A 517,200-nucleotide genomic window follows, 5' to 3' on the forward strand; every position below is an offset into this window, starting at 1 on the left:
AACAATTTAATTTACCTTTACTGTTATCACTTAGATTTGTAGAAAGCATCCCAGCAAAAATAAAACGAAATACTTCCAAAAGAATACCATTTATCACCACTTTAAAAGTAGCACTAAGTGAATTTTTTAATCTTCTGAGGAAGTGAAGTTTAAAGACTTCCGCAGATTGGAAAATAATTATATTTTTTTAAAGCTTTTTTGTTCTTACATTCTTGGGAGATAAAAAATTTAACTTTTGGGCTTCTGTTGTATGAAAAGCCGCAGAAATTGAATAATACACAATTTTTGTACTATTTTTGTAGATTCAAATCGATTCTATTTTAAAAATGAATCCCATCAAATAGCTGATTGCAATGTATTGATATTAATATTGGCATCAAATTGGTTTTCAGAGGAGGTGCTTTTAGGATTTCTTGTGTTAATTTTGGTCCAAATTTGTGTCTACTATAGACAAAGAATGTGTATACTTTTTGGGTCTACGACGAAATGAAAAAATAAATTTGTATGTCATGAATTCCATGAGAAATAAAATAAGAATTGACCGATGGTCTTCAGATTTCTTTAATTTTTTGTAAACACATACTCTATTAGACACATAAGACATATCAACGTTAAATTCTTAAAAATTTCAAGAAACGCGATTTTTATGGCGATTTTAATTTGTTCGAAAAGAACAAAAAATCAAGAAGGTATAAAACTTTGAACCTTTATATCTTTGAGAGTTCATATCGGATTTTGTTGATTTAGAACCCAATCTATTACTATGGATGAGCTCTTTCATTTAAATATAATTTTTTTATTAAAAAGTTTAAGATAGTTTATTTTTTAAAGAAATGCACTTTTTGAATGCATTTTTAAAATCGTTCTCCCTGTTTAAAATTTTTTAAAAGTGCATAAGTCGATTATTTGAAGCTTTTTATGCAAAATATAAAAATATTTTGTTGTGACGTTCATTACATCTATTTTTGCCGATTTTTTTAAATGTTTTACATTGAAAATTTTTTAAATTTTGTTAAAATATAAGTCTTAAATATTTTAATTATATAAAAAACTTATTTATTTAGCTTGAACAATTTTTTCCAACTGACAAATATTTTTTCTACAATTGAAAAATATATAAAAAACTAATATGATAAAGAATTTATATTGAACATAAAGTATAAATTGTATAAAGTATATTTACATACAAAATTAAAATATCAAATTTAAAATGATTTTGATTATTCAAACATTTTGTCAAAATATCAGCAACATTCGACTCGCTAGGAACATATTTTAATTCAATTTCATTCGCTTTGTACTTCTCTTTTATGTAATGGTATCGTATATCAATATGTTTACTTCTCTTCATATTCATATGGCTTTTTGTTAAATATTGGTCAAAATCATTTTCAAAAAATTTCACATCTCTCGAAATAACAATCTTATTTGTATTCAGATCAATCAATCTATAACCTTTTGTGTTTGTTTGATATCCAATAAATGTACAGACTTTACCTTTTGGATCCAATTTTGACCGCCCCGGTTTCTTTTCTAGAACTACAGCTTTACATCCAAAAGTTTTGAAGTAAGATACACAAGGTTTTCTTCCAGTCCACCGCTCATATGGGGTTATATTTTCCAAAACTTTAGTAGGTGACCTGTTCTTTATGTAAACGCTAGTGTTAATGGCTTCTGCCCACAGGTAACTTTGTTTCTTCAAGCATACATCTGGTCATTTCCATTAAGGTTCTATTAGCTCTTTCAGAAATTCCATTTTGTTGAGGTGTGTAGCTAACCGTTGTTTCATGAACTATACCTCGTTCTTTCAAAAAAATGTTTATATTTGAATTTATGTACTCACGTCCATTATCACTTCTTAATCTCTTTAATTTATTACCAGTTTGTTTTTCTGCCATATATAAATATTCTTTTAATGCATCAAAAGCATCGGATTTGTTTTTCAAAAAATAAACTGTAATATATCGAGAAAAATCATCAATGAATGTAATGAAATATAAGGCACCACCATAAGATTTAATCCTCATAGGTCCACACAAGTCGGTATGAACTAGCTCTAGCAAATTATTAGTTGATGTTGTGCCTAACGCTTTAAAAGGCTTTGATGACATTTTACACAATGAACATGTAAGACAGTTAAATTCATTTACGTTACCTTTTAAACCACGAACCATCTCTTTACTTGCCAACTTTTTTAAATCACAAAAATTAAGATGACCAAAACGTCTGTGCCAAAGGGTATTATCAAAATTTTCCGCTTTATTAATTGAATGCTTCTCTAATGTTGACTTTGTTTTATAAATTCCATTAAATACTCTTGCTTTAAACTGAAATTCGTTTTTCTTGAAGACTTCAACATACTGATTTTGAAATTTAACAGTATATCCTTTTTCAGCCATCTTACTAACAGACAAAAAATTTGATTTCATATTAGGAATATACAAAACATTTTTTAAATCATAGCATTTATTGTTAAATTTAACTTTAACTTCACCAATTCCCTTGACATTAAATCTATCACCAGACGCTAATATTACTTCACTATTATATTCTTTCATATCTGAGAATAATTCTTTTTCTCGACATACATGTGATGATGCTCCACTATCTAAGAGCCATTCATTTAAATTATCATCACTAATACAAGAATTTATTATAAACATTGCACTTTCTTGATTACCAACAGTCTTATTCTTAACATGGCACTAAGAACGTAAGTGTCCTTTCTTACCACATCCAAAACATTTCAAATTTTTATATTTTTGTTGATTATTCGGATTTACACACTTATTGTTGAAATTTTTATTTCGTTTCTTGATTGCAAAAACTTGATCCTTATTCTCATGGCAATTCTCACTTCTTCGCTGTTCTTCTTCTAATATTTTATTTTTTAATTGTTCCATACTTGGTAATGAATCACGACTTTCAATTGCAATAACAAAATTTTCTAATTCAGGAGGCAAACTACACAATAAAAATATTGAAAGTAATTCACTAGGATTATTTATATCAGCATCCTTCAAATCATCTGCTATTGAACAAAATTTGTTTATTTGTACACTATATTTTTCTTCAGATGAAAACTTGAATCGCACAAATTTCTTGAATAAATGAACTTTTCTTGCAGGATCTTTAGCTCTGTAAATGTTTTCCAATTTACACCAAGCTTCTTTTGCACTTCTACAGTCTTTAAGATGAATCATTTCAGTTGTTCTCACCGCCAAAGTTATTGATGCCAACGCCTTATTATCTTTAACTTTCCACGCTGATTTTTCTTGAATGGTTGCTGTTTCACTTAGAGCAGTCTCAATCACATCCCAATAATCTTGCCTTATCTATAAACTTCGCATCTGTATTGACCAAGATGCATAATTCTCAGCATGCAATTTATCAATTTGAAAACTTGAGTTAGACATTCTTGTATTTCTTAATTATCTTCGATTATATTTATTATCAACAGGATACACAGCTTATATTCTTTATAACAATCCTGGGCCCATAACCAATGTTAAAATATAAGTCTTAAATATTTTAATTATATAAAAAACTTATTTATTTAGCTTGAACAATTTTTTCCAACTGACAAATATTTTTTCTACAATTGAAAAATATATAAAAAACTAATATGATAAAGAATTTATATTGAACATAAAGTATAAATTGTTTAAAGTATTTCTAACAAATTTTATTGATATTTTATGCATTTAACAGAATTTAAAACTGCTTAAAATACATTACTGATCAGAATTGGGATGCAAATATTTAAATTCGATTACCACTAATGTACACATTCATAAAAATGCATTTCTAAATAATATTTCTTAAGATAAATGTCAACTTGCTCATAACACATTTTAAAGATTAAAATCGCACAAGAATGCGACTTTGGGTTGTTTCTGGGAAAAGCTCTCCTGATTAAATTTGTTTGTGGACTAACAAATGAAAATATAGAGCTTATGAGAAATAATTGTCAAGTAAACCGTCTTAACTATGGATTACTTGGGGCAAGGAAACAGACCGTGGATAACTATCAGGCTACAAAGACGCAAGAGAAGAATGTCAACAATGAAGAAGATGAAAATAAAAACGTAAGAATAGAAATAAGATTAAACATGTAGATTATTGTATTATTATTTGCATAAATAAGTTATATGTTTGTAATTATACAAAATCGTTATTTGTTTTTAAAATTAAAGGTGTTCGTATCGAAATGAAAATAGATATTGGAGCTTGTGTTTCCATTTGACATATTTCAAATTACAATAGTTATTTCAAAAATTAAATTTAGAAAAACAATGTGTAAAAGAAAAACAATGTGTAAAGTGGTAACTTGCAAAAATGTTGATGTTGTTGGTTCTGTTGTTGTTTGAGGAAAGAATTCATAATTTGAAATTGAAGACATGTCAGACGTCACGCATTTATTTTAAAGTTGATAGAATTGCCTTTCAGATGGCATACAACATTTTATAAATAAAGTGGTTTTGGAGCATTTATAGATAAATATTCAAATTTGTTAGGGTAAAATATGGAGATAAAGAATTAGAGTTTTATTTTATAAAACGATTTTAATACAACTGACAAAACGAATAATAAAATTTTCTTTTTGAAAAATATAAAATTCAAAGACAACTAGAATAATAATTTATAAAGTTATTTTAACAAAAGTATTTAATTGAATATTTCAACACCCGCGCCCAATTAAATAAATCCAATCTTCTCTCTAAAATTTGTAAATGGCAGCTTAGATAAGGACTTGGTAAAGAAATCAGCAATTTGTTCTTTAGTTGACTTGTACACGATTTTAATAATATTGTCTTGAACTAAATCTCGAACAAAATTATATTTTATGTCGATATGCTTCATTCGTTGATGTTCTTTAGGTTCTTCAGCAATTTTTATACAAGACATATTATCTTCAAATATACAAACAGGAGCTTCAGTGTTCACATTGAAATCTTTAAGAAGTTTCTTTATTGAAATAATTTCACACGATGTAACACAAAGAGCTATGTACTCAGCTTCAGTGGATGATAAGGAAACGGTAGGTTGCTTTTTGGTAAGCCAAGAAACAGAACATAAATAAAGTGGTTTTGGAGCATTTATAGATAAATATTCAAATTTGTTAGGGTAAAATATGGAGATAAAGAATTAGAGTTTTATTTTATAAAACGATTTTAATACAACTGACAAAACGAATAATAAAATTTTCTTTTTGAAAAATATAAAATTCAAAGACAACTAGAATAATAATTTATAAAGTTATTTTAACAAAAGTATTTAATTGAATATTTCAACACCCGCGCCCAATTAAATAAATCCAATCTTCTCTCTAAAATTTGTAAATGGCAGCTTAGATAAGGACTTGGTAAAGAAATCAGCAATTTGTTCTTTAGTTGACTTGTACACGATTTTAATAATATTGTCTTGAACTAAATCTCGAACAAAATTATATTTTATGTCGATATGCTTCATTCGTTGATGTTCTTTAGGTTCTTCAGCAATTTTTATACAAGACATATTATCTTCAAATATACAAACAGGAGCTTCAGTGTTCACATTGAAATCTTTAAGAAGTTTCTTTATTGAAATAATTTCACACGATGTAACACAAAGAGCTATGTACTCAGCTTCAGTGGATGATAAGGAAACGGTAGGTTGCTTTTTGGTAAGCCAAGAAACAGAACACCCAAAAACTTTAATTAGGTAACCACTTATAGATTTTCTGTCTTCCACATCGCTTCCCCAATCTGCATCTGAATAACCATATAAAATTTCATCATCTATTTTACCATCATATAAAAGTTCCAAGTTTATTGTTTTCTTCAAATATTTAAGCACTCTTTTTAAATGATTCCAGTGACAATCTGTAGCACAATTTTGAAATCGGCTTAAATAATTTACACTAACACTTAGATCAGGCCTCGATGTAAGCATTATATACATTAAACATCCGATTAATTCTTTGTATGGTTCTTTGGTAAGTTCATTAGATTCTTTAGGCAAGCATAATTTGGTTTCCATTGGAGTGTCAACACCATTACAGTTTTCCATTCCAAAACGTTTAAGTAAATTGACTATAAAAGATTTTTGATTAATTTTCATTTCTAAATTTTCAAAATTTCGAATAACTTTGACACCCAAATATACATCGATATTTCCCAAATCTTTCATTTCAAATTCTTTCTTTAATAACGTTTTAACTATTTCAATTTCTTTCATGCTGTTTCCAACGAGCAAGAGGTCATCTACATACAGTAGTAAATATACAATATGATTATTGAGCTTACGCATGTACAGACAATAATCATTTTTGGACCGTTCAAATTTTAATTTTGTAATATAATTATTAAATCTCTCGTTCCACATGCGTGGGGCTTGCTTTAATCCGTATAAAGAGCGATTTAATTTACATACCATATTTTGGTCACACTTAAGACCTTTAGGTGGTTTCATGTATATTTCCTCACGAAGATATCCATTAAGAAACGCAGTCTTAACATCCATTTGTTGAATATGGTATTTAAACTTATTTGCAACAGCAAGTAATATACGAAAAGTTCCAATACGTGCAACAGGAGAATAGGTTTCTTGAAAATCAAAACCTTGACGTTGAGTAAACCCCTTTGCTACAACACGAGCTTTGTATTCACCAAGATTTCCATTACCATCTAATTTTCGCTTAAATACCCACTTACTGTCAATAATACTTTTTCTTTCAGGACGTCGAACTAAATTCCAGGTCTTATTTTTCTCTAATGAATCTAATTCGTTTTTGACAGCTTCGTACCAATCACTAGAGTTATGACAGTTTTCTATATCTTCGTATGTTGAAGGAGTATCAGACACAAATTGTTCAGCATTTAAAGCTAAGGCCATATAATTATTAACTTTAGGTTTTCTTATTCTAGTACTTCTACGCAATGGTGGTTCCTGTTGATCAACCTCTGAGTTTTCAATTATTATTTCATCTTCGGCCTCTGAGTTTTCTACAGTAATTTCATCAACATCTTCACTGCTCTCAATAAGAGTCTCAGTATCTGTTTCTTGTTGACCTACAGCTTCTTCGAATTGATCATCACCTTCACTGTCTTCAGAATAATCTAATTGAGGACTGCTGGCAGATTCTTCAACTTCATTTGGAAACGATTCCATTTCTACAGATTTTGTAATATTTTAATTTATTAAGACAGAATTGGCAAATACCTTTTCATTGAAAACAACATCTCTTGACAATACTATCTCACGTTTAGTTGGATTCCATAATCTGTAACCGTTTCCACTATATCCAACCATTATAAACTTATCAGATTTCATATCCAATTTCTTACGTTTTATTTTTGGAATATGGGAATATGCTACGCAGCCATACCAAATTTCAGCTGGAGTTTTATTACAGAAAATAGCAACGGTATGACTTCTATTTGTCACATAATTAGCACAATAAACAGCTTCTGTCCATAGACTCTTCTCTATACCACAATTATGAAGTAGCGATCTTGACTTCTCTATCAACGTACGGTTCATTCTCTCAGATGTTCCATTTTGTTCGGGAGTATAAGGATTTGTATATTGAATAGAAATTCCTGAAGATTTGCAAAATTCTTTAAATGCAACTGATGAGTACTCTCCGCCATTATCGCATCTCAAAGCAGCAATTTTACAATTATGTAAATTTTCAACCATAGATTTGAAAATTTTAAAGTAATTGAATATTTCAACATTTATAACGTCTTAAAAAGCGCCAAAAAATGGCGTTTTTTCAAATTTCAGGACACGATATCTCAAATCCCAGATGTGATGAAGAAAATCTGTGTGAAAACAGCGCGAAGAGCATGTAAATCAACTTAAAAAAATTATGGGAGTGTTATAAAATATAACCCAAATATTTTAACTTAGAAGGAAGAGAAGAAAAGATGTTGTAGTCCAGATATAGAATAAGGAAGCTCGGAAAAAATATTGTATATATGTATGTATGAAAATATTCAATATATTTATAAGACTTTCATACTAAGGGCCATTATTACAACTTGCCTTTAATGTTCGTAATAAAAGGTAACTTTAATTAGAGTAGGGAATAAAGTGAACTTTAAATATTTTCATTATTACAACATACGTAATTGTAATTGTTTATTATACAAAAACCGTAGCATATTTTTTGCCGTTAATAATATTTTTCATATGAAAAATGACATTGAATTTATTTTTCATTCATATTAAAAAAATCCTAAAGCTTACGTTAAAAAACAAAGGTAAGGTGATCTTCTTGTGACGCCTCGCCGGTATTTACTACTTAAATATTTAATTTTTGTTTCCAGTAGGGTAGAAGGGGGACCATACGCCACTTTTTTTTGAGGCGGCCTCAAATTAAAACCACAATACATATTCTTAATTTTTGTCTTGGTTCAGATACTTAGATATGTTGGCTTTAGTTTTATCCCTTTCAATCTTTCCTAAGTCATCCTCATGCACATATTTTTTTAACTTTTCCGCACTGACCAAAAACGGCGATACCGCCCCATCCATGGGGTAAATGCGCCAAGGGGATGGGGCAGATTTGTCATTAGTAAAATAAAAGAAAAAATTACAAAATTAAACAAACCAGATATTTATTGTTTATTTCACAAAACTTAACAAAAAAAATTAAAACAAATTATTACTGATTTTTTCTATATTTTAACCAAATTTTGTTCTACATCACAAACATTACATATATTTGGCGATGTGCCCCACGGGCAGTTCTGTGGTTTAGTTTCAATTTTTTTCGGGCTTCAAATTATATTATCGAAAATATTATTATGTCTTATTATTCACTATTATTGACGTTCTATCACTGACCAATATATTTTTTCTATCACAAAAACTAAAAAAGTTAGCACAAAAAATTCACACAGTGAAATATTTTCACAGCCCTTTGAAAAACAATTAATCACGTCTGCCTCCCATCATATGCAAAGTTAATCTTTCAAACTTTCAGGGATGATAGATAATCCATAAACGCAAACAAAATTTGATAATGCGATAAAATCGATTACTCGGTTTTCAAGTAATTCGCTTTGGCAGATGTGCCCCTATGGCGAATGATCCCCTTTCTACCCTACACGTTTTTATTTTGTAGAACTCGTGATAATGCTTGTCAACAGGACATTGAAACGGACTTGGAACTATCCACGCTCAGTTCAGAAAGCTTGTTGTAACCTCTAACGTCCTCACCAATTCCACCAAAAAAGTGTAAGCCAACTCTCGATAGTCTCTGCCAGAAATTTGGTGATACCATAGAGAGTATCGAAAAGAGCTTAACAGCATCGCTTGAACAAGAGACGCCAGACGAAGCCTTTATGAAAGCAGTGGTATGTTTAATGAAGGATCTGCCAGTAAACATAAAGGACGAATTCCAAGCGGGTGTCATGCAGGACCTTTATCGGTTACGTAAAGATTGCAGATATGCAAAATATTAAATAGTTTTGTTTACTTTTTTTATAATTATAATTTTTTAACTATAATTAGTACAAGCATTTTTTCTTTCTTTAATTAATTAATACATTTACTAATTCATTAATTTATTCAAGTAGTCAAAGAAGATATTTTATTGTTTTTAATATACTATGTATATATCAAATACCTTGTTATTAAAAAATCACAGAATTTGAATTCTTTTTAAATAACGGTTTATTTTAGGGGGGATAAATAAATTTATTTAAAGATGGTTAAAAAAATATTATATACAGAACAAAAAATATGTTAAAAATTAATTTATTCATATAAACAAATTTAAAAAAATGTTAATCTTTTCTGTAAAAATTAAAATTTTTCTATAAAATTTTAAATTTTTACAAAACTCTTAAGTTTTTATAAAAAAGAAATTAAAATTTTTATAGAAAAAATGTTAAATTTTTATAGAAAAAATGTTAAATTTTTATAGAAAAAATGTTAAATTTTTATAGAAAATGTAAAATTTTGGTAAAAAAATTTTAAAATTTTCTAAAAAAAATTTTAAATTTTATCGAAAAATTTTAAATTTTATAGAAATATTTTAAATTTTATAGAAAAATTTGAAATTTTATAGAAAAAATATAATTTTAGAAAATAACTGGCGTCCTGTGGTCTATTTAAGAAAGTACATAAAATATTCCGTATTTCTGTTGAACTTTTTCCACCATATTGATGAAGATTTGATGAAGGTTTGATTGATGGAATATTATAACCAACATCATTTCGCCACGACCCGGCCTGAACTACACCATTTGAATCCTCCCAATCAACGTAGTTTCTTGGTATATATGATGGTTCTTTATCGTGGAACATTATAAAATTGTGAAAAACAACACATGCCAAGACTATTTTTTCAGCATTATTCGGATATAAATGTAGTGTTGTCAGGAGTACTCGCCAGCGTGACACTAAAATTCCGAAAGCGTTTTCAATTGTACGGCGAGCTCTTGATAATCTTTTATTAAAAATATCTTTATCATTTGGTAAGAGCTCGCCAGGGAAAGGACGCATTAAATTTCTTCCCAACGGGAATACGGCGTCACCAACAAAATAGTGCGGAATTTTAATTTCCGTATTCGGCAAATTTTTTGGCGGAGGTATTTGATGCTTATTGTTTACCAGCCTCTTTCCAAATCGACTCAATTGAAAAATTCCTGCAAATTATATTTTAAATAACATAAATTAAAGCAAAAGCCGTCACTTTGGCTCCCATAAGCTCCTATATCAATATATGTAAAGCGATGTCTGGCATCACATGCTGCTAACAAAACAATTGAAAAAAATTTCTTGTAGCAGAAAAACTGACTTCCGCTGTTAGGGGGCATTGTATGGCGATGTGCTTTCCATCGATAGATCCTATACAGTTAGGCATGTCCCACATATTCCAAAAGTCTTCTGCAATTTGTTGGAAGTATTCTTTGTTTGGTTCAGCCACATAGATGCTGCCTAATTTGCTCCTCAGTTGTCTCTAGAATAATGCTTCTAACCGTTTCTTTCCCCAATTTGAAGGACCATGCCAGTGATTGGAATGAATTTCCTTGAGTTAAATATCTTTTTAGAAAAATTAAAAACAGTTATGGGTTATGGAATAAGAAAATTGGGTTTAAATTAAGTACTTACAGCAAAGTCACGGCCAATCGACATTCTGGCTGCACAGGCTCCCTTAGGGAGTTTTTTTGAAGATAGGGGGAAATAAGGTCCAGCAATAGTTTATATACTTCTGGAGCCATTCGCGTATAAATGAAAAATTGTTTATGGTCAATTTCCTTCATTCGTAAAAATGATTGGACAAAAAACCCGTTTATCCTTCTGTCCCTGTTAATTTCCCTGACGGAACAGGAGCGTACTCTTTTCTTCTTTAATTCACTCACTTTCTTTAAAATGCAAAGTCCTTCGACAGATATCTTTAATAATTTTAACTTTTTTAAATATTTTAATTTTTTGTCCATTTTTATTTTCAATTGTTAAAACTTTTGAAACTATTTGTTCGTTATAAAAAAATTTTGTGTTATCAGTGCTGTATTTTTTTGGTATTTTTTCACGAAAACAAAATTGGGATACTAAATTTTCTTAAAATTATTACAAAAATTGTTATATTATTTTGTAAATTATGTTTATTTAATATGTTTTTTTCTATTTGAGAAAATATGAAATTGTAAAAGTAAAAAAAAGAATTGTAAAATTGCATTAAATAAATAAATAAATAAATAAATAAATAAGGTTTAATAGTTTCATTGTAACTTAAGTATATTATAGCCACATAAAAGTCTCTTCTGGTTTTTTTAAGCATTTGACAGGCTTTTCGTTAGGTTTTGGCATTACCTTAAGCTAGTGTATTCATATTATAGTTAGGCCTTTACTCAATCGAAGATTTTACAAACTACAATTATTTTCTAGACGTTGATGTACAAAATGTTTGATATTTCCTTTTACATGACTAATTAATGCCTTTATAATAGCAAATTGAAAGGACTTAGCACTTTTTCTTTGTATGTATATTTTTATTGTTTTGAGGACTTAGCACGCTTGCATACCACAGCAAAAATACATGTTTAAAAGTTATTTCTTGATTGCAACATGTGTATTTCAAGATGTTTTATAAAAATGTTTTATAAAAACCAAATTTTAAACTTGATCGTATTAAAATGAAATGTTCGTGTGAGAACTAAACTGTTTTAGAAATACAGGCTGATAATCTTCTTTGAGTGTGCTTTTCATCGATGTGTAACTTGTAATTTTTCAAATAACAAGTTCGCCTGTGTTTCAAATTATAAATATTTCTTAGAAATCATAAACAATATTAAACAAGTAAGAAAGTATAAACGGGCGTGACCGACCATATGATACCCTACACTAGTTATGGATATTAAATATGTTTTTTTTCATAACAAAGCATTTATCTTCGATATTACCTTGTTCCGATACATTTAAGCACTTTATGGATGAAAAACTAATTTTTTGAAAGAGGCTTTATATGAGGGCTAGGGGTAAATATGGACCAAGCCCGATAAAATTTTGTGAATATATTTATATAATATCTATTTGTGCTGAATTTCATTGTATTTATAAGTTAATTTTGGACATTCAAGTAATTTTCTGAGCTAGGGTCAAATGAGGCCCGATCTTTATGAAATTTGGCAAGGTCATCAAGGCTTGCATAAAACTTAGTTGTGCCGCTTTTTATCGATATACAGGTATATTTAACATAATTATGAGCTCAGAAGCCCTTTTCGGGTGGTTCTTTTGTATGGGGGCTAGGTGAAATAATGGACCGATTTTAACCAAAAAAAGCGTGTGCCAAATTTCATACAATTATCTTGAAAATTGCGACCTGTGATGGGTATAGGACGAATATTTGTGTATGTTACAAACATCAGCACAAACCCAATATACCCTTCCCACTAAAGTGGTGTAGGGTATAAAAAGTATTTGCTAATTCAACCTCCCTTATATTTTAGAATATTAAATCAGGGTTTCAAAAAACTGCTAATTGCAGTCGCAAATTACTAAATATTTGACTAAATTTAGTACCATGCTTAAAAAATAGTAACTCGTTAAAATTTCCCCTTACAAGCTAACTGAAGTCAGTCAACTGTGTCAACACATTGCTGCAATAACTTGCAAGTGGTTTTGTTTTTCTTCAGTAGCCACACACACAAGCAGCGGCCATGTTAAGTTTTTCAACTCAGCCGAACTGAACACAACGACTGAACAGTAAAAACAGTTTTGCGTGTGCTGCTTACGTATTGCTTAGTTCTTGGTTTCGTTTTCTTACTAAGGGACGTAAAAAAAACTGATAGTTTGACTGGTTAGTACAAATCAAGCCGACTGAACAATAAAATTTGATGGGTAGTTTGTTCATTAAGACTTTGTTATTGTATGCAATTTGTTTTAGTATATTGTATGTTTTTGTGTTTAAAATTGACAAAAGTAAACAAAGTAATTGATAATTATTGCTAATAGAAATTGTTAATTAATTTAAAATTTATAAAATTATAAAATACTATACTTATAAATTTAGATATTTTCTTTAAATAAAAATTGATTTAAATTTAATTTAAATTTAAATTTTGATGATTTTTTAGTGAGAAACTTGATTTTGACCCCGGTTTTTAGAGGGTTAATGATTTTTAATTTCGGAAATTTTATCAGAAATAACTTTTCATGGACTCGGAAATAATAATCGCAATTTAATTGATCAAAATTAAGCAACAATTGGTAATAATATAATTTTTACTTAATTATTGGCAAAAATTGCCTTTTTCCCGAAATCCTTCAAATTCACATCGCAGGTACGGTAAAACTATGAGAGGTATTAAGCTCATTCTTTCTGTGTTTAATTCTTATATATATCCTTTATAATATCCAGTATAGAAAACTCTAATTTTTAATAATCCATTTAACAAGATTTTTTAAAGTTTGAAAATGGAGTTTTGGAGATGCTGTTAAAATAATGACCCTTTTTTGACCACCGACTAAACCGAGTAAGCGTTATCCAATTTGAACAAAAATTCGTACTAGCACATTTATGAACCTTATAAAGATAAACATAATATTTTTTTGTAAAATTTTTCAAAACTAACAAAAATTTTCTTATATTTACTTTTATATGTCTTCAGAATCACAAAATTCTCGGGGGAAATTTTAATAACTCAAAATTTTTTTAACCAATTTTGAGTTTTTCCATCTTTTTGGAAAGACAATTTTGTAGACATTACGATTTTGCTATAAAATGGTGCAATAATTAATACTTAAAGCCTCATTTTGTGAAAAAAACTCCAAAAAGTGCCATTTTTCCCATATAAACGCATTTACAAACTTTAAATTTATATGTATAGTAATTTATAATTTTATAAATTTTAAATTAATTAACAATTTCTATTAGCAATAATTATCAATTACTTTATTTACTTTTGTCAAATTTAAACACAAAAACATGCAATATATTAAAACAAATTACATACAATAACAAAGTCTTACTGAACAAACAACCCATCAAGTTTTATTGTTCAGTCGGCTTGATTTGTACTAACCAGTCAAACTATCAGTTTTTTTTACGTCCCTTAGTAAGAAAACGAAACCAAGAACTAAGCAATACGTAAGCAGCACACGCAAATCTGACATGGCCGCTGCTTGTGTGTGTGGCTGCTGAAGAAAAACAAAACCACTTGCAAGTTATTGCAGCAGTGCGTTGACACAGTTGACTGACTTCAGTTAGCTTGTGAGGGAAAAATAAATACTTGAACTTTCTTCAGTTCAGTCGACATTTACAAAAATAAAACTAAATATTAAACCCTGTATTAAATATTCCAGAATTGACACTTTTTACTGCAGTTTTTATTATGTTTTGATCAATATTTGATGATTCCTCAGAAATTCCATTTTTTCATAAATTTGTGCCATTAAAGGCAAAAAAATTAATTTCTAGATATAGTAGTTAGGGAACTAAACCCAGTCCGATAGAATTGTTTGAGGCTTGTACATAACAAAGCTCGAAGAATTCATCGTGATAAAATAATGTCAATTATGGAAGTTCAAGCCATATTTGACTATTATAAATCAAATTTATAGTAATATCACGCATATCATATTATCCTGAAATGGATTTTAGAGTTCCAAATATGCATGTTTTAATATCAACAACTTAATCACTAAACCATCATGATCATACTAAATAAAATTTTCTATATTTTCTATGTATGTATGAAAAAACTTACCACGCATTCACCTATATGATGAACAACACATGGAATATGTGCGGTTGCACCTATTTGCGTCGCAATAACAGTTGAATTTTCTGTTCCAAAATACATTGGCGTATTAAATACTGATTTATTTAGAGTTTCACTTGAATTATTGATGTAAAAGTTGTTTTCAATATTGGTGTTAACTAAATCAATGACTTTATGAGCTACATGACTATTAGACAAGCGATTCGCAAACTGGTCATTGGTATTCGATGTAAAGGCGGCATTCAATTCATTTTCACTTCTTTCTTTTGTGTGTTCGATGTATAATGGCGAAGCAATTGTCCTTACACCATTACCTTTAGAATGATAATGACTTTGAGGTTGGAGAGTCAACGATGTCGGTTTCAAAGATGAGCTAGCAATACTACCAAATGATTTAGAGGACGTAAATATATGTGACTTTGTGCTCTTAAAGAACTCTTCATTCCGATCCATGTTATCCGCCATTAAACCTTGGAAAACAAAGTGATTGTATGTTATTTTTATTATATTATATTAATAACTTAAAGTATAAAATAATAAATATTTCAAAATTTAAATAATGGGAAATCTAAAGCTACGTTCACACCTATCAAATATTTGAAGTTTTTTTTTTATCAAATACTTGTTGGCTGTAATGTGAACACAAAATATTTTGAAGAGCAAACAAAATATCAGCTGTTTTTCGTGAAACAGTTTTATTGGTCAGCCTACAAATATTTTCCCAATGTGAACACAATGTGAATACCTAACATGAAAAATTTGTGTTTAACGTTAAAGAACTATTTAATTAAACTTACAATCGTTTTTTACGATTCCATAGAAATTTATGCATAAAACAAAAAATTAAATACATTTTTATTTCATCATATGCTTAAAATGAGCATTTCTTTTTTGACGTTTTGTTTGAAGAAACAAAGCCAAACACAATTCAATACAAATAGTGAAAATTTGTTTGCCCGTTGTTTACATTACGACAAATAATTTCTTAAAACAATTGACGGATAAAACAGTAAAAAAACAAGATTATATTATGGACCGATCGTGAAAAAAAATTAAAGTAACATTTTGTATGCTAAAGTAATGTCTGTGTCAGATTTTGCATGGATATATTTGTTTGGTAAGTAGTAATGTGAATTTAAGTGATATCTGGGAGGGAACCTTATATGGGAGCTATGACCAAATATGGGCCGATCGTGAAATTTTTTTAAATAAAATTTTTGTAAACTAAATTAATATTTGTGCGAAATTTTGCAAGGATATCATTATTTAATAATGAGTTATGTGCGTTTAAGTGATTTTTTGAAGGAGATCTTCTAAGGGAGCTATTACCAAATATGGAGCGATCGTGAAACAATTTTAAGATTACATTTTTGTATACAAAAGTAATATTTGTGGCAAGTTTTATGTAGAAATTTTACAGTATCATTTCTATATACATATAAAAGCTATATTTGTGCCAAATTTGTATGGATACCATTATTTGGTAATGAGTTATATGCGTTTAAGTGCTTTTTGGGAGTGGACCTTGTATGGGAGCTATGATCAAATAGGGACCGATAGTGAAAAAATTTTACAGTATAATTTCTATATATTAAGGCAATGAGTTATTTGCGTTTAAGTGATTTTCGGCAGGGGACCTTGTATGGGAGATATGACCTAATATTGACCGATAGTGAAACAATTTTACAGTATCATTTCTGTGTATATAAGAAATATTTATGCCAAAATTTGTATAGATACCATTATTTAGTAATGAGTTATGTGCGTTTAAGTGATTTCCGGGAGAGGACCTTATATGGGAGCTATGACCAAATATGGACCGATCGTGTAAAAATTTTAAAGTATCATTTCTGTATATAAAAGCAATATTTGTGCAAAATTTTGTATGGATATCATTATTTGTTAATGTGTTTCGGGAGGGGACCTTGTATGGGAGCTACTGCGAATTATGGATTGATTCAGAAAATGTTTATTCTATATGAATTCAATTGACATAAAACTTTTACGGGAATATATACATTTGTATGGGAGGTATATGAAATTGTGGACCTATTCCGCCCATTTTTAACAGGAATAAAGAAAGCTTTCATATACAAACAATTGTGTGCTGATTTTTATGAAATTATATCGCGTAGTATTTGTGAAAATTGTATTAGAAAGTGTTAATAAGGCTTTGCTTTTTCGGAGTTTTTTTTTTAAATTTTGATTCATAACTCTTGCCGATGTAAACCGATTTTGCTCATTTTCAATACCAAACTGCCTAGGACAATAGTGAATTTTTTGGCCGAATTTCAGTAATTGACTTAGCATCGTTTTTACGTGAGCGTGTTTTACACAGACAGATGGACAGACGGAAATAGCTTAATCGACTCAGAATTTGATAAGGACCCGGAATTATATACTATGTTGGGTCTCAGATGAATATTTCTTGGTGTTACACACGGAAGGACAAAGTAATGTATACCCTCTATCACCACTGATGGTGGTGGAGGGTATAACAAAGAAGAGCTGTTTGATCTTACATTTGTATTGCAAGATCAAATAATTATTTTGCCAAAATGATGTCATGTATTGACTTTTAGTGTTCACATTGATGAAACAATAACAAAATACCCAGCAAAAATTAAACGAAGTACTTCAAAAATAATAACATTTATCACCACTTCAAAAGTAGCACTAAATGACTTTTTTTACCTTCTGAGGAAGTGATGTTTAAAGACTTCCGAAGAAGTGAAAATAATTCTATTTTTCAATGTTGAAGATATATTTTTTTGTTCTTACATTTTTATGAGATAAAAAATGTTATTTTTGGGCTTTTGTATTAAATATGCCTATTTACCTTATTAATGTTAATATTATTTGGGTCAAATTAGTTGTATTCTGTACTACAATATCACTTCACAAAAATAGCATACAAATTACGTCTTGAGAATGACTTCAGAAGTAGTGAAATTGGAATCAAATTAAAAGGACATCCCTCCTATGACAAGTCTGTGTTAAAATTACCACTTCTTCAGGTATTTTTCATTACTTCCAATCTATTATTTTTCGCTTCTTTGGAAGTTATTTTTTTGCTGGGATATTTATTTGCCAGCAAATCAATTTGTTTTATGAAAATCATCCGCATTGCTGTTTGTTAACATGCAATATTTTATGTTCAGATTCGACAAAGTTTTTTTCAATCGTGTTATATATTAATATTAACTGTTTTATTATATAAATTTAATTTTAAACCTAATAAAAATAGTTAAAATTAAAACAAATTCGTAAATTGTTTTTTTCTTGCATAAAAAACGAATTCAATAATTTGTTTTAGCTGTATTTTATATACCTCTTCTCACCAAACAATTTCAAAATCAAACAAAAGCTGATTTTAGACTTTTTTAAATGTCAAAAGTGACACCTCTGTATACTTTGTGGATATACTGCGGCTGCAAACATGTGTTTGTTTGAACCAAATAATTTTGCACTGTTTGATAAAACAATAACATCTAGGCTTGCCAGACGTACTGTTTTCAGCAGTACGCGTACTTTTTTGTGGTTAGTGTACTTTTAACTGTATAACCTCTAAAGAAGTACGCAGAAGTACTTATTTTTAGTATTTGTACTTTTTTTTAAGTTTTCCATAATTTTATACGTGTAATCATGAATATAAACAAATATTCTATAGAATCGCTATTTAAGGACTTCAAAGATAGTTTGAAAGTGGATTTACTAAGCTCAAAAAGGCAAATTCGACTATAAGAGGTTTCGATGCCTTTGTTATGCATAAAATAGTGCGTTTATTCAAAATGCTTTAAAGTTATTAAATTTTGATTAAGATATCACTGTAATGAAAGTTTTTAATGAATTTTCGCATAAAAAAGACTGCAAATGTGAAGGACATGTAAAAGTTGTAACGTTTTTGTAAGAGTTAGAGATCTAGATTTTTTACTTGATATTTTTTCTCCATAAAAAGATATCAAACAATGGTAGATGTTTAAAAATGTGAACAAACCAAACGAAAGAAAAATTTGGAGAATTTTACATTTTTTAAAGAAACTATATAATAAAAATAATAATAATAATAATAATATATAAATATATAATAATAATATAACACCCCGTAACAATTTTGAGAAAAAGCTTTCACACATAGAAAAGTTGATATGCATGTGAAACTAGAGTCAATTTAGAGCAATTCTGCATAGTTCGATTTTTATAATCAACTCTTATATCCTTATAAAAGGACTTCAAAGTTTAAAGGACTTACAATTTCAAACGAATATTTTAAATATTTATGTATACATATGTATCAAATGAAAGCTGGGAATCTGTAGATACTACCTATATTATTTAATAACTCATTTAGTCAAAAAATCGAAATAAATTAAATTAAAAAATGCTCTTATTTTGAAAACAAAAATGTTTAACTACTTTTTTGTAACAAATTTTCTTTAAGCTTCCATATCTCTTTTAATCCTGATGGATTTAAATAAATAACATTATTTTGAAGCAGAAGTTCTCAGCTTCATTTGATATTAATACCAAATTTCTTATATAAATTTGGAATTACATCTTTTGAAATCGTATGTCCTTTAAACTTTAAGGTCCTCTCACAGGAGCATAAGAACTATGAAAAACTGAGTACACAGGGTTAATACTATTGGTTCACAGTTTATACATATAGATTTTTTTCATGTGTGAAAATGACTGTTGCACCGTGTAATATTAAAAAATGATTTGTAATTGGATTAATTTTATTTGTCATAAATTAGTTTTATATAAGTTTTTTGTTAAAAATCATTACAACCAATGTCAATCTAGCGTTTTTAGAACAATATAATTGATTTTTTTTTCAATTATACTGCTTTTTTAACTACGAAGTACGTTTTTTTATTTTTTATTTCAAATTTTTTATTTCAAATCTGGCAAGCCTAATACCAAAGAATATAAAGAAATTGGGGCTTGTCAGTTGGTACCTAAAGGAGTTGTCATTCGGTATCTAACTCTAAGAATGTATTGGTAGAATTTTTGTATAAGTATTGTCCAACCACTTTCAGCACTGAATCAAAACCTACATAGCTGCATAAAAAGGAACTTAAAACTTTTTTGAAAAATATAAAACATTTAAATTTATACTTTCACAGATTTTTTAATTTTATTATTGCACATTTGATCTTTAAACATTTAATAAATACATTTTTCAATTTGTTTATTCCTATATTTGCAAAATATTATGTTTATATTAAATTTATTTCCCATTTTCAATACTCAAATTAAAACTTCGTTTTTTCTAGTTATAGCATTCACCTTCGTGAGAACGGTATATATAAGTTTGTCATTCCGTTTGTAATTTCCACAATATAATTTTCTGACCCTATAAAGTATATATATGCTGGATCCTTATAGATAGCGGAGTCGATTAAGCCATGTCCGTCTGTGTGTCTGTCTGTCTATCTGTTGAAATCAATTTTCTGAAGACCCCAGATACCTTCAATAATTCTGTCAGACATGCTTTCGAGAAGTTTCCTATTTAAAATCAGCAAAATCGGTCCATAAATAACTGAGAAATGGGCAAAAATCAGAGAATACCTCTGAAAATTTCCTCAACAAGTTATAAATAAAAGCATAAAAAACAACAACAAGGAGATGAAGCAGTAATATGTTGGTAATACAGCTCATATTTGTTTGAGGGTTGTAATCAGTGTTGCCACAACAAAATTTTTTTTCTAACCAAAATTCGAATAAAAAATAACCAAATTAAGAAAAAAGTAAACAAAATTATTTTTATTTGTTTCATGTTTACATTTGGACATTAAAATAACAAATTCATTTTCTGAAGTGGAACTATGTTAAGTTTCTTCGCTAAACTGGCTAAACAGTTATGAGCGTTAAAGTAATTTTCTGTACGGGATCTTATATGAGACGTATGGTCAATTATGGACCAATTCTCATAAAATCTGACAGAGATATTTGAGTTCCTTTAAAACTTGATTATGTTGAATTTTTTTGCAGTACATTATGAGTTTTAAAGTCGTTTTCTGAGGAGACCTTTTATGAGGGATAGAGTCAATTATATACCGATCCTCATAAACTTTGACAAATACATTTCCAAAAATTTTTTTTTATATTGAATTTCATCGCTATAGATGTTTTTTAAGCAATATAGTAATTTTCTGAATAGGGTATAATATGGGGGCTAGGTGAAATCGTTGACCGATATTTCGCATTTTCTATACCAATCAAACTGGGTCAATTAAAAATATTTTGGCAAAATATTTCAGTTTTCTATCTTGTTTCTTTTCGACTCTATTGTGTTTTCAACAATAAATATATGTCTCTTCGCGGATTCGTTAATAAGTATAATTAATATTTATTTAAAAAATAACTGAGTTTTTAACGCGTTTTAGCGCAATTCAAAGATACTCCACATATGACTTTTTGGAAAACAATTTTAAATTATAAAATTCTTCCCATTTTATGTACAGATTTGGAGATTTCGTTCGAAATTTGGGTTTAAATTGTAACACCATGTAGCGGATGTTAGCAATGCTAACTTAGCATTACATTCATAACTTCAGCAATATTAGTAAACGTAATCTATCCAAATTATCCGACAAATTGACCAAAATTTAGAATTTAAGACAGTAAAACATCATCTAGAAAATGTAAATAAAGAACTAAAAGTCGTGGTGAGAGAGTAGAAGTCAAATACCATGAGTATCAAATCTTTGCATATAACGCGATTATTGTTCGTCGTACGAGTTCAGATGTTATTACAACTTTTGTACACAATACAATTTCATTTTCCTTAGCTGTGTTACTTAAAAATATCAGTTTATTAATACTTTAAAGCATATACCGGCGTATAAAGAGGCAGATAGAAAAATCACCACTACATACACAATATTGGTATTTTTTCAGAGAAATTGCACTGAAAAAAATATTTGGTTATTTTTAATTTTGAAGATGAAATTGCATTACTGTAAAATGAGAATATTTATAAAGAAAATGTAATCAATGTACATAAGAATGATAATTTCTTCACATAGAAACAACATTTCAAATTAAAATGTACAATAAAATAATGAAACAAGATGAACCTATTTACTTTCATTGTCGAAAATTATTTAGGGTGTACGTTGTTTTTGTAAATTAGGCTCTTGTTTTTGCAAGTTGTTATTGTTTTTTCAAGTTGTGTTTGCAATTTCTTTAACAAAGCGACATCAGCCTGCTTTGTTGAATGCTGTCAATCAACTAAATAAAATATTTGTATTTTTGATGCTCTTGTTTAGAAGTTCGTCTGCGATCGTGTTGTGTACATGTAATTTGCCGAAAATCTTCGTTGTCAGAGCAATACTAGCGCCGACGTCTGCTTTAAAGATATTGTGATACTATTCTTGTATCAATTAGCAGAAAATACTTTATTAATTCTTATTAAATATTTTTTCTTAGAATTTCGGCAAATTAGCACAGCATCTTTAAATTTTAAATTTAATTTGGAGGACATAATCTACTAAGTACGTAGACTATTCCCACCAAATTTTATAAAAATCGAAATGCGAAATACAGCCTACTTCGTTTTTTTTCGTATAAGTATCGCGAGTTCTTTACATAAAAAGTTTCAATAGAAATATTAACGGAAGGACGGACGAGTTTGAATCGACCTAAAAAGTGATTTTAAGTTCATGGATGCACCAAAAGGAGAGAGAGGATTCATTATTCACGGTGTTAGATTGACTAGTGTAAATCAAATAATATTACGGTGTTGTTATGATTTAAATCAACTTATTTAATATGTGGAAAGCTCATAGGTACTTTTGCTAAATCCTAACCAATTAAGATATCGAAAAATACCTTTGTGTACATAAGTATAAGTATATATATACAAATTGCAGTAATAAAAAAATTTCGAATAGTAAAAAAAAATTCCACATATTACCAAAATTCAAAACAGGACGATATGTATATTTACATAGTTGATTTAAAACTAGAGATAAAAGAAGTTTTTTTAATTTTATTTTTAGAATAGAAAAGTTCAATTCTTTGCAAAAAATAACCAAAACGAAAAAATAATTCACATGTACACATGCAAAATAAAAATAACCAATTTTGGTTAATAATAACCAAAGTGGTTGTAATACAATTTGAGGGTGGTAGTACAGTACAACGATTAATATCTCTTTCTGCGCTAATACAGTTTATATTTGTTTGTGTGTATGTTATGTGTGACATGTGTACAGAGATACAAGTCGATTCAAAATGCGGCTTGTACTACAAATGATGTATTTATTTTTTATTGTTGTTTTTACTTACTTTGATGCAGGTATAAAATGTAAAATTATAATAAAATACAAAAATTAATTGAAATTTTATAAAATTAAATTCTAAAAATAAATAAAAACTGTTTTTTAAAACATACTTGGTGAAGGGTATATAAGATTCGGCACAGCCGAATATAGAAATCTGTACCCCGTTTCTGTAACTTTTAGTGAGAAGTTCTCACATCGAGAAGTGTGAAACAAAAAATTCCATCGTTTCTCGATTTGTGAGTAAAAAGTGTTTCTGTAACTTAAAGTGAGAAGAGGCTACACGAATTACGTTTTTATTGGAAATTTCCAATAAAACAGCTGTCAAAAATATAAAAATTAAAAGAAGAAAACGAACAAATTTATAAACGAAGAATAAATAAACAAAAAATATAGAAATTAAATGAAAATTGTTCGAAAAATTATCCCACTAAATTCGCCCTTGCCAAATTCTAAGTTTACGCCCACGTACTTTTTTAGCATTTGCTTCTGTATATCCGAAATTCCTCGTATTTTCTAAAACTTAGTGAACAATATTTATTTTAATCTTAATTAATTATAAATATAACATTACTTTTTCATTATTTCATAGAATTCGTGTTTAAATTATATTTTTTTTTTTAAATTAAAATTTTACTTTCCGCACCGTTTTAAAATGTGAGTTTTTTGACAGTTCATGTGAGAAACTTCTCATAAAATTTTATTACAGAAACACTTTTATTCACAAATTTCCAATAACTTACTTCAAAAAACATAAATGACAGATAGTTCTCACAAAATTTTCTTACAGAAACACTTGCATGTGAGAAATGATATTTTGTTTCAATTCACATTGTTTTTTCTTCAATTTCACTGTTTCATGCGAGAAACTTCTCGATGCGAGAGTTACAGAAACGAGGCACTGACTTGTTTTATTTAAATTCCTCAAAAATTAATTGTCAAAAAATTAAAAAATATATATTTCTCATTTACAAAAACTATTTCGGGCTATTTAACGGTGTAAAAATGCAAAAAAAAAATGTGTTGTGTGTGTGTAAGAAAAGGTGTAAGAAGGTAAATTATCTTCATATTTTCGCGAAAAAGTTTTGAAGTATTGAGAGAGAGTCGGACTTTCACTTCTCATTATTCTTTGCCTAATACCCAGTGTGACCATTTTGGCATTTTTGCAGCTAGATTTAGCGTTTTTTATTTTGATTTAGCTGTAAAATTTTAATTTAGCATTTGGCATTTTATTTAGCATTTTTATAAAATATTTTTAGCATTTTTAGCTTTTTTTGCAATTTTAGTATATAAACAAAAAAAGACAAATTTTTGCAAAAAAGATTTATATTGGAAATAGGTTTAACCGGTAAAATCAGAATTAAATGTCTACCCAAACACAAGCAACAAGAAATATGAGAAATGTAATAATTTACACTGTAATTCAAAATAATGCAAAAAGATTCATGATGATAAATAACTTAAATTATGATAAATAAATTAATTAACAAATTTTATTTTTTCCTATACGAAATAAAGAGGTTTTAATTTTTATCATCCTTCAGGAGTTCTTGTTAATTTATTGAAAATAAGTATTGAAAAAAATCAATAATATATAATTAAGACTTTCTCATCCTACTTTCTGTTCTTTTTATTTTTACCAAATTTTTAGTAATTTTGTTGTCACGTTTTTTTTTTTAAATTAAAAAAATACATAAATTTCGAAAATATTATTGACAATTTATTCCAGAATTACAAACTTACGGATTTGAATATATCTCTCAATTCATTTCATACATTCTCATATATATTTTTCCGAAAAAATCTTGGAAGTATGAGTTGTAAACCTGACATCTATTCACCGAGATTTAAAATTTTTTCAACGGAATTTTCAATATTTTTGTGACATGAAAACCATTTTTAAAGTGTTTTGAGGAAGACAAATAAAATTGTTTATATAAAAAAAGTAAAACTAGAAATATTATACTTTTCCTTCCGAAAACACATATAGGTTTTATACCATGAGCAACTAGTGTAATTAATAGAGTTTTAATGTAATTTTTGCATTCAGAAATATTTTAAGGTTATATTGCTAAATTTACAAAAATTTTGAAATAATTTTTAGCATTTCTGTTTATCTTAATACCACGGAACTTAATTTTTTACCCTACTCCACTATACTACGTTTGAGTATACTAATCGGTTAAGAATCATTTTCTGAATCGATTAAGCCATGTAAGTCTGACCGTCTGGTAGAGGTTGAAATTTTCAAAACAATAAGCACGTATGCTTTTTGATCCAATGACAAAACCTTTTAAAAATGGTTAAAGACCGTCCTTTATTTTACCTAGCCCCCATACATTAGAAAATTAGTTTAAATATATCGGAACCAAGGTTCAATTCAACATAAATGCTTTATTACGAAAAATAAATCAAATTTTATACTCATATGGTCAACCACGGCAGAATATACTTTTTTACTTGTTATAAATTACAATGAATTTCAGTTACAAATTAATATGAATTGTTCATAAAAACACTTAAAAAATTTTAGCATTTTTTTTGGCATTTTAAAATCAATTTAGCATTTTTCCTAGCATTATTTTGGATGGGATTTAGCCTCAACATTTTTTGCGACCTGGTCACACTGCTAATACCATCAAATATTTGTTCTAGGGTACACTAAACAGATACATATATGCATCACAACAACAATACAAAAACAACATGTTACTTGTATGAGTTCAATGTCAAAATAAATAAAAATATTTTTTGATGTTTCTCTTTAAAAAAATTCTTAATTTAATATAAAAAAACAAGATTTTTGATATCTGAAATAAACTAATTTGTGCCACTAAATTTGTATACATATTTAGCTTCCAAAGTTTGGCTAACGAAAGTAGACCAGGCAACGGGCGCAATACTAACGATTGTTGATATCTAAATTGGCCTGATTTGTGCTGTGGCTACCAAACTTTGGCTAACGACAACGACCTTGGCATCGTGCGCAATACGGGGGATATTTGATATCTGGAATGACCTGATTTGTACCATTAAAGTTCCGTTTTAAACGGATAAAGTTTGGATAAAGACAGCGGACCTAACAAAGGGCGCAATGCGGAAGATGGTTGAAATGTAGTGGGAATAGTGGTATTATGCGTTTTTGCTGATGTTTGTAACGCATTAAAATATTAGTACTATACCCAGAATCACTTTCTGAGTCGATTTAACGTTGTTATCAAAGTACAAGTCGCAATTTTCACGATAATTTGATGAAATTTGGAATACACGTTTGTTTTGACCCAAGGACGAAGCCTATTGAAATGGTTAAAATCGGTCCATTATTTCACCTAGCACCCATACAACTGAACCCCCCAAAAAGGGCTTTTGAGCTCATAATTATGTATAATATAAATTATTTCGATGAAAGTTCGCACAACTAAGTTTTATACAAGCCTTGATGACCTTGCCGAATTTCGAAATGATCAGACTTCATTTGACCCTAGGCCCCACACAAAGCCCCCTTCAGAAAGTGCAATTCATTTATTAGCACTGTTATTGCAATGATATTTAGCAAAGACAAATATTAGATATATTATATAAATATTATACAAATACAAATCTATCCAGTCCCCTTCAGAAAATGACTTTAACGCTCATAACTGCCTTATGAGCCGATCCTTATAAAATTTTACAATGATATTAAGGTTCCTATAAAATATGTTCATGTCGAATTTCATCGCTATTGATGCAGTTATGAGCGTCAAAGCCATTTTCTGAAGGGGACCTTATATGGGGGGTAGGATCAATTATGAACCGATCCTTATAAAATTTTGCAAAGCGATTTAGGTTCCTGTAAAATATGTTCATGTCGAATTTCGTCGCTATAGATGCTTCTTTAAGGCAGTTATGAGCGTTAAAGTCATTTTCTGAAGGGGATCTTATATAGGGGGTAGGGTCAATCATGGACCGATCTTTATGGACGTTATATGGGGGCTAGGCGAATTCGTGGACCGATATTTCCCATTTTCAATACCAAACAAACTCAATACAAAATGTCTGTGCAAAATTTCAGCCCGCGAGCTACTTCCATTTGGACTCTATCGTGTTTTAACAGACAGACGGACGGGCATAGCTAGATCGTCTTAGAATTTAATAAGGATCTAGAATGTATATACTTTTATGGGTCTTAGATGAATATTTCGATGTATTGCAAACGGAATGACAAAAACAATATACCCCCATCTTTTTTGATGGTGGTATAATAAATCACATTAAATATTCATAATATAGTCGGCCAAGCCCGACTATACTTTCTTACTTGTTTGTTTTTGCATTTGGTTTACGTAGATGTCAAAAACCATACGTACGGCGAATTCATTTGATGAAACATTTTTGTAAAATGTTTATATTTTATTAAAAAATAAAGATAAAGATATTAAAATTTGTGAGGAAAATGTATTCTGAATTGAATAATGTTTGTTTCAAACGAAAAGATCTATTCCGGCAGATTAATTTGCAAAATTTAAGTGAGTGCCTTAAGTTAAGTAAAACTTAATTTTTTGTGAAAAATAAACATAAAAAAGTACATATTCATGAAAATATTATATTACGAATGAATGAATATTTGTTGCGAATGGATAATTCTACTCCGGCGGAGTAATCTTCAATATTTGGCCATAATGTAGCAGCCGCCGGACGGGTAAATACTTCATATGGGTTTTGTTATATAAAGCGTTCCGGAACAGACTTTTTTTTAGTTAATCTCTTTATCTACATAGTGTATATATAAAACAATATTGTTTAATTTGTTAACATTTAATAGATTTCGTAGAAGTCAGCTGCGGCCAGCCGGGTAAATACTTCATAAGCGTTTCTTAATATTAAGTGTTCCCGAAGAGATTTTTTTTAGTTAGTCACGTTATCTACACAATTTTAATATAAAATATTAAACAATATTGTGTAATATGTTAACATTTAATAGAAAAAAATATTTTTCTTAAATAACATATTTGTATACATACCAATTATGCCATTATTTAAATAAAATGATATTTGTTTACGAGATGCTTGGTATTTTCAGATTTTTTACATAAATAATTCAAAATATTAACGAAGTTTTTCTCCGTTTAACGGACATTTTTAAAGATAAAAATGTAAACAATAACAAACTTTGACAGCTACGTAAACCAGGCGAATTAAGAAAAAAATTATCAGCTGATTGAATAACACCACCTTATATGAATTAGCCTTGAAATAAATATTGCGTTTCAAGGCGAATTCAGATAAGGTGGTGGCATTTCGGCAACAACAAAACCAGGCGAATTAAGAAAAAAATTATCAGCTGATTGAATAACACCACCTTATATGAATTAGCCTTGAAATAAATATTGCGTTTCAAGGCGAATTCAGATAAGGTGGTGGCATTTCGGCAACAACAAAATTTTCCATGTAATTTGTTTTTGCATTTGGTACGCACTGATGTCATAAACAATAATTGCGGCGAATTCATTTGATGAAAATATGTTGTGAAATTTTTATATTTTGTAAAAAATACACATAAAATATAAAATTTGTGAAGATAATATACCCTGAGTGTAATAATGATTGTACCAAATGTAAAATTCTGCTCCGGCAAATTAATTTTGTAATACTTAAGTTTGTGCCCAATATTATGAAAAATTAATATTTTTGTGAAAATAAACATAAAAATGTAAAAATTTGCTGAAAAATTATATACCGAATGAAAGAATCTTTGTTGTGAATGGAAAATTCTACTCCGGCGGAGTAATTTTTAAGATTTACCTCATATAGGTTTTGTTATAAAAAGCGTTCCGGAACAGAATTTTGTTAGTTAATCACATTATACACAGTGTAAATATAAAACAATTTATTACTTTTTTTAGATCTCAAAATTTGTCCATAACATATAAGACAGCTGCAGCCGGTCGGGTAAATACCTCATGCGGGGTTTTTATACAAAGTGTTCCGGAACAGAATTAGTTAATCGCGTTATCTACAAAATGTAAATATAAAATATAAAACAATATTGTTTAATTTGTTAACATTTAATAGAAAAAATATTGGGTTTGCGCTGATGTTTGTAACGTACAAAAATATTCGTCCTGTACCCACCTTAAAGTATACCAATCGGCTTAGAATCGTTTTCCGTCCGTCTGGCTGGCTGTCCATGTAAACTTTGTGCGCAAGGTACAGGTCGCAATTTTCAAGATAATTGGATGAAAATTGGCAAGGACGAAGCCTATTGAAAATGGTTAAAATCGGTCCATTATTTCACCTAGCCCCATTAAAACAGAACCCCCAAAAAGGGCTTCTGAGCTCATAATTATGTTAAATATACTTGTATATCGATAAAAAGCGGCAATAGCAAAGACCTTGCCAAATTTCATAAAGATCGGACCTCATTTGACCCTAGCTCCCATACAAAGTCCCCTTCAGAAAATTACTTGAATGTCCAAAATTAACTTATAAACTCAAATATCGCGATGAAATTCAGCACAATAAAATATTATGTAAATATAAATATATTCACAAAACTTTATTGGGCTTGGTCCATATTTGCCCCTAGCCCCATATAAAGCCTCTTTCAGAAAATTAGTTTTTCATCCATAAATTGTTTAAGTGTATCGGAACAATGAATTATTATGAAAAATAAATCACATTTAATATTCATAACTGGTGTAGGGTATCATAGGGTCGATCACGCCCGACTATACTTTCTTACTTGTTATTTATATAAGAAAAATATTTGTTTACAAAATGCTTGGTATTTTCAGATTTTTTACATAAATCCCATGGCGAAACTAATAAGGTGAAGTCATTTCAACAGCTGATTGTTTTTTGTCTATGGAAACTTATTCTGACGCTGTCAAACTCCATATAAAAAAATTATTTCTCAAAACCGACGCTGTCAAACTACATATATAAAAAATTTAATGACTTCGCCGCAAAATGAAATGACTTCACCTTATAATCTATTCGCCTTGATAAATCCTTAAACTACTAATACGTGAAACGAACGCAATCAAGGCGAATTCAGATAAGGTGGTGTTACTCAATCAGCTGATTATTTTTTTCTTCACTTGACTGGTACGCACTGATGTCAGGCTTTGTTATTGTTTGCATTTTTATATTTAAAAATTTCCGTTCAAATAGAGAAGAACTTCGTTAGTATTTTGAATAATTTATGTAAAAAATCTGAAAATACCAAGCATTTTATAAACCAATATTTTTCTTCTATAATTAATATAACAATAATATTTTTCTATTAAATGCTAACAAATTAAACAATATTGTTTTATATTTTAGATTTACACTTTGTAGATAACGCGATTAACTAAAAAATTCTGTTCCGGAACACATTGTATAAAAAACCCACCTCAAGAAATACCTCATTTAACCGCCCGGCGGCTGCTGTCTGTCTTCTACATTATGGTCAAATTTTGAGATCTAAAAGAAAAATTAATAAATTGTTTTATATTTACACTGTGTATATAATGTAATTAATAAACAAAATTCTGTTCCGGAACTCATTTTATAACAAAACCGATATGAGGTATTTATCCGTCCGGCGGCAGCTCACTACAAGGTGTAAATCTTAAAAATTACTCCGCCGGAGTAGAACTTTCCATTCACAACAATGATTCTTTTCCATTCACAACAAAGATTCTTATTAATTTTACATAATTTTGGGTAAACACTTAAGATTTGTAAAATTAATCTGCCGGAGTAGAATTTTTCATTTGGAACAAAAATTATTCCACTCAGGCAGGCCTGTCAGATTTGACGATTTATAGGCATTTTGCCGATATTTTACCTTCTAAATAGTAAAGTGCCGATTTCCCGACTTTGCTTTAAAATGCCGATTTTTTACCCCATCGAACAAACTAACGAATTTATTATAACTTTACAAAAGCAAAAATTACATGGAGCATTTAAAACAATTGGGAAAGGAAAATTTACATTACGGTAAAACACAATTTGCTCCATCACAATGTCAATTGGATCGATTATGAAAAGGAAACACAATTTATGTATGAAAAGTCTGATCTAAGGGTGCTAAAATTTAAAAATTTTTAAGAAATTTTTTGTGGTTCGAAAATAAATTTACACATTTTTGTGGAAAAGTTAAAAAATCTGGAGAATATTTCCCATTATAAAAATTTACTCAGCAAAAATCCGGTTTTTGTTCGACGATAACCAGAAAATAACTGATTACAAATGTGATCACTTTCCCACTATCCTGGATTTAAAATGAGCTTTCTAGTAATTTTCTGTGTTTATTATCACAATATACCCCCCATCCGTTTGTAACACATCGATATATTGGTCATAGGCCCACAAAAGTATATATATTCTGGGTCCTTATTAAATTCTAAGACGATCTAACCGTATCCGTCCGTCTGTCTGTTGAAAACACGATAGAGTCCGAACGGAAACATCTAGAGGAAATTTTCCACAAATATTTTCTATAGGTAAGGTTTGTTTGGTATTGAAAATGGGCAATATCAGTCCATGTTTTGGCATAGCCCCCATACAAGTGGCCCCCCGAAAAACGGTGTAAACAGTCATAGCTGGTATAAAAGAAGCAGTATGTCAATTAAATTCCACATAAACAAGTTTTATATGAACCTAAATCTCCCTACCAAATTTTATGAGAATCGGTCCATAATTGACCCTACCCCCATACAAGGTCCCTCTCAGAAAACGACTTTAACGCTCTTAACTTGCTTCAAAATGATATCAATGCAACGAAATTCGACATAAACAATTTTTAAGTTAACCAAAGTCTCCCTACCAAATTTTATGAGAATCGGTCTATAATTGACCCTACCCCCATATAAGGTCTCTCTCAGAAAACGTCTATAACGCTCATAACTTGCTTCAAAATAATAGCAATGCAACGAAATTCGACATAAACAAGTTTTACGGGAACTAAAATCTCTCTGCCAAATCAAAACACTAAAAAATTATTAAATATGATAAAATAAGTGCTACCATCACCGTAACTATATTACTATTTATATATGATAAATAAGTTTAGAAAAAATCCAATAAATTATTAAATTATAGTACCAAAAACATCGGTTGTTATAGTATAGGTCCACTTTCCGAAATTCACCTGAAATTTAAGACATATTATTTAATGGTGGGTATATAAGATTCGGCACAGCCGAATATATGTAGCACTCTTACTTGTTCGTTTTACAACTGGTATTTTTGATTTTTTGTGTTTTAATTTTTTGTACTGGGTATTCTATTTAACACATCATGGTGAAGGGTACATAAAATTAAATAAATAAAATTATTTCAAAATTTCACAATGTTATACTATTCACACAACTGATATTAAGTCTATACATATATTTACTGAAATATAAAAACACTTCTTCTTTTAAATTTCGAAAGCAAAAATAATTCTGCATTAAATTATCTTGTTAGTGTATTAAAAACCTTTTTATTCTATCTAACTATTATCATTTACGTTTCATTTTGGTATATTAGATCGAACTAAAATTTTACAAAAATGGGTTAATTATGGGTTAATAATGGGTTAATTATAAAGTAACTAGCTATACCCAGTGTGCTTTGTTACCCTAAAAGCAATGTAAATTAAAAAACACTATACAAAATGTTCATATTGATTTCAAAGTTTTCGTGCAAAATTTGAGGATTTTTGCTATAATAGTTTCCCAGACATACGATTTTTTCTATTTTATTAATATGGGGGTTCCATTCCCCTAATAAAAGTCCGCTTTTTTCTCCAAAATGTTCAGATGGATATAAAAGTTCTTCGTGCAAAATTTGAAGAAGCTAGCTTTATTATTTTCCCAGATAAACGAATTTTTGTATATATTATTCATATGGAAGGCGCAACGCCCCCATTGGTAGTCCGCCAATTTATTACCCAAAATGTTTACATGGATGTTAAAGTTCTTCCTGCAAAATTTTAAAATTCTAACTCAAATAGTTTCCCAGATAGGCGAATTTTTGTATTCAATTTATATGGGAGATGCCACGCCCCTACTGCTAGTCCGCCCCTTTTTTCCTTAAATAATCACATTTCCCAGGTAAATGAATTTAAGTATTTAATTCCTATGGGGGGTGCCCCGCCCCCTACTGCTGTCCCGCCAGTTTTTTGTCCTAAATATACGTGTCGATACTAATGTGGCTCCGAAAAAATTGAGGAAAATTTACATTACGGTAAAACACAATTTGCTCCATCACAATGTCAATTGGATCGATTATGAAAAGGAAACACAATTTATGTATGAAAAGTCTGATCTAAGGGTGCTAAAATTTAAAAATTTTTAAGAAATTTTTTGTGGTTCGAAAATAAATTTACACATTTTTGTGGAAAAGTTAAAAAATCTGGAGAATATTTCCCATTATAAAAATTTACTCAGCAAAAATCCGGTTTTTGTTCGACGATAACCAGAAAATAACTGATTACAAATGTGATCACTTTCCCACTATCCTGGATTTAAAATGGGCTTTGTAGTAATTTTCTGTGTTTATTATCACAATATACCCCCCATCCGTTTGTAACACATCGATATATTGGTCATAGGCCCACAAAAGTATATATATTCTGGGTCCTTATTAAATTCTAAGACGATCTAACCGTATCCGTCCGTCTGTCTGTTGAAAACACGATAGAGTCCGAACGGAAACATCTAGAGGAAATTTTCCACAAATATTTTCTATAGGTAAGGTTTGTTTGGTATTGAAAATGGGCAATATCAGTCCATGTTTTGGCATAGCCCCCATACAAGTGGCCCCCCGAAAAACGGTGTAAACAGTCATAGCTGGTATAAAAGAAGCAGTATGTCAATTAAATTCCACATAAACAAGTTTTATATGAACCAAAATCTCCCTACCAAATTTTATGAGAATCGGTCCATAATTGACCCTACCCCCATACAAGGTCCCTCTCAGAAAACGACTTTAACGCTCTTAACTTGCTTCAAAATGATATCAATGCAACGAAATTCGACATAAACAATTTTTAAGTTAACCAAAGTCTCCCTACCAAATTTTATGAGAATCGGTCTATAATTGACCCTACCCCCATATAAGGTCTCTCTCAGAAAACGACTATAACGCTCATAACTTGCTTCAAAATAATAGCAATGCAACGAAATTCGACATAAACAAGTTTTACGGGAACTAAAATCTCTCTGCCAAATCAAAACACTAAAAAATTATTAAATATGATAAAATAAGTGCTACCATCACCGTAACTATATTACTATTTATATATGATAAATAAGTTTAGAAAAAATCCAATAAATTATTAAATTATAGTACCAAAAACATCGGTTGTTATAGTATAGGTCCACTTTCCGAAATTCACCTGAAATTTAAGACATATTATTTAATGGTGGGTATATAAGATTCGGCACAGCCGAATATATGTAGCACTCTTACTTGTTCGTTTTACAACTGGTATTTTTGATTTTTTGTGTTTTAATTTTTTGTACTGGGTATTCTATTTAACACATCATGGTGAAGGGTACATAAAATTAAATAAATAAAATTATTTCAAAATTTCACAATGTTATACTATTCACACAACTGATATTAAGTCTATACATATATTTACTGAAATATAAAAACACTTCTTCTTTTAAATTTCGAAAGCAAAAATAATTCTGCATTAAATTATCTTGTTAGTGTATTAAAAACCTTTTTATTCTATCTAACTATTATCATTTACGTTTCATTTTGGTATATTAGATCGAACTAAAATTTTACAAAAATGGGTTAATTATGGGTTAATAATGGGTTAATTATAAAGTAACTAGCTATACCCAGTGTGCTTTGTTACCCTAAAAGCAATGTAAATTAAAAAACACTATACAAAATGTTCATATTGATTTCAAAGTTTTCGTGCAAAATTTGAGGATTTTTGCTATAATAGTTTCCCAGACATACGATTTTTTCTATTTTATTAATATGGGGGTTCCATTCCCCTAATAAAAGTCCGCTTTTTTCTCCAAAATGTTCAGATGGATATAAAAGTTCTTCGTGCAAAATTTGAAGAAGCTAGCTTTATTATTTTCCCAGATAAACGAATTTTTGTATATATTATTCATATGGAAGGCGCAACGCCCCCATTGGTAGTCCGCCAATTTATTACCCAAAATGTTTACATGGATGTTAAAGTTCTTCCTGCAAAATTTTAAAATTCTAACTCAAATAGTTTCCCAGATAGGCGAATTTTTGTATTCAATTTATATGGGAGATGCCACGCCCCTACTGCTAGTCCGCCCCTTTTTTCCTTAAATAATCACATTTCCCAGGTAAATGAATTTAAGTATTTAATTCCTATGGGGGGTGCCACGCCCCCTACTGCTGTCCCGCCAGTTTTTTGTCCTAAATATACGTGTCGATACTAATGTGGCTCCGAAAAAAATTGAGGACTCTAGTGTTATACTTTTACAGATATACTAATTTAAGATTTGTTTATATGGGAGGTGCCACGCCCACTGTAGCTAGGCTGCTCATTTTGTCAACATGTGTTCATATGGATGTCAAAGTTGTCCATACAAAATTTGACTCTAGCTGTTGAAGTTTCTGAGATATGTTACTTTTAATGCTGATTTTGTACGTGGGCGTGGCACCTCGCCCACTTGACATTTTGAAATAAAAGGTAGCCTATAGTTCCTTCCAGACATACAGGAAGACACTGTGAAAATTTCAAGAAAATATGTATGTATATATGTATGTATGTATGTATGTATGTATGTATGTATGTATGTATGTATGTATGTATGTATGTATGTATGTATGTATGTTGTATGTATGTATGTATGTATGTATGTATGTATGTATGTATGTATGTATGTATGTATGTATGTATGTATGTATGTATGTGTATGTATGTATGTATGTATGTATGTATGTATGTATGTATGTATGTATGTATGTATGTATGTATGTATGTATGTATGTATGTATGTATGTATGTATGTATGTATGTATGTATGTATGTATGTATGTATGTATGTATGTATGTATGTATGTATGTATGTATGTATGTATGTATGTAGTATGTATGTATGTATGTATGTATGTATGTATGTATGTATGTATGTATGTATGTATGTATGTATGTATGTATGTATGTATGTTGTATGTATGTATGTATGTATGTATGTATGTATGTATGTATGTATGTATGTATGTATGTATGTATGTATGTATGTATGTATGTATGTATGTATGTATGTATGTATGTATGTATGTATGTATGTATGTATGTATGTATGTATGTATGTATGTATGTATGTATGTATGTATGTATGTATGTATGTATGTATGTATGTATGTATGTATGTATGTATGTATGTATGTATGTATGTATGTATGTATGTATGTATGCAACACACCCCACCCCAGTATGACAAAAAGCTTTCTAAGTCATACTCATATGCTGCACGCATATTCCCACAGTTGTTTCAATTACTTTACCTCTTTGTGCATTTGATGAGTACACAAGCAAATTAATTGGAGTTATAGTTTCAGCGATTTCGTGGTCATTCGGTACATAAACTGAAGACCATTTAAAACGTTTGTTAATTTCCCTTTGAAATTAACCGGATTCTTATTATTGCAAATAAGTTTGAAGATAACAACTCTTTATTTACACAGTTGTATACACAAATACTTTTATAAAAAGATCAACTTATACAGTTCATCATCTTCTAGACATTTCCTGTATATTCTGGCAACACCTTCCAGATGCTTCTGGTATACATTGTCTGGTACATTTAGTGGAGACCCACACCTCTACAATGATCGACTTTACGTTATAATGTTGCCAACCAAATGTTGTTCGCCAAGAAATTTCGAGAAGTGGCCGTTAAAAAGCCTGTTCGTCCCGAATATGCACAGATTCACCTTTCCCATAGGCAGCTAATCGTTCTAGATGTACAATCTTAATTTTGGACCTCGGGCTCTTGTATTTCCGTATTCTATAGACCACGTTGTTTAATTTCCTAATAATCACATACGGCCCTTCCCAATTTGTTTCAGCTAGCGTGTCCCGAATTTCATAATTCCTCGGTGCGGAAAGCTGCTTTTCTTACTGAAATCATTCAGTTTTCTGTAATCGAGGCAGAATTTTGTGTTGCCATCTTCCTTCTTAGGTAAAACCACGGATGAGCTCCTAAGCTTTATTTTTGTCTTGGTGCTTTACAGTTTCGCTTAATGTGACCGGTTTTACCGCAGTTATAACATTTGTTTTTTTCTTTACTTTGTTCCTGGTTCAAAACCTCTAAAACTGACTTTTTTAATTCCTTAAACTCAGAGACTACATTTCCCTCGTTTTCAGAGACAACCCCGACATTTCAACCTTGCATATTTGCTTAGAAAGAAGTTTCAGCGCAAATGATACGAATTCAGCGAATAATGACTTTGGTGTAGCACAACCCGTATGTTTTATTTCAGGATCGCCATTTACAGATGGTCCAAAAGTGGATTATGGTGGTGTTCTCCTGGATAAGTAAGCTGCAGCAAGCGTTCGATTTCCAATGCAAAGTCTTGTAGTGTCTCATTAGCCTTCTGCTCTCTACCACGTAATTCCACTCGGTATACATACACTATGCCACATAAGTCTACAAACGATGTTTTTGTACGGTATATTCCTATGTATTAAAGAAAAATAAAAACATCACATTTTTGTAAATATTATGTTTTGATATGCAATCCTCTGGATGGTATCCGTAATTAGTTATACCTTTCAAATACTCTTGTATATGTTGAAAGTATTGTTGACCCCTGCATATTGAGGATAATGTGTTAGCACTGATCTAGCATTATATAGTTACTATCATCTTATCAACAGAAAATATGATTAGGGTATACGGCCGCTGTTAAGGCAAATTTGCCATATGGGTGTATTTCGATAATATGAGCTACCATATAGTAGGGATATAGGCGAAACTGAAGGGGTTGTCAAACAAAATTTGTTATTCTCTTCACACAGACGAATTCTGAGAGAATAAAACACACTTGAGAGAACTAAACGCACTCACAAAACTTAAAATTTTCTTCGCGAAATTCCGAGGATATTAGCACTTAATAGTTTTTCTTATCACTTAAACTTAATATTTATTATTTTTTGCCACACTTTTAATATATTTAAAACCCCGAAAATAATTTATATTTTACAAACGAAAAAAAAAATATTTTTTATTCTTTGACATTTCATTTTAATTAAAACTGAAAAATGAAAAATTTTAATTTGAATTGAAAATGAAATAAGTACTTCACATACAGAAAAAAATAACAAAAAGACGTGTTTATAATATGTTTTAAGATGAAATATCTTCTGAAAAAAATTAATTAACTATATATTTTCATTCACTAGTACATGAAATCCCAGTAATAACATACAAAAAATAACGTATCAAAAATACATTTATTATTTAGTAGCTTTTGAACAAATGTGTTTATTTTTGTGCTTCTACTAATACATTCTCACCAGTTAGGTTTTTGAAAGGGGACAGGGTCTTTGACAATCCCTTTCGCTTATATGCTACTACTACTACTTACAGCTACAGTGTTCTCTAAAACATATTTATATGCTTATAAATCTAATTATCTTTAACTTTTGAACACCATTTGTTGAGGGAAAACCGTTGCCTGTATTCCTACTCACCTGTGTACTTGGTAGAGGTATCAAGTAAAAACAAACTAAATTACGTAAATTTCTAACTTTTCTACTGATACAGGGGCTTGACCTAGAACATGTATCTTATGTCACAAGAACTTATATTTTCTCCTCTCAACAGGATTATCCACATCAGAAGCAACTGTGCTGAAGCAAGATCGTGGCAACATAAAGCTTCCATCTGTTTACCAGCCTTTCGATTCTCCGACACTATCACCAACGTCGGATCTGATGAAACTGGTTGTGGCACAAAGGAAAAATAAGAAAATTGTAATAGGTTGTGATGCCAACTCCCACCATGTAGCTTGGGGTAGTACAAACACCAAGCAGGGGACCAGCCCTCATGGATTTCCTTAATACTAATGACTTGATCACACTGAACTTAGAAGAAGAAGAAGTATTAGATATAATTATATGTTCAGAAGAGCTTATAAACGAAATTCAGGATTGGAGAGTTTAGGATGAGCACTGCTTTCCTGATAATCGGTACATAATATTCAAAAGCCGATAAAGTTTCGGAATAAGTCTAAAACTAATTGGACAATGTTCTGTACCTTACTAAAGAACCGTTTATGTCAGGACACTTTTCAATGTCGAAATAAAGAGGACATATACGCCAAAGTAGAAATGCTCACAAGTGTCCCGGTTGAGAGGACAGCTGCCCTCTGCGAGATCGGAGGAGAACCCTGGGTAACCATAGTAAACTTGGTAAATATAAGAAAATTGTTCGAAAAGCCAAACGAGACTCATGGAAACTTTTCCGTGAACAGGTAGACAGCGTAAATGACGTATCGAAGATAAAAAATTCTATCAAAAACTCATGTCCAACCGGAATCTATGGTCGATGACACGGGCAGGAGGCTGGAGGGTGGAGGGTAAGGAGGAGACAATGAAACTCCTAATGGACTCTAATTTCCCACCTGATATATCGAATAATATAGATTAACCGAAATTGTAACGAACTGATATGGTTAAAAAGGCAATCAAGAGCTTTGGATGGCATTTTCCCGGCATTTTTGCAGATGGAGGTGGGACTGGTTTTCGTACATCTGTCTCAGACATTCACTGCCTTAAATTTAAGAAGCATGCTTATGTAAAGAGGCGATCGGTGGAAACCGCATTAAACGAAGTTGTCCACTACATAGGTGAATCCTTAGATAGCAAACTGTATATACTGGCGATATGCATTGACATCGAAGGCGACTTCAATAACAGTTTTATGTTGACTGGGTGCTCCGTTACTGGATCAAAGACATGTTAAGGAACAGATGGATAAGCTGCGAGATGTACGATATAACTATCAGGAAAAGGGTATTTCGCGGTATAACACATGGTAGCGTTTTGTCACCTTTTTTGCCTCCTAAGGACACTAACTGAGATAGGTCTTATACCTGAACCTTGCTTCCTAGGCAAAAAGATACCGGTGACAGACAAAGTTAAGTACTTAGGAGTAATCCTCAACCGGAAATTAAAATGGAGACACCACATAGGGGATAGGATCAACAAGTAGGGATGCAAACGATACATCGATGTTTTGATAGACGATACATCGACGTTAAAACTGAAAAACATCGACATCGTTCTTTCAATAAGTGCCTGAGATTTGTATTTTTGGATTCGACAAAAAACATTAAAATATAACAGTCTTTCGCTTTTTACTAGTATGATTCCAATATGTTTTAAACTGAACATTTTAGAATTTACTAAAAATATAGTTGATTTGAAAAATACAAAACTGTACCTCGCTTCTGTATTTTTCTCTAATTGGGAAAAAATTAATATGTAGTGTTCCAATTTTTAACAGTACGATTTATAAAAAGTACCCAGCTGTAACAGATACTACCAGTGAAATGGAAATACAGATGTGCCTGTTATCTCCTTTTACACCAATAAACTGGACGCTATTGAGACTTGAAATTTCTGTTTCCTGTTGTTTTAACTATTACAATGCTATATCCCCCCTCGATGCCAAGACGTTTGTACTCATGACATAAATAGGCTAATAGGAACCTGATTATCACAGCTACTTTTCCTTAACTCTATTGCAAAATTATAATACTTAGGACATTATTACAACTTGCCTTTAATGTTTGTAGTAATAAAAGGTAACTTTAATTAAAGTGAGGAATAAAGTGAACTTTAAATATTTTTATTATTACAACACAATTTTTTAATATACAAAAACCGTAGCATACTTTTAGCCGTTAATAATATTTTTCATATGAAAAATGACATTGAATTTATTTTTTATTAATATTTTAAAAAAAAAATTTAAAAAATTTAAAAAAAAAATTAGAAAAGCTTACGTTAAAAGTTAAAGGTAATGTGATCTTCCTGTTAGCCTATCGGACACTTTTTGCTATAGTTGACTTGTAATAACGAAAAACACATTATCTGTACGATAACTTCTTAACTTTAGTTATTGGCAAGTTATAATAATGGGCCTTAGTGTAATTGAAACAAATAAAATTTTGATAAATAATAAATCAAATTTTGTATGGAAATTTTGTTTTATAAACCATTTATTAAATAAAATGTTGTTTATTAATAAGGGGGTAAAAATGTATGGCTTTTTGAAAATTAAATGATGTGTAATCAAAACATCGATGTATCGTTCACAATACCGATGTTTTTTAACACCGATGTTTATCATGGAAACATCGATACTTTAAAACATCGATGTTTTAAAGAGCGATGTTGCATCAAGGCACATCGGTGCTGGACGATATGGGTCTTAGTCCCACTATGACAAATTGGCTTTATATAAGTGTAATTAGACCAATTCTAGCTTATGCTTCAATAATCTGGTGGACTGCTTTGGACAAAAAGTGTAATATCAAACTACTACATGGAGTTCAGCGTACATGAACAATATATATGGCAGCGCTTACAGCCGAACGGCTCTTTACTTTAGCCGAAATGGCCAAAAGCGGTTATAGGACACGTCATCGATGTATTCTGGACACATTGGAATGTTATACACAATCATCGGACGTGCCTGAAAGCATACCAGACACTGAATATGTTGGAAACTTTGAAACGGTGATCCCAGATAGAATGTCTTGGTCAAGCGGAAAACTAGAGCAAATACCAGTAGGAATACGTTGTTACACGGATGGCTCTAAATTGGGGGATAAAGTGGGCCTGGGGTTCTATATTGAAAACCCAGAAACATGAATATACCACCGTTTACCTAATCATAACACAAGCTTCCAGGCAAAAGTCCGAGAAATAACGGAACGTCCTAACAAAAAAGAAGCGAACTACTTCCAAAAGAATAGCATTTATCGCCACTTCAAAAGTAGCAATTAGTGAATTTTTTTTAACTTCTGTGGAAGTGATGTTTAATGACTTCCGTAGAAGCGAAAATAATTATATTTTTCAATGCTGAAGATATTTTTTTGTTCTTACATTTTTGTGAGATTAGAAATTTTATTTTTGTGCTTCTGTTTTATTTAAGTCAAATTAGTTGTATTCCATAATAATACAATTTCAGTTCCGAATAACTTCCAAAAAAAAGAGCATAAAAATTACTTCTTAAGAATGACTTCAGAAGTTGTGAATGTGGAATCAAATAAAAAGGACATCTCTCCTATGACAAACCTGTGTTAAAATAATCACTTCTTCAGGTCTTTTTCAGTACTTCCATGGAGTAAATTCTACTTCTTTTTCGCTTCTTTGGAAGTTTTTTTATTGCTGGGGTGTGAATTGGATTAGAATAAATATGGCGGCCACAGCCCTTAAATATTTATTGACAGTCAGAAGGCAATTAGGGCGATATCAGGTGATAGAATTAAATCTAAGGCCGTATTGGATTGTAAAAAAGCTTTAACTGAATACTCTGCAAGAGGTAAGGTTTACATCATTTGGGTACCAGGCCACTCGGGATTAGTCGGCAACGAAAGGACGAATGTAATAGCGTTAAAGAGGGGAGCTCGTAAAACCATTCGACGCAACAAAATCTGAATTGCAAAAATGGGTGAAAACAAGACGAGAAATCTCCTCAAAATGAGCAAATCTGAAGTTAGTATGATAGTACGTATTCTGAGAGGACACAAAGAATTACGAGCACATCTATACAATATTGGCCGCGTGGATTTAGATGAATGTAGAGCATGTTGAGAGGACAGTGAAACTTTGGAGCACTTTCTTTCAGGCATTCGTCGAAGTTAGATACAAGTATCTTGGAAGTGATGTTATTCCGGAAATAACATTTCTGACTAACAGTGATTGGAAAATTCATAGAAATTGCGTACAGAAAACTGAGTTTCTGAACATTGAAAAATAATACACTCCCGCTCACTTAAATAGGTTCACTGTTTTGTTTACATTCAAATTAATTTTTTGCAAATAATAATGGACTAATTGGTTATATTAAAATTTTAATTAATACCATGATGTCTTATATATCACTATATAGACAAACATTAGTGCAATACTTAATAACCGATTTTTAATAATTTTTTTTCTAAAATAGTACGATTTTGAACAATATTTTTTTGTCTCATTTAAATAGGTTCGTCATCTTTAATTGACAAAAACAACAACAAATTGCATTTTTCATTAAACTTTTTTATTTTTATAAAAATTTTTACAAGGTTTTAGAAAAGATTTACTAAGGAACATATCCGCCGTTACTTGATATAACTCCGAAAATGCGAGGTGAAAAAGAGTTATAAAGATTCTTAAGTAATGGCAAGGAAATTTCGGTCCAAGCCTTTTTAGTTCCTTCAATTTAGGCTTCTTTTGTGTCATACTGTCTGCCCGACCTATACACATTACGAAAAAGAATATCCGAAACCTTTTCAATAATAAATAAATGAGAAGATTATGGAGGCCACTCCGAAATTTTTACATTCTGGCTTCGAATCCACCCTTTTACAGCCCTGGCGGTATGGATCGGGGCATTATATTTTTGAAATATCCACAGCAATTGTTCAAAGTTATCCGAAAATGTGAAAAAAGCTGTTTCCAGTATGGCATTACAATTCTTACTAGATGAAAGAAATTTAAGCTCACATGTTTCATAATACGAAATTGCCCCCCACTACATCCCACATCCTCAACAGCTATGCAAACGACTTAGGTAGAGCTCTTCCTTTCAAAAATCATAAAAATAATGATTATATCGATCTGGACCTTCTAAATTAAAAATTTTTTCATCCGAAAAAACAAGATGTTGATATAGCTTTTTATAACCATGTGTTCACGTGCAAATTGAAGAGGATTTCTCTTTACGAGTGGCAATTGGAGTGGGTTTAATTAATTTTTTAATATTTCTAAAGCCTTGGCATTCTTATATTTTGTTTTACTTTAGCTAGGCTTGCTGTAATAACCACTTTTTCTCTAATTTTTGCTACAGAATCACTTGACTTAGGGGCAAATTTTATGAAATATCTTCTGTTCGCTTTTGTTTTGACTCTATATGCAGTTCCATTTATATTTTCTTAATATTCAAACTGTTTTATTATAAAATTGCGAATAACATTCTGAATTTGACCAATTTTTTTTTTTTGCAAATTCCTGTGATTTTGGACAGCTTTCAAAAACGCTTGAATTTTGCCATTTTATTCTTTAGTGAATGGCTTACCGCAACCTATCAAGTGAGCCAAAAAAATATAGCTAAAAAACGTAGTATGCACAGTGGGGCAGAATGGAAATTTTTTGGAAATAAATCTGGCATTTCTAAACGGCTGATCCGATCGGGATAAAATTTGGCGTGAGCGTAGCCAAGGAGTATTCGAGTTTAAGTTTTGAAGATGAACCCTGCAGATGCCCCAGGGACGGCGCTGTGGCGGCTCAAAGTAGGGTACCTACGACATGTAAAATTTTTAAACTCGTGCCATTTTTTTGTTTTTCACCCAAATACAAAGATTTTTATATTTTGTGAAAGCGCTCGACGAGATCTTGAAAAAACATGCTTGGACATACTACTTATCTCTTATAATATCCGAGTTATAGGCATTTAAAAATTTAGTGATACAAAATTTACCATACCTTGGTCCGCCTTTTTTTGAATACCGGGCGTAATTTTGGACCAAATGGACTCAATTTTTCAATGATCAATATCGTTTACAGATCCAAAAATATACGTTTTTTAATTTAAAAATTCAAAAAATTTTAGATTTTTGGCGTTTTTTTGCCAAAAATGTGTCTTAACTCTTTTATTAATAAAATAAAATTTTTATTAAGAACATATAACAATTTTATAGTTTTCTAAAAGGTATCTTTACGCAGAACGCTTTGGCGTAAAAAACTTGTCCTATTTTTTGAAAATGTTGCCACTGCGTCCTTCCGAATATGACCTATTTTTTATCAAAACTTCAACTTTGGGCGACATGTTCTAAAATCCCAAAGCTGGGATCAGAAAACTGAAAGCAGTTTTGGAAACCTCAATATGTTTTCTATTTACTCCAAAAGTATTTTCCCAGCCCTGAAAGAAATGTGGACCCTATAGGCAAAAAAGTACAAAATCCCATTTTTGGGATTTTTATTCCTATTTTTGGGAATTGCGGGATGCCCTTTGACCTTTTCAATTTTTTTTTTTTTGCATATTCTTATTTGAAATGACAAATTTAACAAGCGTTGAAAATTTCATTGAGTTTTGTTCATAAATAAAGATTTTGTCATATATTACATATTTGTTTAATTTCTAAAACTATGATTTATATCAAAATTTTAATAGGATCGCAGATAGCTACAACAATTTAGTCCATATTTATCCCTTAATATCATTTTTTAGTTAGATATGGAAATTCTCGACCCTTTACAAAAAATTTCAAGCCAATATCTCAATTACATTCAAAAATATGTTCATTTAAACCTGTGTCCTTTAATTTCATCTTTTTCATATTTTAGTATTAAGTATGACAGCACATATTTAAATCTTATATTTACCTATTTTCTATTTGTTTGCTTATCCTTATAATTGAAAGGTCCTATTATGCTTAAATTTTCAAAAATTTATAACTATTTTTTACCTAAATTTGTTCGACAGATCATTTCGTTCTGTTTCGTTTATGATCATGTAGGTAAAAATATACAGGTAATGATAATTTCGATTCATTCACTAATAAGAAATATCAATGACTGAATTACAGGTTATAGTAATATAGTCCTAAATGTTAATAGGTAGACAATTCGTAATTTTTTACTTTGGAATACCTGTATCGGAAATGACAAGAATTGGTATATAAGTAAACTTCTCAGATTTTAAGTACCATATTTAATAAATCTACAATGAAGATTACATTAAAGTACGAAGAGTTGTGTTCCGTTTTATGGAGTATATCTTCAAAAGGGCCAGAAAGAATTGAAGACATTTCAAATTATATAAAAACTACATATAGTAGAAAAGTAGACAAAACAGGCATATCAAAAATTGAAAACTTTTTAAAACTTTTTGATGTAAAAAGTAAGTCTGTGGATGGAAATCAAAAGAAATTTCGATTAAAATTTTGTAGTTGGATGGAAACTACTACGGAAATCTCAACTTACAACACATCAACAGGAGCGCCTTGCAAGTCATACGAAGACTTATGTTCAAGGTAAAAAAAAAAAGAGGGTCACACAAAAACTTTTTTCAATCTCAAATGAGGAAATTGCTGATACATTTAACGAAATGCTGAAAAAGGAAAACCAACATATGGATGTCGTACATATTGCAACTATTCTTCCTAATGCATCACCAAAACGACTTAAGCGAATTGTGGAAAGTATACCAACTCCAACATCATAATCAAATTTTACTGAAGAGGAAGCAATAGCGCTTATGTTGGAACTGGGTCTCAGTCGAAATAAGTACCAAATATTAAGGAAAGCTCTGCATGAAAAAGGACACAATATATTACCATCATACAAGGCGATCCAGGAAAAAAAAAAAACAAACTATCCTACTAAATCAACAAAAAATAATGAAGAATTGAACGAACTGAGAGCTGCGGAAAAAAGCAGAATCCAAGAAGAATTTAAAGTTCAGATGCGATTAAACATCGACAAACCACTTTCAAGTTGCGGTAGTACAAATGACGGTAATACGTCGAGAAGGTTTTTTCGTGATTTTGAAATTACTTCAAAAATAACTGGAATCGACAAGGAGTTGCTTCGAAGAGTTAAAACTATTTTAATGGCACTGAATAGTAAACATAAAATTAATGAAAATCGATTTGGGGAATACACGTCTGAAATTTCTAAATTACTTGTATCTCTGTATCCATGGAGGGAACTAACACCAACAGTACACAAAGTATTGTGTCATGGTCAAATAATAATTGAATCGAATATTCTTCCACTTGGAGAGTTAACAGAAGAAGCCCAGGAAGCGAGGAATCGAGATTTTAAGCATGTTCAACTATTCAGCTCAAGAAAATGCTCCAGGCAATCACAGAATGAAGATATTTTTAATAGTTTACTTCTATCTTCTGATCCTGTTCTTTCAACTATGCGAAAAAGATGGATTTGTTATGAAACTCCATCATCTCAAAACAAGGAAGATTTAAAGGACTTATATTACCTTCTGGATATGTATACCGATATGACAGATTATTTTATAGAAAATAAGTAGTGTTAGGAATTAACTATATAAGTAGGTTGTAAGAATTAATTGTATTATGTTTAAGATAAACAGTTCAAATAAAAAAAGCTATTATACTAACTGATGATATTGTATTAAATTGTGTTTTATATTTCGGTGGGCGGGAAAGGTAATTTGTGTGGGGTGATTTAGGTGTTGTTGTGCGTGGCTCATAATAAAATTATAATTTTTTTTATTTTATATACAATATTATAATAAAATAATTAACTAAATAATTTTTAAAAATTGTCCAAATATTTTATTCAACACCAAATGTATGTTCTGTCATACTTAATACTAAAATATGAAAAAGATGAAATTAAAGGACACAGGTTTAAATGAACATATTTTTGAATGTAATTGAGATATTAGCTTGAAATTTTTTGTAAAGGGTCGAGAATTTCCATATCTAACTAAAAAATGATATTAAGGGATAAATATGGACTAAATTGTTGTAGCTATCTGCGATCCTATTAAAATTTTGATATAAATCATAGTTTTAGAAATTAAACAAATATGTAATATATGACAAAATCTTTATTTATGAACAAAACTCAATGAAATTTTCAACGCTTGTTAAATTTGTCATTTCAAATAAGAATATGCAAAAAAAAAAAATTGAAAAGGTCAAAGGGCATCCCGCAATTCCCAAAAATAGGAATGAAAATCCCAAAAATGGGATTTTTTACTTTTTTGCCCATAGGATCCACATTTCTTTCAGGGCTGGGAAAATACTTCTGGAGTAAATAGAAAACATATTGAGGTTTCCGAAACTGCTTTCAGTTTTCTGATCCCAGCTTTGGGATTTTAGAACATGTCGCCCAAAGTTGAAGTTTTGATAAAAAATAGGTCATATTCGGAAGGACGCAGTGGCAACATTTTCAAAAAATAGGACAAGTTTTTTACACCAAAGCGTTCTGCGTAAAGATACCTTTTAGAAAACTATAAAATTGTTATATGTTCTTAATAAAAATTTTATTTTATTAATAAAAGAGTTAAGACACATTTTTGGCAAAAAAACGCCAAAAATCTAAAATTTTTTGAATTTTTAAATTAAAAAACGTATATTTTTGGATCTGTAAACAATATTGATCTGAAATTTTTTGTATATTATTGGAAATTTTGTTGTCTAACTAACCAAGGACCAAGGTATGGTAAATTTTGTATCACTAAATTTTTAAATGCCTATAACTCGGATATTATAAGAGATAAGTAGTATGTCCAAGCATGTTTTTTCAAGATCTCGTCGAGCGCTTTCACAAAATATAAAAATCTTTGTATTTGGGTGAAAAACAAAAAAATGGCACGAGTTTAAAAATTTTACATGTCGTAGGTACCCTACTTTGAGCCGCCACAGCGCCGTCCCTGGGGCATCTGCAGGGTTCATCTTCAAAACTTAAACTCGAATACTCCTTGGCTACGCTCACGCCAAATTTTATCCCGATCGGATCAGCCGTTTAGAAATGCCAGATTTATTTCCAAAAAAATTCCATTCTGCCCCACTGTGGTATGTTAGAAAAAAAATTATTAAAAAATTATTGCGCTAATTTTTGTCTCACTAGTGCTATCTAAGACATCATGTTATTATTTAAAATTATAATATTACTAATTAGTCCATTATTTTTTGCAAAAAATTAATTTGAATGTAAACAAAACTGTGAACCTATTTAAGTGAGCGGGAGTGTATACTCAGTGAACAAGCGCAACAGGAGCGCACAACAGGCCCGACAGTGGACTAGGTGTATTTCTGAGTCGATTAAGCTATGTCCGTCCGTCTGGCTGACTCTCCATGTAAACCTAGATAATTGGATGAAATTATGCACACGCGCTTTTTTGGCCTATTGAAAATGATTAAATGGGCTCATAATTATGTTAAATATACCTGTATATCGATAAAAAGCGGCACAACTAAGTTTTATACAAGCCTTGCCAAATTTCATAAAGATCGGACCTTATTTGACCCTAGCTCCCATACAAAGTCCCCTTCAGAAAATGACTTGAATGTCCAGAATTAACTTATAAACACAAATATCACGATGAAATTCAACACAAATAAATATTATATAAATACAAATATATTCACAAAATTTTATCCGGCTTGGTCCATATTTGCCCCCATATAAAGCCTCTTTCAGAAAATAGGTTTTTCACCCATAAATTGCTTAAATGTATCGGAATGTATTGGAATGGTTTATTTATATGGTTGGTTACGTCCGACTATACTTTCTTACTTGTTTTAAATTAGCACTGAGAAACATAAAGTTGAGCCATTATAGTAACTATTTAGTTCATGTCTCAAAAATTGAACTCAAAATTGTTTATGAGATGTTGATGATATTATGTGTGTGAGTGTGTGTGGTGTTTATTCTCCAAAGATATTATTGAATATATACTTATTACATTTCTGTATTCTGTATTTTTAAGCCAGTAATGATCGTTCAAGTAATTTTTTGAAGGGCACCTTATATAGGGAGTAACTTATGAAACTTATGTGTGTCGAATTTCATCACTATACTCGTATTTTTAAGTCAGTAATGAGCGTTAAAGTCATATTCTGAAGGGGACCTTATATGGGGGGTACGGTCAATTATGGACCAATCAATATAAATAATTTTGGATCATATGGAACTTATTTATGTCGAATTTCATCGCTATACTCGTACTTTTGAAACAGATATGCCCATTAAAGCGGTCCACTTGTATGGGGGCTATCCGAAAACGTGGACCGATGTTGCCCATTTTCAATACCAAACAAACCTTACCTATAGAGAATATTTGTGGAAAATTTCAATCCTCTATCTCGTTCCTTTCGGACTCTATCGTGCTTTCAACAGGCAGACAGACAGATGGACGGACATACATGGATCGTCTTAGAATTTAATAAGGACCCAGAATATACATATATACTTTTGTGGGTCTATGGCCAATATTTCGATGTGTTACAAACGGAATGACAAATTCAATATACCCCTCATCTTTTTTGATGGTGGGTATAAAAAATAATGTTGTTAAAACTGCTTAGTATTAACACAACTTAATGAAACACCCTTTAATATAATAACGGTCATTTTTTATGTAATTACTCCCTTTGCTTTTGTATTGTCTTCTTTCATTTGCTAACTAGCATTGAAATATTATGTTCATGATCACTCTAGTTTCGCTTGTTGATCAAGTGTTACCTTTTTTTCTTCAACAAAAAAATAGATTAATAAAATCGAAAGCAAAGTAAATAATTAAAACTATGAACAATTGTTAACACATAAAAATACCTAAGATCAAAACATTGTAAAAACAATTATAACAAAAAACTAACAAATTTATAATATACAAAAATTGAACTAAACAAAACTAAAGTTAATTTAATAAATCAAATAAATTTAAAAACATAAAACAACAAAAACAAAGGTGGTTTATTTAAAACAGAAACTAAATGAACCAGCCGACCTAACTCCAACAACAAACAAATACTAGTAGAAATTTTTTCACACATTACTGGGTTGCTATCTTCCCGACAAAGAGTTTAAGAACAAAATATAAATAATGTTGTTATATCATTCTGAGAACGTATTATACTTAATATTTAATGGGAATACAATATTTTAGAAAGCGAAACAAGCCAAGATGTAATAAAATTCCAAACCCTGTAGTAATGTTGGAAAATTAAGACTGTTCTCTGTGCATGACATTGACATTTAGAATATTTTCTGATGCTAAGGTAATAATAAATATAAATTGATCAATGCTAAAAAACTCTCCTAAATATCCAGAGGTCAATACATTCAATATTTACAAGAGTATTTGAAGTTACAAGTCCACAGGATGCATCCGTGGTCAGTTATCCCTTTTAGGAGATTAGTGGGCAAATATATCGAAATAGTTATCCATAAAAAGTTCATATTTAATATCGAACAGACTAACACAAATTATATAATCAAAAAAAGATCATTTCAGAAAGTAATTTATGGTTTTATTAAACATTTAAAACTATTGTTGTAGACTTTTGTGAAATTTAAAACATGAAAAAATTAGATTTTTCTTTTAAAAATATTTTATTTATTGGAATTGAAAAACGAGTTCTTATCAAAATATAACATTTACAATAATGTAAATGATTTTGTTATTTTCCTTTAATACACAGAAAAATATCTAAAATTAAAATCATTTGTAAACTTTAGTATTTCGTTTTTATGTTCGCTACCGTACTTGCGTTTCTATTGTCAATTGTATCCAACTGGAACTTAAACACATTAAATGGTGTAGTGGCATCAAAACAGAAAATTATTCATCTTTGTTTTTATGCCGGAAACCGTTTTATCAATGTTTGTTTATTTGTAATAAATTCAGACATTTCAAGAATTTTTCAATCGTAGCTCTAGAAGTTGTCTGAAATTTTGGCATATAAGGTTGACTTCATAACTAATTTAAAAATGGCAGTGTAGGAATAAAATATAACATGATCGACTTATATATCAAGCAAAATCTCTCTACAAAATTGTATAATGATAGGTTCATAAATGACCCAACCCCCATATATAAGGTCCCATTCAGGAAATGATGTCAACACTCATATCTTGCATAAAAATGCTAGTATAACGATAAAATTTAACATAATCATGTTTCAAATTAACCAAAAACTATCAACCAAATTCTATGAGGAAATTCTTTGAGGAAGATTACTTAAATGCCATTATAGCACTGAAATATGACAAAATTTAGTTTTATATCAACCGAAATCTCTCTAATAAGCTCTATGAGCAGTGTGACCAGGTCTCAAAAAACTAAACAAAACTAAAGTTAATTTAATAAATCAAATAAATTTAAAAACATAAAACAACAAAAACAAAGGTGGTTTATTTAAAACAGAAACTAAATGAACCAGCCGACCTAACTCCAACAACAAACAAATACTAGTAGAAATTTTTTCACACATTACTGGGTTGCTATCTTCCCGACAAAGAGTTTAAGAACAAAATATAAATAATGTTGTTATATCATTCTGAGAACGTATTATACTTAATATTTAATGGGAATACAATATTTTAGAAAGCGAAACAAGCCAAGATGTAATAAAATTCCAAACCCTGTAGTAATGTTGGAAAATTAAGACTGTTCTCTGTGCATGACATTGACATTTAGAATATTTTCTGATGCTAAGGTAATAATAAATATAAATTGATCAATGCTAAAAAACTCTCCTAAATATCCAGAGGTCAATACATTCAATATTTACAAGAGTATTTGAAGTTACAAGTCCACAGGATGCATCCGTGGTCAGTTATCCCTTTTAGGAGATTAGTGGGCAAATATATCGAAATAGTTATCCATAAAAAGTTCATATTTAATATCGAACAGACTAACACAAATTATATAATCAAAAAAAGATCATTTCAGAAAGTAATTTATGGTTTTATTAAACATTTAAAACTATTGTTGTAGACTTTTGTGAAATTTAAAACATGAAAAAATTAGATTTTTCTTTTAAAAATATTTTATTTATTGGAATTGAAAAACGAGTTCTTATCAAAATATAACATTTACAATAATGTAAATGATTTTGTTATTTTCCTTTAATACACAGAAAAATATCTAAAATTAAAATCATTTGTAAACTTTAGTATTTCGTTTTTATGTTCGCTACCGTACTTGCGTTTCTATTGTCAATTGTATCCAACTGGAACTTAAACACATTAAATGGTGTAGTGGCATCAAAACAGAAAATTATTCATCTTTGTTTTTATGCCGGAAACCGTTTTATCAATGTTTGTTTATTTGTAATAAATTCAGACATTTCAAGAATTTTTCAATCGTAGCTCTAGAAGTTGTCTGAAATTTTGGCATATAAGGTTGACTTCATAACTAATTTAAAAATGGCAGTGTAGGAATAAAATATAACATGATCGACTTATATATCAAGCAAAATCTCTCTACAAAATTGTATAATGATAGGTTCATAAATGACCCAACCCCCATATATAAGGTCCCATTCAGGAAATGATGTCAACACTCATATCTTGCATAAAAATGCTAGTATAACGATAAAATTTAACATAATCATGTTTCAAATTAACCAAAAACTATCAACCAAATTCTATGAGGAAATTCTTTGAGGAAGATTACTTAAATGCCATTATAGCACTGAAATATGACAAAATTTAGTTTTATATCAACCGAAATCTCTCTAATAAGCTCTATGAGCAGTGTGACCAGGTCTCAAAAAATGTTGCGGCTAAATCCCATTCAAAATAATGCTAGAAAAAATACTAAATTGATTTTAAAATGCCAAAAAAAATGCTAAAATTTTTTAAGTGTTTTTATGAACAATTCATATTAATTTGTAACTGAAATTCATTGTAATTTATATCAAGTAAGAAAGCATATTCTGCCGTGGTTGACCATATGAGTATAAAATTTGATTTATTTTTCGTAATAAAGCATTTATGTTGAATTCAACCTTGGTTCCGATATATTTAAACTAATTTTCTGAGAAAGGCTTTATACATTTGTATATGTATGGGGGCTAGGTAAAATAAAGGACGGACTTTAACCATTTTTCAAAGGTTTTGTCATTGGATCAAAAAGCATACGTGCTTATTGTTTTGAAAATTTCAACCTCTACCAGACGGTCAGACTTACATGGCTTAATCGATTCAGAAAATGATTCTTAACCGATTAGTATACCCAAACGTAGTATAGTGGAGTAGGGTAAAAAATTAAGTTCCGTGGTATTAAGATAAACAGAAATGCTAAAAATTATTTCAAAATTTTTGTAAATTTAGCAATATGTAATGTCTCTAACTTTAAAATATTTCTGAATGCAAAAATTACATTAAAACTCTATTAATTACACTAGTTGCTCATGGTATAAAACCTATATGTGTTTTCGGAAGGAAAAGTATAATATTTCTAGTTTTACTTTTTTTATATAAACAATTTTATTTGTCTTCCTCAAAACACTTTAAAAATGGTTTCATGTCAAATATTGAAAATTCCGTTGAAATAATTTTAAATCTCGGTGAATAGATGTCAGGTTTATAACTCATACTTCCAAGATTTTTTCGGAAAAATATATATGAGAATGTATGAAATGAATTGAGAGATATATTCAAATCCGTAAGTTTGTAATTCTGGAATAAATTGTCAATAATATTTTCGAAATTTATGTATTTTTTTTAATTAAAAAAAAAACGTGAGAACAAAATTACTAACAATTTGGTAAAAATAAAAAGAACAGAAAGTAGGATGAGAAAGTCTTAATTATATATTATTGATTTTTTTTCAATAAAAAACCTCTTTATTTCGTATAGGAAAAAAATTTGTTAATTAACCGTCATACATAGCCTTTTCCAAAATTATATGTTTCATTCCATGAGCAAACAAAAAGTATTAGTTTGTAAAATAGCGTACTGAACGTATTTGTAAAAAATATATGAAATCTCTTGAATTATTTCTATCACCTCGAATTTAAAAAAGCATTGGGTTCCAGAAAAATATTTTAGAATACAACATTTTAAAGTATTCACTTGTATTGGCGTAATTTTATGTTATTTATCTTCATGAATCTTTTTGCATTATTTTGAATTACAGTGTAAATTATTACATTTCTCATATTTCTTGTTGCTTGTGTTTGGGTAGACATTTAATTCTGATTTTTTCCGGTTAAACCTATTTCTAATATAAATCTTTTTTGCAAAAATTTGTCTTTTTTTGTTTATATACTATAAATGCAAAAAAAAGCTAAAAATGCTAAAAATATTTTATAAAAATGCTAAATAAAATGCCAAATGCTAAATTAAAATTTTACAGCTAAATCAAAATAAAAAATGCTAAATCTAGCTGCAAAAATGCCAAAATGGTCACACTGTCTATGAGGAATGGGACATGATTGACCCTGCCCTCCATATAAGGTCTCCTTCTAAAAATTATTTTAAAGTTCTTTACGGACTTAATAATTTTTATATATATATAACAAGTAAGAGTGCTATATTCGGCTGTGCCGAATCTTATATACCCTTCACCACAGTGTATTTAAAAAAATTAAATTCTATAAAATTTTAATTTATTTCATTTTCCCGTTTATATCATTATTATGGCAATAGCAAAACGAACAACAACAACGCTAAACGAAATAAACACACACAAAAACAAAATACACAAGGCAGTAAAACCAACAGCCATCCAAACATACGAAACGAAATACACAAAAAAACAAAAACAAAATACACAACGCAATGAAACCAACAGACATCCAAACATACGAAACTGAATACACCAAGAAACAAAAACAATATACACAAGGCAATGAAACATACGAAACGAAAAACTCATAAAAAAGCAAAAACAAAATACTCAACGCAATCAAACCAACAGACATCCAAACGAACGAACAAAAACAATATACACAAGGCAATGAAACACACAGCCATCCAAACATATGAAACGAATACTTAATGAATAAGCAGTGTTTTTGTTGTTGCTTATATCAAAGCATGAAAAAAATAGTCTTTTTTATGAAATTTTCAGAGGTTGTCTCGGATTTTTGCTCATATCTCCGGTATTTATGGGCCGATTTTGCTGATTTTAAATAGCGATCTTCTCGAAAGCATGTCTAACAGAATTATTGAAGATTCGGATCTCGCCGATATCTGGGGTCCTCTAAAAACTGATTTCAACAAACACACAGACGGACATAGCTTAATCAACTCCGCTACCTATAAGGATCCAGAATATATATACTTTATGGGTAAATTATAGAAATTACAAACGGAATGACAAACTTATATATACCCTTCTCACGAAGGTGAAGGGTATAAAAATGAATGTGTGTTTGTTTGTATGTTTGAACGTTATATGTAGTCTACTAAAAGGCTGAACCGATATTTTCAAAATTTTCGCAGCGTATTCCTGTATGGCTACTAGGCTACTTTTTATTTTGAAATTTCAAGTGGTCGAGGAGCCACGCCCATATTAAAAAAATATAAAATCCGTGTATTTGAGATAATATAGCATAGAGTCCTCAAATTTTGTCGGAGCCACTTTATTGTCAATATGATTATTTAGGACAAAAAGTGGGAGGACTAGCATTAGGGGCGTGGCGCCTCCCATATAAATTAAATACACAAAATCGTTTATCTTGGAAACTATTACAGTTAGAATCTTAATATTTTGCAAGAATAACTTTAACATCCATGTAAACATTTTTGGTAATAAATTAGCGGATTACCCATGAGGGGAGCGGCACCTCCCATATTAATTAAATACAAAAATTCGATCAGCTGGGAAACTAATGGAACTAAATTCTTCAAATTTTGCAAATTTTGCAAAAATTTAAATATTCATCTGAACATTTTGGAGGAACAAGAGCGGACTTACATCTGGGGAGCTTGGTGCCCCCATATTAATAAAATAGAAAAATTCGTATATCTGAGAAACTATTAGAGCTAGTATCTTCAAATTTTACTTGCAGAACTTCGACATTCATCTGAACATTTAGAGTATAACGGGCGGACTATCAATTAGGGACTTGGCATCTCCCATATGAATTAGAACTAGATTCTTCAAATTTTACAGAAATTACTATAATATTTTTCTGAACATTTTGGAGGAAGAGAAGAATACAAAATTTCGTATATCTTGAAAACTGTTAGATTATTAAAATTTTTATAGATAGATAGAAATTGGCGAACTTGAAATAATTTGCTTGGCATCTCTCATATGTAACATATTGTAAATCTGGAAAACTATTGTAGTTAGAATCTTCAAAACCGTTAAGTTGGTTTTTTATTTATATTACTTTTAGGGTAGCAAAGCACACTGGGTATGGCTAGTTCCATAATAAAACAAGTTTTTCGAGAAAGAAACTATGTATATTATGAGGATCGCTCCGCCAATATTCAAATGTTGAGCATCATGATAGAATTAAAAATAAATTACTTCTTTTAATTATGGAGACCTTGGTCCATAATTGAACCAATCCAACATTGAAGGCCCTATTCCGAAAATCACCCTAACGTTCATTAGATTAATTGTCAAAGTCCATATATAGACCAACTTCCCAAATTGACTTTTTTCATAATATATAATTTGATGACGAGTATATAAGATAATATAAAACTTTTTCGTCTTAATTATTTTAATTATATTGAAATTACCGCTAAAATATCTTTTTAATTACACTACCATTACCGCTATGAAAATATTCCAAAATACCGACAACGCTAAAATGCCAATACCGAAATGTGTCAAAATACCGATACCGCTACCTTATTACCGTTTCGAAACTGTTGCCAACCTTGGTATTTTGTAAGAAAAACACTAATTATGTCTGTTTTTCGCCTTTTTTACCCCTTCTGGTCCTTCTTGTGTAAAATAATATAGCCTCTTGACGGTCCAGCCGTTTTGGCGTGATTGACGTACATACAAATAAATAAATAAACTTACAAAGATATTTATAATATATGTATGTATATTAATATACCGGGACCAAGGCCGGATTAAGGGGCTGCATGACCAAAATTGCCTCTACCTATAACATAACTGGAAACCACCGGCAGATACATTGAAGTTGGTGGCTCCATAAGTTCAACGATATTTTATTTTGAGAGGGCCTCGAGGCTATTGGAACAAATACGAATTTTGATGCTAAAGAAGGATATTTAACTTTATAAATTTAATTATTTAAGAAAAATAAAAATTTAATACACGAATTAATATCATAAGGTAATTAAAAAATTTGGTAGATTCAAAATTTTTCAATAAAATTATGAAAATTTAATATTTAATTTTTTTTATAAAATTTTACACTTACCGCTGTTAAAATTTGATAAACTGATTGCAATCACCATTGTAGTTCTCAAGATGTTATTTAGTATTTTATTTAAGTTATACGGTTCACGCAAACACATATTGAATTCATTTATTAACATTCAATGGTTACGTTATAGATGCATATGCACGATTTTGAATTTATGTTCGAGTACATTGTCAAGTTACATTTAATTTTTATATTTATTTGACCAGAAATATGTATATTATATAATGAAGTTTTAGAATCACTTGCTTGTATGTGTCCTTTTGTTATCTATCTATCTATATATCTATATATATAAAAATGAATGTGTGTTTGTATGTTTGTTTGGACTGAAATTTCCACAGTGTCTTCCTGTTTCTCTTTGGAATTTCAAGTAGGCGAAGTGCAACGCCCACATACAAAGTTAGTCTTAAAAGTTGCATATCTCAGAAACTGCAACAGCTAGCGCCCTAAAATTTTTTACGAACAACTTTGACATCCATAATAACATTCGTTTACAAAATGGGCGGAATGGCTATAGTGGGCGTGGCAACTTACATATTAAGAAAATATTAAATCACTATATCTGAGAAAATATAACAGTTAGTCCTCAAATTTTGTCGGAGCCACTTTAGTGTCAATATGGTTATTTAGGAAAAAAAGTGGGCGGACTAGCATTAGGGGGCATGGCACCTCCCATATAAATTAAATTCGTTTATCTTGGAAATTATTAGGGTTAGAATCTTATCTGGGAAATTAATAGAAATAGATTCTTAAAATTTTTCACGTAGAACATTAATATTCATCTAAACATTTTGGGGAAAAAAGGGCGGACTTTCATTAGATTATTCACATTTTTCATAGGTTACATTAAAATCTTAATTAACGTGTGGAAAAATTGGCGAAACTATTATAGTTAGAATCTTCAAAATCGTTATGTGGGTTTTTTATTTATATTGCTTTTAGGGTAGCAAAGCACACTGGGTATAGCTAGTAGAATATAATTATAAATATATATGTATGTAATAACTTTTGATTATATTTTTTAAAAACGCAAAATTTAGGAATTTAAAATTTAAGAAGAGTGTTATTTTTCGTCTATAACTCTTGTAAATTTAAAGCGAATTTCGGAAAACAGGTCTATATATTTTGTTTCTGTTACTTTGATTTACTTATTTATGCTAAATTGTATTGTCTTTCACTTTTTAATTTCACGGTGTCCTGGGAATTCTCGCATAGAACAAATTATAAAAATTTAAGAATATAAACCTTTATTTTTTGCAATCTATATCTATATACATACATACAACTTAGACATCCACAAGAATATTTGGTGACCAAATGGGCGGAATGGCTATCAGTATATCTGAGAAAATATAGCAGTTAGAGTCCACAAATATTGTTGGAGGCACTTTAGTGTCAATATGATTATTTAGGACAAAAAGTGGGCGGACTAGCAGCAAAAGGCGTGTCACCTCCCATAAGAATAAAATACAAAAATTCGTTTATCTTTGAAACTATTCGAGTTATAATCTTCAAATTTTGCACGAAGAACTTTAACTTCCATGTAATAAATTGGCGGACTACCAATGGGGGGAGCAACACCTCCCATATGAATTAAATACAAAAATTCATTTATCTGGGAAACTTATAGAAGTAGATTCTTCAAATTTTGCACGAAGAACTTTAATATTCATCTGAACATTTTGAGGAAAAGGCGGACTTTCATGGGTGGGCTTGGAACCCCCATATGAATTAATTAGAAAAATTCGTAGTTGTGAGAAACTATTAGAGCTAGGATCTTCAAATTTTACATGAAGAATGACATTCATGTGAACATTTAGAGAAAAATGGACGAACTTTCAATGGGGGGATTGGCACCTTCCATATGAATTAAAACGTCTAAATTATTTCAATTTCAAAATTCCCGGGACGAAAATGAAGGCTCCACTTTGATGCACTTCGCAGCTTCTCTAATTCACATAAGTGAATTAGTCAGTTCCATTGTTAGTATGGAGAAAATTTCGTGGACGGTGTCATCCTTCAACCCTATAAATATCCAGGCCAGAAGGCATATTCCCAGCACTACTCCAAAAATTGATCACCACCATCATGCCATGGCTATCTATAATATTTAGGAGCAGCCTTGAAACGGGATACATTCCTAAAGTATGGAGAGAGGTTACAGTGGTATTTATCACCAAAGCAGGAAAAGTGAACAATAGTACCGCCAAAGACTATAGACCGATCAGTCTGTCATCGTTTTTATTGAAAACATTGGAAAGATTGGTCAACATCTATATCATTGAGGTATTCAGAATGGATGGTACCATTCTGAATACCTCAAGCGAAGCCAAATATCTTGGCGTAATTTTAGACTCTAAGCTCACGTGGAAAAGTACGTGCCTTCTACATATGTAAGAAAACATTTGGGAAAAGATGGGGTCGTAAACCATACATTGTGTACTGGATGTACACCGTGGTCATAAGACCTATTTTGACCTATGGAGTTCTTGTTTGGTGGAGAGCGGTGGATATTAAAACTTACCTCTCTATTCTAAACAAGGTACAAAGATTAGCATGTTTTACAACCACCGGCTGTTTGAGCTCCACCACTCAGGCGAGTCTAGAGACGATGCTAAATATAACTCCCCGGTACGGGACGACGTGATCTCAATCTATACTGATGGCTGAAAGAAAAAAGGGTCACGGGATCGGGAATCTTCTCCGAAAAACTAAATCTTCTACTGTCTCTACGACTACCTGCGCGGTCCTTTAGGCCGAGATATATGCCATCTATACAGCCGCGAGAATAATCCGGGAACTAAATCTCAAAAATTCGACTATATATATTTACTTATACAGCCTTGCATGAACTAAGGCTTTTAAATCCAATGTTATTAAGTCGAAATGTGTATGGGTTCCAGGACATGCAAAAGGATATACACACTCCCCTGACCACCCGGAATTCAGGTGGTCAAATACCTGTAGAGTATCGAGACTGCTCTGGCCAACTCTGAAAATGAGCGGACTTTCATTAGGGGTCACAGTGCCACATTTAGCAAATTCTGGTACGACAAAAGTCTAAGTTTAGAAGTATGGACTTCATATTAAGTATAAAAGAACATTTTAATAACATACCGAAGTCCCCGGTTCGTATTCTAAAGAGCCAGATTTTTATTATTAAAAAATAAAGCGAACGTGGAAGTTCTTGCCTAAAATGACCGTGTTAAAATAATGACTTAAAATGCTAATGAAGAAGTAGTGAAAAGAGGTTTTACTAGCACTTTAACTCATTACTCTTCAATGTAAGTTTTTCCTAGGAAGGACACGCTTATTTTTTATTTAGAAAACTAGTTATACCCAGTGTGCTTTGCTACCCTAAAAGTAATATAAATAAAAAACCCACTTAACTATTATGAAGATTCTAACTATAATAATTTTCCGATTTTCAATATGTTACATATGAGAGATGCCAAGCAAATTATTTCAAGTTCGCCAATTTCTATCTATCTATGAAAAATTTTAATAATCTAACAGTTTTGAAAGTCTGCCCGTTATTCTCTAAATGTTCAGTTGGATGTCAAAGTTCTTCAAGTAAAATTTTAAGATTCTAGCTCTAATAGTTTCTCATATATACGAATTTTTCTATTTTATTCATATGGGGGCTTCAAACCCATATGAAAGTCCGCTCTTTCCTCCAAAATGTTCAGAAAAATATTATAGTAATTTGTGTAAAATTTTAAGAATCTAGTTCTATTAGTTTCCCAGATAAACGAAATTTTGTATTTTACATATGAGAGATGCCAAGTCCCCATTGAAAGTCCGTCCGTTATACTCTAAATGTTCAGATGAATGTCAAAGTTCTTCAAGTAAAATTAGAAGATTCTAGCTCTAATATACAGATATACGAATTTTTTATTTTATTTTATATACTCCAAGCCCACCAAATGCAAGTCCGCTCTTGATCCTCCAAAATGTTCAGATGGATGTTAAAGTTATTCGTGCAAAATTTTAAGATTCCAATTGTAATAGTTTCCATGATAAACGATTTTGTGTATTTAATTTATATGGGATGTGCCACGCCCACTAATGCTAGTTCGCCCACTTTTTGTCCTAAATAGTCATATTGGCACTAAAGTGTTTCCGACAAAATTTGAGGACTCTAACTGTTATATTATCTCAAATATACGGAATATATATTTTCTTAATATGGGCGTGGCTCCTCGCCCACTTGAAAATTTCAAAATAAAAGTAGCCTATTACCTATTCCAGACATACAGGATTACGAAAATTTCATGAAAATCGCTTCAGCCTTTTAGTAGTATATAACGTTCAAACATACAAACAAACACACATAAATTTTTATATATATAAATTTATGCATGTAAGTGAAAAAATTCGAGTTAATTTTACGAATTATTTTTAAATGTTTTAAAATTTATACCATAATTTAATTTAATTTTTATGATAACTTTGCTATTATTTTGTTTGTTTATTTAGTAAAACCGTTTAATGTACATAAATGTTTAAAACTTTAATGATAATAGTTGATTATTTTATTTTGAAATATTAAAAATATTTTAGTTATATTTGTTAAGATAAATGCTGAATTTAGTAAACCTTTGCTTTAAACTGTGATCAAAAGAGAATTTTCAAATCACGTATGTAAATCAAACCCCGCAGATAGAGTGGGCGTGGTAATGATATTACCGCTCACAATTTTTGTGGGGTTATAACTAAGTTTGTGTCAAGTATGTGCATTCGATTTAAGATAATATCTTAAAAGATATTTAACCTATAAAGTCTGAAAATGTCCCTTTTAGGCGATTGTAACTATAAAATTATCGAGATTGCAAAAACTAGCTTTTAAAATACATACTACAGATATTAGCGAATGCACCTTATATAGTCCAACGACCACATCGGACCAATTTCAAAAGATGCGTTCCATTAAAAATTAAATTTTTGTTTACTTTAAGGATATATTAGTAGTGTCATAAAAATATAAGAAAACAAGTAAAAATTCTATATTCGACTTTGCCGAATCTTATACACCCTTCACCATAGTATGTTATTAAGCAATAGCAAAACAAAAGAAACAACAACAAAGCTAAACGAAATAAAACACACAAAAAAACAAAAACAAAATACACAACTCAATGAAACCAACAGCCATCCAAACATACGAAACAAAATACACAGCGCAATGAAACCCACAGACATCCAAACATACATATTTTTCCCAACAATTGGTTATTTATGGACGGATTTTGCTGATTTTAAATAGGAAACTTCTCGAAAGCATGTCTGACAGAAGTATTGAAGATTGGATCCCGAAGATATCTGGGGTCTTCAGAAAATTGATTTCAACAGACAGACAGATGAACAAGGCTTAATCGACCCCGCTATCTATAAGGATTCAGACTATATACATATACTTTATAGGGTCGGAAAATTATATTGTGGAAATTACAAACGGTGATAAACTTATATATACCCTTCTCACAAAGGTGAAGGGCATATAGTAGGGATATAGGCGAAACTGAAGGGGTTGTCAAACTAAATTTGTTATTCTCTTCACACAGACGAGTTCTGAGAGAATAAAACACACTTGAGAGAACTAAATGTACTCACAAAACTTCAAATTTTCTTCGCGAAATTGCGAGGATATTAGCACTTAATAGTTTTTCTTATCACTTAAACTTAATATTTATTATTTTTTGCCACAATTTTAATGTATTTAAAAACCCGAAAATAATTTATATTCTACAAATGAAAAAAAAAATATTTTTTATTCTTTGACATTTCATTTTATTTAAAATTGAAAAAAGAAAAGTTGTAAATTTTCGTATTGAAAATGAAAAAAAGTATTTCAAATACTTTTTTTTCTTTTTCCATTAGTGCAGAAAAAATAACAAAAAGACGTGTTTATAATATGTTTTAAGGTGAAATATCTTCTGAAAAAAATTAATTAACTAATATTTTCATTCACTAGTATATGAACTCCCAGTAATAACATACAAAAAATAACGTAGCAAAAATACTTTTAATTATATAGTACCTTTCGAACAACTGTGTTTATTTTCGTGCTTCTACTAATACATTCTCACCAGTTAGGTTTTTAACAGGGGACTTAGGTCTTTGACAATCCCTTTCGCCTATATGCTACTATATGGTGAAGGGTATAAAAATATCACTTGAAAAAAATATTTTACATACAAATTTTATAATTTTTAATCTTTGTTTAATGCACTTTTATATGTAACTTTCTTTCTTGTAATTTAAGCTTTTTAACAGCTGATAGAAGTGGAAAATAAATGAAAGTTTTTGTTTGATTTTTTCAATAATCTTTGGAAGAAGTTGCCCAGGAAATAACTTGGACTGAATGTAAGACATTCGCCTATTTATAAGTGGTCTGTAGATACCTAACTTTTCATTTATGTATACGACCTCAACTAACATTAATTTTTTTGTAACAGTTCTGCGGTTTGTAAAAAAACTCTTATTTGTTAAAAAAAAAACGTACTTGGTGCCTCCTCCAAATAATCAAAGAACATTTATATTCCTTCTGCTGACCACCTTTTGTTTGGTTTTTCACTTTTTAATTTATTTGGAATAATTTTTGCCTCTATTGTTTTAGTTTCATTTATTTTGTTGTTTACAATTGACAGCCGTATTAATGAGAGAATTACAAACGCAATAACGCACCAAAAAAACAAGTAAGAAAGTATAGTCGGGCGTGGCCAACCATATGATACCCTACATCAGTTATGAATATTAAATGTGATTAATTTTTCATAATAAAGCATTTATCTTCAATATTACCTTGTTCCGATACATTTAAGCAATTTATGGATGAAAAACTAATTTTCTGAAAGAGGCTTTATATGGGGGCTATGGGCAAATATGGACCAAGCCCGATAAAATTTTGTGAATATATTTATATTTACATAATATTTTATTGTGCTGAATTTCATCGCGATATTTGTGTTTATAAGCTAATTTGGGACATTCAAGTAATTTTCTGAAGGGGACTTTGTATGGGAGCTAGGGTCAAATGTGGCCCGATCTTTATGAAATTTGGCAGGATCATCAAGACTTCTATAAAACTTAGTTGTGCCGTATTTTATCGATATATCTGTATATTTAACATAATTATGAGCTCAGAAACCCTTTTCGGGGGGTTCTGTTCTATGGGGGCTAGGTGAAATAATGGACCGATTTTCAACATTGCAACAATTCGTTGTCGCAATCTAAACTTTATGTACATCCGTTGTCTAAAAGTTAAGAAACGAGGTAAGCTCAAAATGTGTTGTAAATAGTGAGCTTATTACGTTTGTTAACATTTAGACAACGGATGTGCATAAAGTTTAGATTTCGACAACGAATTGTTGCAATGTTGACAAAGTTGCCTGGTCTACATTATATGTTATTGTTGTGTGTATGTATACTTGACAACAGATGTTATTGAAAAATTTGGTGTCAATTTGTACCAGGCGTGTATAATTTTGTTCCTCTGTGTAGAAACATTAAATTAAACAGGTATGGCCCGGAGTAAATGATAACCTAAAAAAGCGGATTGTTTGGTACTTAATGTTTTTTTTTGAACATCATGGTGAGTTGTATACAAGATTCGGCTTAGCCAAAAGTATTACTTGCAAATAACAGCAGTTCATTGGTCATGTCATTGAGTGAAAAGTTAGCAATACTAAGAAAGTTAACTTATCTTAAATCCATAACTGAAAAACACAATCATCGGTTAAAGTCCGCCTAAATTTGTTCCGAGTTTAATCTAACAGCAAGTTAAGCCTAGAAACGTAAATTTTATATAGTGACTACATATTACAAAATTAAAACTGTGCTAGTACAACATGGAAAGTAACTGACGTTCCTCCTATTTTAAAAATAATTTGATTCATTATTTTTTAATTGGCACATTCTTTATTTTTAATTGGCGCTTTGCGTGTGCCTCGAGCTTAAAAATTTTGTCAAAAACTGAGATATTTTCGTATATGGATGAGTAATGAATCAAAATTTTTATTGGAACTCGCGGGTAAAATTACTCTACATGCTTTTCGTTGGTCATTTTCACATTTCATACTTTCCGTGCATTTTTAAAAAAAATATGTATTTTAAAATACTTCTACTGCTCAAACAATGCCAAATTTGATGTCAAAAGAACAAGAAGGGTTGTGAAATATTTTATATTGTTTTCTTTTTATATTACACAAGTCAACAAAATCGAACTTTTTGTGTGCCTTTTAAATAAAAATAGCTAATTCCTATGTGTTTCCACCCGCTGAGTTCAAAAATCGTTATTAAAATTTTCGGACATATTGCGATTTTTGTACAGCCGTTAGTTTGTATGTCGTAAGTTTTTAGCATTATTTTGTTTTTGTGTCAAAAAATTTTTTCTACGAAATATTAATTACATATGATGATATAACAATACGATACCGATAGTGAATTGGATAAATGCTATGTCCTTTCTTTTAAAAAACATACCTAGTTGTTGATATTTGTAAGTGCTTATCATGATGTTTGTCAGGATCTTATTGCTTCCAAAGTTTCATATTTGTATATATGTTTTATGTATCATGATGTAAGAAGAACAAATATTGTTAAAAGTTGAAAAAACACATTAACCAAAAATCACGAATTTATTTCAAAATATTTTACCAAATTTTTAACGAATTCCAATTGTTATTTAAAAATGTTGTTATATTAGTTGTGTTTTGTTGCTAACGTTCAAAGGCAATTTCATATAAATTTAAAATTTATAAACGTTAGGAGTTAACGTGTAAAATTATACAAGTTAATTTTAACGTCGATAAAAGTGCTACCAATTCAAAAATAAAAATACAAATATTAATGTGTTTATGTCAAACAATAAAAAAATATTTTAAAATAAAATTTAAATCAAAAAAAATATCAAATAAAAAAACCTTTTTTAAGAAAATATAAATAATTTCAAGATTTAGCAGATTTCTTCTGTGGAGTGATGCCAAGTCAGGTAATGTTCGTTTTGTTGCTAACTTTAAGCGTTAACACTCATTGATAGCAACAAAACACAACTATTGTTGCTGTATTGTAAAAATACAATATATTGTTGCTATATTGTAAAAAGAAATCAAACTCGTTTACCTTAAATTAAAGTTATAAGGATTAAACAAAAAATTTACAACTTTCAACTTCGCTGTAGAACATCCAAGATATCGTCCAATAACTGTCAGCATAATTATTCTCTAATGACTCAGCGGGTGGAAATACATAGGAATCAGCTATTTTTATTTAAAGGGCATTTTCATTGTTGTCTAGTGTTATCAGAATAAAAAGATGACAAAAATATCTTTTAAAATTTGTATCATTTAATATTTATTTCAGTTTTCAATATTATTTTTTCAGATAAAATTTTAAATAGCATTTTTGACATCTTTTAATCCTGACATAATAAAATAATAATAACACAAGATATTTAACAATTCAAGCAGAAGTATTGATAACATTTTTTTAATCATCTGGTTCGTGTCTAATTTTCAGTGTCGGACGGTATAATTTATGTTTCATTTTAAATGAAAACGCAAGAAATAATAATGTAATTGTTTTTATTTTCGAATATCTTTTTCGAAAAAATATCTTTTTTAATTGATTCTTCTGAATTTAAATGACAAATTGAATTTCAATTATTCGTTTCCGAATTTTAAACGGAAATAGGCGGATATGTTTGGGCAAGGGTAAGTATGGGCCCATCCTTATAAATTTTGGTAGAGTTGATTTACGTCAACATTAAATTTATTTATACAGGATTTCATGGTGATGTTTGTGTTTATAATTTAATTTTGACCTTCAAGTCATTATCTCATAGGGACTTTGTAAGGGAGCTAGGGCCAAATGAGGCCCTATCATTACATTTAGACTTATATAAAACTAAGTTTTACTGATTTTTGTATATATACTAGAACATTTAACATAATCCCTATTCGTGGGTGTGGGGTCCAGGCGAAATAATGCCAATGCTAAATATAGTATGGATCTATCTATTATTAACACTATTATTATATAGTTCATGTATTCATTTTAAAAATCTAAAACTTTTTTTGAAAAACTAAATAAATTTTACAATTTTGAAAAAAAAAGGACCTATATTCCTACATACACAGCTAACTTCAAATTTTAGTAAGAAAAATCGACATCTTATATTTTCTCCAAACAGGGCCACCCTAATATACATAGATATGATTTTAATACCGACAAATTTTCAATAATTTCTATTCCTTTAAATTTTATAAAATCTATTGAAATATGTACATATTTTTCATATTTCCTAATAATACAAAAATTAGAAATTAGTATTTTACAAAAGTTCAAAAATATTGTAGATATAATTTTACAGTTTTGTTTGCATATATTTCCGACAAATTATTAAATCGTGCTGCAGTTTTCAATAGTCCCATTTCGCGTACACATAGATTAGTCATTAGTCTAGTTAACTAACAACTCCATTTAGTCAATAGACTGGTGCATAGACTAGTCCACATACTAGCAATATACTACTCTACGGATTAGATAATAGACTAGTCTATAGATTAGTGTATTGTCAAGTTTATAGAATAGTATATATACTAGTCCACACACTAGTTCATAGAGTGACTGTAAACTAGAGAACAGAATAATCTAGAGAAACTTCTCTAATCCAAAGACTAATTCATAGATTAGACTTTAAAACTTTAAAAGTGACTAGATTAATAAGAAGTACTTTAACTACTCAAATTATACTTAAACAACCTTTAAATTTATAAAAAAAAATATAAGCGATTGGTAGAAGTTATTACTGCTTGTCTGAATGTAATCTCTTTCAGGTTTCTTAACAATATGAGAGAATCTAAACAAGAATTGTATATAATATTAACTTTGTGTCAGAAGTACAATTTTAGATTGTGGTTACATATTTCAATACGAAAACAAATTTTAAATGGTAGAAATTGGCGTACCATTGTACTTTTGAATATCGAATTGTACCAAAAAAGTACAATTGTACCAAACTTATGATTTTTCAAAGTTAAAACTAATATATATTTGTACTCTATGGTCGGACCATAATGAAATTAATTGGTAAATGAAAACAACTGCATTTTATATTTTTTCACTTTTGTATCACAGTGTTATTTTTAAATAATGAAGAACATTTATTTGAAGATCTGAATATGCAACAATACTTTAGAAAAATTTTAAAAAATTGCTTTAATTTAACTATCCAGCAAAAACTTACATTGAAAAATGAGTTAAAAATCACAACTTATTCATTAGCATTTTAACTCATTATTATAACATGGTGATGACATTGGAGGCAAGTACTTGCTAAGCTCGCTTACAAATCACAAAATAAATAAGTACTTACAAATAGAGAGTTAAAAAGTTGTTTTGTTTTAAAACAAAAATCGCTTACACAGAACACAACCTTGGACTTCTTGTTTGTTAGTTCGCTGTCTTACAACACCACTGCTTAGTTATTTTATTGTGCGCCAAATAACACTTTTAACACATAAAAACAATTTTCTGTGTGTGTATGTAAAAAAGACAGTTGCGCAATCCAATAAAATGTGCAAAACTCAAAATAAAGTACTTACGTATCTGATTATTATAAGAGTACATAAAAGTAATACAGACGGTATGTAGTAGTCATTTAAAAGCAAGTGGTTATATAAGTACAAGTCATTACCAAGTTTTTGCTGGCTACTTCTAGAATGTGTTCATACAGAAACACCTTTAATACTGGAAATAATTGTATAATTCACAATCGATGTCGTATCGTTGCGTGATTGTATGTCACAAAAATTTTTCAATAACATTTTTTGATTAAAAAAAACAAAAATAAAACAAGTAAGCACATTCGGCTGTTCCGAAACTTATATATCCTTCACCATAGCGTTAAATTTAAAATTTTTTTTATTATACCCACCATCAAAAAAGATGGGGGGTATATTGATTTTGTCATTCCGTTTGTAACACATCGAAATATTGGTCATAGACCCATAAAAGTATATATATTCCGGGTCCTTATTAAATTCTAAGACGATCTAGCCATGTCCGTCCGTCTGTCCGTCTGTCCGTCCGTCTGTCTGTTGAAATCACGATAGGGACCACACGAGAGGAGCTAGACAGTTGAAATTTTGCATAAACATTCTCTATTATTAAGGTTTGTTTGGTATTGAAAATGGGCAATATCGGTCCACTTTTTCGGATAGCCCCCATACAAGTGGACCTCCAAAAAACAGCTTTAACGGGCATAACTGTTTTATAAGTAGGAGTATAGCGATGAAATTCGACATAAAGAAGTTTAATGTGAGCCAAAATCTTTCAACCAAATTTTTTGAGGATCGGCCTATAAATGACCCTACCCCCCATATAAGGTCCCCTTCTGAAAATTACTTTAACACTCATTACTGGTCCCAAAATGCAAGTATAGCGATGAAATTCGGTATAAGTATGTTCCTTACGAACCAAAATCTCTCTACCAATTTTTTTTAGGATCGGCCCATAAATGACCCTACCCCCTATATAAAGTCCCCTTTAGAAAATGACTTTAACACTCATTACTAGCCTAAAAATTCGTGTATAGCGATGAAATTCAGTATAAGTAAGTTTCTTACGAACCAAAACCTTTTAACCAATTTTTTTTAGGATCGGCCCATAAATGACCCTACCCCCCATATAAGGTCCCCTCCTGAAAATGACTTTAACACTCATTACTGGCCCTAAAATGCAAGTATAGTAATGAAATTTGACATAAATAAGTTTCATGTGAACCAAAATTTTTCTACCAAATTTTTTGAAGATCGGTCCATAATTAACCCTACCCCTCATATAAGGTCCCCTTTAGAAAATTACTTTAACACTCATTACTGCTCCAAAAATGCGGGTATAGCGATGAAATTCGGTATAAGTAAGTTTCTTACGAACCAAAATCGCTCTACGAATTTTTTTTAAGATAGGCCCATAAATGACCCTATCCCCATATAAGGTCCCCGCCTGAAAATGACTTTAACGCTCATTACTGGGTAAAAAAAATGAATATAGCAATAAAATTTACACAATTAAGTTCCTCGCGAGCCAAAATCTTTTTAATAACTTTTATGTGGATAGGTCCATAATTGGCCCTACTCCCCCTATTGCGTCCACTTCAGGTATTAGATTAAACGATCATTACTGGCTTAAAAATATGAGTTATGAAATTCGCTCCGAATTCCATGCGGAATGTGTTGCTAATACACAAAAGGTTCCCTTCAGGAAAGAGTTTTGGTTAATAACTACGAGTGTTCCTTATTTAAAATACGAGTATAGCGCTGAAATTTTGCATAAACAAGTCCTATACATAATCTATGTACAAAATTTTATGAGTATCGGTTCATAATTGACGCTCACGGTTTAAGAATTGAAATAAAATATTTGTTTTTTTTTTTTTTAATTAATATTTTGTTAGTTCAAAAGAGCTCGGGCAATAATTGACTTAAGCCATATTCCAAATATCACGCTGATGTTTATAGGGGAGCATTAATATTACGGCATACGGTTTGATGGTGGGTATATGAGATTCGGCACAGCCGAATATAACACTCTTACTTGTTTTTTCTTTAATTTTTCCAAAAAATTCTTACTTCGTTCATAAATGTTTTCCCGTCCCTGTGACAAGATAATAAATTCAAAATATCAAACACAAATACTATACATACGTTGTTGTTTCCAGTGGTTTACTGTTAGTTATAAACAAGGCAAGGATTTTCATGCACTAAAAAATTAATAATATGCGCTATAAAATGAGGATATATGCACTAAAAATGTGAAAAATATGCACCAAAAAATATTTCCTTATGAATTTTTTAATAAAATTGCAGTTGCTATCACTAATTTTTATTTTATCCTATTTAAGTATAGATATTTAGAACTTAAGTTTTTGACAAAAAAATATAAAAGTAGGCTTTTGATGACAGAGCTACCAATTTAACGGACCCACGATCTCGAGATTGACAATAATTATAAATCCGATCACATGACACCTCACACCAATTACGAGTATATTTAAAATATACTGAATTTTTACTTTAATTATATTTTAACAATTTTTTTATGAAAAATGGGTCAAAAATGGTTCGATCCCCATGAAATTTACTGAATGGATGTATTTAAGTAAATTATATTTATCCTGAAATTTATGGTGTGGTAATTTTTTTAATTGAATTATGGTCTTTAAAGGCATTGTCTGAAGGATATTTTGTATGGGGCTAGGGAGAGAGATGTGTGTGTTAAATTTCGTCAAGTTATCAGTTTATATGGACACACAGATGGACAGTCTCAGAAAGTGATTCTGAGCCAATACTTTAAGGTGGGTATCAACACAAACGCATAATACCCTCTCCATTATTGTAGTTTAGATTAAAAAAAAATAAAATAACCAAAACTCTGTAAAATTTAATATTATATGTAGTTTCAGAGATGTAACCTAGTATTTTTTTGTTAGAATTTTTTAAAATAAATATCAAAAAATTTAGAATATGTATGTAAATATCAAATTTATATTAAAAACATACATACATATATACTATATATGCCAATCGGGACTGGCATTTACAAATCCCGGGATTCGGGATTTTGAAAATTGCAATCCCGGGATATTTCGGGATCCCGGGATTTTTCGGGATTACATGAATTTAATTATTTTATATATGAAAAACTTCAAATCATCATGTTTGTAAAGAAAGTGTTTAAGTTTATTGAAATTTAGAAGACAGAAGATGTATTTAAATTAAAACAATCTAATTAATTATACTTTTTAAAAAAACTTTCAGAATTTTATAATTTCGGATACTTTTTAACTCCATAATTCCTAAATAAAAATAAATATCAAGTTCCGAATTGGACGTAAGTACATTTTAAAACCTCATACTGTTCCATGCGAACTAACAGAGCCCAATTCAGAAAATTTTCTTGGAAAAATATTTGGAATTTTACATAAATATGTAAGTATATGTTAGTTTTAGAACATAACTTGTATTTATTGAAAATTTTATGTACATTCAGAACAAGCTAATTTACCTTTACCGGTATTACTCAGATTTGTAGAAAGTTTGAAATCCAAAATCTTCTTGTATTAAAAAATAAAGTTTGTATTCGACTGTGCTAAAATTAATTATCCACCAACAATATATTGTAATGTATTGATACTAATTTTTTCGGAGTTCCTATTAGGTCTTCTTGCTCAATTTTCGTCTAAATTTGCAGCTCTAATAGAATGTGTCTTTTAACTCGTGTTTCCAACTTACCGACACAGAATGTGTATACTTTTTGGGTCTATTACCAACATTCCGATGTGTTAAAAACGAAATTAATAAATCAATTTATATGTGCATGGAATCATTCCACTTAAAAAAAAAATAAAACGCTAAAATATGTATAAAACTAGCTGAGCTGAATTTTGTTTTGCATAAATCAGAAATAAAATTAAATCGTAATTTGCAAATTTATGAAAATCATGGCTCAAAACAGAAAATAAAAATTTTTATTGAAGCAAATCCCGGGATTTATGATATCCCGGGTTTCGGGATATCATAATCTCGAAAAAATTCCGGGATTTATTTTGCAAATCCCGGGATTCGGGATTTACTAATCCCGAAAAATCCCGGGATTTTCGGGATTGGCATCCCTAATATATACCCTCACGAAGGTGAAGGGTATTAAAATTGTGACACACTACGATACAAACATTGAATTAGACAAATGGTATCGCTTTTATTTCTACAACCAGTTTTGAGGAACATTGTTTGTTTCATTAGAATTTCTTAGAAGTTATTCGACGGTAGTTATACACTAGTTCATTGGAAACAATACTATTTAACATAATTTCTTTATACATACTAGGGTGATCGACTCGGTTTTTCAACCGGTTTTAAAACCCGTTTTTTCTTCTTTACCAGTGTCTTTTTTTTCTAAATGTTGATTTTTCGAATATCGAATAACCCGCGTTTTTTACTTTTTAAAAACCGGTTTCGAATACTTTTATTTGTATTGTATTCAAAGATTACTTAAATGAAATTTTGAAGTAAATAATAATACAGCCCGTGTAAATTTTAAAAATATTGGAGTCCATTAACTAGAGTATAGTTTTCTAACACACCTTTGGTTCAACTTTTTTGATTTTCCTAATTAATAAACAAATTTAAAATTTATTGGAATAAATTCATATTTGATAAAATTTTATCAATCTTGAGATTATATTCCAATAAAAACAAGTAAGAAAGTATAGTCGGGCGTGGCCGACCATATGATACCCTACACCAGTTATGAATATTAAATGTGATTTATTTTTCATAATAAAGCATTTATCTTCAATATTCCCTTGTTCCGATACATTTAAGCAATTTATGGATGAAAAACTAATTTTCTGAAAGAGGCTTTATATGGGGGCTAGGTGCAAATATGGACCAAGCCCGATTTTGTGAATATATTTATATTTACATAATATTTTATTGTGCTGAATTTCATCGCGATATTTGTGTTTATAAGTTAATTTGGGACATTCAAGTAATTTTCTGAAGGGGACTTTATGAAATTTGGCAGGGTCATCAAGACTTCCAATCATCCAATTATCTTGAAAATTGCGACCTGTACCTTGCGCACAAGGTTTACATGGACAGCCAGCCAGACGGACGGACATAGCTTAATCGACTCAGAAAACGATTCTAAGCCGATTGGTATACTTTAAGGTGGGTATAGGACGAATATTTTTGTATGCTACAAACATCAGCACAAACCCAATATACCCTCCCCACTAAAGTGGTGTAGGGTATAATAATTAATTTGCGGCTAAAATATTATTGATGTGTGATGAAAATTGTCCAAACGTTGATTTTAGAATAAGCTAGGATTACAAAATGTCCCACTTTTTTAATTTTTTTTACATTAAAGAAATAATGTAAATCAGACGACCATATCTAAATTTATAATATTTTAAACTGTTAAAAATCAGTTCGTGCCATCAAATTTAAGCATAAACGTTATTTTTTCAAAATAAAATAGATTTTGTTATTTATAATAAAAAGCCGGTTAACCAGTTTTTTCTGAATTTGAAAAATATCAACTGGTTTTTTTCAAATGTCAACTATTCGAAAACCTGGTTTTGGAAAATGTCGAATAATCGATCACCCTAATACATATATATCGGCACCTGAAATGCAAAAAGGCTTAACAACCAAAACAAATGAAAATCGACTTTATGATTGAAAATGGTCCACTACATCGAAATATGTACATGTTATTGCAAATTTTTAGAACCCTATTGTCAAAAATACCGACTTTATAGGAATGAAATTCAAAAGAGCGTAACAACAAATTAGTCAGTTCCAAAAATAAGAAAGTCCTAATAAAAAGCAACATAATAGACAATGTCTGGCGGTACCGTATATACAGTATACGGATGGGATACAGTACTTGTAAGAAAATGTAGTTTTAGTAACAAAAATAGCATTAATTTTATTTAGTTTTTCATCTCTCCTAAAAAATGTAAATGTAAAATGCATTTCAGGTGACGATATGTACATTAGATTAATGACTTTTTTGGCCGGCAAAATACCATAGCACTGCCTTATAGCTAATACTGTCCTGATAATATAAGGCTATTTTTTAATTCGGTCAAAAAACTTCCCGCACCGTAAGCAATTTCTAAAATGCTCACAATGCTTCACGCTCTACAAGCTCTTGCTATAGTATTTTTGATATTTGAGTCGTAGAATCTAGTGGCATACTCCGTTTTGAAAAGTTGGTTAAAAATCGGGAGATATTGCGTTTTAAAGTATGAACTTTTATTTTTTAAAATTTGAAAAAAGTTTTCACATACGAACTAATTACGAAAAACTAAATATATATGCATGATAATTCAAATGGACTCTAGTTTCATGTATTTATTTACTTTTATATGCGTGTGAGTTTTGTTTTTTAAATTTAAATAATCAAAAATCACCTCAGAAACAGTTTAAACTTTAAAATGCAATATCTCCCGATTTGGAATTACGAACTTATGTACATTTGAACCTTTTCACGATAAAAAATATCGCAATGTTGGGAAAGGACTGCGGAAACTTTTAAAATCATCGAAAGAGGAACTGAAAGCGGGAAAATTGTATATGAATGTTACAACAACTAAAAAGGCAGACAATTTAGTCGGTCATGGCCGACCATATGATACCCTACACCAGTTAGTGTTATTAAGTAATATGTTATTATACAAAATAACGATCTCATTGTTTATCACTAATATTTATTGACTACAAGGTGATTTTGGTAAAGATACATACATATATATTTAACAGAATTATGAGCTCTAAATCCATATTAATGAGGTCCAATTCTATTTAAGATAGGTGATTTAAACCAATAGGGTTCGTCCTTAGGCCAAAAGTATTGCGTGTACCAAATTTTATCGAATTGTCTTTAAAATTGCGACCTGCACATTGATTACAAGGTTTACATGGACGGACTGACGGAGAAAAAATAATTACAATCATAACACAAACGTATAGTACCCTCCCCACTGTAGAGGTGTAGGATATAAAAAATTACCAAATTTTATATGATTTTTATATGAACTACGATTTTTTTTTAACTATTTTCATTAAGTTTTATCCTCCAAGTAGTTAAATTGCTGTTAGTTTAAATATCCATTGATGTGTAAGCTAAATATCCATATGTTTAATACGGGTTGATGTACTTTATATTTGGATGCTGTATTCCAAATCAGTTACAACTTTTATTCGTTCTTAATTTTTGTATAGGCGTATCATTTAATAAGGAACTTATTGGCACATTTTACGATTATAAAATCATTACACTAAGCACTTTATAATGAATTCTATGTATTCAATTAATTTCATTTGATATGAACGACATATATATATGTATGTATAAATGCTTTTAGCATTAACATTTTTTATTTATTTATTTATTTTTTTGCTTTTTAACACTTTTTGTATTCCAAACAAAATAGTAGATTCTCGCACACTTTAAATTATTCGAATTCCGATAGCAAACTTCTTTGGTCCGAGTACAATGTATATCTGCTTATATCTAGTTAAATGCAAAACAGTCAGGGTAAATCTAGGTTTTTTCAAATTTATATTGCTGTTAAAAATCGTATAGAAGAGAACAACTAAATGCGCAAAACCCTCAGAAGGGAAGAAAGAGTATTGATTTTTTGTAACATGCGAGATATTTCCTTATTCAATAACATTTCAAGAGTATAAACATGCGCAGAATTTATATGTATATTCGAAAAAATATTACATAGGTATATTCTTTAAATATCAAAACATAATTTGTATCGCTCATATACTACAAGACTGACATAATCGAGACACAGTGTTCGATTTTCAGAAATGAACTTTAAAAAAGGGAAAATCACATTCGGGTAAAAAAATATTCAGTTAAGATGCTTCTTCACCCATTGTAGCTAAAATCTAACTTCGTATGCTTATAACGGCAATATGAATAATGGATAAAATATAAAAGAGTTAATTGTTTTTCTTGAAATTAAGCAAAATTTTGAAAATGAATATCAAAATTTTTATGGTATATTTTTAAAATATTTCTCAGAAAAATCGTTACTTACCTGAAAGTAATGTTGGAAAAATGTAGAAACTACTTACTTTTGGGGTAAATAATTACTTATTTTTGTTTGACGTTGTCCAAATAAATACTTACCTAGAACAACTTAATATGTGCTTACCTATTTACTTGCAAAAACTTAATTGTATATTTTGTTTGTTACAAATAAACGAATAACTACCCAGGAAAATTACATTGAGAAGTAATGAGTCAAGAAACTTTTCACTACTTACTGACTTTAACTTATTATTTTAACACGGTGATGTCATTGGAGGCAAGTTCTCGCCACGCTAGTTTTGTTTTTTTAATAATAACATAACCCTTCACCATAGTGTTTTTAAAGAAGTTTAGTTTTATAAAACTTTAATTTATTTTAGTTTTCCTCTACCATTCCTTTAGCAATAAAAGCCAGTTTAAATTATACCACAAGTAATATGATCTGTCAAAATATTGTGTAGAAGATAAACCCTGCACAATACAACAATAATGCGACAATTTGCTATGATGGTGCACACGATATTTAGGATAAATTAAAAAATATATATTTCAAATCGCGTTTTTTCTAGCAAATTATGATTACAATGATTCATCATGATGTTCTTAAAATATATCTTATAATTACATGTATATTTTTTTGCCGATTTTTAGGTTTTATTATAGCCTAAAGTGTATTTTATGAGAAAGGTTAAGAAAAATAACCAACTTTTTCCTATATTTTGCAAAATCTCTCAAAAAATTTTGCAAACAGGCTTATAAATATTTTTAATTTTTTTTTTTAATTTAATTATTTTTTTAAGACTATTTGCAAATAATAAATACAAATAAATATATTTTAATTCTGGAAATTATTATTTGTTTATTTTTATACATATTTTTATGAAATATATTAAAATTCTAGGAAGGAATCAAAATGTCAAAATAGTTTAAAAACTGATCGCACGATTTCTACAATATTTTTACACAAATAAAATTGTTAACAAAATAAGTTATTGAGAAAAAATATTATTTTTTGCAAAAAATGCGAAAACACATGCAATGACAATTATTAAAAAATTCGAATAGTTGTAAATTTTGCGAAAACTTCTGTATTACTTCGTCGAATTCAATAAATTTTAGTATGGATATTTGCGTATGTTGAACCAATACATAATTACAATTACACACAAATATTTTAGGGTTTAAAGATTTTAACGCGTTTTTAGTAAAAATTATCTAAATTATGAAAAAACCAAAATGTTGATTCCTGATTATTTATATATTATTACTAGAAAGTTTCAGAATTTTATTACAAACCTTGTGCAAAATTTCGCTATTTTCCATTTTGGTATATATGGAAAGTATATGAATCCTTGGACCAATTTTTTGTAAACTTCGAATTTTTCTTAACTATTCCAATTTACAACAATTAGCCAAATTTCGAAACCCTACAATAAGTCCTTCTATTTTTGTTAAAGGTTAGTTATGTGATACTAATGGTTATATGTACATTTTTGGACGTTTAAGTCATTTTTTAAAGGGAGGTTTGTATGTGGGCTGGAGTTAAACGACGGCCGATCATGGTTATTTAAGTCTATATAAAACTTAATTTTGCCAATTTTTGCTGAGATAGTAGTATATTTGACGTAGTTATGAGTTAAAAGCCTACATCTTCGTTATATATGGAAAGATTTTGCTGATTTTAAATAGGAAACTTCTGGAAAGCATGCCTGACAGAATTATTGATGATTTGGATCCCGAACATATCTGGGGTCTTCAGAAAACTGATTTCAACAGACATACAGACGGACATGGCTTAATCGACTCCGGTAGGATTCAGAATATATGTACTTCATAGGGTCGGAAAATTATTGTGGAAATTACAAACGGAATGTTAAACTTATGTACATATGTATACCCTTCTCACGAAGGTAAACGGTATAAAAACAATATAAATCAGCCAAGCGCAGAAAGAGAGACGCTAAGAAAATCCAAGCGGTAAAAATACTTATTATGTACTCGCTTATCTAACTGGTATTTCGTGACAGTCAGTAGCGATGCTTTCACTTATTCTTCCACTTAGATTTAACATCAAAGTGTCCTAGGCTGCCTCATTGATGTGCTCTCGCTTAGAATGTAAGCGAAGTTAATGAGACGCCTATAAACGCTTGCAAATAAGAATGTAATGTATTTATGTAGTTTGCAATCCTATTTGCATTTGTAAGTTAAAGTACCATGTCTTCCAATTTTGTTATAAAAAAAATACATATTTTTTATAATATAAATATTATAATAAAAATATAATTAAACAATTTTAACGAAGATAAATGAAGTGAATCTTAATTTTCTTTTGAAATTTTAAACTGAAACAAAAAAATTATTCTTTTCATGTAGTATACAAAAGAAAAATTCAGTTTTTTTAACAAATAAAAACAAAAAACATCATGAAAAAACAGCTAATTCTCTGCTTAAATCGTAATCTACATATGTTATAATTAAAGTGCATGATATGTTGGACTACGCATTCATTGCACTCTAAGTACTTAGATTGCTCGCTTAGAACGTCATACTGATCTAATCAAATATTATCTATGTACAAAATTCGTATGAAAGGTTGCTCGGAATTCGGAACTCTTTGTCTGAGGAAATTCGGGGAAATGTGCAGAGTTGTCGGTCAGAATTCGGTACGAAATCTGATGTAAATTCCTGGGGAAATTCTGAAGGAATTTTCGACAAATCTGATTGAAGTCGGCCAAATGTCTGATACATACCATGTCTGACATTCTTTCGAAATTTCGTACGAAAGTCTGATGAAATAAAAGAAAGTCTGATAGATGTCGGATTAATGTCTGATAAAATGTCCGACAGTTCGTACAAAAGTCTGATCAAAGTTAAGAAAATGGCCTGACTATTCTGATCAACGTCTGATGAAAACTATTTTCATATATATAATTTACTAGCTATACCCAGTGTGCTTTGCTACCCCAAAAGCAAAAAAACCCACTTACACATGGGAGAGCGACCCAAATGATTGCAAGTTCGCCAATTTTTCCGAACGCTAATAAGGATGAAAAATGTATATAATATTGTATTGTATTTAATTCATATGGGAAAGGTCAATCCCCTCATTGAAAGTCCGTCCATTTTTCTCTAAATGTTCACATGAATGTCAAAGTTCTTCATGTAAAATTTGAAGATTCTAGCTTCTACAGTATCTCAGATATACAAATTTTTCTATATAATTCATATGGGGGTTCCAAGCCACCCCCTGATGAAAATGCGTTTTTTCCCCCAAAATGTTCAGATGAATATGACTAACTGTTACATTTTCCGAGATATACTGATTTAATATTTTCTTAATATGAAAGGTGCCACGCCCACTGTAGTCATTCCGCCCATTTCGTCCGTCTATAGACTTCAAACAAACAAACCCACAAATAAATAAACACACATTCATTTTTATATATATAGATTATGGTTTAATTTTATTAATTTTAATAATAATAATTTATAAGCTTCCATTATTCATGGCTTCTTAAGGGTGCATAAATAAATAATAGAAACTTATAGATTATTTTTATACCCTCCACCACCATCAGTGCACAGTGGGGCAGAATGGAAATTTTTTGGAAATAAATCTGGCATTTCTAAACGGCTGATCCGATCGGGATAAAATTTGGCGTGAGCGTAGCCAAGGAGTATTCGAGTTTAAGTTTTTTAGATGAACCCCGCAGATGCCCCAGGGACGGCGCTGTGGCGGCTCAAAGTAGGGTACCTACGACATGTAAAATTTTTAAACTCGTGCCATTTTTTTGTTTTTCACCCAAATACAAAGATTTTTATATTTTGTGAAAGCGCTCGACGAGATCTTGAAAAAACATGCTTGGACATACTACTTATCTCTTATAATATCCGAGTTATAGGCATTTAAAAATTTAGTGATACAAAATTTACCATACCTTGGTCCGCCTTTTTTTGAATACCGGGCGTAATTTTGGACCAAATGGACTCAATTTTTCTTGTTAGTTAGACAACAAAATTTCCAATAATATACAAAAAATTTCAGATCAATATCGTTTACAGATCCAAAAATATACGTTTTTTAATTTAAAAATTCAAAAAATTTTAGATTTTTGGCGTTTTTTTGCCAAAAATGTGTCTTAACTCTTTTATTAATAAAATAAAATTTTTATTAAGAACATATAACAATTTTATAGTTTTTTAAAAGGTATCTTTACGCAGAACGCTTTGGCGTAAAAAACTTGTCCTATTTTTTGAAAATGTTGCCACTGCGTCCTTCCGAATATGACCTATTTTTTATCAAAACTTCAACTTTGGGCGACATGTTCTAAAATCCCAAAGCTGGGATCAGAAAGCTGAAAGCAGTTTTGGAAACCTCAATATGTTTTCTATTTACTCCAAAAGTATTTTCCCAGCCCTGAAAGAAATGTGGACCCTATGGGCAAAAAAGTAAAAAATCCCATTTTTGGGATTTTCATTCCTATTTTTGGGAATTGCGGGATGCCCTTTGACCTTTTCAATTTTTTTTTTGCATATTCTTATTTGAAATGACAAATTTAACAAGCGTTGAAAATTTCATTGAGTTTTGTTCATAAATAAAGATTTTGTCATATATTACATATTTGTTTAATTTCTAAAACTATGATTTATATCAAAATTTTAATAGGATCGCAGATAGCTACAACAATTTAGTCCATATTTATCCCTTAATATCATTTTTTAGTTAGATATGGAAATTCTCGACCCTTTACAAAAAATTTCAAGCCAATATCTCAATTACATTCAAAAATATGTTCATTTAAACCTGTGTCCTTTAATTTCATCTTTTTCATATTTTAGTATTAAGTATGACAGCACATATTTAAATCTTATATTTACCTATTTTCTATTTGTTTGCTTATCCTTATAATTGAAAGGTCTTATTATGCTTAAATTTTCAAAAATTTATAACTATTTTTTACCTAAATTTTTTCGACAGATCATTTCGTTCTGTTTCGTTTATGATCATGTAGGTAAAAATATACAGGTAATGATAATTTCGATTCATTCACTAATAAGAAATATCAATGACTGAATTACAGGTTATAGTAATATAGTCCTAAATGTTAATAGGTAGACAATTCGTAATTTTTTACTTTGGAATACCTGTATCGGAAATGACAAGAATTGGTATATAAGTAAACTTCTCAGATTTTAAGTACCATATTTAATAAATCTACAATGAAGATTACATTAAAGTACGAAGAGTTGTGTTCCGTTTTATGGAGTATATCTTCAAAAGGGCCAGAAAGAATTGAAGACATTTCAAATTATATAAAAACTACATATAGTAGAAAAGTAGACAAAACAGGCATATCAAAAATGGAAAACTTTTTAAAACTTTTTGATGTAAAAAGTAAGTCTGTGGATGGAAATCAAAAGAAATTTCGATTAAAATTTTGTAGTTGGATGGAAACTACTACGGAAATCTCAACTTACAACACATCAACAGGAGCGCCTTGCAAGTCATACGAAGACTTATGTTCAAGGTAAAAAAAAAGAGGGTCACACAAAAACTTTTTTCAATCTCAAATGAGGAAATTGCTGATACATTTAACGAAATGCTGAAAAAAGAAAACCAACATATGGATGTCGTACATATTGCAACTATTCTTCCTAATGCATCACCAAAACGACTTAAGCGAATTGTGGCAAGTATACCAACTCCAACATCATAATCAAATTTTACTGAAGAGGAAGCAATAACGCTTATGTCGGAACTGGGTCTCAGTCGAAATAAGTACCAAATATTAAGGAAAGCTCTGCATGAAAAAGGACACAATATATTACCATCATACAAGGCGATCCAGGAAAAAAAAAAAAAAAAAACAAACTATCCTACTAAATCAACAAAAAATAATGAAGAATTGAAAGAACTGAGAGCTGCGGAAAAAAGCAGAATCCAAGAAGAATTTAAAGTTCAGATGGGATTAAACATCGACAAACCACTTTCAAGTTGCGGTAGTATAAATGACGGTAATACGTCGAGAAGGTTTTTTCGTGATTTTGAAATTACTTCAAAAATAACTGGAATCGACAAGGAGTTGCTTCGAAGAGTTAAAACTATTTTAATGGCACTGAATAGTAAACATAAAATTAATGAAAATCGATTTGGGGAATACACATCTGAAATTTCTAAATTACTTGTATCTCTGTATCCATGGAGGGAACTAACACCAACAGTACACAAAGTATTGTGTCATGGTCAAATAATAATTGAATCGAATATTCTTTCACTTGGAGAGTTAACAGAAGAAGCCCAGAAAGCGAGAAATCGAGATTTTAAGCATGTTCAACTATTCAGCTCAAGAAAATGCTCCAGGCAATCACAGAATGAAGATATTTTTAATAGTTTACTTCTATCTTCTGATCCTGTTCTTTCAACTATGCGAAAAAGATGGATTTGTTATGAAACTCTATCATCTCAAAACAAGGAAGATTTAAAGGACTTATATTACCTTCTGGATATGTATACCGATATGACAGATTATTTTATAGAAAATAAGTAGTGTTAGGAATTAACTATATAAGTAGGTTGTAAGAATTAATTGTACTATGTTTAAGATAAACAGTTCAAATAAAAAAGCTATTATACTAACTGATGATATTGTATTAAATTGTGTTTTATATTTCGGTGGGCGGGAAAGGTAATTTGTGTGGGGTGATTTAGGTGTTGTTGTGCGTGGCTCATAATAAAATTATAATTTTTTTTTTATTTTATATACAATATTATAATAAAATAATTAACTAAATGATTTTTAAAAATTGTCCAAATATTTTATTCAACACCAAATGTATGTTCTGTCATACTTAATACTAAAATATGAAAAAGATGAAATTAAAGGACACAGGTTTAAATGAACATATTTTTGAATGTAATTGAGATATTGGCTTGAAATTTTTTGTAAAGGGTCGAGAATTTCCATATCTAACTAAAAAATGATATTAAGGGATAAATATGGACTAAATTGTTGTAGCTATCTGCGATCCTATTAAAATTTTGATATAAATCATAGTTTTAGAAATTAAACAAATATGTAATATATGACAAAATCTTTATTTATGAACAAAACTCAATGAAATTTTCAACGCTTGTTAAATTTGTCATTTCCCGCAATTCCCAAAAATAGGAATGAAAATCCCAAAAATGGGATTTTTTACTTTTTTGCCCATAGGGTCCACATTTCTTTCAGGGCTGGGAAAATACTTTTGGAGTAAATAGAAAACATATTGAGGTTTCCAAAACTGCTTTCAGTTTTCTGATCCCAGCTTTGGGATTTTAGAACATGTCGCCCAAAGTTGAAGTTTTGATAAAAAATAGGTCATATTCGGAAGGACGCAGTGGCAACATTTTCAAAAAATAGGACAAGTTTTTTACGCCAAAGCGTTCTGCGTAAAGATACCTTTTAGAAAACTATAAAATTGTTATATGTTCTTAATAAAAATTTTATTTTATTAATAAAAGAGTTAAGACACATTTTTGGCAAAAAAACGCCAAAAATCTAAAATTTTTTGAATTTTTAAATTAAAAAACGTATATTTTTGGATCTGTAAACGATATTGATCTGAAATTTTTTGTATATTATTGGAAATTTTGTTGTCTAACTAACAAGAAAAAATTGAGTCCATTTGGTCCAAAATTACGCCCGGTATTCAAAAAAAGGCGGACCAAGGTATGGTAAATTTTGTATCACTAAATTTTTAAATGCCTATAACTCGGATATTATAAGAGATAAGTAGTATGTCCAAGCATGTTTTTTCAAGATCTCGTCGAGCGCTTTCACAAAATATAAAAAAATCTTTGTATTTGGGTGAAAAACAAAAAAATGGCACGAGTTTAAAAATTGTACATGTCGTAGGTACCCTACTTTGAGCCGCCACAGCGCCGTCCCTGGGGCATCTGCAGGGTTCATCTTAAAAACTTAAACTCGAATACTCCTTGGCTACGCTCACGCCAAATTTTATCCCGATCGGATCAGCCGTTTAGAAATGCCAGATTTATTTCCAAAAAATTTCCATTCTGCCCCACTGTGCAGTGGTGATAGAGGGTATATATAACTTTGTCATTCCGTGTGTAACACCAAGAAATATTCATCTGAGACCCGACAAAGTATATATATTCTGGGTCCTTATCAAATTCTGAGTCGATTTAGCTATGTCCGTCTGTCCGTCTGTCTGTGTAAAACACGCTCACGATAAAACGAAGCAATAGAGTTTAACCAAATTCACCCAAAATGTTCTTCGTTTTCCTAAGTTGTTTGGTATTGAAAATGGGAAAAATCGGTTCACACCGGGAAAAGTTATGAATCAAAATTTTAAACAACCTCGAAAAAAATAAGCATTTTTTACACATTCTGATGTAATTTTCTCGAAAACTATGCAAGATAATTTCATGAAAATCACCATACTTTCGTTTCTATACAAGAGCTTGATCCCTGCTGAAAATTTCCTGAATCGGTCCACAATTTCATATACCTCCCATACAAAAGTACATATTCCCGGAAAATGGGTTTTTTGTTAATAACTTCCGTCACAATGTCGATATCTTCACAAAATTTCACAAATTAAAATCTTATGTCAATAGAATTCGTACAGAGAAAAAATTTTCTGTAATTGGACATAGTTCCCATACAAGGTCCCCTCCCGAAAATCACTTAAACGCCCATAACTCATTACTACATTAAGATATCCATATAAAATTTGGTACAAGTATTACCCATATGCACGGAAATGTTACTAAGACATTTTTTTCCGATCGGTACATAATTGGTCATAGCTCCCATACAAGGTCCCCTCCCGAAAATCACTTAAACGTGCATAACTCATTACTAAATTAAGATATCCATATACTATTTGGTACAAATATTACTCATATGCACAGAAACATTACTGTGACATTTTTTTCCGATCGGTCCATAATTGGTCATAGCTCCCATACAAGGTCCCCTCCCGAAAATCACTTAAACGCGCATAACTCATTACTTAAATAAGATATCCATATCAAATTTAGTACAAGTATTGCTCATATGCATAGAAATATTACTGTGAAAGTTTTTTCCGATCGGTCCATAATTGGTCATAGCTCCCATACAGGGTCGCCTCCCGAAAATCACTTAAACGCGCATAACTCATTACTAAATTAATATATCCATATAAAATTTGGTACAAGTGTTACCCATATGCATAGAAATACTACTGTGAAAGTTTTTTTTGGATCGATCCATAATTGGTTATAGCTCCCATACAGGGCCCCCTCCCGAAAATCACTTAAACGCGGATAACTCATTACTAAATTAATATATCCATATAAAGTTTGGTACAAGTATTACCGATATGCACAGAAATATTAAATTTTCCAATCCGTCCATAATTGGTCATAGCTCCCATGCAAGGTCCTCTCCCGAAAATCACTTAAGCGCACATAACTCATTACAAAATTAAAATATCCATATAAAATTTGGCAAAAGTATTGCTCATATACAGAGAAATATTTTTTTCCGATCGGTTCATAATTGGTCATAGCTCCCATACAAGGTCCCCTTCCGAAAATCACTTGAACGCACATAACTCATTACTAAATTAAGATATCCATATAAAGTTTGGTACAAGTATTGCATATTTGCACAGAAATATTACTGAGCAATTTTTTTCCAATCGGTCCATAACTGGTCATAGCTCTCATGCAAGGTCCCCTCCCGAAAATCACTTAAACGGATATAACTCATTACTAATTTAAGATATCCGTATAAAGTTTGGCAAAAGTATTGCTCATATACAGAGAAATATTACTGTGAAATTGTTTTCCTATCGGTCCATAATTTGTCATAGCTGCTATACAATGTCCCTTTCAGAAAAACACTTAAAGGCACATAACCCATTTTACAATCGGTCCATATTTGGTCATAGCTCTCATACTAGGTCCCCTTCAGAAAAACACTTAAATGCACAATATTCATTACCAAATAATGATATAGATACAGAATTTTGAAATTTTGTCTTTATATACATAATTGGTCATAGCTCCCATAGAAGGTCCTTTTACGAAAATCTCTTAAACACACATTACTCATTACCAAATAAAGCTATTGATACAAAATTTGGCACAAATGCGATCGGTGCCATACAAGGTTCCCTTCAGAAAACCGTATTTAACTAGTTGCATTATCATTTTGTGTAGAAAAAAATTATATATATGTATTTTGAAAATCCTGAAATCTTTCACACACATGCATACATGCAAATTACTAAATATTGCTAAGCGCTATAAAAATATAAAAGAAAATGGCGTTTGCAATGTTCAATAAATCTTGGAATTTTAATAGATTTAAGTTGTTTAAATCTTGGGATTTTTCTATTTAAGACATGAGAAAACTTATTTCTTCAAATATTTGATCAATTAGAAAATTATTAACATAAAAGTAGCTGGTGGAGGGTATTTAAGATTCGGCTCAGCCGAATATAGCACTCTAACTTGTTAAAATTAATAAAATTAAACCATACTACTTACATATTATATACGAGTCCATTATATAAATTATAACGTCATTGCCTTACGTTCCTTGGGTTCTGATCAATGCGTTACTATTGTCTGTACAACATTAATATTTGATTGGGTTTCGATGTTAACATCCATAATAACTGCCCTCCCCTTTGGTAAATATACCACCATGATTATATTTTAATTATTTAAAATATAATTCCTAATAAGACTTACTTTGCTGCAGTTTTAATCCCTCTATCCTACTTCATTTCCACAACTCAAATAAAAAGATTTAGTGCAACATATTTTCCTTTAAATATTTAATATTACCAAACAATTCATTTATTTAATTTAAATAAAAATAGAATATAGTTAAAAATTAATTTACTAAACTTATTATAATCAAAGTTGTTTCCATATTTATCTTATAACAACTAAGAAATTAATAAGTTATTTAACAAAAAATTTAAATTATTACAAAATTAAAAGAAAATTACAAAGAAAAACTTACATATATTTACTCCAACGATGATATGTACATATCAGCATCTCACAGATTTGTTATATTATAGCAAATAACATTTAAATTTAAAAATTTCAAGAATTTAACATTAATAATTTACACACAAAAAAAAAAATAAAACTAATATTAAAATTTTGTTAAAGAACATTAAATATTCATTAATAATTAATTATAATTTAAATCAAATACTAATTATTATTAATTAAAATTGAGTCCATCCAGGATCTTTACATTTTTCTTCATTCGGCTCAGATTAACATTCGACTAAAGTTTAAATTAAAAAAAAATACAAAATAAAGCACATCTTCTTGTTTTTGTCTTGTTGATTCATGTTCAAATTTTTTCAATATTGATCACCAATTTTCAATAAAAATTTATTATTTTTCCTTTTTTTCTATATTTACTTTCTCATAAATTCATTTTCTTCTTATGAACCATAGTTATACCCTACACCACTTTAGTGGGGAGGGTATATTGGGTTTGTGCTGATGTTTGTAGCATACAAAAATATTCGTCCTATACCCACCTTATATATACCAATCGGCTTAGAATCGTTTTCTGAGCTCTTTAGCTATGTTCGTCCGTCCGTCTGGCTGGCTGTCCATGTAAACCTTGTGCGCAAGGTACAGGTCGCAATTTTCAAGATAATTGGATAAAATTTGGCACACACTATTTTTTTATTTTACCTAGCCCCCATACAACAGAACCCCCCGAAAAGGGCTTCTGAGCTCATAATTAATTATGTTAAATATACATGTATATCGATAAAAAGCGGCACAACTAAGTTCTATACAAGCCTTGATGACCTTGCCAAATTTCATAAAGATCGGGCCTCATTTGACCCTAGCTCCCATACAAAGCCCCCTTCCGAAAATTACTTGAATGTCCCAAATTAACTTATAAACACAAATATCGCGATGAAATTCAGCACAAATAAATATTATATAAATATATTCACAAAACTTTATCGGGCTAGGTCCATATTTGCCCCTAGCCCCATATAAAGCCTCTTTCAGAAAATTAGTTTATCATCCATAAATTGCTTAAATGTATCTGAACAATGAATTATTATGAAAAATAAATCACATTTAATATTCATAACTGGTGTAGCGTATCATATGGTCGGTCACGCCCGACTATACTTTCTTACTTGTTTTATTAATTAATTCTTATCACTGTTCATTTAATTATACATAATCAAATTTTAAAACTTTGAATTCAAATTGTTAAGTACTGATATTTTCTTATAATTTCAATTTTAAGGAAACGATTTTCAAAATGTTACATTTATCCATAAACTTGACTCAAATATTTAATTCTTATATTTCACAAAGTTTATCATAATATCACCTTCAAATTACAATATTTTTTTTCTCGAATTATCCTTTTCATTTTCAGAATATTTAGAATATCCTTCACAAAATTCTATTTTTCGTTTTCATTATTCCTTTTCAGGGTATATTTTTTTTCTTTCTTCTTCTTCAGATATTCTCCTTATTTTCTTCCACAAATATAAATTATCAATTTACAATAAGAATATCCTTTTATTTCACAATTTATTAGTTATCCTTTTCTAATTTCCACTAATTTCGATTTAATTCTTTTTGGCATTCTTATTTTCTCAAATATCTTTTTTTCAATTTTCATCACCAACGCACAACATTTTCATATTTCACAACTCTTTTTAACTTCTTGAAACGAACAATTCAGCAATCAAAACTATAATGCAAAATTTGTCACAAACCTATAACTATCTACCAAACAAAATTTCCAAAACCATAGCCTATGTAATGAAAAACAATTTCCTAAACTAAAAAAAACACATAATTTTCAAATTTCAAAAATAGCAATTTACCTACATACAATTTTTCTACATTATTTTCAACAAAAAGCTAACTAGATTAAAATTTTCAAATATTAAACCATTTCAAATTTCATTTTCAAATTTCAAAACAGTATACCAAACCAAATAAAAATAAATCAGAGCTAAAACGATTAAAAATAAAAAAAAAATATTCAAACTAAAATTTAAATTCCAAAATACCAAAGTCAAAGCCAACTGAGTGAAAAACTTTAAAAATATTTAAACTAAAATTTGAATTTAAAAATAAAAACAAAAATAATTAATACTCAATTGAAAATGTTAAAATATTTGAATTAATATTCAAATTAAAAATAATAAAAGTAATAAAGCAAAGCCTACTAAATTGAAAACACTAATAAATATTTGAATTTAAATTTAAAATTGAAAAGTAACGAAATTTCATGAATAAGTTAAAACGAAACCCCAACAAAATCTATTTAAAATTATAAAATTAAACCATAAAAAATTATGTAATTTTTTGCTAATTTTTGCGTATTAACAAAGTTTAAAGAAATTTAAGCAATAATCATCATATATGCAGATGTTGTTTACTTCATTTCCAAAAGTCAACTGAGAAAATAAAAATTAAATTCCCTTTTAAATGTGCAGATTTATCGGATATAATTCTTAAGCCATTTTATATTTTACTTCAGAAAATTTACAGCTAGTCTCCTTTATGTCTAAAAAATAATATAGAAATAAAACAAGTAATAGTGCTACACAGAAAAAAATAAAAATCGTATTTGACTACAAAATTCACAGATCTGAATCCAAAATTGAAAAGAATTATTTGTAACGATGGATATAGCTAAGCTATTTTATTGATGTATTTTGGATGTCTTTTATACTTTAGTATGTAAGGAATATTTTTGAAATTGTTTTAGTATTAACTGAATTTGTATATAATGAATTTGAAATGGGATCAATAAAAATGAAATGAAATGAATCCAAAATTATTCAATTTCCAGCCTATAAAGATTTTTGTCTCATTGACTACGACATTTGTAATTTTTTGTTTTGGTTTTTTACAGTCGATAAATAAAAATAATCAAATCGACTGAAATATTACTCAGTTAATTTTTTACTCCCCAACAAACTTTTTTATCAAAGCAATACAAGTTTTTGTTGAACTTTTTACTTATTTTTCAATAAAATAATTTGTTGGTTTGATTATAAAATTTGTTAAGTAATTAGAAAAAAAAATTGATAATTATTTTTATTAAGACAACAATTTTTTATTGGATTTTATGCCAATTTCAATTAAAAATATCATTGATTGGACTAATTTTTTTATCAAACTTGTTTTTTTCCACCCCAAATAATAAAATAAATTTTTTTAAAATTATATTTTTACTTTTATTTTATTTAAAAATATATATACGTTTTTAATGCTATTACAATAAAATATAATATTATACATTTTAGGAATATAAATAATTAATTTTTAATCTATTAAATTATGTTTAAAATAACATTTAAATTTGGGAAATAATTTTTAAGTTTTAAGCAACCGTGGTTGGATTGTACTATTTTGAAGTTTAAGAAGTTTTAATTTCATATTCAGCTTCTTTTTGGTGTCTGTAACTATGGCAAACGAATTATGGGAATCTGTTACGGTAAACTTTTTTCTGGTTTGGGCTCCGGCTTTATCAGTAACTAATTTCTGCTGAGGTGGAAACAAGTAATGTAGGAAATATAGAGTAGAAAATATCCTTGATTCTGAAAAAAAGAAATAAAATGTAATTATGTAAATGTTGAGTTAACTTACGGAAGATTTTATGTATTCAGGACATAATTTTAACATCTCGGATAAAGACTTTGATCCCTCAATTTGCTGAAATCTACATTTATAACATTTCCTCCAATATAAATCCATTTTATCGTTACCATAATAATAATCTTGGTAGTGTATCTGGGGGTTGTGGTTTCGATTCCCACCAGATACTCTGGTCTGCTACACTGCAACGGGCATATGGTCATCGTCACCCTGCCCGATAAATATGGTAAGAACATAATTTTTAATTGTGTAGTAATGGACAAATAAATAAATATTTCTGCGAAGTCAAATGAGTCATCACAAAAGGAACATACCATCTTTATGTGGCTTCCAAAGAAAAATTATAGATGTAAATAATTTAAAAAAATTACGATTATGTATATTTGTTTATAATCACTCTTCACTTTAAGTACAAATGCGTATTAAATTATTACAATTATAATTACTTTTATTTTTTTAGCAGATCACTCTTAACAAAATACGTCCATCCACTTTGATTTGCAAAATAAAACTAAACATAAACACAAAAACATAACTAAAAAAAACCGTTGAAACTTTTACTCGTGTCTTGTTTCGAATTTATCGGTTGCTATTTTTCCAAAGACAACTTTTGACTAATTATTTTATTAACTTAACAAAATTTTTAATCAATAAATTGTCTATTTATGACAAAAAAAATTGTAGGCAATTTTAAAGCTCCAGCTATGCTGAATCTAATATACCCACCATCTATGCCGTAAAAGTAATGCTCTCCTTAGGTAGGCTTGTTTTTCAGCAGTACGCGTACGTTTTTTAGTAATTGTACTTTTAACTCCATAACTCCTAAAGAAGTACGCAAATGTACTTCTTTTTAGTATTTGTACTTCTTTTTGTACTTTTTTTTGTATTTTACCATAATTTTATAGGTACAAATATGACCATAGACAATTATTCTACTTATAGAATCGCTATTTAAGGATTTAATAGATAATTCTCATTCATTTGATATGAGGTTTGGATGACTTTGTCATGCATTAAATAATACATTTATTAAAAATGCTTTAAAGTTATTAACATTTGATTTAGACATCAATGTAATGAAAGTTTTTAATGAATTTTCGAAATAAAAAAATTTGAAATCTGAAGGACATGTTTGAATGTTAAAATGGTCTGTAATGCTCCGTCATGTACCATTCGATGACTTTATCCATCCCCGCTGTGGAACGATTTAAAGAAAAACGATCCTGCCATTCCAATTTTTCGTAAATGAAGTATCTGAGGAAGTTGGAAGAAACTTATTGAATTGTAATAATTGATATGTTTTAAATAAAAAAGAGCTAAATGACAAATTTGAATATCAGAATAACATTTTATGGGTTTTTAGAACGTTTTTCTGTCAACAATATATCAGTTCGAGTTCTCGGTAATTTGTAACAATTTGTTACTATATTCCGTTCGCGTACTTTACAAAATTTGCAACGAGAGAGTATGAGAATGATAAATATGACAAGTCGTTGATAGAGAATTTTTTACTGAATATTTTTTCTCCAGTAAAAGATATCAAACATATGAATGTTCACAACAAATTATTGATATTTGAAAATGTAAACAAACCAAACAAAACAAAAATTTGGTGAATTCGACATTTTTTAAGAAAAAATATAAATTAATAACACACGAATATTAAAAAATGATTTGTAATTGGATTAATTATAAATTTATTTCTCATAAATTAGTTTTCAATTGAGTTTGTTGTGAAAAATCATAACAACCTACATATATCAATATAGCGTTTTTAGAACAATTCAATTTTTTTAAAAATAAACAATTGTACTTTTTTCTACTCAATTGTACTGCTTTTTTAACTACGATGTACGTTTTTTGTTCATTTCAAATCTGGCAAGCCTAGCTCTCCTATAAACATCAGGGTGATATTACTTATCAAATTTACTGAAGAGGACCTTATATAAGAGGTAGGGTGAATTATTGACCGTTTTTATAGAATTTTTATAATTTTTTTAGACCGATTTTGGTTTATATAAAATATCAGTTCCCGACACTTTCCGATAGGAAGATTTACGTTCCTTTTAATGTTTCATAGGTTTTGGCTCGTAAGAAACTTACTTATGTCAAAATTCATCTCTACACTCGCACTTTTAAGCCATTAATGAGCGTTAAAAAATTTATCTGGAGGGGCCCTTATATGGGAGTAGGATCAATTATGGACCGATCCAAATAAAATTTGCTAGAAAGGAATTTGCTCGTAAGAGACTTACTTATGTCAAATGTCATTGCTATATTCGTATTTTTAAGACAGTAATGAGTGTTAAAGTCATTTTTTGAAGGGGACCTTATATGGGGGGTAGGGTCAATTATGGACCGATCCACACAAAAAAAATTAGAGAGGTTTATGCTCATCGGCGATTTATTTATGCCAAATTTTGCTAGAAATTTGCTAAAGAATTTCATCGCTATATTCCTAAGCGAGTAATGAGCGCTTTAGTGATTTTCCGAAGGGGACCTTGTATGGGGGGTAGGGTTAATTATGGACCGATCCTCATAAAATTTGGTAGGAAGATTTCGGATCATATGAAACTTTTTTATATCGAATTTCATTGCTATACTTGTACTTTTAAAACAGATATGCCCGTTAAAGCTGGTTTTCGGGAGTCCACTTGTATGGGGGCTGAAATGGACCGAAATTGTCCATTTCCAATATCAAACAAACCTTATCTATAGAGAATATTTGTAGAAAATTTCAAGCCTCTAGTTCATTCCGTTCGGACTGTATCGTGCATTCAACAGACAGACAGGCGGAGAGACGGACGGGCATGGCTAGATCGTCTTAGAATTTAATAAGGATCCAGAATATACTTTTATGGGTCTATGACTAATATTTCGATGTGTTACAAACGGAATGACAAAATCAATATACCCCACATCTTTTTTGATGGTGGGTATAATAACAAAATGTCCTCCACCAATGTACAGATTAGTCTCATAACACTGAAATTCCCTTTTGACAATGTGCAAACAAGTCTGATGTTAATAGTTTAATACCTTCGCGACGGGTAGTCATCTTGACGCGATGCGAAGGCTTATGTGTGATGACCCATGCAGGCCGTGCTGGTAGGGCTACCCATGCCAGAGGGGCTCATGACGAGCACATACTAAGAACTACCCTTCCCACGACTGGTAGCGTCTGTTTCTCCCCGATGGGGCGGCTACTTGTCAAAAGATCTCTACTCATCCTTCGGATGTGTATCTTTTGACAGTACAGTCCGTTCGGGATCTTTAGATCCCAAAACTCCACGACGGTCCGTCTAAATCCACCAGCGTCTGTTCCCACATTGGGCGGCTTGGTGGTCTGCAAGCACATCATATGCAGAATCATATACTTGGCAGCAAGTATAAAATGCACACCGTTCTAATGTCCAATGTCCAACAAGAAACCGTGCCCCGCGTATCCGGTAAGGGGCCTAATAATCTCCGGAGACCCTACCCCCACGGCGAAGGCGACAGGCTGTGGAGAGTCGAGTGCTACTGCCACCCAGGTTAGTCCGGCGGAGACACCGGGTCGGGCTAGTCTGAATGCTACCGGCGCCAAACCCAAAGCAAAAGCGTCTGCGGATTTAGGGAAGCCTGGATCCTGCAGTCGCAAAACAATAACAGCATCTGGCTCCAAAGCTGGATGCAGCAAAATAAGCAGCGAGGCACCTCTGGACGTCACCCCAAGTACCTCAAAGGCAGCTCAGGTCCGTATTGGCAAAATGCCGATAAAACCCCCTGTTTCGGGGACTACTAAGGCCACCAAAACCAAGGTAGCAACCCCAGTGCCGATTATGCACGAGGGAACTGCGAACAAGATTTCGGGTTCTCAAACGGCATCTCCCAATGCCAGCACGGCGAATAGTAAGACCCCCAGGCACGTAACACCAGCAAGAAGGGCCTTCCTACAACGGCGCTCCGCCGCCAAAATTCTAGCGCGCTTAGCTGGCAAGCCAGTTGAGTCGCTAAGTAAAGAGGACAAGTCCTCTCTAGAATGGGCTAAGGGAAAATTGGCCGTTCTGGAGAAGAGTCCCCCCCTCACGTCTAAGGACGCGCCTAAACGGCAACGTTCTGAGGAGGAGACTAATCTTCAGGGCCAGCAGCCCGGGACAAAACGTCCGAAACCGTTGCCCCCCAAGCCGCATGACAGGACCTCCGGTGAAGTGGTTGAGAACCAATTCACGCGTGCTGTCATCGACAGGGGTGACATAGATGGCGCTATGTCTCCATCCAGATGGGACATAGTGCGAAAAAAGCTGATGGGGGTGTTCTGGGAAGTTCTTAAACAGAACCCTGGTCCCCCCCCACAGTGTGAGGACGGCGGTTGGTTTCACAACAGAGTGAAGCTAATGGCCTGTTCCAACGAGCGCTCAACTTTGCTCCTGAAGCAGGCTGTGTCGCTGATAAAGGATCCGTGGGAAGGTGCTAAGCTGGAAATGGTCTCTGTGGACGAGATCCCACGAAGGCCTAGATCCACCGCCATAATTCCTGCGGAACCACATAAAAAGGCAGCGATACTGGAGCTTCTACAGGTTGGCAATCCGGATCTTCCAACTCAAGATTGGAAGGTCGTCAGGGTTTCTCAACCTGTAGGAAGCTCCAGAAGGATTGTTGTGATCCTGAACCAGGAGTCTTTGGCGCCGCTTCGCGAGAAACAAGGGAAGGTCTACTACGGCTTCGAGTCGATCTTCCTTCGTGTCTACCGAGGCGATGACAAGGGACTATTGGAACAGGATGATCCCGATCCTGACCAATCCGCTGCGGATATGTCTTGCGACGAGACTGACCTTTCGCTGAGTCAATCAACTTCTAAGTTGGTTAAGGAGGGGGAAGAGTCAGTTGACGAGGACGATCTCCTTGCCTCTGACAAGGAGGACGCCAACGTCACAGTGTTGCGTAAAGACAAAAAAGGAGATGGTGAGAGTAACCCAAATTAATCTCCACCACTCCAAAGCAGCCTCGGCTGCACTGCTCCTCCGAATGGGTGTAAGTGGGGAGGAGCTCGCCCTAGTCCAGGAACCCTGGATTCACCAAGAAAGGGTGAGTGGACTAGGCATGAAAAGCTTTAAGCTATTGTACGCAAAAGGATCTGGTAAGATTCGATCCTGTATAGTAGCCAAAAGCAGTCTCAACATCTTCATTCTTTCTGATTTCAATGATGAAGACACCGTAGCAGCCATATGGGAGACCAGTGTAGGTGCTATATTGGTTATCTCGGCGTACATGGCTCACGACCACAGCGACCAGCCACCGAACAACCTGGTCTGCAGATCCATAGAGATGGCAAACTCGAAAAGCATGCCGATCATCATGGGGGCTGATGCCAATGCCCATCACACTGTCTGGGGAAGCTCGGACATAAACGCTAGAGGTGAGTCAATCTTTAACTTCATTCTAAGCAATAATCTTGATATTTTAAATACAGGATCCGAACCGACCTTTATTGTTTCAAACAGAAGGGAAGTTCTTGACATTACGCTGGTTAGTACTATGCATCATGATAGGATAAGGGGATGGAGAGTCTCAAGTGACTGCTCTTTCTCTGACCATCAGTACATCGATTTTGAAATCGTAGTTGACAAAGTGGCCCCAAAGCCCTTTATAAACAGGAGACGAACAGATTGGGAAATGCAAATGGGGCTAATCTCACGTTCACTCCAGGATGTACCGATCATCGAAAACCGATCGGACATAGAAAACGCGGTTGAAACCATAAATCAAGCTTTCAAACACGCGACTTCACTGTCTTGTAAACAGAATATGCACAAAGGCAGATGCAGGCCTCCATGGTGGTCTGCGGACATTGCGAAATCTCGAAAAGAGACGCGCAGACTGTTTAACGAGGCAAAGAAAACAGGAAACTGGATTTCTTACAAGACCTCGGTAAATCGTTTCAAGAACCTGGTAAGAAATGCAAAGCGCAAATCTTGGAAAACCTTCTGTAGCGGCGTGGAAGGTTCTTCTGAGACCAGTCGTCTGCGCAAAATCTTATCATCTACTCCTCCTGTCCCAAGTTTCATTCAGAAACCTTGTGGCAGTTGGACGACCAGCAGCCAAGAAACCTTAGAAGTTTTAATGGCCACTCACTTTCCAGGCTGTCAATCTCCGGAAAACGGGACTGACATGCAGTTTACAGATCACCCAGCTGATACAGGAATATCCATAAATGAAGATAAAATCAACTGGGCGATAAACAGCTTCGACCCCTACAAATCACCGGGTCCTGACGGTATAATACCTGCGGATTTGCAATACAATGCTGTCCATCTTATGCCTTGGCTAACGCGGATATATGATGCCTGTTTAAAATGGTCTTATATACCCGAACCCTGGACCAAGTGCACAGTGGTCTTCATTCCGAAAGGAGGAAAGACCTCTCACACGAAGCCAAAGGATTTTAGACCAATTAGTCTATCCTCCTTTCTTCTCAAAACTTTGGAAAGGATAATTGATCTGCATCTCAGAATACATATCAAACCTGACCATCTATCAGCATCTCAACATGCCTACATGAAGGGAAAATCTGTTGAGACTGCATTACATTCGCTAGTTTGTCACATTGAAAAGACAATAGCGCAAGGGGAATATACACTGGTTGCCTTCTTGGACATCGAGGGGGCTTTCAACAATGTTCACCCTGGGTCGATAACAACGGCCCTAACTGGTCTGGGTATAAACCAACCAATAACAGCTTTCATCAAGAGATTACTGACTCAACGAATCATTATCTCCGAAATGGGAGCAGCAAATGTCACAAAAGTGGCAAATCGCGGTACCCCACAAGGTGGAGTTCTATCTCCACTTCTGTGGAACCTAGCGTTGAACCCACTTCTTATGGATCTTAGATCTATGGGATTTAAGGTAATAGCATATGCAGACGATGTGTCTGTAGTAGTATCTGCCAAATATCTGGATACTTTATCGCAAAGGATGGAGATTGCACTCAAGACACTCAGTACGTGGAGCAACGTCAGTGGCCTTGGTATTAATCCATCGAAAACGGAACTTGTTCTCTTCACTAAGAAGTACAAGATACCCACCTTCACTCTCCCACGACTGAATGGGATAGAATTGACTCACACCGCACAAAAGGACTCACACCGCAAACGTTTTGAGGGAATCCTTCGTACATCAGCTCTGTTGATAACGGGGGCTCTCCGCATGATCCTTGCCTGTAGACAGGCAAGGATCATGTGGCCATCTTACGACCCACAAAGATCCCAAGCCCTTTTCTACATTCCGAGAGTTAATCTACGGAACTTAACGGCAGTGGTAACTGGCCACTGGCCTTTCGGACTCCATGCAAGAAGACTGAACTTACCCAGTAACGACTTCTGCAGGAGCTGCCAGGATGAAGAGGAAGAAGAGAGTATAACTCACTTCCTCTGTCATTGTCCTGCTCTAGCTGATCACAGAATGGGTCTGCTAGGTAGCTATTTTCTGCATGACTTAGCGGATCTATCGGAGGTTGATATCCGAAAGATAGATTCCTATATTCGTGCGACAAACTGGTTCGGTGGAAACCAGAGTGATTAGGTTGAAGTGTACTAATACGCCGACCGTTCTCTCTCGTTTCAGGTATCACAAAGGGATCAAAATTCTGGACCCAAGTGTGTCCCCAGTGATGACATCGCGAGGACGACCTGCCTACCTAACCTAACCTAATAGTTTAATACTTCAGAAAATGTGCAGAAAAGTCTAAAAAACAGTTTTCCGATTATTCTGTAAAATGTCTAAAGGAAATTTAAAAATTCGTTAAAAATTCTGATAAAGTATAAGAATTATTTCAAAAAATGTTTGACATAAGACATGTCTGAAAAAATTGTTTACTGGGTTTACTGAAAATCTATGCCATAATATCATTAAATCTATCGTGAAGTTTTTTTTCCCACATTCTACTGAGTAATGGGAGCAATTGTTTATTAAAACAGCTGTTGTTTAAAGTTCTCCAGATGAACAAACAAATAATAAAATTATACATTAAAAGAAAATATTTTTTAAAGTTTTTAATACACTAAAATTCATAAAAACACACTTTTAGAAAAAAAAAAACGGCTATTTGAGGAGAAAATCCCGGTTTCTTCGATATTTGAAATGTGAGCTTTTTAGAAAAACCGAAACCGACTTAACCATAAAAAACCGGTTGAAACTGGTTATTAAAAACCGAGCCGATCACCCTAGTGGGTGTATAAGATTCGTCATAATCGAATACAACACTTTTACTTGTTTTGATGTTAAGTTATATTAAATCCAATTTAATGAATAGCAATTTTCGAAAGCCCGCTTTTTCAAAATATTTTCTGCAAAATCCCACTATTTAATCACTCGGATCCCGCTTTTATTCAAAAACCATGTGGTCACGTTAGCTATACATGGAAATAAAAATTACACACCATATGTGTAATTATACATTAAGTGGCAACACTGCTTGTCTAAGAACAAAGCAACAAAAGTTTGACAATCACATCGACAGATTTAAGATTTAATTTTTTACAAACGAAAAAAATATTTTTTGACATTCAATTTTTGTTGTTGAAATTAAAACTGAAAAAACTATGTTGTAAATTTTCGTATGGTACAAGAAAAAAATATTTCAACTAAACTATTTATTATTTCAATATTGCAGATTAAAAAGCAAAGATACATTAATATATAATGTTTATAGATAAATTATGTTGCAAAATATTTAAAGAAATCTTTTAAAATATAGATTTAAATGTAATAATTTTTTCTTCAATATTTTTAAATGCGATTTTTTGCAACTATGTTGCATTCTTAGAGTTAGATACCGACTGACAGTAGACTTAGGTACTTTTTGACAGCGTTTCACTTCTTAGTCCTCTTTTACATTGACACTTTTTCCCCCTGGCCTTTTCTCAATTTTCTTTTAAATGCCCTTCGTAAAATCTTGAATGTTTACATTGAGACTTTTAAGGCATGCCTGCTTTTTGAAATTATGAGTTGCCATTTTTTATAATTCTTAATTTATTGTTTTAAATATTTTATAAATGAATAAATCTATTTCTTTAATATTTGTTATATTAAATATTGTTTTAATTATTTAAGTAAATATTTATATAAACAAATTTATGAAAAAAATACTAAAATACTTTAAAATACATATTTTGCTACTATTAGCTGTATGTTTTAGTTCTTCTATAGTTATTTATTTTTTATTAAAGATATAGTAACATTTTAATACTCATAACATTTGAAAAAATTAATTATTTTTAAATTAATTGAAATATGTAAAAAATTAAATTATTGGAAATGGCAACACTAATTCATGTGTGAGAGTAGTCGCACACGATCTTTACGCTGTGAGAGCAGAATAGAAATAAAGCAACTAGCAAAATCACGAACATGAAGGAAAAACAAAGTCGAAAAAAAACCCTCAAATTACGATTCGTGCCAAGATATATTAATTATAAGGTAGTGTTATCAGAACACCTGATCGTTTTTTGCTATTATGTTAATTTTTCGCCGTGGTGTATAATTAATGTCAAACTTTGTTTACATTTTGTAAATGTCAAACTTTTTTTTCATTTTGTTAATGTCAATCTGGATTCATTTTGCGTTTTTAATCTTTAAAATTTTAAACATCAAAATAAATTATAAATAGATTCAAATTTATAAACATTTTTTGTTTAATATAAATTCGCTTTGATTTATTTGTCAGCTGTTTTTGAAAATTTTCCCTTACAGCCAATTCGCCTTCAAGTGCAGGCACAATGTCAAACTACATATAAAAAAAATATAACCAATTCGCTTGGTATTCTGAATTCGCCGATGACACTACCTTATAAAATTAATATACCTTGATTCGTGCGTGTCTTGCTACTTTCCTTTCTTCTTTCCCCCCTTTGCCTACAAACTCGACACGCTTGCGTGCTCACCCCTGAGAAAAAGTCTCAATGTAAAAGTGGAATTAGTGTTCTGAAACTACAATTAAAATCAGTGTTGCCAACATTGGTCAAGCAAAACGTGCGCAAAAAAAATTAAAAAGCGGTAAAAAAGCACTAACGTTTTTTTAGTGAAATAAAGTTAATTTTTATTGCTCATTTACTACAAGAATGGCATACTCCAACATTTTTTTTAAATGAGAGCTACAAAATATGCTTCATACTAAAGTCTTTCATATAGATTTATTAATATTATAATATGTCTATTATTTTCGCCTAGTTAGATTTTTAGATATAAACGTAAAAACTAAAACTAATGTTTTGACGAATATTAGATACATAACAAGTTAGAGTCCTATATTCGGCTGAGCCGAATCTTAAATACCCTCCACCAGCTACTTTTATATTAATAATTTTTTAATTGATAAAATATTTGTAAAAATATGTTTTCTCATGTCTTACATAGAAAAAACCCAAGATTTAAACAGCTTAAATCTGTTACAATTTCAAAATTTATTGAACACAAAATTTTCTTTTATATTTTTATAGCGCCCTAAAATATGCTTTAACGATATTTAATAATGTGCATGTATGTATGTGCGTGAATGATTTAAGGATTTCAAAATACATACATATATATAATTTTGTTCTACACAAATTGATAATGCAACTAGTTAAATACGGTTAAAGTGCTTTTAGGGACAGGATATTTGTGCTAAATGTATGGATATCAATATTTTGTAATGAGCTATGACCATGGATGGACCGATCGGAAAAAAATTTTACAGTAATATTTCTGTGCATATGAGCAATACTTGTACCAAATTGTATATGGATATCTTAATTTAGTAATGAGTTATGCGCGTTTGAGTGATTTTCGGGAAGGGTCCTTGTATGGGAGCTATGACCAATTATGGACCGATCGGAAAACAATTTAACAGTAATATTTCTGTGCATATGAGTAATACTTGTACCAAATTTTATATGGATATCTTAATGTAGTAATGAGTTATGCGCGTTTAAGTGATTTTCGGGAAGGGTTCTTGTATGGGAGCTATGACCAATTATGGACCGATTGGAAAAAAATTTCATAGTAATATTTCTGTGCATATGAGCAATACTTGTTCCAAATTTTATATGGATATCTTAATTTAGTAATGAGTTATGCGCGTTTAAGAGATTTTCGGGAGGGGACCTTGTATGAGAGCTATGTCCAATTATGGACCCATTCAGAATTTTTTTTCACTCAATGAATTCTATTGACATAAGATTTTAATTTGTAAAATTTTGTGAAGATATCAGTATTCTGACGGAAGTTATTAACAAAAAACTAATTTTCCGGGAATATGTACTTTTGTATGGGAGGTATATAAAATTATGGACCGATTCTGGCAATTTTCAGCAGGAATCATGATCTTGTATAGAAATGAATGTATAATAACTTTCATGAAATTATCTTACATAGTTTTCGAGAAAATTACATCAGAATGTATAAAAAATGCTTATTTTTTCGGAGTTGTTTTAAATTTTGATTCATAACTTTTCCCGATGTGAACCGATTTTGCTCATTTTCAATACCAAACTGTACCGGATAATAATGAATAGTTTGGCTAAATTTCGTTAATTTCCATTGCTTCGTTTTAACGTGAGCGTGTTTTACACAGGCAGACAGACGGACGGACATAGCTAAATCGACACAGAATTTCATAAGGATCCAGAATATACATATATACTTTATTGAGTCTCAGATGAATATTTCTTGGTGTTACACACGGAATGACAAACTTACATATATATACCCTCTATCACCACTGATGGTAGTGGAGGGTATAAAAATTAAATTTCAATTTAGATGAGAAACATATTAAGCTACGTTCTCAGAATCTGGTTTATGTTTTCAAATCCCTCATGATAGCGTTAACAGGTAGAATAGTAGGGAGAGTTGTTAATTTTCTTCCTTATTATGTCAAATATAAGAAAACTGAAAAGAAAAAAACTTCCAAATATCTAAATGAACGGCACACACTTTTATGTGCTTCCTTTGATTTCCAATGGTTTTGCGTTCTATGTTATTCAAATTATTATTATTTTTTTTTCAATTTTTTTCCGCCTACCAATGCATCCACACCAAAATTGTACAAAACTTATGAAATATTTTTTTCAAAATCAAATTTCAAAATTTACTGTTCATTTCTGCATAAAAGAATCTGCCCTGATGTTTAAAAATACAAAGAAATACATATTAATTTTTTTAATGTTTCTGAAGAATATTTATCCTATCCAATTCAAATTCAATTAGAACCTACATAGTTTGTTCAAAAATAACGAGTTAATATAAATAAATGCAAAAACAAACTTTTGAATAACAGTGCCCCATTTACGTCAAAGAGTTATATTAGGTTTCTAAAATTTAAAACAGTTTTTTAAGTAAAATTTAGACCCTGAGTATGGATTATTAAACGGTTCCAACAAAAAGTTGTACACATAAAGTGATCAAAAATTATCAGTTTTCTTAACATTATTGAGAAAATGTTAATGATTATTTTACTTAATTAATTCCTGAAAAGCACAAAATAAGATTTAAAATATTACAAAAAACACTAAATGCACTGTCATAAAATTAGAAAAGCACCACTATAAACTATAAAAAAAGGCACCATGAGAAAAATTGTCCGCGTTAGGCACATCAAAAAGCACCGCAAATTTATAGCAAAAGCTATACTAATGTTTCGACCAAAAAGAAGCTTTTAAAATAACATACAAACCACCACTAAAAAAATAATGTAACACACACAAAAAGAAAAAAAAAAGCTTTTGTGTGTGTATTATTTTATGTATGGAGTTAAAAAATTTCTTACACACAAAATTTTCGTGTAGGAAACTGTTATACAACATACAACGAATTCCTATAAATATGTTGTTCATACATACATAGAATATATAATTAAAAAAATACCCTTTCGGAAAGAAATTTATTATATTATTAAATCCATCGCACAGTGAACCATTTTACGAAATGGCGATCAAAAATCTATAAATTTTGATTGGATCGGAATTTTTTAACCCATTTTTTTTTTGTCTCACCGACTTGGGCTTTAATTGTTTCCATAAATATTAAAAATCGATCTACTAGAAAAAAAGTTATGGGGTTAAAGTTAACATTATTTCAGTTTTTAGTTGAATATTAGTATAAAGTGAAGTGTTATAACATTTTATTTTATTGTTTCATATGTAATTTGTTATATTTCTAATTTTTAGTTTACAACTAATATTGAAAAATAATTTTTTAACTTTAATCTTGTCAGAAAATGACAAACATTGCCCCCCTAAAACTTTTTAGTTCTAATATTCAGAAGGGCCCAACGTTGGTTTTTTATAATAGACGATTTAATATTAAGAGTGTGTGCCAATCGGTAACAATTTACTTGAAAATGAAAATTTTTGATAGATATGAGGTGAATAAAATTTTACTAGCTCATAGGGCTATATAAATTTTTGACAAATGAAAAGAAAAATTTGAAAATACAAAAAATAAAATATTTTATAATTTTAGTTTATAAAATATTTGTGATTGTAGAAATTTATTTTAATAATAAAAAATCAATAAAAGTGTTTCTTTTATTAAAATAAATGCAGATTTTCTTGTAAAATTAGTGACAATTGTAAAAATTTAATGTAATCAAAAAAGATATCGTTTGGCACAGCAAAATTACAATCCACCATAGAACTTTGCTATCATTTGGCACACGCTCTAAATTTGAAATCGTTTCTAAACGTAAAAGTAATGGTTCGGTAAAGGAATTTTAACGATAAAGGTAATTTCGAGAGTTGTAATGAAAAAGTCATATAATAAAAAAGTAAAATATTTTATACTTTTTTATTATTTTCTTAATAGTTTATATCAATCTTTATTGCAAGTTTATAAAATAAATAATATAACATATATTTTTTAATTAAAAACTAAACTAAAATCAGTGTACTTAAAAACTACAATAAATCAAACAATTTTGATAAATAGTTCTTCTAAATAATCCTGATTTCCATTTTTTAGAAGTTGTTTAGCTCATTCGTCTAATTCAATAGAGGTACTTTTCTATATTGGAGATGTAGTGCACAACAAAATAGTAATAAAGTCTTCATTTGTGTGGAATCTATATTGTTTCTCGTACTGTCGACTTTGGCGGTTGTAATTTCCAGGCATACATAATTTTCTTTTTAATTTTAAGGAGGAGCTGCCTTACACCTTACTAGTTCATTTACATATCTACTAGGGTGATCGATAATTCGACATTTTCCAAAAACCGGTTTTCGAACAGTTCCAATAGTTGACATTTGAAAAAACCGGTTGTTATTTTTCAAATGTATTTTAGTCCCTGGGTCCAACATTTTTAAAACTTTTTCGGTATGTATTTTAAATCAAAATTTAATTTAAGTATCCGTTGAATGCAACGCAAAAATAAAAGTATTCGAAGCAGGTTTCTTAAAGTAAAAAACGGTGTTATTCTATATTTGAGAAATCAACATTTAAAAAAAAAACGGTTTTAAAACCGGCCGAAAAAACGAGTTGCTCAACCTAATATCTATTCCTAAATATTTATATGGATTTCAATGTTCATCATGCAAAATTTGAGGATTTGATTTTTGTCATAAATTCATAAAGGGAGATGCCACGCCCACTATTCCTTGTACGCCCAATTTTGTTCTAAACATATTAAAACAAAAGTTAATCGTACAAAATTAGGTAGTTTTTCATATATAAAAATTTTAGTATTTAATTCATATAGGAGGTGCCACGCCCACTATTGCTAGTTCACCAATTTTTTTCTAAATGTGTATGTGGATGTCAGAATTTCCCGTGTAAAATTTGAGGATTTTAGCTATTGAAGTTTATTATATATATTATCTTTAATGGTTATTTTTAATGTGGGCGTGGCACCTCGCTCATTAAAAATTTCGAAACAATAAGTGGTGTATGATTTCTTCCAAATGTGTATGTGGATGTCAGAATTTCCCGTGTAAAATTTGAGGATTTTAGCTATTGAAGTTTATTATATATACTACTTTTAATGGTTATTTTTAATGTGGACGTGGCACCTCTCCCATTAAAAATTTTAAAACAATAAGTGGTGTATGATTTCTTCCAAACTTATAGGAGATACTGTCCTTAGACAATAAACAAAAATACAGACAAACACACACATTACAAAAGTTTTATTCATAAATTTCTCACAAAATAACAGACTTTGGTGCTTTGGTGCACACCGGTGACACCGAGCGGATACATAATAGGGTATACACGTGGAGGGGGAGGCTTCGGACTACAGCACAGTGTATGACTTTTTTGTTCCCGGTATATTAACTATACAATTTTTGGGAAATTTGGACCTTTTTAAACAAAAATTTTAATGTTCCAATATACATAAATATAAAAGTCAAATAATTTTACAAAATTTATTTCACTTTAAAATCTTTTAAAACAAAAAAGTTATAATCACTTAAAAATTAAAAATGTACTAAGAAAATTAAAAATTAAGCAAAATGCTGTGATAGTTAATTTTTGATCACTATGTACACTTGTAATTTTTTGGCATCCGAGGTTTACGAGTGTTTACTCTCAAATAAAGGCCCCTTCACACGGTCACACATTACGTACGACAAGTCTGATGAAAAAGTAAAATGAAATTCCATCCGTATAACAAAAAAGAGAATAAAAGTCGTGTGATTTATATTTTTTGTGTTTACACTATTGGTATAAAACCCATTCGCAAATAACAACTTTTCTATAATTTAATGATAAATATAGGGTAATGGAAGGTAGAAAGTATATTTTTTAAATCTTTTTGAATGCACTGATAAAGTGTTTGACAATTTCCTTGCATTTTTATGCAGTGTGAAAAAGATAGAAATTAGTTTTTTTTGTTAAATTTAGAATCAAAGCAAAATTAAAGACTTAAAAAAATTGATTAAAATTAGGTAAAAAACAATATCTTTTGTTTAATGAAGGTAAAGTTGTTTTATTTCGAAAATTACATATTTTCTTATAAAAAACAAATAAGGGATTTTAATTAAGGCATTTTAATCGATGTGAAGTATTTTACGGTAATTTTCATTACAAACAATTCCATTTTTCAATTTATTAGTAAATAATCATAATATTCCCTTAAATAAAGAATTTTATATTAAAATGTTAGGGTCTCATTTTATAAAACGTTACGACAAACTTTCAAAAAAATGTCTATGGAAAAACTTCAAATTTTTAAATACTTCCCAGTATTCTTCATACAATTTTTGTTTGTTAACGAAAGTTTCGTTTTTTAAAATGAGGGGGTAAGTCTATTTAATAAATCTTATTTATGTTTTCGAAAATCATTTTTTAAATATTATTTTCATTTCTTTAATTTAGTGATATCTCCGTATTATTTTCACCTCTTTTTATAGAATTTTTTTTAGAAATTTGTTATATCCAGTACAAAATTTACTCATTCATTTGTAATATATGTAAGGTACTCAATGGAAACAATTTACCCGTCAAATCGCGAATTCGCTAAACTGGGTATTCGTTAAACCGGGAAACCAGTGTATTAGTTAAACCCTTAACCAGTGTATAAGTTTATTATAAGGATGTTAGCGATATCGCATTAAGTTTTCGATAGTAATGTGGTTAATCAATTCCCTTAAAAATGGAAAGATTTAACGAATTTCTGAACGATCTCATTTTTTCGATTAATTTTTACTATCGTCATAAGTTGGCACTTTTATCAAAAAACTAAATTTTTGAAACATATTTTCACCGATTTAGGAATTTCGGTATTTGTATAAGAAAATAAGAACGACGACGTTATTTTGAAAGATTTAGATCTAAATATGTATATACATATGTCCAAAATGTTATTACGATATTTTTTTTGTGACATGAATGAAAAGTTGCTTTAAAATAGAAGGTAATAATTTTTTAAATGTGTATAATTTTTTTACAATAAATAAAATTCTAATAAATACCTCATATTAGTTTCTTTTTTATATCAAACACAATTCAGAAAAATATTGAAAAAAAAAATAAATCAAAAGTATTAAATTTGAAGATTTAAAATCAAATCTACTAGATTTCGATGTAGTGTTAATGGGCTATAAATAAGTAAAGTAAAAAATTGATTAAAACTTTTTTTATTACGTTTTTTATTTTTAATACACACAAAAATGTAAGTACGCTATGCACCATAAGTCTAAAAACGATGTTTCTGTTCGGTATTTCCCGATGTATTTCAGAAAAATAAAAAATTATTTTACATTTTGGTAAATGAATAATGAATAGAATATGATTAATGATTAAAATATTTTTAAAAGAAATATATATTTTTTTTAATTTTTCGAATTTCACAAAAGTCTACAAACGATTTTTTTGTGGTCACCGATTTTAAAGTTATGTTACTTAAGCCCCCTTCACACGAGCACACAAGTAATATGATCTGTCAAAATTTTGTGTAGAAGAGAACGGATGGGATCGTCTAAACGCAATATGTAATGAAACCATCACACATTGAGAGAAAATACGGATGGAAAATTTGACAGTCGTATGGCTCTCTTCATTTTTTGAAATGATTCAAAAAACAAGCAAGTCGCATTAAATCAGGGATGTATTTTTATGTAAACACATACAAAAAAAGTGAAACAGCTGTTCCATCTTACTTTGTTATTGTTTTATACCAATAGTGTAAACACAAAAAATATAAATCACACGACTTTTATTCTCTTTTTTGTTATACGGATGGAATTTCATTTTACTTTTTCATCAGACTTGTCGTACGTAAAGTGTGACCGTGTGAAGGGGCCTTTATTTGAGAGTAAACACTCGTAAACCTCGGATGCCAAAAAATTACAAGTGTACATAGTGATCAAAAATTAACTATCACAGCATTTTGCTTAATTTTTAATTTTCTTAGTACATTTTTAATTTTTAAGTGATTATAACTTTTTTGTTTTAAAAGATTTTAAAGTCAAATAATTTTACAAAATTTATTTCACTTTAAAATCTTTTAAAACAAAAAAGTTATAATCACTTAAAAATTAAAAATGTACTAAGAAAATTAAAAATTAAGCAAAATGCTGTGATAGTTAATTTTTGATCACTATGTACACTTGTAATTTTTTGGCATCCGAGGTTTACGAGTGTTTACTCTCAAATAAAGGCCCCTTCACACGGTCACACTTTACGTACGACAAGTCTGATGAAAAAGTAAAATGAAATTCCATCCGTATAACAAAAAAAGAGAATAAAAGTCGTGTGATTTATATTTTTTGTGTTTACACTATTGGTATAAAACAATAACAAAGTAAGATGGAACAGCTGTTTCACTTTTTTTGTATGTGTTTACATAAAAATACATCCCTGATTTAATGCGACTTGCTTTTTTTTTTGAATCATTTCAAAAAATGAAGAGAGCCATACGACTGTCAAATTTTCCATCCGTATTTTCTCTCAATGTGTGATGGTTTCATTACATATTGCGTTTAGACGATCCCATCCGTTCTCTTCTACACAAAATTTTGACAGATCATATTACTTGTGTGCTCGTGTGAAGGGGGCTTAAGTAACATAACTTTAAAATCGGTGACCACAAAAAAATCGTTTGTAGACTTTTGTGAAATTCGAAAAATTAAAAAAAATATATATTTCTTTTAAAAATATTTTAATCATTAATCATATTCTATTCATTATTCATTTACCAAAATGTAAAATAATTTTTTATTTTTCTGAAATACATCGGGAAATACCGAACAGAAACATCGTTTTTAGACTTATGGTGCATAGTGTACTTACATTTTTGTGTGTATTAAAAATAAAAAACGTAATAAAAAAAGTTTTAATCAATTTTTTACTTTACTTATTTATAGCCCATTAACACTACATCGAAATCTAGTAGATTTGATTTTAAATCTTCAAATTTAATACTTTTGATTTATTTTTTTTTTTCAATATTTTTCTGAATTGTGTTTGATATAAAAAAGAAACTAATATGAGGTATTTATTAGAATTTTATTTATTGTAAAAAAATTATACACATTTAAAAAATTATTACCTTCTATTTTAAAGCAACTTTTCATTCATGTCACAAAAAAAATATCGTAATAACATTTTGGACATATGTATATACATATTTAGATCTAAATCTTTCAAAATAACGTCGTCGTTCTTATTTTCTTATACAAATACCGAAATTCCTAAATCGGTGAAAATATGTTTCAAAAATTTAGTTTTTTGATAAAAGTGCCAACTTATGACGATAGTAAAAATTAATCGAAAAAATGAGATCGTTCAGAAATTCGTTAAATCTTTCCATTTTTAAGGGAATTGATTAACCACATTACTATCGAAAACTTAATGCGATATCGCTAACATCCTTATAATAAACTTATACACTGGTTAAGGGTTTAACTAATACACTGGTTTCCCGGTTTAACGAATACCCAGTTTAGCGAATTCGCGATTTGACGGGTAAATTGTTTCCATTGAGTACCTTACATATATTACAAATGAATGAGTAAATTTTGTACTGGATATAACAAATTTCTAAAAAAAATTCTATAAAAAGAGGTGAAAATAATACGGAGATATCACTAAATTAAAGAAATGAAAATAATATTTAAAAAATGATTTTCGAAAACATAAATAAGATTTATTAAATAGACTTACCCCCTCATTTTAAAAAACGAAACTTTCGTTAACAAACAAAAATTGTATGAAGAATACTGGGAAGTATTTAAAAATTTGAAGTTTTTCCATAGACATTTTTTTGAAAGTTTGTCGTAACGTTTTATAAAATGAGACCCTAACATTTTAATATAAAATTCTTTATTTAAGGGAATATTATGATTATTTACTAATAAATTGAAAAATGGAATTGTTTGTAATGAAAATTACCGTAAAATACTTCACATCGATTAAAATGCCTTAATTAAAATCCCTTATTTGTTTTTTATAAGAAAATATGTAATTTTCGAAATAAAACAACTTTACCTTCATTAAACAAAAGATATTGTTTTTTACCTAATTTTAATCAATTTTTTTAAGTCTTTAATTTTGCTTTGATTCTAAATTTAACAAAAAAACTAATTTCTATCTTTTTCACACTGCATAAAAATGCAAGGAAATTGTCAAACACTTTATCAGTGCATTCAAAAAGATTTAAAAAATATACTTTCTACCTTCCATTACCCTATATTTATCATTAAATTATAGAAAAGTTGTTATTTGCGAATGGGCCTGACATTATATCTTTCGTTAAACCAGGAAAACACTGTACTCAGTTTAAAAAATAATTTTCGGAAATATAAACATGATTTTTAAAAAAAGATATACATTTTAACGTAAAAATTTTTATCTAAAGGAACATTGTGATTATTTTCAAAATACAGAAAGAAATGGAATTGTTTGTCAACAAAAAATATTCAGAATTTTACACATGGGTATAAAATCTTTTTATCTAACTAACTTTTATAAATTTTTTTCTTGAAATCTTTAACTTGGGTTTGTTTCTAATTTTAACGAAAAAATATTCTATATTTTGCACACTGCAGAAAAAATGCATAGAAATGGTCACAATATATGAACGCATTAAAACGGAATTTTAAAATATACTTCTTACCAGGCATGGAAAATGGAAATTTTGAACTGGAACTGAACTCAAACCAAAAAAGGATTTTTTTTAGACATAAAGGTATTTTTTTCCAAAAACATTTTTATTATTTAAAAATAAACAAATTAATTTCTTATTTATTTTAAGTTTTATGGGAACGTCAAGAAAGTGAATTGACAAATCCTAAAGATGTTTTCTATATTTACTCTAAATTGACTTCCGTTAAATGTAAAACTTTTGCTGGCCGTAAGGATTTTGTTTCTTTTTTTATTGCATAGCAAAATAAATATTGGACACAACCTATGCCTCTTGCATTACATCTTTAAAAAAAATAATCAATTAGAATAAAGTTTAACCTCACGGGCCGTTTATATTTCAATGATATGTATTGAACTAAATGAAATTGTTCAGATGATAATGTCCTGTTTTACAATAAAATGGTTAAATAAAAAACACTATTTTCTAAATTCCCCATTATACTCCAACTGAATACGCGTATACTTCCAATTTTAAATAAGACCAAGTACATATTTCTTAACATAGTCAAACCAACTTACAGGTCCCACATCTTAAATTTTAAGTTCTTCTTTGAACGGCTAAAATTTGAGACATAATATCACTAAAACTAAACGAAATCTAGTGATCTTGTTTATTCTTTGCCCTCAATATGTGAACCAGATTTATTAAAAATTTAACATTTTCGGAAGAATTTGTAAGCTACATGCGATAGGAATGGATAATGGTTTCTTTGGGACATTTTGAGGGCATCTAAAAAATATGTATGGGGTTTTAAATCATATATAATTTTTATAATGTAACAATTTTGAAAAAAGATTTCACACATTCTGCATACACATAAAATCGGTCCATTATTTCACCTAGACCCCATACAACTAAACCCCCCAAAAAGGGCTTTTGAGCTCATAATTATGTATAACTAGCTATACCCAGTGTGCTTTGCTACCCTAAAAGCAATATAAATAAAAAATCTTAATAATTTTGAAGATTCTAACTGTAATATTTTCCAGAGATACATATTTTCCGAACGTTAATTAAGAAATCTAATATTTTTCCGGATATACGAAATTTTGTATTTAATTCATATAGGCCAAGACCCCATTGAAAGTCCGCTCGTTATTCTCTAAATGTTCACATTAATGTCAAAGATCTTCATGTAGAATTTGAAGATTCTAGTAGATTCTAATAGTCTCTCAGATATACGAATTTTTCTATTTAATTCATATGGGAACTCACAGCCCCCAGATGAAAGTCCGCCCTTTTTTTCTCCAAAATGTTCATATGTATAATAAAGTTCTTCTTGCAATATTTGAAGAATCTTGTTCTATTAGTTTCCCAGATAAGCGAAATTTTGTATTTAATTCATATGTGAGGTGCCAAACCCCCCATTGAAAGTCCGCCCGTTATTCTCTGAATGTTCACATGAATGTCAAAGTTCTTAAATTAAAATTTGAAGATTCTAGCTCTAATAGTTTCTCAGATATAATAATTTTCCTATTTAATTTATATGGGGTTCCAAGCCTCCCATGATGAAAGTCCGCTCTTTATTCTCCAAAATGTTCAGATGAATATTTAATTTCTTAGTGCAAAATTTGAAGAATTTAGTTCTATTAGTTTCCCAGATAAACCAATTTTTTTATTTTATTAATATGGGAGGTGCTGCTCCCCTCATGGGTAGTCCGCCAATTTATTTCCCAAAATGTTTACATGGATATTAAAGTTACCCGTGCAAATTTTTAATATTCTAATTGTAGTAGTTTCCAAGATAAACGAATTTTTGTATTTAATTTATATGGGAGGTGCCACGCCCCCTAATGCTAATCCGCCTACTTTTTGTCTTAAATAATTATATTGATACTAAAGTTGCTCCGACAAAATTTGAAGACTCTAACTATTATATTATCTCAGATATACTAATTTAATATTTTCTTAATATGGGCGTGGCACGTCGCCCACATGAAATTTCAATTTCAAGCCTATAGTTCCTTCCAGACATACAGGAAGAAACTGTGAAAATTTCAGGAAAATCGGTCCAGCCGTTTAGCAGTCTATAAAGCACAAACAAACATACATACATACATACATACATACATACATACATACATACATACATACATACATACATACATACATACATACATACATACATACATACATACATACATACATACATACATACATACATACATACATACATACATACATACATACATACATACATACATACATACATACATACATACATACATACAAACACACTTTCATTTTTATATATATAGATATAAATGTATCTCTATGAAAGTTCGCACAACTAAGTTTTATACAAGCCTTGATGACCTTGCCGAATTTCGAAATGATCGGACTTCATTTGACCCTAGACCCCACACAAAGCCCCCTTCAGAAAGTGACTTGAATATCCTCAATTCATTTATTAGCACTGTTATTGCAATGAAATTTAGCACAGTCAAATATTATATATATATTATTTAAATACAAATGTATCCAGCCCATTTTATCGGGATCGGTCCACATTTGCTCCTATCCCCCATATAAAGCCTCTTTTAGAAAATAAGTTTTTCGTCAATAAATTGCTTAAATAAATCGGAATCAAGGTAATATTCAAGATAAATGCTTTATTATGAAAAATAAATCAAATTAAATATTCATAACTGGTGTAGGGTATCATATAGCCGGCCAAGTCCGACTGTACTTTCCTACTTGTATTAGTATCAAATTAAAGCTGGGAAATGTATCTATATTATATATTTGACTCACTTTTTAACTACTTTTTTGTGACAAATTTTCTTTAAGCTTCCATTTCTTTTTTAATCCTGATGAATTGAAATAAATAATATTATTTTGAAGCAGAGGTTCTCAGCTTCATTTGATATTAATAACAAATTTTTTATGCAAATTTGGAATTTCATCTTTTGAAATCTTATGTCCTTTAAATTTTATGGTCCTTTTACAGGCTGATTATGAAAAACTGAGTGCACAGAGTTAATACTAATGGTCCACAGTTACCTATACACAAAGATTTTTTCATTTTTGAAAATGACCGTTGCCCGGTGTTATAGAGAACTACACAAAAAACTACATGTTTCCATTTACAAAAAACATAAAAAACGTTCATGTGACACGAAAAACTTAAATTTAGTCGATCAGTATTATTTGGAAAATTAGTATAAAGTACTAAAAATGAGGCGGTTGTACTACGGTATTTTTGGGTATCTAAAAGTACTGAAAAAAGTACTAAAGTGCTGAATTTTCCATGCCTGCTGCGCCTGACATTATATTTTTCGTTAAACCGGGAAACCACTGCAATATATATTTAATATCAACAACGAAATGTGGGAATTTAATTCACTTTTGGGGCATTATGGCGTCATGAAATAATTCCCTACGAAATAACTCCCAAAAAAAAAAATGAAACAACTCCTCAAATTTGGGGACTTATTTCATTATGAAATAACTCCCCAATTTAAAATTAAAAAAAGCCTCAACGAAATGAAATAACTCCCTAAATCAAAATGAAATAACACCCCATTTTTGGGGATTTATTTCATTTGAAACAAATCCGTAGTTTTAAAATGAAATAAGTTCCCATTTAAAATTCGATATCTGTAGATAACTCCCCAAATAACTCCCCAAATAACTCCCCAAAAATATTTTTAGGTGCTTTGTTTAAAATGCACCTCTGTATGAGGACACATCATATTTAAATTTAACGCATTGTTTGAAATGCACCTCCGTATGAGAACATATTGATATTTGAATTTAACGTTTATTTCCACATACAACACTATGTTTAGTTTGTATACTATTTTAAGACAACTCTGTGTATTGATATTATTATTCTAAATACCATTACAACAACCATGCTTGAAAATGGTATAAAAGCAGCGACATTGCTGTGTAGAAGTGAAGTAGCATTCTGACTCTCATGAAGTAAAGAACATTGTCCAAACTTTATAGTACCGGACGTGTGCTTTCAATTGATTAAAGAATTGAACCTACTATAGTGTATATTAAAAGTGAATAAATATTGTAATTTTTTTAAACCCGAATTGTGTTTTTATGAACGTATACAATCTTCGGAATAAGATTGTCTTATTGGCGCCCAACTTAGTGACCTCGAAGACTTTAAAAGCCGAGGAAGAAAAGAAGAAGGTCAACGCGGTGGCCGATAGCAAGTCATCTGCAGCAGCAAAAAGTGAAGTCAAACTAGTTTTCGTAGAAAACGAAGCTAGCAACGTATCAGCGGAGGCTGGCGTCGAAACGGTTTTCGTAACAAACGAAGCCGTTAGTAACAACCATACGGTTTTCGTAGATAACGAAGCCGGCAGCACGACAACGTAGACAGCATGTCAACATTTTCAGCTGAGCAGTTCCAGCAGATTTTAGCGGATATGGGTGGTAACAGATGCGGTTCGTTTACCCAATGCACAGCGCGCTACAAAGGACAGAGAGATCCCGCTGCTGTGGAAGAATTTTTGGCTGCCATTAGTGTCTACAAGGACATAGAGAAGATTTCCGACCCGGATGCAGTACGTGGAATGTCCCTGCTGCTTGAAGACTACGCAGCCACTTGGTGGATTGGCGTGAAAGACACGGTATGCAGTTTTGAAGAGGCAAAAGCTCTTATTCGTTCAACATTTTCGCCACCAATACCGGACTGGCGCGTATTTTCAAATATTTTTGAAACAAAACAGCAGAAGAAGGAACCAACTGACAGTTTCATCTGCAAGAAGCGGCTCTTGTTCTCTCAATTAAAGGTTCCTGTGACTGAAGAAGTGCAGCTCAATGTGATATATGGCCTACTGAATATAACCATTAGTGGGCGTGTCCGCCGCGAAAATTTTAAAACGTTTAGCGAGCTTATTTCAGCAAGCAGAGAGGCAGAGATGTTTGAAACAGAAGCCCGACAGCTACCAACAACAAACAAAGATATTAAACACGAAAATGTTACTAACAGCCGCTGTTGTTTTTACCATATGAAAGGCCACAGTATTGAAAATTGTCTCACGAAGAAGAAGCGTGACGAGCAACAAATTCAAATAATTTTTAAACTAAACACATTACAATTAACCAAAATATATTTGAGTTATGTCTGCTCACCATGTTTTAAACAAGACTGATTTACTGATTACTGAAATGTGTAATGCAGTAAAATTATACTGCAGTGTGCCCGTGTATGTTTCCCTTCTTTATTGTCCGTAAGTCACATGGAGATTTTCTTAAGATTTTAAAATTTGCTTAATAAAATTGCTAAAAGTTTTAAACTGGATTTTTGAAACAGTCGTCTGAAGGGGTTCCCATTTATGACTATATCCAAAACTCACATTTAAGTACATAGAAATATATTTAACGTAATGACATGGTTTTATTAAAATAATTGTCAAAATTTCATAATTATTTTTAAATATTTCTCATTTAAGCGATTTGTGACACTAAATAATCAGAGAAATTTGTAATAACTCTTACAATTTTTGACCGATTTTTGTATTTTATATCTCATTTGAACGATAATTGAATATATATTCCAATTATTTACTGTTAAAATCCAAAAAGATAAATTTAGTGCAAAAATTTTTGTAAAAACTGTATTCAGAGCAGTTAACGTGGTCCTATCGCGCATTGTCCTTCCAGAATGCATTTCTATAACTTTAATTATAAGTCTAGAAGCAGAGGCGACCACTATTCACAATTTGTGTAAAAATACCAAATATAAAATTCGAAAGGACTAAAAGATGAAAATTTGGAAAATTAGGTGATACGACCAAATAACACTGGGATTAGTGTAAATTATTTAAAAAGTTTTTTCATCGTTGACCTGTGTTATTAATCAAAATGTTGCCAGAAATTAATCTAAGAACTAGAACGCTTAAACCCATTTCCTCCAAATGTAAAATTTTGTGTATATTTTACAAATCATTGTAAAAATCTTTGCAGTAAAAATTCCCTAACGGGACATTTTATTAAACTTTTTAGGAAAAAATTAAAGTAATAAATCAGTTTATATATATACTGTTTCGAATTTTTATTTTGAAGTACACCTCACCCTCTTTTTACACAATTTTATTTTCAGCGTTAAAAGAGGATAAGGCGTAGTAAAATGTTCTCCTAAATAAACATATATGTAAAGAAAAAAAGTCACAATTATTACTAAATATAATTGCTAATACACAAAAAAATATATTTTTTAATCTTTTGTTATTTACATTCTAAAATTGTTCGTTATTATCATGATACAATTAATAAGGTAGCCTCGTCCACACAGCTGATAATCAGCTGTTACAATCTTATCTGTCAAAATTCCAGTTTCTTTACATAAAAAAAAACTTAAAAATGGAAAAAAATTTAAAAAGTGAAGAAAATTATGGTTTTAAAAAAGTTTTCTAGGTCAATCATGATTAAATCTCTTTGTTGACCTTCTCTTCTCTCTTGCTCCGACATACGTTCCAAATCAGTTTGAACAATTTTTAGCACGACCAATTACTTTTCCCTAAAAAGCACGTTTTATTCGCAAAATTTGTCCTCCCAATATATATACATATGTAGTTCTGATTTTCAGGCATTCGACGTTTAATTAATTTAATATATTAATATTTAATAATTAAAAAACTTGCTAAAACCTCATATTTTTATTGTGTTTATTTGTTGCTTTTTCATTCGCCGCACACAGCTTTTTTGACAGATTGGAATTTTTCACAATAACAAATCGCCTGTTGTTTTTGTATTGTTATAGCGACGAGGCTACCTTATTAAGTGTACACTGGGTTATTATATTTAATGTAGGAGAAATTCTCTTTTCATTGATAGCAAAGACTTACATATCAAAATCTTGTAGTTTATTTATCGCCATGTTTTAAGTACTTCTGCCCTAATGTGAAATGTATAGAATAAAATAAAGCCCCAAAAAATGAACTAAGTCCCTAAAACTCTTTCTTGCTTTTATCAATATAAAAATTTGGGGACTTAGTTCATTGGGGACTTCGTTCGTAGCGCATTTGCCGAAATTTGGCTTCGTTTACTTACTACGTATTTCTTGCATTGCCGGCCTACGGACAGGCGCAAAGATTTCCTCCTCTGGTGCAAGGCGAATTCACATAAGGTGGTGTTATTTAATCAGCTGATTATTTTTTCTCACTTGACTGGAACGCACTGATGTCAGAGTTTGTTACTGTTTACATTTTCATATTTAAAAATTTCCGTTAAAACAGAGAAAAACTTCGTTAGTATTTTGAATAATTTATGGAAAAAATCTGAAAATACCACGCCTTTTGTAAACAAATATTTTTCCTATAAAATTAATGAATAATTGGTTCGCATGTACCAACTTTATACATACATATACATAACAATAATATTTTTTCAAGTAAATGTTAACAAATTAAACAATATTTTGTTATATTTTATATTTACACTTTGAAGATAAGGCGATTAACTTAAAACTTTCTGTGCCGGAACACTTCATATAAAAACCTACAAAAAAAATACCTGACTGGCGATAGCTGTCTTCTACGTTATGGTCAAATTTTGAGATCTATTGAATTTTAATAAATTGTTTTATATTAACTGTGTAGATAACGTTGTTAACTGACAAAGTTCTGCACCGGAACGCTTTTTATAACAAAACCCATATGAGGTATTTACCCGTCCGGCGACAGCTGACTACAACGTATAAATCATAAATATACTCCGCCGGAATTTTCCATTTACAACAAAGATTCTTGCATTCGGTATATAATTTTTCCATACATTTTAAAATGTTTATTTTTATTTTTTACAAAAATATTATATTTTACATAATTTTAGGCACAAATTTAAATTTTGCAAATTAATATTGCCGGAGTAGAATTTTTCATTTGGAATAAACATTATTCCATTTAGGGTAAATTATCTTCACAAATTTTAATATTTTTATGTGTATTTTTATAAAATATAAAAATTTCACAAAATATTTTCATTAAATGAATTCGCCGCAATTATTGTCTTTGACATCAGTGCGTACCAAGGCGAATTTAGATAAGGTGGTGGCAGTTCTGCAACAACAACATTTTACATGTATTTTGTTTTTGCATATGGTTTACGTAGATGTCAAAAACCATAAGTACGGCGTATTCATGTGATGAAAAATGTTTGTAAAAAGTTTATATTTTATTAAAAAATAAAGATAAAGATATTAAAATTTGTGAGGAAAATATATTCTGAATTGAATAATGTTTGTTTCAAACGAAAAATTCTATTCCGGCAGGTCAATTTGCAAAATTTAAGTGAGTGCCTGAAGTTAAGTAAAACTAAATTTTTTATGAAAAATAAACATAAAATGGATAATTCTACTCCTGCTGAGTAATTTTCAATATTTGGCCATAATGTAGCAGCCGCCGGACGGGTAAATACCTCATATGGGTTTTGTTTTATAAAGCGTTCCGGAACAGACTTTTTTTAGTTTATTGTTTAATTTGTTAACATTTATTAGATTTCAAAATTAAGCCATAACGTAGAAGTCAGCTGCCGCCAGCCGGGTAAATACTTCATATGCGTTTCTTAATATTAAGTGTTCCGGAAGAGATTTTTTTAGTTTATCACGTAATCTACACAATTTTAATATAAAATATAAAACAATATTGTGTAATATGTTAACATTTAATAGAAAAAAATATTTTTCTTAAATAACATATTAGTATACATACCAATTATGCCATTATTTAAATAAAATGATATTTGTTTACGAGATGCTTGGTATTTTCAGATTTTTTACATAAATAATTCAGAATATTAACGAAGTTTATCTTTTTAAATATAAAAATGTAAACAATAACAAACTTTGACAGCTACGTAAACCAGGCGAATTAAGAAAAAAACAAGTTAGAGTGCTAGAACCAAGATATATTAATTATAAGGTAGTGTTATCAGAACAGCTGATCGTTTTTTGCTATTATGTTCATTTTTCGCCGTGGTGTATAATTAGTGTCAAACTTTGTTTACATTTTGTAAATGTCAAACTTTGTTTTCATTTTGTTAATGTCAAACTGGTTTCATTTTGTATATGTGAATTTTGTGATTAAAGTGAAATTGTGTGATTAGGGCATATTTTTGTGTTTTTAATCTTTAAAAGTTAAAACATCAGAATAAATTATAAACAGATTCAAATTTATAAACATTTTTTGTTTAATATAAATTCGCTTTGATTTATTTGTCAGCTGTTTTTGAAATTTTTCCCTTACAGCAAATTCGCCTTCAAGTGCAGGCACAATGTCAAACTACATATAAAAAAATATAACCAATTCGCTTGGTATTCTGAATTCGCCGATGACACTACCTTATAAAATTAATATACCTTGGCTAGAACCAGCAAGTTACTTTTTATTGAAACCCATTTAACTATCTAATTTTTAGATAACTTGGCAAAATTTTTGTTTCCTTATTGAGGGTACTAACATTTATGCATATATACGAAATATATTTATGTCGAATTCTATCACGATAGCTTTATTTGACAATGAAATGTGTATTTTTAGGTGATTTTCGGAAGTGGGGTTATATGGGAGCTATGACCAATAATGGAATCATTGGTAGAATGATTTGTATGTACACAAAACATATTTAACTCGAATTTTATCACAATAGCTTTATTCATCAATGAAAAATGTTCGTTTAGGTGATTTTCGGAAGTGGACCTTGTATGGGGACTATGGCCAATTGTGGACCGACTGATATCTACGTTGATAGTATGATTTCTGTTCATATTATATTTGCATGTACAAATTTTTGTGTTGATACCGATATATTAAAGGAATACGATAAACTAATTTCCGGGAATATATACCTTTGTATGGGGGCAGTGGAAAATATTGGATCGATTCTAAATATTTTCAACATAATTGATCACTGCCATGAAAAATAATGTGTGAAAAAATTCATCGAAATATCTTTGGTAGTTTCTGAGAAAACTTCAAAAGAATTATGAAAAAAACGTAATTTTTTTCGAGGTAGTCTAAAATTTTTACTCATAACTTTTTACGTTGTGAACTGATTTTGCTGATTTTCAATACCAAACTGCTTAGGATAATAGTAAATATTTTGGGTGAATTTGGTTGATTTCCTTTTCTTAGTTTTAACGTGAGCGTGTTTTACACAGACAGACAGACGGACATACGGACATAGCTAAATCGACTCAGAATTTGATAAGGACCCAGAATATATATACTTTGTTGGGTATTAGATGAATATTTTTTGGTGTTACACACGGAACAACAAACAAACTTATATATACCCTCTATCACCACTGATGGTGGTGGAGGGTATAATAATCAGCTGATTGATTGACACCACCTTATATGAATTCGCATTGGTGCGTACCAAGGCGAATAGATTATAAGGTGAAGTCCATGGCGAAACAGCTGATTGTTTTTTGTCCATGGAAATTTAGCCTGAAGTTGTCAAACTCCATATAACAAAATTCTCTCTCAAACCCGACGCTGTCAAACTCCATATACAGTGGCGGCCATGAGGTTAGCACATTTGGTATCTGTTAAATATAAAATCATATATTTCCTATAGTTCTTAACTTTTTTAACAAATTTTTATGCGTAACACATGTCCTTCGAGGATCACGGCACATTACGTTTTGTTTTACTACTTTGTTGCATATAGATTTTTTTCTTTCCAAAGTACATCTACCCCCAAAAAAATCTGGACATAAGTTTAGCACAAAATAAAAAAATCATTAAAAAATTAAAAATAAAGCAAAGAAACCGGATAAATTTATCAAATTTCACTAAAAATTTTATATTTTGTAGAATAGTTGCACATTTTGATAATATAATTTCTTCTCCTGGACATAATCTTCACCAGAACCCACTAGAAATTTCATGACATAAATTTTAACTTTCAAGCCCATAATTAGGCAAAATTCTTAGGAATTTGTGTTTTATTTGTTGCACCATTTCGTTTAATATGTTACCTATTGGATTGGGATCTAGAAATTATTCTGGGCGCAGCAAACATGTCGCTCGCTTCCAAGAAGCTCTGTACTTTTAACATATTTTGGGTCATTGTAGACCAAAAAACGCCATTTAACTGAACTTTTGTCCACTAATTTTTTACTAAAATATTTAAGAGCCTATTTTGATAGTCATACTGATGCATTTGTGCATCCACCTTGCGTATAGAACCTCCACTACGCCCGGAAAACGCCTCCGAATTCGTCATATTTCACCCAATGTGTTTTATGGTTTTAAATGTACACTTTGGTTGTTGCTGCATGTTTGGAGTACAGCATAAATACATTTTTCCATCAAATTTGATCCTATTAATCTTCAGCTAGTATCCTCCAATCATGCAGATAAAGCTAAAGTGCAATTTTATTTTCAGCGTTAAAAGAGGATAAGGCGTAGTAAAATTTTCTCCTAAATAAACATATATGTAAAGAAAAAAAGTCACAATTATTACTAAATATAATTGCTAATACACAAAAACATATATTTTTTAATCTTTTGTTATTTACATTCTAAAATTGTTCGTTATTATCATGATACAATTAATAAGGTAGCCTCGTGCACACAGCTGATAATCAGCTGTTACAATCTTATCTGTCAAAATTCCAGTTTCTTTACATAAAAAAAAAAAAACTTAAAAATGGAAAAAAATTTAAAAAGTGAAGAAAATTATGGTTTTAAAAAAGTTTTCTAGGTCAATCATGATTAAATCTCTTTGTTGACCTTCTCTTCTCTCTTGCTCCGACATACGTTCCAAATCAGTTTGAACAATTTTTAGCACGACCAATTACTTTTCCCTAAAAAGCACGTTTTATTCGCAAAATTTGTCCTCCCAATATATATACATATGTAGTTCTGATTTTCAGGCATTCGACGTTTAATTAATTTAATATATTAATATTTAATAATTAAAAAACTTGCTAAAACCTCATATTTTTATTGTGTTTATTTGTTGCTTTTTCATTCGCCGCACACAGCTTTTTTGACAGATTGGAATTTTTCACAATAACAAATCGCCTGTTGTTTTTGTATTGTTGTAGCGACGAGGCTACCTTATTAAGTGTACACTGGGTTATTATATTTAATGTAGGAGAAATTCTCGTTTCATTGATAGCAAAGACTTACATATCAAAATCTTGTAGTTTATTTATCGCCATGTTTTAAGTACTTCTGCCCTAATGTGAAATGTATAGAATAAAATAAAGCCCCAAAAAATGAACTAAGTCCCTAAAACTCTTTCTTGCTTTTATCAATATAAAAATTTGGGGACTTAGTTCATTGGGGACTTCGTTCGTAGCGCATTTGCCGAAATTTGGCTTCGTTTACTTACTACGTATTTCTTGCATTGCCGGCCTACGGACAGGCGCAAAGATTTCCTCCTCTGGTGCAAGGCGAATTCACATAAGGTGGTGTTATTTAATCAGCTGATTATTTTTTCTTCACTTGACTGGAACGCACTGATGTCAGAGTTTGTTACTGTTTACATTTTCATATTTAAAAATTTCCGTTAAAACAGAGAAAAACTTCGTTAGTATTTTGAATAATTTATGGAAAAAATCTGAAAATACCACGCCTTTTGTAAACAAATATTTTTCCTATAAAATTAATGAATAATTGGTTCGCATGTACCAACTTTATACATACATATACATAACAATAATATTTTTTCAAGTAAATGTTAACAAATTAAACAATATTTTGTTATATTTTATATTTACACTTTGAAGATAAGGCGATTAACTTAAAACTTTCTGTGCCGGAACACTTCATATAAAAACCTACAAAAAAAATACCTGACTGGCGATAGCTGTCTTCTACGTTATGGTCAAATTTTGAGATCTATTGAATTTTAATAAATTGTTTTATATTAACTGTGTAGATAACGTTGTTAACTGACAAAGTTCTGCACCGGAACGCTTTTTATAACAAAACCCATATGAGGTATTTACCCGTCCGGCTACAGCTGACTACAACGTATAAATCATAAATATACTCCGCCGGAATTTTCCATTTACAACAAAGATTCTTGCATTCGGTATATAATTTTTCCATACATTTTAAAATGTTTATATTTATTTTTTACAAAAATATTATATTTTACATAATTTTAGGCACAAATTTAAATTTTGCAAATTAATATTGCCGGAGTAGAATTTTTCATTTGGAATAAACATTATTCCATTTAGGGTAAATTATCTTCACAAATTTTAATATTTTTATGTGTATTTTTATAAAATATAAAAATTTCACAAAATATTTTCATTAAATGAATTCGCCGCAATTATTTTCTTTGACATCAGTGCGTACCAAGGCGAATTCAGATAAGGTGGTGGCAGTTCTGCAACAACAACATTTTACATGTATTTTGTTTTTGCATTTGGTTTACGTAGATGTCAAAAACCATAAGTACGGCGAATTCATGTGATGAAAAATGTTTGTAAAAAGTTTATATTTTATTAAAAAATAAAGATAAAGATATTAAAATTTGTGAGGAAAATATATTCTGAATTGAATAATGTTTGTTTCAAACGAAAAATTCTATTCCGGCAGGTCAATTTGCAAAATTTAAGTGAGTGCCTGAAGTTAAGTAAAACTTGATTTTTTGTGAAAAATAAACATAAAATGGATAATTCTACTCCTGCTGAGTAATTTTCAATATTTGGCCATAATGTAGCAGCCGCCGGACGGGTAAATACCTCATATGGGTTTTGTTTTATAAAGCGTTCCGGAACAGACTTTTTTTAGTTTATTGTTTAATTTGTTAACATTTATTAGATTTCAAAATTAAGCCATAACGTAGAAGTCAGCTGCCGCCAGCCGGGTAAATACTTCATATGCGTTTCTTAATATTAAGTGTTCCGGAAGAGATTTTTTTAGTTTATCACGTAATCTACACAATTTTAATATAAAATATAAAACAATATTAGTTGTGTTTTGTTGCTAACGTTCAAAGGCAATTTCATATAAATTTAAAATTTATAAACGTTAGGAGTTAACGTGTAAAATTATACAAGTTAATTTTAACGTCGATAAAAGTGCTACCAATTAAAAATAAAAATACAAATATTAATGTGTTTATGTCAAACAATAAAAAAATATTTTAAAATAAAATTTAAATCAAAAAAAATATCAAATAAAAAAACCTTTTTTAAGAAAATGTAAATAATTTCAAGATTTAGCAGATTTCTTCTGTGGAGTGATGCCAAGTCAGGTAATGTTCGTTTTGTTGCTAACTTTAAGCGTTAACACTCATTGATAGCAACAAAACACAACTATTGTGTAATATGTTAACATTTAATAGAAAAAAATATTTTTCTTAAATAACATATTAGTATACATACCAATTATGCCATTATTTAAATAAAATGATATTTGTTTACGAGATGCTTGGTATTTTCAGATTTTTTACATAAATAATTCAGAGTATTAACGAAGTTTATCTTTTTAAATATAAAAATGTAAACAATAACAAACTTTGACAGCTACGTAAACCAGGCGAATTAAGAAAAAAAACAAGTTAGAGTGCTAGAACCAGCAAGTTACTTTTTATTGAAACCCATTTAACTATCTAATTTTTAGATAACTTGGCAAAATTTTTGTTTCCTTATTGAGGGTACTAACATTTATGCATATATACGAAATATATTTATGTCGAATTCTATCACGATAGCTTTATTTGACAATGAAATGTGTATTTTTAGGTGATTTTCGGAAGTGGGGTTATATGGGAGCTATGACCAATAATGGAATCATTGGTAGAATGATTTGTATGTACACAAAACATATTTAACTCGAATTTTATCACAATAGCTTTATTCATCAATGAAAAATGTTCGTTTAGGTGATTTTCGGAAGTGGACCTTGTATGGGGACTATGGCCAATTGTGGACCGACTGATATCTACGTTGATAGTATGATTTCTGTTCATATTATATTTGCATGTACAAATTTTTGTGTTGATACCGATATATTAAAGGGATACGATAAACTAATTTCCGGGAATATATACCTTTGTATGGGGGCAGTGGAAAATATTGGATCGATTTGTAGTGGTGTGGTTTGCCAGCTGTTTGTTTAAATAAACAAACAGACAACATAAAGAACAAAAAGGGACAGCGTGGCCAGATTGCTAGCGGCGCTGGTATGCCCGCGTATTGCGCGGCTAAAGCTCGCCGGATGGGGTGGTTCTTGCCGGCAATCTGGACCACAAACACACACTAACACAAAAATTCATACCAGCATTTGGGGGTATTATTTGAAAAAGGGCCAAAAGTAGTCCTGCATCTCCCTACGGTCATACCTATACACAAATTATGACCCTCCCTCTCGAGGATTCATCCTCGCCATGACGTCATCTTCCTCGACGTCCCATACCTTCCCTGCAAACATTTATTCACCCTACTTACCGCCGATTATTAATAAAGTTAGCCGATCATATTAATGATAACAGAATTTTAAAATTTCATGTAAACATTATAAAAATTTTTTGTTTATTTATAGCAAAAGATTTAACAATTTGGCAAAGTTTAGTTTTTAGCGAATTTAGTTCCTTTTTTATATTTAGCAAAATTTAATTTTAAGATTTTAGCAAACTTTAGTTAACAAAATTTAGTTTTTAGTTTTAATTTTATCAAATTTAGTTTTTAGCAACTTTAGATTCTAGCAAATTTAGTTTTTAGTTTTAGTTTTTAAGATTTTAACAAAATTTAGTTTTTAGGATTTTTAGATTTTAGGCTTTAATCAAATTTTTGATTTAATTTTTATCAAATTTTAGTTTTTAAGCTTTATGTTCCAAATTTTATTTAAGTTTTTACTTAATTTTGAGTTTGAGTATTTAATGATTTTCTAATTTCTTTTTTTTTTTCAAGATTTTCCCTTCTACTTTCAGGTTCCTCGATGGACAGCTGGCAGGACTACAGCAAATGGACTTTTGGTGCGAGCTGGTTGCAGGTGTGGTTTTCTGTCCGTCCGTTTTAGTCTGTTCGGGTATTTCAGGTAAGTATCAAAAAAAAATATATATTATAATGACCTTTTAAATAATTTGGGATTTTTTTTCTTCTTTTATTTTTTGTATATACTGGTTTCCGGCAACCTATGAGAACAAATCCACCGCGACACTATTCATAAGTAGGCCTGAGCTCAACCCTAACCTTACGCGCACGCCTGGTTAAATTTCAACCCGCGGACTGGCTTCGAGCAACTAACCGTAAGGTTTGCCTATAAACTAATATATAGCTGTTTTTTTTTTTGTTTACTGAAAATTTTTTATTATTTTTTCTTTTTTTTAATATATAGAAATTATCTAAAAGGACTGACTGGTTCTGTTCGTCCTGTCGTTCGGGTAAGAGGTAAACTTACAAGGTCGAAAACCTTAATACCTGGGCACCACAGGACTGATGGTGCGGATCTGCTAGAGTAGTCCCACGCTGGATGGAGCTGGCGATGGCGTGGCTCAGAGTTGGCTAATTTAGCTTTATTTTTCTGTTTTATTTAGTTTTATGATGGATGTAATGTAGTTTTAAGTTTTAATTTATTTTGTTTTAACTTTTATTTGTAGTTTAGTTTGAAACTTTTATGAATAAAAAAACAAGGAATTATTTAATTTAAATTAAAATTTTTGTTGTTGTTCTTGACGGCCACGGGCTCCACCTTCTTCTTGGGCAGGGAAAAATGAAAAGGACCGACATCTTACTTTTTAGGTAACGAGAAACCTCGGTTACCAATATGGTTCCCATCAATTTAACACCATTTCAGCCATTTATCTAAACCGTATAGTTTTTTTTACATTATAGTTTTGTTTTTGTTTACATTTTCCAGCTGTCAGTTAGTTTGTACAGCCGCGTTGCCAACTTCTCTTTCCTTCTTCTTCTTTTTAAATTTTGCCCTACTACAGGGTGCACACGACAAACCGTACCATTCTGTAATCCATTTATGGATACAGAATGGGGTGGAAAAATTTGCGCCCTGAATTTATGAATTTCCCTAATTTTATTTCTATAACTATAATTTATAATTTTATTTTGGGAATTTTGGGCATTTTTTATTCTTAACAAAAATTCGCAATATGGCAACCCTCATTCCATTCACAAACAAAAGTGCAACTCTGTGCCGCCGTTAAAACAGGTCGGGCGGCGACGTACTCTGAATTTACTACACAGCTGTTTGAATGAAATGGAAGGGGAGGAGAGAGAATGCAAAAATACGCATTTATTAAAATTTTTCAATGGCGGTGGTCAACAATGGTAAGTACTTTTTAATGAAATTTTTATTTTTGAATTTATTTATTTTTATTTAGAAATTTTACTGAAAAATTGTAACAAATTACTAATTTATAATATTTTATATTTTCTTTTCAGGAAAAGACGGAGGATGCTGCAGATTCTGGTGGAATATTGGTAAGTAAAAATTTATTTAATTCATTCAAGGTCAACAAAAATTCTTAATACATTTTTTTTTTGTTTCTTTCAGGAATGTGGCTACAGTTAGCTATTGGGTAGGTGCTGATGTAATTTCTGGAGTTGGACATGTGCAAGGTAAGTGACAATGAATTTTAAGTGTAAAATTTAAAATAAAGTGTTTTTTAAGTAAAAGTGCTATTAGGATTTTTTTTTGGAAACTACAGTGTGTGTGAAAAGTGTGTGTAAAAAAAAATTAAATAAAAGTGTTCTAAGTGAGTGTAATGTGTTATTGTGATTAAAAAAAAATAAAATTTGGAAAATACAGTGAGTACAAAAAGTGCGCGGACGGACAATTAAAATAAAAAATTAATAAAACGCGAAAAATATTAGTGCCGGTAAAAATTAAAAAACTAAAAATTATTTTTCCAGAATTTACAGTGCGGGACAAAAGTGAAGTGTAAAAAAAAAACAAATAAAGTGCAAGATTAAAAAAAAAAAATTTAAATTAAATGCACTTAAATTGAAATTAAATGAAAATAAAAATAGAATCTACAGTGTGCGACAAAAGTGAAATAAAAAAAATTAAAAGTGAAAATAAAATTAATCTATTGTGCGAATGAATTGTTGACGGTAAATAAAAATTAATAAAAATGGAAAATACAGTGCAAATCAAAAGTGTACGGTGCTCACAATAAATTAAAAATAAAAGTGAATGAAAATTTGAAGTGAAACTGAAAGTTACAGTGACTAAAAATTAAGCCGTTAAAAAAAAATTAATACAGTGGAAAACAAAAGTGATGTGACAAAAAAAAATAATTCTATGGTATTAAGTGAAAATTCTAACCGTGTGTGTAAAGAAACTGTGTGGTGTAGAATAAAACTAAATTTTGGAAAATACAGTGACGGATAAAAGTGTGAGTGATTGGAATAAATAAAATAAATAAAACTATTGAACTGGGCTATGGTTATGGTGTTGTGAACTAATTAAAAACTTAATTTTTTTTTACAGTGGTGAGCAAAATTTCAGTGAAAGTGGAAATTAAAAATTAAAAGAAAATTACTGAAATGAACTTAAAAATTTAATAACGGAGTGATCAATTAGAAATGACGTGAAAATGGTAAAGTGAAAAATAAAATGTAAAAAGAGAAAACTATGGCGAATAATTGTAAAACGAATGGTGTTCACTAAAAGTGTGCTGTGAACTAAAACGTTAATGAAAACTAAAAGTCTTAAAATAAAAGTGAAAAATTATAAAAAAAAAAAAAATCGAAAATGTTTAAAAATAAAGTATTAAATTCAGTTTTTTTTTGTAATTCATATGTTTTTTATAATTTTTTTTTTATTATTTTTTTTATAATTTTTTTCTTTTTAATATTTTTTTTGTGTTTTTTTTTTTCTTTTTTAATATAATTTTACTAATTATGTGAATTCTCTATACTTTCAGATTAAACTTCTAGAGGATCTTGAACTTCAAACTGGCCTTAGATTTCGTTTAGGATCCGTAAGTATAAAAATACAAGAAAATAAAATAATGTTACTTATTCTCCACTGTAACACAAGGACTAAGTCCACCAAAGCTCGTAGAGTAAACTATAGAGACTTTGGCGGGAAATACCCCTTGTAACTACATTAAACAAAAACTAAATTGAGTGCTTCCACTTTCTTTACAGAACACTAATCCAACACCTGAGGAAAGTGAAGTGGAAGATCGAGAACCTGTGAAAGGTCAGGTAAGTCTCTTATTAGGGAGAGTTCGGTGGAAAAGCAAGGACCAAAACCACCAAAGATTTCGGGCTGAAGCCTTAGATCTTTGGCGAGAAGTGCCCCTTGACATTTTCATTTAAAACTAAAATTCTACACTAATAGAAATAAGAGTGTTAGATTATAAAATTTTCTAAAAGAGAATCCTAATAAACATTTTCATAAGCCAATTCATAAATATTCTTTTAGAAAATTTTATTGCTAACTTTAAAAATAATAAAAACTAAAGTTTCGTTTCCCCACAGGTTATTAAGACTTCAAGTGTCCCTGAGAAGGACGAACTGCAGGAATGAAAACGCCATTTAGATGCCAAATTCAGTGGAATTCATGGGAATTGGCAAGTATTCGTAATGAAATATTTAAAACTTAAATTTATAACTATTTGAACCCCTACTAAAGTCTTTCGAACTTTTTTTCAGGTGGCAACAACTACAACAACAACAATAGAGAGCTAAATGAGAGCAGATAATGAAGCAGATAATCCGGGTGAGTGAAACGTTAAAATAGTAGAAAAACTAGAAAGTATGTTAAGTGGACTGGACAGCTAGTATAGGTAGTTTAAGTCGGACTGCATAGAAACCTTTTCTTTTCACAATAAGTGCAGGATTCGGTAGCAATAACAAAATAAAGTTTAGAAAATCTATGAAACAAGGTCCTAAACTACTTGTTATTACTACTGACTCCAAATGAATTGTGTTTAGTATAGTTACTGATTATATCCAGAACAAAACTGAAGATTCTGTACCATCAATCATTTATACCTCGGCCAGTGACAATCTGCTTACGGAATGAACAACTACATGTTGGTCTTCCAATATGTATTGTCCCAATTGTTTCCTTTGGTATCGGCTCGCTGTAAGATCGGACTCAGAATTGCGTCATTGCCCTAGGTGACTAATAACCCTTACGCCTTGAATGGCACGGTACCGGAAGGCTTTGATGGGGTTGCACCTACTAATAGGGTAATGACCGGTTACACATGTAATCAGCTAAGAAACGTTGGCCTTAAGTCGATCCAAACAAATAATTAATCATTCCAAAGTAGCTATGGATCTCACTGGACACGATATAAATGAAAGATAAGTACAGAACTCAGTACTGTTCAGGCTACAACAATAACCATATTAAACCGAAATTCACTGCAAATAAGTAAAAGACAGATAGATTAATATGAAGACTCGACAATACGTATTAGAAAATAGTTACCCATTTAGGCACATATTAGGTGACTAGTAGAAGCTGTCAACTGGTAGATATTCAGGAAGAAATGTTAGGACTAGAACCACCAAAGATATTGAAGCTATTGCTTCAAATCTTTGGCGTGAAAAACCCCTAACGATTTCCCCTGAAAATCTTCGACCTCATATAAACTGTTTCCGACTGGTCGTACAATTCGGCACTTTAGAAATTTTCGGGCGAATTTGGCGTTGAAATTGTTTTTAAAATCGCTCTGCTGGAAGTTACGTCGGTAGACTTCCTGACCGGGTATGAACTTGACTTGACGACACCGCGTATTATACGATTTTTCGTTGCGAGCGTAGGCTTTATGAAGATTTTCGCGAATTTTCTGTCGTATCAAATCCAATCTAGCAGCATTCGGAATGACATTAGTTTCGGGATCGTTTAAGATTCTAAGCTTTCGTGCCAACTGGTATACACTACCATGGCCAATCATATTCATCCCGAATAAGGCGAAATAAGGCGTAACTCCTATGGACGACTGCACGGAAGACCTTAAGGAAAACTCAATTTCGGACAAATGCTTGTCCCATTCTGTATGGTCTTCCTGCAGATACGACCTTACGGCTGCTAAGATAGATTGGTTAACCCGCTCGGATGCATTAGCTTGCGGTGAGTGGGTTGCCGTCCGAATATGTTTGACACCAAAACAGCTAACCATATCCGCAAATTCTTTACTTACGAACTGCTTTCCATTGTCCGAAACGATTGTTTCCGGGGTTCCAAATTTATGGAAAACCTCCGTGATTAAAAATTTCACCACATTCTTGGTGCTGGCTTTAGGCAAGGCCTTTAGAAACACGAATTTGGTCAAATGGTCTAAGACGATAAATATATAAACGTTTCCGTTTTTCGACCGCGGGTACGGACCGAGAAAATCAATGAAAATTCTTTGAAATGGGCGATCAGTCTGAACTTCGGCTCCCATCGGTGGTCTGAGCGTAGTATTCGCTGGCTTAGCTTCCTTGCAGGTTTGGCACATTCTTACGTAGTTTCTGACTTGGACATTTTGATTCGGCCAATAAAAATATTCTTTCACTCTATAAAGAGTCTTCCCAACGCCTCCATGAGACGCTTGTGGAGAATCATGACATGCTCTTATGATGTCCTCTGTCAGATCTAGCGGTACCCATAACTTCCACGCGAAATCTTCATTCGTAGCTATACCGTCGTAAGGCTTAGTACGTTTATAGACGAAACCATCGACGACTTTTAAATCGGGCAATTGTTCGGCATTTTTCTCGACTGTGTCTATGAGGTTACGATAATCTTCTGACCGGAAAGAAACTGAAGTTAGGTCAATGAGTTTAGGTACGTTTAACGAGATTTCGTCCATATCATAGCGCGAGAGGGTATCGGGTACTACATTTTGCTTCCCCTGCCTGTGTTCAATCGTAAAATCGTACGATTGTAGATGTAGACTCCATCTAGCTAAACGACCTGTCAAATCTTTATGACTCATGAGCCACTTCAGACTACTATGGTCCGTAATGACGGTAAAAGGCATCAACTCTATGTAGGGCCTAAACTTCTTAATCGCCAAGACTACAGCTAAACATTCTCGTTCAGTTACAGAATAGTTTTTCTGCGCTGACGTTAGTTTGTGTGAAAAGTAGGCTATTGGATGCTCTCCATCGGAATCATCCTTCTGGAAAAGCACTGCACCAATACCTACGTCAGACGCATCACACTGAACGAAGAAATGTTTGTTGAAGTCAGGATGATTAAGGAGTGGACTTGAAACTAGAGCTTCCTTGAGACGATCAAACGCGACCTTGGCTTCCTCCGAAAACTTGAATTGTTTACCCTTCTTCAGCGTTTCAAAGATTGGGGCTGCAATGGTAGCATAGTCTGGTATAAATTTCCTATACCAGCCTGTTGCTCCCATGAAGCTCCGCACCTGTCTTGCTGTCTTAGGATAAGCAAAACGAGTAATGGTCTCTACTTTGGACGGATCAGGTTTCAATTTGCCACCTCCAACTATGTATCCTAGATATCTTAACTCCTTAAAACAAAACTTAGACTTCGCCACATTGATGGTCAGACCTGCGTTTGCTAAACAGATAGATACACGTTTCAACAATTCCAGATGTGTCTCGAATTCTGGAGATACAATCAAAAGATCGTCCAGATAGACAAAAACCCTATCACGAAGTGCTGCGGGGATCACTTTATCCATTAAACGGCATAACCTTTGGGCCGCATTGCACAACCCAAAAGGCATGACCGTAAAATGATAGAGCGGTCGTCCTGGCACCGTGAATGCGGTTTTCTCTTTACTGGACGATTCTAGTGGTATCTGCCAGAACGCGTCTTTTAGGTCAACACTGGAGATGTATATCGTGTCTCCCAAACGACTGAGCAAACCTTCGATGTGCGGCAATGGATAGGCATCCTTGACTGTCAGTGCATTGAGCTTACGTGCGTCCAGGCACAGCCGGTTTTTCTCGCCCCTGCGGACCAGAGTAACTGGATGACTCCATGGACTTTCACTAAGCTCAATCACACCGAGGTCAAGCATCCTATCGAGCTCCGCGTACATCAACTTTTGCACTGCCGGGGAGACAGGATAGTGACGATCTTTAACTGGAATTGCATCTCGAGTATCTATCGTATGCATTTCCAAATTGGTTTTTCCTAAGCCCTTTTTACTGTAGCAGGGGAACATCGAAATGACGAAATCTAATCTTTGTCGCTGATCCGGGGTCAGCTTATGAGTCACGACATCTAGAGTACTATCTGCCTCTTCGCAGAGACTAACACCATTAGTCGTAAGACTCTCGAGACTGGCAAACATTTTAAAAACCTTCATAAAATCGACCCCCAAGAAGAGCTCTCGATTCAGAGTAGGCACTAAATAGAATGTGATATCATTTACCGCATCACGAAACCTAACTTCAGCCCTGACACGACCGACTATCGGATGATTGGTACCATCTGCTGTTTTTATAACACTACTAAATTCGTGAACCTCAAGACCGGCGTCATTAACGAACTTTAGACAATTCCTACCGAGACAAGTTACCGTTGCCCCGCTATCAAGTAAACCGATTATATTTTGGCCGCCTATACTTAATCGCGTATACAGTCGTGAGTCTTCACCCTCGTAAAGTGAAGCCGACGAAATTTCATGACGTAGCCTTTTCCTCACTTTATAACGTTCTCGAGCTTTTCTAATTTTATTCGTCACTCGACCGAATATTCTACCTCTAGCTTCATTATACTCTTGAATCCGAATATGCAGGGGTTTGAGTTCTCGAAGCCGAGGCTCAGGTTTCAACTCAAACTCCGACCTATTCGGATTCTTTAATATTCTCAATTGTGGTTGTTGTTGTTGTTGTTTTTCCCTAACCTGTACTGGGCCTATACCTCGGTCGACCTCGCCTCCCCAGTTCGAGACGGGTTCCGGGACCTGTTTCCCTGACATTTTGGACATTTAAGGGCCACCACGTTATCTTTACCACACCGGAAGCAAAACTGTCTATTAATGGGCTCGGGACAGTCGACAAAACTATGACCGACGACCTTGCAATTCCAGCAGGTATAGTGACTTGTGGACCGTATACCATCAACCTCCAAATCTATCAGCGACAAATCCTCCTCCTCACAAACCAGTTCATTCACCCTATGGGTAACATTAGTTCGCTGGTACAGTTGCCTTTGGTTAGCGATTAGATTCTCTGCCCGCCTCACCTCCCGACAAAACTCGGACAAAGTTTTAAGGCGAATCGAGAACATCATTTGAGCTAATGATGGTTTTAAATTCCCTCGCATGATTTCTACCAACTGCTCCTCCGCATATGGGTGCTGTTGCTGGTTTCGGAGCTTTATGACCGCATTGTAATAATCATCAAAAGCCTCTTGCGGTAACTGACGGCGATTGAGAATCTTCATTTGTATTTCGTGCTCTTGTTCGAAACGACGGTATTGTGCAAGCAGGGCTTTCTCCAACTCCTCCCAGGTATTAATGTGGACAATCTTCCGGTAATCCCAGTACCAGTCTAGAGCGGGGCCGTCTAGAAGGAGATGGAAACTCCTCAGGATTTCATCATCAGAGCATCCGTAATCCCTCCTCAACGCTCCAACTCTAAAAATGAATTCTTGGACATTCATAGTTTTGCTGGTCCCATCAAATCTAACACCCCATTTGGCTAATTTAAACTTATCCCAGGGCTCTTGAGGTCTTGGCATGGACATTGCCAAGTTGTAGTTTAGAGGCGGTGGCGGTTGCTGAGCGGGTGGCCCCGACCAAGTATCCTGTGGATACCCAGCCTGGGACGCACTTTGCCGTTGGAAATTGGCCTGTGGACCTGGTGGTGGCTGCGGCCATAGTTGCTGTTGCTGAATAAAAGCGTGAGCTGACGGTTGGACGTACGGCAACTGGTTTTGTGGTTGTGGCTGGTTATGCTGTTGCGCTGGCAGTAGGTTCTGGGGGTTTCCCTGCGACCAAAGTTGCTGCGGCTGACTGTAACACGCCGCCGGCTGCTGGATAAGCGGCAGAGGATTTTGCTGCTGAAGCAGCGACTGCTGCTGCTGGTACGGTGTCTGTACTGGCGGCTGCTGATATGAAGTCTGTACTGGAGGCGGCTGGATGCTAGCCTCTACTACTCTCGGCGCTGCTGGACCCACGGGCACATAATTTGGAGCTGGAATCAGCGGTGGTGGCTGCTGATAAGTTGCCGGGCCAAGCGGCGTCGCTGGTTGACCATACCCCGATGGCTGTGCCTCCAAAGAGGTTCTGAGAGGCTGTGTAGTCGGCATTCCTTGGCCGATTGGGGACATCTCTGTAGGCATGGGAGCCGCATTACTCATCGACAGCGACAAAAACAACTGCTTCATGTCATCTAATACTTTTTGTATTTTGTTGTCGACCTCCTTCATAAATTGAACTTGGCGCAAACCCACCGAAGCATCCACTATATTCTGGATGCCATTCACTTGGATGGAACTTTCCATCCCTTGGCCTGCCATATTACCTCGAACTTCCCTCCTAATGTTCTGCGCCGTTTCGCTTAGGAATGTCGGTGACACTACTGTCTGATTTGCACTCTCAGAACTGATGGACAGGTCGTGGGTGCTGTGTGTAGTTGTAGTCGTTGTTGTACTGGCTGTGGGATGGGTAAACGTAGCGATAGATGCGGTAGGGGTATCGGTACTACAAGTTACATTACTCGCTGTTGCCATAGCGTTGGTTTGTTGTCCTAAACGACTCGCGCGACGGGTTAAAACCATTTAAAACAATTAATACAAAATTCACACTTATTTAAAAAACAAGGTATGTAAATATATATAAATACGAAATTCGTAGCACAGAATCTTTGGCAGCGTAAGTTCCAAAAGAAGATATAAACTAAAAGATTTTCGATCTTTCCAACAAAAAAACCAAAAAGAAAACAAACTCAAAATTCAAAAATTAAATAACTTGTATGCGGGCGGCATTTTCGGGTAAATAAAAGTTTGCAGGTAAGTTTTTCACAATTTACATTGCTGAATTGTGTATAGATATGACCTAATTATTTTTCCTATTCTGGTTTCAGGAGATGCAGAGTACGACTAACAACAACAAAAAAACCAAAGGATGTACAAGAACTAATTGTCTTCCTACAGTACGGACTAACGAGGTGCAACTTGACCAGGGTTACGTTCTCCTAGTATTCAAGGACTACCTTCCTAGACCTCCTGCAGAACTAAAACGTAAGTATTTTTACATTAAGACAACTAGTTTAGGGTTATTGTAATCTAAAGAGATGTTGTAGCTATCCTTCCATCCAACTTGAGCATTTAGAGAATAAACTATGTCTATTATCTCTAAGCCTCAAGTTGTTAGGAAAGGATAGCAACGAATGAATCCAGAATTCCGCGTGACCCTATTGTCCACACCAGATGTCGCAACGCGATCGGGACTCTTTAGTCCTCGAGACCGGGACTTACATCTGTGAGAACAATAGTTGCCATGCGCAATTAGGGATTCATACCTATTGAAACTAAAAGGAAAAAAAATTAAAAATGTCAATACACTATCCCGTCCGCCTACGTAGCTACAGCTAGGGACTCTTATTAACCTAACCGGCCTACGCAGACTTCAGGGAAAAGATAGTTCCTATAAATTGGTCTATGGACCTACTTCGGGCCCCACGTTGGGCGCCATTTATGTAGTGGTGTGGTTTGCCAGCTGTTTGTTTAAATAAACAAACAGACAACATAAAGAACAAAAAGGGACAGCGTGGCCAGATTGCTAGCGGCGCTGGTATGCCCGCGTATTGCGCGGCTAAAGCTCGCCGGATGGGGTGGTTCTTGCCGGCAATCTGGACCACAAACACACACTAACACAAAAATTCATACCAGCATTTGGGGGTATTATTTGAAAAAGGGCCAAAAGTAGTCCTGCATCTCCCTACGGTCATACCTATACACAAATTATGACCCTCCCTCTCGAGGATTCATCCTCGCCATGACGTCATCTTCCTCGACGTCCCATACCTTCCCTGCAAACATTTATTCACCCTACTTACCGCCGATTATTAATAAAGTTAGCCGATCATATTAATGATAACAGAATTTTAAAATTTCATGTAAACATTATAAAAATTTTTTGTTTATTTATAGCAAAAGATTTAACAATTTGGCAAAGTTTAGTTTTTAGCGAATTTAGTTCCTTTTTTATATTTAGCAAAATTTAATTTTAAGATTTTAGCAAACTTTAGTTAACAAAATTTAGTTTTTAGTTTTAATTTTATCAAATTTAGTTTTTAGCAACTTTAGATTCTAGCAAATTTAGTTTTTAGTTTTAGTTTTTAAGATTTTAACAAAATTTAGTTTTTAGGATTTTTAGATTTTAGGCTTTAATCAAATTTTTGATTTAATTTTTATCAAATTTTAGTTTTTAAGCTTTATGTTCCAAATTTTATTTAAGTTTTTACTTAATTTTGAGTTTGAGTATTTAATGATTTTCTAATTTCTTTTTTTTTTTTCAAGATTTTCCCTTCTACTTTCAGGTTCCTCGATGGACAGCTGGCAGGACTACAGCAAATGGACTTTTGGTGCGAGCTGGTTGCAGGTGTGGTTTTCTGTCCGTCCGTTTTAGTCTGTTCGGGTATTTCAGGTAAGTATCAAAAAAAAATATATATTATAATGACCTTTTAAATAATTTGGGATTTTTTTTCTTCTTTTATTTTTTGTATATACTGGTTTCCGGCAACCTATGAGAACAAATCCACCGCGACACTATTCATAAGTAGGCCTGAGCTCAACCCTAACCTTACGCGCACGCCTGGTTAAATTTCAACCCGCGGACTGGCTTCGAGCAACTAACCGTAAGGTTTGCCTATAAACTAATATATAGCTGTTTTTTTTTTGTTTACTGAAATTTTTTTATTATTTTTTCTTTTTTTTAATATATAGAAATTATCTAAAAGGACTGACTGGTTCTGTTCGTCCTGTCGTTCGGGTAAGAGGTAAACTTACAAGGTCGAAAACCTTAATACCTGGGCACCACAGGACTGATGGTGCGGATCTGCTAGAGTAGTCCCACGCTGGATGGAGCTGGCGATGGCGTGGCTCAGAGTTGGCTAATTTAGCTTTATTTTTCTGTTTTATTTAGTTTTATGATGGATGTAATGTAGTTTTAAGTTTTAATTTATTTTGTTTTAACTTTTATTTGTAGTTTAGTTTGAAACTTTTATGAATAAAAAAACAAGGAATTATTTAATTTAAATTAAAATTTTTGTTGTTGTTCTTGACGGCCACGGGCTCCACCTTCTTCTTGGGCAGGGAAAAATGAAAAGGACCGACATCTTACTTTTTAGGTAACGAGAAACCTCGGTTACCAATATGGTTCCCATCAATTTAACACCATTTCAGCCATTTATCTAAACCGTATAGTTTTTTTTACATTATAGTTTTGTTTTTGTTTACATTTTCCAGCTGTCAGTTAGTTTGTACAGCCGCGTTGCCAACTTCTCTTTCCTTCTTCTTCTTTTTAAATTTTGCCCTACTACAGGGTGCACACGACAGATTCTAAAGATTTTCAACATAATTGATCACTGCCATGAAAAAATAATGTGTGAAAAAATTCATCGAAATATCTTTGGTAGTTTCTGAGAAAACTTCAAAAGAATTATGAAAAAAACGTAATTTTTTTCGAGGTAGTCTAAAATTTTTACTCATAACTTTTTACGTTGTGAACTGATTTTGCTGATTTTCAATACCAAACTGCTTAGGATAATAGTAAATATTTTGGATGAATTTAGTTGATTTCCTTTTCTTAGTTTTAACGTGAGCGTGTTTTACACAGACAGACGGACATACGGACATAGCTAAATCGACTCAGAATTTGATAAGGACCCAGAATATATATACTTTGTTGGCTATTAGATGAATATTTTTTGGTGTTACACACGGAACAACAAACTTATATATACCCTCTATCACCACTGATGGTGGTGGAGGGTATAATAATCAGCTGATTGATTGACACCACCTTATATGAATTCGCATTGGTGCGTACCAAGGCGAATAGATTATAAGGTGAAGTCCATGGCGAAACAGCTGATTGTTTTTTGTCCATGGAAATTTAGCCTGAAGTTGTCAAACTCCATATAACAAAATTCTCTCTCAAACCCGACGCTGTCAAACTCCATATACAGTGGCGGCCATGAGGTTAGCACATTTGGTATCTGTTAAATATAAAATCATATATTTCCTATAGTTCTTAACTTTTTTAACAAATTTTTATGCGTAACACATGTCCTTCGAGGATCACGGCACATTACGTTTTGTTTTACTACTTTGTTGCATATAGATTTTTTTCTTTCCAAAGTACATCTACCCCCAAAAAAATCTGGACATAAGTTTAGCACAAAATAAAAAAATCATTAAAAAATTAAAAATAAAGCAAAGAAACCGGATAAATTTATCAAATTTCACTAAAAATTTTATATTTTGTAGAATAGTTGCACATTTTGATAATATAATTTCTTCTCCTGGACATAATCTTCACCAGAACCCACTAGAAATTTCATGACATAAATTTTAACTTTCAAGCCCATAATTAGGCAAAATTCTTAGGAATTTGTGTTTTATTTGTTGCACCATTTCGTTTAATATGTTTCCTATTGGATTCGGATCTAGAAATTATTCTGGGCGCAGCAAACATGACAATCTCGCTCGCTTCCAAGAAGCTCTGTACTTTTAACATATTTTGGGTCATTGTCGACCAAAAAACGCCATTTAACTGAACTTTTGTCCACTAATTTTTTACTAAAATATTTAAGAGCCTATTTTGATAGTCATACTGATGCATTTGTGCATCCACCTTGCATATAGAACCTCCACTACGCCCGGAAAACGCCTCCGAATTCGTCATATTTCACCCAATGTGTTTTATGGTTTTAAATGTACACTTTGGTTGTTGCTGCATGTTTGGAGTACAGCATAAATACATTTTTCCATCAAATTTGATCCTATTAATCTTCAGCTAGTATCCTCCAATCATGCAGATAAAGCTAAAGTGCAAGGCGAATTCAGATAAGGTGGTGTTATTCAATCAGCTGATAATTTTTTTCTTAATTCGCCTGGTTTACGTAGCTGTCAAAGTTTGTTATTGTTTACATTTTTATATTTAAAAATTTCCGTTAAACGGAGAAAAACTTCGTTAATATTTGGAATTATTTATGTAAAAAATCTAAAAATACCAAGCATCTCGTAAACAAATATCATTTTATTTAAATAATGGCATAATTGGTATGTATACAAATATGTTATTTAGGAAAAATATTTGTTTCTATTAAATGTTAACATATTAAACAATATTGTTATATATTTTATATTAACATTGTGTAGATAACGTGATTATCTAAAAAAAATCTCTTCCGGAACACCTTATATAAAGAAACACATATAAAGAATTTAGCCGAACAGCGGCAGCTTACTTTTACATATGGCTTAATTTTGAAATCTATTAAATGTTAACAAATTAAACAATATTGTTATATATATACACTATGTACATAAAGTGATTAACTAAAAAAAGTCTGTTCCGGAACGCTTTATATAACAAAACCCATATGAGGTATTTACCCGTCCGGCGTCTGCTACGTTATGGCCAAATATTGAAAATTAATCCGCCGGAGTAGAATTATCCATTCGCAACAAAGATTCATTCATTCGTTATATATATTTTTTTGTTAATATGTACTTTTTTATGTTTATTTTTCACAAAAAATTAAGTTTTATTTAACTTTAGGCACTCACTTAAATTTTGCAAATTAATCTGCCGAAATAGAATTTTTCGTTTGAAACAAACATTATTCAATTCAGAATATATTTTCTTCACAAATTTTAATATCTTTATCTTTATTTTTAATAAAATATAAAAATTTTACAAAAATTTTTCATGAAATGAATTCGCCGTACTTATGGTTTTTGACATCTACGTAAACCAAATGCAAAAACAAAATACATGTAAAATGTTGTTGTTGCAGAACTGCCACCACCTTATCTGAATTCGCCTTGCTAAAGTGTTTCAGAAAAATCATATATTACAATGGGGGGGAAATTTGATGGTATTCATTGCATTTTCTTGGGCTGCTTGGAAGCGAGCGGGATTGTCATGTTTGCAGTGCCCAGTATAATTTCTCGATTCCAATTCAGTAGAGAACTTATAACATGATATGGACCAACAAATAAAAGCAGAAATCACCAAGAATTTTGCCAATTTATGGGCTGAAAGTTAATATTTATGTCATGAAATTTCTAGAGGGTTCTGGTAAAGATTATGTCCAGGAGGAGGAATGATATTATCAAAATCTGCAACTATTTCACAAAATATAAAATTTTAAGTGAAATAAGATAAATATAGCCGGTTGTTTTGTTTTATTTTTTAATGATATTTTAATTTTGTGCTAAATTTATGTCCAGATTTGTTAAGGGGTAGATGTATTTGGAAAGAAAAAAATCTATATGCAACAAAGTAGTGGAACAAAATTTATTGTGTCATGAACATCGAAGGACATGTGTTACACATAAAAAGAATTTGTTAAAAAAGTTAAGAACTATAGGAAATATTTTATGTTATAGGCAACATATCGTGACCCTATATTCAAAAAGTGCGAACTCAATTTTGGGCAAAGTGAGTTTTTGATGCAAAAGGATTCCTCAATGCATGATCCACGTCTGGTATAAATTTGAAACCAAAAAAGTAATTTTTGCACATTTAACAATAATTTTTGTTAATATGCTATCTCAAAGTTAAATTTTTATTGAAGAAAATAAGTGCTAACTTCCATACAAATTTTACAACATTTTTTAAAACTTCAAATTTATTTAAAATTTATTTTGTATATTAACAAGATGAACATCCCATCGGTAAATGAAACAAAGTACTTAGATAATATTCGATGACATCAGTATGACGTTCTAAGCGAGCAATCTAAGTACTTAGAGTGCAATGTATGCGTAATCCAACATATCATGCACTTTAATTATAACATAGATTACGATTTAAGCAGAGAGTTAGCTGCCTTTTTCATGTTGTTTTTTGTTTTTATATCTTTTAAAAAAACAGAACTAAAGTACCGTTTTATTTTTCTTTTGTATGTATAGGTACTACATGAAAAGAATAATATTTTTGTTTCAGTTTGATCTTTTGTAAGTGAAGTTGTGTTTTCTTAAAAAATTTGTTTTATTGTAAAAATTTAAAATAATTGTGGTGATCTAAATGGCACAAACGGATTTAAAAATTGGGGTAAATTTACTTCATACATTCTAGTTTTATACTGACAATTTCTTCTTGTTTGTTTACAGGATCTGTAAAGGAAGATGGCCGAAAGTTTCAAAAGAAAATTAAGATTCATTTCATTTATCTTCGTTAAAAGTGTTTAGTTATATTTTTATTGAATTAACTATAATACATGTTTATTATTTGATGATAATTTTTAAATAAACTTACATAATTTGAAATAAACGTAAACAAAAAATATATTTTTTCTATAACAAAATCGGAAGACATGGTACTTTAACTTACAAATGCAAATAGAATTGTAATCTACATACATTACATTCTTATTTGCAAGCGTTTATAGGCGTCTCATTAACTTCGCTTAGAACTCCACACATTATGTAAGTGAAATTTTAATTTGTCTTAATGAAACTGTGGCTTACATTCTAAGCGAGAGCACATCGATGAGGCAGCCTAGGACACTTTTATGTTAAATCTAAGTGGAAGAATAAGTTAAAGCATCACCACTGACTGCCACGAAATATCACTTAGATAAGCGAGTACATAATGTGTATTTTTACCGCTGGGATGCTGAACACAAAACAGGTGAAGATTAATAAATTGAATGTATAGTTTTTAAGATATGATCATTTATATATTTGTATATAAAGCCAGTTTTAGACTTTAAATAATGTTTTTCCGAAAAATTTAAAGTTATTTCAGAAATCGCTTATAACACTAAGATCTATAATTTTCTATGGTACCAATTTAGAATTTTGATTATAAAAAAGTCTTTAAATGTGCAAATTATGGAGTATTATTAAAAAAATATTGGTACTTTTTATATTCAAAAACTTTTCATAATTTAAAATATTTGTACTGAGAATAAGGAATAGTAAACAAGCAGATATGCCATGAGTTTTTCTATTTAAATGGTGTAAAGGCATCTTATTGGACTTACTGATTTGACTTATATCCCTTTAAAAAAAATTCTCTCTCAAACCCGACGCTGTCAAGCTACATAAATACAAAATTTCATGAATTCGCCGCAAATGACTTCACCTTATAGTCTATTCGCCTTGGACTTCACCTTATAATCTATTCGCCTTGGTGAAGTCATTTCATTTTGTGGCGCATTCATGAAATTTTTTATATATAGAGTTTGAGAGAGTCGGTTTTGAGAGAGAATTTTTGGTACGTTTTTTATTCATTTCAAATGTAGCAAGCCTATGTATATTGAACACCGGCGTCGATAAGAATACACTCTCCCCGTATCAAGATCGGCTGTTTAGGAAATATTTATTAAGCGAAGCCGTTCTTGGAGTAGAAAATTCTTGCGCCCGGCCATAGGCCTTCTTTTTAGTAAATCTTTAATAAGGAAAGCCGTTGTTGGACATATTATAGAGTTTAAAATCCTTGACATTTCTCAAAAAAAAAAAAAAAAAAATTATAATAGTAATAACCACAATATAGAGCTTTTTGAGGGGATAAAAGCTAGGTACAGTGAAATAGCTCCCAAATGAAATAACTACCAACGTGTAGAATGAAATAACACCCAAAACATTTTCCATACAAGTAGGGACTTACAGTAGCGAGCACAAAAAATGCAACGCGTGACGATATGATCTTCGATTTCGCCTGTTTCGAAATAACGGCAATGAATCCATCTCTTCTTTTTGCTGTTTATACTCTTAACTCAAAGCTTCCAAACAAGCGAAATTTTGTTTTAATTTCTATTACGCAAAGTGAAATTTATTATATTTGCTGAAAAAAGTGAACTTTTTTCGCGAGCACAAAAAATGCAACGCAATTAAATAACAGTAAATTTATGATTTTTATTGCGTTTTGAATGAAAGTTTTTTGAAGAAATAAAACAATACGAGCATTATAGTAGTAGCAGTTATTATCTAATCATAAAATGAACTATTATTAAAGCTCTAGAGGATAAGAATCCATGCTTGAAATTGGTTCGTTCTTTTTAGTGAAAAATTTGGCGTAAATCGATATGAATCACGATTTCACTTGAGAAAAAGCATGGAAAGGGAACAGATAGTGGTTGTCTATGGAAAACTTCCACTTTTAAAGTCGCTTATTTGGAAGCTCTGAATTAAGAGAATAAACAGCAAAAAGAAGAGATGGATTGATTACCGTTGAATCGAATCAGACAAAATAAAAGATCATATGACCCCGCGTTGCAATTTTTGTGCTCGCTACTGTATTTCATATGAAATTACTACCAATTTATTGGAACTTATTTCACTTTTTTATTTCTCCGTATGAAACAACTTGCAATAACATTTTTGGCTGGGAATTATTTCATTTGGAATTTTTTGGGACTTTTGGGAATTATTTAATTTTACATTTTAGGAGTTATTTAATTTTTAAAGCTAATTTCTTGATGAAATGGAAGTTATTTTCTTTATGGCGAGTTCTTTCATTTGGAAACTATTTCACTGTACCTAAAAGCTATATCATTTCGCAAATGTTTATTTATTATTATTATTTTTTTTAAATGTCACTAAAACCGACTTGTTCCATAATTTGTTATTTTTTATCTCCAGCTGTCGAATTTTAAAATGGGGACTTATTTAATTTTAAAATAATATGAAATTTACACCAAACAAAAACTAGTAGTTTTTGGCCTCAATTGGTTTTTGATTGAAAAACTAGTAAAATTTCCTTGGTTTTTCTATACAAATTAAAAACTACTTTCAACTAGTTTTTGATAAAAACCCAATCAAAGCACATTAAAAAAAAAACTAAAAACAAAACTTACAGCTCTAGTTGAGCTTTTAAAAAAGCTTTTATAAAAGAAAATGTCAAAAAGAAAAATATATATTTTGAAAATTTTTAAATGTACACAAATTTGGATGAATAAAAAATGTTAACTTTATAACAATTTAATTAAAAAAATGTTAATAAAGTGATTTAAAATATAGAAAAAGTGCATTTACAGCTTTAATTAATTTCATTGTGTGAATGTATGGGTAAGTAAATGTCAAAAAAAAATCAAAAACCGTTGGTATAAACGTATTAGTTTTTAAAAGTTAGTTTTTCAAAAACCATCGAGTTTTTGATTTGGTGTGAATGGCATATAAGGGAGTTTATTCATATGAAATAAATCACCAAAAATGTGGTGTTATTTAATTTTGATTTCATCTCGTTGGGCCTTTTTCCATTTTAAAATTGGGGAATTATTTCAAAAGGAAATATGTTCATGATGCCAGATTTTTCATGCATAGCCAGACGCAAAGCTCATTCAACCTACCTCATTCATTTACCTTCTCAAAATTTACCTTCATTGGGAAGTTTAGCAAACACAGCTATTTAATTTTTGCTGGGAATTATTTCTTTGAAAGCTATTTTAAACAAATAAATAACTAACCGGGAATTATTTCGCATTTTTGGGACTTGTTTCTTTGGGAGCTATTTCGATTTTTACATCTTAATAGCTATTTAATCTTTAAAGGTAATTTTTCAAGGAATTGGCATTTATTTCATTTGCTTTATGGGGAATTATTTCATTTGGAAGCTATTTCACTGTACAAAAACAATAGACTCAAATTTTAAATATGTATAGAGAAATGTTGACACAGAGAAATATGTCCAAATAAAATAACTTCCCATGAAAAAAATTAAATAACTGCCAATTCAGTCAGAAAATAAATCACTCTTCAGGGTACACTAAACAGGTATATGAACAAGTGATATGTCAAAAGAAAGTGCGTTTCTTATGGATTAAAATGAGGTATACAAAACAATCGTAGCTTGAAAACTGTCAAAGTTATTTGCAGAAATAGGGCAAAAACAATATACTAAGGAATTAACTCTGTACCAAAATTGTAATGACATCCCAATTTGATCAATTTTATGAACTTAAGATTTTTGACCAAGTGATATGTCAAAAGAAAGTGCGTTTCTTATGGATTTAAATGAGGTATACAAAACTGTCGTTGCTTGAAAACTGTCAGTTATTTGCAGAAATAGGGAAAATACAATATACTAAGAAATTTGCTCTGTACCAAAATTGTAATGACATCCCAATTTGATCAATTTTATGAACTTAAGATTTTTGAACAAGTGATATGTCAAAAGAAAGTGCGTTTCTTATGGATTTAAATGAGGTATACAAAACTGTCGTTGCTTGAAAACTGTCAAAGTTATTTGCAGAAATAGGGAAAATACAATATACTAAGAGATTTACTCTGTACCAAAATTGTAATGACTTCCCAATTTGATAAATTTTATGAACTTAAGATTTTTGAACAAGTGATATGTCAAAAGAAGGTGCGTTTCTTATGGATTAAAATGAGGCATACAAAACTGTCGTAGCTTGAAAACTGTCAAAGTTATTTGCAGAAATATGGAAAATACAATATACTAAGGAATTTACTCTGTACCAAAATTGTAATGACATCCCAATTTGATCAATTTTATGAACTTAAGATTTTTGACCAAGTGATATGTCAAAAGAAGGTGCGTTTCTTATGGATTAAAATGAGGTATACAAAACTGTCGTAGCTTTAAAACTGTCAAAGTTATTTGCAGAAATAGGGAAAATACAATATACTAAGAAATTTACTCTGTACCAAAATTGTAATGACATCCCAATTTGATCAATTTTATGAACTTAAGATTTTTGAACAAGTGATATGTCAAAAGAAGGTACGTTTCTTATGGATTAAAATGAGGTATACAAAACTGTCGTAGCTTGAAAACTGTCAAAGTTATTTGACAGAAATAGGGAAAATACAATATACTAAGGAATTAACTCTGTACCAAAATTGTAATGACATCCCAATTTGATCAATTTTATGAACTTAAGATTTTTGACCAAGTGATATGTCAAAAGAAAGTGCGTTTCTTATGGATTTAAATGAGGTATACAAAACTGTCGTTGCTTGAAAACTGTCAAAGTTATTTGCAGAAATAGGGAAAATACAATATACTAAGAAATTTGCTCTGTACCAAAATTGTAATGACATCCCAATTTGATCAATTTTATGAACTTAAGATTTTTGAACAAGTGATATGTCAAAAGAAGGTGCGTTTCTTGTGGATTAAAATGAGGTATACAAAACTGTCGTAGCTTGAAAACTGTCAAAGTTATTTGCAGAAATAGGGAAAATACAATATACTAAGGAATTAACTCTGTACCAAAATTGTAATGACATCCCAATTTGATCAATTTTACGAACTTTAGATTTTTGAACAAGTGATATGTCAAAAGAAAGTGCGTTTCTTATGGATTAAAATGAGGTATACAAAACTGTCGTAGCTTGAAAACTGTAAAAGTTATTTGCAGAAATAGGGAAAATACAATTGTTCAATTCACAATCGATGTTGTAGCGTTGTATGTCAGCAGCTGCTACAATAGTCATAACAATGTTGTTAGTATTTTCTATGTAGAAGCTCTATACAACTCCTACGACAATTTTTCATATGTTTTTCGAATGTTGTAAGAAAGTTTAGTGTTGCCAATTGTTTATTTCAACATATAAACAAAAAATTCAAAAGATTTTAGCATAAAAAAACGATAAAGTGGTAACACTGAAATCAAAAACAAACAGCTGTTTACCAAAACAAAAAAACTAAAATTTTTTTAAAAACAGTTTATTTATTTGTTTAAAATATGGAATAATGAAAATAAAAGAATTGAAAATTCAAAGAAATTAATTTTGTTTATTTCGCATGTTTAATTAATTTAATATTTTTGATTTTTTTATCTTCTGACATTCTTATGTATATTTGTTTTGATTGTTTTTTTTTTTTTTTATTGAGAACATAAACTTATGACTTGCTGCAAAGATCTGTTCACAATCACTGTTACTACACTTTAGTAGGTACAATATACAACTTGATTGTGAATTGAACAAATATACTAAGATATTTATTCTGTACCAAATTTTGTAATGATATCCCAATTTGATCAATTTTATGAACTTAAGATTTTTGAACAAGTGATATGTCAAAAGAAGGTGCGTTTCTTATGGATTAAAATGAGGTATACAAAACTGTCGTAGCTTGAAAGCTGTCAAAGTTATTTGCAGAAATAGGGAAAATACAATATACTAAGGAATTTACTCTGTACCAAAATTGTAATGACATCCCAATTTGATCAATTTTATGAACTTAAGATTTTTGACCAAGTGATATGTCAAAAGAAGGTGCGTTTCTTATGGATTAAAATGAGGTATACAAAACTGTCGTAGCTTGAAAACTGTCAAAGTTATTTGACAGAAATAGGGAAAATACAATATACTAAGGAATTAACTCTGTACCAAAATTGTAATGACATCCCAATTTGATCAATTTTATGAACTTAAGATTTTTGACCAAGTGATATGTCAAAAGAAAGTGCGTTTCTTATGGATTTAAATGAGGTATACAAAACTGTCGTTGCTTGAAAACTGTCAAAGTTATTTGCAGAAATAGGGAAAATACAATATACTAAGAAATTTGCTCTGTACCAAAATTGTAATGACATCCCAATTTGATCAATTTTATGAACTTAAGATTTTTGAACAAGTGATATGTCAAAAGAAGGTACGTTTCTTATGGATTAAAATGAGGTATACAAAACTGTCGTAGCTTGAAAACTGTCAAAGTTATTTGACAGAAATAGGGAAAATACAATATACTAAGGAATTAACTCTGTACCAAAATTGTAATGACATCCCAATTTGATCAATTTTATGAACTTAAGATTTTTGACCAAGTGATATGTCAAAAGAAAGTGCGTTTCTTATGGATTTAAATGAGGTATACAAAACTGTCGTTGCTTGAAAACTGTCAAAGTTATTTGCAGAAATAGGGAAAATACAATATACTAAGAAATTTGCTCTGTACCAAAATTGTAATGACATCCCAATTTGATCAATTTTATGAACTTAAGATTTTTGAACAAGTGATATGTCAAAAGAAGGTGCGTTTCTTGTGGATTAAAATGAGGTATACAAAACTGTCGTAGCTTGAAAACTGTCAAAGTTATTTGCAGAAATAGGGAAAATACAATATACTAAGATATTTATTCTGTACCAAATTTTGTAATGATATCCCAATTTGATCAATTTTATGAACTTAAGATTTTTGACCAAGTGATATGTCAAAAGAAAGTGCGGTTCTTATGGATTAAAATGAGGTATACAAAACTGTCGTAGCTTTAAAACTGTCAAAGTTATTTGCAGAAATACGGAAAATACAATATACTAAGAAATTTACTCTGTAACAAAATTGTAATGACATCCCAATTTGATCAATTTTATGAACTTAAGTTTTTTGAAGAAGTGATATTTCAATAGAAGGTACGTTTCTTATGGATTAAAATGAGGTATACAAAACTGTCGTAGCTTGAAAACTGTTAAAGTTATTTGCAATGAAAAGGAAAATACAATATACTAAGGAATTAACTCTGTACCAAAATTGTAATGACATCCCAATTTGATCAATTTTACGAACTTAAGATTTTTGAACAAGTGATATGTCAAAAGAAAGTGCGTTTCTTATGGATTTAAATGAGGTATACAAAACTGTCGTTGCTTGAAAACTGTCAAAGTTATTTGCAGAAATAGGGAAAATACAATATACTAAGAGATTTACTCTGTACCAAAATTGTAATGACTTCCCAATTTGATAAATTTTATGAACTTAAGATTTTTGAACAAGTGATATGTCAAAAGAAGGTGCGTTTCTTATGGATTAAAATGAGGTATACAAAACTGTCGTAGCTTGAAAACTGTCAAAGTTATTTGCAGAAATAGGGAAAATACAATATACTAAGGAATTTACTCTGTACCAAAATTGTAATGACATCCCAATTTGATCAATTTTATGAACTTAAGATTTTTGACCAAGTGATATGTCAAAAGAAGGTGCGTTTCTTATGGATTAAAATGAGGTATACAAAACTGTCGTAGCTTTAAAACTGTCAAAGTTATTTGCAGAAATAGGGAAAATACAATATACTAAGAAATTTACTCTGTACCAAAATTGTAATGACATCCCAATTTGATCAATTTTATGAACTTAAGATTTTTGAACAAGTGATATGTCAAAAGAAGGTACGTTTTTTATGGATTAAAATGAGGTATACAAAACTGTCGTAGCTTGAAAACTGTCAAAGTTATTTGACAGAAATATGGAAAATACAATATACTAAGGAATTAACTCTGTACCAAAATTGTAATGACATCCCAATTTGATCAATTTTATGAACTTAAGATTTTTGACCAAGTGATATGTCAAAAGAAAGTGCGTTTCTTATGGATTTAAATGAGGTATACAAAACTGTCGTTGCTTGAAAACTGTCAAAGTTATTTGCAGAAATAGGGAAAATACAATATACTAAGAAATTTGCTCTGTACCAAAATTGTAATGACATCCCAATTTGATCAATTTTATGAACTTAAGATTTTTGAACAAGTGATATGTCAAAAGAAGGTGCGTTTCTTGTGGATTAAAATGAGGTATACAAAACTGTCGTAACTTGAAAACTGTCAAAGTTATTTGCAGAAATAGGGAAAATACAATATACTAAGGAATTAACTCTGTACCAAAATTGTAATGACATCCCAATTTGATCAATTTTACGAACTTAGATTTTTGAACAAGTGATATGTCAAAAGAAAGTGCGTTTCTTATGGATTAAAATGAGGTATACAAAACTGTCGTAGCTTGAAAACTGTCAAAGTTATTTGCAGAAATAGGGAAAATACAATATACTAAGATGTTTATTCTGTACCAAATTTTGTAATGATATCCCAATTTGATCAATTTTATGAACTTAAGATTTTTGAACAAGTGATATGTCAAAAGAAGGTGCGTTTCTTATGGATTAAAATGAGGTATACAAAACTGTCGTAGCTTGAAAACTGTTAAAGTTATTTGCATGAAAAAGGAAAATACAATATACTAAGAAATTTACTTTGTACCAAAATTGTAATGACATCCCAATTTGATCAATTTTATGAACTTAAGATTTTTGAACAAGTGATATGTCAAAAGAAGGTACGTTTCTTATGGATTAAAATGAGGTATACAAAATTGTCGTAGCTTGAAAACTGTCAAAGTTATTTGCAGAAATATGGAAAATACAATATACTAAGGAATTTACTCTGTACCAAAATTGTAATGACATCCCAATTTGATCAATTTTACGAACTTAAGATTTTTGAACAAGTGATATGTCAAAAGAAAGTGCGTTTCTTATGGATTAAAATTGTAATGACATCCCAATTTGATCAATTTTACGAACTTAAGATTTTTGAACAAGTGATATGTCAAAAGAAAGTGCGTTTCTTATGGATTAAAATGAGGTATACAAAACTGTCGTAGCTTGAAAACTGTCAAAGTTATTTGCAGAAATAGGGAAAATACAATATACTAAGATATTTATTCTGTACCAAATTTTGTAATGATATCCCAATTTGATCAATTTTATGAACTGAAGATTTTTGAACAAGTGATATTTCAAAAGAAAGTGCGTTTCTTATGGATTAAAATGAGGTATACAAAACTGTCGTAGCTTGAAAACTGTCAAAGTTATTTGCAGAAATAGGGAAAATACAATATACTAAGAAATTTACTCTGTACCAAAATTGTAATGATATCCCAATTTGATCAATTTTATGAACTTAAGATTTTTGAACAAGTGATATGTCAAAAGAAGGTGCGTTTCTTATGGATTAAAATGAGGTATACAAAACTGTCGTAGCTTGAAAACTGTTAAAGTTATTTGCATGAAAAAGGAAAATACAATATACTAAGAAATTTACTCTGTACCAAAATTGTAATGACATCCCAATTTGATCAATTTTATGAACTTAATATTTTTGAACAAGTGAAATGTCAAAAGAAGGTGCGTTTCTTATGGATTAAAATGAGGTATACAAAACTGTCGTAGCTTGAAAACTGTCAAAGTTATTTGCAGAAATAGGGAAAATACATTACTAAGGAATTTATTCTGTACCAAAATTGTAATGATATCCCAATTTGATCAATTTTATGAACTTAAGATTTTTGAACAAGTGATATGTCAAAAGAAAGTGCGTTTCTTATGGATTAAAATGAGGTATACAAAACTGTCGTAGCTTGAAAACTGTCAAAGTTATTTGCAGAAATAGGGAAAATACATTATACTAAGAAATTTATTCTGTACCAAATTTTGTAATGATATCCAAATTTGATCAATTTTATGAACTTAAGATTTTTGAACTAGTGATATGTCAAAAGAAAGTGCGTTTCTTATGGATTTAAATGAGGTATACAAAACTGTCGTAGCTTGAAAACTGTCAAAGTTATTTGCAGAAATAGGGAAAATACAATATACTAAGGAATTTACTCTGTACCAAAATTGTAATGACATCCCAATTTGATCAATTTTATGAACTTAATATTTTTGAACAAGTGATATGTCAAAAGAAAGTGCGTTTCTTATGGATTAAAATGAGGTATACAAAACTGTCGTAGCTTGAAAACTGTCAAAGTTATTTGCAGAAATAGGGAAAATACATTATACTAAGGAATTTATTTTGTACCAAAATTGTAATGATATTCCAATTTGATCAATTTTATGAACTTAAGATTTTTGAACAAGTGATATGTCAAAAGAAAGTGCGTTTCTTATGGATTAAAATGAGGTAAACAAAACTGTCGTAGCTTGAAATTGTTAAAGTTATTTGCAATGAAAAGGAAAATACAATATACTAACAAATTTACTCTGTACCAAAATTGTAATGACATCCCAATTTGATCAATTTTATGAACTTAAGATTTTTGAACAAGTGATATGTCAAAAGAAGGTACGTTTCTTATGGATTAAAATGAGGTATACAAAACTGCCGTAGCTTGAAAACTGTCAAAGTTATTTGCAGAAATAGGGAAAATACAATATACTAAGGAATTTATTCTGTACCAAATTTTGTAATGATATCCCAAACTGTCGTAGCTTGAAAACTGTCAAAGTTATTTGCAGAAATAGGGAAAATACAATATACTAAGAAATTTACTCTGAACCAAAATTGTAATGACATCCCAATTTGATCAATTTTATGAACTTAAGATTTTTGAACAAGTGATATGTCAAAAGAAGGTACGTTTCTTATGGATTAAAATGAGGTATACAAAACTGTCGTAGCTTGAAAACTGTCAAAGTTATTTGCAGAAATAGGGAAAATACAATATACTAAGAAATTTACTCTGTACCAAAATTGTAATGACATCCCAATTTGATCAATTTTATGAACTTAAGATTTTTGAACAAGTGATATGTCAAAAAAAGGTGCGTTTCTTATGGATTAAAATGAGGTATACAAAACTGTCGTAGCTTGAAAACTGTCAAAGTTATTTGCAGAAATAGGGAAAATACAATATACTAAGAAATTTACTCTGTACCAAAATTGTAATGACATCCCAATTTGATCAATTTTATGAACTTAAGATTTTTGAACAAGTGATATGTCAAAAGAAAGTGCGTTTCTTATGGATTAAAATGAGGTATACAAAACTGTCGTAGCTTGAAAACTGTCAAAGTTATTTGCAGAAATAGGGAAAATACATTATACTAAGAAATTTATTCTGTACCAAATTTTGTAATGATATCCAAATTTGATCAATTTTATGAACTTAAGATTTTTGAACTAGTGATATGTCAAAAGAAAGTGCGTTTCTTATGGATTAAATGAGGTATACAAAACTGTCGTAGCTTGAAAACTGTCAAAGTTATTTGCAGAAATAGGGAAAATACAATATACTAAGGAATTTACTCTGTACCAAAATTGTAATGACATCCCAATTTGATCAATTTTATGAACTTAATATTTTTGAACAAGTGATATGTCAAAAGAAAGTGCGTTTCTTATGGATTAAAATGAGGTATACAAAACTGTCGTAGCTTGAAAACTGTCAAAGTTATTTGCAGAAATAGGGAAAATACATTATACTAAGGAATTTATTTTGTACCAAAATTGTAATGATATTCCAATTTGATCAATTTTATGAACTTAAGATTTTTGAACAAGTGATATGTCAAAAGAAAGTGCGTTTCTTATGGATTAAAATGAGGTAAACAAAACTGTCGTAGCTTGAAATTGTTAAAGTTATTTGCAATGAAAAGGAAAATACAATATACTAACAAATTTACTCTGTACCAAAATTGTAATGACATCCCAATTTGATCAATTTTATGAACTTAAGATTTTTGAACAAGTGATATGTCAAAAGAAGGTACGTTTCTTATGGATTAAAATGAGGTATACAAAACTGCCGTAGCTTGAAAACTGTCAAAGTTATTTGCAGAAATAGGGAAAATACAATATACTAAGGAATTTATTCTGTACCAAATTTTGTAATGATATCCCAAACTGTCGTAGCTTGAAAACTGTCAAAGTTATTTGCAGAAATAGGGAAAATACAATATACTAAGAAATTTACTCTGAACCAAAATTGTAATGACATCCCAATTTGATCAATTTTATGAACTTAAGATTTTTGAACAAGTGATATGTCAAAAGAAGGTACGTTTCTTATGGATTAAAATGAGGTATACAAAACTGTCGTAGCTTGAAAACTGTCAAAGTTATTTGCAGAAATAGGGAAAATACAATATACTAAGAAATTTACTCTGTACCAAAATTGTAATGACATCCCAATTTGATCAATTTTATGAACTTAAGATTTTTGAACAAGTGATATGTCAAAAAAAGGTGCGTTTCTTATGGATTAAAATGAGGTATACAAAACTGTCGTAGCTTGAAAACTGTCAAAGTTATTTGCAGAAATAGGGAAAATACAATATACTAAGAAATTTACTCTGTACCAAAATTGTAATGACATCCCAATTTGATCAATTTTATGAACTTAAGATTTTTGAACAAGTGATATGTCAAAAGAAAGTGCGTTTCTTATGGATTAAAATGAGGTATACAAAACTGTCGTAGCTTGAAAACTGTCAGAGTTATTTGCAGAAATAGGGAAAATACAATATACTAAGAAATTTACTCTGTACCAAAATTGTAATGACATCCCAATTTGATCAATTTTATGAACTTAAGATTTTAGAACAAGTGATATGTCAAAAGAAAGTGCGTTTCTTATGGATTAAAATGAGGTATACAAAACTGTCGTAGCTTGAAAACTGTCAAAGTTATTTGCAGAAATAGGGAAAATACAATATACTAAGGAATTAACTCTGTACCAAAATTGTAATGACATCCCAATTTGATCAATTTTATGAACTTAAGATTTTTGAACAAGTGATATGTCAAAAGAAGGTGCGTTTCTTATGGATTAAAATGAGGTATACAAAACTGTCGTAGCTTGAAAACTGTCAAAGTTATTTGCAGAAATAGGGAAAATACAATATACTAAGGAATTAACTCTGTACCAAAATTGTAATGACATCCCAATTTGATCAATTTTATGAACTTAAGATTTTTGAACAAGTGATATATCAAAAGAAAGTGCGTTTCTTATGGATTAAAATGAGGTATACAAAACTGTCGTAGCTTGAAAACTGTCAAAGTTATTTGCAGAAATATGGAAAATAATATATACTAAGGAATTAACTCTGTACCAAAATTGTAATGACATCCCAATTTGATCAATTTTACGAACTTAAGATTTTTGAACAAGTGATATGTCAAAAGAAAGTGCGTTTCTTATGGATTAAAATGAGGTATACAAAACTGTCGCAGCTTGAAAACTGTCAAAGTTATTTACAGAAATAGGGAAAATACAATATACTAAGAAATTTACTCTGTACCAAAATTGTAATGACATCCCAATTTGATCAATTTTATGAACTTAAGATTTTTGAACAAGTGATATGTCAAAAAAAGGTGCGTTTCTTATGGATTAAAATGAGGTATACAAAACTGTCGTAGTTTTAAAACTGTCAAAGTTATTTGCAGAAATAGGGAAAATACAATATACTAAGAAATTTACTAATTTGATCAATTTTATGAACTTAAGATTTTTGAACAAGTGATATGTCAAAAGAAGGTGCGTTTCTTATGGATTAAAATGAGGTATACAAAACTGTCGTAGCTTGAAAACTGTCAAAGTTATTTGCAGAAATAGGGAAAATACAATATACTAAGGAATTAACTCTGTACCAAAATTGTAATGACATCCCAATTTGATCAATTTTATGAACTTAAGATTTTTGAACAAGTGATATATCAAAAGAAAGTGCGTTTCTTATGGATTAAAATGAGGTATACAAAACTGTCGTAGCTTGAAAACTGTCAAAGTTATTTGCAGAAATATGGAAAATACAATATACTAAGGAATTACTCTGTACCAAAATTGTAATGACATCCCAATTTGATCAATTTTACTGAACTTAAGATTTTTGAACAAGTGATATGTCAAAAGAAAGTGCGTTTCTTATGGATTAAAATGAGGTATACAAAACTGTCGTAGCTTGAAAACTGTCAAAGTTATTTGCAGAAATAGGGAAAATACAATATACTAAGAAATTTATCTCTGTACCAAATTTGTAATGATATCCCAATTTGATCAATTTTATGAACTTAAGATTTTTGAACAAGTGATATGTCAAAAGAAAGTGCGTTTCTTATGGATTAAAATGAGGTATACAAAACTGTCGTAGCTTGAAAACTGTCAAAGTTATTTGCAGAAATAGGGAAAATACAATATACTAAGAAATTTATTCTGTACCAAATTTGTAATGATATCCCAATTTGATCAATTTTATGAACTTAAGATTTTTGAACAAGTGATATGTCAAAAGAAAGTGCGTTTCTTATGGATTAAAATGAGGTATACAAAACTGTCGTAGCTTGAAAACTGTCAAAGTTATTTGCAGAAATAGGGAAAATACAATATACTAAGAAATTTACTCTGTACCAAAATTGTAATGACATCCCAATTTGATCAATTTTATGAACTTAAGATTTTTGAACAAGTGATATGTCAAAAGAAAGTGCGTTTCTTATGGATTAAAATGAGGTATACAAAACTGTCGTAGCTTGAAAACTGTCAAAGTTATTTGCAGAAATAGGGAAAATACAATATACTAAGAAATTTACTCTGTACCAAAATTGTAATGACATCCCAATTTGATCAATTTTATGAACTTAAGATTTTTGAACAAGTGATATGTCAAAAGAAAGTGCGTTTCTTATGGATTAAAATGAGGTATACAAAACTGTCGTAGCTTGAAAACTGTCAAAGTTATTTGCAGAAATAGGGAAAATACAATATACTAAGAAATTTACTCTGTACCAAAATTGTAATGACATCCCAATTTGATCAATTTTATGAACTTAAGATTTTTGAACAAGTGATATGTCAAAAGAAGGTGCGTTTCTTATGGATTAAAATGAGGTATACAAAACTGTCGTAGCTTGAAAACTGTCAAAGTTATTTGCAGAAATAGGGAAAATACAATATACTAAGAAATTTATTCTGTACCAAATTTGTAATGATATCCCAATTTGATCAATTTTATGAACTTAAGATTTTTGAACAAGTGATATGTCAAAAGAAAGTGCGTTTCTTATGGATTAAAATGAGGTATACAAAACTGTCGTAGCTTGAAAACTGTCAAAGTTATTTGCAGAAATAGGGAAAATACAATATACTAAGGAATTACTCTGTACCAAAATTGTAATGACATCCCAATTTGATCAATTTTATGAACTTAAGATTTTTGAACAAGTGATATGTCAAAAGAAAGTGCGTTTCTTATGGATTAAAATGAGGTATACAAAACTGTCGTAGCTTGAAAACTGTCAAAGTTATTTGCAGAAATAGGGAAAATACAATATACTAAGAAATTTACTCTGTACCAAAATTGTAATGACATCCCAATTTGATCAATTTTATGAACTTAAGTATTTTGAACAAGTGATATGTCAAAAGAAAGTGCGTTTCTTATGGATTAAAATGAGGTATACAAAACTGTCGTAGCTTGAAAACTGTCAAAGTTATTTGCAGAAATAGGGAAAATACAATATACTAAGAAATTTACTCTGTACCAAAATTGTAATGACATCCCAATTTGATCAATTTTATGAACTTAAGATTTTTGAACAAGTGATATGTCAAAAGAAAGGTGCGTTTCTTATGGATTAAAATGAGGTATACAAAACTGTCGTAGCTTTGAAAACTGTCAAAGTTATTTGCAGAAATAGGGAAAATACAATATACTAAGAATTACTCTGTACCAAAATTGTAATGAATCCCAATTTGATCAATTTTATGAACTTAAGATTTTTGAACAAGTGATATGTCAAAAGAAGGTGCGTTTCTTATGGATTAAAATGAGGTATACAAAACTGTCGTAGCTTGAAAACTGTCAAAGTTATTTGCAGAAATAGGGAAAATACAATATACTAAGGAATTAACTCTGTACCAAAATTGTAATGACATCCCAATTTGATCAATTTTATGAACTTAAGATTTTTGAACAAGTGATATGTCAAAAGAAAGTGCGTTTCTTATGGATTAAAATGAGGTATACAAAACTGTCGTAGCTTGAAAACTGTCAAAGTTATTTGCAGAAATAGGGAAAATACAATATACTAAGGAATTTACTCTGTACCAAAATTGTAATGACATCCCAATTTGATCAATTTTATGAACTTAAGATTTTTGAACAAGTGATATGTCAAAAGAAAGTGCGTTTCTTATGGATTAAAATGAGGTATACAAAACTGTCGTAGCTTGAAAACTGTCAAAGTTATTTGCAGAAATAGGGAAAATACAATATACTAAGAAATTTACTCTGTACCAAATTTGTAATGATATCCCAATTTGATCAATTTTATGAACTTAAGATTTTTGAACAAGTGATATGTCAAAAGAAAGTGCGTTTCTTATGGATTAAAATGAGGTATACAAAACTGTCGTAGCTTGAAAACTGTCAAAGTTATTTGCAGAAATAGGGAAAATACAATATACTAAGAAATTTACTCTGTACCAAATTTGTAATGATATCCCAATTTGATCAATTTTATGAACTTAAGATTTTTGAACAAGTGATATGTCAAAAGAAAGTGCGTTTCTTATGGATTAAAATGAGGTATACAAAACTGTCGTAGCTTGAAAACTGTCAAAGTTATTTGCAGAAATAGGGAAAATACAATATACTAAGAAATTTACTCTGTACCAAATTTGTAATGATATCCCAATTTGATCAATTTTATGAACTTAAGATTTTTGAACAAGTGATATGTCAAAGAAAGTGCGTTTCTTATGGATTAAAATGAGGTATACAAAACTGTCGTAGCTTGAAAACTGTCAAAGTTATTTGCAGAAATAGGGAAAATACAATATACTAAGAAATTTACTCTGTACCAAAATTGTAATGACATCCCAATTTGATCAATTTTATGAACTTAAGATTTTTGAACAAGTGATATGTCAAAAGAAAGTGCGTTTCTTATGGATTAAAATGAGGTATACAAAACTGTCGTAGCTTGAAAACTGTCAAAGTTATTTGCAGAAATAGGGAAAATACAATATACTAAGAAATTTACTCTGTACCAAATTTGTAATGATATCCCAATTTGATCAATTTTATGAACTTAAGATTTTTGAACAAGTGATATGTCAAAAGAAAGTGCGTTTCTTATGGATTAAAATGAGGTATACAAAACTGTCGTAGCTTGAAAACTGTCAAAGTTATTTGCAGAAATAGGGAAAATACAATATACTAAGAAATTTACTCTGTACCAAAATTGTAATGACATCCCAATTTGATCAATTTTATGAACTTAAGATTTTTGAACAAGTGATATGTCAAAAGAAAGTGCGTTTCTTATGGATTAAAATGAGGTATACAAAACTGTCGTAGCTTGAAAACTGTCAAAGTTATTTGCAGAAATAGGGAAAATACAATATACTAAGAAATTTACTCTGTACCAAATTGTAATGATATCCCAATTTGATCAATTTTATGAACTTAAGATTTTTGAACAAGTGATATGTCAAAAGAAAGTGCGTTTCTTATGGATTAAAATGAGGTATACAAAACTGTCGTAGCTTGAAAACTGTCAAAGTTATTTGCAGAAATAGGGAAAATACAATATACTAAGAAATTTACTCTGTACCAAAATTGTAATGACATCCCAATTTGATCAATTTTATGAACTTAAGATTTTTGAACAAGTGATATGTCAAAAGAAAGTGCGTTTCTTATGGATTAAAATGAGGTATACAAAACTGTCGTAGCTTGAAAACTGTCAAAGTTATTTGCAGAAATAGGGAAAATACAATATACTAAGAAATTTACTCTGTACCAAATTTGTAATGATATCCCAATTTGATCAATTTTATGAACTTAAGATTTTTGAACAAGTGATATGTCAAAAGAAAGTGCGTTTCTTATGGATTAAAATGAGGTATACAAAACTGTCGTAGCTTGAAAACTGTCAAAGTTATTTGCAGAAATAGGGAAAATACAATATACTAAGGAATTTACTCTGTACCAAAATTGTAATGACATCCCAATTTGATCAATTTTATGAACTTAAGATTTTTGAACAAGTGATATGTCAAAAGAAAGTGCGTTTCTTATGGATTAAAATGAGGTATACAAAACTGTCGTAGCTTGAAAACTGTCAAAGTTATTTGCAGAAATAGGGAAAATACAATATACTAAGGAATTTACTCTGTACCAAAATTGTAATGACATCCCAATTTGATCAATTTTATGAACTTAAGATTTTTGAACAAGTGATATGTCAAAAGAAAGTGCGTTTCTTATGGATTAAAATGAGGTATACAAAACTGTCGTAGCTTGAAAACTGTCAAAGTTATTTGCAGAAATAGGGAAAATACAATATACTAAGAAATTTACTCTGTACCAAATTGTAATGACATCCCAATTTGATCAATTTTATGAACTTAAGATTTTTGAACAAGTGATATGTCAAAAGAAAGTGCGTTTCTTATGGATTAAAATGAGGTATACAAAACTGTCGTAGCTTGAAAACTGTCAAAGTTATTTGCAGAAATAGGGAAAATACAATATACTAAGGAATTTACTCTGTACCAAAATTGTAATGACATCCCAATTTGATCAATTTTATGAACTTAAGATTTTTGAACAAGTGATATGTCAAAAGAAAGTGCGTTTCTTATGGATTAAAATGAGGTATACAAAACTGTCGTAGCTTGAAAACTGTCAAAGTTATTTGCAGAAATAGGGAAAATACAATATACTAAGGAATTTACTCTGTACCAAAATTGTAATGACATCCCAATTTGATCAATTTTATGAACTTAAGATTTTTGAACAAGTGATATGTCAAAAGAAAGTGCGTTTCTTATGGATTAAAATGAGGTATACAAAACTGTCGTAGCTTGAAAACTGTCAAAGTTATTTGCAGAAATAGGGAAAATACAATATACTAAGAAATTTACTCTGTACCAAAATTGTAATGACATCCCAATTTGATCAATTTTATGAACTTAAGATTTTTGAACAAGTGATATGTCAAAAGAAAGTGCGTTTCTTATGGATTAAAATGAGGTATACAAAACTGTCGTAGCTTGAAAACTGTCAAAGTTATTTGCAGAAATAGGGAAAATACAATATACTAAGGAAATTTACTCTGTACCAAATTTGTAATGACATCCCAATTTGATCAATTTTATGAACTTAAGATTTTTGAACAAGTGATATGTCAAAAGAAAGTGCGTTTCTTATGGATTAAAATGAGGTATACAAAACTGTCGTAGCTTGAAAACTGTCAAAGTTATTTGCAGAAATAGGGAAAATACAATATACTAAGAAATTTACTCTGTACCAAAATTTGTAATGATATCCCAATTTGATCAATTTTATGAACTTAAGATTTTTGAACAAGTGATATGTCAAAAGAAAGTGCGTTTCTTATGGATTAAAATGAGTATACCAAACTGTCGTAGCTTGAAAACTGTCAAAGTTATTTGCAAAAGGAAATACATATATAGGAATTTATCTGTACCAAAGTAATGATATCCAATTTGATCAATTTTAAACTAGATTTGTGAAAGTGATACAAAAGAAGTCGTTCTGATAGAAATTAATATTATTTCGTACCAAATTTTGTAATGATTATCCCATTTTGATCAATTTTATGAAAACTAAGATTTTGACCAAGTGATAGTAAAAAGAAGTACCGTTTATATGGATTCAAATAAGGTATACAAAACATCGTAGCCTTTAAAACTGTCAAGTTATTGCAGAAATAGGGAAAAACAATATACTAAGTAATTTACCTGCACCAAATTTGGTAATGAATCCACAATTTGATCAATTTTATGAAACTTTAAGATTTTGAACAAGGATATGTCAAAAGAAAGTGCTGTTTCGTATGGATTAAAATGAGGTATACAAAACTGTCGTAGCTTGAAAACTGTCAAAGTTATTTGCAGAAATAGGGAAAATACAATATACTAAGGAAATTTACTTCTGTACCAAATTTGTAATGATATCCCAATTTGATCAATTTTATGAACTTAAGATTTTTGAACAAGTGATATGTCAAAAGAAAGTGCGTTTCTTATGGATTAAAATGAGGTATACAAAACTGTCGTAGCTTGAAAACTGTCAAAGTTATTTGCAGAAATAGGGAAAATACAATATACTAAGAAATTTATTCTGTACCAAATTTGTAATGATATCCCAATTTGATCAATTTTATGAACTTAAGATTTTTGAACAAGTGATATGTCAAAAGAAAGTGCGTTTCTTATGGATTAAAATGAGGTATACAAAACTGTCGTAGCTTGAAAACTGTCAAAGTTATTTGCAATGAAATAGGGAAAATACAATATACTAAGGAATTAACTCTGTACCAAAATTGTAATGACATCCCAATTTGATCAATTTTATGAACTTAAGATTTTTGAACAAGTGATATGTCAAAAGAAAGTGCGTTTCTTATGGATTAAAATGAGGTATACAAAACTGTCGTAGCTTGAAAACTGTCAAAGTTATTTGCAGAAATAGGGAAAATACAATATACTAAGAAATTTACTTCTGTACCAAATTTGTAATGATATCCCAATTTGATCAATTTTATGAACTTAAGATTTTTGAACAAGTGATATGTCAAAAGAAAGTGCGTTTCTTATGGATTAAAATGAGGTATACAAAACTGTCGTAGCTTGAAAACTGTCAAAGTTATTTGCAGAAATAGGGAAAATACAATATACTAAGAAATTTACTCTGTACCAAATTGTAATGACATCCCAATTTGATCAATTTTATGAACTTAAGATTTTTGAACAAGTGATATGTCAAAAGAAAGTGCGTTTCTTATGGATTAAAATGAGGTATACAAAACTGTCGTAGCTTGAAAACTGTCAAAGTTATTTGCAGAAATAGGGAAAATACAATATACTAAGAAATTTATTCTGTACCAAAATTTGTAATGATATCCCAATTTGATCAATTTTATGAACTTAAGATTTTTGAACAAGTGATATGTCAAAAGAAAGTGCGTTTCTTATGGATTAAAATGAGGTATACAAAACTGTCGTAGCTTGAAAACTGTCAAAGTTATTTGCAGAAATAGGGAAAATACAATATACTAAGAAATTTATTCTGTACCAAATTTGTAATGATATCCCAATTTGATCAATTTTATGAACTTAAGATTTTTGAACAAGTGATATGTCAAAAGAAAGTGCGTTTCTTATGGATTAAAATGAGGTATACAAAACTGTCGTAGCTTGAAAACTGTCAAAGTTATTTGCAGAAATAGGGAAAATACAATATACTAAGAAATTTATTCTGTACCAAATTTGTAATGATATCCCAATTTGATCAATTTTATGAACTTAAGATTTTTGAACAAGTGATATGTCAAAAGAAAGTGCGTTTCTTATGGATTAAAATGAGGTATACAAAACTGTCGTAGCTTGAAAACTGTCAAAGTTATTTGCAGAAATAGGGAAAATACAATATACTAAGGAATTTACTCTGTACCAAAATTGTAATGACATCCCAATTTGATCAATTTTATGAACTTAAGATTTTTGAACAAGTGATATGTCAAAAGAAAGTGCGTTTCTTATGGATTAAAATGAGGTATACAAAACTGTCGTAGCTTGAAAACTGTCAAAGTTATTTGCAGAAATAGGGAAAATACAATATACTAAGAAATTTACTCTGTACCAAAATTGTAATGATATCCCAATTTGATCAATTTTATGAACTTAAGATTTTTGAACAAGTGATATGTCAAAAGAAAGTGCGTTTCTTATGGATTAAAATGAGGTATACATAACTGTCGTAGCTTGAAAACTGTCAAAGTTATTTGCAGAAATAGGGAAAATACAATATACTCAGAAATTTATTCTGTACCAAATTTTGTAATGACATTCCCAATTTGATCAATTTTATGAACTTAAGATTTTTGAACAAGTGATATGTCAAAAGAAAGTGCGTTTCTTATGGATTAAAATGAGGTATACAAACTGTCGTAGCTTGAAAACTGTTAAAGTTATTTGCAGAAATAGGGAAAATACAATATACTAAGAAATTTATTCTGTACCAAATTTGTAATGATATCCCAATTTGATCAATTTTATGAACTTAAGATTTTTGAACAAGTGATATGTCAAGAGAAAGTGCGTTTCTTATGGATTAAAATGAGGTATACAAAACTGTCGTAGCTTGAAAACTGTCAAAGTTATTTGCAGAAATAGGGAAAATACAATATACTAAGAAATTTATTCTGTACCAAATTTTGTAATGATATCCCAATTTGATCAATTTTATGAACTTAAGATTTTTGAACAAGTGATATGTCAAAAGAAAGTGCGTTTCTTATGGATTAAAATGAGGTATACAAAACTGTCGTAGCTTGAAAACTGTTAAAGTTATTTGCAATGAAATAGGAAAATACAATATACTAAGGAATTAACTCTGTACCAAAATTGTAATGACATCCCAATTTGATCAATTTTATGAACATAAGATTTTTGAACAAGTGATATGTCAAAAGAAAGTGCGTTTCTTATGGATTAAAATGAGGTATACAAAACTGTCGTAGCTTGAAAACAGTCAAAGTTATTTGCAGAAATAGGGAAAATACAATATACTAAGAAATTTACTCTGTACCAAAATTGTAATGACATCCCAATTTGATCAATTTTATGAACTTAAGATTTTTGACCAAGTGATATGTCAAAAGAAAGTGCGGTTCTTATGGATTAAAATGAGGTATACAAAACTGTCGTAGCTTGAAAACTGTCAAAGTTATTTGCAGAAATAGGGAAAATACAATATACTAAGAAATTTACTCTGTACCAAAATTGTAATGACATCCCAATTTGATCAATTTTATGAACTTAAGATTTTTGAACAAGTGATTATGTCAAAAGAAAGTGCGTTTCTTATGGATTAAAATGAGGTATACAAAACTGTCGTAGCTTGAAAACTGTTAAAGTTATTTGCAGAAATAGGGAAAATACAATATACTAAGAAATTTATTCTGTACCAAATTTTGTAATGACATCCCAATTTGATCAATTTTATGAACTTAAGATTTTTGACCAAGTGATATGTCAAAAGAAAGTGCGTTTCTTATGGATTAAAATGAGGTAAACAAAACTGTCGTAGCTTGAAAACTGTCAAAGTTAGTAGCAGAAATAGGGAAAATACAATATACTAAGAAATTTATTCTGTACCAAATTTTGTAATGATATCCCAATTTGATCAATTTTATGAACTTAAGATTTTTGAACAAGTGATATGTCAAAAGAAAGTGCGTTTCTTATGGATTAAAATGAGGTATACAAAACTGTCGTAGCTTGAAAACTGTTAAAGTTATTTGCAACGAAAAGGAAAATACAATATACTAAGGAATTAACTCTGTACCAAAATTGTAATGACATCCCAATTTGATAAATTTTATGAACTTAAGATTTTTGAACAAGGGATATGTCAAAAGAAGGTGCGTTTCTTATGGATTAAAATGAGGTATACAAAACTGTCGTAGCTTGAAAACTGTCAAAGTTATTTGCAGAAATAGGGAAAATACAATATACTAAGAAATTTACTCTGTACCAAAATTGTAATGACATCCCAATTTGATCAATTTTATGAACTTAAAATTTTTGACCAAGTGATATGTCAAAAGAAAGTGCGGTTTTTATGGATTAAAATGAGGTATACAAAATTGTCGTAGCTTGAAAACTGTCAAAGTTACTTGCAGAAATAGGGAAAATACAATATACTAAGAAATTTACTCTATACCAAAATTGTAGTGATATCCCAATTTGATCAATTTTATGAACTTAAGATTTTTGAACAAGTGATATATCAAAAGAAGGTGCGTTTCTTATGGATTAAAATGAGGTATACAAAACTGTCGTAGCTTGAAAACTGTTAAAGTTATTTGCATGAAAAAGGAAAATACAATATACTAAGAAATTTACTCTGTACCAAAATTGTAATGACATCCCAATTTGATCAATTTTATGAACTTAATATTTTTGAACAAGTGATATGTCAAAAGAAGGTGCGTTTCTTATGGATTAAAATGAGGTATACAAAACTGTCGTAGCTTGAAAACTGTTAAAGTTATTTGCATGAAAAAGGAAAATACAATATACTAAGAAATTTACTCTGTACCAAAATTGTAATGACATCCCAATTTGATAAATTTTATGAACTTAAGATTTTTGAACAAGTGATATGTCAAAAGAAAGCGCGTTTCTTATGGATTAAAATGAGGTATACAAAATTGTCGTAGCTTGAAAACTGTCAAAGTTACTTGCAGAAATAGGGAAAATACAATATACTAAGAAATTTACTCTGTACCAAAATTGTAATGATATCCCAATTTGATCAATTTTATGAACTTAAGATTTTTGAACAAGTGATATATCAAAAGAAGGTGCGTTTCTTATGGATTAAAATGAGGTATACAAAACTGTCGTAGCTTGAAAACTGTTAAAGTTATTTGCATGAAAAAGGAAAATACAATATACTAAGAAATTTACTCTGTACCAAAATTGTAATGATATTCCAATTTGATCAATTTTATGAACTTAATATTTTTGAACAAGTGATATGTCAAAAGAAGGTGCGTTTCTTATGGATTAAAATGAGGTATACAAAACTGTCGTAGCTTTAAAACTGTCAAAGTTATTTGCAGAAATAGGGAAAATACAATATGTACAATGAATTTCAGTTACAAATTAATATGAATTGTTCATAAAAACACTTAAAAAACTTTAGCATTTTTTTAGAATTTTAAAATCAATTTAGCATATTTTCTGGAATTATTTTGGATGGGATTTAGCCGCAACATTTTTTGAGACCTGGTCACACTGCTTCAGTTACTTAACAGCATTCTATAATGTAGGCTGATGTCGCTATGTTTCAAAAATTGCAAAAAGAATTTGTAAAAAGAACAACACAATTTGTAAACAAGAGAATTACTTGCAAAAAACTCGTACACTCCAAAAAAATTTACTAATGCATAAGAACGAAAACAGTATGTTTTAATACTTTTTTTTTACACATTTTAAATAAAAAACTTTATCTTTGTGAAGAAATATATATTTTTCTTTTCTTTGAATATGTTTTGTAAGATTTACTATTTTACTTGTTGTGAAATTTGATCATAACAAGCGTAATTAGGCAATATTTGTTGCGTGTAGTAATAGTCTCCATGGTCACTGAGGTGGTTTGTGGCTCACAGATGGAACTGTTGAAACAAAAGGAAAATTAATATTCAAACAACCAATAATCTTAACTTACATGAGTATGTTAGCTGTGGATGATGTGGTTCCATTTCGCGACCGATCCTGTATGCTCCGGTTGTGTGTTGATGTTGTTGTGTTGTCTTTCCCGTGTTGTTTTGTTCGGTTTTGTTATGTCCTGTATGTTGTGATCTGAGTTTCATGTGGTCCCTTGTTGGTTGTTTCTTGTGCGTTGTGATTGTTTTATTTGTTTGGTTTATTGTTTGTTTCATGTAATGTTTTATTTTATGTGTATTTCGAGCAGTTTTTGTGTTTTGTTTAATATTGTGATGAGTGGTAAATTGCAATGTGTTGATCAGCTGTTGTAGATCATGTGGATTGTATGTGCGTAAAAGTTTTTGTAATAGATTAAAGAAAGAAAACTTATAGGTATTGCCAGATTAAAAAAGTATAATAATGACAGAGATGTATACGTCAGGAAAATTCATTCATAAATTATCGTTATAGTATGATGAACATTCCTGTTTTAGTTTCGAAATGTCAGGAAAATAAGTGTAGCTTTATTGTAGTGTCTGGAAAGGAAAATTTTTTGGAAATGTTATAGGGCATGATAATATGGCGAAACGTTCACAAGCGCCATTACTAGATCAAAGTTACAACACAATAGAAGCACAAATCTGAAAAGGTGTTAAAAATTTAATAAATAAATTTAAAGATTAAATATTGAAATAAATTGATAATAACAACAAGTAAATTGAGGACAAAATTTTACATTGTTATACACAAATACATAAGCTGAAGCTGGTATTAAAACAAAAAAAAAGTAGGTACAACAGGTTATAAATTAAATAAAGGCTTATGGAAAATAATAATAATTTATTTAGCTGGAGGCTAAAGGAAAATTTACCGCAAGGAAAATTGTTTTTGAAGAAGCTACGACAGGCCATCTTTTACCAACACCAAATAGAAGTCAAGGTGGAAATTTATTTTGGGTAAAAAGCCAAGGCAATTGTAACCTGTAAGTAGACAATAAATAAAACAAGAATCCTGGGCAAAAGCAGCCTCCAGTGAAAAATTAAGTGCGAAGATATTTGAAGCAAAAAAAAAAAAAAAGGTTATTAAAAGAAGAAAAGTAAATAATACAGACATTGAAAATTAAATCAAACGATTTCATATATGTATATATAGTCCGACATATTTAAAAATGGATGCTTTATATAAGCCGATAAATTAGCTCCATTTAAATCGCCATCTTAAATTAGTTTTATATATACATATTAAGTGTTGTGACTAGCGATCTTAATAAAAAAAAAAAGGAGATTTAGACGTTAATAATAATAAGCTTTAGTGTTAGTTTTTTTTTTGTACAATTAGTTTTAATTTTTTTTATTTTCACATAGTCATAGTTCTTTAAGTTTTGAATTGTTGTAATAAGGGGAATAATAGAGTAATAGTACCTACATTTGTGAGATTGTTTTTTTTTAATTGCGATAAAAACATTTTTTTTTGTGATTCCAATAGAGTATTTTTGCAACATATAAAGTTTAATAAAACAAGTGAGGCTGAAGTCAATTTAAACAAGAACATTTAGTGTTATATTAAAGACACTGTGGTAACCTAAGCGAGCTCCTTTAGGTTAGGTTTATTGATAAATAGTAATTAAAATTCTTATAGAAAGCCTGAGGTAAACTTTATAGGTTGTGGAAGGTCTGTTGTTTGTTAATTAGAGAAATAAAATTTATACTTATATATCCACAAATTTAGGTTAGAGTATATTCTTGCCCTTAAAATTAAAATAATTTGTTAGTCGTTATTATATTTAGACATTAGTTAAAAGACAATTTTTTTTTATATTTTTTTATTATTTCTGTTTGAAGACAAATTAACAAACAAATAATATTACCATTGGTTTTCATTAACCGTTCGATTTAAATTTACTCTAAAAAAAGTTTCTATTTGTAAAAGACCAAACAAAAGAATAGTTAAGGCTAGTTTAGTTTTCTTTTTAGATTACAATTTAAGAATAAATTTAATAAATTATTTGTAATGTGAAATTAGAAATGTTTGTCATGTGGTAATTTTTGTTTCTGGGGTTTAAGTTAACGATGTGAGGTAAGTGTGGTTGAAGTGCAATAATGGGGACTGCAATAAAAATATGAAAGTTTAGGAATGAATAGCAGTCCAGGTTGGGAGGGCAGTCGTGAGGTATGTAACAGCTCTACCTACTATCTCGAGGTGCAATTTTCGTTCGTGATAATTTTTTTTTGTTGTTATAGTTGAATTATTTTTAATTCGTTGTGCTTGTCCTTTGGGTTGTAATGGTGGGTTGGAACCTTTCCCTAGGTGAGCCGTTGAGCTAGTTGGCATCACCATTACAATGCTTTTTGGGACACGTAACAATATGGCGCCCAAATTTAATAACGAAGCGTTAGGATGTATAAACATACAACTCCCTAACTTGCTAAGTAAATATGTATGTATGTCATCTAAATGTACAAAATAATAAACCAATAGAATTCTACCATAAACTAAATGTCGTACAACGTTGGTTATAGACAATATAATCATGGTCTGTAGACCTAATGGTTCCAAATTATTAAAAATTTATATATTTGTGCAGCAGTTTCATAGATTGTAAAACTATAACCAACTGAATGTACGAGTCCATAATACAGGAACAGTAAAAATCCGGAACGTGCAAGATTTTAATAATAATAGAAAACTGTCATTTGGGGATTTAGCTGTTCATTTTCAAAATTTAGTTTCAGTAAAGTTTTACTTATATATAATTTGTTTTCTGTTAAATGTAATGTTAGAGAATATCGGTCTTGAGCCCGAAGTCAAGGCTTGTTATAATATTTATCTAGATTACAAATATACTATTTATATGCGTATTTGATCCATAGAAGATAAAAATATTGTGAATATAAGGTATACAGAACACAATCATTTTCTTTTTGTTTAATGTTTAAATTTGACTTATGCACATTCGAGAAGTCCTTAAAAGGCACGAGATTGATAACTAGTGAAGACGAATAATAAAATTATGCACAACCACATATAAACCATTTTTGTTAACTGAACCCATATACATATATATAGTCCTTGTTTTGAAAAGATTTTTTTTTGTTTTGTTGTGATTGTTTTTCATATTACAATTTTTTTTTACAGTATAAAAACCAAAAAAAAAAAAAAAAAAAGAGAAATTTTTACAATTTAAAACAAATCAAAAATTAACCTTGCTATAGTAATATTATCAGTATTTTTTTTATGTATACATCTAGTTTGTTTAAAAGTAGTATAATAAATTAATGTCAAATAAATGTTTTTTTTTGTGTTTAGATAGTTTCAAAATTGTGTATGATTAAATTATATGTTTTTAGTTTCCACACAATATAAAAATATAGTCGCTATAGTTTAATACAAACATAAAACTCTTGCGGATAATATAAGACAATTAATTCATATTTTCAAATTAGGTAATTAATTTTTATTTGGCTTTAACAGTTATGTCTACAGCTGACAAAAGCGATTTAAAAAGACATAGGGCTAGAAACATTTCATTTGATTTAAATAGGTCTTCACCACAAATTAAAGAAAAATACGCAAAAGACAATAGAGCGAGAAGAATGCCACCACCACCTACTAATTCTAACATTATTGACATGTCAAATACAATAAATACACGTAACGTCAACACGGGAGCAATACCAAAGAACCGCACCGATGATGGCGCTGCATCCATTCAAAGTGCACATTTATCAGATGAATTGCCTCATTCTGTTAAAGAGATGGTGATAGATAGTGTTGATAATATGAGGAAATCGTTAAAACACTCAATGCGTGATATGGTGAACGAATCTGTGAATAGAGAAATAGGAAAAATTCATAACAGTTTAAGTCTATTAAATAATGCGGTTAGGGCTTTATCGTTAAGCCAAAATAATATACAAACTCCCAATGCTCCGGTCGGAAATAACCAAAATCCGAACATGCGTCAATTTGATTTCCCACCTCCAACCATTGAGAGTAACAATATAAATGTCAATCGTACTAATGCGACACAGCCCGAGTATTCCAGGCCTCCTCCATCATCAGCCCCACAGTTAGCCCCAAATTTTAATCCTGTAAATTATTATGCAAATAGAGCACGTGTAGATAGGTTTGGTTTGAAATTTGATGGAGAAGAAACTCACCTTTCAGTAGAATCTTTTGTTTTCCGATTGGAATATTGTCAGCGTCAGTATCAAATTCCTTGGAAGGAGATATTGGATGATTTTCACCTTTTGGTAACTGGCCAGGCAATGGACTGGTATTGGCTGTATGTGGAAACCAATCCAGTGTCAAACTGGGAAACATTACGCCATTCCTTATTGAGCCGTTTCAGAACACACAGGACCAATCTAGACATCATGCATGAATTAGTGGAAAGAAAACAAAAAGTAGGTGAGAGTATTAATAGCTTCTTCTATCAACTAAATCTATTACGCTCAAAATTACAACAACCGATTTCTGAATTTGAGTTGATTAAATTAGCAAAAATGAATTTAAGAGACAATATAGGTCGTATAGTTTATCCAATACCTATTTCTTCACTTGAACAATTGAGAATTGAGTGTGTAGAGGCGGAAAGACAGTTTTCAAAACGAGACTTTAAAATCCCAACACCACCAACTCGTAAATATGTCCAAGAATTAGATATTTCTCAGGACGATTATCAAATAAGCCATGTTGAAGAAATAAGTAGTCTTGTAACTTGTTGGAATTGCAGACAAACTGGACACATATTCATTGATTGTCCCTCTACACAACGTCATCTTTTTTGTTATAAGTGTGGTAAGCCTGACGTCATAACCCCTAATTGCCCAAATTGTAAGAATCGGGAAAACCAAAGGCGGGGCGTGAAGTATACTGGGGAATCACGTCCTTTGACCGGGACCCCAAACCAACAACAGTAGAGCCTAATAGGGAAATATGCTTTGCCAAAATGCGTCACGTTCTTCCAATAGAAGTGCGCCAACAAAACTATAAAGAGACCAGACAAAGAATATTTAATGAAAATTCAACAGAAAATTTTAATGATATGAATAAATTTCGACCTAACTTAACAGAAAGATTAGATAAAATGGAGAAAAGATATTTGAAAATTTTGCAATTAAGGTCCGATTACACAAAACGAAAGCAAAAACGTAAATTAATATCTGAATCCATAATCCTAGCTGCTAAAAATGATCCGCGACCTTTTGTACAAATTTCAATTGAAAATGAAATCTATACTGCCTTATTAGATTCGGGGGCAACAGTAAGCATCCTTGGAAAAAATTGTAGGGAAGTTGTTGATCGAATTAAACCTGAAATAACTAATTATTGTGCAAGTGTCTACACAGCGTCAGGGCAACCTTTCAGGGTGCTAGGCCGAGTAGTTTTACAAGTGCAATATAAAGGTGAATGCAAAAATATAACTTTCTACTTATGTCCAAAGTTAGAGCAGGAAATATATCTCGGTATAGATTTCTGGAAAGAATTTAACATTGCTCCGGATATATTGAAAAGTGAGGAAATTAGTATAGAATTAGTAGAACAAGTACAGGGAAAGGTAGAAAATGAAAACATGGAATTACACCAATTGACTTCTGAGCAAAATAAGAAACTTCTGGAAGTCATAGGCAAATTTGCGACATTTGAGGATCAAGGTTTAGGTTGTACCAGTTTTGAAAAGCATGTGATAAAAATACTAGATGGTTCTGAGCCGGTAAAAGAAAAGCATTATCCAATCTCTCCGGCAGTACAAGAATTAGTCTATAAAGAAATAGATAACATGTTGGAGCTTAAAGTCATTGAAGAGAGTAAAAGCCCGTGGAGCAACAGAACAACATTAGTTCGAAAACCTGGTAAAAATCGCCTATGTCTAGATGCCAGAAAGTTAAATGCGGTAACGATAAAGGATGCGTATCCGTTGCAAAATATCGACGGAATACTTAGCCGAATAGATCAAACGAACTATATAAGTAGTGTCGACTTAAAATATGCGTTCTGGCAAATCGAACTCGAAGAGGAATCCAGACCATATACCGCCTTTACCATACCCGGTAGACCCTTATATCAGTTTCGCGTAATGCCATTTGGATTATGTAATGCGGCCCAACGTCTTTGCCGTCTAATGGATAAAGTCATCCCTGCCAAACTGAAGTCCAATGTTTTTATCTACCTTGATGACCTACTCATAATTTCCGACAATTTTTCGATGCATCTGAAGCTTTTAGAACAAGTAGCCGAATGCCTGAAAGCAGCCAATCTAACAATAGGTTTAAAAAAGTCCATGTTCTGTTTTAAAGAACTTCGATACCTTGGCTTTATTATAGGAGGCGGAGTATTGAAACCCGATCCCGAAAAGGTTGCTGCAATTCAGCGTATTTCACTTCCGAAATCACCAAGAGAAGTTCGTAGCTTTTTGGGAACGGCTGGTTGGTATCGAAGGTTCATTAAAGATTTCGCCTCGATATCTGCACCACTGACGGACACATTAAAAAAAGGAAAGAAGTTCGAGATGACGCCGCAAGCTATCGAAGCCTTCAAATACCTAAAATACTCGCTAACAACCGCACCTGTACTTAAACATCCAGATTTTGCGAAGAGCTTTTACATACAATGTGATGCCTCAGAATATGGAGTTGGCGGAGTATTATTTCAAAAAAATGAAGATGAATCCGAAAATCCAATAGCGTTTTATTCACAAAAACTAAATTCCTGTCAAAAAAATTATTCCGTAACGGAAAAAGAATGCCTGGCGGCCATTTTGGCTATAAAACGTTTCAGACCATATGTGGAAATGATGAAATTCACTGTAATCACCGATCACGCTAGTCTGAAATGGCTAATGTCAATGAAAGACCTAAGTGGTCGACTAGCCAGATGGTCACTACAGCTTCAGGCGTTTGATTTCACCATTGAGCACCGCAAAGGATCGGAAAATGTCGTAGCAGATACGCTATCAAGGATGTCAGTAGAAACTATAGAAAGTCTCGATGATGTTTTTTTTGATTTTGAGACAAATGAATTCGAAAGCGAAGACTATGTTGAGCTGGCAAATAACATAAACAAAAATCAACATCAACTCCCAGACCTAAAAGTGGAAAATGGCAAAATCTATAAAAGAACATTTGAGCAAAATGAAGAGATGTGTGAATCAAATTGGAGATTGTGGATACCTCAACAGCTAACTCAAATATTAATTGAAAAAGCTCACAATTCAACAACGTCGGCTCACGGCGGTATATACAAAACAATAAATTCTTTAAAACGTTTATATTATTGGCCCAAAATGAGCATACAAGTGAGAAACTATATTTCCAATTGCCAAATCTGTAAAGAAGCCAAACCGTCAAACCAAAATTTAAGACCAACGATAGGAGAGGAAGTTAAAACAGAGAGGCCTTTTCAAAAGCTGTATATAGATTTTTTAGGAAAATATCCAAGATCAAGAAATGGCAACGCTTATATATTTATTGTTGTAGACCATTTTTCGAAATTCTCATTTATCAAAGCAATGAAAGATGCAACTGCTAAAAATGTAATTGATTTCCTGATCCTTGAAGTATTTAACAAATTTGGAGTCCCAGAAGTTATTCACAGTGACAATGGTCAGCAATTTGTCTCCAATGCATTCAAAGAAATGATTGAATCTTATAAAATCTGTCATATAAAAACAGCATTCTATTCTCCACAGTCAAATGCATCTGAAAGGGTGAACCAATCTATTATAACTGCTATAAGATCCTATTTAGAAAAAGACCAGCGAGATTGGGATTTATATTTGCCCGAAATCGAATGCGCTTTACGTACATCAATACAATCCACCATTGGAACCACTCCATTCTTTGCATTATTTGGATATCATTGGTTTTCCAACGGAGCAGATTATAAATTAGTCAGGAAATTGAACTCAATGACTGATCACCAAATAATTAACCTCGATATAAATGATCGTAAGAAAATAATTCACGAAAAAATTAGAGAGAACATGCATGAAGCATACGAACGAAGCGCAAAAAGATACAATGAGAGAGCACGCGTTGCCAAATTTAGACCTGGCCAGGAAGTTTATAGACGAAATTTTATACACTCAGATTTTAAAAGCAATATAAATGCAAAATTCTGTAGAAAATTTCTAAAAAGTAGGATAGTTAGACCAATAGGGAATAATATGTTCGAGTTAGAGGATCTCAGCGGCAAACCAATAGGAATTTTCCATGCAAAGGACATAAAAATATAATTGTGATAGAATGAAACTGTGATATTAGAAGATTTTAGTGCAATATAGGTATAGAGTGCAATATAGTTTAAGTCTATGTTTGTTTCTGTCCTATAATGTGGTGATTTTTTTTAAATATTATAGTTTAAGTTCTGTCAGTGCAATACAATAGAACAAAACTGAGATAATCTAAAAATTTTAATGCAATATAGATATAGAGTGCAATATTAGTTTAAGTCTATGTTTGTCTCTGTTCTTTATTGTATGGATTATTGAAAGGATTATTATGTCACTTATTGTATGCACATTCGAATTATTAAAATATTTATACAAAAGTAAAACTGTCCATTGTATGTTTCCTAAACTTTACCGTAATGTAGATTCTTAACTTGGCAAATTGCTTTAATGAACTAACTTGACGACCCGTTGACATGACATAGCTAACTAATAGATTTACTCTTAGTGGAAAGTTGTATTTTTGCACTCACCTGAAAATGCCCGGCTGGTGGAATCAGGGGTGGGAGTTCCCCACGTGTTTTTCAATTGGCCCAAAAGGAAAGGACAAGCTCATTTGATTACACCGCACACCGTTTCTGTTGCAGTGGTCCTTTACAGTAGCGGAGTTTTGTTGCGTGTAGTAATAGTCTCCATGGTCACTGAGGTGGTTTGTGGCTCACAGATGGAACTGTTGAAACAAAAGGAAAATTAATATTCAAACAACCAATAATCTTAACTTACATGAGTATGTTAGCTGTGGATGATGTGGTTCCATTTCGCGACCGATCCTGTATGCTCCGGTTGTGTGTTGATGTTGTTGTGTTGTCTTTCCCGTGTTGTTTTGTTCGGTTTTGTTATGTCCTGTATGTTGTGATCTGAGTTTCATGTGGTCCCTTGTTGGTTGTTTCTTGTGCGTTGTGATTGTTTTATTTGTTTGGTTTATTGTTTGTTTCATGTAATGTTTTATTTTATGTGTATTTCGAGCAGTTTTTGTGTTTTGTTTAATATTGTGATGAGTGGTAAATTGCAATGTGTTGATCAGCTGTTGTAGATCATGTGGATTGTATGTGCGTAAAAGTTTTTGTAATAGATTAAAGAAAGAAAACTTATAGGTATTGCCAGATTAAAAAAGTATAATAATGACAGAGATGTATACGTCAGGAAAATTCATTCATAAATTATCGTTATAGTATGATGAACATTCCTGTTTTAGTTTCGAAATGTCAGGAAAATAAGTGTAGCTTTATTGTAGTGTCTGGAAAGGAAAATTTTTTGGAAATGTTATAGGGCATGATAATATGGCGAAACGTTCACAAGCGCCATTACTAGATCAAAGTTACAACACAATAGAAGCACAAATCTGAAAAGGTGTTAAAAATTTAATAAATAAATTTAAAGATTAAATATTGAAATAAATTGATAATAACAACAAGTAAATTGAGGACAAAATTTTACATTGTTATACACAAATACATAAGCTGAAGCTGGTATTAAAACAAAAAAAAAAGTAGGTACAACAGGTTATAAATTAAATAAAGGCTTATGGAAAATAATAATTTATTTAGCTGGAGGCTAAAGGAAAATTTACCGCAAGGAAAATTGTTTTTGAAGAAGCTACGACAGGCCATCTTTTACCAACACCAAATAGAAGTCAAGGTGGAAATTTATTTTGGGTAAAAAGCCAAGGCAATTGTAACCTGTAAGTAGACAATAAATAAAACAAGAATCCTGGGCAAAAGCAGCCTCCAGTGAAAAATTAAGTGCGAAGATATTTGAAGCAAAAAAAAAAAAAAAGGTTATTAAAAGAAGAAAAGTAAATAATACAGACATTGAAAATTAAATCAAACGATTTCATATATGTATATATAGTCCGACATATTTAAAAATGGATGCTTTATATAAGCCGATAAATTAGCTCCATTTAAATCGCCATCTTAAATTAGTTTTATATATACATATTAAGTGTTGTGACTAGCGATCTTAATAAAAAAAAAAAGGAGATTTAGACGTTAATAATAATAAGCTTTAGTGTTAGTTTTTTTTTTGTACAATTAGTTTTAATTTTTTTTATTTTCACATAGTCATAGTTCTTTAAGTTTTGAATTGTTGTAATAAGGGGAATAATAGAGTAATAGTACCTACATTTGTGAGATTGTTTTTTTTTAATTGCGATAAAAACATTTTTTTTTGTGATTCCAATAGAGTATTTTTGCAACATATAAAGTTTAATAAAACAAGTGAGGCTGAAGTCAATTTAAACAAGAACATTTAGTGTTATATTAAAGACACTGTGGTAACCTAAGCGAGCTCCTTTAGGTTAGGTTTATTGATAAATAGTAATTAAAATTCTTATAGAAAGCCTGAGGTAAACTTTATAGGTTGTGGAAGGTCTGTTGTTTGTTAATTAGAGAAATAAAATTTATACTTATATATCCACAAATTTAGGTTAGAGTATATTCTTGCCCTTAAAATTAAAATAATTTGTTAGTCGTTATTATATTTAGACATTAGTTAAAAGACAATTTTTTTTTATATTTTTTTATTATTTCTGTTTGAAGACAAATTAACAAACAAATAATATTACCATTGGTTTTCATTAACCGTTCGATTTAAATTTACTCTAAAAAAAAGTTTCTATTTGTAAAAGACCAAACAAAAGAATAGTTAAGGCTAGTTTAGTTTTCTTTTTAGATTACAATTTAAGAATAAATTTAATAAATTATTTGTAATGTGAAATTAGAAATGTTTGTCATGTGGTAATTTTTGTTTCTGGGGTTTAAGTTAACGATGTGAGGTAAGTGTGGTTGAAGTGCAATAATGGGGACTGCAATAAAAATATGAAAGTTTAGGAATGAATAGCAGTCCAGGTTGGGAGGGCAGTCGTGAGGTATGTAACAGCTCTACCTACTATCTCGAGGTGCAATTTTCGTTCGTGATAATTTTTTTTTTGTTGTTATAGTTGAATTATTTTTAATTCGTTGTGCTTGTCCTTTGGGTTGTAATGGTGGGTTGGAACCTTTCCCTAGGTGAGCCGTTGAGCTAGTTGGCATCACCATTACAATGCTTTTTGGGACACGTAACATATTTTTTCTGTTTATAACAGTTTCTTAGCGACTCTCTTTCTGCGCTTGGCTGTTTTAAAATTAGGGATTTGTTTCATATGAAATAAATTCCCAAAAATGGGGTGTTATTTCATTTTAATTTAGGAAGTTAGGTATATCATTTCGTTGGAGCTTTTTTCATTTTTAAATTGGGGATTTATTTCATAATGAAATAAGTCTCCAAATTTGAGTAGTTAATTCGTGGCAGTTATTTCATGACGCCGCCGGCGCTACGAACGAAGTCCCCAATGAAATAAATCCCCAAACCGATAATGAATTACGTCCCCAATTTTTTGGGAGTTAATTCATTATGAATAAGGTACCCATTTCTAGAAATGAAATAAATCCCCAACAGACTGAATTAAACACCCAAATTCGAATGAATTAAGAAAATATTTCTTACAACAATGTAAGAAATCTTTTCTGAGAAGTATTAGAGACCGCCAAAAACCTTTACGACCGGCTTTTTGTACACAAACCATAAATTTGCTCGAATAGCTATGAAAAAAAAACAAATTTTCTGAGCAATCATAAATAAATAAGTTATTTCATTTCTGCTGAGAATTTTGCATTGGATTTTATTTCACAGAAATAAATTTTTCGTCTTGGGAATTATTTCACATTTTTTGGGATTTGTTTCATTGGGAGCTTTGTCGCTTTTTTTGAGCCTTAAATTTTTAGAATACAAACTTCAATTTATTGGGAATAATTTCATTTTACACTTTGAGGGCCAATCTTTAGGTGAAAGATTAGCGATTAAATTAAAATTAATCATCGAAAGATGTTTTTCAGTACTCAATTAGTTAATTTTGTTTGCAAGTTTAAGCGCCCAATAGAGGTGGTTTAATCTTAAGCACGAAATGCAAAAGTGTAAATAGCTGATGCAAAAAAATTAATAAAATTTTTATAAATATAAACATTAAAATGTTCTATTTATTGATTAGTATAAATTATGGACACTTCAAAATACATTTTTTTGTTTTTAATTTAAGTTTTCATTAATTTTCATATTAAATTTACAATTGTCTTTTTCTTTTTATAAAATATGCATTGTTTTGATAACAAACAGTGAAGTTTTCTGTTGTTTTGTATGGCAACACTGCGAAGTTTAATCTTGTACTCAAAAACATCAAAGGGGATTAACTTAAGATTAAATTTATTTTTAGATTAACTAATCTGATTATTAATTGGCATTTGATTACCATCTTAAAAACCCGATCTAAGAGTTGTCAGTGTACACTAAACAGGTATATGTATATGCAATCGAACAGCTGATAATTTTTTATACCCACCATCAAAAAAGATAGGGGGGTATATTGTTTTTGTCATTCCGTTTGTAACACATCAAAATATTCATCTAAGACCCATAAAAGTATATATATTCTGGGTCCTTATTAAATTCTGTCCGTCCGTCTGTCTGTCTGTTGAAAACACGATAGAGTCGAAATGGAAGTAGCTAGCTAGTGAAATTTTGCATAGACATTTTATATTGATCCAGTTTGTTTGGTATTGAAAATGGGTAATACCGGTCCACGATTTCGCCTAGCCCCCATATAAGGTCCCCCTAAGAAATTGATATTAAAGCTCATAACTGACTAAAAGAAGCAGCTATGGCGATGAAATTGGACACAAACGTATTTTATAGGAACCTTAACATCCTTGTAAAATTTTATAAGGATCGGTCCATAATTGACCCTAGCCCCCATATAAGGTCCCCTTCAGAAAATGACTTTTAACGCTCATAACTGTCTAAAAGAAGCACCTATAACGATGAAATTCGACATGAACATATTCTATAGAAACCTAAATCACTTTGTAAAATTTTACAAGGATCAGTCCATAATTGACCCTACCCCCCATATAAGGTCCCCTTCAGAAAATTACTTTAACGCACATAACTGTCTTAAAGAAGCATCTATAGTGATGAAATTCGACATGAACATATTCTATAGAAACCCTAATATCATTGTAAAATTTTATAAGGATCGATCCATAATTGACCATACATCTTGATTTTTTGGGTCCATTGCCAACATTTACCAATAAGATTCATATACACGGCTTAATATAAGTATATAAACATGCATATCCCTTAAAATTCCATTTAAAATCATTGCATATTTTTTTGAAATAAGATTATGAATTTTTTTTAAAGAAAAACATTAAAAAATAGTTGTATTTATTTCGACATTGAGCTCATTCATGTACAAAAACAAAATACATATTGTTTTTGTATTGTTGTAGTGATGCATATACCTGTTTAGTGTACCCTGAAGAGTTATTTAATTTCTGAGTGAATTGGCAGTTAATTCATTTTCTTCATGGGAAGTTATTTTATTTGGGCCTATTTCACTGTGTCAACATTTCTCTATACATATATAAAATAGTTTATTTTTTTGTACAGTGAAATAGCATCCAAATGAAATAATTCGCCATAAAGCAAATAAAATAAATGACAATTCCTTGAAAAATTACCTTTAAAGATTAAATAGCTATTAAGATGTAAAAATCGAAATAGCTCCCAAAGAAACAAGTCCCAAAAATGCGAAATAATTCGCGGTTAGTTATTTATTTGTTTAAAATAGCTTTGAAAGAAATAATTCCCAGCAAAAATTAAATAGCTGTGTTTGCCAAACTTCCCAATGAAGCTAAATTTTGAGAAGGTAAATAAATGAGCTTTTCGGTAGGTTGAATGAGCTTTGCGTCTGGCTATGCATGAAAAAAGGCCCAACGAGATGAAATCAAAATTAAATAACACCCCATTTTTGGGGATTTATTTCATATGAATAAACTCCCTTATATGCCATTCACACCAAATCAAAAACTCGATGGTTTTTGAAAAACTAATACATTTATACCAACGGTTTTTGATTTTTTTTGACATTTACTTACCCATACATTCACACAATGAAATTAATTAAAGCTGTAAATGCACTTTTTCTATATTTTAAATCACTTTATTAATATTTTTTAATTAAGCTGTTATAAAGTTAACATTTTTTATTCATCCAAATTTGTGTACATTTAAAAATTTTCAAAATATATATTTTTTTTGACATTTTCTTTTATAAAAGCTTTTTTAAAAGCTCAACTAGAGCTGTAAGTTTTGTTTTTAGTTATTTTTATTGGGTTTTTATCAAAAACTAGTTGAAAGTAGTTTTTAATTTGTATAGAAAAACCAAGGAAATTTTAGTAGTTTTTCAATCAAAAACCAATTGTGGCCAAAAACTACTAGTTTTTGTTTGTGTAAATGGCATATTATTTTAAAATTAAATAAGTCCCCATTTTAAAATTCGACAGCTGGAGATAAAAAATAACAAATTATGGAACAAGTCGGTTTTAGTGACATTAAAAAAAAATAATAATAATAAATAAACATTTGCGAAATGATATAGCTTTTAGGTACAGTGAAAAAGTTTCCAAATGAAAGAACTCGCCATAAAGAAAATAACTCCCATTTCATCAAGAAATTAGCTTTAACAAGTAAGAAATTATAGTCGGGCGAGGCCGACCATATAATACCCTACACCTTTGACAAAAATATAATGTGATTTAGTTGCCATAATAAAGCATTTAAGTTGAATTGTACCTTGCCTTAGATATATGTACATACTTAAGCCGTTTATTGTTGAATAAAATTGTGGACATTTAAGTGAAATTTTGATGGGGGCTTTTCATAGGGGCTAGGGTCATATGAGAACCTATTATTATGGAATTCATGGGGGTCATCAAGTCTTGTATACAACTTGGTTATTGCAGCTTTTTGTCGAGATATGAGTATATTAAACATAATTATGAACTAAAAACCCTATTCGGCGGGTTCAGTTGTATGGGGGCTAGGTGAAATAATGGACCGATAGTAACCATTTTCAATAGGCTTCATCTACGGTACCATAAAAGATCATGTGCCAAATTTCATTGAATTATCTCTAAAATTGCGACCTGTAGTTTGATTAAAAGTTTTAAAAGTCCTATTCGGGGTTTCAGTTGTATGGGGACTAGGTGAAGTAATGGACCGATGGTAACCATTTTCAACAGGCTTCGTCCCTGGGACAATAGAAGATCATGTACCAAATTTCATTGAATTATCTCCAAAATTGCGACCTGTAGTTTAATTACAAGTTTTAAAAGCCCTATTCGAGGGGTTCAGTTGTATGGGGGCTAGGTGAAATAATGGACCGATGTTAACCATTTTCAATAGGCTTCGTCCCTGGGACAATAGAAGATCATGTACCAAATTTCATTGAATTATCTTCAAAATTGCGACCTGTAGTTTGATTACAAGGATTATAAGCCCTATTGGGGGGTTCAGTTGTATGGGGGCTAGGTGAAATAATGGACCGATCTTAACCATTTTCAATAGGCTTCGTCCCTGGGACAATAGAAGATCATGTACCAAATTTCATTGAATTATCTTCAAAATTGCGACCTGTAGTTTGATTACAAGGTTTACATGGACGGACGGACGGACGGACAGACGGACGGACAGACGGACGGACATAGCTAAATCGACTCAGAAAATGATTCTGAGCCGATTGGTATACTTTAAGGTGGGTATAGGACCAAAATTATTGTGCGTTACAAACATCAGCACAAACCCAATATACCCTCCCCACTAAAGTGGTGTAGGGTATAAAAATGAAATAACTCCTAAAGTGTAAAATGAAATAACTCCCAAAAGTCCCAAAAAATTCCAAATGAAATAATTCCCAGCCAAAATTGTTATTGCAAGTTGTTTCATTCGGGGAAATAAAAAAGTGAAATAAGTTCCAATAAATTGGTAGTAATTTCATATGAAATAATTCCTACTTGCATGGAAAATGTTTTGGGTGTTATTTCATTCTACACGTTGGGAGTTATTTCACATGGGAGCTATTTCACTGTACCTAGCTTTTATCACCTCAAAACCTCTATATTGTATTACTATTATTTTCTTTCAGAAATGTCAAGGATTTTAAACTCTATAATATATCCAACAACGGCTTTCCTTATTAAAGATTTACTAAAAAGAAGGCCAAGGCCGGGCGCAAGAATTTTCTAGTCTATAGTATGTCCAAGAATGGCTTCGCTTAATAACTATTTCCTAAACAGCCGATCTTGATACGGGGAGAGTGTATTCTTATCGACGCCGGTGTTCAATATACATAGGCTTGCTACATTTGAAATTAACAAAAAACGTACATCGTAGCAAGGCGAATCCAGATAAGGTGGTGGCAGTTCTGCAACAACAACATTTTACAATTATTTTGTTTTTGCATTTGGTATACGTAGATGTCAAAAACCATAAGTAGGGCGAATTTATTTGATGAACAATTTTTGTAAAATGTTTATATTTTCTTAAAAAATAAAGATAAAGATGTTAAAATTTGTGAGGAAAATATATTCTGAATTGAATAATGTTTGTTTCAAACGAAAAATTCTATTCCGGCAGATTAATTGCAAAATTTAAGTGAGTGCCTGAAGTTAAGTAAAACTTAATTTTTTGTGAGAAATAAACATAAAAAAGTACATATTCATGAAAATATTATATTACGAATGATTTAATATTTGTTGCGAATGTATAACTCTACTCCGGCGGACTAATTTTCAATATTTGGCCATAATGTAGCAGCCGCCGGACGGGTAAATACCTCATATGGGTTTTGTTATATAAAGCTTTCCGGATCAGACTTTTTTTAGTTAATCTCTATATCTACATAGTGTATATATAAAACAATATTGTTTAATTTGTTAACATTTAATAGATTTCAAAATTAAGCCATAACGTAGAAGTCAGCTGCGGCCAGCCGGGTAAATAATTCATATGGGTTTCTTAATATTAAGTGTTCCCGAAGAGATTTTTTTTAGTTACTCATGTCCTTCGACGATCACATAAATTTTGTTCCACTACTTTGTTGCATATAGATTTTTTCTTTCCAAATACATCTACCCTTAACAAATCTGGACATAAATTTAGCACAAAATTAAAAAATCGTTAAAAAATTAAAAATTATTTCACTTAAAATTTTATATTTTGTGGAATAGTTGCAGATTTTGATAATATCATTCCTCCTCCTGGACATAATCTTCACAAGAACCCTCTAGAAATTTCATGACATAAATATTAACTTTCAGCTCATAAATTGGCAAAATTCTTGGTGATTTCTGCTTTTATTTGTTGGTCCATATCATGTCCTCGAAGGACATGTGTTACGCCTAAAAAAGAATTTGTTAAAAAGTTAAGAACTATAGGATAAATTTTTATTTTATATTTAACAGATACCAAATGTGCTAACCTCTTGGCCGCCACTGTATATGGAGTTTGACAGCGTCGGGTTTGAGAGAGAATTTTTTATATGGATTTTGACAACTATTTGAAATTTAGAAAAATACAATTGAAATTGAGAAAATTCCAAATGAATTTGGGAAACTTTCAAATGAAATTGAGAAAATTACAAATGATTTTGAAAAATTTTTAATTTGCAAATAAATATATATGTACATATATATGTAGTGCAATACATGAATGTCCCGTGAAAACTTAAAATTTGAACATAATTGTCAATCATTTCGAAAAATTCTGCGAAACTTTTTATACTTTATACTGGGATCTGAACTTTTAACCTAATTAGCGGGAAATTCAGACCATATTTTAATATATTTTTTTAATTTGACGTATTCAGACTACCAACACATATCGCTTGAGTGGTATTCCTACATAGTATTCATGATAAACCAGCCATTGTTCCAATTTTAATTTAAGTTTTCTCAATTTAAATTCCAAATTCTCAATTTCAATTGAACTTTTCTAAATATTAAATGGAAATTCGCATTATAATTTGGAATATTGTCAATTTGAAAATCTTAATTTCAATTGGAATTTTCTGAATATAAAACGGAAATTCTTAATTTATTTGGAATTTTCTCAATATCAATTTGAAATTCTCAATTTCATATAGATTTTTCCCAATTTTAAATAAAAATTATCAATTTTATTCGGAATTTTCTCAATTTCAAATTGAAAATCGTAATTTCAGTTGAAATTTTCTCAAATCATAATTTCAATTAGAATTTTCTCAATATTAAATGGAAACTCTTAATTTCATGTGGAATTTTTCCAAATTCAGTTAAAAATGGTGTAGTCTAGTCTATAGTGTAGTCTATAGTCTAGTAATTAATTGAGAAATTATTTAATTAATTTATTACTCAATTTATTTAAACAACTATTTATTATATATAATGGATATAAAAATATATTAATAATAAACTATTTTCTATAATTTTAAATTTATAGATACTTTAATGAAAATAATATATAATTTGGTTATTTCCCGTCTTATAGCGATTTTTTTAAATCGCTATAAACCGTTCCAAACAACAAAGGTTTTTCTCTACATTGACTATACTAAATAGCTACAACATGACAGTGCAGGTCCACCATCTGTCTCTTTTCCACTTGCACAAGGTATTGAAATGTAATTTGTATTTTTTTGTGAAAAAATTTTGTTGAAAAATAATATTAAATTAAATTTTAGAATAAATTGATGTTATTATTCAATGATATATCTTTTTAGTTAATATAAACACATATATTTTTGGCTTTTGGTTTGGTTGCGCATTAACTGTTCTTCTTATTATGTTGCTCATTGCCTGCAAACAAAATTTTGTTTTTTCACTGTTTTATCCGTCAATTCCCAGCGGTAAAAATACACATTATGTACTCGCTTATCTAAGTGATATTTCGTGGCAGTCAGTGGTGATGCTTTAACTTATTCTTCCACTTAGATTTAACATAAAAGTGTCCTATGCTGCCTCATCGATGTGCTCTCGCTTATAATGTAAGCCACAATATCATTAAGACAAATTAATATTTCACTTACATTATGTGTGGAGTTCTAAGCGAAGTTAATGAGACGCCTATAAACGCTTGCAAATAAGAATGTAATGTATGTAGATTACAATACTATTTGCATTTGTAAGTTAAAGTACCATGTCTTCCGATTATGTTATAGAAAAAATATATATTTTTTATATTTATTTTAAAATTATACAAGTTTATTTAAAAATGATCATCAAATAATAAACATGTATTATAGTTAATTCAATAAAAATATAATTAAACAATAAAAGATAAGATAAATGAAATGAATCTTAATTTTCTTTTGAAACTTTCGGTAATCTTCCTTTAGAGATCCTGTAAATAATCAAGAGGAAATTGTCAGTATTAAAACTAGAATATATGAAGTACATTTACCCCAATTTTTAAGTCCGTTTCTGCCATTTAGATCACCACAATCATTTTAAATTTTTACAATAAAATAACTTTTTTAACAAAACACAACGTCACTTACAAAAGATCAACCTTTAACTGAAACAAAAATATTCTTCTTTTCATGTATGTAGTATACAAAAGAAAAATAAAACGGTACTTTAGTTAAGTTTTTTTTTTAAAGAAATAAAAACAAAAAACAACATGAAAAAGGCAGCTAACTCTCTGCTTAAATCGTAAACTATGTTATAATTAAAGTGCATGATATGTTGGATTACGCATACATTGCACTGTAAGTACTTAGATTGCTCGCTTAGAACGTCATACTGATGTCATCGAATATTATCTAAGTACTTTGTTTCATTTACCGCTGGGTTGTTTTAAGAAATTATTTATTGTAATGTGAACATCGGGCAAACAAATTTTCACTATTTGTACTGAATTGTGTTTGACATTGTTTCTTCAAACAAAACCTCAAAACAGAAATACTCATTTTAAGCACATTATGAAATAAATACGTATTTAATTTTTTGTTTTTAGGCAGAAATTTCTATGAAATTTTAAAAAACTATTGTAATTTCAATTAAATAGTTTTTTTTAACGTTAAACAAAAATTTTTCATGTTTGGTGTTCACACTGTGTTCACATTTATAGGTTGACAAATAAAAATGTTTCACGAAAAACAGCTGATATTTTGTTTGCTCTTTAAAAATATTTTGTGTTCACATTACAGCCAACAAATATTTCATAAAAAACGTCAAATATTTGATAGGTGTGAACGTAGCTTAACAGTATCATTCAAGAATGAATAAAGCAAACTTTTATTTTTGTTTGTTTTTGTACACGCATGGAAAATAACAAAACAAAATTAATTTTTTTTTAAAGAAACTATAAATTTAATGGAGAAAACTGCGTTTTTGGTGTTTCTTTTCGTGATCCTGTGTGGCTTTTAAAGGACTTCAAAATTATAAAAAAGTGCATTAAAAAAAAATATTTTCAAATACTTTTTTTATTTTATTCAGAAATAAAATAAATTGGTAAAAGTATTAAAATCACCTATAAAACTATTTTCTGAAATGAGTTAGAGTCGAAAAAATTTTGGGGCCATTAATAGATATCCAAAACTTACCGATTTTCAGAGCAAATTTTGGCCAATTTTGCACTACTTAACAATTCTAACACTTTAGAATGGGTAAAATGGAATTAACGAAGTATTGGGATGAAATGTTAATCTATATATCAATATATATAAAAATTAATGTGTGTTTATTTGTTTGTGGGTTTGTTTGTTTGTTTGAAGTCTATAGACGGCTAAAAGGCTGGACCGATTTTCGTCAAATTTTAACAGTACCTTCCTGTATATCTGGAACTATAGGCTACTTTTTATTATAAAATTTCAAGTAGGCGAGGTGCAACGCCTACTCATTAAATAACTATTAAAAGTCATATATCTTGGAAACTGGTACAATTAGAGTCCTCTAATTTTGCACGGACAACTTTGACATCCATACGAATATTTTTGGAAAAAATGGGCGGAATGACTATGGTTAGCGTGCCACCTTCCATATTTGCAATAATTTGAACGACATGAGATGTCATTCAAATTATTGCAAGTTCGTAAGTACATTATAGCCACCAAAAAGTTTCCTCGGATTTTCTTAAGCATTTGAGAGACTTTTCGTTCGATTTTGACATTACCTTAAGCAATCTTATGCACATTATAGTTGGGCCTTAAATCATTTCAAAAAATAGTTTCATAGGTGATTTTAATACATTAAATAAATTGTTATTTCCTTTTATATTCATGATATTTAAGATATTCTGAAAGTGAGGCCCTCGATTCAGCTGTCAGGGTCTACATACTCAAGAAAATGCTGATAAAACCAACTGAAATGCAAAAATCGAAGCAAAATGTCTATTTAATTTTCAGAAATACATTTCTAATTAAAATTCTTCAAAAGAAATAAAAAAAATAATTTGTTTCTATTCTTTTTTCCAACGCCTATTTAAGATAAATGTAAATAAAAATGTCCCAAGTCAAAAAAAAAACTATAATAAGAGAATAACAGAAGAAAGTACACATAAATAGCTTTCATTTGAGATATTGATCATCAAATTCTATCATATAGTTTGGCGGAAAATAGATTTTCCACTGAAAAATTTTCATGTTTCTATTTTTTGCCGGCACTCTATATCATTTGGTTCATATTCAGTTTTTCATAAAATTACTTAAATTGTATTTTTCTCTGCTTTTTCAATAAATTATTAAAAAGCTATTTATTAATGTATATTTATGTACATTAAAGATGTATCTACACGAAAAATATTTTATTTTCTTTATTCACAACTTTTTACAGTTTACTAAAAGTTTACTTGATTTCTGCTCTCTGCTGCTTAACGTACCCAAATACTTTATACTTAATAGTTAGTGTCTGCCCAAGACTGCTTTATATCCATATTCTTTCGTTATGTCTATTTTATTTAAGTAGGATGTGGGTAGCGGAACACACCTGGTAAAAATATAATTATAGTTTTAAAAATTCTAAAATGATCAAACCTGTAACAACACCCTTAGTGGCATATTTCAAAAATTCGGATAATATTTAAAATTTCACAGCAATTTATTTGTATTTATTTTGTTATATTTTTTTTTGTTTTAATACATTAAACTATTTTATAAAGTACATTTACAATACAAGTTAAAATCTTTTAATGAAATATTTCATAAATATTTAAGTACAACAATTTGTAATGACAGGTAATACATATTTATTAATTTCTTCTTAAGATCTAAGATATTTGTAAACAAATAAATACATATAAATTCATACATATCTTAATTTATTTATGTGTAAAACAAGCGTATTCGTTAAAATTGGCAATTCATTCACAGTAATTTAAGTTTAATACTTACAAGTGTATAATAAATAATTATGTATAGCTCAAGATTTACAAATATTTGTATGTATTTATGTTTGTTCATATGATCACATACCATGTGTAAATTTTATTCTGATGTTTTTTTTTATGTTTAAATTTAAATTTTTTTTAATTTAAATTATAATCCGCATTGTGAATTAACATAAATTAAAAAGTTCCTAATATTTATTTAACACTCAAAACCTTATTGTACATATCTAATATAATCGTCATTTTATCTCAACCTCCAAAGATTAGTGCTGGTTATTATAATCGAGAAATGATTTTTCATACACTTAATTCTATGAAAAGGTAAATCATGACTGAAAAAATAAACCCTTATAATTTTGAAGATAATTCAAGAACATTTGTGTTTGATCTATTGTTGCACTGTAGCATAAAACATGTATCGCTTATGCCGACAGAATATTGAAAAAGCAATTAAAAATAATATCATATTACAAAGTCGATTAAACAGTCAATACTTTAAATATTTTACTGATCGTGGCTTTGTTTGTATGTATTTCTTGCGTTCAATGTTCTGTCCAATTGTTACAATATCCACTTTATGAATAATGCTGTGTAAGCAATTAATTGCTATATAATCTAAGAACTTTTTCAATAAAGACATACTTCGCTTAACACAAGGGAGCTGTAACTTAGCTCTTGCGAAGAAATAAAAGAACTTAAAACATCTTTTAATTTGCAAAATTGTTGTGTCAATGTTTTGTATATACCATGCGAGCGCATATGAGGTGGCCCAAAAGTTAGGTGCGTTAGAGGATGGGGACGTAGATATTATGTCTAAGAATAACATGTTGGAATTAGTTAGGAATAAGATCAAGGAAAATTTGCATTCGTCTTATGAGAAAAGCGCGAAACGTTACAATCTCCGGTCTAGGGTCGTCAGGTTTCTACCAGGTGAAGAAATACTTCGTCGAAACTTTGTATTGAGTGATGCTTCTAAGAATTTAAATTCGAAATTGTGTAAAAAATTCGTCAAATGCAGGGTAGTGAAACGAGTAGGGAAGAGTCTTTACGAGGTGGAAAATTTAGCGGGTAGAAAGGTAGGTGTGTACCATGCAAAAGATTTGCAACACATATCTCCGTAAGTTTTTGTATAAGTACCATATCTACCTACCATCGACTTCCCGATCCAGCAACTCTGTGTCAGAACTCCGGTTCCTGATCGGGTTTGTTGTGTCAATGTTTTGTATATACCAAAGGTCGACTTTTTTTAAATACCATGATTGTTTTATTTAATGACAGTGTGGTAACCTTACTCGGTTGCGAAAATAGATTGGCAAGTCATATAGTTTGACAGATTAAGGAGGGAGAAAAAAAGGAAAGAAATCAAGAGGACACGTTTTTTTAGTTTTTTTTTTGGTGAAGAGACGTCGGCGAGAACAGAACAGGAAAAGATTACGAAAGACGAAAAATAAGTTGTAAAAAGAAGGTGAACACGTGATTAAGGAATAACTGTTTCTGTCGTAAAATATTTTTGGCGTGGAAAGTTAACCCCAGCATATTACTGCGAGATTATATTAAACATATTTATATATTAAACATCTTGCTGCGGCTACATATTGCTCTAGGCGGAGTATAATTAAACATTCGGTGGCGTTCCCGGCACCTGTTGATGCTGCTAACCACCTGTGAATGCTCCTAGCAACCGTGGATGCTCCAGACAACTTGTTGGTACCCACAGCACAAAGACAGCCTCTAGTGTCTTGGCAGGATTGGAAGCTAGCCTGACGAGAAAAGACATCCTCGCAAATATTTTTGTCGATGGCAAGGAAAACTTACCACACCAGCGTGTCGGATACGTCGATGACGTATGCAGATAAGTGAAAGATTCAAATTGATGAGATCAATTTAGTTTATTAGAAACTTATATATATGTTTTAATTCATTATTACACAATAAGTCTTTTTAAGTACTCTTATATTTTTGTATATTTTCCCCTCATTTTACATATTTTAACCGATTATTTGTAAAAGTGGTTAATGCCTGAAAATCGGCCCCCATTGCGGCTGAATTGGTTTTTAGCTCACCCGTCCCCATAAGTACACCACCTACCATATTTGGAAATAGTATTTGTCTACCTTCCTTCTTTATCGAGCTCGATCAATTAGGTCCCTTGTTGATATTTTAAAAGCCCCGAATACCTCATTGGTACCATAGCACGTGATTTAGACACCAATTAGCCTCGGTTATATTTTTGCCACGTTTCTGGCATAAACCACCAGCACACACACACCTTTTAGGAGGTCATTTTGTAAATTGTTATCTTAATTATTAATAGTTTAATCATTTAAGAGATTCGTTTTAAGTAAACCATGTACATACTTTTAAGACATGTGCATTATTTCCAATATGCCCATTATATCTAATTTAAGGTTGAGTTTCATAGTAATAAATATGTTCATTTTTGAATTTGAAGATAATCCCATATTAGTAATGTGCTAAACTTTTCATAGAAAGGTAACGTATTAGCCTAGCAGGAGTAAACCAAGGCATCAATGGGGCACTCACCGAACCTGTGGGCTGCCAATGGGGATTGCTGATAAGCAGACAATCCATTTGGGTGGGCAAATGGCAGTGTCGATAACACCTTGACACTAGACCATCGAATTCTGTCCATTTCCGTACTGTAATCGTACATCTTCAGTGGTACTCGTTTTTTTATCTTGTTGTTGTGTTGTCGCACATGGTACATGTCCATAATGAGCCTACGCACCGTAATGCTAAGCCGGATGAACAAGTAAAAGTACCACATGGTAATGTACCAATTATTTAACATCGTAAAAGCGACCTTTTAACTAGTAAACCCCAGCACACACAACAGATTGGCGCCCAACGTTCGAGCCAACAATTTATAAGTGTTTTGTAGACTTGATATTCGTTGTTTTTATGGCAACTATCAATTGCTACGAAATATTTTATTTGCTCGTTGTTTTAATTGTTTTGGAGCGAATTATCGTAAGACTTGTATTGTGGTTCATATGACCAAATGCAAACGCGACGGTAATTTTTAGTTTCAATCAGTTCCCATACTTTGGTATTGTGTAGACTTGAGTTTGTTTTTATGTACAACTTAATCGCTACGTAATATTCAGATGTATATAATTTATTTTATTTAAAGGCTTATAGAGTTTGGAATTTGGAAGAATTTTGATGTGTCATAACTTGGTTTACTTTTGGTGGCAAAACGGTTACCTTTTTGAATATTTTCTTTATTTGTGTATATAGAAGTTTAAATTTGGTTTTTGAGAATAAAAATAATTGATTTGATTTTCGAAAGCATATAAATTTTTCATATCATTTTGTTTGTTACATTTTGTAATAAAATTTTTGAATATTTTGTTAAAATGGCTGAAGGCCAAAGATCGGATTTACCCGGACATATTCAGGGTCATGAGAATTTAGAAGAGGGTAATTTACCTGCACAAGGCAGAGATGATAGTACAATAACACGACCATCTTTCAGTCCATTGACAGCACTAGGTAATGAGAACAGTAGATTGAATAATTCAGGAGTTTTCGAGGTAATGGAGGCGGCTGTTGGTGCGGCTCAGTCACAAATGTTACAGATCATGCGTAATGAGATGCAAATAGTAGTATCGGAAGCTGTTAGAGTAGCGCTATCAGGTTCTGGCAATCCCTCCTGTAACAGGAGTAACGTGGAATGGCCTCATGAAATGCCGCAGAATGAGAACACCAATTCAAATGATAATGCGAATAATAATGTTAACGAGGAGGTGAATCGTAATGTAGATAGAGATTTTAATCAAGCTAGGAACAATGGATTTAGTCGACATTTAGAAAATTCTCGCTTGAGAAATAAACCTAATTATCCAGAATTATTTAAGTGGGGAATTAAGTACGATGGTACAAGTAAGACTATGTTAGTCGAAGATTTTATATTTAGGGTTGAGAAATTGCAGAAAAGTTATGATTGTCCTTGGGAAGTCATTATGGATGGATTCCACCATTTATTAGAAGGCCAAGCAGCTAGATGGTATTGGGATCATATTAGAGATCGTCCAGGTATTAATTGGAAGAACATGAAATTGGATATAGTGCTTAAATTCCAGCAGTTTCAAACCAATATGGATGTGCTTAGACGTATGATGGATAGGTTTCAAATGCGTGATGAGAAATCCAGTAACTACATTGATGCAATTATTAGTTTAAGGAATCAGTTACGTGAACCTTTACCAGATTACCAGGTCGTAGATATAATTAAAAGGAACTTGAAACCCAGAATAGCTTCTCTGATATTTGCCACTCAAATTTACTCAATAGAACACTTAAGAGTTGAATGTCGAAAAGCCGAAGACCTAATCGACCATGAGTTTCAACAAAGATCTCGCCAAAATGTTTCGAACCGTGCGGTTAATGAACTTTCTTGGGATGATTTTAATTTTGAAGAGCCTGTTGAAGAGATTCGTCATAGACAGTTTTCAAAGCCATGCCCTAAGCCCATGATAAACAATGATTCCATGAAGTGTTGGAATTGTAACATAAGTGGTCATACTTTTAAAGAGTGTACTTCGGCCCAGAGGTCATTGTTTTGTTTTCGTTGTGGAACTCCTGGAGTAATTACACCTCAATGTATTAAATGTAAACAGGGAAACCGACACACGAGCGCGATGGGTGGGGAGTCGCGTTCGACCCAAACCATAGATTAGACGCACAATTTGATAGACGTGTTGGAACTTCTGAAAAGAGCACCAACACAAATACCATGCCCAATTATGACCCCACTACAAGACCCAATCAGGACAAACTTAGTAATTCCAATAAAACTTCTACAATGTGTACCAACACACCCTATTATGACACCACTATAAAAAATAATCAGGACAAAAGTAATATTTTACATAAACCATTTCATGTACGTTTGAAGAACTATTTGGCGGTAAGGAAGAGAATTTTTGATAGTGAGATGTCCCAGAAACCGATAGCATCTAATAGAATTTTGAAAACTCGAGAGAGGTATAAAAATCGACGTTTGCGGAGATTAACCATATCCAGTGCATGTTTTTCGGATAGTTTCAAGTCCGATCCCAGACCTTTTCGGAAACTTTTAGTGAATGGTGAAGAAGTAGTCGCATTATTTGACAGCGGTGCGACGATAACCTGCTTAGGAAAAAATTGTGAGGATTTAGTAACGAAGCTGAACTTGAAAGTATATCCAGTTTATAATTGCACAGTCGGGACGGCAAATGGGAATCGCGTATCATGTACAGGTAGAGTTAAGGTAGATATTTGTTATGACAATCAGAATCACACCATTGATGTTTATTTAGTCCCAAATTTGGATAACGAGATGTATTGCGGAGTAGATTTCTGGAAGATTTTTGGAGTAGCTCCAGAGCTTATTAGTAGTATAGATATTAATTTAGAGTTATCTGATCAAAGCACCCACAATTTAACATCAGACCAAACCCGTACCTTAGAGGAAGTGAAGGCCCATTTTTTAGATTTTGAGAAACACGGTCTCGGTAGGACGTGGATCGAGGAACATAGTATAGATACTGCCGATGCGACACCGCTTAAACAACGTCATTATCCTGTATCCCCGGCAAAGGAGGCATTAATATATGACGAGTTGGATCGGATGGTTCGCCTAGGAGTTGTGGAACCTAGCAATAGTCCTTGGAACTCACCGGTTACGTTAGTTCGCCGCGGTGAGAAGTCAAGACTTTGTTTGGATGCACGTCGGCTGAATGAGCGTACAGTGAAGGACGCCTATCCACTGCCATATATTGATGCACTCCTTGGGCGTCTCCAGGACACATACTTCATTTCTAGTATAGATTTGAAGGATGCGTTCTGGCAGATCCCACTTGCCGAGGATAGCAGGCCAAAGACTGCGTTTACGGTGCCGGGTCGGCCACATTATCACTTCACCGTCATGCCGTTTGGGCTGTGCAATGCAGCCCAACGGTTATGTCGGTTGATGGATAAAGTGATCCCGGCGGACCTTAGGCAGAAGGTTTTTGTGTACCTCGATGACCTGTTGGTCGTCTCACCGGACTTCGATTCCCATATGTCTCTGTTAAGAAAAGTTGGTGATCTATTGTCATGCGCAAATTTGACTATTAATTTAAAAAAGTCCAAGTTCTGTAGGAAAGAATTGCGGTACCTCGGATACATCGTCGGAGAAGGGAAATTGAAAGTAGACCCCGATAAAATTGAGGGAATAACCAAAATACCCATTCCAAAATGTGCCCGAGATGTACGCCGATTTCTTGGTCTTACTTCATGGTTTAGGCGATTCATTAAGGATTATGCCACTCTTACAGCTCCAATCACCCGAACTCTTCGGAAATCTCAAAAGTTTTGTTTCGATGAAGATGCTATTGATGCTTTTAATAAATTGAAGATTTCGTTAACTACTAGTCCCGTCCTCACACACCCTGTATTTGATAAAAGATTCTATGTGCAATGTGATGCATCTAATCTAGGTATTGGTGCCGTACTATACCAACTAGACGCTGAAGGTTTAGAACGTCCTATTGCCTTCCATTCGGCTCAGTTAACGAGTGCGCAACGTAACTATAGCGTTACTGAGCGCGAATGCCTGGCAGTAATTAGTGCAATTCAGAAATTCCGTCCTTTTATCGAGCTCATGCCTTTCACGGTTTTGACCGATCATAGTGCGTTAAAATGGTTGATGAATCAAAAAGATTTAACCGGCAGACTAGCTCGCTGGAGCCTCAAACTCCAAAGCTACCATTTTGACATACAGCATAGGAAAGGGAGTCAAAATGTGGTAGCGGACACATTATCGCGATTGCAGGTGGATGAGATAAATATGTTCGTAAATGAGCAACCAATAATAGACCTGAACTCTCCAGAATTTCAAAGTCCTGAATATAAAGAACTAATTAAGCACATTAAGGAAAACGCGGACCGTTTACCTGATTTAAAGGTACAAGATTCTCACATTTACAAAAGAACTCTGCCTTCTGATGGCGATATAGTCCATGAAAACTTTATATGGAAACTTTGGGTTCCATATAACCTCACCAACTCGTTAATAGCCAATGCACATGAACCCACCACCAAGTCGCATTGTGGCATTGGCAAAAAAATAGCTATGTTGAGACAGTATTTTTATTTTCCTAAAATGGCAACTCAAGTTAGGGACTACATTAACAACTGCGTTTTATGTAAAGAGATAAAGGCCCCTAATAAGGTTCTACGTCCGGAAATGGGATCGGAAACTGTAACTCTCCGACCCTGGCAGAAAATCTTCATTGATTTTATAGGACCTTTTCCTAGATCTAAGCTCGGGAACGTATATATATTTATCGCCTTGGATCATTTTTCCAAGTTTGTAATTACTAAGGCAATGAGAAAGGCAACCTCTTCGAATGTTGTGAAATTTTTGGAAAGTGAAATATTCCACAAATTCGGCGTCCCTCAGTTGGTCCATTCGGACAACGGTAAACAATTTGTTTCTTCTGAATTTTCTAACCTTTTGTCCAAGTATGGTTGTATGCACATTCGTAATGCGATTTACTCTCCCCAGGCGAATGCGTCAGAGAGAGTAAACCGTTCGATAATTTCGGCCATCCGTGCCTATGTTTCCGAGGATCAGCGTGACTGGGACCGCCATTTATCATCTATCGAGTGTTCATTGCGTTCAACGGTACACAGTTCCACCGGATATTCGCCCTACTTCTCGCTTTTTGGAGTAAATATGATCACCCATGCGAGCGCATATGAGGTGGCCCAAAAGTTAGGTGCGTTAGAGGATGGGGACGTAGATATTATGTCTAAGAATAACATGTTGGAATTAGTTAGGAATAAGATCAAGGAAAATTTGCATTCGTCTTATGAGAAAAGCGCGAAACGTTACAATCTCCGGTCTAGGGTCGTCAGGTTTCTACCAGGTGAAGAAATACTTCGTCGAAACTTTGTATTGAGTGATGCTTCTAAGAATTTAAATTCGAAATTGTGTAAAAAATTCGTCAAATGCAGGGTAGTGAAACGAGTAGGGAAGAGTCTTTACGAGGTGGAAAATTTAGCGGGTAGAAAGGTAGGTGTGTACCATGCAAAAGATTTGCAACACATATCTCCGTAAGTTTTTGTATAAGTACCATATCTACCTACCATCGACTTCCCGATCCAGCAACTCTGTGTCAGAACTCCGGTTCCTGATCGGGTTTGTTGTGTCAATGTTTTGTATATACCAAAGGTCGACTTTTTTTAAATACCATGATTGTTTTATTTAATGACAGTGTGGTAACCTTACTCGGTTGCGAAAATAGATTGGCAAGTCATATAGTTTGACAGATTAAGGAGGGAGAAAAAAAGGAAAGAAATCAAGAGGACACGTTTTTTTAGTTTTTTTTTGGTGAAGAGACGTCGGCGAGAACAGAACAGGAAAAGATTACGAAAGACGAAAAATAAGTTGTAAAAAGAAGGTGAACACGTGATTAAGGAATAACTGTTTCTGTCGTAAAATATTTTTGGCGTGGAAAGTTAACCCCAGCATATTACTGCGAGATTATATTAAACATATTTATATATTAAACATCTTGCTGCGGCTACATATTGCTCTAGGCGGAGTATAATTAAACATTCGGTGGCGTTCCCGGCACCTGTTGATGCTGCTAACCACCTGTGAATGCTCCTAGCAACCGTGGATGCTCCAGACAACTTGTTGGTACCCACAGCACAAAGACAGCCTCTAGTGTCTTGGCAGGATTGGAAGCTAGCCTGACGAGAAAAGACATCCTCGCAAATATTTTTGTCGATGGCAAGGAAAACTTACCACACCAGCGTGTCGGATACGTCGATGACGTATGCAGATAAGTGAAAGATTCAAATTGATGAGATCAATTTAGTTTATTAGAAACTTATATATATGTTTTAATTCATTATTACACAATAAGTCTTTTTAAGTACTCTTATATTTTTGTATATTTTCCCCTCATTTTACATATTTTAACCGATTATTTATAAAAGTGGTTAATGCCTGAAAATCGGCCCCCATTGCGGCTGAATTGGTTTTTAGCTCACCCGTCCCCATAAGTACACCACCTACCATATTTGGAAATAGTATTTGTCTACCTTCCTTCTTTATCGAGCTCGATCAATTAGGTCCCTTGTTGATATTTTAAAAGCCCCGAATACCTCATTGGTACCATAGCACGTGATTTAGACACCAATTAGCCTCGGTTATATTTTTGCCACGTTTCTGGCATAAACCACCAGCACACACACACCTTTTAGGAGGTCATTTTGTAAATTGTTATCTTAATTATTAATAGTTTAATCATTTAAGAGATTCGTTTTAAGTAAACCATGTACATACTTTTAAGACATGTGCATTATTTCCAATATGCCCATTATATCTAATTTAAGGTTGAGTTTCATAGTAATAAATATGTTCATTTTTGAATTTGAAGATAATCCCATATTAGTAATGTGCTAAACTTTTCATAGAAAGGTAACGTATTAGCCTAGCAGGAGTAAACCAAGGCATCAATGGGGCACTCACCGAACCTGTGGGCTGCCAATGGGGATTGCTGATAAGCAGACAATCCATTTGGGTGGGCAAATGGCAGTGTCGATAACACCTTGACACTAGACCATCGAATTCTGTCCATTTCCGTACTGTAATCGTACATCTTCAGTGGTACTCGTTTTTTTATCTTGTTGTTGTGTTGTCGCACATGGTACATGTCCATAAAGAGCCTACGCACCGTAAAGCTAAGCCGGATGAACAAGTAAAAGTACCACATGGTAATGTACCAATTATTTAACATCGTAAAAGCGACCTTTTAACTAGTAAACCCCAGCACACACAACAAAATACTATAGCACCAAAGACTAATGCTGTTAAAAATGTTTGAAATCGGTCCATTCCCAGCAAAAATAAAACGAAGTACTTCCGAAAGAATAACATTTATCACCACTTTAAAAGTAGCACTAATTGAAGAAGTGAAAATAATTCAATTTTTTTTTTAATGTTGAAGATATATTTTTTGTTCTTACATTTTTATAAGATAAGAAAATGTAATATTTGGGCTTTTGTAGTAAATGTGTCTATTACCCTCAAATTAGTTATATTCTATAATACTACAATTTCACTTCAGAATAACTGCCAAAAAAAGAACATTAAAGTTACTTCTTGAGAATAACTTCAGAAGTAGTGAATTTGGAATCAATAAAAAGAACATCCCTCCTATGACAAGCCTGTGTTAAAATCATCACTTCTTCAGGTCTTTTTCAGTACTACCATGGAGTAAATTCCAAATCTTTTTCGCACCTAGCCGCCATACAAACGGGCCCGCGAATATCGCATTTTAGCTCATAATTCTGTCAATTATATTACTATCCCTTCATACAAAGTTTAATTTCAGAAAAACACTTAAACGCCCATAACTCACTCACAAGCACTACACTGAAACTACTTTTTCGTAGTATTTACGAAATTTACGTGTATAATGCGAAATAATATTTATTACAAGAATGCGCATCTCTATGTGCGGATTGTTATGATTTACACGTATTATTTATGTGTTACGATCCGATATTAAAAATTTAACTTGTACATTCTATGTAATAAATATTCTTTGATAGTACGTTATATTATTTAATCGAACCATTTTCTCTGTTTACAAAAGAATGAACACCTTTTGTAACATCTTTTTTCATATATATTAGGTTGGGTTAGAAGGAAATACACCTAGGCCACTATCAGGCCTGTTGTGCGTTCCTTTTCATGAAAAAAAAAGTAGAATTCCTATATATTAAGAAACTTTGTTTTGTTTAACAAAAATAATTTCGTTAAGGCATGTGACATTTAACGAAAGTAAAGAATTTTTTTGTAACAAAATTATTTCGTAATGTACGAGAATATTTTTATATCCTTCAATTTTGTGAGAAGGGTATATATTTTGTAAATTGTAAATTTTGGCTCTTCTAACTCAAAAGTTTGCCGACCCGTGGTGTAGTGGAAAAATAATGCTCGAAAACAACTAATTCTGTTAACAGAAATGTTGTAGCATCGCACAGTGGTATAGGAAAAAAAAAGAGGGAAATAATTCGGTAACTTCTAAACGGTTAATCCGATTTTAATGAAATTTGGTATGCACAAAGAGGAGGTGTTGTCGAGTTTAGGTTTTGAATTTGGACCTTATAGGCCAACCAGGGGCCCGGCGGGGGGTCCTCAAATTAGGACACCTCGGCTATGTTAAATTTTTAAAAAGATCCTATTTATTGATTTGAGTTCCGATTTAAAAAAAAATTTCGTATATAGAATCTCCTCATCGAGCACTATAAAAAATGTCGGCGTAGCAGTAAATTATCTCTTATAGTTTAGGAGATATTCGCATTTGAAAATTACAATTTTAAAATTTTTACCGTCCTTACTTTAGTTTTTTTGATAATAGCGGGTCCAAATATTCCCGATTTTCGCCATTTTTTTTATTCGCTTAACAACAAGTTTATATATCAAGCAGTGAAAGAACTATGTAAAAATCATGACTGAGTCCAAAGTTATAGGCATTTTAATTTAAAAAATTAAAAAAAGGCGATTTTTTGTCATTTTTTTTGGGAAAAAGGTATTTTTTTCTTTTTAAGTTATCTAAAAAGTTTCTAAGAAGATGTATATAGAATTTATACTTTTTGGAAAGCTGACTTTACATAAAATACGATAAATGAAACAAAACCTAAAAATTTTTGATACCGAGGGGACCAGGTCCATCCAAAAAAACCCTATTTTTTATGGAAAATTAAATTTTGAGCAAAAATTCTCAAATCGCATAGTCGATATCAAATTATAGTGACCTGTTTTATATGACCCAATATGTTCTTAATCATTTTGTAACGTGTTTCGATAACCTCGCCCCTGGTATGGATATAATAGGCAAAAAACCAAAAAATCCCATTTTTGGAATTTTTTAAAATTTTTTTGGGAATTCCGGGATTTCTAATAAGAAAATTCGAAATTTTTATTTAATTTTGGATTTTGAGTAAAAAAATCTACCTAACTGTAAAATTTCATCAAAAAATATTCATAAATAAAATTTTTATTGCAATTTGAAAAATTTGTATCTTCGCAAAAACTGAATACAAAAAACATTTTTTAATTATTTTTTTAAAAAAGTATTCCGCGAATTTTTTAATTTTCATAAATTATATACAGTTTTGAAAAATAAACAAAATTACCTTTCCATTGATATATAACATTAGGGAATTAGGGAAAACTCAACATCTTTTAGAAAATTTGCCTAGCACTATATTTTCATCCATAAGGTTAACTCTTAAATTTGTTACATATATGGATGAAAATAATAGTGCTAGGTAAATTTTCTAAAAGATGTTGAGTTTTCCCTAATTAATTTGTCACTTAAAAAACATTAGGTAGGCATGTTATATATCAATGGAAAGGTAATTTTGTCTATTTTTCAAAACTGTATATAATTTTTGAAAATTAAAATTCGCGGAATACTTTTTTAAAAAAAAAATTAAAAAATGTTTTTTATTCAGTTTTTGCGAAGATACAAATTTTTCAAATTGCAATAAAAATTTTATTTATGAATATTTTTTGATGAAATTTTACAGTTAGGTAGATTTTTTTACTCAAAATTAAATAAAAATTTCGAATTTTCTTATTAGAAATCCCGGAATTCCCAAAAAAATTTAAAAAAATCCCAAAAATGGGATTTTTTGGTTTTTTTGCCTATTATATCCATACCAGGGGCGGGGTTATCGAAACCCGTTACAAAATGATTAAGAACATATTGGGTCATATAAAACAGGTCACTATAATTTGATATCGACTATGCGATTTGAGAATTTTTGCTCAAAATTTAATTTTCCATAAAAAATAGGGTTTTTTTGGATGGACCTGGTCCCCTCGGTATCAAAAATTTTTAGGTTTTGTTTCATTTATCGTATTTTATGTAAAGTCAGCTTTCCAAAAAGTATAAATTCTATATACATCTTCTTAGAAACTTGTTAGATAACTTAAAAAGAAAAAGATACTTTTTTCCCAAAAAAAATGACAAAAAATCGCCTTTTTTTAATTTTTTAAATTAAAATGCCTATAACTTTGGACTCAGTCATGATTTTTACATAGTTCTTTCACTGCTTGATATATAAACTTGTTGTTAAGCGAATAAAAAAAATGGCGAAAATCGGGAATATTTGGACCCGCTATTATCAAAAAAACTAAAGTAAGGATGGTAAAAATTTTAAAATTTTAATTTTCAAATGCGAATATCTCCTAAACTATAAGAGATAATTTACTGCTCGATGAGAAGATTCTATATACGAAATTTTTTTTAAATCGGAACTCAAATGAAGAAATAGGATCGTTTTAAAAATTTAACATAGCCGAGGTGTCCTAATTTGAGGACCCCCCGCCGGGCCCCTGGTTGGCCTATAAGGTCCAAATTCAAAACCTAAACTCGACAACACCTCCTCTTTGTGCATACCAAATTTCATTAAAATCGCAAGAATCACAATATAAGCGATATATGTATTTGTAAAAAATTGATTTTTGTAACCCTTGACCCCCACATATCTCGCTTAGCGCACATGGGATTAAAGGTAACTTTTAGCCTCTTATTTAAGACTCAAAGACGAAAGTCATTAAGCTATCTAAAATTCCCCACTTTGCAGATGGGAATCTTTTACATCCATATGAATATTTGGGGAAAATATGTCAGAACTGTCAGTAATAGAAATGGCACCTTTCGTACGAAATAAAAACCATAATAGTTAGAGTTTTAAAATAATGTACAAATACTTTTACTATACATATGGGCAATTTCATACCATCGTATGACACATTTGTACGCCTTCAGAGTGGTATAGATTTTGTAAAATAGGAGTACTTGAAAAATAATTTTGTCATTCGGTTTTATTTATTTGTAACCTTGTTTTAAAAAATATGTATTAAAATAAGGGAATATCATACGTGACAAAAACAGAAGTGTTTTTAAAGTACATTGTTTGGAATTGAATTTAATTACTAATAACTTTTGTACTATAAAATTTTTCGAATATTATTTTTACATCATTGACCACACTTCGTTAAAGTTTATAAATTTAAAAACATCGTTTGTCACTAGTTAAGTTTTCTTCATTATTTTTACTTTTTTGTTCATGGTTTCAAACTTTTGAGCAGTGTTTTTTATATAAAACAATGTCTTTAAAAAAAATTTTATATCTAGATCTGAAGGGTCTGTTACATACAATGGTTTGCTCTGATAACTTTTTTCAAAAATTCAATGTAAACTGAAAATGCGACATTTCTATCTAAACACATTCAGGTACATCGTGGATGCTCCACTAAATTCATTAAAATTGACATAACTTGAAAGTTTTATTTAGGATTTAATTTGCTCTGATAACTTTTTTCAAAAATTCAATGTAAACTGAAAATGCGACATTTCTATCTAAACACATTCAGGTACATCGTGGATGCTCCACTAAATTAATTAAAATTGACATAATTTGAAAGTTTTATTTAGGATTTAAATTTGTATATTAACTGCATATTTATCAAATATTACAAAATTTTGATTTTATTTTTAATTAATTTTTTACTGGAAATCCCTCATATTTTTTTCAGAGTATTTAATAAAATGTTAAATATTCATATTATGGTATTATTTATACATAGTTCTTAGTTAATTTTATAATTTGGTTTGACATTTTTTAAAGCCCGAAAATCCATAATTTTTAAATTTGATAAAAAGTATTTTTTTTTTAAATATTTTGAATTAGAAATTTTGGACTTATATGGGAGCTATGACCAATAATGAACCGATCCGGGGAAAAAGTGGTACAATGATTTATATGTACACAAAACATATTCAAGTCGAATTTTATCCTTATAGCTTTAGAATTTAATGAAATATATTCGTTTAAGTGATTTTCGGAAGTGGACCTTATATGGGAGCTATGACCAATTATGAGCCTATCCGGAAAAAAATTAGTAGAATAATTCATATTTATACGAAATATACTTATGTCGAATTTTATCACGATAGCTTTATTTGACAATGAGATATGTGCTTTTAAGTGATTTTCGGAAGTGGACCTTATATGGTAGCTATGACCAATAATGGACCGATCCGTAAAAAATTTGGTGAAATGATTTGAATGTACACAAAACGTATTTTTGTCGAATTTTATCCCAATAGCTTTAGAATTCAATGAAATATATGTGTTTAAGTGATTTTCGGAAGTGGACCTTATATGGGAGCTATGACCAATTATGGGCCTATCCGGAAAAAATTTAGTAGAATAATTCATATTTACACGAAATATATTTATGTCGAATTTTATCACGATAGCTTTATTTGACAATGAAATATGTATTTTTAAGTGATTTTCGGAAGTGGGGTTATATGGGAGCTATGACTAATAATGGACCGATCCGCAAAAAAATTGTAATGTATACAAAACGTATTTGTGTCGAATTTTATCCCGATAGCTTTATAATTCAATGAAATATATGCGTTTAAGTGATTTTGGGAAGGGGACTTTATATGGGAGCTATGACCAATTATGGACCTATCCGGAAAAAAATTCGTAGAGTGATTTATATTTAGACTAAACATATTTGTGTCGAATTTCATCAAGATAGCTTTATATGACAATGAAATATGAGCTTTTAAATGATTTTCGGAAGTGGGCCTTATATGGGAGCTATGACCAATAATGGACCGATCCGTAAAAAATTTAGTAGAATGATTTATATGTACACATAACATATTTAGCTCGAATTTTATCACAATAGCTTTATTCATCAATGAAATATGTGCGTTTAGGTGATTTACGTGATCTACGTTGACAGTATGATTTCTGTTCATATTATATTTGCATGTACAAAATTTTGTGTTGATACCGATATATTTCAGGGAGTTATTAACGATAAACTAATTTCCGGGAATATATACCTTTGTATGGGGGCTATGGGAATTATTGGATCGATTCTAAAGATTTTCAACATAATTGATCACTGCCGTGAAAAAATAATGTGTGACAAAATTCATCGAAATATTTTTAGTAGTTTCTGAGAAAATTTCAAAAGAATTATGAAAAAAACGTAATTTTTTTCGAGGTAGTCTGAAATTTTTACTTATAACTTTTTCGTTGTTAACCGATTTTGCTGATTTTCAATACCAAACTGCTAAGGATAATAATAAAAATTTTGGATGAATTTGGTTGATTTCCTTTGCTTAGTTTTAACGCGAGCGTGTTTTACACAGACAGACAGACGGACATATCTAAATCGACTCAGAATTTCATAAGGACCCAGAATATATATACTTTGTTGGGTCTTAGATGAATATTTCTTGGTGTTACACACGGAACGACAAACTTATATATACCCTCTATCACCACTGATGGTGGTGGAGGGTATAAAAATGTATGCAATCTTTTCGAAATGGTGACAAAAATTCCGTAATTTTAATATAAAAATATAAATATAATATAAAAAAATAATTAAAATTTTTGTTAGTGTATTTCCGGTCCACAAAACGATTTTTAGTGTATTATATTAATTACAAAAACATATGAAAAATTTTGAAATGAACTAAACCAAATGCCAAACTAATTTTTAAATATTTTTCTGTATAAGCTAAAAATTACGAAAATTTTGACACCTATTTCGATAAAAAGCGAAAATAATATGCCTCTCCAACCCAAAGTATATTAATAAAGTAGCGACATCTCTTGTTGTACAACAACATCTACAACAACCACGTGTATTTTGTTTTTGGAATAATTTAAGATTGTGTCAAAATAAAATTTCCTTGAACAACAATGTGAACAAAACATAAATAAAAAATATTACTTTTAAGTTAAAAATATTAACGATTTAATTATATTATTATATATTATACAATTTATTACACTTTTAAACTACTTTAAAACCACTTTTAATTCACTTTTTCAAAATTTTCACAAATTTTAACAAACAGCAAAACACAATTTAACAATTTTCAAAACAAACTTTGACAACTTGCTTCATTTATCTAGTTTAAAAAAATAGTCAGCTGTTCAAGTGATGCTACTTTATAAATTTACTTTGTCTCCAACCCACTATGGATCAAAAATAATCTACAAAAATGTTATTATTTTTTCCCGTAATCAGCTTAAAATTACGGAATTTTTGCAACCCATTTCGAAATAATCAAAGATATTTTATTTCTCAAAAATTATACTGAGGTCAGGATTTTCAATCGCTGGTTCAGTACATTAATATGCATCGATTGAGAGGTATTCCTACATGAAATCTTAAAAAGGCTGTTCCTCGGGACTCTAATGTACATAAAACATACATACATACATGCATACATACATACATACATACATACATACATACATAATACATACATACATACATACATACCATACATACATACATACATACATACATACATACATACATACATACATACATACATACATACATACATACATACATACATACATACATACATACATACATACATACATACATACATACATACATAACATACATACATACATACATACATACATACATACATACATACATACATACATACATACATACATACATACATACATACATACTACATACATACATACATACATACATACATACATACATACATACATACATACATACATACATACATATATACATACATACATAGTATGTTTTACTATTATGATTTCACTTTTGTAGTGGTGATAAATGTAATTATTTTGGAAGTATGTACTTCGATTTTTTTCAAGTAGAAAATGGGAGTGGTTTTCCCATTAAATGGAAATATGACTGGGTTAGCTAGTATTTTATAATCGTCACTTTCTGCTGTATTTTCCATGACTGTCGTTGGCTCCAATGGCACCCCACTGTATAGGATAGATTTTAAAATAGGCCATATTTTGTATTTCCCCGTATTTTCAGTTATGGCAGTCATGTACCAAATGGGCGAATAGAAATTTTTTGTAAAATATGTTAAAAACAATAAATCTGTAACAAAACACAAATTCAAGTCGATTGCTTAATGTATTAGGTTATCCCGTAGAGAATATGTGGATTTAAGATTACACATTCCTTTTTCCAGTTTATCGGCATCACCAGCCGAAAATCTATGAAGCGCTGGTGCTATTGTTGATGAAGATTTTAAGCTTTGAGAATTATCACTTAAAAGTGAGTGAATTGTATTTTGTTTTCCTGAAGCATCATCTTGTTTTGGTTCTGTAGTAGCATCGGAGATTTCTGCAATATACTCATTTAATATTTTATAATCGCCACTTTTTGAACGCTGTAACTTCCATGACTGCCGTTTAAAAATATTATCACTCTGATTAAGGAATTTGTCAATAGTATCTGTTTTTGACCTTGAAAATGATGGACTACTGCTGGGACTGCTTGTACTAGAAAGACTTGAATTGCTCTTGCTGATATGTATTGATTTGAAAGAACTATAATGCTTTTGGCATTTCAAATTGTTTTCTTCTGATGGGATGCAGGTTGTTGGGTTAGCAATAGGATCTTCAATCTGCAGTAATGCATCTGTTGATTGACCATGGGTCATATTATCCATTGCCCAACATAGGTTATTGGTGGCAGATAAAGGATCTGGGGAAATTACTTCCTGTATAGTATTTAATGGAGATAACTGCGAAACTTGTTGTTGTTGAATTACTTCCAACTCAGAATGAACATTTGTATTAATTCCAAGCCATCCAAGAACAAGTCGTGGATTAGAAACTACAAATTGCTCAAAGATACAAAAGTCAACTTTATTAAATTCAGTTTGACATCCTCGCGAATTTTTTTGTTTTTCTTTTGATGCTACTGGAGATGAAGACTTTGATGTAATCTGCGATGAGTTGGATACTTCTAAAACTGTGCCTTGCACTTCGGATGGAACGGAATGCATTTCACGACCCCAAATTTCAGGAGGATGGGAGGAACATCGTTGAAGGGTAGAATCTTCGCTATTAATTGATGAAAAATTGGCTCCAATTGCCGTATTTTCACTTATGTTTGGAATTGAACGAGCAGGCAAAAACTTAAGACTTGCCTGCGAAGCCATATTTGAAACTGTAATTTCTTGTAATGCTTGTAATGCATTTCGAACCTCGAGACTTAATTGGGTCATATCCTGGTGTAACGTTGTTACTTGTGAGTCTAATCGTTCAAGGGAATGTCTTTTATATTGGTTCTTGTCAGCAGTATCTAAAACATCACTATTAATATCTTCATCTAATGACGTCGTGTCCACACTCGACATCATATTTATGGAGCGCTGTCTTTCAACTCGTTCTCGTAGAGTCATGAGAGACCGACCTCTAGCATGGACTTTCTTTATACGCGGGCTGTTTAATCCCAAGAGTGGAGATCGACCGTGCAATGGCGATGGTGTTGTAATGCTATGATGTGGTGAGACTGTTGTGCCTGTAGCTGTTTCATTTTCAACATCTTCATTACCTTCTGTATCATGTTGATTTTCATCATCTTCGCTAATGCTCGGAAGAGGAAAAGCTGGTCCAATATCAGAATCATGGCATTCATAACCCTCTCGTAAATTAAATGTCAGGTCATGTTGAATATCATTAGCGAATTGTTGTTGATATTCAGGATATAAACGCAAAACTTCTACAAGACCACCCATATGCACACATTTTAAGGCACAATAGGTCAGAGCCTGTATGTAATAAAAGAATTAAATAAATTTGTATTAATATTATGCACAACAGTTTAAAGGCGTTATTAATCAACAATTTTTTATTTTATAAACAGTTTGTAAATAAAATGATGTATGGTGTTTTGTTAAATGAAATTCCATCCGTATTTTAAACAAGTAAGAGTTCTATTTTCGGCTGTGCCGAATCTTCACCTTTTATTAAAAAATCAAAAAATATCAGTTTGAATTTTTTATTTAATTTCATGTTTTTCGGTTCAATGACATCGCCGTGTTAAAATGATGACTTTAAATGCTAATGAAGAAGTAGTGAAAAAATATTTTATTAGCTTTTCAACTCATTACTTTTCAATGTAATGTACATTAATATATCATAAGAAAACAAACTTATACTTATATAACAATAAGAAACTATTAATAGTTAATTTTTATTGGTTTAAATGCCAATTTTTTACGAATTTCCTGATTGTCTGAAATTGTAAATCTCCATTTTAAATACATAATATCGATACCCTCAAAAAGAGCTAAATCAATAAAGTCTAGTTTTCAGGAGAGCAAAATTCGTAAAATATTGCACAAAAAGACAATGTTTCTTCCATAATACGTTTTTAACAACCTTCCTATTTCCTATCTATGAAAAAATCTTAATATTTTGCACATTTTAACGATTTTTTTAAGATATCACTTTTTGGTAGACAAAATACAAATATTTGTTCAAAGTTAGCATGTTTTGTTCAAATAAAAGAATATAAATTTCTTGTAATAATATTTATAACTTCATGAAATGTTTTTTTTTTTATAAAGGGATATAAGTCAAACCAGTTAGTCCAATAAGATGGAGTCACACTATTTAAATAGGAAATCTCATGGCATATCTGTTCGTTTACTACAGTAGTTTTCGCTTTTAGTCCACAACTACAGTTTTACAATTTTTGTGCAAATTAGGACTATATAACTTTATGGACTATATAACTGAATCCTGATATAATACACATTTTGGACTATATACAAAGTATGTACTTTCTTCAATAAAACCACTTTTTAAACAAAATAAAAGCTTATTGTAATAAAAAACAAAAAACTTTAATTATGAGATCCATTTTAAGGCCCGTGCTCAGAAAGAAAAATGTAAAACAACATTTAAAATTTTATATGAAAGAAAATAAAAAAAAAAACTGAGTAGTTTTCATACAAAATGTTAAAAAGTGTTTTCTGTTTCTTCCTTTCTGAATTCGGGCATAAGTCTTTGGATGACTAAATCAAATACAAGATAGATATCAATTTCTATATGAAATATAAATTGTGAATTGTTGAATATTTTTAAAAGTATTCAATTCACAATAAATTATTCTATTTTTTCAAAAAATAAGTTTGCCAGTTTGTTTAAAAAAGTATTAAAAAAACAGGATGGACTATATGAAATATTTTTTCTATACAATAGTTGTGTTTTGTTGCTAACGTTCAAAGGCAATTTCATATAAATTTAAAATTTATAAACGTTAGGAGTTAACGTGTAAAATTATACAAGTTAATTTTAAAGTTAACCAATTCAAAAATAAAAATACAAATATTAATGTGTTTATGTCAAACAATAAAAATATATTTTAAAATAAAATTTAAATCAAAGAAAATTATCAAATAAAAACCCTTTTCAAGAAATTGTAAATAATTTCAAGATTTAGCAGATTTCTTCTGTGGAGTGATGCCAAGTCAGGTTGGTAGACAAGATAGACAAGTTGGTAGACAAAATACAAATATTTGTTCAAAGTTAGCATGTTTTGTTCAAATAATAGAATACAAATTTCTTGTAATAATATTTATAATTTCATGAAATGTTTTTTTTTATAAAGGGATATAAGTCAAACCAGTAAGTCCAATAAGATGGAGTCACACTATTTAAATAGGAAATCTCATGGCATATCTGTTCGTTTACTACAGTAGTTTTCGCTTTTAGTCCACAACTACAGTTTTACAATTTTTGTGCAAATTAGGACTATATAACTTTATGGACTATATAACTAAATCCTGATATAATACACATTTTGGACTATATACAAAGTATGTACTTTCTTCAATAAAACCACTTTTTAAACAAAATAAAAGCTTATTGTAATAAAAAACAAAAAACTTTAATTATGAGATCCATTTTAAGGCCCGTGCTCAGAAAGAAAAATGTAAAACAACATTTAAAATTTTATATGAAAGAAAATAAAAAAAAACTGAGTAGTTTTCATACAAAATGTTAAAAAGTGTTTTCTGTTTCTTTCTTTCTGAATTCGGGCATAAGTCTTTGGATGACTAAATCAAATACAAGATAGATATCAATTTCTATATGAAATATAAATTGTGAATTGTTGAATATTTTTAAAAGAATTCAATTCACAATAAATTATTCTATTTTTTCAAAAAATAAGTTTGCCAGTTTGTTTAAAAAAGTATTAAAAAAACAGGATGGACTATATGAAATATTTTTTCTATACAATAGTTGTGTTTTGTTGCTAACGTTCAAAGGCAATTTCATATAAATTTAAAATTTATAAACGTTAGGAGTTAACGTGTAAAATTATACAAGTTAATTTTAAAGTTAACCAATTCAAAAATAAAAATACAAATATTAATGTGTTTATGTCAAACAATAAAAATATATTTTAAAATAAAATTTAAATCAAAGAAAATTATCAAATAAAAACCCTTTTCAAGAAATTGTAAATAATTTCAAGATTTAGCAGATTTCTTCTGTGGAGTGATGCCAAGTCAGGTAATGTTCGTTTTGTTGCTAACTTTAAGCGTTAACACTCATTAATAGCAACAAAACACAACTAATGTTAGTTATGCATGCAAGAGTCCGAACGGAACGAGATAGAGGATTGAAATTTTCCACAAATATTTTCTATAGGTAAGGTTTATTTGGTATTGAAAATGGGCAATATCGGTCTACGTTTTCGGATAGCCCCCATACAAGTGGACCCCCGAAAAACAGCTTTAATGGGCATATCTGTTTCAAAAGTACAAATATAGCGATGAAATTCGACATAAATAAGTTTCCAAAGATCTAAAATCTCCCTACCAAATTTTATGAGGATCGATCCATAATTGATCCTACCCCCCCCCCCCCCCATATAAGGCCCCTTCAGAAAATTGGTTTAACGCTCATTACTGGCTTAAAAATACTAGTATAACAATGAAATTTGACATAAGTAAGTCTCTTATGATCAAAAACTTCTTTACCAAATTTTATGTCGATCGGACCATAATTGACCCTACCCCCCATGTAAGGTCCCCTTCAGAAAATTACTTTAACGCTCATTACTGGCTTAAAAATACGAGTATAGTGATAAAATTTAACACACATAAGTTTCATGTGATCCAAAATCTCCCTACCAAATTTTATGAGGATCGGTCCATAATTGACCCCATATAAGGTGCCCTTCAAAAAATTTCTTAAACGATAATTACTGGCTTAAAAATACAGAATACAGAAAATCGATGATATTAGACACACATACATATTTTTTATACGAGTAAAAACCTCTCTACCAAATGTATTGAGGATCGGCCCATAAGAAAATTACGATCATTGCTGACTTAAAAATACGTGAACAGTTATGAAATTTTATATAAAAAACATTTATAGGAACATAAATCTTCCTAACCAATTTCATGCGGAAAGTGTCGGGAAGTGATATTCGATGTAAAGATGTTTTGTATGAACCAAAATTGGTCTTAAAATTTTTTATGAAAAACGGTCCTCTTCAGTTAATTTTTATGAGTAATATCCTTTTAAGGCATACGGTTTGATGGTGGGTATATGAGATTCGGCACAGCCGAATATAACTCTCTCACTTGTTTATAATCAAAATTTTAAATTAAAACCATATAATATTATAGATCTGAGTGTTATAAATGATTTGTGAAATAACTTTACATTTTCTGGAAAAACATTATTTAAGTCTAAAACTGGCTATGGAGAAATCGGCAACGAAAATAATAAACGAAGCGGCACCGATCATTAAAAAAAAACCTGTCATTTGGGGCCTGTTGGTGCTGTAGGAACGAAATTATTTTAATAACTTTTTTATTACGAATTAAAAGAATATCAAAATTAATAAAAACAAGTTAGCGTGCTATATTCGCTACTTTTTATTAAAACCTATTTAACTATCTAATTTTTAGACAAACTATCTAATTTTTAGACAAAATTTCTTGACAAAATTTTGGTTTCCGTAGTGAGGGTACATTTATGCATATATCGAATTAATTTTGATTAGGTCCAGAAAAATTTATATTAATGGGCCAGTTTGAAAACATTTGAATAGATTGACTTAAATATATAATTATTTAATAAGAATTAAGTGGTATTAAGTGATTTTCAGAAGTAAACCTTATGTGGGAGCTTAGACAACTTATGCACCGAACCGAAAAATTCCGTATAATGATTTATATATGGGGAATTTCGTGTCAAGAATTCCAACTTGTTTTCCGATGTGGGTGAAATTTGCACCAAGGGTAGAAGGCCAGATACAAATTTTCAGCTCTATCGGTCAAGAACTGCCGGAGTCAGAGGGGGTCAAATTTGAACATTTTCGTCATACAGAGTTTTATGCAAATGAGTGTAACTTTTCACCTATTGGTCCTAACAAAAAATGTTCAGATAGCTATTCCTTTATATTTCCAAAAAAAAAAAAAATAATTTTTAAAATTTTTTTTACAAAATAATTTTTTCTTTAACTTTTTTTTGTTGAGGGCCCTTTATATATATATGTATATATATACATATATATATATATATATATATATATATATAGATATATATATATATATATATATATATATATATATATATATATATATATATATATATATATATATATATATATATATATATATATATATATCTATATATATATATAAAATTTAAGAAAAAAATTTTTTGTAACAAAAATTTTACCACTTATAGGCCTTTTAATTCTATGATTTATGATATATGTCTTTTGGTCAACAAATGTATAGTTAAGGAGTTAAAGACCTTCGAAGTTAAATATATATATTTTCAATATCTTCTCTATTTAAGAACCCATCCGGACAGTATATATACCATTGGAAAGAGACTTTTCAACGATATATAATATTTTTATTTATTTTATTAACCCTTTGAGGACCAATTCCACAAAAAGTATTTTTTATATAGAGTTTTTTGATGAAAGTGCCGTTATTTCATAAATCCATCGATATAATGGTACCGATAAATATCGAGAAAATTGTAGAAAAGATTTCAAGCTTTCATTTCCTGACAGCATCGATATATATATTGTCAGGATCGGTTCATAATTAGAGAAGATATTGAATATATATATTTAACTTTGAAGGTCTATAACTCCAAAACTATACATTTGTTGACCAAAAGACATATATCACAAGTCATAGAATTGAAAGCTTTATATGTGGTATAAATTTTTTCAAGATCGGAGAGTTATACCTATAATATATTTAAGCCAAAACTACACATATTAAACTGTAATTATTTAATTGAGCGATCTACTAATGATATGTATGATTCGAAGAACTCACTAAGGGCTTACTAAGACTACATTAACCTATAAAGGAATTGAAACGATTTAGCTCGTAAACAAGTGTTAATGGAAAATTTTTGGTAGGATGGTAAAAAGAAAGAACAAATTGGGGACTTGTAAGTTGAAGGGAAGAAGATAAGGGGATTTGAAAAATTGAAGTCAACGACGGGAAGCAAAAAAGGAAAAAATATAGAAATAAAAAAATTTAAATTAGAAGAAGTAATATTTTTTCCTCATTGAGAGCTATCAAATTGCATTCCCTAGGAACTCACACCTGGAATCGAGCTTACAATTAATAATTAATTATTGCAATCTTCAGCTCCTTGATCATGCTATTGGGATTGCTATTCGATGTCCTTGTAACCTCACCCAAAATAAGATTCCGTGATTTTAAGATTTTAATTTTTTCTATTTACCATTATTACATAAAATATTGGTTCAACTATTGGAACATATAGAAATTAAAAATTAGTTTAAATACTTAACGAGTGCAAACTTTCATTTGGAGAAGCGTACATTTTGGTACCAATATTATTTTTAAAGTTAGTGTTCATATCGACCGTATTGAGCCTACAAAGCTCCAACCGAACGACAGGCCTGCCAATATATGTAAGTAGAAAACTTGTATTTTGATCATTTAACTAAATATTATTGTATCAAATACGCTAGCTCCTTAATTTATTAATTTTTAATTGAATTTTTGTCTATATCTAATTTTACGTTTCTAATATGTACCAAAAATATTATTTGAACCCAAAAGGAGAACTTTAAGATAAAATTTTTGTAACTTTGTAAAGAAAATATACCCTTGAATTTATAAAAAATAGATTATTAAATTAAATTAAATCTAGTCATGTAAGACTCAATCAAAAGTCTGGTTTTAGAATTTTTTTTGGTAATATTTTTTTTTTGCTTTTGGAAAATTATTTAATAAAAAGAATGTTTTAAGAAAATAAATTAGATGCCTTAATTTCGAACTCTCTATTTATAGGGGTTTCTGAAATAATTTTATAGGAGACAGAAACATAGGTTGGAGAGGGCGAAAGAGGCACAAATCTCGCCTCCTTCTATTTCCTACTATCAACATTTGTAGATTCTGGTTAAATAATAGCAGTAGTTAAAAGCACGTAGATTTTCTTGTAGCGTTGACGTCTCTGGGAAAATTAGGCAAGACTCACTCCCCCATCTAGCGGACCTAGCTGACGAAAATAACCGTTACAAACGTCCATTTTGAAAATAGGGGGAAATTAAGTATATTGAGAAACATTTTATTCTTGAGTAAAAAAATAATTTTTTTGATAGATATCCCACTCACATCTCACTATGGAACTATAAAGCCCTTCAAGAAAATTGTATAAGCTTTATTTTAAGCTAATAAAAAAGCCCATTTTGCAAAAAAAAAAAAAAAAAAAATAGGACCAATAGGTGAAATGTTACACTCATTTGAATAAAACCCTGTATGACCAAAATGTCCAACTTTGACCATCTTTAAATCCGGCAGTTCTTGACCGAAAATTTGTGTCTGGCCTAATATCCAGTAGTACTAACCGTGGTGCAAATTTCATCAAAATCGACTTTTTGATTTGGGTCACTTGACATGAAATTCCCCATATACAAAGTACTAACTTTGATTGTCAATGTGCATTTAAGTAATTTTGGGTAATTATGGGAGTTGTGACCAATTATAGACCGATCAGGAAAAAAATTTCGTATAATGATTCATATGCAAAAAAATCTAAAGTCGAATTTTACTCCTATAGATTTATAAATTAATGAAATATGTGCGTTTAAGTGATTTTCGGAAGTGGACTTTATATAGGATCTTTGACCAATTACGGGCCTATCCAGAAAAAATTCGTAGAGTGATTCATATACCCAATAAACCAAATGATATTATAAAGAAATCGAAACGATATCACTTAGGTAATAAAAATTATCATAAATAATATCGTTCTCGTATCGGAAACGGTAGTGTACCTTTCCTTATAATATCGTTTTTCCATGAAATTATAATATCGTTTTCGCTATCATAATTTCCAAAAACTACGATAGTAAAATCGCCATTTGAATTTTTCTAAATATTGTTTTTTTTTATAAAACCATCAATAAATTTTATAATTAATCTACAAGAACTTAAAAAAACTATTAATATTTTTTTGCAAAGAATATTTTTAAACTATTTATTTGTATATTGTTTATTTTTGTTATTCACCGTTTAATCACTAATAATAGGTATTTGTTGTTAAATGATGTATGTAGTTTTAATATTACATTTTTTTCGCTCGAAAATTTTATTTTTTAAACTTGAAGTTTTTTTTTTTCCAATATATTTATATTTTCTTTATTTTATTGGAAACGAACAATTTTAAAATGGTATTATATCGTTTTCAATAATAAAATATAATATCATAGTCGCTTTAAAAAAGTAATACCGTTTCTGTTCTCTGGTTTATTTGGTATACACAAAATATATTTGTGTCGAATTTTACCAAGATAGCTTTATTTGATAATAAAATATGTGCGTTTAAGTGATTTTTTTAAGTGGACCCTTATATGGTAGCTATTACCAAATACGGACCGATCCGGAAAAAAATTGGTAGAATGATTTATATGCACACAAAGCATAAAGCTATCGTACTTTATCCCGATAGCTTAGCGGAAGTGGACCTTATATGGGAGCTATGACCAATTATGGTCCTATCCGGAAACAAATTCGTAGAGTGATTCATACTTAGACAAAACATATTTGTGTCGAATTTTATCGACAAAATTTATTTGATAATGAAATATGTGCGCTTAAGTGATTTTCGGAAGTAGGCCTCATATGGGAGCAATGACCAATAATGAACCGATCCGAAAAAAAATTTTGGTAGAATGATTTGTATGTACACAAAACATATTCAATTCGAATCTTATCACAATAACTTTACTTATCAATGAAATATTTGGGTTTGGGTGATTTTCGGAAGTGGACCTTATATGGTCTACAATAATGGACCGACTGATATCTACCTTAGTAGTATGATTTCCGTTTACATTATATTTGCATGTACACAATTTTGTGTTAATATCGATATATTTGAGGGAGTTATTAACGATAAACAACTTTCCGGGAATATATACCTTTGTATGGGGGCTATGGGAAATATTGGATCAATTGTTAAGATTTTAAACATTACTTGATTCCTGATAGAAAAAAATAACGTGTGCAAAATTCATCGAAATATCTTTGGTAGTTTTTGAGAAAAATGCTTAAGAATTGGGAAAAAACGTAATTTTTTTCGAGGTAGTCTGAAATGTTTACTCATAACTTTTTACGTCGTGAAACGATTTCATGATTTCATTACCAAACTGCTTAGGATAATAACAAATATTTCTGGTGAATTTGGTTGATTCCCTTATCTTAGTTTTAACGTGAGCGTGTTTTACACAGACAGTAGGGTGATCGATTATTCGACATTTTCCAAAAACCGGTTTTCGAATAGTTCGAATAGTTGACATTTTAAAAAAACCGGTTGATATTTTTCAAATTCAGAAAAAACCGGTTAACCGGTTTTTCATTATAAATAAAAAAATATATTTTAATTTGAAAAACTTAATGTTAATGTTTAAATTTGATTAATAAAACATGGCCCGAAATGATTTTTAACAGTTTAAAAGATTATAACTTAAGATCTAGTCATCTGATTTACATTATTTCTTTAATATAAAAAAATTAGGAAAAAAGTGGGACACTTCTGTTAAACATAAGGTACTATGTAATCCTAGCTATTTTAAAAGCCCTGTTTAGGATATTTTATGGGCATTCCAACACTTCCATAAAATTTCAGCCGTAAATTAATTATTGTAATTGGAATATAATCTTAAAATTGATAAAATTTTATCAAATAGTTATTAATTTTACAAATAAATTTTTTTAATTAGGAAAATCAAAAAAGTTTAACCAAAGGAGCTGTAGAAAAATATACGCTAGTTCCTCGACTCGAATATTTTTAAAATTTAGACGGGCTGTATTATTATTTACTTAAAAATTTCATTTAAATAATCTTTGAATACAATGCAAATAAAGGTATTCGAAACCGGTTTTTAAAAAGTGAAAAAACCGGGTTATTCGATATTCGAAAAATCAACATTAAGAAAAAACCGAGACTGGTAAAGCAGAAAAAACCGGTTTTAAAACCGGTTGAAAAATCGATTCGATCACCCTAACAGACAGACAGATATAGCTAAATCGACACAGAATTGGATAATGACCCGGAATATATATACTTTGTTGGTTCTAAGATGAATATTTCTTGGTGTTACACACGGAATAACAAACTTATATATAAGGAATTAGCAAAGTTTTTTAATTTTAGAGTTAAAAGAAATCAAAAAAATTTTAAATGGCACATTCAAAATATTTTGTGTGAATATAAACAGGCCCTAACAAGTGATTAATCCGTTCGCGATATTCATTTTGATCGAGGGACTCAAAAGTTTTTCTAAACATTTTAAAAAAATCTTAAAAATAGTATTTAAATATGTTATATATGAAAAAATTGCACATAATTGTAAAAATAATTCAAATTCAGCGCATTAAATACATACCATAAGATTTATATTAAAAAATTTTTAAAATACCCAGTAAGAAATTTCATTTCAGTATTATTTAAATTGTTGGTTAATTTTTGAAAAATCGCGAATTAGTAAAATTTAAGAAAAAACTGTTAATATCTAAATTCTATGAACTTGATTTATAAAAGAATGTAATTAAAAAATTATAATTTAAAGGAATTAAATATTTATAGAGTGATGCTTTTTGAAGCTAGGTACATTTTATTTGGCCAACAAAACCTAGAATTATTTTACTTTTTCTATGCGCTCCAGTTTTACATTAAAGTATTAAGAAAACTTGCAAATGGTGATAATTTTGACGGATTTTGAGCATCATCCATGGTGTGCCTTGGCAAAATGTGTTTAGATAAAAGTGACGTTTTCATAGCTTACAAGGACATTTTAAATACATTAATGATCCCAATCCAATGTGTATATCATCATCTTCGTGTCTATTAATTAAATGTTTGTATAAGTCGCTGTTTGATTTATAAAACCACAAAAATAAAAAAAATAAATTTTGAAAAATTTTTAAAGAGTTAATAAAATTTTTGCATGTTCCTCCGATTTTATATTTCAAAATAACAAAAAAATTCAATTTACGCAATAATTCAAATTATTTCCTATATAAGTGCAAATGTGCCGCTCCAAAAACTGATATTTTAAAAAATAACGTTCAAGTTTTGTATCTTTTGTGGCTGTTGTACTCATCTACTATTAAGGACACATCAACGAGATATATACCATACTGTGTATAATTCTTTCAGCTAACCACTGTTATCTCAATTTCTGTATTTTATTAAGGGACGTCAGCGCCCAGTCAAAAAAAACTTAAAAAAAATTCAAAATAAAAAAAAACTGGTGACAAATTTCAACAAACAAGTTCTAATACGTAAAGAGATGTCACACGGATAAGCTCATAAAGACTTTATCTCCTAAGTATATTTAGTCAGTACAATAACGAATATTGTCCAAAAATTTAAAGCTATAGACAAAAAAATAAAAAGAAGGTGAAAACATTAGTTAGGGACACACGTTTTTTTTAATTTTGTAAACTTCCAAAACCGATTACGTTTGGAAATGTAGACCTAGAGTTTTACAATTTTGCAATTTTTAGGCTGGAAGTCTTGTGCATATAATCCTGTAAACATTTTATTTGACATTTTATTCTTACCAACGTTTTTAACAATTTAGATAAATTTTTATTGGAAATTCAATCTTTATTGGAAATGGAAAAAATAAAAGATTCCCAATAAACCAAAGAACGATATGATAGCGAAAACGGTATTACCTTTTAAGGGCGATTATGATATCATATTTCTTTATTTAAAACGATATTATTACAATATCGTTTTATATTATTTTGTTTCCAATAAAAAACAAGTTCGAGGTAGTCTGAAATGTTTACTCATAACTTTTTACGTCGTGAAACGATTTCATGATTTCATTACCAAACTGCTTAGGATAATAACAAATATTTCTGGTGAATTTGGTTGATTCCCTTATCTTAGTTTTAACGTGAGCGTGTTTTACACAGACAGGCAGACAGATATAGCTAAATCGACACAGAATTGGATAATGACCCGGAATATATATACTTTGTTGGTTCTAAGATGAATATTTCTTGGTATTACACACGGAATAACAAACTTATATATAAGGATATATCAAAGTTTTTTAATTTTAGAGTTAAAAGAAATCAAAAAAATTTTAAATGGCACATTCAAAATATTTTGTGTGAATATAAACAGGCCCTAACAAGTGATTAATTCGTTCGCGATATTCATTTTGATCGAGGGACTCAAAAGTTTTTCTAAACATTTTAAAAAAATCTTAAAAATAGTATTTAAATATGTTATATATGAAAAAATTGCACATAATTGTAAAAATAATTCAAATTCAGCGCATTAAATACATACCATAAGATTTATATTAAAAAATTTTTAAAATACCCAGTAAGAAATTTCATTTCAGTATTTTTTTAAATTGTTGGTTAATTTTGAAAAATCGCGAATTAGTAAAATTTAAGAAAAAACTGTTAATATCTGAATTCTATGAACTTGATTTATAAAAGAATGTAATTAAAAAATTATAATTTAAAGGAATTAAATATTTATAGAGTGATGCTTTTTGAAGCTAGGTACATTTTATTTGGCCAACAAAACCTAGAATTATTTTACTTTTTTAAAGTATTAAGAAAACTTGCAAATGGTGATAATTTTGACGGATTTTGAGCATCATCCATGATGTGCCTTGGCAAAATGTGTTTAGATAAAAGTGACGTTTTCATAGCTTACAAGGACATTTTAAATACATTAATGATCCCAATCCAATGTGTATATCATCATCTTCGTGTCTATTAATTAAATGTTTGTATAAGTCGCTGTTTGATTTATAAAACCACAAAAATAAAAAAATTTAATTTTGAAAAATTTTTAAAGAGTTAATAAAATTTTTGCATGCTCCTCCGATTTTATATTTCAAAATAAGAAAAAACTCAATTTACGCAATAATTCAAATTATTTCCTATATAAGTGCAAATGTGCCGCTCCAAAAATTGATATTTTAAAAAATAACGTTCAAGTTTTTATGGCTGTTGTACTCATCTACTATTAAGGACACATCAACGAGATATATACCATACTGTGTATAATTCTTTCAGCTAACCACTGTTATTTCAATTTCTGTATTTTATTAAGGGACGTCAGCGCCCAGTCAAAAAAAATTAAAAAAATTCAAAATTAAAAAAACTGGTGACAAATTTCAACAAACAAGTTCTAATACGTAAAGAGATGTCACACGGATAAGCTCATAAAGACTTTATCTCCTAAGTATATTTAGTCAGTACAATAACGAATATTGTCCAAAAATTTAAAGCTATAGACAAAAAAATAAAAAGAAGGTGAAAACATTAGTTAGGGACACACGTTTTTTTTAATTTTGTAAACTTCCAAAACCGATTACGTTTGGAAATGTAGACCTAGAGTTTTACAATTTTGCAATTTTTAGGCTGGAAGTCTTGTGCATATAATCCTGTAAACATTTTATTTGACATTTTATTCTTACCAACGTTTTTAACAATTTAGATAAATTTTTATTGGAAATTCAATCTTTATTGGAAATGGAAAAAATAAAAGATTCACAATAAACCAAAGAACGATATGATAGCGAAAACGGTATTACCTTTTAAGGGCGATTATGATATCATATTTCTTTATTTAAAACGATATTATTATAATATCGTTTTATATTATTTTGTTTCCAATAAAAAACAAGTAGGAAAGTATAGTCGGGCATGGCCGACCACCCTACACCACTGAGTATGTTAAAAATGTGGATTATATTTAATAACAAAGCATTTAAGTTGTTTACCTTAATTCCGAAATATTTTAACAATTTGTTGAAAGAAGTGATTTTCTAAAAGAGAGGTTATATGGGGGCAAGAGTAAATATGGGCCTATCTTTATAAATTTTGGTACATTGCTTTATGTTTACATTAGAGTTATGTATGCAGGATTTCATCGTGATACTAGTGTTTATTAGTGAATTATTGACCTTCAAGTCATTTTCTGAAGGGGACTTTGTATGGGGGCTAGGGTCAAATAAATTAATTAAGACGTATATAGAACTAAGTTTTGCCGATTTTTGTACAGATACTACAATATTTAACATAATTATGAACTCAAAAGCCCTTTCCAGGGGTAGGGTTGTATGGGGGCTAGGTGAAATAATGGAACGATTTCAACCATTTTCAATTCGTCGTTGGGCCAAATTTCATAAAAATATCTTGAAAATTGCGACCTGTACCTTGCGCACAAGGTTTACATGGACAGCCAGCCGGTCAGACGGACGGACGGACATGGCTTAATCGACTTAGAAAGTGATTCTGAATCGATCGGTATACTTTAAGGTGTAGGACCAATATTTTTGTGCGTTACAAACATCAGCACAAAAGTAAAATACCCTCCCCACTATGGTGGTGAAGGTTATAAATAGGAAAATACAAACGTTTCACACTGGTTGCCGTAAGACAAAAATAAGAAGAACGATGTTTAAAAATTAATCTTTTTTTGGAGCAGGCATTTATAAAAGACATTATCAGACAGACATTTAAGGTGGGTATAGGACCAATATTTTTGTGCGTTACAAACAACAGCACAAACGTATAATATCCTCCCCACTGTGGTGGTGTAGGGTATAAATAGGAAAATACAAACGTTTCACACTGGTTGCAGTACGACAAAAATAAGAGGAACGATATAACGAAAATAAAGTTTGACTTTAATTATTAATATTTAATTTTCTAACTAGTTAAATTTAAAGGATGGAAATAATAGCAGCTGGAATTGGCTTTGTCTTACATATTTTATAATATCAGATAATTGTAATATGTATTAAAAAAAGTATTTCAGTGCAAATTTTGAAAATACTTCACTAGTAATATTCAAAATTCTAAGTTAACCTGAATTTTTATACCCTACACCACTTTAGTGGGGAGGGTATATTGGGTTTGCGCTGATGTTTAGAATCGTTTCTGAGTCGATTAAGATATGTCCGTCCGTCTGGTTGGCTGGCTGTCCATGTAAACCTTGTGCGCAAGGTACAGATCGCAATTTTCAAGATAATTGGATGACATTTTTTTGGCCCAAGGACGAAGCCTATTGAAAATGGTTAAAATCGGTCCATTATTTCACCTAGCCCCCATACAACAGAACCCTCCGAAAAGGGCTTCTGAGCTCATAATTATATTAAAAATACCTGTATATAGATACAAAGCGGCACAACTAAGTTTTATACGAGCCTTGATGACCTTGCCAAATTTCATAGAGATCGGGACTCATTTGACCCTAGCTCCCATACAAAGTCCCCTTCAGAAAATTACTTGAATGTCCAAAATTACCTATAAACACAAATATCGCAATGAAATTCAGCACAATAAAATATTATGTAAATATAAATATATTCACAAATTTGCTAAAGGCAAATTTGGTCCATATTTGTCCCTAGCTCCCATATAAAGCCTGTTTCAGAAAATTAGTTTTTCATCCATAAATGTATCGGAACAATTACTTGAATGTCCAAAATTAACTTATAAACACAAATGAAATTCAGCACAATAAAATATTATGTACATTTGCCCCTAGCCCCCATATAAAGCCTCTTTCAGAAAATTAGTTTTTCATCCATAAATTGCTTAAATGTTTCGGAACAAGGTAATAGAAGATAAATGCTTTATTATGAAAAGTAAATCACATTTAATATTCATAACTGGTGTAGGGTATCATATGGTCGGTCACGCCCGACTATACTTTCTTACTTGCTTATTATATGTTTTAGTACAGTATTTTTGTTCTTGACTACTTTTTTGTTAATTTATTTATTTAAACCGTAAAAAACTAAATATGCTTGAATCTAGAGACAGCATAGATTAAAACTGCGTTTCCAGTTTTACTATATCAGGAGTAATTTCCTTTTAAATGGGTTTTAAAATTTAAAAAGATAAAACAAAATTGATATTGATAATTTATGATCCCAATATGGGTATCAAATAAAAATCAGAATATCAGCACTATTATAAAATTATTTATTTTGAATTTTCCAGGACAAAACAACATAAAATGTCCTTTAAAATATTTTGTTCTTCTATATATTTGTAGATTTAAAATTTGTTGAATTAATTTTTGAATTTGTACAAAGTGTTATATTTACTTATATCCGTTAAAAGAAGAGAATATTTTCTACGTCTTAATATTTTCAAAATCGGGGGCTCAAACATGGTTCAAATGTGAAAAATCAGTGGATGTTTATTATAAAATAGTTAAATGTGTTGTTGATCTTATCAATAAAGAAGATATTATATGTTACTTTTTTCAAAGCTTGTTAAATTTGATATTATATACAAGAGAACACAATACAACAATTCGCGGTTTTAAAAACCACAAATAATGGTTAGAATAATTAGAAAAATAGTTGTTAGGTTAGGTTGATAGGAGGATGTATACTACATCAAATCCGAAGTAATACACCTAGGCCACTATCGGGCCTGTTGTGCGCTCCAATTCAAGAAAGAAAAAAAAAAATTGTTCACTGAATGTATTATTTTTCCATGTTCAGAAACTCAGTTTCCTGGACGTAATTCCTAAGAATCTTCCAATCGGTGTTGGTTAAGAATGTTATTTCCGGAATAACATCACTTCCAAGATACTTGGATCTAACTTCGACGAATGCCTGACAATGGCAAAGAAAGTGCTCCAGAGTTTCACCGTCCTCTCCACATGCTCTACATTCGTCTGAACCCGCACGTCCAATTTTGTATAGATGTGCTCGTAATCCTGTGTGTCCACTCAGAATACGTACCATCATACTAACCTCAGATTTGCTCATTTTGAGAAGATTTCCCGTTTTGCTCTCATCAGGGTCACCCCATAGAATCTTTGTGGTTCTACCCACCGTTTCATTATTCCAAGAGGCCTTATGGGATTCTCTTATCCATATTTTTAATTCAGCTTTTGTTGCGTCGAATGGTTTTGCGTTTGTCAGGTTAACTACATCGCGCTCCCTTCCCTTTAAAGCTATTACATTCGCCCTTTCGTTGCCGACTACTCCCGAGTGGCCTGGTACCCATATGATGTGAACCTTACCTCTGGAAGAGTATTCAGTTAAAGCTTTCTTACAATCCAATACGGCCTTAGATTTAATTCTATCACCTGATATCGCACAAATTGCCTTCTGGCTGTCGGTAAATATATTAAGCCCTGTGGGCGCCATATTTATTCTAGTCCAATTTACACATTCCGTTATTGCTCGTACTTCTGCCTGGAAGCTTGTGTTATGATTAGGTAAACGGTGGTATATTTCTGTTTCTGGGTCTTCAATATAGAACCCCAGGCCCACTTTGTCCCCTAATTTAGAGCCATCCGTGTAGCAACGGATTCCTACTGGTATTTGCTCTAATGTTCCGCTTGACCAAGACATTCTATCTGGGATTAGCGTTTCAAAGTTTCCGACATATTCAGTGTCTGGTATGCGATCAGGCACGTCCGATGAATGTGTATAACCTTCCAATGTGTCCATTATACATTGATGACGTGTCCTATAACCGTTTTTGGCAAGTTCGCCTAAAGTAAAGAGCCGTTCGGCTGTAAGCGCCGCCTCATATCTTATATATGTTTCAATGGGTGGAATATCTAGCAACGTTTCCAGAGCCTTGGTTGAAGTAGTACACATGGTGCCACTTATACCCAAGCAGCATGTACGCTGAACTCCCTGTAGTAGTTTGATATTACACTTTTTGTCCAAAGCAGTCCACCAGATTATTGAAGCATAAGCTAGAATTGGTCTAATTACACTTTTATAAAGCCAATTTGTCATGGTAGGACTAAGACCCCATTTCATGCCTATGGTTCTCCTACATATCGCCCAGCACCGATGTGCCTTGTTGATCCTATCCTCTATGTGGTGTCTCCATTTTAATTTCCGGTCAAGTATTACACCTAAGTACTTAACTTTGTTTGTCACCGGTATCTTCTTGCCCAGAAGCAAGGTTCAGTATATGTAGAAATTTTTGTCTTTCTTGTGAAAAAACAGATTTCCGTCTTCTTATTACGACATCGTCTGCATAGCAGACAGGTCTAAGTCCTTTCTCGGTTAGGGTCCTTAGGAGGCTATTAATCGTGGTAACCCAGAGTAAAGGTGACAAAGTGCCACCCTGTGGTATACCGCGAAATACCTTTTTCCTGATAGTTATATCGTACATCTCGCAGCTTATCCATCTGTTCCTTAGCATTTAGTTGATCCAGTTACTGAGCACCCGGTCAACATAAAACTGGTCTAGGGATTGGATAAGGGTATCAGTGTGCACGTTATTGAAAGCGCCTTCGATGTCAATGCATACCGCCAGTGTATACAGTTTGCTATCGAAAGATTCACCTATGTAGTGGATAACTTCATTTAAAGCGGTTTCCACCGATCGTCCCTTTACATAAGCATGCTGCTTATATTTAAGGTCTTTATATGGTATGCTGCTTTTAACCATGCTATCGACTATCCGTTCCAAGGTTTTAAGTAGGAAGGACGTAAGACTTATCGGTCGATAGGACTTAGGTGTCGCATAGCTGCCATTTAACTGGGGTATATGCCAATTTTAAGCATGCAGTGAATATCTGTGACAGATGTACGGACATGAGTTTTTAATAGGAATTTTTTTTATCTTCGATACGTCATTTACGCTATCTACCTGTTCACAGAAAAGTTTTCAGGAGTCTCGTTTGGCTTTTCGAACGATTTTCTTATATTCACCAAGTTTATTACGATACTCATCCCAGTATACTGCGGTCTTTTTACGCCGTGCCCGGTTAAATAGTTTGCGAAGAGTCTTCCCAAGGATCCGGATCTCCCCAGTTACCCAGGGTTTTTCCTGGGCAGATCTCCGCTCTCGCAGAGGGCAGCTGTCCTCGAACGATTCAACCAGGGCACTTGTGAACGTTTCCACTTTGGCATCTATATCCTCTTTATTTCGACATTGAAAAGTGTCCTGACCTAAACGGTTCTTTAGTAAGGTCCCGAACATTGTCCAATTAGATTTAGACTTATTCCGAAACTTTATCGGCTTTGGTGGTGGCCTTAGTATTTTGAATCTTATGTACCGATGATCAGAAAAGGAGTGCTCGTCCGAAACTCTCCAATCCTGAATTTCGTTTATAAGCTCTTCTATTGACGAAGGTAGCTTTATTACCTAAGTTCAATGTTATCAAGTCTTTAGTATTAAGGAAATCCATGAGGGCTTGTCCCCTGCGATTGGTGTTTGTACTACCCCAAGCTACATGGTGCGAGTTGGCATCACAACCTATTACAATTTTCTTATTTTTTCTTTGTGCCTCTTCAACCAGTTTCATCAGATCCGACGTTGGTGGTAGTGTCGGAGAATCGAAAGGCAGGTAAATAGATGCAAGGAATATGTTGCCACGACCATGCTTCAGCACCGTTGCATCCGATGTGGATAATCCTGTTGAGAGGAGAAAACATAAATTCTTGTGACATAAGATACATGTTCTCGGACGAGACCCTGTATCAGCGTAGAAAAGTTGGAAATTTATGTGATTTAATCCAGAAACCTTGTTGCGAATCGTCCAAGGTTCCTGGATTAAAGTTATATGTATTTTACCTGTGTTGATTTTAGCCATCAGAGCGTTGGTAGCTGTCTCGGTCCGATGGAGGTTTATTTGGATAACCTCAATCATGGCCATCCATTAAACTGTCTTGCAGCGAGTTGGTGGTCACCTCCTCGCTCTTTGGATTTGACTCCTCCGGATAGCCTGAAGTGGCTATTAATGCAGTGGGTACTGTTGATGGCACTGCGGTGTACTTATCAGACATAGGAATAGCAGTATTTTTAATAGACACATTCCCAATTCTGGAGAGCACTGCTGTTCTGTCTTCTGGCGGGTGAGTGATTTCCTCCACGCTTTTAGGATTTGACTCCTCAACATTGCTAGTACTTGCTAATGATGCTTTGGGTACTGTCTTAGGTGTTTTAGTGTCCTTGTCGGGGCCGGTTTTGACAGCCCTTTCAATCGGCGCCTTCTCAATTTTGGAAAGGGCAACTACACTTTCTTCTGGCGAGTTAATGGTAAATTCCTCGATTTTAGGATTTGACTCCTCAACGTTATCAGTAGTGGATACTGATGTGGTCTTAGGTTTTTTAGTGTCCTTTTCGAAGCTCGTTGTAACAACCCTTCCAATCGGCACCTTAACAATTTTGAATATGACAGATTTAGAGGCGAAGTAAGCCCTACCTTTATTCTTGGCAAGACTAGCCATGGATTTCTGGTCGATACCTATTACAAATAAAGTTCCCTCAGGTTCTTCTTTCCTGTAAAAGACATCCCATTTTTCCACGGCCAGCTCAGCATTTTGACCTCCAAGAATTTCCAGTATACGTTCATTAGCCAGTTTACTGCCCCATCCTTTTATGTAGACAGTGGACTTTAGGAGCACCGGAAGCTCGCTCTTCTTTGCCAGTCCCAGCCTAGCGCCGTCCCAGGGAGGAGGGATACTTTCCACCAAGTTCTTTAGATTGACTAACTATGATTTCCTGAAGCATCTTTTTCAACTTCCTCCTCTGTGCTCCAGAAAGTCTTTTCTTAGTAATAGGTAGTTTAGCTATGCTATCACTCACCTCTTTCACCATTTGCTCTACTTCATCCTTTTTGGGATTTGCTATAATGGTATTATTATTATCATCTGAGGATTCAGAGTCGGAACCCTCACCTATATTTAAAGGCTGAGGTAGCTTAGAGCTCTCTCCGAGTACATCCTTCTCTTTCACCCCTATATTTTTGCCAGCGGCATGCTGGCAGTAACAAATTTATGTTTTATTTAAAACAACATTATTTGTATAAGTGTCCAATTTTCATCGGTCATATCGTAAAAATATTTTGTATTTCTTTTCCGATTTAGGCACTATTTTTCGCGGTTACCTTATTATTCCCAGTTCAATATATGAAAACATGCCTGTTGGCAAACAAACTTACACCTTGTACCTAAAGTGGGCGTTGGGTGGGCGTGTTCAAAATTTTGTGAAATAAACTTTTACATCGTGAGAAATATGTACATATGATTCAGAAATTTTTTTCATGATAGTGTTTATAAAGTGGGCGTGGTCAATATTTTGTGAAATTAATTCTTATACCGACAGGGATATACCCATGAAGTTTCAAGACGATATTTTAGCTTTTACTATTTTTGTCGCTCTTTTCTATGTAAATGCCACCAGTGTGCGTTTGAAAAAAAACTTCAAACATAAAAATAATTTAAATAAAAATTCAAACAACATAAGAAAACTAAAAAGAAAATTTAAATAAAATCAAATACTTTTTGGGAAATAATCGATATAAATACGATTAAATTCATATGTACCTATTTCGATATTTCAGTTTTGCGGTAAGTTGATATTTGTGCAATTTTGAAATTTCAGGTTTTTGCAAATATGTAAATACTATCGATCTCGATACAAGAACGACTTACGATAGTTTTTTATCACCTAAGTGATATCGCAAATGCTTCATCACCAAGTATTAGATTCTGCAAAACAGTTTCAGTATAGTTTAGTGGAGTACTATTAAACTGTTCATTATTGTTATTTAGGCCCATTTCGCTTTTCAAATAATGATATGGATATTAGCCTTGATTTGGAAACTTTGCAACGTATACAAAACAAACGACGTGCCCGATCTTTCGTTCCAACTACTGAACTACTTTACGAACTTGTTCCATGTCGGAAGCCAAAGTTAGTGGATTTTCTGCAACCCAAAATAAAGCCAAAGGACCAATTGGATCACTTTTTTGACTCACTTGCCAGTACAATGCGTTCATTTCCACCGATCACAATTGTAAAATTAAAATTTTAAATATCGCAGCTTGTAGGTGAGGAGGAAGTTTTCTTGGCTCAACAAGATCAATTAAATCAAGTCCAATACATCCAAATATACGATAAATACAATCAAATGGCTACAAATTTCTCAATCAAAACAAGCTTAAACGCCTCATCGAACGATCAAACTCAAATCCAAATATTCCCCGAAAGAGGAAACCAGAAACAACAATCATATTTCTATTTAACCATTCCAATTTTGGCCATATTTTTATAAATTTAATAAAAAGCCTTTTCTTACCTTAAAGTAATGCATATTTTGTGACGATATATTTTTAACATTTCCTAACTTTTGTTTAACAAACCGGTTAACGAGACTTAAAAATCGGATAACCTGGTTAACCGAAAATCAATGTTTTAAAAAAACTGGTTTGAGAAAAACCGAAATATGAAATAAAAAGCGATTTTTCGGTTAACCGGATAACAGGTTTATAAAATCTAGCTGATATCAATATTTCGTGAGCTGGATCAGAGGATAAAAATCAATATAGACCCAATCATTTTTGATGGTGGGTACTTATTAAAGGTCCTTTTTGAGTTTTTGCGATTTATTCCACATTTCTTACAAAGAAATATACACAATTTTGGTATCTTATGAAAGATATCCGAAAGGCGCTTTTAATATCATATCAAACATTTATGTGCGATAACAAAAGCATTAAAAATATTTACATTTTTTAAAAAATTTTCGGATTTTTAGTGATGCAACTCTGTTTTTTCCTAAATAATACTAAAAAATACGAAGCTACACAAGAAAAAAGATAAAAACAAAATAAACCAAAAAATTTAAATGTCGACAAAATTTTTTATAAATTGAAAAACATAAATGAAAAGGTCATTTTAAATAAAAGTTAATGTTATATTTAAATATCTATTTTTTATTATAAATAAAATTTAAATAAATATCCCATTTTTCCTTTTTATTTTTCATATCGCACACTTTTTTGAGAAATATTGGAAAAAATTAAATCTTCCTAAAAGTCAAGAAGATTAAGTGTAAACGGTCTAGATTTGTAAAAAGATTTGAAATGAAATCTACACAGAAAAAATAAATTTCCGATTCAGCACAAGAATTCACCAAACCAAATTGCTTAAAATCGGACGTATCACGAAAATTGTATATTTAGTAAACAGATTCGCACAGAATTAATTGAAAAATAAATAATATTTTCGCAATTTAAAAAATATGCTATTAGCTAAGAATTTATTAAAAATTCAGTACAATTTGAAACAAATTGTTTAGCAAAACAAACATTAATTTTGTTGAATTTAAAATTAATTGTCAAACTAATTTTTTGCTAGAATCGGCAAAAATCTTTATTGAAATGTTTAGATTTAAATCAAATATGTCATTAGAAGGAAGTAAAATATTTTCTGAATTTTTCATATATAATTTAACAAATTTGTTTACCAAATTTTTAGAGTTTTTACAACACTTGTAAAAACTCCAAATTTTATTTCTCATTTTAGAAACTATTATTTTGTACACTTAAAACTGAAATACTTATAAATTAAATGTTATAAACCAAATAAGAACTATATCAATTCATTTTAGTGCATTCCAAAAGATGTTTTATTGATGTATTCCATATGCAGACATTAAAACATAACTCAAACAACTTCGTTATAAAAATATTCGTGTGTGAACAGTGTTAAAGTGAAGTGCTCAATTAAAAGTGGAAAAGTGTTTTTGAAAGCTAAAGTGATTGGATGGATTAAAAGATTGCTTGAAAAAGGACAAGTTGACAATTAAATTCTGATTATTTGACAATTGTATTTTTACCTCATTGGTAAATTTCAGATTCGCATAGGAGGAAGCGAATTGTATAGTGTGTTCATTTAATGAACTAGAACATTGAGATTTTGTGAAGACTAAAGATAATTGATTTTATATGAAGTGACGAATGTGAAATCTGAAAATGGGTGACGACGACGACGATCGGAACCCATTGAAGAGGCCGAGAGTTGGAGTTACTATTGAAGAGCTCCAACAGGCAATTGTGAAAAAAGAAAATTGTGAAAAAGATGATTATATAATGGCGGAAAATGATAAACTGAGAAAATCTGTTGATGTTTTATATGCTTGTATGAAGGGAAGTGAAGTTAGTGAATATTCCTCTAGTGGTGACGAAATGGACATTACAGATGCGAAAAGAGTAGTTTCGGTTGATGTTGAAGAAGGCAGAACCAGGCTAATGACTCAGCTGTTTCGAATAATGTTAGATCTGGCCAGGCTAATGACATAGCTGGCCCTTCGAGTGCTCGAAAATCTAGCCTGGCTAATGCCACAGTTGGCACAACGTGTGGACAGAAGTTTAGCCAGGCTAATGCCATAGCTGGCTCTTCAAATCAACAAGGCCAGGCTGGTGCCACAGCTGCTCATCGACAACCAAGAAGGAAGAGAAGAAGATGCCTAATAACAACACAGTCAGGTAGCAGCCAAGGCACAACATCTGCTAGTAATGAAGCTAAGAAAGAAGACCGTAAAAGTAAGTCAGTTCTAGTTGTCACTACTTTTAATATTAATATTAAGAATTGTGAAAAATTAGAGGAGGTTTTAGGTCATAAGGACTATAATATGAATATATTAGGACGGAATGTTACTAATATAGGGGTCTGCACCCGAAACTTAAGATTTTGCTTGGGGTGAGTTATTTTAATTAATAAACTGAATTGTAAAAGAAAATAAGAATTAAAACAAAACTCAGTAATGGCTGAGTGCAATAAGTGCAAAATATCAATTAGAGGCGAAAGTGGCTTAAGAAGTTTGTGGAAAAAGTTATCATAGTTCTGCAAAATGTTCGGATATAGACCAATATTCATTAAGAATTTTAAATAAAAATAATTTTGTTAGATTCATATGTGATGACTGTATGCAATGTATACATAACATATATATAGTGATTAGAGATATTCAAGATGGTGTTCAAAAAAAAAAAAAAAAAAAAAAAAATAAACAACAATTAAAAGAATATAAATATATGAATTCGAAACATCATTAAAACATAATGAAAATGAAATAAAACAATTACTAGAAGTAATAGAAATAAGATACGAATATAGAATTAAAAAACTAGATTATGCATTTATAAATTGGGAAAAAAAAAAGAAATAAGAAATTTTAATTATAAAATAAATGAACTAGAAGATAAAAGTAAACAAATATGTAACCCTATATATAAGGCATTAGAAGAATTTAATAGTTATATGCAAAATCTTTCAAATCAAATAAATAATTGCAAAAACAACTTCAGATACAGTCATCTAGAATAGATACGATTTTTACTATGTTAGAAAACTTAGACATAATAATGGCTGAAACAAATGTAAAAAATATTAATATTATTCAAATAAATGTTAATTCCTTAATAAAATTAAGTAGGAGACTTGATCTATCTATTTTTGTATATAAACATAACCCTGACCTAGTCATTTTAAATGAGACAAAGCTTAATGTTAGACATAAGATATCATTTAAAGAATATAATATGATACGAAAAGATAGAGTTAATTCAAAAAGAGGAGGTGGTACTGCAATTTTAATTAAAAATTGTATAAAATATAGCGAATATACAAATATAATAACACAGTGATACAGCAAAAAAATGCAGGGGTTCTCATATACCAATTCCATTTCGTTATAGTCCATAGAGTAGTAATATATTTTTAATTTTTCCCGATCACTTCGTTTAGTTCCTTTTTAAGAGCAAAAGATGTGAAAAAGAGCTATTTTTTAAGTTTTAACTTTAAAAAAATATATGTTTGGTAGTTTGCAACCGATTTTCAAATTGTATATTTTGTTTTAAAGATACAAGTGTTGTCTTTCAACTGGTTATGGCCATTTAAGTAAAAAAACTCACATTTTTTTCACAATTTTTAATTTTCATACTGCTCTACGTTGGCCATGAAGCAGTAACTTTAGCTTTTATTACATTTGAAAAAAGGCACATTAAGTTGGGTGTCCAATGATGGTCAATTTATAATAATTTGTATGGAGAAAACCAAAAATTCGAGGAACATGCTATTAGAAAAATTGGCATAAATCATCCAGTTTTTCATAGATTTTTATGAAATAACAAGTTTTAGAAAGCTTCCTTTATGTGATTCTTCAGGAAAGTAATAAAAGATGAACTCACTGCCTCATGGCCAAAGTAGGGCATGATGAAAATGAAAATTTTTAAAATAATGTGAGTTTTTTTACTTAAACGACCGTAACTCAGACATTTGACCATAAATTTTGTATTTCTTTTTTTGGAATAAAAGGCAACACTTGTAACATAAAAAAAAATATCGGATTTGAAAATCGGATGAAAACTACTAAATTTATGATTTTTCAAATTAAAAACTTCAAAAATGGCTCTTTTTCGCATCTTTTGCTCTTAAAAAGTAAGTTAACGAAGTGATAGGGGAAAACTAAAAATATATTCGTACTCTATGGACTATAACGAAATAGAATTGGTATATGAGAACGCCTGCATTTTATTTTTCTTCACTTTTGTATCACAGTGTAATTTATAGTTTTGAATGTTTGGAAACATGTATCATAAAGATACCTTTACAGTCAAATAAAACATTATTTATTATATCTGCATATTACCCATCGGGTAACAATAGTAGTCACTTTAAAAATGAATTACTTCGATTATTCGAATCTCTGAATTTGCAAAACCCTAACAGTTTTTATATTTTGTCAGGGGATCTAAATGCCAAACATGGTGATTGGGGTAATAGTAATTCTAACTCAAAGGGTAATATGTTGAAAGAATGGCTTTCATGCAACGAAATTAACTTTAGGTGTTCATTATATGCTTCAACTTTACCATCTGCTCCGAAATATGAAAGATTTAATTCAACTGAAAAATTTGGTAATACCATAGTTAGAAAATTACAATCTGAAAAGAGTAAAATTATTACATCTATTAAAAAACATAACAGACTGGAAACAATCGTTAGTCCATTGGAACTTATTTAACTTAAAGATAAACTGAAACTTATAAAAAAGTTGCTAAATGACAATTTTACTATCGCAGTAAACACACATTTTCAGAATATACTTCAGAATATCAGCACGAAAAATTGCTCTAACATGTTCAGTGAAGTAAGAAAACAATTCAGACCGAAAAACCCTTTCAATTTAGAAATAATTAAGATTCCACAAGATGACGAACCATTACTTGGAAATATCGGTATTAATCCTAGTGAGTTGGAAAAAGATGATAATAACAATTTTGTAATAAGTGACCAGGATCAGGTGCTTAATGTGATTGGTGCTGTTCTAGAATCGGTTCATTCTTTTAAAGAGATTGACCCAGATAATAGTTTGCAAATTCAAGTTTCAAATTGTTTCTCTAGATTTTTGGAAAAAAACTAGGTATGAAAATAGTAACTCTTCATTTACAACTTTTAATGATTATAAAAGAGCAAATGATATGAATGTTTTTTTTTTGCGCAGAACTATTTTGTGACAAGGGAATCAATTCTGTATATTTTTGGTAAATTAAAAGGAAAATTGTCATCAGGTATAGATAATATACCAAATATCATATTAAAGAATATACCCGAATTGATAGTAATGGAATATTGCACCTTATTTAACAATATGTTGAATAATTCTTATTTTCCACATGCCTGGAAAACAGCTAACGTGGTAGTTATACCAAAAAAAGATAAGGATATTACTAATCCGAAAAACTTAAGGGCAATAAGTCTTCTTCCAAATATCAGTAAGGTTTTCGAAATTTGTATTAATATAAACTTAATGAGATTTTGTGATAATATAAATTTAATAAATAATAATCAATTTGGATTTAAGCACCATCATTCAACAATTCATGCAATACATCTTCTCGTTTCAAATGCCCAATGGAATTGGAATAAATCGCTTTATACAGGAGCCTGTCTTATAGATTTTGAAAAAGCTTTCGGCAGCATCTGGATCCCCGGTCTCATATTCAAGCTTATTGAAAATAAATTCCCTTTCAATTTAATTATACTTATCCTATACTTATATATATAAAACAGACTGTTTGTTTGTTACGCTTTCACGGCAAAGCTACTGAACCGATTTACATGAAATTTGGACTGCTAATAGGTCTAACCCCAAAAGGAACAATAGGCTATATAATATCTTGATCGGATGCCACGCCCCTTTTTACGCCCACTTTTTGTGAAACTATTATTACACCAATTTTGCACCAAAACTACTAAACCGATTAACCTGAAATTTTGCATACCGATAGGTATAAGCTTGGAAAGAACTATAGGCTATATATAAGAACTTGATCCGATGACACGCCCTTTATACGCCCACTTTTTATAAAACTACCCTTACCTATAATTATATGAAAGAGAAAGTCTGTTTGTTACGCTTTCACGGACAAACTACTGAACCGATTTATATGAAATTTAGAACACTAATAGTTCTATTCTAAAGTAGAACAATAGGATAAATAAAATAATGATTTGACGTCACCGTTCTCCTTATGCTCACTTTTTTCTAAATATGTAATTGTTGTACAAAATTTTAATTCGAGACTTACAGAAAACTACTGAACCGATAGGTCTGATCTCAGCATCGGATGCCACGCCCCTTTTTACAGCAACTTTTTGTAAAACAATCATTAAACCAAATTTACGTTCAGACATACAAAAAACTACTGATCCGATTTTCATGAAATCTGTTATAATGAATGTTGTGGAATGAACAGTACGACACATTACATTTTCAAAACCTATAATATATAATAATAAATATATATGAAACTCTTTTTTATTCTTTCACTACATAACTAATAAACTTATTTACATACAATTTGGCGTTTAATAGGTCTAACCTCAGAAGTTAACAAGTTAGAGTGCCACCAGCAAGCTACTTTTTATTAAAACCCACTTAACATCTAATTTTTAGATAACTTGACTTCATATAGGAGCTACGACCAATTACGGACCTCTCCAGAAAAATTTCGTAGAGTGATTCATATGTATGTACACAAAACATATTTGTGTCGAATTTTATCAAGATAGCTTTATTAAACAATGAAATATGTGAGTTTAAATGATTTTCGGAAAAGAGCCTTATATAGAAATAGACTTTATTGAATTAAAGTATTACAATAAAGAATGTAAAAGGCATTGACATACTGTCGTCTGCCTATGAAATACATAATAAATGCTAAAATGTGTTTTCAAATATACATTTATAAATTTAATACGTTTGATCTTACATATATATGTAGTAAATACTTAAATTCTGTAAGTAATGATCTTCTACAGTTTAGTGCCATTTCAATAAATTTTGCTAAATTTTTCCAATTGCAAGTATTATCAGTTCCATTCAATAGGTTTATTAAATATTGTTTTTCGAATTGTGTTTTTCCCGTAAACTTAACCCTAAATTCTCTAAGGACTGGACAGTTTCCCAAAAAATGTGTAATATCTTCATCCTCTCCAGTGTTACATAAACAACATATATTGCTACTATTGTTACCATATGCGTTTTTTCTTAGGGGAAGTACATCTGACCGGACTTTCAGTAGTACTGATATTTCGCTTATTTTTAGATTTTCCTCGATTATATAACCCAGTCCCATAACTGGTTGTAAATATTTATATATACGTATTTCACTTCTTACCGCATTTTCCTTCATATTAAGATGGGTTTTTAATTTAAGTTGGGAAACAATTGCATGTTATTCATGGGAGTCTTATATGGGAGCTATGACCAATAATGGACTGATCCGGGGAAAATTGCTAGAATGATTTATACGTAAACAAAACATATTCAAGTTGAATTTTATACCGATAGCTTTATTTATCAATGAAACATATGCGTTTAAATGATTTTCGGAACTGGACCTTATATGGGAGCTATGACCAATTATGGTCTTATCCGAAAAAAATCTCGTAGAGTGATTCATATATAGGCGAAACATATTTGGTAGAATGATTTGTAGGTACATAAAACATATTCAGCTCGAATTTTGTCACAAAAGCATTATTTGTCAATGAAATATGTGTGTTTAGGTGATTTTTGGAAGTGGACATGGGAGCTATGACCAATTGTGGACCGACTGAGATCTACGTTGGTAGTATGATTTTTATTCCTATTATATTTGTATGTACAAAATTTTGTGTTGATACCGATATATTTGAGGGAGTTATTAACGATAAACTTATATCCGGGAATACACACCTTTGTATGGGGCTATGGGAAATATTGGATCAATTCTTATGAGTTTGAACATATTTGAACCCAGGCACAAAAAAATAATGTGTGACAAAATTCATCGAAATATTTTTGGTAGTTTCTGAGAAAACTACTTAATAATTGGGAAAAAAAACTTTATTTTTTTCGAGGTAGTCTGAAATTTTTAATCATAACTTTTTACGTCGTGAACCGGTTTTACTGATTTTTAATACGAAACTGGACCGGATAATAAGGAATGTTTTGGGTGAATTTCGTGAATTTTTATTGCTTCGTTTTAACGTGAGCGTGTTTTACACAGACAGGCAGACGAACGGACGGACGGACATAGCTAAATCGACTCAGAATTTCATAAGGATCAATAATATATATACTTTGTTGTCTCAGATGAATATTTCTTGGTGTTACATACAGAATGACAAAGTTATATATACCATCTATCACCACTGATGGTGGTGGAGGGTATAAAAAACTCTATATGATATTGATTGGATGATACGCACATTTTTATGTTCACTTTTTGAATAACTGCTATAGCATCAAATTTCTAGGCTAAATATAAACCGATTTTCAAATTTGGCAACATACAGTGTTTGAGGAAGATAATGTTTAATACACCAAATCCGAATAAATACACCTATAGCACTAATTTCGGTAGTGTTGTGATCTTAATGAAATGCAATGACCTTTTTCCGTCCACTTTTTGATACATTTATAATGCTAAAGAACATGATACATAATTCTACTAATTCTAACTAATTCTATATAATTCTAACTAACTTTATTATTATTATTATTATTATTATTCATATTACATTTTCACTTAAATTCAAATTTTAAATCGGCTGTGGTTCCTTCCTTTAACACCTAAATCTATCTAGAAAATCATTCATATCTCCCCTTAAAATTTCTATTTATATAACTCGTTAAAAAATTACTTTAAATAACTCTCAATTTGAGAAAACAATAAATATCCGTAATCACTCATATTTTCTATACAAATCGAGTTTTATATCAAAAATAATAATGCATTTTTCAAAAGTACCTCAAATCTAAAAAACCATGAAGATATGTATTTGACTACTCATTAGAGTGTCCCGAAAGACAGCACTTTTGCAAATCTTATATAGGTAGACCTCTCAAACGATGCATAGAAAGCATTGTTCATATAAAATTTGGATAAATTGATCTTTCGATATCTTTTTATACTTTTAGAAAATTATGAACCAAAAATTCTGCACAACTTTTCTGTATGTAGCGCCGTATTTATTCTAAGATTTTCAAATTAAATAATAATTTTGAATAACTCTAGCACACATTTCCATTTACAAATTCCGAATTTTTTTTAATTAGAGGAAGACGTGGATATTTTAATAAGTATAATTATTTGGGTATCTGCTTTGTACATCTAACGATATTTGACCTTTATTTCTTCGGATTTAATAAGTGGTGTTTAAATTCAGTCAAAACTTTAGTGTGGATGTATAAAAGCTAATGAATAAAAATAATATGTTTAAACATACTTTTGTATAAATGGATGTATTTTTGAGAAACAATGAGAGACAAATAATTTCAGAGTTTCTTCAATTGCCTGTACTTTTTCAAATAGAAAGAAAATCGCTTGAAATTTTGTACGGTGTACGGGGATTATGCCCGAAGATTTTTGTCACTATACACTGAACAGTTCTTTAAATCAAGTGCACATGGGAAAAATAAAACAACTAATTTGAAAGTGTTCTTAGTTCCCTACCTGTGATTGAGAATGCTGATTTCAGTATTATTTCTAAAAAAAAAAACTTTCCTAAACGTTTCCACAAATTAGATAAAATTTCCTAATTAAAGCTCATTTTCAATTTGTAAATTTTTAAGGGACATTTTTGTCCAGAAACTGACTTTAAGTATTAAACAAAATGCAGAAAAATATAATAACTACTTTATCGTTATAAGCTAAATTTTGACATATATTAAAAAAAGTATAGTCATAACAGACAGAATATAATTATCTTTATTTTGGAAGAAACCCGGGCAACGCCGGGTACGCGCAGCTAGTACATAATATGTTAATTAATAAGACCTTTATGATTCATAACAACAATAAAATGAGTAAGGAAAAGTTTGTCCTTGTCAACGGATTGCAACAGGGCACGGTTAATGCCCAAACCCTGTTTAATATTTATATACATGAAATTATAGCCTTTGCTGATGACATTATTGTCTACCATGCTGATGATAATATTGAGAAAATCAATCGAAATCTACAATCTTGTTTCAACATGGTTGAAGATTATGCGAATGATTGGAAGATGAAAATGTATGTGGATAAATGCGAGACGATTCTTTTCCGACCCCCTGTGGGAAAATGTAACTATAACGTCAGAAAAAACTGGAAGACATTTGGCATTAGGTCTTGTGAAAATATAAGTATTCCAAATAAACAAATAGTTAAATATCTAGGAATTTATTTAGATAAATTTCTTTATTTTAACAATCATATAAAATTGCAATTAGTAGAAGCAAGAAATGCTTTCTTTGCGCATAAAAAACTTTTTTATTCCAAATATATAAATTCCAGCGTTAAAATCCTTTTATACTAATCGCTTATTCGACCCATTCTGACATATGGATGTCAGATATGGTTTAATATTATATCTTCATCTTATATGGAAATAATTAAGAATATTTGAAAGAAAATGCTTGAGGGCGTGTACATCTCTCTATAGATCTAATAATGATAAAATGGTATCGAATAAAAGATTATACAATGTAGCGGCTATTAGTAGAATAGATAATTTCATCATTCATTTAATTAGAAATCATATAGTTAACAGTACTCACTACTATGCGAACAATTTAATTATGGCTCCTTACTTCGTAAGTGAAGAATATATTTACAAAACATTGCAAAATGGTTACGTACCACCTGAGGCCTTTGTATATCTAGACAGCAAAGGTTTTATTCAAAACGGATCGGGAATCCCAATATTTTACCACATTTAGAGGCGAGCTAACAATAAATCAATTTCTTGCAACAAACTTAATGCAACAAATAGAAGATTTGACACTAGCGTATACTTAGAAGATAGAAAAATGTTTCCAAACTTGAATGTAAATAAATTTTGGTGGCTTACACAATAATTTTCGCTTCCCTCTTTTACTCATTTAACTTTATTTTTATTATATATAAATATTAGTGTAATGTTTTATTTTTGTTTTCATTACATAAATTATCTTTCAATGTAAAAATTATATTTAATGTTCAAAAAATAAATTACATACAGTGAATCAATTAAGTAATTTGCCTATGTTAAATTTTATAAATTTTAAGAAAAAACTTTATCTGAACAATTATTTTAAAGAATATCTTATATTTTAATTTTCTACCATAAAAAGTAAAATCGTGATATTAATTAACGAGATTTTTGATAAAATGTGGACGTATTGTTAATCTTTAAGGTCATTAAAGTATTTTGCTTTTTTAGGTTTTTTGTTCATTTCTTTAATATTGCTGCATTTTATATATTTTTACATATTTTATAAAATTTAATATTTTTATTACTCCTATATATTAGAATAACATTTTTTAGATATTTTAGTAGTGGAACGACTAAGTTTGGACATTTCTTAGCCGATTTATTATCCTATATACCTATAAGAATTTTTCAATATTTGACTTAACATGAAATCTATCGTTTCTTTGATTTAATTTCGAAAATAATAAATAATTTTGAATTGGATACATGATATATTAGGAAATCAATGGATTTGGACCTAGAAAAAATTTTAGTGGGGTATAAATCTATAGATTATAACAAAAATAATGTGGGTTTTTGGTCATTTTGTATTGATAAACAAAAACTACATTACGGAAACCCCATGCATGTTCCGAATTCTAAAATCCACTTCAGTATAATATGATAAGCGCAATATTATTATAAATATAAATTATAATATCATTAATATAAACATTAATATCACGATGAAAAGCTACATAAAAAACGTTTATATATGTAGACATAAATCTCTCCTCTTAATTTTATAATATACATATTAAAGGCCTGCACAAGACAACAATAATGCGACAATTTGTTAAAAAATTTCGTGTGCTTATGATGGCGCACTCGATATTTGTTTAACAAATTGTCGCGTTATTGTTGTCTTGTACAGGCCTTTAATCTCTATTTGACTCTAGCCCACTTTCAGAAAATTTGTTTTTCTTCAATATGTCGCAATTGAAATAAAATTCAACATAAATATTTTATTTGCTAAAATAAATCACATTTGAAAGAAATTCACAACTGGTGTAGGGTATGATATGCTAGGCCCAGTCCGGCTATACTTTCCTAACTTGTTTAAATATTTATGTATATCGTGGTTTACTAATTGCACATGATATACCTTCGCCCAGTTGTATTTTTTAATGAAAACTGTATAATAAACTACTTTGATAACATTATTGGGAGGTCAAAGGTATTTTTAAAAGATATATAGAATTTAGAATAACTATAGAGTTCGGAATAATTGTGTTAAATTAAAAAGGAAAATATACTTTCCCAGAAGGTAGTTTTAACATGAAAGGATAAAAAATGCAAGATATCCTTAATCGATTTTTATCCTTTCATATTCTTCAAAGTTTCCACTTTTTTAACTTTTTATCATAGAGATAAAGAAACTCGGTTCCACAATATCAAATTTCTAATTTTTCTACATAATGAGATATTTAAAAAATACTATAAAAATTAAACAAATGGAGCTATGAAGACCAAATTTCAGACTTTTGTACTCCATTCTAATGTCTTTATTATGAATATTTTTTGTTGAACAATTTTGTATATAATTTCAAGGATAATAAAGGATAAACTTTTATAAGAATATTTTTTACATCTTTTTATTCTTAAAAAATAAAACAAAATACGAGATAAAAATACTGCAATTGTCTTCTTTAGTTTGATATTCATATTGCTGTAATAGAGTGGCTAAAAATATTTTATAAAAATTTTTGAAAATTGTATGTACCTCAAATTTTAAAGTCCTTTAAAAAGGACAAACGATCAGAAAATGAAAAACTGAGTACGCAGTTATACCATATAAATTATGTGCTTTCGTATGTATATGGTTTGGTTCGTGTGTGAAAAATGGTGTTGGACGGTGCACAGTGGGGCAGAATGGAAATTTTTTGGGAATAAATCTGGCATTTCTAAACGGCTGATCCGATCGGGATAAAATTTGGCGTGAGCGTAGCCAAGGAGTATTCGAGTTTAAGTTTTGAAGATGAACCCTGCAGATGCCCCAGGGACGGCGCTGTGGCGGCTCAAAGTAGGGTACCTACGACATGTAAAATTTTTAAACTCGTGCCATTTTTTTGTTTTTCACCCAAATACAAAGATTTTTATATTTTGTGAGAGCGCTCGACGAGATCTTGAAAAAACATGCTTGGACATACTACTTATCTCTTATAATATCCGAGTTATAGGCATTTAAAAATTTAGTGATACAAAATTTTCCATACCTTGGTCCGCCTTTTTTTGAATACCGGGCGTAATTTTGGACCAAATGGACTCAATTTTTTCTTGTTAGTTAGACAACAAAATTTCCAATAATATACAAAAAATTTCAGATCAATATTGTTTACAGATCCAAAAATATACGTTTTTTAATTTAAAAATTCAAAAAATTTTAGATTTTTGGCGTTTTTTTTTGCCAAAAATGTGTCTTAACTCTTTTATTAATAAAATAAAATTTTTATTAAGAACATATAACAATTTTATAGTTTTCTAAAAGGTATCTTTACGCAGAACGCTTTGGCGTAAAAAACTTGTCCTATTTTTTGAAAATGTTGCCACTGCGTCCTTCCGAATATGACCTATTTTTTATCAAAACTTCAACTTTGGGCGACATGTTCTAAAATCCCAAAGCTGGGATCAGAAAACTGAAAGCAGTTTTGGAAACCTCAATATGTTTTCTATTTACTCCAAAAGTATTTTCCCAGCCCTGAAAGAAATGTGGACCCTATGGGCAAAAAAGTAAAAAATCCCATTTTTGGGATTTTCATTCCTATTTTTGGGAATTGCGGGATGCCCTTTGACCTTTTCAATTTTTTTTTTGCATATTCTTATTTGAAATGACAAATTTAACAAGCGTTGAAAATTTCATTGAGTTTTGTTCATAAATAAAGATTTTGTCATATATTACATATTTGTTTAATTTCTAAGACTATGATTTATATCAAAATTTTAATAGGATCGCAGATAGCTACAACAATTTAGTCCATATTTATCCCTTAATATCATTTTTTAGTTAGATATGGAAATTATCGACCCTTTACAAAAAATTTCAAGCCAATATCTCAATTACATTCAAAAATATGTTCATTTAAACCTGTGTCCTTTAATTTCATCTTTTTCATATTTTAGTATTAAGTATGACAGAACATACATTTGGTGTTGAATAAAATATTTGGACAATTTTTAAAAATTATTTAGTTAATTATTTTATTATAATATTGTATATAAAATAAAAAAAATTATAATTTTATTATGAGCCACGCACAACAACACCTAAATCACCCCACACAAATTACCTTTCCCGCCCACCGAAATATAAAACACAATATCATCAGTTAGTATAATAGCTTTTTTTATTTGAACTGTTTATCTTAAACATAATACAATTAATTCTTACAACCTACTTATATAGTTAATTCCTAACACTACTTATTTTCTATAAAATAAATGACAGATTATATCGGTATACATATCCAGAAGGTAATATAAGTCCTTTAAATCTTCCTTGTTTTGAGATGATAGAGTTTCATAACAAATCCATCTTTTTCGCATAGTTGAAAGAACAGGATCAGAAGATAGAAGTAAACTATTAAAAATATCTTCATTCTGTGATTGCCTGGAGCATTTTCTTGAGCTGAATAGTTGAACATGCTTAAAATCTCAATTCCTCGCTTCCTGGGCTTCTTCTGTTAACTCTCCAAGTGGAAGAATATTCGATTCAATTATTATTTGACCATGACACAATACTTTGTGTACTGTTGGTGTTAGTTCCCTCCATGGATACAGAGATACAAGTAATTTAGAAATTTCAGATGTGTATTCCCCAAATCGATTTTCATTAATTTTATGTTTACTATTCAGTGCCATTAAAATAGTTTTAACTCTTCGAAGCAACTCCTTGTCGATTCCAGTTATTTTTGAAGTAATTTCAAAATCACGAAAAAACTTTTTCGACGTATTACCGTCATTTGTACTACCGCAACTTGAAAGTGGTTTGTCGATGTTTAATCCCATCTGAACTTTAAATTCTTCATGGATTCTGCTTTTTTCCGCAGCTCTCAGTTCTTTCAATTCTTCATTATTTTTTGTTGATTTAGTAGGATAGTTTGTTTTTTTTTCCTGGATCGCCTTGTATGATGGTAATATATTGTGTCCTTTTTCATGCAGAGCTTTCCTTAATATTTGGTACTTATTTCGACTGAGACCCAGTTCCAACATAAGCGCTATTGCTTCCTCTTCAGTAAAATTTGATTATGATGTTGGAGTTGGTATACTTTCCACAATTCGCTTAAGTCGTTTTGGTGATGCATTAGGAAGAATAGTTGCAATATGTACGACATCCATATGTTGGTTTTCCTTTTTCAGCATTTCGTTAAATGTATCAGCAATTTCCTCATTTGAGATTGAAAAAAGTTTTTGTGTGACCCTCTTTTTTTTTACCTTGAACATAAGTCTTCGTATGACTTGCAAGGCGCTCCTGTTGATGTGTTGTAAGTTGAGATTTCCGTAGTAGTTTCCATCCAACTACAAAATTTTAATCGAAATTTCTTTTGATTTCCATCCACAGACTTACTTTTTACATCAAAAAGTTTTAAAACGTTTTCAATTTTTGATATGCCTGTTTTGTCTACTTTTCTACTATATGTAGTTTTTATATAATTTGAAATGTCTTCAATTCTTTCTGGCCCTTTTGAAGATATACTCCATAAAACGGAACACAACTCTTCGTACTTTAATGTAATCTTCATTGTAGATTTATTAAATATGGTACTTAAAATCTGAGAAGTTTACTTATATACCAATTCTTGTCATTTCCGATACAGGTATTCCAAAGTAAAAAATTACGAATTGTCTACCTATTAACATTTAGGACTATATTACTATAACCTGTAATTCAGTCATTGATATTTCTTATTAGTGAATGAATCGAAATTATCATTACCTGTATTATTTTTACCTACATGATCATAAACGAAACAGAACGAAATGATCTGTCGAAAAAATTTAGGTAAAAAATAGTTATAAATTTTTGAAAATTTAAGCATAATAGGACCTTTCAATTATAAGGATAAGCAAACAAATAGAAAATAGGTAAATATAAGATTTAAATATGTGCTGTCATACTTAATACTAAAATATGAAAAAGATGAAATTAAAGGACACAGGTTTAAATGAACATATTTTTGAATGTAATTGAGATATTGGCTTGAAATTTTTTGTAAAGGGTCGAGAACTTCCATATCTAACTAAAAAATGATATTAAGGGATAAATATGGACTAAATTGTTGTAGCTATCTGCGATCCTATTAAAATTTTGATATAAATCATAGTTTTAGAAATTAAACAAATATGTAATATATGACAAAATCTTTATTTATGAACAAAACTCAATGAAATTTTCAACGCTTGTTAAATTTGTCATTTCAAATAAGAATATGCAAAAAAAAAAAATTGAAAAGGTCAAAGGGCATCCCGCAATTCCCAAAAATAGGAATGAAAATCCCAAAAATGGGATTTTTTACTCTTTTGCCCATAGGGTCCACATTTCTTTCAGGGCTGGGAAAATACTTTTGGAGTAAATAGAAAACATATTGAGGTTTCCAAAACTGCTTTCAGTTTTCTGATCCCAGCTTTGGGATTTTAGAACATGTCGCCCAAAGTTGAAGTTTTGATAAAAAATAGGTCATATTCGGAAGGACGCAGTGGCAACATTTTCAAAAAATAGGACAAGTTTTTTACGCCAAAGCGTTCTGCGTAAAGATACCTTTTAGAAAACTATAAAATTGTTATATGTTCTTAATAAAAATTTTATTTTATTAATAAAAGAGTTAAGACACATTTTTGGCAAAAAAACGCCAAAAATCTAAAATTTTTTGAATTTTTAAATTAAAAAACGTATATTTTTGGATCTGTAAACGATATTGATCTGAAATTTTTTGTATATTATTGGAAATTTTGTTGTCTAACTAACAAGAAAAAATTGAGTCCATTTGGTCCAAAATTACGCCCGGTATTCAAAAAAAGGCGGACCAAGGTATGGTAAATTTTGTATCACTAAATTTTTAAATGCCTATAACTCCGATATTATAAGAGATAAGTAGTATGTCCAAGCATGTTTTTTCAAGATCTCGTCGAGCGCTTTCACAAAATATAAAAATCTTTGTGTTTGGGTGAAAAACAAAAAAATGGCACGAGTTTAAAAATTTTACATGTCGTAGGTACCCTACTTTGAGCCGCCACAGCGCCGTCCCTGGGGCATCTGCAGGGTTCATCTTCAAAACTTAAACTCGAATACTCCTTGGCTACGCTCACGCCAAATTTTATCCCGATCGGATCAGCCGTTTAGAAATGCCAGATTTATTTCCAAAAAATTTCCATTCTGCCCCACTGTGCGGTGTTACATGCTAGAATTTTGATTTTCTACCTCATATTTTGAATGCATTATTTTATGAATAAAATACAGTAGGCGTAGGATTTGGATAGTTATTCTTGATTTGGGTTCTAACTAGGCTTGCCAGACGTACTGTTTTCAGCAGTACGCGTACTTCTTTTTAGTAAATGTACTTTTAACTGCATAACCCCTAAAAAAGTACGCAAATGTACTTCTTTTTAGTATTTGTACTTCTTTTTGTACTTATTTTTTGAATTTAACCATAATTTTATAGATGTAATCATGACCATATACAAATATTCTATAGAATCGCCATTTAAGGACTTCAGAGATACATAGTTTAAAAGTGGATTTACTAAGCTCAGAAAGGCATATTCAACTATAAGAGGTTTCGATGCATTTGTCATGCATAAAATAGTGCGTTTATTCAAAATGCTTTAAAGTTGTTAAATTTTGATGAAGATATCACTGTAATGAAAGTTTTTAATGAATTTTCGGCATAAAAAAGACTGCAAATGTGAAGGACATGTTTGAATGTTAAAATGTAATGCATAATGCTCCGTCGTGTAGGTACCTATTCGATAGCTTTATCCAGTCCCGCTGTGGAACGATTTTTAAAAAACTATACTGCCATTCTTATTTTTCGTAGCAGGGTAGCTAATTTTTCGAAAATAATTTATCTGAGGATGTTTGAAGAATGACAAATTTGAATAACAGAGTAAAAGTTGTAACGTTTTTGTAACAGTTAGAGATAGAGAATTTTTATATTTTACTGGACATTTTGTCTCCATAAAAAGAAAATGTAAACAAACCAAACGAAACTAAAATTTAGGGCATTTTACACTTTTTAAAGAAAATATATAAATTAATAGGACACTAATATTAAAAAAATTATTTGTAATTGGATTCATTTTATTGTCATAAATTAGTTTTATATAAGTTTTTTTGTGAAAAATCATAGCAACCAATGTCAATATAGCGTTTTTAGAACAATTTAATTTATTTTTTTGAAAATAAACAATTGTACTTTTTTTATTCAATTGTACTGCTTTTTGAGCTACGATGTACGTTTTTCGTTGATTTCAAATCTGGCAAGCCTAGTTCTAACTATATATAAGTGTATGTATTAGCTGAAAAATATTGCTTTTGTGGATCTTAGGTGATGAGAACCGCCTCTATTTGTAAATAGATAGTTCCCTTTATATTGTTTCCAAGCAACCTAAGGTCTGTTTAGAGGTCTAAATTTAAACATAGTGTTCTTTGCTTGGTTTTTGCTTGGATACAAGTCGCTCTCCTTTGGCAGTTAAAGATTTTGAAAGACTCAGTGCTTTTTTTTAATAATTCGTCGTGTTATTTCATCAATTTACATATTTTATATTTTTTAATGACTGATTAAACATCTCATAATTGAATTTCATTGATTTCTGCTTGTTCTAAAAATCTAAACTAATTTTTTATATTGGAATTGCCTCATTATTTCCCTTTAAACATTTTTAACGCAAATAACTACACAGTTTCACACAATAAGGATATGATTTTTGAAAATTACAATTGAAAAATACAATACATAAATTCCAAAAAGCAATTAAAAAATAATTTGAAAAACCCAACGAAATTAACTGGAAATTTCAATATGCAAAATACTTTATTGACGTGCAAATTCTGATGAAAAATAATAAAATGCAACAACAAATGCACCAAAATGTTTATTTTAATATTTTTTTCTTGGTTTTCTCATTCTACACAATCTCTATTTTCAATTGGAAAACATAAATTTACTTTTTACCTGTTTTTTTGAATTTTATTTATGAACAAAAAACAAAATTTTCTTAAAAAAAGGTAGGCAAAAAACTTAGTTGATTCACTGTAGGTAATATTTAATATACTAGAGAGACCGATTATGGGACAGTGTATAATAATTTGTAATTACTGTTTGTTTATTGTAGTGCTATTTATAAAAATTTACATTAAATAAACGAAATGAAAAAAAAAGTAAACAAATATGTAATTCAGTGGAGGATAGTAACATAAAAATGTGTAATAGAATAAAGAAAGTAATTAAAGAGGTAAATGTCAAAACAAATCAAATGTCATATGCACAATCAGCAGTGTGACCATTTTGGCATTTTTGCAGCTAGATGTAGCATTTTTATTTTGATTTAGCTGTAAAATTTTAATTTAGCATTTGGCATTTTATTTAGCATTTTTATAAAATATTTTTAGCATTTTTAGCTTTTTTTTGCAATTTTAGTATATAAACAAAAAAGACAAATTTTTGCAAAAAAGATTTATATTGGAAATAGGTTTAACCGGAAAAAAATCAGAATTAAATGTTTACCCAAACACAAGCAACAAGAAATATGAGAAATGTAATAATTTACGCTGTAATTCAAAATAATGCAAAAAAATTCATGAAGATAAATAACTTAAAATTACGCCAATACAAGTGAATACTTTAAAATGTTGTATTCTAAAATATTTTTCTGGAACCCAATGCTTTTTTAAATTCGAGGTGATAGAAATAATTCAAGAGATTTCATATATTTTTACAAATACGTTCAGTACGCTATTTTACAAACTAATACTTTTTGTTTGCTCATGGAATGAAACATATAATTTTGGAAAAGGTTATGTATGACGGTTAATTAACAAATTTTATTTTTTCCTATACGAAATAGTTCTTGTTAATTTATTGGAAATAAGTATTGAAAAAAATCAATCTATCTATCTATATATATAAAAATGAATGTGTGTTTGTTTGTATGTTTGTATGTTTGAACGTTATAGACTACTAAACGGCTGAACCGATTTTATTCAAATTTTCACAGCGTATTCCTGTATGTCTGGAATAGGTAATAGGCTACTTTTTATTTTGAAATTCCAAGTGGGCGAGGAGCCACGCCCATATTAAGAAAATATTAAATCCGTATATTTTAGATAATATAACAGTTAGAGTCCTCAAATTTTGTCGGAGCAATTTTAGTGTCAATATAAATATTTAGGACAAAAAGCATATAAATTAAATACAAAAATACGTTTGTCTTGGAAACTATGACAGTTAGAATCTTCAAATTTTACACGAATAACTTTAACATCCATCTAAACATTTTGGGTAATAAATTTGCAGACTACCCATGAGGGGAGCGGCACTTCCCATATTAATTGGAGACAAAAATTCGTTTATATGGAAAACTTATGGAAATAAATTCTTCAAATTTCGCACGAATAACTTAAATATTCATTTGAACATTTTGAAGGAAAAAAGCGGGGGTCTTGAAGCCCCCATATAAATGAAATAGAAAAATTCATATATCTGAGAAACTATTAGAGCTAGAATCTTAAAATTTTACATGAAGAACTTTGAAATTTATGTGAATATTTAAAGCATAACGGGCGGACTTTCAATGGGGAACTTGGCATTAAATATAAAATTTCGTTTATCTGGGAAACTTTTATAGATAGATAGAAATTGGCGATAGATAGAAACTGGCGAACTTGACATCTTTCATATGTAACATATTATAAATCTGGAAAACTATTGTAGTTAGAATCTTCAAAATCGTTAAGTGGGGAATTTATTTATACATATTCCTTTTAGGGTAGCAAAGCACACTGGGTATAGCTAGTAATATATAATTAAGACTTTCTCATCCTACTTTCTGTTCTTTTTTTACCAAATTTTTAGTAATTTTGTTGTCACGTTTTTTTTTTAATTAAAAAAAAAATACATAAATTTCGAAAATATTATTGACAATTTATTCCAGAATTACAAACTTACGGATTTGAATATATCTCACAATTTTTCTCACAATTTTTCAAATTTTTCCGAAAAAATCTTGGAAGTATGAGTTATAAACCTGACATATATTCACCGAGATTTAAAATTAATTCAACGGAATTTTCAATATTTTTGTGACATGAAAACCATTTTTAAAGTGTTTTGAGGAAGACAAATAAAATTGTTTATATAAAAAAAGTAAAACTAGAAATATTATACTTTTCCTTCGAAAACACATATAGGTTTTATACCATGAGCAACTAGTGTAATTAATAGAGTTTTAATGTAATTTTTGCATTCAGAAATATTTTAAAGTTAGAGACATTACATATTGCTAAATTTACAAAAATTTTGAAATAATTTTTAGCATTTCTGTTTATCTTAATACCACGGAACTTAATTTTTTACCCTACTCCACTATACTACGTTTGAGTATACTAATCGGTTAAGAATCATTTTCTGAATCGATTAAGCCATGTATGTCTGACCGTCTGGTAGAGGTTGAAATTTTCAAAACAATAAGCACGTATGCTTTTTGATCCAATGACAAAACCTTTTAAAAATGGTTAAAGTCTGTCCTTTATTTTACCTAGCCCCCATACATATACGAATGTATAAAGCCTTTCTCAGAAAATTAGTTTAAATATATCGAAACAAAGGTTCAATTCAACATAAATGCTTTATTACGAAAAATAAATCAAATTTTATACTCATATGGTCAACCACGGCAGAATATACTTTCTTACTTGTTATAAATTACAATGAATTTCAGTTACAAATTAATATGAATTGTTCATAAAAACACTTAAAAAATTTTAGCATTTTTTTGGCATTTTAAAATCAATTTAGCATTTTTTCTAGCATTTTTTTGGATGGGATTTAGCCGCAACATTTTTTGAGACCTGGTCACACTGACAATCAGTTAAAAATACGGTGATGCCAGATGCAAAAAAACAAATGCCATTAATAATAAAGTCAAAAGTAAAACAAAATGTTGATAAAACTAAAGAAGAGTTAAATAAGAAAGTTGATCCTGCAAATTTAAAAATAACAAGTGTTGAAAATAGAAGAAATGGAACTTTGATAATTCAAACTGAAAATGATGAGGAGAGAAAATAAAAACAGCAATACAAAACGAAATGAGTGAAGGATATGAAATAAAGGTTCCAAACCCGGTTAAATTGAAAATTGATGTAGTGGATATGACATTTAAATATAATGAAAAGGAATTAATAGATAAAATAAGGAAGCAGAACCCTATGTCAAATGATAGTGAATTAACGTTTCTAAAATTATATATCATACCACAAAATTATGAAGAATCAAAAAATTAACATCGGATGGGAAAAATGTAGAATCTTCGACGGTACTGAAGTTTTACAATGTTTTAAGTGTAAGGGATTTAACCACAAATCAAACGAATGCAAGAATCAAGAAATTTGTATAAAATGTTAAGGCTGCCATAGAAACAATAAATGTAATAATGAAACAATTAAAAAATACATAAACTGTATACAAGTTAATATGAAACTAAATCTCGGACTTGATGAAAATCATCATACTATGTATAGACAATGTCCAGTGTATAAACATAAACTTAGTTTTAAGAAGAAACAAATTGGTTTAAATTTTTAACAATTCAAGCAAATTCGGTCTTTTATACAAATATACAGGGATTAATTAATAATTTCAATGAATATGTGGCAAATGATAAACCAGACTTTATGATATTAACTGAAACGCATATTACAAAAGATATACAAGCAAATGAAACATCTCTAAATGGTTATGAACAAATAATAACTTTCTCCAATTCTAAGAGAACTAGAGGAGTTAGTATATATGTTAAGGAACATTTTAAAATAACACAAATTCTGGAGAGAGTAGATGATTTTAAATACAGGATTAGCGCATGCATAGTTAAATATAAAGAAATAAATTTTGTAATAATTGCAGTGTATAGATTACCAAGCTGTAATGAAGCAGAATTCTGTGATATTTTTTATGAAGTTATTGAAGAAATTGGTGAAAACAATTGTAATATATTAATAGCAGGAGACTTTAACATAGATTGTTCAAAAGATGGTGTATATAAAAGCAGAATTGAGAATATATTGAACGATAATTACCTAAAACAAATATTTGAAGAATATACTCGAATAACGAAAATATCAAATACAATAATTGACTATATTATAACAAAAATGAATACAATTGATGTTAAAAATAATATGAAAAATAAAATTTCGGATCATGAATCTATAGATATAGTTATTAGTTGTAATCATGTGAAACATGAAGATAACCAATATAAAGAAATAACAAGTTTTAAATATAATAAACATACTTTTAATAACGAAGTTACTGAAATACAAAATATAGACGAAAACAATGATATTAACAATAATGTTAAATACTTCGATGAATGTATAGAAAGAGCTATAAAGAAATTTACACATAAAAAAACTGTAAAAGAAAATGATAGTGATACGAAATGGTTTAATAATGAACTCAAATCAGTAAAACATCAAAAAATTATAAAATATCATATAGCAAAAATAGAAAATTCAATTACAGCGTGGAATAACTACAGAATAATAAGAAACATAAAAATAAAATAAAAACGGAAAAGAATAAATATATCAATAATAAAATTATTAATACAAAAAATCAGAAGCAAATGTGGAACGAAATAAAAAACTTAGTTATAAAAAAAGGTCAATCTGTGATATTTAATAATATAGAATGTAAGGATAATTACCAAATAGCCAATAGATTCAATAACTATTTTATAGAAAGTGTAGAAATAATAAGAAACAGTATAGATAATCCTAATATATATATTATAAATTTCTTTGTAAGTTTGTTTATTTGTTTGTGTGTCAATCATGCCTAAACGGATGGACCGATTATCAAATTTGGAACATAGAAAGATATATGTCTGGAAGCGTCAATGGGCTATATTACTTTCCGAAAATTTGACTAGAAGGGGTTAAAAAAATTGGTGAAAACGACGAAAATCGGGCAAAATGGGTACTTTTGTGCATAAAAAGTTATTTTTGTCTATTTTAATGCGAAAATATTTTCGATTTAGCATTCTAAAGTGTAAGAAATATGTATTAGCAAAACGGGTATCAAAAATTGGGAAAAGGGCGAAAAACTGGTAAAATCGGTACTTTTGTGCTTGAAAACTGATTTTTGTATATTCTGACGCGAAATTATTTTCGATTTAGCTATCTAAAGTGTAAGAAATTTTTATTAGCAAATTCGAAACATGAATCAGAAAGGGGAAAAATTAGTACATACTTTTTCTCTAAGTCAATGAATATTATTTATTCTAAAGCAACTTCACACGAGCACACAAGTAATATGATCAGTCAAAATTTAGTTTTGAAGAATACGGATGGAAACGTCTAAACACAATATGTAATGAAACATTCACACATTTAGAGAAAATACGGATGGAAAATATGACATTCGTATGGCTCTCTTCATCGCATTAGATCAGGGATGTAGTTTTATGTAAACTCAAAAGTGAAACAACTGTTTCCATCTTACTTTATACCAATCGTGTAAACACAAAAAGTATAAATCATACGACTTTTATTCTCTTTTTTAAAATACGGATGGAATTTCATCTTACTTTTTCATTAGGCTTTCACACGTGATCGTGTGAAGGCCCCTTATGGAAATATATTTTGATTTTAGATTTATCAATTTTTAGTAAAGTAGCTTCTCAAATGCTTTGAAAAAATTATTAGAAATCCGAAATTTTAAGTATTAATATTTTTATAGCTTTATGAAATTAAAAATTTTAAAGGTTATTTTTACCATTCAAGGCAAATATAATTTTGAAAAGAAGAAAATGTGTGTTTTTGGTAAATTTTATGAAAGTTGTTCTGAACTATATATTTTGAATGTATATTTTAATTTCGCTATATTAATTTCAGGGGTAAAAAGCAAAGTCAATGTTGATTTGCATACTGATCTATGGACTTAATATTATAAATCCCGGGCAACGCCGGGTACAAAAGGCTAGTGTACAATATATAAACCGAGTACCTGTGATAAACTTTAGATTTAAATTCCGTGCAATAAATATACGAGATTTAAAAAATATATGCAAGAATGCAAAAAGCAAACCAGACTATAATAATGTAAATACGAAATTAATTTTGGATAACTGGAATATAATTTGATATAAATTATTATATCTAAATAATACATCTTTACAAACAGGAATTTTTCCGAATAATTGGAAAGAATCTATGGTAACACCAATTGAGAAGGTGTACAAAACAATAAAATGTGAGGAATTCAGACCAATAAATACACTGAAAACTTTCGAAAAGATAATGGAAATGGTTGTAAAGAGACAGCTAGAAGAATACTTTGAAAATAATAATCTTTTTTCGAAATATCAATCTGGATTTCGTAAAAAATACTCTTGTGAAACCGCGTTAAATTACGTAATTAACAGATGGGAAAAAATTTAAAAAAATAATAAAATTATAGCAATATTCTTAGAATTTAAACGAGCATTTGAGACTAGACCTCACAATTGGCCGGTCCATGGGAACCAGGTTCCCCCGAAACATGAGAACAATGTAGAGACATTGTCGACAGATCCTGTGACTGGACAGGCAGTTAGGAAGGTAGGTCTTCCTGTTAGATGTGTTAATTGTGATAGTGAGGGTCATGCCGCTAGTACAGCAAAATATTTTCTTACAAATTCACTATAAAAATCACCAGAACTCTTCGAGTAAAGTGCTTAGAATTTTACTACAACATAATTCGCTATAGGAGCACATCTGCCAATAGCGAATAACTTGAAAATAGAGTAATCGATTTTATCGCATTATCGAATTTTGTTTTCGTTTATGTATTATCTATCATCCCCGAAAGTTTGAAAGATTAACTTTATATATGATGGGAGGCAGACGAGATTAATTGCTTTTCAAAGGACTGTGAAAATATTTCACTGTGTGAAATTTTTGTGCTAACTTTTTTAGTTTTTCTGATAGAAAAAATGTATTGGCCATTGATAGAACGTCAATAATAGTGAACAATAAGACATAATATTTTTTTCGATAATATAATTTGAAGCCCTAAAAAAACTTGAAACTAAACCTCAGAACTGCCCGTGGGGCACATTTGCCAAATATATGTAATGCTAGTGATGTAGAACAAAATTTGGTTAAAATATAGAAAAAATCAATAATAATTTGTTTTAATTTTTTTGTTAAGTTATGTGTAATAAACAATAAATATCTGGTTTATTATACTTTGTTTAATGAATTAAAATATAAAACAGCGAAATACGTTTTTATTTTTAAAATTTTTTTGTTTATTTTACTAATGACAAATCTGCCCCATCCTCTTGGCGCATTTACCCCATAGATGGGGCGGCATCGCCGTTTTTGGTCAGTTCAGAAAAGTTAAAAAAATATTTACATAGGAAATATTGAAAGGGATAAAACTAAAGCCAACATATCTAAGTATCCGAACCAAGAAAAAAATTAAGAATACGTATTGTGGTTTTAATTTGAGGCCGCCTCAAAAAAAGTGGCGTATGGTCCCCCTTCTACCCTACTTATTTTTGTTTGAGATGCTCCAAAAGTAAGTCAATATTATTTGGTTGAAAGTAAGTTGTTTTTTTAGTAGAGTTATTTATAGAATATTTATGAAAAAATAACAAGTGAGAGTATTATATTCGGCTGTGCCGAATCTCATATACCCACCAACAAACAGTATGCTGTAAAAGGAATGCTCTCCTATAAACGTCAGGGTGATATTTGGAATATGGCTTAAGTCAATTATGGACCGAGCTCTTTTGAACCAACAAAATATTAATTTTTAAAAACTAAATATTTTTGTTTAATTTTTAAAGCGTGAGCGTATGAGTAATTTTCTGGAGAGGACCTTTATATGCGTCAATTCTGAACCGATACTCATAAAATTTTGTACATAGATTTCGTTTTGTATAGAACTTGCTTATGCCAAATTTCATTGCAATACTCGTATTTTAAATAAGGAAAACTCGTATTTTAATAACCAAAACTCTTTCCTGAAGGGAACCTTTTATAGGAGCTAGGGTCAGTTATAGATAAGTCCTCATTAAATTCGGAATGAATAAAACTTGTTTACATTAAATATCATCGCTATATTCGCATTTTTATGAAAGTAATTAGCGTTAATGTGATTTTCTAAAGGGGGGCTAATGTGGGCGGTAGGCAGCAATGATCGTTTAAGTAATTTTCTGAAGGGGACTTTATATGGTTGGTAGAGAGGTTTTGGCTCGCAAAAAACTTATGTGTGTCGAATTTCGTCACTATATTCATACTTTTAAGCCAGTAATGAGCGTTAAAGTGGGTGGGGTCATTTAAGGGCAATACTCGTATTTTAAATAAGGAAAACTCGTATTTTAATAACCAAAACTCTTTCCTGAAGGGAACCTTTTATAGGAGCTAGGGTCAGTTATAGATAAGTCCTCATTAAATTCGGAATGAATAAAACTTGTTTACATTATATATCATCGCTATATTCGCATTTTTATGAAAGTAATTAGCGTTAATGTGATTTTCTAAAGGGGGGCTAATGTGGGCGGTAGGCAGCAATGATCGTTTAAGTAATTTTCTGAAGGGGACTTTATATGGTTGGTAGAGAGGTTTTGGCTCGCAAAAAACTTATGTGTGTCGAATTTCGTCACTATATTCATACTTTTAAGCCAGTAATGAGCGTTAAAGTGGGTGGGGTCATTTAAGGGCCGATCCTAAAAAAATTAGAGAGGTTTCGGCTCGTATGAAACTTACTTACAACGAATTTTATCGCTATACTCGAATTTTTAGGCCAGTAATAAGTATTAAGGTCAAAAATTTGGTAGATAGATTTTGGCTCATATGAAAACTATTTATGTCGCTATACTCGTACTTCTAAAACAGTAATGCCCGTTAAAGCTGTTTTTTGGAGGTCCACTTGTATGGGGGTTATCCGAAAACGTGGACCGATATTGCCTATTTTCAATACCAAACAATTCTCTGCAATAGAGAATATTTATGCAAAATTTCAACTGTCTACTTCCTCCCGTGTGGACCCTATCGTGATTTCAACAGACAGACGGACGGACGGACATGGCTAGATCGTCTTAGAATTGGTCTATGACCAATGTATCGATGTGTTACAAACGGAATGACAAAAGCAATATATACCCAATCTTTATTGGTGGTGGGTATTAAAATAAAAAGCCGACACAGACTGGGGTTGAACTTAGTACCTTCCGTCTGCCAGTTCAATGCTCCACTCACTACACCACTGCTTAGCCGTTTTATTGTGCGTCAAATAGTTTTCACACACAAATACTATTTTATATTCTGTTTGTCTAAAGATAGCCATTTGTTATCGTGTGCACAAAAAAAAAAATAAGAAAAAGTAACTGTTTTATTTCTGTTTGTTTCTTTATTTTGATTTTTTTAGACTTTGCCTACAAATTAAGTCATTAGTAAAGTACTTAATGGTAATCATTGTAAGTAAAGATTTTGCTGGGGAATCCCCAGACGTATGCAACTCCTCGCAAATTGGCTGCAAATAGGGAGGCTAGTCGTGTGAATGACAATCGTGCTTCTGCTGCGATCTCTGCGACGGTTGATTTGTCTATGCCGTTGCGGCTAGAACTGCAGTTGTTAATGGTTCCCCTACCTTTCGTACAGGTTTTTGCAAAGGTTTTAATTCACCATCGGGTTTGACTGCTCCCTCCACTAATGGTCGGGTAACTTTGGCAATGGCTGGGGCCGTATTCGACATTGTTGATGAGGATTGTAGGAGACTCCTTGATGGTAGTTTGATGGACTGCTTAGGGAAAATGAGAAGTTTTGCTCGCAAGTATAGGACGCTTGGCACTGATGAGGAGAGATCTCGAGATTTGCTTGGCATGTTAATTTCATTACAGCATAATGGCTGAATTAATCCAATGAATTTTTATTATTGTTAATTCTGTTATGTCAACGCACAAAAGATATTATCTGAATCTATTTTTATAAGAGCTTTCTCCAGATGTTCTCCTTATTGCTGAGCATAAACTATTACCCAGAGATAAACTGGATTTGGTAGGATAAGAGACTTTTAGACAGGACCGAGTAGGCGGACATGAAGGGGGCTTATGTTGGATCCAGTTTTCATGTACCTGAGACCACAACAGACACTGTTTCTTTCAGATCTTGATCCTATATTGGATCCGTCTGCACGAGGGGGTCTTCTGATTGGAGGGGACTTGAATGTGGGCATGTTTATTGTGGGGAAAATTTTTGTAATCCCAGTGGACATTTTCTGCGTGACTTTTTATTATGTCCTGATATTGTTATACATCCAGCTGAGGGCCCGACTCGTGTTTGTAGAACATCGTCATCAACTTGAATATTTTTATGTCATCATTCGACATTTCCCTGGCCACATCTTCTGCTGGTCGACTTCGGGTAACAAAGGACTAATGAAACTTCCACCGAATATTCTGCATTTAATATCTGAGAATAAAAAACTGAGAAGAATATTGTATAGGAGTCCTGATCCGACAAGATATTTTATTTTGAGGGCTGATGTTTGGAATTTGGACAAGATTATTCAAGGCGCCATTGCCACTTATGAGAACAGCTACTTGGGCTGATTATTTGCGGAAGATTCGCTTTAATAATATGACATTTAGCCAGGTGGAAGGGGAGCCGGTATCTGCAAGAGAGCACCGATTGGGAATCTTGTTGATTCTAATGGTACATTTCTTTTGACGGATTCTGACAAGGCGGAATTGTTGGCCGACCACTTTTCTGATGTTCGCAAGAGTAGATGTGACATGCTCACATCCTCTTTTGGGAATATCGTGAGGCGGGAGGTCTCAAAACTTTCTAATCATGAGCCGTTCCTGACTCTTGGTCGCGAAATGTTGGCACAGTGATTGATGTTCGGAGGAATGCAGCTTTGTTGTATATTTATATTCCATCAGAATTTCGAATATTACAGACACATTGACTTTGTCTTGGATAAATTAGAAAGGTATTCTATTCTTATATTAATATACTTAGGCGACGGAATGCTCTCACAAATGAGGTCAAGCTCCTTATATATAGGCAGATTATTAGACCTCTCATAGACTACGTCTTTCCAGTTTGGTTTGGAGTATCTTCACACCAAGTGGAAAGGCTTAGGATGTGGGAGAGAAGAATCTTGTCTACCTGTCTAGGACTAGGACCCAGAATGTGTCCCGATGGGATCTTCAGAAGACTCACTTGCAGGTCGATATACAATACCATTGACTTTGAGAGGATTGACGTTTTCTTGGTTGGCTCTGCCATTAAAATCCTTCAGCGCGCATCCTCTTTGAACAATGGGCATTGTTGCGGAATGTTTTCGACGACCTCATGATCTCGAGGCCCTGCATGTAAATCGGTACCTTTCTCCCGTTGATATTTTAACGTTGAAGAGTGGAAATCTCCTCTACGGTGATGCAGGACTCTTATTTTACCATAGAAGGGTTAGTACCCTTAATATTGAGGATCTGGTGTATAACACCGAGCAATATTGTAATTTTTTATTTTTCCTTTTGTTTTGTTTATTATTATGTTTGCCTTTTTTGTTACTTTAGTTTTAAGTGTTATTTAGTATATATTTACGCCTTAGTTTTTAAGAGAATGAATTTCTTTTTTATCCTTTTGTCGGATAGATGTAAGTTGTAAACAGCTGAGCTGTTACATGTGCTTAGAACGTAAATAAGTCTCAGCTGGATAATCTTTATGTTGAGAGAAATGTAATTAAATTAGTTATAAGTGACAATGTAATTGAATTTTTGGGGCAAAAATAAAATCAAATCAAATCAACTTCGTTATAATACCAAATAAAAATATTTATGATAACATAAATTAAATTTAAACAAGCGATTGTTAGGAAAAAAAATTTTAATATTTTTTCTGTGTTTGTATGTGATAAAGCATATTTAGCTTGTTATGCGAGGCTAACTATTTTCATATATTTGAATTAAAAACTTTTCTTCGGTGTATCCTATTTAGCGATATTAAATCAAAATACTCGTGATAAATCCATATCACCCCATCTTTTTTGATGGAGAGTATAAAAATTGCCGCTTATTCACAGAAAAAAATATACAAGGAAGTTAAAGTCAGGGAAAAAGTCTAACAAACAAATATAATTAAATTCAGTTTCTTAATAAGTGTATTTTTATCATGGAAAAAGACGCTAACTTGTTATAAAAAGCCCAAATTTTTAACAAATTACAATAAAATAATTTGTTGCTAATGCATGCATGTGTAAAACTTTATAAACATTTAGGTAAAAACGTGATCAAATTTGTTATTATAAAAAACACAATTTATTATTTTTAATTATACCATACATCACTTTAGTTTGGAGGGTATATTGGGTTTGAGCTGATGTTTGTAACATACATAAATATTCGTCCTATACCCACCTTAAAGTACACCATTAGAATAGTTTTCTGAGTCGATTTAGCTATGTCCTTCTGGCTGTCCATGTAAACCTTGTGCGCAAGGTACAGGTCGCAATTTTTAAGATAATTGGATGAAATTTTTTTGACCCAAGAACGAAGCCTATAGAAAATGGTTAAAATCGGTCCATTATTTCACCTAGCCCCCATACAACATAACCCCCCAAAAAGGGCTTCTGATCTCATAATTATATTAAATATACCTGTATATCGTTAAAAAGCGGCACAACGAATTTTTATACAAGCCTTGATGACCTTGCCAAATTTAATAAAGATTGGGCCTCATTTGACCCACAAATAAATATTATATAATATATATTCACAAAACTTTATCGGGCTTGGTCCATATTTGCCCCCAGCCCCCATATAAAGAATTTATAAAATTCATTTAAAATACATTTTGTAGCTTGGACTCTTATTTATTGCTAGAAATTAGTAATACGCCGAAATTTATGAATCCAGAGTTGCCGTAGTGCAATTTTAACAATTTTTTTTAAACCCATTCTAAACTAGGATCAGAACATAGACAAAAATAAATATAACCAAATTGAGCTAAATTAGTTTCAGAAGTAATTAATTCTTCGATTGTTCCAAATTAAGACGAAAGATTTTTGAAAATATATCATAATCATTAAGAAAATCTTTGCAGAGTTATATTACCTTACGGGACATTTTATTAAACTTTTTAGAAAAATATGTAAAGTAACGAATCAGTTTATATGTTTATTGTTTCTGAATTTTAAAATTTTTACTTTGAAGTACACCTCATCCTCTTTTTACAAAATTTTATTTTCAGCGTTAAAAAAGCACTTCGAAATATTGGTCACATATCCACAAAAGTATATATATTGTGGGTCCTTATTAAATTCTTAGACGATATAGCCAGGTTTGTTTGGTATTGAAAATGGGCAACATCGGTCCACATTTTCGGATAGGCCCCATACAAGTGGACCCCAGAAATACAGCTTCAACGGGCATATCTGTTTTAAAAGTACGAGTATAGCGATGAAATTCGACATAAATAAGTTTCATATGAGCCCAAATCGCCCTAATTGACCCTACCCCCCATATAAGGTCCCCTTCAAAAATGAGTTTAACGCTCACTACTGGCTTAAAAATACGAGTAAAGCAATGAAATTCGACACATACAAGTTCTATGCGAGCCAAATTTATCTATCAAATTTTATATGATCGGTACATAATTGACCCTACCCTCCATATAAAGTCCCCTTCAAAAATTGACTTTAAAGCTCATTACTGGCTTAAAAATACGAGTATAGTAATGAAATTTGCTATAAGTAAGTTCCTGACGAGCCAAAATCTCTCTATCAAATTTTATGTGGACCGGTCTATAATTGACCCTAACTCTTAAATAAGGTCCCCTTCAAAAAATAACTTTAACGCTCATTACTGGCTTAAAAATACGAGTAAAGCCATGAAATTTGACATAAGAAACTCTCTTACGATCAAAATCATCTCTAGCAAATTTTGTGTGGATCGGTCCATAATTGACCCTATCCCCATATAAGGTCCCCTCTAGATAATTACTTTAACGCTCATTACTGGCATAAAATAACGAGTGTAGAGATGAAATTTGACATAAGTACGTTTCTTACGAGCCAAAACCTAAGAAACTTTTATAGGAACGTAAATTTTCCTACCGAATTTAATGCAGAAAGTGTCGGGAACTGATATTCGGTGTAAATATGTTTTATATGAACCAAAATCGGTCTAAAAAATTATGAAAAATTTTATAAAAACGGTCAATAATTCACCTTACCTCTCATATATGGTCCTCTTCAGTAAATTTGATGAGTAATATCACCATGATGGTGGGTATATTAGATTCGGCATAGCCGAATATAGCACTCTTACTTGTTTTTAATCTTTTGGTAATTACCTCCTAAAATTGTTCGATGGGTTATTATATTTTTACATATTTGTAATATTTCTTTTCATTGATACCAAACACTTATATCAAAACCTTGTAGTTTATTAATCGCCATGTTTTAAGTACCTTTGCCCCAATGTGCAATCGTTTATTTCGTTTAATTCGTTTTTTATAAATATTTTTATAAATATATATATATAATAAATATATATTTTTACTGCTTCAATAAATGCTTTTGTTTTGTTTTTATGCCTGCATATGGTATACAACAATAAAACAAGTTTTAGAATGTACTAAAATGAATTGATATACATAATTCTCATTTGGTTTATAACTTTTAATGTATGTATAAGTATTTCAGTTTTAACGGTAAAAATTCCTAAAATGATCAATAAAATTTGGGATTTATTATAAGTGTTGTAAGTATAAAAGTAATTTCCCTTTTTTATTTTTTTTTTAATTTTAGTTTTATAGAATCAGTAAAATATTTGTTGGAATACAATATATATTTTTTAACAAATTTTTTATATAGATTCAATAAGAAATTTTGTGTGTTATTATTGCCAAAAAAAAAAAACAAAAGTTAAATAATTTATCTGTTTCAGATAATATACATATGTGCTTCAGTGTTGCCAACATTGGTCAAGCAAAACGCGCGTAATAAATTTAAAAAGGGGTAAAAAAGCGTAATTTTCTAACTGAAAATGGGTAAATAGGCACTAACGTTTTTTAGAGAAATATTGTTTAAAAATTGCACATTATTTCGTTCATTTCCTACAAAACTCCAAAATTCGTTTTTTAGAACAGTGGGCTACAAAACATGCGTCATACTAAAGTCTTTCATCTGTGTGAGTTAGAGCTTTAGTAACGTAAAAACTAAAACTAATGTTTGACGAATATTAGATAAATAATATGAGAATTTTCAAATTCCTTAATTTGTTTAAAAGTTATTTTAAAAATAGTAAAACGTCATTAAACATTCAAACTGACAGGCACACTGCTAACTGGCCTACCGATCTACCCACACCCAAATTGTAAAATTGTCAGGAATGTTATTTCCGGAATAACATCACTTCCAAGATACTTGGATCTAACTACGACGAATGCCTGGCAGTGGCAAAGAAAGTGCTCCAGAGTTTCACTGTCCTCTCCACATGTTCTACATTCGTCTGAATCCGCACGTCCAATTTTGCATAGATGTGCTCGTAGTCCTGTGTGTCCACACAGAATACGTACCATCATACTAACTTCAGACCTGCTCTCATCAGGGTTACCCCATAGGATGTTCGTGGTTCTACCCACTGTTTCATTATTCCAAGAGGCCTTATGGGATTCTCTCACCCATATTTTTAGTTCAGCTTTTGTTGCGTCGAATGGTTTCGCGTTTGTCAGTTTAACTGCCTCGAGCTCCCTACCTTTTAAAGCTATTACATTCGCCTTTCGTTACCCTGGTTTAGGTATAAATATTACCCTTGCATCCTGCCATTTAATGGGGGTATATGAGAATTTGAAGCATGCAGTAAATATCTGAGACAGATATACGGAAACCAGTCCCGCCTCCATCTGTAAGAGTGCCGGGAAAATTCCATCCGGCCCTGCAGCTTTATAGGGAACTAAGCTCTTGATTGCCCCTTTAACCATATCAGATGTAATTACAATTTCCGTGTTAGCCTCCCCTTCCTCCAATATCGGTTCATCTATGTTATTCGATATATCGGGTGGGAAATGAGAGTCCATTAGGAGTTTCATTGTCTCCTCCATATCCTCCAGCCTCCTGTCCGTATTATCAACCATAGATTCCGGTTGGACATGAGTTTTGGATAGGAATTTTTTTATCTTCGATACCTGTTCACAGAAAAGTTTCCAGGAGTCTCGTTTGGCTTTACGAAAAATTTTTTATATTCACCAAGTTTACTATGATACTCATACCAGTATACTGCGGTTTTTTTACGCCGTGCCCGATTAAATAGTTTGCGAAGAGTCTTACCAAGGTTCCGGATCTCCCCGTTTACCCAAGGTTTCTCCTGGGCAGATCTTCGCTCTTGCAGAGGGCAGCTGTCCTCGAACGATTCAACCAAGGCACTTGTGAGTATTTCTATTTTGGCGTCTATGTCTTCTTTATTTCGATATTGAAAAGTGTCCAGACATAAAGGGTTCTTTAGTAAGGAACCGAACATTGTCCAATTATTTTTAGACTTATTCCGAAACTTTATCGGCTTTGGTGGGGGCCGTAGTATTTTGAATCTTATGTACCGATGGTCAGAAAAGGCGTGCTCGTCCGAAACTCTCCAATCCTGAATATCGTTTATAAGCTCTTCTGAACATATAGTTATATCTAATACTACTTCTCTGATTCTATTGACGAAGGTAGCTATATTACCTAAGTTCGATGAGATCAAGTCTTTAGTATTAAGGAAGTGCATAAGGGCTTGTTCCCTGCAATTGGTGTTTGTACTACCCCAATCTACATGGTGGGAGTTGGCATCACAACCTATTACAATTTTCTTATTTTTCCTTTGTGCCTCTTCTACCAGTATCATCAGCTCCGACGTTGGTGGTAGTGTCAGAGAATCGAAAGGCAGGTAAACAGATGCAAGGTATATGTTGCCACGACCTTGCTTCAGCACCGTTGCATCCGATGTGGATAATCCTGTTGAGAGGAGAAAACATAAGTTCTTGTGACATAAGATACATGTTCTCGGTCGAGACCCTGTATCAGCGTAGAAAAGTTGGAAATTTACGTGAATTAATCCAGAAACCTTGTTGCGAATCGTCCAAGGTTCCTGGATTAAAGCTATATGTATCTTACCTGTATTAATTTTAGCCATAAAATCGTTGGTAGCTGTCTCGCTCCGATGGAGGTTTATTTGGATAACCTTAATCATTGTCATCCATTTAAACTGTCTTCCAGCGAATTGCTACTGATGCTGTGGTCTTAGGTATTTTAGTGTCCTTTTCGAGGCTTGTTGTAACAGCCCTTCCAATCGGCACCTTCCCAATTTTGTATATAACAGCTTTAGAGGCGAAGTAAGCACTACCTTTATTCTTGGCAAGACTAGCCATAGATTTCTGGTCGATACCTATTACAAATAAAGTTCCCTCAGGTTCTTCTTTCCTGTAAAAGACATCCCATTTTTCCACGGCCAGCTCAGCATTTTGACCACCAAGAATTTCCAGTATACGTTCATTAGCCAGTTTACTGTCCCATCCTTTTATGTAGACAGTGGACTTTAAGAGCACCGAAAGCTCGCTCTTCTTTGCCAGTCCTAACTTAGCGCCGTCCCATGGAGGAGGGATACTTTCCACCAAGTTCTTTAGGATGCTAACACATTGGTGAGATGCCAACCTCATCAACATCACGCCCATGCTGAACTCGCAGCTCACGCTCTCTATTGGTTGTTTGCCCCTTGAAGCGATTGCATGGTCCACTATCTTATTGTTCACCAGATCTTCTACCTTACCCTGTTGGTCTATTGGAATTTTGCCTGTCGGATTTTCGGCATCGTAAACTGCATAGCAGAGATCGTCCCGGTGTCTTCTTCTGGCAATTTTGGCGTAAGATGGCGGCTCTTTTCGTTTTCCACTGTCTAGCCTCTCTTTCCTCGCTTTTCGGGGCTTCTTTTGAGATACCCGTACCTTCGAGTTTGATTTCGCCGACGTGATGGTCTTTGGAATATTGGCGTTGTCACCCTTACTCGCATGATTCTGACTTGAGGTTCCTTTGAGTGAAGTTTGGCTTGGCTTCGACAGTGTTAGAGAAGACGGGGAGATCTTTTTCTTCTTAGGTTTATTCTCAGTTGTCAACTCTTTGGGAGACCTGATCCTCTTTGCCTCAGATCTTGTGAGAGAGTCCGATTTTTTCTTTGGAGTGTCGTTGGATTGACTAACTATGATTTCCTGAAGCATCTTTTTCAACTTCCTCCTCTGTGCTCCAGATAGTCTTTTCTTAGTAATAGGTAATTTAGCTATGCTATCACTCACCTGTTTCACCATATGCTCTACTTCATCCTCTTTGGGATTTGCTATAATGGTGTTGTTATTATCATCTGAGGATTTAGAGTCGGAACCCTCACCTATATTTAAAGGCTGAGGTAGCTTAGAGCTCTCTCCGAGTACATCCTTCTCTTTCACCCCTATGTTTTTGCCAATGGCATGCTGTACACTTGACGCATTGTCCGCCACGGAGGCCAAGGTACCCACCTCCGTAGTAGTATTTTGCTCACGATTGCAGGATGACGACGACACGTGACTCGCGAGTGGATCAACACTTGCCGCCGGTACTGGGTTATTTAGGCCCTGCACCGTAACTTTCATCTTTTTATTTTTATTTTCCATGTTGTTTTTTCCAGTTTTTTGGTCCGCGGGGAATATAATATTCCCAGGTGGTGGACAATCTGCCCTCCCTTAGATTGAGTCAAACTAAAACTGTGGGAGGACAGATGGTCCATCACCACCCCATATCAACCACCCGGGGACGCGCTCAGTAGGAAAAACGGGAAACTCCCCCGAGAAAAAAAATTGTACAAAACTTATGAAATATATTTTTTTTTTGCAAAATATTTATATCTTAATACAAAATCACTTCAAACCAGTAAAAAATTACTGTTCACAATTACTGTATAACAGAATCGGGTCTGATGTTTAACATATTAAGTTTTTTGAGTTCTGGAACAATTTTTAATTTCACAACAAAAAGTGGTACAAATAGAAAGATCAAAGAATGATCCCTCAGTTTTCTTAACATTACACAGTGGGGCAGAATCGAAGTTTTTTGGAAATAAATCTGGCATTTCTAAACGGCTGATCCGATCGGGATAAAATTTGGCGTGAGCGTAGCCAAGGAGTATTCGAGTTTAAGTTTTGAGATGCCCCAGGGACGGCGCCGTGGCGGCTCAAAGTAGGGTACCTACGACATGTAAAATTTTTAAACTCGTGCCATCTTGAAAAAACATACTTGGACATACTACTTATCTCTTATATTATCCGAGTTATAGGCATTTAAAAATTTAGTGATACAAAATTTACCATACCTTGGTCCGCCTTTTTTTGAATACCGGGCGTAATTTTGGACCAAATGGACTCAATTTTTTCTTGTCTTAGACAACAAAATTTCCAATAATATACAAAAAATTTCAGATCAATATCATTTACAGATCCAAAAATATACGTTTTTTAATTTAAAAATTCAAAAAATTTTAGATTTTTGCCGTTTTTTTGCCAAAAATGTGTCTTAACTCTTTAATTAATAAAATAAAATTTTCTTTAAGAACATATAACAATTTTATAGTTTTCTAAAAGGTATCTTTACGCAGAACGCTTTGGCGTAAAAAACTTGTCCTATTTTTTTTAAAAGTGTTGCCACTGCGTCCTTCCGAATATGACCTATTTTTTATCAAAACTTCAACTTTGGGCGACATGTTCTAAAATCCCAAAGCTGGGATCAGAAAACTGAAAGCAGTTTTGGAAACCTCAATATGTTTTCTTTTTACTCCAATAGTATTTTCCCAGCCCTGAAAGAAATGTGGACCCTATGGGCAAAAAAGTAAAAAATCCCATTTTTGGGATTTTCATTCCTATTTTTGGGAATTTCGGGATGCCCTTTGACCTTTTCAATTTTTTTTTACATTTTCTTATTTGAAATGACAAATTTAACAAGCGTTGAAAATTTCATTGAGTTTTGTTCATAAATAAAGATTTTGTCATATATTACATATTTGCTTAATTTCTAAAACTATGATTTATATAAAAATTTTAATAGGGTCGCAGATAGCTACAACAATTTAGTCCATATTTATCCCTTAATATCATTTTTTAGTTAGATATGGAAATTCTCGACCCTTTACAAAAAATTTCAAGCCAATATCTCAATTACATTCAAAAATATGTTCATTTAAACCTGTATCCTTTAATTTCATATTTTTCATATTTTAGTGTTAAATATGACAGAACATATTTAAATCTTATATTTACCTATTTTCTATTTGTTTGCTTATACTTATAATTGAAAGGTCCTTACATTTTCAGAAATTTATAACTATTTTTTACCTAAATTTTTTCGACAGATCATTTCGTTCTGTTTCGTTTATGATCATGTAGGTAAAAATATAATTTCGATTCATTCACTAATAAGAAATATCAATGACTGAATTACAGGTTATAGTAATATAGTCCTAAATGTTAATAGGTAGACAATTCGTAATTTTTTACTTTGGAATACCTGTATCGGAAATGACAAGAATTGGTATATAAGTAAACTTCTCAGATTTTAAGTACCATATTTAATAAATCTACAATGAAGATTACATTAAAGTACGAAGAGTTGTGTTCCGTTTTATGGAGTGTATCTTCAAAAGGGCCAGAAAGAATTGAAGACATTTCAAATTATATAAAAACTACATATAGTAGAAAAGTAGACAAAACAGGCATATCAAAAATTGAAAACTTTTTGATGTAAAAGTAAGTCTGTGGATAGAAATCAAAAGAAATTTCGATTAAAATTTTGTAGTTGGATGGAAACTACTACGGAAATCTCAACTTACAACACATCAACAGGAGCGCCTTGCAAGTCATACGAAGACTTATGTTGAAGGTCAAAAAAAGAGGGTCACACAAAAACTTTTTTCAATCTCAAATGAGGAAATTGCTGATACATTTAACGAAATGCTGAAAAAGGAAAACCAACCTATGGATGCCGTACATATTGCAACTATTCTTCCTAATGCATCACCAAAACAACTTAAGCGAATTGTGGAAAGTATACCAACTCCAACATCACAATCAAATTTTACTGAAGAGGAAGCAATAGCGCTTATGTTGGAACTGGGTCTCAGTCGAAATAAGTACCAAATATTAAGGAAAGCTCTGCATGAAAAAGGACACAATATATTACCATCATACAAGGCGATCCAGGAAAAAAAACAAACTATCCTACCATCACCTATTGCTGTTAATGATGTGGAAGCTTGTATTGATATATCATCTTTGCTCGAAAACACAGCATCAAGAATTGTGTCAGACTTTTCAGAAGACCAACTAAGGAAAATTCATAACTGTAATGTTGTCTTAATGTGTAAGTGGGGATGTGACGGTTTATCAGAATACAAACAAGCTTGTGGAAGTCGGACATTATCAGACTACAAAAGTGTATTTATGTCATCATTAGTGCCATTACGAATTCGTTCATATTCCCTTAATCCATCATCGTCAAGCATCGGAAATTCATTTGAAGATATATGGATCAATACAACTCCGGGTTCAAAAAATTTTTGTAGACCCATTGGATTTGAATATATAAAGGAGTCAAAGAAAACAACAAAAGATTTAGTGGAAAATTTAAAAGATGAAATAAATGCACTGGAGCCCATTTGCATAAAAATAAAGGAATTCTCTATTAACGTGTCATATCAGCTAAGCTTAACAATGATTGATGGAAAGGTCAGCAATGCCATGACAGAAACTCCTTCCTTCTGGAGATGTTCAATATGTAATGAGAAAAAGTCGCAATTCTCAAATATAAACAAAAGCAGAAGTATTAATGAAGAAGTCCTGTCTTTCGGAATTTCACCACTTCATGCCAGAATACGATTTTTGGATTACTTTTTACACATAGCATACGACCTAAAATATAGAAGTGTGCCAGAGAATCTTACTAAATCAACAAAAAATAATAAAGAATTTAAAGAACTGAGAGCTGCGGAAAAAAGCAGAATCCAAGAAGAATTTAAAGATCAGATGGGATTAAACATCGACAAACCACTTCCAAATTGCGGTAGTACCAGTGACGGTAATACGGCGAGAAGGTTTTTTCGTGATTTTGAAATTACTTCAAAAATAACTGGAATCGACAAGGAGTTGCATCGAATAGTTAACACTATTTTAATGGCACTGAATAGTAAACATAAAATTAATGGAAATCGATTTGGGGAATATACATCTGAAATTTCTAAATTACTTGTATCTCTGTATCCATGGAGGGAACTAACACCAACAGTACACAAAGTATTTTGTCATGGTCAAATAATAATTGAATCGAATATTCTTCCACTTGGAGAGTTAACAGAAGAAGCCCAGGAAGCGAGGATTCGAGATTTTAAGCATGTTCAACTATTCAGCTCAAGATAATGCTCCAGGCAATCACAGAATGAAGATATTCTTAATAGTTTACTTCTATCTTCTGATCCTGTTCTTTCAACTATGCGAAAAATATGGATTTGTTATGAAACTCTATCATCTCAAAACAAGGAAGATTTAAAGGACTTATATTACCTTCTGGATATGTATACCGATATGACAGATTATTTTATAGAAAATAAGTAGTGTTAGGAATTAACTATATAAGTAGGTTGTAAGAATTAATTGTATTATGTTTAAGATAAACAGTTCAAATAAAAAAAGCTATTATACTAACTGATGATATTGTAATAAATTGTGTTTTATATTTCGGTGGGCGGGAAAGGTGGTTTGTGTGGGGTGATTTAGGTGTTGTTGTGCGTGGCTCATAATAAAATTATCATTTTTTTTTATTGTATATACAATGTTATAGTCTTTAATAAAATAATTAACTAAATAATTTTTAAAAATTGTCCAAATATTTTATTCAACACCAAATGTATGTTCTGTCATACTTAATACTAGAATATGAAAAAGATGAAATTAAAGGACACAGGTTTAAATGAACATATTTTTGAATGTCATTGAGATATTGGCTTGAAAATTTTTGTAAAGAATCGAGAATTTCCATATCTAACTAAAAAATGATATTAAGGGATAAATATGGACTAAATTGTTGTAGCTATCTGCGACCCTATTAAAATTTTGATATAAATCATAGTTTTAGAAATTAAAGAAATATGTAATATATGACAAAATCTCTATTTATGAACAAAACTCAATGAAATTTTCAACGTTTGTTAAATTTGTCATTTCAAATAAGAAAATGCAAAAAAAAAGGTCAAAGGGCTTCCCGCAATTCCCAAAAATAGGAATGAAAATCCCAAAAATGGGATTTTTTACTTTTTTGCCCATAGGGTCCACATTTCTTTCAGGGCTGGGAAAATACTTTTGGAGTAAATAGAAAACATATTGAGGTTTCCAAAACTGCTTTCAGTTTTCTGATCCCAGCTTTGGGATTTTAGAACATGTCGCCCAAAGTTGAAGTTTTGATAAAAAATAGGTCATATTCGGAAGGACGCAGTGGCAACATTTTCAAAAAATAAGACAAGTTTTTTACGCCAAAGCGTTCTGCGTAAAGATACCTTTTAGAAAACTATAAAATTGTTATATGTTCTTAAAGAAAATTTTATTTTATTAATAAAAGAGTTAAGACACATTTTTGGCAAAAAAACGGCAAAAATCTAAAATTTTTTGAATTTTTAAATTAAAAAACGTATATTTTTGGATCTGTAAATGATATTGATCTGAATTTTTTGTATATTATTGGAAATTTTGTTGTCTAACTAACAGTCCATTTGGTCCAAAATTACGCCCGGTATTCAAAAAAAGGCGGACCAAGGTATGGTAAATTTTGTATCACTAAATTTTTAAATGCCTATAACTCGGATAATATAAGAGATAAGTAGTAGTTTTTTCAAGATCTCGTCGAGCGCTTTCAGAAAATATAAAAATCTTTGTATTTGGATGAAAAATAAAAAAAATTGCACGAGTTTAAAAATTTTACATGTCGTAGGTACCCTACTTTGAGCCGCCACAGCGCCGTCCCTGGGGCATCTGCGGGGTTCATCTTCAAAACTTAAACTCGAATCGGATCAGCCGTTTAGAAATGCCAGTTTTATTTCCAAACAATTTCGATTCTGCCCCACTGTGCATTATAGAGAAAATGTTTAATATTAATTAAATAAATTACCACCTGAAATTCACAAAATAAGATTTTAAATATTTTAACAAGTAAGAGTGTTATATTCGGCTGTGCCGAATCTTATATACCCACCATCAAATCTTATGCCGTAAAAGGAATGCTCCTCTGTAAACATCAGGGAGATAAGGCTTAATTCAATTATGTACGTGATCTTCTAATTAACAAAATATTAATTTTTAAAAACAGAGAGGTATGAACTGTTTGTCGTAAAATTTGGTAGAAAGATTTCGTATAACACTTATTCGTTTCGAATTTCATTGCTGTTCTCGTATTTTTAATTCAGTCATAAGCGTAAAAGTTATTATCTAAAGGGGAACTTATATGGGGTTGGGACAATTATGTATCGATACCCATAAAATTTTGTACATAGATTTTGTTTTGTTGGTCAGTTATAGACCAATTGTCATAAAATTCGGAATAAAGAATTATAATGAAAACCTTTTTATTGCGAGTACAACGATGAAGTACTCATGGAGGCTTTATTTATGAGGGATAGGTTCAATTGTGGACTGATCCTCAAAAAATTGTATAAGGACATTTTAGCTTGTATGAAACTTATTTTTTGTCAAATTTCATCGCTGTACTCATATTTTTAAGGGGACCTTAATAGGGGGTAGGGTAGGTTACCGACCCATCCGAATTAAATTCGGTAGGAAGGTTACGTTTCTATAAAAGTTATTTATTTTGAATTTCTCCGCTATACTCGTATTTTCAAGTCTGTAATGAGCGTTAAAATTAATTTTTGAAGGTGACCTTGTGTGGGGGGTAGAGTCAATTATGGACCGATTGCCGTAAATTTTGCTAGAGAGATTTTGGCTTATATAAAACATATTTATGTCGAATATTTTTAAGTCGGTAATGAGTATTAATGTCATTTCCTGAAGGGGACTTTTGTAGGGAGTATGATCAATTATGGACCGATCCCCATAAACTTTGTTAGATAAATTTTGATGCATATAAAAGTTACTTATGTCGAATTTCAACGCTGCACTCATAGGGGACCTTATTTGGGGGTAGGGTTAGTTATGTACCGATTCCCATAAAATTTGGTAGAAACATTTTGGCTTATATAAAACTTATTTATGTCGAATTATAGCGATAGTTTAAAGCCGGTAATGAGTATTAATGTCATTTTCTGAAGGGGACAGGGTCAATTATGGACCTATCCTGATAAAATTTGGTAGAGATATTTTGGCTTATATAAAACTTATTTATGTCGAATTTCATCGCTATACTCTTATTTTTAAGTAATGGGCATTTAAATCATTTTCTGAAGGGGACCTTATATGGGGGGTAGGGTCGATTATAGACCAATTTGTATAAAATTTGGTAGAGAAATTTTGGCTTATATAAAACTTACTTATGTCGAATGTCATCGCTATACTCGTATGGGGGTAGGGTCAATTATGGACCGATCCCTATAAAATTTGGTACAGAGATTTTTACGCAAATAAAACTTATTTATGCCAAATCTTATCGCTATACTCGTATGTTTAAAACAGTTATGACTGTTAAAGCTGTTTTTCGGGGGGCCACTTGTATGAGGGCTATGCCGATATTGCCATTTGTAGGCCGATATTGCCCATTTGCAATACCAAACAAACCTTACCTATAAGGAATATTTGTGGAAAATTTTAACTCGCTAGCTCTTTCCGTTCGAACCCTATCGTGCTTTCAACAGACAGACGGACGGACATGGTTAGATCGCCTTAGAATTTAATAAGGACCCAAAATATATATACTTTTGTGGGTCTACGATTAATATTTCGATGTGTTACATACGGAGTGACAAAATCAATATACCCTCCTCATCTTATTTGATGGTGGGTATAAAAATACACTTGTTCAATTCACAATCAAGTTGTATATTGTACCTACTAAAGTGTAGTAACAGTGATTGTGAACAGATCTTTGCAGCAAGACATAAGTTTATGTTCTCAATGAAAAAAAAAAAAAAAAAACAATCAAAACAAATGTACATAACAATGTCAAAAGATAAAAAATCAAAAAATATTAAATTAATTAAACATGCGAAATAAACCAAATTAATTTCTTTGAATTTTCAATTCTTTTTTCTTTATTCCACATTTTAAACTAATAAGTGAACTGTTTTTAATAAAATTTTAGTTTTTTGTTTTGGTAAACAGCTGTTTGTTTTTGATTTCAGTGTTACCACTTTATAGTTTTTTATGCTAAAATCGTTTGAGTTTTTTGTTTATATGTTGAAATAAACAATTGGCAACACTAAACTTTCTTACAACATTCGAAAAACATATGAAAAATTGTCGTAGGAGTTGTATAGAGCTTTTGCATAGAAAATACCAACAACATTGTTATGACTATTGTAGCAGCTGCTGACGTACAACGCATACAACGCTACAACATCGATTGTGAATTGAACAACTAAATGCACTGTCATAAAATTAGAAAGCACCACTGTAGTGCTCTTTTGAAAAAAGGCACAATGAACAAAATTTTCCGCGTTTGGCACACCAAAAAGCATCGCAAATAGTCTAAAAGCACTAAATTAGCAACACTGATTTGCTTGAATTTCAGTACAAATACAAATAACTTGTGTTATTGTTTTAGTTAAATAATTGCTTGGAAATGTTGCGATTATTTATTAATGTTTTTGTAAATAGAATATTAATATTTTAATAAAAAATTCTGAAATTTTTTTATGGGAATATAAAGCCCTTCAAGGAAATTGTATAAGCTTTCTTTTAACTCACAAGTTTTGAAAAAATGGAATATGGGAATTGTCCTTATTCCAATTTCATTCTACTTTATTGAGTTAGATCGAAGTTAACGAGCTTTTTCTCTCTGTTAATAATATTCAACATAAAAAACGCATAATTTAACACACACTACTAATTGAATCATAATTTATAAAAGGGAAGGTTCTGGTACTTTTCGTCTTTCAAGTGGTACTTCTTTGAATCACTGAAATTATCAATATACAGATATATAGGACCTTGGTGGTATGAAAATTTATAAGAAAAACTTTTTGGTACTTTCTCGTTCATCAATTTGTATTTTTGAACTTTTTTGATATTAAACCTAGAACCATAAAATTAAACCCGCAGCGCTCGATTGAATGAAGATCAACTGGTATTTTTTGATATCTTGTAATAAAATTCGTACTGAATGTACTTTTTAATACATTATGGTGAAGGGTATATGAGATTCGGCACAGCCGACTATACTACATGGAACTCTTACTTGTTATACCGTTCACCTTCGTGAGAAGGGTATATATAAGTTTTTCGTTCCGTTTGTAATTTCTAAAATATAATTTTCCGATCCCATAAAGTAAATATTTAAAAAAAATTAAAAAAAAATTGTGGAAAGAGTGAATAAATAGCTATCTGAACTCCTTTGGACAAATTTTGCTAGGACCAATAGGTGAAAAGTTGCACTCATTTGAATAAAACCCTGTATGACCAAAATGTTCCACTTTGACCCCCTCTAAGTCCGGCAGTTCTTGACCGATAGAGGTGACTATAGAGCAGACCGATAGAGACTATCCAATAGTACTATCCTTAGTGCAAATTTCGTCAAAATCGATTTTTTGAATTGGGTCACTTGACATGAAATTCCCCATATACCATATACCTTGCTTTAAAACTGGTAAAACTATTTTATCAAAAAGTAAAAAAATCGAATACCCGTTTTTTTCTAGGATTGTCTCTAATTATTATGATTTTTTTAAGTGGGGAGGGTATATTGGATTTGTGCTGATGTTTGTAACATACAAAAATATTCGTCCTAGACCCACCTTAAAGTATACCATTAGGCTTAGAATCGTTTTCTGAGTCGATTAAGCTATGTCCGTCCGTCTGGCTGGCTGTCCATGTATTTGACCCAGGGACGAAGCCTATTGAAAATGGTTAAAATCGGTCCATTATTTCACCTAGCCCCCATAGAACAGAACCCCCCGAAAAGGGCTTCTGAGCTCATAATTATGTTAAATATACAGATATATCGATAAAATACGGCACAACTAAGTTTTATATCGCAATAAAATATTATGTAAATATAAATATATTCACAAAATTTTATCGGGCTTGGTCCATATTTGCCCCTAGCCCCCATATAAAGCCTCTTTCAGAAAATTAGTTTTTCATCCATAAATTACTTAAATGTATCGGAACAAGGGAATATTGAAGATAAAAGCTTTATTATAAAAATAAATCACATTTAATATTCATAACTGGTGTAGGGTATCATATGGTCGGCCACGCCCGACTATACTTTCTTACTTGTTTTTAATTGCTTTTTTTAAATGGGCCCTTTTTTACACAGCAAAAACTTATACATTTTCCTTTAAGAGCTTTATAGTCGCTTAATGGGATGGGACGCGAAATTGCCCATATATTTTTGTAAAGAATCGAAAAAATAATTTTAATTTTGTTTGTCATGGTAAATAAAAAAATTATCAATTTAATAATTTTATTCTTTATATGGAAGGATAACGTTTTAAAATATTTGAATAAATATAAAAAATATTATATTCCTAAAAGTTTAAACTCTTTTAAAATGGAAAAGGGATCAGAAAATTTTAATTTTCTATATAAGAACGCTACTTGGTTTTGTTTAAGTCCAAAAAGTAATGTCCAATATTTTCTCACGTTGATTTCCGTATTTGTCAAGAAATTAATTTGTTCATATTAGAGTAATACTATAATTTTTTCTATAGAAAACTATTTCGAGTATGTAGTAAATAATACATAAGGTTTTAGCATATATTTATTTAAGAAACAAATAATAGAAATTCTCAAGGATATGAATGAATGAAATTTTCCAAGAACGTTATTTAAAATACTTTTTGACAAATGTTAATATCCTTACAACTTTAAAGCCCTTAAAAGGAATACTCCCCTATAAACATCAGGGTGATATTACTCATCAAATTAACTGAAGAGGTCCTTATATGAAGGGTTAATTACACTGCACGTAGAATTTCAACCTTCAAAAAGACACAAAAAACGCCGATACAAGTGAACTTAATTTTCGGCCGTAGAATCTAGTGACATACTCCGTTTGGAAAAGTTGGGTCAAAATCGGGAGGTATTGCATTTTAAAGTTTAAACTGATCCTGAGGTGTTTTTTGATTATTTAAATTTAAAAAACAAAACTCTCACGCATAGAAAAGTAAGTAAATACATGAAACTAGAGTCCATTTGAATTATACACATAATTAGACATAATTAGTGCGTATGTCTATGCGTGAAAATTTTTTTTCAAAATTTAAAAAAATAAAAAATCACCACATAAAATTTCATACTTTTTCATACGATTTTGACCCAACTTTTCAAAACGGATTACGCCACTAGATTCTACGACCCAAAATTAAGTTTAGGTGTCTCGGCGTTTTTCTGTGTCTTTTTGACCGTTTTTCATAATTTTTTTTAGACCGATTTCTGTTCATATAAAGTATCTTTACATCGAATGTCACTTCCCGACACTTTCCGGGGGTAGGGTCAATTATGGGCGGATCCACATAAAGTTTGATAGAGAGATTTTGGCTCCATTGAAACTTATGTGTGTCGAATTTCATCACTATACTCGTATTTTTAAACCAGTAATGAGAGTTAAAGGCATTTTCAGAAGGGGACTTTTTATGGGACGATCAACATAAAATTTGGTAGATAGGGTTTGGATCATAAGAGACTTACTTATGTCAAATTTCATTGCTATACTAGTATTTTTAAGCCAGTAATGAGCGTTAAATTCATTTTTTGAAGGGGACCTTATATGGGTGGGTAGGGTGAACTATGGACCGACCCACTTAAAACTTGATAGAGAGTTTTGGCTCCATTGAAACTTATGTTGTCGGATTTCATTGCCATACTCTTATTTCTAAGTCAGTAATGAGCGTCAAAGTAATTTTCTGAAGGGGGCCTTATATGAGGGGTAGAGTCAATCATATGCCGATTCCCATCGAAGTCAGTAGAGAGGTTTTGGCTCACAAGAAATTTACTTATGTTGAATTTCATCATTATACTCGTACTTTAAGCGTTAAAGTTATTTTCTGAAGGGAACCTTATATGGGGGGTAGGGACAATTATGGACCGATCCCCATAAAATTTGGTAGAGTGGTTTTAGCTCGTTAGAAACCTATTTGTGTCGAATTTCATTGCTATACTCGTATTTCTAAGTCAGTAATGAGCGTTATAGTAATTTTCTGAAGGGCGACTTATATGGGGAGTAGGGTAATTTATGGGCCGATCCTTAAAAAAGATTTTGGCTCGCATAAAACTGATTTGTGTCGAATTTCATCGCAATATTTGTAATTGTATGCCAGTCATGAGAGTTATAGTCATTTTCTGAAGGGGGCCTTATATGGGGGGTAGGGTCAACTATGGACCGATCAGCATAAAATTAGGTAGGGATATTTTGGATAATATGAAACTTACGTGCGTTAAATTTTATCACTATACTCGTGTTTGTAAGCCAGTAATGAGCGTTAAAGTAATTTTCTGAAGGAGACTTTATATGGGGGGTAGGGTCAATTATGGACCGATCAACGTAAAATTTGGTAGAGAAATTTTGGATCATAAGAGACTTACTTATGTCAAATGTAATTCTTATACTCGTACTTTTAAAAGATATATGCCCGTTAAAGCATGGGTCCACTTGTATGGGGGCTATCCGAAAACGTAGACCGATATTGCCCATTTTCAATACCATACAAACGTTCCCTATAGAGTCCGTTCGGACTCTATCGAGCTTTCAACAGACAGACGGACGGACAGACATGGCTAGATCGTCTTAGAATTGAATAAGGACCCCGAATATATATACTTTTGTGGGTCTATGTCCAATATTTCGATGTGTTACAAACGGAATGACAAAATCAATATACACCCCATCTATTTTGATGGTGGGTATAAAAACTGAAAACGCAGCTTCACTTTAAATGACCTCTAGTATCATGTGTATATGGTCTCGTTCAAGTCCAGTAAAAAAATGTAAAATTGTATCACGGTGTTATAGTTAGTTTGATAGTTAACCTCTTCGAATGTTCTATCGAGCTTAAAAACCCCATTTTTATACACACGTAAAACAATTTCTAGGATAACGATAAGTATAAGGTGTGTTTCAGAATTATAAGAACACTTTTGATTATATTATTTTTCATAAAAATGTTTAATAAATTTTATAAATTATTTTGAAAACATGATCATCTAAAACACCTAAGACAGTACCCAAAGCATCATTAGCAAGTACTAGCAATGTTGAGGAGTCAAATCCTAAAAGCGAGGAGGAAATCACTCACCCGCCAGAAGACAGAACAGCAGTGCTCTCCAGAATTGGGAATGTGTCTATTAAAAATACGGCTATTCCTAAGCCTGATAAGGACACCACAATGCCATCAACAGTATCCACTGCATTAATAGCCACTTCAGGCTATCCGGAGGAGTCAAATCCAAAGAGCGAGGAGGTGACCACCAACTCGCTGGAAGACAGTTTAATGGATGAACATGATTGAGGTTATCCAAATAAACCTCAATCGGAGAGAGACAGCTACCAACGCTCTGATGGCTAAAATCAACACAGGTAAAATACATATAGCTTTAATCCAGGAACCTTGGACGATTCGCAACAAGGTTTCTGGATTAAATCACGTAAATTTCCAACTTTTCTACGCTGATACAGGATCTCGCCCGAGAACATGTATCTTATGTCACAAGAACTTATGTTTTCTCCTCTCAACAGGATTATCAACATCGGATGCAACGGATGCCTTTCGATTCTCCGACACTACCACCAACGTCGGATCTGATGAAACTGGTTGAAGAGGCACAAAGAAAAAATAAGAAAATTGTAATAGGTTGTGATGCCAACTCGCACCATGTAGCTTGGGGTAGTACAAACACCAATCGCAGGGGACAAGCCCTCATGGATTTCCTTAATACTAAAGACTTGATTACATTGAACTTAGGTAATAAAGCTACCTTCGTCAATAAAATCAGAGAAGAAGTATTAGATATAACTATATGTTCAGAAGAGCTTATAAACGAAATTCAGGATTGGAGAGTTTCGGACGAGCACTCCTTTTCTGATCATCGGTACATAAGATTCAAAATACTAAGGCCACCACCAAAGCCGATAAAGTTTCGAAATAAGTCTAAAACTAATTGGACAATGTTCGGGACCTTACTAAGGAACCGTTTATGTCAGGACACTTTTCAATGTCGAAATAAAGAGGATATAGATGCCAAAGTGGAAACGTTCACAAGTGCCCTGGTTGAATCGTTCGAGGACAGCTGCCCACTTTTCGCAAACTATTTAACCGGGCACGGCGTAAAAAGACTGCAGTATACTTGGATGAGTATCGTAATAAACTTGGTGAATATAAGAAAATCGTTCGAAAAGCCAAACGAGACTCCTGGAAACTTTTCTGTGAACAGGTAGATAGCGTAAATGACGTATCGAAGATAAAAAAATTCCTATCCAAAACTCATGTCCAACCGGAATCTATGATCGATGATCGGGCAGGAGGCTTGAGGATATGGAGGAGACAATGAAACTCCTAATGGATTCTCATTTCCCACCCGGTATATCGAATAACATAGATGAACCGATATTGGAGGAAGGGGAGGGTAACACGGAAATAGTTATTACAACTGACATGATTAAAGCGGCAATCAAGAGCTTTGCTCCCTATAAAGCTGCAGGGCCGGATGGAATTTTCCTGGCACTTTTGCAGATGGAGGCGGGACTGGTTTCCGTACATCTGTCACAGATATTCACTGCATGCTTAAAATTGGCATATACCCCAGTTAAATGGCAGGATGCAAGGGTAATATTTATACCCAAACCAGGGAAACCTAGCTATGCAACACCTAAGTCCTATCGACCGATAAGTCTTACCTCCTTCCTACTTGGACGTAAGTCGATAGCATATTTAAAAGCAGTATACCATACAAAGACCTTAAATATAAGCAGCATGCTTATGTAAAGGGACGATCGGTGGAAACCGCTTTAAATGAAGTTGTCCACTACATAGGTGAATCTTTCGATAGCAAACTGTATACACTGGCGGAATGCATTGACATCGAAGGCGCATTCAATAACGTGCACACTGATACCCTTATCCAATCCCTAAACCAGTTTTATGTTGACCGGGTGCTCCGTAACTGGATCAATTACATGCTAAGGAACAGATGGGTAAGCTGCGAGATGTACGATATAACTATCAGGAAAAAGGTATTTCGCGGTATACCACAGGGTGGCATTTTGTCACCTTTACTCTGGGTTACCACGATTAATAGCCTCCTAATGCCCCTAACCGAAAAAGGACTTAGACCTGTCTGCTATGCAGACGATGTCGTAATACTTTTAAAGGGAAAGGATCCAAATTACTTGTGTAGAAGAGCTGAGGAGGCTCTGAATACGGCCTTGAGCTGGGCTCAACCGAGAGGCCTCAATGTTAACCCGGCGAAGACGGAAATCTGTCTTTTCACAAGAAAGACAAAAATTTCTACATATACTGAACCTTGCTTCCTGGGCAAGAAGATACCGGTGACAGACAAAGTTAAGTACTTAGGTGTAATACTTGACCGGAAATTAAAATGGAGACACCACATAGAGGATAGGATCAACAAGGCACATCGGTGCTGGGCGATATGTAGGAGAACCATAGGCATGAAATGGGGTCTTAGTCCTACTATGACAAATTGGCTTTATAAAAGTGTAATTAGACCAATTCTAGCTTATGCTTCAATAATCTGGTGGACTGCTTTGGACAAAAAGTGTAATATCAAACTACTACAGGGAGTTCAGCGTACATGCTGCTTGGGAATAAGTGGTGCCATGTGTACTACTTCAACCAAGGCTCTGGAAACGTTGCTAGATATTCCACCCATTGAAACATATATAAGATATGAGGCGGCGCTTACAGCCGAACGGCTCTTTACTTTAGGCGAACTGGCCAAAAACGGTTATAGGACACGTCATCAATGTATAATGGACACATTGGAAGGTTATACACATTCATCGGACGTGCCTGATCGCAAACCAGATACTGAATATGTCGGAAACTTTGAAACGCTAATCCCAGATATAATGTCTTGGTCAAGCGAAACATTAGAGCAAATACCATTAGGAATCCGTTGCTACACGGATGGCTCTAAATTAGGGGACAAAGTGGGCTTGGGGTTCTATATTGAAGACCCAGAAACAGAAATATACCACCGTTTACCAAATCATAACACAAGCTTCCAGGCAGAAGTACGAGCAATAACGGAATGTGTAAATTGGATTATAATAAATATGGCGCCCACAGCGCTTAATATACTTACCGATAGCCAGAAGGCAATTAGGGCGATATTAGGCGATAGAACTAAATCTAAGACCGTATTGGATTGTAAGAAAGCTTTAACTGAATACTCTCCCAGAGGTAAGGTTCACATCATATGGGTACCAGGCCACTCGGGAGTAATCGGCAACGAAAGGGGGAATGTAATAGCTTTAAAGGGTAGGGAGCTAGAGGCAGTTAACCTGACAAACGCGAAACCATTCGACGCTACAAAAGCTGAACTAAAATTATGGGTGAGAGAATCCCATAAGGCCTCTTGGAATAATGAAACAGTGGGTAGTACCACGAAGATCCTATGGGGTGACCCTGATGAGAGCAAGACGAAAAATCTCCTCAAAATGAGCAAGTCTGAAGTTAGTATGATGGTACGTATTCTGAGTGGACACACAGGATTACGAGCACATCTATACAAAATTGGACGTGCGGATTCAGACGAATGTAGAGCATGTGGAGAGGACAGTGAAACTCTGTAGCAATTTCTTTGCCATTGTCAGGCATTCGTCGAAGTTAGATCCAAGTATCTTGGAAGTGATGTTATTCCGGAAATAACATTCTTAACCAACACCGATTGGAAGATTCTTAGGAATTACGTCCAGGAAACTGAGTTTCTGAACATGGAAAAATAATACATTCAGTGAACAAATTTTTTTTTTTCTTGAATTGGAGCGCACAACAGGCCCGATAGTGGCCTAGGTGTACTTCTTCGGATTTGATGTAGTATACATCCTCCTATCAACCTAACCTAACGTGCTTTTCATCGATGTGCAATTTGTTTCCAGTTCTTTCGTATATTTTATAAATTATTTTGAAAACATGATCATCTTTAAACGTGCTTTTCATCGATGTGCAATTTGTTTCCATTTCTTTCGTAATTTCTAATATTTTTCAAATAACAAGTTTGCCTGTGTTTCAAAATTATCAAAATTATCAAAATATTTCATTACTTTTTTTGCTAATTCGCCCTCCCTTATATTTTAGAAGACTTAATATTCCAGAATTCACACTTTTTACTAAAGTTTTTATTATATTTTGATCAATATTTGATGATTCCTGAGAAATTCTATTTTTTCGTATATTAAGGTTTTCGTACAGTTGATTTCCCAAGTAAACTAGATTGGGTTGTATCCCCCAAAGATTTTCCATGGACTTTACATCTAGTTAGCACTGCTGACTACTCTTAAGCAGGTGTATTTTTGGTGTTAAACCAGTTTTTGAAAAATCTAATGTTGGGTATAAAAGCATTTTCTTGTTGAAAATTTAGTTTTTTGTTGGACTTTGTGTCATGAAAAACACAAAATTAATTTCTAGAGTTCTGGTGTAGGACGTGTTGTTAATTTTATATGACAGAAATTGGAATTGGAAACAGACGTCGGAGCACTAAGCATCAGCAACCCATCACCAAAATTTCTCTTGGAAAAGTTTAGGGAATCCTTGCTCATATCTTTCCAATATCCTCAATTTTCTATCTGGATTCCACTTTTTTCCTTCGAAAATATAAACTAATGTAAAATGTATAGTCGGTCGAGGCCGACCATATAATACCCTACACCTGTTGCCTGTTTTGTCGAGATACGACTATATTAAACATAATTATGAACTTAAAATCCCTATTCATCGGGTTCAGTTGTATGGGGGCTAGGTGAAATAATGGACCGATTTTAACCATCATCTCTGCCAAATTTTATTGAATTACCTTCAAAATTGCGACTTGTAGTTTGATTACAAGGTTTACAAGCCCTATTCGGGGGTTCACTTGTATGGGGGCTAGGTGAGAAAATGGACCGATGTTAACCATTTTCAATAGGCTTTGTCTCCGATACCATAGAAGATCATGTGCAAAATTTCATTGAATTATCTTCAAAATTGCGAGCTGTAGTTTGATTACAAGCTTTACAAGCCCTATTCAGGGGTTCAGTTGTATGGGGGCTAGGTGAAATAATTTTACCTTTTGCTGGGCCAGAGTGAACAAAATCTACATGGCATATCAAAGACACAATTTTTTTCTTTATTTTAGGACCAATTATATCCAAGATTTATGGCCTACTAAGTTGAAACATTAAAATAACGGAAAACTTCCAGAAATGCAACAAAAATAATTTCAAGTTTGTTTTTTTTTGTATATTTATAAATAGTAAATGCAAAAATGTATTATTTTTAAAAATTGTTTGTAGATCCATTCAATACTTGAAGAGAAATTCGAAAAATATATTTGATCTTATAATTTTAAAACACACCTTATGACTTAAAGAACGTTAGAGTTAGATTTACATATACATATATGGGCAATTTCGTGTCAAGGGATCCAACTCAAAAGATCGATTTGGATGAAATTTGCACCAAGGTTATAGTACTAACCTGGATAGTAGGCCAGACACAAATGTTCAGAAAATTAATTGCCAAATCTGAAAAAAATTTATTCTTGAGTTAAGGAAATAATTTTTTTGATAGATATCCCACTCGCATTCCATTATGGGACTATGAAGCCCTTAAAGGAAATTGTATGAGCTTTCATCTGACCAAAAAAAAATTAAAAAAATAATAATTTTTTTGGAAGCAATGTATTAATAGCTATCTGAATTCCTTTGGACAATTTTTTCTAGGACCAGTAGGGGAAAAGTTACACACATTTGAATAAAACCCTGTATAATCAAAAGGCCCCTCTAAGTCCGACAGTTCTTGACCGATTGAGCTGAAAATTTGTGTTTGACCTATTATCCAATTGTACCTAGTATCCAATAGTATTAACTTTTAAAATCGGAAGACATCGATTTTGAAAGTTGGGTCACAAAATTGCCCATATATATTTCATAATAATTTGTTAACATATGAGTATTATTACCTTGATGTCGCTACTACACCTTACAACGACATCTTGTCCTGCCATATTTGTTGTTGCTGTCATTTGCCCATTTGAAGTGGCAACAAGGTGTACATTGATATCAGATCCAACTAGATCTCCTTTACCTGAAAAAAATTTATTGTTATATTTTTATATTCAAATTGAAAGCAACTTATGTAAGCATTTTAAAACTTATACTATTTTGCAAGGTTGGAATCGATATCGATTAAATGCCGTTTAAAGTTGAATATCGGTATTAATACCAATACCGAATTCAAAAAACCGTGTCTGTGTTCTGTATTTTTTGAGTAGAGAAAAAAACATTGAAGTACAATAGTCTTCCACTTTTTAGTTGTGCGATTCAAAAAATTTTTAAACTGAACACATTATAATTAACCAAAATATATTTGAATTACGTGTGTTCACCCTCTTTTAAACAAGACGATTATAAATTTTTAGAATTTTTTTGTAGAAAGTTACAGAACACAGGCATTGCATTTAAATAATAAGTTTATTTAAAAATGGTTTTTATATCAAGCATTCAAGTATTATCTATTATGTTAATTGTTTTAAGCTGCAGGAAGTGGTTTAAAAATTCAGTTAAAATTTTCATCAACAATGTTTTGTGTTTTTTCGAAACTTATATCTAAACTATTATAATTACGTATAGAATGGTATGACGTTGGTCGTAGTGTCGGAGAATCGAAGGGAAGGTAAACAGATGCAAGGTAAATGTTGCTACAACCTTGCTTCAGCACAGTATTATCCAATGTTGACAATCCTGTTGAGAAGCGAAAACATAAGTTCTTGTGATATAAGATACATGTTCCAACCTTTTTCTTATTTTTTCTTTGTGCCTCTTCAACCAGTTTCATCAGATCCGACGTTGGTGGTAGTGTCGGAGAATCGAAGGGCAGGTAAACAGATGCAAGGTATATGTTGCTACGAAATGTATTAAACTTGGAAGCCCCACTCGAAAGTAAAACCGACTTGTCCCATAATTTGTTATTTTTTATCTCTAGATGTCGAATTTTTAAATGGGAACTTATTCCATTTTAAAATTAGGGATTTGTTTCATATGAAATAAATCCACAAAAAAGGGGTATTCTTTGGCGTCATAAAATAACTCCCCACGAAATAACTTCCCAAAACAAAAATGAAATAAGTCCTCAAATTTGGGGACTTATTTCATTATTAAATAATTCCCCATTTTAAAAATGAAAAAAAGCCCCAACGAAATGAAATAACTTCATAAATTAAAATGAAATAACACCTCATTTTTTAGGGATTAATTTCATATGAAACAAATCCCTAATTTTAAAATGAAATAAGTTCCCATTTAAAAATAACAAATTATGGAACAAGTCGGTCTTAGTGACATTTCTAAAAAAAGTAGGTCGCTCATACTTTCGAGTGGGGCTTCAAAGTTTAATACATTTCAGTTTAATCGCTTAATAAAGATTCCCTTAATAGCCGGCCTGCGGCCGGGCGCAAGGACTTTCAACTCTATGGTATGTCCAACAACGGCTTCGCTTAATAAATATTTCCTAAATAGCTGGCCTACGGCCGGGCGCAAGGATTTACCACTCTATAATATGACCAACACCGGCTTCGCTTAATAAAGATTTCCTAAATAGCCGTCCTAAGGCCGAACACTTTTGATACAAGGAGAGTGTATTCTTAGCGAAGCCGGTGTCCAATGTACCCCAGAGTATAAAACCCTTGCGCCCGGCCGAAGGCCGGCTATCAGACATATATTATTTATTTCGTGTGACAAATGTAATATAATGAAATAACTCCCCAAAAATATTTTTAGGGTTTTATTTCATTTTTGAATTTTGAGAAATTATTTCATAACGAAATATCTCCCCATTTTAAATGTGAAATAATGCCCCAAAAAACGAATTAAATCCCCAAATTTCGTTGTTTTTGCTTTCTGAACAAATCTTTAGGGAGTTATTTCTTTTTTGTTTTGGGGAGTTATTTCATGACGCCATTTATTTCATATGAAAAAATCCCTAATTTTAAAATGAAATAACTTTCCATTTAAAAGTAACTGTTTTTGTGAAGGGGAAAGGGGAACAAATAGATTATTCTTAAATATTGCAAATTGTATTTACTGTAGTTTATTTTTATTGTTGTCCACTTTAAATAAAAAAAAATACAAGAACCTCTTTTTCTTTATGTATTTAAGTGTTGTTCTGTTTATTACAATGAATAAGTTTTGTTTGCTTGATAGCCGCTGTTTTTTGTCGTTCGCTGGTCACTGATCAACTGAACTGCATGCATTTAAGAAACGCAATTATATGTACGTACATATGAAGTATGCGGCGAATTCAAATAGAGAGAGAGACATACAAAGAGCATAATAAAAACAACCATGCATTTACATGCATTCCAGTACACTAGTGGTGAATTAAATAAGAGCAGTTCAGTGCCAGTTGAATAATAATAATAATAATAATAATAATAATAATAATAATAATAATAATAATAATAATAATAATAATAATAATAATAATAATAATAATAATAATAATAATAATAATAATAATAATAATAACAATAATAATAATAATAATAATAATAATAATAATAATAATAATAATAATAATAATAATAATAATAATAATAATAATAATAATAATAATAATAATAATAATAATAATAATAATAATAATAATAATAATAATAATAATAATAATAATAACAAAAGTTTAATACATTTCAGTTTAATCGATTAATAAAGATTGCCTTATTCCCGCAAGGACTTTCTACTCTATGGTATGTCCATCAACGGCTTCGCTTAATAAATATTTCCTAAAGAGCCAGCCAACGGCCGGACGCACTGATTTACTACTCTATAATATGACCAACACCGGCTTCGCTTAGTAAAGATTTTCTAAATAGCCGGCCTAAGGCTGAACACTCTTGATACAGGGATAGTGTATTCTTAACGAAGCCAGTGTCCAATGTACCCCAGAGGATAAAACCCTTGACGCCGTATTCTTTCAATTTAATTTAGGAAGTTATTTCATTTGGTTGAAGCTTTTTCTCATTTTTAAATTGGGGAATTATTTCATAATGATATAAATTTGAGGAGTTATTTCATTTTTGTTTTGGGGGGTTATTTCGTGAGGAGTTATTTCATGACGCCGTTGCTACGACCTTGCTTCAGCACCGTATTATCAGATGTTTACAATCCTGTTGAGGGGAAAAAACATAAGTTCTTGCGACATAAGATATATGTTCTCGGGCGAGACTCTGCATCAGCGTAGAAAAGTTGGAAATGTACGTGATTTGATCCAGAAACCGTATTTCGAATCGTCCTGGGTTCCTGGACTAAAGCTATTTGTATCTACCTATGTTTATTTTAGCCACCATAGCGTTGGTAGCCGTCTCGCTCCGATGTAGGTTTACTTGGATAACGTCAATCATGGTTATAAATTAAACTGTCTTCTAGTTGGTGATTTGACCATGTAGCCTGAAGTGACTATTGAAATAACTCCCTAAAACAAAAATTAAATAAGGCGTCATCAATAGGCGTCGAACTCCCCACGAAATAACTTCCCAAAACAAAAATGAAATAAGTCCTCAAATTTGGGGACTTATTTCATTATTAAATAATTCCCCATTTTAAAAATGAAAAAAAGCCCCAACGAAATGAAATAACTTCATAAATTAAAATGAAATAACACCTCATTTTTTAGGGATTAATTTCATATGAAACAAATCCCTAATTTTAAAATGAAATAAGTTCCCATTTAAAAATAACAAATTATGGAACAAGTCGGTCTTAGTGACATTTCTAAAAAAAGTAGGTCGCTCATACTTTCGAGTGGGGCTTCAAAGTTTAATACATTTCAGTTTAATCGCTTAATAAAGATTCCCTTAATAGCCGGCCTGCGGCCGGGCGCAAGGACTTTCAACTCTATGGTATGTCCAACAACGGCTTCGCTTAATAAATATTTCCTAAATAGCTGGCCTACGGCCGGGCGCAAGGATTTACCACTCTATAATATGACCAACACCGGCTTCGCTTAATAAAGATTTCCTAAATAGCCGTCCTAAGGCCGAACACTTTTGATACAAGGAGAGTGTATTCTTAGCGAAGCCGGTGTCCAATGTACCCCAGAGTATAAAACCCTTGCGCCCGGCCGAAGGCCGGCTATCAGACATATATTATTTATTTCGTGTGACAAATGTAATATAATGAAATAACTCCCCAAAAATATTTTTAGGGTTTTATTTCATTTTTGAATTTTGAGAAATTATTTCATAACGAAATATCTCCCCATTTTAAATGTGAAATAATGCCCCAAAAAACGAATTAAATCCCCAAATTTCGTTGTTTTTGCTTTCTGAACAAATCTTTAGGGAGTTATTTCTTTTTTGTTTTGGGGAGTTATTTCGTGGGGAGTTATTTCATGACGCCATTTATTTCATATGAAAAAATCCCTAATTTTAAAATGAAATAACTTTCCATTTAAAAGTAACTGTTTTTGTGAAGGGGAAAGGGGAACAAATAGATTATTCTTAAATATTGCAAATTGTATTTACTGTAGTTTATTTTTATTGTTGTCCACTTTAAATAAAAAAAAATACAAGAACCTCTTTTTCTTTATGTATTTAAGTGTTGTTCTGTTTATTACAATGAATAAGTTTTGTTTGCTTGATAGCCGCTGTTTTTTGTCGTTCGCTGGTCACTGATCAACTGAACTGCATGCATTTAAGAAACGCAATTATATGTACGTACATATGAAGTATGCGGCGAATTCAAATAGAGAGAGAGACATACAAAGAGCATAATAAAAACAACCATGCATTTACATGCATTCCAGTACACTAGTGGTGAATTAAATAAGAGCAGTTCAGTGCCAGTTGAATAATAATAATAATAATAATAATAATAATAATAATAATAATAATAATAATAATAATAATAATAATAATAATAATAATAATAATAATAATAATAATAATAATAATAATAATAATAACAATAATAATAATAATAATAATAATAATAATAATAATAATAATAATAATAATAATAATAATAATAATAATAATAATAATAATAATAATAATAATAATAATAATAATAATAATAATAATGATAATAATAATAATAATAATAATAATAATAATAATAATAATAACAAAAGTTTAATACATTTCAGTTTAATCGATTAATAAAGATTGCCTTATTCCCGCAAGGACTTTCTACTCTATGGTATGTCCATCAACGGCTTCGCTTAATAAATATTTCCTAAAGAGCCAGCCAACGGCCGGACGCACTGATTTACTACTCTATAATATGACCAACACCGGCTTCGCTTAGTAAAGATTTTCTAAATAGCCGGCCTAAGGCTGAACACTCTTGATACAGGGATAGTGTATTCTTAACGAAGCCAGTGTCCAATGTACCCCAGAGGATAAAACCCTTGACGCCGTATTCTTTCAATTTAATTTAGGAAGTTATTTCATTTGGTTGAAGCTTTTTCTCATTTTTAAATTGGGGAATTATTTCATAATGATATAAATTTGAGGAGTTATTTCATTTTTGTTTTGGGGGGTTATTTCGTGAGGAGTTATTTCATGACGCCGTTGCTACGACCTTGCTTCAGCACCGTATTATCAGATGTTTACAATCCTGTTGAGGGGAAAAAACATAAGTTCTTGCGACATAAGATATATGTTCTCGGGCGAGACTCTGCATCAGCGTAGAAAAGTTGGAAATGTACGTGATTTGATCCAGAAACCGTATTTCGAATCGTCCTGGGTTCCTGGACTAAAGCTATTTGTATCTACCTATGTTTATTTTAGCCACCATAGCGTTGGTAGCCGTCTCGCTCCGATGTAGGTTTACTTGGATAACGTCAATCATGGTTATAAATTAAACTGTCTTCTAGTTGGTGATTTGACCATGTAGCCTGAAGTGACTATTGAAATAACTCCCTAAAACAAAAATTAAATAAGGCGTCATCAATAGGCGTCGAACTCCCCACGAAATAACTTCCCAAAACAAAAATGAAATAACTCATTAAAAATTTGTTCAGAAAGCAAAAACAACGAAATTTAGGAATATAATTCGTTTTTTGGGGCATTATTTCACATTTAAAATAAGGAGTTATTTCATTATGAAATAATTCCTCAAAATTCAAATAAATCCCTAAAAATATTTTTGGGGAGTTATTTCATTACATTACTTTTGTCACACGAAATAAATTTATTTCATTTCGTTGGAGCTTTTTTTCCTTTTTAAATTGGGGAATATTTCATAATGAAATAAGTTACTTATTTAATTTTTGTTTTGGGGAGTTATTTCATGGCGCCCATCAAATAACTCCCAAAAACGAAAATGGGATAACTCCCTAAGAATTTTTTCATAAAGCAACAACAACGAAATTTGGGGCATTACTTCACATTTAAAATGAGGAGTTATTTCATTATGAAGTAATTCCTCAAAATTCAAAAATGAAATAAATCCCTAAAGATACTTTTGGGGAGTTATTATATTATATTACTTTTGTCACATGAAATAAAAAATATATGTCTGATAGCCTGCCTTCGGCCTGGCGCAAGGGTTTTATCCTCTGGGGTACCGGCTTCGCTAAGAGTACACTCTCCCTGTATCAAAAGCGTTCGGCCTTAGGTCGGCTATTTAGGAAGTCTTTACTAAGCGAATCCGGTGTTGGACATATAATACAGTAGTAAATTCTTGCTTCCGGTCGTAGGCCCGATGGCGTGAAAAAATTCCTCAATTTAAAAATGAATGAAATGAAAAAATTCCTCAATTTAAAAATGAAAAAAAGCCCCAACGAAATGAAATAACTTCCTAAATTAAAATGAAATAACATCCCATTTTTGGGGATTTATTTCATATGAAACAAATCCCTAATTTTAAAATGAAATAAGTTCCCATAAAAAAGTAGGTCGCTCATACTTTCGAGTGGGGCTTCAAAGTTTATTACATTTCAGCTTAATCGCTTAATAAAGATTCCCTTAATAGGCGGTCTGCGGCCGGGCGCAAGCGAAGCCGTAGTTGGTACTTGCGCCCGGCCGAAGGCCGGCTATCAGACATCTATTTTTATTTCATGTGACAAAAGTAATATAATGAAATTACTCCCCATAAATATTTTTAGGGATTTATTTCATTTTTGAATATTGAGGAATTATTTCATAATGGAATAACTCCCCATTTAAAATGTGAAATAATGCCCCAAAAAGCGAATTAAATCCCCAAATTTCTTTGTTTTTGCTTTCTGAAGAAATTTTTAGGGAGTTATTTCATTTTTGTTTTGGGGAGTTATATCGTGGGGAGTTATTTCATGACGCCAGGCCGGCTATTTAGGAAATATTTATTAAGCGAAGCCGTTGTTGGTCAGGCGTCATGAAATAACTCCCCAAAACAAAAATGAAATAACTCCACAAATTGGGGCACTTATTTCATTATGAAATAATTCCGCAAGGACTTTCTACTCTATGGTATGTCCAACAACGGCTTCTATGGTATGACCAACACCGGCTTTGTTTAGAAAAGATTTCCCAGATACAGGGAGAGTGTATTCTTAGTGAAACCGGTGTCCAATGTACCCCAGAGGATCGCAGGATTCTGATTTGAGGTTCCTTTGAGAAAGATATGGCTTGGCTTCGACTGTATATTAGAAAACGGGGAGCACTTTTTTTGAGAGGGAGTCTGATTTTTCATTTGGAGTGTCATGGGATTGACTCACTATGATTTCCAGAAGCAGATTCTTCAACTCCCTCCTCTCCAGAAATCGGTTTTTAGTAATAGGTACATTAGCTATGCTATCACTCATAACTTTCACCATTTTCTCTATTTCATCCCTTTTAGGATTTGTTATGATGGTGGTGTTATTATCATATAAGGATTCAGAGTCGGAACCCTCACGTATGTTTAAAGGCTGATGTAGCTTGGAGCTCTCTGAGTACATCCTTTTCTTTCATCCCCAGTATTTTTGCCATAGTCCATAAAAGTAATTTAATTAACTTAATTAAATCTATACGATTAATTTAAACAAATATTATTGATAATAATAATGTTGGTATGAGAACTCAAATACCGTCTCAAGCGATGAAAAAAACACCCCTAAGAATTGTGATAATACATCAACATATGTTTATATCTCAGGTAGCATTAATAAAATCTTTGAAGGAAGTATTTCTGATGGTTTATGATTGTGATCTTTTCCCGCCACTAAAAAGAGTAAAATTTAAACAAAACAGTATAAATATTGAAATTAATTATTTTGATTTAAATCTTAAAATCACGGAAGGATCAAATCTGTCTAATAGCCAAAAAACTACTATGAAGAACTTACTACAAGAGCTTCATTCTGTTTTTGAAAATAACTCAGAAACTATCCCACACCTTATAAATTTTATTAACACTGGCATATATACGCCTATGTCATGTCCTCCATACCGCATTTCACCGGTGATGAAAGAAAACCTTAAAGCTGAAATTGCCGACATATTAAAGAATTTAATAATTAAGAAAGAAGAATCTCCGTGGGCGTTTCCGGTTGTGCTTATTCCAAAGAAAACTGGCGGTATAAGAGTATGAGTTGATTATCGTCGTTTAAATGCCATTACCATTACTGATAAATATCCACTTCCAAAGATAGATGATTTGTTACATGCTGCAAAAGTATCTTCGTACTATAGATTTAATGTCGGGATATTGGCAAATTAAAATGTCTGATGCTGATAAACTGAAAACAGAATGCCTTTCGGTCTTAAAAATGCGATAGCAAAATTCCAAAGACTTGTCGATAAATTTCAGAATGGTCTTCCGAAAATAATTACCTCTGCTGTTGGTAGTCACCTTGAGTCTTCGGGCACGGTTCACAGTGGGAGAAAATCCTAATTTAGCGGAATTTAATACATATCTTCTTTATTTGTGATCTTATCCATTAGAGATGTATAGTGATGTTATAGACAAAGATGTGGTCTATCGAACTAGTATAATTTGGGATATCCCGTTTTCATACAGGGTGTGCTATAACGTGTTGTATTGGGCAACCTCATTTGAAAATATATTATAATTTGTGTTAATATGTTTATAATTATGTATTCCTTTCGTATTGATAACTTTTTTGTAAACAACAGTAAATTCTAGACTATGTAAGACATACTTATGTCATTTTGCATATACACCTTACAGTCAGCATAGACAGAAAATATATTTAAATATTTATATATACATATATTTGTAATGAGAAGTAAAATAAGATTAAAATAAATATTGTAATCATAAAAAATAGATCCTATTAGATCATTAGAAAAGATATTTTTCTTTCAACAATTTATGGTTCTGATTTACAACAATTTAGAAATACCAATAATTGCTGGAGTATTTATTATTGAATAAACTACATAAATTTTACATATAAAACCATATTAACTAATATTTTATTTACATTTGCTTTACAAAAATATATCTATAATAGAATAAAAATGGGAATTTATTATATGATATAATACTAAAAGTGAAAAAGTTGAAAAATATGATATATTTACCCAGATTTCTATAAAATTAATAATTATGATACTACATATAATTGTATACAGTTTAAATGAAATAAAATACATATGCCAAGATTGGACTAATATAATGTCCTGTTAAGGACGATTCGTCCAGAGTGAGTGTATAAATATTTATTATTTTTTTATTTTGCTATGCATTCGTTATGATTTTTGTGAGATTTAATTTATTTCCGCCATATTTATATTTTTGTCCCACTTTGATGCATTATCCATTTTTTGAATTTATTCTACTTCATAAATAAATAAAGCTTCACGATGAAGTATTACATATATCTATAGGATCCAATATTTTGCAAAAACTTCATTTATTTGACTGAAAACCAGAAATTATTCATATTCCATAATCGACATATTTTCTAAAAAAAATTAATAAAAAAATCAGTTCGCACTTTTTCGCAGCTAAAATTCAGACCTGTGGCTGAGTGCCACTGGAGCTACTGTGACTGCGACGAAACGGACAAATACCCCGGGTCTGGTAGTCGAACATGTTACTGGGGTAGACAAACCGGACAAGTTTTTGACCAGACAGGATTAAACCTTTATGAGAAAAACGGACAGAATCCAGAGGCCCATGACCCTGTAAAAGGAGACTCAGTAAAGGGGAACTCTGTTAAGGGAGACCATAAACAGATAAACAAGACACAGGACGCTCTCTCCGGTATGTCATACCGTCCCATTAGCCTGTTGTCTATATTCTCAAAACTTTTTGAAAAGTTATTGCTTGAAAGCCTTATACTACACCTTAACGATAATTGCATTATTCCTGACCATCAGTTTGGTTTCAGAAGAAAGCATAGCACTATCGAACAGGTACATCGAATAACTACTCTTACTCGGAAGGCCTTCGAGAGCAAGCAATATTGCTCAGCATTATTCATAGATATTTCTCAAGCTTTCGATAAAGTCTGGCACGATGGACTAATACACAAAATTATCACATTACTACCTGCGAATGTTCACAAACTGCTTAAAAATTATATATATGAAAGATCTTTTCAAATCAGATCTAAAGATGTGATCTCTTCACGTCGAAAAATATCTGCAGGAGTACCCCAGGGGAGTATTCTAGGTACGTTTCCATATATTTTATATACTGCAGATATGCCAACGAGCGCACTGACTCACACATCTACATTTGCGGATGATACCGCTTTTGTAAGCATACATGATAACCCTTTAATAGCTTCTGAACAACTCCAGCTTCACATCGGCGAATTGGAAAAGTGGCTGGACAAATGGAAAATAAAGGTCAATGCAACAAAATGTACTCACGTTACATTTACTTTAAGACGAGAAAATTTCCTCCCGTACAGATAAACAATATAAAAATTCCTAAACAAAGCCATGTGAGATATCTTGGTATCCACCTTGATCGCCGCTTAACATGGACTCACCACATTGAAGCCAAGGTTACACAAATAAAATTAAAGTCAGCTCAAATGTACTGGCTAATTGGATCACGGTCAGCTCTAGACTTGGAATACAAAGTGCTTTTGTACAAAACAGTTATAAAACCGATATGGCTATACGGCATTCAACTGTGGGGAACAGCCTCCTCATCTAATGTTGAAAAATTACAAAGAAAGCAGTCAGCACTCTTAAGGTCAATAACAGGTGCTCCGTGGTACATTCGCAATAGTAATATCCATAGGGATCTCAATGTCCCCATAATACGCGAGGAGATCAAATTCTCTTGTTTAACCTACTTGTCGAAACTAATGGATCACCCAAATCCCCTTGCCAGGGAGTTGCTGTCATTTGAGGGTCATAGACGACTGAGAAGAACGGAAACATTGGATTTTGCCAGATAATCAAATTATCGAGAACTTTGGTTGAAATTGCATTGGCAATAACAACGTTAGTTATAATTTAGGTTAAGATTTTAATACTTATTGTAAATTTCTACATAAGAAAGATTCAATAAAGAATAAATAAAATGAAAAAAAAATGTCAGATCGCTGGACTCTCGGGATCCTGCGATTCCGACCACAAGGGAAAAGCTTTTGCGGCGGAACCAAACTTACACATACAGAAGTATGAAGCTATGCTAAATACTACAACATCTATGAGACCGTGCGGAATCTCCTCTACTCGAGGTACAGCGATGGTTACCAAAGTTCCAGCAAGCAGGCCTAGTATAAAGGGCAAAGGTCAGGTGAAACATGTGTCTGAGGGTAAGAGGTTGAAACCATCAACTAGCTTAACATCAGCACCTGATCTACAAGTAGCCATCATAGACCGTAGTTACCCCAATGGGAAAATTACTACGGACAGATGGCTGCTTCTGGAGGAGAAGATTTTGCGGGTACTAGTTGACGAACTCGCACGTAGTAAGGCTGACTCCTTTACTGCGTTCGATGGCGCCAATTGGTTCAGAATCCCTCCAACTCCTTCGTTCCTCTCAAAGCGTCATCAAGTACGAGCTCAAACATCTCCGGTTGATCCTGCCCGCAGAAAAGCGAAATGATGAATCCAAGCGGCCTGAAGGTGGTACAGATTAATCTGCACTACTTCGAAGCAGCAATGGAGACTTTCTGTGCTTTATGGAGAAGGAAGTTATCCACGTGGCCTTAATCCAAGAACCCTGGCTTGTCCGGTCACGAAACTATGTGCTCCTTTCTCCAACCCCTGAAGGAGCTGTATTTTGATCAGGAAAGACATTAAAGTTTCCCTTCTATCTAATTACAGTTCTGGTGATTTAACGGTAGTTGCATTAGAGCAACAAGGGCTACCAACCCTACTTATATCATCTGCGTACCTACGTTACGACGAAGACAATCAGCCATCACGTTCCGTACGTACACTAGTAGAATGTAATACGCGGGGCCATGATATTGTCATAGGATGTGATGCTAATGCCTATCCTACTCTGTGGGGTAGCTCGGATATTAATTACATTCATACTCCCCTGGCGACCCTATCAAAATTGATAGATGACTGGACTTTGAGTGAGACACCGCTCAGGTGCTCAAATATCACCACTTGTATAATATCGAGATTGCTCTGGACCACTCTGACAACTGATAGAACTAGGATTTTTTGTCTCTTAGTAAGAGCTCGATTAGGCTTCTAAATGGTATAATTACTGGGCACAGTATGATTGGACATATGTCGGAGCGTATGGGCTACCCATATTATAGCTGCTGTAGAAGCTGTTTGGACGAAGAGGAAGTGGAATCGGTACAACACCTATGTGACTGCCCAACCTTACAAGAGAACAGACAACTCTATCCTGGTAGAACTCTTTTCCATGATCTGGACTGTCTCAGAAATGCGTCTCTAGTAAACATGATCGGTTTTATTAGGAACACCGGCTGGTTTTCACGAAGACCGCAAAAACCAAATAGTCAACGAAATTAGGAAGGTAAGGGAATGGCAATTCTAAGGGTATCACAATGGGACACAAGGTCTCCAGTGAACTCGCTAAGTAGCAACCCACGTAACCTAACCTAACCATCCGCAAGTAATTATATTAGAATATTTGGACATTATTTGCTCAAGATTTTGAATCCCATGTTTATGATTTAAGAAAAACGTTTCAAAGAATAAAAGTATTTAAACTTCAACTAAATCGTGAAAAATTTAATTTCTGTAGAGCAGAGGTCAAATATTTGGGTAATTTATTAACTACCAGCAATTCTACAGCGACCACACCACAAGAATTTAAAGCAATTAATTTCATTTTTACAAACATGTTCGTGGCAACGTCGATTTATATCATATTTCGCCGAAATTTCAAAGCCTCTGTCAAATCTAACAAAGAAAAATATAAAATGGAAATGATGAAGAGCAGAATTTGTTTAATTATTTAAAAACTTGTTTAGTATCTCCACCAATATTACAACCAATAGACGAAAACAAATTTTTGTTTCTGAAAACAGACGCAAAGTAAAAATACCATGAATAAACAATATTCTGCTTTTATAAATGTTACAAAAATATCTCAAAATTTTTCATAAATACTAAAAAAACACCATTTTGTTCAATTATCCTAAATTTTTGGTGACTTTTTTAATTTCGTTTTCCGTTGTTTATTAAGATGAAGCTATGCCCCATAAATTTAATATAGTACTTTTATAAAGTAAAGTATTACGTGATTTGTAATTTTAATTTCCTATATACATATTTACTGAAATAAAGGTTTGTATTTTAGACTGATAATGCTCTGCTGTTCAATTAAATAAGGGATATGGTATCTCGGAATATGAAGTTAGGCCAAATTTCCTAATAAGCTTATCCTAGATTTAAGTTTGTCAAATTGTTTATAAATTTTCCATTTCGACGTGATACACAAATTTTAACTTCATTTTGTCAACCAATATCATCAAACTAATATCAGAAAATCCATAGAGTTTTGCGCACAGTAAAATAACTCGTAGGTATTTTCAAATTTAAATTCCAAATTCACAATACTTTCGCAACGAGTTCAAGATATATTTTATGCGGATAACGCACCCCGCGACAACATCGAAGTAGTCAAACTTTCTTATATTATTTTCCCAAAAACATAGCTTACATACTCTGCTCACTCCTCTGCAATCGCAACAAATTTTAGAAACCTGACTCTGTAAGCACCAGTTCTCGCGATCATAAAATTAAACATAATAACATTTTATCAAAGAAGTCATTCTATCTTCGGAGATTTCACGATGATCCTACATTATGGCATTGTAGGGACTATTAGCCGTATTGTCCCACACTATTATTGGCAACATCATATCTGAAAAAGTGTATTGAATGTCAGTAATATAAACCAACAAATCTGAAACCGGCAGGCATACTTTGTAAAGTTGCAAGTAATCAGCGTTTTGAAGTAATTGCAATAGATTTTCTTGAACCAACCACAACCCATTTAATAAAGCTTGCTGAAATATTAAAAATTAATAAAGAAACTGTCGAAAAAAAACACAATATAGTAATCAAACATATAATAACTTAGGACGAAGACCACAAATTGCTTTTAATATGAAAGATAGTACCACTAGCGATTTACCATTCAACAGATCTTGCGCTACATTTCTAAAGAATCATCAGATGAACCCATATATCTAATACGACGCCGTGATCGTCCTACATCAAACACAACAACTAACACGCAGACATGCAACTACTTATTTGACTCTTGTATGTAAGAATATATATATATATATATATATATATATATATATATATATATATATATATATATATATATATATATATATATATATGTACATATATGTATGTATAAGTACATATTTAAATCATTGCAAGCAACTAAATATTATTGTATTTGAAGTAATGAGATTAATATGTACCAACCATTATTTTGTAACCTAGGAAATGACTACTACCCATTACCGAAATTTAAGAAAATTTTGCTGGGCCATAAAAACATATAAACATATATCATAAAAACATATAAATATATATCATCAAATTATCTTAAAAATTGCGACCTGTAGCACAAGGTTTACATGGACACACTGACGGACGAACGGACAGACGGACATAGCTTAATCGACTCAGGAAGTGATTCTGAGCCAATTGGTATACTTTAAGGTGGGTGTAGGATCAATATGTTTGGGTGTTACAGACATAACAAACGCATGATACCCTCCACACTATAGTGGTGTAGGGTATAATATGCCAAAAAAAAAAGAACGGTTGACCAAGGTTGGCAACCGTTAACCAAGGTTGGCAATCGTTACCGCTAAAATACCTTTTCAGCGCAACTACCGTTACCGCTATAATACCAATACCGAAATAAGCCAAAATACCGATAACAGTAAAAGATCAATACCGAAATAAGTTAAAACACCGATAACGTTAAAATATAAATACCGAAATAAGCCAAAATACCGATAACGCTAAAATACCAATAACAATATTTTATTAAAAAAACAAAAATTTCCAAAAAGTGAGCAACTCATCATTCTATTAATATTGTTAACATCACTGGCGTTTTTCTTTCCTAAACATATGCAACCTTCTTTTTATACCCACCATCAAAAAGATGTGGGTATATTTATATTTTCATTTGTAACACATAAAAGTACTGGTCATAGAACCACAAAGGAAAGACCTTGAGAGTTGAAATTTTTCACAAATATTTCTTATAAGGTTTGTTTGGTATTGAAAATGGGCAATATCGGTCCACGTTTTCGTATAGCCCCCATGCAAGTGGCCTCCGAAAATCTACTTTCACAGTCATAACCGTTTTAAAAATTCGAGTATAGCGATGAAATTCGACATAGGTAGATAGGTAGGTAGGTTGATAGGAGGATGTATACTACATCAAATCCGAAGAAATGCACCTAGGCCACTATCGGGCCTGTTGTGCGCTCCTTATCATGAAAAAAAGGAAACTTCCAATCAGTGTTATTCAGGAATGTTATTTCCGGAATAACATCACTTCCAAGATACTTGGATCTAACTTCGACGAATGCCTGGCAGTGGCAAAGAAAGTACTCCAGAGTTTCACTGTCCTTTCCACATGTCCTACATTCGTCTGAATCCGCACGTCCAATTTTGCATAGATGTGCTCGTAGTCCTGTGTGTCCACTCAGAATACGTACCATCATACTAACTTCAGACTTACTCATTTTGAGGAGATTTTTCGTCTTGCTCTCATCAGGGTCACCCCATAGGATCTTCGTGGTACTACCCACTGTTTCATTATTCCAAGAGGCCTTATGGGATTCTCTCACCCATAATTTTAGTTCAGCTTTTGTAGCGTCGAATAGTTTCGCGTTTGTCAGGTTAACTGCCTCGAGCTCCCTGCCCTTTAAAGCTATTAGATTCGCCTTTCGTTACCGACTACTCCCGAAGGGGTTGGTACCCATATGATGTGAACCTTACCTCTGGGAGAGTATTCAGTTAAAGCTTTCTTACAATCTAATACGGTCTTAGATTTAGTTCTATCGCCTAATATCGCCCTAATTGCCTTCTGGCTATCGGTAAGTATATTAAGCGCTCGAACTTCTGCCTGGAAGCTTGTGTTATGATTAGGTAAATTTTTGGTATATTTCTGTTTCTAGGTCTCCAATATAGAACCCCGGCCCCACTTTTTCCCCCAATTTAGAGCCATCCGTGTAACAACGGATTCCTACTGCTATTTGCTCTAATGTTCCGCTTGACCAAGACATTCTATCTGGGATCAGCGTTTCAAAGTTTCCGACATATTCTGTGTCTGGTATACGATCAGGCACGTCCGATGATTGTGTATAACCTTCCAATGTGTCCAGTATACATTGATGACGTGTCCTATAACCGCTTTTGGCCAGTTCGCCTAAAGTAAAGAGCCGTTCGGCTGTAAGCGCCGCCTCATATCAGAGCCTTGGTTGAAGTAGTACACATGGCACCACTTATACCCAAGCAGCATGTACGCTGAACTCCCTGTAGTAGTTTGATGTTGCACTTTTTGTCTAAAGCAGTCCACCAGATTATTGAAGCATAAGCTAGAATTGGTCTAATTACACTTTTATAAAGCCAATTTGTCATAGTAGGACTAAGACCCCATTTTATGCCTATAGTTCTCCTACATATCGCCCAGCACCGATGTGCCTTGTTGATCCTATACTCCATGTCGTGTCTCCATTTTAATTTCCGGTCGAGGATTACGCCTAAGTACTTAACTTTGTCTGTCACTGGTATCTTCTTGCCCAGGAAGCAAGGTTCAGTATACGTAGAAATTTTTGTCTTTCTTGTGAAGAGACAGATTTACGTTTTTGCCGGATTAACATTGACGCCTCTCGGTTGAGCCCAGCTCAAGGCCGTATTTAGAGCCGCCTCAGCTCTTCTACACAAGTAATTTGGATCCTTTCCCTTTAAAAGTATTACGACGTCGTCTGCATAGCAGACAGGTATAAGTCCTTTTTCGGTTAAGGTCCTTAGGAGGCTAATAATCGTGGTAACCCAGAGTAAAGGTGACAAAATGCCACCCTGTGGTATACCGCGAAAAACTATTTTCCTGATAGTTATATCGTACATCTCGCAGCTTATCCATCTGTTCCTTAGCATGTGGTTGATCCAGTTACGGAACACCCGGTCAACATAGGGATTGGATAAGGGTATCAGTGTGCACGTTATTGAAGGCGCCTTCGATGTCAATGCATACCGCCAGTGTATATAGTTTGCTATCAAAGGATGCACCTATGTAGTGGACAACTTCGTTTAAAGCGGTATCCACCGATCGTCCCTTTACATAAGCATGCTGCTTAAATTTCCGTTCCAAGGTTTTAAGTAGGAAGGACGTAAGATTTATTGGTCGATAAGACTTAGATGTCGAATAGCTAGGTTTCCCTAGTTTAGGTATAAATATTACCCTTGCATCCTGCTATTTAATGGGGTATATGTGAATTTCAAGCATGCAGTGAATATCTGAGACAGATGTACGGAAACCAGTCCCGCCTCCATCTGTAAGAGTGCCGGAAAAATGCCATCCGGCCTTGCAGCTTTATAGGGAGCGAAGCTCTTGATTGCCCCTTTAACCATGTCAGATGTAATTACAATTTCCGTGTTAGCCTCCCCTTCCTCGGTTCATCTATGTTATTCGATATACCGGGTGGGAAATGAGAATCCATTAGGAGTTTCTTTGTCTCCTCCATATCCTTCAGCCTCCTGCCCGTATCATCGACCATTAGATTCCGGTTGGACATGAGTTTTGGATAGGATTTTTTTTAACTTCGATACGTCATTTACGCTGTCTACTTGTTCACAGAAAAGTTTCCAGGAGTCTCGTTTGGCTTTACGAACAATTTTCTTATATTCACCAAGTTTACTACGATACTCATCCCAGTATACTGCGGTCTTTTTACGTCGTGCCCGGTTAAATAGTTTGCGAAGAGTCTTACCAAGGTTCCGGATCTCCCCGGTTACCCAGGGTTTCTCCTGGGCAGATCTTCGCTCTCGCAGAGGGCAGCTGTCCTCGGACGATTCAACCAAGGCACTTGTGAGTATTTCTACTTTGGCGTCTATGTCTTCTTTATTTTGACATTAAAAAGTGTCCTGACATAAACGGTTCTTTAGTAAGGAACCGAACATTGTCCAATTAGTTTTAGACTTATTCCGAAACTTTATCGGCTTTGGTGGCGGTCGTAGTATTTTGAATCTTATGTACCGATGGTCAGAAAAGGAGTGCTCGTCCGAAACTCTCCAATCCTGAATTTCGTTTCTTCTTCTCTGATTCTATTGACGAAGGTAGCTTTATTACCTAAGATCGATATGATCAAGTCTTTAGTATCAAGGAAATCCCAAGCTACATGGTGGTAGTTGGCATCACAACCTATTACAATTTTCTTATTTTTCCTTTGTGCCTCTTCGACCAGTTTAATCAGCTCCGACGTTGGTGGTAGTGTCGGAGAATCGAAAGGCAGGTAAACATAAATAAGTTTCATATGAGCCAAAATCTCTCTCAGTTTCTCACTATCAAAAATTTATCTACCGAATTTTATGAGAATCAGTCCATAACTTGCCCTACCCCACATATAAGGTCCCCTTCAGAAAATTACTTTAACGCTCATTACTGCCTTAATAATAAGAGTATAGCGATGAAATTCGACATAAGCAAGTTCCTTATGAGCACAAACCTCTCTACTGAAATTTATGAGAATCGGTCCATCATTGACCCTACCCCCATATATGAACCCCTTCAGAAAATAATTTTAATGCACATTACTGGCTTAAAAATGCGAGTATAGCTTTGAAATTCGATATATAGTAGAAAGTTTCTTACAAGCCAAAATCACTCTACCGAATTTTATAATTGACCGCGATTTACCGTCCATTTACATATGTTCATGGTTTAAAAGTTGTATAAAAATATTTTATTTTTAGAAGTGAATATTTTGTTAATCCGAAAGGTATGTATCAATTCATGAATTAAAGTTGTTATTAAATGTTTCGAAATAAAAATATAATTATTCGTAAATCAGCCGATAGCCTATGTTGCTAGTGCTTTAACTTTAAGATTTATTATAATTTTAATTGTAATAATATCTAAATAAATAAATAAACAAATTATTCGTAAAATTCGAATGTTGCATAAATTTGCACAACAAGGTTTTTAATAAAAACTAAAAAAAAATACTAAAACAATAATAACAATGTTATTTTTTTATTTAAAAGTTTGCTGTTGCACTGCATTTATGAATATATTTTAAATATTTAAATCATACCGCTAAATTATCTTTTTTTACACTATCGATAACGCTAAAATATCAACACCGAAATAAGCTAAAATACTGATAACGCTAAAATTCCAAAACCGAAAGAAGTCAAAATACAGATAACGCTAAAGTACCAATACCGAAATAAGCCAAAATACCAATACCCAAATAAGTCAAAATATCAATACCGTTTCGAAACAGTTTCCAACCACAAGTTACATGCAGCGTTATTTTTTTGCTTTATTTAAAAAGAACTTTGCGTTTTTTAATATTTTTATTTATATTTTCATAATTTAACTCGTTTTAGTTTATTAAAATTAATAAATACACAATAAAAATAGAATATAAATTGTCAAAATTAGCTGACATGTTCGTGCCCCTTTTATGACGCTTACAAAAGTAGAATGTAGATCTACTTTAAGCATTCTACGCGTCAATGCATCCTACGCTTTTGTGCTTGGAACTTGTAGCACACAATAAAATTGATTCCTTTCATTTTATAGCCGCGTAGAATGCGAAGAGTTGAAGAACCCTTCGCCCGGCCGAAGGGCGGTTATCCAGGACACTTTATAAAAGTAATCCAAAATGCAACATACACCAAATTTAGGAGCTATTCTTTTCGGGATTAGAGTGTCGTTTCTTAAATTCCAAACAAATTTTCCAATACATTTTTGTTTTAAAAGTGTCGCAATGTCCGTGGTATGTCCTTTATGGTATGTCATAAGGTCTATGGACTTTATAGTATGTCATAAGGTCTATGGACTTTATGACACTGAACATTATGACACGCAACCCCCTATAGTTGTCTGAAAGTATAATAGTTTTTCAAATAAACGCTGCTAGGACCCCTATAAATGATGAAATTTTATTTTTTTTTTCGCAATATCTATTAATTCATTTAATATAATTTACTGCAAAAAATTTACAAAATTTTTGCATCACGTCTTTAGTTAAAAATGAAAAGAAAAAGAAGTTTTAGTTTTGCAAAAATTTTAAAATTGTCACAAAAAGTTCGCATTTACAAAGTTTTTAATGCGCATTTGACTCGGAGGTGTTAATTATAATGATATTCAATTTACTCGGTATTACAACTGTATTCGTAAATAGCTATGTATTGTACATTCAAAAATTTCACATTTTTAAAAAAGTAAAGGTCCTGTTCTGTCCTTAGATCTCTGACATCAACAAGATATATCTTAAATTGCGAGAAATTACTACACCTATTAAATATCGTTCCTTAAATTTAATTTCATTAATGCGCGCACATGGGCTATTAAAAAACTAAAAAAAAACAAGTTAGAGTGTTATATTCGGCTATGCCAAATCTTAAATACCTTCCACCAGCAAGCTACATTTTATTAAAACCTATTCAACTATCTAGTTTTTAGATAACTCGGGATAAGTTTTGTTTCCGTAGTGAGAGTATATCATTTAGTAATTTCTTTATGCATATATGTAACTTATTCTGATTAGGTCGAAAAAAAAATCATTTTAAGTGATTTTCTGATATGGACTTTTTAAACGATGTTTTTGGTCTTATATGGAAGCTACGACCTATAACGGATCTTTATTTATCAATGAAATATTCGCGTTTGAGTGATTTTCGGAAGTGGGACTTTTATGGGAACTATGATCAAGTGTGAACCGATACAAAACTACGTTTGTAGTACGATTTCTGTTCATATTATATTTATACATATGCGCAACATTTTGAGTTGATACCGTTATATTTGAAGAAGTTATTAACGATAAATCCATATGTACCTTTGTATAGAGGCTATAGGAAATCTTGGATCGATTGTTTTTATTTTTAACACAATTGATCTCTGGGTTAAAAAAATAACGTGTGACAAATTAAGTCGAATTATCTGTGAAACGACTTAAGTATTACAAATAAAAAGGTAATTTTTTTCGAGGTTATCTGAAATTTTTACTCACAACGTTGTAAACCGATTTTGTAGATTTTTAATACCAAACTGCTTAGGACAACAATGAATTGGTAACATTTGTTTACAAATATATATATATGTATTTGCATCACAAGGTATTAATGAAATTAATATAAGGATTTTGGACATTTAGCCCAAAGTCTTGTAACTCTTGTGTTTATAAAGGATGGCTCTGTAAGTTATCAACTGAGAGTACAATTTTGAAATTAATGAAAAAACTATAGTAATTTTCAAGCAATTTTTTTTCATTTTTAAAATTTTAAATATTCATAAAGTTGAGAGATAATAAGCAAGTGGTTTGCAATTTTGAACATTCATGTGTTTCGGTTACTTATTTTAAAATATTAACATAATATGAGGCATTTTTAATTCAGTTTCATCGAAACTGTAAGAATTACACAGTGATACAGCAAAAAAATGGAGGGGTTCTCATATACCAATTCCATTTTGTTATAGTCCATAGAGTAGGAATATATTTTTAATTTTTCCCGGTCACTTCGTTTAGTTCCTTTTTAAGAGCAAAAGATGTGAAAAAGAGCTATTTTTGAAGTTTTAACTTTAAAAAAATATATGTTGGGTAGTTTGCAACCGATTTTCAAATTGGATATTTTGTTTTAATGATACAAGTGTTGTCTTTCAACCCAAAAAAATAAATCCAAAATTTATGATTAATGTCTTGGTTATGGCCATTTAAGTAAAAAAACTCTCACTTTTTCACAATTTTTAATTTTCATACTGCTCTACGTTGGCCATGAAGCAGTAACTTTAGCTTTTATTACATTTGAAAAAAGGCACTTTAAGTTGGGTTTCCAATGATGGTCAATTTATAATAATCGATGAAAAAGATTATGAGTTGTGCTAAGTTTTATAAAAATATTGCATATTTCTTCCATACAAAAACATTCATGTTTCTGGTTTTCTTTGTAACAAGTTTAAAAAATGTTTATAAACATTTTATACAAAAATTAATTTGAATGGAGAAAACCTAAAATTCGAGGAACATGCTATTAGAAAAATTGGCATAAATCATCCAGTTTTTCATAGATTTTTATGAAATAACAAGTTTTAGAAACCTTCCTTTATGTGATTCTTCAGGAAAGTAATAAAAGATGAACTCACTGCCTCATAGCCAAAGTAAAGCATGATGAAAATGAAAATTTTTTAAAAAAGTGTGACTTTTTTTACTTAAACGACCGCAACTCAGACATTTGACCATAAATTTTGGATTTCTTTTTTTGGATTAAAAGGCAACACTTGTATCATTAAAAAAATATCGGATTTGAAAATCGGATGAAAACTACTAAACTTATGAGTTTTGTAGTGTGCTCTTGCATTACACACCACTGTACAAAAACATCAACACACACACGTACATACACATACACCGCACACTCCAAACATAAACAAAATCGATCAAGCTGCACTTGAATGAAATGTGACGAATGCTTAAAGGGATCATATTGGTGTTTGAGTGACATTATTAAAGTCACTCAATTCCCCAATTTGAAGACAACCTGATTGGTCAACTCTTCAAGTTGCAACTGTCGAAATTAGAATAAGTGCATGTATGGAATAGGATTAAGCAAGATAGAATGTAAATTAGAATAAGTTAGAATAGTAAAGAAGATATGTAAATTTTATATAAAAAGAGCCCCTTGGCCACAAATAAAACAGATTAAGACTAAGACTCAAATCGGCAACTACATTGCCTTGAATTTTATTCAGAAAATCTCCTTTTGCCCTTATTAAGGTAAGATCGGCAAAAGCAATAGCGTAGCCAACGGCAAACACTGCCGGTTACAAAACAAACTCTTTAATTAATTTACTTTTGTTATTTTGACAAACCAACTCACTCGATCCTGCCAATCTAAAACCAACTCACTTGATCCTGCCAATCTAAAACCAACCCACTTGATCCTGCCAATCTAAAACAACCACATGGCGATCCTGCAAATCTCGATCCTGCCCACTTAATCTTGATCATGCAATCTCGATCTTTAGATGGAAGAATATGTACCTTTGGGCATAACAGAAGACATTCCTAAATACGTCCCAGCCAGATTAGGACCTCAAAAACTAACTTTGGAGGAATATAGAAGAAGACAGGAAAGGTTAAAAGATGACAAATTGACAACAATCCCAAAGATAGACACCAGAATAAAAAAAAGAGAGGTGGACGTCTGGTCAGGTTAAGAAAGAAATTAGCAGAAAACCTTAGAATTGTCAGAGACGAGCAAAACCCAATTGCATGGGAAAAAGCTCAAGAAATTTGGACAGAGATAGATAAAATTAAGATAGAGATAAAAAAAAAAAAAATGGGAAGACCTCAAAGTAAAGAGGTAACAGTGGAAGAGAATATAATCAATAATAATAATCAATCAGAAAATAAAGAGGAGATTGATAAAAAATTCTTTTTAATAGTAATTGCAATTGTTATATTCATAGTATATAGAATAAATAAATATTTTAAAGATTATGTCAAGAAAAAGGTGGCTACTGTTAATAGCAATGCTATAACAGATATATAAAAGATTATATATATATATATAAAAAAAAAAAAAAAAAAATTTTTTTGTAATAAAATAAATAGAAAATATATATATGTGTAGTAGTATGTAGTAATAAAAATATGATTTATGGAGGAATTTGTGAAAAAATTAAAAGATATTTGGGCAAATCTAAAGAAAAGTCCCAATAGAAAATATACAAAAAAGACCATAAAGGAAAAATTAGATATTGTAGAAGATATTAAAGAAAGTTTTCAGACAGCATTAGAAATAGAAGGTGACACTGAGAATACAGTTGCACTGAAAATAGAATTTAATAATTTATGTAAAACAATAATAGAATTTTTAAACAAGGCCCAAATGCAAGAAGAAAAGGAATTCATCATGGCGGCATTTAGTTTGGAAACAACTTCCAAAACTCTCCCATTATTCTCAGGAAATTTCAACGAACTAGAATGTTTTATGGTGACAGGTGATCTCATATATAAGACATTATCAGAAGTAGCTAAAAAAGATTTCCTTCAGTACGTTTTCCATGCGAAACTTACTTCAAATGTTAGAACGGCTATTGGTGTTGTTGCTGTGCCTGAGACTTTTGACGCATTGAAGAGTGCTTTACAGCAAAGATACAGAAATAACAAGACAATTCCACAACTACAGGATAGGTTAAACAATTTGTACCAAAGAAATTTAACGGTAAATAACTACAGGGACAGATTGACTGATATAATAGATAACCTTAATAAATTAGGAATTGAAGAGTTGGGAAATGATGCCACAGAACCGGAGAAAAATGTAATAATTACCCTGAATAATAAACTAGCCCTTGAATCATTTAAAAGGGGCATAAATGACAATTTAAAAACAGCAATTTTTGCTGCACGTCCCAAAAATCTTCAAGAAGCAACAGAACTTGCTCTCGAATTAGAAAATGAGCAAAAAACAAACCCAAGCTCTATTATGCATTTTGAGAGAGGTTATAGGCAAACCAATAACTTTAGACCAAATAGACAAAATTTTAATAATAACAATTATAGGTCTAATAATAATAATAATAATAGTTATAGACCAATTAACAACAATTATAGACAGAATAACAGCAATTACAGACCAAATAACAACAATTTCAGACAAAACAATAATATCAGGACAAGTAGCAATAACAACAGTTTTAGGTCAAATAATGACAGTAACACAAATATTAGGAAAAGCAATTTTAACAACAGAAATAACAGTAATACAACTAGGAATAATAATAATAACAGCACTAACAGAGACAGAAGATATATACGTGCAATAAACGACACGGGAAACATGGAAGGCTCGGAATACGAGAATATTCCGGAAAGCCAAAATTAAGGATTTTTAAATTAACTGAAAATAATACAAATTTCATTACTGTCACATACAAAAATAAAACATTAACATTTCTTGTCGACACAGGTGCCGACATATCACTATGCCGTATGAACAAATATTTCGAAAATGAAGAATATTATCCAGAAGAAAGATGTAAACTAACAGGTATCACAAATCAGGAAATAAATTCAATAGGAACTATTGACCTTAATCTAAATTTAACAAACATAGAATGTAAACATACATTTCAACTAGTAGATACAGATTTTCCAATTGAAACTGATGGTATTATTGGTCGAGACTTTTTAAAGAAATATTTTTGTAAAATTGATTATGAAACATTTACATTAACTTTATTTGTAAACAATACAACAATAATTTTGCCTATGCAAACAAAAACATATAGTGAATTAACAATAACAATACCACCAAGAACAGAACTTATACAACCAGTAAAATTAAATATAAATGAGGATAGTGTCATATTTAATAATGAGTTAGAAGACGGAATTTTCTTAAGTAATTCGATAGCACCCAAAAACGGAATGACACATATAAAAATTTTGAATACAACGAACTCTACTGTAACATTAAAAGGCATTCAACTCCAGACTGACCCACTTAAAAATTATGACATATTAAATTACAATAACATAAACAATGACGAGCGTTTTAACAAAATACTAAATACACTTAACATAAACAATAGTGACGAACATGCAAAAAAACAATTAATAGAAATTTTTAGAAAATATCAAAATGTATTTCATTTAGATGATGAAAGTTTAACAGTAAATAATTTTTATAAACAGAATATCACAACTTCTGATAATACACCAGTGTATATAAAAAATTATAGACTTCCACATTCACATACACAAATAATAAATGAACAAGTACAGAGGATGCTTAACGAGGATATAATAGAACCATCAGTTAGTCCATATAATGCTCCACTCCTTTTAGTACCGAAAAAGAATACTGAGGATAAAAAGAAATGGAGACTTGTAGTAGACTTTAGAAAATTGAATGACAAAATAGTCAATGATAAATTTCCACTAACTAGATTAGAGGATGTTTTGGACAAACTAGGAAGAGCAAAATGGTTTTCGACGCTCGATATGACTAGTTCATTTCACCAAATTGAGCTTGAAAAGGATTCAAGACCACTTACAGCATTTTCCACTCCACATGGTCATTTTCAATTTAAACGACTCCCATTCGGTTTGAAAGTATCATCGAATAGTTTTCAAAGAATGCTTACAATAGCATTGTCTGGATTGGATTCTGAAGCTTTTCTGTACGTAGACGATATAATAGTATATGGTTGCAGCTTAAATCATCACAACCAAAATCTTGTCAAGGTTCTTGATAGACTTCATAGATATAATCTGAAACTAAATCCACAAAAATGTTGTTTTTTGAGACCAGAAGTAGTTTATTTGGGTCATCTTATTACTAAAGACGGTGTAAGAACAGATCCATCTAAATACGAAATAGTCAAGAATTATCCTATACCCAAAAATACAGACGAAGTCAGAAGATTTGTTGCATTTTGTAACTATTATAGAAAATTCATACCAAATTTTGCAGATATTGCAAAACAATTAAATTCTTTATTAAAGAAATCAGTTAAATTCGAATGGACCAATGAATGTCAAAGTGCTTTTGACACACTAAAAGAAAAATTAACTAATCCACCAATATTACAATACCCAGATTTTAACAGACCTTTCATACTTACCACAGATGCTTCAAATTACGCACTAGGAGCAGTTTTATCACAAGGAGACATTGGACAAGACCTACCAATTTCATACGCTAGTAAATCTTTACAAAAACACGACATTAATAAACCTATAATAGAAAAAGAACTTTTAGCAATCCATTGGGGCATAAATTTCTTTAAACCTTATTTATATGGTAGACAATTTATAGTAGTAACGGACCACCGACCATTAATTTCACTATTTTCACATAAGAATCCTTCATCAAAAATGACTAGAATTAGACTAGATCTGTGTGACTATGATTTTTCAATTGTCTATAAAAAGGGCAAAATGAATACAAATGCAGACGCACTTTCCAGAATAGAAATTAACTCAGATGTACTTAAACAAATGATACCACAGGAATATGACGAAAAACAAAAAAAAGTTTTAGTAACAACAAGAGGCATGAAGAATAAAGAAAATGAGGCAAAGAAAGAATTAGATAAGAGAAATGATGTTAATGAATTGGAAAATACACGTGTAGAAGAAAATAAACTGGAGAAATGCACATCTCAGAAGCCTGATCAACTTCACATATGGGAATGCACCTCCATTAATGACGTCAAAAATATAAACAAATTGCAATTTAATAATATTGAGAATGTAGAGAATTTGAATATATATATAGAAAATAATATTGTGCACATAGGTCGTGATGATAATTCAACGAAACCCGTTTCGAATATGAAGAAATCTCGAACCCAAAATATTGAAAACAAAAATAATTATATGCATACAAGATTCAGCGAAAACTCAGCGAAACTAGATTCGATTCTGAGGAAACTGATATCTAAAATGAATAGAGAAAATATAAAAGAATTAGCGCTTTCAAATGAAGATAAAATATTTGATTTGTATACAAAAGAAAAATTTAAGGAAATTTATGAGAACATAAAAATTAATAATAAAAGTCCTCAATTAAAAATATTGATATTTAAGCCTCCAATAAAAATTACAGACGACGTATTGAAATATAAACTGATTGACGAATTCCACAACACGACATATTCAGGTCATTTGGGAATAAGAAAAACAATTATAAAACTAAAACAACGATACATATGGAAAAATATGAGTAGGATGGTTAAGAAATTTGTATCGTATTGCGACAAATGTAGTAAAAACAAACAAACAAAACACATTAAAGAACCACTTGTACAAACAAATACACCTAACAATAGTTTTGAAGTGATTTCAATCGACACTGTAGGTCCTCTTCGTATTTCAAACGAGTACCGATACATACTTACAATGCAATGTGAATTAACAAAATTTGTTGTTGCACACCCAATGTCAACTAAAGATGCACTCACTACAGCAAAAACACTAGTTGAACAATTTATTCTAAAGTATGGACAGTTTAAAGTACTTAAATCTGATAGAGGAACAGAATTTGTAAATGAGTTAATGAGCAATGTATGCTCATTACTTCAAATTAAACAAATATTTTCAACACCATACCACCATGAAACGTTAGGTTCAGTTGAAAGAAACCATAGAGTTCTTAATGAATTTTTGCTGACAACAGCAAATGATTATGAATGGGACAAATGGATTCCATATTTTACGTTCGCTTATAATACAGCTCCTCATATAGATACAGGTTATTCACCTTTTGAATTAGTATATGGTAAATTGCCATGCTTGCCATCTGATACTTTTAATATAAACAAAAATAAAATTTACAATTATGATGATTATGTACAAGAGCTACGAGTTAGATTACAATTCGCATTAGATAAAGCCAAAAATATAATTAACAAAACCAAAGAAAAAAGAACATTAAATAATAAATATGAAAATAAGTTAAATTTAGAAGTAGGTGATCTAGTATTATTAAAAGTAGAAAATAGGAAGAAGAACCAAAGTCCGTATAAGGGTCCATATAGAATTATAAGTAGAAATGGAGTAAATACTTCAATAGACTATAATGGAAAAACCAAACTATTTCACAATAATCAATTAAAACCATTTAATTCTATTTTATAAGTTTATCAGAAATTTTTACTAACTAATTTTAATATTAAGATTTATATACATAAAAAGAAATATATGTAATTGTAAAACTATTTTTTTATAAGAAATATTATAAAATTGATTGTTACCATGCATGTACTTAGAAAAATCAATCCCCTAATTTTTCTCTTAAGGGCGAGGGTGTAGTGTGCTCTTGCATTACACACCACTGTACAAAAACATCAACACACACACGTACATACACATACACCGCACACTCCAAACATAAACAAAATCGATCAAGCTGCACTTGAATGAAATGTGACGAATGCTTAAAGGGATCATATTGGTGTTTGAGTGACATTATTAAAGTCACTCAATTCCCCAATTTGAAGACAACCTGATTGGTCAACTCTTCAAGTTGCAACTGTCGAAATTAGAATAAGTGCATGTATGGAATAGGATTAAGCAAGATAGAATGTAAATTAGAATAAGTTAGAATAGTAAAGAAGATATGTAAATTTTATATAAAAAGAGCCCCTTGGCCACAAATAAAACAGATTAAGACTAAGACTCAAATCGGCAACTACATTGCCTTGAATTTTATTCAGAAAATCTCCTTTTGCCCTTATTAAGGTAAGATCGGCAAAAGCAATAGCGTAGCCAACGGCAAACACTGCCGGTTACAAAACAAACTCTTTAATTAATTTACTTTTGTTATTTTGACAAACCAACTCACTCGATCCTGCCAATCTAAAACCAACTCACTTGATCCTGCCAATCTAAAACCAACCCACTTGATCCTGCCAATCTAAAACCACCACAGTTTTCAAATTTAAAACTTCAAAAATGGCTCTTTTTCGCATCTTTTGCTATTAAAAAGTAAGTTAACGAAGTGATAGGGGAAAACTAAAAATATATTCGTACTCTATGGAATATAACGAAATAGAATTGGTATATGAGAACGCCAGCATTTTATTTTTCTTCACTTTTGTATCACAGTGTTATTGATAAAATTTTTTCACCGTTTTATTCTTCAACAGTTTTTAAATTCTGGTCTTAATCTTAATATGTAATTTCAAACAAAAAAAAAAGCAGGGAAAAAGAACTATTTTAAGGTAAAACGTAAAGCTTCCCTAGAACTAGTTCTGAGGGTGACAAATTAGAACAAAAATCATTGATGAAAGAACTGGTTCCAGAAGCATTCCGTAGAAAGAGTGTCGACTCCATAACTCTTCCACAGAACCAGTTCCGAAGGTGACAATTTCGAAATCATTGGTCTTAAAGACAAAGTAGAACGAGTACAGTATATAATCATGCGTTCTAGAACTAGTTGTGGAACTTATAAAATTTTTCCTTAATTTTTTTTTTGCCCAAGTCAAAAAATATATTGTTTATAACCTCCAGCAGCATCAGTGGTGATAAAAGGTATATAGAACTTTGTCATCCCGTGTGTAACTCCAAGAAATATTCATCTAAGACCCAACAAAGTATATATATTCTCGGTCCTTATGAAATTCTGAGTTGATTTATCTATCTCCGTCAGTCTATCTGTCTGTGTAAAATACGCTCACGCAAAAACGAAGTGAAATAAATTATTGAAATTTGGTATTGAAAATGAGCAAAATCGGTTTACATCGGGAAAAGTTATGAATCAAAATTTAAAACAACTCTGAAAAAAATAAGCATGTTTTACACATTCTAATGTAATTATCACGAAAACTATGCAATTTAATTCCATGAAAATCATCATACGTTCGTTTCAACACGAGGGCTTGATTCGCGTTGAAAATTGGCGCAATGAGTCCACAATTTCATATACCTCCCATATAAAAGTACATATTCCCGGAAAATGAGTTTATTGTTAATAACTTACGTCAGAATTTTGATATCTTCACGAAATTTTACAAAATAAAGTATATATATTTTTGGTCCTTATGAAATTCTGAGTCGATTTATCTATGTCCGTCCGTCCGTCTGTCTGTCTGTGTAAAACACGCTCACGTAAAAACGAAGTGAAATAAATTATTGAAATTTGGTATTGAAAATGAGCAAAATCAGTTTACATCGGGAAAAATTATGAATCAAAATTTAAAAAAAATCCGAAAAAAATAAGCATGTTTTACACATTTTAATGTAATTTTCACGAAAACTATGCAATTTAATTCCATGAAAATCATTATACGTTCGTTTCTACAATGGGCAATGGGCGCAATGGGTCCACAATTTCATATACCTCCCAAATAAAAGTACATATTCCCGGAAAATGAGTTTATTGTTAATAACTTACGTCAGAATGTTATATCTTCACGAAAATTTACAACGAAGATCCTTTGGGGTGACCCTGATGAGAGCAAGACGAAAAATCTCCTCAAAATGAGCAAGTTTGAAGTTTGTATGATAGTACGTATTCTGAGTGGACACACAGGATTACGAGCACATCTAAGCAAAATGGACGTGCGGTTTCAGATGAATGTAGAGCATGTGGAGAGGACAGTGAAACTCTGGAGCACTTTCTTTGCCACTGCCAGACATTCGGCGAAGTTAGATCGAAGTATCTTGGAAGTGATGTTATTCCGAAAATAACATTCCTGACTAACACTGATTGGAAGATTCTTAGGAAGTACGTTTAGGAAACTGAGTTTCTGAACACTGAAGAATAATTCATTCAGTGAACTTTTTTTCATGATAATGGCCTGTATTTATAGTATTTATATAATTATAATTATAATATCCATTCAAAATTTGGCAAAAATATTACTTTTATACACAGAAAAGTTACTGTATTGTTTTCGATCGGTCCAAAATAGGGAGCTACGACCAAGGTCCCCTTCCGAAAATCTCATAAACGCATCTTACTCATTACCAGATAATGATATTATTATAAAATTTGGCACAAATTTTGTTTATACATATATGTTAAGAAATGTTACTGTTAATTTCTTGAATGCGAGTTATATATATATATATATATATATATATATATATATATAATAATTGCGAAATAATTTCGCAAAAGCAGTACTCTGTTCTTATTGTGAAATTTATCTAGCAACTTTGTTTTCCAACTAACGAAATAACATAAACAGAACTTCTTTCACACGAATTAAAAACAAAAAGCTAATAACATTTTACATATTTGTTTTTTTCTAAAATTATTATTTGCCGAGCCAAAAAAAATTATAAAATTACAAAATCATGAAAAAATTAAGAACAAAACAGTAAATTTACCGCACACGCGGTCAATAATATATTTTCATTAATTTTAAATTAAAACAAGTAAGAAAGTATAGTCGGGCGTGGCCGACCATATGATACCCTACACCAGTTATGAATATTAAATGTGATTTATTTTTCATAATAAAGCATTTATCTTCAATATTCCATTGTTCCGATACATTTAAGCAATTTATGGATGAAAAACTAATTTTCTGAAAGAGGCTTTATATGGGGGCTAGGGGCATTTATAGACCAAGACCGATAAAATTTTGTGAATATATTTATATTTACATTATATTTTATTGTGCTGAATTTTATCGCGATATTTGTGTTTATAAGTTAATTTGGGATATTCAAGTAATTTTCTGAAGGGGACTTTGCATGCGAGCTATGGGGCCCGATCTTTATGAAATTTGGCAGGGTCATCAAGACTTCTATAAAACTTAGTTGTGCCGTATTTTATCGATATATCTGTATATTTAACATAATTATGAGCTCAGAAGCCCTTTTCGGGGGGTTCTGTTCTATGGGGGCAAGGTGAAATAATGGACCGATTTTAACCATTTTCAATAGGCTTCGTCCTTGGGTCAAATAAAACGTGCGTGCCAAATTTCATCCAATTATCTTGAAAATTGCGACCTGTACCTTGCGCACAAAGTTTACATGGACAGCCAGCCAGACGGACGGACGGACGGACATAGCTTAATCGACTCAGAAAACGATTCTAAGCCGATTGGTATACTTTAAGGTTTTTGTATGTTACAAACATCAGCACAAATCCAATATACCCTCCCCCACTAAAGTGGTGTAGGGTATAAAAACACACAGGCGCGGATCCACAGAAAGAAAAAAAAATATTTTGTTTGCTTCAATAGATTTTATAAAATTAAAAAAATAACAATCATTGAAAATTTGCTGCAAAAATTTTAATTTCCTTAAAATAGTTTTTACTGAGATAAATTGTTTATGTATTGTATTTTTATTAAAAATCCTCAAAGTTCATAAAGAATATTGTCGAAATCCTCTATAGTAGTCGCTACGTATATTGGAGTGGTCCAGTTTGTCTGGAGATTGTCGATTTTCCTTACTAAAATTCGAAGATACCGTTTTTAACAAAATTTTTATTTCACATTCGAAATTACATTATTATTTCCTGTTTTTTCATTTAAAATTGTTCCAATTTCAAACTGTTTTGTTTCGAAATAAATGAAACATTTCAACAGTCCTTTTCTGAAATTCAAATGAATAATATTCCTGCAGGAAATGGAACTAGTAAAAAACTAGTATTTTACTAATACAAGTTCCCAACTGTAAACTTCCTATACCATCTTAATGCTCAAATTAACATTGATCGTGTTTCAAAAATTACTAATTTTAGACTTATACTAACTAGTACAATTGGACCCAATTGGGTGCTTTAAAACCACTTAATTACTAGTTCTAATGTTCACAAAAAGTCCTCATAATTGGTCATTTTACTACTTTGCAATCCTCCTACTTGGTTCCAAGTATAAAATACTACAAAATTAATTTGTATATTATTTTATTTATAAAAAATTAAATTAAATAAAAAATTTTGTAAATACATTTACCTTCTATAATGCAAGTTAAAATTTTGAAGAAATTACTATATGGTTTCTATCCGCACCACCAATGTACATATCGTGGATTATACATATAATGTCCACAAAATTGCCTTAAATACATTTGCGTATGATCAAATAAATATGAAACTCATTGCAATTTTTAAACTTAACAGACGTACTTACATAGGGCTCTGCATGCAAGTGGACTTAAACCTCTTTTATCCTCTGATTTGAAAAGAAGTTGTTGTAAATTTCCTTCATTTTATATAAAAACTTTGAAAAATCAGTTACAAAATTTGAACGCAAAGCTTCATAAATTAAAAATTGTAAAAAGCCCAGTCGCCATTTGAAATAAATTTTGAAAAACTGTTGTCTATAACAAATAAATTTATATTGTCTGTTGAGTAGTTAAAAAAATCGAAAAACTGAGATTTTCAACATAACCCTCTCCGATTTCAGTGAAATTCGGTACAATCATTCTTCGTATAAATACGAAATTTAAATTTCTCCAAAATTTTCAAATACATACTTTACGGTTTAGATTTTATCGATGTTGAAAGTTCATATTTTTTAAGATTTTTTTCAACAAGCTTTTGACATGGTCTATTTTCTAAATTAATCACGTTATTATATATCTTTGGGGCATTTTAAAAATTTTCGAGCAGGTTTTGTATCTTACCCTTTCTGATTTTGATGAAACTTGGTACACCCATTCTTTCTATAAATTCGAAGTTTAAAGTTCTCCAAAATTACCAAATTCTTCACGGTTTAGATTTTATTAATGTTCAAAGTTCAAATTTTATAAGATTTTTTCGTTTTTAATCGTTTATTGTTGAGTACACTATAAGCAGTCTTATGTGAAGGAATACAAAAATGGAATGGAATCATATATCCTTGACTAAAGGACGTTTTATGATCAATAAAGACGTTTTAATAAACTATACCGCCAGACATTGTCTATTATGTTGCATTTTAGGACTTTTTACTTGTGGAAATGACTAATTTGCTGTTACGAATTTAATTTCATTAAAGTCGGTACTTTTGACAATAGGGTTCTAAATATTTGCAACAACATGTATTTTGATGTAGGGGACCATTTTCAATAGAAAAGTCGATTTTAAATTTTTTGCTTGTTTCGTCCACAGGATGCATCCTCGTGGTCAACTATAACTTTTAGGCGATTAATGGGCAAACTATTCCCACCTTAAAGTATACAGATCGACTCAGAATCACTTTCTGAGTCGATTTAACGATGTCCGTCCGTGTTTCCATGTAAACGTTGTTATCAAAGTACAGGTTGCAATTTTCAAGATAATTTGATGAAATTTGGATTACAAGTTTGTTTTGACGATGCCTATTTAAAATCAGTCCATTATTTCACCTAGCCCCCATACAACTGAACCCCCCGAAAAGGGCTTTTGAGCTCATAATTATATATAATATAAATGTATCTCGATAAAAGTTCGCACAAATAAGTTTTATTGTTCACACAAATAAGTTTTATTGTAAGGCCTTGATGACCTTGCCGAATTTCGAAATGATCGGACTTCATTTGACCCTAGTGAAATTTAGCATAGACAAATATTATATAAATGCAAATCTATCCTATTTTATCGGGATCGGTCCACATTTGCTCCTCTCCTCTTTTAGAAAATTAGTTTTTCGTCAATAAATTGCTTAAATAAATCGAAATCAGGGTAATATTCAAGGTAAAGTAAAATATCAACGTAAGATTTGCAACACAAATAATGGATAATTTACTTTAGAAATGAGAGATTTGGTAAATTTTTGTTATTACGAAAAAATTCTATTTTTGTCTGTTTTTATTCAACGTTTTATATCTTATTTTATTCATAAAAGTATGAGCTAAAATAAAAACTATTTAAAAAATATGTTTTCAAATAAAGTGTGGGTCAAAAATTATCGTGAATCGTAAAAAGAATTTTAAAAAATATAAAAGATTGTATTTAGATCTAAATATTTTACTCATTTTTATAAAAAAAATTATAAAAGAGTGTGCACTTTTTGAAACGTACAAAGGAAACTATTTTCGAAACAATTTAAAAATATGAAATCGGTTAAGAAAATTTTGAGATATAATTTTTTTAGTCTGTCTACTCAAAAAAAGCGTTTTTTTCCTATCTTTCGATTTTTAGGGTATATTGAAGATTTTCAAAATTGTACTGTAATATACTCTACTCTACCTACAAATTACAATGGGTCTCGCGATGAGTGTATTGATTTTTTGTAATTTTGTCACACCGTGTTATTAAAATTCAAACATGACTGCGTTTGTAATTATCAAGGCGACTAATTATTATGCTAAATACTAAATTTCCATGGACAAAACAACAATCAGCTGTTTAAATAACTTCACCTTATTAGTTTCGCCATGATTTTACGGCGAATTCATTAATTTTTTATATATGGATTTTTTTATATGCAGTTTGACAGTGTCGGGCTAAATTTTCATGGACAAAAAACAATCAGATGTTGAAATGACTTCACATTACTGCAATTATTTTATATATATGCTCTCTGAAAACAAAAGAATGCATTTTTTACATTCCAAATATAGTTTAGTCCTAATAAGGTGAAGTCATTTCAACAGCTGATTGAAGCTGTTAAACTCCAAAAAAAAATTTTCTCTCAAAACCGATGCTGTCAAACTCCATATATAAAAAATTTAATGTATTCGCCGCAAATTGACTTCACCAATATGAAAATTTGTTTTACAAAACTGAAAATCTTCTAATATGACTTTAACGGGAGGCCATCTTATATACATTACGTTATAGGTCTTCTTAAAAACCTTCAGCGAAAGACCTTCTAATAGGCCTACAACAGAAGACCTTTTAGGCCTTCTTAAGTAAGCCTTCTATCAGCCTTCTAACAGAAGCGAGAAGGCAAGCACTTATGCCTGTGTCTGCAAAACATGCACTTTTTTTGATGAAATTTTCAGATGTTCTCTTGGATTTTTTCTCATATATCCATTATTTATGGACTGGAAATAGGAAACTTCTCGAAACATCCCGAAGATATCTGTACCTCGTTTCTGTAATTTTCTCGAATCGAGAAAAAACATAGCAGTTTTTAACAGTGTGACTCTGATTATTTTTAAACTGTACTCATTAAAATTTAATAAGAAATTTTTAAATTTCTTGTTTTCACCCTGTTTTACACAAGGTGATCGTGAATTTTTCGACAGATTTTCTCGATGCGAGAATTGCAGAAACGGGGCACTGGGGTCTTAAGAAAATTGATTTCAATATACACACAGACAGACGGACGGACAGACAGACAGATGGACAAGGCTTAATCGACTCCGTCTTAATATAAAAATATTTTATCAAGAAATAAAGATAAAGAAACACAAAAGTTTATAAATCGAAAATAAGCGGATTACTGAAGGAAAATATTAAAAATGAAAATATTAACGGAATTCCATTATTACATTTCCATTTACACGATACTTACCAAGAATTGCAACTACCATTTCGTCTTTTATAACTTCCATGGAACCGTTACACAGATAATATATATAGTTGAGAGCATCACCCTTATGTATAAGATATTCTCCGGGAGCACAAAAATTAGTTTTTATATGTAGAGAAAGCAATTTGAGACAACCCTAAAACGTAATTTATTCTTCTAAATTGAAAGTTTTACTTAGTTGAAAAACTTACTTGGGATGCACCCTCAAAAATAGGCAGTTGAAGAATTTCTCGATGTAAATGCATTGAAACGTCTCCTCTCAGTTCCTCAGGAAATTCTCGTAATGTCTTAAAAAAAAAATCAAATAATTTTAATTCAAACTTTAAATTTATTATCTGCAGTTAATTAAAGCTGGCCATACACGTTGGATATGTGTGTGCGACTTGTTGAATGCCAATTCTTCACAGACGTCGAACATATCATATTAAATTAATAAATAGGTCTGATCCTTTAGTTCTTCAGTATAAAATTTATTTTGATAACAAAAATTTAATTTTTGAGATGTTAATTTTTTTTTAACAAATTGTAGTTTTATTATTAAACAAACATCCAAAATAGTTGATGTCCTTTGTATATTATATCAGAATTTGGCAAATCTATTGTAATATGTACTAGCACAAGCCCACATACATATCGAATGTTGCAAGTAATTTAAATCCCTACAAAAATTAGGAAGATATCTTCCATAGAAGATGTAAAAGCAATATCTGCATTTTTTCATTTGGAAGAAAATCATCAAAGCAATATTTTTATATCAAAAAGTTATCATTTAAACAAAATTTCACTTTTTTCACTCTAGAATAATTGCTTTCGTATTGTTTAGAAGTGTCGCCTCTGACACAAACTCTCCCGAAGGGAGTATCTTCCGCAATACGAATATGATTGTTGCCGCAACAAATTTTTTCTTCTAAATAATAAGAATTCGTACCGTATTCGTATCGCTCATTAGGATATTTTTTAAAAATCGATGTGGGATTTTATTGGTGAGCACCCCACTAAAATGTTTCATTTTGTAAGATTTTAGATCGCCAAAGTTTGAGCACGATTGAAAGATGTGCACTAAAGTGATCGCAAAAAGTCGATGTTGGAATTTTGTTCGTCTTAACTCCACAAAATGATTCCCCTTTCCAGATATTGAGATAGCCGAAATTTAAGCTGGATTAATAAACGTGTTTGTTTGAAAAATCCAAATATATTATAATATATATATAATATTTATATATATTTCAAAAATTTTAAATTTCTTTAACAAAGATTTAAAAGAACTGAAAATGGAGTTTTGAAACTGCCGTGTAAAAAAAGATTTTTTTTGATCATAGCTGAGAACAGGTCCACGATATCTTTTAAGTATAAAAACTTATTTTCGAGTAAATATAGATATATTTTATGTAATAAAATAATTTTATTAGAATATTTTCCAAAATAAGTTAAATATTTTTCCACATTTCCTAATCAAGTGCTCTGAGACACGTTAATGGCCTGGGAAATTTTTAATAACATTTACATTTTCCATGTACATTATGATTCTTTAACAATAATATGTAAAATATTTACCTAATAGCAATATTTATCACATAATATCAAAATATACGAAGTATGACCCTACCGCGATCAGGTAACGTTTTTGGAGACAAAATCTGTTGTAACTCTGTTTGACTTAAAGTAACAAGAATTATCTATATATATAATCTATATATTATATATCTATATATATAAAAATCAATGTTTAATCTATATATTATATATCTATATATATAAAAATCAATGTTTGTTTGTTTGTACCTTATAGGAGGCTGAACCACTGAAGCGATCTTCTTGAAATTTTCAGTGTATGCTCCCCAATATCTGGAAGGAACTATGGGCTACAACCAGAGTCCTCAAATTTTTTATGGACAATTATGACATCCATATGATAATTTGGTGGAAAAATTGAAGGACTAGCTATAGGAGCAATAGTGGGCGACGTGCCACGCCCACATTAAAAATAAGTATTAGAAGTCGCATATCTCAGAAACTGCAAGAGTTGGAGTCCTCATATTTTGGATGGGCAACTTTGACATCCATAAAAATATTTTTGGACAAAATGGGCGGAATGCCTATAGTGGGCGTGGCACCTTCCATATGAAGATCAGATCAGTATATCTGAGAAAATATAACAGAAAGAGCACCTCCCATATGAATAAAATAAAAAAAAATCGCTTATCTGGGAAACGATTAGAGTTAGAATCTTCAAATTTTGCATGAAGAACTTTAACATCCATGTAAGCATAAATTAGCGGACTACCAATGGGGGGACATTGCTCCTCCCATATGAATAAAATATACAAAAAAAATCGTTTAATTGGGAAACTAATAGAGCTAGCTTCTTAAAATTTTGCACGAAGAACTTTAATATTCATATGACTATTTTGGGGAAAAAGGGCGGACTTTTATAAGGAGGGGCTTGGAATGCCCCATATGAATTAAATAGATAAATTCGTATATCTGAGAAACTATTAGAGGTAAAATCCTTAAATTTTGCAAGAACAACTTTGACACCCATTGAACATTTGAGTAATAATTTGGCGTTGTCGTTTGTCTGGGAAACTAATAGGCCTAAAATCTTCAAATTTTGCACGAAGAAATTCAACATTTATTTAAACATTTTGAGGACATTTATTAGGGGGGTTAGAACTTCCCATATGGTTAGGTTAGGTTAGGTTGATAGGAGGATGTATACTACATCAAATCCGAAGAAATACACCTAGGCCACTATCGGGCCTGTTGTGCGCTCCAATTCAAGAAAGAAAAAAAAATTGTTCACTGAATGTATTATTTTTCCATGTTCAGAAACTCAGTTTCCTGGACGTAATTCCTAAGAATCTTCCAATCGGTATTGGTTAAGAATGTTATTTCCGGAATAACATCACTTCCAAGATACTTGGATCTAACTTCGACGAATGCCTGACAATGGCAAAGAAAGTGCTCCAGAGTTTCACTGTCCTCTCCACATGCTCTACATTCGTCTGAATTCGCACGTCCAATTTTGTATAGATGTGCTCGTAATCCTGTGTGTCCACTGAGAATACGTACCATCATACTAACCTCAGACTTGCTCATTTTGAGAAGATTTCTCGTCTTGCTCTCATCAGGGTCACCCCATAGAATCTTTGTGGTTCTACCCACCGTTTCATTATTCCAAGAGGCCTTATGGGATTCTCTCATCCATATTTTTAATTCAGCTTTTGTTGCGTCGAATGGTTTGGCGTTTGCCAGGTTAACTACATCGAGCTCCCTTCCCTTTAAAGCTATTACATTCCCCATTTCGTTGCCGATTACTCCCGAGTGGCCTGGTACCCATATGATGTGAACCTTACCTCTGGGAGAGTATTCAGTTAAAGCTTTCTTACAATCCAATACGGTCTTAGATTTAATTCTATCACCTGATATCGCACAAATTGCCTTCTGGCTGTCGGTAAATATATTAAGCCCTGTGGGCGCCATATTTATTCTAATCCAATTTACACATTCCGTTATTGCTCGTACTTCTGCCTGGAAGCTTGTGTTATGATTAGGTAAACGGTGGTATATTTCTGTTTCTGGGTCTTCAATATAGAACCCCAGACCCACTTTGTCCCCTAATTTAGAGCCATCCGTGTAGCAACGGATTCCCACTGGTATTTGCTCTAATGTTCCGCTTGACCAAGACATTCTATCTGGGATTAGCGTTTCAAAGTTTCCGACATATTCTGTGTCTGGTATGCGATCAGGCACGTCCGATGAATGTGTATAACCTTCCAATGTGTCCAGTATACATTGATGACGTGTCCTATAACCGTTTTTGGCCAGTTCGCCTAAAGTAAAGAGCCGTTCGGCTGTAAGCGCCGCCTCATATCTTATATATGTTTCAATGGGTGGAATATCTAGCAACGTTTCCAGAGCCTTGGTTGAAGTAGTACACATGGCACCACTTATACCCAAGCAGCATGTACGCTGAACTCCCTGTAGTAGTTTGATATTACACTTTTTGTCCAAAGCAGTCCACCAGATTATTGAAGCATAAGCTAGAATTGGTCTAATTACACTTTTATAAAGCTAATTTGTCATAGTAGGACTAAGACCCCATTTCATGCCTATGATTCTCCTACATATCGCCCAGCTCCGATGTGCCTTGTTGATCCTATCCTCTATGTGATGTTTCCATTTTAATTTCCGGTCAAGTATTACACCTAAGTACTTAACTTTGTCTGTCACCGGTATCTTCTTGCCCAGAAGCAAGGTTCAGTATACGTAGAAATTTTTGTCTTTCTTGTGAAAAGACAGATTTCCGTCTTCGCCGGGTTAACATTGAGGCCTCTCGGTTGAGCCCAGCTCAAGGCCGTATTCAGAGCCTCCTCAGCTCTTCTACACAAGTAATTTGGATCCTTTCCCTTTAAAAGTATTACGACATCGTCTGCATAGCAGACAGGTCTAAGTCCTTTCTCGGTTAGGGTCCTTAGGAGGCTATTAATCGTGGTAACCCAGAGTAAAGGTGACAAAATGCCACCCTGTGGTATACCGCGAAATACCTTTTTCCTGATAGTTATATCGTACATCTCGCAGCTTATCCATCTGTTCCTTAGCATGTAGTTGATCCAGTTACGGAGCACCCGGTCAACATAAAACTGGTCTAGGGATTGGATAAGGGTATCAGTGTGCACGTTATTGAAAGCGCCTTCGATGTCAATGCATACTGCCAGTGTATACAGTTTGCTATCGAAAGATTCACCTATGTAGTGGACAACTTCCTTTAAAGCGGTTTCCACCGATCGTCCCTTTACATAAGCATGCTGCTTATATTTAAGGTCATTGTATGGTATGCTGCTTTTAACCATGCTATCGACTATCCGTTCCAAGGTTTTAAGTAGGAAGGACGTAAGACTTATCGGTCGATAGGACTTAGGTGTCGCATAGCTAGGTTTCCCTGGTTTGGGTATAAATATTACCCTTGCATCCTGCCATTTAACTGGGGTATATGCCAATTTTAATCATGCAGTGAATATCTGTGACAGATGTACGGAAACCAGTCCCGCCTCCATCTGCAAAAGTGCCGGAAAAATTCCATCCGGCCCTGCAGCTTTATAGGGAGCAAAGCTCTTGATTGCCCCTTTAACCATGTCAGTTGTAATAACTATTTCCGTGTTACCCTCCCCTTCCTCCAATATCGGTTCATCTATGTTATTCGATATACCGGGTGGGAAATGAGAATCCATTAGGAGTTTCATTGTCTCCTCCATATCCTCAAGCCTCCTGCCCGCGTCATCGATCATAGATTCCGGTTGGACATGAGTTTTGGATAGGAATTTTTTTATCTTCGATACGTCATTTACGCTATCTACCTGTTCACAGAAAAGTTTCCAGGAGTCTCGTTTGGCTTTTCGAACGATTTTCTTATATTCACCAAGTTTATTACGATACTCATCCCAGTATACTGCGGTCTTTTTACGCCGTGCCCGGTTAAATAGTTTGCGAAGAGTCTTCCCAAGGTTCCGGATCTCCCCAGTTACCCAGGGTTTTTCCTGGGCAGATCTCCGCTCTCGCAGAGGGCAGCTGTCCTCGAACGATTCAACCAGGGCACTTGTGAACTTTTCCACTTTGGCATCTATATCCTCTTTATTTCGACATTGAAAAGTGTCCTGACCTAAACGGTTCTTTAGTAAGGTCCCGAACATTGTCCAATTAGTTTTAGACTTATTCCGAAACTTTATCGGCTTTGGTGGTGGCCTTAGTATTTTGAATCTTATGTACCGATGAACAGAAAAGGAGTGCTCGTCCGAAACTCTCCAATCCTGAATTTCGTTTATAAGCTCTTCTGAACATATAGTTATATCTAATACTTCTTCTCTGATTCTATTGACGAAGGTAGCTTTATTACCTAAGTTCAATGTTATCAAGTCTTTAGTATTAAAGAAATCCATGAGGGCTTGTCCCCTGCGATTGGTGTTTGTACTACCCCAAGCTACATGATGCGAGTTGGCATCACAACCTATTACAATTTTCTTATTTTTCCTTTGTGCGTCTTCAACCAGTTTCATCAGATCCGACGTTGGTGGTAGTGTCGGAGAATCGAAAGGCAGGTAAATAGATGCAAGGAATATGTTGCCACGACCTTGCTTCAGCACCGTTGCATCCGATGTTGATAATCCTGTTGAGAGGAGAAAACATAAGTTCTTGTGACATAAGATACATGTTCTCGGGCGAGATCCTGTATCAGCGTAGAAAAGTTGGAAATTTACGTGATTTAATCCAGAAACCTTGTTGCGAATCGTCCAAGGTTCCTGGATTAAAGCTATATGTATTTTACCTGTGTTGATTTTAGCCATCAGAGAGTTGCTAGCTGTCTCGCTCCGATGGAGGTTTATTTGGATAACCTCAATCATGGTCATCCATTAAACTGTCTTCCAGCGAGTTGGTGGTCACCTCCTCGCTCTTTGGATTTGACTCCTCCGGATAGCCTGAAGTGGCTATTAATGCAGTGAGTACTGTTGATGGCACTGCGGTGTCCTTATCAGGCATAGGAATAGGAATAGCAGTATTTTTAATAGACACATTCCCAATTCTGGAGAGCATTGCTGTTCTGTCTTCTGGCGGGTGAGTGATTTCCTCCTCGCTTTTAGGATTTGACTCCTCAACATTGCTAGTACTTGCTAATGATGCTTTGGGTACTGTCTTAGGTGTTTTAGTGTCCTTGTCGGGGCCGGTTTTGACAGCCCTTTCAATCGGCGCCTTCCCAATTTTGGAAAGGGCAACTACACTTTCTTCTGGCGAGTTAATGGTAAATTCCTCGATTTTAGGATTTGACTTCTCAACGTTATCAGTAGTGGATACTGATGCTGTGGTCTTAGGTTTTTTAGTGTCCTTTTCGAGGCTTGTTGTAACAGCCCTTCCAATCGGCACCTTCCCAATTTTGAATATGACAGATTTAAAGGCGAAGTAAGCACTACCTTTATTCTTGGCAAGACTAGCCATGGATTTCTGGTCGATACCTATTACAAATAAAGTTCCCTCAGGTTCTTCTTTCCTGTAAAAGACATCCCATTTTTCCACGGCCAGCTCAGCATTTTGACCTCCAAGAATTTCCAGTATACGTTCATTAGCCAGTTTACTGCCCCATCCTTTTATGTAGACAGTGGACTTTAGGAGCACCGGAAGCTCGCTCTTCTTTGCCAGTCCCAGCCTAGCGCCGTCCCAGGGAGGAGGGATACTTTCCACCAAGTTCTTTAGGGTGCTAACACATTGGTGAGATGCCAACCTCATCAACATCACGCCCATGCTGAACTCACAGCTCTCGCTCTCTATTGGTTGTTTGCCCTTTGAAGCGATTGCATGGTCCACTATCTTATTGTTGACCAGGTCTTCTATTTTACTCTGTTGGTCTATTGGAATTTTGCCTGTCGGATTACCGGCATCGTAAACTGCATAGCAGAGATCGTCCCGGTGCCTACTTCTGGCAACTTTGGCGTAAGATGGCGGCTCTTTTCCTTTTCCTCCGTCTAGCTTCTCCTTCCTCGTTTTTCGGGGCTTCTTTTGAGATTCCCTTACCTTCGAGGTTGATTTCGCCGACGTGTTCGTCTTCGGAATATCTGGCTTGGCGTTGTCACCCTTACTCGCAGGATTCTCACTTGAGATTCCTTTGAGTGAAGTATGGCTTGGCTTCGACTGTGTATTAGAAGACGGGGAGCTCTTTTTCTTCTTATGTTTATTCTCAGTTGTCAACTCCTCGGGAGACCTGATCCTTTTTGCCTCAGATCTTGTGAGAGAGTCCGATTTTTCCTTTGGAGTGTCGTGGGATTGACTAACTATGATTTCCTGAAGCATCTTTTTCAACTTCCTCCTCTGTGCTCCAGAAAGTCTTTTCTTAGTAATAGGTAGTTTAGCTATGCTATCACTCACCTCTTTCACCATTTGCTCTACTTCATCCTTTTTGGGATTTGCTATAATGGTATTATTATTATTATCATCTGAGGATTCAGAGTCGGAACCCTCACCTATATTTAAAGGCTGAGGTAGCTTAGAGCTCTCTCCGAGTACATCCTTCTCTTTCACCCCTATATTTTTGCCAGCGGCATGCTGTACACTTGACGCATTGTCCGCCACGGAGGCCAAGGTACCCACCTCCGTAGTAGTATTCTGCTCACGATTGCAGGATGACGACGACACGTGACTCGCGAGTAGATCAACACTTGCCGCCGGTACTGGGTTATTTAGGCCCTGCACCGTAACTTTTATCTTTTTATTTTTATTTTCCATATTTGTTTTTTTTCCAGTTTTTTGGTCCGCGGGGAATATAATATTCCCAGGTGGTGGACAATCTGCCCTCCCTCAGCTTAAGTGAAATTAAAGCTGGGAGAGGACAGATGGTCCATCACCACCCCCTATCCGCCACCCGCGGACGCGCTCGGTAGGAAAAATCTGGAAAACTCCCCCGAGAACTTCCCATATAATATATTTATATTTTGAATAGAATTAAATGTCTGGGAAACTATAAGAGCAAAAATTACTTTGACATCAATGTGAACATTTTGGTAATAAATTGGCGGACTAGCAAATTGGAAAATTCCATATGAATTATATACAAAAATATATATATAAAAAATTTTGCAGGAAAAACTTTGACATTCATGTGGACATTTAGTGAGAAATGGGCGGACTTTCAATATGACTTAGGCATCTCCCATATGAATTAAAAACAAAATTTCGTATATAAGGGAAATTTTTTTTCAAATTTTTAATAGGTTACATTAAAATCTAAATTAACGTTTGGAAAAATTGGTGAACTTGCAATAATTTGCCTAGCATCCCCAATATGTAAAAAATGTATATCTAGACAACTATATGGTTAGAATCTTCAAAATCGTAAAGTTTTTTTTATTTACATTGGTTTTAGTGTAGCAAAGCACACTGGGTATAGCTAGTACTTATATAAAAATGAATGTGTGTTTGTTTGTTTGTTTGATGTCTATAGACGGCTAAACGGCTGGACCCATTTTCTTGAAATTTTAACAGTACCTTCCTGTATATCTGGAAGGAACTATAGGCTACTTTTGGTTTTAAAGTAGGAGAGGTGCCACGCCTACATATTAAATAACTATTAAAAGTCATATATCTTGGAAACTTGTACAATTAGAGTTCTCAAATTTTGTACGGACAACTTTGACATCCATTAGAATATTTTTTGGCAAAATGGGCGGATTGACTATAGTGGGCGTGGCACCTCCCATATTAAGAAAATATAAAATCAGTATATCTCGGAAAATGTAACAGTTAGAACCCTCAAATTTGGTCGGAGCCACATAAGTCTCAATATGCTTAGTTAGTTAAAAAGTGGGCGGACTAGCAGCAGGGGGCGTGGCATCTCCCATATTAATTAAATTCACAAATTCGTTTATCTTAGAAAATATTAGAGTTAAAAGTTTCAAATTTTGCACGAAGAACTTTAGCATCCATGTAAATATTTTGGGTAATAAATTGGCGGACTACCAATGGGGGGAGCGGCACCACCCATATGAATTAAATACAACAAAATATTTTATCTAAGTAACTAATAGAACTAGATTCCTAAAATTTTGCAAAAAGGACTTTCATATTCATCTGAACATTTTGGGGGGAAAAAGCGGACTTTCATCAGGGGGTGGCTTGGAACCCCCATATGAATTATATAAAAAAATTTGTATATCTGAGAAGCTAGAATCTTCAAATTTTACATGAAGAACTTTGACATTCATGTGAACATTTAGAGAAAAATTGGCGGACTTTCAATGTGGGGATTGGTCCCTCCCATATGAATTCGGAAAAATTGGCGAACTTGCATGTGTAAGTGGGTTTTTTTTTTGCTTTTAGGGTAGCAAAGCACACTGGATATAGCTAGTGTATCTATATATATAAATGTATCTATATATATAAAAATGAATGTGTGTTTGTTTGTTTGAAGTCTGTAGACTGCTAAACTGCTGGATTTTCCTGAAATTTTCACAGTGTCTTTCTGTATGCCTGGAAGGAATTATAGGCTACTTTTTATTTTGATATTTCAAGTAGGCAAAGTGCCACGCCCAAAAGTAGTCTATTTCAGAAAATGCTACAGCTAGAGTCCTCAAATTGTATGGACAATTTTGACATAGATATGCACAATTGTGGGCAAAATGGGTGAGCTGGGTATAGTGGGCGTGGCACTTCCTATATACAGAAATTATTGAATTAGTATTTCTGAGATAATATATGTATAAGTTAGAGTTCTCAAATTTTATGAGAGCTACTTTAGTAATTATAGTGCTTATCGGCCAATTTATTACACGAATGTTCACACGTATGTCCAAGTTGTTCTTGCTAAATTTAAGGATTCTATTTCTAATAGATTCTCAGATATTCGAATTTTTGTACGCAATTCATATGGGGGTGTCACGACCCCTATTGCTAGTTCGCCAATTTATTACACTAATGTTCACATTGATGTCAAAGTTGTTCTTGCAAAATTTGAGGATTCTAGCTCTAATATTTTCTCAGATATGCGAATTTTTGTACTTAATTCATATGGGGGTATCTCGCCCCCTTTTTGCTAGTCCGCCCATTTTTGTCTAAATTATTCATATGATTACTAAAGTGGTTCTCATTAAATTTGAGGACTCTTACTTATACATATATTATCTCAGAAATACTGATTCAATAATTTTTGTATATAGGATCACTATACCCAGTTCGCCCATTTTGCCTACAATTGTGCATATCTATGTCAAAATTGTCCATACAATTTGAGGACTCTAGCAGTAGCAGTTTCTGAAATAGACTAATTTTAATATTTACTTTGTTTGTGTGCGTGGCACTTGAAATATCAAAATAAAAAGTAGTCTATAGTTCCTTCAAGGCATACAGATAGACACTGTGAAAATTTCAGGAAAATCGGTCCAGCAGTTTAGAAGTCTATAGACTTCACACAAATAAACAAACAAACCCACAAATAAACACACATTCATTTTTATATATATAGATACATTTATATATATAGATACACTAGCTATACCCAGTGTGCTTTGCTACCCTAAAAGCAAAAAAAACCCACTTACACATGGGAGATGCCACTCAAATTTTTGCAAGTTCGCCAATTTTTCCGAATTCATATGGAGGGACCAATCCCCCCCTTGAAAGTCCCCCAATTTTTCTTTAAATGTTCACATGAATGTCAATGTTCTTCATGTAAAATTTGAAGATTCTAGCTTCTACAGTATCTCAGATATACAAAATTTTCTATATAATTCATATGGGGGTTCCAAGCCGCCCCCTGATGGAAGTCCGCTTTTTTCCCCCAAAATGTTCAGATAAATATGAAAGTCCTTTTCGCAAAATTTTAGGAATCTAGTTCTATTAGTTTCTTAGATAAAATATTTTGTTGTATTTAATTCATATGGGAGGTGCCGCGCTCCCCATTGGAAGTCCGCGAGTTTATTACCCAAAATATTTACATGTTACAAAATATTTACAAGTTCTTCGTGCAAAATTTGAAGCTTTTAACTCTAATATTTCCTAAGATAAATGAATTTGTGTATTTAATTAATATGGGAGATGGCACGCCCCCTGCTGCTAGTCCGCCCGCTTTACATATATATTAGGCTTCACGCAATATTTTCGAAATTGTGATATCATACCTTTTATGAAAGTTTTTGGATCAACGCTAATATTGGCGTAATTATTTTGTTAAAATTTCAACTCCTTCATCTGCATATCTGCGGACAAAATACCGATTTTAGGCAACATTTTTTGATAGACCGAAAACTGCTGAACATGTGTCAAATCCGACTTTAGTATACTATTCTACAGGAAAATTTAAGATATATGAACTTAATTTGACAGAATTTAGATGCACTATAAATGCATAAGAGCAAAATAAAAAATGCAATTAAAAAAAAAAAAAAAAAAAATTCAAAACATGATTTTATCATTCGTAAATATAATATTCAATGTCCTTAAAAAAATAATGTTAAAATTTTTAATTTATTGTAATCCGTTTAGGAGTTATGATGGTTATAATGTTAGCTTGTGGTTTAATAATTTCCCATCAAACGATGGTGTTATTCATCATCATCTCCGAATGTAATAAAACTCCACCCAATTAATGTTCCATATATGACTTGTATAATGACAAATTTTGGGTCTTATAACTTTCGTGGTTTTTGAAATATAGCGTTGTAAAGTTTAAAATCTGAAAATTTAAAGTCTCATCACATCTAAAGGGTTAATGATAAAATTTCTGTTTTCGCACCATTTGTCCCAACAAAAAGCATACTTTGATTATGCACAAAGAAAAAAAATGTTTGAAATATTTTTTGAAAAAAGTGCATCTTTGGATAATACTAAATGCACTTTTGAAGCGTTATAAAAGTGTGAAATTAAGCTCATTCTTATTGATTTTTCCTATAAAATCAATTATTAGAGCATGATTTCCTATAAATTCTATAGTTTCTGCTCTGTAAAAAATGTCGCTCAAAATCAGTGGTTTCCGCCTCAGATATGCAGAGGAAGGAGTTGGAATTTTGAAAAAATTATTACAGCATAGTGATCACAGATACAAAAACCTTCTAAAAAGTTGTGATATCACAAAAACGGGAAATATTTTGTTTTTTGAAACGAAGCCTAATATACATATATATATAGCAGTTCCAGAGATATGGGTCGCCGAAGTCGCCAAACTGCCAAAAAAAATCGAGACTTTCAAAAATTTGAGGCCCCAGTGGGTTAACATCTTCCAATTGTGCTCAAGCTTTGAAAATCTGACAAAAAAAAAAAAAAAAAAAAAAATACAGTCGAGCACATACAAATCACACACAAATCCAATCTGCTTAAATATTTACTTATTTAGTAGTCTATTACAATACAATTACGTTGCACAATGTTTGATTTTAAAAACCCTAAAAATAAATTTAAATAAGGAGTAACATGTAAGAGCGGGTGTTTGAGATGGTAATCAAATGCCAATTAATAATCAGATTAGTTAATCTAAAAATAAATTTAATCTTATATTAATCCCCTTTGATGTTTTTGAGTACAAGATTAAACTTCGCAGTGTTGCCATACAAAACAACAGAAAACTTCACTGTTTGTTATCAAAACAATGCATATTTTATAAAAAAGAAGAAGACAATTGTAAATTTAATATGAAAATTAATGAAAACTTAAATCAAAAAAATGTATTTTGAAGTGTCCATAATTTATACTAATCAATAAATAGAATATTTTAATGTTTATATTTATAAAAATTTTATTAATTTTTTTGCATCAGCTGTTTACACTTTTGCATTTCGTGCTTAAGATTAAACCACCTCCATTGGGCGCTTAAACTTGCAAACAAAATTAACTAATTGAGTACTCAAAAACATCTTTCGAGGATTAATTTTAATTTAATAGCTAATCTTTCACCTAAAGATTAATTTAATAGCTAATCTTTCACCTAAAGATTGGCCCTAAGTGTGCTATATTCGGGTGTGCCGAATCTTATATACCCTACACCATAATATATTTATAAAATATCAATTTTATAAAATTTAAATTTATTTCATGTATCATTATTATAGCAATAGCAAAACAAAATAAACCACAACAACGCTAAACGAAATAAACACACAAAAAACAAAATACACAACGCAATGAAACTAACAACCAATACTTCATATTATGGAAATTACAAACAGAATGACTTGTGTTTTGAAAACAACTATTCAGTTAAGATAGTTCTTTACTAAATTATGTTGGAATTCAATATTAACATTCCAAGAAAAAATAAAGGAAAAACAAACGTTTGAAAAAAAACTTCAAAAATGCAAATAATTTATGTACATAAATTAAAAATTTTCAAACAGCAAACAAAAGCTGAGAAGAAAATTCAAATATATCGTTATTTTTGGAAATTATGATAGCGAAAACGATATCATAATTTTATGAAAAAACGATATCATAGGGAAAGGTATCATTTAGTACGTAAATAGTATCGTTCTCGATACGAGAACGACAATCACTTATGATAGTTTTTATCACCTAAGTGATATCGTTTCGATATCGTAATATCGTTTTGTTTATTGGGATATAACAATTTCATATTTTTTAAAAAATATAAAAATATTTTGATAAAATCATGTCCTAGTTTTTAATATATAATAATACTAGCTTACCCAGTGTGCTTTGCTGCACTAAAAACCATATTCCCATATAAATCCCAGATTTACGACTTTGAGTATTTAATTTATATGGAAGGAGCCACACCCAGTATTTCTAGTCTACTTATTCTTAAACCAAATGTTCATATTGATTCTAAAGCTACTTGTACAACAGTTCAGGTCTCCTACCTGTTGTACTTTCCACAGGTGTCAAGTTGTTCTTGCAAAATTTGATGATTCTATCTCTAATAGTTTCCTAGATATACGAAACTTTGTATTTTATTCTTATGGGGGTGCCACGAATTGTCCATACAAAATTTGACTCTAGCTGTAGTAGTTTCCGAAATAGACTACTTTTAATACTTACTTTCTTAGTGGACGTGGCACTTTGCCTACTTGAAATATCAAAATAAAAAGTAGCCTATAGTTCCTTCCAGGCATACACAAAGACACTGTGAAAATTTCAAGAAAATCGGTCCAGCAGTTTAGCCCTCTATAGACATCAAACAAATAAACAAACCTACAAATAAACACACATTAATTTTTATATACAGTGACTTCCACAACTGTTCACACAAACACTAAATTTTAATATTTTTAGAACTTATAAAAAATTTTTCCAGCGAGACAAAAATTTCATTCTTTATATTTTAAATATATTACGTCCTGAAAAATTAACTAAGCCATAAATTATGAAATTAAATTTGATTTTCGTAGAAAAGGAGTGAAAAATGTAATCATGTTTTTTGAACACTATTGTAACCCTACCTATATATGGACATTTTCTATTTTCCGCATGGATATATCAGCATTTATTGTAGCAAACTTTTGCTGTAATGATAGGTTTAAGACTCTTTTGCATGTTTTTAATAAAATTTGATTAAAAATATGTGTTAATTTTAGCTCATTCTACATTTATCGTCACCTAATGTTTTTTAGGTTATGGGGCACTGAAATCTCATTATTTTGGTATATTTGTATTAGATGGTTATATAAATCTTTTGTTTTAGGTCATCGTCCTACATAATGAAGGTTTAGTGTGGTTTACACTAAAGCATTTAAAGAATTGGCAGGTAAGAACTCCTTAAATTTTTTTTAAGATTCCTAACTCTTCTCCATGAAACCAAACACATATCAATAAAAACCCTACAACAATTATCAAGACCGAACCGAACCGAAAATTTTTCGAATATGCCAAAATTTATCATAATATGTGATCTACAGTGCCACATAATCTGGAAAAGCTTTATAAGACGATGAATGAAGAATGGGTTAAATTTGACAAATAGTTTTTTATGGAATTTTATTTAAAACATAAAAAAGAGACTTAAACCTATTATTAAAGCAAAAGTTGGTTCCAATAAATGCTTATATATCCATGCGGAAAATAGAGAATGCCCATATATCAGTAGGGTTACAATAGCGTTCACAAAAACATGATTACATTTTCACTCCTTTTCTACGAGAATCAAATTTAATTTCATAATTTATGGCTTAGTTAATTTTTCAGGGCGTAATATATTTAAAATATAAAAATAAAATAAAATAATACTAAAAATATTATAATTTTGTATTTTTGTGAACACTTGTGGAAGTCACTGTATATAGATTCATATGGGAGGTGTCGCTCCTCCTATAGGTAGTCCGGCATTTTATTACCCAAAATTTTTACACGGATGTTAAAGTTCTTCTTGCAAAATTTGAAGATTCTAGCTTTAATAGTTTCCAATATAAACGAATTTGTGTATTTAAATTATATGGGGTAAGTCCGCCTTCTTTTTGTCCTAAATAATCATATTGACAATAAGGTGTCCTTCAATATTCGAGGACCTTAACTGTTATAAGTTCTCAGATATACTGATTTAATATTTTCTTAATATGGAGGGATTGGAATGTGTCACGCCCACTATAGCCATTCCGCCCATTTTGTCCACAAATGTTCTTACGGATGTCAAAGTTGTCAATAAAAAATTTTAGTACTCTAGCTGTTGCAGTTTCTGAGATATGCGACGTTTAATACTTATTTTGTGTGTGAGCGTGGCTTCTCGCCTTCTTAAAATTTCAAAGTAAAAAACTAGCCTATAACCTCTTCCCGACATACAGGAATACACTGTGAAAATTTCAAGAAATTGGTGCAGCGTGGCTTCTCGCCTTCTTGAAATTTCAAAGTAAAAAGTAGCCTATAACCTCTTCCCGACATACAGGAATACACTGTGAAAATTTCAAGAAATTCGGTGCAGCCGATTAGAAGTCTATAAACTTCAAATATACAAACACACATTCATTTTTATATATATGTATATAAAAAAACACTTTACGATTTTAAAGATTCTAAATGTAATAGTTTTCCAGATATACATTTTTTACATTATGGGGATGTCACGAAAACGGTAATTTAGATTTAATGTTACCTATGAAAAAAATAAATAATATAATAGTTTCCCACATGTACGAAATTTCATATTTAATTCATATGGGAGATCCCATTGGTAATCCGCCCATTTTTCTCTAAATGTTCACATAAATGTCGAAGTTTTTCATGTAAAATTTTCTAGATCTTATATTTTTTCAGATATATGAATTTTTTATTTAATTCATATGGGAGGCTCCAATTTCCAAGTCCGTCAATATATTACTCTCTCATGCTCTAATAGTTCCCCAGACATACGATTTTTTCTACTTATTTCATATGAGAGGTTCCAACCCCCCTAATGATAGTCCGCCCATTTTCCCCAAAATGTTAAATTTCATCGTGCAAAATTTGAAGATTTTAGGTCTATTAGTTAGTCAAACGACAACGCCAATTTATTTACATGGATGTTAAAGTTGTTCTTGCAAAATTTGAGGATTTTAGCTCTAATAGTTTTTCAAATATACGAATTTTTCTATTTACTTCATATGGGGGTTCAAGTCCCCCTGATAAAAGTCCGTCAGATTAAAGTTCATCTTGCAAAATTTTAAGAAGCTAGCTCTATTAGTATCCCACATAAACGAATTTTTGTATATTTTATCCATATGGGAGGAGGAATGCTCCCCCAAATGGTAGTCCGCCAATTTATTACATGGATGCTAAAGTTCTTCGTGCAAAATTTTGAAGTAAAAAGTAGCCTATAGTTCCTTCCAAACATACAGGAAGACACTGTGAAAATTTGAGAAAAATCCGTCCAGCCGTTTAGCTGTCTATAAAGTCCAAACAAACAAACTTACAAACACACTTTCATTTATATATATATATAGACTAGCTATACCCAGTGTGTTTTGCTACCCTAAAAGCAATATCTATATATCTATATATATAAAAATGAATGTGTGTTTGTTTGTATGTTTGTATGTTTATATGTTTGTATGTTTGAACGGTATAGACTACTAAACGGCTGAACCGATTTTCTTGAAATTTTCACAGCATAGTCCTGCATGTCTGGAATAGGTAATAGGCTACTTTTTATTTCGAAATTTCAAGTGGGCGATGAGCCACGCCCACATTAAGAAAATATAAAATCCGTATATTTTAGATAATATAACAGTTAGAGGTCTCAAATTTTTTCGGAGCCACTTTAGTGTCAATATGATCATTTAGGACAAAAATTAAGCGGACTAGAATTAGGGGGCGTGGTACCTCCCATATAAATTAAATACAAAAATTCGTTTATCTGGGAAACTAATAGAACTAAATTCTTAAAATTTAGCACGAAGAACTTTAACATCCATATAAACATTTTGGGTAATAAATCGGCGGACTACCCATGAGGGGAGCGGCACCTCCCATATTAATTAAATATAAAAATTCGTTTATCTGGGAAACTAATAGAACTAAATTCTTAAAATTTTGCACAAAGAACTTTAACATCCATGTAAACATTTTGGGTAATAAATTGGCGGACTACCCATGAGGGGAGCGGCACCTCCCATATTAATTAAATACAAAAATTCGTTTATCTGGGAAACTAATAGAACTAAATTCTTAAAATTTTGCACAAAGAACTTTAACATCCATGTAAACATTTTGGGTAATAAATTTGCGGACTACCCATGAGGGGAGCGGCACCTCCCATATTAATTAAAAAAAAATTCGTTTATCTGGGAAACTAATAGAACTAAATTCTTAAAATTTTGCACAAAGAACTTTAACATCCATGTAAACATTTTGGGTAATAAATTTGCGGACTACCCATGAGGGGAGCGGCACCTCCCAAAAAAAAATCGTTTAACTGGGAAACTAATAGAACTAAATTCTTAAAATTTTGCACGAAGAACTTTAATATTCATCTGAACATTTTTAAGGAAAAAAGAGCTTACTTTCATCTGGGGGGCTTGGAGCCCCCATATGAATAAAATAGAAAAATTCGTATATCTGAGAAACTATTAGAGCTAGAATCTTTAAATTTTACTTGAAGAACTTTGACATTCATCTGAACATTTAGAGTATAACGGGCGGACTTCCAATGGGGTACTTGGTACCTCCCATATGAATTAAATACAAAATTTCGTTTAACTGGGAAACTAATAGAACTAGATTCTTCAAATTTTGAACAAATTATTTTAATATTCATCTGAATATTTTGGAGGAAAAAGGGCGGACTTTCATCCGGGGAGCTTGAAGCCCCCACATGAATTAAATTCGTATATCTGAGAAACTATTAGAGCTAGAATCTTCAAATTTTACATGAAGAACTTTGACATTCATGTGAACATTTAGAGAATAACGGGCGGACTTTCAATGGTGGGCTTGGCACCACATATATGAACTAAATACAAATTTTTCATAGATATATAGAAATTGGCGAACTTGCAATAATTTGCTTGACATCTCTCATATGTAACATATTGTAAATCTGGAAAACTATTGTAGTTAGCAACTTCAAAATCGTTAAGTGGGTTTTTTATTTATACATACTGCTTTTAGGGTAGCAAAGCACACTGGGTATAGCTAGTGTTTAAATAAGAACCCTCCAAACCCTTCACTTTTTGTATTTAATTTATATGGAGGTGCCACGCCCCCTAATGCTAGTCTGCCTACTTTTTGTCCTAAATAATCATATTGACACTAAAGTGGCTCCGACAAAATTTGAGGATTCTATCTGTTATATTATCTCAAATATACGGATTTAATATTTTCTTAATATGGGCGAGGCTCCCCGCCCACTTGGAATTTCAAAATAAAAAGTAGCTCATTACCTATTCCAGACATGCAGGAATACGCTGTGAAATTTGAAGAAAATCGGTTCAGCTTTTAGTAGTCTATAACGTTCAAACATATAAAAATGCAAACAAACACACATTCATTTTTATATATAGATAATATTTAATATTTGACCTACTTATAATTTATCAAAATTTTAACTTGGGACACAAAGCTGAAGTAGAAAACTGAAAGCTGTTTTGGATGCCTTGATGTTTTCCCTATTCATCCCTAAAGTGTTTCACCAGCCCAGAGAAAAAAGTCGACCCTATGGGCAAAATTGTATAAAATTACAATTTTTGGGATTTTCGATCAAATGTTTGGGAAATTCCTTTGACTATTTCAGTTTTTACACTTTATTATTTAGAATTACAAATTAAAAAAAAAAACAAAAATTTGTATTAAAAATTTTATTAAATTTGTAAATATCAGAAACAATTTAATCCAAATTTATCTCAAACCAATTATTTTTATTTAGATAAGTTAATTTTAGATTTTACAAAAAAGTAAATATCTTAATTGGATTAAAAAATGTACCCATATAAATCTCAGTCAGGCATGGAGAATCGAAATTTTTGAAATGGCACTGAACCCCAACCAAAACAGTATTTTTTAATATAATGGTACTTTTTCTGATTTTTTATAAGATCCAAAAATATCTTATCTAATCAAAAACAACACGGTGACTCAGAAATTAATTTCATCGACAATAAGTCCAATTTTTTGTTAACACTGTTTTCCAAAATGTTAATGCCATAGTAAACATAATAAAGTAAAAAAAATATTTAATTCATATAAGAGGTACCGGTAGTCCGGTTAGTCCGGTATGTTAGTCCGCTATGTTCGCACCTATCAAATATTTGACGAAAATTACGTAACCCATAAAAAATCGAGATTTTGACATCCTTTAAATATACATACATATATTTATTTACACACACGTAAATACATATATACATTAGGGTGGCCCTGTTTGTATGGAGGAAAAATAAGTTGTCAATGTTCCCAACTAAAATTAAAGTTTAACTGATTTTAAGATACCGTTTCTCAAAAATTTTGTCCTGCCTATTTGGTGAGCTGGATCAAAGATCCAACTTTATTTTGTTCAATTAACATTATTAATTATTAAATAAAAAAGAATTATATAAAAATCCAAACTGAGTCAAAAATTAAAAAGTGCGATTTTTCGCTAATATTTTGAGGAAAAAATTACGTTTTCTTATTTTTAATTTATCTTTAAAAATTTCTAAGAAGATATAATAAAAATTTATACTTTTTGAAAAGCTAACTTTACATAAAATATTTTGAATAAAAAAATGCTTCAAACATTTTTATATCGTGGGGACTAGGTCCATGCAAAAAAATGCCTTCTTTTTATATAAAATTCTAATTTAGGCCAAAAATTCTCAAATCGGAAAGTCGATATATAATAACCCATTTTAGATGACGCAATATGTTCTTAATTATTTCCCAAAGAGTTTCGATAACCCCGGCCCTGGTGTGGATAGTATAGCCAAACAAGTTAGAGTGCTATATTCGGCTGAGCCGAATCTTAAATACTCTCCACCAGCTACTTTTATATTAATACTTTTTTAATTGTAGAATAAGTTTTCTCATGTTTTTTAATAGAAAATATAGCAAGATTTAACCGTTATGTCAATACTCATATACCCGGGTGTGTTTTTCATTTTTGAAGTGATATATCACGAGAGCTATATATCGTATAGATTTGAAATTTGGGGTATTAGATATATATTTTTTTAAGCCGATTTATGGCCGATTTTCTACTTTTACCTCGTACATCAATACCCAACATACCCTGTATATTTTTGTATCTTATGAAGAAAATTTGAACTAAACAACAAATTTTGTTTAAAATACTGAAGAAATGTGTCATTGTTCATAAATTTGAATGTGAAATATCTTTTGGACCCTACAACATTTACAAATATGGACCGATTTTTATGAATTAAAATTTTTTCAATGTTTATGACTTAGTAAACTAAATTTATGCTTATTATAATAATTTTATTCTTATATAAACAAAAATATTTGAGTTTCAATTTTCAAATTTTAATTTTTGACCATCACTTAATAATCTTTTTTTGATAATAAATTCCCTACTAACGAAAACAAAAACAATTTATTTAATGCTAATCGATTTTATATACCTCAATTAATAATATAAAAAAATTTGTTCAATTATATTTCCCCGTCATGTCAAAATTTTAAAAAGTCAAATTCTGCATAATATACATTATACGTTATGTAGGGATTTTTCTTAAGGTTTTTTGCATATGATATTTTTGTTAATAGGAAAACAATGAGAAAACTTCTAAAAAATTACAAAAATTGAATGGTATGTGATCAAAAACTATTTAATTTATTTGTACTGGCGTTTTATTAAATTAGTTTTAATAATTTATCTAAATTATACACTAAAAATGTATAAAAAGATAAAATAGCCATATAAAATACCCGGATATGCTGGGCATTGATGTACGTAATTTTGCTCGGGTATAGACAAGACGGTTAAATAGCTTAAATCTTACTATAAATGCAAGATTTATGGAACGTTACAAACACCGTTTTCTTTTGTATTTTTTATAGCGCCCTAAAATATGATTTAGCGATAATTAATAATTTGTATGTGTGTAAAAGGTTTAAGGAAATACAAATATATTATAACCCCCTTATTCACAAACAACATTTTTATTTTATAAAAGGTTTATAAAACAAAATTTCCATACAAAATCTAATTTATAAACTGTTTATAAAATAAAAATTTTGTTTGTGAATAAGGGGGTAAGTGTTTATACTACACTCAAAAAATTTTTACATTAACTGATTGTAGTTTATTCAAAAAGTTTTCTGTTAAGTTGAAAACTAACAATAAATCAGTAATTTTACAAAGAAACTTACTTATTAACTTTTTATACATGTTATTTAAAAAACAAACTATGAAAAACATGTTTTTTCAGTTCCTTTATTTTTGTCGGTTAATTATTCTATAAAAACATAACAAAAAAAGTACACAAAGTTTTATTGTCAAATTAAATATTTTATACAACATTTGATTTTTCTTTGTAAGTATTAATTGAAAGAATGCGATCTATTGCTCTAATTAAAGATTTTTAATTTATTAAACAGATTTTTATCATCACATTAAAGTTTTTTCAAGATTATGAAGTTAACGATTTTGGGGGTTGAAAGGAAAGGTAGGAGTTATTGCACATTTGCTTAAAGTAATGAGAGAGCTGCGCTGAATTAATATTTGGCCTTAAAATGTGATTTTATAGATATCGTATCATATTTTTACTTATGTATTTCCTTCATTGAGATATCTTAGCCTAAAGCTTGTAGGAACTGAGATTAAACAAGTTAGAGGGCTATATTCGGCTATGCCGAATCTTAAATACCCTCCACCCGCAAGCTAATTTTAATTAAAAATATTCAACTCGAATTTTATTACAATAGCTTTAGTTATCAAAGAAATATTTGGGTTTGGGCGATTTTCGGAAGTGGACCTTATGTGGGAGCTATAGCCAATTATGGACCGACAAGATCTACGTTAGTAGTATGATTTCTGTTCACATTATATTTGCGTTTACATTGTTGATATCGATATATTTGAGGGAGTTATTAACGATAAACTTCTTTCCGGGAATATACATATTCCTTTGTATGGGGGTTATGGGAAATATTGTATCAATTGTTATGATTTTAAACATACTTAATCCCTGGCAGAAAAAAATAACGTGTGGCAAAATTCATCGAAATATCTTTGGTAGTTTCTGAGAAAACTACTTAAGAATTGAGGACCCGGAATATATATAATATATATATATATATATATATATATATATATATATATATATATATATATATATATATATATATATATATATATATATTACACACGGAATGACAAACTTATATCCTATATTACCACTGATGGTGGTGGAGGGTATAAAAATACATTTAACGAGACTTAAGCTGTGCTAATTTCTTCATAAAAATTGTTTTTGATAAGATATCACTTCCTTGTGCTGAGATATTGTCCTTTCAAATTTTGGCAAAATCATCTTTTTTGCAAATAGTTGTTCACTCACATATTAGGTTAAATATCTTAATTTTAAACCCTTAACAGCTCGCGCTCTAATATTGTCTTGAATATGGTAAAGAAGTTCTTCTTAATCTCGAAAACCTGATGTGATTGAGGTCAGATAAGCATTCAACGCAGCTCGTAGCTTTTTTCTTATTATGTCGCCCTGTGGTATTTTAATTTAGCTTTGTTATTGTATTTTAATTGCAGTTGCTGGGAACATGATAAGAGAGCAGAAACAGTCAGTTTAATCTTGTTTGGAAATAGAAGGTAGACCTCCAACAGCTACTGTTATATTAATATTTTTTTAATTGATCAAATATTTGTAGAAATAAGTTTTCTCATGTCTTAAATAGAAAAGCACCAAGATTTAAACAGCTTAAATCTGTTACAATTCCAATATTTATTGAACATTACAAACCCCATTTTCTTGTGTATTTCTATAGCGCCCTAAAATATGCTTTAACGATATTTAATAATGTGTATGTATGCATGTGTGTGAAAGATTTAAGGATTTTCAAATTACATATATATATATAAATATATATATATATATATATATATATATATATATATATATATATATATATATATATATATATATATATATATATATATATATATATTTGTAGAAATAAGTTTTCTCATGTCTTAAATAGAAAAGCACCAAGATTTAAACAGCTTAAATCTGTTACAATTCCAACATTTATTGAACATTACAAACCCCATTTTCTTGTATATTTCTATAGCGCCCTAAAATATGCTTTAACGATATTTAATAATGTGTATGTATGCATGTGTGTGAAAGATTTAAGGATTTTCAAATTACATATATATATATATATATATATATATATATAATTTTGTTCCACACAAAAAAGACAGTTAAAGTGCTTTTAGGGGCAGGACATAGTATGGGAGATATGACCAATTATAGACCGATCGTAAAAAATTCTTTAAGCAAAACTTCTGTACATAAAAGCTATATTTCAGTACAATTTTGTATCTATATCGTAATTTAGTAATAAGTAATTTGTGTTCAAGTGATTTTTGGAAGGGACACTTGCATGGGACCGACCGTACCCATGTTATGAACCGATCGTGAAAAAATCTTGAAATAGAATTTTTGTATACCAAACTAATATTTGTGCCAAATTTTATATCAATAGCTATTTTTGGTAATGAGTAATGTGCGTTTAAGAGATTTTCGTAAAAGGAAAATTTCAAAATTCTGTATCTACATATATCATTATTTGGCAATGAATATTGAGCATTTAAGTGATTTTCTGGAAGGGACCAGTTATGGACCGATCGCAAAACAATTTTATAGTGTTATTTATGAATATGAGAGCAATATTTGTGCTAAATGTATGGATATCAATATTTTGTAATGAGTTATGTGCGTTTAAGTGATTTTCGGGAGGGGACCTTGTATGGGAGCTATGGCCAATTATGGACCGATCCGAAAAAAAACTTCCATAATAATATTTCTGTATATGTGAGCAATACTTGTACCAAATTTTATATGGATATCTTAATTTAATTATGTGCGTTTAAGTGATTTTCGGAAGGGGACCTTGTATGGGAGCTATGACCAATTATGGACCGATCGGAAAAAAATTTTCATAGTAATATTTCTGTATATGTGAGCAATACTTGTACCAAACCTTATATGGATATCTTAATTTAGTAATGAGTTATGCGCGTTTAAGTGATTTTCGGGTAGGGACCTTGTATGGGAGGTATGACCAATTATGGACCGATCGGAAAAAAACTTTCATAGTAATATTTCTGTATATGTGAGCAATACTTGTACCAAACTTTATATGGATATCTTAATTTAAAAATTAGTTATGCGCGTTTAAGTGATTTTCGGGAAGGGTCCTAGTATGGGAGCTATGACCAATTATGGACCGATCGAAAAAAAATTTCATAGTAATATTTCTGTGCATATGAGCAATACTTATTCCAAATTTTTTATATATATATATCTTAATTTAGTAATGAGTTATGCGCGTTTAAGTGATTTTCGGGAGCGGACCTTGTATGGGAGCTATGTCCAATTATGGACCGATCCAGAAAATTTTTTCTCTGAATGAATTCTATTGACATAAGATTTTAATTTGTAAAATTTCGTGAATATATCGATATTCTGACGGAAGTTATTAACAAAAAACTCATTTTCCGGGAATATATACTTTTGTATGGGAGGTATATGAAATTGTGAACCGATTCTGTAAATTTTTCAACAGGAATCAAGATCTTGTGTAAAAACGAATGTATGATGACTTTCGTGAAATTATCGAGAAAATTACATCAGAATGTGTAAAAATGCTTATTTTTTCGGAGTTGTTTTAAATTTTGATTCATAACTTTTCCCGATGCAAACCGATTTTGCTCATTTTCAATACCAAACTGTACTGAATAATAGTTAATATTTTGGGTGAACTTGGTTAAATTATATTGCTTAGTTTTAACGCGAGCGTGTTTTACACAGACAGACAGGCAGACGGACGGACATAGCTAAATCGACTCAGAATTTGATAAGGACCCAGAATATATATACTTTGTTGGGTCTCAGATGAATATTTCTTGGTGTTACACACGGAATGACAAACTTATATATACCCTCTATCACCACTGATGGTGCACAGTGGGGCAGAATGGAAATTTTTTGGAAATAAATCTGGCATTTCTAAACGGCTGATCCGATCGGGATAAAATTTGGCGTGAGCGTAGCCAAGGAGTATTCGAGTTTAAGTTTTGAAGATGAACCCTGCAGATGCCCCAGGGACGGCGCTGTGGCGGCTCAAAGTAGGGTACCTACGACATGTAAAATTTTTAAACTCGTGCCATTTTTTTGTTTTTCATCCAAATACAAAGATTTTCTGAAAGCGCTCGACGAGATCTTGAAAAAACATGCTTGGACATACTACTTATCTCTTATAATATCCGAGTTATAGGCATTTAAAAATTTAGTGATACAAAATTTACCATACCTTGGTCCGCCTTTTTTTTAATACCGGGCGTAATTTTGGACCAAATGGACTCAATTTTTTCTTGTTAGTTAGACAACAAAATTTCCAATAATATACAAAAAATTTCAGATCAATATCATTTACAGATCCAAAAATATACGTTTTTTAATTTAAATATTCAAAAAATTTTAGATTTTTGCCGTTTTTTTGCCCAAAATGTGTCTTAACTCTTTTATTAATAAAATAAAATTTTCTTTAAGAACATATAACAATTTTATAGTTTTCTAAAAGGTATCTTTACGCAGAACGATTTGGCGTAAAAAACTTGTCCTATTTTTTGAAAATGTTGCTACTGCGTCCTTCCGAATATGACCTATTTTTTATCAAAACTTCAACTTTGGGCGACATGTTCTAAAATCCCAAAGCTGGGATCAGAAAACTGAAAGCAGTTTTGGAAACCACAATATGTTTTCTATTTACTCCAAAAGTATTTTCCCAGCCCTGAAAGAAATGTGGACCCTATGGGCAAAAATGTAAAAAATCCCATTTTTGGGATTTTCATTCCTATTTTTGGGAATTGCGGGATGCCCTTTGACCTTTTTTTTGCATTTTCTTATTTGAAATGACAAATTTAACAAGCGTTGAAAATTTCATTGAGTTTTGTTCATAAATAAAGATTTTGTCTTATATTACATATTTGTTAAATTTCTAAAACTATGATTTATATCAAAATTTTAATAAGGTCGCAGATAGCTACAACTATTTAGTCCATATTTATTTCTTAATATCATTTTTTAGTTAGATATGGAAATTCTCGACCCTTTACAAAAAATTTCAAGCCAATATCTCAATTACATTCAAAAATATGTTCATTTAAACCTGTGTCCTTTAATTTCATCTTTTTCATATTTTAGTATTAAGTATGACAGAACATGTTTAAATCTTATATTTACCTATTTTCGGAAATGACAAGAATTGGTATCAGAAAATATATTTTTATTTGGGTGAAAAACAAAAAAATGGCACGAGTTTAAAAATTTTACATGTCGTAGGTACCCTACTTTGAGCCGTCACAGCTCCATCCCTGGGGCATCTGCGGGGTTCATCTTCAAAATTTAAACTCGAATACTCCTTGGCTACGCTCACGCCAAATTTTATCCCGATCGGATCAGCCGTTTAGAAATGCCAGATTTATTTCCAAAAAATTTCCATTCTGCCCCACTGTGTGGTGGTGGAGGGTATAAAAATAATTGAAAAACTCATTGGATTCAAATGAAAAATTTGTAGTTCGTTTTTTAAATGAAATTTCTTTTGTTTCAAATGAATTTGACTACATAATTTAACTACATAATTGTTCAATTCACAATCAAGATGTATATTGTACCTTCTAAAGTGTAGTAACAGTGATTGTGAACAGATCTTTTTGCAGCAAGTCATAAGTTTATGTTTTCAATGAAAAAAATCAAAGCAAACAAACATACATAACATAACAAATATATAATATTAAATTAATTAAACAAGCAAAAAAAAAACAAATTAATTTCTTTGAATTTTAAATTCTTTTATTTTCGTTATTCCACATATAATTTAATAAAATTTAATTTTTTTGTTTTGGTAAACACCAGTCTGTATGTGATTTCGGTGTTACCACTTTATCGTTTTTTATGCCAAAATCGATTGCATTTTTTGTTTATATGCTGAAATGAACAATTGACAACACTAAACTTTCTTACAACATTGTTATGACTATTGTAGCAGCTGCTGACATACTACTCGTACAATGCTACAACATCGATTGTGAATTGAACAAATATTTTGAGTGTGCAAAAGATAACGCAACGAGTTATATACGGTTAAAGTGATTTTCGAGAAGAGATCTGACCAATTGTAGACCGATCGTGTAAGCTACATTTCTGTATATAAAAGTAAAATATGGGCCGGTCTAAATAAATTTTAAATTACAAAAGTAATATTTCTGCCAAATTTTGTATGGATATCATTATTTGGTAATAAGTTATATGCATTTAAATATTTTTCTGAAGAGGACCTTGTATGGGAGCTATGACCAATGGTGGACCTAAAGCTTAATTTAGTAATGAGTTTTGTGCGTTTGAGTGATTTTCGGGAGGGTACATTATGGACCAAATATGGTCCGATCGTGAATAAATTTTAAAATTACATTTCTGAGTACAAAAGAATGACAAAGTTATATACCCTCTATCACCACTTATGGTAATGGAGGGTATAAAAACTAAAAAATCCCATTTTTGGGATTTTTCAAACCTTTTTTGGAAATTGAGGGATTTGTGAAAACAATTTTACATTCTCAATGAGGAAATCTGTATAACTGTTAAATTTCGTTAAAAAATATTCATAAATAGGTTTTATATTTAAATTTTAAAATTTTTGTGTTCGTAAAAATTCAACAAAAAACTATTTTTGACTCATTTTTTTAAAACAGTCTTCTATGAAATTTTGAATTGCTAAAAAATTTATAAATTTCTGAAAACTTAATTTCCAATCCATTGATATATAAAATGTCTACCTTGTCCGTTTCACATGTAAAAGGAGGAAATATTTAACATCTCATGGTTCTTTATATGTATATCTTCTTAGAAATTTTTAAAGATAACTTTTTCCAAAAATATTAACGAAAAATCGCCACTTTTAAGTTTTTTAAAAAAGTGGACAAGTGTGGGTAAAAAAGTTGAAAATTTAATTTTCAAATGCGAATATCTCCCAAGCAATAAGAGATAATTTATAGCTACGACAAGGTTCATAGTACTCATCGAGCAGATTTCATATGTAATAATTCTTTTGAAGGTGTCTTACTTTGGGGACCTTTGGCCGCTCCCCCGGTAGGCCCATGAGGTCCATGTTCAGAACTTAAACTCGACAGCACCTCCTCATTCATTCAAATCGGACTAACCGCTTAGAAGTTACAAAATTATTTCCCTCTATTTTTTCCTATACCGCGTGCGTCAGGAAAAAAATTTTGAGAATTGGTATCTTAGAATGTACTAAATTTTAATTTTCGGTGGGAACATCAACAACATTAATTTTGGGATCACCCTAATATACATATATCTTGAAAGTAATTAATTAATAACTTTTAATAACTTTTTTATTGTTTGTTTCGACATTATTTGCAATTGCAAAGATTATGTAAGATCAAAAAAACATATACCAAAAGTAGAGGTTACGCCGTATCTTTAGGGCCAATATTTAGGTGAAAGATTAGCGATTAAATTAAAATTAATCCTCGAAAGATGTTTTTGAGTACTCAATTAGTTAATTCTGTTTGCAAGTTTAAGCGCCCAATGGAGGTGGTTTAATCTTAAGCACGAAATGAAAAAGTGTAAACAGCTGATGCAAAAAAATTAATAAAATTTTTATAAATATAAACATTAAAATGTTCTATTTATTGATTAGTATAAATTATGGACACTTCAAAATACATTTTTTTGTTTTTAATTTAAGTTTTCATTAATTTTCATATTAAATTTACAATTGTCTTCTTCTTTTTTATAAAATATGCATTGTTTTGATAACAAACAGTGAAGTTTTCTGTTGTTTTGTATGGCAACACTGCGAAGTTTAATCTTGTACTCAAAAACATCAAAGGGGATTAACATAAGATTTAATTTATTTTTAGATTAACTAATCTGATTATTAATTGGCATTTGATTATCATTTCAAAAACCCGCTCTTAGTCATATAAAAGAAGTAGAAGTAAAAAGAAGTAGAATTTACTCCATGGAAGTACCAAAAAAGCCCTGAAGAAGTGATGGTTTTAACACAGGCTTGTCATAGGAGGGATGTCCTTTTTATTTGATTTCAAATTGTCGACTGAAGGGATTCTCAAGAAGTAATTTTTATATTCTTTTCTTGGAAGCTACTTGGAAGTGAAATTGTAGTATTATAGAATATAACTAATTTGATTAAAATAATATTAACATAAATAAAGGAATTACACACATTTCACATAAAACATATTTTGGGGTAATATGTACTTTTATTATTTTACTTTTTAACTAAAAAGAATTGGAAAAAATATACCTTCAGTATAAAAAAAAATATAATTATTTTCGCTTCTTTGGAAGTCATTCAACATCACTTCCTTATTATCATCTTTTGAAGTGATGATAAATTAAATTATTTTGAATGTTCTACGATTTATTTTTGCTAGGTGATTTACCAGATGTACAAATTTTGATATTAACTTTATACAGAAAATGACATGATCACTATTTCTTATCCGCACATTTTTACACAAAATACTAAAGTTAATCGCAAAAAATTTGGAACTGTAGCTGTTACAGTTTTCCAAATTTACGTAATTTGGTACCAATAAGCACTCAAAAATTATAAATTCAAGTGCTTGAAATTTAATTATAATTCAATTTTAATTCCAGTTTTATTTTCAAGTAAAAGTCAAATAATGTTTTCAAACCAAATTTTCTTGTCAAACTTGAAAATAAATTAAAAATATTAATAATAAAAATGTTCATATTTTTACTTCAATGCAACAAAATAGAACAGCAAATGTTGGTGTCAGAATTTATAAAAATCAATGAATCCAATTGCAATAAAAGGTATGTATGCAGATTAAACCAACCCAAAACGGGATTAATGTAGAAAATATTCTTTGATATATATAGAATGTATATAGAATAATGCAAATATTTCTGGTTGATGCGTTCTTTCAAGATCTTTGCTGATTTATTTGTAATGTTAAAGAAACAGAGTGATCCTGTAAATTATGTTTTATACAAGTTTTTGCCATGTAAAATGTATAAATATGTATGTAATTTTGTCCTCATTCATTTCTTATTTATTATTAATAAATGTCTTAATTATGTCTGTTAAATTTTAAGATATGTGGTAGTATGTTACACCTACAGCTAATACATATCTACATAAATATATATACATATATGTATATTATAGGTGCTTGAATGTAATTACTTTTTCGATAGGAATTATATTAAAATTCAAGGTTTGAATTAAACTGTATTTCAAAGATTGAATTTAATCATTTTTTCTATTCGAGTTGTAATGTTATTCAAGCCTTGAATTAAACTGTAATAACATTATAATGTTCGACCTGAATTCAAGTTTCCTTTTCACTGGAGAATGCTATTGAATTAAAGTGTAATGCAAGTGTATTTCAACACTTGAAATTTGAATGTTTGACTGGAATTAAATTGATTTACACTTGAATTCCAGCAAAAATGCTTATTGGGGTATTACCACTCCCACTATTGCTATTTATTATATATTTAGGTGTCAAAGTTGTCAAATCATGGTTGGCAACCGTTTCGAAACGGTGCATTATGCGACATTTACCCTGAAAACTTGGTCAAAAAGGTATAAGTAATATAGTGAAATTTCTAGACTTTAAGTTGAGATTTGTAGTTTTGAGACGATGTTATTGTCAGGAAAGTGAAGAAAATTAAATGCGTTTTTAGAGTTTTTTTATTTCAACAGAATATTATATTTTTTGGGCTAAACCAATAGAGATTTTATATTGACTTTTTTATTTGAAAGGCAATTTTAATTATTAAACTTCAATAACAAAACTTGAAATAGAATTACATGTAATTGTAATTGGTTATTGGTCAATTATACATTGCAAGTATGTAATTGTAATTGAAAAACTTCATGCGAAAAACTGGTATGCGATCGAGCAAGTCCGATGATTGTGTATAGCCTTCCAATGTGTTCAGTACACATTGATTGGGAGGAATAACTAGCAACGTTTCCAGAGCCTTGGTCAACGTAGTACTCCCGCTTATACACAAGCGGCATGTACGCTGTATTGGTCTAATTACACTTTTATTAAGCCAATGTATCTAAGTAGAACTAAGGCCCCGTTTCATGCTTATGGTTCTCATACATAGCGCTGGCACCAATGTACCTTGTTAATCCTGTGGTGTCTCCATTTTAATTTTCGGTCATGGATTACACCTAAGTTCTTAACTCTGTTTGTCACCGGTATCATCTTGCCCAGGAAACATGGTTCAATATGCTATAAAAATGTTTGTCTTTCTTGTGAAAAGACAGTTTTCCGTCTTGCTATCGACTATCCGTTCCAAGGTTTTAATAAGGTTTTTCGGATTTTGGTATAAATATCACCTTTGCATCCTACCATTTAATTGGGATATATTGGAATTTTAAGCATGCAGTCAAAATCTTTGACAGATCTACGGAAAACACTATCCGGGCCTGCAGCTTTATTGTATGCAAAAGCGAGAGTCTTCTCAAGGTTCCGGATGTCCCCTGTTACCCAGGGTTTCTCCTGGTCAGATATCCGCTCTCGCAGAGGGCAACTGTCGTCGAAGGATTCAAACAGGGCACTTGTGAACGTTTCAGCTTTGGCGTCAGTGTTGTCTTTATTTTGACATTGAAGTGGGTACTGTTCTAAACTGTTCTTTAGTAAATAGTAATAAATTGACGGTTTTGCAATAGGTGCGTGTTATTTCCCATCCGAATTAAATACAAAAATGCATATATGTATGTCGAAAACCGTTGAGCATTTTGAGCATAATTTAATTATATAAGAACATTTGAGAAATTGGGGGAACTTGCAGTAGTGGACGCTGCACCTTCCATACGAATTTAAGGTATGTATGAAGAATTTGTACATACAACATACATACATACATACATACATACATACATCATACATACATACATACATACATACATACATACTACATACATACATACATACATACATACATACATACATACATACATACATACATACATACATACATACATACATACCTACATACATACATACATACATACATACATACTACATACATACATACATACATATATACATACATACGTACATACATACATACATACTACATACTACATACATACCTACATACATACATACATACATAACATACATACATACATCCTACATACATACATACATACATACATACATACATACATACATACATCTACATACATACATACATACATACATACATACTACATACATACATACATACATACATACTACTACATACTACATACATACATACATACATACATACTCATACATACATACATACATACTACATACATACATACATACATACATACATACATACATACCTACATACATACATACATACATACCATACATACATACATACATACATACATACATACATACATACATACATACATACATACATACATACATACATACATACATACATACATACATACATACATACATACATACATACATACATACATACTACATACATACATACATACATACATACATACATACATTGCCTATCCATCCCTTCGTAATTTCACGTTTTAAATTCAAAAAAAATCAAATATAATTATTATATTAACTCACCTCGTATATGTCTATTCCGTGGTTAAGAGACCATGAAGTTTGAAAATAGTCTTCAATCCGTTGTTTGAGTTCTTTCGGCATCTACAATGAACAAATTTAAAGACTGGAAATATTATTCATTTCCCAACATACCATTTAGCAATCAAACCGCAATATAACTTGAGAATAAGCTTATAATAATATTTGTTTTTAACCTTTTTTTTATTAATATTATAAAAATGTTTTTAAAATGTGAATTCGCAAGCAGTTGTCAACTATGGTTCAGAAAATATTGTTGTACAAGTTAAGGCTGCACTTAAAGTATTCGCCTTACTTTAAAAACTTTATTACTCTCTTTTTGCGATCTCTCCTTCTTTATGCAATTACTTTAGTTTTAGTTTAATTTTGTCTACCGTCAAATAAGATATCCTCATAGAAAAGGAAAGCGGAGTTTATTGTTAAGAATTGAAATTGTGAATGAAATAAAACTTTCATTAATTTTTTAATACAAATTAAAGTGGTTTTATTTTAACGAAAAAATAAAAAATTAATTGGCGCCCAACGTGGGGCTGAGACGAAAATTAAACATTTAAAGCTAGAAAAAAATTGTAAAATTAATATAATACTTAACATACACAATTTTTGATATTACTTTTATGTTTAAAGAACATTATAAAACTATATGTTTTAATTAATTTTTGTGAAAAAAAAGTGATGTTCTATAATAAAAATAGAGAAAATCTATCTAATAAAGTCAGTATACCTGACACACAATTCGCGCTACTGGGAAATATCTTACAAATGAAATTACATTAATTTAACGCAACTAAAATAAATGTAAATTAAAAAATAATAAAGACATAAGTTATAGTAAAAATTTAAAAAATTAAAAACTAGAAAATTATAAAATAAATAACTGAACAAAATAAGAGTTATAATACAAATGTGAAATCATAAAATTGAAGAAGTAATCAACAGAAAATAACATTTTAATAAAAATAACGGTATTCAAATTCTTGAAAAAATTCTTGACAATAATTCAAATGAAAATAAGAACGAACCTAAGCAAAATTAATGATAAATTTAATATAAGAAAAATAAGACTAAATAAAAGAAGATAAAAAATTGGAGACTTAAAATATACGTAATTATTAAGAGTACTGCAGTTGGATAAGAGCAGCTAAATAATAAAGAGATTTAATAAAAGCCACGAACAAATCTACGAGAAGACGTAATTACCCAGCGGTAAATGAAACAAAGTACTTAGATAATATTCGATGACATCAGTATGACATTCTAAGCGAGCAATCTAAGTACTTAGAGTGCAATGTATGCGTAATCCAACATATCATGCACTTTAATTATAACATAGATTACGATTTAAGCAGAGAGTTAGCTGCCTTTTTCATGTTGTTTTTTGTTTTTATATCTTTAAAAAAAAAGAACTAAAGTACCGTTTTATTTTTCTTTTGTATGTATAGGTACTACATGAAAAGAATAATATTTTTGTTTCAGTTTAAAGTTGATCTTTTGTAAGTGAAGTTGTGTTTTCTTAAAAAATTTGTTTTATTGTAAAAATTTAAAATAATTGTGGTGATCTAAATGCCACAAACGGATTTAAAAATTGGGGTAAATTTACTTCATACATTCTAGTTTTAATACTGACAATTTCTTCTTGTTTGTTTACAGGATCTGTAAAGGAAGATGGCCGAAAGTTTCAAAAGAAAATTAAGATTCATTTCATTTATCTTCGTTAAAAGTGTTTAATTATATTTTTATTGAATTAACTATAATACATGTTTATTATTTGATGATAATTTTTAAATAAACTTACATAATTTGAAATAAACGTAAACAAAAAATATATTTTTTCTATAACAAAATCGGAAGACATGGTACTTTAACTTACAAATGCAAATAGGATTGTAATCTACATACATTACATTCTTATTTGCAAGCGTTTATATGCGTCTCATTAACTTCGCTTAGAACTCCACACATTATGTAAGTGAAATTTTAATTTGTCTTAATGAAACTGTGGCTTACATTCTAAGCGAGAGCACATCGATGAGGCAGCCTAGGACACTTTTATGTTAAATCTAAGTGGAAGAATAAGTGAAAGCATCACCACTGACTGCCACGAAATATCACTTAGATAAGCGAGTACATAATGTGTATTTTTACCGCTGGGTACTGAAAGAGCTGCTGTTGACTAAGAGTTGATACTAAAAAATATATGAAAAGAGTGCCATTTAATATTAAGTAATTTAAGTATTAATATGTTATTTAAAATTAATAACTTTATAAAAAATTTATTTCCTGAAAGAATATAATTAATTATATATTATTTAATTATTGCCTAAAATTATTTCTATATGTATAAATGTTGAGTAATAGTAATTAATTAAGAGATTTAAAAATATGAGCTATTTACATAAGAGTAATTTAAAATCAAAAACTTTATAACTTTTTACTTTTTTCTACAATTACCTAATTAATCATATGCATGCATGTTTAACTATTTACTTAAATTTATTTTATCTAAAATATTTTAGTTACTAAATATAATTTGTTATTATTAGCTTTCAATGTTTTAGAATTTTTGGCCTTAATTGTAACTATATATCGATTTATGGTTAAAATTGTTAAAATTACGGAGATATTAATTAAAATATTTAATAAATAATAATTTCTATCCTTATGAACATCGATGATTTATGCCCCTATTATGGTTTACAACTCAACTCAGTTGAGTTGAAATTGAAAAAACTCAACTTTTGAACAACTCAACTTATATTTGGTATTATGAATTACAACCAATTTCAGTTGTAATTGTGTTGATGTTGCCAACCTAAAAAGTGCTTTTTTGTCATAAAATTAAGTGAAAAGTTTATGAATTTCTGTTTTTCGTAAATGACAAATGTATTGAACATCTTTTTATTGTAAATTCGCTTGAAATCAGTGATTAATGAAATTTAAAAAAAATGTTTAAAAAAAAACTTTACTTTGTTTTATTTTAAAAATTTATTCTAAACAATTGAGTTGTAATTTGTTACAACTGCTTTTGATAAGTTGTAATTTTTTTCAAAAAAGTTGTAATAAATTTCAACTTTAAATTTTAAGTTGTTATCGATAATACCAAAGACCAAAATTTCAACTAAAGAAGAGTTGAGTTGTAAACCATAATAGGGGCATTAATATCGGATAATAAAAACATTCAAATTAGCTCTGAAAATACTTCCTTAAATATGGATGCCAGTACCGTCCAAGCTTTACTAAATACTGCTTTAATCCAGGCAACTGAACAAGCACGTCAAGGGTTTCAAAACACTATTGATGATCTAACTAAAAGATTATACGCCTTAGAATGTCCTGTTCAGGTTGAAGAATATAAGCCCATAACTATCAGAGTAGGTGTGAGATGCAGTGTATCTCTAGACATAGTGAAATCTATTCCAGAGTTCAGTGGAGATGCGAGCAAGTTTATGTCGTGGCGTCATGCCGCAATAACTGCCCACAAATTATATGAAACTTATGAGGGCAGCTCCACATATTACCCGGCTGTAGGAATAATTAGAAATAAAGTAGTAGGAGCTGCTGACTCAGTACTGAGTTCGTATAATACGGTGCACAGTGGGGCAGAATCGAAATTTTTTGGAAATAAATCTGACATTTCTAAACGGCTGATCCGATCGGGATAAAATTTGGCGTGAGCGTAGCCAAGGAGTATTCGAGTTTAAGTTTTGAAGATGAACCCTGCAGATGCCCCAGTAGGGTACCTACGACATGTAAAATTTTTAAACTCGTGCCATTTTTTTGTTTTTACCCAAATACAAAGATTTTTATATTTTCTGAAAGCACTCGACGAAATCTTGAAAAAACATGCTTGGACATACTACTTATCTCTTATAATATCCGAGTTATAGGCATTTAAAAATTTAGTGATACAAAATTTACCATACCTTGGTCCGCCTTTTTTTGAATACCGGGCGTAATTTTGGACCAAATGGACTCAATTTTTTCAATATCATTTACGGATCCAAAAATATACGTTTTTGAATTTAAAAATTCAAAAAATTTTAGATTTTTGCCGTTTTTTTGCCAAAAATGTGTCTTAACTCTTTTATTAATAAAATAAAATTTTCTTTAAGAACATATAACAATTTTATAGTTTTCTAAAAGGTATCTTTACGCAGAACGCTTTGGCGTAAAAATATGACCTATTTTTTATCAAAACTTCAACTTTGGGCGACATGTTCTAAAATCCCAAAGCTGGGATCAGAAAACTGAAAGCAGTTTTGGAAACCTCAATATGTTTTCTATTTACTCCAAAAGTATTTTCCCAGCCCTGAAAGAAATGTGGACCCTATGGGCAAAAAAGTAAAAAATCCCATTTTTGTGATTTTCATTCCTATTTTTGGGAATTGCGGGATGCCCTTTGACCTTTTCAATTGTTTTTTTTGCATTTTCTTATTTGAAATGACAAATTTAACAAGCGTTGAAAATTTCATTGAGTTTTGTTCATAAATAAAGATTTTGTCATATACATATTACATATTTGTTTAATTTCTAAAACTATGATTTATATCAAAATTTTAATAGGGTCGCAGATAGCTACAACAATTTAGTCCATATTTATCCCTTAATATCATTTTTTAGTTAGATATGGAAATTCTCGACCCTTTACAAAAATTTTCAAGCCAATATCTCAATTACATTCAAAAATACATATGTTCATTTAAATCTGTATCCTTTAATTTCATATTTTTCATATTTTAGTATTAAATATGACAGAACATATTTAAATCTTATATTTACCTATTAATTATCGTTCTGTTTCGTTTATGATCATATAGGTAAAAATATACAGGTAATGATAATTTCGTTTCTTTCACTAATAAGAAATATCAATGACTGAATTACAGGTTATAGTAATATAGTCCTAAATGTTAATAGGTAGACAATTCGTAATTTTTTACTTTGGAATACCTGTATCGGAAATGACAAGAATTGGTATATAAGTAAACTTCTCAGATTTCAAGTACCATATTTAATAAATCTACAATGAAGATTACATTAAAGTACGAAGAGTTGTGTTCCGTTTTATGGAGTGTATCTTCAAAAGGGCCAGAAAGAATTGAAGACATTTCAAATTATATAAAAACTACATATAGTAGAAAAGTAGACAAAACAGGCATATCAAACATTGAAAACTTTTTGATGTAAAAAGTAAGTCTGTGGATGGAAATCAAAAGAAATTTCGATTAAAATTTTGTAGTTGGATGGAAACTACTACGGAAATCTCAACTTACAACACATCAACAGGAGCGCCTTGCAAGTCATACGAAGACTTATGTTCAAGGTCAAAAAAAAAGAGGGTCACACAAAAACTTTTTTCAATCTCAAATGAGGAAATTATTGATACATTTAACGAAATGCTGAAAAAGGAAAACCAACATATGGATGCCGTACATATTGCAACTATTCTTCCTAATGCATCACCAAAACGACTTAAGCGAATTGTGGAAAGTATACCAACTCCAACATCACAATCAAATTTTACTGAAAAGGAAGCAATAGCGCTTATGTTGGAACTGGGTTTTAGTCGAAATAAGTACCAAATATTAAGGAAAGCTCTGCATGAAAAAGGACACAATATATTACCATCATACAAGGCGATCCAGGAAAAAAACAAACTATCCTACCATCACCTATTGCTGTTAATGATGTGGAAGCTTGTATTGATAAATCATCTTTGCTCGAAAACACAGCATCAAGAATTGTGTCAGACTTTTCAGAAGACCAACTAAGGAAAATTCATAACTGTGATGTTGTCTTAATGTGTAAGTGGGGATGTGACGGTTTATCAGCACTTCCAGAATACAAACAAGCTTGTGGAAGTCGGACATTAGCAGACTACAAAAGTGTATTTATGTCATCATTAGTGCCATTACGAATTCATTCATATTCCCTTAATCCATCATCGTCAAGCATCGGAAATTCATTTGAAGATATATGGATCAATACAACTCCGGGTTCAAAAAATTTTTGTAGAGCAGAAGTATTAATGAAGAAGTCCTGTCTTTCGGAATTTCACCACTTCATGCCAGAATACGATTTTTGGATTACTTTTTACACATAGCATACGACCTCAAATATAGAAGTGTGCCAGAGAATCTTACTAAATCAACAAAATATAATGAAGAATTGAAAGAACTGAGAGCTGCGGAAAAAAGCAGAATCCAAGAAGAATTTAAAGTTCAGATGGGATTAAACATCGACAAACCACTTCCAAGTTGCGGTAGTACAAATGACGGTAATACGGCGAGAAGGTTTTTTCGTGATTTTGAAATTACTTCAAAAATAACTGGAATCGACAAGGAGTTGCTTCGAATAGTTAACACTATTTTAATGGCACTGAATAGTAAACATAAAATTAATGGAAATCGATTTGGGGAATATACATCTGAAATTTCTAAATTACTTGTATCTCTGTATCCATGGAGGGAACTAACACCAACAGTACACAAAGTATTGTGTCATGGTCAAATAATAATTGAATCGAATATTCTTCCACTTGGAGAGTTGACAGAAGAAGCCCAGGAAGCGAGGAATCGAGATTTTAAGCATGTTCAACTATTCAGCTCAAGAAAATGCTCCAGGCAATCACAGAATGAAGATATTCTTAATAGTTTACTTCTATCTTCTGATCCTGTTCTTTCAACTATGCGAAAAAGATGGATTTGTTATGAAACTCTATCATCTCAAAACAAGGAAGATTTAAAGGACTTATATTACCTTCTGGATATGTATACCGATATGACAGATTATTTTATAGAAAAGTAGTGTTAGGAATTAGGTAGTAAGAATTAATTGTATTATGTTTAAGATAAACAGTTCAAATAAAAAAAGCTATTATACTAACTGATGATATTGTAATAATTGTGTTTTATATTTCGGTGGGCGGGAAAGGTGGTTTGTGTGGGGTGATTTAGGTGTTGTTGTGCGTGGCTCATAATAAAATTATAATTTTTTTATTGTATATACAATGTTATAGTCTTTAATAAAATAATTAACTAAATAATTTTTAAAAATTGTCCAAATATTTTATTCAACACCAAATGTATGTTCTGTCATACTTAATACTAAAATATGAAAAAGATGAAATTAAAGGACACAGGTTTAAATGAACATATTTTTGAATGTCATTGAGATATTGGCTTGAAAATTTTTGTAAAGAATCGAGAATTTCCATATCTAACTAAGAAATGATATTAAGGGATAGATATGGACTAAATTGTTGTAGCTTTCTGCGACCCTATTAAAATTTTGATATAAATCATAGTTTTAGAAATTTAACAAATATGTAATATAAGACAAAATCTTTATTTATGAACAAAACTCAATGAAATTTTCAACGCTTGTTAAATTTGTCATTTCAAATAAGAAAATGCAAAAAAAAAATTGAAAAGGTCAAAGGGCATCCCGCAATTCCCAAAAATAGGAATGAAAATCCCAAAAATGGGATTTTTTACATTTTTGCCCATAGGGTCCACATTTCTTTCAGGGCTGGGAAAATACTTTTGGAGTAAATAGAAAACATATTGTGGTTTCCAAAACTGCTTTCAGTTTTCTGATCCCAGCTTTGGGATTTTAGAACATGTCGCCCAAAGTTGAAGTTTTGATAAAAAATAGGTCATATTCGGAAGGACGCAGTGGCAACATTTTCGAAAAATAGGACAAGTTTTTTACGCCAAAGCGTTCTGCGTAAAGATACCTTTTAGAAAACTATAAAATTGTTATATGTTCTTAAAGAAAATTTTATTTTATTAATAAAAGAGTTAAGACACATTTTTGGCAAAAAAAACGGCAAAAATCTAAAATTTTTTGAATTTTTAAATTCAAAAACGTATATTTTTGGATCTGTAAATGATATTGATCTGAAATTGTTATTGTTTGTATATTATTGGAAATTTTGTTGTCTAACTAACAAGAAAAAATTGAGTCCATTTGGTCCAAAATTACGCCCGGTATTCAAAAAAAGGCGGACCAAGGTATGGTAAATTTTGTATCACTAAATTTTTAAATGCCTATAACTCGGATATTATAAGAGATAAGTAGTATGTCCAAGCATGTTTTTTCAAGATATCGTCGAGCGCTTTCAGAAAATCTTTGTATTTGGATGAAAAACAAAAAAATGGCACGAGTTTAAAAATTTTACATGTCGTAGGTACCCTACTTTGTGCCGCCACAGCGCCGTCCCTGGGGCATCTACGGATGCATCTTCAAAACTTAAACTCGAATACTCCTTGGCTACGCTCACGCCAAATTTTATACCGATCGGATCAGCCATTTAGAAATGCCAGATTTATTTCCAAAAAATTTCGATTCTGCCCCACTGTGAGGTGTTGAATTTCAAAGCAATTTTATCTAGGTTAGATTTTTCAATTGGAGATAAAATATCCATATTTACACTTGAGCAAGAGTTGTCATTGAAGCAAGGTCCCCATGGAATTTTTGAGTTTTATGATGCCGTCGAGAAAAAAATTGGCACTGATTTTTAATTTTTTTTTTTATTATTATTCTGCGACTAGTCTAATTTGACTAACGAGCAGATTTTTTCGATTAAATACAATGATTAGTAGTAAGAATAAGATATAACACCAAATATATCCAAAATACTGTTTTATTTAAACCAGATGATGTGGTTTAATGCGTTGGAGTCTATTTGGTAGGCTTCGGATGAAGTAAAGTCTGCTGGCTTCACTGTTCACATGTGTTGATAACTTTTGGTGGTGTGATATTGCAAATTTTTTCACTACGTCTCTGACAAACTCTACGCCTAAATCACGGTGAAGGTCATGATTTCGAACGTACCATGGTGCATTGACCATGTGTCTTAAAACTTTATTTTGAAAAACTTCAATGTGTTTAATTGTTGAAGTTTTGGCACATCCCCAAAGCTGGCATCCATACGTCCAAACTGGTTTCAGGATTTGTTGGTAGACAAGTATTTTATTTTGTATTGACATGGAAGAAGTTTTACCTATGAGCCATTTCAGGCTTCTGTACTTAATTTCAAGTTCTTGCTTTTTCTTTAGTATATGATCGAGCCAAGTAAGTTTAGAATCTAGCGTAAGACCGAGGTATTTTGCGGTTTTTGATAATGGAATTGTGGATTCTTGCATTTTGAGAGGAACATAAGTTGTATTTTTTTTTAGCGAAAAGTTTACATGTACAGATTTTGAATTGTTGATTTTTATTCTCCATTTTGAAGCCCAAAAAGAAATATTATTAATAGCTGGTTGGATATATTTGGCTGCTTCTGTAGTAGATTTTCCAATCGCAAGTACAGCTGTGTCGTCGGCAAATGTTGCTATTGTAGTGTTTGGTGTGTTAGGAATGTCATTTGTAAATAACAAATATAGTAGAGGGCCAAGAATGCTCCCTTGAGGAACGCCCGCTTTTATATCCTTCAGCTCCGAGAACTCATTTTCGAGTTTTACATGGAAATAACGATCTTCAATGTATGATTTTATGATTTGGTAATACATTGTTGGAAATATTTTGGACAGCTTATATAACAGGCCTTCGTGCCATACTTTATCAAATGCTTGAGCTACGTCTATAAAAACAGCAGAGCATATTAACCTATTGTCGAAAGCGTTTTCAATTTTTTCAATAATACGATGAATTTGCTCAATCGTTGAATGTTTTTCTCGAAATCCAAATTGGTGTTTAGGGATACAATTGTTTATGACTATAAACGGATCACTGTTGCCAATTTAGCTATTTTCTCGTCAAATCTAGCGATTTTTAATCCCATTTTGCGGGGAAAAATATGATTTAGCTATTAGCGGGAAATCTAGCGATTTTTCTTTAGATCTTAAGGCATTTTTTATTCATTTATATTTTGATAATATCGCTTAAAAGTTACGAATGACGATATTTACATATATGTATGTATATAAAAATATGCATTCAATGTAAGTTATTTGAGTTTTAGCTGTGTGTATTATACTTATTTTGAATGTTCTGAAGAACATAATTAGGAGTAAATATTTGTGCGTACAGGTAAAGTTATACGAAAAACTTTAAAAGGGGTATATTTTGTTGTACTCAATTAAAAAACGAATATTTAATTATTCTAGTCTTTTAGTAAATGAGTGATATGATAATAAAATTTACCATAATTCTAAAAATTAGTGAACATTGGAAATAAGTGATGAAAGGATCGGTCCATAAAGTCCTAAAAATTTACAACATTTCTAAGGCGTATAGGGCCGCATATCGATATCGCAGATAAACTTCCCACAAAAGGAGTGTATAATAATCTTGGGTGCCCCGGTAGGCTAGTTAGTAGTGTGCTAGCCTGTCAGTCTGGGGGTTGTGGGTTCGATTCTCAGCAGAGATCCTGGTCTGCTACACTACAACGGTCGTATGGTTATCGTCACCCTGCTCGGTAAATTAGGTTAGAATATAATTTGTAATTGTATTGTAATGGAAAAATAAATAAATATGCCGAAAATAAAGGATCGATCCATAAAGGCCAGCATTTCGAAATTCAATTTATCTTTACAACATTTCTAAAGCAATCTGTATAGGGTCGCATATCGAAATTAACCTCAACTTGACATTTTTCCTAACCCAAAGTGAAAATATTTAACATAAAAAAGATTCTCTTATGTGTTTGTTATAAGATGTGTTTGTATCACTATCCCATTCCTACGTATGTATATAGATTTTAGCGATAAATCGCTGACTTTTTAGAATAATATAAAAAATCTGAAAAATTTAGCTAGTTTTCTTAGCTATTTCTTTTCAGAATCATATAATAAATATTATTTTGACGATTTATCGCTAAATTTTTCAAAATGTCTTGAATTTAGCTATTTTCTAGCTATTTTTCAGTCGACTTTAGCGATATTTTTGGGAAAAAAGTTGGCAACAGTGAAACGGATAAATACGTTTTTGTATAATTTTTTCAAATATTTTTGAGATTACAGGTAATAGCGAGATTGGTCTATATGATGAAACATCATGTGGATTTTTGCCTGGTTTTAGTATCATGATTATGGTGGATACTTTCCAATAGGATGGTACATATTGTAGCTGTATAGCAGATTGGATTAATGTTGTTAGATATACAATTGCCTTATAAGGTACTTGTTTTAGTATTTCAGCTGTTAAAAGATCATAACCCGGGGATTTTTTATTTTTAAGCTTGAAGATTTCTCGTTTAACTTCGCTTACAGAGATTTTAATATTCGATGAAGATACATTGTTTGCTATGTTACAAAAGTTGTCAGTATTACATAAATCGGGTACATTTGGTGAAAGACGTTCTCTAGATGGCTTGAGAAAAGGAGAAGTTTTTCTTTGTTCGATTTGGCCCATTGTCCATTTGGTTGTTTAAGTGGATGAGAATGGTTTTTGGGTGGGTTTATGGTTTTTGTCGCCTTCCAAAGGGAATTGTAGTTTTGTTTGGTACTTGAAAGGTTTTGAAGATACTTTTCCATAGTTTGATTTTTTATTTGTTTGAGCTTACGCCTTAAATACTGTGAAGCTCTATTGTATTTATTTTTGTCATCTGGACATCGGGTTTCATGCCATTTTCTCCTAAGTTTTCTTTTATGTTCCAGCAATATTTTTATTTCTTTTGGGTAATTTATACCTGTTTGTTTTATTTTAATATTTGGCGTACTAGACCACGCTGCGTTTTGGATGTTTTCCGTAAAATTATTAGTATATTTTTCGAGTTCTTCAATAGAACTAATAATATTTGGCACAATCATTTTATTGAGGTTTTGTCTAAAGTACTTCCAGTCAGTATTTTTATTATAAAGAAATGGATTGCTTTCTGGTTGAATTATATGTTCACATACTGTTAGAAGAATTGGAGAATGGTCAGAGCTTAAGTCTATACAATCTTCAATGTTTATGAAGTTTTTTGATATTTTATGAATAATAAAGAAATCAATGAGATCGGGTATCTTAGATTGGTCAGTGGGCCAATATGTAGGTTTACCAGTGGAAATAAAATCACATCCTAGGGTATTTGCCGCTTTATACAATTCTCTGCCTTGTGTTGTTGTGAGACGGGAACCCCAAAAAGTATTTTTGGCATTAAAATCGCCTCCAATTATGAATTTATTTTTATACAATGTCAAAAATTCATTGTAATCGCTCAATTTGATTGAATGTCTCGGTGGACTGTAGACCGATGTTATAGATAGAGGTCCATTTGTTGTTTGTACGGTTACGGTTGTAGCTTGAAACATTTCTGTACAAAACTTTTTATCTTCTATATGTTTAATACCATTTCTGATTATAACAGCACTACCTCCTCTAGCTTTATTTTGTGGATGAATAGTATGATACATAATGAAATTTTTTATATTCATATAGGATTGTGTTGTAAAATGTGTCTCGGAAATTAGGCAAATATCTATTTTTTCGTTATTTAATACGAGCTCTAGTTCATTTTTGTGGTTTTGCAATCCGTTTGCGTTCCATTGTAATATTCTTAAAGTGTGGGCCATTTTTTATTGTTTAAGAATGGAGTTTTCCAAACGCTCTAGTCGGATTTCTAGGGAATTGTAAAATTTTTCTTGCTTTTTCAGCATTTCCATTATCTGGTTCATGAGGTAGCTTTCGGAAGTGGCAATTTCTTTGGGTCCAACATTATTGATAGTTTTATTTCTTACAATATCTGCAAAGCTAGCTCCTGAGGTAGTGGGCTGAGGTTCTTTATTAGTTTCTGGGACCTCTTGTATTGCTGATCCATTTCTTTTCATTTTAAGTTGTTCAGTTCTTTTCTTTTGTAACTGTTTTGCAACTTCACATCCTCTGTAGTTCGCTGGATGAGAGTTTCCACAGTTACAACATGTTGGTTGCGTTTTGGGGTCTTTCTTGCACTCTATAGTTACATGGTCTCCTGCACATTTGACGCAACGAGGGAGTCTTGCACAAAAGTTACGTGTATGTTCATACGACTGGCAATTTTTACATTGTGGTAATAAATTCGATTGTTTAAGTGGTTGAACTTTTATTATACAATTTAATATAGATTTTATTGCATAAATTTTTTCTATATTTTCAGTGGATTCGAATGAAACCATAAACATATCAAGCGGTTCTTTTGTTTTATATTTTAGCTTAGGATTTACAGAAATTACTTTAAAACCTTGTGATTTCAAATCTAACTGAATTTCAGACGGTTGACAACTATGGTGAATATTTTTTATCATAACTTTAATTGACCGTGATTGCTTATTTTCGTAACTATACCATGGAATACATTTTTCGGATAACATTTTTGTAAGGTTCCTGTAATCTTCACTATTTAAGGTATTTATTTTTATTGTATTGTTTGGTAACACTTTTACAAGGGGCTCTTTAGTGCTATTAGTTTTCAATAAACTTAAAAAATTATTAAAATTTTCTATGCCAACTGCCATAATGGGGGGTGGCTGGCGATTTATGGTAGTTTTATTAACTGGAGATTTTGTATCATTAATTTCATTTTCTGGTGATGTGTTTGCTTTTCTCTTTTTTCTATTTCTGGATTTTTGAAGAATCCATTCCGTTTCTTGTACCAACTCCTCCTCGTCGGTTGCATATTCATTTTGTTCATATACGGTTTCATTATGTTTGTTTTTAAGTTCGAGCTGTTCTTCTTTTAAGGCCATATTTTCATTTTGTAGTTTTAAACAATAATTTTCAAGTACTTTGATTCTTTCAATAAGTTCTATATTTTTCTGTTCTAATTCTTTTACCTTTGACATCCTAAACATGCTCAGGCTGTTTCTGGGTGTTTCAGAACCCTCCATTTTTAACGGGTTAATTTGCTGCGTAGTAAAGACAAGCACCCACACTTATTGATGGCAACACTAAATAGATGGTAACACCAAGAGATGTGGCAGCACCAGTACTTTAAACTACAGCCAATATCACTATTTACGATCAGCTGCTCTTGTTTACTTTGTTTTGTTTATTTTAATTCTTTATACTTTTTGTGAAAATTTTGATGTTTTTCCAAACTGATGGAAATTTGCCCATTGGAATTTCCATAAATTTCTTTTTTGGATTCAAAAATATTTTTTTTAATGTTTTATTTATAATACCTTCAAACACTCAATCAGTTTGATTCGATTCCATTAAGAGAAAACTATATGTGTTGCAGTTTTGGCTAATGATAATATTGTTTTTATCAACTTTTTTTACAATTTGGCGGAGCACAAAAATTTCACGTAGACTATTATAGAAACTAACTAACTGAAGTCACTGATTTTTAATAAAGTAATAATGACCAATGAAGGTAACTCGGCTTTAATTGAAGCCCTTAGTCAAAAATACAGGGAAAATGCATTACGTGTATTTATTTCTGGGTTACGACGTCCAGTTTCTGATGTATTGTTTTCGTGTAAACCTCCTGATATGCCTTTTGCTCTTGCCTTAGCCCAGGAACTTGAAACTAACCAAGCGAGATATAATTTTGCAACTACCTTTTGGAATAACTCAACCCAAGGCATTACTTACAATTCACCACATTATCAACCTATTCGGCAACCTAATTTTCAAAACAGGCCAATACAACAAAGTTTTATTCCTAGAAATCAATCAAACAACAGATAAAATGTTAAGAATATTAATAGACACCGGCACATCCAAAAATTATATTTAAAATCTTAGTTTTTTGAAATCGGTTAAATCACTTGATAAACCTTTTTTTGTAAAATCAGTAAATGGAAATTCGAAAATATTTTCAAAATATGTAGCATATTTATTCGATACAACTGCAAATTTTTCGTTTTACCGGATTTGACTACTTTTGATGTAATAGTTGGCTTTGACCTTTTGACCAGGGTACAGATAGCGATCGAATTCAATTCGCTCGCGAGCGAGTTTAATTCGAGCGATTTAAATAATTCATTTTCCGGCGAATAAATCTATTCGACTCGCGAGTCTAATTTTTAAACTCGCGATAAGAGTTGAAAATTTAAAGAGCGTAAAATAGAACTCGCTCGCGATTCGAGTCAAAACGAGTTATTCGCGAGTTTTATAATTTTGTAAATGGTATAAATTTAAATTTATAAGGCATAATCAATTTACATAACAATGACATAACGAAATAAGTTTCCCATTAAAATTATGTACACAAATACATATGTAGGTACATTATTTGCTGCAAAGTAGTAGACACTTCGTACATACATACATACATACATACATACATACATACATACATACATACATACATACATACATACATACATACATACATACATACATACATACATACATACATACATACATACATACATACATACATACATACATACATACATACATACATACATACATACATACATACATACATACATACATACATACATACATACATACATACATACATACATACATACATACATACATACATACATACATACATACATACATACATACATACATACATACATACATACATACATACATACATACTACAAATACATACTACATACATACATACATACATACATCATACACTACATACATACATACATACATACATACATACATACATACATACATACATACATACATACTAATACATACATACATACATACACATACATACATACATACATACATACATACATACATACATACATACATACATACATACATACACATACATACATACATACATACATACATACATACATACATACATACATACATACATACATACTACATACATACATACATACATACATACATACATACATACATACATACATACATACATAACATACATACATACATACATACATACATACATACATACATACATACATACATACATACATACATACATACATACATACATACATACATACTACATACATACATACATACATACATACATACATACATACATACATACATACTACATACATACATACATACATACATACATACATACATACATACATACATACATATTCAACACGTGTTTTATTATCTTAATATAAAATTTTCAAAAACCTTTTGATTCACAATCAATAATCTAACTGCCTGTTTCACAATAGCGAAACAACATTTTCTTTCTTATAAATATATGAAAAACAAAAACAAAATTTTTAATTTATTGTTGTTTTCAATATATTTGTAAGAAAGAAAATGTTCTTTCGCATTTAGAGAAACCGGCAGTAATAAATAAAAAAAATGTTTAAAGATCACTTGCATGTCCATCAATATACATATGTACATACATAACTACAGATAAAAAACATACACATTTAAATAAAAAGGTAGACAATATATTTCTTATACTTTCCCACTTTTGCTTTGTCAGACCGTCATAAAACCTACGGCTACACAATCACACATACATAATTATTTCCCATATTATTGGTTCTTTTTTACTACCACAACAGAACCTGTTTCTTGCACACACACTTTGCTGATTTTCGGCTCGAATTTAACTCGAATTCAACTCGTTTTCCACTCGCTCGTAAGCGAGTAGAAAAAACAAAAACATGTAAATATCGCTTACGAAGCGAATACAAAACACATAAAACTCTAATTAAAATTGTGCTCGCGTGTTGAAAAATAAAACTCGCGATTTTGAATTTTAAAACGAGCGATAAAATAGCGATCGCGAGCGATATTTTTACCTACCCTGCTTTTGACTCAAATAAAAGCGCAAATTGACTGCAAAAAGGGAATATTAAAATATAAAAATGGAGAAGAAAAATTGTCGTTTCTTTACTGTAATGACGTAAGTAATTTTATCAGTCCTGAAACTTGTGATGTATCTGCTTGCTTAGTTAAAAAACTCGAAGATATTCTGGAAGCTAACAAAGGTGTCTTTGCTGATCCTATAGAATTCCTTCCTTTTGTCACCAAGGTTGTAGCCACTATTAGAACTGAAGACCAAGAGCCAGTATACTCAAAGTCATACCCGTACCCTTTAGCTTTAAATGATTTTGTTAATAAAGAAATAACAAATTTTTTGAAAAATGGCATAATAAAACCTTCTCGCTCTCCATATAATAACCCTATATGGATAGTTGATAAGAAAGGTTTCGATGAATCAGGGAAGCGGAAAAAAGACTTGTAATTGACTTTAGAAAACTAAATTCAAAAACTATAAGCGATCGGTACCCAATACCCGATACATCGACCATTTTATCAAATTTAGGAAAATCTTCTTATTTCACTACCTTAGATTTAAAGTCAGGGTTCCATCAAATCAGCTTGGCAGAGAATGATAGGGAAAAGACAGCGCTTAGCGTCAATAATGGAAAATTTGAATTTTGTCGGCTTCCGTTTTGATTAAAAAATGCCCCTAGTATTTTTCAGAGAGCAATAGATGACGTTTTACGCGAAGAGATTGGAAAAAGATGTCACGTGTATATAGATGACATTATCATTTTCTCTTCATCAGCTGAAAAACATATCTCTGACATTGATAGAATCCTCCAAGAATTGTTCAAGGCGAATATGCGAGTTTCAAGTGAGAAGTCCAGGTTTTTTAAAAGTTCTGTCGAGTTTTCAGGATTCGTTGTTTTAAAAGATGGTATAAAGACCTGTCCTGAAAAAGTCAATGATATTATAAACTATCAGGTCCCTGAAACACTGCGAAGTCTTCGATCATTTTTAGGGTTGGCGGGATATTACCGCCGATTCGTCAAATATTACGCACTCATAACGAAACCGCTCACTAAATATCTTCGCGGAGAAAATGGCAACGTGTCAGCAAGGTGCTCTCGAAATGTAAAGGTATGTCCTGATAGAGAAGCACTAGACGCTTTTCAAAGAATATATTGGCATCAGAAGACGTATTGTTGCTTCATCCAAACTTTAATGAGCCCTTTGAACTTACTACCGATGCGTCGTCTAGTGCAATAGGTGCTGTGTTGACACAAAATGGTACACCTATAACTATGATATCAAGGACTCTATCTACAACGGAAGAAAACTACTCCACAAATGAGCGTGAACTTCTGGCTATAGTGTGGTCGCTTCAAAAGTTAAGGAATTATCTGTACGGAGCAAAAAACGTAAACATTTATACAGATCACCAGCCGCTCTCATTTTCTCTTTTGGAAAAAATACAAAATTAGGAGGAGCTTTTATTGAAGAATTTTCACCAAAATTTCACTATAAACCCGGCAAAGATAATATAGTGGCAGACGCTTTGTCACGTCAATATATGCATTATGTAGAAAGTGGCTCAATGAGCACGGATGCCACAATTGGTTCTGGGACTATATCTGCAACCGAAGGCGCTATAGGTTCCAACACTTTAACGGCGTCAGAAACATCAACCATTGCAACAATACATAGTGAAGAATCTTCTACCGAAGTGATCAACTCCGTTGTAAACCCAATTAATTGCTTTAAAAACCAACTTGTTTTAATTGAGGCACCAAATTCAGCTCTGACCTCAGAAACCATATTTGTCAATCAAGTCAGACACTTAATAAATTTTAATAAGGTGACCGATATCATAAAGTTCGTAAATGATGTTGTGAATCCAAATGTTGTGAATTGCATATATTGAGATCGTCACACGTTAGAGCAAATTCAGAATGACCTTATAAAAAATTTTCCGACTGTAAGATTTGTCATTAGCAAAAATATGGTGATAGATATTCACAACCCTGATGATCAGCTTGAAATTGTGTTAAGTGAACATAACAGGGCACATCGTAACATTCGGGAGAATCTTAATCAAATCCTTAGGGAATACTATTTTCCAGGTATCCATAAGAAATTAAAAGAGATAGTTTCAACTTGTAAAACCTGCAAAGAAGCGAAGTATGTGAGGTATCCTAAAAAAAACTAGAATAGGCAAAACCCCTATACCTGAATATCCTGGTGAACTACTACATATAGATATTTTTTCCCCCGATAACTCCCATTACCGGGTTGATAAGTTTAGCAAATTCGCTCTAGTTTTCCCAATCGCATCTCGGTCGATTGTAGATATAAAAATTCCATTATTGAAAATATTGAACTTTTTTCCAAAGGCTAAGACTGTTGTGTGCGACAATGAAAAAGCTTTTAATTCTGAGACAATTAAGTCTATTCTCGCAAATCAATTTGGTGTCGATATGTTTACAGTTCCACCAGCACATAGCACAAGTAACGGCCAAGTCGAACGTTTTCATAGCACTTTGGCCGAAATCGCAAGGTGTTTGGAAGCGGAAAAAGGGTATATCGACACAGCGGAGTTAGTTCTGATTGCTGCTTCCAAATATAATCAAACGATACATTCGGTTACTGGACTCAAACCCATTGATATCCTTCACCGCATTTCCGAAAAGCTTAGAAGGTCTTTGATGAAGAAACTGGATATAGCTCAGGACAAGGATTTGACTTACCATAACACTCGTAGGATAGTGAGAAACTTCTCTCAGGGAGACAGGGTATTTTTAAAAACTAACAGAAGATTAGGTAATAAATTTAGTAAACGCTTTGTAGAAAAAATAGTTCAAAAGGATATGGGCACTTATGTGCTAATAGATAATCGACCTGTTCATAAGGATAATATTCAATAGAACTTATATTATCTACCTTTAACTTAATTTAATGCCATATTATAAATACAACAAATTTATTTTTAAAGAATACATAATTGTAATAATGCTTAATAATTAATAATTAAGTTAATTTAGGAAATAATGTAACAGTCGAGGACTACTAGTTTTATAGAGGGAGGGTAGTTAAGGCTGCACTTAAAGTATTCGCCTTACTTTAAAAACTTTATTACTCTCTTTTTGCGATCTCTCCTTCTTTATGCAATTAGTACTTTAGTTTTAGTTTAATTTTGTCTACCGTCAAATAAGATATCCTTATAGAAAAGGAAAGCAGAGTTTATTGTTAAGAATTGAAATTGTGAATGAAATAAAACTTTCATTAATTTTTTAATACAATTAAAAGTGGTTTCATTTTAACGAAAAAATAAAAAATTAATTTACACAGCTGTTTCTAAATTATTATTAAAGAAATTTGACGATTGAAAAAAAAACTTATTATTCTCAAAAGTCATGCTGTCTGTTAAATAAAATAATAAAATAAAAAGCTGGTAATAAATAATTGTTGCAAATAATAAAAAACAAAAAAGAAGTGAATGTGACGAAGATTTCAGTGCTGGTGTTTCCAATTGCGGCCCAATTGAAGAAAATAATTGCGAATATTTAAGTTCTAGTGAATGTGATGAAACGTCAATTAATATTTTTGAAAACTTTAATATTCGCAATGAAGTGTAAAGTGGAGTGTAAAACATTTAATTTCTAACAATGCATTAAATGAACTGTTGGTAATTATAAAAAAATAGAACCAAATCTACCAAACGACGCGAGAACATTAAAAAAACACCAAGAGATGCACCAATTGTTCCGCTTGCAGGTGGTGAATATGTGCACTATGGTCTAAAAGACTGCTTGACAGTTTTAGAGCTCGTCAATATAAAAATCACCATACAACAAACACCCAAATGACAATAGAAAAGTTACCAATAGATATAGTTTAATCATTTCCATTTGATTACATGCACGTTGTGTGCCTTGGAGTTGTCAAGTCCTTGATGAAAAAGAAATTGTTCTTTTTCGCTGCGACCAAAACAAATCAGACTGTTGGATTATAAACTCCAACAACTTATACCTCATACACCGCGGGAGTTTTGTAGAAGGCCACGAGGTTTAAAGGAATTTGAGCGATACAAGGCCACAGAATTTCGTCAGTTTCTTCTTTATAGTGGACCTTTTGTATTAAAAATATTATAGATGAAAGTCTTTACACGCACTTTTTGCAATTAAGTTTGGCTTTACGCATTTTATTAGATGAAAAAAAATGCAAAACACATAACGAGTGTGCTGAAGTTATGTTAAAAAATTTTGTGATGAATGTTCCAGAAAATTATAATGAAACCATATTGACATACAATTTCCACTGCCTAACTCACCTAGCAAGTGATGCTTTATTATATGGTTCACTGGAAACCATAAGCACCTTTAAATTTGAAAATAAATTAGGACAATTAAAGCAACTTCTTAAAAAAAGAATAACATATCCGCCCAGTTATATAATCGATTGGTTGAACAAAGCCTGAACTATTCAAATTCAGAAGAGCTTGGAAAATTAGGAAAAAGTACTAACACTTTTGTTCAGAATGAATATATATATTTGTCAATTTATTCTCCTAACAACTTATATAGCGTTGGACAAGAAGTTTTCAAAGTTTCATCAATTGACTGTACAGGAGGACAAAGAGTTCTTGGAAAAAAAGTATTGAATTTGGAAGAAATGTTTCACCGTCCACTGAAATCTTCTCACTTGAATATATGGCAAACAACACACTTATCTTTATCAGAAACAACTCATGGACACTTTTTACATAAAATAATTAAAATGACTTCTTTCTTTAATGACGATAAAATAGGTTTTTTACCCCTAATTCACAATGTCTGATGATTTCAACCTTTATTTCACAAACGAACAACGCAACATAAATACTCTGGAACCACCAACAACTAACCAAAACAACATCATCAATACAAATTTTCCAAATTCTGAAGGTAATAAAGAATTTATAAAAAATTTCTGTAGAAAAAATTATTACATATTATTTTATTTCAGAAATAGCGAATAAAGTGGTTGCAGCAATTCAGCCAATGTTAACCCGGTTAACTAACGAAGTCCAAAGCATGCGGAAGGAATTGCAGGTATTAAAGAAAGAAATAGCTGAAATAAAACGCACCGTAATGCCTGATGAACCATTTAAAGAAATTGAGCTCTTCTTCGATTTTGAAAAACAGCTTCAAGAAAATGCCGAAAACTTTGCATTTTTTGTAAGTTTTATTGGAATCCTATTCATTGTACATATGAAAATATTTTTTCTTATCACCTTTTTCAGGAAAAGGAGTTAACACTGGTTGCCAAAACTCCAAATTTTACAAAAAATTGCTGGAGAAAACTAATAACTGACGTATTAGGAGAACAGTTATGCTGGAAAGACACTGAATCAAAGAAAAGTGTATGAAATTTTAGCACAACAAAGGCAATACGAAGTAAGAAAAAATTTTAAAAAATACAAAATTATAAATACACTATTATAATTATTAAATATCTACAATTTATAGGTGCAGCATTGTCCATTGGAATATCAGAGGATCAGTTTATAAAGGACACTCGTACATATTTCCAATTCGCAAAAAATCGAATTAAGCTCAGAAACAATTATAAAACTAAAAAACACAATAAAATAGATAAATAATATTTAATTGAAGAAAATTATTATTTTTTATTATTATCAAACTTATTCTCCATTTATGTGGAAAAGCTTATGAAAATATTGAGACAGTAAGCTTTTAAATACAACAATTAATATAATACTACATTTGTAAGCTTATTCTACAATTGCAAGAATAAGCTTTTAGTAATATTACACATGTAATATTATCACGAGGGTTCCGTTTTGATTTTTCTACAATTGTTACGATAACCTTTTTCAAGATTTTCTTAAGACTTTTTCAAGCTTAATGCTTGTGTTGGTAAGCTTAATATAATATTATTCTCAATACATTTGGTTTGTTGGGTTATCATAAGGCGACCAGTGTATGTGTATGTAAATCAACCCAGCAGGAAATGTCAAAAGTGAAACTGTACTGAGCTTCTACTGACACAGTCACCAGTACTAGTGACTTATTATATGACATACTACTATAGACATTTAACATGTGTGTGTCATTGAAAATCTACTACTAACTTTAGTACTATTGATTAGATACTTCTTTTGGGACCATACTTAAACTTTGGAACCAGTGAATCACTGGTAAATTTTAACAATTCAGCTCTACACTTTTGGTATTTTTTGTAGTAAATAACTAATAAAAATGCAAATTTTGTTAAAAACAAGGTGGAAGTACACAACACGCTTTGTACGCTTCAACGCGTTATAGGCTTCTGTCAAAAAAAGTTGAAATATTGTATTTTCATTTAACAAGTTACACATTGTAGTTTGTAACGCGTCTGCCGCGAAAAGTTCACTAACTTTCAACTTTTGGCGCGTCGGCAGCTGATCAGGTTTGTATTTTGTTTTGTGTAGAATAAGAATAAATAAACTAAACTGAAATAAATTTCTCCAACAGTGGAAGAAAAATATTAAAAATATACAAAAACTTAAAATTTTGATTTTTAAAACAATAATAGTCTTTAAAAACATAAAAATAGAGATCAAAATGACGCGAGGCGTGTAAAGTCTGAAAAGCGTGAAACGCGTTGCCGCCTCAACGCGTGTTGTGTACTTCCACCTTTAGGATTTTAGATAGAGAAAAAAAGGAAAGAAACGAGACACTCTCGAAAGTTTAAGAATGCAACGAAAAATATACAATACAATAAATACGAGAGAGGACAAGGATAACACAAAACTGCAATATTCCGCTGCAATAAACTAATTATTAATTTAGTTGAAGTTCTGTGATATTAGCATATGTTTTTGTTGTTAGTGATTATTTATTTATTTGTTTAGTAATTTCTGTGTCGTGAACTGTATAACCTATCCACAAACAAATTCAACTGTATCGTTGTTGTCTTTTATGCTTTTATTTATAATTTGTTGAAAAAAATCTCAGGCGTATTCTCATATCTCAGTTATTTGTGTAATAGGAAACTCCAAAACTGATTTCAACAAACATACAGATGGATATAAAGATCCAAAATTATATTGTAGAAATTACAAACGGAATGACAAATTTATATATGTATACCCTTCTCACGAAATTGAAGGGTATAAAAATAATAATAAGGATTTTTGATAAAATTTGTAAAATAAGAGAAAAATACAAATATTCTCAGTTCTAAGAACATATTTTCAAAGTATCTTCTTCCCACAATTTCTTATGATAGTTGACAATGGCGCATATAAAAATGGATTAATTGAGCTTTTTACCTTTAATATTTAAATATTTTTTGTATATAGAGCGTTACGTTATGATAGAGCCTTTAGTTTTTTGTTAATAAAATTGTTAATTTTGGCGGCCGGAGTTCAATTTTTGTGGACATTTGTTGTCATGCAATACATTAGAATCAACCATCGATTTTGAATTTTTGGTTAGTATGTAAGTGTCATTTCATACAAAGCAAAGATCATCGTGATGATAGTTACATAAGTGTATAAACAATTTGGAAAAAAGGAAGATCCACGAGAGTGAGAATTTACCTTTTTAAATTTAAAAACTGTGGTAACCCTTCAAAAGTATTTAAAAATTTCGTAAAAATTGCCACAACTTTTAACATGTTAAAACTAATTTAAATTTTATTTTTGCATAAAATTCTTCATATTGTGAAATTATAAAAATTTTATTTAAGATTTTTTACATATTTTTTTCTAAAAAGAAAGTTAAAAATCATATAATCCATCTAATTTTTTTTAAATTTTTATATTATGTTTTCACGTTGGTTTTTATATTATCTAAATTTAAAAAAAAATAAAGATCGATTTTTCTTTTATATGATTCTGAATTTTGTTAAAAAAATAATTTCCAAAATTTTAATTATCTTTAAAAAGTTCTATAAGTTAACAGACAAAACAAATATTAGAAAATTAAAAAGTTTCTTAATTTTGAAATCCAAAATCGAATTTTCTTTTGTATTTGAACTTACCTGATGTAAAGCTATAAAGTCTTTAAGATCGCGCCATTTACTCTCATACAACGACCGCCTAGAGTACATTCGTTGAATAATTGCAGTGACGTTTCCAAACACCACTGCATGCATTAGGGCTGAAAATATATAATAATAAATGCAAGAATTAATTTATCCGATGTATATCAACTTGGAGAAAACCAGAAAAGCAACTTAGAGTGCTATATTCGCCTATGCCGAATCGTACATACCCTTCACCTGTAAGCTTTTTGAAACCCATAGTTTATCCCAGAAAACAATTTTTTCAGACATGTCTGATTCTTATCAGAATTTTTAACGAATTTCTAAATTTTCTTTAGACATTTTACAGAATAATCGGCAAACTGTTTGTTAGACATTTCTGCACATTTTCTGAAGTAATAAACGATTAACATCAGACTTGTCTGCACATTCTCGAAAGGGAATTTCAGTGTTACGGCAATTATGAGACTAATCTGCACGTTGGCGGAGGACAATTTGTTTTTTATTCCTATATAAAAAATATAAAATGGCTTAAGAATTATATCCGATAAATCTGCACATAATCTGAAGAGAATTGTTTTTGTAACTTCGTCAGACAATTAAGCGAATAATATAAATTTCCTTTAGATATTTAAAAGAATAGTCTGCACATTTTCTGAAATTTTTTCTCGGTCATTTTGTTCCCATTCTCAGTACTTTTGTAAGAAAACTTTGCGACAACTCTGCACATTATCTGAAGGAAATTTTGTTTTTTTTTTAATAAAAATCATGCACAAACCTGTTTATATTTTCGTCAACTGTACTTTAAAAGGGAATTTAATTTTTATTTTCTCAGTTGGTCTTTGGAAATCAAGTAAACATCTGAATATGTGATGATTATTGTTTAAATTTCTTTAAACTTTGTTAATGTATGTATATAATGAACTCTATTTTCGTATATAATATGTAAGTAGTATGGTTTAATTTATTAATTTTAAAAATAATTTATAAGTTTCTATTAATTATCCATTATCATGAATAATGGAAGCTTATAAATTATTATGAAAATTAAACCATAATAAACTATATATATGAAAATAGTTTTCATCAGACGTTGATCAGAAGAGTCAGACCATTTTCTTATACTGGATCAGATTTTTGTACGAACTGTCGGACATTTTATCAGACATTTATCCGACATCTATCAGACTTTCTTATACTTGATCAGACTTTTGAACGAACTGTCGGACATTTTATCAGACATTTATCCGACATCTTTCGTACGAAATGTAGAAAGAATGTCAGACATGGTATCAGACATTTGTCCGACTTCAATCAGATTTGTCGAAAATTCCTTCAAAATTTCCCCAGGATCCGAATGTAAATTCTATTTGAATCAAAATTTCTTGGCATTACAGTATTTTTTGTGTGCTGATAAATAATGAATGTCGCCTAGTGGCCTATAGAGGAGCTAATTTTATTTATTTGTTTTATTTTGATTTATTTCGTCGTATTTAAATTTATTTGTTTTATTTAATTTATTTTATTTGTCATATGACGTTAGGATTTTTTATGTTGTTCTTTTTATTCCCTTTTGTTCTTATTTGTTTACGAACTCAACGCACTTTGTCCCTAAATTCAACTGCAGTATTTTCGTTAAGTTTTTTTTTGTTTGGAATGTAACAGTTAGTAAATGTACATAAACAGAAAGAAATTTGTAGGCTCAGTATTTACTGGCTTTAATATTAAAGTTTTAGTTTGTTGGGGACAAAGACTGCGGTAAGTAGCTTAATTTATTTATAAGTTTAATTTGTAATAATTTTATTGTTCTTAAATAGAATCATAATTTTAAACAAATTTGTGGTTCTTTTTTGTTGTTTGTTAAACTCGCTGTCCTCAACATAAGGCTCAAGTCGCAATCTTTGGTGCGATTGTGGTTCCTTGCCTGCCAGAACAAATTTTATTGGATTTAAATGTTTTTTGTGGTTCCTTGCCCGCCGGAGCATTAATATGTTTTTGTGTAATTATATGTAAGTGGTTCCTTGCCTGCCGGAACAAATTTTATTTTTACTTTTGTGTGAATTTGTGGTTCCTTGCCCATCGGAACAACATTTCAATTGGAATAATTGCCTGCCTGCTGGAACATTAAGAAGTTTTGTGTGAATTTATTTGAGAGTTTCCTTGCCTGCCGGAAATAAATTTGAAAAGAGCTCAAGTGGTTCCTGTCTGCCGGGACAAACAATACATTTATTTAAAATAATTTTGGTGAACAATTTGCCTTTTAAATTTTTGGTGTGAAATTTTTGTGGTTTTTTGAGAAACCTTTTGTGTATTTGTGGTTCATCATACAACGCTCCCCTGCAAGAAAAAGCCAGCGCTTGCAGTCAACAATGAATTTGCCTACTAGTGGTTCCTCGTCTGCGGGAACAAAAGTTGGTTCCCTACAAATGACTGCTTCTGCCCTGCCTGCCAGTTCCCTTGCCGCTGGAACATCATCGACTCCCACTGCCGCTGGAGTGCCTCCACCAAACGTAAGTACCAGTGTCGCTTATTCAAACCAACCAGCTAAAGTTGCTCCTTCTATTGCCGAGGTGCCTGCAAGTTCCATCGTTGCCGGAACGACGTGTACCGTAGCCACCACAGTTGCCGCCAGTGTTCAACCTAACCAACAAAATTTTTTGAGCTCTGCTGTTCAGCCGCCGTTGCCCCAGTCGAGCTGCAACAACAATTTAGAAGTTCTCCAAAGCCAGATAAATGTTCTCCAGGCTCAGTTGTTCAATGCCCAGCGTGCTTTGTCCATCGCTATGAACAGTAAATCGACGCCAAGCTCTTCAGCCGCCATGCCACAGCCATCCAATATGGAGCCGCCAGTAACGGGTACCAGTAAAGCCAACGTTGACAATTCTGCCTCAGCCAATGTCGACTGCGCTGAACGTCGGACGCCATTTTCTTCCGTAAGCTGTAATAAAAATAATTTTTTGATGCCGCCAAATATGCCGTTGTCTCATAATGGTGGCTCGATGCTGGTGCATAGAAAAATTTATGACTTGCCGGAATTTAATGGTGTTCCTGAAGATTGGCCCATGTTTTCAACGACTTTCAACCAGTCTATTTCTGTTTATAATTATAACAATTTTGAAAATTGTTTGAGGCTCCAAAAGGCTTTGAAGGGCGAGGCACGGGAATGTGTAAAGTCGTTATTGATCCATCCTGATAATGTGAGTATAGTTATTGAACAACTGTGTTTTCAATATGGTCGGCCCGAAATGCTCATTCGTTGTCAGCTGCAACAAGTAGAAGAAATTTCGCCCATTAGTGAAAGTGCTATCGATAAACTTGTGCCTCTTGCTGTTAAAGTGCAGAATCTAGCCGCCTTTTTGGAAACTGCCAATGGACAACAGCATTTAGCAAATCCTACACTGATGGAAGAACTGGTCGGGAAAATTCCTATGAGTAAACGGATGGAGTGGGCCCGCTACGCCTCAACTATAAAGCCATATCCTACAGTTTTGGATTTTAGTAGGTGGCTTAAAGGTGTCGCTGATTTGGTAAGAATGGTGCAAAGTTCTAGTGGAAATCGTCAAAACCAAAAAGAAAAGTTTTCCTCCATGCCGCTGATGGTCAACATAAACAAGAATGCCCTCTGTGCCAGGCAAATCATAAAATATTTGAGTGTAAAAAATTTTGTTCATTGAGTGTGCCTAATCGTTGGAGTGAAGTTAAGAAATTCAGGTTATGTTTTTCGTGTCTGAACATTCAAGCCGATTTTGTCGTTATCGTAAGACGTGTCTCGTTGATGTTTGCCTAAGAAAACATAACAAATTATTGCATGATGTCAAAATTAATAATACGGTTTCATCTGAGACTCCTGGTCCAAGTGGTTCATCAAATGGAAATGAGTTTGTGCATAGTTGTGTGTCCAAAGCTACAGATAAAGGTGTGTTGTTATTTCGAGTAGTGCCAATTGTGCTTTATGGTCCTAGTAACAAAGTCGAAACATATGCGTTGTTGGATGAAGGTTCTTCGGTTACTATGGTGGACAGCTCCTTGATGAAGCAACTGGGTCTTCAGGGGCAACAAAGCAGATTGAATTTACACTGGTATGCTGGTAAGGCATCACAAGAAATGGCAACTGTTGTTGATTTACATGTAAGTGGAATTGGTAGGCAGAGGAAATACGCCTTAAGAAACGTTTATGGAGTTTCAAATTTAAAATTGTCGGCCCAAAGTTTAAATATGGATTTAAGTGCTCATCCTGGTTTGCCCATTAAATTATACGACGACGTAGTCCCTAAAGTGCTTATTGGGTTGGATCATTGTCATCTAAGGCTTCCCGATGAAATTGTGCTCTGGTAGAAAATGGTCCATATGCTGCCAACACTCCTTTACGATGGGTCGTATTTGGTAAAATGAGGGGTAAGTCGTCCAATTCCCATTTGTGTTTGTTGTCGGTTCAGCCTGAGCAAAGACTCTATGACTTGGTGGCAAATTATTTCGAAACGGAGAATTTTGGAGTGAAGGTATTGCCGGTCGTAGAATCGAAGGATGACTTACGGGCCCGGCAGATTATGAAAGAAACAACAATAAAAATTGATGATGTTGTGCTTCCAGACAGATACCATATGGCTCTAAATAGGCTCTTTGGCATTGAACGAAAAATGAAAACATGCCCTGAATTTGGTGCTGCATATAAAACCATAAGAAGGATTATTTGTCGAAGAATTATGTTAGTAAACTGTCGCCCATAGAAGCTGCTGATGTATGCCCTAAAATTTGGTATCTTCCTCATTTTGGAGTAGTCAATCCAAATAAGCCGGGAAAAATTCAGTTGGTGTTTGATGCTGCCGCATCCGTTGAAGGTGTATCTCTTAATTCAAACCTGCTTAAAGACCCCCAGCAATATAAGCCGTTGCCATCCGTTTTGTTTAATTTTCGTGTTGGTGCTGTAGAAAGAAATGATTCACCTGAAGATAGATGTTCTCAAAGGTTCCTTTGGCGCGAAGATAATGAAGATGCTCCCGATTGTTTTGAAATGCTTGTTATGACTTTTGGTGCTGCTTGTTCGCCTTGTGTAGCCCATTATGTCAAAGAAACAAATGCACTGTGTTATCGTGATCAATATCCTCGTACAGTGAAGTCTATCTTGGATCATCATTATGTGGATGACTTTGTGGATAGCTTTCCTAACCCTGCAAGGGCCATTCAAATTGCGCAACAAGTACGCAACATCCACAAAACAGCTGGGTTTGAACTACGTAACTTTTCATCCAACTCTTCGGAGGTGATTGTGGCTCTTAAAGGTACTGTGGAGAAACCGGAGAATTTTTCCAGCGATTTTAATGAGCTAAAAACGGAAAAGGTACTTGGTATGTATTGGCAACCAAAACATGATACTTTCAGGTTCAATTTAAAGTTCCACAATGTGAATGCTGCTGTTATGGAAGGTGTTAGGTGTCCAACTAAAAAAGAGCTGTTGAGTGTGGTTATGTCCGTTTTCGACCCACTTGGGTTTTTGAGCCACTATATGATAACCGCAAAGTTGTTGATGCGAGAAGTTTGGAGACATAGCATTGGCTAGGATGAAGAACTGCCCGGCGAAATTGTTGATGTGTGGAATAATTGGCGCCAAGGTCTTCAAAATGTTGAAAAGGTCAAAGTACCTCGGTGTTATTTTGGAAATGGTGTTCCTCACCGCCTGGAACTACATGTTTTTGTCGACGCCAGTGAAGACTCATTTGGAGCCGTGTCATACTGAAGGTCAATAAATGCCCATCATAAAATTTAAGTGTCTCTAGTGGCTGCCAAATCTAGATGTGCCCTTAGAAGATTATGAGTATTCCTCGGCTCGAACTACAGGCTGCTGTCCTGGGTACTCGGTTACTAGGTACAATATTGAAGGAACATTCCATTAGCGTATCTCGAACTATTTGCTGGAGTGATTCTACTACTGTAATAAATTGGATTGGCTCGGAAAGTCGTCGATACAAACCTTTTGTTGCCCACAGAATTACGGAGATTCTTGAATCTACTAGCCCTGCAGATTGGAGATGGCTGCCAACAAATCCAAATGTTGCGGATGAAACTACGAGAAAGTAAAGTCAACTTGATTTTTCTGATGATTCCCGCTGGTTGAATGATCCTAAATTTCTTTATGATTCTGAAGATAATTGGCCCCAAAAGGTAAACGTAGCCCCAACGAACAAGATTCGGAAGAACTTCGTCCAAAATTTGCTCTACTGGTAAATATACAAGGTGTTATTGATTATAAAAATTTTCCTCCTATTTGAAACTAAAACGTACGGTGGCTTGGGTGTTACGTTTTATAAACAGCTGCCGAAAGAAGATTGGCCCTGGCGAGGAAAATGGTTTAACTGCAGACGAGTTAAAAAATGCTGAAATATTGCTCTGCCGTCAACCTCAACAAGAGCATTTCTGCCAAGAAATTGAAATAATTAAAAATTAAGGTAGTCTGCCCAAAAGTAGTGAATTGTACGCCCTGTGCCCTTATATAAATGAAAATTCATTACTTCGTGTCTATGGTCGAGTGGATGCTGCTAGCTGGTTACCAATGGATTTAAGGCGCCGTCATTTCATCCTATCACCGAGTTATTTGTGGCCCATGTACACGAAAAGATGAAACACCAAAATTTTGAAGCAACTATATGTGAAATTTGTAGTTAATTTTGGATTCCCCGCCTTAGGAAAATTTTACATAAGCGTGTTTCTAATTGTCTTATTTGCATATTCCGTCGTACATTGCCGGTGCTACCATCCATATATTCGGACCTTTTCCTATACTGTATTGGATTACTTTGGCCCACTTCCTATTACAATTGGTCGTCACCATAAAAAACACTGGGTGGCTTTATTTACTTGCCTGACCATAAGAGCCATCCATTTAGAAGTCGCCTTTGATTTGTCCACAGATGTATTCTTGCCATACGCAACTTTATAAATAGACGTGGCCTGCCTACAAGACTCAGGAGCGACAATGGAAAAAATTTTGTTGGTGCCGATCAAGTTGCCAAGCGGTTCAGTGAAGTATTTGATGTGGCCCAAATTCAAGATGAATGCTCATCCAGAGGTATAGACTGGCAGTTTAATTGTCCTATAATCCTGCAGAAGGTGGTATATGGGAACGTATGGTCCAGTATGTCAAGCGTGTGTTGCAGTCTACGCTGAAAGAATCGGGCCCTAGGGAACACACTTTGCAAAGTATCCTAATTGAAGCGGAAAATTGTGAATTCTCGTCCCTTGACACATTACTATTACAATACTGGTGTATTAAGGCGCCCTGTGTCCAAACTGGCCATCATTGATTTGTAGTAGTGAATCGTTGCCGATCCACGGGGGTGGAGATGTCGCCTAGTGCCTCATAGAGGAGCTAATTTTATTTATTTGTTTTATTTTGATTTATTTCGTCGTATTTAAATTTATTTGTTTTATTTAATTTATTTTATTTGTCCTTTTAAATTTGTTTTATTTCTTTAAGTTGACATATATTTATTAAGCCACCTTAAAGTTGTTTGTAATTGTATGATCATTGTTATTATTTTGTTCTTTTTATTCCCTTTTGTTCCTATTTGTTTACGAACTAAACGCACTTTGTCCCTAAATTCTACTGCAGTATTTTCGTTAAGTTTTTTTGTTTGGAATGTAACAGTTAGTAAATGAAAGAAATTTGTAGGCTCAGTATTTTCTGGCATTAATATTAAAGTTTAGTTTATTGGGGACAAAGACTGCGGTAAGTCGCTTAATTTATTTATAACTTTAATTTGTAATAATTTTATTGTTTTTAAATAGAAATAAACATTTACATCCTTGCATCATAATTTTAAACAAATTTGTGGTTCTTTTTGGGTGTTTGTTAAACTCCTGTCCTCAACATAAGGCTCAAGTCGCAGCCAGCGACAATGAAATTCAAAGAGCCACCAACAAATTTGGGATTGTTGAACAAAAATTTTGATTTTAGTATTTATGAAAAATTTGGAGATATTTTTAATATTTTCCAACATATCGTCACCTAAAACGCAAACGGCCCTATCTAACATTTTTAAAATTTTACAGAAGAAGCAAAAAACTAATTAAATTGAAAAGTTTGTTTCTATCGACGCGATTTATTTCTTGTAAATAAACAAATTGTTTAATAGTGAAACGTATAATTTGTTATGATAGTTGACAATGGCGTATATAAAAATGGATAAATGGGATTTTTTACCTTGATATGTATTTAAATGTTTTTGTAGTTAGGGCCTCTTGTTTTTTGATAATAAAATCGATGGTCGGAGGAGCCCAATTTTTGATGTGGGCATTTGTTTTGATGTAATACATTAGAATCAACAATAAAATCGATTTTGAATTTTTGGTTAGTTAGAGCAGTTTGCGTTTCAGGCGACGATATGTATATAAAAGCAGAATAATGTTTATTCATGTTTTTTCGATCATCTTCGCGGACCCCCATTTGGGAACCGTTGTATAAGACGTAAGTTTTTGGTACTTTTTTATTCTTCAAATACAGTGGTTTCCCGGTTTAACGAAACATATAATGTCAGGCCCATTGGTAAAAACGAAAAAATTGTTAAACCGAATAACAACTTTTCTATGATTTAATGATAAAAATACGGTAATGAAAGGTAGGAAGTCTATTTATACCCTACACCACTTTAGTTTGTAACATACAAAAATATTCGTCCTAGACCCACCTTAAAGTATACCAATCGGCTCATAATCATTTTCTGAGTCGATTAAGCTATGTCCGTCCGTCCGTCCGTCTGGCTGGCTGTCCATGTAAACCTTGTGCGCAAGGTACAGATAATTTTCAAGATAATTGGATGAAATTTGGCACGCACGTTTTATTTGAGCAGGACGAAGCCTATTGAAAATGGTTAAAATCGGTCCATTATTTCACCTAGCCCCCATAGAACAGAACCCCCCGAAAAGGGTTTCTGAGCTCATAATTATGTTAAATATACAGATATATCGATAAAATACGGCACAACTAAGTTTTATAGAAGTCTTGATGATCCTGCCAAATTTCATAAAGATCGGGCCACATTTGACCCTAGCTCCCATACAAAGTCCCCTTCAGAAAATTACTTGAATGTCCCAAATTAGCTTATAAACACAAATATCGCGATGAAATTCAGCACAATAAAATATTATGTAAATATAAATATATTCACAAAATCGGACTTGGTCCATATTTGCCCCTAGCCCCCATATAATGCCTTTTTCAGAAAATTAGTTTTTCATCCATAAATTGCTTAAATGTATCGGAACAAGGGAATATTGAAGATAAATGCTTTATTATGAAAAATAAATCACATTTAATATTCATAACTGGTGTAGGGTATCATATGGTCGGCCACGCCCGACTATACTTTCTTACTTGTTTTTAAATCTTTTTGAATGCACCCATAAAGTTTTTGAAATTTCCATGCATATTTATGCAGTGTGCAGAAGATATAATTTTTTTTTTTTTTTTGTTAAATTTGGAATCAAAGCAAAATTAAAGATTTTATGAAAATTTTGACTAAAATTTGGTAAAAATAATGTTTCTTCTTTAATGAAGTTAAAGTTGTTTCATTTCGGAAATTAATTCCTTTCTTATAAAAAAATATAAATTTGATGCCCATTTTAATCGAATTTGAAATTCTATGTATTTTATGGTAATTTTCATTACAAACAATTCCATTTCTCACTTTATTAGTAAAATAATCATAATATTGCCTTAAATAAAGAATTTTATATTAAAATGTATATCTATTTAATAACTTTTATTCATATTACCAAAAATAATTTTTTAAATGTTATTTTCATTCCTTTTCCAGCATTTTTGTATTTGTAGATTTTGTACCCATTGAATTGGGTATTGAACTTACATAAAATCTTAATATGTTATTGCTTTTGGTTAATAATGAAGTATGGTGATCTTTCCGTATTATTTTCACCTCTTTTTATAGAAAATTTTTTAGAAATTCGTTATATCGAGTACATAATTTACTCACTCATTCGTAATATAAGGTACTCAATGGAAACAATTTGCCCGTTAGTTAAATTGCGAATTCGCTAAACGGAGTATTCGTTAAACCGGGAAACCAGTGTAGTACTTTTTGTATATTCTATAATATGAAGCCAAAATATAAGATTACGCAGTGAGGCAAAATAAACGAAAATCGAAATACCTGGGAAGTAAAACTATTTTTCTGAAAGGTGGATCCGAGTAGAACAAGGATCTGTTTTTGAAATTTTCCAAACACCTACAAAATCTTGAGATAGAGGTAAAACCCCGGTTTTTCATATCTTTAAGCTCATAAAAGTCAGTAACTTAGTTCAATCTCAACCAATTTTAAGTTTGTTGATTTGAACGGACTTAGAAAGCAGAATGACATATATGATGTTTAAGTACATTAGAAAAATATATGTTTATTTCATTGACAAACATGTTTTTGATTTTAGTTTTACACCGTTTTTAAAGTTTTTGCAAAGTATTTTATATACGAACCGTACTATTTATTAATTTATTAGGAAACTATGCCTGTTAATGAGAAAAACGCAACTTTGTTTTTTAAAATCAGTTAACAATTGACGACATTATTAATCTTTTTCTTAATACAAAATTGTTCAAAAACTGATCTTCTGAAGTATGCTTTATATGGAGAATAGGGCTAAATGTGGGCCGATCCTCATAAAATTTAGTGGAGGGATTTATGTTTATATAAAAGTTATTTATGCTAGATTTCATCGTGATATTGATATTAAAAGGATAATTATGGAATTCAAGTCATTTTCTGAAGGATGGTTTGTTTGATGACTAGGGTGAAATAAGTCCGTATTGCTTAAAGAATCAGCAGTACCACTAAGAATTATAGCAAACTCCTTTATGTCGATTTTTGTATTGATTGGACCTTATTTGATCCTAGCCCATAATTATCCATAATTATCTTAATTTTATTAATATCACGATGTAATTCAACATAAATAACATTTATATATACATAAATAGTTCTACCAAATTTAATGAGGATCGGACTCTATTAAACCCAATTCCCCATTTAAAGCATCCTCCAGAAAATAATTTTTTGAACAATTTTGTATTAAGAAAAATATCAATAATAATAATGTTTATGTATTACATTATTATTATTGATATTTTTCTTAATACAAAATTGTTCAAAAAATTATTTTCTGGAGGATGCTTTAAATGGGGAATAGGGTTTAATAGAGTCCTATCCTCATTAAATTGGCTTATAATCAATTAATATATAAAATACTTTGAAAAAATCATCTCCAAACTTTAAAAACGGTGCTAAAATCGAAAACATGTTTGCTTATGAAATACACACATATTTTTCTAGGTTGCTTAAACATATGTCATTATAAAGGCCTCAGCTTCATTTTTCTAAATCCGTTCAGAAACTTAAAATCGGTTGAGATTCAACTAAGTTGCTGAATTTTAAGTGCTTAAAGATATGAAGACCCGTTTTTTTGGAGGTGTTTGGGAAATTTCAAAAACAGATTCTTCTTCTACTCGGATAAACCTTTCAGAAAAATAGTATCACTCCTTGGTATTTATTTTTGTGTTATTGAACAAACACAGAAATAGAGAAAATTTTAATACTTTTCTATTCTTTAAATGGTTCGTTTTGAAGTTTCTATAGTGGGGAACAGTAACAAGTGGTACACGGTCATTATTAATTGAGAATTTTCAGGAATGAGAATTTTAGTACTTTTGTATTTTGTCAAAATCAAAATTTGTCTATTTAATTTTCATTGCGAAGCACCAGGGTACGCTAGTAATATTAGGATATTGTGATTGTAAAATATGAGTAGTATGTATATTAATTTTATATTTTGTAAATACATACCTCCAATCAGCATCATTACAATTGAAAACACCTTTTCTGCTGTTGTATTGGCGGAGACATTTCCAAATCCGACGGAAGTTAAACTTGTAAAAGTGAAGTACAGAGCTGTAGAGTAAGCTTCAGCATTTGTGATATTTGAAACTGGAATTTTTAATCTCTCGGCTAATGCGTGCATCCAACCTAAAAGACAAAAAAATATGGTTGATAATTTAGTGTTAAGATAGAAATGGTTGTTCCAACGTTGGCAGAAAAATGTTCGGAAAATGTCCTTCAACCGCGTGTATGTATGTATGTATGTATGTATGTATGTATGTATGTATGTATGTATGTATGTATGTATGTATGTATGTATGTATGTATGTATGTATGTATGTATGTATGTATGTATGTATGTATGTATGTATGTATGTATGTATGTATGTATGTATGTATGTATGTATGTATGTATGTATGTATGTATGTATGTATGTATGTATGTATGTATGTATGTATGTATGTATGTATGTATGTATGTATGTATGTATGTATGTATGTATGTATGTATGTATGTATGTATGTATGTATGTATGTATGTATGTATGTATGTATGTATGTATGTATGTATGTATGTATGTATGTATGTATGTATGTATGTATGTATGTATGTATGTATGTATGTATGTATGTATGTATGTATGTATGTATGTATGTATGTATGTATGTATGTATGTATGTATGTATGTATGTATGTATGTATGTATGTATGTATGTATGTATGTATGTATGTATGTATATGTATGTATGTATGTATGTATGTATGTATGTATGTATATAATAAATGAAACATTGTCTAAGTTTTAAATAAAACATATCATATTTGGAGCCAATTTGATTTGAATTTCGAAGAAATAAAGTGTTAATTCCACTTATGAGTTTCAATTCAGAAAATCAATTAAATTTACAATTGAGTTTACTATAACAATTCAATTGTAAATGAGATAGCAATTTAAAATATTGTATCAACACTAGTGCTGTTTAAGTATTGTGCACTGGGTATCGAGTATTTGCCTTATTTTTGAGTACTCAATATAAGTGGTTACTCAATATTTTTGATTTGTATTTTGATTTAATTTATTTAAATTTAACGGCTATGATGTGAAAAATACAGCTCTACAACAAATATAGATCATTTAGCAAAATAAAATCAAAGTAAAAAATAATTTAAAAACTCCAATAATTGTTAAAAAGTTAAAATTTTTTATTGAAATAATCTCAAAAAAATAAAATGTTTCAAAAAAATTGATGCCTGGACTTACTTTACCGAAAAAAAGAAAAATTCTTCGTTTTTAATTTAAAATAAAACCGTTAAAAGTATCGAGTAGTATTGAGTACACAATTGAAAAGTATTGAGTAGCGTTGGGTAATCAAAAGTAGCAGGATATTACAGCACTAATCAACACTCAAAATAACATTGTTAAGTAACTTTTTATGAGCTCTTTAAAGTGAACTTACTAGGGTTCTATAGTTGAAACGAAAAGTCGACTTTTTGCATTTAGTTAAAAGTCGACTTTTCGACTTTTTTCATTTTATGAAAAGTAGATTTTTCGACTTTTTTAAGTATACCAATCGGCTTAGAATCGTTTTCTGAGTCGATTAAGCTATGTCCGTCTGGCTGGCTGGCTGTCCATGTAAACCTTGTGCTCAAGGTACAGGTCGCAATTTTCAAGATAATTGGATGAAATTTGGCACGCACGTTTTTGACCCAAGGACGAAGCCTATTGAAATTGGTTAAAATCGGTCCATTATTTCACCTAGCCCCCATAGAACAGAACCCCCCGAAAAGGGCTTCAGAGCACATAATTATGTTAAATATACAGATATATCGATAAAATACGGCACAACTAAGTTTTATAGAAGTCCCCTTCAGAAAATTACTTGAATATCCCAAATTAACTTATAAACACAAATATCGCGATAAAATTCAGCACAATAAAACATTAAATATTTTAAAATATTAAATATTTTGTAAATATAAATATATTCACAAAATTTTATCGGGCTTGGTCCATATTTGCCCCTAGCCCCCATATAAAGCCTCTTTCAGAAAATTAGTTTTTCATCCATAAATTGCTTAAATGTATCGGAACAAGAGAATATTGAAGATAAATGCTTTATTATGAAAAATAAATCACATTTAATATTCATAACTGGTGTAGGGTATCATATGGTCGGCCACGCCCGGCTATACTTTCTTACTTGTTCATTTAATTAAAAGTCGACTTTTAAACTTTTCGACTCTTAGTATTTTATAAATAGTCGACTTTTTCCGATTTTTCGACTTTTTTGGACTTTTTCCGACTTTTCGATTTTTTGACTATTTTCGACATCTATCGACTTTTTTTGACTTTTTTCGAGTTTTTCCGACTATTTTAGAGTTTTTGATTTTTTTCAACTTTTTTAAAATATTCGACTATTTTTTACTTTTTTTCTACTATTTTCGACTTTTTCTGACTTTTCGACTTTTTCAACTTATCGACACATTTCGACTTTTCGATTTCTTTCGACTTTTACTTACAAAGTCGACATTTCGACTTCTTTCGGCTATCAACTTTTTTGGAACAAAATAGTCGACTTCGACTTTTTTCGACCAAAAGTCGATTGTTAGTAGATTGTTAGGCAGAGAAAATTCTGCCTCCCCATTCATAAAAGCTAAGCAAGAGTAAATGGTGCTCCCCCATTTATAAGAGCTATGTATATTGAAAAATGATGGCAGAGAAATTCTGCTTCCCCATTCATAAGAGCAATGTATAAGGAAAATGAAGGCAGAGAAAATTCTGCTCAGTGAATAATTTTATTTTTTTTGTAATTTTGTTTGTATAAGCAGACAATTTTTAATTTTTGCACTTTTAAAAGTGATGAAATTGGAAACTGATGACTTGCATAAATATTTTTTGGTATGTTTACGTGAAAAAATAACTTTGAGTAAGGCTGTTGACATTAAAGAGAGATATTTTATGTTGTTAAGTATGGGCATGATCACTGTTGCCAGATTTATCGTCATTTTGACGATTTTCACTGTGAAAAATGGCCTGTTGACGATTTGACGATTTTAACTCTAAATTTGACGATTTTTTAAAATAGGATTTTTGTACCAATTTTAATACATTTCATTGTTCTATCTATAATTTTAAAGAAAATCGATGTATTTAGAATATCCAATGAAAATGTTAATAAAATTAAACATTATAATGTTTTAGAGTATGTACATTGATCAAATGATTTACGTAATAACGAACTCAAACATTTTTGAGAATTTCTCTTTTTTTGGGGCCAGCACATAGGGTTTATTGGATCTAGAATAATTGGTAGTGGGAAGAAGGATAGAGGGAGCAGTGTTTTTGGACATTTGATTTAAAGGAGGAAATTTGTTTTGCATACTAATAATTGAAACATCTAATATATGTACATACATTTACTAGAGATCATATCAAGTTAGTTTGCAAGAACTCAATGTAAAGTATTTTAATTCATATTTGCCAAATTAAACAGATAATAAACAAATGCATTCGTAATTCAGCTCTGAGTGGAGGAAGATCCTCGTGCGTCGTTGCCATTAAGAGGAATCAGGCCGTCCTTTTTGCTCTGCCTTCGAGAGTTTTACGTTTCAAACCGCATTAGTCAAATGCGATACGTCGAAGAGCTGTACCGAGTTACGGTTTTTTAAAGTGCATGTTGACCATATACATTCGTGTTAACTTAACCAAGTTTTAATTTTGATTATGGTGGAGAACCAAAAAAAACTAAATTATTGATTATGGTGGAGAACCTAAAAAAACTCAATTTGATATTCTGTCCAGTCGTACTGGATTAATTGGTGTTGGCGTTATAATCTTTCGATTCGGCAAAGAAGCATCTGCAGCTAAGCAAACTTAAAGTACAAACAAACAAAACTAAAATCTATCGAAATTGATAAAAATGTCTTCTCGATAGTTAAAATAATTGCTATAAAATCGTATAAATATCATCAAACCTGTATATTATATATGTACATGGAAAATAGCTTTGACGATTTCGAAAAAGCAGTTGACGATTTTGACGATTCTTTCCTCGAAATTTGACGATTTTACTCCCAAATCATCCGGCAACAATGGTCATGATTAATTTTGAATACTCTAATAACAAATTAATGGGAGTACTCTATTCCATGATAAAAATATGAAGGTAGTGTCATTCTCTCTTTTTGTCGCCATATTAATATTCTGACGTTTGCTGGTATTTTAATAAATCGAGATACCACATTTATTTTGTAAATCCCATTTTTGTTTTTTTATTTTTCTATCAAAATAAAAAATAAAATTCAATTTAAACTAAACTAAAAATCAAATTTAATAAAAAATTTAAATAAATGCCAAACAATAAAAATGAGCAACCAAAACTCCTTAAGTCCTATATCAAATTGATTGTCTGTTGCTGTCCGTATCAAGAACGGTTGCAATTAGTGCTCCATCCGGTCCAAGAATACACCATTATTATTCGAGGAAATGTGTGACATCATTTGGATTGCAAAATATAAAAGGCCTTAGGGACAGATCTTGATATGATGGTTAGCAAGATACTCATAGGAATTAAACGCATTCCATGGATTCTGATAGGCATTCTAACGGGTAGGAATTAGAGAGATCGAGCATATAATTTGCCACTGTCCGAGGACACAGAATATTAGTTTGAAATGGCTGGGGAATAGGTTCCATAACAAACTGAAAGAAATTGCGGGATTTAACCCCCGCAGGGTACTAGCTTTTATCATTCGATTGGCGATTAGGATTATCTCACGTTTCTTTAATTAGGGAATTGGCTCGATAAATCTTCTGGGCTGAAACGCCATGAGAATGGACCAGTTTCAATTCATCATTCCTTTCTATCTATTTTATTTCTTTCTTGTTTTCATTTAGTGTTCTTGTTTCTCCGTCTTTGGACCTTTAGTCTCTTTGAAGGGAATCACCTTATGGTTTCAGAGTGGATGTTGTCCTTTCAAATGATAACCTACATTGTATACAATTTAAATAACAAACTAAAACAATACCTTTTTTATTCCGGACAGCTCAACAACAGTTACCTCTGGACCTAAATTATTTTTGAAAGTAGCAACATAAATTCCACAATCACAACACAAATTTCTTAAAAACTATTTTTCCCTTTTTCATACGTGGCAACGATGTTCTATTTATTTACAAAATACGAATTTCAAAAAATACCAGCAAACTTCAAAAAGTTTTTTTGAGAGAGAGGAATGACACTACCTTCATATTTTTATCATGCTCTATTCTATTTGCAGTAAACATTTTCTTCTCTAGAATATTAGAGTATATGGCTCAATATTGACTCATATTAAATTAAATACTCAAACTCAAAATCATTCTTTGTAGATTAGTTATAAATATAAATGACAGAAATAAAAATATTTTATTAGTTAATAAACTTCTTAAAAGGTGGAACAAAACAAAAAATGGAATCTAATAAAATAACAAATGTTGATATTGTTGTGGCTTTCAATAAATTAAAAACAAGACCATATCTAGCAGCAAAGGATTTACTACCATCAACGCCATATAAAGTATTAACTATGTTCCGCCATAAGAATAAATATGGAAATGTGGTGATGGTCGAGCTAGAAGAGGGAATGTTTTATCTTCACAAAAGATATAATAATTTGGAGGATAAAGTAATAGATGGCGTTAATAATGGACAATTTACTTTAACGAGAAAGACAGAAAATGGTTTATTTGTTTTGGAATTAGAGGAGCTAATCAGTGAAAACACCACTGGAGAAGACGGAATTCTCAACCATTTTTCTGTTGGGAAAATAGAAAAATTCCAAGAAATTCTTAATAAAAAACATTTGGTTTATTAGTATCATTTTTTCTTTAAATATGTTAATTGTAAAAAGAAAGGTTTATAATAAAGATGTTACATATAAAAATTCAAAAATTTCTGCAAGACTTTGACGATTTAATTTTTGTTGAACATCAAAAAATACTGGAAGAGTATTTGACACTTATTAAAAAACTGGGTATTATAATGAAGAACTTATATTATCTAAATATGGATTATACTTCAAATATTGCTTATGTTCGGATGATAAAACAAACGTTGGCCCTGATACTTGCTGTTATACAAAGAATGAACAACTTTTAAGCAAAATAGAGAATATTATATAAAGATATTATATATTATCTAAACGTCTAAAATAAGTATATGTATAAAATATTTTTATATGATTAAATGTAATAAATATTGGAACATAACAAAATTTGTGTTTTTCTTTATAATAACTTCATGCAATTTCAAACTTGTTAATTTTGAATTCAAGAAATAATTTTAGTAAATAATTGACTATCTTTCAAGAACAACACATTCAGAATTATGGATTCATCCAACAACACTAAAATTGAATCAAATTATATTTCAAATAAGGATCAAATTGAAATTCAAGAAATTTCAATGACGGTTGGAATAAAATTCTACCGTAAGTCTTACTAAATGTGGAAAAGGAGCTTGGAAAAAAACAACATAATATATATATTTTTTCTTTCTTTGTTATTTTCTATAAAACAAATAAAAATACTTATACATATTTAATACTAGCATATCATTTTCATGTAAATTAAAATAATTAAAAATATTTAAAATTTTATTAAAACTTAAATTTTTGCATCTTAAATAAATATAAATGCAACAATAAACACCACAAAACATTGATGATTCACTTTGAATTCGCATTTCATTGTAGACAAATGTCTTAGAATTTCGATTTAAAAATGAAATAAATGGTTTAATTGGAGGTTGACCTGCATACCAAAAAAATTTTGCTGGTTTATTTTCAGGAAAGTAAAAAGCGACCCAATTCTGTCCAGGTTTATAAGATGGATCAGTGCTGGCTATGTAAAATGAAGGTTTTGCAACAGGTGTTCTAGGTAATTTATTACTAGGGAAAACTCCTTTAAATTTATATTTTGTATACTTAGAGCGGGTTTTTGAGTTGGCAATCAAATGCCAATTAATAATCAGATTAGTTAATCTAATCATAAATTTAATCTCATGTTAATCTCCTTTGACGTTTTTGAGTACAAGATTAAACTTCGCAGTGTTGTCATACAAAACAACAGAAAATGTCACTGTTTATTATCAAAACAATGCATGTTTTATGAAAAAGAAGAAGAAAATTGTAAATTTAATATGAAAATTAATGAAAACTTAAATTTAAAACCAAAAAAATGTATTTTGGGTGTGCATAATTTATACTAATCAATAAATAGAACATTTTAATGTTTATATTTATAAAAATTGTATTATTATACCCTTCACCTTCGTGAGAAGGGTATATATAAGTTTGTCATTCCGTTTGTAATTTCTATAATATAATTTTTCGGCCCCATTGGTAGCGGAGTTGATTAAGCTATGTCCGTCTGTTTGCCCGTCTGTGTGTTTGTTGAAATCAGTTTTTAGAGGACCACAGATATCGGCGAGATCCATATCTTCAATAATTCTGTTAGACATGTTTTCGAGAAGATCGCTATTTAAAATCAGCAAAATCGGTCCATAAATACCGGAGATATGAGAAAAATCCGAGACAACCTCTGAAAATTTCATAAAAAAGACTATTTTTTCATACTTTGATATAAGCAACAACAACAATACTGCTTATTCATAGAGTATTCGTTTCATATGTCTGGATGGATGTGTGTTTCATTGCCTTGTGTTTCTTGGTGCATTTAGTTTCGTATGTTTGGATGTCTGTTGGTTTCATTGCGTTGAGTATTTTGTTTTTGCTTTTTTATGAGTTTTTCGTTTCGTATGTTTCATTGCCTTGTGTATATTGTTTTTGTTTTTTGGTGTACTCAGTTTCGTATGTTTGGATGTCTGTTGGTTTCATTCCGTTGTGTATTTTGTTTTTTTGTGTATTTCGTTTCGTATGTTTGGATATCTGTTGGTTTTACTGCCTTGTGTATTTTGTTTTTTTGTGTGTTTATTTCGTTTAGCGTTGTTGTTCGTTTTGCTATTGCCATAATAATGATATAAACGGGAAAACGAAATAAATTAAAATTTTATAGAATTGAATTTTTTTTAATACACTGCACGATGGGGCAGCCATATGGAGACTTGAGGCGATAAATCAAAAATGAAAACTGATTTTTATAAAACAAATGATATATCATTTGAAAGAGGACACTTTTTTGCATAAGATTTGTTCGCAACATTTTTCATAGTAGCTTTGATCTGAGCTTGAGCTGAGCTCAAAGTTGATGAAAAAAACAATTATTTGAAATGTAGTAATAATTCCTGTTTAAAGACCTATACTTCATGTTAATAATATGACCTTCTATTGTAAAAAGCCTACTTTTTCTTTACGAGGTTTAATATTACGTATTGTTGAGAATTGATCTACGAATTTTTAAGACATAGTAATGGTTACAGGTGTCAAAATGCACAACTTACTTGAAAGGAAAATTATAATTATTTTTTTTTTTAATGTTCAAAAGTTTGAAGGTAAAAAAGTAACACAAATGTCCAAAAATGCCCATAACCATTATATATCCTTTAAAGTAGGGGATGTCTAGAATTTTAATCTTTTTTAACATTTTGCGGATTTTTGCGGTTTTTGATTTTTTTCGAGTTTGAAGATATTCATGTACACATAGATTATTTCAACTTGATTTATTTAATAACTGATTTCAATAAGGTTTAAATGCAAAAAGTCAATAATTTTTTCTAAAATTGCTAAAAACGTATAAATTATTTAATACAGAATTTTAAAATATTTTTTTTAGAGATGCCACCTTTTTTGTACCTTATGTAGTAGAAATTAACTTGTTTAAGTAAAATTTCGGTTACAATCATTGTTTGATATGGTTTTTGAAATATATTATGATGTCTAAGCTCTAAAATAGATAAAGAATTTAAAAATATATAAGTATTACCCAGCAAACAATCAATTAAAATTTCAGTCGGAATAGTTAGATATCGGAAAACTACTAAATTTGTTTATATATCTCATTAGTATATATGTAGTATATATAGTATAAAAAGGTACATATGTATTCTATGTATGTATGTATGTATGTATGTATGTATGTATGTATGTATGTATGTATGTATGTATGTATGTATGTATGTATGTATGTATGTATGTATGTATGTATGTATGTATGTATGTATGTATGTATGTATGTTCATTGCTGGGAACTAATAAATGCTTTAAGTAGCTAACTTCTGTTAGGCATGAAGTTAGTAATTTAACATCTTGCTTAACCCCCTTATTATCTCAAAATTCCTTACAAAACATTCTAAACAAGATTCTAACTAATAACGGCGGTGATGGCTCAACTTTATATAAACGACCTGAATAATAATAATAGATCGGTACACTTAAGGATGGAGATTTCGAATTAGAATATCAATGAATGAATTATAAAACTTTGTAACTAAAACTTTTCCTTTAATTTTGAAGTAATGATTCGAAACAACTTTATCATAAAATCAATGTTGCATTTGTTATTATATTGATAAAAAAATTTTGATTACGAGTTGAGTAAGTACTTTTGACCATCAAATATTCAAAGAATTTTGTACCCTGTTAACTTCTTTTAAAATTGACCAAAAATTTTCTTTAAGTGTATATTAATTTTTTAACAATTGTAATAGCGTTATTATATAACTAGTATTTACTAATTTTTATAATCATTACATTATTTAGGAAAAATTAAAAAAAATATTTTTGGTATTTTTTATATTTTATATCTTTTTTGTATAATTTTGTTCGGTGAGTTATGATATTTTTACAAATTCAAAATCTAGAGAAAATTATCTTTTTATTGATACCAATCACTTGTATCGAAAGCCATTGGTTGATTTATCGCCCTTTTTAATATGTCTGTGCCCCTATGTGCACTGTGGTGAAGAGTATATAAGATTCGGAACAGCCGAATATAGCTTGTTTACTTGTTTTTTTTTTTTTTTTCATCAGCTGTTTCACTTTTGCATTTCATGCTTAAGTTTAAACCACCTCCATTGGGCGCTTAAACTTGCAAACAAAATTAACTAATTGAGTACTCAAAGACAACTTTCGAGGATTAATTTTAATTTAGTCGCTAATCTTTCACCTAAAGATTGGCCCTTATTTGAATTAAAAGTATTTATAATATTTATTGAGTTCATAGCGTTTGAATTATAGATCGAGACTTATCAATTTCCAGTATGCTATTAAATTCACAATATACTAAATAGGTAATTGCCTCCGTAATCGGTTTTCCAAAACGTCCTTCTATTCGAATAGTTTCTTGATTTATTAAATTTCCACAATTAGAGTTATTATTATGATCTGGTGTTAAATCGAAAGATAGTAAAAAATATCCGTTTTTTTTTGTTATTTGATGACCTTTATCGAAATGATGAATTCCAGTTCCTTTAAATAGTGTTTGATAACCTCGAGTGCTTATAATTAAATTCAATAGGCTGTGCTGGAAATTGTACTCCATTAACAACCAAATTAAATCTTTGTAAATTAAAATGTTGAAAGTTATATGGATTTTCTTTTCTATCTCCAGTATATGCTTTGTTAGATACCATTCCAAAAATTAAAAAGTTTGGTAATAGCCCAAGTACAACATTATCCAGAGATAATGAATGGTTTCCAGGATGTATAGTGAATGTCTTCATTTCTACTCTTTTATATGGGTAAATTGCATTTTTTGATTGGAATACATTATTATGTGCCATTAAAATATTATTATTAATAACAAGGTGATTTATGTATAAATTAGATTCATGTATTTTTATTTGAGATTCATTTTTATCTCCATCTAATATATAGAAATCAGGCTTCTCCAAATTTAATGTAACCTTAAGATCAACATTATTAAGTAAATATTTTTGTTGATTAAAAACATCTACATGAAGTTTTCCAAAAAGCTCTACTTTTTTTCCATGTTTGAATAGTTTTTTTCTTTTGTCCAATCCAGAGTTTTCTTTTTCAATGAATGAACATGTTTATGTCAATTTCGTTGATATGCTGGAATTTTTAAGCAAATTATGAACTTTTAAATAATTTTCTGAGAAGAACCTTATGTGGAGGGTAGAGTCAATTATGGGCCGATTTCCTTAAATTTTGACACATAGATTTTAGTACCCCGAAAACTTGTTTACGTCGAATTTCGTAGCTTTACTATTATTTTGCAGCAAGTTATGGGCGTTATAGTAATTTTATGAGGGGACCTTATATCGGAGGTATGGTCAAATATGAACCTATCCTCATAAATTTTGTCAGAGAGATTTTAGTTCCTCTGAAACCTGTTTTATTGACTTTCGATGATTTACTGAGATTTTGAAGAAAGTTATGAGCTTTAAAGTAATTTTCTGAGTGGAACCTTATATAGGGGGTAATGTCAATTATGGGCCGATCTCCATAAAATATGGGAGAGATATTCTAGTTCCCCTAAAACTTATTTTTATATTTACCATTTTGAAGCATGTTATAAGCGTTAAATTTATTTTCTGAAGGGTAGCTTATATAGGTAGGGACAATTATGGACCGATCATCATAAAATTTTGTCAATTATATGCCGATCTCCATACAATTTTTCAGAGAGATTTTAGTTTGCTATCCTTTCAAGCAACTTATGAGCGTTATATTCGTTTTCTTAGAGGGACTTTTATGGGGCGTAGGGTCAATTATGGACGTATCCTCATAAAATTTGGTCGGGAGATTTTCCATATTAAATGTTCATATTAAACTTATTTATGTCGAATTTCATCGCTATACTTGTACTTTTAAAGCAGATATGCCCCTTAAAGCTTTTTTTAGGGGGCCCACTTGTATGGGGGCTATCCGAAAACGTGGACCGATATTGCCCATTTTCAATACCAAACAAACCTTATAGACAATATTTGTGGAAAATTTCAACGCTCTAGCTTATTCCGTTCGGACTCTATCGTGCTCTCAACAGACAGACAGACGGACGGAAATGGCTAGATCGTCTTAGAATTTAATAAGGACCCAGAAATATATACTTTTGTGGGTCTATGACCAATTTTTCGATGTGTTGCAAACGGAATGACAAAAACAATATACCCCCATCTTATTTGATGGTGGGTATAAAAACTATATATTAGGTATAAAAACTTATAAATTAACCCTTTTTGAACATATAAAGTTTGTATTTTTAGACACATTATTACCGAATGTACTAAATAGATTATCAATTTTAAGAACAAAATATTACTTTTGTGGGTCTATGACCAATATTTTGATGTGCTGCAAACGGAATGACAAAAACAATATACCCCATCTTTTTTGATGGTGGGTATAAAAACTATATATTAGGTATAAAAACTTATAAGTTAACCCTTTTTGAACATATAAAGTTTGTATTTTTAGACATATTATTGCCGAATGGACTACATAGATTATCAATTTTAAAATCAAAATATTTCTTTTGAAAATATACACCTCAAGTTTACTCCATAGTCAAAAAGGGTTAAAGTATAATTTTGTATACTTAATATAAAAGTGCACAAATGTAAGCATTTCGGAAAGATATAAAACACAAAAATTGCTTGAAAACTTTATTTATCATTAATGTAGATTTTTTGTTTTATTTCAGCTATTTCTTTAATTATATAGAGCATTATTCAAATGGATAGTGCTTTTTCAAATTTTTGAATTTTGGTGTAAAATTGTTCCGAAGTGCCTTAAAGGGTTAATTTAAATTTTTTTCATTCTTATTTACATATCGGACTTTATACTAAAAATTCCAGTCATCTTTATTAAATTTGGCCGACAAATAAATAATAGTTGTGTTTTGTTGCTATAACGCTTAAAGTTAGCAACAAAACGAACATTACCTGACTTGCCATCACTCCACAGAAGAAATCTGCTAAATCTTGAAACTATTTACAATTTCTTGAAAAGGTTTTTTTATTTGGTAATTTTCTTTTATTTAAATTTTATTTTAAAATATTTCTTTATTGTTTGACATAAACGTAAACATGTATGTATGTATGTATGTATGTATGTATGTATGTATGTATGTATGTATGTATGTATGTATGTATGTATGTATGTATGTATGTATGTATGTATGTATGTATGTATGTATGTATGTATGTATGTATGTATGTATGTATGTATGTATGTATGTATGTATGTATGTATGTATGTATGTATGTATGTATGTATGTATGTATTTATGTACGTATGTATGCACTGCAGGGATGGCAAATTTGGTACGATGGTACTTTTTTGATACTATTTGATGTTCAAAAGTACCGTGATACTCCCGAGTCTTATTTGATACTCTCAGGGCCAATATCTCAACCTCCGGTTATCGTTTAACAGGTGGATATACCGCTTGTTAAAATAATTTTTGTATGTAAAATGTCAATTTATCGTTTTGATAAAACATAATCAGACAATGAGAAAATGGGGGTCAAAGTATCTTTAAAAGTTCAAATTTGAAATTCTAAGACTGTTTTGAAATCTAGTTTTAAAAGCCACTTTTTAGAAGTATGTTTTGCAAATAACCAATGCAGCTCATTTCGAATTTTTATCTTGATTGACATTATATGAATATTAATCTAATTAAATTCCATTGTTAATATTATATGAGAAAATTACCAAAAATTTCAATTTTGATAAAATATTTGACTTTAAAACTAATTATTTCCAAATGATAGAAGATCGAAGGACTCAATTTCTATCTAATATAAAACGATATGTTTTGAAATTAAGAATTCAACCATAGATAATAAGAGAAATTTTTTGGTGAAAATTATTTGGAATTTAAAGCAAATTATTGTTTCATGTCATGGATGGTCTTATGTATAGTCTCATGTGTAGAATTTGATATGACTATTGATTTTTTAACAAATGAACACCTATGTACATTGAATTTTAATTTAATAACACATATGTGTTATTAAATTTGGGGCCCTAATAGGCCCCAAAATGGAAATTGCTGATGTTCCCACCGAAAATGAAAATTTAGTTCATTCTAAGATACCATTTCTCAAAATTTTTGTGAGACGATTTCAATGACATACACAAATTCGTATACAACACCAAAATGATTACAAATGTCGTAATTTTTCTGAAAAATTTTAAGTTTTTCATATTTTTACATAGAAATATATAATGTAATTAATTGAAATTATTTATAAACCTCAACTAAATTTCACCGAAATGGTTTATTCTGTTTTTCGAAATTCTTTATGTTTTGTATTTTATCTTAATATTTTAAACTCTATTTTGTCCCAGGTATTCTGTTAGCTATATTTATCTAACATACTTAATATGTACATCAGCATAGCTTTACAATGGTATATAACACTTTATGGTTTCATTCTATTATCAATCAAATTTTTCAGTTTAACTAACATAGTAACATAATTTATCCTAAATATCTACTTGTTTGTTACGCTTGCTTTGTAAATAACGATTTCTATGTTATTTTTTACATTATTTCGCGATGTTTTGGTAGCGTAAATAGGCTTCGATAAATTTTAATAAAATTTGATCTAGATTGAATTTTGAAAAACGGAAAAAAACCGTTTCGTAGATTTTATTGATTTCAATTAATTATATTAAAATCATATATGTTAAAATGAAAAAACCTGAAACTTTTACGAAAAATTTAGATTACTTTTACTGTTACACAAAAATTTACACAAATCTGGTATGCCATTGAAAGCGTCTCCCCAGGACCTTTCTAATGATACTAAAATTTTATATCTTTCCTTTGGAAGAAATATGAAAAAAAAAATCATAAAAACCTCAAAAAAGGACCTTTTTATCCTTTGATCCAGCTCGCCAAATATTAACCCCAGGACAAAAATTTTGAGAAACGCTATCTTATAATCAATTAAACTTTAATTTTAGTTGAGAACCAGGCCATTCTAATTTATATAAGAGATTTATTGACAATAAACTATAGTTACTAATATTTGTAGCTCAATTATTAGCGTAAAATAAATAAATAAGTTGAATTTCTAAATTCATCCTTGAGTAGGGCTAAATGTGGCCTGAATTTCTTTAAGACAGGATTTATTAAAATATAGCAAATTGTATCATGACTGATTTTAATATACATATTTACGAAGTACAATATCGGGGTAATATTTTTATGGTAGCTATATGATAACATGGACATTGAAGTTCATCAAATTATATCGAAAAAGTTAAGATTGAGGGACGGACAAAGATTCATTATATCAATAAATGTATATTAGGGTGATCGATTCTGTTTTTCAATCGGTCATAAAACCGTTTTTTCTGATTTACCAGTGTCGGTTTTTTCTAAATGTTGATTTTTTCGAATATCGAATAACCCGGTTTTTTAACTTTTTAAAAGCCGGTTTCGAATACTTTTATTTGCTTTGTATTCAAAGATTACTTCAATTAAATTTTGAAATAAATAATAATACAGCCTGTCTAAATTTCAAGAAACTAGAGTATATTTTTCTAAAGCACCTTTGGTTAAACTTTTTTGGTTTTCCTAATTATGAAAATTTACTTGTAAAATTGATTGGAATAACTGTTGGATAAAATTTTATCAATCTTAAGATTATATTCCAATTACAATAATTAATTTGTCGCTGAAATATTATAGCAGTGTTGGAATGCCTATGAAAATTTACTAAACAGGGACTTAAACTCAGATTATGATTCTTCCCAATTTTTTACATTAAAGAAATAATGTTTTTTTCAAATTAAACTTGATGTTTTTATTTATAATTATAATTATTTCTCTGAATTTGAAAAATATCAACCGGTTTTTTTCAAATGTTAACAATTCGAACTACTCGAAAACCGGTTTTTGGAAAATGTCGAATAATCGATCACCCTACGGTATATATAATACCTTTTCTACTTCTGTTGTTGATTATTTAAAAATGTCTAAATATGTGAAGGTGTATTTAAGAAATTAAAAACTTTCAGCAAAAAAAAAATATTTTAGTACTCTAAGATCCAAAAAAGTACCCTCTGAAATATTTTTTGATACTGAAACAAAATCTCATTTTCCATCCCTGATGCACTGTATGTATGTATGAAGTCTATAGCTGCCTAAACGGCTAAACCGATTTTTTTTAAATTTTCACAGTGTATTCCTGTATGCCTGGAAGGAACAATAGGCTACTTTTTATTTTGAAATTTCAAGTGGGCGAGGTCACGCCTAAAAAAAAAAGAAGTCGTATATCTGGACAACTTTGACATCTATAAGAATATTTTAAGACATAATGGGCGGAATGACTATAGTGGGCGTGACACCTCCCATATTAAGAAAATATTAAATCAGTATATCTCAGAAAATATAACAAATTTTGTCGTCATAAGTCTCAATATGATTATTTGGGATACAAAGTGGGCGGACTAGCAGCAAGGGGCGTGGCACCTCTGATATTAATTAAATACAAAAATTCGTTTATCTTGGAAACTATTACAGAAAAAGCTTCAAATTTTGCACGAAGAACCTTAACATCCATGTTAAAGGACTTTCATATTCGTCTGAACATTTTGGGGAAAAAAGTGGCTTGTATATCTAAGTTACTCTAGAAGCTAGAATCTTCAAATTTTACATAAATAACTTTGACATTCATTTAGTGAAAAATGGGCGGACTTTCAATGGGGGGATTGGCTCCTCCTATATGAATTAAATGCAATACAATATTATTTACATTTTTCATAGCTTACATTAAAATCCTTATTAGCGTTTTTTATTTATATTGCTTTTAGGGTAGCAAAGCACACTGGGTATAGCTAGTATTTTATATTATCTGAACTATAATACTCTGAAAATACTTTGCGTAAAATGTAAAACAGTAAAGAATTAATACGTATTCTCTAAAATATTACAAAAAAATCGATTTTCCCGAAATCCGCCGTGTTCAAATTCCAGGTACAGCTAAACTGCAAGAAGTATTGATCTAATTTTTAATCGTTTTATTCCCTTATCTATTCTCCATAAATCCCTATAGGATCTCCTAAAAATTTTAAAATTTGTGTAACAAAGTTTCAAAAAAACTGAAATTGGAGCTTTGAAACGGCCGTTGAAAAAATCAAACATTTTTCACCATAGCTGAGAACAAGTTTGCGTTATCGTATAAGGACAAAAGCTAATATTCGAGTAATTATAAATATATTTTAAGTAACAAAATAGTTTTTTTATATTATATCCCAAAAAATTTAAATTTTTTTGTCACATATCGAATTCATGTGCTGTAAGACACGTTAATGGTCTGGGAAATTTGCAATAACTTTTAAATTTTTCAACCAATATTTGTGTTTTATATCTTACGAAATGCTTATTATGTGTACATTACGATTCCTTTACACTAAAGTGCAAAGTTTATTATTAAATGGCAAAATTTTTGCAAAAACTGAAAAAATAGATTTTTCCCCCTTGTAAATAAATGCACTTGATAACTTCAGAGCCGTTGCTGTACCTGTTAACGTTATCAGCCTAATTTTTGTATGACATAGTATTAAAACCCATAGAACAATTTCAGAGGGGGGACGGGCAAAATTCGAAACTTGTTTTTTTTTTTTGCAGCGCTCTAATCTATATATGATATATGTGCTTTTGGTTATGTAGATCCACTAAGGACGGATTTTTGGAAATTTGTACATTTAGGGGTAAAAAACAGGTAAAACTGATATGGTATAAAAGCCACAAAATCCTATCGAGTAGTTCTTTAGAAAAAGTATGTTAAAATTCAACTTACCAATATCCCATCCATTTTCATTTAGCATGTTTTCTTTTTCAGCGACGACATACCAGATACAAGCCAACCAATGTGCCACTAGTGAAAATAACAGCATCAACAACGTTAAAATCATTGCTGTGTATTGTGAATATCTGTCCATTTTTTGTAATAAGCGCAATAGCCGCAACAAACGAGTTAATTTTACGAGATGTATATGTGATTCCTTAAAGAACAAAAGAAGGCAAAATTTTGAAGCTTAATAACAATGAATATATGTAAAGAAGTGAGACTCTTTCATTTTTTACAACAAATACATTACGCTCTTCTCACAGACAAAATCTGTGTAAATCCAACACATTTGTAAAAATTTTATTCTCTTTCAAAACTTGAAAACTTTTTCGCGAAAATTCGTGGATTATAGCACTTTAAAGTATTTTTTATCCCTTGACATTAGTTAAGTGACAGTACTACTGAGAGCAGGCTTAGGTACTTTTTCTCTTTTCTTATTTATTCTTTGCTTAATAACAAAGTTATTATTAAATTCAGTGACATATTTTCCTGACTTTGTAGATTATGCTCACTATTTTCTTTTTTTTAAATTCATTTTGGCCTTTATTTCCTGAATCGGAAATTTCGTATAAACAGACATTACACTATGGGCCAGAGAGTGATGCTGTGATAAGGGGTGTAACATACATTAATTATGTATATGTAGCTATTATCAGTAATAAAAAATTGCGACATAATCTGTATAGAAGTTAAAAATATTAAGATTTGGAAAATATCATTACAATGAAATAATAATGCACTATAGCTCGAAAACGACTAATATTTCTTATATACATATCTTCCAAACTATTATCTTAAGGTTTCTTCCTATTTCCACTCTGCTGATTATCTGGCAATATCTCATTTTTGTCTTCTAGGTGTATTGCATTCGTATTACTTGAAAGTATCGCCCTCTCCCGAAGGAAGATTGTTGCCGCAATAAATGTTTTCTTCCAAGCAACTCGAATTCGTATAATTATCATCGAAATCTTAGTCCTGTTTATTACAGTTGTTTTGTTTTGCGTTTGTTTCTAGCTAACAATGATATACACGGGTTTCGTGTACGTTGGTCCGCTGACGCTCTCACAGCACCACTTGGATATTTTATTGCATATACATCAACTAATGGTTTTTACACACAAATACTAATTTCCTTTTTGTTTATAAAAAAAGCTACAAGTTATGATAAAGTTTTTTCTGGGTTATTCAAGTTTAATTTTTTTGATATACTTACTTCTCCATTATATAAATTCGAAGCATACAAGTGATCAAATGGCAAAGCAGCTAATAAATCCACCACAAACCATCCTTTTAGATAATTAATAGCTATCATCTTAGAATCAGATACAACTTCACCTTTGGTAGAAACAAAAGTTGTTCTAAAATTAAGCAATATATCTGAAAATAAAACACAATACAACATTATTAACAACTAAAATTAAAAAAAATTATAACAGAGAGCTAATCAACGCACCGCGTCAGATGTGGCGATAAACTAATGAGTTGGCGAATTTCTTGGCTTTTTTTAAGATCAATTATTCTATTAATTCTTCATATGTTTACACGCAAAGTTATGTAAAAATATAGTATTAAAAATACACTTATTGGGGTTGCTATAGAATCCAGTGATTGTTGGAATTGGTTTGGAAAATTATTAATGTTTTTGACAATGGGTACAAAAATGTCAGGAGTATACGTTATTCCGTTTAATGGATCAATAAAAAATATAGTGGAATATGTTCATATTATTAAAGCTGCCTACACACTATGTAAGAAGTCGTTCGATTTTTATTTCATACTGTCAAAACTAAATAAAATGAAAATTGGTACGACTATCAAAAAAATCAAATAGAAAATATTTTTTGTTTCTACACTATCACATCGACGCCTCCATTCTATAACATTCTAAGAGTACTTACAACGTTTTTAATGTTCTTGAATTTTTGAATCCTTTGCTCTCTAATTTAAATACTGTCAAAATTTTGTTTAAATGGGACGATCCGTTCCGAAGTTATAATCATATATATACTTAGACTGTACATATGTATAGTCGTAAATATTTTCCATTCTAAAATGATGTAAGTACAATTAGAATACTTTTGCTTGGACAATTTTAAATTGACTTCAACAAACTTTTCGTAGCATCGTGTTTTCTATCTTTACTTAGAATGGACAGTGTACTATTTTTCGAGTCTGTAAGTATACTTAGTATATTTTTACCCGGAGAAGAAAAATATGTTTGTACGTCTAACCCCCGTTAACACCAACTCCGGTTATCGTTTAACCGGTAGATATTCTGCCGGTTAAAATAATTTTTGTATGAAAACTGTCATGTAAAATGTAACGAGACATTGAGATAATGGGGGTAAGTATATATAGAAAGTTATAGTTTGGAAAAAGTAGTCACCAAATCGTACGCCTACTTTTTTAATTTTCGGATATAAAATTATTTCGAGTGCAAGAAAAATTATAAATTTGGCACAAAATAATGTGAGAGGTACACTCTAAAAAATGCTTGTAAAACTTACGATTATGATGTAGTAAATTTAAAATTACATCAAATGTCTAAAGCTAGGTATTTTGTTCAAAATTTCGCGTGAAACTATTAAAAACTTCATACAAAAAATTTTAAATAAAAGTTTATTTACAGGTCTTTAGTTATTGGAGATCGAAATATTTTATTAAATAACTAGATAGATAATACTGATACATTTAAATTTTTTCAAATGAAATTGTAAAAGTTGATAAACATTTTTCACGACTTCAAACAGAGTACCAGCCTTAAGTTTAAACATAATATGTGTTTTTTAAAATTGGATTACATACTTTGCCTGTAAAAATAAACAAAAAGTGTAGTATTTCAAATGATTTGTAAACATGTATCTAATAAAATAAACATTTTTGTGAGTAGAATTAATCATGATTTAAAAATATAGAAGGTTGTTTCAATATTAATTTGTTGACAAGAAAGGAGATGTTTGAAGTCTACTATTTGTGTAAATATTCAAAAGAGCGTTGCCATATTAAGAAAAAGTTTAAAATACATTGAGAAATTTTCAAACACATATGTGTAATTCATAAATGATGTACAACGATATACATATATAAATAAGTGGTTGTTGAATTTGAATCTTATTTGCAATGCGTTCTTTTTAAATCAAAATGTAATTAAGCTTTAGTGGAATAAATAATGATTTTTATTATGTTTTACTTACTTAACTTTATCTCAATAATTATAATCAATTAAGTAAAAAAGATGTTGTTTATTATGTTATAACTTTTTTCATTTTTTTGGTTACATTTATAAATTTAATTTGTTTTAAATTACGATTTAAATGCCGAATTCGGAAAAATTTTCTGCCTAAGAAAAATCTTTTTACAATCTTTACATCTAATTTAGTGTTACTAATATTTAGCAAAGTGTGCATATAATTTAATTTAGTGTTTAACTGATTCCCATTAAAAGTAACGAATGTTGAGTTCAATTTATCTATTTCGTTCATAAAGAATGAATTTGGTTTATATAATCCCCCTCCGAAAGTACATTAACATAAGTATAATTTTTCACCTGTGACAAACCCGAATTCTTTCAACTCCATTTTTGAAATTATATAACCTCCAAAATTTTCTAATCCATCAGCTGGTCTATATCCCCCATTCTGTATCTTAAAGTTCTACAATCTACAAAGAAATATATTTTGTTTATATATATTATAATTTAAAATCTATTAAAATATTTGCCTCTTTTTCTTCATCTTTGTCTATTGGGATTTCATTAATTGCACCAAATATGTTTTGGCTTAACGTGAAATCACAGTCAATATTAGCAAATTTTATTACTAAAAAATTAAAAACCCTATAGTAGATGTCATGTAACCGTTTTTAATTTTATAAAGAGTATCTTTTTACAAAAGTATGAAGTATATTTTTACCAAAAAAATATATTTTTTCAAAATGTATTTTTCGCTAAAAAAAACATTTTCAGAAAAGTAGCATCAGTAGTTATATATTTAGACTAAACCTACATATGTATATTAGGGTTTCACCGTTTGTATGGAGGAAAAATAAGGTGTCAATGTTCCCAACTAAAATTATAAGTAGTTCTCAATTTCCATAAATGTTTTACACACAAAACACTAAACAAATCATGATGTACATATGTTTTATTTTGTAGCATAGTTTAAGGAGTCAATTAAAAAATTGTATTGAATATATCCAGCATAATTAACAAAATTATTTATATAAGTGGAGGGTCAATGATACATTTTATAACTGAGTTTTCTTACCCAAAATATACGACCGAAATCTGTTTTAAATTCCAACGGTGATGCATGATCATGCAATCCGCCTTTTGCGCGGATTGCGCTAAAAAAGTTTTCATGGCAATCCTGGTTTAGTTTCGCGGTCAATATATAATCCATCCCGTAATTTTCTAACAAATATTTTTGTTAAAGAGGCAAAGCATGGTTATTTTGTAATATTCCTCGTTGAAATGGAAGGAGGTTTCCGTTTACACGGCGTGGAAATACATTTTTTATAACCTCGATCATTTTGCACAAACAATTATCTTGCTCACAGAGACTTAAACCATATGCTTTGCTAAGTACACGAGAGTCTTTTGAAGGGGTTCTTACATTAAATATGTCAAACCAATAATTTATGATTTGAAATAGATCTGAACACTGAATAAAGTTTTTAGCCTTACTACACAAACCCAATTGTACGCGGCGTTTCAATGCTGTTGCTACCGTATGGGAAAACAGTTTGGTAGCAAGTTTCACTTTTTGTCGTGCTGTTAACCAAACATTGAAGTTTAAATGAATGTATTTTGATGATTTTCTAAGTTTATACATACCAGCTCCTTTTACATTTAGCATTTCGGGTGATAATGATTTTATAATATTTAGATCAGAATGACATATTGACATCAATTCTTCAATGATGTGCTTTGTTAGATTTGTGTTATTGAGATTAAAGCCATTATCCACAAAATGGTTTCGCAGAAGTTTCACTAAGTGAGGCACGTCAGCAAACACAAAAATTGTTTACTTTTATCAGAGGGGTGATTAAAAAATGGCTTTTGTGAGTATACACCCATCGACCTCCATAGCTTCTGATTTTCAGGTCCTAGATCGCTGACCGCTGCAACTACCGTGAATCCTATCTTGAAAGGTTCGGAAATTATTTGAAGAACTGTAGATTTCGTCATTTTGCAATTAAAATCGTAAAAAACAGGTTGTTTCCAACCACCCCGAATTTCGAATTCCCGAATGGCGATGGCAAAGGATAATCGTTTTTGCGTAAATACTTATAACCCCGAGGACCAGCGGAATATAAGGAAGTGGCAAACGAAATGTCATCTAAATTATATCGAGGAACTTTTAAATCATTGGTCACGCTTTTGGAGATGAGTGCCATTAAGGGCAGTTGACTTGCTTACAATGAACTTAATTCATGTTCTAATAACATAAAATTTGGTGGATGGCTTCGTCCTTAGGCAGATACACACCACTGACTATTTTATTGTATGGGGCCATGGTGAAATAATGGAACGATTTTACCAATTTTCAATAGGCTTCGTCCCTGTGTCGAAAAACATATTTGGTCCAAATTTTTCGAAATATCTTGAATATTGCGGCTTGTACCTTGCGCACAGAGTTTACATGGACAGCTGGCCAACCGGACAGACGGACAAAATGGTTTCGCAGAAGACAGACCGACGGACATGTCTTTGTCGACTAAGGAAGTGATTACAAGTCGATAGGTATACTTTAAGGTGCGTTACAAACATCAGCACAAACGCATAATACATAACACAATTATAAATGTTATATTCTGTTATGCCAAGTCTTATATACCCATAAAACCGTATGCCATAAAATAAAGAGCATTTCGGAAGGTATTTTTAAAACGGTTATGACGGTATAAACATATTCCGGGGGCCTTTCGTAATGGAGTCTACGTAAAGGCATCAACCGATATTTTCATTTATAATACAAAACATATCTTATCAATAGAGAATATTTACGCAATAGCGAATATTTACCCTAGCTCTTTCTGTTCGGACTATATCGTGCTTTCAACAGATAGACATAGATAGATCGACTTAGATTTAATAAAGACCCAGTTTAATATTCGTCTGGGCTAAATCGTATATATCTTTTTTAATTTTAAGGATTAATTATGGACCTTAGTTCCTTCCGTTAGACCTTTTATAATTTGTTTAAAAAACACAAAATAATAATTACCTTGGGGACATTGGAATAGCATTTCTATTGACGCGAACATTCTTCTCATTATTTTTTAAATCTTGTCTGGAAAAATGTAGGGAACATACTAAAGGTTCACCTGGCAAATCGCCTTTTTCGATATTGCACACCTTTCAAATGGAAATATTACGAATAAACTTCAACCAAAAATCTAACATACGTACCTTTAACCATTCTTTGCGTATATACGGTATAGTTGGTATTTTAAAGAAATGTATATTTGAAACGCTTGAATGGTGTTTTTTGCTTTCGCAGTTCGGAAAAAGAAATGTTATAAAAAAGAATTTTTATAAAAATATTTTTTTGTTGTGTTCGAATTTTTTTATTTGAATTAAAATATATGTTATTTATTTTAAGTTTGAATATTTAAAATGAAATGTGGAATTAATATTCATGAATATGGTAGCCATAGATGACATAGATAGCCAACTCAAACTTTACCACGAATAAAAGAGCTTTCTCTCTTCACACTTACATGTTCTGTGTGAATTCAACACAAAGCTACAACAACAAATATTCAATATTTTAATTCCAAAATTCTCACAAAAAAACGATTCGGACACAAATTTTATAACACAATCACACATTTTTTATTTTTTATACAATTATTTTATTATAATTTCTTCATCAAAAACTTTTTAATTTTCACAAACCAAAAAAAATAATTTTTTAATTATTTGACATTTAATTTTTTGTTTTTCTAATTTCAAATTGAAGGTGCAGAGTAGCATTTTTTAGTAGCAAACAAATTTATGAAAATCGAAAAAATTAAAGAAATTTACATTTTAGCAAATATAAAATGCATGAAAAATATTAACATGCTTTTATAAATGCAATCTACAATTCAAAATGTAATAATATAAGAAAATTAATGCTATAAAAACATTGTACTATCATTTCGACCGATTTTATGCAACTATGTGGGCATTTTATGTGTGGTAAAAAGCTTTTATACACTAACACTTCTAAAGAAAATCTTACTAATACATATTTAGAGTTAGGTTTTTTTGACAGCTGAGTTAGGTTTTTTCCGGGAGAGTTGGCCTTCTACGGTAATATTCTATGATGGTAGCATTATTTTATACATAAACTTCAAATCGCCCTTCTTGTCAGATAGTTAATCAGACTGAAATTAAAAACTACCTTCTAATATATTTATACCATAGAATTAATTTTTAAACAAAAAATTTGTAGTAGTATAAAAAATGTCAAATTATTTTTTCAATATGTATAACTGAAAATTTAGAAAACAAATTTCTTTTAAAAAATCAATATAAACCTTCATAAATTTGTAAATAATCTGGTTGTTTTCGTACATTGCAATCAATATTGAAGAAAGGAATTTATTCGAATGCAGTTCATAAAATAAAGTAAATATGCTTATGCATGCATATCACAAGTAAATTTTGGATTTATGTATATGCAATGCAGAGTCCTCTAGGATGAGTTCGTTTAAAATGCGCTTTCCTACACCATAGTTTATACTAGAAAAGCCTAAAAATATTGGATCAAGCATTAAACCATGTTCGTCTACATAAACGTAGCAGTCAAGCTACACTACTTCACTTAACCACCATACAAATGACCCCGTGAAGTTGAATATTTGAGACCATAACCTAACAGCAGCAAAACTGTGAATTATCGGTCTGCAATTGGTGATTTTATTATTTTCCAACAGCATTGTACACGTAATAACGTTATCTATTTAGTAATCTATATATATAAAAATGAAAGTGTGTTTGTATGTATGTATGTATGTATATATGTATGTATGTTTGTTTGTTTGTTTGTGCTTTATAGACTGCTAAACGGCTAGACCGATTTTCCTGAAATTTTCACAGTTTCTTCCTGTATGTCTGGAAGGAACTATTGGCTACTTTTTATGTTGAAATTTCATGTGGGCGACGTGCCACGCCCATATTAAGAAAATATTAAATTAGTATATCTGAGATAATATAATAGTTAGAGTCTTCAAATTTTGTCGGAGCAACTTTAGTATCAATATAATTATTTAAGACAAAAAGTGGGCGGATTAGCATTAGGAGGCGTGGCACCTCCCATATAAATTAAATACAAAAATTCGTTTATCTTGGAAACTATTATAGTTAGAATATTAAAAATTTCCACGAGTAACTTTAACATCCATGTAAACATTTTGGGAAATAAATTGGCGGACTACCCATGAGGGGAGCAGTACCTCCCATATTAATAAAATACAAAAATTGGTTTATATGGGAAACTAATAGAACTAAATTCTTCAAATTTTGCACTAAGAACTTAAATATTAATCCGAACATTTTTTAGAAAAAAGAGCGGACTTTCGCCATGTATGTATGTATGTATGTATGTATGTATGTATGCATGTATGTATGTATGTATGTATGTATGTATGTATGTATGTATGTATGTATGTAGTATGTATGTATGTATGTATGTATGTATGTATGTATGTATGTATGTATGTATGTATGTATGTATGTATGTATGTATGTATGTATGTATGTATGTATGTATGTATGTATGTATGTATGTATGTATGTATGTATGTATGTATGTATGTATGTATGTATGTATGTATGTATGTATGTATGTATGTATGTATGTATGTATGTATGTATGTATGTATGTATGTATGTATGTTATGTATGTATGTATGTATGTATGTATGTATGTATGTATGTATGTATGTATGTATGTATGTATGTATGTATGTATGTATGTATGTATGTATGTATGTATGTATGTATGTATGTATGTATGTATGTATGTATGTATGTATGTATGTATGTATTATGTTAATGTATGTATGTATGTATGTAATGTATGTATGTTCTGTATGTGTCTGTTGTCTGTACACGTATGGTATTTATGTATGTATGTATGTATGTATGTAAATGTCTGTCTTATGTATGTCTGTATGTATGTATGTCTGTCTGTCTGTACTGTTATGTATGTATGTCATGTATGTATGTATGTATGTAGTCTGCTGTATGCATGTATGTATGTATGGTATGTATGGTTTGTTTGTGCTTTATAGACTGGCTAACCGGCTGGGACCGATTTTCCTGAATTTTCACAGTTTCTTCCTGTATTTCTGGAAGGAACTATAGGTTACTTTTATGTTGAAACTAGCTAAAACCCGGCGTGCTTTGCTACTCTGTCGATATAAAATAAAAAATTTCCAAATATATTGTATGCATTTTTGTTTATAAAAATTTATTAATATTTGTTTGACACTATCCCAAAACCATAAAGTTAATAAGACCAAAGAAAGGTTTGATATTTAAGTATTTTATTAATTAATGATATTTATGTACATATATTATTTCTTAATAATTATTTCTTACAAGAAGGATTTTATTTCATTGATGCGCCAGGAGGAACCGGAGAAACCTTTCTCATCTCATTAATTTTAGCTAAAGTTCGATCACAAAAGAATATTGCCTTAGCCATTGCGTCATCAGGTATTGCAGCAACACTTTTAGATTATGCACTCAAATTATTGTTGAAAACACAATTTTCTGAAGATTATACATGTAGTGTTAAGAAAAATTCTACAATGGGTAAAATCCTGCAAACATATAAAATAATAGTGTGGAATAAATGCACCATGACCCACAAAAAATCCTTAGAAGCGCTTGATCGCACTTTAAAGGACATGAGAAGTAATTCTATTGTATTTGGAGGTGCATTAATTCTTTTAGCGGGTGATTTTCGCCGGACACTTTCTGTGATACCTGGTTCAACGCCGGCTGATGAACTCAATGCTTGCCTAAAATCATCATATCTCTGGCAACATGTTCACACGTTAAAATTAACAACAAAACAATTGCTGGATTTAGGAAATGGAAAAATGACAATTGAGCCAACCACATTGTGTAAAGTTTCCCTCTAACTTTTGTAGGATCACACAATCAAAGAAAGAGTTAATATATTGTGTTTTTCCAAATCTTCAACGTAATTTCAAAAATAGGCAGTGGTTATGTGAGCGTGCTTTACTGGCACCCAAAAACATTGACGTTAATTGTATCAATAATATTATTTTGAATATAATCGATGGTAATTTAAAAACATATAAATCCATCGATACTGTTACAAATAATGATGATGTCGTCAATGTATCCCCACGAATTGAAGTTGAAAATTGGCGTTCCAATTATTTTATTTCGAAATATTGATCCACCACGTCTTTGTAATGGTACTCGATTAACAGTTAAAAAATTAATGAACAACTTAATCGAAGCAACGATTACAACTGGCCAATATAAAGGAACGGATGTCTTACTACATCGGATCTCAATGACAACATCGGAAATGCCATTCGACTTTAAACGGTTCCAATTTCCTACACGTTTGGCATTCGCGATGACAATAAACAAATTTCAGGGTCAATCCCTGCAAGTGTGTGGAATAAATCTCGAAAATCCATGCTTCTCACATGGTCAGCTTTATGTTGCATGCTCGCGAGTTGAGAAACCTTCAGATTTGTATATCTACGCGCCTGAGGGGAAAACGAAAAATATTGTATATCCCAAGGCTTTAGAATAGGAAATAATTATTAAGAAAAATTTTAATTGTAAATATTAAGTCAATTAAATTTTAGTAATTTTGTAATATTTTGTAAATTTATGCTAATGAATAGGAATAAGAAATAATTATTAAGAAATAATATATGTACATATGTAAATATCATTAATTAATAAAATACTTTAAATATCAAACTTTCTTTGTCTTCCCAATAAGCAAAAACCTTTGAAATGATGTAAATATGTATTTGAAAACCTATTCAAATTTCATACATAGCCTTTGAGAACAAATTTGAAAATTTTTGTTTTCAAATGGAAAATTATGGCCTTCTCAAACAAAAAGGCAGTTAGAAATCAAACGTATTTTTCAAATGTATTTCAAATTTAAAAAAAGGCTAGAGGTAAGCTTGAAACTAAAAAAATTTTCAAACGTATTTCAAGTATTCTTTATTATTATTTTCATACATATTTCAAACCCTAATTATAATGCTAACTATTGCAAAATTCATATATTTTTTTACATCACCTGAAAATAAAACATTCATACATTTATTTTAGCATATTTTTCTTTTATATCTCCGATTATTTCTCCTATATTTAACGTTTTTTCGCTCCCTTGCTGTAGAAAAAATGTTCTGTTTTTATTTTTCTAAAATAATTTATTTTTTGAAAGAAACTTTTCTAAGTTCAATTAAAACAAAACTTTGAAAATTTTATAAATATGTATCACACATTATATTTTTTAAGCGTTTTTTTGAAATTATCATGTTTATTTCAAAGGCTAAACTTTAAAATTTGAAAACAATTTGGAAAATACATTATTTAGTTAAGAAAATTTTTAAAAATATTCACAGGTTTGAATCGATGTTTATTGGGTTATTACTTTATGGTTTTGGATAGTGACAAACAAATATTAATAAAATTTTTATAAACAAAAAATGTATATGAATATATTTTGAAAATTTTTTATTTTATATCGACAGGAGTAGCAAAGCACGCCGGGTTTTAGCTAGTAATATATAAAGATGAATCAAAAAGTATAAGTTCAATGTCATATAATTCTTTGGAATGTGTAAGTAAGAAATTCACGACTTAATTTAAATGTTGTGCATATTTATATTGGACTAGCATACCCTGGGTGCTTCGCTACCCTAACTTAAATTAAATACATACAAAATTTTGTTTACTTTTATAGATAATTAAAATTGATTAAACATTTTTTTAATGTTTCAGTTTTATACGTTCAATATCACGTGATTAAATTCCCATTTAGTAAGAAGCTTGTATTTTTAGTTTCATTTATTTAGCTTCCACATTATAGAAAATTTCGAAAGTACTATTTGAAAAAAAGTACTATAAAATACCTCTAATAGATTATCATTTAATCAAAAATTTTATGTTTCTGTGTTCATATTAAATGAATGAAGAAGTACCATAAGTCCCTTTCAGTAGATTCTCATTCACTAAGGTCCCTACATTTTCAATTTTATTTTCAATATCTATGTTCAATATCGTAAAAAATTCAAAAAGTACCATCGGAAAAACGAAAAAGTACAAAAATCTCTCTCAATAAATTCTCATTTAATAAGGACCATTATAAAGAATCTAAAAGGTACTATTTGAAGAATAGAAAAGTACCAAATAGTTCCCACTTACAGAATATTATTCAGTCAACACCATGTATGTTAAAATTAATGTTCCTAGGTTGAATATTTTAGAAAATTAAACAGGTATCATTTATGAAATAAAAAGTACTAAAAAGTTCTCTTTTAAGAATCTTATTTAATGCGGACCGTGTATGATTAATAAACACATACAGAGTATCATTTGAAGAAAGAAAAAGTAGCAAAAGTGGAATAAATACTAATAAAAATAGTACAATTTTTCCCCTTTCCGCTTAGAAATATATTTTTTTCAGAATTAAGTTTACAAAATGTTCCGCATTTAAATCTATATATCACAGATAAAACTCAAACGATTCAAATCTGCATTCAAATTTTATAAAATGAGTTTGAATAAAATTAAATTTCCCGTTTTTCCCCTTTTTGGTACTTCTTTCCCCAGTGATATAGCAAACATTTTTTTACTATAAATATTACAGAGTTAGACCGTAATTTAATAGGAATAATTCGATAAACCGAAAAAGTTTTCTTAATGTGCTAAAAAAAGTACCATAAATGCAGTTTTCTCCCTTTTACACCCAAAGAGGATTGAATTTTAAAAAAGTACGAAACATATGTCTCATAACTTTGGGAGATGTATCCAAAATATTTATAAAAATGTTATTATGTTAATTAGTTCAAAAGTTATAAAGGGCCAAAAAAGGTACCAAAATCACCTTTGTTACACATTTTTACCCCTTAAAAGTACGAATTTCAATAAAGTACCAGACACCCATCCAGTGTTGCCAAAACCTAATTGCGAAAAAGTGCTAGATTGTTTTAAAAAAAATGCTAGTGCTAAAAATAAGGAATAAAATGCTAGAAAAAGTGCTAACAAAAATAAGGTTTTTTATTGTAAAATATTTAAATTTTTAAAATAAACTACATAAATAATATTTTTAGCTTTGTACGCAAATGGACCAACTCCACTTATAATATCGCCATTAATTCTCGAAAAAGTTCTGTCGAAAAATGTTGTGATTAAAAAGTTTCGATGAAATCATTTCTTTCAATATTACTATTGTTACAAAACAACTACTTCAAACCAGTAGTACAATATCTCGAATTTATTGTAAGAAATTTTAATTATAATTGACGGTTTCCAAAAATTGATAACGATTTGAATCATAAATCACTGGAAAACGATCTAGATCTAAAGAAGGTGTATATGTTCTCTAAAGCTTCTCTAGAACTATATCTGAGGATGGCAAACTCAAACTTAAATCATTGATTAAAGAACTACATAGTTCTAGAAATGTTCCATTGAACGAGTTTGTTGATGCGTAACGCAAAAATGTTTGGTGTGAATATTTTTGAAATTGAGTTTACAATTATAATGATATTTTTAATTAAAAGTCTAAAGGGAATACACATATGAAATCCTTTGTAAAGAATATTACAATTCAAAAAATTTTTGGAAATGTATATTGAATACAAGATTAAAATGTAACTTGAGCTCATCAAATACGAACCGATATTTCTACAGATAACCAGTAAACATTAATTTTTATATTGTACATAATTAATTAATAATTAATTTTTAACCTTATTTTTACAGAAGAACAATTAAAATTGGCATACAAGAATATGTACAAAAATCCTAAAATGTACTAAAAAAGTGCCAAAAAAACATTTGAAACATGCTAAAAAAAGGTGCTAGGTGCTAGATTACATTTTTGGGTGCTAAATGAGTTTAAAAAGTGCTAAATCTAGCACTAAAAGTGCTAAATTGGCAACACTGCACCCATCTGCTCATTTTAAGAGTAGATACAAGCATTTAAAATTTTTTCTTGTATCACTAATATTGTGTAAGATAATTAAGAAAACCTGTTTTACCCGTTTTTCCCCCCTTTTACCCGTAAATGTACAAATTTCCAAAAATCCCTCTTTAGTGAATCTACATAACCGAAAACACATCTACTGTCAATTTATTATATATTATACTTAAGTATTCCCCCCTCAGAGTAAACTAAATAATCTGCTTTATGTCCATAGATCAATTTCTGAAATTTTTCAACATTCAGAAATATAATAATTTCATTGACTTAAATAACATAACATAGTATGTATTTCCGAAATAAAAAAATTTTACTCATTTTACCCCTCAGTAAGAGATTAATTCACACATTTTTTTTTTGCCAATTTATAAAGCTAAAAGATTCCAAAATTATAATTCTAATACTATCTAGTTAGGTAAAACTATAATATACATATTTAACTTAGGAGAAAGAATAATTCTTGACTTAAAGCATAAAGTGCTAATTTTTCACTAACTTCTTCATGTTTCGAAAAATACTGAAGGCCTCCTTATGAAGAAACTCCTTACAATTTCTTAGTAATCTTATAAAGCTTTAAAATAAATTTAATTGAATTTAAACGATATTTATAAAAGGTACCAACACAGTATCAAAAATACTACCCATACCCTCTTTCTCCATTGAATTATTCAAATTTATGTATTTTGTATAAAATATTTTGTATCATTTCAGAAATCGATGTTGTAGAACATTTATTAAGAGAAGCCTTTCCATCTTTAATGATGTTTTGTAAAAACATTTGTGAAAAACACATTTTTTGACCGATTACGGAAAATTTTTGATAAAAAATATATATTTCTCAAATTTCATAAAAGTACAAAAAATACAGCAAAAGGAACACATAATTAGCCGTTTTTGCCCATTTAGTTTGAATTTCTTTTTCCAGTTTTTCCCTCTAGGGGTGGACTTTCGAATACACATATCTCTGAAACTAAAAACTCATCGTCTAAAATATGTTTACTTTAGAACGAAAAAAATCAGACTTAAAACATAGAAGTACAATTTTTTCCTGTTTTTTCGCCTTATCTCCTATTTCGAAAAGGAACTTTGCTACATAATACATATTTCGGACACTTTAAAAGCTTAATCAAAAATGTTTTGGCTTGAGTATAGACAATAATTTATATTTACTCCCAAAAGTACGAATTTTGTCCCTTTTTCATCCACCTTTTTCATCCTCCTTCTTGTCTCTTTTTACCTAAGTTTTGGAAAACAATATAGCCTATCACACCATACACCTATATACCTAACTATGTTTCAAATTTAAGGAAAATCGTCTTTCAAGGACGAATTCTATTGAAAATGGTTTAAATCGGACCTTTATTTCACATAGTCCTCCTACAATCGCACCCCTAAATATGGGTTTTGAGCTCATAAATATGTTAAATGTTCTTGTGTCACACCAAAAATCGGCAAAACTTAGTTTTATATAAGTTTTAATTACACTGCTGATTTTCGTAATGATCCCTCATATAAAGTCCCCTTCATAAAATGACTTGATGGTTCAAATTCACTTATAAACACTAATATTACAGCGATATTGTACACAAATAACTTTATTGTAGACGTAAATCCCTTTACCAAAATTTAATTTAATTTAATTTAACATAAAGAACTTTATTATAGACGTAAATCCCATTACAAAAATTTTTAAGGATAGTCCCATTAACCACCTACCCCCATATAACCCTCTTTTAGAAAATCCTTTTTTTGTCAATAAATTGTTAAAATATTTCTGAATTAAAAAAGTAATATAAAATAATCAACATTTATAATATAATCACTGTTATAGGGCATCATATGGTCGGCCATGCCCAACTATAAAGTTTTACTTGTTTATTTTGTTTTATTTATTCATTGAAGTAGTTTGAATTGTCTGAAAATATGCATTTATTGAATCTGATTTCCCTTTCTTACACGTTTTTTCCCCTAAGGCTGGGATTTCTAAATATATGTACATATGCCTGAGACTATCAAAATCATAGTTTATAATATTTTGGCTTCAGAATGGAAAAAAAATCGTTCTTAAAGTACAAAAGTACTAATTTTGTCAGATTTTCGCCATTTGGCCTATTTTTTGTCCCCTTCCGGTCCGATTTTCACAACGGCTCTTTGCTATTATATATTTCTAACAAATAAAGTAGTTTAACCGTTGTGTCAATACCCACATACCCGGGTATGTTTTTCATTTTTGAAGTGATATATCTCGAGATCTATATATCGTATCGGCTTGAAAATTGGACTATGCTTTCAGAGTAATGTTTTCTATGCATTTTCCAAAAGTTATATATATATATATATATATATATATATATATATATATATATATATATATATATATATATATATATATTAAACCGATTTATGACCGATTTTCCATTTTTACCTCGTGTATCAATACCCAACATTCCTGGGTATGTATACAAATTATATGTCAGTTATCGGACAAAGATTAAGTTTCATTATAAATTTTATGTTTTATTATTAGAATTATATATATCCTTGTATTTTATGAAAAAAATTTAACTAAACAACAAATTTAGTTCCAAATACAGAGTCATGTGTCTTTATTCATAAATTTGAATGTGATATATTTGTGGACCCTGTAACATTAACAAATATGGACCGATTTTGATGAAATAATTTTTTTTATTGTATATGACTTAGTAAAGTAAAATTATGCTGATTATAATAATTTTATTCTCATATAAACAAAAATATTTAAGTTTAAATTTTAAAATTTAAATTTTTGACCATGACTTAGCAATCTTTTTTTGCAAAAAACTTCCCTACTTACGACAGCAAAAACAATTTCATTAATGCTAATCGATTTTATACACCTTAATAAATAATATATAAAATGTTTTGTTCAATTATCTTTCCCGATCACTAAGTAATAGCTTCTTGAAGTCAAAATTTTATAAAGTCAAATTCTGCATAATGTACATTATACGTTAGGTTTTTTGCATATGATATTTTTGTTAATAGGAAAGCAATAGGAAAACTTTAAAAGAAATTGCTAAAATTTAATGGTTTATGATCAAAAACTATTTAATTCATATATACAGACGTTTTATTAAATTAGTTGTAATAATTATCTGAATTATACACTAGAAATGTATAAAAAGATGAAATAGCCATATAAATTGTATGACATACCCGGGTATGTTGGGTATTGATGTACGTAATTTTGCTCGGGTATAGACAAGACGATTAATCGAAAATGCCTTTGCTTAAGGATAGACAAAATCAGTATTTACTATCAAAAGTAACCCTCCTAGTCCAAGTTCCGAAAAAAGATATAGCATATAGCACTCTCCAAGTATAGATCTAACTATGTTCCAAATTTGAAGAAAATCGGTCCAGCCGTTTAGGCGTGATTGACGAACAAACAAATCAAGAAACGAACAGACTAACAAACAGATTTATATATATATATATATATATATATATATATATATATATATATATATATATATATATATATATATATATATATATATATATATATATATATATATATAAAACTAGTCCAGTAAACGGAAAATAGTCTAAATTTGATAATGAAAATAGGAAAAATTCCGATTTACTAGGAATGTGATATATTTATATGAATATATTTAAATTATTTTATATTAATTAATCGATTTTTTAGAATCATATCCCGGGAGTGGCTGCGAAATTAACATATCAAATAATTCATGTGCAATAGGTATATTAAGTATCGCTTCAACTTTTGGAGCTATTTACCGGCATTTGCAGCGAATATAATCCGTCAAATACTTCGTCGGAAGCAGAATCAAATCCGATTTGATACACCAAAAACATTTGCAAAAATATCCATTCGAGTGGAAAAGAATAAAGCTAAATATTTAAAAAACCACGGAAAAAACATTATAATAAAAAAGGTCAGTTTATACCAATGAAAGATCTTTTATATCTGTGTGATCAATTTAATTCCGAAATTTTATCAAAATTTCTACAGATAACTTAATGGTTTTAATAGAAAATAATGAGTAGTCGTATCAGATAATGGCTACTAAAAAATACAATTTGTACTTATTTAATGTTATACTGAATTAATATTGTTTCTGTTATCTATTTTCTTTTAACTATTTTCAGATAACCTTGGATTTATGTTATAACTACTTTTTGTACTTGTAATACTTTGTAAACATGTTAAATTTTAAGCAGTCATGATAAAATTTGTTATATTTCAATAATTCCGACCTTAATGAAAATCAGGCACTTTACAAAGATTAATTTAGAATTTCAACTTAAAACTAATAATTGAGCTATTAGTTGAAGTATTAGTTTGAAGTATTAGTATCGACTGTTCATTGTCAATAAATCGCTTAAATATGTGTTATTGAATTAAAATCCGTCGTGAGACCATACATAGGATATTTACTCGTACTCTATTCTGTATATGACATGAAACAATAATTTGCTAAAAGTCCAAATATTTTTGACCCAAAACTTCTTATATTATCTTTGGTTAAATGCTTAGTTTCAAAATATATCGCTTTATATTAGAAAGAAATTGAATCTTTTTAAAGTCAAAAGTTTTTTCAAAATAGAAAGGTCTGGTGATTTTCTCATAAAATATTAACAATGTTCATTAACAAAATTTTTTACAAATTATCACAAATTGTTCTTGTATTTCAATACAAATTTCAAATATTTTTGTGAAAAATATTAACAAATTTTAGTTATAGAACAGACATAATGTCAATTAAGATAAAAATAAGTACAGCTGCCGATTCCATTTCGCATTAAGCTGCTTGGTAATTTGCAAAACATACTTCTAAAAAAGTAGTTTTTAAAACTATGTAGGTAGATCTCTTTAATTCTGGTAATATATAATTGAAAGAATTATGCAAAAAAAATACACCCATTGCTAGACGCAAGTTACGCGTGGTTGTTGCAACTCAATTTTTGGGATTATCAGCAATGATTTTAAAGAGTAAAAGGAACAAGAGGCATTGGTGGGTCCGCGATATTTTTCAAAAAAGGGACCGTTTTGGATATGGCGGAAATTTAGTAAATGAAATGCGCTTGAAAGACAGTGAAAGCTTTTACAATTTTGCAAGGATGACTGATGTTCAAATTGATCTTCTCCTTCATAAAGTTGGACCATTGTTAAGCAAAAGTTCCATTCGGAAACCCATAAATGAACGTGAGCGGCTATTGGTAACTTTAAGGTAATAAAAACGTGAACCATGCAGGACCACATGAATGTCAATAATAGAGTTATTACCATCAACCTTAAACCCTTAATAGCTCTCGCCCATAATATATGTAAATTAACCAAAATAAATTTTTGGTTAATTAGTAAAATATTTTTAGAAAAAACCGGTATGCCAAACTGTGTTGGTGCCATAGATGGCAAACATCGCACAGTGGGGCAGAATCGAAATTTTTTGGAAATAAATCTGGCATTTCTAAACGGCTGATCCGATCGGGATAAAATTTGGCGTGAGCGTAGCCAAGGAGTATTCGAGTTTAAGTTTTGAAGATGAACCCCGCAGATGCCCCAGGGACGGCGCTGTGGCGGCTCAAAGTAGGGTACCTACGACATGTACAATTTTTAAACTCGTGCCATTTTTTTCATCCAAATACAAAAATTTTTATATTTTTACATGCTTGGACATACTACTTATCTCTTATAATATCCGAGTTATAGGCATTTAAAAATTTAGTGATACAAAATTTACCATACCTTGGTCCGCCTTTTTTTGAATATCAGGCGTAATTTTGGGCCAAATGGACTCAATTTCCAATAATATAAAAAAATTTCAGATCAATATCATTTACAGATCCAAAAATATACGTTTTTTAATTTAAAAATTAAAAAAATTTTAGATTTTTGACGTTTTTTTGCCAAAAATGTGTCTTAACTCTTTTATTAATAAAATAAAATTTTCTTTAAGAACATATAACAATTTTATAGTTTTCTAAAAGGTATCTTTACGCAGAACGCTTTGGCGTAAAAAACTTGTCCTATTTTTTGAAAATGTTGCCACTGCGTCCTTCCGAATATGACCTATTTTTTTATCAAAACTTCAAATTTGGGCGACATGTTCTAAAATCCCAAAGCTGGGATCAGAAAACTGAAAGCAGTTTTGGAAACCTCAATATGTTTTCTATTTACTCTAAAAGTATTTTCCCAGCCCTGAAAGAAATGTGGACCCTATGGGCAAAAAAGTAAAAAATCCCATCTTTGGGATTTTCATTCCTATTTTTGGGAATTGCGGGATGCCCTTTTACCTTTTCAATTTTTTTCTTTTTTCATTTTCTAAAACTATGATTTATATCAAAATTTTAATTTTTAAAGACTATATCATTGTATATACAACAAAAAAATTATAATTTTATTATTTTATTTAATATAATATCATCAGTTAGTATAATAGCTTTTTTTATTTGAACTGTTTATCTTAAACATAATACAATTAATTCTTATAACCTACTTATATAGTTAATTCCTAACACTACTTATTTTCTATAAAATAATCTGTCATATCGGTATACATATCCAGAAGGTAATATAAGTCCTTTAAATCTTCCTTGTTTTGAGATGGTAGAGTTTCATAACAAATCCATCTGGAGCATTTTCTTGAGCTGAATAGTTGAACATGCTTAAAATCTCGATTCCTCGCTTCCTGGGCTTCTTCTGTTAACTCTCCAAGTGGAAGAATATTCGATTCAATTATTATTTGACCATGACACAATACTTTGTGTACTGTTGGTGTTAGTTCCCTCCATGGATACAGAGATACAAGTAATTTAGAAATTTCAGATGTATATTCCCCAAATCGATTTCCATTAATTTTATGTTTACTATTCAGTACCATTAAAATAGTGTTAACTCTTCGAAGCAACTCCTTGTCGATTCCAGTTATTTTTGAAGTAATTTCAAAATCACGAAAAAACCTTCTCGCCGTATTACCGTCATTTGTACTACCGCAACTTGGAAGTGGTTTGTCGATGTTTAATCCCATCTGAACTTTAAATTCTTCTTGGATTCTGCTTTTTTCCGCAGCTCTCAGTTCTTTCAATTCTTCATTATTTTTTGTTGATTTAGTAAGATTCTCTGGCACACTTCTATATTTGAGGTCGTATGCTATGTGTAAAAAGTAATCCAAAAATCGTATTCTGGCATGAAGTGGTGAAATTCCGAAAGACAGGACTTCTTCATTAATACTTCTGCTTTTGTTTATATTTGAGAATTGCGACTTTTTCTCATTACATATTGAGCATCTCCAGAAGGAAGAAGTTTCTGTTATGGCATTGCTGACCTTTCCATCAATCATTGTTAAGCTTAGCTGATATGATACGTTAATAGAGAATTCCTTTATTTTTATGCAAATGGGCTCCAGTGCATTTATTTCATCTTTTAAATATTCCACTAAATTTTTTGTTGTTTTCTTTGACTCCTTTATATATTCAAATCCAATGGGTCTACAAAAATTTTTTGAACCCGGAGTTGTATTGATCCATATATCTTCAAATGAATTTCCGATGCTTGACGATGATGGATTAAGGGAATATGAACGAATTCGTAATGGCACTAATGATGACATAAATACACTTTTGTAGTCTGCTAATGTCCGACTTCCACAAGCTTGTTTGTATTCTGGAAGTGCTGATAAACCGTCACATCCCCACTTACACATTAAGACAACATCACAGTTATGAATTTTCCTTAGTTGGTCTTCTGAAAAGTCTGACACAATTCTTGATGCTGTGTTTTCGAGCAAAGATGATATATCAATACAAGCTTCCACATCATTAACAGCAATAGGTTATGGTAGGATAGTTTGTTTTTTTTCCTGGATCGCCTTGTATGATGATAATATATTGTGTCCTTTTTCATGCAGAGCTTTCCTTAATATTTGGTACTTATTTCGACTAAAACCCAGTTCCAACATAAGCGCTATTGCTTCCTTTTCAGTAAAATTTGATTGTGATGTTGGAGTTGGTATACTTTCCACAATTCGCTTAAGTCGTTTTGGTGATGCATTAGGAAGAATAGTTGCAATATGTACGGCATCCATATGTTGGTTTTCCTTTTTCAGCATTTCGTTAAATGTATCAATAATTTCCTCATTTGAGATTGAAAAAAGTTTTTGTGTGACCCTCTTTTTTTTTTTGACCTTGAACATAAGTCTTCGTATGACTTGCAAGGCGCTCCTGTTGATGTGTTGTAAGTTGAGATTTCCGTAGTAGTTTCCATCCAACTACAAAATTTTAATCGAAATTTCTTTTGATTTCCATCCACAGACTTACTTTTTAATCAAAAAGTTTTCAATTTTTGATATGCCTGTTTTGTCTACTTTTCTACTATATGTAGTTTTTATATAATTTGAAATGTCTTCAATTCTTTCTGGCCCTTTTGAAGATACACTCCATAAAACGGAACACAACTCTTCGTACTTTAATGTAATCTTCATTGTAGATTTATTAAATATGGTACTTAAAATCTTAGAAGTTTACTTATATACCAATTCTTGTCATTTCCGATAGAGGTATACCAAAGTAAAAAATTACGAATTGTCTACCTATTAACATTTAGGACTATATTACTATAACCTGTAATTCAGTCATTGATATTTCTTATTAGTGAAAGAAACGAAATTATCATTACCTGTATATTTTTACCTATATGATCATAAACGAAACAGAACGATAATTAATAGGTAAATATAAGATTTAAATATGTTCTGTCATATTTAATACTAAAATATGAAAAATATGAAATTAAAGGATACAGGTTTAAATGAACATATTTTTGAATGTAATTGAGATATTGGCTTGAAAATTTTTGTAAAGAATCGAGAATTTCCATATCTAACAAAAAAAGATATTAAGGGATAAATATGGACTAAATTGTTGTAGCTATCTGCTACCCTATTAAAATTTTGATATAAATCATAGTTTTAGAAATTAAACAAATATATAATATATGACAAAATCATTATTTATGAACAAAACTCAATGAAATTTTAAACACTTGTTAAATTTGTCATTTCAAATAAGAAAATGCAAAAAAAAAATTGAAAAGGTCAAAGGGCATCCCGCAATTCCCAAAAATAGGAATGAAAATCCCAAAAATGGGATTTTTACTTTTTTGCCCATAGGGTCCACATTTCTTTCAGGGCTGGGAAAATACTTTTAGAGTAAATAGAAAACATATTGAGGTTTCCAAAACTGCTTTCAGTTTTCTGATCCCAGCTTTGGGATTTTAGAACATGTCGCCCAAAGTTGAAGTTTTGATAAAAAATAGGTCATATTCGAAAGGACGCAGTGGCAAGATTTTCAAAAAATAGGACAAGTTTTTTACGCCAAAGCGTTCTGCGTAAAGATAGCTTTTAGAAAACTATAAAATTGTTATATGTTCTTAATAAAAATTTTATTTTATTAATAAAAGAGTTAAGACACATTTTTGGCAAAAAACGTCAAAAATCTAAAATTTTTTGAATTTTTAAATTAAAAAGCGTATATTTTTGGATCTGTATTTGTATATTATTGGAAATTTTGTTGTCTAACTAACAAAAAAAAATTGAGTCCATTTGGTCCAAAATTATGTCCGGTATTCAAAAAGAGGCGGACCAAGGTATGGTAAATTTTGTATCACTAAATTTTTAAATGCCTATAACTCGGATATTATAAAAGATAAGTAGTATGTCCAAGCATGTTTTTTCAAGATCTCGTCGAGCGCTTTCAGAAAATATAATCTTTGTATTTGGATGAAAAACAAAAAAATTGCACGAGTTTAAAAATTTTACATGTCGTAGGTACCCTACTTTGTGCCGCCACAGCGCCGTCCCTGGGGCATCTGCGGGGTTCATCTTCAAAACTTAAACTCAAATACTCCTTGGCTACGCTCACGCCAAATTTTATACCAATCGGATCAGCCGTTTAGAAATGCCAGATTTATTTCCAAAAAATTTCCATTCTGCCCCACTGTGCATTGTGTCATTCAATGTCCAGGGAATAGTGGAACTCTATATTTTAACTACAAGAAGACCTTTTCTATTGTCCTTTTGGCTGTTTGCGATGCAGAGTACAATTTTATATATGTTAATGTAGGTGCATATGGATCAAAATCAGATGGTACTATTTTCACTGTAAAAACTCTTCATATGAAATAAATGTTGTTTTTTAACAATAGGCGGAATTCTAAAACGTAGTGAATTTGGTCAAGACTTGCTAAATAAACGGGTTACTTTGCCCAACGATGAAGAACTTCCAAATAGCATAATCAAATTTCCTTTTTATTTTGTTGGAGATGAAGCTTTCTCATTAAAACGTCATTTGATGCGACCGTATGGTGGTAGAGATCTTTCAGCTGACAAGCGCTACTTTAACAAGCGCCTATCTTCATCCAGGAGAATGATAGAAATAGCTTTGGAATTTTGGCTAGTAAATTTCGTATTTATCACACCGTTATAAATGCAATACCAGAAACAGCATCATCTATTGTCCGTAGTATTGTTGTTCTTCATAATTTCATAATGCAGACTAAACCCACTTCCACTATATCTTGTGAAATTTGAAATACTGATAATATAGAGATGGGCAATTGGGAAAATATTTCGCAAAGTCAAGGATCGCATAATTCAAGTCATGAAGTTCAATATTTAAGAGATAATCTCAAAGATTACTTGTTTCCCCGGACATTTAAATTAATAAAGAACTTGTTTTAAAGAATGTTTTCTAATTATGATATGTCGATTGTAGAAGGTGTTTATAATATATGTACATAGATTTCGAAAAAGAAATTTGAGTAATATGGACTAAAAGAAAATAATCTAAACTCAAAAATGAATATTTGCAAACTGTTTAATAATTGTATCTAAATTTTGTTGCCACTTTCATAAGTTCTTTTTCACAAGCATCAGCTTCTTCTTTATTTAATTTAACGAGAGTTTCGACAATAAACTCCACTACAGCTGAATTATATTTTTGGAATATAGGCACCATAGATTCCGACGATTCCAAACAAGACAATAATTTATTACTTTCATTTTCAAAAATTTCCTCAACAGTTTTCGATTTTTTGTTTCTAAAGTGCGTCGATGAACATTGTGGTGATGGACTTGGTATAAAATAGTTTTTAGCTTTTTCACCTTACAAAAAGTAAAGAAACATCAGTAAGTAAAAGTTTTATACCACAAGCTGTTTCGTAACTTACCGCTTGTAGAAAATTTCTTTATAATATCGTCCCATATTAACTTCCGGTTAATAATATCTTTATATGTATAGGAACTAATATTCCATAGTTCTTCGTGTCCTTGGACGACTTCAATAAATTTAAACGTTTCTGTTTCGTTCATTATCAAAATGTAGTAATTTTTTTATAATTTATAAAATTTTCGTTTTTTATTGACATATAAAATTAAATGTCAAATTGACTATTTATTAAATTCGAAATAAGAAAACGCCATCTAGTTTTCAATTTTCCAATTATCTTCGAACAAAAATGTTGCTGAAGTTGAAGTACGTTCAACTTTTTAAAAAAGTAAAGTTAAATTTTTGTAGAAAAAACGAAAGGCAAATATATGAAATTTCTAATGCGAGAAAAAGATAGAACAACATCTGAAATTGTTGCTTACATTGTGAATGTTGCTTCAAACATACGAAACGAAATAATCAAAAAAACAAAAACAAAATACACAACGCAATGAATAAGAAGTGTTGTTGTTGCTTATTTTTTATGAAATTTTCAGAGGTTGTCTCGGATTTTTGCTTATATCTCCGTTATTTATGGACGGATTATGCTGATTTTAAATATAGAAACAGACAGACAGACGGACATGGCATAATCGACTCCGCTATCTATAAGGATTCAGTATATATATACTTTATAGGGTCAGAAAATTATATTTTCGAAATTACAAACGGAATGACAAACTTATACATATGTACCCTTCTCACGAAAGTGAAGGGTATAAAGAAAAAAATTGCAAAAACTATAGTGTTTTATTAACAATGAAAATTCATGTAAATTTTAAATGAAAAATATTCTTTGCTTTACATTGTCGAATGCAAAATAAAATATGCTCATTCATTTGAGTAAAGTTTACGAAGATATTTCTGTATTCTTTTCTCAATTTTGTGTATGAAAATAAAAAACAATACATACAAGAATAAATAAAGCAAAACCGGTTTTGTCTTTACGTACATGAGTAGATGATAACACAACAAAAATTATTTTTTTCATTTACATGAACGTGAGTGATAAATGAAAGAATATTTGGTACTCTGCTAAAAACAGTTAAGTTTACGAGCTCATAACGCAAAACTCACTTTTTCGACTTAGAATGTTATAGAATGGAGGCGTCGATATTTAAAATAAAATGAAACTTCAATTCGAAAAAATTCAAATAAAAAACTTATATTTTAATTTATAGAATTGAATTTTGGTTATGTTTTTATTTTTTGCTGTGTTTAAATAAAAACAAGTAAGAGTTCTATATTCGGCTGTACCGAATCTTATATACTTAGTAACTACAATTATTACAAAAATCGGAAAGTTCCCTTTTATAGACTTTCATTCAATTAGTCAAAGTTTCTTACTTAATCCGAGCCCACGTTTCTAGGTCAAATATCATAGAAAAATCAAAAAGTACCTTTTGTAGAACTAAAAAGTTCCCTTTTATGTGTTCTCACTTAATCCGGGATCAACATGCTTAATTTCATGTTTCTAGGTACAACATTTTAGAAAATTCAAAAAGTACTTTTTATAGTACAAAAAAGACGTCTTTTATGAGTTATCACCTAAAACGGTTCAATATTATAGAAAAGTTAAGAAGTACCTTTTGTAGAACGAAAAAGTAAAAAAAATCCCTTTTTATATATTCTCACCTAATCAAGGCCCTACATGCTAAATTTCATGGTTGTAGCCAATAAAAACACACTGCTATTTTCATAATTCTTGTTCTGGCTTTGCTTTTTTTATAAAAGTAATACAATATCAAAATTTACCGTATGGTTATGTGTGTTGTTATTCTTTGTTTACATTTTCTGCCTCAGCATGCACGAAAATTTTTGATGTAATTTTCAGAGGTTATCTCCGTTATTTATAGACCGATTTTGCTGATTTTGAATAGCGAACTTCTAGAAAGCAGAAATTATTGAAGATTCGGATCTCACCGATATCTGGTGTCCTCTAAAAATTGATTTCAACAAACATACAGACAGACGGACAAAGCTTAATAAACTCCGCTACTTATAAGGATGCAGAATATATACACTTTATGGGGTCGGAAAATTATATAATAGAAATTACAGACGGAATGACAAACTTATATATACCCTTCTCATGAAGGTGAAGGGTATAATAAAACTCTGATAAAACGAAAAAAATCCAATCGTTTTGAAATTTTTCAAACAATTTATAAAAATCATACGACTTTCAATTTTCCATCAGTATTTTCAGTAAGTTTTATTACACTTTGTATCTACACTACAATATTTTTGATTTTATTTGAAAATTTTGACATGTCGTTTTACTGAATATTATGGTGTGTAGTCAGCTTAATTGTTTAAATGAAATTCAAGTTCAAAATCAAAAAATGTTTTAATTTAGTTTCTAATGAATTCAAACTGGCTTCCAGTATACGGTGATCAATTCCGGCCAAGAATGATTTCTTTCAATTATTTAATTCTGATAAATTTTTGATGGTAGATTATAGCTAACACTTCAAATCATACAATTTAAATATTTTGATTATTGCTTAACCTAGTGACTGTTTATACATACATATGCAAAGTTGATAATATTTTGCCTGTCGTTTTAAGGTTTTTAAATTAGATTTTAGACATAAATGAAGGCTATGATTTTTCCTTAAAGTTTTTCTTAATAAATTAGCAAGTGTTTTAAAGTAGTCTTAGTAAGTAATCATTCCATGTGGTTATTGCGATTTTGTGCGGTTTAATTTTTTGGATAAATTAAATGATTGTGGCCTACTTTAAAAACTAAAAAAAGCTAAACAAATCCAAATTTTGAAAGACCGTAGAAAAGGAAAAGGGGCTATAAGAGGTTGGTTGAACATTGTATCTACTACTTTTATATATCAGGAGTAAGTATTAAAAATTTCATCTGCAACTTCCTGCAACTCTAGTAACTAGAGCATTTTTAATGACTTCGTCTATTACAAATGCTGAACTTTTCCATACTACTAAATAAAATTTGACAGAAGGAGTTTACCGCCTATAAAACTTGTTTATGTTGACATTTATGTTTTTGCTGATATTTATCACTCAGTTAAATCCTTTTTCTTAAGGACCCTTATATAGGGGATGGACCAATTGTCATAAACTTTGATACACATATTTATGCTCATATAAAACATGTTTGTGTCGAATTCCATTGCTAGACAGACATTTTAAAGCCAAGTGTTAAAGTAATTATCTGAAGGAGATCTTATATGGTAGGTAGGGCCAATTATGGACCGATTGCCAGAAAATTTGGTCGAGAGGTTTAGGTTCCTATAAAAATATTTTGTGTCAAATTTTATTGCTTTACTGGTATTTTTAACCCAATTTCATGGAAATTGCTTTATATTTAACGTATTTATGAGTATTTAAAGAGTTTTCTGGGGGGTCACTTGTATAGGGGCTAGGTGAAATCTACAACCGATATTGCCCTTAGTCAGTACCAAATATACCTTACCTATAAGAAACATTTGTGGAAAATTTCAACTATTTATTTAAAGAAATAAAAGATAATGTATACAACAGTTCACATAACCTGATAGGTCACAATAACTGTTAATATAGATATTTGAGAGAGATAACCGGTATGTTGCCCGTAGTATATTATATGTTATAGAGGGTTAATATTTTTTAATTAGAATTATTAATTTTTTGCTAAATAGACGTATTTTGATTGGTGATTTTTTAATTCTTTTTAGCAGTTTTTATACACTTCACCTTCGTGAGAAGGGTATATATAAGTTTGTCATTCCGTTTGTAATTTCCAAAATATTGTTTTTTGACCCTACAAAGTATATTTATATATTCTGAATCCTTATAGAAATTGGAGTCGATTAAGCCATGGCCGTCTGTCTGTCTGTTGAAATCAGTTTTCTGAAGACCCTAGATATCTCCGGGATCCAAATCTTCAATAATTCTATCAGACATGCTTTCGAGAAGTTTCCTATTTAAAATCAGCAAAACCCGCCCATAAACAACGGAGATATAAGCAAAAACACGAGATAACCTCTGAAAATTTCATAAAAAAGACAATTGTTCAATTCACAATCAAGTTGTATATTGTACCTACTAAAGTGTAGTAACAGTGATTGTGAACAGATCTTTGCAGAAAGTCATAAGTTTATGTTCTCAATGGAAAAAAAAAATAATCAAAACAAATATACATAACAATGTGAAAGTATAAAAAAATCAAAAAATATTAAATTAATTAAACTTGCGAAATAAACCAAATTAATTTCTTTGAATTTTCAATTCTTTTATTTTTTTATTCCACATTTTAAACTAATAAATAAACTATTTTTAATAAAATTTTAGTTTCTTTTTGTTTTGGTAAACAGCTGTTTGTTTTTGATTTCAGTGTTACCACTTTATCGTTTTTTATGCTAAAATCGTTTGAATTTTTTGTTTATATTTATATTTATAAACAACTAGCTAAAACCCGGCGTGCTTTGCTACTCCTGTCGATATAAAATAAAAAATTTTCAAAATATATTCATATACATTTTTTGTTTATAAAAATTTTATTAATATTTGTTTGTCACTATCCAAAACCATAAAGTAATAACCCAATAAACATCGATTCAAACCTGTGAATATTTTTGAAAATTTTCTTAACTAAATAATGTATTTTCCAAATTGTTTTCAAATTTTAAAGTTTAGCCTTTGAAATAAACATGATAATTTCAAAAAAACGCTTAAAAAATATAATGTGTGATACATATTTATAAAATTTTCAAAGTTTTGTTTTAATTGAACTTAGAAAAGTTTCTTTCAAAAAATAAATTATTTTAGAAAAATAAAAACAGAACATTTTTTCTACAGCAAGGGAGCGAAAAAACGTTAAATATAGGAGAAATAATCGGAGATATAAAAGAAAAATATGCTAAAATAAATGTATGAATGTTTTATTTTCAGGTGATGTAAAAAAATATATGAATTTTGCAATAGTTAGCATTATAATTAGGGTTTGAAATATGTATGAAAATAATAATAAAGAATACTTGAAATACGTTTGAAAATTTTTTTAGTTTCAAGCTTACCTCTAGCCTTTTTTTAAATTTGAAATACATTTGAAAAATACGTTTGATTTCTAACTGCCTTTTTGTTTGAGAAGGCCATAATATTCCATTTGAAAACAAAAATTTTCAAATTTGTTCTCAAAGGCTATGTATGAAATTTGAATAGGTTTTCAAATACATATTTACATCATTTCAAAGGTTTTTGCTTATTGGGAAGACAAAGAAAGTTTGATATTTAAAGTATTTTATTAATTAATGATATTTACATATGTACATATATTATTTCTTAATAATTATTTCTTATTCCTATTCATTAGCATAAATTTACAAAATATTACAAAATTACTAAAATTTAATTGACTTAATATTTACAATTAAAATTTTTCTTAATAATTATTTCCTATTCTAAAGCCTTGGGATATACAATATTTTTCGTTTTCCCCTCAGGCGCGTAGATATACAAATCTGAAGGTTTCTCAACTCGCGAGCATGCAACATAAAGCTGACCATGTGAGAAGCATGGATTTTCGAGATTTATTCCACACACTTGCAGGGATTGACCCTGAAATTTGTTTATTGTCATCGCGAATGCCAAACGTGTAGGAAATTGCAACCGTTTAAAGTCGAATGGCATTTCCGATGTTGTCATTGAGATCCGATGTAGTAAGACATCCGTTCCTTTATATTGGCCAGTTGTAATCGTTGCTTCGATTAAGTTGTTCATTAATTTTTTAACTGTTAATCGAGTACCATTACAAAGACGTGGTGGATCAATATTTCGAAATAAAATAATTGGAACGCCAATTTTCAACTTCAATTCGTGGGGATACATTGACGACATCATCATTATTTGTAACAGTATCGATGGATTTATATGTTTTTAAATTACCATCGATTATATTCAAAATAATATTATTGATACAATTAACGTCAATGTTTTTGGGTGCCAGTAAAGCACGCTCACATAACCACTGCCTATTTTTGAAATTACGTTGAAGATTTGGAAAAACACAATATATTAACTCTTTCTTTGATTGTGTGATCCTACAAAAGTTAGAGGGAAACTTTACACAATGTGGTTGGCTCAATTGTCATTTTTCCATTTCCTAAATCCAGCAATTGTTTTGTTGTTAATTTTAACGTGTGAACATGTTGCCAGAGATATGATGATTTTAGGCAAGCATTGAGTTCATCAGCCGGCGTTGAACCAGGTATCACAGAAAGTGTCCGGCGAAAATCACCCGCTAAAAGAATTAATGCACCTCCAAATACAATAGAATTACTTCTCATGTCCTTTAAAGTGCGATCAAGCGCTTCTAAGGATTTTTTGTGGGTCATGGTGCATTTATTCCACACTATTATTTTATATGTTTGCAGGATTTTACCCATTGTAGAATTTTTCTTAACACTACATGTATAATCTTCAGAAAATTGTGTTTTCAACAATAATTTGAGTGCATAATCTAAAAGTGTTGCTGCAATACCTGATGACGCAATGGCTAAGGCAATATTCTTTTGTGATCGAACTTTAGCTAAAATTAATGAGATGAGAAAGGTTTCTCCGGTTCCTCCTGGCGCATCAATGAAATAAAATCCTCCTTGTAAGAAATAATTATTAAGAAATAATATATGTACATAAATATCATTCATTAATAAAATACTTTAAATATCAAACTTTCTTTGTCTTATTACTTTATGGTTTTGGATAGTGTCAAACAAATATTAATAAAATTTTTATAAACAAAAAATGCATATCAATATATTTTGGAAATTTTTTATTTTATATCGACAGGAGTAGCAAAGCACGCCGGGTTTTAGCTAGTTTCAACATAAAAAGTAACCTATAGTTCCTTCCAGAAATACAGGAAGAAACTGTGAAAATTTCAGGAAAATCGGTCCAGCCGTTTAGCAGTCTATAAAGCACAAACAAACATACATACATACATGCATACATGCATACATACATACATACATACATACATACATACGTACATACATACATACATACATACATACATACATACATACATACATACATACATACATACATACATACATACATACATACATACATACATACATACATACATACATACATACATACATACTACATACATACATACATACATACATACATACATACATACATACATACATACATACATACATACATACATACATACATACATACATACATACATACATACATACATACATACATACATACATACATACATACATACATACATACATACATACATACATACATACATACATACATACATACATACATACATACATACATACATACATACATACATACATACATACATACATACATACATACATACATACATACATACATACATACATACATACATACATACATACATACATACATACATACATACATACATACATACATACATACATACATACATACATACATACATACATACATACATACATACATACATACATACATACATACATACATACATACATACATACATACATGCATACATACATACATACATACATACATACATACATACATACATACATACATGGCGAAAGTCCGCTCTTTTTTCTAAAAAATGTTCGGATTAATATTTAAGTTCTTAGTGCAAAATTTGAAGAATTTAGTTCTATTAGTTTCCCATATAAACCAATTTTTGTATTTTATTAATATGGGAGGTACTGCTCCCCTCATGGGTAGTCCGCCAATTTATTTCCCAAAATGTTTACATGGATGTTAAAGTTACTCGTGGAAATTTTTAATATTCTAACTATAATAGTTTCCAAGATAAACGAATTTTTGTATTTAATTTATATGGGAGGTGCCACGCCTCCTAATGCTAACCCGCCCACTTTTTGTCTTAAATAATTATATTGATACTAAAGTTGCTCCGACAAAATTTGAAGACTCTAACTATTATATTATCTCAGATATACTAATTTAATATTTTCTTAATATGGGCGTGGCACGTCGCCCACATGAAATTTCAACATAAAAAGTAGCCTATAGTTCCTTCCAGACATACAGGAAGAAACTGTGAAAATTTCAGGAAAATCGGTCTAGCCGTTTAGCAGTCTATAAAGCACAAACAAACAAACAAACATACATACATATATACATACATACATACATACATACAAACACACTTTCATTTTTATATATATAGATTCTAGCTCTAATAGTTTATCAAATATAATAATTTTCCTATTTAATATATATGGGGGCTCCAAGCTCCCCATGGCGAAAGTCCGAATATTTAAGTTCTTAGTGCAAAATTTGAAGAATTTAGTTCTATTAGTTTCCCATATAAACCAATTTTTGTATTTTATTAATATGGGAGGTACTGCTCCCCTTATGGGTAGTCCGCCAATTTATTTCCCAAAATGTTTACATGGATGTTAAAGTTACTCGTGGAAATTTTTAATATTCTAACTATAATAGTTTCCAAGATAAACGAATTTTTGTATTTAATTTATATGGGAGGTGCCACGCCCCCTAATGCTAATCCGCCCACTTTTTGTCTTAAATAATTATATTGATACTAAAGTTGCTCCGACAAAATTTGAAGACTCTAACTGTTATATTATCTCAGATATACTAATTTAATATTTTCTTAATATGGGCGTGGCACGTCGCCCACATGAAATTTCAACATAAAATGTAGCCTATAGTTCCTTCCAGACATACAGGAAGAAACTGTGAAAATTTCAGGAAAATCGGTCCAGCCGTTTAGCAGTCTATAAAGCACAAACAAACAAACAAACAAACAAACAAACATACATACATATATACATACATACATACATACAAACACACTTTCATTTTTATATATATAGATGGGAGGTGCCGCTCCCCTCATGGGTAGTCCCCCAATTTATTACCCAAAATGTTTACATGGATGTTAAAGTTCTTCGTGCTAAATTTTAAGAATTTAGTTATATTAGTTTCCCAGATAAACGAATTTTTGTGTCTAATTTATATGGGAGGTGCCACGCCCCCTAATGCTAGTCCGCCTACTTTTTGTCCTAAATGATCATATTGAGACTAAAGTGGCTCCGAAAAAATTTGAGGACTCTAACTGTTATATTATCTCAAATATACGGATTTTATATTTTCTTAATGTGGGCGTGGCTCATCGCCCACTTCAATTTTCGAAATAAAAAGTAGCCTATTACCTATTCCAGACATGCCGGAATACGCTGTGAAAATTTCAAGAAAATCGGTTCAGCCGTTTAGTAGTCTATAACGTTCAAACATACAAACAAACACACATTCATTTTTATATATATAGATTGGCAACACTAAACTTTCTTACAACATTCGAAAAACATATGAAAAAGTGTCGTAGGAGTTGTATAGAGCTTTTGCATAGAAAATACCAACAACATTGTTATGACTATTGTAGCAGCTGCTGACATACAACGCTACAACATCGATTGTGAATTGAACAAATATTTCTCATGCAAATAAGCAACAACACTGCTTATTCATTGCGTTGTGTATTTTGTTTTTATACCCTCCACCACCATCAGTGGTGATAGAGGGTATATATAACTTTGTCATTCCGTGTGTAACACCAAGAAATATTCATCTGAGACCCAACAAAGTATATATATTCTGGGTCCTTATCAAATTCTGAGGCGATTTAGCTATGTCCGTCTGTCCGCCTGTCTGTGTAAAACACGCTCACGATAAAACTAAGCAATAGAATTTAACCAAATTCACCAAAAATATTCTTCATTTTCCTAAGTTGTTTGGTATTGAAAATGAGCAAAATCGGTTCACACCGGGAAATGCTATGAATCAAAATTTAAAACAAACTCTAAAAAAATAAGCATTTTTTACAAATTCTGATGTAATTTTCTCGAAAGCTATGTATGCAAAATAAATCCATGAAAATCACCATATATTCGTTTCTATACAAGAGCTTGATTCCTGCTGAAAATTGCCAGAATCGGTCCACAATTCCATGTACCTCCCATTCAAAAGTACATATTCCCGGAAAATGGGTTTTTTCTTAATAACTTCCGTCACAATGTCGATATCTTCACAAAATTTTACAAATTAAAATCTTATGTCAAAGAAAAAATTTTCTGGATCGGTCCATAATTGGACATAGCTCCCATACAAGGTCCCCTCCGGAAAATCACTTAAACGCGCACAACTCATTACTAAATTAAGATATCCATATAAAATTTTGTATAAGTATTGCTCATATGCATAGAAATATTACTTAGAAAGTTTTTCCGATCGGTCCATAATTGGTCATAGCTCCCATACAAGGTCCCCTCCCCAAAATCACTTAAACGCGCATAACTCATTAATAATTTAAGATATCCATATAAAGTTTGGTACAAGTATTACTGATTGCGCAGAAATATTACTGTGAAATTTTTTTCCGATCGGTCCATAATTGTTCATAGCTCCCATACAAGGTCCCCTCCCGAAAATCACTTAAACGCACATGACTCATTACCAAATATTGATATCCATACACTATAAAATTGTTTAACGATCGGTCCATATTTGGTCATAGCTTTCATACTAGGTCCCCTCCAGAAAATTACTTAAAAGCACAATATTCATTAATTTTTTTAATTTTGTCTTTATATATGTACATAATTGGTCATAGCTCCCATACAAGGTCCTTTTACGAAAATCTCTTAAACCAAATAAAGCTATTGATACAAAATTTGTCACAAATATTAGTTTGGTATACAAAAATTCTATTTCAAGAACATGGTGCGGTCGGTCCTATGCAAGGTTCCCTTCAGAAAACACGCATTACTTACTACTAAATTACGATATAGATACAAAATTTGAATGAAATATAGGTTTTATGTACAGAAATTTAGCTTAAAGAATTTTTTACGATCGGTCTATAATTGGTCATATCTCCCATACTAGGTTCTGCCCCTAAAAGCGCTTTAACCGTATTTAACTAGTTGCATTATCAATTTGTGTAGAACAAAATTATATATATGTATTTTGAAAATCCTTAAATCTTTCACACACATGTATACATTTCTAAATATCGCTAAGCGCTATAAAAATATAAATAAAAGCTGTTTAAATTTTGGGATTTTCTATTTAAGACATGAGAAAACTTATTTCTATATTTGATCAATTAGAAAAGTATTAATATAAAAATAGCTGGTGGAAGGTGTTTAAGATTCGGCTCAGGTGGATATAGCACTCTAACTTGTTTAAATCCATTTTTATTTTTTCGATCACTCTTAATTGGCTGAAATTCATGATTCCATAAAATATTAAAAACGGTTATAAAGTTTCAAAATAGTCCGAATTTAAATTATTTCAATTTTTTGCAAAAACAACAAAAAAATTTAACAACATATGATATTAAAAATTTTACTAGTTTTTTTCTATTACGTTTTATTTAATTATTGAATCTGCCTCTATTTTCACAGGCCTTATAATCATAGTTGCCAGATGATTTGGGTGCAAAATCGTCAAATTTCGAAGAAAACATCGTCATTAAATCGTCAAAACTATTTGTTATAGATAATTAACATATTAGATGGTATTTCTACTAATTTTTTATTCATTAGTTTAACTATCGAGACATTTTTATTAATTTCGATTGATTTTAGTTGTCATTATCTGCTTAATTTGACAATTATACTTCAAAATACCTTATATTGAGTTATTGTAAACTACATATGTGATATTCCACTAAACAATTTTTGCCGAATTCGTACCGACATTCTGCACAAGTTGCCGATTACGTATCCGAATTCCGACAGAATTCGTTACGAAAGTCATATGAAAGGTTGCTAGGAATTCGGAACTCTTTGTCTGAGGAAATTCGGAAAAATGTGCAGAGTTGTCGGTCAGAATCCGGTACGAAATCTGATGTAAATTCCTGGGGAAATTCTGAAGGAATTTTCGACAAATCTGATTGAAGTCGGACAAATGTCTGATACCATGTCTGACATTCTTTCGACATTTCGTACGAAAGTCTGATAGATGTCATATAAATGTCTGATAAAATGTCCGACAATTCGTACAAAAGTCTGATCAAGTATAAGAAAATGGCCTGACTATTCTGATCAACGTCTGATGAAAACTATTTTCATATACATACATAATTTATTATGGTTTAATTTTAATAATAGTTTATAAGCTTCCATTATTCATGACTTCTTAAGGGTACATAAATAAATAATAGAAACTTATGGATTATTTTTAAAATTAATAAAATTAAACCATACTATTTACATATTATATACAAAAATATCTATTTAAAATTATAAAATGAAAACATAAAAAATTATGTAATTTTTTGCTAATTTTTGTGTATTAACAAAGTTTAAAGAAATTTAAACAATAATCATCACATGTGCAGACGTTGTTTACTTGATTTCCAAAGACCAACTGAGAAAATAAAAATTAAATTCCCTTTTAAAGTACAGTTAACAAATTTCAAAATATAAACAGGTTTGTGCATGATTTTTATTAAAAATAGTAAATAAGTTTATAAGCTTCCATTATTCATGACTTCTTAAGGGTACATAAATAAATAATAGAAACTTATGGATTATTTTTAAAATTAATAAAATTAAACCATACTATTTACATATTATATACAAAAATATCTATTTAAAATTATAAAATGAAAACATAAAAAATTATGTAATTTTTTGCTAATTTTTGTGTATTAACAAAGTTTAAAGAAATTTAAACAATAATCATCACATGTGCAGACGTTGTTTACTTGATTTCCAAAGACCAACTGAGAAAATAAAAATTAAATTCCCTTTTAAAGTACAGTTAACAAATTTCAAAATATAAACAGGTTTGTGCATGATTTTTATTAAAAAAACTAAATTTCTTTCAGATATTGTGCAAAGTTGTCGCAAAGTTTTCTTACAAAAGTACTGAAAATGGGAACAAAATGACCGAGCAAAAAATATCAGAAAATGTGCAGACTATTCTGTTAAATATCTAAAGGAAATTTATATTATTCGCTTAATTGTCTGACGAAGTTACAAAAACAATTCTCTTCAGATTATGTGCAGATTTATTGGATATAATTCTTAAGCCATTTTATATTTTACTTCAGAAAATGTACAGACTATTCTCCTTTATGTATAAAAAATAATATAAGAATAAAAAAACAAATTGTCTTCCGCCAACGTGCAGATTAGTCTCATAATTGTCGTAACACTGAAATTCCCTTTCGACAATGTGCAGACTAGTCTGATATTAATCGTTTAATACTTCAGAAAATGTGCAGAAAAGTCTAACAGTTTTGCCGATTATTCTGTAAAATGTCTAATGCTATGTTTCCATTGGCTTCAAATCTACCAGATTTGCGTAAACCTCTTCGAGGTGTTTCCACTGAGCTTACTCGTTTTTGTGATTCGAATTTTCGAACAAATCCTGTCATAAAATATTTTTTTTTTTTTTTCAATTTAAACATTAAAAATACAAACTAACTGTTTCCATTGCCGATTATTCTGTAAAATGTCTAATGCTATGTTTCTGTTGGCTTCAAATCTACCAGATTTGCGTAAACCTTTTCGAGGTGTTTCCACTGAGCTTACTCGTTTTTGTGATTCGAATTTTCGAACAAATCCTGTCATAAAATATTTTTTTTTTAAATTTAAACATTAAAAATACAAACTAACTGTTTTCATTGTATAAATTTATTTATTAAATGCTAACAATTTTAAAATTATTATTTGTTCTTTTTTTATTTTGAAATAATATGTCACTTTTTCGATGAAAACATTCAATGTGAATGGATAGCATATAGTCGTATAAGCAAATCTTGTTCGAAAAAATACATTTTCGACATGTTTTAAATCAAATCTAGTAGATTAAGTAGATTTGGATTTGTCAATAATATATGGGAAATCTACATGATTTCAACTAGTTTTGGACAAATCAACTAGACTTGCTCAAAACGCCTCAGTCGAAACATAGCATAAAGGAAATTTAGAAATTCGTTAAAAATTCTGATGAAGTATAATAATTATTTCAGAAAATTTCTGACATCAGACATGTCTGAAAAAATTTTTTACTGGGATGATATACAGTAAATATGAATATGAGATATATTTTTTTATTCAACTTTTTTACATGATTTTCATATTTTTTTTAATATATTTATTGAGATTTTTTTTCATAATTTTTATTTAAATTAAAAAAAATTAAGAATAATGCATATAATATGATTTAAAAATCTCGAATGTACCTTAAATATTCTAGTAAAATCGAATCATGTATATTATGCTCTTATGTGTTAGGTTAGATTGATAGAAGGGTGTTTACTACATCAAATCAGAAGAAATACACCTAGGCCACTATCGGGCCTGTTGTATGTTCCTTTTCATGAAAATTTTTTTTCACTGAATGTATTATTTGTCAATGTTCAGAAACTCAGATTCCTGGACGAAAAAATGCTCCAGAGTTTCACTGTCCTCTCCACACGCTCTACATTCGTCTGAATACACACTTTCAATTTTGTATAGATGTGCTCGTAATTCTTTGCGTCCACTCAGAATATGTACAATCATACTAACCTCGGACTTGCTCAATCAATACAATGACGATTCCCATTTTTAAAACGAGGGACAATAAAACTCTGCTTCCAATAGGATGGAATGTGACCAGAGGGCAAAGACTTATTGAAAAAGATTGTAAGTGAAATATAAAGTTCATCACACATCCTTAGAACAGAAAAGGGAATTCCGTCCGGACCAGGAGAATTAGATAATTTTAAATTCCTTAGTCCTTCAAGAACCTCATTTTCTATAATATGTAAATCAGGAACCACATTAAATGTAAGATCAATCAGCGTCAAATAACGGCTGTTCTTTGTTTATTTTCTGAAAAAGAGTGTTATCACCCCATGCAAAAATGTAAATAGTCGCTTAAATGACTAGTTTTATTTTATTTTTTATAAAATAAAAATCTAAGACAAAGTAGTTGTGACATCTATATCTATATATATAAAAATGAATGTGTGTTTGTTTGTATGTTTGAACGTTATAGACTACAAAACTGCTGAACCGATTTTCACAGCGTATTCCTGTATGTCTGGAATAGGTAATAAGCTACTTTTTATTTTGAAATTTCAAGTGGGCGAGATGCCACGCCCATATTAGAAAATATTAAATCCGTATATTTGAGATAATATAACAGTTAGAGTCCTCAAATTTTATTGGAGCCACTTTAGTGTCAATATGATTATTTAGGACAAAAAGTAGGCGGACTAGCATTAGGGGGCGTGGCACCTCCCATATAAATTAAAAACAAAAATTCGTTTATCTTAGAAACAATTACAGTTAGAATCTTAAAATTTTGCACAAATAACTTAAACATCCATGTTAACATTTTGGAAAATAAATTGGCGGACTACTCATGAGGGGAGCGGCACCTCCCATATTAATTAAAAGCAAAAATTCGTTTATCTGGGAAACTAATAGAACTAAATTCTTCAACTTTTGCACTAAGAACTTAAATATTCGTCTGAACATTTTGGATGAAAAAGATCGGACTTCCATCTGGGGGGGCTTGGAGCTCCCATATGAATTAAATAGAAAAATTCTTATATCTGAGAAACTATTAGATGTAGAATCTTTAAATATTACATGAAGTACTTTGACATTAATGTGAACATTTAGTGAATAATTGGCGGACTTTAAATGGGGGACTTGGCACTTCCCATATTAATTAAATACAAAAATTCATTTATCTGGGAAACTAATAGAACTAGATTCTTCAAATTTTGCATAAATTACTTTAATATTCAACTGAACATTTTGGGGGAAAACGAGCGGACTTTCATCTGGGGAGCTTGAAGCCCCCACATGAATGAAATAGAATAATTGTATATCTGGAAACTACTAGAGCTAGAATCTTAAAATTTTATATAAAAAACTCTGACATTCAGTGAACATTTAGAGAATAACGGGCGAGCTTTCAACTGGGGGCTTGGCACTACATAAATGAATTAAATACAAAATTTCGTATATCTTGGAAACTATTATGTTATTCAAATTTTTCATAGATAGATAGAAATTGGCGAACTTTCAGTAATTTGCTTGGCATCTCTAATATGTAACATATTGTAAATCTAGAGAACTATTGCAGTTAGAATCTTCAAAATCGTTAAGTGGGTTTTTTATTTATACTGCTTTTAGGGTAGCAAAGCACACTGAGTAAAGCTAGTATATATATAAAAATGAATGTGTGTTTGTTTGTATGTTTGAACGTTATAGACTACTAAACCGCTGAACCGATTTTCTTAAAATTTTCACAGCGTATGTCTGCATGTCTGGAATAGGTAATGGGCTACTTTTTATTTTGAAATTCCAAGTGCCACGCCCATATTAAGAAAATATGAAATGGGTATATTTGAGATAATATAACAGTTAGAGTCCTAAAATTTTGTCGGAGCCACTTTAGTGTCAATATGATAATTTAGGACAAAAAGTAGGCGGACTAGGCGCGTGGCACTTCCCATATATATCAAATACCAAAATTAGTTTATCTTGGAACTATTACAGTTAGAATCTTAAAATTTTTTACGAATAATTTTAACATCCCTTTAAACATTTTGGGTAATAAAATGGCGGATTAGGGGAGCGGCACCTCCCATATTAATTGAATACAAAAATTCGCTTATCTGGGAAACTAATGGAACTAAATTCTTCAAGCACGAAGAACTTAAATATTCATCGGAACATTTTGGAGGAAAAAAGGCGAACTTTCATCTAGGGGGGCCTTGAAGCCCCCATAGGAATTAAATAGAAAAATTCGTATATCTGAGAAACTATTAGAGCTAGAATCTTCAAATTGTACTTGAAGACTTTTGACATTCATCTGAACATTTAGAGTATAACGGACGGACTTTCAAAGGAGAACTTTCCACCTCCCATATGAATTAAATATAAAATTTCATTTATCTGGGAAACTAATAGAACTTGATTCTTAAAATTTTGCACAAATTATTTTAATATTCATCTGAACGTTTTGGGGAAAAAGTGCGGGCTTTCATCTGGGGAGCTTGAAGCCCCCACTGAGAAACTATTAGAGCTAGAATCTTAAAATTTTACATGAAGAACTTTGACATTCATGGGAACATTTAGAGAATAACGGGCGGACTTTCAATGGGTGGCTTGGCACCACATATATGAATTAATTACAAAATTTCGTGTATCTTGGAAACTCTTATATTCTTCAAATTATTCATAGATAGATAGAAATTGGCGATAGATAGAAACAGGCGAACTTGCAATAATTTGCGTGACATCTCCCATATGTAACATATTGCAAATTTTTTATTTTTCACATTTTTAGTGCATATTTTCCCATTTTATAGTGCATATAAGCGCATATTTTTAATTTTTAGCGCATGAATATCCTGGCTTGTTCATGACACAGCTACCGGGTTTTTTGAACTGAGGTGTACAAAACATGTATTATACTTGTAGTGCACAAACAAACTTCAACTACTATTATTTAAAAAAAATTAAATTTATAATCTAATTGCTTTTTTTATTTGTTTTATGTTTTATAAAAAATTTCGATAACATTTTTCATTCTTGATTAAATTTTAAAAAAGAAAACATCACAATATATTCACTACAATTGGTGACCCCGACAAAAAAATTCTAAGATGTCTCTTACATCAACTCTTATGGACCAAGCAATAGGTGAAACACTAAACAATACATGTCCACCTCAAGAAATTTCTGCAACATCAAGCCAACTTCAGAAATTTCCTCCATTTTGGATAAAAAACCGCCCTGTATGGTTTTTACAAATATAATCAATTTTCTCCATTGAAAGATCACATCAGACGAAACTAAATTTCGCCACTTAGTTGCAAACATTGATGCTAGTACCCTAGACTTGGTGAGTGGCATTCTTGAAACTGCCCCAGTCGGTAATAGATACGAGACCCTTAAGAGGAGAATTATAAATCTATTTAGTGAATCCGATGAAAAGAAACTTAAGAGATTACTCAGCGGACAAATTCTTGGTGACCAACAACCCTACCATTTTCTAAGAACTATGCAAAACTTAGGACGTCAAATCATTGTTTATGGAGCAACTGCCGGAGAATGTAAGATCAATTCTCGCTATTAGTGAACAACAAGATATAACTAAACTTGCCCAACAAGCCGACAAAATTATAGATATTGCCCGTCCCTTAAATATTTCATCAATAACAACACCACAAAACGATGCTTTCCAAGAATTATCCCATCAAATCGAGTCACTTCAAAAGCAATTTCAGGAATTCGGTCGAGGTAGGAGCCGCCAAAGAAGTTTCTCACATAAGAGATCAAAATCAAGAAATGGTAACAATGAATACTGCAGGTTTCATTATAAGTTTGGTTCTAAAGCCAAAAAGTGTAAATCCCCATGCAAATATCCAAAAAAACTAAATAATCTTTCGGATGTCCGGCAACCAAAACAACGAATACATCAAGCCGCCTTTTTATTCGAAACAATTCTACCAAATGCGTCTATTTAATAGATACTGGAGCTGATGTTTCTGTTATTCCTCAATCGAAATACAAATCAAATGATAAATTCTCAAACGTACAACTTTTTGCAGCTAATGGTACACGTATTAAAACCTTTGGAACTAAACTCCTTCAATTAGATCTTGGTCTGCGAAAATCGTTTACATGGCTGTTTATTATAGCAGATGTAACAAATTGGTTTTGATTTTTTAACACATTTTCATCTGTTACCAGATTTAAAAAATCGTGTACTTGTTGATGGTAAGACATTAGATGAAATTCATGGTTCAGTAAAAGAAACCTCAGTGCTTGGAATTTCAACAATTTTGAAAGATTATTCAGTTTACCAAAAACTTCTTGAAGAATTTCCAGAAATTCATAACGTATCAACATCTGTTTACTTAAAATCAAACAACGTCTATCATCATATTGAAACGTCAGAATCACCAGTTAAATCAATGGTAAGACCAGTGTTGCCAACATTGGTCAAGCAAAACGCGCGCAAAAAAATTAAAAAGGGGTAAAAAAGCGTAATTTTCTAACTGAAAATGGGTAAAAAAGCACTAACGTTTTTTAGTCATATATTGTTTATTTTAATAAAAATTGCACATTATTTCGCTCATTTCCTACAAGACTCCAAAATTCGTTTTTTAGAACATTGACTACAAAACAAAACATGCGTCATACTAAAGTCTTTCATCTGTGTGAGTTAGATTTTTAGTAACGTAAGAACTAAAACTAATGTTTGACGAATATTAGATAAATAAGATGAGAAATTTTCAAATTCCTTGATTTGTTTAAAAGTTATTTTAAAAATAGTAAAATGTCATTAAACATTCAAACTGACAGGCACACTACCAACTGGCGAACCGATGTAACCACACCCAAATTGTAAAATTGTACAAAACTTATGAAATATATTTTTTTTTGCAAAATCTATATATATTATTTTTAAGTTTTTTGAGTTCTGGAAAAATTTTTAATTTCACTGATAGTGAATAACATAACTTATTTTAACGTATTTTGAATATTTTGTTTTTTGTTTTTGAAGAATATTTGCTTTTAAAACTTAACACAAATAAAAAAAACTTTAGAGCACCCGTGTAAAAAAATATAAAACAGTTTTTAAGAAAAATTTAGTCCTTAGTGTAAACTATTAAACTGATCGTATTCTAATAAACAACAAAAAGTGGTACAAATAGAAAGATCAAAGAATGATCCCTCAGTTTTCTTAACATTATAGAGAAAATGTTTAATATTAATTAAATAAATTACCTCCTGAAATTCACAATTATTTTAAAATATTTTAACAAGTAAGAGTGTTATATTCGGCTGTGCCGAATCTTATATACCCACCATCAAATCTTATGACGTAAAAGGAATGCTTCTCTGTAAACATCAGGGAGATAATGCTTAATTCAATTATGTATGTGATCTTCGAATTAACAAAATATTAATTTTTAAAAACAAAATATATATATATCAGAGGTAGTGTCAATTATGAACTGTTTGTCGTAAAATTTAGTAGAAAGACTTCGTATAACACTTATTCGTTTCGAATTTCATTGCTGATCTCGAATTTTTAATTCAGACATAAGCGTAAAAGTTATTATCTAAAGGGGAACTTATATGGGGTTGGGACAATTATATATCGATACCCATAAAATTTTGTACATAGATATTGTTTTGTTGGTCAGTTATATCGTCATAAAATTCGGAATAAAGAATTATAATAAAAATCTTTTTATTGCGAGTACAACGATGAAGTAATCATGGAGGCTTTATATATTAGGGATAGGTTCAATTGTGTAAAAAAATTGTATAATACTTATTTTTTGTCAATTTTCATCGCTGTACTCATATTTTTAAGGGGACCTTAATAGGGGGTAGGGTAGGTTACCGAAAAAATCCGAATTAAATTCGGTAGGAAGATTACGTTTGTATAAAAGTTGTTTATTTCGAATTTCTCCGCTATACTCGTATTTTTAAGTCAGTAAAGAGCGTTAAAATCAATTTTTGAAGGTGACCATATGTGGGGGTAGGGTCAATTATGGACCGATTGCCGTAAAATTTGCTAGAGAGATTTTGGCTTATATAAAACATATTTATGTCGAATATTTTTAAGTCGGTAATGAGTATTAATGTCATTTGGTAGAGAAATTTTGATGCATATAAAAGTTACTTATGTTGAATTTCAACGCTGCACTCATAGGGAGACCTTATTTGGGGGTAAGGTCAGTTATGGACCAATTCCCATAAAATTTGGTAGAGACATTTTGCCTTATATAAAACTTATTTATGCCGAATTTCATCGCTATACTCGTATTTTTAAGTCAGTAATGACCGTTTAAATCATTTTCTGAAGGAGACCTTATATGGGGGGTAGGCTCAATTATAGACCTATTTCTATAAAATTTAGTAGAGATTTTGGCTTATATAAAACTTACTTATGTTGAATTTCATCGCTATACTCGTATGGGGGGTAGGGTCAATTTTGGACCGATTCCCATAAAATTTGGTACAGAGATTTTGACGCATATAAAACTTATTTATGCCAAATTTTATCGCTATACTCGTATGTTTAAAACAGTTGTGACTGTTAAAGCTGTTTTTTGGGGGGTCACTTGTATGGTGGATAAGCGAAATTGCGGACCCATATTGCCCATTTGCCATACCAAACAAACCTTACCTATAAGAAATATTTGTGGAAAAATTTAACTCGCTTGCTCTTTCCGATCTAACCCTATCGTGCTTTCAACAGACAGACGGACGGACAGATGAACAGACGGATGGACATGGTTAGATCGGCTTAGAATTTAATAAGGACCCAAATATATATACTTTTGTGGGTCTACGACCAATATTTCGATGTGTTACAAACGGAGTGACAAAATCAATATACCCCACTCATCTTTTTTGATGGTGGGTATAAAAAGCACTAAATGCACTGTCATAAAATTAGAAAGCACCACTGTAGTGCCTTTTTGAAAAAAGGCACCATGAGCAAAATTTTCCGCGTTTGGCACACCAAAAGGCACCGCAAATAGTGCTAAAAGCACTAAGTTGGCAACACTGGGTAAGACCATTAGATTCAAAAAGATTAAGCATTGGGTTATCAGAAGCATTTTTATGTGTTTGAAAATACTTTATTTTTCAAAATTTTACCCGAATCTAAAAAACAGTGTTTCATTTGTATTCATATTTTATTGGGGAAATTTTACTTAAAAAATTTATCAAAATTATTATAAAAACAAACCAATTAAAACAAATAAATCTTATTTATTTATTTGAGATTGGCGACACTGCGGGGACTATCGTCAGTTGAATAAAATAACTATTCCTGATCGATATCCCATTCCACTAATTACCGATTACGTTCATATTTTACATGGTCGAACCATCTTCTCTAAAATTGATCTCGTACGAGCATGCCACCAAATAGCAATGAATCCAGACGACATTCCCAAGACCGCTATCATAACATCATTTGGTTTGTATGAATTTCTAAAAATGTCATTTGGCTTGCGAAACGCAGCACAAAGTTTTCAGTAACTAATGGATGAAATATGCCGAGATTTAGATTTCATCTTCGTATACATTGATGACGTATTGATTGCCTCATATACTGAAGAACATCATACAGAACATCTTCGAACTCTTTTTTAACGTTTTAAAGATTACGGTATTGTAATAAGTCCAGCAAAATGTGAGTTTGGATCAAAAACAGTGGATTTTCTTGGATTCCATATTACTCCCGATGGAAGTGAACCTATGAAATCCAAATGTGAAGCAATACTTAAATATCCAAAACCAAAAACCATTCAAGACCTCCGACGCTTTTTGTGTATGATTAATTTCTACAGGAGGTTCATCATACATTGCTTAACGAGTATCTCAAAGGTTCCGTTAAAAACGATAAACGTTTGGTGAACTGGAATACAGAATCTGAAGAAGCTTTTGAAACCTGTAAAATGCAGATAGCTAATGCAACAATGTTAGCTCATCCCGTTAAAGATGTCTCACTTTCATTGAAGGTCGATGCTTCAGACTTTGCCGTTGGAGCTGTCCTGGAACAAGAAGTAAATGGTAATTCGCAACCCCTTGCATTCTTTTCCAAGAAGTTAAGCCCTGCTGAATGTAAGTACAGTACATATGATCGTGAATTGCTTGCCGCATACAAAGCCATAACATTTCCGGTATTTATTAGAAGCAAAGGAATTCACTTTATTCACTGATCATAAACCACTAACGTTTGCTTTTATTCAAAATCCCTTAAAAGCCACACCCAGACAGCGAAGACATTTGGATCGTGAATTGCTTGCCGCATACAAAGCCATAAAACATTTCCGGTATTTATTAGAAGGAAAGGAATTCACTTTATTCACTGATCATAAACCACTAACGTTTGCTTTTATTCAAAATCCCTTAAAAGCCACACCCAGACAGCGAAGACATTTGAATTTTATAAGACAATTCACCACAAATATTGTCCATATATCCGGCTCATCCAACAATGTTGCTGATGCTTTATCTCGTATAGAAGATATATCATCAATAAACTATACCAAGCTTTCTGAATCGCAACATACTGATGAAGAGTTAAAAGATCTTTTGAAATCGTCAACCAGTCTTCAACTTCAGTTGTATAAACTACCCGGTAGTGATGTAGAAATATATTGTAACCTCTGCATTTGTAAACAATTGGGTATCACGATTTGGCTGTCCTGATACAATCATTTGTGATCGAGGTAGACAATTTACTTCGAGAACTTTTAATGATGTATTAAAATCTATTGGCACAAAAATTCAACACACTACGGCATACCACCCACAATTTAATGGAATGGTAGAGCGGTTCCATAGAACTCTCAAGACGTCAATATCATGTCATGATAACATACAATGGACTAAAACATTACCTATAGTGTTATTAGGATTACGTGCATCATTTAAGGAAGATCTACAAGCTTCACCAGCAGAATTTGTTTATGGTGAAAATGTTTCTCTTCCTGGTGAATTTTTAGAGTCAAAGTTGTCAAATTTGCAGTCAAATTCAATATTTATTTTCTCACTGAAAGAAATTATGAAAAACTTAAAACCTCAACCTCCAACTAATCTTTCTAATACAATTTTTAGATTCAAAAATATGAATGAATGTAAATTCGTTTGGATAAGAGATGATACAATTAAAAAACCAATTCAACTTAAATATACATATAGGTCCATACGAAGCAATCAAGAGACATGATAAGTATTTTACATTAAATATAAAAGGAAGAACGTGTCTATTGAATGAATCAAACCAGCTTACGAAACCAATGAACTAACTCATGATCCAGTCATTCAAAAAACAAATCCCAAACTTCGAAACATTCAAAATGAGTGACTTTTGTCTAGAGCGGGAATAATATAGTGCACAAACAAACTACAACTACTATTACTAAAAAAAAAAAATTTATAATCTAATTGCCTTTGTTATTTGTTTTATGTTTTATAAAAAATTTCAATAAAATTTTTCATTCTTGATTAAATTTTAAAAAAGAAATATATTCACTACGTACTAAAGTCATTCATATAGGTTTATCAAATTTCACATATGTATATTATTTTCGGTGTGATCGAATTTTTGTTATAACCTTAAAAACTAAAACTCATGTTTTCACAAATATTAGATAAATAAAAATTAAATTTCAATTTAGATGAAAAACATATTAACTTCTACTATCTGAATCTGGTTTAATTTTTCAAATCCATTGACTTTTTTAAAAGTTTTTTTAACAAGACTAAAATGTCATAAATTAAGTACTTTTTTGGATATTTGGAAGTTTAAGGGGTAAAAATTTAACCAATTTTTGGTACTTATTGTATAAAACTTTGTTTTATATGTATTGACTTGTACATATGAAGGAATACTTAATGGTGGGATCCCACTAAGATCCCAGTAAATAATTCTTATACTTTATCAGAATTTTAACGAATTACTAAATTTCCTTTAGACATTTTACAGAATAATCTGCAAACTTTATGTTAGACTTTTCTGCACATTTTCTGAAGTATTAAACGATTAACATCAGACTTGTCTGCACATTCTTTCGGTGTTACGACAATTATGAAACTAATCTGCACATTGGTGGGGGACAATTTGTTTTTTTATTCCTATATTAATTTTTAGACATAAAGGAGAATAGTCTGTACATTTTCTGAAGTAAAATATAAAATGGCTTAAGAATTATATCCGATAAGTCTGCACATAATCTGAAGAGAATTGTTTTTGTAACTTCGTCAGACTATTAAGCGAATAATATAAATTGTAGCAGAGATTATTTTACTTTTATTTAATTAAACTTCTTATTTTAATTTATGTTAATTATTAATTTTTATTGCTTAATTTTATTATTTATATAATTTAAACTTTTGTTCTCAATCGTAATTCACTTTATAAATTTCGATCCGGACTTCTAGCATATTTAGATGATATAATTATTTGCTCCGATACCTTCGAAAACCACATTAAAGATTTAGAAAAAACATTTGAGAGAATAAAACTTTTTAAGATTCAGCTAAATAGGGAAAAATGTTATTTTTGTAGGCCAGAAGTTAAGTATCTGGGCCACATTTTAACTGAAAACGGTCCAGACAAAATGACAGCCATCATAGAAAGACATTGCCCTAAAAATGTAAAACAATTAATATCGTTTCTGCAGACATGCTCATGGTATCGTCGATTCATACCCAACTTTGCTGAAATTTCGAAATCTTTATCCAATTTCACAAAGAAGAACGCAAAATGGAAGTGGACAACAGAAGAAAATTTAGCTTTTGAAAAACTAAAAAGTCTCTTAACATCACCACCTATTTTGCAACAAGTGGATGAAAATAAACCGTTCTTCTTAAAAACCGATGCAAGCAATTATGCGCTCGGAGCTGTTTTACTCCAGGGGGAGAAGGAAGAAGAACATCCGGTTGAATACGCTAGCAGATTGTTACTTCCGGCAGAAAGAAATTATTCAACGACAGAACTGCATCGAATGTCAAAAATATAAGATCACGAATTTAAAACCCGCTGGATTGTATTATACTGTATCAAGCAATCAAAGATTTGAGGTAATAGCTGTTGATCTTGTTGCGCCACTGCCACGTACAAATCAAGTACATCAGTGGATATTAGTAGTCGAAGATATTTGCACTAGATGGGTTGAAATGTTTCCATTAAGAGAAGCATCAGCGGAAAATTGCTCAGTTGTTATCTTTAATGAAATCATATTGCGTTATGGAGTACCAAGGCGCATACACACTGATAATGGTTGTCAGTTCATATCAACTGTTATGCAGAAACTCACCTACTGTTTAGGAATTAAACAAACATTTACACCAGTATATCATCCCCAAGCGAATCCAGTAGAAAGAAGGAATCGCGATTTAAAAACACAATTGGCCATATACGTACAAAAAGAACACACATCATGGAATTTTAAGTTACCTATGATACGCTTTGCAATGAATACCTCTAAATGCGAAAGCACAGGATATTCAGCAGCATATTTAACGTTTGGACGAGAGCTTAGGAGTCCTTTAGAGGGTCACCATGATCTCAAATCAATAATTATTTCTGAAAATTTTATACCACAAATTACTCCACATTTAATGAATCTTGCAAACACTTTACAGAATGCTCGAGAAGCTGAAGAGAAGGCACAACACAGAAACAAAAACAACTTTAAACAACACATGTCTTAAGTAAAGCCACTAAAAACCTCACGTCAAAATTTGTACCACGACGAGACGAACCCTACATCATAATGGACAAAAAAGGTTCATGTTTTACAATTGCCACAAAAGAAAACCCTAATATACCTCTTGAAGGACCTGTAGATGCTCCTATATATCCCATTCAAAAACGAGGCCGTCCAAAATCAGCACACAAAAAAGCAAATTTGATGGCAACCAGTGTAGCTGATAACAGCAACATTGCAAACAAAAGAGTTCTCAGACCAAGGCACCCAAAAATATGAAATGAAAATGAATGAAGCGATATCATCGTGGCGATTAATGACGCTGAGGGGGAGGCTGTAGCAGAGATTATTTTACTTTTATTTAATTAAAGTTCTTATTTTAATTTATGTTAATTATTAATTTTTATTGCTTAATTTTATTAAGTATTTATATAATTTAAACTTTTGTTCTCTACTGTAAATAATTTTGATCTTTTGTCTTTACTTACTTTTGTTTTTGTAATTGAATTGTAATACATTTTTCCCTTATTGTTTTCTTTTATTTATATTTCGTTTTTGTTTTGTTACATTGGAATTGAGCGTTTTTATGTATTTGATCTTTCTTACTTTTTCTTTTGTTTTGTCATTACACTTGATTTTAATATAGTTAATATGCAATAATCCCGTTAATCTGCTCTCATCAATAATAAAACCACTCATTTCCAATATATTTCCAATGATTTCAATTGAAAGTTGACTGATAAAAGTCATAACAAAATTGTAAAATGTCTCTTTGATCTTTGGCTGCTGCACAGTGGTATAGGAAAAAAAAAGAGGGAAATAATTCGGTAACTTCTAAACTGTTAATCCGATTTTAATTTGTCGAGTTTAGGTTTTGAATTTGGACCTTATAGGCCAACCAGGGGCCCGGCGGGGGGTCCTCAAATTAGGACACCTCGGCTATGTTAAATTTTTAAAACGATCCTATTTCTTCATTTGAGTTCCGATTTAAAAAAAATTTCGTATATAGAATCTCCTCATCATAGTTTAGGAGATATTCGCATTTGAAAATTAAAATTTTAAAATTTTTACCGTCCTTACTTTAGTTTTTTTGATAATAGCGGGTCCAAATATTCCCGATTTTCGCCATTTTTTTTATTCGCTTAACAAGCAGTGAAAGAATTATGTAAAAATCATGACTGAGTCCAAAGTTATAGGCATTTTAATTTAAAAAATAAAAAAAGGCGATTTTTTGTAATTTTTTTGGGAAAAAAGTATCTTTTTCTTTTTAAGTTATCTAAAAAGTTTCTAAGAAGATGTATATAGAATTTATACTTTTTGGAAAGCTGACTTTACATAAAGTACGATAAATGAAACAAAACCTAAAAATTTTTGATACCGAGGGGACCAGGTCCATCCAAAAAAACCCTATTTTTTATGGAAAATTAAATTTTGAGCAAAAATTCTCAAATCGCATAGTCGATATCAAATTATAGTGACCTGTTTTATATGACCCAATATGTTCTTAATCATTTTGTAACGGGTTTCGATAAGCCCGCCCCTGGTATGGATATAATAGGCAAAAAACCAAAAAATCCCATTTTTGGGATTTTTTAAAACTTTTTTGGGAATTCCGGGATTTCTAATAAGAAAATTCGAAATTTTTATTTAATTTTGGATTTTAAGTAAAAAAATCTACCTAAATGTAAAATTTCATCAAAAAATATTCATAAATAAAATTTTTATTGCAATTTGAAAAATTTGTATCTTCGCAAAAACTGAATAAAAAACATTTTTTAATTTTTTTTTAAAAAAGTATTACGCGAATTTTTTAATTTTCAAAAATTATATACAGTTTTGAAAAATAGACAAAATTACCTTTCCATTGATATATAACATGCCTACCTAATGTTTTTTAAGTGACAAATTAATTAGGGAAAACTCAACATCTTTTAGAAAATTTACATAGCACTATTATTTTCATCCATAAGGTTAACTCTTAAATCTGTTAAGCGAATAAAAAAAAATGGCGAAAATCGGGAATATTTGGACCCGCTATTATCAAAAAAACTAAAGGACGGTAAAAATTTTAATTTTCAAATGCGAATATCTCCTAAACTATAAGAGATAATTTACTGCGACGACATTTTTTATAGTGCTCGATGAGGAGATTCTATATACGAAAATTTTTTTTAAATCGGAACTCAAATGAAGAAATAGGATCGTTTTAAAAATTTAACATAGCCGAGGTGTCCTAATTTGAGGACCCCCCGCCGGGCCCCTGGTTGGCCTATAAGGTCCAAATTCAAAACCTAAACTCGACAACACCTCCTCTTTGTGCATACCAAATTTCATTAAAATCGGATTAACCATTTAGAAGTTACCGAATTATTTCCCTCTTTTTTTTCCTATACCACTGTGTGCTGAACAATAAACATCGCACAGTGGTATAGGAAAAAAAAAAGAGGGAAATAATTCGGTAACTTCTAAACGGTTAATCCGATTTTAATGAAATTTGGTATGCACAAAGAGGAGGTGTTGTCGAGTTTAGGTTTTGAATTTGGACCTTATAGGCCAACCAGGGGCCCGGCGGGGGGTCCTCAAATTAGGACACCTCGGCTATGTTAAATTTTTAAAACGATCCTATTTCTTCATTTGAGTTCCGATTTAAAAAAAATTTCGTATATAGAATCTCCTCATCGAGCACTATAAAAAATGTCGTCGCAGCAGTAAATTATCTCTTATAGTTTAGGAGATATTCGCATTTGAATATTAAAATTTTAAAATTTTTACCGTCCTTACTTTAGTTTTTTTGATAATAGCAGGTCCAAATATTTCCGATTTTCGCCATTTTTTTTTATTTGCTTAACAACAAGTTTATATACCAAGCAGTGAAAGAATTATGTAAAAATCATGACTGAGTCCAAAGTTATAGGCATTTAAATTTAAAAAATTAAAAAAAGGCGATTTTTTGTCATTTTTTTGGGAAAAAAGTATCTTTTTCTTTTTAAGTTATCTAAAAAGTTTCTAAGAAGATGTATATAGAATTTATACTTTTTGGAAAGCTGACTTTACATAAAATACGATAAATGAAACAAAACCTAAAAATTTTTGATACCGAGGGGACCAGGTCCATCCAAAAAAACCCTATTTTTTATGGAAAATTAAATTTTGAGCAAAAATTCTCAAATCGCATAGTCGATATCAAATTATAGTGACCTGTTTTATATGACCCAATAAGTTCTTAATCATTTTGTAACGGGTTTCGATAACCCCGCCCCTGGTATGGATATAATAGGCAAAAAACCAAAAAATCCCATTTTTGGGATTTTTTAAAACTTTTTTGGGAATTCCGGCATTTCTAATAAGAAAATTCGAAATTTTTATTTAATTTTGGGATTTTGAGTAAAAAAATCTACCTAACTGTAAAATTTCATCAAAAAATATTCATAAATAAAATTTTTATTGCAATTTGAAAAATTTGTATCTTCGCAAAAACTGAATAAAAAACATTTTTTAATTTTTTTTAAAAAAAGTATTCCGCGAATTTTTTAATTTTCAAAAATTATATACAGTTTTGAAAAATAGACAAAATTACCTTTCCATTGATATATAACATGCCTACCTAATGTTTTTTAAGTGACAAATTAATTAGGGAAAACTCAACATCTTTTAGAAAATTTACCTAGCACTATTATTTTCATCCATATATGTAACAAATTTAAGAGTTAACCTTATGGATGAAAATAATAGTGCTAGGCAAATTTTCTAAAAGATGTTGAGTTTTCCCTAATTAATTTGTCACTTAAAAAACATTAGGTAGGCATGTTATATATCAATGGAAAGGTAATTTTGTCTATTTTTCAAAACTGTATATAATTTTTGAAAATTAAAAAAATCGCGGAATACTTTTTTTAAAAAAAATTAAAAAATGTTTTTTATTCAGTTTTTGCGAAGATACAAATTTTTCTAATTGCAATAAAAATTTTATTTATGAATATTTTTTGATGAAATTTTACAGTTAGGTAGATTTTTTTACTTAAAATCCAAAATTAAATCAAAATTTCGAATTTTCTTATTAGAAATCCCGGAATTCCCAAAAAAGTTTTAAAAAATCCCAAAAATGGGATTTTTTAGTTTTTTGCCTATTATATCCATACCAGGGGCGGGGTTATCGAAACCCGTTACAAAATGATTAAGAACATATTGGGTCATATAAAACAGGTCACTATAATTTGATATCGACTATGCGATTTGAGAATTTTTGCTCAAAATTTAATTTTCCATAAAAAATAGGGTTTTTTTGGATGGACCTGGTCCCCTCGGTATCAAAAATTTTTAGGTTTTGTTTCATTTATCGTACTTTATGTAAAGTCAGCTTTCCAAAAAGTATAAATTCTATATACATCTTCTTAGAAACTTTTTAGATAACTTAAAAAGAAAAAGATACTTTTTTCCCAAAAAAATGACAAAAAATCGCCTTTTTTTAATTTTTTAAATTAAAATGCCTATAACTTTGGACTCAGTCATGATTTTTACATAATTCTTTCACTGCTTGATATATAAACTTGTTGTTAAGCGAATAAAACAAAATGGCGAAAATCGGGAATATTTGGACCTGCTATTATCAAAAAAAACTAAAGTAAGGACGGTAAAAATTTTAAAATTTTAATTTTCAAATGCGAATATCTCCTAAACTATAAGAGATAATTTACTGCTATGACAACATTTTTTATAGTGCTCGATGAGGAGATTCTATATACGAAATTTTTTTTAAATCGGAACTCAAATGAAGAAATAGGATCGTTTTAAAAATTTAACATAGCCGAGGTGTCCTAATTTGATGACCCCCCGCCGGGCCCCTGGTTGGCCTATAAGGTCCAAATTCAAAACCTAAACTCGACAACACCTCCTCTTTGTGCACACCAAATTTCATTAAAATCGGATTAACCGTTTAGAAGTTACCGAATTATTTCCCTCTTTTTTTTTTCCTATACCACTGTGCATCGCGGAAGAATTTAATAAATAAAAATACTCTTTATATTATTTTAATTATAAAGTAATAACCAAATTTGATGGCGAATATAACTTTAGTCTGTTCAAGCCACAAATTATAAAAACTAATAGAAGGAATCCCACAAATCTTCGAGAGACTCATCCTCTACAAAATTTCCTTTAGATATTTAACAGAATAGTCTGCACATTTTCTGATATTTTTTGCTCGATCATGTTTCAGTACTTTTGTAAGAAAACTTTGCGACAACTCTGCACATTATCTGAAGGAAATTTTGTTTTTTAATAAAAATCATGCACAAACCTGTTTATACAGTGCGAAACAAAAATGTGTGAATGATGGTAAACTATTTAATCTTTTGGTCTAATATTTAAACTAAAAACGATGTTTAAAAAAGTTCTATGTTTTTTAAAAGGGTATTGATAGAAGATATTTTTGAACTAAAATATATAAAAAAATCAGGTTAACAATTACGAACACTCATGTGAAAACAGACCTCTGGGAGAGCTGCCATGAAGTATGGACGTTCATAACCCAAGAAGAATGTGGCAAACTGATCGAGACTATAACTATAACGAGTTGAATCTGCCGTGAACCCAAACAGATGATAAAAATACTACAAATTTTGCACTAGAAAATGTTATTTTATAATAAAAATGTTCCTTTAGTACTACGATCCAAATATGTGTAAATGAGTTAAATTTATTTTTTTATTTTTCTGAAGTATAATTAAGTGGATTTTAATTTATTTTAGTTTAAAAATATCTTCAATAAATACAGTTTAAAAAAAAACATAAAACTTTTTTAAACATCGTTTTTAGTTTAATAAATATGGCCGAAAGTTTAAATATTTGAAATCCGTCAACTGTACTTTAAAAGGGAATTTAATTTTGTATTTTCTTTTATTTTCTCAGTTGGTCTTTGGAAATCAAGTAAACAACATCTGCATATGTGATGATTATTGTTTAAATTTCTTTGTTAATACACAAAAATTAGCCAAAAAAAAAAATTACATCTTTTATATACCCAATATCAAAAAAGATGGGTGGTATATTGTTTTTGTCATTCCGTTTGTAACACATTGAAATATTCATCTAAGACCCATAAAAGTATATATATTCTGGATCCTTATTAAATTCTAAGACGTTATAGCCATGTCCGTCTGTCTGTTGAAAATAGAGTCCAAACAGAAGCAGCTAGCGAGCTGAGATTTTGCACAGATATTTTATAATTTTGTTTGGTATTGATAATGGGCAATATCGGTCCACGATTTCGCTTAGCCCCCATATAAGGTCCCCTTCAGAAAATGACTTTAACGATCATAACTGTCTAAAAGAAGCATCTATAGCGATGAAATTCGACATGAAAATATTTTATAAGAACCTAAATCGCTTTGTAAAATTTTATAAGGAAGGGTCCACAATTAAACCTTCCCCCATATAAGGCCCACTTCAGAAAATGACTTTAACGCTCATAACTGTCTAACACTCTTACTTGTTTGTTTTTATTTCTTTAAAAAAACAGAACTAAAGTTCCGTTTTATTTTTCCTTTGTATACTACATGAAAAGAATAATCTTTTTGTTTCAGTTTAAAGTTAATCTTTTGTAAGTCAAGTTGTGTTTTGTTAAAAAAAGTTATTTTATTGTAAAAATTGAAAATAATTGTGGTGATCTAAATGGCAGAAACGGATTTAAAAATTGGGGTAAATTTACTTCATATATTCTAGTTTTAGTTCTGACAATTTCCTCTTGATTGTTTACAGGATCTGGAAAGGAAGATGGCCGAAAGTTTCAAAAGAAAATTAAATTTATCTTCGTTAAAATTGTTTAATTATATTTTTATTGAATTAACTATACTACATGTTTATTATATGATGATCATTTTTAAATAAACTTGCATAATTTTAAAATAAATATAAAAAAATATACATTTTTTCTATATCAAAATCGGAAGACATGGTACTTATATTACAAATGCAAATAGGATTGTAATCTTCATACATTACATTCTTATTTGCAAGCGTTTATTGGCGTCTCATTAACTTCGCTTAGAACTCCACACATTATGTAAGTGAAATTTTAATTTATCTGAAATATCATTACATTCTAAGCGAGAGGTCATCAATGAGGCAGCCTAGGACACTTTTATGTTAAATCTAAGTGGAAGAATAAATGAAAGCCACTGACTGCCACGAAATATAACATATATAAGCGAGTACATAATGTGCATTTTTACCGCTGGGATATCGCATTGAGAGTCTAATTAATTTAGTTGATCTCTTTATGAAATGATACACAGAGAATATTTTCAAAAGCCGTTTCAAACAAATGTTTGTATGAATACTTTTGATAGATAGGTAGATTTATTATGTAAATAATTATTTACAATTATATTTGTATTTTCATTTATTCCAGCAATTAATTAAAAAAAAGTTTTTTTCTTAAAAATAAAAAGTTTTCCTCAAAAAAATATATGGCAACACTGGTTTAGACTATCCCATCCGTTCTCTTCTACACAATATTTTGACAGATCATATTACATGCGGTATAATTACCGTGACTGAAAAACTAAAACCAGTCGTAAAGGTGGAAGTACACAACACGCGTTGAGGCGGCAACGCGTTTCACGCTTTTCAAACTTTTCGCGCTTTATAACCGGCAAGTTACACACCACGCCTCATTTTGATCTCTCTTTTAATGTATTTTAAGACTATTATTGTTTTAAAAATCAAAATTTTAAATGTTTGTATATTTTTTAATATTTTTCTTTTATTGTTGAAGAAATTTATTTCATTTTAGACTATTATACAGAGATTTTTCAGTATAATAAACGCTTATAAGGTCAATTTCTGAAGAAAAAGTTAAATTAAGCCGACAATTTATCCGCCGGCTATATTTTCTATAATAAGCCGCCGCCGACCTAAAATGGTTGCGCCGCCGCGATATATCCTAGGGATCAGCCAAGTAAATCTTCTATCCTCCGAATTAGTTCGAAGGGGGATGAAGTAATCTCAAATATCAAATCAAATCAAAAACTAAAACATTTTGTAGTTTGAAATGTATTAAGCTTTTAGAAAATTCATAAAATCTATTTCTTTATAAAATACACAACTTATTTGTAGTTATATCCTACACCACTTTATGGGGGAGGGTATATTGGGTTGGTGCTGATGTTTGTAACGTACAATTATATTGGTCCTATACCCACCTTAAAATATACCAATCGTCTTAGAATCATTTTCTGAGTCAATTTAGCTATGTCCGTCCGTCCGTCCGTCCATCCGTCCATGTAAACCTTTTAATCAAACTACAGGTCGCAATTTTGAAGATAGTTCAATGAAATTTGGTACATGATATTCTATTGTCCCAGGGACAAAGCCTATTGAAAATGGTTAAGATCGGTCTATTATTTCACCTAGCCCCCATACAACTGATGCCCCAAATAGGGCTTGTAAACCTTGTAATCAAACTACAGGTCGCAATTTTGAAGATAATTCAATAAAATTTGGCACATGATCTTCTATGGTATCGGAGACGAAGCCTCCGGTTAACATTGGTCCGTTATTTCACCTAGCCCCCATACAACTGAACTCGCCGAATAGGGCTTTTAAGGTCATAATTATGTTTAATATACTCGTATCTCGGCAAAAAGCTGCAAAATCAAGTTCTATACTAGCCTTGATGACCCTCATGAATTTTGTAATTATAGGTTCTCATTTGGACCTAGCTCCTATACAAAGCCTCCTTCAAAATTTGACTTAAATGTCCACAATTTTGTTCAACAATAAATCGCTTAAGTATAATTTAAGGCAAGGTTCAATTTAAGTTAAATGTTTTATTATGAAAACTAAATCACTAAATCGGCCTCGCCCGACCATAATTTCTTACTTGTTTTCTTTTGGATTTTAAATTTATTTTATTTTATTTTTCACCATAATTTTCTTCATAATCCATTTGAAATTGAAAATAATAGAAAATTTTAGATTTATAATACATGAATGAATATTGTTCAATACATTTTGACAACAAATTTGATTTTGTACTAAAGACAATGAAACTCTGATACTAATGCAAAGTATTGTAATGTGAAACCCTCTTTATCAGTATTGGTAAATGTTTATAGTTGAAAAAACTGTATTACCCATGATAAAAATATCAAGGTAGTGTCATTCTCTCTTTTTGTCGCCATAGTAACCTTCTGACGTTTGCTGGTATTTTAATAAATCGAGCTACCACATTTATTTTGAAAATCCCATTTATTTTTGTTTATTTTTCAAACTAAAATTATAATAAAAATTAAAAAATTTGAAATTCAATAAAAATACATTAAAACTTTTACTAAATCTGCCAAAAACAAAAAAAATACATCAAGAAATATAAGCTGTTAAGCCCATTATCAAATTGATGGACACTAGGCGGAATGGATTAATAGGAGGAACCAACTAAAACCGGTGTACATACATATGTAATAATAAATTGGAGTTTTTATCTTCTTACATCAAGAATTTATCTTCCAACGTATATGTAGGTATATATGTAGCCATACCTTTTTATACCCTACACCACTATAGTGGGGAGGGTATTATGCGTTTGTGCTGATGTTTGTAACACCCAAAAATATTGGTCCTACACCCACCTTAAAGTATACCAATCGGCTCAGAATCACTTCCTGAGTCGATTAAGCTATGTCCGTCTGTCCGTCCGTCCGTCTGTCTGTCTGTGTGTCCATGTAAACCTTGTGCGCACTCTACAGGTCGCAATTTTTGAGATAATGATGAAATTGATGAAATTTGAAACATGCACTTCTCTTGGTCCAAGGACAAACGCTATTGAAATCGGTTGAAATCGGTTGAAATCGGTCCATTATTTCACCTAGCCCCCATACAACCGTACCCCCAGAATAGGGCTTTTGACCTCATAATTATGTTAGATGATCTACTATCTCTACAAAAATTGGAAAAATTTAGTTTTATATATGTCTTAGTAATTCTAGTGATTTTCGTAAAGATCGGACATTATTTGACCCTAGCCCCCATACAAAGTCCCCCTTAGAAAATGACTTGAATGTCCACAATTCACGTATAAACACTAGTATCACGACCTACCGATTTGGGCCTTTTAGTTCATAACTACGACAAATATACTACTATTTTTCCAAAAATTGGCACAACTAAGTTTGATATAATTATAAATAACACTGTAATTTTTCGCCATGATCAGAAATAAAAAGTAGCCTATTGCCAGATATACAAACATATAAACATACAAACAAACACACATTAATTTTTATATATGTATATAGATAATTCCTAATAATACATTTTATAAGGATCGGCTCAATTTCTGCCCTAGCTCCCATACATCCGGACCCTCCGATTACGGCCTTTTATCTTTTAACTACGTCTAATATACTACTATCTATCTAAAAGTCGGCACAATGTGGTGATGTTTGTAACACTCAAAAATATTTGTCCATATTAAGCTATGTCCGTCTTTGTGACCGTATAAACCTTGTGTGCACTCAACAGATCGGAATTTTGAATATAATTTGTTAAAATGGGTCACATACTGTTCTCTGGATCCACTGACGATGGCTGTTGAAAATGATTGAAATCGGTCTTTTATTTCTCCTAGTCAGCATACAACCGTACATGAACAGACATTATTTGGAACCTATATAAGATTAACATAAATGCTTCATTATTGAAATTAATCACATTTAATATTCGCAATTGGTGTATGGTCGGCCACGCCCGACTGTAATTTCTTACTTGTTCTAATATTGACACCGTTATTAGGGATTGGACAAGAATACTAAGTGGAATTTCTTGTTGCTCGCCTTAACTTTATAAGTTCATTTTTTATTTAAGTCGTATACCACATGTCTATTTTGTCTATGAAATACTTTTAAACTTAAAGAAATATATATCTATCTTAAATTTGATCCATCTACGCATATGTATGTATATGAATATATTTTTTTATAATCCATTTTTTAAATCTGTGTGGCTCCGGTGGGTTAGTTGTTAGTATTCTAGTCTGTTAGACCGGAAGTCGTGGGTTCGATTTCCACCAGAGACACTAATAAAGGAGAGCACAACAGGCCCGGTGTAAACCTAGGTGTATTTCTTCAGGTTTGATGAAACATACATCCTCCTTTCAAACTGACTAACTAACTAAATCGGGCCAGCTCAACAACGGTTATCGCTGGACTTAAAATATTTTAGAAATCATTAACATAAATTCCACATACACTACACAAATTTCTTTAAAACTAGTTTCCCATTTTTCATATACTATGGCAGGGATTTTTCTATTTGTTTACAAAATACAAATATCAAAAATACCAGTAAACTTCAAAAAATTTTTTAAAAGAGAGAAATGACACTACCTTCATATTTTTATCATGGTATTACCCATATAGTAGGGATATAGGCGAAACTGAAGGGATTGTCAAACTAAATTTGTTATTCTCTTCACACAGACGAGTTCTGAGAGAACAAAACACACTTGAGAGAACTAAACGCGCTCACAAAACTTCAAATTTTCTTCGCGAAATTGCGAGGATATTAGCACTTAATAGTTTTTCTTATCACATAAACTTAATATTTATTATTTTTTGCCACACTTTTATTGTATTTAAAACCGCGAAAATAATTTATATTTTACAAACAAAAAAAATTTTTTTTTATTCTTTGACATTTCATTTTATTTAAAACTTAAAAAAAGAAAAGTTGTAAATTTTCGTATTGAAAATGAAAAAAGTATTTCACATACTTTTTTTCTTTTTCCATTAGTGCAGAAAAACATAACAAAAAGACGTGTTTATAACATGTTTTAAGAAGAAATGTCTTCTGAAAAAAATTAATTAACTATTATTTTCATTCACTAGTATATAAAATGTCAGCAATAACATACAAAAAATAACGTATCTGAAATACATTTATTATTTAGTACCTTTTGAACAACTGTGTTTATTTTTGTGCTTCTACTAAGGCATTCTCACCAGTTAGGTTTTTGACAGGGGACCAGTGTGACCATTCTGGCATTTTTGCAGCTAGATTTAGCATTTTTTATTTTGATTTAGCTGTAAAATTTTAATTTAGCATTTGGCATTTTATTTAGCATTTTTATAAAATATTTTTAGCATTTTTAGCTTTTTTGCAATTTTAGTATATAAACAAAAAAAAGACAAATTTTTGCAAAAAAGATTTATATTGGAAATAGGTTTAACCTAAAAAAATCAGAATTAAATGTCTACCCAAACACAAGCAACATGAAATATGAGAAATGTAATAATTTACACTGTAATTCAAAATAATGCAAAAAGATTCATGAAGATAAATAACTTAAAATTACGCCAATACAAGTGAATACTTTAAAATGTTGTATTCTAAAATATTTTTCTGGAACCCAATGCTTTTTTAAATTCGAAGTGATAGAAATAATTCAAGAGATTTCATATATTTTTACAAATACGTTCAGTACGCTATTTTACAAACTAATACTTTCTGTTTGCTCATGGAATGAAACATATAATTTTGGAAAAGGCTATGTGTGACGGTTAATTAACAAATTTTATTTTTTCCTATACGAAATAAAGAGGTTTTAATTTTTATCATCCTTCAGGAGTTCTTTTTAATTTATTGAAAATAAGTATTGAAAAAATCAATAATATATAATTAAGACTTTCTCATCCTACTTTCTGTTCTTTTTATTTTTACCAAATTTTTAGTAATTTTGTTGTCACGTTTTTTTTTTTTTTTAATTAAAAAAAAAATACATAAATTTCGAAAATATTATTGACAATTTATTCCAGAATTGCAAACTTACGGATTTGAATATATCTCTCAATTCATTTCATACATTCTCATATATATTTTTCCGAAAAAATCTTGGAAGTATGAGGTGTAAACCTGACATCTATTCACCGAGATTTAAAATTATTTCAACGGAATTTTCAATATTTTTGTGACATGAAAACCATTTTTAAAGTGTTTTGAGGAAGACAAATAAAATTGTTTATATAAAAAAAGTAAAACTAGAACTAGACTTTTCCTTCCGAAAACACATATAGGTTATACCATGAGCAACTAGTGTAATTAATTGAGTTTTAATGTAATTTTTGCATTCAGAAACATTTTAAAGTTAGAGACATTACATATTGCTAAATTTACAAAAATTTTTAAATAATTTTTAGCATTTCAGTTTATCTTAATACCACGGAACTTAATTTTTTACCCTACTCCACTATACTACGTTTGAGTATACTAATCGGTTAAGAATCATTTTCTGAATCGATTAAGCCATGTAAGTCTGACCGTCTGGTAGAGGTTAAAATTTTCAAAACGTATGTTTTTTGATCCAATGACAAAACCTTTTAAAAATGGTTAAAGTCCGTCCTTTATTTTACCTAGCCCCCTTACATATACCAATGTATAAAGCCTTTCTCAGAAAGTTAGTTTAAATATATCGGAACCAAGGTTCAATTCAACATAAATGCTTTATTACGAAAAATAAATCAAATTTTATACTCATATGGTCAACCACGGCAGAATATACTTTCTTATTTGTTATAAATTACAATGAATTTCAGTTACAAATTAATATGAATTGTTCATAAAAACACTTAAAAAATTTTAGCATTTTTTTGGGCATTTTAAAATCAATTTAGCATTTTTTCTAGCATTATTTTGGATGGGATTTAGCCGCAACATTTTTTGAGACCTGGTCACACTGCAGGGGACTTAGGTCATTGACAATCCCTTTCGCCTATATGCTACTATATGGTATTACCTACATTTGTGTTAGATTTTTTTTAATATTTTTGTATTTCTAATGCGTTTTTCTATGCGTTTTAATGTAAAACTGAAAAAATAACGAAATACTGAACAAATACAGAACACTAAATAAAATACAGAACATTTTCACGTTTTTTAGCAAAGAATAATTTATACAGAAAAGGGCTCTAAAATACTGAACTATTCTGGATAATACAGAACGTCTGGTCACCGTAGGTATAATGTAAAAGTAGCTTTAATATTTATAATTTAAATAATATTTATAAAACTAATAATTTTACAAGTTAGAGTGCTATATTCGGTTGTGCCGAATCTTAAATACCCTCCACCATCAAGCTATTTTTAATTAAAACCCATTTAATTATCTAAATTTTAGATAACTTGGCAAAATTGATGTTTCCGTATTGATATGCATATGTCAATCTAATTTTAATTAAGTCCAGAAAAATGTATATTAATAGGCCAGTTAGAAAACATTTTAATATAATGATTTATCTATACACAGAACATATTCATGTCGAATTTTATCCGGATATAATCATTTAATAACGAATTAAGTGGTATTAAGTGATTTTCAGAAGTAAACCTTATATGGGAGCTAAGACAACTTATGGATCGATCAGGAAAAAAAATCGGTAGAATGATTTATATGCTCACAAAACATATTCAAGTCGTACTTTATCCCGATAGCTTTATTATTCAAAGAAATATATGCGTTTAAGTGATTTTATTAAGTGGACTTTATATGCCTATCCGGAAAAAATTTCGTAGAGTGATTCATATAAAGACAAAATATATTTTATTTGACAATGAAATATGTGCATTTAAGTGATTTTCGGAAATGGGCCTTATATGGGAGCTATGACCAATAATTTACCGATCCGGGAAAAAAGTTGTAGAATGATTTATATGTACACAAAACATATTCAAGTCGAATTTTATCCTTATAGCTTTAGAATTTTATGAAATATATGCGTTTAAGTGATTTTCGGAAGTGGACCTTATATGGGAGCTATGACCAATTATGAGTCTATCCGGAAAAAATTTCGTAGAGTAATTCATATTTAGGCACAACTTATTTGTGTCGATTTTTATTTGACAATGGAATATGGGAGCTATAACCAATAATGGACCGATCGGTAAAGAATTTGGTAGAACGATTTGTATGTACACAAAACATATCTGTGTCGAATTTTATCGCAATAGCTTTATTTAGCAATGAAATATGCGCGTTAAGGTGATTTTCGGAAGTGGACCTTATATGGGAGCTGTGACCAATTGTGGACCGACTGAGATCTACGTTGATAGTATGATTTCTGTACATATTACATTTGTATGTTCAAAATTTTGTGTTCATACCGATATATTTGAGGAAGTTATAAACGATAAACTAATTTCCGGGAATATATACCTTTGTATGGGGGCTATGGGAAATATAGGATTGATTGATTGATTGATTTTGAACATAATTGATCACTGCTTTGAAAAAATAATGTGTGACAAAATTCATAGAAATATCTTTGGTAATTTCTGAGAAAACTTGTAAAGAATTAGGAAAAAATCGTATTTTTCGAGGTTGTCTAAAATTTTAACTCATAACTTTACGCTGTGAACCGATTTTGCTGATTTTCAATCCCAAACAGTACCGGATAAAGAATGTTTTGGGTGAATTTCGTGAATTTCTCTTGCTTCGTTTTAACGTGAGCGTGTTTTACACAGACAGACAGAAATACGGACGGACAGACGGACATAGCTAAATCGACTCAGAATTTCATAAGGATCGAGAATATATATACTTTGTTGAGTCTCAAATGAATATTTCTTGGTGTTACTCACGGAATGACAAAGTTATATATACCCTCTATCACCACTGATGGTGGTGGAGGGTATAAAAAGCATCAGCTTCCTACGAAGGGTAAAAAATAGTCTGAATGATTTTATATTGGATAATGCTGTTATGAATCATTGATATATAATTTTAAACAATATTTACCCACAATGAAGAGCGCCTCTACTATAACATCGGATACCATTGTTTGACGGTCTGCCTTCGCAAATGCTGCATTGTACGGCACCAAAATGGCCACATAAAATGTTGATACCAATATTATCCAATCCCAGAATCCTTTAAAGACGCCATAATGTGGAAGAATGAACCGAGACTTTTTTAATGCTTGAGTTTTGTATTCGGGGAAAGGTGCTTCTGTTGAATGTAGCAAATTCTGTATTTTGAACAAACCGTTTTTACCAGTTTTACATTAAAATGTCCACCAATTATAATAATATGACGTATTGGATAACATGAAAATAGAAAAGAAATATTTTGTTAAAAACATACATATATAACTGTCCTACTTACATATCGTCACCACACATTGTTTGTTGAATAAAAATAAATCGAGATGTTTTTTCTTTGCTACTCCTGATTTTTTTTTATTTAGGTGACGATATGTACATTTGAGTGCTCCAAAAAAAAAAACGAAGAATTGTTCTTTGGGTTGTTAAACTAAGTCATACAAAAAATTAGGCTGACAGGTGCTGCAACGGCTCTGAAGTTTCCAAGTGCCTTTACAAGGGGAAAACATCGATTTTTTTCAGTTTTTGCTCAAATGTGGTCATTTAGTAACAAATTTTGCACTTTATTCTGAAGGAATCCTAATGTTCAAAATTACGCATTTCGCAAAGATATTAAACACAAAAATTGCTTAAAAATTTAAAAGTTATTGCAAATTTCCCAGGCCATTAACGTGTCTCACAGCACATGAATTCGAAATGTAACAAAAAAAATTACTTTTTTTTGGATATATTCTAAAAAATATTTTGTTACTTAAAATGTATCTATAATTACTCGAATGTTAGTTTTTGCCCTTATTAGATAACGCAAACTTGTTCTCAGCTATGGTCAAAAAAGTTTGATTTTTTCAACGTCCGTTTCAAATCTCCAATTTTTTTTTTTTTTAACTTTGTTAAACCAATTTCAAAATTTTTTCCAAGATCTCATGAGGATTTATGGACAATAGATAAGGCAAAAATATCAATATTTCTTACAGTTTAGCTGTACCTGCGATTTGAACTCGGCGGATTTCGGGAAAATCGTATTTTTTGTAATATTTTAGAGAATACGTATTAATTCATTATTGTTGTACATTTTAAATAAAGAATATTATAGTTCAGATAATATAAAATATATATCCAAAGTTTTATTAGGTTAGGTTATGTTGATAGGAGGATGTATAGCACATCAAATCCGAAGAAATACACATAGGCCACTATCGGGCCTGTTGTGCGCTCCTTTTCATGAACAAAAATGTTCACTGAGTATATTATTTTTAAATCTTCAGAAACTTAGTTTCCTGGACGTAATTCCTAAGAATTTTCCAATCAGTGTTAGTCAGGAATGTTATTTCCGGAATAAAATCACTTCCAAGATACTTGGATCTAACATGACGAACGTTTGACAGTGGCAAAGAAAATGATCCAGAGTTTCACTGTTCTCTCCACATGCTCTACATTCGTCTGAATCCGCACGGCCAGTTTTGTATAGATGTGCTCGTAGTCCTGTATGTCCACTCAGAATATGTACCATCATACTAACTTCAGACTTACTCATTTTGAGGAGATTTCTCGTCTTGTTCTCATCAGGGTCACCCCATAGAATCTTTGTGGTTCTTATTAACAAGTCCCCCTTATGGGAGGTACCAAGTCCCCCTTATGGGAGGTACCAAGTCCCGCCCATTTTTCTTCTAAATATTCACATGGATGTGCAAAATTTAAAGATTCTATCTCCAATAGTTTCCCAGATAAACGAATTTTAATATTTAATTCATATGAGAGGTGACACGACCGCTACTGCTAGTCCGCCCAATTTTTGTCCTAAACATTAATGTTGATATTAAAGTGCCAGTTGTCCATACAAAATTTGAGGACTCTAGCTCCTGCCGTTTCTGAGATTTGCGACTTTCATAACTTAATTTTTATGTGGGCGTGGCACGTCGCCTACTTGAAATTTTGAAGTAAAAAGTAGCCTATAACCTTGGCAACTCACATATGAATTAAATATATCTGGGAAACCAAGGACATAAGAGTTATAAGTTTTATGATATATTTCTTAAATGGCAACTATTATAGTTCAACTTTTATTTTTTCTTATCCATAACTATTTATTTTCAATTTTTATTTTTTTCATTGTTTGATAACAGTTATAGACAACGAAAAAAATATTTCTTATACATAAATATTATATTTCAATAAATATTTTATTAGTGTTTTTATATTACTTATTGATATGAAATAAGTAAGTCAGTTAGGTCATAACAGTACTTGTATGTTTTACTTTACGTCTAACAAACTTTTTTATTTCACATCGCTTAAAAATACCAGTATGTATAGCGATAAAATTCGACATAATGAAGTTTTCCAAGTTGGAACCAAAATCTATTTACTAAATTTGGGACTAGAATTATTATTTGATCATAGCCCAAATGCTCTAAAGGAACCAACATTTATCTACTCATTCCTATAAGATTAAGTCCATTATTGACCATTCTTTCTATATCAATTAAAATAGTTTTAAATAATAAAAAAAATTACATTTGCTAATAGAAAATTCTTATTGACAAGAAAAAAATATTTCTCAAATATAAGTGTTTCAAAACAATAGAAAAAATATAAATTGAATAATAACAGTTACGAGCAACATTTATTTTTTTATGTTGCCTAAAACAGTTATTGTGTAACTTTTAATTATATTTCTTAAACATTTTTTGATTTCTAAAATTTTGTTAACAGTTATTTTAGGTCCTTGTGGGAAACTATTCAAATTCGAATTCTTCATAGATTACATTAAAATCTAATAATGGCGAACTTGCAATAATTTACGTGGCATCTCTCATATGTAACAATTTGACCATATGTATATCTGCAAAATATTGTTTGTGTGACAATTTTAGGCATAGAAAAATAAATAGAACTGTTACTGAGAGTAAGAAATATTACTCTCTCACATGTACAGGTTCTGTTCAGTGTTGCCACTTTGATTATTATTAACCAAAATTGGTTATTTTTATTTTGCATGTGTACTTGTGAATTATTTTTTCGTTTTGGTTATTTTTGCAAACAATTGAACTTAATGCTGTCTGCTCTTCTTCTCTTTTTAAAATGCAAAGTATAAAAAACTTCGTTGATCTGTAGTAATAAATCAACTATGTAATTATGAGGGTGATCGACTCGATTTTTCAACCGGTTTTAAAACCGGTTTTTTCTGCTTTACCAGTGTCGGTTTTTTCTTAATGTTGATTTTTCGAATATCGAATAACCCGGTTTTTTCACTTTTTAAAAACCGGTTTCGAATACTTTTATTTGCTTTGTATTCAAAAATTATTTAAATGAAATTTTTAAGTAAATAATAATACAGCCCGTCTAAATTTTAAAAATATTCGAGTCGAGGAACTAGCGTATATTTTTCTACAGCTCCTTTGGTTAAACTTTTTTGATTTTCCTAATTAATTAAAAAAAAATTATTTGTAAAATTGATAACTGTTTGATAAAATTTTATCAATCTTAAGATTACATTCTAATTACCATAATTAATTTACGGCTGAAATTTTATGGAAGTGTTGGAATGTCTATGCAAATTTCCTAAACAGGGCTTTTAAAATAAGCTAGGATTACATAGTACCTTATGTTTAACAGAAGTGTCCACTTTTTTCCTAATTTTTTTATATTAAAGAAATAATGTAAATCAGACGACTAGATCTAAAGTTATAATCTTTTAAACTGTTAAAAATCATTTCGGGCCATGTTTTATTAATCAAATTTAAACATAAACATTAAGTATTTCAAATTAAAATATATTTTTTTATTTACAATGAAAAACCGGTTAACCGGTTTTTTCTGAATTTGAAAAATATCAACCGGTTTTTTTTAAATATCAACTATTCGAACTATTCGAAAACCGGTTTTTGGAAAATGTCGAATAATCGATCACCCTAGTAAATATACATACACTAGCTGAAACCCGGCGTGCTTTACTACCCCTGTCGATATAAAATAAAAAATATACAAAATATATATTGAAATACATTTTTTGTTTAGAAAAATTTTATTAATGTTTGTTTGTCACTATCCAAATTTTGTATGGGAGGTATAGGAAAATGTGGACCGATTCCGTCGATTTTTAACAGGAATCAAGCTTTCATATGGAAACAATTGTGCGCTGATGTTTATGAAATTATATCGCATAGTTTTTGTGAAAATTGTATTAGAATGTGTCAAAAGTTTTTTAAATTTTGATTCATAACTCTTTCCGATGTAAACCGACTTATTTTCAGTACCAAACTGCCTAAGACGATAGTAAATTTTTTGGCCGAATTTCATTAATTTATTTAGCATCGTTTTTACGTGAGCGTGTTTTACGCAGACAGACAGACGGACGGACGGACATATCTAAATCGACTCAGAATTTGATAAGGACCCGGAATATATATACTTTGTTGGGTCCCAGATGAATATTTCTTGGTGTTACGGACGGAATGACAAACTTATATATACCCTCTATCACCACTAGGGATGCCAATCGGGACTGATATTTAGAAATCCCGGGATTCGGGATTTTTAAATAAATCCCGGAATCCCGATATCGGGATCCCGGGATTTTCGGGATTTCAAAATCCCGAAAAATATAAAAAAATTCAAAAAAATCTTAATAATTCACCGACAAAAATAACATTTTCTATTTCATATTGCAATATGAATACACTTAGAAGGTGTTTACTTTCCAATAAGCATTTTGTGAAAAGAAAAACAAATTAATTCAAAGTACTTATAATAAAAATCTTTCCATCCCAGGTACTGAATAGTAGAATAAAAACCTACTTTTGAGCAAAAGCTTCTTATATCTTATAAATATAAAATAATACCCATGATATCCAAATTTACAATGGTTTCTAAATTTACAATTTGATGAAACCTAATATTTAGATAGTATGCGTAATGAGGATCCATACGAGGCTACATAGAGCTCCTGTACTGCACCTATGTACCCTTGAGACCATTCGTCTTGAGATGAATATCGGATATATGGTTTTTAATGGTCAGTAGAGAAATAGTAATTCCATAGTAATTCCAGCTTTTGCCGTGTTCTCTAACCCAAATAAGGGAATTATCATCTCGCCATCTTATTGACATCCATTATAGATTCTAACACACCCATTAGATATCCGATTATTGCCCTTTTTATACCCTATACCACCTTAGTGGGGAAGGTATATTGGGTATCTTCGGAGTATTGCTTTTGTTTTATACTGTCCTTAAATACCCTGATGAATTTTGAAGTTATCGGGCTTCTTCTCATCCTAGCCTAGTGTCCACATTTCGCTTAAAAAGAGAAGTGCCGTAATGAAATTCAGCATAAATAAATTTTATGTAACCGTAAATTCTTCCTCCAAATTTTATGAGGATCGACTCATGTGAAGGCTTCCCCCAAGCATATTTCAGAAAATAGTTTTTTAACAATAAATTGCTAAAATATATCGGAGGCGAGGTATAAATCAACTTAAATGATTTATTATGAAAACTAAATCACATTTTACTCTCATAACTGGTGCAGGGGGTTATATGGTCGTCCTCGCCCGCCAATAATTTCTTACTTGTTATTTTTATATATCCGATAGTATCTATGCCTATTTGTTGCCCTTTTTATTTTTGATATTTCAGCTTGTAAGTTAGTATAGTCATCTTAAGTCCAAAAACTTTTAAAATTCTCTTATTTAATAGTTTATAATGTATAAAATAGCGGAAAAAACACTTAAAAATTCGGGATTTTAAAATCCCCAAATTTCCCGGTATTTCATTTTTAAAATCCCGGTTTTCGGTACTTTCAGATCCCGAAAATCCCGGGATTTTCGGGAATCGGGAATTCCCGTTTGGCATCCCTAATCACCACTGATGGTGATGGAGGGTATAAAAAACTTCCTTTACGATTTCTGCTCTTACAGTTTCCCGGATATATGTACGAATTTTTGCATTTAATTTATATGGAAGGTGCCAAGCCCCTATTGAATGTCAGAATTCCTCGTGCAAAATTGAGTATTATAGCTCTCTGATGGAGGGTATAAAAAACTTCCTTTACGATTTCTGCTCTTACAGTTTCCCAGATATATGTACGAATTTTTGCATTTAATTTATATGGAAGGTGCCAAGCCCCTATTGAATGTCAGAATTCCTCGTGCAAAATTGAGTATTATAGCTCTAATAGCTTTCCAGATACACGAATTTTTGTACTTAATTCATATGGGAGGTACCAAGACTACCTAAAAGTTGCTAGTCCGCTTATTTTTGTCCTAAACATTCAATTTGACACTAAAGTTCCTCCGGAAAAAATGAGGGGGAGGTACCACGCCCCTTTTGCTAGTCCGCCCATTTTTTGTCCTAAACATTCAATTTGATACTAAAGTTCCTCCGAAAAAATGAGGACTCTAGTTGTTATATTTTCTCAGATATACTAATTTAAGATTTTCTTTATATGGGAGGTGCCACGCCCACTATAGCTAGGCTGCGTTCATATGGATGTGAAAGTTTTGCATACAAAATTTGAGGACTGTAGCTTTTACAGTTTCTGAGATATAATACTTTTAATACTTATTTTGTATGTGGGCGTGGCACGTCGCCCACTTAAAATATTGAAGTAAAAAGTAGCCTATAATTCCTTTGAGACATACAGGAACAGACTGTGAAAATTTCAGAAAAATCGGTTCAGCCGTTTTGCTGTCTATAAAGTCCAAAGAAACAAACATACATACATACACACATTCATTTTTATATATATAGATGGGGGTGCTACGCCCCCCATTGCTAGTCCTCCAGTTTTTCAACCAAAGAAGCATATGGATGTCAAAATTGTCCATAAAAAATTTGAGGACTCTAGGGCAAGTTATATTATAATAAATTAATGGCAAATATTTCCCAATGCAGGTAATATTTTTTTAAAATGTAAATTTTTAACTAAACGGGCAAGTTATGTTAAAACTAATTGAAGGTAAATATTTTCCAGCAGATTGGTCCAATATCGATTTACTATACTTTTCTCAACACATTAACCACAACCTTAACCATTTTAGATTTATTATTAATTAAGTCTATAAACAAATTAAAATCATATTATTTTTAAATAATGTCAATTATTAACTAAACGGGCAAGATATATTAAAATTAATTGATGTCAAATATTTCCCATCATATTGATGTAATTTCGATTTTTTATATTTTTCTCAACACTTAATCGCTTTGTTTTGGCCATAAATTGCGAATTTCTAGACCTATGTGCATATGGGGGGAAACATGATAGAGCGGCTATATTAGGCCTTATTCAGAAAATGACTATATTGCCAGTAACAGGCATAAAAAACATGTATAGCGATAAAAATCATGAACATGAACAACTTTTATTGGAGCCGAAATGTTTCTGTGAAAGTTTATGGGGATAGGCATAAAATTAACCGTATACCCCATATAAATTCCTCTCAGAAAATTACTTTAAATCTCATAATTTGCTACAAAACTGCAATATAGCAATAAAATTCAACATAATAAAGTTTTAAAGGAACTAACTAAAATCTCTCTGTCAAATTTTATGAGAATCGATACATAATTGACTTTTTTCAGAAAATTACTTTTTCACTCATAAAATTGTCTTCATAATACCAGTATAGCGACAAAATTCAACAAAAACAAGTATTGTAGGAACAAAAATCTCAATAATAACCGGTACATTATTGAACGAACTACCTATTAGTTCCATTTCAGAAAATGAATTTATTACGTTAAAGTTCATATCCAAATGTTTTGCATGTTGGTGGTTATCTTTTATTCGAATTTTGGTTAGAAAAAAATTAATGTTGTGGCAACACTGGTTCTGTTTGAATTTTATACACTTGTATGAGTATTTTTATTTTTGTTTACATAAAACAAAGAATATTAAGAAATTGGGGCTTGTCAGTTGGTACCAGTGTTGCCACAACAAAATTTTTTTTCTAACCAAAATTCGAATAAAAAATAACCAAATTAAGAAAAAAGTAAACAAAATTATTTTTAATTTTTTCTTATTTACATTTGGACATTAAAATAACAAATTCATTTTCTGAAGTGGAACTTGTAACTATGTTAAATTTCGTCGCTAAACTGGTATTATGAAGACAGTTATGAGCGTTAAAGTAATTTTCTGTAGGGGATCTTATATGAGACGTATGGTCAATTATGGACCAATTCTCATAACTTGATTATGTTGAATTTTGTTGCTATATTGCAGTACATTATGAGCTTTAAAGTCATTTTCTGAGGAAAATTTTTTGAGGGATAGAGTCAATTATATACCGATCCTCATAAACTTTGACAAATACATTTCCAATAAAACTTTTTTATATTGAATTTCATCGCTATACATGCTTTTTTAAGCAATATAGTAATTTTTTGAATAGGTCATAATATGGGGACTAAAAATATTTTGGCAAAATATTTCAGTTTTCTATCTTGTTTCTTTTCGACTCTATCGTGTTTTCAACAATAAATATATGTCTCTTCGCGGATTCGTTAACAAAAGTTATTAATAGTTGTGTTTTGTTGCTATCAATGAGTGTTAACGCTTAAAGTTAGCAACAAAACGAACATTACCTGACTTGGCATCACTCCACAGAAGAAATCTGCTAAATCTTGAAATTATTTACAATTTCTTGAAAAGGTTTTTTTATTTGGTAATTTTCTTCGATTTAAATTTTATTTTAAAATATTTTTTTATTGTTTGACATAAACACATTAATATTTGTATTTGTATTTTTGAATTGGTAGCACTTTTATCAACGTTAAAATTAACTTGTATAATTTTACACGTTAACTCCTAACGTTTATAAATTTTAAATTTATATGAAATTGCCTTTGAACGTTAGCAACAAAACACAACTAATATTTATTTTAAAAAATAACTGAGTTTTTAACGCGTTTAGCGCTATTCAAAATATTCCACATTTGACTTTTTGGAAAACAATTTTAAATTAAAAAATTCTTCCCATTTTATGTACAGATTTTTAGATTTCGTTCGAAATTTGGGTTTAAGGGGTATATTTGACCAAATTATAATACCATGTAGCGGATGTTAGCATTACATTCATAACTTCAGCAATATTTCTAAACGTAATCTATCCAAATTAGAATTTAGAATTTAAGACGGTAAAATAAAAACTAGTTTACAACATCATCTAAAAAATGTAAATAAAGAACTAAAAGTCATGGTGAGATAGTAGAAGTCAAAGGTCATGAGTATCAAATCTTTGCATATATCGCGATTATTATTCGTCGTATGAGTTGAGATGTTATTACAAGTTTTGTAGATAATACAATTTCATTTTCCTTAGCAATTATACTTTAAATTTTTAATTTAATTTGGAGGACATAATCTACTAAGTACGTAGACTATTCCCACCAAGTCCATAAAAATCGAAATGCGAAATACATTTAGAAGTATTAACGGAAGGACGGACGGACGAGTTTGAATCAAAAAGTGATTCATTTCATTATTCACGGTGTTAGATAGGCTAGTGTAAATAAAATAATATTAGGGTGTTGTTATGATTTAAATCAACTCATTTAATATGTGGAAAACGCATAGGTACTTTTGCTAAATCCTAAACCACTTAAGATATCGAAAAATACCTTTGTGCACATAATTATAACCAGTAGATGTACAAATTGCAGTAATAAAAAAAATCGAATAGTAAAAAAAATTCCACATATTACCAAAATTCAAAACAGGGACGATATGTATATTTACATAGTTGGTTTAAAACTAGAGATAAAAGAAGTTTTTTTTAAATTTTATTTTTAGAATAAAAGCAAACAGCATTTAGTTCAATTGTTTGCAAAAAATAACCAAAACGAAAAAATAATTCACATGTACACATGCAAAATAAAAATAACCAATTTTGGTTAATAATAACCAAAGTGGCAACACTGGTTGGTACCTAAAGAAGTTGTCATTCGGTACCTAACTCTAAGAATGTATTGGTAGAATTTTTGTATAAGTATTGTTACTCCAACCACTTTCACCACTGATTCCAAACCTACATTGTTTGCCTAATTGATGAATGTACTGCTCAATATAATAATATATAGTTAAATTTTCGTATATATAAAATTCGTTTAGTCGAATTGTATAAAGAGCCTATTCTTGTATAGCATGTACCGCTTACAAAAAAATTCAATAGGATAATTTATGGATGGATTACATCATTACATCGACGCAGGTGTTACTAACTTTAAGACATAAACAAAATGCCGCTCCAATTAGTGGGGTGTAGGGTGTATTTAGACTGCATTAACAATAATCGTTTATATCACGCGTTAATTTAAGCATTAGCACAATTCCTTTGGCAAAATAGCCCTTGCTGCTGCAATAAACATTGGTAAAAGTTATGCTTTTGCCTTAAAATTATTGAAAACATTTTCAGAAAAAAAATAAATTTTCAATTGATTTTATTTTTTAATATTATTTTCAAGTGTCAATATTGGCCCAACCCATCAAACACAAAGAGTTTATTTAAAATTAAGAATAATTTTTAATGAAGATCTTTCTTACATTGGCCAACTGATATTGAATTGGCTAATTCAAACGATTAACGATAGAGAGAGATAGGTTATATATTTTTCAACTAATACATTCTCACGACTTAGGTTTTTGACAGCAGACTTAGGTTTTGTCATACTCAGTTTCAGTTCTATGTATACATTTTCTATGATTCAAGGCGTGTAAAATTGAGAACGTACTCTTCTACTGATTCTACCTTGTTATTGTTATATTATCAGAAAAATTGTAAAATATGTACATACTAGGGATGGCAAATGGAATTTTCCAATTGTACAAAACACCATTAAAAATTGTACTTTTTTGATTTCGATTGTACAAAATAATTTTTTTTGGAAATTTATATCAATATCTTTTTACATTTTTTAAATGGACCTATACCACTTACAGAAATAATATTTCATATGTATTAGCATATAGATTAGTCATTAGTCTAGTCAATAAACAAGTTAATTCAGTCAATATACTTGTCTATATACTAGACCATAGACTACTCTACGGATTAGATAATAGACTAATCTGTGGATTAGAAATTAGAGTAGGGTATTGTCTAGTTTATAAAATAGTACAGTGCACGGGACTATCTAAATAGTCCAAACACTAATTCATAGAGTTCCTGTAATCTAGAAAATAGAATAATTATTCTATTGTCAATAGTATAACTTACCACACTAAATATAATCCATGCTCAACTTTACGAAAAAAATTACGTAACTTCTATTTTCGTAATATTTACAAAAATTTCGTGTATAATACGAAATATTATTTAATAAAACCCTTTACGAAAACTTTTCGTAATATTTTTTTCTTAAATTTTAGCGAAATTAAACATAATGATATTAATTAAATTATCATTAAATAAAACTACAACATTTTTATAAAATTTAAGAAAAAGTATAATATTATTTACAAATTATTTTCATAAAAAAATTTAAAAATTCGTGTGGAGAATAATTTTGAACTAAAATTAGAAAAACTATTTTAAAATGAACAAAAACGTTTGCATAAATTAATATTTGGTAAATTTTACCATATTTATTCAAAATTCGTTTTCAATTTATGTAAATTAATTTTTTCAAGAATATTTTGCATTATACTAAAATATTTCGTACAATTTCGTATATATTACGAAAGAATTCCGTGGTGCGAAACAACGAACGATTCGTACAATGTACGACATTTTTCGTATAAATTAGGCATGGATTTTTTTCAGTGTATAGATACTTAATTTAATTTGTTTAACCTTTAAATTTATACTAAATTTTAACGATCGGATAAATAGGTAATCATAACAAGTGAGAGTGTTTTATACGGGTCATCTGAAGATGACCTTTATATGCGTTAATTATGAACCGATACTCATAAAATTTTGTACATAGATTTCGTTTTGTATAGAACTTGTTTATGTCAAATTTCAGCGCAATACTCGTATTTTAAATAAGAAAAAGTAATTTTCTGAATCCTCCCCATCAAATTTTCTAAAGAGGACCTTATACCCCTCATGGTCAATTATTGATCTTTCCTCATAACTTTTTGTTCATATACAACTTGTTTACATTGAATATCATCGGTGTACTCGCATTTTTATGCCAGTAATTAGCGTTAATGTAATTTTCTAAAGGGAGCTTATATGCGAGGTATGGTGAATTCCGCATGAAATTCGGTAGCAAGATTAACGTACTTATAAAAGTTTCATTTGTCGAATTTCATAACCGTATTTCATATCTCGTATTTTTAAGCCGGCAATGATCGTTTAAGTAAGTTTCTGAAGGGGACCTTATATGGGCGGTAGGGTCAATTATGGACCGATCCTCACTAAATTTGATAGAGAGATTTTGGAACGCATAAAACTTATGTGTATATTATGCGTTAAAGTCATTTTCAGAAGGGGACCTTATATGGGGTCATTTATGAGCCGATCCTAAAAAAAGTTAGTACACGCAGAAAAAAAACATGGTTCGACATGGTTACTATAACTACGCCATGTTTACTGTAACAATATATTGTTTTCAAAAACATGTCATTGTTATTTTAATTAGATTTTAACAATATTTTAGTTACTGTAAACCTTTGTATGTTCAAGGCAATTATAAATTTGAGTATGATTCACTGAAAAATAATTATTTTTACAACAACTAAATAATGATAACAATGAAAACATATTATGTTATTTACAACCATTTATAACCATTGTATGTTATGTTGTTATAAATAACCATTATATGTTATGTTGTTATATGTCTGCTGATACAACAACAAATGAATACAACAACAAAACAACTTTTGCCACACACATTTACTCATACAGATTACTTTTTCGTGTGTGTTTTTTTTTACGCGACAATAAAATGAGTTGAAATAATTCTCATTTGGTTTATAACATTAAACGTATAAGTTTTTCAGTTTGTATAAAATAATGTAGTTATGTTTTTGTGAAGCAAATTGAAATTTGCGAACTGTGTTAAGTATTGTAAGTTATATTTATTTATATATATATTTTACTTTTTTTTTAGAAACTGTAATTTTACTAATTCAGTAAAATTTATTTTGATTTCGATACATATTTAAACGAAATTTTGATCACATTGGATCGTAATATGATCAAGTATAACAATATTATGATAAATAGAAAAATATTATGATAAAATATTCCACGGTATATAATCATAATATGATATTTTAAAATTGTTACAATAACTGTTTAGACTACAATCATAATGTTAACCATAATATGTTGCTCTTAGAACATGGTTACCACAACCATGTTTTTTCTCTGCGTGTAGAGAGGTTTTGGTCCGTAAGAAACTTACTTATACCGAATTTCATCGCTATACTTGAAGGCCAGAAATGAGTGTTAAAGTAATTTTCTGAAGGGGGCCGTATATGGGGAGTAGGGCCAATTATGGACCGATTCTCAAAAAATTTGGTAGAAAGATTTTGGCTTATTTATGTTGAATTACATCGCTATACTCGTACTTATAAAACAGTTATGCCCGTTAAAGCTGTTTTTGGAGGTCCACTTGTATGGGGGCTATCCGAAAACGTGGACTGATATTGCTCATTTTCAATACCAAACAAACCTTAGCAATAGAGAATATTTGTGTAAAATTTCAACTATCTAGATCCTCTCGTGTGGGCGCTATCGTGATTTCAACAGACAGACGGACGGACACGGCTAGATCGTCTTAGAATTTAATAAGTACGCAGGTATATGACCAATATTTCGATGTGTTACAAATGGAATGACAAAATCAATATACCCCCCATCATTTTTAAAGGTGGGTATAAAAAGTACTCTATGTATTTGGTAAAAGTTATTGCTGCTTGTCTAAATGTAATCTCCTTCAGACTTCCCTAAACAAGAATTGTATTTTTCCCCTTTTGAAGTTTAGTAAAAATTTGACCGAAGTAGGTAGCCCTTTGAACTTTGTGTCAGAAGTACAATTTTAGATTATTTTATTTCCATAGGAAAATAAATTTAAAATTGTACAAAATGGGTCATTGGTGTACCATTGTACTTTCCTGTCAAGTTACCGAAGTTTCGTTCAAGAACTGCCGGACTCTAAGTCCGGTCAAAGTTGGACATTTTAGTCATACAGGGTTTTTGTTTTGTATTTTTTTACTCAAAAGAAAGCTTAGACCATTTCCTTTAAAAGCTTTGTGATTACTTAGTGGGATGCGAGTGCGAAATATACATATATTACAAATATTCCCAATGAACATTGATTCAAACCTCTGAAAATTTTTGAAAATATTCTTAACTAAATAATAAGGGTTTTCATTTAAACACTTAAGTTTCCCATTTGTGCAAGTGGGCAAGTTTATTCGACTTGTTCTATGAAACCCCTGTTCAAATTTTGTTCTATTACAATATTTGTAAACATTTTAAAACATTTGAAATTAAAAAATAAAAAAGAAATTATTTAAATCAAAAATTATAAAAAATAAGTTTAAATGTGAAAATTCAAGTCCATACGTAAAGAAGTGATCAATACAGAAAGGATTTATTAAATTCACAATGAGACTGTTCAAGTTTTCCAGTCTAAATAATCGTTCAAACTTACAAGTGTTGTGCAAATCAATTCTCATACAATTCAATTGCGAGAATGGAAACATGCACAAGTTGCACAGTTCGCGAGGGTTTTGAACTTTTAAATGAAGACCCTTAATGTATTTTTCAAATTGTTTTCATTGTTACATTAAATTAAAGTGTAGCCCAAAGAATAAACAAGAAGTGAAACGCTGTCATTTTTTTACAACAATAACATTACGCTCTTCTCACAGACGAGTGCTGTGTAAATCCAACACATATGTAAAAATTTTATTCTCTCTCCAAACTTCAAAATTTGAGGATAATAGCACTTTGAAATATTTTTTATCACTTAACATTATATTTTATAATTTTTTTGCGCAATTTAAACACATTTAATAGCCCGAAAATAATATATTTTTTACCAACGAAAAAAAAAAAATATGTTTTATTTTTTGACAATGTTGTAAATTTTCGTATGGTAAACGAAAAAGACATTTCAAATAAATAATTTATTTTTTCAATATTATAGATTAAAAAACAAATAGACGTGTTTATAAAATGTTTGTAGATAAAATATGTGGAAAGTATCTTAAGAAACCTTTCCAAGTATAAATTGAAATGTAATATTTTTTTTCAATATTTTTCAATACGATTTTTTGCAACTATGTTGACTTGAGAATTTTACTAATAAATTCTTAGAGTTAGGTACCGGATGACAGTAGACTTATGTACTTTTGACAACAATTTCATTTCTTATTTATTCTTTGGTGTAGCCTTTGAAATAAACATGATAATTTCAGAAAAACGTTCTGTTTCAACTACAAATCCCGCTTTATTTTATTGTAATCAATTTGGGATTTACTATTTAAATGTTTAAAAATTAAACTTTAAATTAAAAAATTTTGTTAGAAAATACTTATGCCCTAATTCTGTTAGACGATTATGTCGTCTTGTCTGAGGAAGAAAAGTAGTCGAATTTACGATTCTTCATGTCAATATATGTTTTTCGTCTATGTTACGTGGTTTGTGTCTATGATTAACGTTATTGTCAAACTATTGTTACCAATATCTATATATATATATATATATATATATATATTTTTTTTTTTTTAATATTTATATATTTTGCTTTACATTTATATATTTTAAACATTTGGCAATAATATTTTTTTAATAAAATTGACAAATAAAAAATTTTAATTAATAACAATTTGTGGAAAAAATATGGAAGATTGTACCAAAAAAAGAACGTAAGTATACAATTTGCATTTTTTATTCTTTTTTATTATAAATACATTTTATAGATTGAAAATAACAATAACCGAGCAGTTCGAGTTTTTATGTAGGGAAATTAAAAAGTGCCCAGAAATAGCTTCAAACAAACCCGTGTTTGGAGGAAGCAAAGCCAAGATTGAGGGTTGACATAACTGCAAAATTAAATGGTCTTGGACCTCCCCAAAGAGAAGTTGGGGAATGGAAAACGGTGAGTATCAGTGTAGTTATCATAAACAACAAAATAACATTTTTTTAAGGTTTGGGCGGAACTGAAATCCAGAACCAAAAATAAGTTGTCAGAGAACCACAAATCCTTAACAGGTACTGGAGGCGGTCCTTACCAAGCAGATACGCTATCTCCACTAGAGGAAATGGTAGACGAAGCCATTAATATAAGATCAGCAGCACTACCACCTGGAAACGCGATAGGTTTAGAGGAAAATATATGTCCAACCTCTTACACTAAAGCTGATTGTGGTCAAACTAATTCGAAGAAGAGGGTCGCTGATTCCACCACTGATATGCTGAGGGAGCAAGTAAACCAGCAAAAGAAAATTCTAACATATTTGGAAGAACTAAATGCGACACAAAAACGAATTGCCGATTCCACAGAAAAATTTGCAAACATTGCAGAAAAGTTTTTTAATTATGTATCATCAGATGAATAAACTACAGTTTCTTTTATTTGAAAAATATATAAATAGTGTTTATAAAAACTCAAAGGTAGATAGATAGATAGATAGATAGATAGATAGATAGATAGATAGATAGATAGATAGATAGATAGATAGATAGATAGATAGATAGATAGATAGATAGATAGATAGATGACGAATCCAACAAAAGAAAACATTTTTAATATTTTAAAAAATTAAGCAGACTACAAAATTTTATTCGTCTGGTTTGAAGTTTTGAAACTTCCACAATATTTTTAGTGAATCAAATATTTTACGTTATTAAGAGTTTTTATCACAGACAACAACCATTATTGACTTCAAGAATTCAAAAACAAATACTCAAATGTGTGAGGAAGAAAATTCGTCCAATATCGTCTAACAGAATTAGGGCATTAGAATGTCTGTTCATTAACAAAAATTTTTTAAAAATTATCTGAAATTGTTTTTGTATTTCAATATAAATTTCAAATATTTTTGTGAAAATTAGTAACAACTTTTAGTTATTGAACAGACAAAGAGATTAAAAAAAATACTTATTCTAATATTTTTTAATAATTTTTCAAAATGTGGGTAAAAGTAGACATCCACTATTTAAATAACAAAGTTGATTTTTCAAGTTAATGGTCTAAAAAAATTATTATTTTAATTGACAAATGAACATTGACTTTTTGGACCCATGACTTTTAACTTATAAAGCTGGAAAATTGAATTTATTCTCACTTACAGTGACTATGTATCTGATCTATCAGAACACACTAATATTTAACAATCAGGAGAAAAAACAAGTAAGAAAGATTAGTCGGGCGTGACCGACCATATTATACCCTACACCAGTTATAAATATTAAATGTGATTTATTGTTCATAATAAAGCATATATCTTCAATATTACCTTGTTCCGATACATTTAAACAATTTATGGATGAAAAACTAATTTTCTGAAAGAGGCTTATATGAGGGCTAGAGGCAAATATGGACCAAGCCTGATAAAATTTTGTGAATATTTTTATATTTATGTAATACTAGATATACCCAGTGTGCTTTGCTACCCTAAAAGGAATATGTATAAATAAATACCAGATTTATTATATGTTACATATAAAAGATGTCAAGCAAATTATTGCAAGTTCGCCAGTTTCTATCTATCGCCAATTTCTATCTATCTACAAAAAATTTGAATAATATAAGAGTTTCCAAGATGCACGAAATTTTGTATTTAATTCATATATGTGGTGCCAAGCCCCCCATTGAAAGTCCGCCCGTTATTCTCTAAATGTTCACATGAATGTCAAAGTTCTTCATGTAAAATTTTAAGATTCTAGCTCTAATAGTTTCTCAGATATACGAATTTAATTCATGTGGGGGCTTCAAGCCCCCCGGATGAAAGTCCGCCCTTTTTCCTCCAAAATATTCAGATGATTATTAAAATAATTTGTTCAAAATTTGAAGAATCTAGTTCTATTAGTTTCCCAGTTAAACGAAATTTTGTATTTAATTCATATGGGAGGTACCAAGTAACCCATTGGAAGTCCGCCCGTTATATTCTAAATGTTCAGGTGAATGTTAAAGTTCTTCAAGTAAAATTTAATGATTCTAGCTCTAATTGTTTCTCAGATATACGAATTTTTCTATTTTATTCATATGGGGGCTCCAAGCCCCCCAGATGAAAGTCCGCTCTTTTTTCCTTAAAAATGTTCAGATGAATATTAAAGTTCTTCGTGCAAAATTTTAAGAATTTAGTTCTATTAGTTTCCCAGATAAACGAATTTTTGTTTTTAATTAATATGGGAGGTGCCGCTCCCCTCATGGGTAGTCCGCCAATTTTTTCCCAAAATGTTTATATGGATGTTAAAGTTCTTTGTGCAAAATTTTAAGAATTTAGTTCTATTAGTTTCCCAGATAAACGAATTTTTGTATTTAATTAATATGGGAGGTGCCGCTCCCCTCATGGGTAGTCCGCCAATTTATTACCCAAAATGTTTATATGGATGTTAAAGTTCTTCGTGCTAAATTTTAAGAATTTAGTTCTATTAGTTTCCCAGATAAACGAATTTTTGTATTTAATTTATATGGGAGGTACCACGCCCCCTAATGCTAGTCCGCCTACTTTTTGTCCTAAATGATCATATTGACACTAAAGTGGCTCCGACAAAATTTGAGGACTCTAACTGTTATATTATCTAAAATATACGGATTTTATATTTTCTTAATGTGGGCGTGGCTCATCGCCCACTTGAAATTTCGAAATAAAAAGTAGCCTATTACCTATTCCAGACATGCAGGAATATGCTGTGAAAATTTCAAGAAAATCGGTTCAGCCGTTTAGTAGTCTATAACGTTCAAACATACAAACATACAAACAAACACACATTCATTTTTATATATATAGATTTATTTGTGCTGAATTTCATCGTGATGTTTGTGTTTATAAGTTAATTTTGGACATTCAAGTAATTTTCTGAAGGGGACTTTGTATGGGGGCTAGGGTCAAATAAATTCCGATAATTACGGAAATCGGTAGTATTATTAAGACGTATATAGAACTAAGTTTTGCTGATTTTTGTAGAGATATTACAATATTTAACATAATTATGAACTTAAAAGCCCATTTCGGGGGGTAGGGTTGTATGGGGGCTAGGTGAAATAATGGACCGATTTAAACCATTTTCAATAGGCTTTGTCATTGGGCCGAAAAACACGTATGATCCAAATTTCATCAAAATATCTTGAAAATTGTGACCCGTACCTTGCGCACAAGATTAATCGACTCAGAAAGTGATACTGTACTTTAAGATGGGAGTAGGACCAATATTTTTGTGCGTTACAAACATCAGCACAAACGTATAATACCGTCCCCACTATGGTGGTGTAGGGTATAATTAGTTTGTAGTCCCATTCTGATTTGTTTTATATTTTTAACAAATATTTCAGAATGATTTTAACGAATTTTTCTTATACACTATGTACGCTAGATTTTAGGCAGAATTCTCGAGGAACATATGAAAAATGCTGTATAAAAAGTTTAATTTATACTGCTATTTTAATAACACAGGCCAACAAAAAATTTTATAAATCGAAATGAAGGATTGCTACTTAAAATTTGAATCTGGCATTAAAATTTTTTATCATATCAGGTTTTTATTGCCACCATCAAAAGTATATATGTATATTCAGGGTCCTTATTAAATTCTAAGATGATTTAGCCATGTCTGTCCGTCCTTCCGTCTGTCTGTTTGTTGAAAGCACGGACGGAAAGAGCTAGAAAGTTGAAATTTCCCACAAATTTTTCTTATAGGTAAGGTTTGCTTGGTAATGAAAATGGGGAATATCGGTCCACGTTTTCGCATAGCCCCCATACAAGTGGAAAATAAATAACATTTTATGTGGATCGGTCCATAAATGACCCTACCCCTCATATATTGTGTGAACCTTACCTCTGGGAGAGTATTCAGTTAAAGCTTTCTTACAATCCAATACGGTCTTAGATATCGCCCTAATTGCCTTCTGGCTATCAGTAAATATATTAAGCGCTGTGGGCGCCATATTTATGCTAATCCAATTTACGCATTCCGTTATTGCTCGTACTTCTGCCTGGAAGCTTATGTTATGATTTGTTAAACGATGGTATATTTCTGTTTCTGGGTCTTCAATATAAAACCACAGCCCCACTTTGTCCCCCAATTTAGAGCCATCCGTGTAACTTTTATAAAGTCAATTGTCATAGTAGGAATAAGACCCCTAAGTACTTAACTTTGTCTGTCACTGGTATCTTTTTGCCCAGGAAGCAAGGTTCGGTATACGTAGATATTTTTGTCTTTCTTGTGAAAAGACAGATTTCCGTCTTCGCCGGGTTAACATTGAGGCCTCTCGGTTGAGCCCAGCTCAAGGCCGTATTCAGAGCCTCCTCAGCTCTTCTACACAAGTAATTTGGATCCTTTCCCTTTAAAAGCATTACGACATCGTCTGCATAGCAGACAGGTCTAAGTCCGTTGCCGGTTAGGGTCCTTAGGAGGGTATTAATCGTGCACGCAGAAAATAAGCATGGTTCGACATGGTTACTATAACTACGCCATGTTTACTGTAACAATATATTGTTTTCAAAAACATGTAATTGTTATTTTAATTAGATTTTAACAATATTGTAGTTACTGTAAACCGTTTTATGTTCAAGGCAATTATAAATTTGAGTATGATTCACTGAAAAATAATTATTTTTACAACAACTAAATAATTATAACAATGAAAACAAAACATGTTATTTACAACCATTTATAACCATTATATGTTATGTTATATAACCATTGTATGTTCTGTTGTTATAAATAATCATTATATGTTATGTTGTTATATGTCTCCTGATACAACAACAAATGAATACAACAACAAAACAAATTTTGCCACACACATTTACTCATACAGATTACTTTTTCGTGTGTGTTTTTTTACGCGACAATAAAATAGTTGAAATAATTCTCATTTGGTTTATAACATTAAACGTATAAGTTTTTCAGTTTATATAAAACTAGCTAAAACCCGGCGTGCTTTGCTACTCCTGTCGATATAAAATAAAAAATTTTCAAAATATATTCATATACATTTTTTGTTTATAAAAATTTTATTAATATTTGTTTGTCACTATCCAAAACCATAAAGTAATAACCCAATAAACATCGATTCAAACCTGTGAATATTTTTGAAAATTTTCTTAACTAAATAATGTATTTTCCAAATTGTTTTCAAATTTTAAAGTTTAGCCTTTGAAATAAACATGATAATTTCAAAAAAACGCTTAAAAAATATAATGTGTGATACATATTTATAAAATTTTCAAAGTTTTGTTTTAATTGAACTTAGAAAAGTTTCTTTCAAAAAATAAATTATTTTAGAAAAATAAAAACAGAACATTTTTTCTACAGCAAGGGAGCGAAAAAACGTTAAATATAGGAGAAATAATCGGAGATATAAAAGAAAAATATGCTAAAATAAATGTATGAATGTTTTATTTTCAGGTGATGTAAAAAAATATATGAATTTTGCAATAGTTAGCATTATAATTAGGGTTTGAAATATGTATGAAAATAATAATAAAGAATACTTGAAATACGTTTGAAAATTTTTTTAGTTTCAAGCTTACCTCTAGCCTTTTTTTAAATTTGAAATACATTTGAAAAATACGTTTGATTTCTAACTGCCTTTTTCTTTGAGAAGGCCATAGTTTTCCATTTGAAAACAAAAATTTTCAAATTTGTTCTCAAAGGCTATGTATGAAATTTGAATAGGTTTTCAAATACATATTTACATCATTTCAAAGGTTTTTGCTTATTGGGAAGACAAAGAAAGTTTGATATTTAAAGTATTTTATTAATTAATGATATTTACATATGTACATATATTATTTCTTAATAATTATTTCTTATTCCTATTCATTAGCATAAATTTACAAAATATTACAAAATTACTAAAATTTAATTGACTTAATATTTACAATTAAAATTTTTCTTAATAATTATTTCCTATTCTAAAGCCTTGGGATATACAATATTTTTCGTTTTCCCCTCAGGCGCGTAGATATACAAATCTGAAGGTTTCTCAACTCGCGAGCATGCAACATAAAGCTGACCATGTGAGAAGCATGGATTTTCGAGATTTATTCCACACACTTGCAGGGATTGACCCTGAAATTTGTTTATTGTCATCGCGAATGCCAAACGTGTAGGAAATTGCAACCGTTTAAAGTCGAATGGCATTTCCGATGTTGTCATTGAGATCCGATGTAGTAAGACATCCGTTCCTTTATATTGGCCAGTTGTAATCGTTGCTTCGATTAAGTTGTTCATTAATTTTTTAACTGTTAATCGAGTACCATTACAAAGACGTGATGGATCAATATTTCGCAATAAAATAATTGGAACGCCAATTTTCAACTTCAATTCGTGGGGATACATTGACGACATCATCATTAATTGTAACAGTATCGATGGATTTATATGTTTTTAAATTACCATCGATTCTATTCAAAATAATATTATTGATACAATTAACGTCAATGTTTTTGGGTGCCAGTAAAGCACGCTCACATAACCACTGCCTATTTTTGAAATTACGTTGAAGATTTGGAAAAACACAATATATTAACTCTTTCTTTGATTGTGTGATCCTACAAAAGTTAGAGGGAAACTTTACACAATGTGGTTGGCTCAATTGTCATTTTTCCATTTCCTAAATCCAGCAATTGTTTTGTTGTTAATTTTAACGTGTGAACATGTTGCCAGAGATATGATGATTTTAGGCAAGCATTGAGTTCATCAGCCGGCGTTGAACCAGGTATCACAGGAAGTGTCCGGCGAAAATCACCCGCTAAAAGAATTAATGCACCTCCAAATACAATAGAATTACTTCTCATGTCCTTTAAAGTGCGATCAAGCGCTTCTAAGGATTTTTTGTGGGTCATGGTGCATTTATTCCACACTATTATTTTATATGTTTGCAGGATTTTACCCATTGTAGAATTTTTCTTAACACTACATGTATAATCTTCAGAAAATTGTGTTTTCAACAATAATTTGAGTGCATAATCTAAAAGTGTTGCTGCAATACCTGATGACGCAATGGCTAAGGCAATATTCTTTTGTGATCGAACTTTAGCTAAAATTAATGAGATGAGAAAGGTTTCTCCGGTTCCTCCTGGCGCATCAATGAAATAAAATCCTCCTTGTAAGAAATAATTATTAAGAAATAATATATGTACATAAATATCATTAATTAATAAAATACTTTAAATATCAAACTTTCTTTGTCTTATTACTTTATGGTTTTGGATAGTGTCAAACAAATATTAATAAAATTTTTATAAACAAAAAATGCATATCAATATATTTTGGAAATTTTTTATTTTATATCGACAGGAGTAGCAAAGCACGCCGGGTTTTAGCTAGTTTCAACATAAAAAGTAACCTATAGTTCCTTCCAGAAATACAGGAAGAAACTGTGAAAATTTCAGGAAAATCGGTCCAGCCGTTTAGCAGTCTATAAAGCACAAACAAACATACATACACACATACATACATACATGCATACATGCATACATACATACATACATACATACATACATACATACATACATACATACATACATACATACATACATACATACATACATACATACATACATACATACATACATACATACATACATACATACATACATACATACATACATACATACATACATACATACATACATACATACATACATACATACATACATACATACATACATACATACATACATACATACATACATACATACATACATACATACATACATACATACATACATACATACATACATACATACATACATACATACATACATACATACATACATACATACATACATACATACATACATACATACATACATACATACATACATACATACATACATACATACATACATACATACATACATACATACATACATACATACATACATACATACATACATACATACATACATACATACATACATACATACATACATACATACATACATACATACATACATACATACATACATACATACATACATACATACATACATACATACATACATACATACATACATACATACATACATACATACATACATACATACATACATACATACATACATACATACAATACATACATACATACATACATACATACATACATACATACATACATACATACATACATACATACTACATACATACATACATACATACATACATACATACATACATACATACATACATACATACATACATACATACATACATACATACATACATACATACATACATACATGGCGAAAGTCCGCTCTTTTTTCTAAAAAATGTTCGGATTAATATTTAAGTTCTTAGTGCAAAATTTGAAGAATTTAGTTCTATTAGTTTCCCATATAAACCAATTTTTGTATTTTATTAATATGGGAGGTACTGCTCCCCTCATGGGTAGTCCGCCAATTTATTTCCCAAAATGTTTACATGGATGTTAAAGTTACTCGTGGAAATTTTTAATATTCTAACTATAATAGTTTCCAAGATAAACGAATTTTTGTATTTAATTTATATGGGAGGTGCCACGCCTCCTAATGCTAATCCGCCCACTTTTTGTCTTAAATAATTATATTGATACTAAAGTTGCTCCGACAAAATTTGAAGACTCTAACTATTATATTATCTCAGATATACTAATTTAATATTTTCTTAATATGGGCGTGGCACGTCGCCCACATGAAATTTCAACATAAAAAGTAGCCTATAGTTCCTTCCAGACATACAGGAAGAAACTGTGAAAATTTCAGGAAAATCGGTCTAGCCGTTTAGCAGTCTATAAAGCACAAACAAACAAACAAACAAACATACATATATACATACATACATACATACAAACACACTTTCATTTTTATATATATAGATATATATATATATATATATATATATATATATATATATATATATATATATATATATATATATATATATATATATATATATATATATATATATATGTATATATATATATATATATATATATATATATATATATATATATTTGATTTCGATACATATTTAAACAAAATTTTCATCACATTGGATCGTAATATGATCATGTATAACAATCAGTGTTACCATATGTCAAGTTTTCCCTTTTTTTGCAAGTTTTTTGAGATTCAAAAAAGTTTTCAAGTTTTATTCCTATAAAAAAAGTTTTTTGAAAATTTATACAGTTTTTCAGTTTTTATTTTATTTAATCAATAAATAAGTTTAAAATAAAAAAACAAAGTTTACCATTAACAAAATAATATTTTATACCATTAATATTCGAGATATTCCTAAAAACTGAAAAAAATTGACCGGTGTTGATGACCTTAATCCTTTAGAATTAGGGATGCCAAACGGGACTGGCTTTTACAAATCCCGGGATTCGGGATTTTGAAAATTGCAATCCCGGGATCCCGGGATTTTTCGGGATCCCGGGATTTTTCGGTATTTCGGGATTTTACGGGATTTCGGGATTACATGAATTTAATTATTTTATATATGAAAATCTTTAAATCATCATATTTGTAAAGAAAATTGTTTAATTTTGTGGAAATTTAACAGACAGAAGATATATTTAAATTAAAACAATCCAATTAATTCCAATTTTTAAATAAAAACTTTCAGAATTGCATAATTTCTGAAACTTTTTAAATACATACTTACTTCCTAAATAAAAATAAATATCAAGTTCCGAAATTAGACATAAGCACTTTTTAAAACCTCATACTGTTCCATGTGAACTAATAATTATAACAGATACCAATTAAATTATTCGAACATCAATTTAGAACCTATTCTTTGAAAAATATTTGGAATTTTACTCAAAATACATATTAGTTTTGGAACATATTATTATATTCGTAGTATTAATTTAAAATTTTAGGTGCATTCAGAACAAGGTAATTTACCTTTACCGTTATCATTCAAATTTGTAGAAAGTTAGAAATGTAAAATCCTCTAGTATTGAAAAATAAAGTTTGTATTCGACTGTGTCGAAATTAAATACCCACCATCAAAATATTGTAATGTATTGATATTAATATCAGCATCAATGTGATTTTCAGAGGAGGTCCAATTAGGTTTTTTTATGTCAATTTTGGTCCAAATTTGCAGCCCAAATAGAATGAGTCTTCTAACTCGTGTTTTCAGCTTACAGACACAGAATGTGTATACTTTTTGGGTCGGTCTACGACCAACATTGTAATGTGCTAACAAGTAAAAAGTTATAGTTGGGCGAAGCCTACCATATAATACCCTACACCAGTTATAAAAATAAAATGTGATTTATTGTTCATAATAAAGCATCTAAGTTGAATTGTACCTTGCCTCAGATATAATTTAGCTATTTTTTGTTGAATAAAATTGTGTACATTTAAGTCATATTTCGAAGGGGGCTTTGCATAGGGGCTAGGGTCAAATGAGGCCGCATCATCAAAAAATACATCAGGTTCATGAAGGCTAGTATAGAACTTGGTTTTGCAGCTTTTTGTCGAGTTACGAGTATATTGAACATAATTATGAACTTAAAAACCCTATTTGGGGGGTTCAGTTGTATGGGGGCTAGGTCAAATATTGGACCGATGTTATCCATTTTCAATAGGATCCGTCTCTAGTACAATAGAAGATCATGCAAAATTTCATTGAATTATCTTCAAAATTGCTGTAGTTTGATTACAAGGTTTACACGGACGGACGGACAGACGGACGGACATAGCTAAATCGACTCAGAAAATGATTCTGAGCCGATTGGTATACTTTAAGGTATAGGACCAATATTATTGTGTGTAACAAACATCAGCACAAACCCAATATACCCTCCCCACTAAAGTGGTGTAAGGTATAAAAACGAAGTGAATAAATAAATTTATATGTGCTATGTGTATGGACTCATACCACTTTAAAAAATAAAAGGTTCAAATATGTATAAAATTAGCTCTGCGGAATTTTGTTTTGCATGAGTCAAAAATAAAATAAGATCGTAATTTTCAAATTAATGAAAATTATGGCTCAAAAAAAGAAAATAAAAACAGTTTTTTGAAACAAATCCTAATCCCGAAAAAATCCCGGGATTTATTTTCCAAATCCCGGGATTCGGGATTTGCCAATCCCGAAAAATCCCGGGATTTTCGGGATCGGGATTTCGGGATTGGCATCCCTATTTAGAATAGACGTTAAGGACACAATGCACTTCGACCATATTGTAGAGATTTTGTGCAGCCCATTGGTTCACCATACTAGGCCAAATTCGCGTATGAAGATAAATGGATTAATCGGTGAGTGTTTGAAGATATCATCTGGGTCTGGGTAAGACAAAATCTTCGTATTTCGAGTTCCCAATGACGGGTAGTTACAAAAGTTCAGAGGTTTCCTCTTGTAGTACACAGAATCTACATAGATTCATTATGACATTTCAAGTGTAAATTTATGGTGTCTAAGACCACAATATCCAGTAATTCCTTGCTACTGATGTTAAGGAACAGTTCTGTACCAATTATCATTAAGCTATTTAAAATTCCTCAATTTGCTCATTTTTTCACTAATTTTTCTTGGGTATTTTGTAATTTTAGTACAAAAAAAGTTTTTTTGTTGAAAAAAAGTTTTTTTCATAAAAATAAAAAGTTTTCTTCAAAAAATATATGGCAACACTGATAACAATATTATGATAAATAGAATAATATTATGATAAAATATTCCACGGTATATAATCATAATATGATATTTTAATATTGTTACAATAACTATAATATGTTTAGACTACAATCATAATTTTAACCATAATATGTTGCTCTTAGAACATGGTTACCACAACCACGTTTTTTCTCTGCGTGTGGTAACCCAGAGTAAAGGTGACAAAATGCCACCCTGTGTTTATCGCGAAATACCTTTTTCCTGATAGTTACATATATCGTACATCTCGCAGCTTATCCATCTGTTCCTTAGCATGTGGTTGATCCAGTTACGGAGTACCCGGTCAACATAAAACTGGTCTAGGGATTGGATAAGAGTATCAGTGTGCACGTTATTGAAGGCGCTTTCGATGTCAATGCATACCGCCAGTGTATATAGTTTGCTATCAAAGGATGCACCTATGTAGTGGACAACTTCGTTTAAAGCAGTTTCCACCGATCGTCCCTTTACATAAGCATGCTGCTTAAATTTTAGATCTTTGTCGGGTATACTGCTTTTAACCATACTATCGACTATCAGTTCCAAGGTTTTAAGTAGGACTTATCGGTCAATAGGACTTAGGTGTCGAATAGCTAGGTTTCCTTGGTTTAGGTATAAATATTACCCTTGCATCCTGCCATTTAATGGGGGTATATGTGATGCAGTGAATATTTGAGGCAGATGTACGGAAACCAGTCCCGCCTCCATCTATAAGAGTGCCGGAAAAATGCCATTCGGCCCTGCAGCTTTATAGGGAGCGAAGCTTCCGTGTTAGCTTTCCCTTTCCAATATCGATTCATCTATTTTATTCGATATACCGGGTGGGAAATGAGAGTCCATTAGGAGTTTCATTGTCTTCTCCATATCCTCCAGCCTCCTGCCCGTGCCATCTACCATAGATTCCGGTTGGACATGAGTTTCGGATAGGAATTTTTTATCTTCGATACGTCATTTACGCTGTCTACCTGTTCACAGAGTCTCGTTTGGCTTTACGAACAATTTTCTTATATTCACCAAGTTTTTACGCCATGCCTGGGTAAATAGTTTGCGAAGAGTCTTACCAAGGTTCCGGATCTCCCCGGTTACCCAGGGTTTATCCTGGGCAGATCTTCGCTCTCGCAGAGAGCAGCTGTCCAATCTCTCCAATTCTGAATTTCGTTTATAGGCTCTTCTGAACATATAGTTATATCTAATACTTCTTCTCTGATTCTATTGACGAAGGTAGCTTTATTATCTAAGTTCGATGTGATCAAGTCTTTAGTATTAAGGACATCCATAAGGGCTTGTCCCCTGCGATTGGTGTTTGTACTACCCCAAGCTACATGGTGGGAGTTGGCGTCACAAGCTATTACAATTTTCGTATTTTTCCTTTGTGCCTCTTCGACCAGTTTCAGCAGCTCCGACGTTGGTGGTAGTGTCGTAGATTCGAAAGGCAGATAAACAGATGCAAGGTATATGTTGCCACGACCTTGCTTCAGTACCGTTGCATCCGATGTGAGAGGGGAAAACATAAGTTCTTGTGACATAAGATACATGTTCTCGGTCGAGACCCTGTAACAGCGTAGAAAAGTTGGAAATTTACGTGATTTAATCCAGAAACTTTGTTGCGAATCGTCCAAGGTTCCTGGATTATAGCTATATGTATCTTTCCTGTGATAATAAAAATAAAAAACCTGAAGTGGCTATTGATGCAGTGGGTACCATTGATGGCACTGCGGCGTCCTTATCAGGCATAGCAAGAGCAGTCTTTTTAATCGACACTTTCCCAATTTTGGACAGCACTGCTGTTCTGTCTTTTGGCGAGTGAGTGATTTCCTCCTCGCTTTTGGGATTTGACTCCTCAAAATTACCAGTACTTGCTAATGATACTTTGGGTACCGTCTTAGGTGTTTTAGTGACCTTATCGGGGCCGGTTTTGACATCCCTTTCCATCGGCGCCTCCCCAATTTTGGAAATGGCAGCTGCATCTCTTTTGGCGAGTTAATGGTAGCTTCCTCGCTTTAAGGATTTGACCCCTTAACGTTATCAGTAGTTGCTACTGATGCTGTGGTCTTAGGTATTTTAGTGTCCTTTTCGAGGCTTGTTGTAACAGCCCTTTCAATCGGCACCTTCCCAATTTTGAATATGACAGCTTTAGAGGCGAAGTAAGCCCTACCTTTATTCTTGGCAAGACTAGCCATAGATTTCTGGTCGATACCTATTACAAATAAAGTTTCCTCAAGTTCTTCTTTCCTGTAAAAGACATCCCATTTTTCTACAGTCAGCTCAGTATTTTGACCACCAAGAATTTCCTGTATACGCTCGATCTTCTTTGTCAGTCCCAGCTTAGCGCCGTCCCAGGGAGAAGGGATATTTTCCACCAAGTTCTTTAGGGTGTTAACACATTGGTGAGATACCAACCTCATCAACATCATGCCCATGGTGAACTCGCAGCTCACGCCTTCTATTGGTTGTATGCCCTTTGAATTGATTGCATGGTCCACTATCTTATTGGTCACCAGATCTTCTACTTTACTCTGTTGGTCTATTGGAATTTTGCATGTTGGATTAACGGCATAGTAAACTGCATAGCAGAGATCGTCCCGGTGTCTTCTTCTGGCAATTTTGGAGTAAGATGGCGACTCTTTTCCTTTTCCACTCTCTAACTTCTCTTTACTCGCTTTTCGGAGCTTCTTTTGAGTTACCGTACCTTCGAGGTTGATTTCGCCGACGTGATCGTCTTCGGAATATCTATCTTGGCGTTGTCACCCTTACTCTCAAGATTCTGACTTGAGGTTCCTTTGAGTGAAGTATGGCTTGGCTTGGACTGTGTATTAGAAGACGGTTAGCACTTTTTCTTCTTAGATTTATTTTCAGTTTTCAACTCTTCGGGAGACCTGATCCTCTTTGCCTCAGATCTTCTGAGAGAGTTCGATTTTTCCTTTGCAGTGTCGTTGGATTGACTAACTATGATTTCCTGAAGCATCTTTTTCAACTTCCTCCTCTGTGCTCCAGATAGTCTTTTCTTGGTAAAGGGTAGTTTGTCTATGCTATCACTCACCTGTTTCACCATTTGCTCTACTTCATCCTTTTTGGGATTTGCTATAATAGTGTTGTTATTATCATCTGAGGATTCAGAGTCGGAACCCTCACCTTTATTTAAAGGCTGAGGTAGGTTAATTAGGCCCTGCACCGTAACTTTCATATTTTTATTTTCCATGTTGTTTTTTCCAGTTTTTTGGTCCGCGGGGAAAATAATATTCCCAGGTGGTGGACAATCTGCCCTCCCTCAGCTTGAGTCAAACTAAAACTGGGGGAGGACAGATGGTCCATCACCACCCCCTATCCGCCAACCGGGGACGCGCTCGGTAGGAAAAACGGGAAAACTCCCCCGAGGTAAAATGTTATAAGTTGGCATCAAATAAAACAAAAATGGCCTTTGCTTTCCATGTTTCGGCCTATTTGACGATTTTATTTTTGTTAAAAATGTTGAAACTTAGTTTTTTTTTAATATAACTTACGCCCTTATGGGTTTCAGAAAAAACAAATTCTTAAGGGCGTAAGTTTCATATCCCCGCAATTAAAACAAAAACCGCAAATTTTTCTTCAAATACTAATCTATATATATAAAAATGAAAGTGTGTTTGTATGTATGTATGTATGTATATATGTATGTATGTTTGTTTGTTTGTTTGTGCTTTATAGACTGCTAAACGGCTAGACCGATTTTCCTGAAATTTTCACAGTTTCTTCCTGTATGTCTGGAAGGAACTATAGGCTACTTTTTATGTTGAAATTTCATGTGGGCGACGTGCCACGCCCATATTAAGAAAATATTAAATTAGTATATCTGAGATAATATAATAGTTAGAGTCTTCAAATTTTGTCGGAGCAACTTTAGTATCAATATAATTATTTAAGACAAAAAGTGGGCGGATTAGCATTAGGAGGCGTGGCAC

General features: G+C 31.0%; 5 protein-coding genes across 18 annotated transcripts in view; 2 read left to right on the forward strand and 3 right to left on the reverse strand.

Moving 5' to 3' along the window:
• LOC119610549 overlaps positions 1-77,653 on the reverse strand; it is a 332,175-nt gene extending 254,522 nt beyond the window's left edge. The window contains exons 1-4 of one of the 11 annotated variants that reach the window (XM_037965875.1): positions 77,429-77,653; positions 62,816-62,864; positions 58,568-58,856; positions 15,207-15,691 (exon numbers count right to left, since the gene is read on the reverse strand). In XM_037965875.1, coding sequence (XP_037821803.1) covers positions 15,207-15,691; positions 58,568-58,685 — 603 coding nt within the window. In that variant the 5' untranslated portion in view covers positions 58,686-58,856; positions 62,816-62,864; positions 77,429-77,653. Of the gene's footprint in view, positions 1-15,206; positions 15,692-58,567; positions 58,857-62,815; positions 63,050-76,617; positions 76,705-77,161 lie in introns of those variants that run through there. The other 10 variants (XM_037965826.1, XM_037965834.1, XM_037965897.1 and 7 more) reach the window with 10 other exon arrangements.
• Positions 77,654-117,827: 40,174 nt separating this feature from the next.
• Positions 117,828-119,574, forward strand: LOC119610416 (activity-regulated cytoskeleton associated protein 2-like). Its single transcript, XM_037965604.1, has 2 exons — positions 117,828-118,299; positions 119,552-119,574. Exons 1-2 carry the CDS (start codon positions 117,828-117,830, stop codon positions 119,572-119,574), a joined length of 495 nt encoding a protein of 164 aa, XP_037821532.1.
• Positions 119,575-130,673: 11,099 nt separating this feature from the next.
• LOC119610346 lies at positions 130,674-141,541 on the forward strand. 4 transcript variants are annotated; one of them, XR_005231989.1, is made up of 8 exons: positions 130,674-130,708; positions 130,823-130,861; positions 130,935-130,999; positions 132,310-132,366; positions 132,536-132,595; positions 132,872-132,963; positions 133,046-133,112; positions 139,403-139,434. XR_005231989.1 is itself a non-coding variant. In XM_037965530.1 (7 exons), exons 3-6 carry the CDS (start codon positions 130,991-130,993, stop codon positions 132,917-132,919), a joined length of 174 nt encoding a protein of 57 aa, XP_037821458.1. In that variant the 5' UTR covers positions 130,674-130,708; positions 130,823-130,861; positions 130,935-130,990; the 3' UTR covers positions 132,920-132,963; positions 133,046-133,734. The 4 variants fall into 4 exon arrangements, 3 of the variants coding, with proteins under 3 accessions (XP_037821458.1, XP_037821438.1, XP_037821448.1); XM_037965530.1 differs by lacking the exon at positions 139,403-139,434 and having other exon boundaries at positions 133,046-133,734; XM_037965510.1 differs by lacking the exons at positions 130,674-130,708; positions 130,823-130,861; positions 130,935-130,999; ... (1 more) ...; positions 132,536-132,595; positions 132,872-132,963 and adding exons at positions 140,841-140,967; positions 141,053-141,183; positions 141,267-141,541 and having other exon boundaries at positions 139,403-139,559.
• A 69,949-nt stretch (positions 141,542-211,490) lies between these two features.
• LOC119610424 (potassium voltage-gated channel subfamily H member 8) lies at positions 211,491-485,614 on the reverse strand (the record flags this gene model as incomplete). Its single annotated transcript, XM_037965618.1, has 10 exons — positions 211,491-213,468; positions 292,151-292,275; positions 329,700-329,853; positions 329,909-330,004; positions 363,535-363,615; positions 388,192-388,310; positions 400,041-400,220; positions 417,795-417,999; positions 419,059-419,222; positions 485,386-485,614. Coding segments are annotated over 10 exons (3,006 nt in total), but the record flags the coding sequence as incomplete, so codon positions are not given.
• Positions 442,687-443,463, reverse strand: LOC119610516. Its single transcript, XM_037965766.1, has 2 exons — positions 443,298-443,463; positions 442,687-443,232 (listed from the first exon to the last, which is right to left on the reverse strand). Exons 1-2 carry the CDS (start codon positions 443,437-443,439, stop codon positions 442,946-442,948), a joined length of 429 nt encoding a protein of 142 aa, XP_037821694.1. The 5' UTR covers positions 443,440-443,463; the 3' UTR covers positions 442,687-442,945.
• Positions 485,615-517,200: the final 31,586 nt, after the last annotated feature.

This window comes from Lucilia sericata, unplaced genomic scaffold (genome assembly GCF_015586225.1).
Source record: "Lucilia sericata isolate MDLA Ls3-8-SP2 unplaced genomic scaffold, ASM1558622v1 Contig000028F_arrow, whole genome shotgun sequence".
NCBI classification, from domain to species: Eukaryota; Metazoa; Arthropoda; class Insecta; order Diptera; family Calliphoridae; genus Lucilia; species Lucilia sericata.

Bases quoted from the DNA above. Each gene is read 5' to 3' on its own strand.
- LOC119610416 (XM_037965604.1), top strand. From the start codon at position 117,828: ATGTCAACATTTTCAGCTGAGCAGTTCCAGCAGATTTTAGCGGATATG. The intron at 118,300-119,551 runs GTGGGCGTGTCC...TTTTATTTTCAG, and splicing joins CCTACTGAATATAACCATTA to CGTTAAAAGAGGATAAGGCG.
- LOC119610346 (XM_037965510.1), top strand. The intron at 139,560-140,840 runs GTAAGTATTTTT...TTTTTTTTCAAG, and splicing joins ACCTCCTGCAGAACTAAAAC to ATTTTCCCTTCTACTTTCAG. The intron at 140,968-141,052 runs GTAAGTATCAAA...TTGTATATACTG, and splicing joins AGTCTGTTCGGGTATTTCAG to GTTTCCGGCAACCTATGAGA.
- LOC119610516 (XM_037965766.1), bottom strand. From the start codon at position 443,439: ATGAACGAAACAGAAACGTTTAAATTTATTGAAGTCGTCCAAGGACAC. The intron at 443,233-443,297 runs GTAAGTTACGAA...ACTTTTTGTAAG, and splicing joins AAAGAAATTTTCTACAAGCG to GTGAAAAAGCTAAAAACTAT.